The 576,716-nt window shown below is 40.7% G+C and overlaps 5 protein-coding genes, 3 long non-coding RNA genes and 2 pseudogenes across 24 annotated transcripts in view; 5 read left to right on the plus strand and 5 right to left on the minus strand.

Annotated features, from left to right (window-relative positions):
* Positions 1 to 2,289: 2,289 nt before the first annotated feature.
* On the minus strand, positions 2,290 to 3,798 carry LOC116598711 (translation initiation factor IF-2-like). The gene is made up of 2 exons (XM_032357946.1): positions 3,051 to 3,798; positions 2,290 to 2,548 (listed from the first exon to the last, which is right to left on the minus strand). The coding sequence occupies exons 1-2, from the start codon at positions 3,796 to 3,798 to the stop codon at positions 2,391 to 2,393; spliced, it is 906 nt and encodes a 301-aa protein (XP_032213837.1). The 3' UTR covers positions 2,290 to 2,390.
* Positions 2,935 to 384,084, plus strand: GRIA4 (glutamate ionotropic receptor AMPA type subunit 4). Of its 12 annotated transcripts, none has more exons than XM_032357837.1 (17): positions 2,935 to 3,165; positions 3,996 to 4,167; positions 5,373 to 5,531; positions 141,982 to 142,221; positions 266,359 to 266,543; positions 287,633 to 287,686; positions 310,505 to 310,663; positions 315,298 to 315,465; positions 316,546 to 316,650; positions 321,942 to 322,052; positions 329,857 to 330,063; positions 335,635 to 336,005; positions 338,017 to 338,215; positions 344,457 to 344,704; positions 375,627 to 375,741; positions 377,891 to 378,025; positions 382,598 to 384,084. In XM_032357837.1, exons 2-17 carry the CDS (start codon positions 4,080 to 4,082, stop codon positions 382,760 to 382,762), a joined length of 2,709 nt encoding a protein of 902 aa, XP_032213728.1. In that variant the 5' UTR covers positions 2,935 to 3,165; positions 3,996 to 4,079; the 3' UTR covers positions 382,763 to 384,084. The 12 variants fall into 12 exon arrangements, with proteins under 12 accessions (XP_032213728.1, XP_032213727.1, XP_032213726.1 ...); XM_032357836.1 differs by lacking the exons at positions 2,935 to 3,165; positions 375,627 to 375,741 and adding exons at positions 3,351 to 3,459; positions 370,284 to 370,398; XM_032357835.1 differs by lacking the exon at positions 2,935 to 3,165 and adding an exon at positions 3,351 to 3,459.
* Positions 20,734 to 32,300, minus strand: LOC116598675. Of its 2 annotated transcripts, XR_004289133.1 has the most exons (4): positions 32,183 to 32,300; positions 27,896 to 28,000; positions 22,225 to 22,413; positions 20,734 to 21,172 (listed from the first exon to the last, which is right to left on the minus strand). It is a non-coding gene; the product is annotated as an uncharacterized LOC116598675 (long non-coding RNA). The 2 variants fall into 2 exon arrangements; XR_004289132.1 differs by lacking the exon at positions 20,734 to 21,172 and having other exon boundaries at positions 21,859 to 22,413.
* Positions 384,085 to 392,351: 8,267 nt separating the features above from the next.
* Positions 392,352 to 393,515, plus strand: LOC116599108. The gene is made up of 3 exons (XR_004289244.1): positions 392,352 to 392,442; positions 392,581 to 392,652; positions 393,311 to 393,515. It is a non-coding gene; the product is annotated as an uncharacterized LOC116599108 (long non-coding RNA).
* A 3,857-nt stretch (positions 393,516 to 397,372) lies between these two features.
* On the minus strand, positions 397,373 to 403,977 carry MSANTD4 (Myb/SANT DNA binding domain containing 4 with coiled-coils). Of its 3 annotated transcripts, none has more exons than XM_032358790.1 (3): positions 403,873 to 403,977; positions 400,422 to 401,022; positions 397,373 to 399,551 (listed from the first exon to the last, which is right to left on the minus strand). In XM_032358790.1, the coding sequence occupies exons 2-3, from the start codon at positions 400,881 to 400,883 to the stop codon at positions 398,979 to 398,981; spliced, it is 1,035 nt and encodes a 344-aa protein (XP_032214681.1). In that variant the 5' UTR covers positions 400,884 to 401,022; positions 403,873 to 403,977; the 3' UTR covers positions 397,373 to 398,978. The 3 variants fall into 3 exon arrangements, with proteins under 3 accessions (XP_032214681.1, XP_032214682.1, XP_032214683.1); XM_032358791.1 differs by having other exon boundaries at positions 403,831 to 403,948; XM_032358792.1 differs by lacking the exon at positions 403,873 to 403,977 and adding an exon at positions 403,576 to 403,817.
* A 10,992-nt stretch (positions 403,978 to 414,969) lies between these two features.
* Positions 414,970 to 417,994, minus strand: LOC116598092 (annotated as a pseudogene).
* Positions 417,995 to 444,067: 26,073 nt separating this feature from the next.
* On the minus strand, positions 444,068 to 478,783 carry KBTBD3 (kelch repeat and BTB domain containing 3). 3 transcript variants are annotated; one of them, XM_032356341.1, is made up of 4 exons: positions 478,586 to 478,783; positions 465,362 to 465,442; positions 453,971 to 454,213; positions 444,068 to 449,645 (listed from the first exon to the last, which is right to left on the minus strand). In XM_032356341.1, exons 3-4 carry the CDS (start codon positions 454,189 to 454,191, stop codon positions 448,043 to 448,045), a joined length of 1,824 nt encoding a protein of 607 aa, XP_032212232.1. In that variant the 5' UTR covers positions 454,192 to 454,213; positions 465,362 to 465,442; positions 478,586 to 478,783; the 3' UTR covers positions 444,068 to 448,042. The 3 variants fall into 3 exon arrangements, with proteins under 3 accessions (XP_032212232.1, XP_032212231.1, XP_032212233.1); XM_032356340.1 differs by having other exon boundaries at positions 465,214 to 465,442; XM_032356342.1 differs by lacking the exon at positions 465,362 to 465,442.
* Positions 478,758 to 501,241, plus strand: AASDHPPT (aminoadipate-semialdehyde dehydrogenase-phosphopantetheinyl transferase). The gene is made up of 7 exons (XM_032357962.1): positions 478,758 to 479,177; positions 480,742 to 480,967; positions 493,625 to 493,746; positions 494,629 to 494,790; positions 497,559 to 497,630; positions 499,287 to 499,437; positions 500,136 to 501,241. The coding sequence occupies exons 1-7, from the start codon at positions 478,758 to 478,760 to the stop codon at positions 500,237 to 500,239; spliced, it is 1,257 nt and encodes a 418-aa protein (XP_032213853.1). The 3' UTR covers positions 500,240 to 501,241.
* Positions 501,242 to 503,375: 2,134 nt separating this feature from the next.
* LOC116598094 lies at positions 503,376 to 506,521 on the plus strand (annotated as a pseudogene).
* A 68,699-nt stretch (positions 506,522 to 575,220) lies between these two features.
* LOC116598096 overlaps positions 575,221 to 576,716 on the plus strand; it is a 2,090-nt gene continuing 594 nt past the window's right edge. Inside the window, exons 1-2 of the long non-coding RNA XR_004288950.1 lie at positions 575,221 to 575,808; positions 576,371 to 576,375. This is a non-coding gene — a long non-coding RNA (uncharacterized LOC116598096). The remainder of the gene's footprint in view (positions 575,809 to 576,370; positions 576,376 to 576,716) is intronic.

The following is a 576,716-nucleotide window of genomic DNA, read 5'->3' on the forward strand; positions in this document are numbered from 1 at the left end:
AGAATGTGCCCTTTCTAAAAGTGTCATATCTGATGATACTATTACAGATTATACATCAGTCATGAGTTAAAAAAAAAAAAAATCACTGTGATTGTGTGTGTGTGTGTTTACTCGATATCCCAAGCACTTACATTAATATGCCCCAACCTGACTTCTCTTCTTATCCACCTCTCCACTTCCAAGTTTGTACCTCCAAACAGCTCAGCAATGTGTGCTTTATACTGCAGACTCCTGGACACCATTTTTTCAATCTACTAAACTATATCTATCTGTATTTATCTCTTCTCATTGAAAAAGCTCCACAAAGCCCCCTTTGTTCCTTGATTCATTGACTGTCTGTGACCATATTATGACACAGTGTGTGAGGGTTTTGAGTAGAAGGTTATGACTTACTCATCTGGGGATTCCCCACAGCACCAGGGCCTTTCCCAAAGCAGAACTGAGTTGAGTTCGAAGGGTTAGAGATTTGGGAAGTGGTGAGGAATCTTAGAGATCTTCTGATATGATACCTTCATGTAATGAGTAAATTGCAGTTCAGAAAACTGTGAACATATTTACTTAAAATAGCCCAAAAGCAATAAAATCGAGTATGTGTGTATGTGTGTGTGGTTTTTGGTTTTCTCAGCTATTAATAACCTTTTAAATTTTTCATTCTGATGTAGCAGGATCTTTTACCTCTACTTTTACAAATGGTCCAAAGAAAGGCTCTGGTAATTGTTCCCTCTAATAGGAGGTATAACTCGAGTCATAATTATAAAATGGTTAAGAGACCAGACACTCGGGACTAAAAGTGAAAGTGCCAACCCTACCATTATTAGACACATTTTTATTTTTATTTAAAAAAAAATTTTTTTTTAGAGAGAAGGAGCTAGAGTTGGAGGTGGGGGGTGGCAGAGGGAGGGAGGGAGAAAGAGAGAGAGAGAGAGAGAGAGAGAGAGTCTGAAGCAGGCTCCATGATAAAGACCTGAGATCATGACCTGAGCTGACATCGATTTGGATGCTCAACCAACTGAGCCGTCCAGGCGCTCCAGCCACACTTTTGTTCATGACTGTGTTGTCTTCAGTGTCTCAATTATCATTTCTGTTATTTATGATACACATAATCTGCTACAACCCCACTTGCCTTTCTTGGTAACCAACTCCAAATGCTTTCCCTCTTGGAACATCTTAAGGACAGGTATGACAGGAGGAAATATCTAGAGGTGTTTATGTAGAGGGGTAGAGGTATACAGAGAAAGATCATTCCGATTTATAAAATCAAAGGGGGGCTTTCATTAACTGGACAAAATAGAAACTAAAAAAATACCCAGATTCTTATCTCAGAAAAATACATTTAGGTTATCATCTGTGGTTCTGTTAGCCAAGGTATCCTCATGGTGGTGAGATGAACCCGAAAACTTGTGCATCTAAACCAATGGTGGCATCACCTCACAGGAGAGCTCGTGTCTTTCAGTTTTGAGAGTAAAATTTGCTAATTCTCTCTGTGCATCAAGCAGAGCTTCCCTTGTTGCCCAATTAGGTAATGAGTTTCATGATTTGGTGGGTTTTGAAATTTTAATTTAACTTAAATTCAACTTGAATTTTATGTGGCCTATTTATTGTCTTATAAGAGAAACGGAATGATATTATCTACAGCCTTGGTTTTTGCACTGACAGAAAAGACAAAAAGAAAACCATTTCAACTCCCACTTGACTCCCAAGACCAAAGTCTTCTACACCGTAAAGACAAATGTACCATCCGTGTAATCCAGTTGCTCACAATTAGGTTGTGTTTTGTCAGAATGCTCTGGGGTGCAATGTCACACGAAGTGGGTAAGTACCAACAACCACAAAAAGATGTGACATTAAAAGCAAAACTCAGAACTTAAAAAGAAAACCCTCTGGAGAAACGCACTCTGAAGTTTTAGCAGGGATGATGAAATGTCATTTACAAATTACAAATACAGGTAACTGGTGATAGTTTGTATAAGGAGGCTTGAAGGGGTAAGGGTAGTGCGTATGTCAAAAACACGTCTAACCAGGTGGGGCCCTGGTAAGAATTCCACTTAACCTGAGCCAGTCTGCTCTTTTCCCAAATGTTGCACTGCGTGAACGTGGACACTTGCTATATTCTTTTGAAAATGTAATGGGAAACTCAACTTCAGTTTCCTTAACCTTCAAGGAGAATCTTTACCTGTAATGATTGCTCAGAAGCTTCATGAACTCATCTGACCCAGCTTTCCAGGCCCTCCAACGGTAGCATCCAACCAATAGCACCCAAAGAACTGTAGAGATTTAAACAAGCTTTCTCTCACCGTTTAATGCATTAGTGGATCGCATTTACTGTGGACAGCAGGAGACCTCAGGCCACAGAGAGGAAATCAGAAACCTGCCTTTCCCGGCTGCCACACTCACTCTCTGGGGGTTCGCACAGACTCCATCCATCTGCTGAAATGACCTCGCCACCGTGCCCCCGAAGGGACACCAGAGCCTGGACGCTTGCTAGGATAATCCGCGTTCTTCTTTCCAGTCCGCACAACCATGGACACCATCAAGGCAGCGCTGAAGTCTTCAGGGGGGTGAAACGGAGATGGGTGAATATTCCAGAGCCCCAGCTAAGAAAAGATGTGCCTGAAAAATACTCCCCTTTCCCGCAGACTCTTGTGCCCACTGCCCCAAGCACTGCTTGTTCTCCTTCGTCAAGCCCTGAACCGTGTCGGGTTATTCCCCGGAAGTGGGCCACAGCACAGAGGGAAAGTGTCCCCCAGAATGGGCTGCTAGAAAGAAAGGAGGCTTCAGTCGCTGTCGCCGCTTTGCACTCCACGCAGTTCTTACTCCTAGTCCTGCCTCATGCCTTTCAAACAACGTACTGGACCCCCCACTGCCCCCCACCCGCTGCCCCCCACCCCCGAGTTCTTATTTCTCAGGCTCTTCCCCATCCCGCTCATTACCCTCAACTTTGCTATTTAAATGAACTTTTCGGTCATCCCTCTTTTTCCAAGGATGTTACCCCTGCCCTGGGTCTCTTCCCCTGCCTTCCCTCCTCCAATTCTCTCCTCCTCGGTGCCGGCCTTTTAAACCTGCTGGGGCTGCCCTTTGCCTTCTAGTCTCCTCCTCTCCCTCTCCGGGCCCCTTCACCTCATCCATTCCTGTCTCAGGCTCTCCAGATTCCCGGGCTGTTTGCTGGTGAGAAATCTTTGCTGCAGCGAGGACCGGAGTCCCCCGCGCGCAGCCCAGTGGCAGAAGAGGGCGAGGCTGGGAGAAGGGCAAGGGCTGTCGGGGAGCGAGGCAGCCGGTCCTCCCCGCGAGCCTGCAAGAATGCGGCAGGGGGCCGGGGGCCTGGGGAGCCACTAACTCCCCGAGCCCCTGATCCGGGCTTGCGCACCCCGCCCGCGGGGCCGATTTCCTGCCCAGTGCGGCGGAGACGCCGAGGCGCCGGGAGAAGCGGAGAAAGGGGCGCTGGGGGTGCCCATCACCGGAGTAGGTCCCTCCGCGAGCTGGGGGAGAACAGAGGAGGGAGTGGGCGAGTGGTGAGCAGGGAAAGCCCGACTCCAGCCCGGCCGCGGAGCGTGGGGCGCGCGGGGAGCGCCGGCGGGGAGCAGCCGGCCGAGCTGGGGGCGAGGGGCGCGCGGAGGTAGCGCGGCGCTCGGGGAGGGGCGCGCGGGTGCGGGCGTGCGGGGCGGGTGCGGGCGCGCGTGCGGCGGCCGCGGCGCAGTGTCGGTGTGTGTGCGCGAAGGCGAGCCGCGGGCCGGGCGAGGGAGGCGAGGACAGGGCGCATGTCTCGTCCCGGCGAGCAGCCACTAGACGCACCACCACCATCTTCTGCATGTGCAACATTTGCAGCCGGACAGGAAACCGCTCTCAGGGCTATGGAGACTGCGGGAAAAAGCTGGCAGCTCGCGATGGATTGCTGAAGGGGAGCAGTCATAATCGCCAACCACCCACATCTCTCTCCTGTCCTTTTTTCTTTTCTTTTTTCTTTTTTTTTTTTTTCTTTTGGTTGTTTTTAATTTTAGCGCCATCGTCGTCAATGCCTCTCTGAACAGCCTTTCGCAAGAGTGTGAGAGAAAGAGCGCGCGCCAGGGAGAGGAGAAAAGAAGATGAGGATTATTTGCAGACAGATTGTCTTGTTGTTTTCTGGATTTTGGGGACTCGCCATGGGAGCCTTTCCGAGCAGCGTGCAGATAGGTAAGCTCTGCCCGGTGCGGTGTGCATGTGGGTGTCTGGGGCAGGTATCCGAAAGTGAGTTAAATGAGTTGCCGGGGAGCAATTCGGGGAGACCTTCGGCGGCTCCCTTTACCTCTGCCTCTCCCTTCCCGTCGCCCCTGTGCACAAGACTGCCTCTTCAGTTGGAATGTGCACACCCTGCCCACCCGTTCCTCCTCGCCTGTGCTCCCACTGCCACCTTCGGTTCAAGTCGCTTAAGTGGGGTTGGAATAAGTTGGAAACAAAACAAAACAAAAAACCTCCTTGGGGTTCGATAATATTGAATGTGCTATCTCTTCTCTTTCTTCTCCCTAGAGCATGAAGGGATGTCGAGTTTGTTGGGGGTTTAAAATTATTATTGTGTATTTTCAACACACTTCTTCCCCTGCTGAGCTTCTCCGCTTTCTGCTCATTCCAGAAAGACACTGTTCGGGCAAAAAGCATTTCCATCCGCAACCCCCTGTCTTTGCTCGCTGTTGGTTAACCGATTTCAAAGTTAGATCCCTTTTCCGTGAAACGTTCTCTCCTTTTATTTTGTTTTCCGTTTGAGTCTCTTGCTCCTGTTCCTCCCGCTGGACTCCGCGGCCAGCGACCCTACCCTTCAGTGGCTTTCCTTGCTGTTCTCCTCTCCTGTCTTTTTATGGGACGCAGCTATTGAATTTCTTCCAGCCAGGCTCAGCCTCAACACTGCATCATTTCTCGTGGACTGTGCAACAAAACGGGGCTAATTAGGCTGAGTCCGGGAACCGCAGGAAAACAAAGTTCATGTCTCCTCTCCCATTCCCCTCTGCCCTTCGTGTCACCACATCCCTTGATTTCTGCATTTTAATGTAAACCCTCTGTTCTGTTCATCTGCATGCCTCTTAGACAGAAATGCCCTCAGCTTGGCTGATGGGGCAGTGTGCTGGGAATCATGGGGAGGGCAAGAGGGAGGAAGGAAAACACACTCAATGGTCTCAGAGGTCATTGTGATCGTGACAAATTGGGACAGTAAAGCGCTGAGCTGTCCTAAAGACTAAAATACTAAGCATACACCTTAGGGACAAAAGGCGGTCCCAAGACGTGGCAGGGAGAGCTTCGTAATCCTGTGTGTTGCTGAATGCCGGTGGATTTGACAGTGCTGGGGGGGTAGGTATTGCATTTCCAAGAGGAAGCACCGAATATGCTTTTCCTGCTGTTTTTAATAGGTGGTCTCTTCATCCGAAACACAGACCAGGAATACACGGCTTTTCGATTAGCAATTTTCCTTCATAACACCAGCCCCAATGCGTCGGAAGCTCCTTTTAATTTGGTACCTCATGTGGACAACATTGAGACAGCCAACAGTTTTGCTGTGACAAATGCTTGTAAGTAAAACACAAGTTCTAGCTAAATTAGAAGAGAATTAAAATGAAGCAATAGAGTTCTTCCTCCTCCCCTTTATTATATTATTTTAAAAATGGTTTTTGAAAGAAATGCAAGGTTCCCACAGTTGACTGGTTCCAGAACAAGTCAGAGTTAAAAAAAAAAAAAAAGTGTGTGTGTGTGTGTGGTGTGTGTGTGTGTGTGTGTGTGTGTGTGTGTGAATGATTTAGTCTCGGGGATATTCAGCGGTCTTTCTCCCTTCTCTTCTTCCTTCCTTCCTTATTTATTTATTTATTTTCATTCTTGTCTGGATAATTCAAGTTGATTTCTCCTGCCACATTTCAGTGGTATTCCTGTTACCTGAATGTCAAGTTAGTGATAATTGAACTCCGTCTAGTTTTTTATTCTGTTCCTTTGTGTCTTCGTATTTACTTCTCCCTTGAGGAAGCCTGTGCCTTGCTTTTAAGGAAGAGACATGCTCTCCTGCCCTGGGGAGGGCGAAGGGAGCCTTGCTGAGAGCGAGGCAGAGGGGAGCGCTGGTGTGGAGGATAGACACTCGGGGTCGGTTGGCTGACGCTGCAGATGATCTGGTGATGTCACTGGAGGCTGCCCTGATCTTATATTCTGGGTTGTAAATGTCTCTTACTATCACGTAATGCATCTGTCCTGTGGCTAGAGCTCCATGAATCCTTACCTTGGTGCCAAATCATGTTAGTCCACAATCCACCTGAATCCAGGAACCAACCCAGCTTGCTCTCTCATCCCGCTCGGGGGACTGAGCCAGTGACCTCACCCCATGCTGTAATACAGAGACCGTGGCACCGTGTCCCTCACCAAAATACAGTCTAACTTAGCGTAAAAAAATATAATCAATGATATATTTACTCGAAACTCTCTAAAATATAATCAGTCAGTAGAGCATTCACATAGCATTTTCATTCTGAAAACACATTTCAAATATCTCCTCAACTTGACGTGCTAATTTACTACTGTTCAAAAATTTTTGTGTTAAGATAATGGCCCTAGATTATGTAAAATGTGTAAGGATAGATTCTGTATAAAATTTTGCATTACAGTAATACAACGTTTCATTTGATTTGTATTTTTGTGATACCAAATAGAGTCCATTTTGGTTTTAAAAGTCCTGTCAGCACAAGAAAGTGTACTGAATAAGTAAGTCATATAGAAAATAGAGGTTTTAAATATTTGGAGGATATCTGTTTCATTGATTTAATTATTTTAATTCATATTTATTTGTCATTAACTCGTCTAACAGATACCATGATTGTTTTCCCTAAATTTTTGGCACCCAACTCTTACTTGATTTTAGAACTTGGTTTCCTAAAGGAGGTCCAAGCATTTGACATTTTGTAAACTGCTGCAGTAATGTTACTTTGCAGAAATTCTATAGTTGCTCTGAACACAAATTAGGAAAGACCATTTGTTGTGTTTAGTGAGAAAAATCTACGTTATAGCAGGAGGGAATCACTGTTCAGCAGAAACATACATGAATTAGAGCTGTCTTTGGGATAGTTATTTTTGCAGATTTTATCAGATATTAGTTTTCTGTTTCAAGTTTTGAAAGGGATGTCACCATCCCTAAAACAAGTAGTTTTAGATATAAAGTATTCTGCTTAGTACCTGAATATATTTATTTTTTAAGTAGTTTTTTTTATCTCTCCTGAGAGTATATCAACAAAACATTACTAAGTTTAAAAATAACTCAGGATCCAAATATATGTGATGGTACTTCGTCAGCAGTAAACTACTATTTAAATATTAATCTTTATTACTAAATTTTGGAAAGACTTTCTTAAAAGTGGCACATATATTACTTTTATGTTATCTTGGTTTTACAAATTAAGTTCTTAAGTAGTCTAACGTTTATATTGCAGCTTCCATCTATAGAAACTATAGAACACTGATCTTTTCTTTCTCCATATCATTTGTTAATCTCCTTCAGGATAATGTGATTTTATTTATGTTTTGAAAATATTATATAAAGTGTTAGTGGTAAAGCACACATGGGAAATTGAGAAGAAGCTGCACACAAATGAAAAAGTAGAAGATATAAAAATAAAAATAAGTTATTCTTTAACATGTTGGGATTGAGAAAGTTGAAACTAGGTAAACTTTGAGACTACTGATTTTGAATCCAGGCGTAGTACAATGTTAACGATATCATATTTTTCCATAATCACAAGTAATTAATTTTATGTATGCTTAAAATATTAAAAAAACATAAATTGTAAATGAGGAAAAAACATTTTCTAGTGAAGAAAAGGACTTTTTTATTATTAGTTTTTTTTTTTTAACAAATGAGTGTGCCAAATGTCCTCAAGGCAAATCTAAGTAGAACTTGGGGGAAAAAATTCCTTGACGCAAGAGAGTGTGGGTCAAGGGATTGGTGTTTGTTAAGTGTATTGACTGGGAGCATATACATGTACCATTTTCCAGTCTGATTAAAGGTGAAATGTAAGCACTAAGTATGAGGCAGACTCATCTATCAAGCTCTCTGCCTTTGGGTACAAAAGGATAAAAATAGTATTCTGGAGAATTAACATGGAACTCATTCCTCAAAGTGATACAGACTGGATTTTTAAATTTTTCATGTTAGATTAAATATAAAGATATAATATATGACTGGCTGGATTTACTTTAATTGTGATTGACCTGCAGTGGGTTCTTGTCAAACTGTGGGATCCGGTCTGTCTGTGAATAAGGGCCATTAAAAGGCTATGTATACTCACAAGACAGAAAAGCAGATTAAAGAAGGAAGAGTGTTGGTCATCTGCTAGACAGATATAATTTTCTGCTGCTGCTTCTACCTCAGAATTAATTTAGCACTCTAAGAATACTTCGGACAATCTGAATATTCTGTGTTCACTTTGCATACTATATAAGTCTAGACCTGATTACCTCGAACGTACCACTTTGGGTATAAATCACAACTTCCTGAGGGAGGACAAATAATTTTGGCTTATGTTTTATTTTGTCTTTAATAATATTTGATAATAATTAATATTAATCATTAATTAATATTAATACTGCTTTCCTTTTAAACTGTTCACATCATTGGAAAGTCACATGGCTCAATATAAAACTTTTTAAGAAATATAACAATAACAATATAAAATATATTTTATATTATATATAAAATAACAATATAAAATTTATAAGAAATACAGATAATATAAAATTATGACCTATTACAATAACAATAAATAATAGGTGTAATAAATAGCCCAAGTATTCAAATCTCACTATCATTTTGTCCTCTGGATCACTAATTCTGTCTTCTGCCTCAGTTACCCTAGCTGCTAGAGAATTTAGATTAGATTGGAACTCATTGAGAGCATTTTTAACATCTTCACTGGTGGCTTTCACTTCTGCCCTAATCGATTCCATTTTGTCATTCAAATTTCAAAATGTAATTAAAAGTATACCTTCCTTTGTTGTGGTTCATCTGAAGTATAAGGTATAGCAAAATGGATATTTGATAAATAAATTCAATATGGCAGTGCTCTTTAAGAAAGTGCCATACAGTTGACCCAAATTAGCTATCCTTACAAACAGACATGCTATTTAAATTGGATATGTCCTTTGCAAAACACTTGAGACAATCTCAAAGCATGTTGTTTTCTTGTATTTTCTGTAGTTAATGAATGGAAGTATTTTGTTTTGGAGGATGTTGTATATTATATCCGACCATAAGCAATAACCAAAACACTAAAGTAGTCTATCACCAAATGTTTTCAAAGATAAAAATATTGGCGCCATAACAATTATTAGTTTAGTCCACTTACATCAGAAATCCTTCCTTCGGTAAGACAGTACCTTTGCAATGTAATCCACAAATATTCAGTTTCTGAAATGATTCGTAAGTTTCAGATGGGCAATAGGAAATGCATAATAAAACAGATCAAGTACTGTATTATAACTTCGGTGAAATAATAAAAGAATCTTATGACATATTTTTCAACTTTTTTAACTTGGAAGAACCATTCGGTTAATACTTTTTTTTTTTTTTTTTTTTTTTTGGGATTTTACAGAACAGGGATTTTTTTTTTTTTTTTTTTTATTTCCAGCATAACAGTATTCATTATTTTTGCACCACACCCCGTGCTCCATGCAATCCGTGCCCTCTATAATACCCACCACCTGGTACCCCAACCTCCCACCCCCCGTCCCTTCAAAACCCTCAGATTGTTTTTCAGAGTCCATAGTCTCTCATGGTTCACCTCCCCTTCCAATTTCCCCCAACTCCCTTCTCCACTCTAAGTCCCCATGTCCTCCATGCTATTTGTTATGCTACACAAATAAGTGAAACCATATGATAATTGACTCTCTCTGCTTGACTTATTTCACTCAGCATAATCTCTTCCAGTCCCGTCCATGTTGCTACAAAAGTTGGGTATTCATCCTTTCTGATGGAGGCATAATACTCTATCCCCAGGGGTACAGGTCTGTGAATCACCAGGTTTACACACTTCACAGCACTCACCAAAGAATACTTTTTTTTTTAAATGATGTTTTAATCTTACTCTTCTTTCTCTGTCTAAAGTCTATCTATTTAGCAGTTTAAAAAATAGTGGATTTGAAAGTTGTAACAATCCCAAATAGAATGGGTATTACACCCTCATCATGTTGAAAGTTATTCTTTTTAGAGTTAAATAATAGTTCTGTTTGTGGCCAGTTTCTTAGTCAGCTCTAAATATCCAGGATGAGTGCTACTTGTAAAGGTAGGTTGGTCTGTAAAATATACGTGTTCAGTTAATCTAAATATATTGAAAATGGGACACTATATCTAGTAGGCTCTACAGGCATTTCCACTTATGCATAGGTACTTGATAAAAATTTATTGAATATGAGTGATACTTTCTCTTCACTCTAATTCAACAGCGTTTAAATAATTGTACAGTTTTCCATTTGAGGGGCATGAAGCCCTGAAAAGACATTCTAAGAGTTTACATTGGGCTGATAAAATAATCTTAAACATGCTAAAAGTAAAATTCTGCTAGTTTGACTTGCAGAGTTGTTGACAGAGAATATAATTATTAAATACTGTTTGACTTTGGATTATTTCTTATGGAAATGAATGATGTGAACTTACATGACTGTCTTTAAGTTTTTTTATTTTGAATTGATAGCAAAATTCTATGTTGATTTTAAATAATTCTATGATGATCTTTCTTTCTTCCTCTTAATTTTCTATCATGAGATTATAGACAAAGATGAGTCATATTCCTATAGTTTGTCCCCTTCTTAAGGGATAAGAAAGTACATAATTTGCATTGCTGTATTTCAAAATTTTCACAGGATTAAGCTTTCATAAAATTATTAGAAAAAATCCATAAACTTTATTTCAACCAGATTATTCCAAGTGCTGTTTATTTCCTGAAGAGGAAATTTTTTTATTTTGTGGCATTAGGAGATACTGAGAGGTCTTATTTACAGAATTTTATTATTGTTCAGGAATTTAAAATGAAGAATAAATACAGCATACCTTACATTTTATGATGACACATAGTTTTTAAACTGCTTTCATATATATGATTTTATTTGACCTCAAACTAGTATGAGAAGGAGACACTCTGAGAAGTGTATTGCGAATAAAGAGTATACATCATTATTTTGGTAGTTAAGCTAGCTTTAGCTCAAAGGAGTCACTTGACTTGGCAAAGACCAGGCAGCTAATAAGTTGCAAGCCACGGTTTGAACTTTGGTCTTCTAACTATTATCCTAAGTCTTTTACAAGGATTCTGGTGGTGTGAAAAATACATCTATTTTGAGATTATTAAGAAAGTGAAAAGAGGGTCGCCTGGGTGGCTCAATGGGTTAAGCCTCACCCTTCGGCTCAGGTCGTGATCTCAGGGTCCTGGGATCGAGCCCCGCATCAGGCTCTCTGTTCAGCGGGGAACTGCTTCCTCCTCTCTCTCTCTGCCTGCCTCTCTGCCTACTTGTGATCTCTCTCTCTGTCAAATAAATAAAAAAAAAATCTTTAAAAAAAAAAAAAAGAAAGAAAGTGAAAAGAATCACCATTTATCTTTTTCTCTAATTTACTTGCACTGTTTTGAAGAAAATAGGGCAAGACACTTCTGGGCAATTTATTCATTAATCATATGACAGTGAGTGATACAGCAAAGGCTGAAGTCATATTATGTAATGAATTTTTCCATCCATTCACTAGATTAGATAATGAATGTAACTATGTATTCATTAGACCTGTTTATCAAGGGCAAGTGCATTTAAGACCCTGTGCTAGGAGCAAGGGTAGGAGAGCCTGTAGGGACAGTTGCTGCCCTCAAGGAGCTGATAGCCCAGTGGAAAAGACAGACGAGTCCGTTAGTCCAGTGGCAATGAGGCAAAGTGCCCGGACAGAGGAACAGAGAGCTGGGACAGAGATGGCCGTGGGAACAGTGCCAGACGTGGCCTGGCATCCCAGGTGAGGTGTCCGCGGATCTGGCTGTTAAAGCTCTTGTTGAGTCATTTGAGAAGGAAGAAGGAAGGGGAGGCCAGCCGGCTGGGAGCAGCACGGGATGCGGCCCTAAGGTGTGGGAGAGCCAGGTGTATTTGAGCCCCTGAAGAGGGTTCGGTCTGGCTGGCTCTAGCACCCAGTGCGAGGGGAAGGGGAGAAGGAGAGGGGACGGGCTGTGGTCCCACGGAGGACCTTGTTGCTGCTGGAAGGGGGCCCATCAGTGACATAAAACACAACAGTGACATACAGGATCAGATTTATGTTTTACAAAGAATGGGCTGGTTGTGGGAAGGAGAATGAATTGGAAAGGGACGACGCAGCAGGAAAAGGCAAGTCAGTGGAATCTTGAAGTCATACAGTTTAGTATGGTACATGCTTGAAGAAAAGTAGACTCCCTGAGGAGGGAGAAAAGATCCAAGAATACAGAACTGTTGACAGAACTTAGTGATGGGTTGGGGACACCTGGGGGCTCAGTTGGTTAAACGTCTTTGTTCGGCTCAGGTCATGATCCCAGGGTCCTGGAATCTAGCCCCACAGGGGCGCCCTGCTCAGCAGGGAGCCTGCTTCTCCCTCTCCCTCTGCTGCTCCCACTGCTTGTTCACTCTCTCTCTCTCTCTGACAAGGAATAAAATCTTAAAAAAAAAAAAAAAAAAGAATTAACTGATGGGTTGGTATCTTTATGGGTGAGGAGAAAGGAAGTGTGGTAAGAATTCAAGATGAGTTCTCTGATCTCTAACTTGGGGAGATGACTCGGGGCTGTATCTGTTGACTGTTCCCCGCAGGAGGGGAAGCAGCTTGGAAAGCAGGAGGTGAGCTTGTCAGAAGTACGGACGTGACGGGTGACGAGACACTGAGCGGAGCTCTGCCCGCCTCTGCCGTAGACAGCGGGGCGGGTGCGTGTGCAGCTGCGGGGCTCAGTGGGAATGGAAGACGGGCATTTGGGGGTGCCTGCAGCCGTGGAGGTGGCGAGACCACCCAGGAGAGCAAGAAGAGTAAAAATGCTGAGTGCAAAGTCCTAGGAAGTACCTTTACTTCGAGGGGCAGCAAAAGAGAGGAGACTGAAGGACGAGGGGTCAGGAAGTTCTGAGGAAAATGAGACAAGAGCAATTTCACAGGCGTCAAGAGGTGAGAAAGCATTTCCAGTAAATAGTGAAAAGCCTTGTCAAAGCCTGCAAAATTTAAATAACGAATTGCGAGGATACTTGATCTTTAACATCAGGCTTCTTTTCTCTTTACAGTGGTCTTTTGACCAGATTTTTTTGAAAAAGCAGCCTTTATTAATTCCATGTAGATTCCATTAATAATACTCTTCTGTATGTAGGGGTCTAGCGTATTCCCCTGTTTTTCTTAGAGGTGGGGAGATAGTCTTCTCCGGGCTTCTGAACCAGATGGGCTTGAATTTGCAGTCTGATAGTGGGGAAGGTACTTAACACTTCTGAGCCTCAGTTTCTAAATCTGTAGGGAAATAACATGTACGGATGTGAATTTTATGAATATTAGAAAAGTGTTCGGGAGATAGAATGCAGTTAGAACACAATTTAGTTGTGTTAACATTTTCTGTGATAGGAGCATTTATCTCTGAGCTGATCTAACTTTGGAAGAGTTACATTTTCTGTTTATATTTTGAGAAAGCAACGCATGTGTTGAATACCTATATTTTGTAGTTATTTCATAAGAATATTTTTTACCTCTCATTGAATTGCTAGTTTTAATTTATGTACACAAATAGAAATTCCTATTTTTCAAAAGTATTTTCACGTCCTAAGAGAGGGTGTCTTTATCTGGAGTCTGTGGGTGATTCAGAGAGAGGATTTATTCATGGATGTATTAAAGAGGTTGATAATTAATTAACTAAACACAAAAATTAATTAAGCACAAAAATGTTGTGTTCTTAAGCAGTGTGTGTGTGTGTGTGTGTGTGTGTGTCTAAACTTTTGGAAGGCTTCTCAGTAAATCCCAGTCACAAAAAAAGGCCCAGGACCACAGCCTACATGTAAATTAGAAATAAACAGTACTTCATTCCCTACTTTATCATTTTAGAAGCCAGTTGGATTATATCCTTGAAACTAACCAGGAATCTTTTCATAAAATCCATCTCCATTAGCTTCTCTCTTGACATAGAAAATAATCAGTGCGTCCTGGCTGGAAACATGCTTGGCTTGGTCCTCTGCCTCTCAGATTGTCCTCCTATTATTTTTATTCCTTCTCTTACTCTCCAAGGTTCTACGCATTCCGTATCAGTTCCTATTTTTGTCATGATTTATCTTTTCCCCCACTATCCCCACTCCTGGAACACTGTGTTCTTGAAGGTCAGCACAGACCTACAGATGGGCAAGTCCAGTTGTTATTCCCCGGTCTTCCTTGTCCGTTGGTGGTTGGCAAGATCCAGCGTGGCTGCCGCCTAACTGGCTGTTGACGCTCCTTCCTTCTCTGGTGAGAGTCGTGACTGCAGGAGAGGCGGATGGTGTGCCGGACCCTCCTGGGATTTACCTCAAGCCTAACACAACTCTGAGAAGCCGGCGTTATTGTGATTATCATCATCACTTTACATGCAGAGAGAGAAAAGGTCTGTAGTTAGGGAGATTTGCCTGACGTGAAGGATCCGGGCCTTCAGTTAGTGAAGTCAGTTTTGCCTGCCATTCACACACAGCAGCTTGCGAGCATGGTGTCCCGGCCCACAGTGTGACAGCAGCCAGGCAGCTCTTTTTTTAAATAGAAAGATGTTTTCCTCAAAGCTACCTCTTTCCTGGAACAACTGTGATTCACCCCCGCGGATCCGTGTTGCGTTTCACATTGGACATCTCAGATTCTTCTGTGCGATTTGCAGTGTGGCCCACAAACTAGAGAGGTCTCGTTCTATTGATGACGCCTCCATTCCTGTCCGCTGCCAGAGCCGAGTCCTGAATGCCACCCGGTGGACTCTGTTAAGTGTCGTGCAAACAGGATCGGTTCCTTCATCAGTTGGCCAACCTACCTATTTTATTTCTCTTTGTAGGAATCATATTTGATTTCAGAATAACCAGTTCAAAACATACTTTCCCAAGTACTTCACTGTAAGATTGGTTTAACTCTCAGGCATTTTCTTTCAGGCTTTCTCTGACTCATTTTGGGGTTCCAAAAATCACAGTGTTGACTGTGTTTTTAAAGAACATCAACCAAGTCAAAATTGCTCTGCCATCTTAGTGCCAGTACTTAGCCCTGACTTAATAAAACTACTAGGATCGCAAATAATGAGTTATCTTAGAAATAAATGGTAAGAAAGAAAATGTGACATTGAGTGCTTTCCTTGAATAATAGCCATGTTTCTCTAGATACAGGACAAAGTTTACAGTCAGCTATAGGTTGTATTGGCTTACCTTTGTTGCTTATATGCTTCTTCCAAAATTAGCAGGTTTTCACCAGTAACTTCAAATATATTATGCCCTTGTGTTCTTTCGATTTTCCCATTTTTGTCTTTTTTTGAACGAACATGTACTTGTAAAAATTTCAGATAACTCAGAAATCTTAAAAAGCCAAAGTATTTTGTAATCCTACCCCTTAGAGATAATCACAGTGCAGACCCAGGTAGGGAGACAAGAGTACTGAAAACATACGAAGCTAATGTATGTATATCTAAAGATAAAGGCATTTAAAAAAAATGGTAACATTCTGTGCTTGCATGTTATTAATGGTTTGTCTCTCATACCGTAACAAATCAGCATGTCAGAGCCATCTCATTTTCTTCTACTGCTACGTCATACGTCATCGTGCAATCACTATGATCAGCATACTCCGTACCCTCTGGATCAACATTTGTGTGGTTCCCGCATTTCTGATATGACAAACAAAACAGCAGAAGAACTGTTTATGTACCTGTGTGATCATTCCTATGGGACCAATTCCTGGTAATGAAATTTACTCTATTAAATAATGTGGGGTTTTGTTTTTAATAGATATTATCAATTTCTTCTCGTCAAAAACAAACTGTTACTTAAATTTACAACCACCAAAATGTGAGAATAATTCTTTCTCTATGACCTGTCAACACTAAGCCATTATGGCTCTTGAATCTTCACTTGTCCTGATGGGTAGAAATGATACCTAATTGCTCCTTTCATTTGCATGTTTCTTATTAATAGTGAGGCGGAGAATATTGTCTTCTATTTAGAAAATCTGTGTCCTTCTTTGGGGTTCTCCTCCTTTGCCAACATTTTCTTCTTCATCTGTGGGTGCACTTTATGTACTGCAAAAATTAACCCTTTGTTGTCCACGTTAAGGACTATTTTTCTACTGTGCCTTTGGCTTCCAGCTCCGTGTATGATGCCTTTTATCATATAGACATTTTAAACTTATATGTAGTCAGATCTCAGTTATTTTCTTTACAGCTTCTGGGTTTTTGGCTATACTTATAAAGGTATTCCTAATCTTAAAAGTATATACATATTGTCCCACATTTTTTCTGGTACTTTTAACTCTTTGGGGATTTTTTTTCTTATGTCTGTTAGGAACTTCCATTTATTTATTTTTGATACTATTTCTTTGACTGAGTTTTTGATACTATTTCTTTGACTGAGTTATTCTTTGACAGTTGCTTTGCGCAGATACATTTGTGCAAATCTCCTGCTCTTCCTGGACTGAATCTGAGCTTGGGCAGGAGGCCTGCGTTTTCTCTCTTTGCATGTTCTCCTGTTTGTTGTTCCTCACCTACCTTTCCTGTCCATCTCTGAGGGTCACACCACTAGCTTTGATATTTTTACCATCCTGCTTTCTTGCTCCTCTTACTTCCTACTTTTTTTCCCTTCAAGTGTGTCACTCACCATCTGACCGAAGGACATCACCATGTGTTACAAATATTCTCACCTTCTCTGTTTCTGTCCTGGCGTTCTACTGTAGTCGGTGGTCCTTTTCTCATGATTTCAGAATGATCCTCCTGCTTTGACTGTACTTCCCCCTGTCCACTCGATGTACTGGAGCCAGGGCAGCTCCTCTGAACTTCAGAGGCCGTCTCTTCCTTTCTTGAAGCTTCCAAAGGGTTTTATTCTCGTAGAGTAAGATTGTGAGTCTAGCATGCTCCCGCACCATCTGCCCCTTGCCCACCTCTTTGCCTTGTCTACCGTGCTGGAGGCCCCTTGGGTCTTCTTTTTGATTCTTTAACTTGCTTTAACCCTTTCTTTTCTCTATGTCTTATACTTGTGTTCCTTTTTTTTGGAGGGGGGGGATGGGGAGACTCTTCCTATGCAGTTATTTGCTTCACTGGCTTGTTCTGAACCTTCGGGACTCAAGTCAAAATCACCACACCAGAGAAACCTTCCTGATCAACCTCGGGAGTAAACCCTTTCCCTTCCAAATTCTAGCTACTCTGCATTGCATTACCAACCCTAGGATCATCTTTGCTTTGATCACAATCTGTAATTATTATTTCTACTTGTTTACTTATTTATCATCTATATTCCCTGCTTGAAGATCAACTCCTAAAACCAAGGGCTTCCTCTGCTTTAAGTGATACATCCTCATAAACTCGCCCTGTGCCTGGCACAAAGTAAGTCAATAAATGTCTTTGAATCAAAGAGTGAGCAATATGTGATGAATTTTCCCGTTGCTCAACTTTCGGGCATCCTTCAGAAAGCTAAGACTATTTTATATGTTATTTTAGAAAAAAATCAAGGAGATAATGTGAAGGCAATGAGGTAGTAGATCCAAAATAATTGTTACATATTTTCCTTATCATAAGCGTGTGTTGTTGTTGTTTTTTTCTATTTGTTTCCATTAGACCTAAGTATGGGATGGGCTAAGTGAGGGAGAAAAATCAGTCCTATAAGGAGGAAAGTGGGACTGTTCATGCAAATTAGCATACATTGGGCTGGTCAGATTTCACTTTGATAAATGTGTCTGTGGTAGAAGGGAACTCCGAGGTACTTATACCATGTGGTGTCTGCTCACAAACTCACTAGAAAATGCTGATTCAATCCACTTTCAAAGTAGAAGAAAGCCCGTTTGGGAAGCCAGGTGAGCTAGTAAGCACACTCAGGAGAACCCCATCTGTTCAGACACTGGCTGCTTGTTTGCACTTCTTCAAGTTCATGAAACCAGAAAACTTGTGAAAATGGAAGGCTGAAGTCAACTGCATGATGCTGTTCCTGCCAGTTCTTCATTATCTCCACTGCACCTTCAGTAGTAAATTTCACAGTTTGCTAGTTGCCCTAACCCTGCCCCTTCCCTCTTCGAAACTAGTCTATCCTTGGTTAAATTATTAATTTTCAACTATGTACACAGTCTTTCCCAGATAAGACTGAAAGGTATTTCACCACTCCTCTGCTCCAAAGATTTTTGAAATTAAGAGATTCTTTTGCTTCTGAGAAACATCCATGCTTCTTCCCTTCTTAATGGAAAACTTGTAAGTCAAACTCTTTGTCTTTTTCCTCTGTTAACCAGGGAGCTCAATTCCATTTTTACTGTTCAGTTATAGGACTCCCCACTTGAAACGTTTTGCTTTGTTTTTATATCCTTGATTTTCCTGAAATCATATATATCACATAAATAATATATGATAGGGTTATATTAGATATGGTATAAACATGTGTGAGGTAAATATACCTTGTAAGACTATGCATTTTATTTTAGGAGAGGAGCATAAAAACACAGGAGCTATAAATTTAAAAACCTAGTTGATGCCTGATGTCCCATCCAGTATTGATGTTGGTCAGCTTTTGCTTGAATACTCAGATTTCCTGTTTAGTACTTTCTGTATTTTGTGTATGCTTTGGGAAAAGATTTATACCAAGTGGGTAGGTAGCTAGATAGGTGGGTAGGTAGATGGTCTCTCAATTCCAGTAGACTTCAGGCTCCTTGAGAACAAGGATGATAGCTTGCGATTCCTCTGCTCCTAGGGCCAGTCACAATGCCTGGAACATTTCTATTCCCAACTCAGTAATTGTTTGCTGATGGAATGTAAGAGGAGGGAGAGAGAAGGAGGAGCGTCTTTCTTTCTTTCTTCTTTTTCTTCTTCTTTTTTTTTAGATTTTTTTTTTTTAATTTATTCATTTGAGAGAGACAGAGAGAGCAACTGAGAGCATGGTTGGGGGGAAGGACAGAGGGAGAAGGACTATGCAGGACTCAGTCCCAGGACCCTGAGATCATGACCTAAGATGAAGGTAGACGCTCAACTGACTGAGCCACCCAGATGTCCCAGGAGCTTATTTCTTCTTTGCATATTTGTCACAATGAATTCTTAGCCAGAATTGAATAACAAAACACAAGTCTAGCTCCTCTGTGTGACTCAAACCCTTCACATTTTTAAAAAGCTTATCACATGTCCCCTTTGTACTACTTTTCCTAAGCTAAATATCATTTCCTTATATAACTTGATTTCTAAGACCTTTAACATCTAAATTCTGACATTCTAAATAGCCTTTGGGTTTATCAAAATTTCATTAAAATATATTGGCTTGAATTAGCCCCATACTCCTGTTATGATCTGTCCAGAACTAAACTCTACATTTTTGGAATCCATGATCATGATCTAACATGAGCTAAGAGAGAATATTAATTTCAGTTTCTTAGACATTCTACGTATAAAATATATATACATATAGAACCCAAATTCTTTGGGTTTTAGTCCATTACAACACTAGTCTGTTTGTGTTAATAAGTTCATGGTCAAAACTTAAAAGTCTGCTTTTTTTTTTTTTCCCACATAAATTGCTATAAATCAGCCTCTCTATAATGCATTTTGAGAAATACTAAATGAGGGTGCCTGGATGGTTCAGTTGGTTAAGCATCTGGTTCTTAGTTTCGGCTTGGGTCACGATCTCAGGGTCACGAGACTGAGCTCCGTCCTGGGCTCTGTACTGAGCTGGAGCCGACTTAAAATCCTCTCTTCTCTTCTCCTCTGCCCCTCTCTAAAAATAATAGTAGCAGTTGATAAGTAAATAAAAATCAGAGTTGTTAATATTTTGAATTCATGAATATAGGAAAATCTCTAGTTATGAAAATGCTCATTAAAGCATTATTACTTAGTGATATTTAGTTGAGAAATGGTTAAATTAATTGAAGTCCAGGCAGACTGTTTAAGGCAGAATGTCAGTTATGAGAGTCGTCTGTCTGACTTGAGCTAGTAGTTCTAAGTTCAGGAATTCTTCTCTATGTAAGTAGAGACCCTCTCTGCCTTTTTTTTTTTTTTTTTCCGTTTTCTTTCTTTGTGTTATTTTGTTTTCTTACACAAGAGCCAGGGTCATAATAGGAAGGAAAAAAAAGTATTCTAGTCAGATGTAAAAAAAAATGTCCTCAACCTGTAGTAATTACTTATTTGTGGAATTGCTGGAACTAGCTGAATGATTTCTAGCTGAATGATTTCTTAAAATCATCAGTTGTGTAGAAGAGCACAGATCTCCCGGTTCTGGCTGATAGCTAGGGTGAGCTAGGTTCCATGTTTGTTCTAGAGGAGTATACTCTCCAGACTCTGCAGATATTTGGAAGTTCGAATCAAGGAATGACATGGAAATCACTGTTTTTACCCTAACCCCTTCCTTGTTCCCTTCCTCTTTCCTTTCATCCTCCCCAGCACAGAGGCCTTGCAGGAAGATTCAGAAATTATGGGATAATCCACTTGGGCCTTGAAGGATGCATGAGATTCTGTCATGTTGTAAAGAGAGACCAAAATATTCCGGGCGGACAAAAGAGCATCCTGGGAAAAAGTGTAGAGGTGTATGGACATCTCTGGGGAGTAGTAACGAAGGGGGAAGTGGAGGCAAAAATGCAAGTGAGGGGTCTGTAGAGTGGGAGATTGAGAGGATGCAGTTAGCTCTGCAAAGCAGGGACGAGCCTTGCAGTTGCCTGGGGAGCTAGAATGAGGGCCAGAACCATTTTAAGCAGTTTATGGCATAATTATATTTATGTTTTAGAAAGAATTCTAGAGGTACTGTTAATCATTCCTGTATATAGCAAAACGTGGTTCCTTTCTCACACCCAACACACTAAGAAACCATTTCCTAGACAGGAAATACTGTATTGCTACTTGACTTGCCATTCGTAGAACCCATTATTGTATGTAATTCTGCTCACTATTTTCCATTGAGAACTGTTACTTCCAGCAAAAAAAATATTCAGCTTAACATCTCAAACATGTTTCTTCAGACTGCAAACCGAGTCTTTTATGATAATAGGCAGGCTGGAAAAGAGCTGAGGTTTCTGGGAAGAGAAAAATGAATAAATAAACGTCATTTATGATATGTGTAAATGCAATTCTGTGTCCTTAAAGATCATCGTAGTTACTGATGGAGCACTGCATATCCCTTTCCAGATTAAATCTCCAACTACTCCCCTTGTTACTACTCTTCTTTTGTTATGGCTCTTGGTAGAGGTTTATTTCGTTCAGTTGGCTCAGATAACCATCTCTCCTAAAATTGGAACTTGCCACTCAGTCACATAATGCAGAGTAGTAAGAACTGGCTTTTAAAAAGTGAGTTGAGAGGTGCCTGGGTAACTCAGGTCAAGCATCCGACTCTTGGTTTTGGCTCATATCATGGTCTTGGGTGTCTGGGATTGAGTCTCGAGTCAGGCTCTGCATTCACCAGGGAGTCTGCTTCAAACTCCCTCCCTCCCTTCCTCTCTGCCCCTCCTCCTACTCCCCCCAAAATAAATAAATAAACCTAAAAAATTAAAAACTAAAAAATTAGTGAGTTGAACGATTTTAAGACCAAAATAATAATTAGTACAAGTGCCACCACGCGTGTATGTATGGACAGCATATATGCATACAGATAGACACACAGAGCTTAACAAAGGAAAAAAATAGGGAAACAATAACATGTATACTTTGTAAGGGAATGGTTTTTTTCATTGCCTTCAAAGTAATGAATAATAAACGTTCCGGTATATATTTTTGCCCGATACTACTTTAAAGATTTTATTTCTTTTTTGAAAATAAAATACAGCAAAATCACACACTATTTCAGAACAACTTTGTAAATGACTTTCTGTCTTGTTCTGTATACGTACAGCATATACATTAAAATCTGTATGCATATATAATAAACGCAGGCCCTTAGCATTTGTTGCTTGTTGTTGTCACAAAATCTGATAATGATTATACATCATGAAAACATACATGACTGTGCAAATAAGCGTCATTTTACAGAAGTGATAAAATCATAGATTAGAAACCCAAGTGTGGGTATTTTATTCAGAGACAAGTGTCACTAAAATGTTTTTATTTTTTATTTTCAGAACAACGTCTTTACTTTCCTCACATTTTTTGCTTTGTTTTATTTCAAGGGGAAGTTTTTCAGTCAGTGTCTTTAAGAATCTTGTGCTGTTAGGTCATCTGTTCGTGGCCAGAGTGCTGTCTGTGAGGCAGAAGACGGCGAAACTACTGAACAGCATGATTTAGAGACTTTCGGTGTGTGCGGTCAGGGAAGCGCAGACACTCTCTGTGATTCCAATTCCATGAGAACCACCATGTGCAGAAGACATTGAAGGAGACAATACCGAAATATAATGATTATTTTTCTTTGGTGTTAGTATACAGTTATTATTTTTAACTTATTTTCCCGAGTTTTCTACATGTTTACAAGAAGTATACATTTATGCTTCTCTGGCTAATAATATCTAAACAGAAGAAAATGTAGCTGTCTTTGCACCAAGTCTTGAGTTTGCCTTGCTCTGTCTAAATGGGCAGACAATCCAGGGAGCTCTACAGACATTTTAGCCAATACAGGCCTTGTTGTCAGAATATCAAGTCCACTTAACAGTTGCTGTGTTTAACCTCTTTGTTTACACTCTTTGATTATTTTTAGATGAAAATATCAGCTTCCATTAATTAATTAGAAGTATCAACTTAAGTCATTTGAAAGAATCAAGGGAACAGTTGGTCACTACGAGCATGTTTCGTTACTAATTGAAATATGAAACTTATATTAGACTTGCATATAATATGCTCAATTCCACAGAAAGGACAGTAGCTACATGTGGGAACTGATGGCTCAGATATCTAGTCACTTTCTCAGGTCAGTCCTTTCCGACTACCTTATTAGGCTCCACTGGGCTGTGATCCCATGGCATCCTGAGCTTACCTTGCTGTGTTACATAATCATTCTCCCTCTGGAATGTGAGGTCCTGAGACCTGAAATGCCACTGGATTTGTGCACAAAGCCATAGTGGTTGGCTTATGGCACAATCCCTAGCACATAAAAGTGCTATACTGATACCCACTGAATGTATGAGAATGAAGGGATTTTTTTAAAGATTTTATTTATTTATTTATTTTAGAGAGAGAAAGAGAGCCTGAGCAGGAGGAGGAGCAGAGGGAGGGGGAGAAGCAGACTGTATGCTGAGGAGGGAGCTGGACCCCAGGGTCCTGGGATCATGACCTGCACAGATGTTCAACCAGCTGAGCCAGCCAGTCCCCCCCACAAAATAAATCCTTTTAAACATTTTTATCTGGCTCTTTTCACTTCTTTTTGTGTATTTACACGTGGTTAATTCAATAAATATTTCATTAACCATTTAATAGACCTGAACCATTAACCTAGGAACAATGATTCATTCTTTACCCAGATTTTTTTTTTTCTTTTAAGATTTTATTTATTTGTTTGAGACAGACAGAGCACAAGGGATGGGAGGAGCAGAGCGAGAGGAAGAAGCAGGCTCCCTGCTCATCAGGGAGCAGGGAGCCTGACTTGGGGTTCAGTCCCAGGACCCTGAGATCATGACCTGAGCCAAAGGCACTTAACTGACTGAGCCAGGCACCCGTGGAGTAACTTTTTTTTTATTTTATCATTTTTTAAAATTTTAATTTCAGTGTAATTAATGCACAATATTATCTTGGTTTCAGGTGTGCAATGTAGTGGTTCTACAATCCTGTATATTACAGATCATCAAGATACAGCTTATTTTTTTTTTTAATTTTAATTCCTGTATACTTGACATGCAGTGTTATATTCGGAGAATGGAGCGCTTTTTAATTGACAGTTAGATATTAGAATTTTATTTATTTTTTTCTCTCTTTTTTTTTAAATTTTTTATTTTTTATAAACATATGTTTTTATCCCCAGGGGTACAGGTCTGTGAATCACCAGGTTTACACACTTCACAGCACTCACCAAAGCACATACCCTCCCCAATGTCCATAATCCCACCCCTTCTCCCAAACCCCCTCCCCCCAGCAACCCTCAGTTTGTTTTGTGAGATTAAGAGTCACTTATGGTTTGTCTCCCTCCCAATCCCATCTTGTTTCATTGATTCTTCTCCTACCCACTTAAGCGAAATAAGTCAAGCAGAGAAAGACAACTATCATGTTGTCCCTGATATGAGGAAGTGGTGATGCAACATGGGGGCTTAAGATATTAGAATTTTAATTCAATATTTTGGGCACCCATTTGAGGAATTAGGGCAGACTCTAAATTAGTAACTGGGGGTCTATTAAAAAAATGAAAACAGTTTTTTTATGGACTTTTCCATATGAGTAGGTGACTGGTCAAGGATTGTAAGGATTCTTGCTCATTAAAGCACATTGTGTCCGGGAGGTAAAAGCTAAGAGTCCTGGAATGAAAGTCTCCAGGTGAGAATGGACAGCCGTGCAAGTGGCTCTGTACCCTCCTTCTGAGTTCACGTGCCCCCCGAGGACTGTTTCAGACCACTGACAGAGCCCGATGCAGCCCACAGACAGTGCTGTCTCAGGCCTCCACTGAGAAGTCTGATCCAAGCCATGGCAGTGCATTCTCCTTCTGCCCCTACCTCCTGCTCTGCACAGTGCTAGACCCACTACAGTCCCCACTTCTCCTCTGTTTCAGAGGCAGTTTTCAGGTGTCTGGTGTGCTAAGGAATATTCACTCGGGGAACACAGGCCTCTGAGCCTCTAAGGAGTGTGTCCAGTGATGACCACTGACAATCTGAAGGCAGTGTGACAAAGGCTACAATTACAAGGGAGCCCTGCAGCCCATGGTGTATGTATAATGTCCCTCAAAAGGCATTTCCTCTTTTCTCTCCTCATGGGTCAGGACAGTTCCCACAACTCTTACAGGCCCAGGACAGTAGACGGAAGAAAAGGGCTGTCTTATGCAGACTTACTTGATTAATGAAGTAAAATTGGATCGATTTACTTAGATGCTTAAATTTGTGTGGAAAGAATAAAACCAAATCTTTGTCTACTGCAGGTATACTCAAAACCTATGAATCTGTTGGGGCGCCTGGTGGGCTCAGTCGGTTAAGCATCTGATTTCGGCTCAGGTCATGATCTCAGGGTCGTGGGATGGAGCCCCGCATCGGGCTTCATGCTAAGTGGGAGTCTGCTTGGGATTTTCTCTCTTCTTCTGCCCCTCCCGCAGCTCATGTGTGTGCACGTGCTCTCTCTCTCTCCCTCCCTCTCTCAAATAAATAAATACGTATGATCTTTAAAAACTCGCCAGCCTCTGAGCCATATTGTCTCACCCATATTGTCTCAGCACAGCCACTCATCGCCACGACCTTCTATGTTCCTTCCGCATCTGTATGTGTTTGCTGCTGCGTCGTTCTGCCCTTGTTAATATGCAGCTTTGTAAGTGTCCAATTGTCACCTTAATTGAATGTTTTTTGACACCTGTCTTTCCTCCTCCACTGTGCCACACATATTATTGGAAAGAAATATTAGATGTGATATTGGACCGTAAAAACCTGATAATCTTCTGGAAAGGCAGAAGTAACTTAATATGAAACAAGGGAATAAGTAGGCGTTACATTAGAAGGAGCTGTGTACAGCATAATTGCCGAGGAAGGACTATCAGGAGAAACCAGACTTTATAAACAGTAACCTTAGTAAGGTGGAATTTAATCTTGTCATAAAAGGAATGAGGAAGAAGAGGAGGGGGCGTAAAACAGGGTTGAAGAGAGTGGGCACAGGCTAAGCTGCAGGAGTACGGGATGGCACAGGACAGCTTCTTGCTGAGTGGGGATGGGGTGGGGGGACCATATAAATTCAGGACTTTAGGAGCTGAGACAAGAATCTGAACAGGGAAGGTTTGTGCGGGCGACTGGTGTTACGGGAAGGGGAATGCCAGGACTGTCACTCAGGTTTGGGCACGCAGCCTCAACTGAGAGGATCAAGAAGGTCGATCCAAAAATGTAGAATGAACCGAATTAAAGGCTCGCTCATCAGTCATCAGCCCACACTGTTCTGGATTCTCTTGAGTCTGTAGTTTTAACTGACGTTCCATCTTCTCTTCTCAGAAGATCTTCGCCAGACATGTCTGTTTCTGCCTCTCACTCTCCAGCCTCTGCTCTTTCACTTACACTCAGTTTCAGAGACCAGAGCACTGCTTTGAACCTCTTTCCAGCTTCTTCCCATCAGTAGAAACACGTGTATCGGGGCACCTGGGTGGCACACTGGGTTAAGCCTCTGCCTTCGGCTCAGGTCATGATCTCAGGGTCCTGGGATCAAGCCCCATATCGAGCTCTCTGCTCAGCGGGGAGCCTGCTTCCCCCTTTCTCTCTGCCTGCCTCTCTGCCAACTTGTGATCTCTCTCTTTCTGTCAAATACATAAAATCTTAAAAAAAGAAAAGAAAAGAAGCACTTGAATCTTTCCATCACGTAGGGAGAGCTTCCTTAGGCTCTGGGTTTGGTTCCCACTGTGTTGCTCAAAAACTATGTGAATTTTCAAAAGGCTCATCAACTACACTGAGTTTCAGGATTCTAAATTATAAATCAAGGGGTGGGGGGGGAACCTTACCTTGCCTTTAATTAGAAACAGATAAAGCAATGCATTAAAATACATTATGTAAAGTGTTTAAGTCCTCTGAGGATTAGTGTAACCACAGTCATCCCTGAAATAATACTGTTTTTTCACTCAGCCTCCTGGGCACCAGGTGGCAGACCAGTGGTTAAAGGTGGTGAAGGAAAAGGGGCTTCGGGATCATGACTGAGAAGAGGTTGGAAGGTGTTGCTAATAAGTAGCATATGAAATGCCGGTGGAATGAGAGACCCAGAGCAATTTTATGCATTCATCTTGGATCTAATTGAGTTAGAAATTTCTGTCTGATGGAGGACTTCTGTGTGGAGTTGAATATTCAAGTAGCTGTAGAAAGATCTGGGCTAAAGATACGGGTTTCAGAATTAGATTGTTGAAATGTATCCAGTTAGCATTAAAAAAAATCGGGTTTTCCAAGGAAGATCAACAACATGAGAAGAAAGATACAAACTGTGTCTGTTTGGTCCACAAAACTTTAACAAGTTTGAGAAAAAAGAACAAACAAAGAGTAGTTTTTCAGGCCCCATGAAAGAACACACATCATGGCATATGTTTCAGATAAGGGTGGGAAGTGTGAACTGAAATGTCCTTGACTTGTGGGGGTAGATTTTCTGCTCACAGATCACGTGCTCAGGCAATCTCTGCAATACCTCAGCTCCTTGCCGTGGTTCTCCTGTGGGGTCCATGTTCTGTTTTCTATATCATGGGAAATAATGGTTGCATGGGTGCCCGTAATGACTAAAGGATGTTAGTTTTAATGTGTGCAGTCTAAATATAGGAACTTTACAATCCATTTTATGGATTTCTGTTTGAAAATGACCTTTAAACTCAAGATTCCTTTTCTTAAAAAGGAATGTGCTTTTTTTTCTTTTCTTTTCTTTCTCTTTTTTACTGACAATATTGCCATTTCTTAGAGGTTTTATAGTTTGGTACTTAGTACTCTTGAAAATAGTTTCTGCCACTTCCTAGACATCATGACCTCAGGCAGGTTTCTAGACTCCTCTGAGCCTCCATTTCCTGATCTGCAAACAGGGACCGTAGTAGGAACCTGAAGGGCCCGCTGTGAGTCTTGAAGGAGATGTTGCCTGCAGGGTGCCTGGTGTAGAGCCTACACGTGCATCAACCCAACCGTGGCCGTGACAGCTTTGCTGCCTGCCCAGGGCCCCTCAGCCAGGAGGTGGGCTCACATCACTCTGTTTAGTATCTCTGATTCTAACAGCCCCCAAATTTCCTTGGTTTCCCCTGTGGCTTATCACATAATATGTAGGATATTCTCTTTTGGACGGACTGCATGATTCTGAAAAGGAAACATTGTCAGTTATATTCTAGGTATGGGAGAAGGTCAGAAAAGCTTTTGAAAATTCACTAGAAGGTACAATCTATAGAGCTTGCACTGGTATTTTATTAAATGATTTTTGGGCATGTACTTTTGGGGTGGACCTTGACAAGAGGAGAAAACTTTGTCTACATACCTATGATAGTAAGACCGCAACTATGTGTAGTACTTCACAGTGTTTCAGAGATGAAGCATAGGGGCACCTGGGTGGCTCAGTCAGTTGTGTCTAACTCTTGATTTCAACTCAGGTAATAATCTCAGGATCGTGGGATCAAACCCCACGTAGGGCTCTGTAGGGCTGGGCGTGGGGTCTGTTGGAGATTCTCTCTGTCCCTCTCCCTCTGCCCCTTCCCCCATTCATGCTCACTCTCTTTAAAAAAAAAAAAAATCTGTGTATATATATAGATAGATAGATAGATTAGATAGATATAGGTATTCATAGGCACTGAGAAATTAATTGATATGCAGAGCTTCTCACAACTATATTGACAGTTAAAACTGCGATGAGCATCTTTTTCTTAAAGATCCACAATCAAATATAGGACTCTTATATTTAAATATTATCTAAAATAATGATACCAGGACTTAGAAAATAAATTATCCTTAATTTTCTTTGGAGTCCAAATTAGAACTGGGGGAATTAACCTCTGCCTAGGAAACTAATAGCTTAAAAGTAAAATAAAATGTCAGTATTTGAATTATAATCATGCAAAGAAAGTTTAGTATAAATACACAGTTTTTGACTTGGAAGCAAAAGCCGTATTTGAAGGGCAAAGGCATTATAAAGACCAGTCATAGTGCTGATAAATGATAGCCCCACAATAAGTGTCAAGTGCGAGAACATACATTAAAAATTTCACTGGTTTTACTTTAGGAAGAAAGGCTAGGTGAAATTGAAATAGAAATTGTGGAAATTACATTTTTGACAAAGGAAAATACTATGAGGGACATTTTTAAATTTCCATGGGAATCGTCCTGGCTTCATGCCATTTCACAGATCGTTAGCATCCGGAGCGGAGGCTGCGCCGTGTCACCTGCCTGGCTGCATGTGGCATTGACCTCACCGTCATGCACAGGAAACCATGTCAGTGGCCACGGGGAGATTTTGGCCTGGCCTTTGAAGACTTTCAAACTAATTCTCACACTTTTACTTGCAACCTAGCTGTCCCAGTAAACGAACCCTATTCACATAAACATTCTCACCGTCTTCAGTTCTGTTATTAAGCAGTCCCCCCTCATGGAGTGTCTAGTAGTATAAAATGTTCACATTAATTAAAGACAGGAGTGTTCATGAAATGGACATTTTAAGGCAACAAGGAACACAATCTGTGAACATGTGAATAGTATAATTTACTGTTTCCCATATAATTGCTTGCTCTTTTCATTTTATCCCTCAAGAATACTTTGCCATTTTTCCTTTTTTTCAGCATCAGCCTCTTTTCGACTTCCACGCAAGTTTTTATTCAGAGTCTCACTTACTTTCTTTGCCCGGCCCCCCACACCTGTACCAAATCAAAACCTCCTCTGTGTTCATCCTTCCCCTTGGATATAGTGATTAGGTCCCTGTACGCTGTCATAGCTGGCATGGCAAAGCCTGTCCCCTCCCCTTTTCCTAGCATCCTCAGGCTTACCCAACCCATAGTCCGCAAAGCCTAGTCTCATTTAGTACGCGCCATATGGTGATGCTTCCGCGCTGTTGTGAAAATGTCATTGTAAATATATGCCTTCGAAAAGGATGCTTATTTAATCCGTGAACTCTTTTTAAAGAGAAATCTTAAAACAATGACACGGGATGACAGTATCTCTCAACAGTGATTTGTTTCAAGTAAACCACCAAGAAGCTCAGGTTCAAGTGTACTTGTCTAGAATTGAATCAGTGCCCTATCTGTCATGACCGCGAGACCATCCAATTCCCCTCCCTGTGATGTTTGGATCTGACCACACACTCTTTCAGTTTCTTGACTTTTCAGTTGGTTATCATAGGACAACAGCCTCAACCTGTATTTACTATATAATGATGCTGTGCTGTTGTTGTTGTTGTTTTTTACTCTAAAATCTTAAGTACAGAGACAGAAAAGAATATAGAACATTTTTAAGATTAAAACTCTACAAAATGCAATTTAATTTTGATATTTGTACTCCACAATATTGTGGAGAATATCACCAACCATTTGAAAATATTTCTCATGAAACTAGATCATCTTCATGGTATGAGGTATGAATAGAAGTTTTGTGGCCCTTAACACTAGAAAAGGAAATACATAATTAATTTTAGTGCATTTTATGATATTAAAAATAGAATGCTATGTCTCTCACCTTTAAACAATCCTTTTGCTTGCAACAGTATTATATAACATTTTATTAAAATTTCTACTTTAAAAGTAATTCTTTTAAATTGAATTGAATTTCTCTGGGGACTAAGAATCTCTGGATTTTGTGCATATTATGTGATGTGAATCATGTCAAAAAGCATTTGCGTTTGTTAACACCATGATTTATAATATTTACTGAAAGTCTCTCCAGTGCATCATACTGTCCTAGGCACTATCAAGGATTCAAAGAAAAGCCAGATAGATGCTCTGCCTACATGAAGTATTAAATGTGCGAGGAGGAATACACATGCATAGATGACCATTCTAGTAGACGGTGGTGGATCCTGCTGCTAGCTGGCTCCTAAGGACAGAAAAGTTCCTGGCCAGGGGACATGTGGCTTCCATCTTAAACCTAGGCAGATACTTTGATAACTTGTATTTGACAGTCATTATAGCATACTGTTATTCTATAAGGTAGGTTTAAAAAAATGCAGTTTGAACATGACGATTCCTAAAACCTAATCCATATGATGGGGCACCTGGGTGGCTCAGTTGGTTAAGCATCTGCCTTCCACTCAGGTCATGCTTGGGGTCCTGGGATTGAGTCCTGAGTTGGGCTCCCTGCTCAGCAGGAAGTCTGCTTCTCCCTCTCTCTCTGCCTGTTCCCCAACTCTTGCTCTCTCAAATAAGTAATATCTAAAAAAAGAGAAAAAAAAAGCTAACTCATATGAGAATGATCATGAAGGAAGATGGTTCGTCACCAGTGAAATACTAGTTGCAATTCAAAGGGCGGTCTGAGATTCTGAATGCTTACCCTGGTATTTTTGCTACTGAGGTATCACGTAAGTTTGAACTCATTTCCCTGAGTCACCTGGTAAATGATACAGGTTGCTTGTTTCTGGAAGAACTCGAATAGTCAGTCATTATGCTGGAGTGGGAGCGTGAAGCTCTTCCCCCAAAGCACTGCTGAGGCTTGCATCAGAACAGGAATGGAAGCACTGGTGTTGATTGACAGGACACCAAAGGCAGCAGAGAGACCATGCTGTCAGAGACATCCCTGAGGGCTCAGGGCCAGGGGCTGTCCACACCCACCCCCCACCACAGACTGTGTCTGCAGCTACCCAGAATCGGCTGAACACCTGTTGCTCTAAATCATACTATTTTATTCCATAAATAGCACGGAGTCATTTTAAAACATATATGGTATAAGTTCAGAGTACTGATATTATCATAGTTTTTCAGGAATCTGCACCCTAGAGAATGGGTTTTTCCTTTATATTTTCTTGGTGCATATCATTTGTTCCCCTTTCTAAATAGCATCTGCTCATTTAGCCTGTCTTTCCACTAAACATCACTCCTACTTCGTTACCCGAGTGCTTCAGAGTCTCTTCGCTGCTCTCTGACTTTCACAGTTTCTCCTCCGTTGGATCTCTTAAGTTCACGTGCTTCTTTCTCTGTACTTCTGCCCCGCGCGAGGGATCGCTTTCTCTCTTTACCCGTCTTTCTGTCTTTCAGTGGGCTATTAAAACTCACTCCCTTCTCTTTCTCTGACTTTTCTTGACTTTTCATTGTTCCTTTCCCTTTTCGATCTCCTTTTACCTTGTTTGTTAGTGAAGTGGCCCACATGTCCTTTCTGTTCCCTGTTCTCAGTTTGCAAATCGGCATAGTGCACCTAGTAGTTAATCAGCGAGTGTTTACTAAATACTCAGTATTGCACTAAAATGTGAGAATTTTCTCTGAAAACAGTAAACCAGTGAGAATCAAAGAAATCCCCATAAATAAAGCAGGAAGTACGTCTTAGCCCCCTCTTACTTGGAAAGGGCCTACTTACTCCATGACATTAACTCCGTGGGGAGGAGGAAGAGTTTGGGCTCCGGCAGTCCTAATGCGGCTTCCTTCTGCTCTTGCTCCTGAATCCAGTGCGTGTGCGTTCATTAAGTACACCGACTGCGCTTTGGAAGAAAAAAGTTAGGGGATAAAACATTTACTAAGGGGATAAGTCCCTGAACAAGTACAGAATATGTTTTCAAAATTCAGTTGAAGCAGTTTCATGGATGAGGGACACTCATGGCCATGTTTGAGCAGTAGATGTGACAGGCACCCAGGCCTTTGGCCCCACAAGGATCTCAGCACCAGGGTCCTGAGCCTCCTGTGGGGTGGGTAGCCTCAGTCTTTTCTGGGCTTCACAGCATTTGTGATAGTAAATTCAAAGAGTCTTACCTTAGGAAAGTTGAGGACCTCCCCAACATTCAGTATAATGTTTTACTTCAAAATCATACTATACCATTTTTAATTTGCAATGTTAATGCCATCGTATTATTATTTGTATTTAAACTATAGCTTTGCTCATCACAGGCTGGTAAACTGAAAGATACTTATGAATCAGGTAGTTCCTGTCACCAAAAAAGGGAAAGGGCTCTCTTAAATTCACAGCGTGCCCTTCTGATACAGCCAGGGCTTTGAATCTAGTCTCTTTAATCTGAGGCCAAACTTGGATGGTTCTGTAGTAACCTTGCTAATACAAAGAGAGCAGAGGATCATAGAGTTTGAAGAAAGCATTCAAGATGATGTTTTCTACATAACCTTCCATTTCTAGACTGCATCTTAATTTTCACTTAAATGCGAAAAAGAAAACGAGTGCCCTTTTCCTAGGTCCCCATGTTAAATCCCCCAATAATGGGTCCGTGATTAAAGGAGGGAGACTGATACAACGCGAAGGTCAAGCAAAGCTTTATTTCGCGCCAAGCATCAAGAATCACACCGAACGTTCCGGGCCATGCCTCTTACAGAGAGGGCGACCCCTCCCTGCTTCACAGACTAGCTTTTAAGGGCAAAGGCCATGCGGTTGGGCCTGGCCATGCACAGGTGGCCAGTGAAATTATAACACACAGAGAAAGCTGCACAGTCATGTTAGGTCACACATAAGTGACCAACTGAATTACAATTTACCTTAGTAGATATTTGAACCAGCCTATCACCTTGGTCAGAATTGGCACCCAAAAGGGGGCCCAGAGGGCAGGGCCCATACTCCTTGGTACCTAGGGAGACAGTATGCGTCCCCCCACTGATCGGATGTCTCCATCTGGCCTGACCCACCCTTGTATTTGGGCTTTGTTACCGGGACTGGTTTCTAGGACTTGTTTTTAAGTAAGTCCCTCGGGGCAGGGGGGCAGGGACAGTTTTAAGTTTTAAACAACAAAGTTATTGTTTAACCGGATGGAAGCGCTCTGGCTAAATAGGTCTTTAACTCCTACTACTTACATGTCATGCGACAGGTGCCATCACTTGCTAAATTCTATTACCAGGTACTATGAGTATTAAAAATGTTTGGCATTTTTTGGAAATTGAAAAAAAAAAAAATCAAGCGTCTGCCTTTGACTCAGGTCGTGGTCCCAGGGTCCTGGGATGGAGCCCCGCATAGGGCTCTCTGCTCAGCGGGAGTCTGCTTCTCCCTCTGCTCCCTGCTTGTGCTCTCTGTCACTATCTCTGTCTTTTTTTACTCTCTCAAATAAATAAATGAATTCTTTTTAAAAAAATCATTAGAATTATTGCAGTAAGTGATTAATGAAGAATATAGAGCATCAACATTTATATTAATAACTACATTTTAGCTTTTCAGAAATAATCTGGGATTTATTTCTGACCAAGAGTCTGATACAGATGTTTCCCTAACATTCACAAAAGGAAAGTAAAGAGAAGACATTCTCTGACTTAAGAAGTTGGGTGTTTCATAACAATTTCAAACCCACAAAAATGAGAAAAAATTATATTTTCCTTGTATTCTGTAAAGTCCTTAGCAACACGTTTATACTTGTTGCTTTGTTTTGACAAATCTTTTTAATTATCACGGTAATGTGCCTGTAGCAGGCAATTTGAAAACTACAGTTATAACAAACCAAACAATTAAAATCACAGTAATCCTATTACCAATTGATAAAAATGTACATACTGGTTTTTATTTTTAAAATATTTATAATATTTATTGTGTTATTTAGGATTAACTTTTATTTTAGGCATTATCCTAATAAATATTATTCAAAAATACTATTTTAATGATCACATAATAATTTAGTTTATGGGGTACCTGGGTGGCTTAGTAGGTTAAGCCTCTGCCTTTGGCTCAGGTCATGATCCCAGGGTCCTGGGATTGAGCCCTGAATAGGGCTCTCTGCTCACCAGGGAGCCTGCTTCCCTTCCTCTCTCTCTGCCTGCCTCTCTGCCTACTTGTGATCTCTGCCTGTCAAATAAATAAATAATATCTTTTAAAAAAATTTAGTTTATGCTTAATAATTATAAGTAACACTTTGACCATATTTCTACTTATTTCCTTTGGGTATGTTTTTAGAAGAAAAATTACTGATGAAGGAGCATGCATATTTATTATTATTATTTTTTTTTTGTATTGAAGTAGAGTTGATGCACAATGTCACATTAGTTTCAGGCAAACAGCATAGTAATTTGGCACGTTCTGCTGTGCTCACGACCATGTGTGTAGCTGCCATCTGTCACCATGCAGCGCTGTTACAGTACCGTCGACTACACTCCCTGTGCTGTGTCTTTCATCCCCACGACTTACTCCTTCCACAACTGGAAGCCTGTGCCTGCTACCCCCTCTCACCCATTTTGCTCATCCTCCAACCTCCCTTCCCTCTAGTAACCTTCAGTTTGTTCTCTGTATGGGTCTGTTTCTGCTTTTTGCTTGTTTCATTTGTTTTGCTTCTTTGGATTCCATATACAAGTGAAACCATATGGCATTTGTCTTTCTCTGACTTATTTCACGTAACAGAATACCTTCTAGGTCCATCCATGTTGCTGCAAATGGCAAGATCTCATTCTTTTTATGACTGAATAATAATCCATCATATATATACACACACACACACATCTTATCGATTCATCAGGTGGTAGACACATAGGCTGCTGAAGTATCCTCGCTATTGTAAATAATCCTGCAATAAACATAAGAGTGCATGTATCTTTTCAAATTAGTGTATTTGTTTCCTTTGGGTAAATACCTAGTAGAATTTACTAGATTGCGTGGTATTTCTGTTTCTAATTTTTTGAGAAACCTCCATACTGTTGGAGCAGCATATTGTAAAGGTTCTCAGTATATACCGTGAAATTGCTTTCTGTGTAGACATCCATGGCTCTCAGTAGTGTGTGCTGATGTCCTTTCCATCACAATGTATATTAACGTTTTCTCAATTAGATAGATGACTAGTGGTAGCTAAGTATTTTCATTTTGTTTTGCTTTCTTTGTAATATATTTCTCAAAATTACATTTCATTTGCTTAATTTTTAGTTTTCACTTAACATGTAAAAATAAATTAGATTACATCGATGTTTTAAAGCTTCAAACAGAGCATGTTTTATGACATTATCCTTATCCTAATTATTATTTTTATGTCAAATCACTGTGTTTAGATTCATGAAGCATTGCCTTACAAGTTTTTAATAAACACTTGCGGAGTTTACAAGAGTATTTATCCAATATCTGTCATGAAAACATTGACGAAAGTAAAAGTAGAATAAAATAGAACTTTGACTTATCATTTAAGTCTAGAACTTTATTAGCATTTAATGAGTAAGTGATATAAGCATAATTATTCCCTGGGTTTAATACAGTTCTGAAATTAGTGACTATATTAACTTTCTACCTGAGAGTTATAGAATTTAGATCTAGCAATTTAACCTAAATTATTCTGTGATATTAGCCTTTTTTCTCTCAACTCACCTTAGCTATTATTCTCCATTCTGATGTTACTTTCCAGCTCAGTCTGGTCACTGATGTTCATTACAGCAGTTACTTGAGCAGAAAATTGAGAAGAATTTTCCTGCTTAATGACTTAGCTAAGACTAGTATAGAGAGCATTTAAATGGCAACAGACTTGGCAGGTAAGACATCTCTGATTTTTTTTTTTCTTTTTTTAATCTCCGAAGAATCCTTGAGTACAGCAAGATCGATCATATCTCATGAACACAGGAGCAGCCGTAGAATACCGTTCTATGTCACTCCCACTTGGGTCATGTGATTCCTGAGGGCCCCGTGCTGATGTCACTCTCCTGTTTGAATTCCAGCCCATGTCAAGTTAGTCACCTGTCCATCCTTCGGTACCTTGTGGCAGGGAAAAGTTCTCCAGCCCATGTTGTGTTACTCAGCCACCAAGCAGTGCTGCCTGTACTTTCTTTATTTCAAGACAGAGAACAGCTCTTTCTGACCTTTGTGCTTTCACAGGAGCCCACATGTGAAGGAAGAGGGGTAGCAGCAGGCAGGCTGAGAGCACAGCTGGGTTAAACTCAGTCACCTGTCGCTCTTGATGGAAACCCGTTATTCATTAAACAACCTTGTATGCTCTATCTCCGTTAAACATTCAAGTGAGTGACTTGGGTCCATGTAGTTGGACTAACATACTTGGAAGGTTAAAGGGTGACCTTGGTTCTTAAATGGAACCTAAATCTTGACTCATGTGAAGCCTCAAAGGTGTTTAGCTAGTATATACTGTCAGCTTCTCAGTTTTTATGTAAAATTTTCAAAATTGTATGGCCCCAGCAGCCCTTTGTGCCTTTTTACCCCCAACTCCAGTATTCCAGTAAAATATAAAAAAACAAAAAATCCAGAAAACTCAAGATGTGTCTAAATTAATCAAGACTGTATGTCATAGGTGTTGAGGTGGGCTTCCTATTGGACATACTAAGTTTACATGACTTTGTTGAATAAGCCACTTCTGGCTTAGTGTCTCATGTCTAGTTCTGATGTAAAGCCTCACATTCTATAACTATTCAGGTAATTTGTTTGAATGGAAGTATGACATCTTCTCTTTCTTCCTCTGATTTTTGTTTTGGATATATGTCACGTTTCAGTGCAATATGTTTGCCATGGTCACCGTATTGTCTGCTTTTTGCTTTCTGAAAATATGGTGGTCAGCATTCAGGGCAGTTATACCCATGTCGAGGAAGAACATGAAAAAGCCAAGATCCTACAGGATCCTTGACAAACTCTTCCCTTTAGAAAAGTTGGCCTCTTTCGACAGCCAGCACGTCTAAGCAGTTACTTCCCTGGTTAGAAAGCTCTTGTCTCTTCTGTTTTGATTCTGAGGATTTGTTCAGGGATTTTTAAGATATGCTGCCATATGCTTTACTGAGGGGCTAATGTCCTAGGTGCTCCTCCTTTCCTGGTTTCCTCTGGTGTAGCAGCGGGAGTCATCCTTGTCCTAGTACCGTCGTAGTAGTGCTCGCAGTAATGGCGGCCGTAGGATGGAAACACAGTGCGTTAGATGCAGCTGTTCCTGCCACCCTTTAACTGAGTCAGCGATATGCTTGTATCAGACAGTGGAAGTAACTGTGTGAAGAGCTCTGCACATACACATTTCCAAAGGACTTTACTGAGAACCAGGTTTTAAAACTACCTCACCTACTTCAAGAGCAGGAAAAGAGAATGAGGAGAAGCGATTCCTGAGGTTTATTTTGGAGGCAGTGAGTTCCATGCCATGAGATCCTGTGTCCCCCACTTCCCCCTTGGAGCTCCATCACGTTTACTGGTATCTAACGGCTGAGTCTAACTTTTTATCCTTTTAGAAAATCAAAATCTTGTTCGCGTAATTGAAAAGGCTCTTTCCAGGAAGTATGTTAAGAGCACATTGGGATAAGATAAAGGTAAGGTAAAGACACTGTGTTGATGCCGACTCTTAGAAACTGATAGCCCTAGCCCTGAATCATCATAGGTTCCAGGCAGTAGTTTCCCTAGGCCGGGAGAAGAACGCTGGCCCTTGACCCCGGCCTTGTGAACCCGGCGCAGGGTGTCCTGTGTGAGAAGCAGGTCGCTGTTCCAAGAGGCCCTGGTAACAGGCCCTCAGTAGATGTGCCGCGTGAGGCTTAAGCCCTGGTGGCCCCCAGGGGAAACAAACTCCCAGCTGAAGACCGACCCTCCATCCCTCAGAGAATTTCTGCCACAGCAGGGCTGAGGGGAAGGAGAGAGGACAGACAGGAAGAACCCTGACTGCAGTGGGCCTCACCGCGAGCCCGACTCACTCCTTGCAGCCCCGAAGTAACTCACCACGGCTCCCAGCTCCCAGTTCAAAGAATAAGAAGGCAACAGCATCCATTGAAACATGATAGGAAAACAGAAAAGACAACATATTTCGGAACAAATGGCAGGAGTGGAGCTGCCTAGATTCAGAGGTGAAGAACATAAAAAAAGCAACGAAGAATATCATGGAATTTCTCTTAAAAATGATGAAAAGGAATACAGCATGAGAAGACTAGTGAGAACTGTGCATTTAAATGTATATCCTAGAAATTGTGGGGGATAGGGAGCAGGTTTTTGAACTTGTAAGAAAATTAAAGAGACCATGAATTCTATGAAATGAATCACGGGAATAAAGAAAGAAGAAACCATGAGAGATTACAGGGAGCTGGCAAAATCGAGGAAACCATTTGATGAGAAAAGTGAAAATATTTCAAAATCAAAACAACCTGCATTAGCAATTTCAAGGAGTGGAATTAACATTTTTTGAAAAACCAAGTAAAATATCAGGAGGATAAAATGCAGAAAATAGCATCCAGTGTAGAGCTACAGAACCCAGATAAGGAGAGAGTGGCTATTCTAACTATTGAATATAATGTTGGTCAAGTATATAAATAATTACCCCTTCTGAAGAAAGGAAAAATTGGAGCAAAAAAACATGCAAAAATGAATACAAGAAGACTTATCTGGAATAACATTCACATGACTCTCTGTACAGAAAGAACTTTTTATATTCTAAGAAAATATATTTCGATAAACAAAGTTTTACCAAATTCTTAAACTTGGTAGGAAACATGTTACTAAAATCTGGAGATAAATATAATTATTTAAATAATGATTAGTCATGAAGCTCTAATGATTTTTGTTGAGAAATGGAAGCAGGTGTAATCCTTGAAAGAAAGTAGAAAAATAATGTTACGCTGAATATAATTCACTGTTTAAAAAAAACAAGAACAAACACCCCCAACCAAAAAAAAAAAAGCAATACATTACCAAAAAGGACACTAGGGAGGAAGTAAAAGAGTGGAGTGAGGTGTGTTCACAGATGTGTGAATGGCTGAAATCCATGCACTGAGAAAGAGCCGTGTGATTTAGACGCAAAAAGATGACCGCTGTTTCATTTCCCCTCCGCATTACTAGTGGGGAAAAGACTAAAGCATAAAATAAGCCATATCACAAGTGATAGAACATAAAGGAGATATTAAGGAAATTGAAGAAATAAAAAATATAAAATAAGATGAAAAATTGAACAGAAAGGAAAAATTGAAAAAAAAATTGCAAACATATTGAAAAAATATTTGCAAACATATCAAGGAATGCAAAAACTAGCCAGGAAAGGAGTGAGGAAGAAGAAGACAGATTCTGAAGAGAGAGGAGGGAGGGTAGAGAGAAGAAAAGGAGAAAATTGCAATAAGAAAACTAATATAGATGCACTACTTTTTGAAGCTTTCAGTCCATGCGTGGAAACTCATTTCATCTTTTCAGTACCCCTATGAGCAGGTACTGCTGTTCTGCTGCGGGCACAGCCAGCCTGCGGTATAGAGAGCTAAGGATGTTGCCTTGGGTGTCAGAGCAGCTGCTGGGGAGCTCAGCCTGTGGGGGTGAGGTGCAGCCTACAGGCAGTGCCCTGATCATGCTGTAGTGCTCCCCAAAGTTGACTTCATGTAAAACATTCAACCGGGTGAGAGAGGTTACTCGCTGCTCACAACTGTAGAAATTATAGGTCACAAAGAAGTTCTTATAAATCTTCGGACATCACACATACTGACCTACAGAAAGCAAAAACTGTAAGGTAGTTGAGGAAGAAATCAATATAAATGCATCGGTAGTAACAGACCATGCTAGATCAGGCAGGTGAGAAATAAAGCTACAATGTATTTAAAAATGTAATTAATTTTTTAGTTTATCTCAGCTAAACATCCCTGAGAAGGTTTCCCCATTTTCATTTATAAAGTCTTTTGAGTCTTTCAGTATAGAACTTAAAATCTTTCAGAAAATTACGTGTGTTACTAAAATTATTTCATCTAGTTCTTGGCCTTAGATTGTATCTTAATAATGTTTATTATCATTCCATTGGTCTGATACTTCTGCTATTTGACAGAAAAGGTTAAAGATAGAAATCAAGCACTTCGGCTTTCTTTTTGATATGCTTTAGCATATTCATATTCATGGCCCATGAATGTGACCCTTTTTGCCTTGTCTAATAACTAAAAATATCCTACCAAAAGCAACATGCCTATTCATAACAATTTAGGCAAATTTTAAAAAGGATAAAATTTTAGCCTTGTGAGATTTCATACATAGGTTTTATCAGATCCTAGTAGTGGAAATTTACATTGGTTTAATCTTTCTGACAACAGTCTTATTATATGCATCAAGAACTTTACATTTTCCTAACCTTCGACCTGTAAGTTAATAAATTATTTCAGCAACACAGTAGATTTCAGCATTATTTATAATACTGAAAATGCAAATGCAACCTAAATGTAGCAATATAGCAAAGTGATTACTGAAATAATAAATCCCTCATACACTTGACTCAGATGAAGTCGTTGAAAGGATGATGCTAATAGTTTTGAATTATCTAAGGAAATAGCTGTGAAAGAAGATATTAAGATAAAAGATTAGAATCTTAAAAACTTGTATATAAAATGATCTCAACCATATAAACAATTATATGAAGAGAGAACATTTAGAAAAAAATGCCAGCTTATTCCCTGAATCTTTCTGCATTTGGGGAGGATAAATGAATGATGTTTCACTTAACCGTTTTATATTTACAAGTGTTCCAAAATTATACTTTGAAAATAGTGGAAATACTTCTTTTTACTTATATTTGTAAGTCTTTTCTCTTTGGCGGATTATCCATTCTTCCTTTTCATGATGGAGGCCTTGGAAAGTTCAGGTCTCAAAAAGGGTATATTTTCAGAAGAGAGGGACTTGCAGATGAAATAAAACAATCGCCCTGTTTTCATGTCATGGGAATTCCTAGAGTCTGCACTCAGAGCAAAGTCCTGAGTATGGAAAATAGGACACCTGTTGCAACACCATTCAAGTTTTAAACATTTTATTATGGGACAGCCAAATAAAACGAAAATCATGTTTCCATTACTAAAAAAGTATTGACCACAAAATAAATCTCTTAAGCATCCAGACACAGAAAAACTTCAGATTTTGATTGGGAAATTTCAACATTTAATACATCAGAATCTCTGGATGTAGTGGAGAAGCACTTTGAAAAAATTTTGAATTCAAGGATTTCAACTCTGAAATGTTGATCCTCTTGGTCTGGGGTAGGGCACAGGAGCTAGATTGTGAGAACTATCAGGCAGTTTATTCAGAAGGGCTATGAAGCACAATCACATTAACCCAAGGAACGAACCCAGATTTCTTCTCTCTCTTGTTCGTATGATATTTTTTATAGTTTTATTGAAGTATGATTGACATACAATTGACATAAAATTGCATACAATGACACATATTCAATTGTTCACATACGTAAACACCCATGAAACAATCTTCATCTTAAAGACAAACAACATGGGGCACCTGGGTGGCTCAGTGGGTTAAAGCCTCTGCCTTTGGCTCAGGTCATGATCCCAGGGTCCTGGGATCAAGCTCCGCATCGGGCTCTCTGCTCAGTGGGGAGCCTGCTTCCCTTCCTCTCTCTGGCTGCCTCTCTGCCTACTTGTGGTCTCTGTCTGTCAAATAAATAAATAAAATCTAAAAAAAAAAAAAAAGGACAGTATATCACCAGCAAAAATTTTCTCAGGACCCTTGATTTTAAAGAATTCCATAGTCTCTTGATTACTATAGACTTCTAATAACCTTAAAATGTACATCTTCAGTCATCTTTTCAAAGTTGGTTTAACTATTCTATCAATTTAGTTATTAATCAGACCCCAAAATGTCCTTACAGAAACACCCAGAAATGTTTGATCAAGTATCTGGGCATCCTGTGGTCTAATCGAGTTCACACATAAACTTAGCCGTCATCCTCACTCAGGAAAAAATACAAAACCTGAATAACTCAGTATCTGCTAACAAAATTGAATTTTAGTTACTAATCTTTCTACCAGGAATCCTCCATTCCTATGTTTTCCTGGTAAATTCTACTAAACACGTAGGAAGAACTAGTGCTGATCTTATACAGATTCTTCTAGAAAGTTAAAGAGGCAGAAGGATTTACCAACCCATTCTAAAATGCTGTCATTACTCTGATATCAAAATAATCAAAGATATTATAGTAAATTAAAATTACAGACCAGTGCCAAATACCAATGCAACATTTATAACACTTTTAGAAAATCATATATAACAATACATAAAATGGATAATCCATCAATATCAAGAAGATTTTATCCCAGAAATGTAAGTTTGGCTTAACATTTGAAAATTAATGTAATTTGCCACATTAAGCAAAAAAGAAAAATCATATGATCATCTCAACATATACAGAAAATTTTTTGCCCTGAGCCAACATTTCCTGATCAAAATTCTTAGTAAGCTAAACTTTCATACTACAAGTGGCTTTCTCTGTAGAAATCTCAGAAAAGAGATCATTCGTGAATATTCTCATCAGAATTAGACAGTATGTGAATAATATAGAATCTTCCATAGGCTTCTCTTACTACAAAATCTTATCAGGCAGATTTGGGTAGATCTAGTCTATTAACACAGATGGGCATTTGAGGGAACATTTTGCAGTTTGATCAACTGAGGTCAGAAATGTATTTTAAAAATCCAAATCTTAAAACTTTTATATTTAAAAAGTGAAATAGCAGGCAAATCGGCCTTTCACGATTAATTTTTCTAACGAATTTTCAAGCAGCTGATTAAATACAAGAAGAAAAAAGTAATTCCAGTTAACTTTGGTAAACACAGAAATTTAAAGAAGATGAATGTTTATGCCTAATTAATAATCAATGAAAATACTATTCTAAAAGGACCATCAATACTTTTTTCTTCAAATAATGTTGACTTGGACCAACGTCTTTGAAACACATAGTTACACTGAGGAAGCTGAAGTGTGTTAGCACTTACATTCTAAATCTGTGGTTCCCTGGTCTGCATCACGGTCATCTGAGATATGCACAGAGATACTCAGATACATAGAACTCGGAAACTTGGGTGAGGAATTGGCAAGCTGGAGAGAGAAACACACAAGAATGTCTTGCTTTAGAAAAATATTTACGTAATTTTGGTGACAGTCATGTTTGAGGACCACTATTCTAAATAACCACCTGGGATGTTCTTCCCTAGCAGAGACCTGTATTTTGGCTTCATTAGACACCAAAGGGGGGTTCTCATATCCACCTCATGGTTCATGACACTTCGATAACGCTCCACATTGTGTCCACATCACTGCAGTGCTTTCTTCTGCACACTTCTGTTTGGGGGGTGCATCAGTGGGACTCGGTAGATAGTAACAATTTTAGTAGCCTGTTGTCATTTATCATTCCTCTATCAGCTTCACTGTAATGAGAATTGCTTCAGTGCCAAAAGAATGAATAATGCTAGTCTTTGGGCTAATTAATCGGACTCTTGTCACTGTATGTCCAATATAGTAATTAAATATTGCTGATAAAACAGGTCCAAATTTCACACACAGGGTGGGCCATTTTACAGACCTTTAACTTAATTTGGGGATTTCTAGAACATTGATGCTGGACTTGTGTGTTCCACAAAGGAGGGAAATAACTTTCTTGTGCTAATTTTCTTGATATTTTAAAATTATTATCAAATATAAGGACATCTCTTCCATGAGGGCCAGTAAGCCAGTTACTGAAAACCCTGTACCCATAAAAAAGGATGGGGGGGTTGAATGGTATCGCAAGAGAAATACAGTCTCACTGCATTGAGAAGAGCACTCGGTGATTTTATTTAAATCAATGATGAGCATATAAATCATAATCAGGTTCTAAATCATTCTAAGTTGAAATACAGGGGGATAGCAGAAGGAAGAAGAACAGATTGAGAGCATACTGGGGGAGAAAGACCGGGGAGATCTGAGCAAACCCTCATCAGGTTGTCTGTCCAAACTGACCATCGGTGGGCTGACTGCCCACGGACTTGACATACGTCTAGCAGCTTCTGTTTAATATAGGCTTCCAGTGTAACTAATATTATAATACGACTCCTACCTCTGATTTTTTTTTAATAGATTTTCCTTTATTTGTGTTTAATCTAAATGAGAAGAGGAATAGACTTAGTTTTCCAGATGATGTGAAGCTAACAGCTCATTTCTGACGCCTCATTTTGGAGAAGTGTGGCCTTTCTTCCCCTAGGAAAGTCGGCGCTTTTGTTTTTTTTGACTGCAGTACGGGGTCATGTGCTTTCAGACAGTCCTCTTCCTGGGTGAACCCAGTAGGGTCGGTCCTAGGATAGAAATACACCCAGAATGTGAGAATACTTGCAAGGGTACAGGAAGAAAAGTCAGGAACCAGGGAGTCAAGAAAAGCACCATAGAGGTAACATATTTGGAAATCTTAAAAAATGAGCAAAACCAGGGGGTTTGGAAAGGTGGTGCGAGCTCTGTTTTTGTTCTCGTGTCACTTATTCATTTCATTTTGTGGAACAAATTATGGTCTGAAAGCAGTAACAACAGTAATGTTCTATGTATAGGATAAGGTGTGTTCATATTCTGTTAACATTATGAACTGTCTTGTTCGTAGTGTTACCTCTCTGTCTACTGATCCTGGCTTCTGAGTTAAGTTTAGTAAAGGGGAGGACCAACAGTTCCAGCGTCAGTCTGGTAAAATCGCTAGTCAGCTGACTTGCACACCACCAGGAGGTTGTCCCCATCCAGGCTGTTCTTCCACACAGGAGAAGCAGAGCCGCTGAAGTAATGCGCGTACATTTCTCACGATGACCGAGCAAGTCCTCAGGGGAAGTGACGGGTCTGAGTACCTAGGAAGTCCCCAAACCACAGGGCCCATAACCAGACCCTTAAGTACAAGCTCATGGCCATAGCTCTTCCTCCTGGTCCTTTGTCCCACTCTCACAAAGTCCTCTTAATGTCCTCCTTTGGGACTTCTCCAAGCAGAACTCCCTGGATGATTTATACTTTGACCTCTAACTTCTATTTACTGAATGTGGGTCTGGCTTTTCTCTTTCTAGCGTCACTAAGAAAAGGGTGGGTGCCTGAGCTTGGCAGCCAGCAGGGGGCTTGTGCCACTAAAACTTCCTAGAGACCTTTATTTTTTTCAGTTGGCAAACAGGAAGGCAGCCACATCACATCGCTATCCAGGTACTCTGTCCGCAGCATCATTACCAAGCTCTCTTTTCCCTTTCTACATAGGTTTTTTTTTTAAAAAAAATATAATACAATTATAATTTACAAGATTCTTCTCCTTTATACACAAGACTATTATTGTTACCTTAATACAGTAGGTTTCTTCTCTTGATTCTTTGGGTAATACTCTTAATGGGCGTAACTGTGTAAATAACATTGTGACAAAGGAAGGATTTCTGTATTGCTAAGACTTTTCAGAGTTATTCTTTTTGTACAATAAGAGATAATTTCTCTGATACTTTCAGATTTTTAAAGTTCTTTCTGCCGGCGGTAACATTTCTAATTAGTGTAGGTACTGAGATCCCTCGCTGCAATAGGTGTGTGTTTACTCTTTTACAGCGATGTTTTCTTTAAAAAAAAAAAAAAGAGTATCAGTATGTGTTTTATATGCGTAATCATCCTAAAAGGAAGCAGCTTTGATGTACAAAGGGAAAAATGATGTGCCGGACTCCATTGGCAAATGGGAGAGCCTCGCTCAGAAGATGCATCCTTACTGCTGCAGGGGCGAAGCGTACAGATGAGCGTATGCGGAGCCGGCGTGATAGTTGAACGAAGTGGCTTAGAGTCCTAACTTCAAACTGCCACTTGACCTGTACAGTTATGAAGATCTGGGAAGCAAACTCAGTGTACATTAATGACTATGAACCCAGAAAGCTAATAAAGGCCACAGAAAATGTGTAGAGCGCCCAGGAGACAACAGTGGCAGCCCAGTAGTTAACTCCAGAATGAACAAGTCTGCCCTGAGGAAATAGTGACGGTTAATTGACAGAAGCTTAACCTTTCCACTCTCTGTTCATCAGTAAAGAGTCAAGCTTTGTAAAAGTTACTCAAACTCTTCAAAAAACTTTTTACAAATATTAGAACAATATTTTTCTTTTCCTTAGTTAACAAAGGAAATAGCATGATTCTTAGATGCATTCTCAGTACTATTGGCAGGGAACTACCAGCCTTACTGTTCGAAGTGATTACAAAATGTGGAGGGTGACACGTGCATGGTGACAGTGAAAGCCATTGCTGAGGCCTCTTTCTTTTGTCGCTACTGAACCATCTTTCCACATCCCTTGGAAAATCAGCACAGGTGTGCCTCAGAGGGTCCTGACTGCTGTAACGCCTTTCAGGTTCACAGTCAGCCACCGCGAGTGGCATCCAGCAATATTTCTCATTTTCATCTGATCATCATCGTGTGTTCAGCAGTCGTGTTGCTGGACGCACATACTCGGTGACCACACACTGCTCAAGAATTTGCGGAGGGGACACAGCAGTCTGAAATCAAGTCAAAGGAATAGCACAGGACTTCTTTTTTTTTACATAGAACTTTGAAGTGCAAGGGCCGCTATAGGTCCTGGAAAACAAACAAACAACAACCAAAAAAACCCCAAAACTAGAAGGGCATTGTAAAAATAAATACCAAGTGTGAATAAATAGCAATAAATAGAGCCCCGTACTTTAGAATAAAATCTTCGAAATTGATTTTATTTACCTAGGAGACATCTTTTGCCTTTCCATTGTGGCTCTCTTGATGTTGTCAGTCAGTTTGACATGACACCTTTCTTGTGAACTTGTCAGAGTCAGGAGTCTTCCCATTTGCACCTTGACAATTTGCATGACTAAGATAATCCTTCTGAGTAAGTACAGCTGCATCCCGCTGCTTCTACTTTTCAAGATTCACTCATCTTCATAGTACCTATTTGTTACAACTCTGACATATTCTTGAGACATCCCAGTAAATAGTAATTCTGATTTCAAGAAAATGAGCATCTAGATGTCAGTCAACAACCGTTTTCTCTTTCCTTGGGACCAGCGGTGTGTTACCCTCCAGGTACCCGAATAGCTTCATGAACTGAGGATGGAATTAGGGTATAGGCATCGCGGTTGAGTCCAAAAAGAAGGCTCTCCTCCTCAGGAAAGAGAACATTTTTCTTTGAATATTTATGTCCTCAACACAGCAAGTTTCTTCTGCATTTATTTCTATATTTGAAGAGCAAAATAGTTGCTTTATCTGTACACAGTTTGTAAATACTGGCATTTTATCACATAGAGTTTCTTCATAGTCATTCTCTTGATAGAATCTATGTTTAGAAGGTGTGCTGAACTGCAAAAGACTGTATATATCACGTCGTAATCATAACGCTTCACCATGCTTTGGACAGTCACGAAATAGAGGCCAGGGACCAGGAAGAAACAGTGGATCACAGGACATAGAGGAAATGTGAGTTTCATTCTTAGAAATAGTAGAATCTATTTATCAGTTGCTGTTGGTAAACTCTTCCTCTCTAGGGAACTTTTACCTTCCAAGGTTATAATTTAAACAACAGTTACAGAATCAATGAGTAAATCCTGGCATTTACAGTGTGGGATGGGGAAACCAACATGTAAAAATGCACAACCAAATATTAGACTTTCTAACTGAGATTTGGCATAAATTTTGCATTCTATTTCATAAGTGCACAAGCAGCAATTTATTTAAGAGTCTAAATCAAAGTAGTCCATCTGAAAGGAATTTCAGTTGTATATGCAAAATTAGAGGAAGTTAAACATGAAAAGGAAAAGTAAGATTCAGATATTTAAAGAATTTACAGATGGAAGCTTTTTTGTCATCAAAAATAGTTTTAGATTTTATTATATCTTTTAAGTTAATTAATTTTATCATTGAATACGTTTCTCAGTTTTGAATGTTATTTTTAGAAAAATGCTAACTAGCATATTTCATATACAGTATTAAAAAAGGAATATTGCTATGAGTGTCATATAGTCTCCACTTACAAAATGTTTGAGTATCTGGTCCTTCCTGGTTTCCAAGTCATCAGTAGTATTACTGAATTATGTATAGAAACTGATAGGAGATATATATATATATATTTCAATGTTCAAACCATGTGGCAGACATTACTCTTTCTAAACGTATTACACAATTTATATACATAGCATCATAAACTTTCAGCTTACCATTAACAGAAATATTTCCAGTGATAAAAACATTTTTTAAGCTTTAGAAGAAAATCAGCAAACCTAGTGTTATAACACAGAGACTGCGGTTTCTGAATTTTTTAATAAACAGGTTGAATTTATTATTTTTACTGTTGACTTTTTGGAATGGAAATGTTTTGAAAATTACACTCTGTGCTGTGCATGTATCTAGAAACCGGAAGCACTCATGTAGAGGGAGGATGCTAGGTTTAAATTAAGTTATCATTTGTAAATGAGCGTCATGATTTTTCACAGAGCGGTGTCTTAAATGCAATAAGATATTTAAGTAAATTACAAATATTTGAGTTGAATAAATGTTTAAGTACATTTTTTGGGTTTAAGTCACACTGAGAGGGATGAAATAGGTCTTGGGATAAGTTTGCTACTTGCCATGACTTTATAGGATAAAAAAGATGGAAGAACTGCATTATTACTTTTCATCCTGAATAGATTTTTTTCCTTTTAAAACTCATCTACAATGCAAAAATGAGGTTCAGAATAACAAGCAACTTATCTTTAAACAGAGTATTTTAAATGATCTGGAATTTTTAAATGATCTATTGTATTAGAAAGGAAAATCTGGAGCTTGTCTAGAAAAAGAAAAGAGAAGTGCACTCTTGTAGGTAAAGAGAAATAGACATGACATTAAGGGCTGACGTCCATGGGACCAACTGGTGGAAGTCTGTGAATCCACTATGAGTAATTTCATGCAGAAAGAAAGGGTGAGAAGGGAAAATTACTCATAAATAAAAAAATAGGTCAAAGAAATTATTTTGGCAGTGACATCTGTCATTGTCTATACAAGAAGAAATTTATAGGGATATAGGATTCCGGTCGGAAGTGAAAAAAGATGCCCTTAGAAGTTTCTAAGAGAGGTTTTCTTTGGGAAGGTAGTACATTGTAACAAACTCATCATTTTCTCCTTAAATGTGAATTGAAAAGATCGGTAGGTCATCACAACTGCTGTTGAAATGGAATTCTTCCATGCCAAGATGATAGACTGAATTCATATGTTAATTTCTCCTCCCAAAAGCATTGCAAAATAATATTCAAATAATAAAAAGACATTAAGTCCACACTGACAAAGGCAGTGGGAAAAGGCCATCAGTGGATGCTAGAGTGTTCACAGACAGGAGGTTAAGAGGGAGCCAATGAACTTGGCCGAATTCTGAGGGGATGCAGGAAACAAAACTACCTGGGGTTCCAGAACAGTCGTTGACTCCTCCCCAAACACCATGTGACTGCTGCAGTGGGTTCTTTACCCAGATGGCATCTACATCACCCTCCAAGCATTTCCTTGTTGACAGATCCTAGCTGTCAGCACTGAGGCTACAAGTGTCAAAGTCTTACTTAGGAGGACTCCTTCACTTCTCAGGAGGGAGCATTTGACTCAGACCTGAGCAGTCAGATATGATGATGTTTTGAGAGACCTCTGGGAAAGGTTATCTCCCTGTGGATAAAGAGAGTAATAGGAGAAGCCACCCTTCTTCTGCACCATATTCATTGCTTCTACTTAGGATACGTGGACTTGTATAGCCATTTGTGACTAAGGGACAAGTCTGTGAGCCTCTGCGCTAAACGACATCATTGAAATTACTGAATTAACCCAGGAGTAACTTGTGCCCACAGCTATAGATGTTCCACACTGTAAAAGCCACTTTATTTAAATATTCCATTACTTGAGACCCAAAGTCTTCTGACAGATAGACAGCCTCAGGCAAAGCCTGTCAGTTGACAAGCTCCTTCTCTGTGCACCGAGCCCCAGGCACGTTTGTATTGCCCAGTTCTAAAATATGAACAGATAGGGCAAGGGTTACCAGGCATTTAAGGAAAGCCTCAGGATTGTAAGAATATCGGGGAAATTGCCACAAAAGAAAAAGATATAATTCAGTGCAAAGAACATAAATTTAAAACTAAAACCTCTAATTAGTATCCTCAGAAAATTCATTGCCCCTCAGAACTTATCTAAGAGACTAAAAACACAAACAACTAAGTAAGTAATATGTAATATGTGCATCTTGTTTGATTCTGATTCAAATAGTCTTTTGAGGGAAAAACATGATGTTGAGATAAATAGGAAAACACAAATATGTGCTAAATATTAGATGAAATCAGGGAATTGTGTTAGCCAAGTAAAGGGCATCACATTACATGTTGAAAATGCCAATATTTTAAGGAAATTAATGCTTAATTCCTTATACAGGCTGATGTATAAATTGATAAAAGAACATTATGTCTGGACTTTGCTTTTCAGTATAATCCAGCTGAGACAGAGTGAGAAAGTAATATGGTGACTAGTAAGTAATATATAGTAATATATATGTATAGTATATATAGTATATATAGTAATTAGAAAGTAATATAGTAAATTCTTGGTAACTGTTTGATTTAGGTGATGGGATATGAGAGTTACAAGAATATTTTTTTAAAACATTGTTGCTCCTAAGGAAAAGAACTGAAAAGGTTAAGAAAGGAAAGAAGAGATTTTCTGGTCATTTGAGGGCTTTCTATACTATTTGATTTTTTAAAATCATACATTTCTATAAAAAACAAATCTTAATGAATTCATTGTTCCAGCACAACTGTGAGGTTGAGGTAATAAGATTGCCAACCACACAAAGTGTGTGTGTATGCACATGTGTGTGTGCACGTGTGCCAAATGAATATTAAAAATAAGAACTCAATCTAGTTGACAATGGTAGAAGAATGTGATGTGGTAAATCAGGCAAGACATACCTAGGCAGATGAGATTTTATTCGAGTCCTAAAGAAATATTGGGTTGTGTACATACTGGCTAGAAATTGATTAGGAATTTGGCAATTGACTATATTATCTTCTCTAACTGTAAAATTATCAGTTTTATGGATGAAGACTGAGTCAGGTTGAGTAACTTGCCCCCGTTCACAAATTCTGAATGTCAAAACTAGAAGTCAGACCCAGATCTACCTATCTCTTCCCCCAGGCTTCTCCCTCTGAAACAATGCAAGTGAGAAATAAAGACATTGAGGGTGGCGTTTCATGGGGATGAAAAAGGTGTGGACACGGTTGCAGTGACAGACGCAGCGGTGGGGGAGGAGCAGGCTGGCAGTGAGAGCGCAGGCAGACCACTGCGGAGAGTTCGAGTTTGGGAGGGAAGAAGAGGATGAAGCCATAGTTACCAGGCCACATAGTATTCATTTCAGGAAGGAGTAGTGGATTTTGAGGGAGGAAAAATGTTTTACTCTTTACCCATTCTGAAGTAGATTTAAAAAAAAAAGGAATGTATTACATAACAGAACAAATGCTACATAACAAAGGGATCCATTGTAGGAAGATCCGGTGATGAAAGCAAGGGAGGTGGGAGAAAGCGCAATATTTCAGAGAAGATGGTGGTTAAGAAGCAGGTAAAAGGAGTTGGGGGCTGAGACTCAGGTTCTCCCAGAGTCAGTGGGAGAAATGATGGGCGAGCCTCCCGCGTTCCCAAACCCCACCCTGTGGGAGCTCGTGGTGCCCACCATGCCCGACTGCACGCTTCTTGACCACCGTGACACGGACAGCGAAACGTAGATAAAACAGTATCGGAAAACTTGTGAGCAAAAGCAGTTTTGCCAAAAATCTCTGCATAGCAGATAATTTAAAATTCCCTAATACCTAGATAAAGAGACACTGAATACCAGTCATTATTATAAACTCATGTATTTGAGAATGAAAAATTTTAAAACGAATTAACTGTCTAAACAAACCCAGTAAACTCTTCATATCAAATTCATCAGTAGAGTCAACCAGTTTTTATTATAGAGAAGTTTATATATTCCCAGCTCATAGTTTTCCACTTCAAAAGTTATTTGGTTAAGAAGATGCACTGTGAAGCTCTCTACATCCATTCGACAGTGAGATCTCCTGTTGGTGACTCATAACTGGGATTCTCCATCTATTTCTTCAACAAATATTTATAGCAAATCTATGTTCTAGGCACTGGGACTCTACAGGCAAACAAGGTACAGTCTCAAGGAACTCATGGTTTCTTGTGGAAAATGAGCACGTGAACTTCAAAGTGATGTCTCTGTGACATGACATTGAAGCACAGGGGATGCCAGGAGGTGCAGAGCTCAAGTGCTCCTTTGTCTTTGCTTGGAGGGTAGTGGGGAGAAGAACAGTTTTGCAGCCAGACACAGCAGGTGGTGAGTCGTGTGGTTACTTACTGTAACGCCATGATACTCCACGCCTTGCAGTGTCCTTAGGAGGACTGAAGGGCAGGCAGCGTGCGTCACGAGCCGTACGGAACCCCCTGGGGAGTCCGTGCTTATTCCACCCTCAACAGATAACGTAGTGAGTGCCTAGCATGTGTGATGAACTCCGCGAGATGTCAGGGAAACCAGAGAGAACAAGGCAACTGAGGGGTTTTGGAGCTGGGATCCTGCCAACGTGAGTGGTTAGGGGAGGTCTCCAGGTCAAGACCATTTTCAGCAGAGATGTGAATGCCTACGCGTCAGACAGTGAAGAACAGGAAAGAGAATGTCTGCACCAAAGACCCAGGGATTGAGATGAGCCTGTTGATTTTGAAACTGGGCAGAAACCAATGTTTCCAGCTGGACCACAGTGGGGCAAGCAGTAAGTGGCACAAAGTGAGAGATGCAGGAGGTGGGAGCATATAGGAATTCTCAAAACCAGGCTGAAGGGTTTTGATTTGTATCCCAACTTGGGATATGAGCAGGAAAGCAACATAATTGGATGCCTACCTTAAAATGAGTACTTTAGCTCGGGTATATACAGTTTGTAGCTTTGGTACACATTGCCGTTAATATTGTCTGGCACTTTCTTCTGCAGCAGAACCAGTCTCTTCTGTTTGTAAAATAACCTGCTGAAACAAGCAATTAACAATCTTATTTTGTGAAACTTGTGTGATTCAATTAGCCCTCCATATAAGACAGCAGTATTCTGGCCAGTCTTCAGAAAAAAAATCATTGCAGAACCAAGTGGTTAAATCAGATAAGGTGTCAAAGGATCTCAAATACAATTATTTTGTGAGTTGAGAAATAAGCTTAATTTTAATCTTTTTTTTAATATGTACCCCACAACAGAATCAATTGGGTGATTCTCATTTTGTTTAATGATGCCCCAAGGATCCGAATGTTTGATTCCTTTTCAAAAAGGATAAGCAATTATAAGAAGTGCTTTCAATTAATTTATTCAAATTTAAACTGGCACTATTTGAGAGATAATTTGGAAATATTTGGGAGATAATTCAAAAGGAATTAATTTGAGGTAATGACAAAGGGTACCTGCCCGTAATTTAATTTACCAAATATTTTAAACTTTAGCAACTTCTTAAAAAAAAAAAAATATGGTCTAATTTTATGAAGAGATAGTTTTAAAATTGGCTTGTCCTCTTTTTCATTAGTTAGAATTAAGGTAAAAAATCGATCTTATGAGAAGCAGATTATAATATAACCAATTTATTCCCTTCTCGGTTCTTTGCTCAAGATCAAAAAGTACTACTGTGGTATGAACACAGAACTATGACCTCTTTTGGTGCTTCAGTATTCATCTGCCTTTCTAATGCATCAGTATTACAAACAGATGCATTGTTGTAGTAATCTTTGGTTTTAGCATTAAATAAAAGATCAAATGTTAGTAGCATGGGCCCCCCAGGAGGGAAAGTAGGTGCTAACCTTTGCAGAATGATTTGTTAGTACTTAGAATGAAGGCCTCTTGGCCTCCTGTGAGTCATGAACTTTTCTAGAAATGTCTTCCTTTAGCTTAGAGAATGAATCATTGAAAACTCTTTTATATGTTTGAATTAGTAAAATATTTCAGTTTGAATTATTTATCTGAATAGTTTGGAAGTTCTTCAGTGGCACAAAAAGAATAAAAGATTTGATTGTGGGATAAGAATCACGGACTATGGGGCACCTGGGTGGCTCAGTGGGTTAAGCCTCTGCCTTTGGCTCGGGTCATGATCCCAGGGTCCTGGGATCGAGCCCCGCATCCAGCTCTCTGCTCTGCGGGGAGCCTTCTTCCTCCTCTGTCTCTCTCTGCCTGCCTCTCTGCCTACTTGTGATCTCTGTCTGTCAAATAAATAAATAAAATCTTTAAAAAAAAAAAAAAAAAAGAATCACGGACTAACCATTATATGGCCTTACTGTGTTCCAGGCACCATTTTAAGTGCTTTGCATAGAGAAACTTGAGACTCACTGCCTTCTAAGATCCTTTTTGTTCCCATTTGATGTACACTGAGCCCCTGAGAGTTTCAGTTACCTATCCTGATTGTACCGCATTAAATGGCAGAGCCATGATGTGCACCTAGCCAAGCTGGCTCTGATTCAAGGGTTTTAACCATCAGTCCCTACTGGAGGTGTCTTGGCCATGGAGAGTGGCCAGTGGTTAAGAGCAGGTGGGACGCTGCAAGGAGCCCAGGCAGAGTACAAGGCCCCGGGAGCTGGAAACGGAAGGAGCCCAGGAAGGAGGAAGCACGGCACTAAGGGAAAGCATTTGGCTGAGTACAGTATCTCAGCAGATCCTGTAGTGACTCCTGTTTTTGATGGAGCCAAAATAAAACACATAAAGCCCTGCTAATTTCTTGATTTCTCACTTGGATTTTAAAAACCCTCTCCGGGAAACAGTTTATGTCAAAATGACTCCATGAGCATTCAGACAAAATTAGGAGTGTTACTACATTGCATCTATCGGTGAGATGCTTCCTACAATGGATTTAATGCTCATAAAACATTTTCACGGAAAGAAAGTATGCCAGGCTTGTTCCCTGTGCCATTTATCGAAGAACACGTAGGCTTGCTTGCACACACGTATGTGATGGATGGATGCTTTTGGCCAGGAAGGGTCTTAGTCATAGCTTTCATTTGGACAAGGAATAACAATGAGTGATCAGTCAAGTGAAATTCAGTTATTCATCCACACCTAGTGCCTTTCCATCTTATTTTTGAATCTGTACTATTTTAATGCAATGCACGATTTTAATGAGGCAAGATGGATAACTATGGATAGGTAAGGTTGTGAACCTAAGTCACTTTGGACCAGGACTTGAGATTTTATAAAATCTAGACACTAATGACAATGTATTAATAACCATTGTTTCTCTCTCTCAAGGGGCAAAATGTGAAAAAAACCATTTTAGTCGAATATAAGTTTCAGAGAACAATTAATTTCCATCAGTTATACCTTATTTTTCACTAACCCATTAAAACAATATTTATTGAATATTTTTTATGTGCCAGCTACTATGTTAGTGCTAAAAATATATTTCCATAAAGTTTTATGATGTCCTTTCCCAGCTGCCTATGGAAAACTGGGGGGACAGCTGGCCAGAAATAAACTATATTTTATCAGTGATTCATGATACAGATATTAGCCTGAGTGTATTCCTCCATGATTTCTGAATTAACTGGTTATAAGACAGATATACTAGAAAATGTAATCTTTTTTTTTTTTAAAGATTTTATTCATTTATTTGACAGACAGAGATCACAAGTAGGCAGAGAGGCAGGCAGAGAGAGAGGAGGAAGCAGGCTCCCTGCTGAGCAGAGAGCCCGATGCAGGGCTCGATCCCAGAACCCTGGGATTATGACCTGAGCTGAAGGCAGAGGCTTTAACCCACTGAGCCACCCAGGTGCCCCTAGAAAATGTAATCTTAAAATATATATATATATATATATGTGTATATATATATATATATACATACACACATACATACATATATATATATATTAAATTGAGGCAGTGCTTGGTATGGGGTAAGCTCTCAATAAATGTTTGCTGCTATTTCTTGTTGGTATTTTTATTACTGAAGAGAATTCCTTAATACTTGATATGTGTTGTTTTGATCATTTTTAATTAGTTATTCATGGAAGAATAACTTTGTTTTGTAGAGTAACTGTTGTGGTAACCTTACCTAATCACCTAAAATTAAATCAATTTTTTTAAACCTCTTAACCTGATCATCTTTCTGCCTTACATAAAACAGTGTTCAGTTTCCTCCTTTGTTTGATTTCACTTCTGAACATCCCTTTTGACTTTTAAAAGAAATCGTGCTTTTTTTGGTCATGCTTAAACTGTCAGGTCCCTAAGCATCTTCCTAAATTAATTACCTGCTGTCTCCACTGAGTACCAAAACACATGGTCCCCAGATCAGTCAGTCTCTTCATTTGATCACGTGTGAGCATGAAGGGAAAGACAGGAGGTGTTTCCTACAACAGGCTTCTCCAACTATGGCGCAGATCCTTTCAGAGCCACATATCGTAACCACATGTCTTCACAGCCACTCTGAATACATACACCACAGACAAGATGATTCAGACTCATAATATTTTCTATTAAACAAAGCCCAGAAACCTATGTACCTTGTGGTGGAATTTTTTTCCTCCCAGAAGAGAAACAAATTTGATGGCAAAGTACCACTTAGAAAACATCCTATACTTCCCTTCTCTGGATTTAACGCTCTGTGGAGGGTAGGATGTAAACTATCCTGGTTGAGGAACATAGAGCTGACAAACCGAAAGGGGCAGTGGGCTAGGATGGAGATAAGCTGTAAGGACTGGCTAAAATCCAAATCATTTGGGGAAGAAACGGCCTCCTGCAGTCGGTTGGTTTTTGTTTTTGTTCTTGTTTTTCCCATTTTAATTACATAAATAATCTTGTTAAGTCTCAAAATTAGAGCTTTTGCGCTCTACCTTATTCTAGTTTTCTCTAGGCCACCCACAATTTGTTTTAATTTTCAAGGATAAAAGGGTTTATAAACAACCCCAGTAAAACTATAGTTCTCATAAAAATGCATGTTAATCAACAATTTATGTGTATCTCATTGATCAGTTCTTCACTTTTTTTTTTTTTTTTGCTATCCAATTGTGGTTAAAAAGGTGAATAAGACATGAATTCTTAATCCCATCATCTTTCCTGAGGTTCATTGATCTGTTTCTAACCTTCTACTGGAAATGGCCAACTAGGTGTCCCAGGCACCACAGTGTCCAAAAAAATTCAGCCTACTTTCATTTACTGTTCTTCTTAGAGTGTGTACTTTTCAGTTATGCCAGATAACTTGGGGCCATTTTTATATTTCCCACCCTGCTACATTTAACCAGTCACCAAATCCCGATTATTCCTGCTATAGTATCCCACAGTTTCTTTCTTGTTCTTTCTCCTCTTTTCCAGTCTTACAGATTCTGTTCTAACTTAGACATTCTTTCTACCCTGGACTATTACAATGACCTTTTTATGTGTATCAGCTTTACATTAATGTCTCTGGACTTCAGTCTATACTCCACACCAGAGTTAAAATATCTAATTATATATATTAATATATATGTATATGTAATCATATAATAATAATACATATATAATCATGAAATAATAGAACAGATCAATGAAAGCAGTATCTGGCTCTTTGAAAAGATTAACAAAATTGATAAAGCTCTAACCAGACTCATCAAGAAAAAAGATAAAGAAGAGAGAGAGAAAAGAGAAAGGACTCAAACAAAATTACAAATGAAAAAGGAGAAATAACAACCAACACCACAAAATTCAATTATTAGAGATTATTATTAAAAACTATATGCCAACAAATTGGATAACCTAGAAGAAATGGATAAATTTCTAGAAATATATAACCTAACAAAATTTAACGAAGAAGAAATAGGAAATTGGAGAGACCAGTTATCAGCAAAGAGATTGAATCAGTAATCAGAAAACTCTGAACAAACAAAAGTCCAAGACCAGACAGCTTCATAGGTGTCTATCAAATATTAGAGGAAGAATGAATAGCTATTCTTCTGAATGTATTCCAAAACTCGAAGAAGAAGAAGGACTTCCAAGTTCATTCTGTGAGGCCAGGATTACCTTGAGACCAAATCCAGATAAAAACTCCACTGAAAAAGAACCATAGGCCAATATTCCTGATAAACATGAATAAAAAAATCCACAACAGAATACTGACAAACAGAAACCACAGTACATTTAAAAAAGCATTCACCCTGAGTGTTGTGAAGTATGTAAACCTGGCGATTCACAGACTTGTACCCTGGGGATAAAAATACATTATATGTTTATAAAAATTTAAAAAAATTTAATAAATTTGAAAAAAATAAAAGCATTCACCCTAATCAAGTGGGATTTATTTTCGGGATGCAAGTGTGGTTCACAAGTCAATCAATGTGATATATCACATCAATAAGAAAAATTATAAAAACCATATGATCATTTCAATAGATGCAGAAAAAGCATTTGACAAAGTACAACATCCATCCATGATACAACATCCATTCATGCCCTAACAAAGTAGGCACAGATGGAACAAACAACATAATAAAGGTCTTATATAAAAAACCCACAGGGAGCATTTTTTTTTAAGATTTTTTAATTTATTTATCAGAGAGAGAGGGGGAGAGAGCAAGCACAGGCAGACAGAATGGCAGGCAGAGGCAGAGGCAGAAGCAGGCTCCCTGCTGAGCAAGGAGCCTGATGTGGGACTCGATCCCAGGACGCCGGGATCATGAGCTGAGCCGAAGGCAGCTCCTTAACCAACCGAGCCACCCAGGCGTCCCACAGGGAGCATCTTACCAATAGTGAAAAACTGAGCGCTTTCCCTAAGGTCAGGAACAAGACGAGGATGACCATTTTTACTGCTTTATCCACCATAGTGCCAGAAATCCTAGCCACAGAAATCAGACAAGAAAAAGAAATGAAAGGCATCCATATTGGCAAGGAACACGTAAAACTTTCAGTATTTGCAGATGGCGTGATATATAGAAAATCCTAAATACGCTACAAAAAGCTACTAGAACTGATAAATGAATTCAGTAAAGTCACAGGATGAAAGTCAATGTGAAGAAATCTGTTGCATTTCTATACAGTAATAATGAAGCAGCAGAAAGAGAAATTAAGAAAATGATCCCATTTACAATTGCATGAAAAATAACAAAATACCTAAGAATATACCTAACCAAAAAATGAAAGACCTATACCCTGAAAACTATAAAACATTGATGAAAGAAATTGAAGATGACACAAAGAAATAGAAAGACATTCCATGCTCATTTGGAAGAACAAATACTGCTAGAATTTCTATACACCCCAAAGCAATCTACATATTTAATATGATCTATGTCAAAATACCAACAGCATTTTTCACAGAACTAGGAGTAATTCTAAAATTTTATGGAACCACAAAAGATCCCAAATAGTCAAAGCAATCTTGAAAAAAATAAGAAGCTAGAAGCATCACAATTCTAGTCTTTACATTATATGACAAAGCTGTAGTAGTCAAAACAGTATGGTACTAGCGACTTCTGCACAGTGAAGGGAACCATCAACAAAACTAAAAGTCAGCCTGTTGTCATCATTACTCATCAGGAAAATGCAAATCAAAGCCACAGTGAGATATCACCTCACACCTGTGAGAATGGCTAAAATCAACAGCACAAGAAACAGCTATTAGTGAGGATGTGGAGAAAAAGAAACACTTGTTCGCTGTTGGCAGGAATGCAGACTGGTGCAACCACTCTGGAAAACAGCATGGAGGTTCCTCAAAAAGTTAAAACTAGAACTATCCTATGATCCAGTAATCGTGCTACTAGATATTTTCCCCAAAAAGAGTAATTCAAAGAGATAAATGCATGTTTATTGCAGCTTTTTTTACAATAGCTAAGATATGGAAGCAGTCCAAGTGTCTATCTATAGAGGAGCGGATAAAGAAGATGTGGCAAATACACACACACACACACACACACACACACTGAAATATTTCTCAGCCATTAGAAGAATGAAAATCTTGCCATTTGCATTGACATGGATGAATCTAGAGACTATAATGTGAAATGAGATAAGTCAGAGAAAAACAAGTAGATATGTGGAATTTAAGAAACAAAACAAAGGAGCAAAGGAAAAATTTTTTAAAGTGAGAGAAAGACAAACTGAGAAACAGACTATGAACTACGGAGAATACACTAGTGATCACCAGAGGGGAGAGGATGAAGGAAGGCCTTGCTGTGATGAGCACTGGGTGTCGAATGAAACTGTTGACTCTAATGCTTGGAACTGATATCACACTGTATGTATGTTAACCATATGGCAATTACAATAAAAATAAAATAATTGCGTATGTATGAAGTAGCTTTTATATATACATCAGGACTAACCACAATGCATTGTACTTCATGGCTAACCTGTTGGTCTCCCCGGCTATAATCTTTTATCAAACTCTGAGATCAGAGACCGTGTGTATGTGTACATTCTTCTCTCTATCGGGTACATCGGGTACCTGGCTGGCTGCCTGCTCAGCTTAGGTAGATACTGTTCGTCAGTGAGTAGACATTCTGTGTCAAAGTGTTGTGTATGCCACATGATTCCGTGTTGTCCATCTTTACTCATTCTTGAAGGACTCTCTCTTGTGGCACCAAAGGTGTACATTTTGTGGAGTCGTTTCTATAAGCTGCTGATCCTGCATGAGTAGATCTGTTTTATGGATTTTAAATAGATGTCTGTGTTTCTATACCCAATGGGAGGGTTGTTCGAAAAACACCCTGTGGACTCCCAAACCATCTTTATATTAGATGGGTATAGTAAGTATAAAGCATACTAAAAATTTAAGATAAAGAATGAGTAATTAACATGTACCATTTATTGAGTAAATTTACTTCTAAATTCTGGGAAAGTGACCAAGAACCTTGAGATATACTGCGCCTCTGTATTCAATTAGAGCATGCACATAAAATCCTTCTGTTGTTTCTTTTTATGTTGATTTATTTTAAGGTAATTTAATTCCCATGGATACTTCACTGTGATCTTTTTTTTTTTTTAAGATTTTATTTATTTGTTTGAGAGAGAGACCATGAGAGAGAGCATGAGCGAGGAGAAGGTCAGAGAGCGAAGCAGACTCCCCGTGGAGCTGGGAGCCTGATGCGGGACTCGATCCCGGGACTCCGGGATCATGACCTGAGCCGAAGGCAGTCGTCCAACCAACTGAGCCACCCAGGTGTCCCCACTGTGATCTTTTTAAATATCCTACATTTTCAGAATATTGTAAAGTTCCTCCATAGCCAGTGCATATATTGCCTTATTTTAAACAAATTGAGACCCTATGTGTTATCAGACTGATTTTCCAGATGAGGAATGATGTGCACCCAGAAAGGGGAAGGGTCTAAGACCAGCAGAGCTAGGAGGTGTTAAGATGATCTAGACTGACTTTAAGATTAGTTGTACTTCTCTTAAACAATAATCAGCTTCTGAGCAGTTGAAAGTCTATATGGCAAACACAATTTTGGTGATAAAAACTTCAGTTCTGAATACTTTTGTGTGTTACATGCGTTAGTGTTGTTTATTATAAACCTCTGTCAACCTTAGCTAAAACTCCCAAAGCTGAATTTGTAATAACCAGAATGTCTTTCTCTCATGGCAGCTACTAGTCACATGAGTACTTCTGTTCTAACTAGACAAACACAGCTGGGATCACAGCCAATGCCTTCTGTATTTGTTTTCTATTTCTGCTATAACAGATTACCACAAATTTAGTGGCTTAAAAATCAAAACCTTATTTTCTTACAATTCCAGAGATCAGAAATCTGGTAGGCATCTCACTGGGCTAACAATGAATTGTCAGGAGGGCTTCATCCCTTTCTGGAAGCTGTAGGGGAGATTCCTTTCCCTGCCTTCTCCAGCTTTCAGAGGCCACCTGCATTCCTTGGCCTGTGGTCCTGGTTTCCATCTTCAAAGATACCAACAGTGCATTTCTTGTGCCTTTTGTTCATAGGCCCGTGTCCCTCCCTGACCACAGCTGGTAAAGAATCCTTGTTGTTATGCATTTGTGTGATTAGATAGGCCCACCTGGAATAATGCAGGGTAATCTCCCTTCCCAAAGTCTTCAACATTTGTCGTTTGTGCAGGGCCGTTTTTGCACTCTAAGATAACATCGTCACAGTTTCCAGGAATCAAAATACAAAAATGTTTGTGAAACTGTTTTTCTGCCTACCATGATGCCTCTTAACAAAACCGAAGTGGCTTGGAGAAGGATGAGGAGTCATTAAAAACAACATATACAAGTGACAGTGAGCAGAGTTTTCTTTGTTTTTTGTTTGTTTGTTTAGTTTTGGTTTCTTACTTTGATAATAGACCAAATGAACTTCAGAAAAAGAATTTAAATAATTTTGGGCTTAATTGTATAGTCACTGTCATTTTAGGGGAAGAAAAGGTAGACAAGATAATCATTGTAAAATCACCTACTTTTAAGGAAATATCTATTAATGTTTCTATTCCGTTATTACAGTTGATCTTTAGGGTCTCAGGTAAAACTGTACATCTCCAGACTCCACGAGCCCTGGGTGCTGACTCAGGAGGCTTCTGTGTGAGCTTGGATTTCTGCTTTTTAACAAACTTATCAGGTGATTCTGATGACTGTGTCCATTTACTGCCACCCTCCAAGAAATGCTGCTGTAGTGTTTATTTCTTTACCACTGGAGCTAAAACGGCTGACTCACTCTCACTGGAATTTGAAGCCCTTCCTGTGGAGAACATATATTATTCAAAAGTGACATTTAGTATGAGATAGCACAAACTCGAATTTCAAGCTAATGTAAATAGAGTGATTGGAGCTTATGAAAAATACAATTTTTCAAATCCTTTACTACAAGTTTTTTGTCATTTAAGTATTGTATGCAATTAAATTGAGTTGTATAATCATAATTTTTGCCCTTTATTCAAAATACAGTCTTTGATTGTCCAGTCTACACATAAAACAAGGCCAAGAGCTATGGGAGGATCACAAGAGGATTCTTAGTAGCCTCATCTTTAGAAAGCATATTTGATCTCATCCATTTTGCTTCAAAGCTAAGCAGGAAGGCGGTCCTCGATGTTAATAGAGAAACGAAGCTAGTACAGCTCATAAGTTACTAAACAAAATATGTTTTAATATTACTAGCTTACTATAAATAGAATATAAATTGAAGGACACTTTTTTTTTTTTAAAGATTTTATTTATTTATTTGAGAGAGAGACAGTGAGAGAGAGCACGAGAGGCGAGAAGGTCAGAGAGAGAAGCAGACTCCCCATGGAGTTGGGAGCCTGATGCGGGACTCGATCCGGGACTCCGGGACCGTGACCTGAGTCGAAGGCAGTTGCCCAACCAACTGAGCCACCCAGGCGCCCTGAAGGACACTTTTTTAAAAGATTTTATTTATTTGACAGATAGATAGAAAGTACAAGAAGGGGGTGTAGAGGGAGAAGCCCCATGCAGGGCTTGATCCAAGGACCCTAAGGTCATAACCTGAGGTGAAGGCAGATGCTTAACTGACTGAGCCATCCAGGCACGCCTGAAGGACACTTTCTAATGCTAAGGCCCAACTATGAAACTTCTGCAGGTAGACAAGTCCAGTGGTTCAGCAGAAACAGTTTGACTTCTTTTTTTTTTTTTAATTAAAGATTTTATTTATTTATTTGACAGAGATCACAAGTAGGCAGAGAAGCAGACAGAGAGAGAGAGAGAGAGAGAAGAGGAAGCAGGCTCCCTGCGGAGCAGAGAGCCCAATGCAGGGCTTAATCCCAGGACCCTGAGATCATGACCTGAGCCAAAAGCAGAGGTTTAACCCACCGAGTCATCCAGGCGCCCAACAGTTTGACTTCTTAACATAGAATTCAGAACTCTCCAATGCAAAGCTCAATTTTGATCTGTAATGGTGATGCTAATGGTATCCTCAAAGTCAAACAGTTGGTTATGACTTTGTTTTACTGAATTATCACCTGGAATTTTAACTCAGAATTGCAGCCATCCCCATGAGTTAGTTCACCTGCAAGTACTGTAAGAAACAATACGTAAATTAACTAAAGGACTAATTACTAGGAAAATGAAATTACTTTTTTCCCATTTTTGATTACTTTCAATGCTGTAACATTTGTGCTTTCTACTCCTGTATCTTACCAATTTTTATAACATATACATAGTACAGATATGTCATTTATTAAATACTAGAATTTATTCAACAATTTATTTTTGGAATGGGTCACATCATTTCCTTATGGCCAAACTGAACTCTCCTAATTGTAAATGAATTGGATCCTTCACTTGAGTTCCCTGTATTCTAATACACCCCTTCACTCTCAACTTGAACGTGCCTGAGGAAATCTGCACCATCAGCCTCCTCACCTTTCCAGCCTTGCTGCATTCCACTTCCCTGCGCCCACCTAAGTTCTAACTGCTGTGATTCTGTGGGTGAAACCATGTTCTCTGTACCTCCTCTGCACATGTGCACATGCTTTCTGTGCCAAAACACTCCGCTCTTTCTCCACATCTTGCCTGGACACCTACAAGTCTATAGCTCTCACTGTTTCCTGCAGGAAGCCCTCTGTTTCTCGCCATGCCCAGATTAGGGCCTCACCTACATTTTCCTGTGGCCTCAACGTCCCTTATTGTCTTACCTGTCTCACTCTACTGTATCTGCCTACCTTGTCCCTCCACCAGAAGCTTGTGGAAGTTAGCACCCAAGAGTAACTGGAGAAGAGCTGTCCTATGTGCTGAAACCACACAGACAGACATGGACGCCTGACTCCAAGGAGCTGACATAATCAGGTACAAAAATAACGTGTAAACACAGACTGAAGGTACTAAGGTCAGTAACATGAGTGGAGAACTATACATGCGTAAGTCAGTGTGCACAGACACACGTGCCCTGCCCTTCACATTGAAGTTGGAAAATATAAAACCAGAAGGAACCCCTGTTAAAAATGATTTGAAAAAGGGGAATGTCTCCTTCTATATGAAAAAGTAGCAGTTTTACTCTTCACTCCTTTTGTGAATTTTATGAATTGTAACAAGATGGCAGCTCCTAATTTGCCACTTTCATTTTTTTCCCACATTCATCTCACATGAAATGACTCTGCTTATTTTGAAGCTCCCAGTTTTACTTAAAAATAAATTTGGACACATTTGTTTAATTAATTAAAGATTAAAAAATATTGAAAACACATGAGTTAAATATCGTTGTATTCAGAATTTTTGTCACTGATGAGACTGTTCCTTAAAGTCATGCACATCAAATTACCAGATAAAATAAATATAGTTTTAAAGGCTTGACCTTTTATTTTATTTACTTATTTATTTTTAAAGATTTTTTTATTTATTTGCCAGAGAGACAGAGAGCAAGAATATAAGCAGGAGGGAGGGGGAGAGGGAGAGGGAGAAGCAGATTCCCAGCTGACCAGGGAGTCCAATGCAGGGCTCAATCCCAGGACCCTGGGATCATGACCTGAGCTGAAGGCAGATGCTTAACCTACTGAGCCACCCAGGCGCCACTAAACATTTTAAATAGGAGATTTATATCTAACATTTAAAAATTTAAGTGCATTTTTATGTGTTTCTGGATTTTTTTTCATGTACTGAGATTCAAAGACAGAAACTTAACAGTCATCTGCATATGCAGCCAACTATATGTTACATTGTATATTTGAAGTATAATATGTTACTTACCTGAAATATGTGTAAAGCATGGAGAAAGTGAGAGTATACGTAGAAATGGAGAATTAACATTTTAAATATTTATCTCCTCTAATAGTGAAATATTCTACCAATTGTTGCGATCATGTTTATGGAATATGGGTAGATGGATGGATGGATGGATGGATGGATAGATAACCTATATATTCCAGCATGTATTAATGTTTTACCATGAAGTAAATCAATTTTACCATTGATTTTAGCAATGTTCAACCAGGATGGGATTAGGAAAGTAGAGGGTATGTGTGTATGAGTGTGTGAGAGGGAGAGTGCAGCTTTCAAATTTATTTAAAAGTAGTGAAGCTCACAGCTCTGTAGCTTTATGGCTACTAGATGATTTAGAAACCCATCTGCTCAGGATGATTTCTGTGTTGGCTTAGTTCAAAGGAAGAGGATGGAGCAGATAACCTCTGAAGATAGTCGTAACCCTCTGGCCAAATATAAACTATAATTCAGTCATGGACAGAAATTATGAATTTCTGTGCGGTTAGACCACATGGCTCTGGTATGCCAACAAATTTGAAATTGTCTGCATAAGCAGTGAACCCAGTTATTCTAGTATTTCCATTAAGTTACACATTAGACCTGAGATGCCTATATACACTATTAATACGGTCGTGGATTAAAAAGGTGCATCAGAAGGAAAAGCTACTTTCCAGGTTTACGAAAGGGACATTGGGAGAAGGAAAGGAAAGTTTAGTATCACTACCAGGCAATATAAAACAAATCTTTTACTCCGTGAAAAATAAAACAACGCTGATTCAGGCAAGAAGCTCAGTTGTAAAATCGAAACCTCATCTTATAGATGTAAGTATTAGCATTCTCGTCCTAATCCTCAGAGACTTGTAAAGAATTGAAGATATAAGTGCCTATGTGGAAAAGGAAATCCCTGTATGGAGACCATTTTTAAAGTACGAAAAGAACTCCTCAGGGGATATGTTCCTACAGTAGCTGACAGGCAGAGGGTTCACGTTCTTTTCAAGATTTTCATTATAGCTGAAACTCGGAAATTGAGTCAATTAATGGCACAGGCTTTGGGTTGGTTCCTACTTTCAAGTAATTAGGTATGAATTGATGGCAACACAGGGCAAATTCCCATGAATAATTGCTTCCCCCTTGTGCTGTTGCCGTCTTTGTAAAAAGCTGCTGCCATTTATTTATATGAAAAAAAAAAATGTTGTGCGATTTTTGTGACCCATTCTTTTTTTAAAAAAAAAATATTTTATTTATTTATTTGACAGAGAGCGAGAGATCACAAGTAGGCAGAGCAGCAGGCAGAGAGAAAGGGGAGATCAGGTATTTACATACCCTACCAAGCAGAGAGCTGGATGCGGGGCTCAATCCCAGGACCCTGAGATCATGACCTGAATTGAAGGCAGAGGCTTTAACCCACTGAGCCACCAAGGCACCCCTTTGTGACCCATTCTTAACAGAAATCTGCACATTTTGAATTCCATAAAAAGGTACTTACTGGTGTCATCTGTTTATTGACATGGTCAAAGAATAGTGGTTCCAATATTTAGGATTCAAAGCACAGTCTCTTGACGAGTAAGTAGATTTAACTAATCTCTACAGTTTCTCTGTTGCTTAATTTTTTTGTTGTTGTTGTTGCTTAATTTTTAATAGAAGACTTTGAGGTAACATAAGGTGACACTTAAAAATTCTATCTGAAGGGTCGTACTCTTCCCCATTTGGAATTCGATTTTTATCTTTGACCTTTTTCCTTACAAACTAGGATCATCAAACAGTAGATTCCATACCCAGTTAGCTTCAGTGTTTCCTGGAATCTTGAACTCAGAAAACCCATCTATGTAATGTTTGATTGCCTATAATAGTTGGTAGGAATGGCTACCATGTACTGTCTTTTATTCTTTCTGAACCTAAAAAAACTTTTTTTTTTTTAAATTTAGGGAATCACAATTTTGGGGGAATGTGGGCATTTACATACCCTGACATTAATAGCATTTCAGTTATCCAATTTTAAAAATATAGATATGTTCAGATATTCCACATATTTTCATGTGTTCCTAGGCTGATGTAGTAAGCCTAATGGTAGGATTACAGCATCTGTGCAAAACCATATCAGTGCACTCCAGTCCTGTCACATCTGTCTTTTCACATGTATAAATATATTAATTTATACAACAAGTATTGAACAAACACCAGTGAACCAAGTAAATGTGTTAGGCATAATGAATGTATTCATAAATAAGATAGAGAATTTCCTTTTAAAATCTTTTAAAATTTAAAATCTTAGGGCACCTGGGTGGCTCAGTGGGTTAAGCCTCTGCCTTTGGCTCAGGTCCTGATCCCAGGGTCCTGGGATCGACCCCCATGTTGGACTGTCTGCTCAGCAGGAAGCCTGCTTCCCCCTCTCTCTCTGCCTGCCTCTCTGCCTACTTGCAATCTCTGTGTGTCAAATAAATAAAATCTTTTAAAAAATTTAAAATCTTTACAATTCTTTTAAAATTATTATAGAATATATGATAACATTAACTATTGGAAAGAATAAAAGGAAATAGATGAGTGCTTACACTGCTGATGGATATAAAAATCATTAGACTCCGTGTATAAGAACACTTTGTAGTGAATGATATAATTAAAAATCTACACACTGTTCCCTCGGAACCAGCTCTTTGGGTCTACTCCAGAAAAATAACTATATGAGTACACGGAAGGCAGTTTCAATATTTTACTGCAGACTTATTTGTAAAGAAAGCAGAGGAGCAAACCAAATGTCCTTCCATCAATAATGGCTGAATAAACCATTTCATACTCATACATTGCAGTACTTTGCAACAATATGAGAGTAGAATAACTTTCTGTTGGTTTATAGACTATGTTCATTAGTTAGCTTCTATGTTAAAAGAATCTATAAAAGATAAATCAAGGTTTCTACCGGATGTATGGATACATACATGCTTAGAAAGAAGTCAGATAATGAATCCAAGAACTGCTAAGTACAGTTACTTATGAAGAAAGAATGGGCCATGTGGGTATGGGAAAAGTGGACCTTAGCACTCTCTCTCTCATATGATACCATAATATTTGTGAAATTGAAAACAAATATAAAAATAAAATTTTGTGTGATGGACATAATTATGGGATCATGCATGTTTAATGTCAGTGAAAACCAGGAAGTGACTAATTTAGGCTAGCTCTAGAGCAAAGAAACAGTTCACATTACTGGGGTCAACAGATACTCATGAAGTTCGTATACATGCTTGTGTGCATTACCTTCCAAAATATGTTACCAAGTTATATCTTCATTAACATTTTCACGGAGACATGATAGAGGGTTTGTGAGTTTTTCCCATAGCAGAATTTCCGACATTGCCGTTTAGATACTGTTTACCCCAAGGTTTCCCCAGTGAGCAGCTGCAGGAAACCTCTTCCACTCCCCTCTCACAGAGCCCTGACAGCCCATGATCCTTTGTCTTTGGCATCCACCTTTCTGGTCCTAGGAATCTCATGCAGCCCTCTCTTGTCCAAAGCTTCGGCATGTCACACACGGTCTTTCTACTGAAGTGTCATTTGGGAGTGCAAGTAACCTAGCCCCTCGTCTGCTTGTCCCGTGATGAAAAGCTCTACCTGGAATTCTTGACATCGTTATGCACCGTATCTGCAAAACATTGTACTAGGTGCTGTGGGGACCAGATGAGTCAGACGCACTCCCATCTTCAGAGGCTTCATTTCTAAGAGAGGGGAAGAGACAGACCAAAAGTGTGCTAATGTGTAAATGTAGAAATAGAAGTATGTAAAGAAGACATTTCCCTCATGGGGATATGGTTACGGCAAGATCAGAAAAAGATTGATGACATTAATTTGTTTTGTTTGATTCTGGTTGACACACAATGTTACATTAATTTCAGGTGTACAACATAGTGGTTCAACTCCTATGCCTGACTTTACTCACTCTAAGTGTATCTGCAATGTCACCATGCAATGCTGTTAAAATATCATTGACTATATTTCCTATGTCATGCCTTTTATTTCTGTGACTGACGTACTGCATAACAGAAAGCCTGTGTCTCCCACTGCCCTTCACCGGTTTTGCCCATCTTCCTCACCTCTTCCATCTGGCAACCACCGGTCTGTTCTCTGTATTTATAGGTCTGATTCTGTTTTTTGTTTGTTTATTCAGTTGCCTTTTTTAGACTCCACATGAGTAAAATCATATGGTGTTTGTCTTTTTCAGTCTGACTTATTTCACTTAGCATAATGCCCTCTAGGCCCATCCACGTTATCACAAAACACAATCTCATTGTTTTTTAAGGCTGTTCATATTCTGTTGTATATAGAACACACCTTCCTCATCCACTTTTCTACTGGTGGACCTTTGGGTTGCCAGCATATCTTGGCTATTGCTACAATAAACGTAGGGGTACATATATCTTTTTGAATTAGTGTTTTCATTTTGTTTGGCTTAATACCCAGTAGTAAAATTACTGAATCATCTGGTATTTCTGTTTTTAATTTTTGAAGACTCTTGATACTGTTCTGCACAGTGGCTGCACCAGTTTACATTCCACCAACAGTGCAAGAAGTTCCCCTTTCTCCACATGCTCACCAACACTTGGTATTTCTTATCTTTTTTATTTTATCTGTTCTGACAGTGTAAGGTGGTATCTCATTGTGGTTTTGATTTGCAGTCCCCTGATGATGAATGATGTTGAGCATCTTTTTATGTGTCTGTTGGCCATCTATAAGTCGTCTTTGGAAAAATGGCTCTTCAGGTCCTCTGCCCATTTTTTAATCTGGTGGTTCTTTTTTTTTTTTTTTTTTTTTTGATGTTGAGTTTGCAAGTTCTTTATACATTCTGGTTATTAACCCTTTATCAGATATATCTTTTGCAAGTATCTTTTCCCACTTAGTGGGTTGACCTTTTGTTGATGATTTCCTTCACTGGGCTTTTTATTTTGATGTAGTCCCAATAGTTTACTTTTGCTTTTGTTTCCCTTGCCTCAGGAGACATATCTAGAGAAATGTTGGTACAGCTGATGTCAGATAAATTACAGCCTATGCTCTGTTCTAGGATTTTTATCATTTCAGGTTTCACATTTAGGTCTTTCATCCATTTTGAGCTTATTTTTTTGTATGATGTTAGGAAGCGGTCCAGTTTCATTCTTTTGCATGTGGCTGTCCAGTTTTCCCAACACCATTTGTTAAAGAGACTGTCTTTTCCCCCTTTATATTCTCTTGCCTCATTTGTCATACAGTAATTGATCATATAGGCATAGGTTTATTTTGGGCTGTCTGTCCTGTTCCATGAATCTGTGTGTCTGTTTTTGTGCCAATACCATACTGGGTTTTTGTTTGTTTTTTAGTACCGTACAGTTTAGATTACTGTGGCCTTGTAACGTATCTTGAAATCCAGAACTACTTATTTTCCTTTCTCAAGATTGCTTTGGATACTTGGGTTCTTTTTTGGTACTATACAAATTTTAGGATTATTTGTTCTAGTTCTGTGAGAAGTATTATTGGTATTTTGGTAAGGATTGCATTCAATCTTGCTCTGGGTAGACATTTTAATAATATTTGTCCTTCCAATCCATGAGCATGGAATATCTTTCCATTTGATTGTGTCATCTTCAATTTCTTTGATCAGTGTTTCATAATTTTCAGAGCGCACGTCTTTTACCTCCTTCGTTAAGTTTATTTCTAATTATTTTTATTCTTTGTTGCAATTGTAAATGGAATCATTTTCTAAATTTCTCTTTCTGCTTTTTTGTTATATCAGTGTATAGAAACACTATTAATTTCTGGGTATTAATTTTCGTATCCTGTGGCTTTACTGAGTTCATTTATAAGGTCTAGTAGTTTTTTGGTGGAAAATTTAGGATTTTCTAAATACAGTATCATATAATCTGCAAATAGTGACAGTTTAACTTCTTTATGGATGCCTTTTATTTTTTTGGTGGTTGTTGATGTCTGATTGCTCTGGCTGTGACAGCCAATACTATGTTGTGTAGAAGTAATGAGAGTGAACATCTTGTCTTGTTTCTGAGCTTAGAGGAAAAGTTCCTGGTTTTTCAGCATTGAGTACGATGTTAGCGGGGTTTTTGATATATGGTTCTCATTGTGTTGAGGTATATTCCAAGTCCCCTTTGTTGAGAGTTTTTATCATGAACAGATGTTGAATTTTGCTGGGTGCTTTTTCTATATCTATTGAGATGATGATATGATTTTTTATCAGAGAAGATGATATTTTAAGTACTCATTTTAAAAGAGCAAGTAATGCTTTTTCTAGGCCCTGAAGGAGGAGCTAAGTGGTTTAGCTCAAGAGAATACATTTTAAAAACCAGAGAAATGTTGAATACTTCAGTATTGCTAGAGAAAAGAAGTCTTGGGGAGTAGAAGGAAGTGAACTTTAACCTTTGCCGATCTGTTGTTGATATTTGGCTGTTCATATGAATGTAAATGAATTACTCAGGTCACATGTTTTTGAAGAAAAACATGAATTCAGTTTTTAAATTCAGTTATTCTAACCACAGAATTCATAAAGCACAAAAGTAGCTCTGTGTTACTGAAAAATAAATAGATGTGAAGAATCACTGGGTTAAGATAAAATTATTGCTTTCACTATCTGCAGTTGAGTGGCAACTGAGTGAGCCAATCTAATTTTTATTTATCTTTAGAATAGTTGCTAAGTTAATAATCAAGCTCTAAAACCTTAAAGACAAAGTGCTTCTCAGCAATCAGATTAACTCTCTGGTGTGTGCTCTGATCAATGACGGAGAAGGGCGAAGTGATAACCACAGTCCATCCGCGCACTCTTGATGCTTCTCTCATTAACCCCGCGGCTGGTTAACTGGGCAACCGTTGCGTGAGGTGGCATTCTCCTAATTTTCCTGTAGCAGGAAACTTTCCTAGTGACCTTCCTGACCAGTTCATAAAATACCATCAAATTAAGAAGATAGTGAAAATAGGAAGTAATTAACACAATAGAACTAGCAGGGTTTTTTCAAACGGTGTTTGCAAATTCAAACAAAGAAGCAGTTTATCCAGGTAATCCATCCTGAAACGAAAATGAAGCAAACTTCAATTCAGAACCTGGAGAACATGCTGGGTGTTGTAACTGTCTTTTAAAATATATTTTAGGGGCGCCTGGGTGGCTCAGTGGGTTAAGCCACTGCCTTCGGCTCAGGTCATGATCTCGGGGTCCTGGGATCGAGTCCCGCATCGGGCTCTCTGCTCAGCAGGGAGCCTGCTTCCCTCTCTCACTCTCTGCCTGCCTCTCTGCCTACTTGTGATCTCTGTCTGTCAAATAAATAAATAAAATCTTAAAAAAAAAATAAAAAAAATAAAATATATTTTAACATGTAATCTATTTTATATTTTAAATGTAATCTAGTTCACCACACACAGAGTCCTTATCTTTCATACCTAGTTTTCCCTTTGAACTTAAAAAAATAGCACAGCCATGCGGGGATTTAAAGAGGATAAGATTTGAGCTGAGACCTGAGTGAGAGGAAGGAACTAGCATGCAAAGATGTTCAGCAAGAATTCTGGGTTCAGGAATCGGCCACTGTGGCCGGTGTGCATGGACACCGGGGATACTCCTAAATGGTCAGGACACAGGGGCAGGTAGACAGTGGAAGTAATTGCACATCATGAGCAGAAATCTGGATGTGTTACAGTGCCAGCCCCTGTTTGCGCCTCCCACCAGCCTGTCTTTATGTTCAGTGAGTGCAGAGACCACTGCTCCATCTATCATGGATGCTTCACACTGTGCCTGACACAAAGGAGACACTAAATAAATGTTTGTTGGATCAGATGATAGAAGAGCAACCTTTTAAGTGCCATTTAACTTGGCACTTCCATATGTAATTCCTATTCAATGTGCTCTGAAAACTACGGTAGCATATATATTTCATAACCTAGGATCAAGCTCATGTTAAGCAGGATTTGGGTCACTAACACTAATAAGAAAGCCCTCAATGAGTAAATGTAAAATTCAGGTGGGGGCCCAATTATGCGCCCGCTTTTAGATAAATCTATTTCAGCATTGATTATGATGTTTCTCTTCTCACTTAGAACTGTAATGGGCTTTGCCCATTATCCTGGTCATTAGCGAGCAAGCATTTCATAAGATGAAAGAGAGCAGTAATAGTTGAAAATTGTTCTTGCCTGTTTTATTCGCTCTAATTCTATACTTAATTGGGGAAGCTAATGCTTGCTTTCAGTTTTCTATTCATAATTGTTGCCTCGTGAAAGCAGTGTGGTTTCGACACTTCTTGTAAGCAGCACTGACTGTATACTCAGCATTTGTTTAAGCAACTCTCACAGCCTGTTGCTGCGTGAGTAGGTTCTACGTGTTGTCTCCAAAATTTACCTCTGAACTCCAGCTTTTGAGATTAATTTCCAAGTATTTTTCCACAGAAGCTCTTGTTGAAATTACCGTTCAGACTGATGTCAGTGAAACACGTTGAGAGATTATGGCTGGACAAGACTCTGAATAAACCATTCCCGGATAATTTCTTCAAATATCTTCAGGCTAAAAGCATTTTATTTGTAGAAATAAATAAAAGGGAGCTAATATTTAATCATGAGGGGTAAGATGGAAGGTTTTGGAAGAATGGAAGGGTCATAAGTGAGCAGAAAATTGTAGTTAATTTTCCCACTTGAAGAGATTCCAACCCTGAATCATCAGAACGCCTTGGAGAATATTTTTTTAAAAGGAGAGAGTGAGAGAGATTTGGAGACTCCACGAAGGAAATTCTGATTTAGCTGATGTATTAGTCATAGCTCTCCAAAAAAACAACCAAATGAATGTGTGTTATATATAGAGAAAGAGATTTATTTTAAGGAATTTTCTCACATGATTATGGAGCCCAACAAAGCCAAAATGTGCAGGCTGGACGGGCGGGCTGAAGACCCCGGGGAGAGACATGTTGCAGTTCATTTTCAGAAGGTGTCTGCTCAGAAGTCCCTCTTCACTGATGGGGGTCAGTCTTTGTTCTACTAAGGCCTTCAACTGATTGGACAAGGCCCACTCATGTATAACAGAAATAAGCTGCTTTATTCAAAGTCCATTGATGTAAATGTTAATCTTATTCAAAAAGCACCCTCACAGAAACAGCCAGAAGAATTTTTGATGAATTATCTGGCATCCATGGCCCAGCCAAGCTCACACATAAGAGGAACCATCACGAATCCGCCTCATGTCCACTTGGCATCTACGTGCATCCCTAAGTTATGCTTAATCTTTGACTAAAGATAAAAACAAGCTCATACTTGTGCCTAACACGACACAGCTATCCTGCACACCACTGCAAATAGCAAACACTTTCCCAAGAAATAATGCTGAGTCCTTGAGTGATATCTGCTCTTCTTGCTGTCCTGTGGTTGAGACACTATGGTGTAAAGTGAGTAGTACTGAAATGCTGTGATAAGAAATCTGTATATTTTATGTGACAGGATAGGGGAGGACAGAAAATAAAGATTTTATATGTAAATATAAACACAGACACAAATATATTCATAACAAAATAAGGAAAGTGCTCCTGGCAGCTCCTTGTTTCTCTAACTGGTCATGTGGTCATAGCTGGTATCTTTCCTCAACCCACACCTCAGCTGGGCCTGGTTCTTTCCGGGGGCGGGGAGGGCGGTGACCCAGACCTCCATTCCTGAGACATAGATATGTGGGTATTGGGTGATACACCCACGCAGGCTTTATAGGAGCTTCTAACTGAAGCTGGATTTCTTCTTGAACTAAATGCTGCTTCCAATATATTAAGAAGGAAGTACCATTAAAGGCAGAAAACAGTAAACAGATTGGATTATTCCATTTTTCATCTCTTTGCAGGATGGAATCCCTCAGTGGCCAGAACAGAACATTTCTTTGAAATCTCTAATTTTAGCAACACATGCATGCAAAACCTCCATAAAATTTTATTTGCTTTAAATAATATGTGTTTTTAATTACTTTCTATGGAGTAAAATGAACACTTCAAGGATCATATGCTACTCTTTTCATCTCATGCTCTAAGTAATTCTGGTCTCACTGGAAACTCCCATATAAACAATGTGCTCAGAAGGCTATGGTTAAAATCTAACTACTTAGCAGTGGGATTTAAGCAGATAGCAACCATCTCACTTCTTGGATAGAGTTGTGGTCAGCCGTGCTCCCACTTAAAATTCCAGTCTTGAACGTTACCTAATCCTGTGCTCAAAAAGCAGTTATGCTCACATTATTTTCTGTCTCACACTTTTATTTTAACTCAGTGCTGTTGTTGGCTCAGATGATTAATTAACCAACACTCTAACTTAGAGAAGAACAGAGCTTGGTACCCTAACACTAATCTCTAGGAAATGAATGTCATCTTTTCAGTAATGAATGACTTGGACCAGTGATGTAGTTGTCTTTGGCAAAAACTGTACGCTTCAACTGATGATGCATGCCCCTGGTGGGAGGGATGACAAAACCCTCACCCCTCGCGTAAAAATATCCCGGAAGCCATCCATTATTTTTGATAGGTCAAACACATCCTATTCAGAGGGGAGGAATCTATCATCTAATATTAATTGTACCCCTGAAATCCATGAGCCATTTATAATAATGGTAGGTCTTAGGTTTCTCTGGTCTTAGAATTCTAAGGAAGTAAATTAACAAGCTGAAATTAAAACATTTAAGGTGGAGTATAAGAAATAAGAAAAGCCCCCTTTTACTCTGGGTCCATTAAAATGTGTATTAATTTTTTAGGCCTTTCATTTAATGACTTTAATACAAATTTAATACATAAATGTTATTAATTTTGCAAATGAATCACATGGCTCCTAAAATAATAAGTCCTTAGTTAATATTAATAATTGTTTTCTCTCCTCCTGCTCATAATTGATGTGAAACAGCAAATAACTAGCTTAATTTGCACTTTAAAAATGTATATTTCGAATGGAAAATGTGTGATAACAGAGAAAATGTACTCAAACTTGGAAATGAGTTTAAATCCAAGGCTTCGGAAGGCCAAATGAACGTTCTTTATTAAATAATATATAGTCCACTTTCTAGAAACTTTGTTAAGTTTAATTTGTGAATCAGTTATGAAATATCTTCATCAGTTTATAAGTATAAAGTACATTATTCATTGGAATATAAAAGAAAAACCTTTGCTTGATTACCATCATCTTTATCACATAATATATAATAATTTGAATTGACATTTTGAGCATAATTTTGGAAGATACATGGTTGTTCAGTACATTCAGTACAGTATTCTTTGAAAACAGGTGGAGAAAAATTAGAGCCTTCAGGACCTGAAGAGTGAAAAGAGGGGAAAGCAGATGATACTGGGAAAAAAGGGGTGGGGGATACATGCATATTCTTGGAATGGGGGTTTGCCACACAGAATGTTTCAAGGAAAGCCCAGTGTCAGAGTATGATGCATTTTATGTCCTCACAATAGTCTTGGCTGAAGAATTGTACCGATGGTATTTTACAGATAGGGAGCATTGGGGCTGTGCAATTTGTCCACCACGGCTCAGTCACAGCTGTACACAGTCCTGGTGTTCTGTGTCTCAGTCATTACTTTGGATGAAGGAGTTTGCTTTCAATTCAGTTGCCTGCACAAAATTTTACAAAGATTGTGTCATCTTAGAGTGACCACACTGATAGAGAAAATAAAACAAAAGCAAGAAACCCTTAGGTGATTCCTTTCCTGAGTAAAATAAGGTAAATAATGTAACATAGAAACAGAAGTCTGTATTTCTCCATCTGATTTTAAGGACAAAGGGAAAAAATGAGGCTCACTAAACCCTGTCTATTCTGAAGGTAGGCACTTTGGAAATAGCATGAATGTGTTTTAGAATTGTTAATATTGTTTAAATTGATGTATCACTGGTGGGGGTTTTTTTATGTATTATTTATTTGTCAGAGAGAGAGCACAGACAGAGGCAGGCAGAGGGAGGAAGGAGCAGGCTCCCCACTGAGCAGGGAGCCCAGTGCAGGGCTCAATCCCAGGACCCTGGGATCATGACCGGAGCTGAAGGCGGGCACTTAACCAGCTGAGCCCCCCACGTGCCCTGATGTATCACACTTTTTAATGCACCAGAAAATAGTGCATTCACAGATGTTCTCATAAGGAAAGTTTTTTTTTTTTAAGTCTCTATCTTAGTAAGTTTCCTTATAAGGATTTTTTGATATTTGGTATATGCTTTTTTTTTTTTTTCCGATTAGTCATTTAAAGATTTGGAACTTTGAATAACTGCATTGGTTCTTCTTGTGATTATATATATATATATATATATATATATATATATATATATAATTACTATTAATAAAAGCTAAAAAAAGGACAATATTCTAGTATATCTGTGTGGCGGCATTTGTGATCTCTGTATTGATTACTTGCCACAGATTCTTTGAGTCTGTGGTTTTTTCACCAAAACCCTGGCTACAACAAAAAGAGAGAAAAGAAGGAAGGAAGGAAAGGAAAGTGGGAGGGACGGAGGGAGGGGGAAAAAGAGAAGAAAAAAGAAAGAAAAAAATTAAAGAGGGTTCCTCTTCTTCACTCAGCCAGAATGTTGAATATACTACAGTCTGTCTATCCTCAGAAATGTGATGACACTTCATTAAAGTGAGGTTCGCAGCCAAAGCTCTGATTTTCAAAATAAAATATAAACTTGAAACGAATCTGTGATCCAGCTTACCAGACTTAGCCCCTGGCTTGAGTCACCACCAAACTGGCTGTCTGATAGCAGCACGTACGATGGCAGACCGGATGGACTTGCCATTTTGAGGGTCCACACTGTCTAGTATGAGCTGTATCCAAGTTGCTGCACCCGAACCACCTGTCATCCCAGCCAGCCGAAGAGTCTAGTAACGGGAGAGTGTGCAGAGACAAGGTGTAAGTTTGTCTGCTAATATTTCTTACTTACATAAGAGAGAGAAGGCACGGATGGAAAGTTCTGACTTACGTGTGATCAGAAAAGTCTCGAAGTGGATGAGATTGGACTGAGAGCGGGAGGAGGACGGCCGAGAAGGGCTAACCGCTGTGGGGAGGCGGGGAGGCAGCGCGTGCGTCCGGAGAGCCGGAATGAAGAGGAAGCTGGCTGCCAGTTCCAGGTGGGAAAGCAGGAGGCCCTGGTCTGCGGGGCAGCGGTGGCTAGACTGAAGATTCTTGAGAGGTAAATGAATGCAAACCTAGCACAATAGAAAATGAAGGGTTTTCATTAGAAAAGTCACATAAGCTGGATGTTTTTTAACAAGGCAACAGTAGGAATCTTGGGCAGAAAGCAGTAAGAAAAGGCAGTCCAAGCCGAGAAATAAAACTGAAGCTATAGGAGAGAAATGCTGGAAAGCCAGAGCCAAGTGGTGGCAGAAGAAATGGGGAGGAAAATTTAAAAAAAAAAAAAAATGGAAACGGGGATTTGAGAGGCCTTGTGAGGCATCCGTGTACAAGAATCAGCGTGTTTGGGGGCGCCTGGGTGGCTCAGTGGGTTAAGAATCTGCCTTTGGCTCAGGTCATGATCTCAGGGTCCTGGGATCCAGCCCCTCGTCGGGCTCTCTGCTCAGCGGGGAGCCTGCTTCTCCCTCTCTCTCTGCCTGCCTCTCTGCCTACTTGTGATCTCTCTCTGTCAAATAAATAAATAAAATCTTAAAAAAAAAAAAAAAAGAAAAGAAAAGAATCCGTGTGTTTGTTGCTGTCCTCTAGAGACAAGGCACCACTAAGTGCCGGGAAATCAGTATTCAAATAAGACGTAGACGAGAGCCCCGTGGACTCTGGAGTGCGGCGGAGAAGGCAGCCCATGTGTGTTAGTAGTGGTCCTAACATGCCCGGCCCTTCCACGTGTCCACAAGTCAGGGCGCTCCAGACGGAAGGCAGAGAGCGGCGCACGGATGCCCCTTATTCCCTTGTGTTTTGCTTGGCTGCTGTTCATCCACAGTGAGGTTTGTTTGTTTGTTTTTCTTTACAAATTAACAGTTGGTGGCAACTCTACAATCAGCAAGTTTATTAGCTCTTTTTCCAGCAGCATGTGCTCATTTTCTATCTATGCCTTAGATTTTGGTAATTCTTGGAATACTTCAGACTTTTTTGTTTTACTGTATTTATTATGGATCTGTGATCAGTGACTTTTGTTGTTACTCTAGTGATTGCTTTGAGATGCCACAAACCACGCCCATATAAGACTCCAGACTAATCTGTAAACCCTGTGTTCCAGCTGCTTCACCAACCCACCCTTAGCCCTTTTCTCTCCCTTTCATTGGGCCTCCCTAGTCCCTGAGACACAACAGTGTTGAATGTGGGCCAGTTAACAACCCTACAACGGCCTCTAAGTGTTCAAGTGAAAGGAAGAATGGCACATCTCTCACTTTCAACGTAAGCTAGAAATGATTGAGCTCAGTGAGGAAGGGATGTTGATAGTGGAGAGTGTCCAAAAGTGAGGCCTCTTGTGCCAAATAGTTAGCCAAGTTGTGAACGCAAAGAGAAGGTTCTTGAAAGAAGTTTAAAGTGCCACTCCAGTGAATGCACGAATGATAAGAGAATGAAACAACAGCCTTAGGGAGCCCGGGTGGCTCCGTCAGTTGAGCATCCGACTCGTGATTTTGACTCGCATCATGATGTCATGGTTGGGAGATCGAGCCCTCTGTCGGGCTCTTCCACGACCGCCCGGCCTTCTGCAGCCCGCAGCCCGGCCCGGCGGCGCCCTCAGCACTGCAGGGGGACCCCCGCCTGCCCGGAGCTCAGGACCCACGGCCAACTCAGATGATGAGTAGTATTTATTAGCAAGGAATGTACATTGTAGGTAATGTACAACAGTAGGTAATACTGTTGCACACTTATTAGGTTACAGTAGAGCGTAGACATATGTATAGCTCTGGAAACCAGAACATTCATTTGACTTGCTCTCTTGCAATGTCCCCTTTATTGTGGTGGCCTGGAACCAAGCCTGCTCCATGTCCAATCCTGCTATGCCTGGATTCCTGGAGAGCCAGGGAGCTCCTGGGCAGGAAAGAGAAAGGCAGTGTGAAGAAGGGGAAACAGTACCCAGGTCTTCGAATAATTTTAGATGTTGGCTCATCAGGATGACTTGCGATTCATTCACTGTGGGAGACTTGGCGACTGAAGAAGAATCAATGATAACTAAGTTTCCAAACTTGGAGAATGACCGTGATCTCAGGAAATAAACACCTCCTAGAGGGTGCTGTAGTTCTTAGGGATGATGGTGATTTCTGAGGCAGCCGTGTGGCGTGGGGAGATGCCAACCCAAAAGCAGGGTTGTGGGGATAGGAAGGGCTCAGAGTCAGACAGAGACTCACTAAGACATTCCCAGACACTCTCATGCCCGCGTTTCCCCTTAAAACTGCAGTTCAGCACAGCTGATCCCTAATGTTTCTAACTGTGGTTTTAAAATCATCTTTATCAGTTTTGTAGTTCTCTTTGCTTTCTCCTCGTTTTTGTCAGCAGCACCAGCGGAAGCATTTGTTTATAAATAAGTGAAGTTTTAAGTCACCATCCAAGAGTGATTTCATGTGCAGCACTAAGTAGAGAATAAGCCTCATGAAGAATCTAGGTAGTTCCCTTAGTTTATTTCCACCTCAGACCTCTTTGTCTCTCTCTTTCTCCCATTTAAATACATATATATATATATGGTGTGTGCATATATGTATATACACATACATATACCATCTATGTTTGTGGTGTGCACATGTATATGCGTAAATATTTCATGGTATAATAGCTGGCACATTTTATACATCTTCGGGATCCAGAGAAATGAGAAAAAGACGATGAAGATAAAGTGGAAGAGGAGATCCCTGCATTCAACAATACGCATCCATGAACATGCAACAAGACTGTGCCCTGTGCCGGGGACACAGTGGTTACTGGAATAGAGAGTTGTGTCTCATGGTGCTTACCTTTCATTCGTGATTCCTTCAACAGAGGTGCGTTCTGTGTGTCTGCTGTGAGCAAGGCATTCTGCTAGCAGAAAGGCAGATGGTAAACACGTAACAAAGACAATGCATCATTAGCAGAGACAACGGAGCCAGGAAGAAGAAGGCTCAGGTGCTGTTTCTGTCGGGGAATCCAACCTACTCTAGGAGATCGTGGAAGGTTTCTCCAAGGAAAGGACATGCAAGCTGACACCCAGGCAACGACTTATCCAGTAGATTAGTTGTGGCAAGAATATTTGAGGCAGATGAACAGCAGTGCTGGAGAGAGAGAGAGAGAGCACGCGCGTTAGGTAAGGAGATGGAGAGCAGATGTTTAGATTCTCCCCTTTAAGTTAGATTTAACGAGATTATTTGCCATTTTAAGTTGAGAAATGTATTTTATGATGAGTGTATTGAGTGTGCCGGCCATTACTCATGACCCTGGTTATTTGGGTGAGGGCACACACGGAGGTGGGATTTCGTTAAATTGGAGACATCTTCTTTGGGCAAACGGAAGGATTCCACCGCATTTAAGAGACAACAGAAATGCTTCAGTGGCTTTCTCGAAGTCCCCGCCGCCCTCGATCTGTTTCCCGATGCAAAAAATCAAGGCTCTAGCAGCTACCAAAAACCAAATGCCCAGGAAAGTGCTTGAGTTCTGTGCTCCCTTCCTGACCCGACTTATGACATAGTAGTTGATGTCTCCGTTCTCCTGTAAAACTACACGATTATGAATTAAACTAAATTTTGTTTTGTAAATAAACCTCTAAAACTCTGTATCAAATTATTTTCTTAAGCATGTTTACTTTACCAAAGTAAATCATAATAGATATCAAAAGAATATCACTTTCAAGAGTGAGGTTTTTGTTTTTCTGTTCTTCAAATACATTTTCTCTCCTTCTCCTAAGTGTCAGCCAGTCCTATGATATAACCCTTCACGCAGCCAGCCCAGAACTTTGTGCTTCCAAGTCCAGCCTCTCTAGCAACTACCTTCTGCAGAGTCTGACCTCTCCAGATTGTGACCACGGTAGCTTCTCCAGGAAGCAAGGTTATTTCTTAACTTCGAAACTTAGTCCTCACTGAAGAGCCATCACGTTTCTGCGGGCAGCTCCGGGCTGCGAGGCTGTAATCAGCGCTTATCCTTACACCCTGGCTAACCCCTTGTCTAGAGCTGCCTTCTGCTAACCCTGGCGGAAGAATCATCTTACTGGCATTTCCCTTCATGCCTATTCTTGTATCTTTTTTTTCAAAGTCAGAGAGATGGGGTGGAAGACTAAGAGATTGAAGAAATGCATTGTCTCCATGCCCTTGATCCCTTGGGTCTTCTGCCCTGTCAGCAGGAGAGTTTACTCTGATTTCCATGGCAACCCCGTGACGCCTGCCCTTGGCAAGTTTACACATAGCTTCCCCCTAGATTTAATAGTGTTGACCGTATTTTTCCTAACTCCGGTCACGTTCACTTGCTGAGAAGCTACTCTTCCTTCCCCACTCCCCCTTTTGAAGGATATGACAGTTTTTTGAAAGCTTTAATATTTGACGTCTGCAGTACTTGTGTGGTAAAATTTGCCCTGTGTGGGTTAATATATTAAGTAGCAGTCTGTCACTTGCATCCTCTTGGGAATTAACAGATGATGACAGGGCTACTCTTAATAGAGTTAGGGGACGAGGGGCTGAGTAGAGCTGCTGGCATAGAAACAGTTTTCCTGAAACAGTATTCTCACAACTGCTGTGATCAAGATGCTTAAAATCACAGAAGTATGTAAGTCTCTCAGAGAAAAAGATATGTGAATGCCGTATCCCAGAACTTTGAGAATATCCCCCGCCTAATAGATATCAAAAGAATATCACTTTCAAGTTTCCTGGCAGTGCCAGGGATCGATCTAGGTGACCTTTTCCGGAGCTAGGAAAAAACTCACGTCCAAGACCCCAGTCATTTTTAATAAAGGCAAAGTTATTAAAGAATCATAATCAACTTCAAGATTAAATATTTAAACTGTGGGTTAATTAATTTTCCCATCAGTCTTCTCTTTCTCTCTGCGAACGTGTGTGTTTTATTTTCAGTTTTTATTTCCTCATCTTTGAAATGAGAATGTTGAACTTGCCTTTGAATCCTGAGGTTTGAGTGGAGATAAGTTAGTCAGAACTGGGCTCTCTTAGGATGCCGTGTGGATGTGTGTAGGTGTGGGTGTGTGTGTCTACGTCAGGAGGGAATCTTTGTTACCGTATTCTTATACACAAATAACTGATGGTATTAATTCTCTTCAGTGTTAAGGACTTTTAAAAATCATCCTTAAAATATAAATAGTTACTTTTCCTGGGGTCAATGCCACCGTATGTTACTACTGTCCTTGACAGCGAAGGGCAGGCAGTGGGAGGTCAGGAAGCTGGGTGGTAGGACCCTGAGGGAAATAAGCAAAATTGGTTGCTTCCTGGAGAGTTTGTACTGACTTGGGAGTAAAGAGCCGTGGGGCTAAGACAGAGACAACAGGAAAATCGCCTAGTCCCTGTCTGTTGAGAGTTTTTATTTCTCCAGTTAATTAGTTAGTTCTTTAGTGTAAGCCTAGCCTGCTAAGTACAGACGGACATGATTCCAGGTACAGATTTTTGTAAGTTACATTGGCCCCATTAGAGAGACCGTCAGTGTGCCTGCTGAGGATGACAAAATTGAGCAATCAAAAATCAATAAATAAACTTCCCAGTAGTGATGTTTAAGTGTGGAGAATAAAAGCAATACAGAAAAAGAGATTTCCTGCAAAGAATTAAGAAATACAGTCATTTCTTTTGTTTATGTTAGCCAGAAGGAGAAGTTAAATTTCCATATGAAAACCATACTTGAGTTCCACAAAGATGTCTGGATAGTAAACACTATGCTTGATTTAATTGAAAGTTAGCTCTAAAACACTGTGCCTCAATGTCGTCATCTGTAAAATGAAGAAAATAATAGTATTATGTCATGGGACTATGTAGATGATTAAATGAATTGTTTCTTTATTGAAATAAATGTATTTCAAAATTCCAGCACATAATGTTAAATAATAGATATATAAATACATTATCACTAGCTTATAAAACCACGCATTAAAGAGAATATCTAAAATCAACACAGAGTTACCAGGCAACTTGGTGCTGACCTAACTGAAAGGTAACTCATCTCTAAGTTGTAACAGAATCGTGTTGGTGATACTAATGATGATGAGAACTAGAATGACAGTCATCATTTATTGAGCACCTCTTGTGGGCTCGATCTGTGCCCAGAATCCTTCGATATGTAATCACTTGTTCTGGAAAAAAAAAAAAAATGAAGAACCCCACTACACATGGCGTTTGTTGAGTGATGTCTCGGTCTGAAGCACCATCGTGAACATTCTTATTATTATTGGTAACACTTCATGTCCGGTGAAGTCTGTGCCCCCAAGGCACCCAGTACTATTGGAGAGACAACATGGACTGGGAGAGGCTAAATATTCAGGGAAAAATTTGCAGCAGCTCTAAACTTTATAGCCACCCCTCTTTGACTGTTTTCAAATGTAAATAACATGTAAGATCAACCCAATAACTTGCCCCTTTGAAATCTAAATCAAAAGGATAGAATCTCGCCCCTATTTAACTGCTTAACTCAGAAGAGTCATTTGTCTAAAGGTTTTCATAACATTTTGGTAACTCATTATTTCAGCTTTAAATTTTTACCCCAAGAGATATGGAATTCCGAAACTGGAGGCTTTGCATTCTGTAAGTCAGTCAGTGCACAAGGCCATCATCCAAAATGCAGTGATCTCATCTGTAACGTATCAAGAGTAATTTCTCATTTCTAAAATAATGCAAATAATTTAATATAAATCACTAAGCTAATTTATAATATTTTTCTTTCAGCTAAATAATGTAGTCTTGAGGACTGCTGAAATGTATAAATATACATGAAACATGCAAAAGAAGATTATAGCCTTTTTAGTGTATATCGTGTTTCTTGGAAAAAAAAATAAAACATAACCCAGATTCTAGACTCATAGTATTCTGCTCTTAAATAAGTTGGTCATTATCTGCCTCCCACTTCACGGAAGGCATGAATTTCAAAGCTTCAGCTATTTCTATACCATTTTATGTTATTAATATTAATACATTGGGTTTTAAAATATTTTCAATCAGCCAATGATAAAGTCATAACTAAATAAAATAAAGGACCAGAATCAAGTCATCATTTGAAAAGAGCAAAAATATAATGATGAAGTTTGCCACTTACTCTGCTGCAAACTGAACTACTTGTGTATGTTATGAAAACATTTTTTATGACTACATTCTTGATCTGATCAATATGCAGTTTATCCAAAGAAGTGGCAGGTGACATCTGGCTAAGGGAAAAGAAGAACATTTCTTGGTGTTTAGAATTTCTAAAAATAGCTATTAAAAAAAAAAAACCTCAATCACTGGTTTTGACTTAAAAGAGCAAAATTTTTTAATTTTTTGGGGGGGAGTTGTTGTTTCAAGTTTTTATTTAAAATCTCGTTAGTTAACATTGGTCTCAGGAACAGAATTTGGTGGTGCAGCGTAACACCCAGTGCTCATCACAAGTGCCCTCCTTAAATGTCTGATTGTAGAGCAGTCTGTGTCTTAAGCTCCAGAACATAAGAAACAGAGCATGTCAGCGTGTCAGTATTCCTCGACGGCCAGGGAATCTGGCATTTCTTCCTGTGTGTCCGTGCTTCCTACTCAGAAAACTCCGCCGGTGTTGTTCTCAGCGTGGTGTTCACACCTTTCTGTCGTCTAAATGCTGGTTTACCTGTTTGTTCATCGTAAACCCTGACACAGCACCTCGTATTTACCTCTCCTCCCTCCCCCCCTCCCTCTCCTCCCTCCCACCAGAAGCATGTTCTTGGAGACCACTAACCCAGAGCCCTGCCTTGTTCCTGACTGCTGTATCATACTCTGTGCCGGGATTCACTTCTTTTTGCCCATCCCTTCTTCCACTTGCTAACTCGGGGCTGATCCAATGTCTGAATACAGTGTCCTGCAATCTAAGAATCTAAAAGTTAACTGCCTGTAGAAAACGACTTTTCTTAGAAAACATGTATTGAGAGCCAGCTCGGTGCCAAGGCGTCTTCCAGGTACTGAAGATACATCCGAGACAAGGCAGACAGAAATCCTGTCTCCAGGAGTTTATATTTGATTCGGTTGCTTAAAGGAGTCAAACTTGGAGCCAGCTCTTTTTTGTATTGTCCATGGTGTTTGTTTCTGAGTTCAATTTAGAGCACTTTTAAAAATCCTAAGGCAGGGGCGCCTGGGTGGCTCAGTGGGTTAAGCCTCTGCCTTTGGCTCAGGTCATGATCCCAGAGTCCTGGGATAGAGTTCCACATTAGGCTCTCTGCTCAGCGGGGAGCCTGCTTCCTCTTCTCTCTCTCTGCCTGCCTCTCTGCCTACTTGTGATCTCTGTCAAATAAATAAATCAAATATTTTTTTAAAAATTCTAAAGCATTTTTAGGTTGTAGCACCCATTCACTTTGGAAACTGTTTTTATCCATATGCTCTGTCCATTAAATTAATAAAATGGAGGAATTATATTAACCATGTCTTAAATAGAATGTTGTAAACTCAGAAGTAAATAAGATACTCTCTCTGTGTATATGTGTATGTTTAGGTATTAAAAACAATTTTTTAGTAAGTTTTTTTACTTCTATGTGTGTAACCTTGGGTATATTAAGTTTTACTAAATTTAATTTTCTTATCTAAAAATGTGGATGATAGGCTCTATTTAACAGTTCTATTGCAATGATTGGAAATAGGAAAAATGCCCAGTAACCAGCCACTTAGTACTCCCAAACATCTCACAGACGCGGAATCCAGGGACTAAGGTTAACACGGGAACTCGCGTGAGGACGCCAGGCTGGTGAGCGGCAGTTCTGAAGTCAGCATCTTGCTTTCTCTTACCTTTCCTCCGGCTATCAAACTCTGATGACTGCTAACTTGTACACACGAAAATGCCGTCTATTCATTTAGTTTAGGCTGAAAAATCGTTTTAAAAATTGTATACATTTCTCATTTCTGTATGTCCTCGCAAAATGCTGTGTTGACATCTTAGGTTTTTCAGTTTGGTTTTGTTCTGTTTCATTTTTAAAAAGCCCACTTAGTGGGGTGCCCTGGTGACTCAGTCGGTGAAGCGTCTGCCTCCATCTCAGGTCATGTTCTCAGGGCCCTGGGATTGAGTTCTGCCTTGGGCTCCAGCTTCTCACTCTCCCTCTGCCTGCCGCTCCCCCTGCTTGTGCTCTCTCTGTCAAATAAATAAAATCTTTAAAAATTTAAAAAAGAGCCCAGTTATAGACCTTGTAGGTGTGTCATGTACTTCCAGCCATTCTCATCTCTGCTCCGACAGCGTCTACCAGTCTGTTCTGAGAATCCTCCTCAGTTCACAGAGTGGCTGCGTGGCCACCGTCTCCGCTCTCCTCTGCCTTGCTTTCCTCCCTCTTCTTGTTGAGTTCCTTATGTTTTTATCCTCACCAAGAAGTGTGTGTGTTGGGGGTGGGTATCTTTTCTTGTCTTGCTTCTCCCACTTTACTTACCTTAATTTGAAAGGACTGATCTTTCCCAAACAGTGCCACTCAGTCCGGGCTTCTCTCCTAACCTTTAGCAGACTAGTCCGTGACTGAGTTCAGAGCACAGTTGTAAAGTCCTATCCTCTTTTTTTTTTTTTTTTTTTTTAGATTTTATTTATTTATTTGACAGACAGAGATCACAAGTAGGCAGAGAGACAGGCAGAGAGAGAGGAGGAAGCAGGCTCCCTGCTGAGCAGAGAGCCCAATATGGGGCTCGATTCCCAGGACCCTGAGATCATGACCTGAGCTGAAGGCAGAGGCTTTAACCTACTGAGCCACCCAGGCGCCCCTAAGTCCTCTCCTCTTTATAGTAACATTTATTTGTTTTAATTTCCTGACAAAGAACAGCCATTCCTTTGACAGGAAATGAGAATTTAGATTTTTTTATTATTATTATTTTTTGCCTAGGAGCCATCCCTTAAACTTGAAGATTTTGGCAGCCAAATTCTAGGGGTCTGAAGTATTCAAACTAACTTCGCTCAGCTGTTGATGTGTGAACACTTTGAACATCAGATAGTCTGGTTTCTGGTCCCGAGTGTTGCATCTTCTGGTTTGAAGTCTTTAGTACATTCTGTTGCCTTCTGGATGAGGGCAGACAAACTCTTTTAAGAAATGACCAGAAAGACTGACCCCTTTGGCATTTCAGTTCTCCTGATGAAATGTCTAGCTCCCCAAAGAAGCCAGTCTCCCTGACGTGTCTGGATGTTTACATTGGCCGCCCCTGCAGGCTGGTGTGCTGAGTTTTCACTGTCTCTTCCCTCTCCCAACTCTGTTTACTCACACCTGCTTCTCAGGAGTTCCTTCATCTGTGAAACTGCTTCCAAGCCCCAAAGACTTGTTAGGCACTTGGCCTCGGTGCATCCAGAACCCCCGTACGCCCTCCTAGTAAGACTTTTCACTCCCATTTCTAATGTATTAAAGGTACTTAAAATTTGATAATGTAAGCATTCTGTAGTTTGTGAGATACTACTTCTTATTAAAATTTAATTTTTTGAAATGCTCAGAGCTGATAAGGACTTTTAAAGTCTATTTTATTCTGCATAGAAGGCAGTATCTGAGAGACAAAAGAATAGCATTTTCCTGCTAACATAGTTTATGTTCCAAAATAACTATCGTTTATGGTTTCTAGCATACTTAGTAGTTTATTATTTTCTGGAAAAAAAAATAAACAAGCCCTGAGAACACAGTGAGGGACTTTTTGGTGATGTGTGAAAAGGCACCTGAAGGTAGTTATTAACCTGCATTGGAAGACAGCATCCCTTTGAAAAGCTGATAAAAGCTTTGGGCTGTCTCTCTTTGCTCCGGAAAAATGCCCAAATGCACATATACTCACCAATTTTGCCTACCATTTTAGGACTCTTGCGTTTCACTCAAGAAAAGTAGGTTAAGAAACCCTAAGCTAAGATCAGCCTGAAAAGAGTATGGACTCAGCCAGCTGAGAGGCAGGACAAGGGCAGAGGGACTGTGTATTCAAGATGGTCAGGGAGTGTGAGCTTCAGAAAAGCAGAACGCACGCGCTTTCTGGACCTCGGGGAGCTCCTCCCTAACTCGAATGCTCCCTGACACGATGACTGGAATTGTTTGGAACTCAGACACTTGTGCTCCTTCATTCATCCGCTCATCCAGCTGGGGGCTCGGCTAGGGCCTGAGAGCTGGGGGGAGGGGTGGCTGTAGAGGCCTTGTTACTACTGTAGACAGGGCAGTGCCTTGCGTTCCCCATGTTCCAGAAATAAGGAAATATCATTCTACAAATAATGAAAATGAATCCATCTGGGTAGAAGTTTCTGCTAATGTGGCACCGATTTTATACCCAGCAGCCATTTTTCATCTATCATCCCTGGTGCTATTATTATGTGCAAATAAATGAAGTCTTTAGTGAATTTTAGAACCATAAAATATAATTTAATTATTTGGATGTTAGGTGACTATAATGAAAATTATTAATGCAACGTATAAACAGTGCAATAATAGTGTAAGGTTATGGTTTAAAGCATCTTAACAGTGCCCAGGATAGAATGAATATTTTTATAGAAATTTAATGAAAACTGTGGCATCTCTTCATTTCCCTGAAATTCTGTTTATATGCACATAGGGAAGCCTCAAATTAAGGTAACAGCCTCGCGTGAGCTCCAGTAGAGCTCAGGTGGGGCTGGAGGGGATTTTCACCCTCCGTGCCATTTACTGAGACTCAGACTTGAGTCCGTTTCCCTAGTAACGTGGAACTGCTTCCCAATGAGACACCAAGGGAGACTCTGATCAAATCAATGTGGACAGAACTGCAGCCTCGAGGAAACTGCAGTGAGAACCCAGGAAAACTTTTTGCGTGTCGTCTGTCAGAAAACCAGAGCGAATGTGCATAGACTCAACGGCCACCTCGGGAATGAGGGTAGAGCGCTGTGTGGGTAGAATGCTGTTAGCAGTCGTCCTTGGTGATGACACTGGACGCCAATTCTGGCGCACGTGCAGGTGTGACTGCAAGTCTGATTTGTGAACAACGGGCCCTTTCAGTCTGCACATCACGCTATGCTTCGCCTTTGCAGCTGCAACTGCTACTTGCAGAACATGCTGCTGATCAGAGGATGTCCATTTCGACGTGAAGTCAGGCCAAATCTTTGCCCAGAAGAGCACCCAGTTCCTGCGTTTGTCGCGTCCCCTGGGTCTGTCCGTGCGGGTCCTCCTAACTTCCTCTCGGCTGCGTCGTACTGTTTGCCCGTGTGCACAGAGCTCCCCCCGACCCTGAGTCCACCTGTCTTCCTTTCTACCCTTTATTAATGCCGAAACAGTCAAGAGTTGTGTTTTCAGGAGTAGCACTTAAACTCCGGGCATTTGTTTTCCCTTCCGTGATCCGTTCATTCAGAAAATCTTTACTGGAGAGCCTCTCTTATCCCACGTGCTGTGTGTGAAGGACGGAGCAGGAAGAAGGCAAACAGGTCCCCCGCACCCTGTTGGAGGGTGCTCCAAACTTGCTACCTGATTTTATTCTTTTTAAAGGTTTTTAAACTTGTTCATTAGAGAGAGAGATAGAGCAGGGGGGGAACAGAGGGAGAGGGACAGGCAGACTTGATGCCAGGAGCTCGATGCAGGGCTCGATCCCACCAACCTGAGATCATGACCTGAGCCAAAACCAAGACTGCGCCACGCAGGTGCCCCCCGCTATCTGATTTTAAAGGTAACCTACAAGGCCTGTTGATAGAGTCACTCAGGAAATGAGCAGTGCTCTCTGGGACAAGATCATATCGCGTGATAATCACGCCATTTGAGTGTGACCCTCACTTCGGGTATCATAGGCCGTCCGGGTCATTTGGGTGTGGATACGACACTGACCTTTCACTACTCCGGTTCTTAAGCTGTGCTCTGTTTCCCAGTCTGTTCCGCCAGAAGTAATACTGTAATTTTTTTCTTTATATTGACACCTCAGCTTTCTACCTCTTTTATCTCCTTTATTAAAGTATACGTGTTGTGAGGGCAGGGGCTGTGTTAATGTCTCTCTGTTTTCCTTGCTACACCTTGCACAGACCCTAGCATACATACAGTAAGTGCACAACAGTAGGTGCTGTTCCATGGGGACAGGAGTATGTTCCTGCATTGATCTTGCAGGGCTTCTGCACTAACTCCTCCTAACGCCTGAGACATTTGTCCCATGGGTATCCACGTGGCTCACTCCCTTACCCCATCCCTCAGTTGGAAGAGCATCTCATCAGAGAAGCTCGTCCTAACCACCCTTCTTGCATTAGAAATTGCACAGCTGGCCACTGCTGCCCACACTTCCTGTTCTTCTTACCCTGAGTTTTCATTCTTCCGAACATGGTTCACCCTCTGGCTTATTTGTCTATTATCGGTCTTCAACCACCAATGAAGGGGAAGGCGGGGACTTTGTTTAGTCACTGTTTTATTCCCAGAGCCTGGAGCAGTTCCTTGGACCTAGCGGGACACTCAGTAAATGTTTGCTGAGTGAATGAATGGATAACTGTTACAAATCCGTGCACATCGTGTGCTGCCTAACAAAGCATAGAGATGCAATGGTCTGTCATAGAACGCAGGCAGTACGGGAGGAGGGCAGCCAAAGCCGCTCCTGGAAGTGTCCCTCTGAGAGGATGACCCAGATCACGGTGGCAAAAACATTTTTGACAACCACCGACCTGATGTGATGCATTAATTATATAACTGCAGAAAGAGAGAGGAATGAATCAGCTCATTTCGGATATAACCCTTGAACCTTTGGTGGGTTCCAGAATTTTACCATATTGTCTTCATCTTCTTTACTAAGTGAGACTGTTGCTTTGGCAATCGTAGGCCTATGCCGGGCACGTCCTACTAGGCCAGAGTAAATCATTCCTATTACTAGTTTCCCCTCCAGGTGGCCTAATTACTTCCCTCCATATTGGAGCCTCACTGCCGACAAGGGTGCGTAAATCCCATGTGACATTTAGGTGCTGGCAGATCTTCAGTGAATACATTTATGCACAAGGTCAGAGCTAGGGGGCCATCCTCAACTCTTCTCTCCTCCTCACCACAAAATCCAAGCATTCAAAATGGTAAGTCAGATCTGTCCGGAAAACCGACCTCTTCTTTTGGTTCCCACTGATATTAATGAGCTGAGGCCACCATCGCCTCTTGAGACCCATGCATGACTTCCTCTCTGGTTTTCCTGCCTCTGGTCTGGCTCCTCTCCAGTGCATTCTCCTAACAACACAAAAATAAATGCAGATGTGTATCAGCTTCTTCTTATCTTCAGAGCAAAGTCAGAGTCTTCAGCATGGCATGAGACAACCATCATGCATGGACACCTGCTCCTTTTCCAACTTCCCAGCTACTCCCAATCCCTTTGAGTTGCAGTGATTTTTGAGTCACCTAGAAAATCCCTGAAGATATGTTCTTCCCTGACTCTGAACTTTGCACACGTTATTCTTATACTTTGTAAAACTTCTCTCCCACTTTTAGTGGGGTTTATTCCCATTTCTGGTTTCATTTTGAAGACTGTTGTAACCAGAGTTTTCCTGGTCCCCTGAGACGAAATTAGGCATCTTTTAAATGTGCATATTTGTCATGCTGTGGTCATCCCTCTCTTAGAGTTTAAAACGCAGAGTGCTGAAATGCTTTTCTTCCTTCGCTGTTTCCCCACTGGGGAAACCTTCTGTACTCAGCATGGTGCTTGGTACACAATAGATGTTCAGCTTTGTTTGTGGAATGAGTTCCTTCTTAACTGCAACGCCAGTGTGTTTGTATGCACGGGGTTGGTGCAGGATAAGGATCCGTATTATATCTACTTAGAAGTCACTTTTGGAAGTTTACAGATCCTTCAAGACAGCTAGAGGCTTCAAAATATGTACCTGTGTGATTTTAAAGTAAAGCATTACTTTATCTCAAAGCAGAGTGTATCCATTACATGTTGATCAAGAATTCCATTCCATCGTAAAAAAGAGAGTTATGTGTATTCATATGAATGTGAAATGAGGTCTATTTAAGATAGTGGCTGGTACTTTCAGCAGGTGTGAAGCAAACATAATTTTTAACCTCTTTGAATGCAATTAAATAGTGTGGGGTGAGTCATTGATTAAGATCGCACCTTCACTTAGCCTCTTCCACCCGGAAACTGTTAATTGTTGGATGTGTGACAGCACCTGAAAATGAAGAAATTAATAAGTATAATTCACATTCAGACCTGATACTATGGAATTTTAAGACAACTCCCCCTAAAGTTAGTGTATGACTCAAAACTGGTAAATCTTCTGTTTATATTTTTACTTAAAAGTAAATATTTGATAACAGAAATATATTAATTTTTATCTAGCCACTTACATTCTTATATGAATACTTTTTCTAGTCATTGAAGACAAATAACCTTATCACTATGTATACCTTGAAGATAAACCACAAGTTCTAAATCATTATATATAAAATAAGACAATTGAAAATAGAATTTAACATCCAAGTATTGAGATGATTCTGGAGCAAAATAAAAAAATACAAAGAATTAGGGATAAATATAATTATAAGATATTTTAAATGCGCATTTATATATAATCAGAAAACAAAGCATATAATAATAATAAAGATAATAAGAAAACCAAAGAATGAGAAACATACACAACTAATGGCTGATGGAAAGGGAATGGAAATAAACACACAATAAAATTTTTTTAATGTAATAACAAATCACAGTAATAAAAAATAGGTGGTTTTTAAAATGTTATTGAGATGTAATTGACATATCATATTGTGTAAGTGTGAGGGGCTCCATCTGTTGGTGTGAGACACGTGTATTGCAGTATGATGACCAACATAGCTCTCACTAACACCTGTGCCACGTCCCATCATCATCATTTCTTCTCTATGACAGGAACAACTAAGTAAAATCTCCTAGTGACTTTGAAATGTACAATACTGAATTGTCTATAATCTCGATTCTGTGTGTTGTATCTCTAGGAATTACGTATCTGCTGGTTGCAACTTTGTGTCCTTAAATAGCATCTCCCCAGTTTTTCCATCCTTCACCTCTGGTAACCACCGTTATATTCTGTTTTTATGAGTTTGGGTTTTTGGTTTGTTTTTTTTTTAGATTGCACATATATGTGATATCTTACAGCATTTGTCTTTCTCTGACTACTCTAATTTAGCGTAACACTTTCAAAGTCCATCCAGTTGTTCCAGTGGTAGGATTTCTCTTTTTCATGGCTGAGTATTACTCTACTGTGTGTGTGTGTGTGTGCGCGCGCACATGTGTGCACACGGAAGATATACATAGATAGATACAGATACAGATATCTCACCTCTTCTTTATCCATTTATCTGCTGATAGATACTTAGGTTGTTGCCGTATCTTAGGTATTATGAATAATGCTGCAAAAGTACAGGAATGCAGATATCTCTTCTCTGTCCTGGTTTTATTTCCCCTCCATATACAGGCATGCCTCCACGGAATTGAGGGTTCTTTTCTGGACCACTGCTATAAAGCAAGTCAGATTACTGTTTTGGTTTCCCAGTGCATATGGAAGTTATGTTTCTGCTGTACTGTAGTCTATTAAATGTACAATAGCATTGTGTCTGAAAATCAACATTCATATCTCCATTTTAAAAGACTTTTATTGCTGAAAAATGCTAACCATCACCTGAGCTTTCAGCGAGTTGGGGTCTTTTTGCTGGTGGAGGATTTTACCTGATGTTGATGGCTGCTGACTGGTCAGGTGGTGGCTGCTGAAGGCTGGGGTGGCCATGGCAATTTCCTTAAATAAGACAACAGTGAAGCTTGCCTCACTGATTGTTCTGTTTATGAACATTTCTCTATAGAATGCAAGTCTGGTTGATATCATTGTACCCACAGCAGAACTTCTTTAGAGAATTAGAGTTTTTGTAACTCTGCCTCTGCCTTATCAACTTAGTTTATGTTGTATTCCACATGCTTCGTTGTATTTCAACAAATCTCATAGTATTTTTACAAGTAGATTCCATCTGGAGAAACCACATTCTTTGCTCATCCCTAAGAAGCAACTCCTCATCTGTTCAGGTTTGATCACAAGATTGCAACATTTCTGTCCCATCTTCAGGCTCCCTTTCTTTTTCTAGCTCTTCTGGCTGTTTTCACTGCATCTGTAGCTACTTCACTGAAGTCTTGAACCCCTTAAAGTCATTGCTGAGGGTTGGAATCAACTTCTTCCAAACTTGCGTTAATGTTGATATGTTGACCATGAATCTTGAATTTTTTACTGACATCCAGACAGGTGAATTCTTTTCAGAAGGTTTTCATTTCTCCTTGCCCAAACACATCAGAGGAATTGAGGTCTATGCCAGCTATAACCTTGTGACACGTATCTCTTAAACATTAAGACTCGAAGTTGAAACTTCTCCATCCATGGACTACAGAATGGATGTTGTACTGGCAGGCACAAGAACAACACTGATCTCATTAGACATCTCCATCAGAGCTCTGGGGTGACCAGGTGCATTGTCCATGAGCAACAACGTTTTGAAAGGGATCTTTTTTCTGAGCAATTGATCTCAGTAATGGGCTTAAAAATATTCAGTAATATTCATGTTACAAACAAAGGTGCTGTCATTCAGGTCTTGCGGCAGCATTTGTAGAATATAGGCAGAGACTGAGCATAATTCTTAATGGCCCCAGGGTTTTCAGAACGGTACACGAGCACTGGCTCAACTTACAGTCACCAGCTGCAGGAGCCCCTCACAGGATGGTCACTCTGTGCTTTGAAGCCAGGCATAGACTTCTCTTCTTTAGCTAGTAGAGTTCTAGATGGCAGCTTCTCCCCATAAAAGGCTGCTCCATCTACATCAAAAATCTCTTGTCTAGTGTAACTGCCTTCATTAACTCTCTGAACTAGACCTTCTGGAGAACTCCCTGCAGCTTCTCCATTAGCACTTGCTGCTTCGTCTTGCATTTTCATGTCATGAAGACGGCTTCTTTTCTTAAACTTCATGCGCAATCTCTGCTCACTTCACACTTTGCTTCTGCAGCTGCTTCTCTCTCAGCCTTCACAAAACTGAAGAGAGGTAGAGTCTTGCTCTGGATTAGGGTTTGGTTTAAGGGAACATTGTGGCTGGTTTGATCTTCTATCCAGACCACTAGAACTTTCTCCGTACTGCAATAAGGCTGATACATACATATATATATAGAGATAGATAGATAGATAGATAGATAATCATTTGTATGATTTCATTGGACTAACTAGCACTTTAAATTTCCTTCAAGAAATTTCTCTTGGCATTCACAACTTAGCTAACTGTTTGACACAAAAGACCTGGCTTTTGGCTTATTTCAGCTTTCAAAATGCGCTCATCACTGAGCTTAATTATTTCTAGCCTTTGATTGAAAATAAAAGATGTGCAACTCTTCCTTTCACTTGAACCCTTAGAGACCATTGTGGTGTTATTAATTGGCCTAATTCCAATATTGTTGTGTCTCAGGGAAGAGGGAGGCCTGAGGAGAGGGAGAAAAATGGGGGAAGGGCCAGTTGGTAGAACAATCAACACCAATGTCAAGGAACCAAGACCAGTGTCAAAGATCTTCTTTTCTGTGTTTTCTTGTAGGAGTTTTATGGTATCAGATCTTATCTTTGCGTCTTTAATCCATTTTGAGTAAGTTTTTCATTCTAATATGACATCAGGCTTCAGTTTCACAGTTCTGCATGTGGTTATGAGTTTTCCCAATACCATGTCTTAAGAAGATTATCCTTTCCCCATTGAGTGTTCCTGCCCCCCTTGTCAACTATTAGCTGACCATAAATGTGAGAGTTTGTTTCTGGGCTTTTGATTAGGTTCCCTTGGTCTCTATGTCTAATGTATGGGAGCACTATACTCTTAAACTTACTTTAGCTCTTTAGTATTATAGTATGAAATCAGGAGGTGTGATCCTGCCATCTTTGTTCTTTCTCATGATTGTTTTGAAGATTTGGGGTCTTTTGTGGATTCATTCAAATTTTAGGATAGTTTTATTTCTACACCTATGGAAAATGCCATTGGAATTTTGATAGGAATTGCATGGAATCTATAGATGCCTTTGAGTAGTACTTGCCTTTTAACAGTATTATTTTTTTGTGATCCATAAACACAGAATCTCCTTCCATTTTTTTGTGTCTTCTTCAATTTCTTTCTTCCAAGTCTTGTCATCTTCATTGTATGGCTCTTGCCCTTCCTTGGATAAATTTATTCCTAAATTTTATTTATTTTTAAAGATTTATTTATTTATTTGACAGACAGAGATGACAAGTAGGCAGAGAGGCAGACAGAGAAACAGAGGAAGCAGGCCCCCTGCTGAGCACAGAGCCCGATGCGGGGCTCGATCCCAGGACCCTGAGATCATGACCTGAGCCAAAGACAGAGGCTTAACCCACTGAGCCACCCAGGTGCCCCTATTATATTGTTTTTGATGCTATTATGAATGTCATTTTTTCTTTAAGAGAGAGAGAGAGAGGAGGTGGGTGGGGAAGAAGTAGAGGGAGAGAGAGAATCTTAATCAGACAACTGCCCCCCCCCCCCCCGACCAAGCCTAATGTGGAGCTCAGTCTCATGATCCTGAGATCATGACGTGAGCCAAAATCAAGAGTTGGACGCTCAACCTACTGTGTCCCCTAGATGCCTCATGAATGTCACATGTTTTAAATTTTTTTTGCATACATTTTGTTGTTAGTATGTACTTATTAGTGCTACTGATTTCTATATTTTTACATATTTTTATATTTTATATATATGATACTGATACCTTTATATTGATAGTTTAGTAGCAGTTCTTTTGTAGGTTATAATCTTTTAATCTCTGGCTGCTTTTGGAACTCTCTCTTTATCTTTGATTTTTAGCTATCTTGTTATCATGTGTCTTAGAGGAGGTTTTTTTTGTATTGAGATAATTGTTAGCTTCCTGAAGTTGGATGTCCAGTTCTGCCTCTAGGTTTGGGAAGTTGTCAAATAAACTTTCTGCCCCCTTTACTGTCTCTTGTTCTGGATCCCCAATTAGTCTAATATTTGTTCTTCTGATGGAATCCCATAGATCACTTAGATGTCTCTTTTCTGCACTCTTTTCCTTTGTTCTCCTCTAAATGGGTTATTTCAAAATTCCTATCCTCGAAATCACCTATTCTGTCTTCCATTTGCTCTGTTCACTGCAGATGTGCTCTGCTGGATTTTTCATTTCATTCATTGAAATCTTCAGCTCCAGAATTTGTGTGTGTGTGTTTTTTAATGATTTTTTTCAGTTGTCTTTTTCAGTTTTCTTGTAGTTCATTGAGTTTTTCAAAGACAGCTATTCTGAATTCTTCATCAGCTAGCTCATAAAATTTCACTGCTTTGAGCTTAGTTATTGGAGAATTATTATCTTTAGTGATAATATGCTTCCTTCACGTTTCATGTTCCTTGTATTTTTAACTCTGCTGCCTCTGCATTTGAAATAGCAAAAGTCTCTACTAGTTGCCTTAAGGTACGGGTATTCTGTTCGTTGGTGCTGTTTTGATCTGGGGTTTTCTGTCTTTGTATGAGTACACGCCTCTCTTCTCGCTCCCTCTTGTGGCAGAATTCCTCAGTTTTTATGTCCTTTCTGGTCCTTACAACTTGCAGTCAGGCCACTAGGGATAAAGGGGTAAAGCCCCTTTACCTCTCTTATTTTCCAGAAGGTGGCGCTATAACTCAAATCCATGGTTTTTCTGCAGTCCACACTTCTGCGTGCTCTCCCTGCCTCTCACTGGCTGCACAGGAGTGCACCCAGGGGCCCACGCAGTGTGTGTTTAGCAGCTGGGCATTGAGGGTGCCTGCAGACTAGGTGGGGAGATCCTCAAGTGAGGGACTCATGGGAGGACTTCTTGCAGAAGTCCTGAGTGCAAACAGCGGGGACCTCATCCCTGTAATGCTCTTTGATATTCTTACCTGCCTCTTGGCCCATCTCCTTCCTGTTCCCAGTCATGGAGGTCCTGCCCCAGTACTCCGGGTGTTGCTGGAGAGAATGGGCATTCACTTACCACTCTCCTTTTCCTTGACGGAATTGGTCACCATCACTTGATAGTTCAGGTCTGTGCGTTTTTGCAGTGGGAGAGGTCAACACTAGGAAGGTTATTCCTACCATCTCCACTGCTTCCACATATATGTGCATATACATAGTTTTCTCCAATGGCATGTGAGGACCTCCCCTTGAGAAGCTGGACTTCTGAGATGTCTTTCTCACCCATGGCTGCCCAGGTCAGTGCTCCCCGGGTCTTTTCCTGATGTTGGCTAAAAGAGTTGTGCTGTTCCACCAGCTCTAGGCCCTGAGCGGGGAAGGGCCCCCCCTAGACAGAAAAGTGGCCAGTGTGCTTACAGCCCACAAAGTGCCCAGAAGATGGGAGACTTGAGAAGCCTAATTAGGAACTCAGTCTTCATCTTAATAAATGTAGAAGCTTTTCAAGCACTTGGAAAGAAAATGCGCACATTTACACTTTTAAAAGATCACTCTGGATTGAATGTAGACAAAGGACTGGAGGAGGACATGGATGTTCGCTCAGAGTTTCTTAAGTTGCCTAAGAAAGAAAGATGTGGATGAGAGGCGCAAAGCCTCTTTAGCAACTACAACAAACAAGATGACAAGACGAAGGATGTAAAGAGAAATGTGTGATGAAGAACTTTATGAAGAAAACTAAAACATACCAGAAAGACACAGAAGGGGACCTGAACAAGAAGAAAGACATGTCTTTCTTTTGTATTAGATTACATGATATTATAAAAATGTCTCCCTAAATTAATTTATAAACTTAATACAATCTTATCAAAATACCAGCAAGAGTTTTTTTTTTTTTTTGATGTAAGACAAACTGATAAAGTTCATATGGAAAAACAAACATCTAAGAAGAAGCAGGAAAGCACTGAAAAAAAAAAAAAATCTATGAGGGGATATCAGCTACCCTCCTAGATACAAGGGGGTAAAGATGTACTTCAAATTATCCATAATTAAATTAGTGTGGTGCTGGCATGGGCGTACACAGTGAGACCAGGAAACAGAATGGAAAACCTAGAAATAGATCAAAGTATGTAAGGAAGTTTACTCTGTGAAATAGGTGACATCTTTGGGGTATTACTAGGGCAAAGCTGAACTTCTAAAGTAATGATTGTAGAGCATCTGGGTAACCATTTGGAAAAAAAAAAATTTGGTACATTTCTCATACCTTTTACCAGAGTAAACTCCAAACAGATCAGGAATTTAAGCAGAAAAAAATGAAAACATGTAAGAACTAGAAGAATAAAGAGATAAATTTCTCTTTATTCTCTCTTTATTCTCACTTTGGAAAAATACTTTCTATTTCTTATACTCCAGAGGAATTAAAAGAGGACATTGATAAATTGGACTACATGAAAATTTAAAAAAAAACAACAACAACACAATATCATAGATACTTGACAAACTGGAGGAAAATACTTGCAACATGTGACACAAAGGGCTAATATTTTTTTTTCTTTTTTAAAGATTTTATTTATTTGACAGAGAGGGATCACAAGTAGGCAGAGAGGCAAGCGAGAGAGAGAGAGAGAGAGAGAGGGAGAGAGGAGGAAGCAGGCTCCCTGCCGAGCAGAGAGCCTGATGCGGGACTCGATCCCAGGACCCTGAGATCATGACCTGAGCTGAAGGCAAAGGTTTAACCCACTGAGCCACCCAGGTGCCCCAGGGATAATATTCTTAATATATAAATAACTCTTAAAACCAAAGAGAAAGAGATCAAAACCCAATGGTGAAATATGAAATAGACATGAGTAGAAGCTCACATATATTTTTTTAAAAAGATAAAAGTGACTCTTTATACGTTTTTTTTTGAAAGTTCAAACATAAATAGAGAAATACAAAATAAAATAATGTCATTTCTCAGCCATCATATGGATAAAAACTAAAAAGTACGACAACATATCCTCTTGGTAAGCCTATGGTTAAACAGGGACTCTCCTGGATTGTTAGTGAGAATGAGAACTGGCACAGTCCTTCTGCGGGGAGAGTTAACAATATATAACAAGACTGTACATGTGCTTGTCGTTTGATCCAGCAGTCCCACTTCTGGGAATCTGTTCTGAAAGATACACCTCCAACAGTAGGTTTGCACAAGGTTCTTCCCTACAGCGTTATTTGATTTGTACAATATTGGAAACAACTTAAATGCTTGTACACAGGAGAGTGTTTGATTAAAATATGGTGCATCTCCCCAGCAGAGTACTTAGAAACTTTGGGAAAGAATGAGGAAGACCTCAATCAAATAATATAGGGTAATTTCTAAGACATATTACTAACGTTAAAAGAGTGTGGTATACAGACTGCCAGGCATGGCCACTGGGAGAGGATGGAGGCTGCTGTGTCACACCGACAAGGCCCATGCAGAGGGAGCGGTGCAGAGAGGGGACACGGGGTTATTGCTGGGTGTGCCTGACTTTCTCCCATGCCTGTCAAGGTTCACGGCCGTAGCCCCCTTGCAGAAATGCTTGAGGACCTACTGTCTTTCACCAGATGAGTCCATTGTCCACGGGACTGGTTCATCTCATTCAGGCTTATGCCAAAGATGTAAAATTCAGTGCAGATGTCTGAGCCTTAATGCTTCAAAGTATAGTAGACCTTTCAGTAGATGCTGGGGTGATTACTAGTGATTATTCGTGATTGAGAAGTCCCAGAATATGGTGTGACCGTTGCAAAGTCAGTTGACCTAAGGGTAAATGTAACAATATGTGAATTATGCTTGTTCAACACTTTGCCAGGGACACAAATGAAAAGACCAAAGATCCAAGACCATGGCTACCAGAATAGTGTCCTATCTGGCCAAGCAAGGCTTGGAGAAGATTAGCAGAGGTGCTAATCCTGTGGAAATTGGAATAGGTGTGATGTTAGCTGTAGATGCTGTAATTGCTGAATTTAAGAAACAGTCCAAAACTGTGTTGACCTGCCCAAAGAAATTGCTTAGGTTGCTGTGATTTCTGCAAACAAAGAAATTGGCAATATCATTTCTGATACGGTAGAGAAGATTGAAAAGAAGGATATAATCCCAAATAAAGAAGGAAAACACTGAATGATGAATCATAAATTATTAAGTTGAGGTTTCTCCATACTTCATATACGTCAAAAGCTCAGAAATGTGAACGCCTATGTTATATTGAGTGAAAAGAAGATGTCTAGTGTCTGGTCCATTACGCCTGCCCTTGAAATTGCCAATGCCCCTTGTAAGCCCTTGGTCATAAAAGCTAAAGATGTTAATGAACAAGTTCTAAATACACGCATTTTGAATAGGCCAAAAGCTGGTCTTCAGATGAGAGCAGTCAGAACTCCAGGTTTTGGTGACAATAGAAAAACCTACTTAAACACATGGCTATTGATGCAGGCAGTTCGATGTTCAGAGATCTTGATGATCTTGATGATGTTGAGTTTTATGACTTAGGAAAAGTTGGAAATGTCCCTATGACCAAAGATGAACCCATGTGCTGGAAAGGAAAAGATAATGGGCTCAAATTGAAAGACCTATGCAAGAAATCCCTGAGCAGTGGCATGCCATAACCAAAAATCATGAAGAGGAAACACTGAATGAAGTGTTTCAAGAAACACTTGCAGATGGAGTCATTCTGCTGAAGATTGGTGGGACAGGCGATGTGGAAGTGAATGGAAAGAATGAGCTGCGGGTGCCCCCAAAGCTGCAGCGGGGCGCTGTGGAAGAAGGCATTGTTCTGCAAGGGGGTCTGAGACACACTAATTCCAGCAAAATGAAGATTTTTTTTAGATTTTTTTAAAAATTCATTTGAGAGAGATACAGAGAGACAGCACAAGCAGGGGAAGAGGCAGAGGGAGAGGGAGAAGCACACTCCCCGCTGAGCCGAGAGCTCACCATGGGGCTCTATCCCAAGACCTGGAGATCATGTCCTGATCCAAAGGCAGAAGCTTAACCATCTGAGCCACCCAGGTGCCTCAGTATTTTTTAATAATACAGAAGTGTTTAAAAGAACACTCAAAACTTTTGCAAAGACCATTGCTAGGAATGTAGATGTTGAAGGATGACCGATAGTTGAGACCACTAGGCTAAGTTCCTCCAAAGTAGTTTGTGATGCTCTGCTTGGAGATTCTGCAAATGTGGTGGAGAAAGGAATCATCGATCCGGCGAAGGTTATAAGAGCTGTTTTATTGGTAAGTGGAATGGTCAGGGAGGAATATGTTCTGCTCTCTACAATGGTGCTACAGCAATGCTAATAAACTCTGACAGGATGCTCGGGGCAATGTTTCACACCAATAATTTCAGAGAAGTCAGTTAAAGAAAATGAAAAGGCTGGCTGATGTTAAGAAATTCACTATAATCATCAGTTTCTATATCGTGCTTTACCACTGTCATTGTCCATGCCTACAGATAATTTAATTTGTTTTGTATTTTTTAATACAAGATTATTTACACATTCACCAAAAAACATGCTGTGAAAGTGTCTACAGTCTGCTAGTCTTTAGGTTCAGAGGAAGGGGGAATGTGAAAATACACACTTACCCACTAACCTCTGCAAAGGAAATATAGAAAAACAAACTGTAAACGAATGGGATTGGTTGGCAATGTAAGCTGGTTAGGAGTGGCGAATAAAGAATGTGAAAGGAGTGAAACTTCTCTTAGTTTTCTGTGTAACACTGCCTTTTAGGACATATGCCAAAGCATAAAGAAATAAAACCAACCAGGATTTGGGGAGCCCAAAATAGAACACAAAAAAATAACAAATGTACTTAACTATGTTATAAATGAATGACATACCTTACGGAAGGAGGTAGAGAAGAAGAGAATTAATTTGAATGATGGGGAAAACAATATTTTGATTGCAAATATATACTCCACATCAGCCCTGTACTGTATTTTCTAAATTTGTTTTTAACAAATATATTAACTAGAGATTCTGAAGTCCTTTCTGTGCAGACTAAGATTTAGCAGAGAGGTAAATATATCGTTAAGTAATGAGAGGTTACAAATAAGGAAAGGGGAAAAGCTGGAAGGAGCCCTCTGGTATCGGACTGAAACTGGAGGAGTAAGTATGGACCCAGGGCTTTCATGTATGGACAGAGTATTAGGTATAGAAAGAAATACAAATGTGAGTGTGTGCGCGCGCGCGTGTGTGTGTGTGTCCATACATGTATTTCCTGAGAGCACCTAGAGGCGAAAACATTTCTATAGCTGCGAACACTCCTGCCATCCAGATCTTAATTTCTGGATACCATTCTACAATGAAAGGAAAATGACTTTTAGAAAAAAGGCAGATGACGGGGTAATACAGAGAAAATTTAGGATGAGACAGCATCATCTCGTGGCGTCAGAAAGCAAGGGAGTACTTACAGACTGACAGGCTGAGGCACGCGGGAAGGATTCAGGAGCTAACTTGAAGAAGCTGTTGATGGGAAAATCTGGGATGATGTGAGCAAAACAGCAAATAATGGTCATAATATGAAACAACCATCGAATACAATAAATATCCCTGAGTCCCAAGCGGCATCAGTAAATAATTGAATAAATAAATAAATGGGGGAGAAGAGATCGCTCTTCTGTACGATTCAGACACGATGATAACGGAGAAGGAAGAAGGAAGGATGCAAACAGAAAATCGCCGTTAGGCGAACGGCAGTAATGATTGTTGCAGGAAAGAACTATTGATGATGCTAAAATGAATAGGTGAAATTGTGATGAGAAACAGGATATTTGGATCATCTCTGGGTACTTCTCCACAAAATACTTCTTAATTATTAGGGGAAAAATTATAACTTGCCCATGGAGAAACCTGGCAGACACCATCCTGACGGAGTGACTGAAGTTGACACCCCAGGTCATAGAACCCGCCAGCATCGCACCCCTGCACACGGAGACGCATCTGTGGTGTATCTGCTGTGTGCAAAGATGTCAGACCCCTAAGTTAGGAGACAATGCAGAAGAGAGAAGGGGGAAGAGGAAGGATAGCTTTGGAGTGTGGTTTGGGTTAAGGGGTCAACATTGCAGACAGAAGAGAAAGAAGTAAACGGGAAGAAAAACAGTAAAACAAAACCTGACAATCAATGCAAGCTGTAAAGGGTCTGTTCTAGAGAGAGCAGAAGGCGCTTTAGAGAAAGACACTCATTGTGATGCTCGGTAATCCTGTTAGGCATGCGCTGTATAACTTCCTGAGGGTCTTAAAACCTTCCTGAGATTTCCATTGTAAATGAAGTCTTTTTGACTAATTAGTCCTTTTTATTTGGCATGTTAAGTTACTTGGGGAGGGCTGTCAAACAAATGGTGATAACCCTTAGGTTATGTTGCTTGGGTAGATGCTCTGTTCTAGAAATCCTGTGAAATTCCTAAAGTTTTAATATGTTCTGGTATAAGGTCATCACTTGACATTCTAATTATTAAAGTACTATGTGTCACGGGAAAAAGAAAAGAAAGACAGCCAGACAGGTGGATAGTCTTGCCATTTATTAACCAGAGAGACCAACTTTTAATAAGAATTATCCTCTAACTAGGAAACACTATCATTTATTAATACTGTCATCCCAAACAGGTGGCATATCTTTACTGACGCTGTCTCTCATTTTTTGTTTTGTTCTATTTTGTATATTTTATTTTATCAAATGCATCCATGGGGAAGCTAGTTTTTGACTGACAAAATTTCACAGTTGGCAGGCCAGTTCACCTTGGAATACTTTGTCTTCATGAGACCTGGGGCCAATGGGTGAGGAGTCCTGTTCCCCCTGGTTTATTCTTTGTAGTAAAAAGAAGTACCTTTTCTACTTCACTGGCTTGCTCTTTGCAGCTTGTGTTATCTGTAGGAAGCAATGGTAGCCTCATGCGAAGCCTCTAAAATGAGTTTTGGTCCTCACTGTATTAATATCAAAAAAATCTCTGACCCCTGAACCCACTATCTCAGGAAGTTTTCTATTTGAAACATGTAAAAGGGAAGTGGTACAAGATAAAAAATAATCCAGAGTCCAAAGTCTTTCATGGTTTGTCCCCTTCTCTGATCGCGACCCCCACTTCAGTTTTCCCTCCCTTCCCCTGTGGCTCTCCGCACTCTTCTTTATGTTCCACATAAGAGTGAAACCGCAGGATAATTGTCTTTCTCTGCTTGACTTATTTCACTCTGCATAATCCCCTCCAGTTCCATCCATGTCCATGCAAATGGTAGGTCACAGAAGGGAGGAGGGTGGAAGATGGGCTAACGGGGTGATGAGTATTAAGAAGGCCATGTGTGCTGATGAGCACTGGGGGTTATATCCAACTAAGGAATCATTGAACACTACATCAAGAACTAATGATGTTGGGCTCCTGGGTGGCTCAGTGGGTTAAGCCTCTGCTTTCTGCTCAGGTCATGATCCCAGGGTCCTGGGATCAAGGCCTGCATGGGGCTCTCCACTCAGCAGGGAGCCTGCTTCCTCCTCTCTCTCCGCCTGCCTCTCTGCCTACTTAGGATCTCTCTCTCTTTCTCTCTGTCAAATAAATAAATAAAATCTTTTTAAAAAATCTATTGATGTTAAATATGCTGGCTAACAGAACATAAAAAAAATAAATAAATAAATAATCTAAAAACAACACCACCCAGCACAGAATTTAAAAAGAAAGAAAAAATAATAATACTGTGAAAAAAATGAAGGCCAACTTCAAAACTTTAAATAGCTTCTAATTGCTTTTGGGATAAAGACCAAAATTAAAACAAAAAAAAAAAAAAAAAAAACCAAATTAAAACATAAAACTACAAGAGCAATATTTTGAAATTCTGAAAACAGGAATGATTCAGCTGTTTAAATCAGAAAATGTATTATGGGTTTAAAAGAAATCTTTTCTAATCACGGTTCTTATTGCTTTTATTTTATGTAATAAAAAAGGCATAATTATGGCAAAGATAACCAGTGCAGAAGGTAAAACAAGTAGATTTTTATTCCAGTTAGAATGCTTTTGCTAAAATCCGGTTCTTTAGTATATGGGTCTATGAAATAATGAGCTAAATTATGAAGAGGTCCATCTACATCTTATTTAGAAAAGGTTACATTTAATTATAACATCCTTGTGCAAGATAATGAAAACTAAACTCATGATGTCAACTAATCAAAAGTTGGATTTTTCTTTTATGCACAACAGGAAATATTTGCAGGTACCTTTCTATGCTGAAGTGTCTGGAGGGAAGAAATAGGACTTAGACCCATTAAACGTGGGTTCAAATTCCAGGGTGACCAGTTAGCCAGTAACAGGTCTGTAAGCCTTGAACATGGGTACAAATATAAGCCTCATTTTCCTAGGGAAAAAAAAAATGGGGTAAAGGACTCACCTCACAGGATTCATGGAGAATTATTTGGAAGAGTTGCAGTACTGAGTACTGTAAACTGTATACAGTGTACATGGTTTTTTTTTTTTTTTAAGCCAATGAATTAAGTTTAGCTGATAGTGAACACATAAGTGGGCTCTCTTTTCATTTTTCTTTACTATTGTTTCTAGGGAAGTAAAAACTAAAGTCATCAGTACTGAGGTCTCAGAATTATTTGTCATAAAACGTCTTTTTCTTGGCCACACTATTAAGCAAATATCAATTAATCTATTTATTTGAAGATCATAAATCCCAATATAGGGAATCAATGCTGAAGCAGACAGAATCATCCTAAAAGCTACACAACATATTTCATTTGTGTGACTTGAATGTATTCGCCTCATTTGGTTCAAAGATCTGTTCCACAGATAAAATTAATGAAGAGAAGAAATTGTTCCTTCCTGTGATGTAACATATGTGTGTTTTAGTTTGCCCAGACTTTTACTCATGTTAAAGAACTTAATTTATATGAAGTTTATATATTCCTCCTGGGAAATAATATGAAAATGAACAAAATAACAGCCATTCTTTGAAAATAAAATACTCTTCTTTCAGTCTGAGCATTATCACGTGGATGGTGATACAGGGAAGTGAAGAGAGGTTATTTCAGAAGAGTAAACATTGTTTAAGCATGTTCTGTGATTTCAACGTTATAGGCAGTCTTGTTGCTACATTTTTCAAGATGTGACACCTGTCCTTAGGATTTGGAACCAGGAAGGTCTGGCAAGGCAATTAACCAAAACATGGGATATTGGGCAAATTAGGAAGACCTCTGTAAATGGCTGCCTCACCGTCTGAAAATGGAGATACCGTGATACTTACTTTGCAAAGTTGTGAAAATTAAATGTAAAATATTGTGAAAATAATTGTCAGAAAATGTCAGTGCTGCTTTCCTTCTATCACAGCATTTTAATGTAATATCTTTTATTACTTTTTAATTATTTATTTGCAAGTGGTTGACCCACAACGTTACATTATTTCTGGCTGTACAATAGAGTGATTCCACTTTCATGTCTATTATGCTGTGCTCACAAGTGTAGCTGCCAGCTGTCCCAGCGATGTTTGAGAAGATTCAATTTTAAATACATCAGTATTTGAGGTTATGTATAATAACGTAGATGTAAATGGCTGTTATTATGAATAATTAGAAAAATGGGTTCAATTAGTTCTCATTTATTAAGAAATCCAACCTCACTAAATAAATACATATTTTGCTCTATGTATGCCCATGGCCAACATCCTATAAGACTTTGGAAAGCAGGATGGAATTTTCCTGCCGTGATAAAGAACTGGCTTATCTAGTTCATGTTAAACTGTCCATAGTAGATTTTCCAGATACAAAAGGGAAAACCTTCAGATAGTGAAGATAAACTCAAGGGAAGTGAAAAGATCTACAGCTGTATTCTTACACATGTGTTGTCAGCTCTTTAATTTACTGGTATTTTAATCTTATTTAGAATGAGAAGGTATCATAGAAATGGAAAAGGGATAAATAATGCAGAAGTTCCACCGACATGCATGCAAATTACAAAGTCAGCTCATATTTACTTCCCAGTGAGAAGATTATCCCAACACTTTAGCCAATCCTAGTTGTTGGGCATAATTTTAAAAAGTCATATTACTTGTACCTTTTACCATACATAATTAATCTTTTTAATATAGACTTCTTTTTTCCCTTTTTTCCAAGGGGTTATGATTTTTTTTTAAGTCTAGCTGACATATGTTATATTAGTTTCAGATGTATAACATAGTGACTCAGCATTTTATACATGACAAAGTGCTCGCCACAGCCATCCATCTGGCACAGTATGAAGTTATTACAGTCTTATTGACGGTGTTCCCTATGCTGTACTTCTCCCTGTCTCATTTATTTTATAACTGGAAGTTTGTACCTCTTAATTCCCTACACCTCTTTTCCCCCACCCAGCTCCCCTCTGGCAACCACTCATTTGCTCTCTATATTTATGAGTCTGTTTCTATGTTGTTTTGTTTGTTGTGTTTTTTAGATTACACATAAGTGAAATCATATGGTATTTATCTTTGTCTGACTTATTTCACTTAGCATAGTAACCTCTAGCTCCATCCACAAATGACAAGATCTCATTTCTTTTTTATAGTTGAGTAATAGTCCATTGTTTATGTACACCCACATCATTTTATCGATTCATCTTTTGATGAACACGGGTTGCTTCCATATCTTGGCTATTGTAAATAATACTGCAATGAACATAGGATGCATGTGTCTTTAAAGAATAGCATTTTATAGGGGCATCTGGGTGGCTCAGGGGGTTAAGCCTCTGCTTTCAGCTCAGGTCATGATCTCAGGGTGCTGGGATTGAGCCCCACATCAGGCTCTCTGCTCGGCAGGGAGCCTGCTTCCCCCTTTCTCTCTGCCTGCCTCTCTGCCTGCTTGTGATCTCTCTCTTTGTGTAAAATAAGTAAATAAAATCTTTAAAAAAAAAGAATTAGCATTTTTTAGTTTTTTTGGATAAATACCCAGAAGTGGAAGGAACGTCCATGCTCTTTTCCACAGCGTCTGCCTCAGCTGACATTCCCACCCGCAGAGCCCAAGGATTCCCTTCCTCCACTTCCTTGCTGACACTCGTTTCCTGTCTTCTTGATGCTAGCCATCCTCACAGATGTGAGGCAATATCTCATTGTGGTTTTGATTTGCATTTCCTTCAAGATTACTCATGTTGGATATCTTTTCATGTGTCTGTGGCCATCTGTAGACCTTCTTTGGAAGAATCTCTATTCAGATGCTCTGCCCATTTTTTTAATCCAATTGTTTTTATGGCGTTGAGGTGTATGGGTTTTTAATATATTTTGGATATTAACCCTTGTCAGACATATCATTTGCAAATATCTTTTCCCATTCGGTAGGTTTCTTTTCATTTTGTTGATGGTTTCCTTCACTGTGCAAAAGCTTTTTAATTTGATATAGTCCCAATTGTTGGTTTACTTTTGTTGCCCTTGCCTGAAGAAACAGATCTAAGAAAGTATTACAAAGACCAATGTCCAAGAGTTTATTGCCTGTATTTCCTTTTAGGTGAGTTTTTTTTTTTCTTTCCTTTTTTTAACATAGAGAAAGCTTTGAGTGCATTATCTATAAATATATCATCGTAGTCCAGATTTAAAAGTATGTTTGACCTCAGGCCATTCCGCATAACTAGCGAGTGCTCAGAAAGTGTGAGCATAGTGTAAAAAAAAAGAAAAAAATTTTTTGAAAGTGGAGCACTGGAAAAAATGACTTCATAAAGAGAAACCATACATCAAATTTAAAAATATTTTAGAAAGGTAAAAATTACTGTCTTTTTCGATATATGATAAGCTGTTGAGTTTCCTGATGGGGATATAAAAATAAGTATTAATCTTTAGAAATCTAAGTAGAGCTCTTCTACTAAGTAACAGGTTGCTACTGCACTATAACAGGGAAGAAATATTCTGAACACACTGAATCGTGTGCATATGGACACATCCGCAAAGGAAATTTACAAAATGAAACCATTTGTCAAAATGATAGGATTATGGGATTGTCTTCAAATTTTTCTCTAATGCTTTTATAAATAAGAGTCATGCTTAGTTTACAAAAACACCATCAAGTATTATACGTTCCAATTTTGCCTGCAAGTGTTCGTTCTCTCCTGCATGATCTGCGGGGGATAGAATCTTTCAATAAATTTTCAACGACCTGCTTCTCTGCCTCATACAAGAAGCTTTTTAATTTAAGGTTGTTGTTAAATTACTCAGGGAAAATAGTTCAGGAATTATTAATTAATTTATGCTAATTAAGAGCATAAAATATTTTAAAGATGCACAAACAGAACCAGAATAAAATTAAAAGTGGCTTGAGGCCATTGAAGTAAAAAAAGGACAACTTAAAAATTATTAGAAATGACCCAGAGGACGGGTGGTGAGTAAGCTGTGGGAATGGATTACGTGGGCACTGGCAGGCTTCGCACGAGCGTTGTCCTTCACTGCACCATGTGCTGAACTCACTGTCTTTGTTACCATCACAGTATAGAAACTGCCAGCCTCAGAAAGGCCTGGAGACTACAAGATTTAGGATTTATGAAATATTATTAGAGCCTCTTGTGTGTGAGAATTGTAGAAATTATGTCTCAACTTCCAAGTGAAATTTACAGAAACATACTTATTTAGAGGTGACCTTTGAAAAAACTAAAATTAATTTTTATTATTATTATTTTTGAGATTGAATGAGTCTCTTAGGGGATTTTATTTTACTTTTTAAAATTTTTTATTTGAGTATAGTTGACACATAATGTTACGTTAGTTTTATGTGTACAACATAGTGACTCAACATCTCTATATATTATGCTGTACTGACCACAAGTGTAGCTACCATCTGTCACCATACACTGACTGTATTCCCTCTGCTGTATCTTTTATTCCCACGACTTACTCCTTCCATAACCCGAAGCCTGTACCTGCCACAACCCTTCACCCATTTTGCCCACTCCCCCTTACCTCTCCACTGCCCATTCCCTCTGGCAACCAGCAATCTGTTCTGGGTGTCTTACAGGTCTGATTCTGCTCTTTGTTTTTGCTTTTTTAGTAATTAACTATCTCAAGCTTATTTTAGTAATTTCTAAACTAAGAATTACAAAAAGTAATCAGCAAATGCTTTAAAAACTTTGAAGAGCAAATAGAAAGAAAATTAACATATAATTGAGACTCGAAGTTATTGGTGCAATTTTTATATTAAAAAATTATAGTAGGGGTGCCTGGCTGGTTCAGTCGGTGGAGCATGTGACTCTTGATCTCAGGGTTGTGAGTTCGAGTTCCATTGTGTGTAGAGATTTCTTAAAAATAAAATCTTTTTAAAAATAAAGAAAATATACTAGAGAATATGTGTCATAAAATTAGACTAATTCAGTTTCTTAGTATCTTAATCTGATACCACTTTTTTTTTTTTTTCCAGAGACGGAGAGAGATAGGGAGGGGAAGAGACGGGGGGAGAGAGAGAATCTTAAGCAGACTCTACGCTTAGCACAGAGCCTGATGCAGGACTCGTTCTCACAACACTGAGGTCGTGACCTAAGCTGCTCAACCATCTGAGCCACCCAGATGTCTCTGATACCATTTCTGTATGATCTAGTTGACTGCTTTTCTTATGGTCAATAGGTGGAAAGGTCCCCATAGAAAAATAACGATAGAATCTTCTGACACAAATTAGCAATAATCACCTCAGCAGTTGATCCTTGTGTCTAAATATTATCAGACATAAGATTGGTATAATTATAAAATAAAATTGTCATACAAATATAGATGGTTCATATGCAATAAACCCATGTTAGGAGATGTATTTCCAAGAAAATATTTTATTTAAATTCATCAGGAATCTATTTTGTTCAAACCAGACATACCAATGCAGATATTTATTGATATGCATTATCATCTGCCTTAGAAATGTAAAACAGTTATACGGTACAGAAGACCTCTGCACCCCTAAGCAAATTTCAGGCTTTAAGTTGGAACAGACCCAGATGTGTGTGTGTGTGTGTGTGTGTGTGTGTGTGTGTGTGTGTGTGTCGGCGGTGGGGGGAGGTGGCTGTATTCTGACATGGTCAGCAGGTGTTTCTGAGAGTCTTCTATTAGGGAAGAGTCCAGATTAGGTTCCTTACTGGATACAAAAGGTTAACAGTCTAACCATCTGCGTTTTTGCTTTCTCGTGTAATGCATTCACCATCAGCCAACTCAGACTTGTGGCAATCAAGGGCAGACTTGATGACAATCACAATCACAATCGATGGCTGTACAATTCTTATTTTTTTTTTAAAAAGTCTGATACACAGATACTGTATTTCACAGAGAATTTCTGAAGAGTGCTCTGTCAAACAAGTCTGATCTTTGGATTGAGGCCAAACGAAGTATGGCAGTTACATATTAACTAAACCTTGGCACCCTAGAGAGCTGCCAGCCACGACAATCGTTATAATTAAACCAGTAGATCTGTTCATTACACTCACATTGGGCATGCTATTGAGGATATTTCTTTTATTTATTTATTCATTTTAAAGATTTTATGTATTTATTTATCAGAGAGATAGAGCTCAAGTAGGGAGAGGGGCAGGCAGAAGGAGAAGTAGACTCCCACTGAGCTGGGAGCCCAATGCGGGGCTCGATCCCAGGATCCTGAGATCATGACCTGAGCCGAAGGCCATTGCTTAACCCACTAAACCACCCAGGCGTCCCAAGTGTATTTCTTTTAAATCACTGCTTTCCCTGCATGATGTCTGATGTTTGCAACATCTTTTTTAAAGAAATTAACATTAGAGAAAACGTTTCTTCCACCCATGAAATGGTACATTTTGTCCCTACTGGAAGTAAGACTGTGTAACTATCCATGTTCCCTTTTTGTTTTGATGGCCAGCAAGTCTACAGATAGATGGTTTACTTCCATTAATAGCCAATGGATTAGCAGGAGAAATCCAGTCAGGAAGAGATCATTTACTTCAAGATGAGAGAATCAAGGGGAGCTGCACAGAAGGTACTGGATTCGAGCCAGGCTTAGAATATGGAACATATTGGGACATTAGACAGGCATAAGGGATACAATATAATCCTATTCTAGTTAGAAGAGGGTAAGCTGTAGGGACAAAAACACTCAAACATTTAAGGACTGATAAAAGAGAAGTCATCTCCCCAGTGGGGGATGGGCTTTCCTCAACTTGGTCTTTGGGGACCCAGGATCCTTTCCTCTCGTTGTGGTAGCACCTTGTGAAGCATCCCCATCATCTGCTGTTAGCCGGCAGAAAAGAAGTGCAAGCTACACCTGAGAGGTGCAGCAGGTCAAGCCTGCAAGTGACTCACATCGGACTTGCTCACTCGGTCCCCAGTAGCCTAGTGAGGCCCAGAGGCGTAGCACACCTCGGTCCCCGGAGGAAGAGGAGGACTGCACCACAGATATTAAAAATAATGAATTAAACTTAAAATGCAAGTAGTCTTGCACACATAGTAAAAAAAAAAATTATTATTCTATTAGATAGGGACGGAAATTTCTTGTAAATTTTTTATCCATTACAAAATCTCTTTTTCCATGTATGCAAGAGCTTCAGCTGTATTCTCAAGGGTTTCAGAATCCATTGAAAGATATATTGGCCGGGTACCATTTAGTACTGTGGAACATATTCTAGCTATGATTAAATAAATGTCAATTTCAGGGGCACCTGGGTGGCTCAGTCAGTTGAGCATCTGCCTCTTGGCCTAGGTTCAGGTCATGGTTTCGGGATGGTGAGATGAAGCCCTGTGTCGGGCTCCCTGTATACCCCGCGGGGAGTCTACAGGAGATTCTCTCTGCCCCTGCCTCACTCCCCGCTGCTGTCATCACTTGTGCTCTAGCTCTCTCTCAAAACCAAAACAAAACACCCAGCATGGAAAATTTAGTTTCCTAAATGTAAATTGATTGCAGTCACTGAAAACCTAAAACGTCTGTACTGTACTAGAATGTGATGTACAGGGACTCCGGTCAGGATAGAGTGGGTGGGCGGTTTCCCAGAGACCTCGGGAATGGATAGATGTGTGTATTCCGGCTGTACGTGCTACCAGCATATCAGTGCACCCCAGTGCCCTCCCCTGGAGAAGGAACCTTGTATTTGACATCAATACCACTTTCTCCATACATGTCATATCATGAGGCTTCATAACTCAGCGGGGATATCTGCGTGAAGCAGAGAGCAAAAATTATGTAAAAATGGGGAATGGTTGAAAAATTCACACTCAGATGGACTGTAATTCAGTACTGAACTAGAGAAGATACTGCATTATAATGTAAATTACCTTGATGCATTGCTTTCAAAAAAGTAAATTGTTCTCACTTTTTACCACTTGATAGGCAGTTGCTCTAATCCATAAAATAAGAAACTGAATCTTTGCCTTTTCCTGCTCTCTGTAATCCTTATTATTCAGTTTTACATAGATATTTATTTTAGCAAAATTCTCCATGATAATTTATTCACTAATCTATGGAATATCCAAGATGAGTGAGTATTTTCCCCCTTATTTTGAAAATGAGGTTGGCATTATCTTTTACCCCATAGAATGAGGCTGTGCAGTCCCCTGAGCCACCTTTTTAAAATTAATTTTTCCATGCCAGATCGTGGCAAGCTTCATGACAGGTAATTTTCTGTGTGACCAAAAATATAGCCTATTTACTTAACAAAGGGTAAAAAGAAAAGAAATGTAAGTGGGAATCTTGCTTTTAGCTACAGTACTTTAGTAGTTACCCTCTTAACTCTTCATTACAAATCCTTAAAGAATATGAAATAAAACTACCCTTCACTCTCTTCTAAAGTAAGAGTCTACCCAAGACAGACTCTATCTAATTAACCCAACAATATGTTTCTGAATTCCTAAAAAGACATCATCATGAATTAGTTTCTTTTCTTGCAAAGGTATAATAGTCATTCTGGAGAAAAGAAATACAAATGCCAGTGACTTTTCCCTGCTTGCAGATCATCCTGGTAAGACAAACAATACCCACGAAAATATGCAAATGCAGGCATTCTTCTCCTGAAAAGAGATGGGTTATTGCTTACGTGTGTACTAAAGTGAAAACTGAAGTTACGTGCTGTGGTTCATCTCAGGTGTATACCCTATATGTGAACACAGTAAATGTAGCCTTACAATATTTTGAATATTGATACCAATGTACATAATTCACTATCATCACACAAGTACGTAGAATCCATGTGTGGCACCGACGGAGGGAGAAATCAGTTGAACTTGGCCAAGATTTCAAGAGTGTAATTATTTAAATGGGCACAATTAGATCAGTGGTGTAATTCTCAGGTGACCAATACCAGTGTGAGACTCCGTGTGGAAGTCCAGCCTCGGGTACTGTGAGTAACAATCCCTCCCACCTCTGTGAAGATGCTTTGCATAAAGCCGTGTCCGCAGACTGGTTGGATGGATGGATGGAAGGCCTGGCAAATGGATGTTTGTGGCAGATTAGGAGGATGTCAAAGATTTTGAAGCCAAGGCAAATAATAAGGGAAAAAAACCTATCATTGAACCATGGTAACACACATAGAAAAAAAATGAGGAAACTGTATTCGGCCCCGTGCGGATGGAGCATTCAGCTCCTACACACAAACGTGCTCTTAAAGGCACAGGATGAAGTGAGAATATTAACTCTCAGCGTCACTGTTCTTTTAAAAACATATGGGAGGGGGCACCTGGGTGGCTTAGTCAGTTAAGCCTCTGCCTTCGGCTCAGGTCATGATCTCAGGGTCCTGGGATTGAGCCCTGCATCGGGCTCTCTGCTCAGCAGGGAGTCTGCTTCCCCCTCTCCCTCTGCCTGCCTCTCTGCCTACTTGTGATCTCTCTCTCTCTCTGTCAAATAAATAAATAAAATAAAATTTAAAAAGAACATATGGAAGATGTCACAGGTTGTGATATAACAGAATGTCATTATTCATAAAGACTTAAAGATAACATATTTATCTTTTGAGGGATTATTAATATTAAAATGGGTAGGCAAGTCTTTCTGCCTCTGTGCCTCTCTCTGACTCTCTCTCTCTCTATATATATATATATATATGTGTGTGTATATGTATCTTTAGCATACTCTCCACTGCAGTGAGAGCAATTCATTGAAAGAAATTTGAAAAGCAAAGAGTTAAAAAGACCACACACCTAAAATAGAGTTGATTATTTTCTTACCAAATCATATGCATAGTCAGAGTCCTAAGTATGGTCTTCTTTAGTTTTGGTGGTAGTGGCTGTATTATGAACTCACACCTCTCAAAAGGAGCTAACATGAAGGGCTGACTTCACTGTCCACACGGACCCCGACGGAAGGCGAGGGAATGCATACGTGCCTTTCCATTCCATTGCTCCGTTGGCAGCTCATTCCTTTGAGCTACTAGGGTATTGAAATGGAAAAGATTTGTGTTTGCTGCGGCTCCTAGAGCAGAATTCTTGTCAATTTCAATCAGCTGCCTACTTAGGAGTTTGGAACCAGCGCGGGGACACAAGGTGAGGAGTTCCGCATGAATGAGCTTATATCACGGGATGTCACTGAGCTCCATGTCTGAGGCATTAACAGTGTTGCAGCCCTAATTCTTAAACAGGTAATCTCTCCTCTTTCTTTTTCTTCCCTCCCTCTCTGTCTCTTTCTGTCTTATTTTTTTTTTCAAGTCTTTATTTAAATTCCAGTTAGTTAACATACAGTGTAATACTGGTTTCAGGTATAGGATTTAGTGATTCATCACTTACATACAACACCCAGGGCTCCCCACAATAAGATCTGAGGAATTCTTTTTGAGTCATTTTTAGGCAGTTGGCTAATGACAATTCAATGGTATTGATTTCTAGAACAGGCAAGCTGAACCTCTTCAGGCATAGGTACCTGGCCTTGGTACTCACTCTTTAAACTACAAGTTTAAGAAGTGCTGCAAAGAGTGCAGTTTTAACCTACAGGGTAACAATAACTATGTGTCTTCCTCCATCTTCCCTGACATTCATCACGTCCGCTGGAGAGAACTGTGATCAGCGTTAGGAATTACCAGACCAACCAGGTAACTAGAAAGCTTTCCCAAGAGTGACAGTGTTTCGGGAGTTTAGGGTTCCTGTGCGCACACCCCTTAGCAAACCAGCAACTCTCTTTTGTGCATGTGTGTGCTCCTGAGTTTTGCAAAGATCAGCAGCAGTTCATCGGAGAATTCTGAGCAGGCAGAAAGGCACGTGTTGTTGTGAACCATTTAGAGGGGTCAGCGAGCCAATGTAGTTCTCAGGGTGTGGCACCAGCGGGCAGTAGGCACAGAACCAGCACTCGAGACGGACTTTCCTTGTAAATAAGCACGCATGATCAGTTCTTTCTGAAAACCAATGAGGAAGCCCTCATCATGCATGGCAGTTTTTTCCCTGAGGGGCTTGAGTAAAGGGAGGTAAATGCATGCCATAAGGCATTTCTTTTCCTTCACCAGCGAATCAGATGAGCTTTGGCTAAGTGGGAGGGAGAAAATTGTTGATGGACCAAAAAAAAATTGTTGATGGACTTGGCCAGGATAATGTTTCAGACAATGACTGTTGAAAATACAAATGTGGAGGGTTTCTTGTTTTGTACAGTATTGTTCACGGCAACTAGCATCCTTTAAAACAGCATTTGCTCACATCACTAAAAAAATCTGCCGATCAGTCTTTCGCTCAGCTTCTTTCATTTTAAGATTGCTCGTAAGCAGAACTGTGTGTTGCAAAATATATTCGCTCACCATCTGTGAAGAGAGCCTCTTCCGATTTTCTACACCAACAGTGCAAAATTGTGTCACTGGGCCACATTGGGGCTCCAGACGAGCTTTTTCTTCTGCCACTGGTCCTTATTTCATTTTAATTATGGGCTAATACTTTTAAGTTGTGAGCTTGCTCATAAAATGCCAGGCTTCTGGCTCTTCCCAGAACTCTGAGATGCCACACTGCTGGGCTTCCATGTCCACACAGCAGTCTTTGGTGAGAGCAGAGTCCCCGCAAGCTGCTGGCCTCACTTGGGCAGGAAATTCCCAGCTTTCCCAGAGCCTTGTGCCACCCCGCACAATGTCTGAGCTGTGTTTTCATGAAGTAGACCTGAAAGGAAAGCGAAGTGTTGCTTGTGTCCATGATTACATCCACAGGAAAAAAAGAAAATATTAGGCCTAGCAAATTGGGATTTCAAAAAACATAAGAATGTGTGTGTGTGGGTGAAAATGGTAGAGGTGTGAACAACATATGGCCGTGTCTCGAGAGCACGCTGAATGCTGTCAGTGAGGACCAAGTAGAATAAGAAGTGGCTAGTCTTGACTGAAAACCAAGTTGTTTGACTAGCATTTTACCAGGGTGGTCCTTAAGGCGTTTATGTTTTGAGCCAACGTTAGTGCACCTCTTGGTTCCTCTACTGTCACGTGACTTCAGGTCTCTGAGAAGCATGCAGAAAGGTTGGGTAGATTCTGGGCTGCAGGACACTGGCTGCTCCTCTGGAATGTTGTTCTAATCCCTCCAGGACTATCAGGAACCAAGTATATTTGGGGATTGCCTGGATAGGAACTAGCCACTGGCTCACTAGCCTCTCTTTATCTGTAGTTTCAAACAGAAGGAGAGGCTGGTTTCTGGAGGGCAAGTGGGGATGGGGCAGTCTGACTTGAGGAACACGTTTCCACAGGTGGTACTGCCTGCTTTAGGTCCTTCTTGACATTGGGCCCTTGTTCCTGGAATGGACACCCACTTCTGGTTTTTCCTCAACTGATTGTACTGAGATTTGGGCTCTATGTTTAGGGGCTCTTTACATTTAGGTAATGCTTTGCTAATTAGGGGACCCCCTAAAGTTCACTGGGAAAGTAACCTTTGTAGGGACAGATCACTACAGAAAGTAGAATGATTTAAAGATGGAGAAAATTCCATTTCTTCTGTTAGTGCATTAGACTTATTTCTGAGCACTGTTAACAAGCAGGAACGCCCCGTCCCCTCTTCTTCCTCTCTGCCTGAATTTTCATTTTTCTCTTCCATGCTCACAAATGGGCAGAGGAAATCAACAGATTCAAAGACTCTCAGAGTTTAATTTCTATTCTCAGCATAACATCCGGGAACTTGTGTTGTGTTGTTTACGAAAATAATCTATGAACCTTGACTCAAACAGGCACATTAAGGAATATTCTGTAATTGGATTTCTTTCACTGATTCTACAAATATTTATTAATGGTGAAAAGTGCTGTGCAAAGTGCTGCAGACAGATCCCTGCAGAAAGCCCCACCCTAGTGGGGTTTACAACCAAACAAAAAATAAAAACTTAATTAAACAAGTAATTGCATAAATTACTTGTGCAATTATCAATCCTGACCTTTATATTTTTCACTCTCCTGCCTGGAATACTCTGCCTCAGCTATTAGACAGTAAGCTAACTCCCAGCCTCCCCATCAGCAGTGTTGGGACACGAAGAGCTTCCCTCGTGCAGGATACGCTGCAGCTGAGATGTTGGGGAGCCTTTGCTCTTGAGCTGAGAGACTGCGTCCCTCTGAGGAAGAGCCAGCTGTTCCCTTCCTGCTTTCAAAATAAAGCTTACTTTCTCCTAATTGTCAAGATAACAAATGTCAATACTAGTCAACTTGCTATAAGCTTGAAATTTTGAAAGAATACATAAGAATTTCCTCTGCCCATTGCTCAAAGACAACTCATCTTGATGTCTTGGCACATATTTTTCCACTGCCTTTCTTAATTTGAAATAATACTGTGAAATCTTTCAATATTGTGATGTTTGGAAGTTTCTAATTTCTTTCCAGTACTGTATTATTGAGATGAGACACCTCTGTGTACTCGTCTTTGCAGATCGCTTCCTAGAAGCTACTTACTAGAAGCTACCTGGTGTAAAAGATTTTAAGATTGCTCATATGTATTTATAGCCTGTGTTCCTTTTTTTTTTTTTTTTTCTAAGATGTATTTATTTTTTTGAGAGAGAGATGGAGTGAGCATGAGCAGGGGCAGGAGCAGAGGGAAAGAGACAGGCAGGCTCCCCGCTGAGCATGGGGCTGGATCCCAGCACCCTGGGATCATGACCTGAGCCAAGGTCAGACACTTAACCGACTGAGTTGCCCAGGCACTCCAAAGTATCTTGTGTTCCTTACAGGTTACACCAATTTGTGTTTCCATCAGCAGTAAACAAAAGTTCCTGTTTCCTTATGCCTTTACCATTATTGACTGTTCTTTCTTTAAAATCTTCTCTAATTTCAAAAGTTAAAATAGTATCATTTAATTTGCATTTTCCTTGCAATTGTATGTCAATTTAGTTATAGCTGTGTACCGTCTATGTGTTTTATGAGGATATCCTATGTATACTATGTGTCCATGGAATGACACACATGGAAAGCTAAACATTTAAGTAAATGTTTAAAAATTTAAACTTTTCGGGCACCTGGGTGGCTCAGTGGGTTAAGCTGCTGCCTTCGGCTCAGGTCATGATCTCAGGGTTCTGGGATCGAGTCCCGCATTGGGCTCTCTGCTCGGCAGGGAGCCTGCTTCCTCCTCTCTCTCTCTCTCTCTCTGCCTGCCTCTCTGCCTACTTGTGATCTCTATCTGTCAAATAAATAAATAAAATCTTTAAAAAAAAAATTTAAACTTTTCAACCAAATTTGCATGCTTTTTTAACCTCCTTTAATAATGAAATCATATCACCACCAAATACTATAGTCACACAGTTAGATTTGTCACTTCTATAAATCAACTTATTTAAATGAATATTTTAAATTATTTTTCACTTAAACATTAAAACTTTTAGAGCTATAAAAGCTCAGCTATGGTGATTCTGCAATTCAATTCCAGGAAAAAAACAAACAAACAAACAACAAAACTGGACCCTGGAATCTGTCAGTGAATAAGGTTGAACAGATAGAAGGATGAAAAAAGAAAGAGGGGGAGAAAATCTTTCTAATTACTCACAAACGTCTCAGCAGTGAGCAATCATGAGAAAGGAAATGCTGGAAAAGTACTTGACATTTAAATGTCAATTTAATCAAATTATGCAATTTTTAAAATGTGGCTGAGTGTAATGGGCTCTTTAAATTGTTTAAACCATGCCTTTTTCTAAAATGGTCCAGAGACTGAGCATTTAGCTTCCTTAAGCTGCCTTTTGAACTAATATCCTTAAAGAATGATGTACTGAATTGTATCACTACATTTTTAAAATGAAAACATAAATTTTGCTATTTTTCAAGAATAAAAGATACCAGCATATCTAATGAAAGCTAGTGATTGGTCAACATTTGAAGTAAGTTAATGACATGATGTTCAAAGGGCACATGAGAAAGTTAGGATGTATAAATTCTAAGGGAAATTATTCCCTTAATTTTAGTAGAGATTAACCTCAACCCTAACCCCCTCCTCCTCCCTAGTCTGGACAATTCACTGGACAGAAAACTAATAATTATCTCACTCAGACTTCCCAACACCATCAGTTTTTTATAGAACTATAAGAAGGTAGGAAATGATCAGAAAAAGATACTCAGGAAAATAGTTGACCCAGTTTAGCCCCAAAGCTCAATAAAATTTGAGCTCTGGGTCTGAACACTAATGATACAGAAGTAGACTTTTCTGCCTAGCTTGGTAGTCAAATATAATTAATATGTGACTGGAGAAAGAACTCCATTTTGATCACACTGTTGTCACAAAAATAATAAACAGGACATCTGCAGGTACACTTAAGAGCACGACATTTGGACATCAGTGTCTGGATTTGGCTGTCATCTCTCCAGCTCATTTCTGCAAATTTGGATAGATCTTTTCTTTCTGATCTATAGTTTCCTCATTTATAACATGTGAATAATTGATACTTTGTGGGAATGTATGAGGATTAAATGTGATAATATAGAGAGTGGTTAGAATAGTGCTTGAACAATTTAAGCACTCAAATATTCACTATTTTAAAGTCTTCTTGGTAGCAAGAAACAGAAACAGAAATTCTAGCTCTTTTAAGTCAAAGAACAATTCCTTTAAAAGTTACTAAGTTAGGGGCGCCTGGGTGGCTCAGTGGGTTAAAGCCTCTGCCTTCGGCTCAGGTCATGATCCCAGGGTTCTGGGATGGAGCCCCGCATCGGGCTCTCTGCTCAGCGGGGAGCCTGCTTCCCTTCCTCTCTCTGCCTGCCTCTCTGCCTACTTGTGATCTCTCTGTCAAATAAATAAATCAAAAAAAAAAAAAAAAAGTTACTAAATTACTTTCCAGAACGGCCAGGAGACCTGATTACCTAGATCTAGGAGAATAAGACATGACCATTGCCCACATGGACCACAAAATGGTCCAGTGAGGACAAACATGCCACTATACAGCATACAGCCTCTTGCAGCAGACACTTGCTGGGGCTAAAAACTGTCACCATAGTCAGCGTCCTGTGGTTGCTCCTTCTACACATCATTAATGCCTACACGGATTGGCAGAGTCCTGATCCTGACCTGTATTAATCATGAATCCCAAACCACAGTTTATTTGCAGAGGGGAATTAAGAGTCTCATGCTCTACAAGCTGAGCTAGCCGGGCGCCTTGCAGAGGGGAATTAATATAAAGAATTGTTGGGAGAAGAAAATTAAGTCATAAAAGGCATGCAAGAGGACTCTAAGGTGTCCTGAATTATCAAGTGCAAAAGAATAGCTACAGTCCCAAGGCTGAGGAAGAGCGAACAATAAGAATTAGAGACTAGGAGAAGGTTCCTTGCCAAGGTTGAAATTGACTCTTAGAAGCGAGTATAGCTACCATGGGAAATTGCAGGCCGCAGGTGGCAAAGAAACTTGCCGGAAGTCTTAGGCCAGTGCTGGTTTCCATAAGCGGCCAGAACGCATCTGTGGATGGAGGATGTGAAGCAGCAGAATCAGATCTCTGGAAGCATTCAAAGCTGCCACTGTTGCGGAGGGCTGTGGGTCTATAGCAGTAGCCATGTGTTGCTGATACTTTGTGGGAATGTATGAGGATTAAATGTGATAATATAGAGAGTGGTTAGAATAGTGCTTGAACAATTTAAGCACTCAAATATTCACTATTTTAAAGTCTTCTTGGTAGCAAGAAACAGAAACAGAAATTCTAGCTCTTTTAAGTCAAAGAACAATTCCTTTAAAAGTTACTAAGTTAGGGGCGCCTGGGTGGCTCAGTGGGTTAAAGCCTCTGCCTTCGGCTCAGGTCATGATCCCAGGGTTCTGGGATGGAGCCCCGCATCGGGCTCTCTGCTCAGCGGGGAGCCTGCTTCCCTTCCTCTCTCTGCCTGCCTCAGGGTTCTGGTGGTGTGGAGATGCTTGGAAGCCTCTGGAAGGGACAGTGTGGCCTGGGATGTGGTTGGAGCTTCTCAGGACCCCTGCATAGAAAAATAACAAAGGAGGGCCACAGGCCAAAGGAATGTCTGCTCATCGTCCCTTGGTAGGTTAATCCAGTGCCTTCTGTTGATGAAGGCTTGCATCCCACCATCTGGCAAAGGAAAATGTTAACAGGATCCAGCATCACAAAGCAGGATACAGAGCCAATATTACGCAAAAAGAAAAGTAGGTTTGGAACTGAGGGAAGTGAGTTGATCATTGGCACATGAGTCCACAGCTTAGTTGCCAGGGATGCTGGGAAAACAATATGTGGCATTTTCAGGCTCCAAGACTCGTGAGGTGATGAATTCCCAGAACACAAGCGAGCATTTCAGAGATCAGGCAGCCGCAAAGAATGACTAACATCTGCCTCATTCTCTCTATTAATCACATAGTTACATTATAATTTATGCATCGTGTTCACCTTTGTTATCTCAGCTGATGCGTCAAAGTGTCCAGATTGTGTATGCCACATTTAAACATCTTCTCTATAGCTTGGGCTTCATATCATCTTCTTTCTTGTGCATAAGTCAATGTCTAAGAGTAAATTCAGAACACAGGCAAACTCCTGAAGGGTAGCGTCACTGTATGTTTCAGAGAGTCCATCCAGCTTCATACATTTGCATCTCATTGTTACAGAGTTGTCAGAGTCTCAGCAAACAATCATAAGCAATGGTATCTTCAGCACGGTACTATTGGAGGGAATGCTGCTTTAGGTGGGATACCGTATTAGTATATGGCCCACAGGGATGGAAGTGAGAAGGCCACACAGGGATGTGATGCATGCATGAAAATAGTTTATTTGCAATTAGATGTTAATAGACTCCTCCATAATATGGAGTTGATCTATTCTTTTTATCTTTAAGAAATTTTTCTTCCCATTACTTGGTTTTTCTTTGGTTTCCAATGACTTGTGTTTTTCTCCTGCTTGACGCCCCCTGCAGCATTTGGTACTAATGACACCCTCTCTGTTTTTGAAGTGCTTTTGTTTTGTTGGATTCCATGAGATGACATTTTATTTTGTCCTTATTCTCAGGGCCTATCTTGCTAAGGTTACTTTGCTAGCCACTCTCTAAGTGCTTCTCCCAAATGCTTGTGTCTGCTCCTCTGAATTCAGAGGCCATTAATTTTTTATAAATCCAAAATTTCTGTCTCCAGCTTTGAATGTATCTGCCCAGTTGCCTTATTGGGTATGCACATCCGAAGTTGGAGATAGAAATTTCTGCAAGCATCTCAAATTCAGGCTGTCCAAAGCTGGACTCACTAGCCCTTATAGCTTTACTCCACCTTGGTGAACACAGCAGCCAGCATTCAGCCAGTTGCTTTAGTGAGAGACTGAGACATCAATTTTGCCTCAGGTTCAGGTGTAATTAATCACCGAAGTCTGCCACTTCCACTTGCTACATTATGTCTTGAGTCCCTGTATTTCTCTCCCTCCTCGTGGATCCAGAATTCTAACCTAGCAATAGTTTTTCCCTGCCTTACTACGATACTGATTCTCAAGTTCACCAGGATCTATTCCTAGCCCACACAGCAGCTCGCCTTCTAAAATCACAGATTAGAGAATTCCCTGTATGCTTCAGAACAGAAAGGTGGCTTCCCAACCGCCTTAGAATGAAGTCCCAAATCCATACTCTCATTACATTGTTCTCCAAGACCTGGCTCTCTACTTCCTTTTCAGCCTCATCATTCACTCGCCATATCCGTGCCCTCTCTAGGCACCAAACAAAGTCATCTTCAGTTTCTTTATATCTCTTTGTAGTTTCCAGCTATTGTATCTGAAAATGTGTTTTCCTACTTGTGAGTGCTGTACTCCTAGTTAACACTCCCAACTGAACACATATCCTCAGAGCATGCTTACTCCTCCCCGGCTTTTAAAAGCATTTGTTCCACTTGTCATCATTTGTTCAATGTAAGAGTAGAGGTCATATGTGAATTCTTTCCTGGGACGCCCCCACCACTTAGCACATGGCCCAGCTCAGAGTCAATGCTCAATATTGTTGAAATAAATATTCTAGCTTTGGTGGGGTTAAATGCTATCACATAAAGTTCTAATTTGCATATTCCCTAAGTTGTGGAATATATTTTACTTAGTTTTATTGTCTCAACTTTTAACAAAGGACCTGAAACACACTATACAAATGAGTAATTAATATGCTGACTTAATACATAGCTACTCAAACACAAAATAGTATTCAAAACAACTAGCTTTTAGATTAAATCCTTAGAAACTTTATCCCATAATGTTTGTGAGTATTATATTAAAAAGAAATAAAAAATGAAGAGAAAAACCAAGTTGCAAAACAAAAATCTGCCTAAAGTTGCAATACATAGTGGACAGTGGCTTGTATGTTTATCTGCCTGTAAGTGACTAGATGACATAAACAACTCATTTGTCTTAATCGTTAGAGGAAAAAGGAGAACAGTTTATACAGCATGAAAACACTACTGATTAAATATTTGAGTAATTAAAATGTGCTCAGACCCGTAATGAAAGTCTGCAGAAGTATTTGTCATCTCGCTGAGCACAATGATTTCATGAAATACGGTTGGAATGCTACTGGCACACAGGATAGCATATTCTTTCCTTGCTCACAGATCACATCCTTGCTCTATAAATTTTAAACCTCTATGAATTTACAGGTAGGATCTTACTGTTGTGTTTTTCCTCTCATTTGAATGGGTTTTTTAATCTTTACTTTCTGTCTAAGCCAAGGAGGTCTGCTTTACTTAGTATCTCAAGGCCTTGGGCAGTGACTGTGTACCTTGAGGATTCACTTTCCTCCTCTGTAAAATGAGATATTCTACCTTGATAGACAGCTGTGAAATTCCATAATCTAGGAAATCCATGGTGTCTCTGTCCGTTGATCTCTGTTGGTTTGCAGACCCTCTGGGAGCCTCTTGGGTGTTATCTGCAGCCCGCCCTTGGACGTGGAGGGCAGGGAGAGACAGAAAAAAAGGGGCAGACTTCAATAAAAAAAATTTTTTAAAGAAACAAAAGAAATAATACAAGGAAAAAAAAACAAGAAGAAAGAAAAGAAAAAGGCAGACCATTCCCGATTGGTGGGTGGCAGGGTTGATGAGCAAGGGAACGTACCTTCGAGGCTTGTCTTGGGTGTCCACAGATAAACAGATAGTCCCACCTGCCTTCCAGAATCTTAAAGGTTTCTGTAGCGGGTTCAGTCACGTATACTGTTCAGATGATCTCAACATCACAACACTGTCTCAGGGTCATGTTCTTGGGGCAGCTTCAAGGAGCAGGGATGGCAAGTAGAACACATATTCCAAGGACAGGGAGGGGGTGAGGAATCTTTGATCTCCCCCAGGACCAGCTCATGGGTCAACCATTGGTCACATCCTCTTGATGACTTCCCCCAACGATCTCTTCAACACTTGGCATTAATTACTTTATATGTATAACAGAACTTTATATTGCATAATTGCCTTTCCCTTGGATAGAGTGAATAAGCTCTTCATTTTATTTGCTAAGAAACAGATGTACATAAATTTCAATTTTTTTCCCCTAAAGTCTGTGTTCTAATATTAAATCTGGTTTTTTGGGTCATAAGAGATTTTAACTATTCTAAGAAAAGTTAATAGGAAAAAATGCTATTTTAATGTAAAAGCAGGAAAACATGTACTCAAGTTTTAATGCTTTTAAAAGGACTGTGATTATAGTGATTATTGTTGCACCAAGTCATACTCTATTATTTCTCAAAACCCAAAAGTGTTTTCTGTTTTCATCTCTCTCTCTCCCCACCGCCACACACACACATGCAGTCAGAACAATTATTAATAGTGTTCTTTGAATAGTGAATCATGGTTTAACAGCATAGGGAATGAAATAGTATTTTTATTAGACATCATTCTGTTCTATAATGCCCTAATAATTTAGAAGGATGAAGTAAAGGGATTTATAAACCAGGGTGTATTTAACTATGAAATCTCTGGAAAAAGTTCTGAGCATTCAAAAAGCTTAATAATGTAACCTTGACAAAGTAGCCATAGTGGTTCATTATTTCTATTTTTGTGTTTTCCTTCTTCATGTGTGGCCCCAAGGTCTGACAATTGTTTTTTGAAATTTGGATATAAACAAAATAATATATCAGAACATAAAGGTTTCTCCATTCTAGAATATAAAATTAGAACCAGAAGTCAGGCACTAGTAAAAAATCATAAAACAGCTGGTTTAATTATATGTCGTGAGATATATACTATAGATCTATATATCTATATGCACTATAGATACTATAAAAATAGTATCTATTTTTATGTACACAGAAACTACACCATGCAGTTGCTCAGTATTTCCATCTAGTCATGGTACCTGTAAATTCTCTCTCAAGATTATATGCAGTGCATTTTAGAAAGGCACAATTACCCACCCCCCAAAAAAAGGCATAAGAAGCATTGGATACTATAATCTTATTTGTCTGAGTTATATGTGTATTTGTCCTTTTTAAATGATAGCTGAAGTTTGGTTTGCTTTAAGAGGTGGCTTTTTAAGAGAAAGCAATTTTCCATAATCCTTTAAGACCTCCGATTTCCATGAAGTATATGCATTCTTATATTGCCTTTTCCACTAGCAATCAAGGTGTAATGGTCCAAACGTCCTCAGCAGAGCAAGACAGAAGAAATGTCTAACCAGTCATTTTCCTTCAAGGGGTAGAGTAGAATGAACTTTGGAATCAGACCTGGGCTAAAAATTGACCTTTCCCTGCTTAGATGTATAAACTTATACAAGTTGCATAACTTCACCAAATTTTATTTTCAACAATGAAAAAGAAAAATGGAGAGAATAATACCTACCGTACAGGCCTGCCGTGAAGTTTGAGTGAGGTCATGCTTACAAAATGACTATGGCAGAACCAGACATACAGTAGATACTCACTAGTTGTTAGGGTTTCTTCCCATCCCCTTGCCCAGCTAGCTCCTTGGATGTCTTCTCCATGCTCTGGATGTGACACTAGAACGCTGGGTGTGGAGCTTTGGCCTAAAGCACAGAGCAGGGAGTTGGTAATGGGTTACCAATGTATAAGCTGTGACTTCCAAGGAAGTTAAATGTAAATTCTCATTGCTAAATTGTCCCATCTTAAATCCAATGGGGCAATGTTTTCTTTTATCAAAACACAATTTTACATGTTAGATTTGCTTTCGATGACTGTTCGTTCCACTTAAAAGATTAGGACAAATAGCTTCACAGATCCCGAATACCTTTCACACACAACCCCACTTTGCCTCTGTTCATTTTGCTATTCATTCAGCAAATATTTATTGACCACCAACTCTGTGCCAAGCGTTATGCTGAATGCTGGAGATGGAAAAGCAGGATGAGAGAAGCGGTCAGTCCTTGCCGTTATGTCCTGGTAGTACAGACAGGCATGAAACCCATGTCAAAATTCTGCACCCGAGCAAGGAATGACACTCCAGTTATTCTACTGGGGAAGCACCATATTCATGAGAACAGTTGTTTCTGAACCCCACTCCAGTAGCTGTCAGATATTATTCCATTCCATTTTTAATTGAGGTTATCCACGTCCATGATGTTTGGAAATGATTTTCAGGAAGACAGCTGTGTCTCCTCTGATGAAGAAAAGCTTTCAACATACTATTTAGACCCTTGAAGAAGTTTCTCAAGCATACAGAAAACTCTGCTGCAATTATGCCTCCCAGTTATATAGTATAAAATACAGATGATGACGCGAATGTTTCCATTAAGGAGCCACTTAGAGGTAAAACTAGGTTCCAAATCCTTCAATACCGAACAGTATATCACTGGGTGTCTTGGCCCCCTGCATTCTTCTCTATGGCTGGAAGTTGAAACTGAAGAACCAAACACACCTGTTAGGATTTAGGTGCCCTTTGGAATTGGTTTCTTCCTCTCCTCTCAACTTCTTTCCTTCTAAAGACTTACTTGTTGGAGTCCTTATGGTTATATATTAGGAGTATAAAAGAATCATATGATCTTCACAGCACCCAGATTACTGCTAGGACAGCCAGTTTTACACAGAATGGAGCCTTGCTTCTTGTGCTGAGTGTTGCAAATAGCCTTCTGCTTATTCCTTTATAGGCCTTGGAAGCAAAATGAGCCATGTGTTTCCATTATGATGGCCTGACTCTGGAAAGAAATGTGCAAACAAGCCTGTATATTTTTACTGAGCTCTCAATTAGTTTAATTTAGAATTGAAATATGCTTTCTAGCTGAGATGTCACAAAGCTGAAGGGGGAGCATGTGAGGGCTGTGCAAGTGATTATATCTCATTGTGGTCTTTGACGGCATTGTCCAGAAGCATCTTCAGAGAAGACATCTGAGAAAGTGGAAGTACTTAATTGTGATAGAATTAAAGTGAAATATTTTTGTGGTATTTGCATTTCAACTTGTCATTTATAGTGATTAGCTTCAGTAACTTTATGTACTGTAGCTAACCACCACTTACAAGTCTAAGAAAATTAGCTTTTACATATTAATAATCTATGATAATGCCTTAAGGGCATAAATTAATGAATTCTGGGCCCAGCATGCTCTATCCACCATCTGATTGAGCGTTTTCAAATCCAGATATGAGCAGTTCATCATTTTCATATCAAATAATCAGAGAAAGAGGGAAGATGCTTAACTAGTATGTCCTGACTTTGTAAGGTTTTCCAATAGACTGTTGGCATTTTAAGAGATATTATTTTAAAAATCCAGATATGTGACAAGATGTCTTTTTTTTTTTTTAAAGATTTTATTTATTTATTTGACAGAGAGAGATCACAAGTAGGCAGAGAGGCAGGCAGAGAGTGAGAGAGGGAAGCAGGCTCCCCGCTGAACAGAGAGCCCGATGCGGGACTCGATCCCAGGACCCTGAGATCATGACCTGAGCCAAAGGCAGCGGCTTAACCCACTGAGCCACCCAGGTGCCTCAACAAGATGTCTTTTTGAAGAAAGATACATGGCAGGATTCTTAAAAAAAAAAAAAAAAAAAAAGGTAGAAATTAGGTAGACACAGGGTGACAACAGTACCAGGACAGGCGAGGGCCAGGCGAGGAAGCATTTCACACACAGCTCAGGCTCCGCTGTGCTGGAGGGACTCCCCGCCTGACCATATTCCAGCCAAGTCAGAATTAAGTGTATAGAAATGATAATAGAACATCACCATGATGAATGCATAAAACATAGATGATTTTGTCAATGGTAAGAGAACTGTCTCGTTACCCAAGTGTTAAATTGTTTAAAAAAATTAATGTGTAGTTAAGATTATAATTATTTTCCTTATAAGGAATCATGAAATCTCTATGTCATAATAGCAGGCAGTCTTCAGGAACTAAGCTTTAATTAAAAACAAATGGTGAGTGGTACCTATGTGGCTCAGTCATTAAGCATCTGCCTTTGGCTCAGGTCGTGATCCCAGGGTCCTGGGATCAAGCTCTGCATCAGGTTCCCTGTTCAGCAGGAGGCTTGCTTCTTCCTCTCTTGCTCCCCGTGCTTGTGTCCCCCTCTCACTATTTTTTCTCTCTGTGCCAAATAAATAAATAAATAAATAATCTTTTAAACAAAAAACAAATGGTGAACAGATGTCCAGTCAAAAGGGAAGGGAGGATGCCCCTAGAGACTGAAAGTAAGTTACCTAGACCATGGGTTGGGGGGACTTAGCTTCCAGAGTCCACTCAGCAACAAGGAAGTAGATTTTTGTGGTTACTGGCCAGTCGTTCCACACTCTCCCAATCTCTCTTCTGTCTTTACTGCCTTTACCAGAGACCATGATTCCATTCACTCTGCCAGCATTCAGGGAGCACTTTCCATATGCCCATTCCAGAACCTGAGGTTGCCTCAGTGGATGGGCTGCCAGATTCCCTTTTCTTGCAGAACTCCTGACATCCTGAAGAAAAGAGGTAAATAAGCCATCAAATAAGTAAGGTAATTTCAAATAGTGGTAAGGGCTAAGCACAATATAAAAGAAGGTCACAAGCAAGAGAGTGACTGGAGCTGTAGGAACCTCATTTCCTAGAGGAGTCAGGGAGAGGCTGTTAGGGAGTTGACATTTTCACTGGGACAGGAATGGTAGGAAGTACAGCCAAGGGACAGTCAGGCCAGAGAGAGCAGTTAGAGCCAAGGCCCTAGAGTGGATGGGAAAGTGTATTTAAGTAACAGAAAAAGGGAGAGTCTGGCTTAGTCTAGTGGGTGAGGGGGGCAATGGTGGATGAGTTTAGGGAAGACAAAATCATTAGAGCTTTTAAGGCCACAAGGAATTAGTTAAATCGGATGAAAAGCCACTGAAACTTTAAGTCGGGTTGGAGTGCCATCTTACACACTCTCTGCTGAGTGGGCAATGATTGGGAAGGAATAAAACTGGGAACAGGAAGTACAGTCTGGAGACTTTACTAGTAGACTGGGCAGGACACTGGCAGCATAATAGGGATACAGAGGAGTGAGTGGATTTTGATATATTTTAGGTATTTTAGAAATGAAACCATTAAGATTTGTCATGATTTCAATGTGGGGTAGAAGGAAGGTAAGAATCAATAATATTTTTATAGATGGTCATGCTTTTTATTTGGATGGGGGAAAACAGACACAAGATTCTGGAAGAAAAATAAAGGGTCTGTTTTGGCCCAGCTGGGTTTCAGGTGCCAAAAAGACAACAAAGCAGAGATGTCAAGTATTGATGTTTGGGTCTGAACTCATAAGAAAGAACAAAGCTGAAGTTATTAATCAGGGCATTCTTGACGCATGAATGATATTTGAATCCCTAGAAATAGATGACATTATCTAAAGAGTGTAGAAGTGCTCTTTCATTACTTAAAGATTGGTCAGACAGGGAGATGCAAGCCAGGAAACTGAGAACCAGCATTCAAATAAGAGGAAATTTCAGGAAAGGGTGCTGTTGGGTAAGCCAAGAGAAAATTTTGCTTCAAGGAGTAAAGTTGTAAACTCCTCATTATTATTCCCTTTGGTTACTCTTCTCATGTTGTGCCTGAAGGAAATCATGAATTTCTAAATTGTTGCCACTGCTAGTGCATATTTCCATATTTTTCTTCTGTCAATATTCATTAAATCTTTCACTTTGTTTTGTCATCCCACTCAGTAAGGTCTTACAGGGCACTTACCATGGCCCACGTGCTGTGTGTTAGGTTGGATATTGTTGTGGCTAAAATAGGAAGGGTTCCTTATTATCAGGCGGTTTGTAAGATATTTTATGTGCTCTTGGTTTCCTCTCCTACCCTCTGCAATTATTTGTAACGTGTGCCACTTTTTGACAGCTTTATGGAATCTCACTGTTGCAACCTTGCCTCTCATATTGATGCAAGTAGGAAACTATCAACCACACACATCTCAGCTTATCTTTTAATCTGTGAACTCCATGGAATGAAGTACCTTCCCTACATCTGCTCATCTCATTCAAGGCCAGCTTTGTATGTGCCCTGGGCCCAATACATTCTGTCTTTCTGGACCTTCTTTAATTATTACCCCTTTCTCTTCTATATCCTTTCTCCTTCTCTGATGGCTCCATTTCTCAACCAGTAAACATGCTCGTATTTGTCCTATCCTCTCTCTCTGTCTCTTATCTGTCACTGAGATAGACGATAAATATATGTACTCTGTAGTCATGTTTCCTTGAAGACAAATTTAGCATTACATCATTAATGAAGACTACATCTTTTTGGTATCTAATCCAATTGTTACTAGGATTGTGAAGATTTATTACTTATATTTATTTATTAAATAACTTAATAAAATAAAAGATTTTTTTAAATAATAAAATAAAATAATTTAAATTTTATTATTTAAAATAATAAAATAAATTAATAAAATAAAAGGGTTTTTTTAAAGTAATAAAATAAAGATTTATTACTTATATTCTAGGATTACCTTTTAGAAGTTGGTATGTCCAGGGGCATTTGGGTGGCTCAAACTGTTAAGCATCTGCCTTTGGCTCGGGTCATGATCTCAGGGTCCTCGGATGGAGTCCTGCATTTGGCTCCTTGCTCAGTGGGGAGTCTGCTTCTCCCTCTCCCTCTGTCCCTCCTCTGGTTCACAAGCTTTCAGGGACTCTTCAAATAAATAAAATATTCAAAAAATTTTAAAGAAAGAAATTGGTACATCCAGTAACAGGATCTCTGTAGTACATGTTTGCATAGGGCATAGCATTTTGATGTTTTGGTGATAGGTTTTTGTTTTTTTTAAAGCACCTAATAACCAAATGCCATATAGTGACTCTCTGTGCTTCCACCACTACATTTATATCCAAGCAACTGGCATATATTTGTTTCCCTAACATTTCTAGATATTATTGGACTCTGATGTGGTTTAAATATGATCTTTAATCAGAAATAGAAATATTGGCAACCTGCTTGTTGGTTTCTATATCTTTAATCACTATTCAAACCTAACCTCCATAGACAAGTAACATTTCCTTCAATCCATAGCCCTATGGCCTATGGGCTAAGCTAAGGACTCCTCTGTGCTTCCTCATAACCTCTGCCTATCACTTACTGTGTTCACTATCTTGAAGCATCAATTTGTATCTGGCTACTTAGAATGTGAACCTCTTCTCAGTGGAAAACACTGTATTAATTGTATTTTGTTAGAAATGCTTAACACAGTGGCTGTAATAAATTAGGCAGCATATAAGCATTTGTTGAATGAAACGATGAGTGGTAGTGTTAAATCTACCTTTTTTTCCTTTTTTTTGCAATACATTCTTTCTACTACAGATTGATTAAACACCAACAAACACTTTTTACACTGCTTTATGCAGTTTACCCAAACCAGTAAACAGTTCTGTTTACATTGAAAAATGGATAGCTTAATCATGCAAATTCAAATATCTACAAGGCTGGGGATAGATAGATATATAGATAGATAGAGATAGATATATAGATATAGATATATAGATATAGATATATAGTTTGGGGGGCGGTGTACGCTACACATCCAACATGGGGCTTAGACTCATGACCCTGAGGTTGAGAGTCCCATGCTCTATGACTGATCTGGCAGGCACCCTCACAGGGCTAGGTTATTTTTTTAAAATATTGTATTGATTTATTTAACAGAGACAGAGATATCAAAAGTAGACAGAGAGGAAGGCAGGCGGCAGGGGGGGCAGGAAACAGGCTCCCCGCTGAGCAGAGAGCCCGATGTGGGGTTCGATCCCAGAACCCTGAGATCATGATCTGAGCTGAAGGCAGAGGTTTAACCCACTGAGCCACCCAGGTGCCCCAGGGCTAGGTTATTAACAGAAGTACCTGGAGTGGCATAGTAGAAATAGGAAGTGGTTGGGTTTGCAGCCCAGCAGACATCTAAAGTTCCAAACCCAGCAGAGAACTCCAGTAAGACGGGAGTTCAAGGATGTCGGATTTAGGATGTAGTTGGTCATCAGCACACTTGATGAAAGTGGTTCTGGTGGCTGGGAAGTAGATGAGCCAAATCAAATGAGTTGGAAAACAGTGTAAGTAGAAAACCTTATCAACAAAAGTGCCTGGAGAAGGATAGGAGGGTAAGAAGCGGTAGGTGTAGAAGGTTGTTTGATAAAATGAAGGACAGCTGGGCTTATTTTCGGAAGTTGTATAGGGCGGAGGAAGCCTGCAGAGGCAGGAGAAAGGGAAGAGCATCAATGGATCGCTGGCCTGTGCTCTTCCTACATGCGCCGCGGTGGCCGGTGAAATTCAGCATATCACTTGGATTTATGTCCCATGACTTGAGAAACACTGAGCTAAGACCACGTCATTTGATTTACATGTGATGGAGGGCTATAAATCATCACAAATTATATGACAGATTGACTTGGCTTGGCATCTGGAGTGTGGCATCTGGAACAGAATGGGGTGACTACCTGATGAAAAGACAGATCTAATTAATTGACACCATCAGGTAAAAGATGAATGAATTATTACGATGTGTTTATATTATGTGTTATTTACATAATAACTTGATCTTAGTGATCTCATTAGTGAAGCAGAATATAGAATATGTGCTTAAAATTTTGATTGGATTATTTCCTTGGAAGTCTTATCCTGATTAGTGTTTGTATCCCAAAATATGTATCTATCTAATACCATCACATCTCTTTAGTGACTAACCATTACATTAAAATTCAGCTTGCTCCCCTCTCATGTATGCATTTCTGAACACACTGATACTTACCTTATTTTATTTTCATTAATTTGTGTATGCATACAGATAGTTCAAGAAGTTCCATTGTTTGAATAATTATCTGTATACTAAGCAACAATAGACGTCATAAGACATAATCAAGTGAATTTTGATTTGAGTGTTTGCAAAAGCTAGATTCTAATACTAAATCTGGAAATAATTATCTTTTAAAATTGGTATCTATTGATCAAATGAAATACTATCTAAGGGATCATATAGAGATAATATTGAACATTTGATTGACCATCTATCCACATACATAGGAAACCCAATAACCCTCACCTACCAAGGATATAATTCTAGATTAAACAGACCAAAAAATAATAATAATAATCAAATTAGTACTACTAAACCTGGACATTTGCAAAGGAAAACTAAAATGTGAGTGACAAAATACAGCCAAAAGCAAAGTTATTAGTCTAAGACTTTTTACAGTTTCTAAATAAGTGTATTAGGAGAATGACAAGTTGCTGTGAAAAAGAGAAGTTAGATGGATATTTATGATGATGCAAATGAAGAAAGCAGACAGAAGATGATTAAATATCAGAAAATACTGTTTATTGAGGAACAAGTGGAATAAATTAAGTTAAAATGCTATGGCAAGCACCAGAGTAGTGGAAAGTCATAATGATTACATTGAAAAGAACACAGTAGGAAAGAAAAAATAATCAAGGAACTTTGTATAGGGTATATTAGTTGTTTTGGGCCTTCTTAAATAGCATAATACTATTTGCACATAAAATGTGATGTTGGAAGCAGCTCAGTATTTGAAATAGAGGAAATCAGAAGTGCTGTTCAGCTTTTTTGGGGGAAAGGGGTGCCACCCTTTCCTGTTTCATCAAAGGTTCTCCTGCAAAGCTAATGAAGTCCTCTTAGGAAACTAGTGGGGTTCCTCGAAATGGAGTTTGGAAACCAAAACTTGACAAAGGTATGGTTTTAAAATGCAATAACAAAGAATTAAGTATTTACATAATTATACTCCGTAATACTATAATTATACATGCATATAATACATTATATGTATAACTGTCTTAAAGTACATGACTTGCTTACATTTTCTTTTCTTTTTTAAAGATTTATTTATTTATTTTAAAAAGAGTGGGTGCTCATCCTGGGGGGATGGACAAAGGGAGAGGGAGAGAGAAACTCCAGCAGACTCCCTGTTGTGCCCGGAGCCCAATAAGGGGCTCAATCCCACGGCTGAAGCCTTAAGCCACAGTCAGACACCCAACTAACTGTGCCACCCAGGTGCCCGCTGTTTGCTTAACAGTTTCTTGAACAACCACTAAAATCTGTGTGTATGTTCAGAACTAAACTGAAAGCCAGTGTCTTAGTTTTGAGTTCTAAAGCTCTTCAACTTTTTTCAATAAAGTGAAACAAAAATTATTTGAACCACATTATTTGCTGACTAAAGATTAAGAGTGGGCCCTCAACTTGTATGGAAATCAAGGGAACAGGACAATATGAAAACTTTATAAGGGAGCCAAGGGACTCCTAGTTATACACTAAGTGTACAGCACTTACATAAATACATCCAAAGCCTTGGTGGAACTTTCGCAAGGTTAACAGCTGATCCAGCAACTTGATTTATCGGAGAAGGTCTCTTAAGTTATAGAAATTAATTGAATTGAAACACTAGGTACCCAAATGTTACATCATGCTGTTTCTTATACCTTGAAAGAAAATTTCAGCCAGTCACACCGTCAGAACAAGTCTTCCAGTTGGTCAGATTACTTAGGTGATCAAATTGTAGTTCCTGGGCGAGCATAGAATTAGAATTGGATGTTTTTCCTTCATGGAATTTATAAAATCTACTTACAGGGCACCTGGGTGGCTCAGTCAGTTGAGCATCTGCCTTAGGCTCAGGTCATGATCTCAGGGCCCTGGGATCGAGCCCCGCATTGGGCTCCCTGCTCAGCAGGGAGCCTGCTTCTCCATCTACTCCCTGCTTGTACTCTCTCTCCCTATCTCTGTCTCTCTCTCAAGTGAATAAAATATTTCAAAAAAAAAAAAAAATCTACCACTTACTAATTATCTCCTGTATAGCGTCATGGTTTTGTATGCATTATCTTATTTAATCTTTGGCATATTATATATTTATAATTGAGACAATTAAGATTAAATAATTTAGCCAAGGTCACCTGGCTAACAAGTAAAAGCACTAGGATTTAAACTGTTTAGCTGAGTTTGCAGTCATTCCCTTCTATTTTAAAGTCTAGTCTATCCTAGTCTTGTCCATTTGAATATTGATGCTGGTTCCTTAGTTAGTTGTTACTTTTTCCAGAACTTATACAAGATCTCTTAGAACATATTATCTACAAAAGACCAGAAGCATCCCTTTTCTGTTAATTGGTACCTTCTGCTATAGTTATATTGCTCAGACTCTATCCCTAATTTCAGAGGTATAATAAACAAGAACAGAAGAAACACTGCCAGGTTTTATTAATTTATCTTATTTAATTATGCCTCATAATTTCCTAAAACCTGGATATTGTAGAATATGGGTATAAATGTTATTAGGATAATTAATTTTTTTCCAAGAGCCTATTATTACTTCAACAAAGCAAAATCTAATTTCTTTGTATTACAATAAACTACTCCTAATACCTCTAGATTATCTAATATCCTCGGCTTCTTTATAAACTTAGCACTTAAAAGTAGTAACCCAAATCAGAAAACATCAACATTTTAGAGAATTAAGGACATTTTAAACTAGCGGTATAAGACAAAGAAAAATGGGACCTTTCACCATATGTCGTAAACTATAAGAATTTGGATTTCAGTGATGCTTTCCTTCTTAAACAGAAAAAGTATTTTTTTAATGCAAGCCTGTATCCTTTAAAAGGTAAATTAGAAAAAGTTACCCAAGTTAGGACTAGGATTCAGTCATGCTGAAGAAGGGATTAAAATGATGCTAGGAAAGAATCTTGAGAAGAGGTGTTTGTGTGTGTGTGTTTGTTTCTCTTTATGTATTTGTCTCATTGTTCTTGCAACAACTAGGAGCATAGACAGGAAAGAGAAGGAGGCTGTGCACCTGTTCACCGCAGGTTCTTACTGCAAGAGGACTTGGTTCTGTTGGGTTTTGAAATTGTCTTGTCTTCACTTTATAGCCTACCTATAAGCTGCACAGCTCGTCACAATACCGCCAAGTATCCAGGGCACCCCAGTAGTGATTTTCCAGAGAGCTTAACTTGTGTTCACACGTGGTTCTAGAGAACTCTAAGGTTGTGAGGGGGAAAAAATGACAACGACAACTGCAACTGCAAAAAAACAAAAAAGCCACAAAGTATCGAATTTAGGTAGATTTATCTCCGTTTTATTTTAGTTATTGTTCTTTCATTTGGAGCATATTCCTCTGTCTTCTCTTTTCGTTCGACTTCGTGTGTTTGTTTCTGTGAGCTAGGCGAACGACTACCTTTCCTGAAGTTGAAGGAGGGATCCCATGGAAGGCTGTCCCCAGTGTAGACTGTGTGTGTTGGGGGGTCCCCGGTGGGATGGCTGCAGGTGAAGTGGGCACTGGCTGCGGTGGTCCCCAGGCTCTCTGCACTGAGGGTGCCCCGGGGGGGACTGCAGAAGCTGAAGCTGGTGAAGCGGGACGCCTAGCCCTCCAGGAACTTGGGGTAGGGCGGCGTAGGCCATGCCCTGGTGGGGTCGGAAGCACGCGCCCGCAGCTGTCCGGAGCTCGAGGAGTGCTGGGCGCCTTTTTCACCTTATCCCGCTGGCTGGGGGTGCCCCGCCGTGCACCACGCTGGGCCCTCGTTGGTGAGACGCCTGGGAATGGTGCGGGCTGGGGGTGCGGGGCGCACTGAGGCGGCAGGCCAGCCCGGCGGCGCCGACCCTGCCCCGTGGGATCGAGGTGGCGGGGGAACGGCAAGCGTGGGGCTGGCTGGCCTCGGTCTCAGGGTTGTTCCGGCAGCTTCCCCCGCTGTTCAGTGGAGCTCTAAGGCTGGGTCGTTTGTATGCTAGTTGCTCTTTTAAACTGCGGGTTGTTTTCCTGTGCCCGAGGGCATCTGGGGCTAGAGCCAGGGCTCGCGGAGGCAGCAGGCCGGCCGCGGCGCCGGAACCCGGTTCCCGTCAGCACCAGGCGCTCGCCAGGTGGACGCCAGTGTAAACAGTGGCGCTCGCCAGCCTCTGGAGCTGGAGAGGTTCCAGCCGCTCCCCCGCTGCTTGGCAGGGTTCTAGGGCTGAGGCCTTTCTGTGCCGGTTGCTCCTTCACACCCGGCTGTCTGTCCGCGCCCCGCAGGGCGCACGGGTCGGCTCCGGGTCCCTCCGTGCTCGCACAGCCGGGGCTTCCCCGTGTCAGCGCCTCCTCTCTGTCCCTCTCTGCCTGGGGTCCTTCTGGCTTGTGGGCAGGAGCGGCTCCACTGCGCTCTCGGTTCTCGTCTCGGAGGAGCGGCTGTCCAGGTCGGTGTCGACGCGAGGGGCGGGGCGAGCGCCGGCTCTTCCTGCGGCGCCAGCGCGGGCTCTTCCTGCGGCGCCATCTTGCACCGGAAGTGCAGATTGGCTCGGTGAGGAAGCACTCCTTCGTGGAGGACAGGATTAATTATACGCTTCAGTTTTACTCTTTCCTGATGTGGCATTCCCAGATGTCCGCATGACTCAGACTTCTTTTAGCCTCATAGACGGTTGATGTGGAAGTCAGCAGGTTGAGAGTGTGCTCACAGTTGTGTGGTTTTTTTCTTTTCTTTCAGTCTGTTCCCAGTACTCCAGAGGAGTTTTTGCGATTTTCGGACTCTATGACAAGAGGTCGGTGCATACCTTGACCTCATTCTGCAGCGCCTTACACATCTCCCTCATCACGCCCAGTTTCCCCACGGAGGGCGAGAGCCAGTTCGTGCTGCAGCTGCGGCCGTCCCTGCGGGGCGCGCTCCTGAGCCTGCTGGACCACTACGAGTGGAACTGCTTCGTCTTCCTGTACGACACGGACCGGGGTGAGTCCGCGCTGCGCGGCCGAGCGCTGCTCTCGGCGCGCCGCGACCCGCCCTGGTGTCGCGCGTGCGGCGTGCCGAAGTGTTTGGAGCCGGAGTGTGGCTGGGATCAGCAAGTGCGCGATGCGTATGATTAGTGAACTTTGCCTGACTGGGCCACAGTCCGTCATTAAACAAGCTCCAGACGCGCAGGGTGGTGGGTGAGGAAGCCATGCTCTGTCACTTGGCCGAAATAAAAGGATTCCGTGAAAATGTCCGTGATGGTATTTCAAGTACGATCAGGAAGTAAACAGGTCTTTTACCTCGAGTGCAGATGATTTAAGGTCATCTTAATGATGATTTAAGGTCTTGGAAGATCTTAAGAAAGTTGCAGGTTGAGTTTTGTGTCTACTTCTGTGTATCTCAAATTTTATTTTAAAAAAGGGAAAGTAGCAGTTTGGAAGCATAGCATTGAGTTTGAAGTGTAGAATTTTTTAAATTAAATTCCGTTAGCCAGCACAGAGTACATCATTAGTTTCAGATGTCGTGTTGAAATGTAACCTTGAGTACTTGAAGCGTCATGTCAGTGCAGTACGGATTCGGTGGGAGGGCTTGTGCGCTAGGAACCTTTACTTCATCAGGCTGTGGAGATCAGTAAGTGACACTGTTCCACTCATGCATTGGGAAAACGGGGTGAAGAATGTTGGATTATTAACAGTTCATTCATTTGTGGGCCTGTTTGAGATACTCTGACTGTATAGTATAAGACATAACTTACGAAGTTCCCATATTCATTCTTTTTTTTTTAGTTTTTTTTTTTTTAATTTAGTGACTACAATGGTAGCAACATATTACATTACAATTTAAACAGCAAGAAAACCCCTGTGGGTTTTTGTCTTCAATCTTTTTTTTTTAAAGACTTTGATTTTTTATCAGAAGTTGGAATAATTGGGCGCCTGGGTGGCTCAGTGGGTTAAGCCGCTGCCTTCGGCTCAGGTCATGATCTCAGAGTCCTGGGATCGAGTCCCACATCGGACTCTCTGCTCAGCAGGGAGCCTGCTTCCCTCTCTCTCTCTCTGCCTGCCTCTTCATCTACTTGTGATTTCTCTCTGTCAAATAAATAAATAAAATCTTTAAAAAAAAAAAAAAAGAAGTTGGAATAATTGAAACTGGCAACATTTTAAGAATATCCTTGAATAGAATTCTATCTACAAAGTGGGTAAGATAATAAATATAAGACAATAAATAAGCAAGATAAGTCTTGAAAATATTACCTTCAAAAGTCCAAACATAATTTCCTATACTCAGAGATGGTATATATCATATAAAATGTCACAGTGGTGGTCTTAGTACATTGCTTATATTAGCATTCTTGGTAAATTTCCTTTTCTGTAACACATTCAGAAAATTTAATAACAGTGTATTTTTTTTTTTTTTTGCATGGTTGCAGCATGCAGTAATTCTCATTTGGAAATAAGGGACAGTAACACTGTCCTACCCTATCTCATGATAACCTACCCATATCTCATGATAACATTTTCCAATAGCTAATTATCCAAGTCATTCTGCAGAATATATTCTAGGTTGGAGAAATGATCATTCTGTACATTTCTAACTTTTGGAAAAATCCTAAGCAAGAGGACACTGATAATTGAATCATAATACAACTGAAAACAGCAATGAGATACCACAACATATCTATCAGAATGGCCAAAATCCAGATCACTGACAGCACCAAATGATGATGAGGATGTGGAGCAACAGGAGCTCTCATTCATTGTTGGTGGGAATGCAAAATGGTACAGCCCCTTTGGAAGACAGTTTGGCAGTTTCTTACAAAACTACGCTCTCACCATGTGATCCAGCAGTCCCGCGTCTTGGTATTTTACTAACCGGAGGTGAAAAATTACGTCCACACAAAAAACCCACACACAGATGTTTAGAGCAGCTTTATTCATAATTGCCAAAACTGGAAAGCAACCAAAATGCCCTTCAGTAGGTGAATGGATAAACTGTGGTTCATCCAAATAGTGAAATATTGTTTGGAGCTAAAAGGAAATGAGCAATCAGTGCATAAAAAAACATGGAGGGACCTTAAATACATCTTCCTGCTAAGTGAAGGAAGCCCATCTGAAAAGACTACATGCTGTATGATTCCAAGTGTATGACGTTCTGGAAAAGGCAAAACTATGAAGATAGGAAAAGGCTTAGTATTTGCCAGAGGTTAAGGGGAAGGAGGGATGAATAGAGCACAGAGGATTTTCAGGCAGTGAAACTATTCACTATGATATTGTAACGATAGACACATCATTATACATTTGCTCAAACACATGGAATGTTCAAAACCAAGAGTGAAGCCTAGTGTAAGCCATGGACTTTAGGTGATAATAATGTGCTGATGTAGGTTTATCAGTTGTAAAATATGAATGTCAAATGCAAAAAAAAATTGTACTTCATTAAGCTAACTTAATGTGTTAAAAAATTGAACCATAATGCCAGGAAATATATACTGGGATCAGGATAAGATGGTTTTTAATGATACAGCCCAGTTCACCACTTTGGGCAGAAAATCCTTATTTTATGATGTCTCGATCTCACAGAAATATGGTTGGGACCCCTATCTTGCTTTCTGCCTCTGTGCCTGAGTAAATCGGTCTCCGGCAAGGAGAATGGTGTAGGCATTCATGTGTTAGCCTCCCTACAAACAGAGATTAAAAGTGGTGCCTTGCTTTTGTACTAGTTGTTACTTTCCAGGATCTTCACTCTTGCATAGCACATCAGATGCTCCAACCCTGAGCCACGTCCCATCACCTCATTCCAGGGATATGTCTAGTATAAATATACATACTTCATTATTTAAAGTATCTTTTTCCTGGCTAAATTTAGGGTTTAAGTCCTTCATGGTATGAGCACTGTTTCTTCTAATGTGGCATCTTGTCATCTTTAACTTACTTACTGACTTGCTACACAAAGTCTGCTTTTTCATTGTTGTCTCCCTGGAGTGTAACTGTCCTGTTGTGTTGTGTTTTAAAGTTTTTTTTTTTTAAAGTTCTTTTTTTAAAGATTTTACTCATTTATTTAGAAATTACACAAAGGGGGAGGGGCGAAGGAAGAGGGAGTGGGTGAATCTCAAGGAGACTCCTTGCTGAGTGCAGATACTGGGCCTCATTCTCATGACCCTAAAATCATGACCTGAGCCAAAATAAAGAGTCGAGCATTTAACCAGCTGAGCCAACCAGGTGCCTCATAACTGTCCAGTTTTTAACCAGTTGGTGCAAGTCACTCTCTCAGATTTCCTAATCTTCTCCAGTAGTGGCTGCAGGATGAACAGCTAGTCCTTTTTATGGCCTTCTGTTATAGTAACCCAAGCCATTTGCAAAAGAGACACCTTTCTACCGAGTGGTAATTGCATGAATGAAAAAATATCAGGAAGATGGCTATTTAAGGTTTTTTTCCTGAAGTGTAGTTGACATACAATGTTATATGAGCTTCAGGTGTACAACGTAGTGATTCAACAGTTCTGTGCATTGCTGAGTGTTTACCACAATAAGTGTAGTCACCATCTGTCACCAGACAATGTTATTACAATGTTGACTCTACTCCCTACACTGTACTTTTCATCACGGTGACTGACTTATTTTATATTTGGTAATGTGTGGCCTTCCCTGAATGTTGAGATGGTTTACCCTATCGTGGCATGATGCTGCTTCCCAATATTCTTGGCCCTAATTAAGTACTCAAAAAAAGATAGTAACAATTTTTTCTCCCTTTGAAACTGTTGTGCTTATAAGTTTAGGATCACAAGACCAATTTATTTCCTCTTATTTACTGGGCTTAAGATTTTGTGTCACTGTCACCAACTTTGGCATGAACTTCAGTTGTGAACATGATTGCTTTCTGTCATAAACATGGTTGGCTAAGAGTCATCCATATTTTCACATCATGCAGAAGAAATGCTTATCAACATTAAAGATAAGAATTTTTTTTTAATGTTCAAAACCAAGTGTAAAGAAATAAGATTTTGGTGCTTTTCCCTGATCTTGTTAACCATAAACTATTTAAACACTTTTCATGTTACAAGTAACTACCTTAATAGGACCCTGAATTTCTTCACAAACTTGAGTGAAAATGGCTTTCTGATGCATCAGAAATCCTTATTTTGGAATATGTATTTTCACTGATCTCCTCAATTACTTATGAAATCTTAATCTCTGTAGCTATATAATGATCTCATAAAACACAGGAGCCTCACTGTCATAACTTAAAGTAATGTTTTCATGTTGATTCTCGGTCAGTAAAAAGAAGGATGCTTTCTTTCCTCTGTAAGACTTATATTCAAGTTCTGTTCTGCTGTTCAGGAGCTGTGTGAACCTACCCATGTTTTTGTCTACATCTTCTAGGGAGACAGAAATACAGAGAAGGCGGAAAGTTAAACTCATTGTCTCTAAAGCCCATTCATCCTTTTATAAGGTGGTTTTTTTTTTTTTTTAAATTTTATATTCTCAATAGTCTGTTCCTAACCTGGAAATGGTGGTAGTAGGCGGCATCAGAGAAGGATAGTAGGCGGCATCAGCATTCTCTGTACCAGGTGACTCCCTGCTTCTTTTCATTTGACCGCCTCTCAAAGAAGAAAACAAAGGTGTTCATTCATTTATTCATTTAGTTTATCCATTTGTCATTCAGTAAAAATTTTTTGCTCAGTTTTTCTGTATCGGGCACTTTGATAGGTATTAAGATGCAGTGGACGAGCAGGACAGTATTGAAAGTAAGTTAACTCACTTGGTATGGCTTCATTAGGAAACAGTACACAAGATTCTACTTAACAGCTAGAAGCTTGCCTTTGATACATAGTTTAATGTTTTTACAATTTTAATTTGGAACAGAACTTCAGTAAGATTTTTGAGTTGATAAATTTAAGACTAATGAGTACTTAAAATGTGACTTATAAACCTGAAGATCTGAATTTTAAATTTAAATTTTAATTGGTTAATTTAAGTAGCCACATTTGCCTAATGGCTACTGTATGGGACAACACAGTGTATCTAAACAACAAGTTCATTTGGAATAACAGATTGCACTTTGAGTGAAACATCTAAATCTTTTCTTGACTCACGTAGGAAAAGAACTTCGAGAACATTCTGTACAGATCCTTTTTACAGTAATTTTCACATTGCATTGTGTATACATTTACATATCTTTTATTCTCCCAGAAATAGGTCTTTTGCCGGTAATTATTATATCTTATTACGTTTATACCTTTTGCATGTAGCATAGTAACCCCTGATAAACATACCATAACCATGAAATGGACTAATGAATTCATCAAGTGAAGTCCTTCATACTTGGTATCAAATAATTTTAGTGCTCTAATAACTAATCATTTAATTCATATTTTATTAATGATACCATATTTTGTTTTATTTTCAATAATACCATATTTTAGTGTCTCAGAGTTCATAGACTAGTCAAAATGAAAAATTCTCCTATGGGGTGGCCCTTGATTAAATGCAGTTTTCTTATCATGAAAAAATGTGGAGAAGCGTGAAAAATAGCATTCTTGATTTGAATATAATTAAGCTAAATATTTATAGCATTTTAAAATCTTTATTTTTGGTATTATAAAACCTTGAAAATCTTTTCAAATCTACTTAAAGGGAAGTCATTTTCCTTCAGTGAAAAAGACATTAATTTAAGTACTATAAGCAGCGGTTGTTTTCCCATTTGAAATAGATCTTTTCAAAGGAAAATATTTTTTACTTGTGTCTCTTGCCCAGAATTGTGTATACTTATGATGCATTTTTGGCCATTCACAACACCACTGGTCACAAGGTGTATTTATGATCAACGGAGATGAGACAGTGTCTCAAAGGAGACATAAACCTAACATTTTAAAAATTCAAATGATCCCTCTCAGTGTTTTCCAGAGAACTGATAATGAAAGACAGCAGTTTTGGTCTCACATCCAGAGTAACCAGTGGCTGGCACTGACCATGTTTTACTTCCTCCTACTTCTCTTTAATGCTTAATGTTCAATATTTTATCACATCAGTGCTTTCCAGCCTAGCAGTGTTATTTCACAGGTTGCTGAATATCTTGTATTCAGTATCTGAATTGATATTATAACATTATGTAAATTTTCCCTAGGAGAGATACATTTGGCAAGACATAGAGTAGAAAACTTCACTTTGGTTTGTTTTGGCTTATTTCCTTTGGCCTGTTTTTTTTTTTAGCTTCCCCTCCCCCCTTTTTACAAAAATATATTCTACAGATAGCATAACATACTTTGAAAAACCTAGGAAACAGCGTTGTGGGCTGGCATAATGTACGCGTGCAGCTCCCCTATGCTGAACAAGGAGGGAAGGCGGATGGAAAGACACCTTTGTGTGGGGAGGGCAGGGATCTTGCTGTTTCATTTTTATTTTTTGGGTTTTGCTGCATACATGCCTTTTTTTTTTTTTTTTTTTTTTTTTATAAATGACCTAAATCCTTTTGGAAAAAAGTCAAGATCTACATAACAGAAAGAGGAACAAATGAAGAGGCATAAAATCCCCTTCAGTGATGCCTCTCTTACTTCCCAGTAAAAAAGCCTGAATGAAATGCTCCAGAGAACTCTCCTCTCTTCCCTTTGGGTTCTCAACTCCAGTTCTGTATTTCTTCTCATATTGTTGTTCTTTTACTTTTTGCCTCCTTCTCTTCCTGCTCTCGGAAACTAATTGGGATAGGCAGCATGATTCCAGGAAACTGGGAGCCTCAGCCCTCTGTCAGTCCTTACCAGTTACAGACTTGTGGTAAACTCACAGCCAGAAATAATGGAGGGGAGCAGATACCTCCAAGGGATATGGCATAACAACTTCAGTTCACATCAAAACAGTATTACTGGTTCTGCTCCCTCTTTGAAATTCCTTTCAGAGAGGTATGAGTTGGGGAAGATTTTCAGGGGTGACTGGACACCTGTCATCTGGGCTCGACACCACTTAGAGGAATGATCAGTGGGGAGTGTTGCTTATAAGCACCCATCTCCAATCTCCAGTTCCCATATGTGCACACTTCTGCCATTAATTGTGCCCTTAAAATGCTTCTGGTCCATATTTCTTATTAAAAACAAAATTAGGGGCGCCTGGGTGGCTCAGTGGGTTAAAGCCTCTGTCTTCAGCTCAGGTCGTGATCCCAGGGTCCTGGGATCGAGTCCCGCGTCGGGCTCTCTGCTCAGCAGGGAGCCTGTTTCCCTTCCTCTCTCTCTGGCTGCCTCTCTGCCCACTTGTGATCTCTGTCAAATAAATAAATAAAATCTTAAAAAAAAAACCCAAAAATTAGAATCACAGTAGCAAAACAGATAATTGATGTATGAATTCAGGAGAAGTAAGAGTCTTTCAGATCCTAACTAGGTGCCATCCAAGAAGGGATTAAAAAAAATTTATCTTTAATTCTTGATATATTAAGCCCCATTTTCCATTTGTTTCCTAACCCCGCGGGGGAAGAACTTTTTTGTCTAAAACCCCCACGCAGATGAAGAAGATTCCCTTTCTATAAATGTCCCGTGATGAACCTTGGGCAATTATCTGTGTTTATAGTGAACTCATTAGGATTTAGAATGTTTTTACAGCTCATCCCAATACTTTTGGTTACTGATTTTCCACACATTTATAGTCTGGCTGACAATGCCAAATACTTAACTTGTTGCCAGTTGCCAAGTGTGAGGATAACCCATTCTACCAGAAGGAAAACAACACTTAACTGTATCTTTCAAGCATGTATCACTGCCTTCCTGCTGGAACCTGGCCAGTGGGAGAGAGAAAAAAAAAACAACAACAAAACCTGTATAAAAATAGCAATAGAGCTTCCTATAGAGATTGTGGCTTGTAATTGAGGGAGAAAAAGTAATCAGAAGCTGGCAAAATGGCCCTGCTCCCTTCACAGCATCTCTTTTAGTGTCAACTGCAGTGTTTATTCTCTGCCCTCATTAACCCAGATTCCATAGGCTGTTTCCACCATGGGTTATGAAGGGGAGCAGTGGGGTAAGGGGCAAGTGGATGGGATGAAGGCACATGGGTGGGTGTTCTCATTAAGAGGGTTATGTGTCTAATCCCTTTTCCCTGGTTAGAGGAGGCAAAGGGAGGCACATGCCTGTTACCTCCTGCTTTCCCTGGTTACAGAAAGGAGAGGTTGAAGGCAAATGCTAGAAGTCATATCCTAAAATCTACAAGGAGAATGAATCAGAGCCACATTGCCAGACAAGGGGATTATCAAAGAACAATGAAGTAAAGCTACAAGGAGGGTCATCTGAGGAGGGATCAGAGCAAGGAGCAGAAAAGTAAGCAGTGTGAACAGATTGGAGAAGGTCTGGAGAAGGACAGAAGCCCGTGGTTGTGTTTGTGGTGCCAGCAGCCTTCTAGACATTCATGTGGAAGGTTAAGGAGGCCTGAGTGGAATGCAGGGAAAACAGACCTGTAGACTTCCATGAATGTTTTTGCCAGGTCCATGCAGTTGTCTGCTGGGAGGCACTAGACACATTGTTGGCTCAGTGACACAACCCTTGTTTAGATGTCCTTCCTTTCCCATTTGCTACCTGTTGTTGGTGTTAGGTCTGAATGGAAGAGCAGAGCAGATCTTGGTAAGACCTTTGGGGGTCCTTCTCACTGGAAAGGTGATTGTGCTCCCCCCCATTGAAATTCAAATTCAAACAAACAAATTACTATTATATGGGAGTCCATCCAAATTCTGTCCACCCCCATGGTGACCCATATTAATGCTTTTATTGAAACATTAAATTTGCTTAGAAAATTTTGTTGTGATAGAGTCCTGAGCATAGACACAACCTGTCAGTTGAATTACTCAGTCAGGCCTGAGGACTTCAGGGGCCGGAGGGAGACAGACATGCTCCTTGAGGATCCTTAGATTGGCGAAATGTGGATGTAATATATGAACGATTTTCTTACGCTAAAAAAACAGGGTTTTTTTTAAGGCAAGGATTTCTCACTGGCTCCATCTTTACAGTGACCCACACCTTTCTAAAGCAGTAAGTTTGCAAATGACTTATAATTTTATGACATCTTCATTTAAAAAAAAAGAAAAAGTTGCTTATCTGAAGATATGGGGGAAGATCTTTCTTTTCGACCTCTGACTGAACAGATTGCCTCAAGATAATGTATATTGTCTCTATGAACTGTTCCTTCTCTTATAAAAATGGAACAACTGTGTATGTAGTGACAATGCACAATCAAGTTTAAATCCCTGTAGTGCTAAACTTCTGTCAGAGGTAAGGTTCACTGAAGTGATGTGCCCTGTAGCTTATCACCACGTTATAACATGTGGTATCAGGGCTGTGGGAGGAGTTATTATTTGTTATGGTGAGAAGTAGTCGTTAGATATAAGTTGAGGCTATGGCAGGTCTGCCAGTCTTTTGCCTGTCCAAAGAGAAGTAGTTCCAGCATTATTTGGGGCCTGTAACCCAGATGCTGTCCATGGAGGACAGTGGCACACAATGGAAAGTGACTGGATTCACATCGCAGCTGTACTGCTGATTACGTGTCTGACCTTGCGTGGGTTTCCTGAAATTGCTGGATGTCTGTGATCTTCCCGGTCACTGTGAGTTGTATGTAAAGTGCTCACACAGTTCCTGGTATAAAGCAAAGTCTGTATGTTTCAGGTGCTCTATTACTCATTATTGTCAGCAGCGTTATTACTGTACTAATACCTTAGCAATTGATGCTTAAATGCCAATAAATATTTATCATTTTAATATTATTAATCCTTAATCTGATATATTTGGTTAATATTTTATATTGTGAGACATACACCTTTTTTTTAAAGATTTTATTTATTTATTTGACAGATCACAAGTAGGCAGAGAGGCAGGCAGAGAGAGGGGGAAGCAGGGTCCCTGCTGAGCAGAGAGCCTGATGCGGTACTGAACCATGGGATCATCACCTGAGCTGAAGACAGAGGCTTTAACCCACTGAGCCACCCAGGCGCCCCCCTTTTTAATACAGGGATATATCTGAGTATAAATGCTAAATTGATGAAAACACAAACAGGCATAAATTTGTGGTTTCTAGAGGTTCATTTCCTCCATAGACTTCCCTTACTCTGACTTCTCTTAAAATGCTGGCATCCCCCCCAGGTCTGTCCTCATGTTGCCTCTGTTGTCCGTGACCCACTCCTGATTAGAATGATCTCATGTTGGCATTACCCTTCCTCTAATGTCCACATTCCTTAAAAGGTGCTGCCCAGCCCATCTCCTGATTACTTCTCCGTTAGGTCATCTGCATCTACTGGAACACCCAGCCCCAGTGAAAATGGCCTTTTCTAGATTCTGAGTGCATTAGATGCTTTTGGCTTGCCTTGTCGGTATGCACTTGGCATTCCCTCAGCCTCAAACATGGAGATCCCAGCTGTTTCCCTGTGATGTGCAGTACTCATCCTTCAGTTCTGAGCATGATGTCTTTCAAGAAGTCTTTTTTTTGCACATCTTCCCTGGAGTGATAAACCTCTTCCATGTGCTCCTGTTGCATTTTGTGTTACTTGCACCAAACACAGAATTCTGTTCAATTCATTGCCTCTGTCACCAGACTCTTTGAGGTCTGTAAGAGCAGGGACTTGTCTTTCTCATTGAGAGTCCCTGAACAAGGATTGGACCTACCATTTAGTCACACTCAGTAAATATGAATGGATGAATCTTAGGGTCTCATCTTCACTGTATTTAGATAGAGCTCAGTCCTCACCTGTGAACCAGACTTGTTTTCATAGTAACCATTGGAAGTCCCATTGTATCTAAAATCTCAGCATTTCAACAGTGAATCTATCAACTGCCCCCTGAAACTTGCTCCTTTTCATATGTTTCTGTCTTAGAAGGTGTACTCTGCCTTGCATGCTAGAAAAGGAAGAAGCTTCCTTACTCCTTTTTCTCCCTCATGCAGTTCTAGCCAACCACTCATCAGTTTTGCCAAATGTGTGCCTCATAGAAATATGCCCAAAGCATCCTCTTCTCTGGAAGTGCGTGGAAGAGAGATTTGAGGATAGCATTGGAGCCTCTGCCCAGACCTTCATTGTCCTGCATCAACCAGCTTTCTTCCTTGGCTCCACTGGGAGCCTTTTGAATCTGTCTCCCATGTACTTTGCCAGGATGAGTGATCTGCAACGTAGAACTCACATATGTCACTTCTGTGCCCTCGCATCTTCAGAAGGATCCAGAGATTGTCCATTTCACTTACCAAATACTTGTCAGGAAGACTTCTGTATGTATTTGGAAAGAATAACTTCAGAAGGTACTTGCATATGTTACATTTCTAAGGAAAATGCTGTGGAAGCTGATTTCTATCTTAGGTTGTGTATCCATAGGGAGAGTTTAGACTTCAAATAATAACAAAAAACAAAGCAACAGTATACATAGGCACATAGGTATCAGTGTGAATGTATGTGTTTGTATGAGGTACACATAATGTGGAGCTGTTACTATCGCTGCTGTGGAAGCTTCATCACCTTCCTGCAGTCCGGCTTCTATTGTCGCTACATGTCGTCAACATGTGGCTTCACGTTAAGGTCCATGGTGGCTACTGAAGCCCCAGTCTTGTTCACATTCCAGTCAGCCAGAAGGGGAGAGGGAAAGTAGAACCACACCACCTCCCTGTACTGTACATGTCATTATCATATGTAATTACATGTGATCACGTGTGCAATTTTTTGACAGGGTTTTACTGGCTTTCTGGAATATGCTACAGAATATTACATTTTTTTGAATCTGTAGAATGGTAAGATTAACTCCTCAGAAGTTTGGTAAAACATGCCTTAAAATATTTGGGCATGACATCTGAAGAATTTTTTTAAACCACGCTTCAATTTCTTTCCTGATTCAGAAGCCTGTTCACATCTTTCATGTATCCTTGTGTTACATTTGTTCAGATACACAACACACATTGGTGGAGGAGCTTAATGGGTTCTGGCAGCAAATATATTCTCTGTGATATAGTTCTTTGAAACCTCTTGGAACTTTCTTCATGTTCCAGTACATGTTCAATTATAACAATATTTCATGTAGTCTTAGCAAGAGTATTCACTTTCTTCTTCTTTTTGGGGGGTGGGGCACTGTTGCATTCTAAGTAATCATTTTATGTTGTCTGAATCTTCTGTGTCTTTACTAAATTTCTGATTGCTTGACCTAATTGAGAGATAGATGTTCATGAAAATCTCCCACTTTAGTCTTAGATTTATCAATTTCTTTCTGTACTTCTATAGATTTTTGTTTCATATGTGATATGTTTTCATATAAAATTCTTTAGACTTTTTAGTGTTTTCCTCATAAACTGAAACTTTTTATACCGTATAGTAAACCTTGCTCTCCTTAACGATGCTTTCTGTCTTGAGGTCTGTTTTTTCAACATTAATACAGCTACCCAAGCTTTCTTTTGGCTCATATTTTTCAAGTATATCTTTTACCATCTTTTTAGTTTCAGCTTTCCTGCATCCTTACATTTTAGGCATATCTTTTTGGCGGCATAACTGCCATTATGCATGGGGTAATTTTCTTGTGTGTTGCATATTTAATTCTCCCCAAACCCAGAAGGTGAGTAGAATTATTATCCTATTTTATTCCCGAGACAGTTAAAACTTAGAGAATTTAATTAATTCACCCAAAGTCACCTAGCAGCCAGTAACAGGCTGGGACTTAGCTACTTCTCTTAGTCAACAAACGCATGCCTTTAGCTGCTGTGTTACACTACATGCCAGGAAAGCTTAACTTACGTTTGTTATGAGGGAGAATGATCTCTACTAAGAGTGAGAAGACTATGAAACTTTTTGTAAAGAGCCAGACAGAAGACACTTGAGGCTTTTCAGACCATATGGTTTCTGTCTCAACTTCTCAACTCTGATGTGGGAGCGAAAACCAGCCATTGATAATACAGTAGTGAAGGAGCATACCTGTGTCCTAATAAAACTCTATTTATGGACACTGAAATTTGAATTTCACATCATATTCATGTGTCACAAAATTCTATTTCTATTTCCCTCTCTCCTTCGAAACATTTAAAAATGTAGAAACCATTCATACCTTACAAACATACAAAGGCAGATGGTAGGTCAGATTTGGCCTGTGGGCTGTAGTTTGCAATATGTATACAGATTTATATATATATATATATATATATATATATATATATATTTTAAGTACAATTTTTAACATTGTATTGTTTAGTAGTTTGAATCTGGGTTAAGTGAAAAATTTGTTAATGTGTTAGAAGCAGTTTTCCAACTACATGAGTAAATGCACGCACATGTATGAGCCTGCACTGCTTCCCAAGATAGCCCTTACTCATGTTCCTTTGGGAAATACTATAATTTAAAGTCTGCAGTACATGAACCAGACCTGCTTCAATGAATTTTTGTTTAAAATCAAAGTTATAATTTTTCTGACAGTTATTTTCTGTGTGATTTTGTAATTGGTTAATGGCTAGAATAACCTTCTGATCTATTAAAACATTGGCCTTGTCTCCATCTTGTACTGCACTAGTTTCTTTGGGAAATACATGTGTGCCACAGGTATTTTTGTTCGCTTCATTTTTTTTATATCCTAGCTCTACCTGTATGCTACCTGCCAACAGACTGTAGAATAGCAAACAAAACGGTGTAAAGAGAAGTATTTGGGATCACAGTGACGGGGCTAGTTGTTGAAACACGTTTAGAGATCGTGTTCCATCGTGTGGTATAAGCGTGGAGCTGTGCTACATGGAGCAGGGGTAGAAGTACAAACTGAATGGAGGGCTAGGGTAAATATCAGGTTGAAAATAATAGAAAATTCTTATACTCTTTGGGGGAGAACAAAAAGAGTGTGAAGAAATAGGATTTTTTAGAAAAAACAAAGAGAGAAGAGAGCTCCAAGTACAGCAGGCAGCACAAACCGAAGCTTGGGGGTGAGGAGTGCATAAATTTTGCAGGTGCTGCGAGGTCCTTTGGACTCAAACCTTTGGCACAAGGGGAGGTGGAAGTAGAGGCCAGAAGTGTGGTTGTGATGACCATGTTTCACTGTGTTCGCTAGGGTTACCCCTTACTCTCATGCCACTTTGTATTTACTTAAACTACCTTCCAAAACTCCTGAGACAGTTGGGAACATAACTTGATCAGTCCATAGCCGACTGGATAAGATCTACTGAATGAATGGAGTAACACCAGAAGATGTTGGTATCTAAACATAGTAGGTATCATCCTGTAAGAGGTTACAGTCTTATGGTTTTCTGGGGTTTAGTTTAAGGATTTTATTCTGTTTTGATAGATGCCTGATTAAGATCATAACAAACAAGTTTCTTCCTGTATTTATAGGAAAACAGCATAAGCACCTATAGCTTTAATTTGGAAAGCAGAGAAAATAATTTTGTACATGATACTGCTTTGGGCCTTTTACATTTTGCCTACCTCTACCCTGCCCAAAAGGATTCCATGTCGTGAGTATTTTAGATGAGTGCACATTACTCTCTCTCTCTCTCACTTCCCTGGGGATCTGTTAGCTCTTTTCTTGAGAATTTTAGGAAAAGCTATTTAAGAGAAACATTTCTATCAATTCTAACTTAGGAAAGATTTGAACTATGACTCATTTGAAAAATTTGTCTACTTGTAAAATGTTGTGTTTGTTTTTAAAGTAGGCTCCATGCCCAAAGTGTAGCCCAAGGTGGGACATGAACTCACGACCCTGAGATCATGACCTGAGCTGCTATCAAGAGTCAGGTACTTAAGTGACTAAACCACCCAGGTGCCTGCACTTGTAACATATCTTAAAATGCCCCCAAACACAACCTAAGAGGCCAATTCAGAAATTGAGTATGAAATTAAAACTAACATTTTATCCTTGAAAAATTCTAATGAAATTATTTTTCTGTAGTCTCGTATTAAACTTGATGATTTATGTTAATCAATGTGTACATTTTTTACCTGAAACATGTTAGTTGAAGCACTTCGGATACTTCATTTTGTGAATTTTATATTATCTATGTTGCAATATCTGTTTTCACCAATTATTTAGGAAATAAATGTTACATAGAATCAATGTCCACATGCCCATTAAGTCTAAAAATAGAGCTGTCTTATGCCTCTGCAATTGCACTCCTCTGAGTATTTACCCCAGAGCTACAGATGTAGTGAAAAGAAGGGCCGTCTGGCCGTCTTTACTCCAGCGTTTATAGCAGCAATGGCCAGTAGCCAAACTGTGGAAAGAACCAAGATGCCCTTCAGTGGACGGATGGGTAAAGAAGATATGGTCCATGTATACAATGGAGTATTATGCCTCCATCAGAAAGGATGAATACCCAACTTTTCTATCAACATGGATGGGACTGGAGGAGATTATGCTGAGTGAAATAAGCAGAAAGAGTCAGTTATCATACGGTTTTGCTTACTTGTGGAGCATAAGAAATAACATGGAAGACATTAGAAGAAGGAAAGGAAAAGTGAATTGGGGGAAATAGGAGGAGAAGACGAACCATGAGAGACTGTGGACTCTGAGAAACAAACAGGGTTTTGGAGGGGAGAGGAGGAGGGCTTGGGTGAGCCTGGTGGTGGGTATTAAGGAGGGCACATACTGCATGGAGCACTGGGTGTGGTGCATAAACAATGAATCTTGGAACACTGAAAATATAAAATTGAAAAAAGAATCAATGTCCACATGCCCATGAAGTCTAAAAAAAATGGTTTAGACAGGAACTGTAGATTGTATCTTAAGGAGTTAGCATATTTTAAACAAATTTCTGTTCAACTACAATGATAAGTTTGAGAGTGAGTTGTGTTCTTCCATATTAAGTGTATGTTGCTTCCATGTTACTATAGTTGGGGAATGGCAGGTTGTTTTTAAAAGAAGAATAGGGGAAAAAATATTTAAAGAGCATTCTTAGTTTCTTAAGAAGCAGTCTTCTTCATAGCACCTGGACTGCAAATTATTGTTTCCTGTCTAAAAACATGAGAATGAGGTAGGTTTATTCTTACTAGATACAAGAGACTTTTTTAAAAAAAGATGTATTTATTTATTTATATTGAGAGACACAGAATAAGGAGAGGGGCAGAGGGAAAGGGAGAGAGAGTCCTCAGCAGACTCCCTGCTGAGCACAGAGCCTGATGCAGGGCTCAATCCTACAACTCTGAGATCATGACCTGAGCCAAAATCAAGAATCGGATGTTCAACCGACTTTATCGGCCAGCCACCCCGAGATCCAAGATACTATTAAAGTATGACATGCTGTTGTCAGAATGAGGCCAGTACTACCTATTGGACCAGATATTACTATAGCCAAGGAGTTCAGCCCCAAGAAGTGTGTGACCGATGGTGCCTTCAGTCCTATCACTATATAGAGTCTGATACACGCTTTAGAGGGAGAAGACCATTAGAGCAGTGCATAAAGCACTTTGCACTTTGAGAACCCTTGAAAGTGGATTCAGAGAGCATCCCACGTTGGAAAAGGTCATGATGCAGCTGAATTCAGTACAGATTAACATTAACATGGGGTGCAAAGTAGGACAGATCATTTAAGAGTCAAAATTTTTCTGATCCAACATCAAACAGTACTCCTACTCCTGTTCAGCACTGTAATTTGTACAGGATATTTAAATTAAAAAGCATAATTTTAAAAATAGCAATAGTAGAATTGTTGATACAAATAGCAAGAGTTAAGGTGCTAGTAATTAACGTTCATGAGACAAATCAGAATGAGTTTAAAGAAGCGCTGGGACCAGCATATTGCTAAAGAAAATACTGATGAGAACATGAACTTCTTAGTTGAAATCAGCGTGGAATGGATGGAGCTGAGGAGTGTAGTCAGGTCTAAAGTTACTGCCCTTGGTCACGCATAATCACTAGAATTTACCAGTTACCACAGATCATCAGTGTTTTGAAGCTTTCATTCCTAACCTTTAGAACAAGAGTTGGCAAACAGCAGCTGGTGGACCAAATCATTAGGCAGACAGCCTTTTACTGCAAGTACACACAACCACATTCACTCATTATGCATCGTTGGTGACTGCTTTCACCCTGCAGTGGCAGGGTTGGAGAGTTGCCACAGAGACAGTATGCCCTGCAAAGCCTAAAGTATTTGCCACCTGACCCTTTGCAGAAGCTTGCCCAAGCCTGACCTAGCAACTTTGTTGAAAATTGATTACTTCAATAGAATTATCTTACATAAAATGGATATTTAAGTTTGTTCTGTGTATCCATTCCTTCCTAAGTAAACCACATTTGCAGAATACAAAAATATCTCTTAAAAACTATTCATAAAATTAACTCAGTAAGTATTTGTCAAGTTGATTTCAGGATCTGTGCAAGAATATGAATATGAGTACCATAGAAACAGTATTATAAATCCATAATACCATGGACACAGATGCTTTCTCCTGGTATATTACATTCCTGAACTAACAAAGTCTTCGTTTTCATATCTTTTACAGTAATAATGAAATACTCCTTTCAGTTACTGGATAAATAGAACCAAAGTCTTTGTTGTTAAAGAATGGTATTTCTCTCTCAAGGATACCCTAAAATCATAGGCCTGATCAAAGCCTCTGACATAAAGTATCAAAACTAGGGATTATACTAAATGCCATTTGTTCGTATGCCATTATGCATACATGTCTCTATAGAAAAACAAAACAATTTCCCAAGTATCAGAAGTTTTTATTGTATATATATATGCATATATTAACTTGAACACAGAGTCCACTGTTTATATATATGTATATAAATAGTAAAAAATACATATATTAATATATGTAGTAATTGAAGTAAAACTACATAAAATGAGTTTTCCCTTACCTCACATCATATTTAGTTTTTTGTTTGTTTTAATGCCACCTTATGATTTATGTTAACTAGGTAATAGATAAGAAATTAATCTTGGAACAATTGCAATTTAGTAACAGCACTTTTAACTTGAATTAGACTTATTTCCAAAACCCTAATTAGGTCTTTGTATATGGCTTAATTTTGTTGACTAGCTTGCATACTTACTGACTCAAAAAGTAGATCAGAGAGACTGTCATCTCTAAGCTGGATTGTTACCATAGACTGTTTCTTTAATATTAAAAAGATAGTCTCTTCAATAAATGGTGCTGGGAAAATTGGACAGCTATGTATAGAAGAATGAAACTCAACCATTCTCTTATACCATACACAAAGATAAACTCGAAATGGATAAAAGACCTCTCAACATGAGGCAGGAATCTATCAAAATCCTAGAGGAGAACATGGGCAGTAACCTCCTCAACATTGGCCATGGCAACTTCTTTCAAGACATGTCTCCAAAGGCAAAGGAAACAAAAGTGAAAATGAACTTTTGGGACTTCATCAAGATCAAAAACAGTCAACAAAACAAAGAGGCAACCCACGGAATGCGAGAAGATATTCGCAAATAACACTACAGCCAAAGGGCTGATATCTAAGATCTATAAAGAACTCCTCAAACTCGGGGTGCCTGGGTGGCTCAGTGGGTTAAAGCCTCTGCCTTTGGTTCAGGTCATGATCCGAGGATCCTGGGATGGAGCCCCACATCGGGCTCTCTGCTCAGTAGGGAGCCTGCCTCCTCCACTCTCTCTGCCTCCTTCTCTGCCTACTTGTGATCTCTCTCTCTGTCAAATAAATAAATAAAATCTTTAAAACAAACAAACAAACTACTCAGACTCAACACACACCAAACAGATAATTATGTCCAAAAATGGGCAGAAGACACGAACAGACACTTCTTCAAAGAATACCAGCAAATGGCTAACAGGCACATGAAAAAATGTTCATCATCATTAGCCATCAGGGAGATTCAAATCAAAACCACATTGAAATACCATCTTACACCAGTTCGAACGGCCAAAATTAATAAGACTGTAAACAATGGGTGTTGGAGAGGATGTGGAGAAAGGGGAACCCTCTTACACCGTTGGTGGGAATGCGAGTTGGTATAGCCAACGTTGGAAAACAGTGTGGAGCTTCCTTAAGAAATTAAAAATAGAGCTTCCCTATGACTCTGCAGTTGTATTACTGGGTATTTACCCAAAGATACAGATGTAGTGAAAAGAAGGGCCATCTGTGCCCCAGTGTTCATAGCAGCAATGGCCACAGTCACCAAACTGTGGAAAGAGCCAAGATGCCCTTCAACGGATGAATGGATAAAGAAGAAGATATGTTCCATATATACAATGAAGTATTATGCCTCCATGAGAAAGGATGAATACCCAACCTTTATATCAACATGGATGGGACTGGAGGAGATTATGCTGAGTGAAATAAGTCAAGCAGAGAGAGTCAAGTATGATATTATTTCACTTACTTGTGGAGCATAAGGAATAACCTGGAGGAAGTTGGGAGATGGAGAGAAGTGAGTTGGGCGAAATTGGAGGGAGAGACAAACCATGAGAAGCTGTGGACTGTGAGAAACAAACTGAGGGATTTGGAGGGAAGGGAGATGGGGGGTTGGGTGATCCTGGTGGTGGGTATTAAGAAGGGCACATAATGCATGGAGCACTGGGTGTGGTGCATAAAGAATGGATTTTGGAACATTGAAAAGAAGTAAAATGTAAAAAAAATATATATATATATATAGTATGTAAATATTAACACATTACTGCGAAGTAATGGACTGAATAAGAAATAAGATGGCAAATCAAGTATGTCTCAAAGCAAGCAATATTCCAAAACCTATGGGATGCAGCAAAAGCAGATGTTAGAGTGAAATTTACACTATAAAGCTTGTGTTAGGAAAAAATGCGCAAATAAACAACAATACACCACAAAGAACTAGAAAAAGAAAGAACTTAGCTGAAATTTATCATTATCAGAAATAAATGGAAGACTTCAGGGAGGCCGTTACCTCAGAGATAAGAGAATAAAACAATCCATCAGAAATGAAGAATGCAGTAATGGATCATGGAAAGCAGCCTAGAAGAAGCAGAGGAATGAATTAGTTATCCAGAAGACACTAGTAGAGGAAAGAAATAACAAAGAAAAATCAGATAAATGAAATAGAGACTAGAATAAACAATAACATAACATTGAAAGTAACAACCAGTCCCCCCCCAAAAAAAAAACAAAATTGGCAATAATCTAACTGCATTAACTAAGATAAACAAAGAAGCCAAAAAAGCAAAATGAGAACTGCAAGAGAAAGCAGTACAAGAAATGACCAAAAATGTAACAGAGTATGGTAATAGATTAAGCAATTATATACTAACAAATCAGATAACTTAGAAAAACATAAAGGTAGTTCCTAAAAATGTACAAGTTACCATGCTTTAGTTGTGAATCCAATAAATGGGAAATCTTCTTAGACCAATAACAAGAATGAAAGGTGAATTAGGAATCAAAAATCTCCTAGCACAGAAAATCCCCAGACCACATGGCTTTACTGGTAAATTCTACCGAGTTTATTAAAAAATGACTCTTTATCAAAATCTTTCAAATAATGGAATAGAGGGAACACATTGAAAATAATTCCATAAGACCTGTATTGCCCTGATACCAAAGCAGAATAAAAACAATACAAGAACAAAAAAATAATAATAAAAATACAAGAACAGAAAAGTCTAGTTTGTCTGTTCCCTTCCCCAGATTAGGGAAGTTTTCTGATATTATTTCCTCACATAAACCCTCTGCCCGTTTTTTCTCTTCTTCTGGAACTCCTGTCATACCAGTGTTAGAATGTTTGATGGAATCACTGAGCTCTCCAAGTGTATTCTTGTGTTCCGTAATTTTTTTTTTTTGAAAATTTTATTTATTTATTTGAGAGAGCGCGCATAAGCGGGGTGGAGGTGGGGGGGCAGGGGCAGAGGGAGATGGAGAAGCAGACCCCTCACTGAGCTGGGAGCCTGATGTGGGACTTGATCCCATGACCATGGGATTATGACCCAAGCTAAAGGCAGACGCTTAACGGTCTGAGCCACCAGGTGCCCCACCATAATTCTTTCTCTTTTGTTCAGCTTCATTATCTTCCATTACGTTGTCTTCTGGATCAGATTCATTCTTCTGCTTCTGCCTTGCATCAGGCCTGTTTCATGATCAGTTACTGCATTCTTCATCTCTCACTGATTCTGTTTTATTCTCTTATCTCTGTAGTGAGGGCTTCCCTGAAGTCTTCCATTCATTTCTCAAGCCCAGTGAGTGTGCTTTTGATTGTTGCTTTAAATTTCCCATCAGATGTCACTTACATCTGTTTTGCTTAGATCTCTGGCTGTGGCCTTACCTTGTTCTCCGATTTGGGATAAATTCCTCCATCTTGGTATTTTGTCCAAGTCTCTTCCTCCTTCTCTGTGTTAGAAAAGCCTGTTACGTCTCTGCTCCTGAAAACAACGACCTTCTGAGGAAGAGGCCCTGCGGTGCCCAGGGCCTGGCGCTTCAGGGAGTGTCTCGGGTGTGCACTGCACGTGCTCTGCTGCTGTGGTTTGGCTGCTCTGTCCTTCGGGCCAGCGGTCTGCACGGGCTCTCCTTGCCCGCTGTGGGCAGCGTTTGGTCCCTGGCCCGAATGTGGTGAGCTTTAATGAGGTGCGCTCGGGTCTGTTTGTGAAGTGAGACCTGTCAGCTCCTCCAGCAGAACTGCGGCCTTGCAGAACTCCCTGGTTGGGAGACGCGGTGTGGGCAGGGGTTTCTGTTTGTCTTCTGGTGCTCTGCGACTGAGGCAAGCTTGACCGGGAAGGTCTTTCCCGGCAGTGTGTGGGGTGGGGCGTGGGCCCCGGTATAAACGGGGTACGCAGCCAGTGTGGGCGCTGTGCTGTTCACTGCAGGTGGGTCTGTGTTTATGCTGAGGGGCGGGGAGGGAAGTGGGGCCAGCGGTGCCTTTGTACCCAGAGAGGCGTCTCTGTAATGCTGCCTCTCAGGGATGCACTCCAAGAAGAGCAAATAAAAATCTTCTTGCCAGTGCCCCAGGCATTTCTCAGGTTGCTGTTTCCACACTGTTCCCTTGGGTTGTTTGCCTGCTCTCTCCAGCAATAGAGAAGTACCCTCTGTGTTCTATCCCAGCCAAACCCACTGGCCTTTAAAACTCCCGGCCTTGAGCCCCACTGGTTGCAAGAAGTCACGAAATTCAGCCCGTCTCATTTTTGAAGCCAGTTACTTGGGGGAACCATTCTCCTTCTGCATTCCCTTTTGTGCTCCTCTCTCGCCCTTTTTTGCAACCAGGGCTCCCTCTCCTCCACAGCAGCCACAATCCCTTTCTGCCCTAAACCATGTCTCTGCACTCCCTACCTTCTTTGATAGGGCCTCTTCTCTCCCTTTAGGTGTGGACTTATTCTGTCAGTCTTCGAGCTGATTTCTGGGGTATTTAGGTTGATCTGTTCCCTCGTTGCATTTATGGGATGAGAGGAGCTTAGGGTTCAGCTGCTCTGCCACCATCTTGTAATATTGTCTACTGTAGCTTCTTAACTGATTTCTGTGCTCCGGTCCGTTCCCCAGTCTGTGCCTTTCAAATGAAATAACCAGAGTGAACCTTTTAGAACCAGCAGATCACATTTCTCTGCCCACAGCTAGCTAATGTCTTCCAAATCACAGTGTCCCATCAGAGTTCTCATGATGTCATGCCAGGCACATCCCTCAGGGCCTCGGTATATGCCCTTTTTCCTGGAATATTCTTTCTGCAGCTGTAAAAAGACCTCACCCCTCTTCTCCTTTAAGTCTTTATTGAATGTTACATTCCTAGATTCTCTCTGACCACTTCTATTCTCCTTGCTAATATCCCCATTCTTCTTTTCTGTTTTAATTTTCTCTACAGCAAGCACCACCACCCTACATTCTATACGTTTTACTTAACATAGGCTCCATTATAACAGGCATTTTTGTTTATACACTGCTCTACTTCCAGGGTCTTCACATAGAAGATGCATATGTATGGTACATATATATCAAATGAAATTTGGTAAATGAATTTTAAAATTGGCAAGAATAATAATGAAAGCAAAAAAGGACTGGAGCATGCATAAGAGTCTAGTAGCTATTATGGGGAAGGTTGGTCTTGAGTTCCATAGGCCCAGGAATGAATGACCAGAGTACTTTGTATCTAGGATATGTATGGGGTTCATGGAGTATCTGACATTGCCATCACTTATTAAGCTGTTTATACTTGAACTAGGGCTTTTTAAAAATAATTTTACCTCTTAACAGGTGTTGATGGTATAAACATTTTGTGGTATGCTCTTAAAATTCTAGAAGGGGGGAAAACTCTTAACATATATTGTTCTAATTTCTCCAGAGTAAGGTTTAAGCCCAGTGTGTTTCTAATGACCTTTGTACATTTTTTGGATAAATCAGAAGCGTATGCCACACAAAATGCAAATGGGAAAAGAAAAGTATGGACAAGGAGAAAAGCTCATAGATTATAGTTATTATGAAAAAATTGCTTTCTAAATTGTACCTGTGTATCTTCAAGAATTTATAGTCTTATAATAATAGCAAGGACTTCTATAGTGCTTACCATCAACGGGCATGGTTCTAAAAGCTTTACATATATAAACTCACTTCATCTTCACAGCATTTCTGAGGTATGTGATATCATTTCCATTTTATAGTGAGAAAATTGAGGTTTTATAGAGGTTTAATAATCTGTCCAAGATTATACAGTAAGTAGTAGATCGAGGCTTCAAATCCAGGCAGTTTGATTTCAAAACCTCTGCTTGTCACTACTGTATTATGCTGCCAATGAGGACCTCCCCCTTTAATTTGAATCAGAGATATCCAAAGAAGATAGAGTACACAAGTGCTGGACACTTGATATATATCACTCTGTAGCACTGGGCAATCCCAGCAGTTCCTGAAAGGCTCAAAAAAAGAACCAGTCCCAGATCCAAATATCTCAGCTTTAGAAATTTATTTCGGCATGGACATCTGAGTCCTGCAGCTGCTATGTTTGGTCTTTTGTGTGGCCACAGGTGTTGGCTGTACTGCTAGGGCACATAATGGAGGATGACAAGGCGAGCATAGTGGGGACTGCCAGCCCCAGGAGGTAATGCCAAGTTTAATACTGAAAGTCAAACATAGGCACGTGCCAATTTCCTTATAAATGCATTTTTATTGAAGAAAAACAAAGATGTCTTCTAAAAAACATCATCTGTGGATGGATAACGGATATATTGGCATAACAAACAGTAGCATTAGGGGGCTTAAGAAATAAAATTTCATTTAAAAACTGGGGTTGAGAGTGATGAAATCAGACAGTTATGTCAAGGAATGACCACTTGAATATCAAGTAAACAATGATCAGAATCTGCATAGTTCAGTTCTAGGATCTCAGAGTGCTTAGGTTTTCATGTAAAAATTTTTTCTTAAAAAAGAAAATCCAAGAAATAAACCACACCCAGAACCTTAAAAAAACAGAAGAAGAATACACCTGGCCCTTTCTGTGAATAGATGCTTCAGTGACCATAATATGTGATGCTTTGGTGAGAGGGGCCTAGAGCCTTCCTTAGGTGAGTTGAGTCATTCACCTGAATTAAACAAATGCTTGTGGATGATCAGATACACACACCAGCAAGATGACTTAGATTCTGATAGCAAAGAGAAGACAGAACTCAGATCACTGTAATGTAAAGTGCACTCGGAAAGTGCACTCGGTAAGTAACAGAATCACCAAGACAATGTTGGCACTCAAGGGAAGAAGACCCTGTATTAGATTTGAGACCCAGATGGGCCCTAAGTAGGAGGTAGGATTTGAAATGGTGTCTAAGAAGTCAATTTAGGCTTTTGATCAGAAGAGAGGGAAGGCATTCCAGGGAGAGGAAATTGAGTGATAAAAGGGAAGACGTGAATAGGTAAGTTTCAACATGATTAGCAAGCTGTCCACTTTTTCTGGAGTATAAGCTCAGTAACCTGAGAAGCTCAGAGTCCAGTAAGGGAGCTCTGAGCCCAGGGACAAGGACTAGCTCTTGTTCTGACTCATGTAGCAGGTGTTTGGTTAATGTTAGGTGAAAGGAAATGGTAGGTGAATTGTTAGGTGGAACAGAATGTATGATGGTATGTACACAGGTAGCCCTTACACAGTGTGAACCATGTTCTAAGGGAGGCACATCAAAGGCAGCAGAGGCAGGTCATTTTGCCTGCAGAGTCTGGGGAGGCTTCAGGATGGTTGATGCTGGAGCTGAGTGGATCCTAAAAACTGAGAGGTTTCTAGATGAAGTAGAGGAGAAGGGTGTTTGTTTTAGGGAGCAGTGTGTACAAGAATGTGATCTGTCATGCAAATGGTAAATGACTGTGGCTCCAGAGAGGGTCTGCAGGAGAAGATTGGCAAAGAGAAGCATGCTTGGGATGGATGAGAACAGATAGTGCCACCTGTGGACACCCTACCAGAGATCCTGGGTCCTATGTCCTAGGTATAGGGGAGCCAGCATTTATTTTAAAGGAGAGTAGTGGCATGGGAAAAGTTTATACTTCAGAAATGTAACACTAAAGCAGTATGGAGAATGACCTGGGGTGGTGAGACTCTGCAGGCAAGAAAAACCAACCAGGAAAATTACAGTGTGACATGTAAACAAGAAGATGAGCACACTAAAACCTATATCCATAAATGCTAAAAAGATGTCAAGTACATGAATCACCAGAGTAGGCTGGCTTTAGTCAAAGTTTATCGTGTGGGATTTGGAACCAGATTTTATTTTAAAAGATTTTCATTCCTGTTTTAACTTAAAAGTAACAAGTTACTTTATCTCATGGATTCCTGCTATGTATTAGAATACCTACAAAAGATGCTGGTGATAATATCAATGTATTCATTTTCTTTATGTCATTATACATTATGTTACTGTGTGGTGTATTTACATGATACATATTTATTGCATGGACGATAAAGTACTCTAGTTTGCTCTAGCCTTGTAATGCATCTAGTATCTTGATGCAGGGAGAGTTTAGTAGGTGATGATGCCATGATTACCTCCTAACTTACCTTCTTTAAGGTGACTCTTCTGATTTGGCCATAGAGCAATTTTATGGGGAAAAAAAAAAACTCCTTCTCAAGACCTTAATGTGTGAAGTGTGATTACCAGTATCACTTCCCATTTACTGATGGTACATTTTTGTCAGATTTTATATATATTCTCTCCTAGTTTGTCTAGATAAATGTATTTGTGTAATTTAGATAAGTTTAGGTACTTGATCAAATTTTCTCAACCTCTTCACCTATCTGCCCCAAATTCATCTTGAGTATTTTATTTTATTTTATTTATTTATTTTTAAGATTTTATTTATTTATTTGACAGACAGAGATCACAAGCAGGCAGAGAGGCAGGCAGAGAGAGGGGGGAAGCAGGCTCCCCACTGAGCAGGGAGCCCGACGTGGGGCTCGATCCCAGGACCCTGAGACCATGACCCGAGCTGAAGGCAGAGGCTTAACCCACTGAGCCACCCAGGCCCCCCAATCTTGAGTATTTTAATACATAGTTTAAAAATACTCTCCAATTTAAAATCAGTTTTTAAATAAATAAAATCATCCAAATTTTTCTTATTTCCAGGATTCTGTCTAGTCCCAGAGAAAGACATGAAATGGGGTTAGTTCATTCCATTACAAACTGACCTAAGCTCTCCCTGTGGTGAGCAATTTTCTCCTTTTCTCTATTAAATCCCTATTACTTTCTCTAAAACTCTTATTCCAAATGTTTTTTCCAGTTTTCAGAAATAGCAAGATGGACTTTTCTTCCCCTTGATTCTCTGGAGATCAGGATACTTTTATTGAGGCCAATTTTCATGAGCTCTCTCACTTTTCTGTCAACATTAAAATGATCTGGATAGTCATTCATTTCCTCTGTGTTCTTTCTACCTTCAAGAAGTCATTCTTGACTTAATTCAGGGCTAACCCTGTCCATGAGACCATGTTTTCCCTCATACTTGAAGATGTCTCTCTTCCATTATCTACTCCTTCTTTGACCATTAGCTTATCTCTTTCTGTCTATACAAATGACCAAAGTCTCCCCAAACTATAAACAGTCACTCACTACCCTTTATAATCTGAACTGTCCTGAGCCCTTGTGCAAAGTCTTGTCTTCATTACATTCTGTGGAATATAGTCCAAAGAGTTCTCGCTACATCTTCATTCTGCAGCTGTTTGTGGTTTAGGTTCTGCCTGCTCCTACCCTACTCCACAGAACTTAACTTTTTCAAAAAATAAACTTCAGTTTTCGAAACCCAAAGATGTTCCTGATAGTTCACACTCTTAAATGTTTCCTGTTTTTATCCTCTTAAATCCCTCTTTGGTAGCTGACACTCTTTTGCACTATTTTTTGAAATACTGTGTTTTCAAGATCATCTTCAGTGCTCTGTGTTGTCTGCCTTATGTTCCTGAGCCTGGGCATAAGTACCCTTCCCGCTGAGTCCTTACTACTCAGCTCTGCTCTTGCAGCATTCTCTCTGGAGCCAGTACCATTTCTGCTGTTGCTCTAACTGTAATTTTGATCTGAATGATTTCCTGGATCCCGGTCTATGAGCTCATGCTAAAGCTTCAGTCCCTGTTGTCAAACAAGTTCCTCTAAGAGGGTACAATGAATGCTTTTAAATAAACCAAATGCTGATTTATACAGCTTGTATACAGACACTGATATATTTAGAGTAAGGGTTCATGATGAAATGCATTTGTTTCAGAAGAAAAATGTGTATGCCACTTGGAATATACACACACACAAATTTGTATAGAATGTGTATGGGTCTTTGTTGGATGATTTTTATTCTTAAACTTTCTTCAAAGTTAAAATCATTTCCAAAAAATATTGTAAAAAAAATAAGTGGGATATAACTAAAGTTGTACTGAGAGGAAATTTCATAGCTATGAAGACATAGAAGTGAATACAAATAAAAGAAGTGAATACAAATAAACTTCCAACTTAAGAGACAGAGTGAGGGAGGGAGACACACGTTATAGGCCTAAATTAAACATTCAAAAAAAATAAAGTAATGCAGACAAGGGTGAAAGTGAGCATGCACAAGTAAGAAAGCTGCAGGGACTTCTCACTTAGCTGTTCATTACTAAATAGGTCCCCATGATCTCCTCCACCTCTCCTGCTCTTCCTTCTTCTCCTCCTTTTTTTTTTTTCCTTTTTTTCCCTTCCTTTCTTTCCTTCTTTCTGCTTTTTATGTGCTTTTCTCCAAGTTTGCTCTCAAAATTGTACCTACTTTAAAGTGCAGGGTATTAAAAGATACCTAATGGAGAGACATGACCTAGTTTGGAAATTGAAGAAAGTCTTTTCTGAGGCAGTGATGTGGGAGCCATCATTTAAAGGGTAAGTAAAGATTCTCAAGGCAAACGTTCAGGAAAAGGTAGAAGAGAAGCGCAGGGATAAAGGTTTAACAAGAAAAAAAGCAAAATGAACATTCTCAAGAAAGTAAAGTAAGTCCCAAAGGTGGAGCAGAGGGAGAAAGAAGAGACAAATCTAAAAGAAAAATAGCAGTGGTCCAAACAAAGTAAGCTGTGTCACCATTTAGGAAAGCAACAAAGAAATAGCAGCTATATATTAATTTCATATAAAGCAAGTAATTTTACTAAAAAGTTAACCAGTTTTGTAATAGTCGAATTCATAATTTAATTCAAACCAAGACGTTTAAACCATAAAATAGTACATTAAATGAATATATAATAAAAAAAGCTATCAAAATAATGAAAAAATTTTAAATACTACTTTTGGTTTTACAGACAGTAGAAAAGTATAGGGATATTTGAATAAATATTTAATGTGTTTGTTTAAGAAACAAAATTAACTATAAGGGAAAATATTCTTTTATTTTCTTTTATGAATTTTTCATGGAACATTTATGAAAATAAGCTATATATTAAGTCCATATATGCAATAAAAACTAATAGATTTTTTTAAATTTTCAATAAGGAAAGCCATATTTGTTGTAATAGAAGATAATATGCAGAGAATATAAAATATATAATATGTATAAAATATATAGAAGTAAAAATATAGAAATATAAAATATTAACATTTTTATATAATAGAAATATAAAATATATATTCTATATAGAAAATATGTAGAAGCAAAAACTTAATACAAATACAAATTTATGTGAGTTTATAAAATAAAAATCTGGAAAAAGAACTTGTGGCAAAGAGGAAATAAAAAAAATCAACTTCAAGCTATGAAAAATAATGAGAAGGGGCACCTGTGTGGCTCAGTTGGTTAAGCATCTGACTTTGGCTTAGGTTCTGATCTCAGGATCCTGGGTCGAAGTCTGGCATCTGCATAGGCCTCCACGCTCAGCGGAGAGTCTGCTTCTCCTTCTCCCTTTGCCCCTCCCCTTGCGCCTGCTCACTTGCTTGCTCTCTCTCATAAATAAAATAGAATCTTTGAAAAAAAATAAAAATAATGAAAACAATAAAATCTCAAAGGTGAACCAGAGCTATACTGAGATATAAATTATAGCCTTAAATACTTTATTAAATAGTACAAGATTAAAATAACTTGACTACATGCACAGCCTATTACATATACAATAAAAGTGGTATTGAAGAGAAACTGGAAACATAACATACCAAAGATAAAAGCAGAAATTGAAGAAGTAGAAAAGCGTTGAACTGTTAATGTCAAGAACTGATTTCTTCAAAAAGACCAATGTGTTTTAACTCTTATCTGCAGATAGTATTAATGTCCAAGGCTAACGAAAAAAATTTAACTTGCGTTGGATGATAGATGAGAAGTTGGCAGAAAGTAGATGCCTCCTTACCAGATGTAAAAATTTATAAGACTCAGACATTCAGAATACACATATTTGAGCCAAAATACATAGACAGCAGTAAGTGAGAATATTATGTATCTGGTCAACAAGTATGAGGATAATTTTCTACTTCACATTAGTCAATTAAGTTGAAATACCACGTACATCAAATTGGAAAAGGTCTGCCGCCGATAATGATTTTGAGCTCTAATGAGCACTTAGGAATTAGGCTCTTTTAAATACCATCCCTGGTGGTTCTGTTCATGCCAGTTTTCTTGAGAAAATTAAGCAATAGAGATCAAAACCTATACTCAGAACTTCACTTGTCAAAATTTTCCTAAGGAAATAATCTGAAATTTGCATGAGGATTGATAACTGAAAATGCAATAGAAATAAGATAAATGTTTATAATTATTAATAAGAAAATTGGGTATTTATTGAATCTTACAGTATGTGCCAAGTGAGCATTTTGTGAATAGTATCTCACAGTTTTATCATAAAATTAGTGTTTTTCCCATTTAAGGAAGAAGAAACAGATTTAGAGAAGCCAAGAATGTTGTCCCAAATCATATGAGTGAATCAATGATCCAAGAATTGTTACTCTGACAATAAAATCTCAATCACAATGTTAAGATACTCATCATTGTGGGGTGCCTGGGTGGCTTAGTGGATTAAAGCCTCTCCCTTAGGCTCAGGTCATGATCCCAGGGTCTTGGGATCGAGCCCCATGTCAGTCTCTCTGCTCAGTGGGGAGTCTGCTTCCTCCCTTCTCTCTGCCTGCCTCTCTGCCTGCTTATGATCTCTGTCTGTCAAACAAATGAATAAAATCTTTAAAAAAAGATACTCATCGATTATGACAGCAAGAGAAATATAAATATCTTAAATAGACATCACCAGGATTTCAAAAGTCGTATTGAATCCATATACCATGTAGAAATGATTAATAATATTTTAGGAATATATCAAACTTGTCTCAACATTAACAAGAAGAAAAATTGGTGGGAAAACCAGTATATTCTTTGTGAGATAGATAGATAGTTCTATACACCAGATAGCCTACAGTTGAATTCTAGGTCTACCACTAACCTTATAGGGTTATGGAAATTCAATGAGATAATTTATGTAAACTTCTGAACTGCTTATCAGAATGCCAGACACATAGTAAATTTCAAAAAAGCATACACATCTCCAATGTCAACTATGCTCTTCCTGGTCTTGGAGGAATAGGTCAAGCTGCTTGGCTTGGAAAGTCTCGATTTTCAAACAGATCTGAGGACCTTAAGAGTTTCCTGACTCCTGCCTTCAACATGTCACCCTATCCCATGTGGCAGAGGGCCAGATGGGAAACCACTCTCACTAAACATTGTGAGTGGACTTTACTGAAGTACTTGGGGTTGTAGAGAGTGGTAATACCAAGTACCACCAGTTTAAAATAATAATTATCAGTAACCTCCAACCATATTTTAGACATGCCTATTGCTTGATTTTCTACTGCCATCACACTAGCTAGAGGTGATCCTGTCCCTGCATCCACATGGCACCTTGTCTCATCCAAGGAGGACAGTGTGAGGCTTTCTCAGAGGCTTTAGTGCCAGCCAACAGCTAGCATGTAAGCACACACGCACCACACAGAATGTTACACATGAAAACCATGTACCAAGTATCATCAGTGCTGCTTGTCTTTGGAATTGAGCTTATAGATGATTTTAATTTTTCCTCTATACTTTATCTTGTAATTATTCTTCAGTGAATAAATAGTGCTTATAGAATTTGAAAAATAATAATGTTCTTTTTAAAGATTTTATTTATTTGAGAGAGAGAGAACAAGTGAGGTGGGGCAGAGGCAGAGGGAGAAGCAGACTCCCAGCTGAGCAAGGAGCCCGATGTGGGACTTGATCCCAGGGACCCAGGCTATGCCCTGAGCCAAAGGCAGCCTCTTAACTGACTGAGCTGCCCAAGCACCCAGCAGTGCTTTAAAATAAAGGGAGATGGTACATAATAAATTTAAGGAAATATTTTTTTCGAGCACATGTTTTGTTTTGTTGTTAATTGCCACTTAGTTACGTGTTTAAGTTAGCTAGAACTTTTTATTTACATGGAATAATTTATGAAGTAACCCAATAATGGCCTGCAGATGACAGGGAGATGAAACATTCTACTAAATTCGTATGTCTTGCCTTTCATTAAATAAAAGCGATATTCATCTGATTAAGCTAAGTCCCCATTCATTTTAATACATAACCATTCAGGAAAATCTTTAAAGTTGTTTGAATGGTGCCCAAAGTAACACATTATTCAAATAATATAGACGTTTTTAAGGTCCCAGATATCATCAGGATGGAGCTTATGTTCACTGAAGTATGAGAGCAGAGCTGGGAAAGTTCAGTTTCTAGAACCTATTCCGTGTTGTACAGTGAGAGCCACTCACTCCCTCGGTTTAGTCATAGGAGCAACAGACATACAACAACAATCCCAAAAGCATGATTTGTTCTGACTCTTCACTTGAAAGTAATAGGAAGTGAGAACAGCTGGCAGATGGGTGTTTTCATGGGTCTGAGGGCAAGAGTGCTTAAGACTCGGGAAGGGACGGGGACCCAGAACTGAAAACCCACGGGCTAGGCAGTGCGACCCCCTTCTACTTCATTCATATTTTCAGTCACAGTTGCTGTGTTTCAGGGGAGGTCAATGACCGTCACTCCACTGATAATGATTCGTGAGACTAAGCCAGATGGAATGGGGTTAGATCCTCTTAGTTTTTATTCTAAATTTTTAGAAAAGAGAATTCATTTGGCCCAGATTTGGGAAGGAATTCCCTTTGTCCAAATACCTAAATTCGGTAGAATCTTCATATGTAGTTTATTGCACTCATGCTTTTAATAGCCTTCTAGTTTTGGGTACCTGATGTCATTTCATTATAAATTCAGGGATTCTGTCTTGTAGGTTGGATGTTCAGAAAATGGGATCATTGTGTGTAATGTGTGGATCCCTCAAGATGCTTTTTGCAAAGATGCATGCACATCTTTGACAAATGCCTTTCTGGTTTTATTAAGCAAATGCAAATAAAATCTTTAAAACACTAAGCAAAAGGGGAGATATTTAAGACACCAATCAAACAGGAAAACATTATTAAAAATCCCATCAATTTTACAGAATGGAGAGCTCATCTCAGGCTCTATTTATAAGATCATGGTAAGCTATCTACTAAAAAAAGAATAATATTCACATTTACATGCAATAGCTCACATTACTGCATTTAAATCCAGTCATAATTTGAAAGCTGTGGAATGTCTTCTTTCAGTGTGACTTCGACTGACTCAAGTGGTTTCTTAAAGCAATGTAAGCATTAGGAGAAAGACGTTACACACCTGTGGCTGCTCCTGGGTAGCTGCTGGCTACAGTGGCCTCCTCCATGTGGTCTTCCCCCTGCTGCAAAAGCCTTCTAAAAATCATTTTATTGGGAATATACACTTGACCACTTACCAAGAACAGGGGAAAAAAGCCACATTTATAGAATACCTTTGTAATTGAGGTGTGACAGAGGCTCTGTTGCTTGAAGAAGAAAAGCATTAGACTGGAATAACAAACATGAAATATTCCAGTCTGATAGATTAGATTTAGTAAGATCAGATTTAAATAGATTTAATTAGATCAGATTTAATAATCTGATTGATTATTAAACCAAAATAATGATCTGTTTCCTAGATCAGTTTTAAAATTGATCCTCTATTCAAGTAGCTGGTAACTGCTGATCTTTATTTGTACTGATTTCATTATAGAGATTTTAAAATTGGCATTTTTCTCTCTCTAGTGTAACATTGCAAGGGCTCTGGCAGGGAGGGTGCTCTCACCTGTGTGTGCGCAATTCTGCCACTGCATGTATTCATTATTCATCCCATCTATGCAAACTCCTGTACAATTGGAATCTCAATTTTGTTTTTGCAAGAGATGAAGTTTCTGGATTAAAAAAAATTGCATACCTAATTTTGTTTTGTTTTATAATTTCTGGGGTACATCTCATTTTATATTGGTGATTATTTTGGCTTATGGAAAGTTAAGGTCAATAACTCTATATAGAGTTACTGTTAGTTCCTAGAAGAAAAAAAAACTGTTCTCTTATTGGTATTCTTTTCATTTATAGCTGTGTTTAATTCAACTCACAGTTCTTTTAAAAATCAGTTATAATCCCACAAGAATCAGACAGGCAATAATACCCAGAGGAACTTCTTACCTTTAAAGTTCTAGTGAACTCAAGGAAAAATTGTATCCAGATGGGCTAGGAAGAATGGTTAGAAAAAGAATCCACCCCACCCCCACCCCAAAAGAGAGGCATTTATTCAGTATTGCAGGTTTCTTTTACAAGTAACAAAAGAGTATTAGGCTCTTTAAGAAATTTTTGCTTTAAGAGTCAGAGGAGACAGTACCCTTTTGTTAATTGGAAAATAAACAAATCTGAAGCAGAAGATGATGCCCAGGAAAAGTCAGTGTGTTTTCAGAGCATAGACGAAAGCTTGTAAACTCTTCCCCTTGCTGAATTTAAGACCTGTTGTGATCAGATCACACATGGCACATTTGGCTTGGGTCTGACTTATCTTTTCAGTCCCCGTATCAGTTACCCTCAACCTACAAAGTTCAGACTTCTTTCCCACAGAGAAATTTATCTGGCCTCTGCTTGGTTCCCTCTGGGAAACTGTAGATACTTACTATATAATCTCATAAATGTATCAGTGCTGACTTTTTAATGAATAATGCAGAGTAAATATACAGCCTGCCAAAATATGTATTTTGTTATTAACAGTATCTTAGAAACAATATCCATTTCCCAAAGAAATTATCAAATTTTTGAGACTTTTGAAAATGTATGCTTTCGTTTCAGTAATCCTAACAAAATTAGTTGAGTTTTATTGAGTGTCCCCTTATAACCAAGTGGTGCATGATTTCCTCTTACTCTGATTTCAAACCATAGTCAAAGTTAGAGGGGTCAGTGGCACTTCTCATACTGGGATTCATAGGTTCCTGGAGACCTGAAGTACTCATTCAGGTCTGTGGTTTCTCAAGTTTGGGAAAGAAGCACGACCTTAACTTGAGGCCTGAATTGATTAGAGAGGGGCAGAGTATGGATTAGGCACGCTTGTTGGTAGATCTTTGTGTCCTCAGATCATACCAAGGAACATCCAGCTTCTCCTCTGCACAAGACCAGCCTGACAGACGGGAAGGGCAGTGCTGGTGTGCTATGGAAATGTTAAGGACTTTGGGTTCAGACAGCCCTGACTCAGGTTTGGTTTCCGGCTTCCACACTTACTGGCTGCTTAAACCTCAGGTTGGGTTGAGGATTGAATGAAATAATAAACACAAAGTTATATCAGTACTCAGTACCTGGCCTATAATAGCTGCTTAATAAAGGTTATGCACTCTTTATGCTCTCATAAATTAGCTTAAAATCGAGAGCTTCTGATACTAAACTCTGTGCTTTTACCTTTATAATGCTGCCCTGGGAAAACATGTCAAGAGTAAAATAATTCAAGGATTGTCTTTTACAGTGTGTCTCTCTTCTTTTCCCAAATATTTAACTCTCAATGAAGAAAAGACAATATATGACTAACACTGACTTCACCATTGCAGTTGACTAAAAGGCATTTTGATCTTACCTAACACGAACAATTTAATATAAGCAGTTCCCAAACTCTTGGAAAAGTTTAAATCCAAAAATCAGGGAACACAAAGTCACACAATCTTCTTGTTTCCAGAGTCACTTTCAGTCTTAGCTCCACACAGCTGTTACACTGGGAATTATCCAATTGCACACAGATAGATCTCTTTCCATTCATTCAGATAATTCTGAATTCCTTTCAGAGGAAGCATAATGGCCAGTGCAGAAGTATAAAGACTCAATAACGGTCATCCTAAGAAAGGATTCAACCAGCTCCAACAGCTGCTCATCAGAAACGCTGCAAAGCTTCCTTTATCATCCATATGTTTCTGGCTGACAGTTGAAATTTCAAATTATATTGGATATTTTTTATTCAGCCATAGTATTAAAATATTTTCTCAGTTATGCTATTCGAAATATTCCAGGCCTTGGAAGAAGAGATGAAACCGCTTCCAATTGTGTGTGTGGGTGTGGGTGTGTGTACAAAAGAGTAAAAAATTGTACCAGTCTGTATATAATTGAAACAATAAGGTATAAGGTCAAAAGACAAAGTTAATTTGAGAATATGCACCAGCAGCTAGCTTCACATTACTGAACTATGTGAGACTCCATTGAAATGGATTATTTATTTAAATGTTGATTCAGATGCAGCAAAATTATGTGAGCATGGTTGACTTGAATACAAGTCTGCCTGGATCTATGTACTGATTTTACCTCTCGTATCTGTGTGACCTCACATGTCAGACGGGACAACACTTCTTCTGCCTTCCCTGTAGAATTCTTTTAGAAGGTTGAGTCCATCTATGGCAAGTGCTTAGAGCAAGTACCTGAGTCATCATAAGCACTAAGTTATAACTGTCATTATTAGTATTAGTAATGTTATTACAGAAATTTATCTCTGTATTGGTTTAGCAAGGTGATTGTAGTACAGTTTCGTGACCTTGTAATCAGGATTAATTTCGAAGACTATCCTATAGACATCACAATATTTCTGTAATTTATATAACAGCCTAGATAAATAGCTATTAAAAATGCACTTTTGTTAATAAAATTTTTAATTCCACTTCGAGTAATTCTTGAATATGATCATTTTGCTGTTTAAATGACATGAATGCAGGAGTCTAGCACATCTTCTTTATCTTTGTGATCCTGTTAATTAGCACAGTGCTAGGCACGTGTGGGCACTCAGTATGTGTTCAGTGAATGAGCCATTCAGTAAGTAGCGGACGTTGGCTTAGACTTCTTGAAGTTTCTTACGCTTTTTTGTGCAAATCATCTTTTCCACTATTCCACAATAAAGTAGCAGTTTTCCATTAGTAAGTTAGGCAAAGTTTAAATATTACAAGTATTTCTTGCACCTAAACGTCTAACCATGATCATTTTTCTGGCATAAAAAAAGACCTATAAAAAACAAAGTATAATTGAAAGGAAAAAAATTATCTTAAAAAAAAGGTCCTGTCGCTTACTGGAAGGACCGCAGCTGAGATTCTCAAGTAGGGATGCTGATTCAGTGGCTGGGGTAGGGGGTGGGGGTAGAAATCTGTAGTCTCGGGCATCCTAGATGATCCTGGACACCACGCTTTGGGAGACTCTGAAGAAGTAATAGTGAAATCTCTTATGTATGGAGCCCATGCTTAATGTGCTATCTATCATTTCAATGCTTTATGTAGTTAACTAATTTAAGGCCTCAGTATACCCATGCGCCAGAGTTCAGACCAGGCCATCTGCTTCAGAAGCCTGTGTTCTTGTTGTTGCATACTTACTATAAGGTATTGTGGCTCAGATAATCAACTGAATTTCAAGTTCTTTCTTTAAAAATTCAAAATTTGGGGCACCTGGGTGGTTCAATCTGCTGAGTGTCTGCCTTCAGCTCAGGTCATGATCTCGGGGTCCTGGGATAGAGCCCCATTGGGCTCCCTGCTCGGAAGGAAGCCTGCTTCTCCCTCTTCCTCTGATCCTCCTCCCCCTGCTCATGCTCTCATTTTCTCTCTCTCAAATAAAATCTTTATAAAAGAAAAGGACATTCAAAATATATTCATTTGGGGTAAAGAATAAATAAAGTGAGGTTTACAAGTACATATTGAAAGTGTTTTGCATACATGTATAAAGTATGCATTTATTAATTATTGCAATTAGATGGGTCAGTGGTGTCAGTTTGAAAGGCAATACATTTCATTTTCAATATGAAATGGGGAATGAGAAAGACATTACAGAAAGGTTGGAATGAAAAAAGTGATAAACAGAAAGAACATTAATTAAGACTAATTTAACTTATTGCTATGAAGTACCAAAGGGATGTAAATTGTTTCTGGGGAAGTTGTGGCTACTGATTACCACTGAACATTTCTGAAGCATGACCTCATCGTATGTGGTTGTATCTTGCACTTCCAGAATTTTTTTCTTGTTATAGCCCTTCCCATAGGAAACTTGCAATATAAATCGAGCCATGCTCCTATCTTTAAACAGCAACAAAAAATTTCTTCTTTCACATTTAACATCTGATAGCTAACTTCTCTTACCTGCTTTTTAATCTAATACTAAAATCAAGTAACTGAAGCAGAAGGAAGTATGTAGACCTCTTGTCAGTGGTCTCAATTGACTGGTATATAGGCATTCATGCCTAAAATGAAATATTTGCTATTGACCAGCTACTAATGACAATGTTTTATAAAACAGCTCTGCCCTTGTTATGACATTATTGAGTTGAATCTTTTATTACAGTAGATCATCTCAAGTTCTGATGGAAGTGAGGCAGTAAATTTTTCCCTTTTGGGTTCATTCATTATAACAAATTCCAGAATCTAACCATTTGAGCATAGTAGATTTTACTTATCAATATATTATTGATCGGTAAAAAATTTATCTTTATAATGCTTTATTTAACTTCTCCCTCTGTGATTTTTTTTAAAGTGAAGGATAGTATACTAAACAGAATGTTAGATGGAGTATGATAATTCATTTAAGCGGAAATGGTCATATGCTGAGGGTGTGTTATGTAGTGTGCTACATTCTGTGGATGAAACAGTAAATAAGATACAGTGCATACTCTAGTCTTTCTCTTCTAATTCAGTAGGGGGGGAAAGTCTTGCCCAAAGGCAAGGACTTTTATTAAATGAGGTCTGTTTGCTTTTTTTGTAAGGTAAGCTTAAAAGTAATGTTGCTATTACTCTGCAGGAAAAACTCTGTTAGAATCTTTAATCTACAAAACAGTGGTTTTAATTGAACCACTAGCAATTCACTGTGAATCAGCCTTTAAACATGCTGTTATGGCACATCTTGGACTTTCGGAAAAGAGAAATGGACTACTTCACACACAGGGAGAATTTCTCAGTGAGGAGGTAAACAGAAAGCAGTCAGAGTCAACACTCACCCCCTTACAGATAGACTCATTGTTCTCTTACTCTCTCAGCTTCTCAGAAAATAGCTGAAAAGCATTCTTTTTCTCACTGCACACTGTAAACATTACAGTGATTTCCATTCCTGTTCTGGTCAAAAGCACAGACAGACTCTAACCTGTTAGGTAGTTCAAGCCAAAGACAACTAATTGAATACTGGCCTCAGTTTAATTCCACAACTGTTAAATCTATGATTTAAGGAGTATAAAGGCATTCGACTCTGTAAGCTCATTCTCAAAATCATTAGCAAATGTTTCTATAAAGCTTTGTAATGTAAATTTGAGCAGACATAGTAAATGAGCAATGGTGATTATTTTCCCCCAATCAGTTAAAAGTACATAAAGCCTCATTGTTTGTGTCGGCTCTATTAGACCCTCTGAAGGATGCAGAAAATTTGAAACATTGTTCCTGTAGTCAAAGAGTTCCGAGAAATTTAAAACAAGGAAAACATTTCGTAAACAACATAAGCCAGTCCACAAGAGGTGAAGAATTCTGTATATCAAGCTGTTGTACGAATTTGGGAACAGGAAAACTGGTAAAGACTAGGACAATCATGCAGCGTCACTGATGTCACATAAGTTTAATATTTTCAACTGTTGCTTAGGTAGTGTTTGTGGAGTAAAAAAGATGACTGTGACAGTGTCCCTGGTCTTGGAGGTTTTGTTTGTTTCATTATCTGTTTTGTTAGCATTAGCACTGAAAATATAATGTCTTTACCGTAATCTACTTCTATTTAATGAATAGGAATAGATTTACCATCCATTTCAAAGAAGAGATTCTCCCCCCACATCCAAGAAGGAGAGGCACATGGCATTAGTCCATATTTGATCAGTAACACTAATACTACCGCTGTTGATAGTCAAATAATATCCAATAAAAAATGGAATGATTACATCCCCAAAATATTATTTTAGAAATTTGGTGTATTAAAATGACATTAAAATCTTCTAAACTAACTCATAAAACTCTTTGTGATTATTCTAAAATTAATGGAATTAATGTGGTCTACATCACTATTACCTTCAGTGAGAGGCTGCAAATATCCATGCATTAAATGGTAGGAAAAGAAAGGCTTTCCAGTGTTAGTCAGATTTGGTATGATTGGTTGGATTAAAAACTAGGAATCAGCTCCTGGCATTAGGATACTCTGTTGAAGCCCTAGAAAATTCTTATACTTGTGACAATAATATGCATATAAAGACTAGACAGTGACATGAATATTATGTTAAAAAAATTAAAAGGTGAATGGTGGAATTGTCAAGCCAAAGGGAATTAGGCTTTAGGACTAAATTGTCTACAATCCAATGTGGGTGCTAGACAATTCTAGCCACATAGAAGTGGATGAAAGTAATAGGTTCTGTCCTGATTCTGAGGGTAAAATCTAACCCAAAGGTAAATAAGCTTTTTTTTTTTAACAAAGAACGTAAACTCTGTAGCTTTATAAATACGACTTTTATCAAGACCAAGAAGGCATAAAAGTCATGCAAGACAAATTAAGATCTTCCTTCCTTGATGTGATGAAGTACAGATCTACAAGAACAGCAATGGGCTTCCATCAGGTGAACCGAACCCATAAAAGGCCACCAAAGGTAGAATATTCCCGTGCTACAAGGTTTATGTGAGATCCCAGCCTGCTGAGGAAGCTTTCTGTAACTACTCAAGCCCTCAGTGACTGTCCTTTTTCTCTAAACTCACCTAGAACATGAAGAATACAGCACCATGTGTAGCACATCTGGATGCCAAGGAAAAGGCATCTGTAAGCCAATGATCAGAGAATTCAGAGACAGGGTGTGTTTGTCCTGCTGCTCGGCTTTCTTCTTCCAACATCATCCCCTCAGAGCCCAACCTGGAGTGCCCTTCCCCGAGGCACCTTCTGACCCTAAGCAGTTCCACCTCTTTGGACCTTGGTGTCTGGCCTGGAAAATGATTAGTGCCAGTCTTGCATTTGGCTCATTACAATGCCAACAATTCAGATGCTGTTCCTGTATTTCTGTTGAAATTACTCAAAAGGAAAATACAAGTTAATATTCTGACCTGTTGAAGTGAAATATAAGCTTTCATAAGCAGATTCTCTAAATGAATGTCTTTAATTCCACTGATGCTTAGGGTGACTTTACTGACCAAAAGAAGTAGCACAAAAAAATTTGCTAAGTGAAGTCATTGTGGCCTTCTTAACGGTCCTAAATGTCAGTTTGAAGAATAGGCCGCTGCTTCCGAAGCACTCCTGTTTAAAACAGAGTGCAGCGACACTGATGGATGAGTGGGGCGGTCTGAGTCACACAAGGGGACTTTATGCTTCTGCGAGTAAGGAGGAAAATGCAGAATCTTTTCTCTCTCACACTCACACAGCTATGAAATGCTGTTAGCTATTCAGAATGCAAAACTGTCTACTAAAATCTGAGAGAAGATCATCCATTCTGTCCTTCCACCTGCATGGGTAAGAACCACAGGCTGGTTGGGAACTTCTCCAAATTTCTTTATGCTGTCTCCCCTTTTACATCTTTTTGCTATATAAACCATTTTCTCTAGGTAATCTGTCAGAGGGACATCTGTTACCTTTATTGAAGCCAGTGCACGTGGGTGTGTGTCACGCTTTGATTTTCCAGTGCCAACATTCGGAGACAAGTCCTTTCTACTGCACTTTGTCTGGAAACTGTCTTTAACTCTGTCGGTCACTAGGGGCACGTGTGTTACCCACTCTCAACTTCAGGCACTGGTAGCAGGTGATCTATGAGCCTAGTTATCTTCTCCCATGCTGCAAAAAATGACATGCCTCTTCTGCGGCTCCCTTGCCAGCTTTTAAACTACCCTGTCAAGCACAGAGAATTAAGAAAAAAATATGAAGCATCCATAATATAACCTTAATGCCCCTGTGCACCATTATTCCATTACTTTTCACCTTTCTGCCTCAAGCCAGGGAACTAAAAGGATTAGATGGAATGCTATAAATTGAAATGTGCGACAGTCCATGGAGGCCTTAGTCCAGCTTTGCAAGATACAGGAGAATTTTCATGTTACTACTGATACCTTAAATTTAAGGCTTTGATGTATCAAAAAAGTTTTGTGAGATTTAAAAAAAAAAAAAGTGGTGGAAGGAGCCAAGGCCTGAGAAGGCGAGTTAAAATTATGGTCATTGCCTGTGAACTCTTGTGTACTTCCATTGACTTCTTATGTGGCTGGATCCGTTGCTTGCTTCTCTGCCCCCAAAGAACCTTGGCCATCCCCATGAACCCTTGTCATAGTGACAGCGTTCTGTCGTATGTATCCTCCCCTGGGGTCCATGTCAGCAGATCCAGTGGCCTCTGTGAGTGTCGTCCTCCAACCGAGTGGATGATGAGCTCCGCTGTTCCAACCCTGAAAGTGCCGAGGGAGCTTCCAGCCCAGATGGTCTTCTTGCTGAGTTTGCCTGAGGCGTGTTCTGTTTTGTGCTGCTCTTCCCTTACATTGACTCATTTAATATAGGATATATCTGAGGCAGTTTGGTGTGAGCCAAAGAAAAATAATGATAAAGTTGAATTATTAATTATTAGTTAAAAAAACCAAAGACGGTTACCAAAGTAAAGGTATTTTCCTCAGCGTTAAAGAGAAAAAATTGTGCTAAGTATTTATATGTATCAATACTAACAGGTCCAAGCATCCTGTTTTTTTACTTGGTCTCAAAAAAACAGTGATTTTACATTTAATACACCTCATACATGTTTCTATAGAAGACATTGGAATTGTTTTTCTGATTCACTTTTTAAAGGTTGAAAATATTATGATAGATTCAGAATATACATGTCATTAAGGGAGGGTGCCGTCATTTCTCTTCTGAATTATTCGTGGTGGGTTTTCTTCACCAGTCACTGAATGTACTTTGGAGCACCAAGCCCTAAACCTGTCCAGTCTTATCACCTACTTGGAATATGTGTCTGCACAAAGACTTGTTCCTAGTAATATTAACCACTCAAAGATCTTTTCAGATGTTCAAAAGGAAGGACCTGGCTCCATTTAGAGAGAGTCTTTCATCACAGAATGTACAGGACAGTGATATATCCAGTGTCTAGAGATACTGTAGCAATGTGAATTTTGCTATCTGTTGGCTATCCATTTGAAATTAATATTCATAGAGATTTAATTCCAGAATGAATTACATTTGGGCAATGTCATCAATGTCCTGAAACATTAAAACTTAGTAAAAGGATTTATCCCCATGTGATCAGTTAGAGATGTAGAAAAGGCTGAAAAGATTCTCAGGGAGTATGTCAAGTAGGAAGGTTGGTTCACATGGAAGCAACATGGTGTTGCCTGAAATAGATAGAGAAGCAGCACTGTCACATCCCCTTAGGTAGCTGAGTGCTTGGAAAGCAGGATTTGTAAATGCTGTATGTTAAAGACATTAGAAACAATTTTAGGGATGCTAATGAGTAAAACTATCCTTGGTTCTTCTCATCTGAGGAACTTCATAGAACTATTTTGTCTGTAGGAGGAAAGTCAACAGCAGACTGTGGAATATGAATAAGTAGACATAATGCACATCAAGAAATAAACTGGCATCAAAATCGAGAACTTAAATTATTTTAAAAATATTTTAAATATATTCAGATATAAAAAGTAGTTTATAAGGAGAATGACCATAGTCAAATATGCAATTTATTTTGCCCAAGTTTTTCAGAAGAGTTCCTATGAGAAGAAAAAATTTTGAGATTAACAGTGAAAACCCTCACACTTTACAAGCAAAATTTTTAGACTTTTATATCATAACACTTTAAGAGATTTCTTATCAAGAATAAATTAGGTCCTTTTCAATATGGGAAACTTAACACAGCACTTAATCATAACTTTAATACATATTCAGTCACTCCAATATAATTATACATTCATTATCTATATTTTGATGATGTTAAGTATTTAAAATTAGTAAGGCATACTTTTAGAGTACCTGAAGGCATTTTTTTAGATTTTCCAAAAATTATCAATAAGAGGGAGGACAGACACTTAATGATTATACCTACTATATTTTTGGGATCTAGTTTAATTTTAATTTTTAATTGAAATTCTTTTTTTTTAAGATTTTATTTATTTATTTGACAGATAGAGCTCACAGTAGGCAGAGAGGCAGGCAGAGGGAGAGGGAAGTAGGCTCCCCGCTGAGTGGAGAGCCCAATATGGGGCTTGATCCCAGGACCCTGAGATCATGACCTGAGCTGAAGGCAGAGAGGCTTAACCCACTGAGCCACCCCGGCACCCTTTAATTGAAATTCTTATCTAAACTATTCAGTTCAGGGGTGCTTGGGTGGCTCAGTGGGTTAAAGCCTCTGCCTTTGGCTCAGGTCATGATCTCGGGTCCTAGGATCGAGCCCCACATCATGCTCTCCGCTCAGCAGGGAGCCTGCTTTCCCCCTCTCTCTCTGCCTGCCTCTCTGCCTACTTGTGATTTCTGTCAAATAAATAAATAAAATTTTAAAAAAAAACAAAACTAAACTATTCAGTTCAGCAAGTATGATTTAATGTGGTAAGACATGGTCTTCAGGTGGTTTATCGTCTGGAGCAGGAGACAATGAAACTATACCAGTAAAGTCCTACACAGGCATGTGTTTGGCTATGCCAGTTTACCAGCTGTAGTTTGTCCACCCTGAAAATGTAGGCTGTGTATCATCCCTGTTGTGTACACAGGAATTAAATTATTGAGACTTCAATCAAAAGAGTCAAAGTTCTATCGGATTGTCAGAAATTCCCTTTATTCCTTTATTTAAGGAGAAGCATACATTATTCACGGAAAAAACACATCCTGTGCCAGCAGGCTAGTAAATCTCATAATCTCATTAAAGTCACTTCAGTTCAGTTCAGGAAACATTTATAGAGAAGAACCATATGCCGGGCACCATGCTGACTCCTGGAGATGTAAATAGAAGTGAGAGTGGGCTCCTACTCCCTAAGGTACCTCCCTAGGGTAACACAGAGGTAAGTGAGGTCCAGCAAGTCTCGCCAGTGCATACCTGAGGCCAGTGCTATTTAACTTTCAAAGATAAACAGCCAGCAACAAGGATGCCACACAGACCCTGTCCCACTACTTCATCAGGCGTAAAGAGAGGAAGAGGAATGGTGCAGATCAGGCATTAGAATGACCATGTTCTGGACACAGTCCTGCAGATTATGTCTCCTGCAAGGAGCTAGTGCCCTAGAATCCAACAGTAAGCAGCTCAGAAAGTGCATATAACATCCCTTCTGAAAGGGTTTTGAGAACTCAATGATGCAGAGAGACACTCTGCTACCTCTCTTGAAATTGACCTTTATACATTCTTAACAAAGTCAGAATGGATGCTCCCAGATCTGAAAGCCTCCTGTAAGGTTTCCCTTCCCATTGGGAATTTGGAAGCACTGCTTCAGTGAGGAGAGGAGTGTGTCTGCTCTGCTGAAGGCTTTGTAGCTCTGGCAGAGACAGAAGGTCACATCGTTTAGGGGAATGAAAATGAGGCTATGAATACACAGGCAGATAATTTCACTTCTGTCTATCAGCTCTCCAAAAAGAGAGAGATGCCTGAAGTGCTCTTTGAACACAAAAGAAGGATTCCTACCCAGGGCGGTGAAGCTCCATGGGAAGAAGTGGAGAGAAACATTCCCAGAGTAAGTGATGTCCCAGTCTTCCAGTGTTAGTAGTTCACCTGGAGCAGCAGGAACACAAGGATCAAGGAGGGGAGAAGTTCATGAGCTAGGACACAGAGATAGAGGAATGGTAATCCAGCAAATCAGGGAGCCCTAAATGTAGCAGGCAGTTAAGAAAATGTATATTCTAAAGGGTAATAACAATCTCTCTCAGTTTTTTAAATGATCTCTTTATTGTCAGCCAATTAATTCAGAACTTCAATACCTGCTTATAAACTGTTACAGCAGATGTTTGTAGGTACTAACTTATCTTAGAAGAGGTCAAAGCAGAGGAGGAACATTCAGCTTCACAAATAGTATGGGTGTCTGTGATGTACTGGGCAGACTTTCCTCTCCCACCAGAATGAATGCTCCATGACACAGGGCTCTTGTCTTGGTCATAGCTCTGTCCTCAGCAGCTACAACAGCAGGTCTTATGTATACAGTTACAGTTATATGATGATATAGTATAAAATGGGGTTTGATGGTCCACGAGGCGGATCTGCTGCCTGTCCTCATGGAGTTGGCATGCTAGCACACGGGTTTCAACCTAGGATGGTGGAGAGGGTATTACAAACTTTTTTGTGGAGAAAAAAAAAAAAAATGACGTTTACTTTCCCTAACCTGTAAGTGAAATTCAGCATTCAATTTAATTATAAACATAGGTCACAAACTGTATAGATATTAATAGTACCTGTGACTTTGTCACCATTAAAAATCACAGATAATTTCATATCCCATTTCGTATTTTAAATATTGGAGAATGTAGTTTTTGCTTGTCGTGATTTTTTTTTTAAGATTTTACTTATTTATTTGTATTGGGCGGGGAGCCCAACATGGGGCTTAATCCTAGGACCCTGAGATCATGATCTGAGCCAAAGACAGATGCTTAACTGACTGAGCCACCCAGGCACCCCTAGCTTGTCATGATTTTTAAGTTGTTTGCTATTGACGTACCACTAGGTTTTATTGTTTCTATGTTAATAAAGAAGCAAGTATATTATGGTGTCAATTTAATTTTTAGTACTTTGAAGTTATATTTCAATATAAGTGTTTAATTTTGTTATCCTAAATAGTTTATGCATTTGAAGACAGTGTTTTAGGAACAGAGCTACAGACCTCACCAGAATATTACACACATTCATGGCACCAAAATCGTTAAGAACTCCAGGTCTGGGGACGTCATTATTAAAGATTTTTATTTATTTATTTTGAGAGAGAGAGGGAGAGCACGAGAGGGGAGGTCAGAGGGAGAAGCAGACTCCCCATGCAGCTGGGAGCTGGATGTGGGACTCGATGCCAGGACTCTGGGGCCATGACCTAAGCTGAAGGCAGTTGCTTAACCAGCTGAGCCACCCAGGCACCCTGGGGATGTCATTATTATTCAATGACAAAGCTCATGCACTGAGTGGAGAAGCACAAGCTGTTATCCCAGCACCTGGAGGGTAGCTGGAGCGGTCTTGGAAGGATGGCCAGAGAAGGCAGGCCTCCGCTCCCCTTGAGAAAGTAGCAGGAGAGTCTGACATGTTCCAGAACTGGTGGAACTTTGTCAAGAAAGGAACTGGAGCTACAGTGTGTGAGGAAGTGGGTGTTCGGGGGTGTTTGAAGAGTGTATTTAACTGGGCCCAAGTTAAATAAGACTCAGAGTTTGTGCTGTATTCTAAGGATGATGGGCAGCTACTTGTGAGTTTTAAAAACTGAACGTAGGGAGATCACTCTGGAGACTGCTGATTCTAGGAGGGGCACACGGTCATCAGGGAGAGGAATCATTTGGGAAGATTGTGGGAGACCTGCATTGTCATTAGAAAAATATGGAAAAAAAGAAAACCAACATGGTTCTAGAACACCAATGTTTATTCTGTTTTTATACTCAGCTTGCCTACTATCCTTAATAGTAGAAGCACAGGCTTTACTGCTGTTGCCTAATGCAAACCATGTGTACATCTTTTTTTTTTTTTTTTTTTTTAAATTTTTTTTTTTTTAAGATTTTTTATTTATTTATTTGTCAGAGAGAGTGAGCACAGGCAGACAGAGAGGCAGGCAGAAGCAGAGGGAGAAGCAGGCTCCCTGCTGAGCAAGGAGCCCGATGCGGGACTCGATCCCAGGACCCTGGGATCATGACCTGAGCCGAAGGCAGCTGCTTAACCAACTGAGCCACCCAGGCGTCCCATGTGTACATCTTTTAGTGGCTCATGTAATTCTAAGTAAGTTAGAGGACCTTAGGTAGGGTGTTCAGCAAACAATAAATAGCATTTTAGCTGAAAGTCTGTGTGAGAAAGATGGTCAGCCAACTGTGTGCAGTAGGACCCTTTTCTCTCTTCTAATCATTATTCTAAGCTTCCAATTTGGACGTAGTGATTTCTTGATAAGCTATATCATTTTAAAGGACATATCAGCTGCTTCTATTTTAATTTTATCCTTAGCCAAATCCTCTCTTTTCTGTACTGTTTGTTCCTCAGGATGCAATTCAGTGTTTTCACTGATTCCATCCAACTTATCCATTATCCTCAAATCAAATGGAGTACACTGTTTGGCAAGAAGATCCAAAATTTTGCTCTTTATGTGTTCACTTATGGGTACTTTCTATTGATTAAATGTTAAACTGTTGTGTTCTTCCCAAACCCTTCAAAATTTTTTACCTAGAATCATTCTTATATGTGATTTTGATACATCAGCTATAATTTTTTTTTTTTAATTGTATATGTTGGAGACAGTGGGTGAGCTCTGGAAACTGTGAGCTGGCCTGTTAAAAGCATCTGGATTCCACTGTAACACCCTTCACGAATATCAGTCCCCACTCTAGTCCTACATTTCCAAAACTTGGTAAACACTGTGATTACATACATTTACCTACAACCATTCTCTCTTTGTGTGAAGTTATTTCCATCAGGGTTCTAATGTCTCCATCATCATGTGAGGTATAAGAGAAGACAAGTAAGTAGTATCAACACATGAGAACTGAAGAAAATAACAAGAAAGAAAAATTATCTTTCTTAAAAAATAAAGTGACCTTAAGTAAAGAAAGTAAAATCTACTTTGCTCTGAATACTTTTTAGGATATTTCTTTTTTTTTTTTTTTTTTTTAGAGTGCATGAGCAGCAGGAGGGGCTGGGGCGGTGGGGGGAAGAGAATCTCAAGGAGACTCTGCACCAAGCTTAGAGCCCAATGCTGGGCTCGATCCCACCACCCTGAGATCATGACCTGAGCCAAAATCAAGCATCAGACCCTCCACCAACTAAGCCACAGGTGCCCCTGAACATTTTTAAAGCTGTTATACCAAACTTATACAGAGCAATAGATTAATACTTCCATAGCTACTCTTGGTTTTGTCTTATAAAAAACTGATGAAAGTTTTGTTTTTTAAGTGCAGTTGACACACAATGTTACATTGGTTTTAGGTGGAAACATAGTGGTTCAACATTTCTGTACCTTAGGCTGTGCTCACCTCAAGTGTAGCTATCATCCATCAGCCTGCAGCACTATTAAAATAGCCTTGACTATATTCTCTCTGCTGTGCCTTTTATTCCTGTGACTTACTGAGTCTAAGACTGGAATCCTGTATCTCCCACTCCTCCTCCCTCATTTTACCCATTCTCCCACTCCCCTCCCTACTGGTAGCCATCAGTTTATTCTGTGTATTTATGGGTCTGATTCTGCTTTTTGTTTACTTATTCATTTGTTTTTTAGATTCCACATATAAGTGAAACCATATGGTATCTGTCTTTCTGTGACTTCCTCCACTTAGCATAATACCCTCTTGGTCCATCCTTGTTCTTGCAAATTGCTTCCATATCTTGGCTTTTGTAAATAATGCTGCAGTACACATAGGGGTGCATGTATCTTTTCAAATTAGTGGTTTTGTTTCCTTTGGGTAAATACCTAGTAGTGGAATTTTTGGATCATAGGGTATTTCCACCTTTAATTTTTTGAGGAACCTCCATACTGCTTTCCACAGTGACTGTAACAAATGGTATTCCCACCAACAGTTCACGAGGGTTCCTCTTTCTCCACATCCTTTTTAATGCTTGATAATTCTTGTCTTTTTTATTTTAGCCATTCTGACAGGTATGAGGTGATATCCTGTTGTGCTTTTGATTTGCATTTCCCTGATGCTGATGATGAACATCGTTTCATGTGACTGTTGGCCATCTCGATGTCTTCTTTGGAAAAGTGTCTGTTTGGGTCCTCTGCCCACCTTTTTTTTTTTTAACTTAACTTTTTTTCAGTGTTCCAAAATTCATTGTTTATGCACCACACCCAGTGCTCCATGCAGTCTGTGCCTTCCTTAATACCCACCACCTGGCCCAGCCAATCCCCCACTCCACTCCCCTTCAAAACCCTCAAGTTTGTTTCTCAGAGTCCACAGTCTCTCATGGTTTGTCTCTCACTCCGATTTCCCCCAACTCACTTCTCTCCATCTCCAAATGTCCTCCGTGTTATTCCTTATGCTCCACAAGTAAGTGAAACCATATGATACTTTACTCTCTCTCTTTGATTCGCTCAGCATAATCTCCTCCAGACCCATCCATGTTGATACAACAGTTGGGTATTCATCCTTTCTCATGGAGGCATAATACTCCATTGTATATATGGACCATATCTTCTTTATCCATTCGTCTGTTGAAAGGCATTTTGGCTCTTTCCACAGTTTGGCTATTTCCACAGTTTGGCTATTGTGGCCATTGCTGCTATGAATATTGGGGTACAGATGGCCCTTCTTTTCACTACATCTCTATCTTTGGGGTAAATACCCAGTAGTGCAATTGCAGAATCATAGGGTAGTTCTATTTTTAATTTCTTAAGGAAGCTCCACAGTTTCCCAAAGTGGCTGCACCAATTTGCACTCCCACCAGCAGTGTAAGACTCCACATCCTCTCCAACACTTGTTGCTTACTGTCTTTATTAATTTTGGCGGTTCAAACTGGTGCAAGGTGGTATCTCAATGTGGTTTTTATTTGAATCTCCGTGATGGCTAATGATGATGAACATTTTTTCACGTCATTTGTATGTCTTCTTTGAAGAAATGTCTGTTCATGTCTGCTGCCCATTTTTTGATGTGATTATCTGTTTGGTGTGTGTTGAGTTTGAGGAGTTCTTTATAGATCTTGGATATCAGCCCTTTGTCTGTAGTGTCTTTTATGAATATCTTCTAGCATTCCGTGGGTTGCCTCTTTGTTTTGTTGACTGTTTCCTTTGCTGTGCAGAAGCTTTTGATCTTGATGAAGTTCCAAAAGTTCATTTTCACTTTTGTTTCCTTTGCCTTTGGAGACATGTCTTGAAAGAAGTTGCTATGGCCAGTGTCGAGAAGGTTACTGCCCATGTTCTCCTCTAGGATTTTGATAGATTCCTGACTCATGTTGAGGTCTTTTATCCATTTTGAGTTTATCTTTGTGTATGGTATAAGAGAATGGTTAAGTTTCATTCTTCTATACATAGCTGTCCAATTTTCCCAGCACCGATTGTTGAAGAGACTTTTTTCCCACTATATACTTTTTCCTACTTTGTCGAAGATTATTTGACCATAGTGTTGAGGGTCCATATCTGGGTTCTCTACTCTGTTCCACTGGTCTATGTGTCTGTTTTTGTGCCAGTACCATGTTGTCTTGGTGATCACAGCTTGTAGTAAAGCTTGAAATCAGGCAATATGATGCCCCCAGTTCCGTTTTTCTTTTTCAACATTTCCTTAGCAATTCAGGGTCTCTTCTGGTTCCATACAAATTTTAGGATTGTTTGTTCCAGCTCTTTGAAAAATTTTGGTGTAATTTTGATCAGGATGGCATTGAAAGTATGGATTACGATAGATAGTATAGACATTTTAACAATGTTTATTCTTCCAGTCCATGAGCATGGAATGCTCATCCATCTTTTTGTGCCTTCTTCAGTTTCTTTCCTCAACTTCGTAAAATATGTTTATGAAAAACCCACAGCGAATATCATTCTCAACAGGGAAAAGCTGACAGCCTTTCCTTTGAGATCAGGAACACAACAAGGATGTCCATTCTTGCCACTGTTGTTCACCATAGTACCAGAAGTCCCAGCAACAGCAATCAGACAACAAAAAGAAATAATAGGTATTCAAATTGGCAAAGAAGTCAATCTCTCTCTCTTCACAGATGACATGGTACTTTATGTGGAAAACTCAAAAGACTCTACCCCCAAACTACGAGAACTCATACAGCAATTCAGTAATGTGGCAGGATACAAAATCAATGTACAGAAATCAGTTGCTCTCTTATACACTAACAATGAAAATATAGAAAGGGAAATTAGAGAATCGATTCCATTTACTTGTAGCACCAAGAACAATAAGATACCGGGTAATAAACCTAACCAGAGGTAAAGGATCTGTACTTGATGAAATCTGCCCACTTTTTAATCAAATTATTTGTTCTCCTGGTGTTGGCATGAGGAAGTTTTTTATATACTTTGGATATTAGCCCCTTATTAGAAATACTGTTCGCACATATCTTCTCCCACTCAGTAGATTGCCTTCTGTTTTGTTGATGGTTTCCAGTTTTTATAATTTGCCTTTCTTTCCCATACAGTGTAAACTTTGATATCTTATTTTGATAATGGAAAGAAAGAACCCTAAAGTAAATCAGAAACTGTGCAGAATGCATTAGAAGCCTTGACATACAAGAAATACTAAAGAATGTGTGTTTGGATGAGAAATAGGACCCAAAGCTCACTATCAATACAAGGTCACAGAATAAAGGTTTAATGAGTGGTGTGGACTATTGAGAAGATAATTATGATATATGTGTACCTTAAAAAAAAAAATCAAAGTGTTTTTTTTTTTTTCCTACAAATACAAATAATCACAAAACTTGATTATATAGTGAGGTTTGGGCCTGTGAGTATCCTCTGACTCTCAATTTACCCCTGCACAGAGTCTCAGTTCTTCTGTTTTTTTCCTTAGAATACCACCACCATATTAAAATTTATTCTGCAATTTCACTTCTAATCCATCCTAATTAGTCTGGTCTCCAATGTCGTTCCAACTTAACTCATGCTTTGTTCCCATAATCTGGCTACATATCACCCGTCACTTAAATCAGCTTAATTATTCCATGTTTTTGAAACTATGATGGACTCCTTTGTATCTTGCTCGTTTCTCCATCTTAGGACTTGTAATCAGCACCACACCATTGACAATTAATTATAGACCAAGTTCTACTCTTTACTGCTGGCTTCAGCCGCTCCCCAGAAAGAATGTAAATTTCCATGTTACCATGCCTTCTAGTGTACAGCATGGAGCTTCGTGCATTTGTTTTGGTGATTGCTGACTAAAATTTAAACAGCAGAAATCACCTGAATTCTTGGAACAGGGTAATGCTAACTTTGAATTCTTTCTTCTCTACTTATTTATTTAACCAGTATTTATAGAGAGCCTGCTGTGTCCCAGGAACTCCCATTTATTCTAGATTGAGTAACAAAAGCAAAATAAATCCAACCACATAGCCACAACACCACACATGCACAACAACAACACCTTCTATACCCATGGAACTTGAATTCATATAAAATAGGCAGGTAAGAAAGATATGCCAGTGTTCAGCGATTCTTCAGTTGCATATAACACCCAGTGTTCATCACAACATGTTGCTTCTTGATACCCATCACCCAGTTACCCCATCCCCCACCGCCTTCCCCTCTGTAACCCTCAGTTTGTTTCCTGGAGCCCAGAGTCTCTCGTGGTTTGTCTCACTCTCTGATTTCTTCCCATTCAGTTTCCCCTAAAACCATATGGTAATTGTCTTTCTCTGCTTGACTTATTTCACTTAGCATAATTGCCTCCATTTCCATCCATGTTGGCGCAACTAACTGAACACATTTAAGTAAATAAATAAATAATAAATAATAATAAATTTAAAAAAAAATTTAAGAAGTAGCAGTAGAAAATTGCAGAGGACTCTTACCTGAAAATAAAACAAAGATTCCTTGAAAGTCTTTAATTTTTTTTTCTCTCATTCAATAAATTTAGTGATGATTAAAAAAAAACTAATAGCCAGATAATAGTTTGGCAAGGAAAAAATATAATAGTAAATCAGGGAACAGGCATATGAAGGAGGGTGAAGTCACCTGTGGAGGTAACTTGGAGGAAGGCTTGAAGGAAGTGAGGGGGAGTTTATCCTGAGAACATCTGTGGGAAAGCTTTCAGGCAGAAAAATTAGTTGCAAATACCTCACTGAGAAAGCACCTTCCTTTGAGTTCTTAAGGAATAGTGACAAAGTAAAGTGGCAAGAAAGTGAGCAAAAGGAGGAGAGAATAGGAAATCAGCTCAAAGAGGTAATAGATGCTTTATGACATGGGACATTGCATGGATTCATTTTGAGTGAAAATAGAAATGATGTAATCTGACTTACATTTTAACAGGATATCTCTCAAATGGGACTGGGCAGAAACACGAGGACATTTAGGAGTCTGTGTCGGTAATCCAGGCAAGAAATTCACAGACTGGCACTATGAGTGGTCAGAAGTGGTCAAATTCAGAATATATTTTGAAGGTGGAGCCAATATTATGGGGTGTGAGAGAAAGGGCAGAATCACCAGTGACATCAACCTTCTAGGCTCTAGCAACCAGAGATGGTATTGTCATTACTGAGAGGAGGGCAGACAGAAGAACAATTGTGGGGAGTGAAGGAGAGCTCAGACTCTGACATGTTAATTTTGGGGCGGTTATTAAATCACCAAGTGGAGATGATAAGTAGGTCTAGAATTCAGAGAAGAAGGCCAGGCTGAAGATGTAAATGTGGGCGTGAGTCATATTAAGATGGTATTTAAAGACATCTCTGAAGACTATCAGTGCCTAGACAACAAGGACAGAAATGAAAGAGAAATTGAAATCATGAATTCTGTTCTGAGGCACTGTGATCTGTAGAGATAGATGAGACAAAAAGAAACCAGCAAAGAGACTGAGAAATGAGTGGACAGGAAGAAAGAAAGAAAACTAGGTGAGTATGGTAGTTCTAGATGCTTATCATCCCATGGTTGTAAAGAAGAGTGATCAACTGGGTAAAATTAGGTCTCAGAAATTCCCATTGGATTTAACATGGTGGTCATTGGTGACCTTCACAACAGCAGTTTCACTGGAAGGAGTGAAAACTTACTTTCAGTGTGATCAATAAAGCACAGAAAGAGAGAAATTAAAGACAGCAAAAATAAAGAACTCCTTCAAGGAGTTTTGCTATAAAGCAAAGAATAGAAATGAGACAGTAGCTGGAGGTAAACTGGGATTAAAATAAGGGAGAAACGGCAGCATATCTGTTAGCTGATAAATGATCAGCAGAGAGGGGAAAAAATGGCGATGCTGGAGACAAAGGAGAACATTTCTATAGATGTCCTTGAATAGGCAGGGTCAGAAGGGAACTAGGGTTTGCAGAGAGGACTGGACCTTAACTAGGAGCACAGATCATGAACCCATAGTAATAGAAGAGAATGTAGAATATTTGTACACAGAGATGTGTGAATAGTATAATAGTACTTATATGGCTTGTGAAAATTCTTTCCTAAAAATTCAATTTTAGGTAAAACTGAAGTTATGGTCATCTGCTAAAATTGAGAATATGGAAAAGTGGTGGTATATTTGAGGAAAGAGAAGAAGAGATTTAAATATCATCTAAGTACAAAAGAGAATGGATTAGGGAGGTAGAGTATTATTCTCAGACATCATTAAAAGGAGATGAGTTGGTATGGCTGTGACTTTTTAATCTAGCTACATTCTACTCTGTAGATGTAGGCTCAAAGTGATGAAGAATTAGATTCCATCTGGGCTGGAATTTTGCTACATGAATATGATAAACTCAAGAGAGAGAAAGGAGTCAAGGATGTATATACAAGTGTATAAAAAAGTATGAAATCTTGCCATTTACAATGACGTTGGAGCTATAGAATATAATGTTAAGTGAAATAAGTCATAGAAAGACAAATGCCAGATGATTTTACTCATATGTGGAATTTAAGAAACAAAACAATGAGCAAAAGAAAAAAAACAAACCAAGAAACAGATTCTGAAGTCAGAGAACACACTGATGGTGACGAGAGAGGAGGTGGGCCAGGGGCGGGGGAGAAGGGGAGCAGACAGTTGATGGGGATGAAGGAGAACACTTACCGCGATAAGCACTGAGGTGATGGATGGGAGTGCTGAATCACTGTATTGTACACCTGTAGCTAATATTACACTGTGTGTTAATTAACTGGAATTAAAATTAAAAATTTAATTAAAAAACTAAAAAGGAAACTGTAGGTCAAAAAATTTGTTGAACTGACCAAGGTCATCCAACAAGTAAAAGGCAGAGCTGTGATTTAAACCCAGGTCTGACTGAAGAGCCTGTGCTCAGATGTGTTATTATGACATATAAATCAAATCTAGCTAGATGTGACATTTCCTAGCTCAGATCTCTGTTCCTTCTCCACCTCTTTCACTGGAACCAGCCCTACATAGAACTGCTACATCTTTTTCTCCCACCTCCTGTGGCCCTGCCCTCATGTCCTCCAGAGAAGGCAAGAAGACACCAAAAAACAATAAGGGATAGAGCAAAAGCAACAGGAACAATGGACTGATGGCTCTGTGGGGGGTCAAAGGATTTTTGGAGTATGGCTCTAGAAGGAATTGGTTAGAAGGACAGGAGGTAAATTTATAGAGTGACTGATTGAAGTTGACATGATAGAGGGGCTGCAGTTTTTAATCAGTGTCAAGATTGTAGCTATTGGGAGTGAATGGCTACAGTGTGATTGGGTAGTCAAAATCACTGGGGAAAAAGAAACCTATGTTAATTTTGGGATCTCAGTTTACTAACTATAACTTTTGGCAAATAACTTACACTTTCTTACCCTCGGATTTTTCTTTTCACGATTTTGTTCTCCAGGGGGAGAAAAACCTTTCATTTGAAAACTTTGAGTCCTAAATAATAGTAGCTGCTACTATTTACTGTCTGCGGTGCACAAGCACAGTGCTCATTATTACCGTGGTTAACCAGGGAATAAATTTTCAGGAGGTTGATTTTGATTTAGAATAAGAAAAAACTTCCTAACAATAAGTGTAATGGAAGTGGAATTGAGTTTGTTGGTAGATAATTTTGCTTCTGATCACTGGAGTTGTTCAAGGAAAGATTTCATGATAACTAACTAAAGTAGTCTGTAATATTGAAAGTGTGATACTTAGGTGTGAGTCACAGGGAGGGACACCTGTGGAATAGCAGTCTTATAAGGCAAGGTTGAAGAGAAGGCCAGCATCTGGGGTGCCACTTGGAACAGAACAAGGCATGCAATTAGTGGAGATCCAAGAAAGAGAATGACTTAAGAAAGGCCCAGGTGGGCAGATGGCCTGCCTGAATCCAGATGGACAGACACTTCCCCATCAAGGAGATTTCATCAGTCTGGTCAATGACCCAAAACAAACTTACAGGGCATCTGAGTTTCAGAGACTGTCAGTGGAAGGATGGAGCAGAAGAACAGAAAGCAGCTAGACAGAGGGTGGTGTTCAAGAGCAAGAATCCATCTGCTGCTGTTAGATAAGCAGCAGGAATGAAGCCAGAATGGCCGAGTGCTGGACAAGGAGCTTCTTTAGTGCATTCTTTTCTTTTCTTTTTTAAAAGATTTTATTTATTTATTTATTTGGCAGAGATCACAAGAAGGCAGAGAGGCAGGCAGAGAGAGGAGGAAGCAGGCTCCCTGCTGAGCAGAGAGCCCGAAACGGGGCTCAGTCCCAGGACCCTGAGATCATAACCTGAGCCGAAGGCAGAGGCTTAACCCACTGAGTCACCCAGGACCCCCATTCTTGTTTAAGAGTTGAGGCAATCTCCATTAGATTTAGAACACTCTGACAGAAGTAGTACCTACAGGCCTGCATTAATAACAGACAAAATCCAGGCACTTAGTTCATCTTACCAGTGACCCTGGATGTCAAGTGGTAGAAAGTAGTAGCTAATGGAACTCTGGCCCAAAATGGGGGTGGGGGATCTGAGATACAATTAAGCCTATCAATATAGGCAATTTTTAACTGTAAATATATTTCACTATATTACAATAATAATGTATTTTCTCCCTTCTTGAAGCTATTGAAAGGTTTTCTAGATACTACTTATTAAAACAAAAAGATATTTTTACCATATGATTTCACTCATATGTGGAATCTAAAAAACAAATGAGTAAACAAAAAGCAGAATCAGACATACAGATGCGGTGAACAAATTAATGATTGTCAAAGGGAAGAGGGGTAAAGGGTTGTGGGAGGTACAGGATTCTAGTTATGGAATGAATAACTCATGGGCACAGAAGCCACAACACAGAGAATACAGTCTGCGGTGCTGCAATAGTTCTGTGTACGGTGACAGGTGGTAGTTACACTTGTGATGAGCACAGTATACTATACAGTCAAGGGTAATCATTGTGCTGTACGCCTGAAAATAATGTGACTATGTGTCGGCTGTACTCAAAAAAATTTTTCAAGAAACCTTTTATAAATAAAAATGTTGGGTATTTCTCTAATGTTTACCAAGATTGTTTTTCTTTACAAGCATATTAGATACAGTTTTCTTACTGAATTACATCCGGCATGTTAATTAATTTTAAAACTTATATCATTGAAAAATTATTTTTGTTTTGCCTGTCAAAGTAGATTATTTGGTAGCTGTATTTTATTAACTTATGTTTATGACACATATTAGGAATCTACACATTATGGATACTGTGTAGCTGTATGAATGTGCTACACATACAGGCATATGCACATATGGTAGAATCTTAAAATGGTAATACTCACTGCATCATTTTATTTAGGAAAAATTTTTTAGAGTCCACATAACAAAAGAGCCTGGGCTTTGGCCTTCAGATAGCAAATAGGGTTGAATTTTGGCATTGTCATTTACTAGCTGTACCAATTTTTGAATGTTTCTTAGATTTGCTAAAACTTAGCTTACTCATATGTTAAGTGGGATGAATGGCTCCTACTTTATTGGGTTGTTGTTAGTGTCCATAGCTAATGCATCTTGTTCAGGATTTATTTATCACCTTCCTGGTCTAGGAGTCTTTTCCTTTTAACTGAATTTCTCTGTTTCTTCCAGTTTCCATATTTGCATGTGCAAATATATTCAAAACAACTATCTTCCTCTAGCTTCAGGTATTGCTGTTTTGTTTGTTCTTTATTTTCATTTTGACCCCCTCACCCATTTCTTCTATCCCTCATCTTACACCTCTGGCAAGCACCAATGTGTTCTTATTATCTATGAGATTGGGTTTTTTTAGGGTTTGTTTTGGGTTGTTTAGAGTTTACATGTAAGAGAGATCATACTATATTTTTCTCTTATCTGACTTGTTTTACTTAGTTTGATGCCTTCAGGGTACATCTGTGTTGTCACAGATACATATGCATAGATGTGTACATACCATATGTCATATATATAAGAATCTTATGGATCATATAGTAAGTGTAACAAGTTATTTATTTTACATGCTAATGTGAAAGTAAGATCACACAGAAAAGTTAATTATTTGTTTTAACTTTATTAAGGCTTAATTGAGGTAATTAAATCCCTACACTTTTCTGAGCAATATTTTAGATCACTGTTCATGAACAGCTAAATAAATTGAAGTGCCATTTCCATCATATAATTGTTAATTAGTTAAGCAACACACATTGTATACCTTCCAGATAAAGAATAGTCTATGAGTTCCTAATGAGTTTTATTTGAGGCTTCAAAAATGTGCAAGATGTGGTCTTAGTCTCAGGGTAAGCTAACAGTACAGTTGGTGGATTGAATAAGTAGGTGATTCTGACTGATGCGGTACCAAAGAAAACCAAAGAGCCATGGTGACTAATATCTTGAGGTTACAATGAGAATACCTCTCTCTTTTGTATGTTTGACATTTCCTGGATTTAAAAAATTTTCAAAGCATATCTGAAGATGAGAAGGATATGGAATTAGAGCATAAAAAAATTACCAAACTTGTTTGTTTGCTGCATTTGGAGACTTTATTGCAGGTGGCATTGTTACCTCCCCAATTTGATGTGACATTTATTTGTGGTGTAGATTGGTGATCTAATGACTTGTCCATACATGACACACATCAGAAGTGTTAATGAAACATACTAATTAGTAAATCCACACACTAAAATTTCTTAAAATAATTTCACTTAGACTTTGAAGAATATAAACCTGATTATTAGAGGCATATTATGATTTAAAGCTACCTTCAGTTTTTCAGGGCATCTGGGTGGCTCAGTCGGTTGAATGTCCAACCCTTGATTTTGCCCCAGGTCATGATCTCAGGGTCATGGGATCGAGCCATGTGTTGGGCTACACCTCAGCATGGAGTTTGCTTGTCCCTCTCCTTCTGCTCTTCCCTTGCTTGCAAGCGTGTGCATGCTGTCTCTTAAACACACAAACAAACAAATAGACTATCTTCAGTTTTCCCTAATAAATAAACACAATTTTCTGGTTGTTACATATTGTTGGTTCCTTTTAATTAGAACACACACACACACCCCATTCCCCACCACACACACACTAGATGATTCTCAAGAAATGACATGTTTCCTTAAAGGAAAAAAGCAAAGTTGCCTTTTTAAAAGGTATTTTAAGCCATGAATTATATTGAAAAAGAGAGAAAATATATTTTAGTTGTGTACCCTTGCACAGAAAAATGACAGTAGACACGAGGAGAATTTGGTAAGGATTGTTAGAGATGTCAAGAGGTTAACCAAGTTGTAGCCAACTGTAATTGATTGGAAGAAGGAGAAAACTATTATTAAAATAAATAATTTTTACATGGATGATTGCACAATTTTTAAATCCCAAGACCATGGTACTAGCTGGTGGTACGTTAATGGCCTTCATTTTTTAACCACTAGCTGCCTCTTTGAATGGTTGAAAAGCATGCTTTACTTAAAAACTATTCCTATACGAAAACCACTAGGGAAATGTATTTGATGTGAAGATCATTGCCTAGGTATTTTCATTTAAATGACTGGAACACAGTAGTATGCTTTTTTTCAAGGAGAACATAAAAATGACTTCATGGTGGGACGCCTGGGTGGCTCAGTTGGTTGGACGACTGCCTTCGGCTCAGGTCATGATCCCGGAGTCCCGGGATCGAATCCCACATCGGGCTCCCAGCTGCATGGGGAGTCTGCTTCTCCCTCTGACCTTCTCCTAGCTCATGCTCTCTCTCACTGTCTCTCTCTCTCAAATAAATAAATAAAATCTTAAAAAAAAAAAATGACTTCATGGGGGAAAAAAAACAAAAACTACTTTGATGTGTGAGTGTATAATAGAAATATACACTTAATAGGTTATCTGTATCTTCCTAAGCTAAAGCAGCTGATTTCAGTTACAGAATTTTTAAATTTGAAATAGTTTTATATCAGATTGAGAATTTGATTGCTAATACTTTCATACGTTTTTTCATTTTTTTACTTTAAGCTGGATTTTCTCATTCTTTTTCTGTGACGCTGCTGTTGTAATGTGATATCTATTTATGACATTAGGAATGAGTAAGAATGCTAACAAGGGACCAGAGTAGTGTTTTATTAAAAAAATATATATTATTTAATGTGTCATCTGTAAGAAGTTATTAGGGAACAGAAAATACATCATTCATGCCGCGTCTGGGTGGCTCAGTGGGTTAATAAGCCTCTGCCTTTGGCTCAAGTCATCATCTCAGGGTCCTGGGATCAAGCCCTACATCTGGCTCTCTGCTCAGCGGGGAGCCTGCTTCCCCCCTCTCTCTGCCTGCCTCTCTGTCTACTTGTGATCTCTCTCTGTCAAATAAATAAATAAAATCTTAAAAAAAAGAAAGAAAAGAAAAGAATATACATCATTCATGGTCTCATAAGATGACCCACTTGCCTGAAATTGATGACTGAGGGGGAAAACATGAACATTAAGTCTAAAATGAATCTTCAAAATGGCCAAGTATTGTGAGGGTTAAGTTGATAGGAAGAAATTACAAAAGCAGTGAAAAATGGCTACAAGAAAAGAAACTGTATCAGAAGCCAAACTTTGGAATAACCGAAGCAAAAAGCAAAGGCAAAGTCAGCATTGTCATAAGATAAATGGCTCAATTAAAGGAATACAATGTAAAAGTCAAAACCAGAAAAATTCTAGAATGTTAAAGGTCAGTATATGTGAGCAGCTGCATTTCCCTATGGCTCTGGGGTTTCCTGACTAGAGTAATTGCTAATAGCTTGGGGGGTTAACCCATCTATAGACATTTCCATTTTAATGTGGATTTGTGAAATTTTAAAGCCTTCTAGACACAAAGTGTATATTTCATTATTGAAGGACAGAATGTCAGACTATGTTAAGGTTACTTTGTGGCAGAGAGCCTTCCTGGGTAACTCATAAATGTGGCCTAACTGGAAACCAGGGGCCTGACCTAAGAGTTCCATTTAGTCGAGAAATTTAGGGGGGAAAATGACATTATCTAAGAAGCAAAGATGAAAAGGAAAGAATTAAGCCTTAAAATAGTACAGAACCAAAGCAATTTGTAATTGCAGAAGATGAAGTCAGAGCTATCCTGATTTTTTAATTCAATAAAAGTAATTCATCTATCTTTTCTCCTTGCCCTCCTTAGACCTATAATTCTGTTTTTTTTTTTAATTCAAAACATTGAAACTTCTAGTTAAATAAAAACTGCACTTCTTTATTCACCACTATTTCCTCTAATGCCGTCCTTAAAATTACAGGCAAAAAGGTAAATGTCAAGGCGTGGCCATAAACCTACATGAACTGTGGGAATGGAGGGCAGTGAAATTGGGGGGTAGAGATTGTCAAGCGGGAGATTCCAAGGATTTGATTTAGCAGAGCAGAGGGACCTGGTGCCCAGTGGGAAGAGGAAGACCGACCAAAGGAGGGACAACTCGGAAGCACAGACCCCAGAACCTTAGAAAGGTTCAAGAATGAAGGCATCGATTCTATTGAAAAGAGAATACCTTTTGGGCTGGAGATAGGTACATTGGTTCAAGTCTACTTAGAAAAAATAGATAACTAAAAACTCACACTCCCCATTCCTTTCCTAAGTCAAGTAACTGGCATTTACCTATCTCCTACCCCATGCAAATCTGGATGTATACTTTCTAAAGAGAATAAAACAAAAGTATTCTAGGGTCAAGGATATGAAGCAGAGTTTAGGGAAGGTATGCCATGATGAAAACAGGCTGTGAAATGAAGTTCTCCGTACTGAACGGCAATCCCCTTCTAGTCAGTGATTTAGCACCTTATGTAGAAATATTAGACACATCCCTTGAGAAATTTTTTAAATGTCTCAACTAGAAAATTATTTACCCAAACAAAGCAAAAAGGAAAATAATATCCAAGTAAAAAGATTTCAGTTCAGGAAGACAATATATCAAAACACATTTGTTCAGAGATGAAATGATGCTATGTATACATAAAGCAAGAACAGGAGACTAAGGAAAAGGAATATTTAGATAACAATAGAAACAAAGAGCTCTCAAAAAAAAAAAAATAAAATGACGAAAACACAAAAAGAAATATAAAAAAGAAGTATAACTTGGCAATATCTTTTTACCCAAAAGGCAAAAAAAGAAAAATAGGAGGGGAAAAACAAGAAATTTCCATCAGTGTATGACAGATCAGTATATGACTCCCAATGTCCAAATAATAGGAGTTCCTAAAAGAGAGCAGAGAAAACTAAAAATTTCATAGACTTCCATTATAAGAATTTCCAAACTGGGACCCCTGGGTGGCTCAGTCAGTTGAGTGTCCAACTCTTGTTCTGGGCTCAGGTCATGATGTTGAACTGAGCACAGAGTCTGCTTGAGTCTCTTTCCTCCCCCCACCCCCACCCGGCCCCTGCTCATGCTTTCTCATTCATAGGTAGATAGATAAGAAGAGAGAGGAGAGGAGAAAAAAAAGAAAAGAATTTCCAGACTGAACAGACAGTTCAGCACAATGAATGGTAGGAAAAACACTAGTCTTAGTCACGTCTTCATACGATTTAAGAACACTGAGGATGAAGAGTAGATGCTAACAGCTTGCAACGTGGGTAATCAAGTGGCCCAATACAAATAACCAAGAATAAAATAACACTGTGTATTGATCTTATCCCTAATTCTGGCAGTTATAGTCGGAGGAAGGAAATGGAGGTAAGGTAGGTAGGTGTATATTGAAAAGAATCCAGATAGCTTGGTCTTCGTCTTTCATGGCAAAAAGTCAGTAGATAATATTTAACACTGCGAAAAAGGCCAAGAAAATAGCAGTAGAAGTATGATATTCAGAACATATACCTCCAGATATTCAGAATTCAGTCAAAAACTGTCAGGAGTTATCAGGGCTTTGAAAGGATTTTTGTTCTACTCTATCACTAATAATTGAGTTTCACTCTGTTCATTATTATTCAGAGACTTTGGTTAATTATAAAATAGTTCTCCTTATTCTGTCCCCATTCTGACCACTTTTGCTCACATTTTTGCTCACATTTTTTGGATTCTTTACTTACTTCCTTAATTTTCTGGATATTTATCACAGTTATCTTCTATATAACTTCAGCTAATCTGTTACTTTTTAACTGTTCTCAGTGTTAATTTTGTTTGGTCTATTTCAGGTTTTATGTTATAATTTCTATTGGTACTGTCTTATTCTGCTTAATTTTAAAAATAGCTATTAGTTTAGTTATTTTTTGAATCTATTAAATGTAATTAAGGAAATATATCCTCCTCTACATTTCTACAATGTTGGTCATCTTTATATGTGTGTGCCAGAAGGATTTTCCTTCGATCTAATATTACTGTTTTCTATTTATTGATCCATGAGTCCAATTTGTTGATCTTCATTTTGGGTTTCCATTGATCTTGAAAAGCTACTTTAAAACTCACCCTGCCACACACTAAGTGTTACATACAATTAATGAATCACTGAACTCTACCTCTGAAACTAATAATATACTATATGTTAATTAATTGAATTTAAATTAAAAAAAGAAAAGAAAAGAAAACTCACCCCCTAGTCCTGGTTGAAATAGAAACCAGAGTGGCACAGTCATTTAAGTGTCTGACTCTTGGTTTTAGCTCAGGTCATGATCTCAGCGTCCTGAGATCAAACCCTGCAAGGGACTCCACACTCAGCAGGGAATCTGCCTGAGATTGTCTCTCTCTCTTTCTGCCTCTTCCACTCATGCTCTCTCTCAAATAAATAACTCTTAAAAAAATGAATCCTTCCAAGTCTAGGACCAGAGGGGAAAAGATAAACAATCAAGGGTGGGGGGTAGCTTTTAATTATGTTTTTTTCCTTATGGCCTAAGAGCTCAGAGTCTTTTTTCTCTGGATCTAAGAGCAGAAGGCAGATGGGGGAAAAAATGCAATTAGAGATCCATTTTCTTTTCTTTTCTTTTTTTAAAGATTTTATTTATTTATTTGACAGAGATCACAAGTAGGCAGAGAGGCAGGCAGGGGGTGGGGTGGGGGAGGGAAGCAGGCTCCCTACAGAGCAAAGAGCCCAATGTGGATCCCAGGACCCTGGGATCACGACCTGAGGTAAAGGCAGAGGCTTAACCCACTGAGCCACCCAGGCGCCCCTAGAGATCAATTTTCACTGGAAAAAGTTATGGTACTAAATTCAGGATGTGTAACAATCTCTGTCCTTCTCTGTTGTCACTTGATCTAAGGTATTTTAATTACAATAAAGAAATAGAGGAATGGCAAGATATTTTCTTCTCTGTAATTCACTCCTTTCTCCAGAAACTACAAAACCAGATAGTTTGCAGATAGTACACAAATTTAAAGTAAACTGATAGAGTTTTTTGATCAGAAGTATATTTTAGTCCATCTTCTCCCCAAATATGAATAAGTGCCAGTGTGTAGCTTGCCTCCCAACTAGTAAAATACATATTCAGTCTCTATCCCTTGAAATTTAAAATAAGTGCCAGGTTTAAAATATGTTGACAAATAAAAAATAAAATACTAGAAATAAATGGGGAACAACAAGTCTGCACCTAATTCATAGTACATTGAATTAATTCTCAGGAAAAAAGCTTCACAAATTCATGGCATAATGCACAAATTTTAAATTTCCTTTCCTATAAGGATCAAATAAAGGTGACCTTAAATCACTTAGGCATCATTTCTAATAGTTTGTAAAGCAGTTGCAGGGATTTGAGGATAGGCTCTGTTACCTGTTACAGGAATGCGCTCAGCTCACGGAGTTCTACGTTTTCTCCGTCTGTTCCACTCATTCCTTACCATTGACCTGCACAGATGAGGGAGGACAGGTCTCCTTTTGCTTTGCCTCAAGGCCTTCATCTGTCCGGCTTGGAGTTCAGTTGGGGCTTTCATGGTAGAGCAAAACTCAAACAACATAACTTCTGTATGCTGTCTTCTCCACCTGAAATAAAAGCAGTAAGAATAACCGCATGTATTATAGGAAGTGGATTGATTCCTTCAAAAACACAGGGATTTAATAAATGTGAGGCATTATATGAATGTCATTAATATATTTCTTTTAAGAATTTAAATGTAAAGGCAGTTCAGGAGAAGTATTTTTCTTCCGTACAGAGGAAGATACTGTTTGTTGGGACACTGTTGGCTAGTGAATTTGCCAGCCATAAGGACAGCGGTGTTGTGGGGAGGGGGCAGTTACAGTCAGATAACGAGTTTTGCCTGGAAGATAGCTTGCCAGTCGTTAACCACTTTCTTTGCTCCGATGGGGTGGGGGAGCCGAAGGGGGAACCAGGTCTCAGCCTGACTGAGAGCCGGGGTCCATGCTGTTCTCACTGGGCATCCCGCCACCTATGGAAGGTGATTTCCAATGAACCTCATGCAATGACACTTACCACACAGATCAGTGTAGTCAGCCTGTCAAAGTAAAAGCCCATCTTTAGAAATCTATTCCATGAGGTCCAAGAGCCATCATTTCTTCTTGGGGCTAAGAAAGGTGAACATCTCTGTGAATCCTAACTTAACCAAGCAACATTTCATGAGGATGAGTGGTCAAGGCGAGAGGGAAAAGAAATTTCCTGAGGGACTTTATCAAAATGTATCTGTCTCCTGCCTCCTTCCTGAGGCCCAGCTGAAAGTCTGAAGAAGAAGTTGTATGTAAATGTTACAGCTTGCCTGCGTATTCAGATAAACATACACTATCTCCCGGACACTTTGCAGAGTTCCACCTGACACCTGAAGACAAGAATAAGCAGACTTTTTTGCATAAACCACAGTAAGGAAAAAGCAAATGTTTGTGGGCTGCATTCTTCAGAATTATTTTTATGAGAAAGTGCAATATCTACAGTTGTGTTTAAGCATGTTTAAATGATTATTTGCTTTCTTTTAAGGTAGCTATTTCTTTTTTTTTTTTTTTAAGATTTTATTTGCTTATTTGTCAGAGAGAGCACAAGCAGGCAAAGTGGCAAGCAGAGAGAGAGAAGCAGGCTGTCCACCAAGCAAAGAGCCTGATGCGGGACTCGATCCCAGGACTCTGGGATCATGACCTGAGCCGAAGGCAGGGGCTTAACCCACTGAGCCACCCAGGCATCCCAAGGTTGCTATTTCTGAATACTGATCCCAATACTACAACTTTTAGCAAGTCACAGTGAGATCTTACAGACTTGAGAAGAGGCCGGAGGAGAATGGGTTCTTTGGGAGTGAGGAGTTGTGTTTTTACCTGAGTGCATTCACCCTTTTTCCAAACTATAAAATTACCCATGTAGGGCTTCCTAGGTGGTAAGAGGAGAAAGGAGGCCACTGTGGTGACAGGTGGATGAGAAGGAATGGAACAGCACCCCTCAGAGAGTCTGTGGTGAGGGAACTGTGTTAATAACATGATGCAATTCAGCTTTCCTTCAAGTCTTAGCCTGTAACAGAGACAGAAATGAACAGTCTTTCTCCAGCCTATCTCAGAGGCAGAAGCAGGGGACTTTTAATCCATCTTTTTGATTCCTTTCTCTCTTCCCCATCTCTTCCATTCTTTTGGTGTGTCGGGTTCCAAATGTCCCATGTCTAGAGGCAGCCTGTGGTGGCATCGGCTTCCAAGCCTCCATGTGGCAATGAGCAAAGGGATGACGAGAATTGCACTGGCTAGGGAGGTTTTTCTTAATTCCCACCTATGAATGAGACAGAGACATTATTAGTATACTTTATCATTTTTTTTTTAAATGAGACTCAGAATCATTTGCCTGGTAAAATATAGGAGACCCAGTTAAATCTGAATTTCAGATAAACAATGAATAACTCTTTTTGAAAAACATAGTCCAAATGTTGCATGGAACATACTAAAAAACTATTTGATATTTATCTGAAATTCAGATTTGAATGAGCCTGCTGTGTTTTTACTGACTCTATGTGACAACATTACACTCAGACCACAGTACAAAGCTAAGCTGTGACAGAGCAGGTAGGTGACATCCGGAGTTTGTACTCACTCTCCTTAGTAAGGGCCTCTGCTGGGCCAGAGTTCGTAAGGATCATCATCCTCATGGTGCCCATCATGTCTTCTGTCCCTAGCTCATTTTGCTTCCCCTGAGCTTCCCACATGTTCCAGAAAGAGAAACTGTGGGCTGGGGTTTTAGAGTAAGCTGTTTCCCTGGTCCGCCCAGAACTGGCACCCGGACTGCTGGGAGAGTGTGGAGGAGGGGAAAGGAGAACACCCACAGACTTTGAAGATCCTGCTGTTTCGCCAAGGACCAACTCTGGTACATGAAAATGTTTTCATTTACTCACAAGCATTTCTTTGTTTTCTCCACATTATTACATTGCCCTTTGCTTTCTCTGCCCTTCCCCATGTAACATACAGGGGTTTGTTCAGATTTATTTCGTAAACACACAGATAAACCAGACACCATGGGTATGTCATGAACAATTAGCCACAGAGGATTAGAAAAGTTTGATTAAATGGAACCTCTCGAAACTCTTCCGGCCATCTCATTACCCACGTTGGAACACTGAGACCTAGACAAGGTTTGACTGGTCCTTGCAACTCCCTGGTGCCATCTTCCAATGTGATGTAAAGGAACATGCCACCTACCATCACCTTTGTCGTTTTAGCAAATTTCTATAATCATTGTGAACCTTTTCCCTCCTTATTGAACCTGTGATAATAATACCCTGCTTGGGTTTTAGAGTAAATTACATAAGAACATAGATATCAAGTGACTAATACAGCGTAAAAACTCAGTGTTCCCTCCTTTCCTCTCCTTCTCCCTTATAGGACCATGTCACAGCTACATAATGTTACAGCCGAAATTACAACTCCAGGCTTCTGGTTCCTACCTTCTTTGAAAATCATGTTTCTCATAAACAGATAATTTCGTAGATTCGGGACATGAAGATTAGGGTAGAGTGCTTTAGTTCTTATTTAAAAGATGATTACAAAAAAAAAAAAAAAAAAGGAATGACTAGCTGGGCTCTTCAGTAGGCTAGAAAATAAATACCGGAGTTAACATGAAGACTGAGACATGCCATTTTTTTATAAGGGTAGGATGAAAGAGAGGAAGGAAGGAGTAGCATAAAGCCACATCTGGCTTATTCATATTCAGATAACGGGCTAATTGGAGGTCCTCAATAAGGAAGATTTCATCCCTTATATAATTTCTTTTATATTTAGCAGTGCTATGTAGAGCTTGAAATATTTTCAGGAATTGAACGGTTCTAATAAAATTCATCTGTTGATACTGAATCACTGAAGTTCCAAAAATAGTTCTGCAAAATAAAGAAAATTTCTAGAAAGAGTTGAAGGCAGAAACATTCCTGCTTTATACTTTACAGATGACTCTAAGTAGATAAGCCATTAATATTTTTCCCCAGAGGGTACATGGTATGGGGATTAATTAGTTCCAGCTTTAGGTGGGATCTAAGAAGGCCCCAAACCAATAAGGTCAGTAAACATGTAGGGTCAGAAGCCTTATAACCTTACAAGGCTTTGAATGCAGACTCTGCCACTCATTAGCTATGGAATATTTGGACACTTTAAGCCCATCTAACTCCTTCTTTCCTTATTGGTATAAAGTGAGATTCTAATAGTGTATACTTCATAAGATACTGTGAACAATCCTTCTCTCAGAAAATGCTGATGCCTAGTATGTGCCTAGCCTTGTGCTCAAAATGTTGAGGAAACGTGAATACAAAGTAGTCATTTACAGACTATAAGAACCATGAAGGAAACTATGGGAGGACTTTTCCCTTCTTCCCTTCTAGGTCCCTTGACTGCCCTAGTAACTAAATTGACGCAAAACATTGATCGGAGAAAATTTTAATTTTGAAAATATTAGAGCTCATGGAAATATGAAACTCAAAGAAAGTAGCTTTTATACCTTTTAGACAATGACAAAAGAAATGAGTCTGGGCTTGGGGTAGTAAATTAGTAAAGAAGTAACAACTGACTCATGTAACTGGAGCTGTCCAGTAGAAGGTGTGACTTGAGCTATTGCTTGACTTAGAGCCTGAAATTCTGTCATCAGAACTCTCTTTACCCCTTTCTCAGTGAGCAAGAAGGAATGTTGGTAGCCCCAGACTCAACGTATCTACCTGTTCATGCTAACAAAAAGTTTTTTCTTCTTGCTGGGGTACAAAAGTCCCTGACTGGCCGAGCTCAGGTCACATGCTGATCTCACAGTGATACTGTGGCTAGGGCAGCGTATTGTAGTTTGTCCTTGGTAGAGACTCCCCATGAATTGGCAGAGATTTTCCATAGCAGGAGTAAGAGGAAAAGCTAGATGGAAATATATGACAATAGATGTCCCACTAATTGCTCTGCACTTATTTCTCTATATACTGCGTGCATTCTTAAGAATCCAAGGCTGAAGAATGTATCTAATTTTGTTGTTCCCCTTGTGTATACACTTAAAATGGTAATAATGGGTAACATTTGTTATTTGCCTACTATCTGCCTCTCCATTAGGAATTTTACATCTGTTTTCTGGTTTGAATCCTACAACAGCCTTACCATTATTACCATTTTACAAATCAAGTCACTAAATTTTCAGAGAGGTTCATTTGCTCAAGGCTACACAGAAAGCAACAATTGCTGCAAAAGAATTTATCCTACTTATTGGTACAGACCGCATCATTTTAATTCTGTAAATGGTCAGTATACACACAATACTGTCGTTAATACTCAGCGTGCACATCGAGAGTAGTGTCAACGATAATGATCCACAGATGTATTATGAATAAGTAATAATAACATTAATTACTAACATTTACTGGATACTTACTGTGCATCAGCCACTAATATTCATTTTCTCTAGAGCAGCCACAAAGATTATTTTTTGACTATAAATTGAATCAGACCATCCCCTGTTTAAAACTCTTCATTTATTCACTCTGCACTTAAAATGAAACCTAAACTTTTTACTGTGGGTTAAGAGGCCTTGCTTCCCTCACTAACCTCAGCTGACACCCTCCCTCCTCTTGCTCATTTTGCAACATATTGAGCTCTTTTTCAGTTCAGCACATTTGTATTTGCTGTTTCATCCTCTGAAAAGATTTTGTCTTTGTTGTTTTTTGCAGGGCTGCTTCTTTCATTATTCAGGTCACAATGAGGCTTCCAGGAGCACCTGTCTAAAGCAGCCCAACCTCCACCCCCCAGGACCCTTACTCTCTCACTTCTCTGTCCCCCGGAAAGGAGGAAGTAAATCTTCCATGTGAAAGGTATCCTCCCTGTACCAGGAGGAAAGAAAGCAGACATTCTCATGGCCAGAGACAGGGAATTCATGGCTGAGAAGGATGTATAAACAAACCTTGTTCCCCCTTTTGGCTTAAATCAGTGTCAGGAATCAAGCATTCCTGTCTAATAAGCCAGTGCAACTTAAAATCAGTTTTAGAAGTATTTGCGTTCATTTTGGGCAGAAATTTGCTGTTCTCCAGAGCAGATTCTTCACTCAGTTTGTAGAAAGGCCTTCAAAGATAATCAGTTAAGATAAAAAGTGTCACTATTAAGATTCTTTCATCTCCTAGAAAGGGAATGCGTATGTCCTTCCCTTCCCAGAGCCCTCTGCCCTTCCCACTCTTCATCTGTCCTCTCGCCTGACTCCTGACCTCCTTCACATGCCACATCACTCCCACTTTGAGAACTCTCTGGGTCATCTCGGTCATCCAGCCCATCTGCTCTTGATACTGCTCCAGCTGCTCCAGCTAAAAGCCGAGTTAGAAGCTTAGATTCACTCACGGATATATTTAATATTATATGAATGAAAAACGACCAAAAAAAACACCTCAAAACATAACTTGTGCGGGTGAGTCCCAGGAGGATTTCTTTTTCCTTATTTCCAAAGCTTTGACAGAGTTGGGAGTTTGGACATCATTCCTGCTGTATTTGATTTTTCAGTGAATATTTTAGGAAGTCAGATAGCTTCAAGGAGTATGTAATTTTAATGGGAAAATGTCAGACCTTTTCACAAAATCTCTATCACTTTAAAGTTGATTGAGTTTACTAATGTGCCAAGATATTTATCCATGTTTCTAGGAATGACTTAAGATACAACTCCTCCTAATGTCCAATAGTCCACCCCCATAACACACATACCAGTCTAGGTGTGAGTGAGAGCTTGATATAGCAAGAGTCAGCATAGCATCATGCAGAAAGTGTAAATATTGGATGTTCTATATGTAGGGTCACTGCCCACTCATCCTATGTCTGTGACATTGGGCCAGGCTCTTCACTTCCCTACTTAGGAAAGTACCTAAGTACCTAAGTACCTAAATACAATAACATACCCTTTAAGGCATTCTATATTTAGAAATATAACGTGTGATTTCTCATAGGGTCTTACATATATTGTAAGTGATCAGTAAATACAGTAAGTATTATGCACCTACTTTTTTTCTGCTCAGTTCTATTTTTATTGGATATAAACTAAGTGCCTATCAGCTCATGAATGGATAGATAAAATATAGTCTGTCTATCCAACCAAATAGTATTCAGTGTAAGAAGGAATGAAATACTGACACTTGGGACACCTGAGTGGCTCACTGGGTTAAGCCTCTGCCTTCAGCTCAGGTCATGATCCCAGGGTCCTGGGATTGAGCCCCTCATCAGGCTCTCTGCTCAGCAGGGAGCCTGCTTCCCCCTCTCTCTGCCTGCCTCTCTGCATACTAGTGATCTCTGCCTGTCAGATAAATAAATAAAATCTTAAAAAAAGAAAAAAAGAAATACTGACACTTGCCTACAACATGGATGAACTTTGAAAATACTATGCTGAAAGTGAAAGAAGCCAGAGACAAAAGACCACATATGGTATGATTCCATTTATATTAAATGTTCATAATAGGCAGATCTGTAGAAAAAAACGATTGGTGGTTGCTAGGGTCTGTGAAGAAGAAGGAGTAACTGACTACTGAATTTTTTATGGAATAATGAGTATTTTGTGCAATTACAGAGTGTTAATAGTTGTACAGCGTTGTAAATATATTAAAAATCTATTAAGTATACACTTTAAAAGAGTGAATCTTATAGTATGTGAATTACATTTTTTTTTTTAAAGATAGCATGTTCAGGAAAAGCAACATCACTTCAATGCTTAGATAACCAAAATTTTATGGGATATTTATAGTGTTTACCTTAAAACATGTATCACATTCAAATTATTTTTAAATACAATAACATAAAAGTAGTTGCTGCTTCTCCTCTCGAAAATTTCTCACAGTCACAAGCAGCAAAATTAGAAATAGTCATAAAACCCATTACTGTTGAAATTAAAAAACAGCAGAAACCTTAAAACAAAATAATTATTTATAAAAATTTACCCGAAGTGGTATTAAGCAGGGTTGTGGTGGAAGAAACGTAGAAAAGACATCAAAGCTGTAGATCTCAGAACTAGAAAACCATGTGTCTTAAAGCGAGAGGCACAAACTGAGTTATAACCTAAACTTGTTGCCAGAGTTTAGGCAACTGCATACATAGCATGGTAGTGAGGGCTTCCCTACACTCAGTTCTGGGACTGGAGGAGTCGTTGCTAAGTAAGCACTGACACAGTCTATATTTGCAAGGAGTCAAATCCCCACAGCTAGCAGAGGAGGAGTTCTGGTGGAGAAGAGGCTTTACATTGTCAGTAATTTAGCATCTCTGTTTCTCCACTGGATGGGAAGAAGTACAAGGTAAAGAAGCACATAGGTAAAATCCAGGCTATTAAGGAAAATTTCTGCTTTCCTAGAAAAGAGCTCCACCTATCCCTCTCCAATACATATTGCCTACAAATAGCTACTTCAGGAAAAACTGGTCTCTTTCAGAAGTTAATCATCAAAAAGGGCACATGGGGGTGGGGTGGAGAATTGGATGAAATAAATAACGACTAAAAAATACACAGCAACAAATTGAGTCTAGCAAAACTTATGGCAAACATTTTAACTTGATCTGAGCACTTAAATGAAGCAAGAGCACAGAGCAGCGATACAGATTTCTCAAGACCAGAGTTCAAGAAAGTAGTGTCTGTATGTATGCATGAAATGAATGAATGAATGAATGAATGAATGAATCAGAAGTAAAAATTGGACTGGATATTGCTGAAAGTACAGTATGCATCATCAAAAATGAGCAAAATAAAATGGTTAAACTAGAGATTTTTAAGAAATTAGGTAACAGATTGCAGTTACCAAACACAGACCCAGAAAATACACCAAATGCATAATTAGAGTCCCAAGAATTGGGAAGAAAGGGTGGAGTTTCGTTGGGTGCCTAATGAGTTAGAAATGCCTGTGCCACCCTTATAAAGAGGTGTCTCTTAGATAGCTAGAAGTATCGGTCTGTAACTCAGGAGAGACAGGTGAATGTAACTACTTGACTACATTGTTTCACACTTGCAGAATGGCCTGGATAACCTCCTGCATGACAGTAATCTGCAAGTCACCTTGGCTGGTGATACTTCCACCCATTATAACCACTTATATTTAAAGGGAAAGAACATAGATTATTTTTCTCCAAATATTCATTTAATATTTTATTACACATGATAATAGTGACAGTTCAGATGGGTAACATTCTCAGAATGGGCACAAACTTCCTCTGTATGAAATGCAGAATGCCTGCTGAGAGCAGTTTCAGGACAAATACAACTCTCACATGCTGACATCTTCCCTTCACGTGTACTGAAGAGGGCATAATGGAAATCAGATGGCCAAAGAGCAAGCAGCAGGACAGAAAAAGCAGCAAAGGAGGCCTTGGCTAATAGCCCCACATAAGTGACCTCTACTCGGTGATGTCGACATGTGTTTGTTTAATATAGGCCTCTGAAAATTGCTACAAGTTTGATACGGGATTTTAGAAGTCATAGCTTTGAAAACTAAACTCTTTCTGTTTTAAATCTAATTGTTTTATGGTTTTATGAGAACCAAGCTATGTGAATTAGCTTAGATTTCATGACCATGCATTTTAGACAAGGAAATTAGGACAATGGAAGAAACTTTTCCCTTCATCTTTCTGAAGGCCGTGGTTTAAGGACCTAAAAAGCAGCCTTTCAGGTTTGGATGCTGTCAGTTTATATTAGTATATAATTTGTCCCTTGAGGTTTGGTGAAACATTTTATGGTTTCAGGAAGAACTAGGGCAGGTTAGGGCAGAAGAGTAGAAGGGGATTGTTCGGATTTGTTTGCTCTGATTGTCACACTGGGTGGGATTCAGAACCTTTGGTCTAAAATGCTACTATCTAGTGTCGGACCCTGGCTCTCCCTCATACTATTTATGTGACTGTGTGCAAGGCAGTTAATGTCTCTGTACTCACTTTTCCCATCCACTGAAATGAGAATGATCATGGACCTTTGGGTGACAATTAAGTCTTATAATCAACTCATAGCAGTGTTCAACATACAGCGTGCCCTCAATTTTTTTTCCCTTTTTTCCAAGTTTTTATTTAAATTCCAATTAGGTAACCTATACACTCAACTAGTTTTGTATTTTATAACATGCATACATTACTATATATCATCATATGTAAGCCTCTCAACAATGTAATGAAGTTAAGTAGATATGATTATCCCTCTTATGGGTTGAATTTTGTCTCCTTAAAAAGAAATGATATGTTAAGTGGTGATGCAACATGGGGGCTTAAGTGGGTAGGAGAAGAATAAATGAAACAAGATGGGATTGGGAGGGAGACAAACCATAAGGGACTCTTAATCTCACAAAACAAATTGAGGGTTGCTAGGGGGAGGGGGGTTGGGAGAAGGGGGTGGGGTTATGGACATTGGGGAGGGTATGTGCTTTGGTGAGTGCTGTGAAGTGTGTAAACCTGGCGATTCACAGACCTGTACCCCTGGGGATAAAAATATATGTTTATTAAAAATAAAAAAATTTTTTTAAAAAAAGAAATGATATGTTGATAACCCTCAGAACCTGACTTTATTTGGATATAGGGTCATTGTGGATGCAGTTAGTTAAGATGAGGCCCTGGGGTACCCTTCCTCCAATATGACTAGGGTCTTATAAAGACGACAGTCATATTAAGACAGAGACGCAAAAGGAGAATGCCATGTGACAACAAGAGTGGAGATTGAAGGTATGCAGCTCCAAGCTAAGGGACACCAAAAATCATTAGAAAATCAGCAGAAGCTAGGAAGAGGTAAGGAAAGATCTCCCCTCCAGGCTTCAGGGGTAATACAACCTGAAGACACCCTGATTGTGGACTTCACGGGTCCAGAATTGTGGAACGATACATTTCTGTTGTTTAAAGCCCCCAAGTTTGTGGCAGTTTTATTATCACAGCCTGAGGAAACTAATACAGTCCCCATCTTGCAAATAAAGAAATTCAGGCATCCAAAGACTCATCCAAAATCACACATGTAGTAGGCAAAGGAACCTATGTGTTTTGTGTCTTTCCATCATCCCTTCCTTCGAGTTCATTCCATCCCAGGTAAGCTCTTCCAGCTAACCGGTTCTCACGCCTGCCAGGCACGCCCATGCTGTGTCTTTCATCTGAGGGAAGAAACAGTATCGGTTGACTGTTCTCCATGCCCAGCGTCACACAGGGCAGTGTTCATGTGCAGTGTTCTTGCAAGCTGAAATAAGTCCTCCTCCTTTTTCCTTCCGTGAAAATCCTCATCTTTCAGCTGCCGAGACAAACGCCCCAAGTCCGAGGGTTTCATCCACCTAGTCAGAACTACTCCTTTCTTCCCCGCCCATTTCCACATCTATTAGTCTTTATCCCGTTTAGCCCTCATGTCACACAGCTGTGTCTGTAGACGACCAGTGGCCTGTAAGTCTGTCAACCTCACTGAAGTTTAAGTTTCTTAAAGCCAGGACTATAAATATAATAGTCCTTTAAGGAACAAGAGATTAATACTTTGGAAATTTTATTTAGACCTCACAATTCAGGAACATAGCTTTTGCTACATATGTTTACGCTGCATGAAATCTCTGTCCTATTCTCCAGCCCGGAAATTGATTAGTGAGTGGACTATTAGGGATGAAAGGAAGATGGCCAAGATGTTAGGTGAGACCTGGACTTCCAGTAGTCATTTTTGTCGTTGTTGTTTCAATTGGCTCTCCATTTACACCGCTGGTTCACCCTCTCCTTCCACCTTGGGCCTTCTGTTCAATTTGAAATCTCACTCTTTTTTTTTTTTTTAAGATTTTATTTATTTGACAGAGAGATCACAAGTAGGCAGAAAGGCAGGCAGAGAGAGAGGGGGAAGCAGGCGTCCCGCTGAGCAGAGAGCCCCATGCAGGCTGGATCCCAGGACCCTGAGATCATGGCCTGAGCTGAAGGCAGATTCTTAACCCACTGAGCCACCCAGGCGCCCCTGGAAATCTTACTGAATCTTTAGAAGGCCCTGAACTGAGAGCCCACTTCCTCTCCATACTCAATAAAATGGTGAAATGGAACTTTAGACTCACAAGTTGCATTGCACAAAATGTTTTCAGAAAACAATATGCTAGAAAACTGAAAAAGTCAAAATGTCAATGATTTAATTAAAATTGTTTTGAAACTGTTTAATTTCAGAAGTATCACTCCTGAAGAAATTTCAGGTGGGCCTTACTAATTTGAATTGTGAAATTTTTACTTCTTATATGCAATTTCTTCATAGAATTTATGTTAAGAAATCACATTCATGCACGCACAACACACTACATTAGGCCCGTGGCTGGCAGAGCCATGACTGATCATATTAAGCACAATCTGGATGATTTTACTGCTGCTCTGAGGTCTCCCCCTAATGCAGCAGAACTATTGCATGCTGTAGATGAGCTAGTCTCAGCTTTGTTAGCCATGAGGTTCCCAGAGCTGGGAAAATCCTGTGCTAGAGAATAATTTGCATTACAAAGGGACAGTAATACCTAGAGCTTAAGCGGAACGGAAATGCTTAGCTTTAAGCCAAGCCATCCCTTTGTAGACATAATGTTATTTTAACTCCTGTAGCATCTTTCATTCTTCAAGGTAATAAGGTACTTGACAAATAATATAAATATTGTTTCATGACTGGTTTGCAGTAATAACCAAGATAAAGTTTAAATGCCAGATCGAAGACTTTGCTGGGAGTGCTGCTTCAGCTGAGCCGCCTCCAAAGGAGAGCAGAATGGGTCTTTGAGAAAAAGAAAAGAAGCTGAAGTTTATTGACCTTTCTGTTTTCTTTTGGTTTGATTTTAAAAGATTATTTCTCAGTGTGGGAAACTTACATTCTTCTTGTAAGTGTTTATGCGTATGCACATCAGGGTCCGATTTTCAATTCTTGGGAAGGAAACATGTTTGAACCGCTTTTGCACTTGTATAGCATTTAGCATAATGTTGGCAAATAGGATGCATGGAAAATGCATTTTCTTTTTTTATCTTATTTGCTCACATTGTTTTTCTGTGTCCTTGTAAGCTTAACATACATTTTGTTGTGTTTTGGTAAGTGAGTAACTAAGGTGTGATGAACTAGAATTTAAAATATCCTCTTCATATGATAATACAGTTTAATGGTAGGGAAAAGGGTATCTGAAAAAAACAAGATGAAGTTATTATGTCCCAAAAGTATGTTACCCAAATGGATTTTTTTATGGGAATGTATATTTGGGAATTACTCACAAAGCTTGCATACGATATGAATGTTGAATAAATATAGTTTTGTTGGTCAGTCCCTTTCTCCTGCCTTTAATACAAATGATGCTTCTGAACATTTCTGCTTTGATAATGTTCTTAATACTCTGTGCTTTTCAGTCCTTATAAGCTGCCCTCAGTATTTTCTTTCTTTTCAGAATGACAATGGCTGGGCAATATAATAATTCTCTCTTGATTCAATCCCATTTCATATTTCCCCATTAATCTTGTTTAGGATTTGTGTCAGAGTCTTCTCAAAGGCACTGTGATAAAGCAGGATCCTTATCACTGCTTACAGAACTTCATTTGGAGTCACAGTGTCTGTTGGCAGATTCATGTATGTCCTCCCAACAGAATTAACCAGCACTAGTTTTGACTTATTAGAGCACAGATCTTAAATTGCAGAATTAGTTGAAGACCATAGAGGGGAATTTCTTTTTTTTTCTTTTCTTGCTACAATCATCTAGCTTCTCTACAAGAACGTCAAGAGTTCTGTGGTTATTGGGCTCTTGCAGATAAAATAAGATACTAAGTTAAAAAGAGAAGAGGTCAAAAAAGTGGGGGAGAGAGGACAAAACAAATTTTAAGAAACATGAATAAGAAGCTTGAGGAACTGCTGGTGTGAACTTGAGAAAACAGGTGGTGCAAAGTGGTTTTGCAAGATGGAGTGGAACCAGCTGATGGAAATAGTAGGGGTGTCATTTTCCCAGTATTATTGTGATTACTGCTATCCTGCTTGAAACCTGATCAATGAATCTAAAATTAAACGTTAGTCTCCAAGTTCTGGCATATTGTGCAAAATAGAAGAGCACCTGTGGATATTGCAGCTGGAGTGGACAATAGTTTAAAGCGCCAGCCGACTGTTAAGTCCTACGTGGTTTACATCTGAAGGATATTTCTGAGATAGGATTTTTTTTTTAATTATTGTTTTAACTAATACATGACTTATGGGCTGAATTGTCACCACAGAATTCATATGTTGAAGTTCTAGCCCACCAAACCTTGGACTGTAACCATATGTAGAGATAAGGTGGTTTCAGAGGTAATTAAGTTAAAATAAGACCACTGGGGTGGGCCCTAACCCAGTCTGACTGGTGTCCCTATAAGGAGATTTGGGCACATAAGAGAGACACCAGGTATCCACAGAGGGAAGGGCACACAATTAACATAGAGAGAGCAGCCATCTGCTTGCCAAGGAAGGGAGCCTCAGAAGAAACCAAATCTGTAGATATCTTGATCCCCAACTTCCAGCTTCCAGAACTGTGAAAAATACATGTGTGTTCTTTAAACCATCCAGCCTGTGGCATTCTTTTAAAACAGTCCTAGGAAACTAATAGGTGATATGTATGGTTTTTAAAAGTCAGGTAGTTTAGTGAGGCTTAAAAACTCCCCCTAGTCTTCTGCTCCACCCCTGCTTATCCCACTTCCCATATCCCAAAGGTAACTACTTCAGCTCTTTCCCTTTGCTTCCTTTTGTACCTCCTTATATTTAAATAGCATTTCATGTTATCTCTTAAACTTTTCATTAGGCAACACCTACTGACTTCCTACTAAGAAAGCTTATTCCAGTATCACAGACACATCTATCTATCTATCTATCTTTATCCCCCATCTTCACAGGAGACACCCATCACAATATTTGGTGTTTTGATTTCTATGCTTGTTGAAATATTATCCATAGTTGAGCCATGCAGAGCACTATGGTTATAATTGTATAGTATTTTTTCCTCTGGAGTTAATAATTGCCTCATAGATCGTTTACACATAACAAGTTAGTTATTTCTCCAGGAACATCTTCCAATAAACAAGGGTAGCCTCATTTTGGAGAGATCTCTATAATCATCTGAAGGCTATGTAATCTGCTTCCAATGTTTCCTTTAACCCTTGGATCTCTTCATGTCATGCCCCGTCTGGTGATGGTGGGTGTGATGCCGAGGTCAGTACAATGATGTGTCTAGGGAGCAATGGGGGCATTTTGAGTGGTGCAGACTCCATCAGCTCTTGATTCCAGTCTTGTCAGAGAATGGGGCCATATCTGTTGTTGGTCATTGAGGCCAATGAGTGACTCAGATAGTTCATTGGCAGCCATAATTTGTGGTCTTCAAGAGAAGTAGGACTAATTTAGGAGATCTTTAATTTTCCAAGTGTCAGACCAAAAATCCTAGTCATTGGTAACTTCCCTATGAGTCAGTAAAAATGTAACAAAGTTCATGAAGGGGAACTTTAGCCAGTGCTATGAGAATGAACTTGAGTTCTGGCCACTGGGCAAGGTGAGCACATCTATTTTTTAATTCTACATGGCCGGCAGTGTCTTTATAAAGATACAACACAACAGCAGACATGATTGGGTTTCAACCTAACTGAACCACCAGTGGACGAGGCCCAGGCAATTAGAAGAACTGCAGTGAGCTGGCAATTTAAAAAAAAATATATATATATATATATATATATATATATATATATTAAATATATATATATATATATATATATATATATATATGGAGACAAATGAAAATGAAGGCATAACATTCGAGATGCAGTAAAAGCTGTTTTAAGAGGGAAGATTATAGCAATATAGGCCAACCTCAAGAAAGAAGAAAAATCTGAAACAACCTAACCTTACACCTGAAGGAACTAGGAAAAAAGAACAAACCAAACACTAAGCCAGTAGAAGGAAGGAAATAATAAAGATTAAAGCCAAAATAAGTGAAATAGAGATACAGTAGAACAAATCAATGAAATCAGGAGCTGATTCTGTGAAAAGATCCACAAAATTGATAAACCTTTAAGCAGACTCATTACGAAAAAGAGAGGATTCAAATATGTAAAACCAGAAATGAAGGAGAAATAACAACCAAGAACACAGAAATACAAAGGATTACAAGAAAATATTATGAAAAATTATATGCCAGCAAGTTAGACTACTAACAAGAAATGGGACAAATTCCTAGAATTATCTTCCAAAACTGAATCAAGAAAAAATAGAAAATTTGAACAGACCAATTACTAGTGATCAAATTGAATCAGTAATCAAAAATTCCCGAGAAACAAAAATCCAGAACCAGATAGCTTCATAGGCAAATTCTAACAAATATTTAAGGAAGGGTTAATACCTATTCTTCTCCAACTACTCCCAAGAAAATAGAAGAGAGAGGAAAGCTTCAAATTCATTCTACAAGGCCAGCTTATTACTGATACTAAAATCAAGCACTAGAAAAGAAGAGAATTGCAGAGAATTATGGGCCAATTTCTCTGATGAACATAGATATAAAAGTCCCTAACAAAATATTAGCAAACTGAATCCAAAAGCACATTTAAAAAATGATTCACCATGATCAAGGAAAAAAAAGAAAAGAAAAGAAACTTGTCTGTGTGTCATCTGTGGTTTCAGATTAGAGTTTGTCTGTTTCAGGAAAATCTATCCAAAAGGGCCTAAGCTCTCTTTCAGGGGAAAAAAACAAAAACAAACAAACAAACAGACCAAAAAAAAAAAAAAAAACCCCACAAAAAACAAAAACAGTCTTAAACCTTTTATAATCTTCTCCTGAATGGATCTCAGTTTGTCATGATAAAATGCAGAAAGGGCTGTTCTTCCTTAATAGGTATCACATGCCCTCTCTCAATCTTCCAAACAAACCAGTCAAGTTTGTAATAATTTATTTGGTTTCTGCCTGGGAGCCGTCCTTTCTCCCTCACTGAGAGTACTCAGCTCTGAAACCATCATGCTAAAGGCAGAACAATCTTCTTCCCTCACAGAATGAATGTTAGTAATGTGTGTTACCCTGGGCAGACCTGGGACCAGATACCAGATTGGCAAGGAAGTCTCCTGTCTGGAATAGAGTTAGCAATAACCAGGGTACTATTTGGGCTGCTGTCTTTGAACCTACTTCCTTTTACCCCTAAAGCAGAGGGTCATTTACTGCCTGGTTGGCCATACAATGTCATCAACATCTTTGCTCCTGATTTCTGTGGATTTCCTTCCCATCCTGTCAGTCAGCCTGTGAGACCCTTGTCCTTTTGCTTCTGGAGAGACGTATCTCTCAGCATCCCATCCTCACTGCCGAAACTGTAAACAGGGTAAAATCTCAGACCCATTACAACTATCTGTAAGCTAAGCAGTCTTCCTGCCACATTTTAATGGATGCTGGAAGGAGGCAAAAGTTTCTTGGTCGGGCACCTGGGTGGCTCAGTGGGTTAAGCCGCTGCCTTCAGCTCAGATCATGATCTCAGGGTCCTGGGATCAAGGCCCGCATCGGGCTCTCTGCTCAGCAGGGAGCCTGCTTCCCTCTCTCTCTCTCTCTGCCTGCCTCTCTGTCTACTTGTGATCTCTCTCTGTCAAATAAATAAATAAAATTTAAAAAAAAAAAAAGTTTCTTGGTCAAAGGTGAAGGACAGTTTGAAGGACAGCTTCCAGAGTAGCTATGGTATCATTTCATGTCATGTGTCCAAGTCCTGATTTCCAGAAGCTGAAACAAGGAGCGTCAGGTGACAGGTGCCTACAGAGTAGTTTGCATCTAAAGAGAGGAGCACTGAGCTTCGGGTTCCCCAGTCTTCTATCAGGAGCAGTAGGTATGACTGCCCTGTGCTCCAGAGGGAGACACTGTCTTGATCTTCCAAAACTATAAACAAACCCAGTTTTTGCCCCAAAGAGAGAAGCTGTCTCTGTTTTCCAAGGCTGTTTGCTGTACAAATATCCAGGAAAAGATGGTCTGGAACAAAGGCGGTCAGTCTCACAAGACATGCGTAAGTTTGAGAGACCGTGAAGTATTATCTCCCAACAATTGGTACAAGATAGACAATCATTCTAGAATTAATGTTCTGAGTAAATTGTTTCAAAATGCATGCCTTTCATTTCTGGAAGATGTCCCTATTGTTTCTTTGGTAATGTCCTCATCTTCAGTTCTCTCCCTTTCTAAAGTCCTGACTGTTCGACATGGTTTTCAGGGTTAATCTTCTCATTTTCTTGTTACCTCTGTTTTTTCTCCTTCTCTATCTGTTCTACTTTATGGAAGTAGAGGAAGTAGAGTATAGAAGTTTCTCTTCTAACTTAGTTAATAATTTTTAATTTCTGCTGTCATTTTTAAATTTTCTAAATTTAGGTTTCTTCTTTTAAGTTTCTGAATGGTTCTCTTCAAAACTTATTCCTTTTTGTTTCATGGGTGTGGTGTCTTTTCCTAGTTCTCTGAGCATACCAGTTGTGATGACTTTTTGTCTTCCAAGTCTTCTTCTGCATTGCCATTTTTCCTTTAAGTTCCTTTTGGTTAGTTTTATTCTGTATTTTTAATAATCATTAAAGGGCTTTCTTGAAATCTGTGATTTTCTTTACCTATTCAGCCTTCTATGAGACTGAGAGCACCAGAAATCAGACTGGAAGCTCTTACTTGAATAGTTGGAGCTTGTCAGGCAGTTGGCCTCACTATGGGATGGTGGGGTAGAAACCTAGCTATTCCTGCTTTCTACGTCTTTCCACTTGCAGTAGTCAGTATCCCCAGAGTGAAATCATCAATTTTTTGCTTAGGGTATATAACCCTGGCTGCCAAAATCCTTGGAAATGAAGGGACTGAAATTCTTTAGCTCTCAACAAATAGACTTTCACGTCACCCACTCTGTTCAGTTCAGTACCCTTACCCACAGCTCTGCTAGTGTCTTCCCAGTCAGTAAACCACCTATATCTTGCCAGGATTAAAGAGAGAATCTGGATGCCTGACACATTCTCTTTCTCCTCCTTAGCCCTACCAGTTTTCAGCCTTCAGAAGTACTGGAGATCTCTAAATCCTGAGACATTCAGGCATTTTACAGCATTAGCCTTGATTCTTGCTTCCTCTATTTTAGACACACAGTGTTCAGCTTTCCCTGCTGGAATGAGTGTCACCACCTGTCCATCTGCTTTCCAGCTTCCAATCATGTCTCAATGTCTCTAGCATGCTGTCATATCTTCTCCAGCTTTCTTTGATTTGTGGGATTTTTAACCTTAGTTTTATCTCATTACAGAGCAAGCAAAAATATGCATTTGTACCCAATACGCCATATTTTACCATGATAGACTTTTAAGGAGCTGCAAAGAAGTGCATTAGGAAAGGATTCTCACTTCCCATAGGTGAAATGGGAATTTCCCATGTTAACCATGCATCATTGTTGGTAAGGCTTCAGAGATGTCAGTTACGAAGTTTTTAAGGTCAGCAGTTGTTCCCAAATGTCCTAACAGAATAGCTAGCCTGCCATTTAAAAGCATTCAGGCTTCCATAATTCCAAAGTGCCTGCTTAAAATCTTAACAGATTCCCAAAACATTCACTCAAACCAAGAATTCACAAAATATAGCCATAGTAAAATAATGACACTTGGTTATATACAAGTGTTAAAAATAATTAAAGAATGTGATTTAGTGATAAAATGAACTTTATTTAACCCTCAGTTAAGGGGGCAGTCCTTCTTCCCAAGGGTTCTGGGAGTGGAACAGTGGAACAGAAGATAGGAAGCTTTTATAGGGTAAAGAATAAAGGACCAGGGAGAGAGAAACAGAAGATGAACAAGGAACAAGGAAGTAAGTATAGAGCATAGACCTGGCTTGGCGTTTGAGGGCTGGTTGATTGGAGGTACCATGTTTGCAGTCCAGCAGAGTGCTATCAGGGATAGGAAAGCTCTCTCCAAGTTTTGGTTTGCAGAATTGGCACCCCAGACAGACATGGCTCCATCTTGGGCCTAGAAATGCCTTTCAACACAAGATACCAATGCTAGTGGCATTGTCTAATGGGTATTTATTAAATTACATGGCTTCCTAATTGTGGCTCAGTGGGTTAGGCCGCTGCCTTCGGCTCAGGTCATGATCCCAGAGTCTTGGGATCGAGTCCCGCATCGGGCTCTCTGCTCAGCAGGGAGCCTGCTTCCCTCTCTCTCTCTCTCTGCCTGCCTCTCTGTCTACTTGTAATCTCTGTCTGTCAAATAAACAAATAAAAAAAAAAAATTAAAAAAAGAAAAAAGAAAATATTTTGCAGAAAAAAAACAACCAGAAAAATTACCCTGAAGTTGAATTTTATTTCAGAAATTTTTCTGTTACAGCAGTTTGTCTTAAAATCAATCTACCTCACTTTGTAAGTTTACTAAAGTATCCTATAATTTTATTTTACAGTCAGAGGATAATAGAGAAGAGAATGGTGTGGCTATTCTGGGACCGCTGTCTTTCATAAAAAGGGATCTATAATGAGAGCTAAAAAAAATGTTGAAATTTTTTCCATTCATCAGTGCTTCACAGCTAGGGGAGAGATAGAGCTTTATGATATTACTACTGATTATTTTATGATTTTCCTCATGAGAAGGACAGAAGAGAAATTAATGGTGGTACCAAAGGAAAAATATGCATTTAGAAAATCTCCTTACCTCTTATTGTACTTCACAGGTATTTGTAAATCAACAGTTCCTAGTTAAATCATAGAGTATTAACTAAATTTGCTTTCTTATGTATGTAGAGATTAAATAATGCCCAAAAAAGTTGGTATGTTTCAGGTGTAATGAGGAATTTTAGTGCACATGTATTAAAAAACCATGAGGCAAATGCTTCTCCTATGTGGTACTTGGTTAAGATATCATCAGTGAAACAGGGCTGTTCTTTGAGTTAGGATTTGTATTGTGACACTATTTTTAGTCATTAAAAATAGACCTGCAAGATTTTATTTTCTCCGGACAGTTGACATCACAAATGTGAATTAAATCGTATGAGTCATTTTTAAGTACAAGTGAAGGGGAGCAACTCCGGATATTTCAAACCTGTTTCTCTTCCTCTTCCACAGAACCTAATTTGCTTCTTAACTAAGGGAGTGCCTTGTAGGCATTTGTAGAGGGGGAATAAAATCTCCCAACCTGCTTTGTTCTATATAAGAGCCACCGCATTAACAGTGAATCCAGAATGATTTTCAAAGGTGGACCAGTGACATAGCCAAGTGTACATTTCTCATGCGTGAAAAACCATGGTTGGCACAGGAACCACCACTGACCCTGTGTGTGGTATGTACCCAGGGGATTCCATATGTCAGAAATACTCCCTGCACACTATTGGCAGTTCCTGCCCAACACGGCCAATACAGAGTATCACTGAAGCTCCCAAAATGGATGAAAATCATAATTAGCAGAACTTGTACTTCTCAGTCACAATTCAAAATAAGGAGTGAAACATAACATTTTGCCAGTCAGCTGACCTTCTGAAAGATAAAGGGCTGGTAAGAAAAATCCCAGTGTTTTCATAAAGATAATGTAAGGCTTTCAGATCTTCAATTTTGCTCTGGTCCGTGGTCTGATTTCTCACACGTGGTGTCACAGAATTTCTAGAGGGTCATAGCACAGTTCTAGAGGAGCGGTTTATCTGAAAGCATCACAGCCTCCCATCTTTGGTGGTTGCCTCTTGTTCCTGCAGGGTCAAGATGTGATTTCTGACCTGAGACTGTATATTCAGCCACCTTGAGTCCAACAGATGTTCAAACAGAGACCGGTTTTCAGATTTAGTGCTGAGCAGAGCTTGCCGACACTGCAGAGTGAGACTGGAGACTGAGGAGGACAGATGGAGTTCCCTGTGTTCCCAGATGTGTCCGTAGGAGGCTGAAGAGTTACAGAACCACCTAGTGTAGTAGCTCCATTTACTGTGTGCTGTGTACGCTGACACATGTACACACACACACACACACACACACAAACCTGATCTCTAACTCTCCCCAGATCCCGCTATAATCCTTTCACAGATGAGACTAGCGGAGCTCTTAAAGTCTTCATAATGTATGGAAGACCATCGAGTTAGTGAGGTAGAGACAGATTCACGCTGACAGTACATCAGAAGCACCAGGTCCCTCGGAAGCTGATGGCCCGCCTTCTGGTAACGCACACGCAATAACGAGTTCTTGGGCAGGAGCTCCACAGAGTCAAGAAATGTCTCCTCATGTTTCATCTTCTCAGTCAGTCTGTCACAACTTGAGAAGACTTCAGAGGAGGGCTGTGGAATTATTTTATTTATGAGCCTCAGCTGCCACTGACAAAAGTGGCAATGACTGCTGTCTTCCATGAGCAGCCCCTGCAATTGCGTGTGCAAAGGGAAGGGACTTTGCAGGCGGCTTACGGTGAATTATGATCAGCTCCCCACAGAGAAGGAGCCCTAGTGCTGAGGGAACGTTAGAAGACCTGCTCCCCTAGTCCATGTTCATCGTGTACTCGCGGAGGTGCTGCCGTCTGTTTGGAGACATGTTTGAAGGAAAGGGAAAGATGTATCCAACCCATTGGAACTAGTTTCACTTTCCTTCAATAAAAACTGAAGGGAGGGAAGCAGAAAGCTCTTTTATCCACATGTACATCTAAGCTTCAAGTTAGGGACTCAGAGGGAGAGAAATAGAGGGAGGGCTGAGCTGGCGATAGGACCGGACAGCCACATGTGCCCTTGAGAATAGAGGAAGGGTCAAAAAGAGGGCCCAAGAAATGATTTTGGTTGCTGTGAATTAAAACTAGCGGACTAGTAGACCTGATTAAAACCAAAAGAAATGGCTGATTCTGATTTAGAGGGTAGAGAAGACATTTTCAGAAAACTGATTTGTCTGTTCCTCTTCCCTTCTCCTTAGAAATCTTGATACAGTCCTGTTTCCTGCTGTGTAAAATCCGAACTCCTCAGCCTGACAGCCAAGCTCTCCCATCCCCATACTCTTAATGATTACCCCATTCTGCGTGTTGAGAAATTCAGTGGCGACTTTTCTAACTGGGCAGCGAGGGCACAGATTGGTGTTTTAGAAATACTGCTGGCAGCAGGTGGAGCATGTATGAAAAGAAATGAAAACTCCAGTCTGGAGTTCACAAGGTAGGAAACATGTGTAGTGGTTTAGTCTCAAAGATGAAGAGGATGTCAGTGCACATAGTCAAAGTGAGAATGGGAATTGCACTGGGCTTGGTTTTTAAAAGACTGACTGGGACTTAGTGCAGCTTTCCCAGATGCAAGATGACTTGTCTCCAGGCTCTTGGGATAAAACCTGGAGAACTCACCTGAGATGAGGACTTGGAAAGAGAATAGCAGACTCCTCCTTCCTGGTTCACAGAGCCCACAGAGTTGGTAATGGGACTAGTGTCATGTGACAAGCTACATCTCGGCAGGTTTCCTGGCCTTACAGACGAGTGGCCAGGTGTGGGGACTCTTCCTCTGGAATTTCAGGGTGGAAGAAGTGTTTCAAGTACCGCAGTCTTAATTGTTGTTCCCTTGAAGTTTTATTGACTCATTTGGACATGAGTGTAACATTTAACAGGATAACCAGAAGCTTATATTATAAGACCTGTTGTCTGCATTTTTCTGTTCAGGATCTGATCCTGTTTTCCTCGTCTCTGGGGCATTCTCTTCTCTTCTTCTTTTCTATTATTTATCCATGGCCTTAACAGACAGTCTTACTAAATATTGCCGAGAACCACCTTGGAAACTACTTCAATGAAAAGTATACATACCGCTTCTAGCTAATGGTCTTCTTTGCCTTTGTCTTAGGTTCTTTAAAGAGATTGGCTGAATGCACATTCGTGTGTACACACACACACTCTGTTTTGCTTCTCTGTCCTGGGTAACAAACCACCCCAAATTTAGTGGCCTAAAAAAAAGCATTTATTATTGTTAATGACTTTTTGTGGTGACTTGCTCAGTTGGGCAATTCATTAGCTCCCTGTGATGAAGGTTGGGGCTCTGGTCTTTTGGTGACCTGACTGGGTGAGAAGGTGCAAGATGGCTCATCCACAGGATTGGCAAGTTGATGCCTTGTGTCAGTTGAGATCTCAGCTGGGTCCGTTAACCAGTATGCTTGGTTCTTCCCTTTGTATCTTTCTTAAAACATGGCAGCTGTGTTCTAAGAAGGAGTGTTTCAAAGGACAAATCCCACTGCTCAAGACTTAGCAAGTCTTCAGTTGCACCTTTCTTGGAAATATCCCATTGGCCACGGTGGTAGTCACAAGATCCACACAAATTCAAGGGGAAGACAATTAATTTCTACCTCTTGATGTGAAGAGCAGCATGATCTTATGGAGGGAAAGGATTGCTAGGGCTACCTTTAGAGATTCTTAACTGAACACATGCATGCACACGTGTATAAACAGTGTTAAAATAGATATGTTTAAATTAAACATAAACCTTCTGCATTATAATTTTCACACATAATAATCTATATTCACGTACTGTCCCTGATTTGTCAACTGAATTTATAACCATGATGAAGTGGTGTGAATGTTTAAGTGGAAGCCTCTCATAATTTGAGTTGTCCACAGATTCAGCTGTAGAAAATCAAGGAATTAGTGACCACTGAAATAATGGGACAGGCTATTGGGAGGGCTGCCATGTTTGGTTATACAGCTTGTACACTGCACAAGATTGGCTCCATTCACAGAGACTACTGTATGAATGCAGTTAACTGAGAGAAAAATCAGAAGAGAAAGTAGTGTAAGGAAAGTGTAGGGAAGAGAATGAATTCCATTTTGGACACACTGGACTCAAAGTGCCTGTTCAACATCCATGTCCAAGTATGTGATAGATAGTAGGAAGCATTCATTTGGAGCAAAGTAAGACAGGAAAATAGATGAGATCTTCGAAGGACAACAGGTTTGGAAAGAAGAGAAAGAGCCAGAAACAATAACCTTGTAATGTATGAGACAGAACGATGGGAACCAGCAAAGCATTTGGAGACAGAGTGGCCAGAAAGCTGCCACAACATGACACGTATCTGCTAGGATGAGACAGATCAGTAAAAGCCACTTAAAACAAAAAACAAAAACAAAAACAAAACCATAAAAACCTCTACTTAAAACAAGGGCAGTTAACTTTCCATCACTGTCTTTACACAAGTTCTCTGCGTCTCCCAGAGACAAGGCGATAATTCACGTAAAGCGGCATTTTCTCTCTGGCTTTCCTCCTGCTGCATAGTATCCAGGATGACCTTAAATAATGAGGAGTTTGCCTTGTGTTGTGATTTACAGTTTACAGAGCTTGTTCACTTCCTTCGTCCAACTTGTTCTCTACGGTCAGCCGTCGAAGTACACGGGGCAGGTATTAGTACCTTCATTTCATAGGCGAGCAAACTGAAGCCAGGAGCAGTGATTGGTCCCAAGTGGAGCTCTGTCCTCTTGACTCCTGCCTCCATTCTGTTTCCACTGAGCCACTCCATTAAATTAAAGATCGGCAAGTCCTTGTTTTTCATTTGTCTGCGCAGGCGCCCAGGTTATCTAAACTGGGAGTTTCCCGTCTCAGAGTGAAGGGTCCTGGCAAGATGTGGCAGCAGCCGGGACTCTAGGGTGGCTGACATCTGCCCCTCCTGTGCATTTTTGTTGCCATGCGTTCCACTCCCTCTCTTTCTGCAGCATGAATTTCAGAGTATGTGTTACTTTCTTCCACACCACGAAGAAAATTAATCAGTTCTCTCTGCCTTTAGGAATACATTTGCACAAAGCTTAAAACCAGGAAATCAAACATGTTTTATTGATAGAACACCTTTCATTATTTTTTTCATCTCCCAAATTTATGTAATTATAACATTCTTAATAGTTTAACAATACTATTTGCGTTGAATTCCCACATCTTTCAGCAAGACCCTTTTTTTTTTTAGCACTGCCCCATCAAAACTTTATTCTGAAGTTGTTCACTGCTTTACCCTGTATTTCTTTTTTTTTTTTCTTAAGATTTTATTTATCTATTTGACAGAGAAAGAGAGACACACACAGCGAGAGAGGGCGAGGGAGAGGGAGAAGCAGGCTTCCCACTGAGCAGGGAGCCCGATGCAGGACTGAATCACAGGACCTTGAGATCATGACCTGAGTCGAAGGCAGATGCCCAGTGATTGAGCCCCCCAGGCACCCCTACCCTGTATTTCTAAACAGAGTACTTTTTCCTCATCACTTGTTCAGCAATATTTATTGACTGCTTAGCAGGTATCAGACACTGTGATATTCTTGAGTTACAACAGGGTTATCACCCGAAAATAACTGGTGTTATTAGCTGAGCATTATTTCAACTATTTCTGGGTAAATATAGATCACTTTATAAACATAGCTATATATTTATAGATACATTTTCTGTATATTTTTGGTTATATTTTCATACCCCTATTCCATATCTCAGTCCTTCCATCTCTTTGTAGTGTCTAAATTATTCAAGATAATCATTATTAACCTTGTAAATTAATTTGTAACAATATGAAAGATGTGTATCTATGTATTGTGAGGGAGAGTAGAATGCAAATAATCTCACAACTGAGCTCAAACAGTAATGATATTTTTTATATAAAATTAATAGTTATTTTACTGAATGCCTTAGAAGGTAAGGAAATATAGAATTATGAACTTCTAATAAATTTCTTTATGATAAATGGTATTACTTCTTACAAGACTTTTTTAATATAGAGACAAAGACTGAACAATCTTAAGAAGCTAGAGTAATTACTGTTGTTTTTCGCTTTGTGTTAGCTACCTATTTCTGTTTTTAAAGGAGCCAACTGCTCTGTGTTATGTAAGATGTAGAATCTCTTATATTTTGCCCAGCCATCTTCCAGTTCTGTATGTTACATTATTATTTTTACATGTTCAATATTTATTACATTTATTTTGTTTTTCATTATAGTTCCTGTCCATTAAGTCTCAATTATTTATTTTAATGGAATCAGTGGTCATCAACAATCATTTTACTATGCCTTGTTTTTCTAAAACATTTTATTTCCTATGTTGATCAGTTGATTGCGTCAAGATGGTCAATATGTAAAGGATAATTGTAATAAAAATTAATTGCCATGGCCTTGGAAATACAGGATACTATGTTACGTCAGGAGGAACAGCTAAGAGTAAATTATAGTTAGGTAAAATGAGAGGAAGAATGGAAGAACCAACACTGTTCCCAGAGTTGCTGCCTTTTATGCCTCTGTGCTATACATGTGTATGCACATGCACACGCGGTCCATCCTGCATATTTCAGTCTTGCAGTCCTTTTTTAAATATCTCAGTTATCCAAGATAATAATTATTAACATGGCAGATTAATTTGTGCAAATATAATGGAAGGCCAGTGGGAAAGGATGTGAGGACAAATGAGGTTTCAGGGCCCATATTGTCCTGCACATGCTGCCCATACCCCTGGGGTATGTTATGTACTACAAAGTTCTGACACTTCCCCTTCTGAAACCAACACACACACACAGTGCCACTAAACAGAGAATGACGCAGTGCCTCGGGGCTGTACTCTGGCCCCACTAATGACAAGTGTTTTGGAATAGCAGTGCTAGTGTTCTCTGTGGGAAGCATGCTAGCATTTTAAGGATAAGAAGACAAAAAAGGTCGTAAGTGAATCAGAGAAATTATGGGAAAATGTGGCTTTCACCTAGAAATATGCAGTGAATTATAAAGAGTTATTTAAAGAAACTTTCAGATCTGAGTGTCACTGTCCTGCTGCATAAAGACCTTCTCTCCACTGTGCTGTGTGGCATGAGCTGGTTAAGTCCAGTTCCCCGGGGTTCAGACGGACATGCAGGCCTGCAGCAGGTTGATGTGTAACAAAGAGCAAGCCTATTCAGCTGACTGCTCAGATATCAGCCTGCTACAAATAGTCTCCAGGAAATTTTAACGTCACCCTAGTAAATACAGTGTTCATTAGTATAGTGCATTTGGTTCATAAGTTTTCTGATCGATATATGGACAAGATAGGGAGATAATTCAGATTTTCAGTAGTTCATGTTTCAGTATAAAATGCAAAGTGAACCTAACATTCTAGAAATGCTAATATGAAATTGAAAATCCCAAAGAGCTGAAACACTCTACTACTTATTCCATACCCTTTATAATGTATTTAGGGCCACCTGGGTGGCTCAGTGGGTTAAGCAGGCAACTCTTGGATTCAACTCAGGTCATGATCTCAGGGTCTTGAGATGGAGCCAGGTTTGGGCCCTGTGCTCAGTGGGGAGTCTTCCTGAGATTCTTTCTCTCCCTCCCACTCTGCCCCTCTCCCTGCTCACATGCTCTGCCTTCCTAAAATAAATAAATAAAATCTTTTAAAAAGCAGAAAAACACATTCAATCATTTACTCTAATCGTTTATTTAATTTTATTATTAAACATCATAATTATTTAGAAATTTGTCAAAACAAATAAGAGATTACCATATTTAAGTAGAAAATTTTATTAATCAATTAAGATATCCTCTGATCAGATGTGTAAAATTTGATTTATGCGTGAGGAATACATCTATTGCATGACATAACCTTTACTAATGTATTTGTAGAACATTACATTATAAATCGAACGAAGGTCCAAATCCACTAAAACACAGATGTATGTAATGTGGTATTTATTTAAATTACACTATGCTATGATTTTCCATTCTCATTTTCTATTATAATTAAGAAATATGTAACCGTGAATATCTGTAAACCTGTGGGCTTTTATTAACTGATTATTGTGCTAAAATTGGGGATTAATTATCAGTTTCGCCATTTGGATTCCCAGGTGATGCATATTAAATGCCATTATTCTTTGATAGTTTTCAACCAACATGGAAAAAAGTAAAAGTCATTCGATTAGAAGAGCAGAGACCTTTGGTGATACTTGAGAGAACAGCGTCAGCTTAAGTGGGGGCTAGAAATGAAGTGGACTGCAGGAAAACGAATCCAGCAGATAAACCCTAGTCATTTGAGAAATTTAGTAGTGAAAGAAAGAAGAAAAATAACACAGTGATTGACTAGGTTAAAAGGGAAAAGGATAAAACAGTTTATTAAGAAGAAAGGAGTTTTGAATTGAGAGTAAAAGGTACAGAGTCAATAAAAGGAGATTTTTAATATATCGGAGAAGAGGATAAAGTGGTAACAAAAATGTGTTGTGAATTAACAGAATTTCAGTTCAATAATTGTTTCCTTAGCTTTTCTTAATAGTAAGAAGTTGAAGCCCCTAGGCTGGTAGAGAAGGAAAGTCATTAGTCCTGACAGCAGGGGACTCTTGACGGGAGGGATTTTATTGTGCTCCCCCCACCCCTTCCCTTGACCAGACCCAACGCAAGAAAGGGGGAGGAGAGGGAGGAGAAAGTACTGGATGCTGACTTGCTCTTTTTGACTTATTTTCTTGTGGGCAGTAGGGGGAGGAGCTAACATGGGGACCACCTCATTTGATTTCCGTGAGAAATCTGCCTGTGGGGACATTAAATTTGGGGGTGACTGACCCAAAGCTTTAAGTCATTTAGCTGGGAATAACTATGAGGGAACCAGTGATAGGAAGAGCACAGATCTAGTCCTCCCCATCAGGCCGTCCTCCCTCTGTGGACTCTGCCTCCCTCCATTTACTGACATTCCTCCTTCATATTACCAGTGCTTTTCTTCACCTAAGGCTTCAGCTTCAGAGCACTCACTGCCAATGCTGTCTCTGCAGTCATATTAAGTCAATGACACCCAACCTCAGTTTCCCATAGTAATCACTTGGGGAGCTTGGAAATCCCACACCAGGAGGTTCAGATTCAGAAGGTGTCCTATAGAGCCAGGTATATTCCCTTTTAATGAGCACAGGAACATCACGCTTTTTTAAAAGATTTTATTTGTGTATGTATGTATGTATGTTTGTATTTGAAAGAGAGCAAGAGGGAGAGAGAAAGAACTTAAGTGAGGTGAGGGGCAGGGGTGGGTGTGGTGGGAGCAGCTCCCCACTGAGCAGGAAGCCGGACACAGGGCTCCATCCAGGGACTCTAGGTATGACTAAGCTGAAGGCAGACACCCAGCCAGCTGAGCCACCCAGGCGCCCCGGAACATCACACTTTGAGAAACAGTCCTAAGTGATACCCAAAGATGAGGCACTGTGTGTGTGTGTGTGTGTGTGTGTGTGTATGTGCGCGCGCGCGCGCGCGCGAGCACCCTTTGCTTCTCAGACTGGTAACTCTTCTTCTCTATTTTTTTATGTATAATAATCCATGTTCCAAACAGTATTTGCATAGTACTCTTAAAGTAGCAGCAGGATGATTTCGGGTGGCAGAGTGAAAATTAGTGCTTCCTACTAGCGAGGATGTTCCCACGGACACTTAAGACCACACCAGATCTTCACGGGCTGATCCAAGATGGCAACTGGAGTCATGGGCATTAGAGAGAAGGAAATAGACCTAATCCTTCCATTATTAAAGAATGGATAAAGAGCACAGCCTAGAGTCAAGGTTTGGAGAGTACTTAAAGGATATGCGTACAGATAGATGTTCTTTATCTTAGGTAGATCAGCAGGTCCAACTGCTGAAGGTGAGATTAGCCCAGGGCAAAGGGACACTAAGTCCCGGAATCAGAAGGGAAGAGAGAGGCGGCACACGGTGGAACTCAGGAATCGATGAACGCGTTCTGTACTATCATGAAATGTAAGTTCTTCCAGTGTGAAGAGATTTTTCAAATCACGAATTGCTCAATTTTCTGTGTTTTCTTATGTTCTAGTAGGATATTTATCCTTATTGTCTTTAAATTAAGTTGAAAATATAGCAGATTCGCATGTTAGCACATTAAAATTTCCAAATAAGAACTCTCATCAGGAGTTGCAGGCTAGGTGAGGAAACGTGACAGTGATTAATTCTGTTTCTGTTGCAATCACTTATCTTCCCAGTGCACTCATAACGGGGCTCGAGAGATAAAGCCCACTCTGTTCCTCTCATCTGAAAGCACTTTATTTAGATTGGTTTCAAAACTATTGACCTATTTCTGGCAATTTTAAAAATTCACATTAAGGTTTTGATCATTAGAATAAGCTAAACTTTGATAAGAAGCTGATTACAAAGCTCAATAAAAGGTGCAGATTTAAAAAATGAGTATTTAACACTGGCATGACTTTCTAATAAAGACGAAATCAACTAATCAGATAATTACGGTTTTCTTTTTGTGAATTAAAATGTTTTCAGTTTTAAACTGAGACCTGGGAGTTGGTTTCTTCTGAGTAGTAAGTGGTTAAGTGAGCCTGGTCCTGCACGGTGGTGTGGCGTGGGCACCAACGTTGGACCAGAGGCCCCCTTTACTCTGCGTGAAGTCGTGGGGTCCCTTCTGCTGTGGGGTTTGCAGACCCACCTGCTGCTTTGTAGTTGCTGGTCTCATATTCCCCAGGCTCCCAGCGACAGGCTTGCAGAATGATCTGAGGAAGTTGGGCTAGATGGAAGCAGAAGGGCTTACACTTCCCTGACCCCTGCAACCGTGTCCAGCCTGCCTGAGCCAGAGCACTGTATAAAGTACCACTGTGCTCCCGAGGACAGGATGGTGGCTGCTGGCAGACCCGGGCACCCGACCCCTCCATGAAATGAACATTTGGGCTCCACTCCCACCATGCTTCTAGGATACCTGCTCTGGTGCTTGCTCCCCGCAGCTGTATCTCATCTGCTTCCTGGTGTCTGTGGTGCCCCCACACCCATCACACAGACCGGTCTGTCCTGCTGCCTCATGCGTGTGCCTGCTGTCCACTGCCATGCCCGGTGCCCTTCCTTTCTGATGTTAGCAGGACGTATGGCAGTCCTACTCACTACAAAATCAGGGAAGTTATTTCCGTTGAACTTTCACAGAAGCATATTTGGAGCTCTTGAATTACAACTACTACTTTCTTTTGCTTATAAATCAGAATTCTAGAACATTTTAACAAAAGTAGTGTTTTATGTGAATCCAGCATATCTCATCACACACTGTTGACCAGCAGTTGTGAGCAAATAGAATTTCTTAGGGGCCTTCTGTAATATGCGTTAACAGTTTTTATAATTACCATAATCGTTGTTTTCTAGGGAAGTATGTCTGTAGTATATTTTTAACCAGAATATTATAGCTATAATCATCCTATAAAAAGTTACTAAAGTATATCTTTAAATACAATCAACTTTTCCTAAGTTATTTTGTTAATATTATTTTCTTATAAAATTTCATTAATAAGCTAAAGGAAATGTAAACCTGGTCCTGTCTTACCTAAATTTTTGACAAAAGCTGAATTAGTTAGGTCTGCAATAAGTAGGCCTTTTAAGATTGTTATCATTCCAAAAGAAAAATTACATGTTTTAAAACTGTTAATAGTTGACAAGTTGTTCTAGATATATATTATATTTCACACAGTTTTTACTTACTTTGAATAGTAAAGTCCCTTACTTACTTTGAATAGTAAAGTACTTTTATTTATTTTGAAGTCAATACATTTTTATTTTAATAAATTGAACTGAAGTTTTCAGCTATTATAGACTCTTGGACATAAGCTTTTCCTCATTGATACTATTTAAAATCTTTAGTAACCAGATTACTACCCACAACAAAGTGGGTTGTATTACTGGCACTAAACTGTAAATACTCTTTCTGTAAACAGTGCTCTGAAAGTAGATTATTTCTTTTTAAAATTTCAAGACTGTCCCTCAAAACTGACAGCATAACTTATGGGGGAGCTTAATAAGTATAATATGATAGGGGAACATGAAATGATTTGTTTTGACAGAAATCTCCAAGTATACCTACAGCATGTGTGCGTAGCATTTTAGGGTGCCCCACTAACAGAGTAATGAGTTCTGACCCATCATGTGGTACTGGTGGTGAAGGGCCATGCTCCCACACGCCTCCAGGGTTTGAATAGTGCAGTTTCTTCGCTACAGTCACCAAAATCGCTTCAAAGGAAGCTCTCAATTGCTGCACATCTTCTGTAAGGTTAACTTTTGACATCAAAAAATACAAATATCTTATAGACTCAAAATATGGTGGAAAATGTGCATTTGTTATAAAGCCGGTCTTATAGAGAAATTGGAATCTGAACTGCTCCTCCGTTTCAGTGTACTTGTGGTTTCATCTGTTATTAACCAAATGGTTTGACCTTTCCTTACATTTTGGGCTTTTTCATAATCAACCATCCTAAATCCTCAAAAAATATACCACTGCCCTCCATGACTTATGGAAAACTCTAAAAGCAAGCAAAGGAGTCAGGAGTGCTTATTTATTAAGAAACCCTACAAATTTGAATTTCATTTTGGGCTTCTTTAAGCTTCCAGTTTATTCTATAGCAAAATCCAGATGATTAGCATTCTACCGCTGCTGTGTTTTAGTGGATTCTTTTCAGCCCTCCTTTCTTAACAACATGGTTTCTCATTCGTAAAGTCAAAGAATTGAGCATTCAGGTTCTTGAACCAAAAAAGGGGAAGCTGAATGGATATTCCAAGAAAAGTCCTTAAATCTTAGATTAACTCTTGTCTTTCTGTATAAAACCTTAACCCCAGCACCTCTTCTTTCATTTCTGTCATATAAAGGCCATATATGTACTATCTTTATACCGTGTGTATACCATGCATATCCCTCTATCTCTCCTGCATCTTTATCAATTCATCTGTCAACAGACACCGCTTACCTATCTTGGCTGTTGTAAATAATGCTGCAGGAAACATAGGAGTGCATATATCTTTTCAAATTAGTTTTTTGTTTCCTTTGGGTAAATACCCAGTAGTGGAATTACTGGATCATATTGTATTTCTGTTTTTAATTTTCGTGGAACCTCCATGCTGTTTTCCACAGTGGCTGCACCAGTTCGCATTCCCACCAACAATTTAAGAGGCTCCCTTTCTCCACATCCTCGCCAATATTTGATATTTCTTGTGCTTAGCCCTTCTGGCAGGTATGAGGTAGTATCGCACTGTAGTTTTGATTTGCATTTCCCTGATTATTAGTACTGTTGAGCAACTTTTAATGGGTCTGCTGGCCCTCTGTATGTCTTCTTTAAAAAAAAAAAAAAAAGTCTCAGGGCACCTGGGTGGCTCAGTGGGTTAAGCCTCTGCCTTCGGCTCAGGTTATGATCCCAGAGTCCTGGGATCGAGCCCCTCATCGGGCTCTCTGCTCAGCAGGGAGCCTGCTTCCTCCTCTCTCTCTGCCTTCCTCTCTGCTTGGTTGTGATCTCTCTCTCTCTTTCAAATAAATAAATAAAATCTTAAAAAATAAATGTCTCTTCAGGTCCTCTTCCCATTTTTAATTTGTTTTCCTGGTGTTGAGTTGTGTAAATTCTTCATACATTTCGGATGTTAACTCTTTATCAGATGTATCACTGTAAAGATCTTCTTCCATTCAGTAGGTTGCATTTTTGTTTTGTAGATGGTTTCCTTCACTGTGCAGGAGCCTTTTATTTTGGTGTAATCCCAATAGTTTATTTTTGCTTTTGTTTCCTTGCTTCTAGAAAAGTGTTTCTATGGACAATGTCAAAGAGATTGCTGCCTGTGTTTTCTTCTAGGAATTTTATGGTTTCAGGTTTCACAATAAGGTCTTTAATATATTTTGAGTTTATGTTCGTGTAAGAAGGTGCTCCAGTTTCATTCTTCTGCTTGTGGCTGTCTGGTTTTTCCAACATCATTTGTTGAAGAGACTGTCTTTTCCCTGTTGTGTATTCTTATCTCTCTGTCATAAATTAATTGACTGTGCAGTTGTAGGTTTATTTCTTTGCCCTCCATTCTGTTCTGTTGATCTGTGTGTCTGTTTTTGTACTAGTACCATACTGTTTTGTTTAGTCCAGCTTTGCAGTATATTTTAATGATCAATAATTCTTATTGCACATCTGTTCTTAGAAGAATGTGGTGCTAAGGAAAAAGAGTACAAAAATTTTTGATAATCCTTAAGAGCCTTCTTAAAAGATTTACTTATTTTAATGGGAACTCAATAGGCATATCCTTATTTTGTTCTTTTTCTTCCTTTGCTCTGTTCTGCAAAAGAGCTGATGGGAGTTCACATCCTCTGGGAGACTATAGACTTCCTCCTCAGCTTTGCCCTGTCCAGATTCCCCCAAGGACAATGACAGTGTTCTCAAAGACATGAGAAAGGATATTTTTAGATCCTTCTTTGTCAGCAGCCAGCTCTTCCCGTAACTAACTCTTTATCTTGGGCAAGTCCTGTAGGCACTCTGGCTCAGCTTTTGTCCACATTAGAATTTTGATTAAATTGTTCTGTGATTCCTCCCAGCTGTAAAATGCTTCAGTTCAACAACAGATTAGAACTGGAAGTGAAGTAGATTAAGTTGGTTAAGCATCTGCCTTCGGCTTGGGCCATGATCTCGGATCCTGGGATTGAACTCCCAAGTTGAGCCCCAAATCAGGCTCCCTGCTCAGCAAGGAGTCTGCTTCTCCCCCTCCCTTTGCCCCTCCCCCTGCTCATGGTCTTTCTGCCTCTCTCAAATAAATAAATGAAATCTTAAAAAAAAATAATTAGACGTGAACTCTGTGTGCCTCATAGGGTCACTTGATCTTCAAATCCACTAGTTTACGTTTTGTAAAAAATACTATTATGTTTATTTGTTAACGCTTTTAATTTGGTTTGAAAAATATAAAAATAGGCAATAAACATGAAAATTCAATACATAATGTATCCGAGTATGATCAGTCATACTCATGTCTCTAAAATTTAATTTGGCTTTTTAGGAATAGAATCCATTCAACCCATTCTGTTAGTCTAACTGCATTACACCTTTCAGTGTCTTCCCAGATCAAAGTTTGACTTGATTTCCATTGGAATTCCAATGCAGTTCCAATAACCTTGGTATCAACATCCTGCAAACACTGGAGAGCCAAAATTCTCTGATCTCGAATATTAGATTCTAGTTCCTGACCCCCAGTTCTAGACATCTTACAGAATTTCTAATATTACCCTAACTTTCTAAAATTAAAAAAAAAAATAGAAATGTTGATAGGATCGTTGTAACTCCTCAGAGACATGGATTAACATCTGCCCAGATAAGAAGGAGAAAAACAATGAAGAGGACTCAGGACTGCCTGGACAGCCAGGACCTCTTCACAGAACATCCCTCTGGACTTGCACCTGACTTCTCCCACTGGGCATTTTTTCTGTTCGTGTTTTTTGTTACCTCTCAGTTACAATACTGGAAGAGTGGGAGAACTAGGAGCTGCTTCTGTACAGTGCCTTCTTTATCTCTGTTTTCCCTCAGGACCTGCCCTGGGAGCCAGCCCATACATCTGGGCTTGCCTGCACAGTTCTGTTTTGCACCTGACAGCTTAGCAAGCGTAACTGTAACGGGGTCCCCTTTTACTGTTGAAAGTGTCTGAGTTTGTATGAGAAGTTGTACATTCACTCTACTTATAATAAGGAATCAAAGTTAAATATTGTTGGGCTAGAAAATTAATGAGATGTACATACCCCCCCTTCCAATTCGTATAAAGTGACCAATCCAGTGTGAATGAGTTGGAGATACAGGTTACCTTCAGCGATGCTTGAAACGATTTCAGATTATGCCATGGATAAATAGTCTATTATTAAGCATGCCAAATGGTTTTCTTTTTTATTCTTCTCTTCTGACCTCATCATATTCCAAGAGCCTCTTGAAATGTAATATTAAGACCCAGTAAATTATGAATTCTAGTGAGAGCTATGTTTTACAACTGTATATCCCAGACCCTAAATGCCCTTGAAGGGAATAAAATGAAAATTAATGAATTGCAGAGCGATTGTAAAGCAGGACCTTTCGCATCAGGAACAAACTATTCAGTAACAACTTTTAATAAGGTGCATAATGTAGTCTTTGTAACTTCCAGAACTTAGAGTACTGGGAAAATGCATTAAGAATATAAATATTTCTCCAAGGATCCTGAAAGTTAAACTATTCCGTGAACTGTTTTCCTGTATTTAGCATTCTTTAAAAATAATATTCACTGTAATGCTATCCAGAGATCACTACTGTTACTGTTAGCGGTGCCAGCCAGAAGCCATTATTGCTGCTGCTAGTACTGTTGCCATGTTACACACATGTGCACGCACACACACACACACAGCTTCTCTCAAACCTGTATAAAGAAGGCTGTCTACATCTTGACAGTTGACAGAAGGCAGTCGGTAGACACAGTACAGTGTAGGGTTAGAAGCATAGATGAGGTGATGAAGTAGGCATGCCGTGTACAGGCTCTAGTAATCCATTGTTGTGCAGTCATTCACCCCACACCTAACTGACAGCACGTTAGATCACCTTCCATGGTCCCAGGGACTGGGCTCAGCGAGGTAGGTGGTTCTTGCTCACAGGTCTCCTGTGTAGTTGCAGTGAGATGGTCATTGGGGTAGGAGTGGTCTCAAGACTGTCTTGGTCACGTGTCTAGTGGATGGTCGGGGCTGTCAGCTGAAGCTTCATGTGTGGTGGCCAGCTGTCACCCTCCCCTGGTAACCTGTGCACTGGCTGTTGGGCTTTATGGCTCCATGGTAGTCAGCATCCCCAGGGGATCAGGAGGAAGCCCTATCAACTTTCATGATCTAACCCTGGAAATCACACTGTCACTGGTCCACTGGAGCCAAGGGGAGGGAACTTGGACCCCCACCGTTCAGTGTGGGAGGAGGCTCAGTTTCATGTCGTGTGAGGACAGGTGAGAAGGGAGATTTTAACGCAGCTCTCTCAGAGAAGACTCTGCCAACAAGGTTGCTAGTTCCGTTTCGTCATCTGAAAAAGTGTGGGTGAATACCCAATATGTTTTAAACTTGTTTGGGGGATTAAATAAGAAAAATCCGTGCAGAGTCCTTTACACATAGTAAGTAAGCCATCAAATGTTAGCTATGGTGTATGTGCTTCCTTCTTAGAGGGATTGCTTTCGTTTGTCAAGGCAAAGAAGAAAGATAATTTTCATTTACTATTCAGTGTGTTTACCTGCAAAATGAATGATAAGTGGTTTCTGACAGCAGTATTTGAATATCTTGGAAATCTACACATACTATTTCTTTTGTATCTGTATTTCCTTGTCATTAATTCTAAAAATTAGAAAATTTATGTTTGGGGGGCGCCTGGGTGGCTCAGTGGATTAAGCCTCTGCCCCTTCAGCGCAGGTCATGATCCCAGAGTCCTGGGATCGAACCCTGCATAGAGCTCTCTGCTCAGCAGGGAGCCTGCTTCCCTCTCTCTCTGCCTCCCTCTCTGCCTACTTGTGATCTCTCTCTGTCAAATAAAAAATAAAACCTTTAAAAAAAATTATGTTTGGAATTTGGAAAACAAAGGCCATTTTAAAATAATTGATTTTTCTTTTTTTTTTTTTGCTTTTATTTATTTATTATTTTTTTTAATTTGTTAGAGAGAGAGAGAGATACAGAGCGCAAGCACAGGCAGACAGAGTGGCAGGCTAGAGGCAGAGGGAGAAGCGGGCTCCTTGCTGGCCGAGCAAGGAGCCCGATGTGGGACTTGATCCCAGGACGCTGGGATCATGACCTGCACCGAAGGCAGCCGCTTAACCAACTGAGCCATCCAGGCATCCCAATAATTGATTTTTCTGATGTCCATTGTACATAAGTTGTTTTGACCGTACCTCTAGTTAATTTTGAAGAAGAGGTATTGACTAAAGTAACCCAGAAAGTATTTCCACATGTATTCATATCTTAATTCTTAAAAAAATGGAGTTGAGATGGTTTTATTACATAGTGATGGCACATATGCATAATATAATATGGAGTATACATATATGGAATTACACATATATATGTAGTTACACAGGTATATCTGTGCATTATGTCTATATCTAAATATCACACACATGCACATATCTGTAACTTTAAAAGAAGTAGAAGCCAAGAGCATGGAAAAGAAGGAAAAATAAGTATGCAAACAAGGACTGATAGAATTATAATGATTGAACATCATATTTGCCCTAAACTGCTTGGTAATCAGTGTATGGGGGAGGGAGGAGATGGTTAATTGTGTCATTCTTGCTACTCCAGAATACTGACTTTATGAGTTCTCCAGGAGGGATCATCCTGATGATGAATCATAAAGACAGGTTAAATGAGACCTTATTCAGATAACACTGAATAAAATATATTCTTTCTAAATAGGTAAAGACGTTTATAACAGATGAAAAAACAGTCTAGTGTTACTTACTGTAAAGATTCTCCATAAATGTTGAAGCCTTAGGGGCACCTGGATGGCTCAGTCAGTTAAGTGTCTGCCTTGGGCTCAGGTCATGATCCCAGAGTCCTGGGATGGAACCCCACACTGGGCTCCTTGCTTAGTGGGGAGTCTGCTTCTCCCTCTATTCCTTCTCCTGCTCATGTGTGTGTGCTCACTCTCCCACTCTCTCCCTCCCAAACAAATGAATAAACTCTTAAAAGAAGTTGAAGGTCTCCCATACCTTGTGAACTCCGTTCCATAGCTGGCCTGGGCTGAACTGGGATGAGCCAGTAAGCAGTCTGGCCCAGGCTGTAGTGTAAAATGTACAGGCCAACTGCTTTATCTGTATCAGCATTTGATAAAAGGATGGTGGATTATTCAATAATATATTTAATGAGGGCCTAAGATATTGATTTATCTTTATGCGTGACTGAGTCAGCATCATGTGTTTAAAGAACCAGATGATCACATGGCTGGCTAAGATATTTTATTTCAAATATTGAAAAACTTACAGAAAACATAGTCTCATCTCCTTGTGAAAAAATATTTGTAGGCAAAGTCTAGGATGTTTCCTACAAAACATCTTTGTATCTTTGGGTCAAACATGTCCATATTTGTGGGATTGTCACCCCAACACCCTGTATCATATGGAGACATACTTAGATTTGGTAAATTTTAAACAACAGATACTATAACCAACCCATTTGAGAGGCGCCTGGGTGGCTCAGTCAATTAAGCATCCAACTCTTGATTTCAGCTCAGACCATGATCTCAGGGTCGTGGGATCGAGCCCTGTGTCCAGCTCTGCACTCAGGAGGGATTCTGCATGAGATTCTGTTTCCCTCTCCCTTCCATGCTCTCTCCCTCTTTCAAATAAATAAATAAATCTTAAAAAAATCTGATCCATTTGAGCCACCGTAAATCCCCCATAGATGTCCCTGTAGAATCTGGTTATGGACCATGTAACCATCTGATGTGCCCGCCCGCATGGGCAAGCTGGAAAGGTGTACTCATGTAATTTTATGAGTAGACATGCAAAATGAAGTTTTATAGAGTTAGCCAATTGAATTTTGGGTAATGTCTATCCAAATAATACTTCTAAGTGTGACTTTTTTGGTTGGGGGGGCGGTAGTCAAATAAGCCAGGCTTTGTGGCAGCAATCAGAAAAGCCTTTGTCTTTCTAGACTGTACCTAGTTTGTATCACTAACATAACATAATGGAAAACATTTTATTATTGTTTATTAGAAAACCTTTGTCTAAAATGTAAAAAAAAGAATGCAAGATTACTAAGGTATAACCACAAAATAAAGAGGGCCAAGATACAGCTCCTTTTTATACTCTTGGAAATTATTTTTTTGAAAATTATCTTTTTGAAAATTATTTTTTGAAATTAATTTTTTTTGTCTGAAAATGTCTTGTTTTTATTTAAAGCACAAAAATTGAGACATAACATATACATTTGTACATGAAGAAAAAAATACCAGAAAGTGTACAAAACCTTGGTCACTGCCATGATCAGTTGTTCTGGGGCTGAGTGGGCGGGAAGTCTGCACACTGCCTGGGGTGGGCCCCAGGTCCCAGGCGCAGGCGCAGGCAGTTGGCCAGCTTTTTGAGAAGTCCCCTCAGACCACACACCCGCCCCTGTAGATGGCCTTTAGAGTCCACCTGTGGACTCCCAGGTGCCCATCACACGGGACACACCTGAGGAATCCCCAGGACCAGTGACAGGTGACCTAGATTCCATGGGCGGGGTGGGGGGTACAGGGAAGCCCTCAGTAAAGTGGCTCATCAGTCCAGCATGAGGGATGCAGTTCTGGACTGATTCTTCTGCCCCCCCCCGAAGAGTCATACACACGTGATATTGCTAACTGTTGTGTTAGGTCTTAAATTTTGAAGCAATATTAAAATGCAGTGTATTTGAAAGTAGTGATATCTGAGGACATAAGGTTAGCCTAGGCTTTTTCTGATAGAAGGAATAAAGAAAGGATAACACAGTGAAAGTTACAAACTGTCTCATGGAATTTTTGGAATTTAATTTAATATGAAGGTGAGAGATGTAACAGGATAGGTAGAATAAGTACACCTATAAGTTTCTTCTACTAAACATATATTTCTTTGGATTCAAAGCTATTAACATTAGATGCCATCCTGCTAGGAGATGCATGACATGCTCTAACAGGGTAGTTGGTGTGGTCTGGATGTTTGTGTCTCCTCTGTTGCATCCCACGGCCAAACTTGTGTGTTGAAATCTTAACTCTGTGATAAGAGGTGGAGCATTTTGAAGGTGACAGGTTATGGCAGTAGAGCCCTCATGATTGGGATTAGTTTCTTTTTATAAAAGAAACTCCAGAGAGCCAGCCTGTCCCTTCCCCCTTCCACTCTGTGAGGTTACTGTGAGAGACAGCCACCAGTAGGTAAGTTGGCCCATCCCATGAGCCAAGATCTATCTTCCCAGTGCCATCATCTGAGACTCTGCAGCCTCTAGAACTGCGAGAAGTCAACGTTTGCTGTTTATAAACCACCTAGTTTGTGGTATTTTTATAATAGCAGCCCAGATGGACTAAAGCCATAATCAATAACTGCTTTTAATAATGGAACTGCTTTAAAAAGGTGTGAGTAGAGCCTAGAGACACCAGTGAGAAAAGGGAGGGAGCTCTATCGCAGAGCTAGCAAGAGCCGGAAGCCTTTACCACCGTATACCTGAGTGGGTAAGGAAGTGGGGGATTGTCTGTTTTATATAGAGAGTTTGACTTATGGAGAAGGCTGAGTGAAAGGGACTATGGCCCCTTATTTAAGGGATGCCATCACCCCACACTGACTTGGCAGGAAAGGAATTGTGCAAAGAATACACTGACGTCACTCACCTCCAGCCCTTGGGTGTGTGGCATATGACTTCTTTTAATCCCTTCCACCAGAAGCCAGAGATCATGGATGTGGACCATACTGATCAGCCTTCTTGACCATCGGCATTGGGAAGTGTGGCAAAAAATGAGCTGATCTTGATGTACTATCCAGTAGAATTCATAAAAAGTCACCTAGCATAAACTCTGAGCAGATATAACCAGCAAAGTGGAAATCTATATTTTGAATATATACAGGTATGCCTTTTGTAAGATGAATAGCTAATTGAGAATTGAAATGGCTAATTTGGCACGTGTGCTGTACAGCCTGCTTAAACAGGTGAGCAGCAGCATGGCCGGCACCATCTTTAGCGTAGAATGATAGATCAGATGGGGGAGAACCCGTGTATAAGCCCTGGATATGGAGAGCGCCTGACTGTGTGAACCTGGAGGCAGCTGTCCCAGGACTGATTAAGCCAGAACAACCCACATGTCACCCAACAGTGGTGATCCCAACCCTTCTGTAACCTTGACCCTTGAAGACATTTCACGGGCATCAACATCTCAGACTTTTTGCACTCACAATTAGCCCTAATAATCCAACACTAGAACTTCCTTCGGGAATTTATCATTCTTCATTTTCTCTTAACAAGTGGAGCCTCACAAAAAGAACTATTCTAAAAAGATTTTAACCTAATGAATTACTCAGTGTTGTTGTCCACCCCCCCCCCCCCGTGGTGTGTATAGTTAACTGCCTTATTAGCCTTTGCAGTTGTAAAAGGATGGTACCAGTGTTTTAAAGCAAACAGAACTGCCTTAGCATTATGAATATCTACTGACATGTAATGCAGAACTCCTTCCATGTTCCCTTCTTTAAAAAAAAAAAAACACACAAAGCAAAACAAAACAGTTGAAATGGAGCATTAGAAGCCAAATATACATCACAATATTGTTTACAAGAGCAAAAAAGGGAACAAGGTAAACAGGGAGATAAGTGAGCTGTAGAGAAGCCTCATGTCACAATAGTAAGCAGCCCTTAACATGGTGCTTGTTAAGTTTTGAATAGCATAGACAAGTATTTTATGGAAGAAAAGTGTACATACAATATTAGAATTCATCTTAGGGGGAATATAAATGAAAAGTACTCAGAAAAATTCAACAAATATTAATAGATAGCTTTGGATGGTAGATGCATGTTTTTTTTTTTCCTACTTTATTCCTGACTCTTGCATGCGAGTGCTCTCTCCCTCCATCTCTCTCTCTCTCTCTCCACACACACACACACACACACACACACACACACACACACACACAAATTGCTTTTATAAATAAGAAAGTGTTAAATAGCTACATTTTTTTAAAAAAATCTGTGAAAACCTTTAAAAAGTTATTTAGTTATGAGACATATGCTTACATATTTTAAACTACTTCTCAAACTCTCGATCTCGACATTATAGGTAGGATGGTTAGACAACAAGGCATAAAAAAGAAGCAAGTAAATGAGAAGGCGTACTTTCTTGAGCAAAGTCTCTTTTTATAAATTCTGTGCTGATTTGCCATCTGAGACCTTGTTGAGTGATCTGAGAAATGTTTGATTACCTGATCAGGGCAAGAAAGACCCAGGACAGTGCCTGTCATGGATGAGAAGTTATCCCATCTCACACTTCATCTGCTCTCAGTTCTAACTGCGCATTCGAACGGAGATCAGAGCTCTTGAGGCACACGAAAGACAAATTGGCAACAAGCACATTTCTTTTATATGGTTACGTCTCTCAAATAGTACATTTGGTTTATCTTTAAGATATTCTTCATTTAGATGCAGCTACTACATTATTGAAGAGCCTTTAAAATTTTTAGGCTGATGCTTAAATTTAAAGACTTAAGTAAAGGCAAAAGGAAAGAAAACCACTAAGGAGAGGAGAAGTCAGTTTCATTTTATATGCAGTTTTAAATATTCATGGAAAGAATTTTGGATGGAAAGAGAACATTCCAGTACCACTTGGTTTCTGTTTATAAAAGCCAAATAGCTATATTGCAATTTAGTAAGAATATGTTATCCATTAAACACAAACATGATTTGTTACATTTTAGCTTTTTTTTGTATTCCTCATCAAGTTATCAGTGAACATGGATTTGATCTGAATTACATTTTAAAAGATTTTATTTTTAAGTAATCTCTACACCAAACATGGGGCTCAGACTCAACCCCAAGATCGAGAGTTGTGTGCTACACCAACTGAGCCAGCCCAAGTGCCCCTGAATTACATTTTAAAATGAAAAATTAATACATTGTATACAATAGGCAAAAATGGAAATAACCTAAATGTTACATAAAATATGAGGCACCATGCAATGGCATACTGTGTTACCATTAATAATTATGTAACTCTATACTTATTGACCTAAAAAGATACATATGATCTATTATTGAAGATAAATGGAGTTATAAAAAACATGTGAGTAGATATGATATTCTTCCCTGCAGGACAGTGCTGCACTGATGATTGACCAATATCAAATGAGTTGTTAAATATATTGCATATTATCTCTAGAGGTACAGTAGATTCATTTTGTAAAGTAAAATGTAATAAATGTAGATAATCTAAGTGTGGCAAGATGATTAAAATGATACAGAAAAGATGGAAGGGGAGAGACAGAATAAGAAGAAAGGGAGAGAAAATGGAGTGGAGGATGAGAGACGGAGACAGACGGAGAAAGAGAGAGGGAGAGAGAGCAGGACAGGGAGGGGCAGAGAGACTTCCAGGTCCTCATTTCACAGGTGACTTTTTATACCCTCTATTCCTCCAGTACTGATTTCGCAACTGACTTCTTAAGGGGTGCCCATCATTTCTTCTCCCTAAGACTCAGTTCCCTTATTTGTTTATAAAGGGAGAGTTGAGTTCTACCTTTAAAATTCTGATTGCTAAACATGAGAAGAGCACTCAGCCACATTCAGTAAGTGCTCAGCCATCTCCAGAAATTTTAAATTATTTTTCTATTGGGCTAGTTCATCTAACAAACACACCTTCCCATTCTCTGGGTCACTTGTGATCATCAGCTTACATTTGGTAGAATAATAACACTTGCCTTGCACTTAGTCCAATAGTGTATGAAAAATGGTGCCATGAGACCATGGAATATACTTGTCAGGAATAGATGTCCCATGACTTTTTGGATTTTACTCTTCTGTCTTCTGGATCCAAAGGAAGACAGGAGGCATGATTGGCTAGATTTGTATTCATATTGTTTTACAAAAGGATTTAGATTAGATTAGGACCTAAATTAGGAGAGGCAGACCCTTTCCTTATTCTGCGTTATAAAAGGAATTTATCATGAGGGTTCTTTCTTAAATAAGGGATGTTAAGAATTTTTTTAAAATATATGATTCTGCAGTCTAAATAAATATAAAAATTCATGTCTGAGAATTATATCCTTGGTGATCACCTTTCTTTAGATTCCCTTCCTCAAATGGCAGTTGTAGAGCAGGATTTTTAATAGGAAGCAGTGAAATTCAGGGAAGTATACTAGTTTGGGAGTCAGGAGACCTGTTTGATTTTCTACCATACCTAACACATATCTTGGCAAAGCATTTTTGGTGGATGGAGGGGCATTCATATTCTGAAAGTCTAGAGTTTGGATTACATTATCCCTCAGGTCTCTGGACTGCGAACGGTCTGTGAGGGTTTAGATTAGCATGCTAGGGGAATTGGAATGCAGAAGCTCTCCATTTCCAATTACAGGGAGAGTTTATATGTTTTATGTAAAACATATACCTATGGCATAGCTGACATTCTATTACAAAATTCAGAATCCCAGTTTATACTCTTCTGCGTACAGAACCACCCCACATGTACAAAGAGGTGAGTCCCAAAGAAAAAATCCTTTTAACTCTAGAGTTCTTCAATTTAATTTTTTAATGCTTTTTTCCCTTATTGTACTGAAATAGTACATAAGGGTGGTCAGTCGATGAAAATTGCTAGAATTATTAAACTTAGAAAGGGGTATCATAAATAAAGCAAACCATGCTTAAGGAGGTTAACAGTGTTTGGGGAAATATCCCATATAGATACTCCTTTAACTCTGAGTATCTAACTGCTAATGGATATATTTTTCAGAAATGAACTATAATCTTTGTTCACAAATACGCAGCACTAAAAACTTCTTAGACAATAAGAAGCTTTCAACAAAACAGTAGTTGAATTTAAGTATTGTAATTATATTAATATTATTTTGAACCCTGAGGGAACTTTCAGAGATTAAAATAGAGAACATAACTCCAATTTCACATTTTAAAAAGGTACATAATGAAGAAATGTGCCCTGACTTTATGAATTAATGTATGGAGTGCCTTATAATAACTACACAAATAAAATCAAACTCGCTAGCACAATTAATTTGATTAGTGACATTAGTTTTGTCAAAATGAACCCGGAAAACCATGAATTTCAATCAAATGTCAGTGATACATTGTTTAGCTTATTGACTCAGAGAGAAGCAGACTGATTTCCTGATTTATTGCCATATTCTAAGTATTTGATGTAAAAATGAATAGTTCAATCTGATTTTTCAGCCTGATAATACACATGTGGCTCAGATTTGTTACAAATATAAAACTGTGCACAGATGTTTCAATATCCATTTTAATTTTCAGGCAAATTTATTCTAATTAAAAATGCAGGTGCTTTTTGGTTTTACTATCATAATAACTGTTCAGAACACCACTCCCTACCTTAACCCCTGCGTCAGCAGAAGCCACCCCATACCATGATGCGAGTAGAATTTGTGAAATGGCGTTGTAGGGTTTTGTGACTCTAGGAGGGAAGAGCTTGGACAAGCGTACAGATAGATCTAAGTAGTAATGCAAAAGCCTTCTCTCCAGATTCGACCTAATTCTGTGATTTAATGTTTGATACCCTTAGAGAAGACAGTTGATGTATGTATGTCCTGAGCAGTCCCATCAGTAACCAAACTGGACCATAGGGCAGCATTCGTAAACTGTGGTAAAGGAATCCACTGTGTTCATTATTGTAATCTTCTCAGTTGGTGTAACGTTTGGCGCAGATCTGCCGGAGACTGCTGGGGCAGGGTGGTGTGGGACAGGCGCATCTCTTCTCTGTGAGACTGGAGTGAAAGCCCTGAGCACACATCCCTAGCTTCTGTGGCCGAAGCCATACACAGCGCTCCTGGGAGGTCCCCCTGGTACCTGGAACACTTCGCAGGCAGGGATATTCCTAGGTCAAAAATGAATCCTTAATAGGGGAATAAAATTAATCCAAACAGAAGGGAATTAAGTGTTCAGTATATTACAGACGGTATCGTTGAGGAGAATAAAAGGCAGACTTTAACATCAGACTGAACGAGGCTCTGCCAATTAATAGCAAAGCAGTCTTAGCCAAGAATTTAACTTCTCCTACATCCAGTTTGCTTTACATAAAATGAAGATAATAAAACTAACACCATGCCCATAAAGCACTTAATATGATATCTGCTTCAGATTAGGTAGGGCTTCAATAAGTTTTAGGTATTTTTATTATCTTTATTATTATTATATTTAATCAGGCAGGGGAGGGGTATGACATAAAACAGGCAGAATTTTTACCCTTGCTGTGCAGTTCAGTCTCATTCTAGATTTTTTCCTTTGTGTTGAGACAAACTAGGGAAACAAAAGTGAATAAGAATTCATGTCATGCTTAAAGAGAATTAGACAGATAAAAATAAGCAATTACGAATAATTAAAATCCAACATCTTCAGATCAGCAGCTGTGCCTCACTGTATACTTAGTACTTTCAAAAATAGCATATAGTGCTTTCTTGATCAATAATTTATTAATTAATTCAGTGAGATATGAGCTGTAATTACTGTACAAACACCTAGGGAAATTTAAAGAAAAAAGACAACAACTCCCTCTGAAAGGTCAGAGAAGTCTTCTTTTATTTTTCTTTTAATTCCAATACAGTTAACATACAGTTTAATAGTAGTTTCAGGTGTATGCTATAGTGGTTCACTTCCAGACTTCACCCACCCATGTATCACTCCTTAATCCCCATCACCTGTCGCCCTATCCCCCACCCACCCACCTCCCCTCTTGTAACCATCAGTGTGTTCTCTAGAGTTAAGAGTCTGTTTCTTGGTTTGCCTCGCTCTCTTTTTTTCCCCATTATTTATTTGTTTTGTTTCTTAAATTCCACATTTGAGTGAAATCCTATGGTATTCTTCTCTGACTTACTTTTGTTAACATGATACTCTCTAACTCCATCCATTTTGTTGCAGATAGCAAGATTTCCTTCTTTTTATGGATGAATGATCTTCCATTGTGTGTGTGTATATATATATATATATACACACATGTATTTTTTAGCCGATGGACACTTGGGCTGCTTCCATAATTTAGCTATTGTGAATAATGGTGCTATAAAACACAGGTGTGTGTATCTGTTTGGATGAGTGTTTTGCATTTTGGAGGTAAATACCCAGTAGTGTGATTACTGTATTGTAGGGTAGCTCTATTTTTTAACTTTCTGAGGAAACGCCATACTGTTTTTTACAGTGGCTGTACCAGCTTGCATTCCCACCCACAGTGTAAGAGGGTTCCCCCTTCTCCACATCCTCGCCAACACCTGTTGTTTCTTGTGTTTCAGTTTTAGCCATTCTGACAGGTGTGAGATGATATCTCATTGTAGTTTTGATTTGCATTTCCCTGATGAGTGATGTTGAGCATCTTTTCATGTCTGTTGGCCATCTGATTGTCTTATTTGGAGAACTTTTGTTCATGTCTTCTGCCTATTTTAATTGGATTATTTGTTTTTTGGGTGTTGAGTTGTAGATGTTCTTCAATATTTTGGATACTAACCCTTTATCAGATATCAGGTCATTTGCAAACATCTCCCATTTCGTGGGTTGCCTTTTAGTTTTATGGGCTATCCTACTCTGTACGGAAGATTTTTGTTTTGATGTAGTCCCAGTGAGAGAAGTTTTCTAAAATGACCTAAAGCTGAGACTTAAAATAAAAGGAGAAGTTGCAAGTGAGGCTGAAGAATACAGACTTCCTCAGCTCAAGGAATAGCCTTCAGAACACAGTAAGTAAGCAAGAGAGAAAGAACCTGGTTTGTTTGGCAAACTGCCAGTCTTCAGCGTGACTTGAGCGATGGGTAGCTCAGAGAGACAGTGAGAGAGATTGGTGTGGAAAAATAAGTGTTCCTCCTACCACCACCCCCAGTCATTTCTGTCCTATTCTTCCTTCATTTTTCTTCATAGAACTTAGCACCTCTTTTGCTATACTGTGTTTTGTGTGTTTGCTTATTGTCTGCCTTAGTCCTGGAGTGTAAGCTTCATGGAGGTGGCATATGTTACTGTTTTGGTTGTTCCTGTATCTGCAGATCCTGGAGCAATGGTCTGGCATACAGTAGACACTCAGTAAATATTCACTGAATGAAAATGAAACCATAAATAGGACCATGTTTATGGAGGATCTTAAATACAATATTTTAGGAGAAGTATCAGGAGTGACATGACTCGATGGTGGAGGCTGGAGAAAAGTGACAAGTCCGAGAGGATCCCTTGGGTTTCTGACTAAACCGACTGAGTTCTTGGCTAATGAGCAAATATGTAATTCAAGAATAAGACTTAAGTTTTTGTTTTCGTCTTTGAGAGGGTATGAGATGTTGAGTTATACGTTATGAGTCTCCTAGAGTCATGGGGAGGAATTCCCTCAACTACCCAGAATTCACAAAGTTACATCCCTCAAATGGACAAAAGCATTCTGCATTCACTCTGCCATGGGGAATAAAAGGATTTTTCTTAACAGCTACGGAGCAGATTACTCTATGTAATAAAATCCTACATTCACCATCTTCATTGCATAGAAGTCAGAGTGGATGATTAAGAAATTCAGATACCTTGCCTTAGAACCAGAGAGTTGAAATGAAAAGCACAGTTGTTGCATTTGAAAGTAGTTGAGTCGACCACTGAATCCATCATTTGTCCCTTGGCATGCTGTTCAAGAAATCACTCTTTCTTTAGATGATCACCTCAGTGTCATTTCCCCACTAAAGAAATTTAATAGTGAGTAATCAAATGTATTCACTCTCAGTCACTGACATGAGTTTACAATTACTTCTTGGAATTGAGCGAGCCTCAGTGGGATATAAAAATTAGGCTAATCATATGGTGAATACTTACTTCATCCTGTGTTTGTTCCCGCTAGGAACAGAAATTGTCTTGATAATTGTATGCAAATCCTTTCACCAGAATCATCTAAAGAAAATTATGTACTGCTACTCCTTTTCTAAAGAAAAGACAAAAGTAACATTTTAAAATATCACTTTCAAATCAACCAAAATGAATGGTTTTGGCTTTGTGTGCAGAAGCCAGATCCAAATTAATATTATTTACAGTACACAGTCTGGCATGTGAGGGTAACAAACTGATATTTAATATGTTGTGTAACACTTCTGTGTGTTTTGTTGCTAGTGATTGCTTTCATGATTAATTAATGAGATCTATTGGACTCAGACTTCAACATAGGGTAGAATAAATTAATTGGGTCTCTTCAGAACGAGCATTCTATATGGAGCATGGACTATCCTCAACCAGTGAACCAGCTTTTCAGGGTTAGCTGAGGATTTGTTTTTATAAACCAAAAGTCTTTCTGTGTTTAGCATTTAGAATAGAATTTTTTCTAAAATGGATTTGAAACTTCTTTTAATACTGAATTTTTTTGAGGCTTATTTCAGCCTTTGTTAATGACTCAAGATGGTTGCTGTAAAGATTGATAATGGAAAGTGTAGAGTAATTTCCACGGATACCCTAAGGAATGCCGAGATGTGCAAGGCTCTTGGCTCCTACAACTCATGACCTCCCTCGGGCCTGCTTTGGGAGTTTTTGCATTTACCTGCCACATTATTTTTGCATCTAAATGCATAAATTAAGTAGTTTTCAGGCCACTCTAATTCCTTTGAATATTATTGACCATCAATTCAGAAGCCATCTCTAATGAAACAGAAGACATTGCTGAAATTCAAATATTTTAGACTAACAGAAATGACAGTCTCATATGGTTCCAACCTGATAAAATGAAAATCTCCTGGCTCTTCAGTGGGTGAGTACAGAATAAGGGGGAAAGGATAGAATTTGGAGAGAAGTGAGCAACTGACATTGTCCTTCCTTCCCGTTTGTTTGAGAACTATTGTAGATTGGAGGAATTACTGCATTACACCTGGATTCATTTTAGTAGCCTCCTGTTTGGTTCCCTTTCCTCCTTTCTTTGAGTCCATCATTATAAATGCTAATATTATGAAAACAATTTTATAATCTGTCTCGTCTCTGCTCCAAAACCTCCGTGTTTCTCTGTGGCCCCCAAAGTAAAATTTAACTTTCCATTTTTAATTATCCCAATACATTCATTGAGTGGCTTTTAGTCACCAGGTGCTCTTCTCAGATAGGGAGCAGCACGAAACTTGCCTCCCTGCATAAGCTTGCCCTCTAGTGGGGGCAACAGATGATACACAGGATAAATAAAATGCATTGTCTCTTAGGTGAAGATGCTAGGGAGAAAAACGGCAAAGAGGGGAGTGTGCCAGTTCAGGACAACAACGTTGACAGGTGGAGAATGAGATTGGGGTGCCCTCCTTGAAGAGGGCAGGTGAGTTAGAGACCTGACGGAGGTGAAAGGATGAGCCTCCCAGACCCGCCTTGCGGAGCGCACTGCACACGGCAAAGGCCGGTGGAGAACAGAGCTGTGGGAGAGGGCCGTTTGCTGGCAGTGTCTGAGAGCAAGTGAGCTGCAGATGAGGTCAGAAAGGTGGCGGGCCCTGTGCAAGCAGCGAGAGGGCTGTGAGCTCTGAGTGGGCTGGTCTGCGGGCTCAGAGCCATGCTACCACCAGTCCAAAGGGGGCAAAGGCAGAGCAAGGACACCTGTCTCAGGAGAGGGCTATAGATTCCGGACAAGAGAGGGTGCTCCTTTGCACGGGGTGGCAGCCTCAGTGGTATTTGGGAAAGACATTAGATTCTCTGAGTGTTTTGAAGATCGCACTGACAGACTACGCTAATTTGCTAGCTGTGTTCCTGAGAAGAAGAGGGACCCCGGCAACACAGCCTTGACCTTACTTTCCAGTCTCATCTGCAGCTCTCCCTGTCCGCTAACACGGGGTTCAAGAGCCCCTCCACTTGAGAATGGGGACCTGCGTTCACATCGTAGTTCTGCCACTTGCTAGGGCTACCATCACGTAGCTCACCCTTATCTCTGTTCCTTCATCTACCGGGTGGGGATGAGCAGACCTACTTCACAGGGCTGTCCTGAGGTCCAGCTGAATTGTCAAAGGGTCATAAAGCTTAGTATGTTTATGAACCCACCACTCAACAAACCAGTCTCTTGACAATTAATAATCTGTGAGGCATTCCTCAAGCTTCCTGACACTCAGCCCTTAGCTCCTGTGCTCATCACCATCTCTGTCCTTCAGACCATCTTCACCTGTCATTCTCTCGCAGAGAAGTCCTCTTTCCGAGGGCCTCTGTCCGTCCTCTCAACTCAACACTTTGCTTTCCCAAAGCGTTGCCATGTGGAGGAAGTTTAACATACAAAATTAGGTCTTAGGTACTTTTAAGTTTTAATATGAGACAAGCATTATTTTGTTGCCTCTTAATTCACAGATCTGCATTTTAATCTTCTTATAAAGATACAATAGTTGGAGCACTTAGGTGGATCAGTCAGTTGAGCATCTGACTCTTGATTTTGGCGCAGGTCGTGACCTCAGGGTCCTGGGATTCAGCCCTGCATTGGGCTTCAAGCTCTGTGAGAGTCTGCTTGCATTTCTCTCTCCCTCTGTCCTTCCCCACCCTCCTAAAATAGATAAATTTTTTAAAAAAGAAAAGATACAATGGTTGCATTTAGTGCAAATTCAAATTGTGAACTTTTTATAGTGTGATATTAAAAAAATATAATCAGAAATGTGAATTTTACATAGTGTGATATTTAAAATTGATAAAATCTCAACTTAGGAGCAAAATAATAACCATATAGAAATCATTCCAGAAAATATATTCTGATTAGGAAACTAGTGTTTAGTTATTGGAGTTTAAAATTATGCAAAATTTTCAGGAATGCCTTTCTTACATGAAAAGAGATTGTCACCCACTATGAAAAGATACTAATAAATGCTCATAGTGCTGAGGAGATAGATAATTCTGGGGGCGAACTTGCAAAGATATCCAGTTTATTCTTAGAGACTATTCAAAATCTACAGAGACGGTCTTTAGAAAAATGGATGCCTATAGCAAGAGAGAAAATTGGGTTTCTCAAGCCTGTGTCAATCTAGCTTACTGGTTTGGGTGACGAAGGAGGTGGCTGCCAGGCCTTATCACCAGAAGTTACTTGACGTTGGAAATCTAAGTAGAAAAGTATGTTCTTCTTCAGGATAACATAAAAGACCTAACTGCCCTCTGAAAACAGGATTAAATGACCACCAATAGAGCAGATTGATGTCACGCCCAAATCCTCGTCCTCCATATCCCTGATGTTAATGGATCACCTCTAAGCAGAGTCATCCTTCCCCCGTCTAGCATCCGCTCTCCTTCCCCTGTCATCTCAACTGGTTGACTTCAGTATGGGCTCCGAATGGGCTTTCCGTTTCCTGTTAACTCCATCCCCTGTATTCCCACACCTCAGCTGAATGGTCGGTCTGCAGCACATTTGTCATTCTCTTCCTGAAGTCCTTGAGGAATAAAGACCAAATTCTGTGATATGAGAGAAAGCCCTAATGACACGACTTTTGCCTGCTTCTCTCTGCTGCCTTTGGAGCCCTTCCCATAGTCCACACCAAAATCTGCCCATATCCTCCTCGTTCTTCAGAACACATGAGATAAACTGAAGAGTTTGAGGTTCCCAGATGTGACCTGTCATGCTGCTTCTCACTGCCGAGCCTTGTAACATTCTGACTCCTGTCTGTGAAATTCCCTCTAATTCATTCGTGCATTCACACAACTCTTTGCTGAGCATCCACTGAGCACAGGGACCGTCCCTAACTTCGTGGAGCCTACAGTATAGTAGAGGGCAAAGACCTAATCGGGTCATCATTCAAATACATAGTTAGAAAGTGAGCTAAAAATCTTGGAAACAAATGTACGGGAAACTATGAGAGCTTGAAGAGCTAAGGGGGAAAGTGATCTAGTCAGGGTTAAGTAATGTTTGCAGTGAGCTCTGAAAGACGAAAGAAAGCAAAAGTGGAAGGAAGCAGTTTTTTTAAAAGGGAATAGCAGCTTTTTGCAAAGGCACTAAGGTAGAAGATGAGTGGTACCTTCTAGAACATCTGAGAAGGGCAGTGTTGCTGGAGGATAGAAAACAAAGACATTAATGGTCTAAAATAATACTGGAAAGAGGGAGGAGACACATATGATTTGGGTATGTATCAGAGAAGAGTAAGAAAATACAGGGCACTGCAGGGAAGTCCATAGATTCTCTACCTATAAAAATGAATCTAGTATGGAAACAAGTGATTATATAAATAATAGGTTCAGGCATTGTTTGTGTTGAAATGAAATTTTCCAGTGGCCTTGTTCTAGAAAAGCCCAAGAGAATGAAGAAAAACATGGTGTTAGAGCATGCCTGGAGGGGGGTGTTCAGGGCCTTGAACCTGTGGCAGATGGTTGAAAATACTTGCAGTATGCCTGTATTCATGAGGGTGAGGCTCATTTGCAACTAACAGAAACTTTAAAGATTTAGATGACCAGATTTACCTGTAAGATGGCATCTGAATTAAATATGCCCATGGAGTATCGGGTTCAGGAAACAATAAATGTTCTTGTCAGAAAATACTAGAGGCTTTAGGGAAAATCCAGGACCCAGAATGACCATCTTTTAAAGATGGATTTTCTGTTTTTACTGTTGATTATAGACAAGGGAAAACTCAAGACTTTCTATCTTCTGTCAGGTTTGCATGTTTGGCCTCAAACGGCATAAGTTAGAAGATCTTCGTTTATTTTCACTCTGCCCTTCTTGAATTCTTGAACTGTGCATAGAATAAATGCTGTAGTCACAGCTGCTGATCATTTTAACCGAGCTGCAAGGTTGGTTACTCCTCCTGTGTGCTGAGACCTTGGAGTCCAGACAGGAGGCTTTGAACAGGTTGTTTGGTGCTAAGCTGCTTTGGAACGAGTCCAAACTAAATGGTTGCTAAATCCGTTCGGTAGTTCCAGCATGGTGGCGCTCAGTGCAGCGCAGCCTCCAAACCTCGTTCCCTCACAGACGGAGGTTAATACATAGCACGGCGCATACTTCCAGGCCTACATGCTAGTGTATGGGGTGCTGGGAGTCGTGCCCAGACTGGAGACATCGGTAGTGCTGCGGTGGGTGCCCGCGTAGCGGTTCCCAAGGTTGATGGGAGGACTGGTACTTGGAGTAAGAACCCGCCTCCGCTGTGTCCCTTTGCCACTTCTCCTTTGGAAGCTCATCAACACTCCCCTCTCCCCAGCCACGGGACAGACCCAATCCTCTCTTTCCATGCTGGTTCCCACACTCCAGTCTTGCTGATTCTCTGTCCCGCCCTTATCCTACTTGTTCCCAGGACCTAGGAGCTTCTCCACCCCATGTGCATCGTCATGGTCCACCCTTCATGGCATTACTTCATTCCCCTGATGAGACTTTAAGAATGTCCGCACTCTCACCTCTCCTCATCTTCTCCTCAGTTTCTTAGCCGTCCGAAACACGGCTTCTGTACCTAGCATTGCACACTGCTCAGTGTACCCGTGAACTTCTAATTAAAAAGCACTATGAGCACTTTTCAGTCTTGATCGAAGGGAAGTCTTTTTAACAGCTTATCAGTAACTCTCTTCTGTTTGAAATTATATGCACCCTGACATAAATTTCTCCTGATTCTCCTCCTGCTCCTCTGTGTACAGATAGTTGAATCAAATAACTCTCGAAAGAGAGAACATCAAATAAAATAAAACCCAGCTCGTGTTGCTAGCAGCCACATCTCTGGATGGTGCTACTCATCCAAAATAGGTCATTCCCCATGGATGATAGAAACATTGTCGCTGTGCACGGATGCAGTCATTTGGGACAGCTTGCATTACTGTCATCAATTACCAGCATAATTGATAATATCATCACATGGCATAAAAACATTTTAAGCAGTGTTTTTATGTATAACTGATAGTGTTCTTTAACAACTATGAAAAGCCTTTATTTACTTACTGTAAAATAGTACTGTGATTTTCTCCATGGTACACTTTCACCGCTATTCTGATAAAATTATTTTGGTGCTTTATACAGTACTGTCATTTGTGTAATGGTTAGTTACTCAGTAAGTGACTAGATAGTGAATTCCTTGTAGAAACCAGAATCTTGTCTTTATCTTGGCAAACCTTAAAGGATCTTTATAGTAGGTTTTTAGTAAATTATATTGAATTAAAATGTTAGGCAGCTTTTCTAAAATCAAAGTGAGACTTAAAAGATCCTTTATGGTAGCAAAGTCTCTGTTAGTCTTTTGATATGTACCAAACCCTGAAGTATTCATAGCCAACAATATCGCATTACAGGTTTTCTAATAACTAGGAGATACAAATCATAGCCGGATGTAGAATTAGTATGACATGACTTGTGATTTTCTAGTTTATGTAACAGCCAAGTTACATAACCATAGACTCAACAGCAGTATTTTCTCCCAACTCACAATATATTCCCAACTATCTTGGCAAATAAGTAAGACACACACATCTGAGTAACACTGAACAAGAGAGCATATGAAAATCAAACATAGCTTATAAAAGAATTCCAGCTTCCACCCTAACTGCATGTCCTTTGCACTGCACTGAAAAGATGCCATTTATTTCTGACTATGATTAACGGTTCTTCTTAGGCAGCCAACTTTCTTTGCCATTTAACAAAGATTGTGTCCTAGGGTTTTCTCTTATTTCAGTTCTTGTGTCATTTGTAAATTAGATTGTGTAATGAAAATTTGAATTTGAATTATAGTTTGGTTTATTAGTGTGAATCTTGAAGTATCTCTTATACAACTGGGAACATACATTAATTTCATCAGAAGGTTTGTGGCTGTACAATCTGTAAAGGTCCTGTAGGCAGGAAAATAACAACCTGGATGCCTAGTAGTGATGTGAAGCCTGATAACCACATGATGCCAAAAATTAAAAAAATAAAGTAAAAAGGCAGTATACAAAGAACACTGCCAAGCTGTGAATTGATCCTAGGGCACAGGACAACTACTTTGATGTGTGTGGTTGGTATTTATCATTTTTTTTTTTGCAACATGCAAAAAAAATCAAATGACATGTCTTTGAATTATTTTGGCATGACACTAAATAAAAGGAGAAAGAGGGAAAGTAAGATGTCAATTGGAATTTTTTAAAAGAACATGTTCATGGGTGTCAAAAATGAATAAAAGGAACATTGCCTTGCTTCCTATCAGAGAACAAGTCCCTGTAACAGAATAAATGAGGCCTGAGCGTACACGAAAAGAGCACTCAGACCATCCTGTTACCTAGGTATTAGACAGCAAATAAGGGGAAGAGTCCTGGGCTTGGGGTGGGGGCCAAGGGGAATCTAAGTAAGATCCGAAAAGATGGTTACAGGCATGCGTTACAAAAGGGAAGACTAAATGGAGCACTAGATAGACCAGAATAATTACAGAGTAATTAACATGCCCTCTGTCTTCCTCTTGGGGGAATTTTTTTCATTTAGATAAAAATGAATCCTGACTGCCACAGTATTTCATTTGGCAGGATACCAGGTAATTTATATTTCAAATATGATCTCATCATCGGTTCCATCTGTTGACATTAACCAAGCATCCGTAACGTTTGAAGCTCTGACTTGTAGAAAATTTACCTGAAAATCAGAATCCTTGAATCTGAGAGACTCATACCAATCAGAAACCTGAGTAAATGCCCTCTTATCTTACAAGTGCTGTGTATTCATTTAAGTCTTCACTTTTAATCCACCCCGTTCTACACTCTGACTCCAGGGATCAAGGAAGGCAGAAACCACAGTCCGCTGCCATAGGATGAGCTCAAATCAGTGCTAGACCTTCTTAAAGAGGACCAGCATTTTTTTCTTTTTTATGCTAAGCAGCAAGTGGAAAAACTCACTGGTTACCAGGCTCTGATTCTAACCTGTTCTTATTTATTGTCTATTCATAGTTTCAAAGACTTTTCCCTTCTTCTTATATGCCAGTTGAAAACTGAGAGCTGGAAAAAGCAAGATTATAGGACAGTGTTGGCCTGAAGAAACACTCCAGGAGCTGTGTTCCTAAGTTTGCCTCAGCTTCCCTAACCCAGACCCCGAGACCTTTGACTTCCCTTCCCCTTTGTGCTGGTTGGTACAGGGAGATAAGGACCAGCAATAGGGCACAGACCACCCCATTCTCTGGAAGACTGTCTCCAGATAGCGAACGTTCCCTTTTTCAGCAAGCTTGGATGAGTCTTCTCAACCTTCAGGACCCAGTGCAAGTTGTTCCTCCTCTTGCTGATGTCCCAGCAGGCAAATTTAACCAAACCTTCTTTGGGCCCACAATGGACATTGAGTACAGCTTTCATTGCAGTATCTTAAACTGACTTGCATTTGTTTATCTGAATGTCTTTTCTCCTCTACTAGATTATGAGTTTGAATGCCTGGTGCCTCGCCTAGTAGCCATTCAGTTCACCCGCTTTCTGCATCATCCCTCTGCTAAAGAGACAACGAGTTAAATAATGCCTTCTCCCCAAAAAAGGTGGGGGTTGGGGAAAAATAATAATGGTTCCTCCATTCACAATAATGGATCCTCAATAAATACTGTTGCATTAGATTTTAATATCCTCTTTTCCATAACTGAACCCAAAAATGTCATTTTCGCCTTGCTCAAGGGGAGCAGATGTTCAAAACAGATGTTCAAAATTAATTCTGTCCAGTGAGTAAAATTAACAAAAATAATTTATGAAAATTTTATTGACTATGGTAGTACTGAGTTTGGTTTTTGGTTTATTTCATGAAAAATATGTCTAAAGCAATGTAATGTTCTCTCTACTAGAGGGATTGTGAGAGTTTATTCAAGGCATGCTGTTCTTCCTTCATTCAAGAAATATTTTTAAGGGGTGTTGCCCCCAAATAAAAGAACAACCACTCAGATCTTTAAATTTCTCAGCATTTATTGTATATTTGCAGCATAAAAATGTTGACATAGTCTCAGTGCCTGCATAAGTTATTAACGAGGAGGAGAGAAAGTATGTTTTTAGTAACCCTTCTGGATTTCTTTCCTCACTAGGGTACTCAATACTTCAAGCTATAATGGAAAAAGCAGGACAAAATGGTTGGCATGTCAGCGCTATATGTGTGGAAAATTTTAATGATGTCAGCTATAGGCAACTTCTAGAAGAACTTGACAGACGACAAGAGAAGAAATTTGTAATAGACTGTGAGATAGAGAGGCTTCAAAACATATTAGAACAGGTAAGTCCTGGATTTTATATTATTATTACCCTAGACCTTCTACAAAAAGTTGACTTTTGATTTACCTTTTTCCCATCAGTATTTTCTCTAAACCATTCAGTCTGAAGTACAGAGTTCAGGCATTTTCATTCCATGATTCATCTCCAAGACTAAATCGTAATCCTTTATCACCAAAGGCCATTTTGGTTCATAGGTCTCAGTGCAGTGAGGAGCACTATTTCTCACACATTTTAAAGACCTACCATATAGTAAGGACCTTTTGTGAATCAACAAGAGCTCTTGGCCTCCTACATTCATAAACATAAGTTTTGAAGATTAATGCCATCTAGAATCTTAGAGAGTTTTAGTATTCACAACTATGCTTTTTGTAACATTTAGAAAAAGAGCTACATGAAAAAAAAAAGAAAAGAAAAAGAGCTATATGAGAACGAACATGAAATAGTAAAGCAATGAAATAAAACCAAGTTAAATGGCGTACTTCTAGATGTGTAGCTCATCTTCTTCTGATGTTTTAAGTGCAATGCCATCACAGTGAAGATGGTTTTCAACTCTCTTCACAAATGAATCTTTCAACAAATGCTCGTTGATTTAATTTGAAGCAGATAGGAAAAGGTAAAATTGAGCTTTGTTATTGTGTTAAATGATAGGAAAATCTCATCAAATAAAGGGTAGTATTTGCCTTCCTCCTCACCCCACATCTCTATAAGCTTTAAGTCGTATTTGGCCAAAATCGCGGTGAATGAATGCCACCTAGTGGTTTTGGAAATGTTTGCTCCTGCCTTATCTATTGTAAGCCCTTCGATCTGAGAGTATAGTAAGCAAGAGGTTTTGTTACTTTGCTGTGTACAGTATGCATAATAATATGATTGGATTTGTAGAAGTAACCTTAGCAATTTGTAGCCTTATTTATAACAAGAACTTAAGTACTCAACTAGAAAAATCAAAACTGAAATATGTTTTAGAGATTCCTACTTCATATTGAAGAGCCCTACACGAAATGCCTTTCAGTTTCCCTCAACTATATCAGAATTTATAAAAGTTAAAAGTAAAAAGGCATGGCGTACTTTCTTTTCAGGATCTTGTGAAGCCAATCTATACTGTAAGAAGAAGAAAATCTTGATTGAAGAAGTATGTTTTTATTATATTGGAAGACAGTCATTATAACCCTGTATGTCATTTAGGTTTATTCCTAAGGGACTCCAAAAAAAATCATTAAGGTTGCAACTATTCAAGGTATTTAGAAATTTTCAGTGTGTATTTATGGAATCCAAGGAAAAACTTTCTGACTTGTCATTTCAGCTCCAACTCTGACTTTCTTAAGACACTCATCTCAGCTTAAACTGTGCTCTCCCTCCCTCTCACTGCCGCCTGTGTTGAGAGTTTGAGTTGATATGAACAAATGAAGCTTTGTAAATACCTCCTCATGAATCCCACAGAGCAGTTAGTTCTGAGAACGCCCAGAATTGCCAGGTTCCTGTCAGAGGGCGAGGAAGGCTCAGAAAGACCCTCCACTTAGCACCTGTGCTTAAAAGACTGTGTCTGGAGAAGGCAGTGCAGGGCCTACAGCACACTTACTCATTTCACAGGCTTAGCTAGTTTCTAAGAAGAATATCGGAGTGCCCCAGTGCTTTGGATAAACTCTTGCCTTAAATAAAATCTTGGCAGGGGAAATGATAGCTTTTTTTTTTGTCATCTCAAAAGTATTTTTTATATTCTTAGCCTTGAGATATGACTAAAATATAATGTTGTATAAGTTTAATGTGACAGTGTGGGAATTTGATAAATTAATAGATTTAAAAGTGTTTACCACAGCAGAGCAGGCGAATGAACAATTTTTTCTCTTCACATGGTTACCGTTTTTGATGACAGGAGGAATGAGAATATTTAAGATCTACTCTCCTGACAACTTCCAGATACATAATACAATATTGTTAACTGTGGTCACCGTGCTGTACAATGGATCCCCCAGAACTTAGAAAATGGAGTGTTTGCCTTTTCTGTGTCTCTCCTTGCTGAATTCTAAAAGGTTTCTTTTCTACTGTGACTGCATAGTAATCATGAGACTTTGTCCCTTTAAAATGCCTTTCAAGTATAAACCTAATCAGTTGTACAGTATCTACTATATTATGAGAATATAGTATACTCTAAATTGTTCTATAAAGGGGCACCTGGGTGGCTCCGTGGGTTGGGTCTCTGCCTTCGGCTCGGATCATGGTCTCAGGGTCCTGGGATCGAGCCCCACATTGGGCTCCCTGCTCAAGCCGGGGGCCTGCTTCCCCCTCTCTCTCTGCCTGCCTCTCTGCCTGCTTGTGATTTCTGTCAAATAAATAAATAAATAAATCTTTTAAAAATAAATAAATACATAAATAAAATAAATTGTTCTATAAAGTCTTCCCTAAGAAAAGATGTTTTTGATCCTGAACATGATTTTTTTTTAACTACTGATACTTTAATTCCTTGTAACTAGGCCAAATCATTTTAAATGCTCCTTGGTTTTACTCTTGACGCATCCAAACACAAGAGCTGGTCCAAACTGTGTCAAGATTTTCTACATGTTACCCCTGTGTTTCTGCACTGTCTTTAATAAGTTGAGATAACAGTGGAAGACAGTTTCAGAGAATCAAGTGCCTTTTTTAAAAAAGTAAAACACTAAATAATCTTGACCAAAAAAATGCTTTTGAAAAGAAGTAGCCATCTTTCAGAAGATGATGAAGTTAATATGAAGATAAGGGGATGTGCTGGTAGATTCTAGAAAGAAATATTGGCATGCTACCAATAACAACTTTGTGGATATTTAATTTGTATCATTTTTCAAAAACATAATGGAAATGGCTTCCACAATTTTCTCTTAAAATCTGTGAATGGACAACTGTGTTTGGAGAACCACTTCATCCTCTGCACATGTTTTCCAAATTATTGTTGTGCCACAAACTGTTTAGTTCTTATAAATGTATTACTGTTTGTTCTTTTAGCATCTCTTTTCTTTCTTTAATCACTGCCCAGAAGAGTTAGATAATGTATCAGAGGTTTCAAATTAATTAAAATTTGTTGTTCTAGGAATTTTATAGTATCTTTTAAACTTAATTACAAATACTCTAAGGCAGTGGATCTCAAACAATAGTAGGCTTGAGAACCACCTGAAATGAGGTGTCAGCCTTGCTAAAAATGCAGAATTTTGTCCGTATCTTTAGATCGTTTGCTTGAAAAAGTCTGGCCTGGGACCCAAAACACTACCATAAAAACAAAATTGTAACTAGAAATCTGTAATAAGTACAACACAGCCAAGATGTTTATTAAAGCTAAAGTTCTTTCTATAAAGGGTGAGTAAATTAGTGTTTCATATGTGTGCTTTACTTTTATTTTTTTGAGTTTCGGTGGGTGGTTTTTTGTTTTTGGTTTTTTTTTTTTTTTTTTTTTAGTATTTCAAGTTTTTATTTAAATTCTAGTTAGTTAGCATAGAGTGCAATATAGTTTCCGGAGTAGAGTTCAGTGATGCATCACTTACATGGAATACCCCGTGCTCATCACAGGTGCCCTCCTTAATGCCTGTCACCCTCCAGCCCATCCCCTTCATACCTCCCTCCAGCAACCCTCAGTTTGTTCTTTGTAGTTAAGAGTTTGTTTTAGGCTCCACCTTCATCTCCTTTTGTTTTCTTTCCCCTATGTTCTTCTGTTTTATTTCTTAAATTCCCGTACGAGTGAACTCTTAAAGTATTTACCTTTCCCTAACTGCCTTATTTCAGTTTGCATTGTACTCTCTAGCTCCAACCATGCTGTTGCAAATGGCAAGATTCATTCTTTTTTATGGCTGAGTAATATTTGTGTGTTTGTGTGTCTGTGTATGTGTATATGTGTGTGTGTGTTTACACCACATCTTTATCCATTCATCAATCGATGGACACTTAAGCTGAATAAATAGTTTCGCTATTGTAGATATAATGCTGCTATAACCATCAGGGTGCATATATTCTTTTCAGTCAATCTCTTCGTATCCTTCAGATAAATACCCAGTAGTGCAGTTGCTAGGTTGTAGCGTAGCTCTGTTTTCAACTTTTTGAGGAACTTCCATGCTGTTTTCCAGAGTGGCTGCACCAACTTGCATTCCCACCAACAGCGTAGGAGGTTCCCCTTTCTCCACATCCTCACCAACACCTGTTGTTTCTTGTGTTGTTGAATTTAGCCACTCTTACAGGTGTGAGGTAGCATCTCACTTTTTTTTTAATTTGTATTTCCCAGATGATGAGTCATGTTGAACATTTTTTATGTGTCTGTTAGCCATCTCTATATCTTTTTTGGAAAAATATCTACTCATGTCTTCTGCCCACTTCTTAACTGGGTTATTTGTTTTGAGGGTATTAAGTTTGATAAGTTTTTTTATAGATTTTTTATACTAACCTTTTATCAGATATGCCATTTGCACATATCTTCTCCCATTCTGAAGTTGCCTTTTAGTTTTGTTGATTGGTTCCTTTGCTGTGCAGAAGTTTTTATCTTGATGAAGTCCCAATAGTTCATTTTTGCTTTTTTATCCCATGCCTTTGGAGACCTGTCTACTAAGAAGCTGCTGCAGCTGATGTCAAAGAGGTTGCTACCTGTGTTCTCCTCTACGAATTTGATGGTTTCCTGTCTCACATTTAGGTCTTTCATCCATTTTGAATTTATTTTGGGGTATAGTATTGGAAGGTGGTTCAGTCCCATTCTTCTGCATGTGGCTGTCCAGTTTTCCTAACACTACATGTTAAATAGACTGTCTTTTTTCCATTGGATATTCTTTCCTGCTTTATTGAAGATTAGTTGACCATATAGTTGTGGGTCCATTTCTGGCTTCTCTCTTCTGTTCCTTTGATCTGTGTGTCTGTTTTGTGCTGGTATCATACTGTCTTGATGACTACAGCTTTGTAATATAGCTTGAACTCCAAAATCATGATGAGTCCAGCTTTGGTTTTATTTTTTAAGAATGCTGTGGCTGTTTGGGGTCTTCCATGGCTCCATACATATTTTAGGATTGTTTTTTCTAGCTCTTTGAAAAGTGTTGATGGTATTTTGATAGGGACTGCATTGAATTTGTGATTGCTTTGGGGTAGCATAGACATTTTCACAATATATATTCTTCAAGTCAATGAGCATGAAGTGTTTTTCTATTGCTTTGTGTCTTCCTCAATTTTTTTCGTAAGTGCTCCGTAGTTTTTAGAGTACAGCTCTTTTACATATTTGGTTAGGTTTATTCCTAGGTATCTTACGGGTTTTGGTGCAGTTGTAAATGGGATTAATTCCTTGATGTCTTTTTCTGCTGCTATGTTATTGGTTTATAGAAATACAACAGATTTCTATATGTTGATTTTGTATCCTGCAACTTTACTGAGTTTGTGAATGTGTTCTAGCGATTTTTTTGGTGGAGTCCTTCAAGTTTTATATATAGAGTATCATGTCGTCTGTGAATAGCGAGTTTGACTTCTTCCTTGCTGATTTGGATGCCTTGTATTTCTTTTAGTTTTCTGATTGCTATGGCTAGGATTTTTAGTACTACATTAAATAACAGCGGTGTACAGTGGACATCATGTGTTGTTCTGACCATACAGGAGAAGCTCTCCGTTTTCTCCCACTGAGGATGATACTAGCTGTGGATCTTCCACATATGATATTGAGTTTCTTTCCTCTTTCCCTACTTTGTTGATGGTTTTTATCAAGAATGGTTACTATACTTTGTCAGATGCTTTTTCTGCATCTATTTAGAGGATCACATGGTTCCTATCCTTTCTTTTATTAAGGTGGTATATCACACTGATTGATTCGCAGATTGAACCACCCTTGCAGCCCAGGAATAAAGCCCACTTGATTGTGGTGAATAACTATCTTAATGTACTGTTGGATTTGATTTGTTAGTATCTTGTTGAGAATTTTTGCATCCATGTTCATCAGGAATATTGGCCTGTAATTCTCCTCTGTAGTGGGGTCTTCGGTTTTGGAATCAGGGTAATGTTGGCCTCATAGAATGAGTTTGGAAGTCTTCCTTCCTTGGATTGCTGTTTAAAATAGCAGTTAGCGGGATGCCTGGGTGGCTCAGTTGGTTAAGCCGCTGCCTTCAGCTCAGGTCATGATCCTGGGGTCCTGGGATCGAGTCCTGCATCGGGCTCCTTGCTTGGCAGGGAGCCTGCTTCCTCCTCTCTCTCTCTCTCCCTGCCTCTCTGCCTGCTTGTGTGTATTCTCTCTCTCTGACAAATAAATAAAATCTTTTAAAAATTAAATAAATAAAAAATAAAATAGCAGTTAGCCATTCCAACATCTCAGAACATGAGTTTCAAAACAACTATTTGATAATGTAGTATAATATATATTGATTTTTCTATCCTAAATTACACCATAGGAAAAAATGGAAGAATTTATATAAATATTACCTACTGAGCTTGAAGGTAGTAGAAATATAACAAAACTACAAAGTTTGATCTACTGTCATATTGTTTGTATGAGGCCACAATAAAACAACTTGGCATTTTTGGCCTTCTGACCCCATTGGGCAGTTTGGTTCACTTACCTACAGAAAATAATTCAGGAAAACAAAAACAAAAACACCTAAAAGTACTTTTTGAATATTTGTTGAGTTTGTAATCAGTTATTTAAAATGTCAATTTTTACTTTAATATTCCTCACTGGACACTTGTGGTATTCATCTTACCTAGTTTTCTTCCTCTTACAACAATCAATTATTTCATAATATAGCTAAAAATAACATAGCTGGAATCAAGAATTGCTTTCATGTCAAAATTAGTGCTTTATAGTGGGAGCCTTTTTATATTTTATTTTCGCATATATCCATTGATTTTAAATCCTGAACTCAGTTACTTGCAAAGAGTCCTGATAAAGTCTAAGACCTTACCCATTGAATATTGAACTCCCAGTCAGATTCATATGTTTAACCCAGTGGCAAAAAGGCTACAAGAGATTTTATCTTAACTGTTTTCCTAGCCTCAAAAATTATTTGAGCAAAATAGCACTTAAAGGTAGTGGTTGCTCACACATTTTACTCCACCATGGGGAAAAAAAAAAAGCAAGGGTCACACAAGTATTTCTGTGTTCCTATAGTCTGTGAAACCCTTCTCTTATAACTTCCAGCTCATCCTCTGGAATATAGGCATTACACAAATGGTGGGGTCGCTTGTACTCTCTGCTACCTCTTTTCTTTGCTCAGTGGGCTTATATCCGCAAAATTATAATGTTTCCAAAAGAGATGAATATTTTCACTTTTGAAGAAATGGATAAGAAATCTTCCATTGTTTATTTTTACAAAAAAGTAAATGGAATAATAAATAAATAAATACCTGTCCCCCTGGGGGGGAGGGGAGTAAATAGACTAATTCAATGTTTGTGATTCTTCTTCTCTTTACTCTGAATAAGGAGCATTAGACCAAGATGATCTTAGAAAATCTTGATCGCTCTAAAAGTCAGTAACGCTATTTCCAGTAAAAACTTCCTGATCGTTGCATTTGATCCTGAAGCAGTTATAATTTTTACACATGAGATTCACCTTGAAAGGGAGCATAGACTAAAAGCTCAGTCAAGTCGCCCTTTCTGTACATTCATTCATCCTATGAATATTTGTTGACTGCCCCCTTCAGGTGTGGCTCCAGGCCCTCTGAAGATAAAGTGATGAGCAAAACAGAGGCTTTTTCTCTTCTGGTTAGGAGCTCTTCTCTGGCCAACTAAGGTTTAAACCAAAAGCATTTGCTAAAATCCTGCTAAAACGCTTTCTTTCCTTGAGAAACATGGTGCACAGAAAGTGATCAAGGATTTCGTGATCCCCAACAAAATCCCCAATAAAATCTTGGGGATTTTGTTACGGGTACGGTTCTTACTGAATACATTATGGTATCAGGGGCATTCAGTGGAGACCTGGAACTCTACTGTCCCTGGAACACGCCATGGGTATATGTAAGAAGCCTTACCAAGTCCGTGTCGGGAGAAGATGACAGGGACTAACCTCGCAGGATGAAATAGCTGTTAACCAAAGAGCTGAGAAAGTGGCTCATAGGCATCTCGAACTGCCTGTTTATTGCACATCTCAAACGTAATTGATGCCTCTTTCAGCAATATTCCCCCTTCCACTTTATAAAAGGGAGATTGGGGTTTCCATTAGACTCAATGGGACTCAGATAATTGGCAAAATCAGTGACCTTCCCATCTGTTGCAAATTAATAAGAAAAGCCTAAAAACCACAGTGACCTCTCAGAGGTTTATTGCCTCACCAGAGGAAACCAATAATCCTGCCTCGGGGCACAATCAGTTGGAAAGAGGGAAATTTCTCACACAAGGAAATGTGGTCACTTGCACCTAACTGGTGAAAAGTGCACAAGGTCCCAGTTAACCTAATTTAAGTCTAAGGCTGCCTCCCTGGCTAGTTCCATCCAAGTGAGACGTCAGGTGCAGACGGATTTTTGGCAGCTTGCCAAATGTGTGGCCTCAGATAATGTCTGTTTATCTAGAATCTGCATTTACACATTTTCAGACATCTCTAACACAAATGACTACACTAAATCTAGAGTTCTAGCCACCTCCACTTCCAAAAACATCTCTGACTTTGAATAAAGCATTAAAAAGAGCCTGCCCCCATATGCCGTAAGCGGTTGAGTCATTATCTAGAAGGAAAGGAACATTCTATTTACTTTCTGATAACCATAGGGTCATTTTTTTTTTCCCCTCACACTAAGACCCCGCCCCCAAAAGAAAATCCTTAAAAACAAAAGTACAAGAGACAGAGGAGACAAAAAGCAGCACAGAGACAAGGAAAGCTAGCTTTGGTCATGAGGAATAGTCACTACAGAAAGGGCCTCATCGCAGGGGAAAATGGCTCTGATTATTTGAATGGTGTCTGGAAGGATGACGCCGTGGGTACTGCAGCAGCAGCGGAGACAGGACGGTCCGCACTTAATTTCTGATGCCCCCATTCAACACCTGTGTGCTGGATATCATTCCAGGCACAAGGGCGCTGTGCGAAGATGAGCAGAGCTGGCTGGCCCTGCACTGGGCGCGCATACACCCAAGTTGGGAGCTCAGAAGCGTGAGTGCGGAGTGGCCGGCCACGCAGTTCTTGATGGCTTTGGAATCAGAAACATTACAGCAGGTGTCAGGAACTCAGGGAATGTGGTGACTCAGTATAATCCAGGCAGGCCTCACAGGGAAAACAGACACTTAACGTTGAAAACGCATTGCATTTTCCCGGGAACGGTGTGGAGGGGTAAGGGTAGTCCAGACAGAAACAACCTCAAAGGCAAAGAGTTCTGGAAAAGCCCAGAAGGAGGACACTCCTTCCATGTGATAAAATTGGCTGGGGGGAAAGGCAGAAATGGGAGCTGAGCAATAATCAAAAATAATGCTGTAAAGACTCGAGGTAGCCAGCATATGGATTCCTCCTGTTGTGTTTAGCTACCTGTCTTTGTTGTGGAACTCTTATCTCCCTCAGAGCAGGGTCTGTACTTAGAGTTACAGTATATCCCCAGTGATATGAAAGGGTATCAAAAATAATTGTTGAATGAATGAAAGTCAATCTCAATGAGCTTCATTTGAAGACACTGGCAGGTGGGATCTCATTTCTGTGTTTCAAGGACGAGCAGTCAGAAGCCCTTTAAGGTTCTGGAAGTTAAGCCCTCCATTCCCTGAGAAGCTTTCTTGTCCAGAAGACCTCCCCCGCCAACGATGGTGGGAAATCAAGGTTTTCTGGTGTTTGTTGTATTGGCTGAAAAAGCATGAAAGTTTCATTTCCATATATTAATGTAACAATGAGTGAGATGCAGTGGGAACAAACCAGGCACTCAAAGAAATTACTACAGCAGAGAAATCATATCAGCAATTTCCCGCACAGGGGCACTTGGCAAAGCTTGCTGAAATGCCTCCTTATAAAGCTTGCTTTGTCATCTTGAGCTCTGCTCAGTCAGGAGCTGCTACGAAGTAAGGGGAAACTTCAAAGACAGGAGGTTATGTTTAAAACCAGGAAGGTTTACTTCTTTGATCTTACTTTTTAGCTGAACTGATTTGAATGCACAAATCCCATCACAATGCACTGGGTTTGTTGTTTTCATAGAAAACAGAAACATCTTTACAGATCTCAGTCAGACTAGTGCAAATGGAATTTGGTGGGAGTTAGAAAGTCAATCTCTAATTGACTGACTCTTAGCAACAGTAACCATGGTTGCAGGAATTCCTCATTTTCTTAAAAGTTTAAAAAAATTAAAAAAGGAAAAAGTAAAGAAAGCAAAGGATTTAGGATTTTTGAAGAGCAAGGAAAATATGGTTGTGAGCATACTAGTACTTTTTTCTTGGAAGAATTGTTGATTGTGTTCAACTCAATTTGTTCTGGTTGATGCTCCAAGAATACTGCTTAGAATAATTTCCATTATTGCTGTTGACATAAACATTCAAAAACTCAGGTGGTTTTTTTTTTAAAAAAGGACAATCTGCTTGACAATTTTAGAGAAATAAGTTAGTTTTTCTAGCCTTAAATAGAAAGCAGCTGCATAGACTTACCTACCATAGTTTAGAGAAAGGCAAGTAATACCTCTTATTAAGGAGAAAATAGAGGATAACTTCATAATTTATTTCATCTACTCTTTAAATATTTAAAAGGCAGTGAGATTAACAAAAAGGAAGCAACACAGCCAGCAATACCTTTGAGGGCACTCTTCTGAGTCTTGTAAACATAAATACAACCACGCTTTATAAACTCTGGAGTATTTAGAGTCAACAGTTCAGTGGTAGAGTGCCTTCCCTGCTAATGAATGAAGGGATACATCTTCTTAATCAGTGTGCTGGTTAGAAAGGTAATAACACAAATCCATACTGAACCCTCCCCATGATTGTACACAACTTCCCCAGTGATCATGTAGATTTTCTCTGAACTCCTATACAACTAGTGCCAAGATTAAGATGAGATTATGGAAGGAAATTTAAATGGTGTACTTTTTACCAAAAAAAAAAAGAAAAGAAAAGAAAAAAAGAGGGAGAATAAGTTCCACATGATCACTGGTAAATGGAAGAAAGATCAAGATTGTACATAGTGAGTTTTTATTTTGTTTGTTTGTTTTCCCCCCTAGAGTCACATGTATACCCCATGATTCTTATGTTCTTCCAAGTCCAGGTTTATGCTGTCTCTGTACTTACCCTATGTATTTTCCTTTACAACCACAAAATCTATACTGGAAAAATACGTTTTGAATTTTGTTCTTTTAGTTAATTGTGTGGCTGTTCTGGCTGATTGTTATCATAATGTAAATTTGAAGGTCAAATGTTTTAATATACTATAATGACATAATAGTATAAATATCTTGCCAGTAACACAAAGAAACTCATCTTCTTGTGTCTGCCCACCCCACCCTATCATTTTCCTTTCTTATGCATGTACATAGCATTCACCCATTTGCTCATTTATTCAGTACCTACCAATTCCCGAGCACTGTGTATAAAGTTTAATCAATTGTAGTCCATCCCTTGAAGGAATTTCAGATGTAAAGGAAAAGAGAGGAACACAAGCAAATAATGTAGCACCATGCAGACAGGTGTAATAAAGCACATTGCTGAAAGATGAGTCAGAATTCCCCAGGAAGAAACGCCGGGACCGGGCATTCAGGGCAGATGGCAGTGGGAGAGCAGAGCCCTGGGTTGGAGCCACATGTTTGGGGAAAGCAAATGCATATGTTTGGAACATTAGCTACAGGGGAAATGAAAAGATGCTCAGGGCAAATTGAAGACAGATTACAGAGGGCCCCATGGGGTCTCCTCAGTAGTTTTATATTCCTCATTAACATTTTGATGCCTTTGGGTAGTTTTAGACATGATCTGATCAATTCATATTTTAAGAACAATAATTCTTGTGACATCTTAGAGAATGGGCTGAAAGGGGGACAGATTACTGACTAGTAGTGTGCCAAGTGAGCAGTGGTTCTTAGTCTTCATTTTTCGTGTCTCATGTATACCAGTATTTCATTTCATTTATTTGAAATCTGCATAACAGATATTTATTGAAGGCTTATCAAAGGCCAGGCAGTCTCCAAGATCCCTGAAGTCCCTGCTCCATGGAGCCCCTATTTTAATGAGGGAGACACAAAATAAGCAAGTAAATACATAATGCCAAATAGGGATCATGAGAGATTCTTAAAGGTGTTTATTAATACCTACTTCGCCAAGCATCACGATAGGCACTTAATTTAGAGATTCATAGTCCCTATTACTTTTGTTACTATTTTGAGAAGTTTAACTGACCTAAGGTTAAAAAAAAAGAGGGGGGGGGGAATCTCCTTTGGTGAATTTAGTGGTGTTATTAGTTATGGATAACAGTCTTTGTAGGACTAAAATACCTGCACAGTGAGCTTGCTAGGCATATACAACATGCCAGCACCAAGTAGGAGAATCTCCTTTTTTAGGAACATGCATATTATTCCTGCTTTGTTTCTCTTAGTTATAACCTTTCATTTGCTTGTTTTTTTCAAGTAATTTCTTAGTTAGTCGATTGAAAAAAGATAAAAAATTGACACAGAAAAGATTTTACTTGTGTATGAAGATAGGGGCTCTGCTTTGTCCTCACTCTGAATCTACTTCATAGGAACATGGTCCTGTAGCACTGAGCTGTTGGAAATAAAACAAAACAAGTGAGCTTAATGGCCAAGAAAACATTCTCCTGAAAGAAAAGTGAGGAGAGTGACTCTGGGGTCTTCTGTCTTCTATATTTAATCACAGTTTTATCTGTTTAGTAGAACTCATGACCAAAAAGTTACTAGCTGACGTTATTAAATAGCAAGGCGCTGCCACAATTATTATGGACAGAACATACCTTCAGTATGCCTCAAAAAAATGGTTGTGAAAGTTAAGGAAAGTAGTGAGTACAGAGTAAAGCTATAGGAAAGATGTCCTTAAACAACCTTTTAAAACTGTTCTCTAGAGTGGCATGCTCTATCTGGCTCCTGGGATTTCCGTGTGCATTAGCATATTAAAGTCTCTAAAAATTCCTATAGCAAAGCAACCTCAAACCTTATTTAACCTGGTGTTCCCTGTAAGAGTGTCTACAGAATCTCTCTCTCTCTCTATTTCTCTCTCTCTCTCTCTGCAGTCACTTCTTTGCATTTTATTTGCCTAGAAAATACGGGAAAAGAAAATGATTCCAAGAAAATAAAGGAAGTTTTGAATTAAGAAAAATGGGGGAGGAGGAAATGCTCTGATGATAATATTTCAAATAAATATGATAAGAAAAATAAATATAAAATCAAGGGGATAGTGGTAGGAACATGTTAACAGGAGCCCCCAGAAAGTGTTTCATACAGTTCCCTACACTACAAGATTCTCCGGTTGGATAGATCTTAGAGGTCATCCATCCCATAAACAACGCCTTCACAGGGTGCTTCTGCAAGCCATGTTCAAACATAGTTGACATATAATTCAGACACCCCCTCATAATTATCTGTCCCTTGGAAACGTGTGGCAATACATGACCTTTGAAGATAACTTCTATTCCCATCACCACCAACCCCACCAGGCCCTCAAGTTTTCTTTGTAACCCATGAATAGATGTTTATCCATTGATGACCTGTCCAATTAGGGACATGAAATATTCTGAATAATAGAAAGTTAACCACTTACGGGATTCCTGTTCTCAAAAAGAACACCATAGAGTGTACTTAAAACTGTACTGTACATAGGTGAACATTTAATTGGTCATTTTGAGCTTGTCCTGTGAGTAGAATTATCTATTGGATTGAGTTGGAATTACAGTAAAGGTAGGCTTTATACCTCAACTATCATTTTAGATACACATCTGGTAAAGTACAAACTATACAAAACTAAATCCAAGCTATTTAAGTTTTCCTGCTAATTGGCTTTCTTGTGGATATATAAGGAACTTGCACACCTAAACTTGGATATGTTAAATTTTACCTGCTCGTTCTCCATCTGCGTGGCCATGTCCCAGTCTGCTGCAGAATGGGACTGGGGAAACCTTGCATATATGATGTTATTCAAATAAGCAATATGTTCAAACAGGAGATTAGTTGAAGAAAAGGAACTTTACTTCATTATGAAAAAGCTGGTTTTTCTCATCAACACGTTTGGCATTCATGAACTAGTATGATAAAGTCACTGTCATAAATATCTGTTATTCATTTTCTGCTTATGAAAAATGTATAAAAATTGGCCAAAATCAAACCATTTTTCTGATTGCTATGGCATAAGGAAGGCAACAATGTATAATTAAAACATATACATATATATATATATATATATATATATATATATATATATATATATATATATATAAATTACAGTCAGAACATCTGGGCTGGAGTCCCAGCTTTATTACTTAATTACTCTACCTATTTAATGTGTTTGTTTATGAAAAAGCAAAGGATTACCCCCTCCACCTATATCTCATTAGAATTATTTTTTATATTGCTTCTTAGAAAATATCTCTTTAGTTAAAGAAAACCAGGGCGCTCAATGGTTCTTTCAAGCTATTATGTGCATTTCACATTCATAATTACAAATTCCATCGAACCTCTGTGCCTCTTTGCAAATATTTTCAATCACTAAATTAAAATGCTATTAAATCAGAATGGATCTTTGCTAAGAGATGGTCATCATTAGCATGATGAGAATCATATTATTCAAGCTCTGTGGATGTAGAATTCTGGAACCACCATAATTGGCAGAGAGAGAAGGATATGCTCCTCCACTGTGCTTTTCTGTAGCCGTTGGCAGTTACCATGATGAGATGAGTCCTGAAGCAAGAAATAAATACCTGCATTTCAGCACTTAGTTTTCAGTCATTGTTTTACAACCGCATTCAAATCACCTCACTTATAGGGCCTTCGGTGTAGAGAGGTGTATACAAAGTGATCTGCCATCTTTGTTCTGAAGGGATGAAATTGAAGGTGCTTTGCGGTTGTTGTTGTTGTTGTTGTTTTTAACATTTGGAATATAGTCCAAGAAAGAGACCGGTACTAAGAATGGTTGTTCTTAAGATATATAAAGACAGTATGAAAGGGAAGATCATATGTTGGGAATAAAAAGAAGGTATTAAATAAAGATACCGATTCATTCCTATTTCCCTATATAAGAGGTTTAACCTTTCCCACCAAATTTAGATATCCAAATAAAAGCATGGTGTTTTATGCAACTTGAGTCTTTGACTGTAGACAGTGGTTAGGGACTCAGAATATGATGTATGTGTGTTGCATTATAGGCATGAAAAGCTTGGCACAGTTAGCCAACAAAAGTGTTTTGTACCCTTATTAATTTTCCTGCCACATTCTTCATTTCTTTTTTTATTTGTAGACTGTCTTAGTTTGGTTTCTGCAGAAGCAGACCTCAAGACAAAGATTTATGTGTAATCAATCAGTCAGTTTGGGAGGTAAAGAACACACTAGAAGGGCAGTGGAGAAATTCAGTCAATTAAAGGTGCATTTATCCCGAAAATTACCACATGGGTAACGGAGGCTTAATCTCATTTGAAATTAATGTAAATTACTGGAAGATTATTGTAAATGTCATTTGAAATTAGTGTAAATAGAACACACATGTCACAATCCTCTCTCTGGCAAGGGCATTGGAATATTTGTGCACCGGCTCCTGTCAATCACTGTGGGAGGAAGGCACCCACTCCCTGGCACTTCCTACCTGGCCTCCTGCTCTTCTCCACCATGAGCAAAGTGGGCTCTGGGACCAGAGCAGACCCTAAAGTCACAGAACTCCAGGTGCCAGGCATTACAGCAGCATGTGCTGAACCGGTCAGAGAAGAGCCTTAGTGGGTGGCCAGTAGTGTCTCTGACAGTCGCTGGTGGTGCAGACAAAGGACTTGATGGCTGAGAAGGCCTCTATCCCTTCTACTTCTAGTACATATTCTAGTACATCTTCTACTGGAAGTCAGCAGTCCCGTTGGGCACTTCCACGGAGAGATCACACCACTGTTTTGAGAGGCAGCCATCCTTTCATGGGCAATGCTTTTCTACTCCCTTTACCCTAAAAATGAGTTTGTCCTAATTAGAAAGTTTTATAATTTCTACCGTCTCCAAGTGTATGTGTGTGCGGACCCTCTATCAGTTAAAACATCTGATGAGCACTGTCCTTCCATCTTCTCCCTGAATCTCTTCTCATACCAAGTAGCCTCATTCCTTTGCTTCTGGGGTTCTTTATTTTCCTCTCTCTGTGAATCACACCCCCAGAAGGAAAAGTCCTGCTGTTTTCTTAGGAGGCTGTAATTCAGCAGTCCGTTTGCAAAAGCCCTTTGCCTTATATTTTTCTTTTGGTAAAACTGAGGTAAACAAACTAAACAAGCTAAAGCTTGAGTTTTTATCTATAATAAAATATTTTGAAGCATCCTGAAAAATCAACATTCGAGGGACATCTGGGGGTTGGGATTTCTGTAGATACAAAGGACTGGGGAGAGTGACAGAACATCTCCAGCATTTACTGGGCTTTGTGTCCGCAACACCACCAAACGCTGGCCTGCTGTGCTCCTGTCCCAGAATTCTCTGGAATGTGGTAACAGGCAGGAGAGGAATTTCCAGCTGACTTATAAATTCAAAGTAAAAGGAAAACCAAAATCATTCATATTTGGGTGTGCTGTTGCAGGCCTCTAGCTTGAGGACAGTTCAATGTCATGATCATGGCTTCATAATAGTAGTTCAAGGTAATACACATCCGCCCGCCTCTGGGAAGACCCCCAGATGCTTTATAAACCATCGGTATGTAAAGGATTCGCATAAAATTGGATTGTGGGTTAAAGGCCGAACTCTCATCATTTACAAGCCTCAAAATGATCTTAATATACTGTGTTTGTGGCATTTATATGCTAACTTCTGTATTCATCCACTCAATCAGTATTTAACATCTGTTCTGTCTTTCAAATTACCTTGTTCTCCCAGCTGAAGGATACCACTTCTTAAAATCCATGGCATTCCCTTTGCTTTACTCTGCATTTCAGTCAATTCTGTGTGAGGCTTATCGCCTTAAGAGATTAATTAAACACCCTTAGAGCAGCAGCACCAGCTTACTTCTGTCTATAAGCCTTCAATCTGCTTACCCTAAATTTATACATAAGACACATTTATTCAACTCAGTTTATTTAAAGGTGAGGCCAAGGTGGGAAAGTCTCTTGGATTCATTCTTCCTTAATTTTAATAGAAGAGTAAAGATTTAGAAGTCACAGTCATAGAGATTAGGCCGTAATTTGTTAACAAAACAGTGCGGTGGCTGCATCTGGCATTTACCTTATTAGTGCACCGAGGCCTGATTTTAGAATTGAATCATTTGACCAACACCATAGATATTTCTAAGCAACTGTTGTTTCCTAAAAAACAAACAAGAAAAAAATAATCAAAAGAATCAATTTCTTAAACGTTTTATTCTTGGAAAAATGGGCTCCTTGGAAAGTATATGATCTGTGGAACTTGCATATCCTTCCTAATCCATTCTTTAGAACTCTGAATGGACACTTAATCATCTTTCTTTGTTCATTTGCATCCTCTGGGGTTTTTTTTTAAGATGAAAAGAATAGAGATGCAGAGTCTCTACTCTAACACTTTTCTGTCTTATAAAAGGCCATAATTAATTATTGCAACCAAGGCCTCAACGTAGGCATGTTTCCCCCTTAACAACTGACCCAAACCCACTTCTACATCACTGTGGGAGGGCTGCTGGGGTGGGGGGCATCCATTTCCTGGCACTTCTGACCTGGCCTCCTGCCCCTCCCCACCATGAGCGAAGTGGGCTTTGGGGACCAGAGGAGACCCTAAGGTCATGGGACTCTGGGCTGACCGTTACAGCTGCATGTGCTGAACCGATCAAAGAAAGGCCTTGGGGGCAGCCAGCCCTGTCTCTGACAGTCAGGGGTGCTGCAGACATACCCACACTGTCAGGTATCCTTGTATCTTTCACCTCACTGTTTACTTTCCCTCTTTATAAAGAATAACATCAGAAATACAGAGACACAAGGTTTGGCCTGCTTCCAAAGTCAAGTCACTCAGATTTGTTGTTTTTGAGTTTCTTGTTTGGTTGGGTTGTTTGTTTGTTTGGGGTGGGGTTGTTTTCTGTTTTGTTTTTGTTTTTACACATGAGACAGTCTGCACTTGGGTTGAGATGATGATGGCCGAGTCAAGCCATACCATGACACTGTTTCACACAACCATAAAAAAGTAAATAAATTATTTAGCTTAACCAAACAGCACTTTGGATGCAGGACACTTTCCTATAGAGTATTGGAGTATCCACTGGATTTTTGTTGATGTTGTTCACAAGAAACTTCCATCTCGTGTTATATGCTTGGCAGAGGGCCCAAGACCTGGCCTTAACCCCTGGCCCGCCATGGTCAGAAGCTGTGAGGGCCTCACAGCAGTTTCTGCAGCACCTTTGTTTTTTCCGAGCAAGGATCTGGCTCGGAAAAACGATGTTCTTCTTCTCTCTGGCCTCCCCTGCTCACTGCTCCCCGAGGCCCCCGGTGCCCATCGTGCCAGTGCACACCAAGCTCAGCAAGGCCTTTCTGCCAGGACTTTTGTCACTTTCACTTGTTTTGTAAGTCTTGAAAACTTCTTACATAAGGTTGAACTTATAGGCAGTCAAGAACGGATGGTTGTTTCCTTGTAGAGGCACCGAGGGCAGAATTTCTACTGGCCCCACATCTTTTTAACATTTACAAGAGTTAGCTCTTCACAGTGTTTTTAGAAGAAGGGAGAGGGGATGGAGTGCAGCCATGGAGAAATCACACACTGAGAGCCTTGAGAGAGAAGAGGCGGGCTGAGTGTGGGGGCTTGGGGAGAGTGAGGAGGCTGACCCCTCACGCTGGAGAAGGTTGCAGTGAAAGCTCGAGAGAGAAACAATGAACTGTCGGAGGGCCGCAGTCCCTGCTGAGGTTCCATAGAGGGAGTTCTGGCCACTTTGCGACAGTGTGCCCTGAGTACCAGCCATCAGGTGTTCCTTAATAATTATCTTTTGCACAAGCTCCACCTCAGATTCCCAGAGAATTCCAGGGCTCTGGCCTCCTCAGCCTGGTCTAAATCAGTCAGGTTTGGGTTACCCGGTATGATGACTAGTTACACAGTTTCTTTCCTGGACTTTCTTTGCAATCCCATCTAGACATGGCTTGTCCTCGTCTGTATGGTGAGACTGTCGAGGGCTGTTCAGTTTTAGATTAACTGTGGATTGGATGAATCAAAAAGAGGAAAGCTGGAGACACGCTGTGTAAAACATTGCACATGCAAAGGAAAGCTTCCTGGAGAATAAAGAACATTTCAGGAGCCAAGAAGGACTCTGGGAGGGACTGCGCCCATATAAGTTGCCAGATTGGACAGCCTGACCCGGGGGCTAATGGTCACCCGAGAGCAGGAACTTCGGGCGCAGCCAAGGGAGTAAGTTCAACCTCAGATCCGATCGAAAGCCACACTCTTGAAGGGTGACACCACAGTCATGAAGAGGACTAGAAAACCACCTGCTACCTGGACGTGGAGTCAGCTGGGTGTGTTCCGCCGGGGCCGGGCTCTGTGTGGCGGGGCAGATACATCCTATGGGAAGTGGTCATCACAACCTTCTGTAGGCAGATTGTAAATTGAATTTAATTTGTACCACACTGTGAGGTGGGAATCAGTGACAGCAACAGTGCAGTACCTGTTAGAGGCAAACACAGATACCTTTGAAGGGATGTTTTCAGGGATGTGGGTGGAGAATTTCCCAGAATTGAAGAAATCTTCATACTCAGGAAACACAACAAATCCCAAACAATATAAAAAATACTAAGGTAAAAATCCAAACTCCATTGTAGTGAAACCGCAGAGCCATCCGGATAAGGGAAGGTCTTAGCTGTGACCAGAAAGCAATGATGAGATGAGCAGACACTCATTTCACCAGGGGCCTTGTGTGCAAAGCTCTGGTTTGGAGCACATTTTGCATTTTCTGGATTTTAAAAGGGTTTTCCTTTATTTTATACGCAAGTCACCTATTTACAAAGAATTATTTTTAGAGGATATTAAAATGCTGAAAACAATTTAATTTTTTTCTTTGGTGATTGAAGTATACAAAACTCATACATCATGTTGTCCCCTTTGAGGAACCAGTGAAGTTACCACACTGCTCACCGGTATCTGTCATTAGATTTTCTCTCATTGAAGAAATTGTCAGTTTTATAGAAAATAAGAGTTTTAACTTCTGATGCAGTTTTATTTCTGTGATAGAAATTTCTGAATTTCTAATTCCTGAAACATTCCTAGAAACATTCTTAGAAAAAAATTAATGAATCGGGGCACCTGCGTGGCTCAGTGGGTTAAAGCCTCTGCCTTCAGCTCAGGTCATGATCCCAGAGTCCTGGTATCGAGCCCCGCATAGGGCTCTCTGCTCAGCAGGGAGCCTGCTTCCCCCTCTCTCTCTGCCTGCCTCTCTGCCTACTTGTGATCTCTGTGTGCCAAATAAATAAATAAAATCTTTTAAAAAAATTAATGAATCTAACAGAGAAAAAGTCTCTTGATGATGTTTTGTCTTTATTCTTTTGATTATAATAAAATACTGCTCTATTCATAGGCAGGTGGGAATTAACTAAGCACTCTAGTTTCAGAAGCATCTAAACACGGGTACTTTGCCTTACAGAAACCTTGCTTGCTGCTCAGGACAAAAGTCCAGTCTACTCATAGAAAATCATTCTTAACAGTGGAAGACACTTAACAGTGTATCATGCATTTCTATAAATTACCAACAAATTAAGGATGTCTATCTTCTTTGGACCAAAATAATTTTAAGTTTCTTACGTTAGTGTTTGTTCTTTTTTAGAATATATGTATGAACTCTCAGTTTGTTTCATAACCATCTCCTCTTTGAGGGAATTACAGTGTAATTTTTTGAACAAGGTTTATGGATTGAAGGATCATTTATACATCACGATTGAAATTAGAATTTTTTTTTTTACTTTAATCACTTAATTTTTGGCTTAGGCATTTCTTCTAATTACAAGGAAGAGTGTAACATTTTTTTCATCATGTTTCCACATGGAATTAGGCTAAAGTAGCTAAGATTCTATTTTTAATGTATTCTTCAGTAAAGTTAAATTGGTTTTCTCTTGTTTCCTTCCATTTTCACAGATTGTGAGCGTTGGGAAGCATGTAAAAGGCTACCATTACATCATTGCAAACTTGGTAAGAGCTCTCTATTTTCCGTTATTCAGAAGAATTGCTCAAGCGTTCCAGATTATTTTAACTGTGCCTTAAAATAACATTTCAGTAAATGAATAAATCACAGTACTTACTAAGCTTTTTATAACCCCTAGGATAATGTACGATAATTTGGTACGGTGGTCATTGTATTTCTAATGTGCAATTCAGTGTATGTTGATGCGGACTCCCCTGACATCTGCCAAAGGGACCTTTAAAGTAACTATGACACTTGCTTTACTACGATACCACCTGGCAAATTAAACAATGGTCTTTCCTCTATAAATGATAAATGTATCACTGTATGGATCAAGATTGCCAATTCTTAGGATATCCCAAAGAGGATGGAACTGATGACCCATGTCCTCTGATTTTAAGAAAAGCAGGATTGAAATGGCTATTAAGGAAGTCTTTTGATTGCAAGTAATCCATATTTTTTAAATTATGGCAGCTTTCCATGTATATAGGTGGTTATTAAGCAAAATACATACATTAGTATAAAATCCTGAAAGACCTAAGACAACTCCTTCTGGATTTCTTGCCAAGGCTCACCAAGTTTTTCTTGTAAACTATGCGGTGTAGAGGGCACGTGAGCTATGCAGAACACCATTCTCCTTGCTTCATTAGAAGGCCATCAGCCCCAAGGGTGTGGTTTATTTTAGAGAAGTTAAGAATGTTTTCTTCTCCTTTTTCTCTTTTCCTACCACATATTTCTTTGGTGAGGATCTTTTGCTTAAGACAGGAAAAGAACCAAAAGCTGCAAAAAAGATTCAGATTTATCTAGTCCCCTCCTATAGTGAGTGGGCCATCACCCTCTGAGACTGGAATTTTTAGTGGATGGATCACATTGTGGAATTGAGATACTAAAATTCAACGAAAGACTGTCAAATTCTAATGGTAAAAGATTACCATAAGTTACCATCAGTAACTTGTGCATACCTGTGTTATAATATATTGTGTTAATTATGCTTTCTCGACTTACTCATTTATCTCTAAATAACTGTGATTTCCAAAACCAGAATGAATTTTGTTTCATTGGGCCAATCAATAGCTTTTTCTTGGGAACTATTGCATAGGGTTCCCGAATAGGAAGTAAATCCATTATCAAAAGAAAGATTATGTTAATGTAGTTAATGTTGAAAGACTGAATGATTTCCTCCTAAGATCAGGAGCAGACAAGGATTCCCCTCATCCTTTATGTTGAACATTGTACTGAAGCTTCTAGCAAGAAAAAGAAATAAAAGGCATTCGGATTGAAAAAAAAAAGTATTTTGTGAATAGACAATACTAGAAAATCTAATAAAAATAAGGAATCTAATAAATAATTATATTCTTAAGGAATCAAATTTTAAAAATCTAACAGGAGAACTAATAAGTAGATTTAGCAGGGTTTCAGGATCTAAGGTCAGTATAAAAAAGTTTTGCATTTTTGTACACTAGTAGCTGACATTCTGAGAGAGAGGTTAAGAGAAAAATTCCATTTATAACTCCCAGTTACAGTCTACAATTAATGAGAAACTGCTACTTCAGTCTGGCAGGACCATTCAGTTGGAGGAACCTAGATGGTAAGATAGGAAATCCCCGAAATTCCCTCCTCCCCCAGATACACACACAGAGTAGTCCCTCTGAGAGAAATCGAGAAAGTAGTTCAGTGACTCGTACACATCAGGCAACTAAGAAAATAAACCACGTTGAAATGGGTAGGAAAGGCTTAAACACACTCCTTCCATAAAAACTATACCCAGCACAGTGCCATACCATCAAGAGGGCATCCCCAACTCCCAGCTTCTCCATGAGCAGCAGAGGATGTGGACCATACATTCAGCACCCTATCACTCAAAAGACAGACCCCCAAAACACCTACCTCTGAAAGCCGGTTGGTTATACACCCACAAGACCCACAGGACTACAGAAACCATTCTTAATGGGCTCACATTCACTGTTAACTATCCCCACAGGCCTTGTTAGCACAGAGAGAGCAGGCAAAAATGCCCATCTCTAGTCTTTCCCTGAAAGAAAATTGACTACCTACTTTCCAGTCTGCTGTGGAGAGTCCATATGCAAGAGCCTGGCTGAGTGCATTAAGAAAATGGCTGTGATTCCCCGTGGAGCGCAGGGTAGCTAGTGGGCATTTCTGTCACCTTCTCCCTCTGGCTCACTCCCACTGTAAAACCAGGTCATCAGCCCCTCTCTAGAAGAAGAGTGAACACATGCCTGGTACCCTACCCTTTACTGTTGCTGCTCAGGGTTGACTGCATCTGATCACCGGCGGAGCTTGCATTCACAAATCCCACAGGCCTGTAGCTAACAGTGAGGTGGTTCTTACCAGCAATGCGTGAGGGTGCTCACCCGGGTATCCGCCAGGGCTCCATGTGGAGGGAACTGGCAAATCTTTCTCTGAAGCAGTTTTGACTATGTATTTCACAGACTGCTTCCTGAGAGTCAGTCTTACAGTCAGCCTGCATCTAGGTGCTGACTGTGATCCTTTGGGGACATTGTCAGGTCCCTCAACTACTAGGAACCACTAAAAAAAAAAAAAGTCTGTTTGAGTAATCACATAGATTTAAAGGACAACCAACAGTTTAGCCTGTGCTGATTTGATGAGATTCATCTTCTATACGACACCAGTGATCAAGACTGGCAGAGCTGTCTGTATTATCTACTGTGCAGAACCCACAGAGGGAATAAGAAAAATGAAAAAAAAAAAATGAGGAAATACATTACAAAGAAAAGAACAAAATAAATCTCTAGAAACAAATCTTAATGAAGTGGAGATAAGTGATTTACACAATAGAGCTCAAAATAACAGTCATAAAGATGCTTGTCAAGGTCAGGAGAGCAAGGCATTATTAACAAAATAAGCATTTCAACAAAGAGGTAGGTTTTTTTTTAAATTTATTTTCTAACAGAAATCATGGAGCTGAAAAATATAATAACTAACTACAAAATTCAGTAGAGGTGTTCAGCAGCAGACTAGAATAGGTGGAAAGAAAGATCAGCCAAATGAAGATAAGGCAGTGGAATCTATCCAATCAGAGAAGCAAAAAAGAAAAAAAAAAATGAAAGGGAAGATAGCTTTAAGGACTTAGAATACACCATCATGGACCAACGGACATATTATAGGGCTCCCAAAAAGAAGAAGAGATAGACAAAGGAGCAGAAAGCTTCTTCAAAGAAATAATGGCTAAAACGTTCCCTAATCTGGGGAAAGTCATAAAAGTCCAATTCTAGGAAGACCAAAGAATACAGATAAACTGCATCTCAGGAGATACATACCAAGACACATTGCAGTTAAGTTATTCACAAATTAAAAGACCAGGAGAGCATCTTAAAGCAGCAAGAGGAAAATAACTTGTTACTTACAAGGGAACTAACGCAAGACCATCAGCAGAAGCTTTATAAGCAAGAAGGGAGTGGGATAATGTATTCAAAGTACTGATAGGAAAAAAAACAGCTAACCAAGAATACTCTACCTGGCAAAGTTTTCTTTGAGAACTGAAGGAGAAATAAAGAATTTTCCAGACAAGAAGAAACTAAAGAGTTGATCATGAGTGCTTTTACAAGAAGTGTTAATGTTTCAAGCTGGAATTAAAGGACATAAATTAGTAATATAAAAATAGATGAAAGTATAAAATCCACTGCTAACAGTTAAGTATATAGAAAAATTCAGAAAACTCCAATAGTGTCATAGTGGCACGTAAATCACTTCTAATTCTAATATAAGGTTAAAAAACATAAATATTAGAAATAATTATAACTACAATAACTTAATATATATACAATGTAAAAGATGTAAATTGTTGCCATCAAAAACAAAATGGGGAAGAAATGTGTAGAATTACGGAGCTTTTGAATGCATTCAGTTTAGTTGTTACCAACTTAAAATAGACTGTTGTGACTCTTAAGAAGTTTTATTAAAGCCTCATGATAACCACAAAGCAAAAACTTATAGAAGAAGAAAAGAATCAAAACCTACCACCTCAGAAAATCAAATCACAAAAGAAGAGAGCAAGAGAGAGCAAAAGGAGTAAAGGAACTACAAATCAGCTAGAAAACCATTCACAAAATGTCAGTAGTAAATCTCTTCCTACCAGGAGAGGAGGGGCAAGATGGTGGAGAAGTAGGAGACCCTGTTTAAACCGGTCCCCTAAAGTGAGCTAATCATCTACCAGAAGTCTCTGAACACCCATGAAATCAGCCTGAGATGGAGGATTATACACTTCTGGATCTCTACGGGGGGAGAAGACACCAGTGGAGATCTAAAGTGTACTGGGAGCAATTGGACTGATATCGAAGGATAAACAGAAGGGGGAGGGAGCCACCAGAAGCGACCCACTGCAGAGTAATACCCCCAGTACGAAAGTGCCCTGTGGTTGGGACCAGCAGTCAATTGAAGTCTGGTTAAAAGCACTAAAAAAGAGCGAAAGATCTTCGGGGACAGCTGGTGGAATCGGGTGGTCAGGGGCACAGGCCTAAGCCCACAGTCCCAGGATGGCCACTGCTGGCGACCACCCCTGCCAGAGAGAGAGCGGCAGAGCAAGTGTGTGGTGCGCGGCTTACACCACAGCTCGACTGGGCACATTCCCATGAGGGAGTCTGGTGATGGCGCCAGCCTGCGCTCCCTAGAACTTTTGCACACTGTGTGAACAGGGTCTGACCCACTCCCTACCAGGACCTGAGAAAACTCTGCGGTCGCTAGCCATCCATCTCTAGGACTGGCCGAGTAACCATCCCACGGTGGCAACCTGAGGTCTGGACCCTGGACTATACAGTCCCAGCAAAGGCAGCCACCAGAAGCGGGCTCCCTGGACCAATATCACTCACCGTTTTAGTAGCAGAGACAAGCAGGCGCTTCGGGCAACCCCAGGACAGTGGCTGGGGATGTGCTCTGCCTTTGGGAGTTTGTATGGCTCAGCGGAGTTGGCAGAGGGGGAGTCTGTGTGTTCTGGACCACCCAGAGGGGAGCAGACTGAGGCTTCTCTCAGGTGGAGGTCTGGGTGCAGTTTGCTTTTCACTGAACCTCCGAAAAGCTGCAGAAAGTCCCCAAAAGGAAAAAAAACCTCAAGAGAACAAAAGCCTGAAAAACCAGTTTCCAGAGCCCAGCCCCTTGATCAAGGGCAGGAGGACTCAACCCAAGCAAGACTGACTGAAAAAAACGAGGCAGGCCCCTCCCCTGAAAGCCAGCCAAAAGAATGAGAGGACAACCACCACAAGGTCCCCATAAAGTTGTAAATCTCCAATATCAGGGGAAAACAATATATTAAGCTCCTGGTGTTGCCCTAAAACCTGTATATTTCATAGATACAACTTTAATTTTTAATTTGTTTTCACTATTCTTGTTCGTTTTAATTTTTTTAACCTACTTACCATTACAAATAGAGGTTTAATACAACATATTCCATAATAACCTTTTAACTTGAACTTTTTGCATACATATACCTGTGTTTTTCTTTTTCTTTTCTTTTTTTTTTTTTTTAATATACATATAGATACAAGCTTCAAGGTAATCCTCTTCCCCTAATCAGTACTACTCCTATATATAAACCAATTTTGATCTCCCTTTATCTCTGGAAAGTTGAGTCCTTTAATGAAGATAGCAAGATACACCCAGGAAGAACTGAAATAACCTTCCTCATTCCACATGGAACCTTCCACATGGAGGATTTATAACCATCTTCCCATCTTTGTCTTCTGTCAGTGTTTCTGTATATTAGTTTTTGTTCTGGTATTATGTAAATCTTATCCTTGGGGTTATTTTGACTATTTTTTTTCTTGCCATTTTATTTTTTTGTCAGTCTTTTTGTTTGTATACCTTATAAATCTTATCTTTGGGGCCTGTTCTGGCTGGCTTTTTGTTTGTTTGTTTGTTTTCCTGTCTCTCTCTCTTTTTTTTTCTTTTTTCTTTCTTTTTGGTGGTGACTTCCGATTGCTCAGAAGCATTCCAGGGTGCACCTTGAGTGGATCATGGTTGACATATTCAGCTATACATCCCCTCAACCACCTCTCACCAAAATGACTAGGAGGAGGAACACCCAACAGAGGAAAAATTCAGAGACTGTGCCCTCTCTATCAGAGCTGCTGGGTATGGACATAAACATTATGTTGTAAAGGGAATTCAGAGTAACAGTTATCTAGGCAATGGCTAGGTTGGAGAAAACTATTAGTGACAGCATGGAATCAATTAGGGCAGAAGTGAAAGCTGCCTGGGAAGAGGTTAAAAATGCTACCAATGAGATCCAATCTAATCTAAATACTCTAACAGCTAGGGTAACCAAGGCAGAATATAGAATTAGTGATCTAGATGACAAACTGATAGAGAAAAAGGATCAGGTGGAGGCCTGGAACAAACGTCTTAGAAGCCATAAACACAATTAGGGAAATAAATGACACCGTGAAACATTCCAACGTCATAATTATTGGGATACCTGAGGGGGAGGAGAAAGAAAGAAGGTTAGAAGATACAATTGAACAAATTCTTGATGAAATTTTTCCCAATCTGGGGAATGGAACCAGCATTTGTGTCTTAGAGGTAGAAAGAACATCCCCAAGATCAACAAATCTAAAAAGACCTCGAGGCACTTGATTGTGAGACTGACAAATCATAATTTTAGACAAGTGCTTTTTAGAATAACTAGGGAGAAGATATTCCTTACATACAGAGGAAGGTCCATCAGAATAACGTCAGACCTGTCCACAGAAACCTGGCAAGTCAGAAAGGCTGGCAAGACATATTCAGGGCACTAAATAAGAAGAATATGCAGCCAAGAGTACTTTATCCAGCAAGGCTGACATTCAGAATGCATGGAGAGATAAAGAGCTTCCAAGACTGGCAAAGTTTAAAGGAGTATGTGGCCACCAAGCTGGCACTACAAGAAATACTAAGGTGGTTTCTATAAAGGAAGAAAGAACCCAAGAGTGGCATAGAACAGAAAATTACAGAAACAATCTATAGAAACAAGGACTTCATAGGCAACATGATGTCAATAAAAACATATCTTTCAATAATCACTCTCAACGTGAACAGCCTAAACAGTCCCATAAAATGGCACAGAACTGCATATTGGATGAAATGACAGGACCCATACTTAACTTGTCTACAAGAGACCCAGTTGGAATGTTAGGATACATCCAGACTGAAAGTGAAGGAATGGAGAAGCATCTTTCATGCCACTGCACCTGAAAAGAGACCTGGGGTAGCAATTCTCATATCAGATAAATCAGATTTTAAACTAAAGACTGTCATCAGATAAAGAAGGACACTACATCATTCTTAAAGGGTCTATCTACCAAGAAGATCTAACAATTGTAAATATTTATGCCCCCAATATGGGAGCAGCCAACTACAACTGTTAATCAAGATAAAGAGTCATATTGATAAGAATACATTATTAGTAGGGGATCTTAACACAGTAATACATCATCCCAAGCAGAAAATCAATAAAGAAACAAGAACATTGAATGACACATTGGACCAGATGGACGTCATAGATATATACAGAACATTCCACCCTAAAACAACAGAATACTTACTCTTCTCGAGCACACATGGATCTTTCTCCAGAATAGACCATATAGTAGGTCACAAATCAGGGCCCAACCAATACCAAAAGATTGAGATTATTCCCTGCATATTCTCAGACCACAGTGCTTTGAAACTGGAACTCAGTCACAAGAAGAAGTTTGGAAGGAATTCAAACACTTGGAAGCTAAAGACCACCCTGCTTGAGAATGTTTGGATCAACTAGGAAATCAAAGAAGAGCTTAAACAATTAATGGAAACCAATGAATGAAGACACTTCAGTCCAAAACTTATGGGGGGAAATACATAGCCTCCCTCAAAATACAAATACAAGCCTCCCTCAAAAAAACTGAAAAATCCAGAATACACCAGCTCTCTTTACACCTTAAAGAACTGGAGAATCAGCAGCAAATTAAGCCAGCCCCACACATAAGAAGGGAAATAATCAAGATTAGAGCAGAGATCAATGAGATAGAAACTAGAGATACAGTAGAACACATCAACAACACTAAAAGCTGGTTTTTTGGAAGAATCAATAAGATTGATAAACCATTGTCCAAACTAATCCAAAAGAAAAGAGAGAGGACCCAAATTAATAAAATTATGAATGAAAAGGGAGAGATCATGACTAACACCAAGGAAACAATCATCAGAAATTATTATCAACAGTTATATGCAAATAAGTTAAGCAACCTAGACAAAACAGGTGCGTTCCTAGAAACCTATAAACTTTCAAAACTGAATCAGGAAGAAACTGACAACCTGAATAGACCAATATCTAGTAAGGAGATTGAAGCAGTGATCTAAAACCTCCCAAAAAACAAGAGCCCAGGACCTGATGGATTCCTTGGAGAATTCTAGCAAACATTCAAAGAAGAAATAATACCTATTCTCCTGAAGCTATTTCAAAAAATAGAAACAGAAGGAAAACTTCTAGACCCTTTTTATGAAGCCAGTATTACCCTGATCCCCAAACCAGGCAAAGACCCCCCCAAAAGGGAGAATTTCAGACCAATATCCCTGATGAATATGGATCCCAAGATTCTCAACAAGATCCCAGCTAACTGGATCCAACAGTACATTAAAAAGATTATCCACCATGACCAGATGGGATTTATCCTTGGGATGCAAGAGTGGTTCAACATTTGCAAATCTAATCAATGTGATACAACAAATAAATAAGAAGAACCCCATCGTTCTCTCAGTTGATGCAGAAAAAGCATTTGACAAGATACAGCATCCATTCCTGATTAAAACCTTTCAATGTATAGGGATAGAAGGAACATTCCTGAACTTCATAAAATCTATGGAAACCCCACAGCGAATATCATCCTCAACAGGGAAAAGCTGACAGCTTTCCCTTGGAAATCAGGAACACGACAAGGATGTCCACTATTGCCTCTGTTGTTCAACATAGTACTAGAAGTCCCAGCAACAGCAATCGGACAACAAAAAGAAATAAAAGGTATTCAAATTGGCAAAGAAGTCAAACTCTCTCTCTTCACAGATGACATGATATTTTATATGGAAAACCCAAAAGACTCCACCCCCAAACTACTAGAACTCATACAGCAATTCAATAATGTTGGCAGAATACAAAATCAAGGTACAGAAATCAGTTGCTTTCTTACACACTAACAATGAAAATATAGAAAAGGAAATTAGAGAATCGATTCCATTTACTATAGCACCAAGAACCACAAGATATCTGGGAATAAACGTAACCAAAGAGGTAAAGGATCTGTACTTGAACTACAGAACACTCATGAATGAAATTGAAGAAGACAAAGAAAGATGGAAGAGCATTCCATGCTCGTGGATTGGATAGAATAAACATTGGAAAGAATAAACATTGTTAAAATGTCTATACTGCCTAGAGTAATCTATACTTTCAGTGCCATCCCAATCAAAATTCCACCAGCATTTTTCAAAGAGCTGGAACAAACAATCCTAAAATTTTGTATGGAACCAGAAGAGATCCCGAATTGCTAAGGAAATGTTGAAAAAGAAAAAACTGGGGGCATCACAGTGTCTGATTTCAAGCTTTACTGCAAAGTTGTGATCACCAAGGCATCTCAGTACTGGTACAGAAACAGACACATAAACCAGTGGAACAGGGTAGAGACACCAGATATGAACCCTCAGCTCTATGGTCAAATAATCTTTGACAAAGCAGGAAAAAATATCCAGTGGAAGAATGACAGTCTCTTCAATAAATCGTGCTGGGAAAATTGGACAGCCGTGTGTAGAAGAATGATACTCGACCATTCTCTTACATCATACACAAAGATAAACTTGAAATAGATAAAAGACCTCAACTTGAGGCAGTAATCTGTCAGAATCCTAGAGGAGAACATAGGCAGTAACATCTTCGACATGGGCCACAGCAACTTCTTTAAGACATGTCTCCAAAGGCAAAAGAAACAAAAACTAAAATGAATTTTTGGGACATCATCAAGATCAAAAGCTTCTGCACAGCAAAGGAAACAGTGAAACAAAGAGACAACCCACGAAATGGGAGAAGATATTCACAAGTGACACTACAGATAAAGGGCTGATATCCAAGATCTATAAAGAACTCACACTCAACACACACCAAACAGATAATCACATCAAAAAATGGGCAACAGATACGATCAGACACTTCTCCAAAAAAGACATAAAAATGGCTAACCCAGAAAAAAATGTTCATCATCATTAGCCGTCAGGGAGATTGAAATCAAAACCACATTGGGATACCATTTTACACCAGTTAGAATGGCCAAATCAACAAGATAAGAAACAACAAATGTTGGAGAGGATGTGGAGAAAGGGGAACCCTCTTACACTCTTGCTGAATGAATGCAAGTTGGTGCAGCCACTTTGGAAAACAGTGTGGAGATTCCTTAAGAAATTAAAAATAGAGCTATCCTATGACCCTGCAATTGCACTATTGGGTATTTACCCCAAAGATACAGAAGCACTGAACAGAAGTGTACCCCATATGTATGTACCCCAATGTTCATAGCAGCAATGGGCACAATCACCAACCTGTGGAAAGAGTCAAGATGCCTTCAAAAGATGAATGGATAAAGAAGATATAGTCCATATATACAAAGGAGTATTATGCTTCCATCAGAAGCATTTTTGTATCAACATGGACAGGACTGTAAGAGATTATGCTGAGTGAAATAAGTGAAACAAGCAGAGAGAGTCAGTTATATGGTTCACTTACTTGTGAAGCATAAGGAATAACATGCAGGACATTGGGAGATGGAGAGGAGAAGTGAGTTGGGAAAATCGGAGGGGAAAATGAACCATGAGAGACTGTGGACTCTGAGAAACAAACTGAGGGTTTTGGAAGGATGGGGAGTTGGAGGATGGGTGAGCCAGGCAGTGGGTATTAAGGAGGGCACGGATTGCATGGAGCACTGGGTGTGGTGCATAAACAATGAATTTTGGAACACTGAAAATAAAATAAATTTTAAAAAATCTATTCCTACCAACAGCTGTTTAAATGTAAATGGACTATATTCTCCAATCAGAAGACCTAGAATGGCTGAATGAATTAAAAACAAAAGGAAAGAAAGAGACCCTACCCCCCCCCAAAAAAAAAGAAAAAAAGAAAAGACCTAACTCTCTTCTGCCTACAGAGACTCATTTCTGCTTTAGGTATACAATCAGACTGAAAGTGAAAGAAGGGAAGAAAGACTATGCAAATGGAAACTGAGGAAAGAAGGAATAGTCATGGTTATATCAGACAAATTGACTTGAAGCCAGAAACTATAACAAAAGCCGAAGAATATCATTTTTAATGCTAAAGGAGTTAATTCATCAATAAAAACAACATTTGTAAATACTTTTGCACTCAACAGCAGAGCACCTAAATATATAATAAAGCAAATATCAACAAATCTGAAAACAGAAATAGACAGCAACCCAGAAATAGTAGGGAGTTTCAACACGCCATTTTCTTCCTTTTTTTTTAAATTAAATTCAATTTAGTTAACATAACGTGTATTATTAGTCTCAGGGTAGGCTTTAGTGATTTATCCATTGTATATAACACCCAGTGCTCATTACATCAAGTGCCCTCCTTAATGCCCGTTACTCAGTTACTCCATTTCCCCCACCCACTTCCCTTCCAGCAACCCTCAGTTTATTCCCTGTAGTTAAGAGTCTCTTATGGTTTGCCCCTCTTTCTGTTTTATCTTATTTTTCCTTTCATTCCCCTATGATCATCTGTTTTGTGTCTTAAATTCCACACACAAGTGAAATCATACAGTATTTGTCTTTCTCTGACTGACTTAACTTAGTGTAATATACTCTGGTTCCATCCACGTCCTTACAAATGGCAAGATTTCATTCTTTTTTACTGCTGGGTAATATTACATTTCCATATTTTTATATAGGAGTGTGTGTGTATACTTATGTGTACACACAAACACACACACCCCACATTTACTGTATCCATTCATCTGTCAATAGACATCTGGGCTCTTTCTATAGTTTGGCTACTGTGGACATTGCTCCTATAAACATTGGGGTGCACGTGTTCCTTTGAATCACTATTTTTGTATTCTTTGGATAAATTCCTAATAGTTCTATTGCTGAGTCATAGGGTAGTTCTATTTTTAGCTTTTTGAGGATCCTCCATACTGTTTTCTAGAGTGGCTGCACCAATTGGCATTTCCACCAACAGTATAAGAGGTTCCCCTTTCTCTGCATCCTCACTGACATCTGTTGTTTAATTTTAGTCCCTCTGACAGGTGTCAGGTGGTATCTCATTGTGGTTTATTTGTATGTTTGTTTTTTTAAAGATTTTACTTATTTATTTGACAGAGAAAGACATAGCAAGAGAGGAAACACAAGCAGGGGGAGTGGGAGAGGGAGAAGCAGGCTCCCTGCTGAGCAGGCAGCCCAATGTGGGGCTCAATCCCAGGACCCTGGGATCATGACCTAAGCTGAAGGCAGACACTTAATGACTGAGCCACCCAGGTGCCCCTTTCATTGTGGTTTTGATTTGCATTTCCTTAATGATGAGTGATGTTGAGCATTTTTTCATGTGTCTTTTGGCCATTTGTCTGTCATTAGAGAAATGTCTGTTCATGTCTTATGCCCAGTTCTTGACTGGAGTTTTTGTTTCAATACTCCATTTTCAATAATGGCTAGATCCTTGACTCAGAATATTCAACAAGGAGACATGGGTTTAAACTGCCTGTTGGACCACATGGGCCTAACAGACAGCTACAGAGTATTCCATGTAACAGGGGAAAAAATGCATTTTTTTTCAAGCACATATGAAACATCCTACAGGATAGATCCTATGTTAGGCCACAAAACAAGTCTTCATCAATTTAAGATCATGCTTCCTTTCTAACCATATAGATATGAAGCTAGAAATCAGTTACTGGAATAATATTCAGAAATCTGCAAATATATGGAGACTAGGGGCGCCTGGGTGGCTCAGTGGGTTAAGCCGCTGTCTTCGGCTCAGGTCATGATCTCAGGATCCTGGGATGGAGTCCTGCATTGGGCTCTCTGCTCAGCAGGGAGCCTGCTTCTTCCTCTCTCTCTGCCTGCCTCTCTGCCTACTTGTGATCTCTGTCTGTCAAATAAATAAATAAAATCTTAAAAAAAGAAAAGAAATAAAAAAATATATATATATATATATATATATATATATATATATATATGGAGACTAAACAAATGCTTCTGTACAACCAGTGGCTTAAATAAGAAATTAAAGAAGAAATACAAAAGTACCTTGAGACAAGTGAAAATGGAAACATAACATACTAGAACATGTGAAATGGAGCAAAAGCAGGTCTGAGAAGGAAGTTTACAGTGATAAATGCCTATATTAAGAAAAAAGAGAAATCAAATAAACTAAATTTATACCTCAAGGAACTAGAAAAAGTAGAACAAACTAAGCTCAAAGTTAGTAGAAGAAAGGAAAAAAACAAAGGTCAGAGTGAATATAAATGAAATAGAGACCAAAAAGACAATAGATCAACTGAGAAGTGGTTTTATGAAAAGATAAAATTGACCAATCTTTAGGTAGACTAAGAAAAAAAAAAGAACACTCAAATTAAAAATGTAAGGAGATACATTACAACTCACATAATACGAATACAAAGGATTATAAGAAAGGTCTATAAGCAATTATACACCAACACATTAGAACACTAGAAGAACCAGATAATTCCAAATACACAACCTACTATGCATGCATTATGATGAAAAAGGAAGACCAGCTAACAAGTAAGGAGTTCAGATCAGTAATCAAAACACTCCCACCAAAGAAGTCTAGGACCAGATGGCTTCTTGGGCAAATTCTACCAAACACTAAAAGAAGAATTAATACCAATCCTTTTGAAATTAATCCAACAAATAGAAGAGGAAGGAACACTTCCAAAATCATTTTAAAAAGCCAGTGTTACATTGATACCAAAGTCAGACAAGGACACTACCAAAATTAATTAATTAAAGCCTTATATTCCTGATGAATGTAGATGCATAAGTCATCAACAAATTATTAGCAGATCAAATTCAATAGTATATTAAAGAGATCATAGCAATATCAGGAGTGATTTATCCCAGAGATGCAAAGATGGCTCACAGTCCCAACTCAGTCACCGTGACACACCACAATAACAAAAGAATAAAAACCACATGGTCAAAAAAAAAAAAAAACAACCACATGGTCATCTCATTGGATGCAGGAAATGCGTTTGACAAAATTCAACATCATCTCATGATAAAAACTGGGTCTAGAAGGAACATACCTCAACAAAACAAAAGCCATGTATGTCAAGCCCACATCTAATATCATACCCAATGTGGAAAAGCTGTGAAAGCTTCTCCGCTAAGGTCAGGAACAAGACAAGGATATCCGTTCTCACCACTGTTTTACAATGTAGTATCATATGTTCCAGCCAGAGCAATTAAGCAAGAAAAGAAGTAAAAGACATCCGAACTGGAAAGGAATACATAAAATTTTAGATGATAAAATATTATATATAGAAAGCCTTAATGAGTCCACCACAAATCTAATAGAATAAATGACTTCCTTAAAGTTGTAAAATACAAAATCAATAAATAAAACTCAGCTGTGTTTCTGTACAGTAACAACAAACTCTCAGAAATTAAGGGAACAGTCTTGTTTACAAAAGCATCAAAAACTTTATAAAGGTATTTAGGAATAAATTTAATCAGGAAGTGGAAGATCTATACAGTGAAAACGCTAAGACATGGGTGAAAGAAGACACAGATAAACAAAAATATATTGTGTGTTCATAGAATGGAAATATTAATATTGTTAAAATTCCCATACTCCCCAAAGCAGTCTACAGATTGAATGCAACCCCTATCAAGATTAAAGGAGCATATTCCACAGAGATAGAAAAAATAATCCTAAAATATGTATGGAGCCACAAAAGACCTGGAATGGGTAAAGCCATCTACAAAGCTGGAGGCTTCACCTCCTGATTCAAACTATATTACCAAGCTATGATAATCAAAACAGCATGATTTTGGAATAAAAACAGACAAACACGGATCAGTGGAACAGAATATAGAGCCCAGGGATACACCCTGGCACATACGTGGTCAATTAACTTTCCTCAGAGGAGCCAAGAGTATACTATGGGAAAAGGAGAGTCTCTTCAGTAAATGCTATTGGGAAAACTAAATATTTACATGCACACTGAGCCTTATCTTACACCATGCACAAAAATTAATTCAGACATGGCTTAAATTCTTCAACATGAGACGTGAAATTGTAAAACTTCTAGAAAAAAGCCTCAGAAATAATCCCTTTGACTTTGATCTTAGCAATGCTTTTTTGGACTGGACTCCAAAAGCACAGGAACAAAGAGCAAAAATAAACAAGTGGACCACGACAAAAAAGCTTCTACCTAGCAAAGGAAGCCTTCAACAAGATGAAAAGGCACCTTACAGAATGGGAGAAAATATTTGCAAACTACATGTCTATTAAGGGGTTAATGTCCAAAATACACAAGGAATTTTTACAACTCAATAGCAAAAATAACACAACAACAACAGCAACAAATACCTCAATGAAAGAATGGGGGGCCAGGGGGGTGCACCTGAGTGGCTCAGTTGGTTAGGCATTTGCCTTCAGCTCAGGTCACAATTCTCCAGGTCCTGGGATGAAACCCTACATCAGGCTCCCTGCTGAATGGGGAGTCTGCTTCTCCCTCTGGCTCTCCCTCTGGTTTCTGCACGCTCTCGCTCTCTCTCAAATAAGTGAAATCTTCTTAAGAAGTAAAGAATAAAAACGGGCAAAGGACTGTTTTAACAAAAAAGACACACAGATGGCCAGCAGTACATGAAAAGGTGCTCAGCATTACTAATCATGAGGGAAATGCTAATCAAAGCTACAATGAGATGTTAGCTTACAACTGTTAGCATAGCTGTTTTCTAAAAGAAAGAACCAAATGCTGGTAAGGGTGTAGAAAAATGGGAATGCCTTCGCGCTATTGGTAGAAATGGGAACTGATGCAGCCCTTATGGAAAACAATATGGAGCTCCTTCACAAAATTAAAAATAGCAATCCCAACTTCTATGTATATATCCGAAGGAAGAAAATCTGTATCAGAAAGATATCTATACCCCTGTGTTCATTGTAGCATTATTCACAGTAGCCAAAGTACAGAAACAGTCTAGGTGTCCATCACAGATGAATGGATAATATGTATATATATATATATCAGCCATAAAAAAGAAACTTCACCATTTCTGATAACATGGATGAACCAGGATGGCATAATGCTAAGTAAAAAAAGACAGAGTAAGACAAACACAGCTGACCTCACCTATATTGGGAATGTTTTAAAGAAATCTAACTCACAGATTAACTCCTGGAGAGTACAGTGTTTCTAGCCAGGTGCTGGAGGGTGGGGAACGTAGGAAGAAGTTGGTAAAAGGGTACAAACTTGCAGTTATGAGCTAAGTATGGTCTTGGAATCAAAGATGTAACAGGGTGGCCGTAGCTTATAATAATGTGTTTTGTAATTGAAATTTGCCAAGAGAATAGAACTTAAGGGTTCTCTCGAAAAGAGAAAAAAATGTAAACGTGAGGTGACGGATGTGTTAAATAAATCGATGGTGGGAACGCTTTCACAAGGTGTACATGTGTCAAATCAACAGGTTGTTCACTTCAGATACGTTACAAGTGTACTTGGCAGTTATACCTCAGTAAAACTGAAGAAAAGACTGATTTAACAGCAATAGCAAGAACTGATTTCTAAAATAACAATTCTTGGGTCACCTGAGTGGTTCAGTCATTAAGTGTCTGCCTTCGGCTCAGGTCATAATCTCAGGTTCCTGAGATAGAGCCCAGTGTCAGGCTCCCTGCTCGGTGGGGAGTCTGCTTCTCCCTCTCCCGCTTTTTGTGTTCCCTCTTTCACTATCTCTCTGTCAAACAAATAAATAAATAAAATCTTTAAATAAATAAATAAGCAAACAAATAAAATAAAAATTCTTACTGGTTACTGGTGGCTACAAGCAATCCAGACGCTAGAAAATATTCTGTAGTCAAAACATTGAAAAAGCAGAAGGTATGAGGCTAACTTGTATTTGCCAAAAAGAGGAGAATGAAGCAAGGCAGATATTAGACATCATTTGTGCTGCCTAAAATATATCATGAATTTACAGACATGCATTTTTGCCAGAGTCAGGGAACTCCCTTATTTAAGCAGGTTTATTTCCACAGGAACCCGAATTTCATTATGGATATTTTGGGGGGATTCTTTTCAAATGATAATCCTCTAAACCAAGAAACAAAACAAGTAATGTCCCGGATATTGACTTCTTAATGGCCATTAAATCCTTTGCGTGAAATATCAAAGGCAGATTCCACATATTTAAATAAAATAATATTCCATTTCATTATGAGTAAGGATGCAAATGGTTTGTGAAAGCTCATCAGCACTACTCAGAACTGTGTTTTCATTATCCATAAGTTAAATTTAACTATGATTCAGTCTCATGCATCTTTCTATGTTGATGAATTGGGAATAGATTGATGTTTTCGTTCCCTTTGCCACTCCTGCAGTGTGCTGGGACCTCACCTCCCCAGACAGGAGCCACAAGAAACAAGGATCCCTTTAATTCATGACTCAGATGTGACCCTGCTGGGGGTCCAGGACGACCAGCAGGGACTCTTGAGGCCATCCGGATAGCATGAGCTGTGCTTGATATGCAAGTGCAGGGACATGCCCCTGCCAGATTCTTGAAATTTTTCTGTGATATCACTGCCATTGTCATTAACAATGGCATCTTAAGGATGAGTAAAATTTGTAAGAAAGGAAAGCTCTTTCTTTTCTCTGTCCTGTTTTCGGTTTGTATGTGGAAAAGTTGTACTTGTACATGCCTGTCATCTAGAGGTACTGGTGGAAACATGTGGTATCTCATTAGATTAAATTCTGTTCTAGAAATTGCCAAGATACTTAGAAGCAGGAAAACTTTATTTGGTTCACTGTAGTCTGTTTTTCAGAAATTTAAGTACGAAAAATATATCCTGTCTTTGCCCATCAACTTTCTCTTTTCCAGTTCTTTGTTTACTTTGCTCCCAGATTTGTTGCTGTTTTGTTGTGTTGTTGTTTAAGACAAGAATGATCATACCATTTCCCAGCTTAAATTATTCCTTTAGCTCCCAGCTGCAAATGCAGTAAAAGAATTTGGAGCTCTGTGAAAGGGAAAGATCCTGAGATCCCTCCAACTCTGCCTGCGGATACCTGTCCTCTCCCCTCTCCCTAAAACTGCCTGTGGTTCTCAAAAGGACACACCCCCATTGCCCATTTGTCACCACCTCCTACCAGACCAGCACACTGCACTGCCAAGAACCTTAAGGGTGGAGTAGTGACACTGTCCTCGCTAAGGCACAAAACCCTTCCAGTTTTCTCCCTCTTGACCCCAGATCCTCTCTCCTACCCCGCACATGCCCCTTCTCAAAACCAGACTGGTTCCCAGACACCTGATACCTCCTTTATGTCACAGGTTTAGCTTTGTCTCCCTGGGAGGCAATCCTTAGTCCACCCAATCCTGACACACAGTCCCTTCTTCCAGAAAGCTGTCTGTATGCACTTAATCAGATAGTGGCTCTTCTGGGCTCACAAGTCACTGCAGGTACCAATAATATAGAATGCAATTATTTCTTTTCATCCATAAAATCATTATTTTACCCCTCCTTTGTACCAAGTATTGTCTATTACTCTTTCACCCAGCTGCAAATAAGACATCACTAGCATATGGCAAGCTCTTTAGGGGAAGAAACAATGTCGAATCTGACCTCCTAAAAAGTGCTCTTACCTTCCCTCCCTCTTTGTTGAAGCAGCCAACTGCCTATCCTCCAGCACCCAGCTTGTGTTTATGTTGTTGCTGTAATAGTTCCAGTTAACCCTCAACATAGATATTTATTCTATAGACTGCAAAGTGGGGTTCAGGGTAATTTACCCAAGATCACACAGATCCTCAGTCTCCAAAGCAGGAATGAAACTCTGCCCTGTCTGGTTGCAAAGAATAAATAAAATCAAAATTAGTAAATAGCTGATTGAGCCACAAAGTGAACATGCATTCGAGTATCTCCTGTACCCACCCTTGAGGGGGATCCAGCTTTACAGACATTGTCTGTGTCCGTATTCAGAGCTTGCTTCTCCCATCCTCCCACAGTCAGAGTATTTAAATACGGCCCAGAGCAACAAGAAACTGTTGACATTGTTGCACCTGTGAGGCAAATTCTTAAAATCTTGCTCTCATTTAGGTTTCTAATTTTTTAAAAAATATATTCCGTTCACATTTAGGAAAACACCTGGCTCTTTCATGAAGTAGTATAAAATTATGGAATGATCAGAGTATATCATTAAAGATTAACCACAGCTCTTGCTTACCTGTCCCTCACCTCACCACACAGAAGCACACAGGCACATACCATCCATGCCTTCTTTGGAAGGTAAGGAAGTTAAGACAGAAAGTAAAGTGACTTGTCCACATGTAGGCGTGTGGTTGATGTCAGAATGGAAACTAGAACTCAGTTCCCCATATTTACAGACTAGCACGTTTTTACTCAGGGGCAAGGACCCCACTCAAGATTCCATGAACTTGAAGACTTTGTTTTACCTTTTTCCTTGTGCTTACTGTATTTTTAACTTTTCTGCATTGAGCACGTCTGATTCTACCATCTATAGACTTGGTCACCCAAAATGGATACTTTGTCAATTACTTAACAACCTGGTTTTTAAAAGATGTTAGAAGGAAACCTCTCCCATTCTACTTGGCAGCCCTTCTGTCTCAATATGATTTCATCGTCCTTTGAGTCTGAAGTAAAAAACATCAGAAATGTAATCAGAATTAGTCACACCCTAAAGGGCAAGCCTTTTTTAAGCACCTGTGATGTGAATGGATATCAGTAGTCAGAGGGATATCTGAAGTCCTGCCATTTACTTCCTGATTTCCTGGGGCTTCTTTACCCTTACCAGATGTATGAACTGTCAGTGGGAGTTAAAGGGAAAACCAAGTTGAAAGTTAATCTTTCCTTAGGATGTCAGTATATTATAGAGAGAGACTATATATACCGTTTACTTAGTTACTAATGACTGATTTCACACACACAGACACACACACACTCTGTAGAATTACAATTTTACAACAGTGTCTTCTAGAACCGTCATTCCACAGTACTCTCTGGGTCGGAACTGAAGTCTCAATAGGCACCAAGGTAACTGTTTCCAAGAAAATGACTTCACAGCCTAGATCATATCACTTTTCTATAGAAAACTATTTGAAAGTGTATGAAAGGAAAAATATTGCTTGTACTCAGACATAGCTGAAATTAACTGAGCCACCCACCGCTCATTGAGGTCAAAACTGAAAGAAGCTTAAAATCCGATGTGGTGATATTTTTTTCCTTCGCCTTCAGCCTAGCAGGATGGCATCAGAGAAATGTGGACTGTTATGTATCAGTGAGACTTGACATCAGATGGTTTGTCCAAAGGCTTCAGCTTTGCCTGTGTGTCTTGCAGCTGTGGGAGATGCTGTGGAAGAAAGCGTGGCAGGTTTCTGTTTTAGCCACACTGAAAGAAACTAATAATGTCATCAATTAGCAACTAATGCAATAGTTGAATCACTGTGGCTTTCAGAAAACTGAGATTTTATTTATTTTTTCTTCCCCTGCCCATGGGTCTGCCCTGTCTTCGCATAGATGCAAACAAATGTTCAGCTGACATTTTACTAGCTAGAGATTGATGGACAGTGCTTTTCCCATTTCAGAAACATAGATTTGCTTTCTGGTGTCTAGTTTCTCTTCCCGTGAAACGAGAGTGTTACTGATGAGCTGTCAAATTAGCTGGCACATAATGGGCAGGAGGTAAACATTTGTCGAGGGGATTAATTAATAACAACTATCGCTTACTGAATTCAAACCAGATGTGCCAGCGACTTTAGCATTGTCATTCTCATTTTGCACATGGGAATCCCAAGGCCAGGAAGTTTCAGAGGTGGATTCAGGGCATGGATAGTTTCCGACAGTATCACCGAGTCTCTCCTAGGGCCATTGTTGATAAATACCACAATTAAAACACACATACTTGGGTAAGAATCCACAGGAGCACAGGGCAAAGAAGGCCAAGGCAAGAGTCATCTTGGCTCTACAATGTGTTTCCTGCATGATCTTCAATAGTTTTTCTTTAATCAACTGAGACTTGGTTACCTTATTTGTAAGATAAGTCTAATAATAGGATGAATCTCATTATCTTGTTAGGAGAACCAAACTAGCTCATCTGTGTCAAGTGCCCAGCGCATAAGCAGCCCCCCTCAGTATTAGCTATAAGTACACATTCCTGGGACTTCCTGTAGCAACTTCGCTTACTTGTCAGTAGACTGGTCTGTTTCTTCCTAGACAGCAGTGTGCATACAGAACCTGCTTGGTTGGTAACAAAACATAGGCATTTCCAAAATGAGAAAGAAACAACACCAGGTCCTGGTCTTCTACCTGACGGTTGCGCCCATCCCTGTGCTAACTGTAGTGTCACTGCTGCATAGTTCACTTTTGCCAAAAAAACAGAAAGCAGAACACTTTACCTTAGTTCACTAATACAATTGGATCAAATTCACATTAAAAAAAAAACTTGGGGTGCCTGGTGGCTCAGTCAGTGAAGTGTCAGCCTTTAGCTCAGGTCATGATCCTGTGGTCCTGGGATCGGGGTCTTGGGATCGAGCCCCAAGTCACAGGGCTCCCTGCTCCGTGGGAGTCTGCCCCCACCCCACTTGTTCTCTCTCTCTCAAAAAAAAAAAAAAAATCTATATATATATGCTTAAAATTGTAAAAATCTTTACTAAATACTAAGAGGGAAGAAAGCAAATACAGATGCTAGAAACTCATGGCCATGTGTGCACACACATTTGTGTTGGAAGGGGGTTACATTCTCTGAGCCAATAGCTTTGATTTTATTAATTCAGTTACCTAATAGGTTTTTCCCCCTCTTATAATTGCCCATTTGTTTTAGATTTTGTATCGAATGTTTATTTTTGTAAGGCACCTTAAATACTTAGCAGGAAAAAAAAAAAAAAAACAGGCCAGGTATTTAAAAATAGGGAAGGAGGAAAGGGAAAATAAACAACTTTCCAATATTTTTGAAGCTTATGTAACTGCCTGTGGACGAGAGAGAACACCCTTGCCTCAGCCCACCTGGTGAACGCCATTTTGTTTCCCACCGCACAGAAGTCCACAAATGGCTTGTCTTGCTTTCTTCTCTTCCATTACCATGTCCCAGGACTTTGAGCATTGTAGTGACTCATATAATCGAAGTTTTTAACTCTCCCTGGCTCAAATTATTGGCTCCGTCTGCTTTTAGACCACTGTATAACTAAACTGAACCCCCCTAGAAAAGTGCTACCAATCACAGACTCAAACTATCTGAATACCTTGATATTTTCTTCACATAAGACACATTTTTGCATACCTATATCAGTGGGCAATTGAGCACTCAACAGAGGCTTTTTGATGGTATCATTTTCATCTCCTATATCTGCCTCCATGCTTTATAAAAGGCATTCAGAGGCATTCAAGAACTACTTGTTAAATGGAATTGAACTGAAAATATTTTTATCCTCGTCTCATGTATTAGATTTTGGATAACAATTTAACAGCTGAATTAGGCATAATTGAACCCTCCAACCATGTTGGTTATTAACTTACCTAATGTTGGTTGTTAACTTACGTTACCATTGAGGAGCTGTAACATATAATGAACCAAACAAACTGTCATGTTGATTTCTTACAGGGTTTCAAGGATATTTCTCTTGAGAGATTTATACACGGTGGAGCCAATGTTACGGGATTCCAGTTGGTCGATTTTAACACACCTATGGTAACCAAACTAATGGATCGTTGGAAGAAACTAGACCAGAGAGAGTATCCGGGATCTGAGACTCCTCCAAAGGTATGTGTTTACAGCAGGAGAGCCAAAGCAAGAAGGCAGAGTGCCACCTTGCTTGATTGTGGCTAGGTTGTGTGTGTATCCTGTGACTCAAATTTTTCAGCACTCTACCCGCATCTGCAAATGACCCACCGTGACAGTGGATTTGGGGGTCATAAACTAATTTTAGCAAGTAATCAGATGTACAAATGTGGGATCCATGAATGAGGAGGATCAAATGCACTTCCTTTAATTGTACTTGATTCTTTTGGAGTCTCATCAAAGATGTAAAACACGATTTCTGATCTCTCGTGACTCCCTGCCTAAAGCAAAAGCAATCTTCCGGAATAAAGGTATTCCACAAGATAGCCCTAGCGAGTCTTTCCAGTCAGATGTCTTTCTTCCCCCTTTCTGGTGAACCAAACTGAACTGCCCTACGTTTGCCATCCTTCCCAGTCCCTGTGCTCTTGCTTCAACCTCCACTGCGCTGCACTTCATTCCGTCTGTCAGATCCAACCACCTCCTGAGCCTTTATCTCAAACACTACTTTCTCTATGAAGCCTTTTCTTAGATTTCCAGAAAATATCAGCTGTGTAATCTCCGTAATTTTGGACTGAGTTATTCTCCGCAAGGATTTAATGTAATTTTTTTGTGTACTTCTTGTTCCCCGTCTCTGAAGTCCTTTGGAGCAGTGTGATCTGGGACACATCCTTCTTGTCCTTGCCATTCCCGGCCAGTGTCCAGCACACTTTCCACAGAGCTCACAGATACCGTATGCTATTTCATTCTTTTATTTTTTTCAAGATTTTATTTATTTATTTGACAGAGTGAGAGAGATCCCAAGTAGGCAGAGAGGAAGGCGGGGGGCAGGGGTGGAAGCAGGTTCCCTGTCAAGCAGAGAGCCCACTGCAGGGCTCGATCCCAGGACCCTGGGATCATGACCTGAGCCGAAGGCAGAGGCTTTAACCCAGTGAGCCACCCAGGCACCCTATGCTATTTCATTCTCGCAACTACCACAGGAAATCGTGTTCTTTGGTTTGGTTTGGTTTGGTTTGGTTTGGTTTGGTTTTGCTCTGTTTTGTGCCCCATATCTGAAAAATGTATACATTCCCCTAAGACTATGAGTGGCAGAGTTAGAATTCATGGAGTTCTTTCTTCTCAAAGCAAGGCTTCTGGTGCTGTGCTATGATTCTGCCAGACTCCATCTTGTTATCTACAAACCTTGGTAAACAGAGCTCACTTCACCATTGAAATCACTGGTTGAAGCAGGAAATAACTCTCAGCTAAGACCTTGGTTTTACCCTGCCCTAAAATGAAGCATTTATTCAATAAGAATGTTCTAGATGCCATCCAGAATTGTGCACCCATAAATATAAGTTCTTGGACTTTAACTCAGTAAGACATGCAGAAGGGAATTAAATCCCTTGAAAAGGTAAGACCTGTTTAAACTACTGCCTCTTTCATGTCTCAGCTCTGTGACCTGTCAGAGGCCTTTGCTGCTCGAGCCAGCTGTCTGCTTTTCTCTGCCCCACACTGTATGATATCAGTTCTTTTCTCTAGTTCACATGTTTCACACAAGTGGATGGACTTCTTAAAACACAGCAGGTGCATTTGCTTTTTGGTGCTATCTCTTCCCAGCTTTTTCCTCCCTGGTAAAAAAGCGACAGTGTTTTTCTCTTTTCCTTTCTTGGTCCTCAAATAGTAGCAGGTGCATTCTTCTCATGCCCTAACGTCTTTAGTAGTTCTCCCTTATTTCTTGTTTTTATTTTCTTACTTTACAAAACAAAACAAAACAATTTGTTGGCTTTTTCTACTCAAGTGTGCTTGGTCCATGCAGGGGAGGACGTATGTTCCTGTTTGGCTTTGCACCATGCTTAAGCACCTTCATTGCCGTCAGCCTCCCCATCCCAGTGGTGAGGGTGTAAGTCTATCCATAAGACTTTTTTCTCACATCTTTGAAGAATGTATTGCAAGGCTGTTTATTTACATGTCTCACACACATGTTTCTGATGAAGCTTTTTAACTAGGTTCTCTACCACTGGAAGGTTCTTTGTTAGGATTTATCTTCTTTATATCATCCACAGTCAGCCTCTCTTCCTCAGAATGCCAGCTGGTGTGCCTACTGATCCTATGGCCTAAGTTTGCTTCCTGCAGTTGAATTTCAAACAGTTGTTTTTCTCTTGCAAGACCCGAAGCAAGGAGACCATCCTCCATATTCCTCGCACAGAGCTACCTTTGGCGCAGGCGTAGAATGGGTTCCTTCCCAAGAACTGACCATATGGGTTTCCTCAAATAGATCACGCGGGGTTTTGGTCATGATTAGCAGTCGGTGCTCTGCCGTGCTTCGGACAACTGTGCCCTCTTTTCCACATGTTCAGGAAGTCCCGTAGTCAAACTATGCACATATTCCCTGGCCCTTTTATGAAATTTTCAGTTTATACAAGTTACATTTTCTTCTCTTTTTTCTCTGAGTAGTGCCTCTCCTAGGCTGAATCATTTTTTCCCACTGGCTTTATCTCTTCTCCCAGAGAAATGAGGGGGCATGGTCAGAAAGCACAGGGCATGTACTGCACTTCTCCACTTTGGCCCTGGCTTACAGTGGAAGTGTGGGGGAATGACTCAGCCTGGCCGCACACACTCACACAGGTGTGGGCAGAGTGACGCTCTTTCCTGTGGACGGCAGTGACCGGTGTTAAATCAGCATGTGTTATTTCTGGCATTTAGATCTAAGAAGCGGTCAGCGTTCCCACATTCTTCTGAGAAACCAAACCGGCATACACACGTCAAGTCAGTAAATACATACTGAATCTCCAGGAGCCTTGCTCGGCATTTCAGAAGAGGCATCCCTGCCCTTCCGGGACCTAACCACAGCGTGTGACTGCAAGGCAGCCGGAGGCATCATGCAGTTGGCCACTTAGACTTCTCTCCTCCTACTCACCAACAGAAACAAGCCTTGCTTTTCTCAGCTGATGGAAAACTGTATTAGAATTTCTGAAGACTGGAAGAGATTATACTGAGTGAAATAAGTCAAGCAGAGAGAGTCAGTTATCATATGGTTTCACTTTTTTGTGGAGCATAACAAATAGCATGGAGGACAAGGGGAGATGGAGAGGAGAAGGGAATTGAGGGAAATTGGGAGGGGAGGTGAACCATGAGAGACTATGGACTCTGAAAAACAGTCTGAGGATTTTGAAGGGGCGGGGGGAGGGGGAAGGTTGTGGGAGCCAGGTGGTAGGTATTAAGGAGGGCATGTATTGCATGGAGAACTGGGTGTGGTGCAAAAACAATGAATTCTGTTACACTGAAAAGGGGGGGGGTTAAATAAATTAATTAATTAAAATTAAAATTAAATTTTTTTAAAAAAAGGCAACCCACAGAGTGGGAGAAGATACTCCTTAATGACAATACAGACAATAGGCTGATATCCAGAATTTATAAAGAACTCCTCAGAATCAACACAAAACGGATAATCACATCAAAAAATGGGCAGAAGATTTGAACAGATACTTCTCCAATGAAGACATACAAATGGCTATCAGACACATGAAAAAATGTTCATCATCACTAGCCATCAGGGAGATTCAAATCAAAACCACATTGAGATATCACCTTACACCAGTTAGAATGGCCAAAATTAACAAGACAGTAAACAACGTGTTTTGGAGAGGGTGTGTAGAAAGGGGAACCCTCTTAAGCTGTTGGTGGGGATGCAAGTTGGTGCAGCCACTTTGGAGAACAGTGTGGAGATTCCTTAAGAAATTAAAAATGGAGCTTCCCTATGACTGTGCAATTGCACTACTGGGTATTTACCACAAAGATACGTATGTAGTGAGAAGAAGGGCCATCTGTACCCCAACGTTCATAGCAGCAATGGCCACAGTCCCCAAACTGTGGAAAGAACCAAGATGCCCTTCAGCGTACAAATGGATAAGGAAGATGTTGTCCATATACACTATGGAGTATTATGCCTCCATCAGAAAGGATGAATACCCAACTTTTGTATCAACATGGTTGGGACTGGAAGAGATTATGCTGAGTGAAATAAGTCAAGCAGAGAGAATCAATTATCATATCGTTTCACTTGCTTGTGGAACATAAGAAATAATACGGGGGACATAGGAAGCTGGAGAGGAGAAGGGAATTGGGGGAAATCAAACGAACCATGAGAGATTGTGGAATCTGAGAAACAAACTGAGGGTTTTGGAGGGGTAGGGGTGAGGGTTGGGTGAGCCTGGTGGTGGGTATTATGGAGGGCACGGTTGCATGGAGCACTGGGTGTGGTACATAAACAATGAATTCTGGAATTTAAAAAAAAGAATTTCTGAAGAGTGTGTTTTCTCCTTTTTAAATCCCCATCTTGATCTCAGCTCACATCTCAATCAGGGTCTCAGGCTCCTGAGTTTAAGCCCCACATTGGGCTCCACTCTGCACATGGTGCCTACTTTAAAAAAAAAAATCAGAGGGGTATGATTTGGTATACATTATGTGTAATAAAATGATAATAGAAATTTCTGAAGCTAGAGTCAATTAATTATCAATAATTTGACTATCCTTTAGGCAGGAGGGTGCTTAATGTCATAAGCACAAGCTCCCCCTGCCCTGTTTCCAGATTGATAAGACTTTATCATTCACCAATATAACTACTTTTATTTTGTTAGTACACATCTGCCCTGACTTATGATGGAGTCCTTGTGATGGCCGAAACGTTCCGCAGTCTTAGAAGACAGAAAATTGATATTTCAAGGAGAGGAAATGCTGGGGATTGTCTGGCAAATCCTGCTGCTCCCTGGGGCCAGGGGATTGACATGGAGAGGACGCTCAAACAGGTAACAATTTTGGTTAAGTGCAGTTTATTGTAGTCCTGTTTAAGTGGCATATTTGAGAAAATGGAATAATTTATTGGAGAATAAATATATACTACAGTTGCCATTTCAATAGGTTAAGCCATTAGCATTTTTGAGACATTTCTAAATACAATACTAAGTAGAATACTGTTTATATATGTTAAAATATATATATGTTATATATATATATATATATATATATATATATATGATGGACTATGTTACGCGCCAGTATAGACAATCCCAAGTCCCAAAGGCTTTGAACAAGAGTGTTTCTCACTCAAACACACATTAGATTTGGAGGGGTATTCAGGGACCAAGGCTGACAGCAGCTACCATCCACAGTGCCACAAAGGGAAATCAGGTTATGGAAGGTTTCAAATTGGCAATTAAACACTGTGGCCCACTGGTGGCACTCATCACAGCTGTTTACAGCTCACTTATTTTAGTCACATAGACCTACATAACTACAAGGGCTGTAGGAATTACAGCCTATCTTGGGGCCAGAAAGTATAAGATCCAGAAATATTTTTTAAACATTGCTAATGACTACCTCAGTAGATCTCTATAAATTGCCTTGTAACCTTGGATTAAGTAAAAATGAATTAAAAAGAAATTTGGAATAAAATAAACTTGAATTTTTTAATATGTTTATATTTTGAACTTCTTAATTTTAATATTAGCAAAGAGAAATATGATCTAGTGTGATTAGCAGGACTATTTAATGTATTATGTGGACACATAAATAGAACCAAAAAGTAACTACGAATGAACCGTATTTCCTTTCCTATAGGCAACACTTCAGTATTAAGGAAGTATTCTTTATCACATAACAAAACATATTCCTCTTTTAAGTATAGAGCAGAGTTGCTTGTATCCCTTTGATTTACATCTTTAAGCTTATATCCCAGCAGCTCAAATACTCTTTGGTTTTTTAGTGAGTTATTTACAGTTTATAGTTCCATACTCAATGTCTTGTTATAAGCCTAGCAGATGAAGTTAAGATTTCTGAAAGCAAAATGGCCCATGAATATATGTATGGGTTTTATTTTTCATTTATAGGTTCGCATTCAGGGACTGACAGGGAACGTTCAATTTGACCACTACGGACGTAGGGTCAATTACACAATGGATGTGTTTGAGCTGAAGAGCACAGGGCCCAGGAAGGTGAGCTACACTCAACCCATTTTCCTAGTTTGTATTTGACATACTTAAAGGCTTACAGGTAAAAAGTAGCTGGATATTCTGCATTTGTGTTTTTAATGTGAGTACTTACAAATTGTATCTTTTTATAATCTATGCTGAAATAAGCTCTTGGGTCATATAATTGGTATGTAATAATGTGCCAAAACTGAAACAAAACTCATTTATATACTGTTTGCATCCTTTATCCAAAGTGGAAGCAATACTTTAAAAAAAAAAAAAAAAAAGGCTTAGCAAAAAGAATCTCAGAAAACAAAATTTACTGTGTAAGAAAGTACACCTTGCAGATAAGAGACCTACTCTCCTCCACACAGTTATTTATAAAATCATTAGAGAGAACAAAGGAAGCTATTTCTAAGGAGTGAGCATACTGAGAATTGACTCAATGTTCTTGAAATAAGCAAGTAAACACATGCCAATGAGCAAAAGAAAGAGCAGGTAGAAGATGAGATTATTCTCACTTGCCTAGTTTAGGGGAGAGAAACACCTGGGAAGCTCTACTTGGGGGATTGGGGAGGTTGGATGGGGAAGCTGCCAGACTCCTGGATCTCGGAGATTCACTCTGCTGGTGACAGGACATGACTAGGCAGATCCAAGGTCTTCCGAACATTCAAAAAGTACCTGATGTAATGGAACGATACAATCACACCCCATAACTGGCATCAACATTTTATACCTAGCATATGAACTATTTAACATTCTTTTTCTGTAGGATTAGATAGGATGCTCAAGGAAAAACATGGTAAGTTACCTTTTCTAAGAATTCTGTCCAAACACTGGGCTGTTTTAAAAAACTTTCTAATATGAGATTTTCTGCTATAATGTAATAATGATAGCTGTGACATTTGTGAATTGTCTGCTGTGTCCCAAACACCAGACTTGGTGTAATTTAATCCTCACAACAAACCTGTAATGTGAGTACCATTTTTCCAATGAGAAAATTACAGTCTGACAGGTTATAGTTGCTTGTCTAAGGCTTGTAAATGAGAAAACAAGGAATTTAGTTCAGGTGTGTCTGTCCCTGGAACGATTCTGCATCATCCTCCAACTTGAGAAGAACCTGCTATAAAGGAGTTTACTTGCCAGTGGGGTAGAATCTAAGTTCCATGACAGTTAAAAGAGAAGGCATATGGAAACTCTAAAGAGGAAGAGATTTCTTGCAGCTGGAGGAAAACAAATCAAAGAAGGCTGCATGGAGGAGGTAGGCTTTAACGTTGGCCAGCACGTTTGTGTTTGGGCAGGCAGGCAGACATGGAAGCTGGAAGGACAAGAACTTGAAGCGAGTCAGGGAGGCAGGACAGTTGAAGTCACAGATGGGAAGGTCAGAGGCTCTCCTAGTTATGTTTTGCTCCAGTGTATCATGGGACATGCTCTTGGGTGTGCGGGGAGAGATTTGGAGCTGCCATGCAAACCACCCCTGCTTTCCAGCCTCTCAGTGACATCTCCTTGAGCTTAGTCTGCCAGTTAATACAGGGATGCAGCTCAGGGAGCTCAGAAGACAGGTGACTGTCCCCCTCAAAGACCCTGCCCGCAGCAGGACAATGAGATGTGCTCCCAGAAGAAATGTAGTGAGTTCCACATCTATACCGATTTTACCCATTCTGTCTGCTCACGGCCAGCAACAGGAGAGAAGGAGGCCCATTTGGGGCAAAATCCTTCTGGTCACTCTGGAGCAGACAGAGTACTCCCCAGGCCCCTAAAAACACGGCCTCACTGGCGGGCGGAGCTAGGACCATCCTGCCACACACTGGACTTCGCAAAATTGGCCAGTGAAACAGAAGCTTCCTGAAATGCAAAAAAAGTTCCATAATTCATAAAACTAAGTCCCAAAAGCAAAATGACCTCTATGTAAAAGAAAGAATAATGTAAAAAGGAGAACAGTGGTTAAAAACGGTCATATCAAGGGAGTTGCTTATGGCCCTGATCCTTCTGTGGCCTGATGGTCAGGACAATTAAGGGTTTTTGAGGGGAAGTTAAAGAGTGTGAGTGAGGACAGTGAGGAAGGTCTTTGCACTCAGCCGACACCCATCAAGACTCTTACAAGAAATATGAAGTGTAAAACCGTGTAGACTCATCTGTCTTTGTTTTTCTGTGGCAGTGATCAACTTGGGCATTCTGTCAGGAATATTAAGCTTAAAAATGAGCTACCACGAGAAATGTGCTGCTGGTGAAACTCGGCAATATGTCTGAAAAGTGAGCAATCGTTCTTGTAAATTGAACACTTGCCAGCAAGAGAACTGTCTCTGAAAATAGATCAGAGAGTCTGCCCATCAGATTGTCTGACTTCTGTAACAGGAGCACTGACTGAGGGACTCATTCCAGCTCTTTCTCAGGTCCTGGCTCCTGAGTGGGATAGAGTCTTCCCCGCCCAGTGGCCCCCATGGGATCCCCTAAAACCCAGAGTGTATGCTTGCAGGAGCTCTTCATTGTAAACATTTTTGTGTTGAGAGCAGGTGATATGCCACGCACAGAAATGGAAAATTGATGTGCATTTTTATATTGAATCTTCACAACAACGTGAAAGATGTATCTTTTCTCATTTTAAAGAAGAGGAAAAAGTAAGGCTCTGAGAAACCAGGGAACCTGTCCAGGGATGTTCAGCTCAAAGGATATAGGGGAGGGAGATAGAAACCAGGGCTCACCGAGCTCCAGAGCTCACTGTCTGGATGGCTGTGAAATACTGTCAGACCCGGAGCCCCTGAGAGTTCTCTTTAGGCTGGAGACAAGAATTCAGCCGTGTTGTCGGGTGCAGGTCTGGTCCTGTCATCCCTCCAAGGAACAAGTTCTGAGCAGAACAGCGGCTCCTCCTGAACCCAGTCCCTCCGTTGCAGGCAAAGGCCACTGTAAATACAGAGACGGCTATGCCTTGCGTGCTGGCATTTATGCACAGCTCACCTTTAGGAGTGCCAAGAAGACAAATATGTTTCTGACTAAACCTTCAGTTTAGTGATTTGAAATCTAACATTTTTGCTCTAGCGTTCCAGAAGTATTCTTCACCCAGTTTCTCTCTCTAGGAAAAATGCCCACTTCCCTGTCTGATTAAATGAGACCAAGCATGGGGAAAGTTCTTAGTACATTGTAAAATGTTGTGAAGAACTAGAGAGAAACCCCCTCTCACGTGAGGTTCCAGGTCCAAACTTTAGAATTCCTTTCTTCAAGAAGTGACGCTGATTGCCTCACCTCCCAGTGCATCTCTGGCCCAGTGGGATCTAGCGTGAAGGGTCCCATACCCCAAACCACAGCCTCCTTTTTTCACAAAATTGCAAGTAGATACAAGGGACACACATACAGTTAGGTAGAATTTTGCTCTTTAGTTCAGCTTGTCAGCACTTCTAAATAATTTATGTTTTAAGGGTAGACAGTTGTGAAGCTGTTTTAAATGCAGAATGTCAAGGTCTTGCCAACATCTGAAACTCTTCAGAATATCCCAAATCTATGGTTTTTCTGTTCTGGGAATTCATTAATAAAGAAAAATACCTTTCCCAGAGAATGGGCTGCTGAGATCTGGAGGCCAGCTGCCTTGGAACCAAGTGCTAAGTTATTTTCACGTCATGTAAATCATCATGAAGAAAGGAGAGTTACCAGGAGGCAACTGATACGTTGTTGATGTTTTATTTTGTAAATACCTATAGGAATTGAAGCTGTATGAGGATGTATGTACATCTCAAAGGCATACTTGTTTTTAAATTAACTTTTTCACTGAGTTATTAAATAAATATTAGCTACCAATAGATTCCTGTGGACACTTGAAAACTGTTGCTGAATTGATAGATGTTCATAATTGCATATCAAACTAAGAGCTACAGAAAACCATACTAATGAAAATTCATTTCCTTCATCTCTTCTGTGGTTATGTCTGTGACATTTGTGTTGGACAGTGCCTCTTTCTGACATGTTACTGCTTACTTTCTTTCAATACATTCACAAATACTGAGATGATAGTCAAGAAACTTGAAGGAAGCCAGGAGAGATTCCCAAAACATATTAGAACAAACAGCAAATACAGACCAGTAAACAATTTACATACATTGTAATGGAGACAGGAGTTTGATAAGGTGTATCCAGAAATCCGAGAAAGAAGTCTGGCACGCATTCAGTGGACACGCATCAGGATCAGGATAGCTTGTGGAGCCTCACAGCCAAGTGTGTGGACCTGGTGTCTTAGAGAACTCAGTTGGGAGCTCTGGCCCCTCTGGAGCGTGATCACCTCATGCAGTGTATATAACCTGCTGCTATTTAGTCCTCATCTCCAATGTGTGGGTCACAGTTGCACCTACTTCTATTCTACATTTGCTGTGTGTATAAACTCTTTTTTTAAATTTTTTTAAGATCTTACTTATTTATTTGTCAGAGAGAGAGAACAGGCAGAAGGAGAAGCAGCAGGCAGAAGGAGAAAGCGGGACTCAATCCCAAGACCCTGGGATCATGACCCGAACTGAAGGCAGACACTTCAGCAACTGAACCACACAGGCTCTGTAAACTTTTAGATGCATATTTAGACTCTGTCCCAGAGCAGGTGGTTAAGTGGTAGCCATTCCTAGTACTTAGTAGTTGGCACGATACAAAGAACCCTCAGTTTCCTTTAGGACCCCATTAGAGTTTACTACTTTGTGAAGTACCTAACTAAGTGCTAAATATATTTTACAGAAAGGACTTTGTTTCTCCTCTAAGTGAGAAAGTAATATAAGAACTTAACAATTTTAAAAATACAAATTTAAGTGTCATATTTGCAAGTGAAAATATTATTCATTAATATTAACCTCTGATGTATTTAGCATTTTAGAAATGGTTAGATTTTTTACCCAGTGGCTAGGGTATGTAAAACCCCAAATTCTTTCTATATTGCCTTATATATGCAAGTCTTTTTTGCTTAAAAATATCCTGTACATATTCCCTTTTCGGTGAAACCTGTAACATCATTGATAAAGTCATGTAACTTAATTTTAGAGGGTGCCAGTCAATCCCACTACAAGAGAGGATCGACATAAAATGGTATTCTGTCTATATCCATATTCTTTTCGGAACGTCTCCTTCCCCAATGTTTTGGCTGCTCTAAGACTGTAAATTGAAAAGTTGCCAAATGTACAACTAGGCAGTATCTGGCTTATCATCAATTCAGAAGGCTTCCAGAGCCTCCTTTTTGTCTCTTTTTAAAGTTTGTTTGCTTACTTATTAATACCCTGATGGTTCCGGAAAGAACGAACTAGAGAAAACTGTTCTAAAATGTGTTTTCAAGAATTTTCTCTGTTTGGTAGGTCGGTTACTGGAATGACATGGATAAATTGGTCTTGATTCAAGATGTGCCCACTCTTGGCAATGACACAGCAGCTATTGAGAACAGAACGGTGGTTGTAACCACAATTATGGTAAGTTTTGGTCTATGCTTTATGCTGTTCCGTCTTGTCCACAGGCAGTTTTAAGTCCCCAGCTTTGGTGAATGGCATGAGAGCTGCATCACAGCTGGGACAACACGGGTGTTCTGATCTGCAAAAGTCTGTTGAGGCTCTGAATAGGTTTGCCCTGACCTTTGAATACATTCATTACCTTCATTTGTATTATCTTTTGTTGCAATGTTGTTCTTGGAAAGACGCTCAGATGTTAAAGATGGAAGCTGTCACACCCTAGTTAGAAATGGATGAAATGCTAACATTCCAAAGGACAAAAGAATGAACATGAAGACTCAGCAACCAGTCACATAAAAACATGTGGTAATAAACACCACATTATTGTTGTTACGCTGTTTTTTATGACATCAGTGTAATAATAGTTGATAGTGTTAAAACTTATCACTTTCAAGGACTTTAATCATTGAATAATGATATGCATTGTCTGTCTATAATAGTGGGGCTATGAATGTAAAGATTTAAATGAGCATGTTTTATACAACTAAATGCTTTAGAAATAAATTTTGTTCTCTATTTTTAATGTGAAAATGGTGTTCTGCACCGATTATTTTTCTCATTGACCAATGACAAAAATACAATAAATTTATCAGACTTCTAAGACTTAAGGAAAGTATGATTGCTCCATTCTGTCACGTCATAAAGTGAAAACAACTCTAAATGTTAAGGAAATGTTTTCAAAGAGATCGTAAAGACATTATCTTCCCAATCATAGAAAACTACTGAAGTCAAGCACGCCCTTTTGAAGGCACGCTGGTCGAAGGAGATCAACAATCGGTGACCTGTAGCCTCAGCTCCGTCTCATTAGGCAGAACACGTTTTTAATTACTTACAAAGCCCTTACTCTAAATAAAGTGGAAATACTTTATGTTATTTAGCTTTTAGCTTATGTAATTTTGATTTTTAGTAACGTCAAGTTATTTCCAAAAGTTTGGGCACTGAGGTCAAAGCATGAAAATGCCAGAGAGAAGCGTTCATATGTTGCAGTGAGCAGCCTCTGTGCCATGTTACTCTGCTGAGACTTGATGGGAACTTGGTTTTAGAATGCAAGCCAACCGACAGCAGTTTTTGTGTAAGAGTGCAAAATACACTCCTTCTAGCTTAATTGTGTAATGGTTGCATGGGACTTGAAAAGCAGTATATATGTACATATATATTTCTTTTCCTAAAAAAACACAGTAATGGAAAGTCATACTTCAGTGCAGTCCTCCTCTTTTCAGCCTCTGATGAAGAATCCTATTTTAAGAGATTGATCAAGAAAGAAATGAGTTCCACGCTGTTCGACCGTTCCTAACTAAGGCTCAAGTCTTGTTCTCCTGTAGTAAATTTAATTTTTCATGTGGGATTCTTCTTGGATGACCAACTCTGGATTACCAGAAAAAAAAAATTTTTTTTTAAGTTCTGTGACTTTTCTGAGATACTAGAACAAAAGAAGAATTAATCCTCATGTTTCTCAAGAAAATACATAGATGTTGAAAGAGAATCACTTAGCAATTCTGACAAAGCAATTCCCCTATCCTGAAATAAGGTCATTGTATATAAAGCTGGAATTACATCACCCCTAATTCCAAGTGAAGGTTTTCTAAAAGTAAATATCTATGAATTTATGTGCTTGTTTTCCGAATATGCCCAGTTTGTTTTCTTTAAAGGTCTTTTGCAATTTTGCCTGTTCTGTGTGAAATAAAGTGTCTGGATGTGCATTATAGGTACAATGTAGAGAATCTTCTTTCCATCCCTGTTATTAAGGGGGCTGGAGATAGAATTCTTAAAACCAAAATATTGAATCAGTTTGCAAGCATGGCTGGTTTTCAGAAAGCATGCTACCAAAACAGCTAAAATGATTGAGAAATTAGTTGTTTCCTTTATATATGAAGAATATTCTGTAAAGCTGTTGTTTGACAATGATATCATCAATATTTTTGCTATCAAAATAGTGCAATACTAGTATTTGTCTTTTGTATAAAAATGTAATCTTCATATAATAATACCTCTTTGGGCTTTGCAGTTGCAGAATCATTCAGTAATTAAAAAAAGGATACCAGAATCCTTTCCCTAAACGTGTTCCTTGTATTTGCTTTGTTGAAAATGGTCGTCCGGGACCTATGAAGCTCCACATCTCATTCATGTTGAAAGAAATAATGATTCCTTGTAGACAAATGAGGTATTGTCACCTGCATGTAATAATCTCCCAAATTCAGCTGAAAACTCCCAACACAGACGGAGCTGGTTTGACATCGTTCATATGTGCAAGACAGCCCTCTAGACACACAAGGTTGAGAGTGGTGCCACCCTGGAAATCACGCACTTTGATCAAAATTGATATGGCGTCGTTGTTCTTCCCATTTGTCTTTCCTTGGTGTATATTGTTATTTATATGTCGACACATTGTAATGATATATGCTATTGTTAAATAAAATTGATTGAGAAATTCATTTACTCATCCATAAATATTTATTAAGCGTCTGCTGTGTGCTGGGCACCACTGTAAGCCCAGGGACATGCCAGAGAACGAGACCGACAACAGTTCTGCACTCAAATGAGTTTCTATTCCAGTGAAAGAAAGCAGACAACAAACAGTAGATAGGTAGACTAGATATCGTTCTGAAATAAAATGGGGCTCCAGCTTCCTGTACTGTTGAAATTTATTTTTTTCTTCTGACAGTATTGTCTATCAATAACATGGTCTTCATTTTAATGTCTCATTTATTCTACCTGAAGACGGTCATGCTGACTGTTTGCTTGGCGAATTCCAAATAAAAGTACCACCGGCAGCCGCCTCCCATGAGATCGTGACTACAAGAGTGAAAGGTCTAAAGTTTTGAGTTCAGATGTTGTTTTCTGTCTTTAAGACGTAGTGACTAAAAATTTGATAAAGCTATAATTGTATATGAGACTGTGAGTCCTACTAACTTTCTCCATCCTCAGTAATAGTTTCTGTCAGCAGCTGAAGGAAGCCAGATCCGAGTCGTGCAGTGTGCATTGGCTCAGCGGTTGAGGGGAAGGCGGCGTGCAGGAGGGAGACTTGTAGTCTCAGTCCTCTGGCTGCTGAACTCTCTGGAAGAGGAGAGATAAAGCAGTATTTCAGCCGAGCCCATTTCCCCCCAGATGTTCATGACTGAAGCTAAAGGATGCTTATGATGCATTGCTCAGTTAAGAAGCTATTTCTTACCATCTTGTGAATGTTAACAATCCTCTAGGAAGATTTTCCATAAATCCTCGTGTATTCCCTGCAGTATTAGAATTATGTTAAAAACCTGAAAGCAGTTTTACTTATCATAGTTGATCTTTCCAGAGGTTACTTTCTTAGACCTTTTCATTAGATGTTTGATATTTTATCTTCTCTAGGTAGAATTTTATAGCTGCCCTCCACATGTATACATGTGCATATACAATACACACATATATTTTATATCCTATGTACATAAATATACAAAAATAGGTATACTTGTTTTCCTCCTTGCACTAAATATTAATTTTCCCCATGCATACACCTGCCTCCAAAGGACTAAGTACTCAACTAGTTTTTTTTTTGTTTGTTTTTTGTTTTTTTTTTAAAGATTTTATTTATTTATTTGACAGAGAGAGATCACAAGTAGGCAGAGAGGCAGGCAGAGAGAGAGAGAGGAGGAAGCAGGCTCCCTGCCGAGCAGAGAGCCCGATGCGGGACTCGATCCCAGGACCCTGAGATCATGACCTGAGCCGAAGGCAGCGGCTTAACCCACTGAGCCACCCAGGCGCCCCTCAACTAGTTTTGAATTACGTTCTTTTGAATAAATTTTAAAGCTGTATAGCCATCCAATTTCCTTTTTTTCTCTGAATTGAATAATAACCTGTTAATTCTCCTTTTACAAATTTTTATCCATGGGATAAATTATCTGCATCCAGTAAGATTCTTTGGAGAAAGGCAAATATACACACAGCAAATAACTTTGGTTAATATTATTGATTTTATTACTTTAACTATTTTCGATAGTATTTGAAATCATTATATTTTTTGTTTAGAAAATCTTAAAGCCTTTCTAATAAGTATCTATTTCAACAAGTTTTGCTAAATACAAATAATCTGAAAAAATCCTCAGTAGGAAAATACTTTATTGATTGAAAATCATCTTAATTCATTTACACAAACATTTCCTTAAGCAAGCCCTAATGTAGCAGGTTTAGACAGAGATTGATTTCTTTCCTGAAATAGCAGAGCAGATGTGGAACACTACCCATTATGGAAATGTTAGTAATAAACTCATAATCACTAAGAAGTAATGCATTTAAAATAACTTCTGAGGAATTACCAGTCCACAGAGCACAGTAGTTGATATTGAGGATGGTAGGTTAGACTTTTAGGGCAGAAATAAGAGGTTATTTTCCACACCTCTGATCATTCCATTTTTATTCACAGTTACTTACCTGAACTCCATAAGGGCTCCTTACCGAAGATGCCCCACAAATCCTCCTTAGTGATTGGCTAGGACTCATTTTCTATCATATTGAAAAGATTTGGCATTTTCTTCACCCATAGTAGCCCCAAACATTTGTATTAAATCCTTCCCAAATATGCAGATCAGAAGGGCTACTTGTGGGCAAAATTATCAGGCTTGGTTGGTGCAAAGGAGGAGGTTGGGAGAACATTTAGGATCTGCTACTTGTATTAAAATATGAAGGAAAAGCAAAATGAGACACACTTGAGGCAAGTGAGGAGAGCCGAGCAACCAGGAGAGCTTCTGTCCAAGAAAAGCCTGGTCTTTCTCTTGGCCTGTTCCCCCACGTCCCCAAGCGCGACCGTCTTACTTCTCTCACGCTGCATGCCTCGCTCATCTGAGTCTCGGTAATTGCACATTCCCCTCGTTATGCAAACATTCTGGCTCAGTTTCTAGTCAACGTCTTCAGTAAGCTGAAGGTTTTCTAGTCTTTGTTGGTCTCTTTGGCAGGAAAGCAAAGACCCTGATGGGCCCATGCTGCCCAAAAAGGGAATTGAAAAAAAAAAGAAGAAAAGAAAACACCAAATACATTTTTTTATTCAGTTTTACAGATGTCTATTTCAGAAGAGATGGCCTCGCACTTAATAATTACTTCCCTTTTGAAGACCTGAATGAGAAGTTCTAACGTAATTACTTCACCATGGTATTCCCATTTAGGGAGCGGTGATGTGCCAGGAAATCTCTTTTATTCATGGAGTGCCTTATAGGTACCAGATGATATGAGGAGATAGGGAAAGGTTTTATCTACACTGTGTACCCATTGTTTCATAGAACGTATATCATTTACACATAATACAGACATTTGTGTCCTTAAACTTGTCCCCTCCCTGGTTAAATCATATGAAATCTCGAAGAGTTGCATGTATTTTGACAAATGAGTTGATAGCTTCAACAGTTTCCAGATACTTCAAACAACAGATTTAGTTCCCACATTGGCTACTTCTGTGAACTTGAACAATTTACTTGCCCTCTCTGAGACTTAAATGTTCCTCCTGCAAAAGGGAAGTGCCTACCTCAAAATATCAGTTTGAAAAGTAAGTGAAGGGCACAATTAAAGAACTTAGCATGATTTCTGATCCAGAGCATGCCCTAAATAAGTAGAGCTGTTCTTATTTTTCACTCCTGTATTTTATGATTGTCCCCCTCACTCTTACTCCTTTATCCTTATTGCAAAGAATTGTAATCTTAATCACAAGAGGACAAGAGGCACATTTTACTTATTTTTGTACCCCCTAGTTTCCAGCAAACTGCCTGGCACACAGTGGGTGCTTAGTAAATGTTTGAGTACATAATATAAGTGCAGCTTTTAATAAAGCAAACTGTTCACTGTATAATGTAGAGGGAATTGAGCAAATGAGGAGGGATTTCTAGCTAAAGAAACATGCACACAAGCTAATACTGTCATACATAGATTTGAGGGCTGAAATTCTAAGTGCTCAAGTATTCCAGACACTTTAGAATTGACCTTCAGTCTTAGTACTGCATGTGAGCCATAGTTGTACAACTTTGCGAAACTCTAAAGTTTATTATAGTGAAAGTTGTAAGTGAAAACTATACAGCCATTTCAGTTACAGTTTTAAGCATTTTACAAATGTGTGGATCTTGCTTTTCTCTACATATAGAGAATTTTAATTAGCTGTCACAAGAAAAAGAGAACGTAAGGATTAGCTCATTTTAACTACTAGGATTTTATATCTTAGGCATTGACACTGCTTTGCAACAACTCACCACATTTATAATTTTCAAAACCCTTTATATTTGGAGGATGGTTTCCATAAGCTACTAAATAATTGTCATCTGTCTGAAGAAGAGGCAATTAGTTATCTTAACTTTATAGGTGGAGAAACTTTCTTCACCCAAGTCTGGTGTTAATACATGCATCAATTTCAAAGACAGGAGAGAATTCTGGGTCCTTTGACTATGTTAGCCTAAGGTAGAATTATTCGAGGACCAGCCCTAGACAGTGGCCCATGGTAGAGTTATTTAGGGCATCCCGATGAGAAAGTTATAGATCATGCAATTTACATTTTTATTAAGTTTCTTAAAGTAGTTTCTATGTTTATAAAGTACTTAAAATCAGAACCTGTATATACTGCTATGTTATGCAAAGTAAAATACTGTCTAATCTAGAGTTTTAGGAGCAAGTTCAACTTCCCCAAATACAGGTGCTGGGAGAGAAGAATATGGTGTGAAAATTACTCAGTGGATGTTATGTTACAATGTTATAAAATATAAATGCATGATCTCAGTGACATTGTGGCTAAAGGTGGCCACTCCTTTGTCTGCGAATCTGAGGTGTGACCAGCAGGTCTATCTTGCATGTTTTCACCAGACCTATCTTTTGGTGGCTTTAGGCTCCATTTATAAAATCAGGTGCTTGCTTGCTAATGTGTCTCTTAGTTCATGGCCTTTAAATGGTTTGGTTTAGGGGTGCGTGTGTGCATGTGTGTGTATATGTGTGTGCTTTAACTAAAAACTGTCTGGTTATTGTTAGCCACAAGTAAGTCTGTAAATTTTATAAGGATTTTCACAGTAATTCTTCATCCTATTTTCTATCTTTCTTACTTCAAAAACTAAACAGGAATATCACTTGAAGTGTGTGACTATCACAATTGGGGGGATTATTAGCTTTCTTTGAAGACATATTTTATAATAGATAAAACTTCATGGACCACAACCCTCATTAAAGCCAAAAATACTGGACAGTTTTAGGAAAGCCACTTTAAGGCAAATAAGTATGTAAAATGTTTTAAATAATGAGTTTATTTCTTCACTGAACCTTGCTAGTGCCTGCTCTGAAAAGGGCATCCAGCGAAATGCTAGAGAGCAGAGAAAAATCATTGAGCTCCTTTGCTAAAGGAGATTGTAGTTCAACATGAATAAAAAAGATGCAGAATATGGAGACCTGTGACCTTGAATAACTACTAGTTGGTCTCTAATTTCATGAGCTATTTTTAGAAATAACTAATTTCATTGCCAAAGATGATAGGCTTATCCTTCCCTTGACAGTTACTAATACCTACTTTTCATGTCGTGGTCACGGTACTCGGTATATAACAGTCACTGGGTAGAAAACTGTTTTAAAGGTTTCCCTTTTAGTACCCAACATAAAGCAACTGAATATACTCCTTAGTGTATTTATAAATTCATCTGTTTTATTATTGATTTCTAGCCACACAAAATCAGTGTGTATATTAAATATAATCTTGTCAAATTCTGCAGCTGAAAAGTTACATAAAGACTTTTGAATGTTTTGTAATTTCTCCTTTACAGTTCTACTTCTCTCATTATAGGAATCCCCATATGTTATGTACAAGAAAAATCACGAAATGTTTGAAGGAAATGACAAGTATGAAGGATACTGTGTAGATTTGGCATCTGAAATTGCAAAACATATTGGTATCAAGTATAAAATTGCCATTGTCCCTGATGGAAAGTACGGAGCAAGGGATGCAGACACAAAAATCTGGAATGGGATGGTAGGCGAACTTGTTTATGGGGTAAGCAAATCAATTTATTGAAGGATTTACTTATATAAACCTGAAAGTTTTTATCACCTGGGCATATATCCATTTCTTAAGACCTGTTAACTTTTTTTTTTTTTAACAAATTTGCGGTTACATTCAAAGAGGCATATATGAAGTTCAGATGTTTCTCTAATTCATTATGGTGCAATTCCCAAATAATGAGAGAAGCTAACACCTCATAATTTCAAAATCAGGAAAGATAAAAATTTGGGATATGATGTCCTATCTTTTTTAAAAATTGACTTCAGTGTCTGATGATAATTCTCGAAAACCTAATGCTGCCCTACCATAGCCATGTTGTTTTTAAGAACTGCAAAACAAATCTACTATGAATGTTACTTGATAATGGAAGGAGCATATTTTCCCCAACAGCATAAAGGTGGACATTATTGTAACTAGTTACTTATGTCCCTGTTGATTGGGGTTACTGGTAGATTTCATTTACATAATTGATAAAGCAATCATTAAGCTACTTTAGCATCTCTAAAATATTCAGCAGTAATATGAGATTCTTAGAGTTCCGCTGAACACGGTAAGTTTAAACTTTATGCAATGCCATAATTTTCTGAGACATAGGCAAATGCAATTCCGTATCCCAAAGGCATTCCATAGCAGGGCTCACACGCATACACGTCAAACCCTTCTGTTTACCAGATGCTGAGTATACACATTTATAGCCAAGAGCAAATTCAATGTAGACATTCCTGCCTGAATGAGAGCAAGATCGTTTTCGTCAGCAATCCCTGCGAAGTATCAAAATGAAACCGGCAGTTACCAAATGCTGGTAACGCGCTGTAGTTCCAGAGCCCAGAAGCCAAACCCAGAGCTTACAGTAAGCTGTAGTCATCGAATAATCGATAAGTCATACACACCTGAAGTGTATTTGGAGGTGTCCTGTAAGCCAATCCGTAGTTCACAGATTCCACCTTCAAAGCACACTCTCTGAGTCATCCTCCTCATAAGACCTCTTTGAAATCATTACATGAGAGTCCTCCTTCCCTAGAAGCGAAAAAGGATGGAATGATGGAGAGCGTAACTGGAGTCTGGAGAGAGGCTCCCTTTCCAAGCCTGAACTACAAGTGGATAGTTTCCCGATTCTGTATCCTGCATTTCAGACCCCAAAGCCACATACTTTCTCCAGCCAGTCTGATACAGTAGCTATAACCTCAGCAGAAGAGGAAATCGTTTGGCATTAAAGAACAATCATTTCGTTTTATATCCATTTAAAAAGAACTGACTAGTTCGTTGTCCTAAGTGAAGAAAAATTTTGCAGTTTTAAAAAAATCAAGAAGTGTTTTATCATAGTGCTCACAAACTGTTTGATAGTGAGATTTAAGTTCCAAAGAAAAAGGATTCCTAAACCATGTGTCCCTTGGTAATATTTTAAATTTTTGGTAATACTTTTAGTTTTTGAGACAGTAAGTAGATTTTTTTTTTTTTTTTAGATTTTATTTATTTGTTTATTTAACAGGGAGAGTGAGCACAAGGGAGGGTGGGGTGGGCAGCAGGCAGACAGGTTGAAGCAAGGCCCCTGCTGATCAGGGAGCTTAATGCAGGACTCGATCCCAGGACCCTGGGATCATGACCTGAGCTGAAGGCAGCCACTTAACTGACTGAGCCACCCAGGCGCCCTGACTATATATAGATTATAAATGTAAACATTATTCAACTTGTAACTAAAGTAATTAGTTGTGAACTAAACTTGTGAACTAAAGTAATTTATTTCCTTCAGAAAACACTATTGGGTATTTCATCTCCAAAAACCCTTCTTGAATTACCAGTTAGTAATGTATGGTGTGACTAACCTGAGTAACTTCCTACAGCAGTTATTATATCTCTCTCCTCCGGAGTCCATGCCCATTGGGCAGCCCAACCTCACCCCTTTGCAAGGGCTCTGACCACATTGTTCAAGTAACGGAAACAAGTGCTATTCGGAGATTGGCATCATCAACCAAGAGTTACAGCCATAGCACCTGTCATAGTAACACAGAGTCCCAAGGTCAAGCAGTTCTCAGAAAAGATAGCAGAGTGCTTATTAATACGCAGCGTATTCAGTCCTCAGTTCATTTGCGAGGGGTCAGATTCTTTCATTTCTGTCACTTGACGTTTTCCCAAAAGGAACCTTCCATGTCTCAATACTTTGTGCAGATTTGGTGCTTTTCATCCTGGTGTCTGTCAAGTCTGCACTTCTTAATGTTTGTGCTTTCTTACTGCTAATCCGTAGAACAAATGCCCAGTGTCCAGGGCCCAAGGGGAAGCTCCATCCATTCTCTCCTATCCAACAAAGCCCATTAGAGAGTAAAATTATTTACTTTGAACCTGTTATTATTACTGCTTCTTTATTCTTCACACACTTTGTTACTGGCATTGTTAGGAGTAAGTGTTCTGGGACACACGCATGGCCTCAGCACGCCGGCTGGTGGTGGCCCCAGAGCACAGGACCACGCTCCTCCCCACCCCCAGCTCCTCATGTCCTTCCTGCCTGTGGCCGCCGTGCACCAAGTCCAAGTCCTGTCGCCGTGTTCTGTGCTCGTTCTGCTGGCCCCTGCCATACTCGTGTGCATGGATTTTAATCCAGGGAAGTATTTCCCCACGCACCTTCTGGATCCTGCGAGCACCAGCGTTCCCTGTGGTCTGGGTCACAGCGCAGGCTCCTGAGCCTCGCTCCGGTCTTGAGAACCCAAATGTTAGCCAGCTCTTGCAGGAGATACTCGACCCCCGGGACTCACTGAGAGATCGTGGAACCAGACCCACGATGTAACATCTCCAGTCTGAGCAGAGAAAGCCCAGGTGTATCTTCTCTGTTTCACTGGCCTCTTTCAAAACACAACTGTCAGACTTCAAAAGTGTCCCTTCGACCTTCCCATCACCACCCTGATCCAGCATTCACCTTCCCTCACCCCTTGTTCCCCAAGCGGGAGGCACCTCCATTTCTCTCCATGTTGCTTTCGTTTATCGGTGGTAACTCATGTCAATACAACTTTGCCTAAGAACACAACACCAAGCAGCTTAGTTCACAAAAGGTGGCATTTCCCATCAGCGACAGTTTGCCTTACTCATTTGTGCTGCGACAGTGGACCAACATCGCGTACGATACCAACTAAAGCTGAAAGCAGTTCTGAGTACAAGAATAAAATTTGTTTGATTGAGACTCATCATATGATATGAGAAGAATTTTTCTGAGCATGAAACCAAAGGCTGAAAATAGAAAAAAAGATAGTCCCATATAGCTACAACAAAATTAAATACTCCTATATTGCAGTGGAGTACCGTGAACTGAGTTACGTAAACAAAACCATTACTGAATAGGGCGAATATTTGCAACATGTATGGAAAATAAAAATTTATTTCTGGAATATATTTAAAAGCACTTACAAATTAGTAAGTAAAAAGTGAATATACCATATGGAAAATGGGGGCAGAGTATGACAAGCTGTGGCATAGGGAAAAGTGGCTATTTGTTTTATAAAATAAATGTTTTATAAAAATAAATTCAGATTACTGCAAAGAGATCTAGCTGGCCGTGGAGCAATTGGCAAAGATGGATGAGAATAAAGGTACACGTGGCTGGCTGGCATTCCTAGTGGCAAGTGCTCTCCACACAGTGCTGATGATGGTAGAAATTTGCATGATCTTCCCGGAGAAAAGTTGCACAAAACGTATCGTGGCCATTGCAAGGATTGTTCCCATTTAGACCAGAGAATCCCATTTCTAGAAATTCATCTTAAATGGTTACGGAATATACCGGGGCTTGTCTTCAAAGATGTTAACATCATCGAAGTTGGAAATTGTGTAAACCTGGAAACAGCATAAGCCTCTCCTAAAATAATAAGTAGGTTGAGCACATTGTGATATTTTCCCATGATCAAATACTTGGCAATCTTTGATTCTTAGTATGTATGATAAGACGAAAAGGAGTTCATCATAACCTTCTGAGTAAAGAAATTGCAAACAGTATTACCCCGTTTCAGAATAGAGAAGTACGATTGCTCAAACCACGTCCAGCAGGCCTCTCTGAAGAACGAGCAGGAGCAGGTGAAGGGAACGGAGGTCATTCTGTTTCTACATCTTATTATTCTGTAGCCAGTTAGATCACTTGTCTAATGGAAATTATGTAAATAATAAAATAGCAAAAATGATAACCTCCCAGCGGTGAGTCTGACTTTCATAAATGTGGGCGTTCATGAGGTAAGCTAAGTTCATTCCCCCAGAGGACTCTCAGAGTTAGCGCTCAGCCCCACAATGGGCAGCCTCGTGGCTGCTGTACCCTCCCCGCACTAGCCACCGCAGTGCCCTGGGATGGAGCTGCCGGCTGGCCTGTGAGCCAGTGACCTGAGGGTCTCGAGGAATCCCTGGATATGTCAGCCTCTCCAGGAGCATGCCTGGCCGTGTTTCCGATTCCCCTTTACTGCCAGATAAGTTCTTTTCAAAATGAACAATCAAATAAACTTTTTGTACCTGCAGATCACTTAACAGTTTACAGTGTTTTCACGACCCTTTATTCCATTCACTTTTGGAGATGGCGTGATTGATGGAAGACACGCGAGCCCCGATCAAGACGGGCCGTGATGTGTACACCTGAGTCTCCGCTCCATCGTCTAGAAAACAGTGATAAACGGGATTAGCGTAGTGTTAAATGAGAGGCCGTTTAAAGTACTTAGCTCAGAGCCAGATATATAGTCCCTCAGTAAATGCTCATTAGGATTTTATTAAATTGTCCAAAAGAGAGAATCACAGTGATGCAATGAGGCAAACACAAAAGTGTCCTCATTGGGGAGACATGGAAAATGGGCTTGGAAAAATGGCCGAGTCACAGAACAAAAACAGAAACTGGTGTAAGACAGATCATAAGAGCTGAGAATTGAATCCACTGTTTTCCGAACGCTGAAATTCAGAGTATAAAATCAAAGTATGTGGCTAGGGAGAAATAAATGCCAATTTTCAGATTTTTGTGTGTGCTCTGGATTGGAAAATGTCCTCAAACAGCAGGTGTCTTCCATGCTACAACACAGACTGTAGGGTAGGTTTTCCTACAACTGGAAAGAAATAAAAAAGGGCTGTTTGAAATTTGCATTCATAATATTAAGGATGGCCAAGTAATGAGTCAGTGGCACCATTCCAAATGAAACAGAAAACGCTGCAACATAATGGCCATTCCGGCCAAGAAATTGAGAAATCCAGCCATATGGGAAGTCCGGTCAGGCTCATCCTCTGGCCCGGCCCATGTGCTTAAAGACGAAGACAGTTATCTGAGTTCAAGTACATTTTTGCTTCTATCCACTCTTTCCCTGTGTCTCTTCCTCTCATCTAATCACCAGCACCAATAAAAATAGTTCATGCACTTGCACAGGGTATATTCTCTTGGGAAAACAATCTACCGTTCACCTTCAGTTTATCGCCGTTCATACTCAGCTAGCTGCTGGCCTTCCCCTTCAGAATGTAAAGTGGATGCATAACTCGTTAGTTTTGAGTGGATCGGCCCCGTGCCAGCCACTTCTTGGAGTGCATTAACCTGTGTGTTTTCATGTGTCTCTTCTCTTCTAGAAAGCAGAGATTGCTATCGCCCCTCTGACTATCACTTTGGTCCGAGAGGAGGTCATTGACTTCTCTAAGCCCTTCATGAGTTTGGGCATATCCATCATGATCAAGAAGCCTCAGAAATCTAAACCGGGAGTGTTTTCCTTCTTGGACCCTCTGGCCTATGAGATCTGGATGTGTATAGTGTTTGCCTACATTGGTGTCAGTGTGGTCTTGTTCCTAGTCAGCAGGTTTAGTCCGTATGAATGGCACACAGAAGAGCCAGAGGATGGGAAGGAAGGGCCCAGCGACCAGCCTCCCAATGAGTTCGGCATCTTCAACAGCCTCTGGTTTTCCCTGGGCGCCTTCATGCAGCAAGGATGTGACATTTCACCCAGGTCAGTTCGAAAACTCTTGGCTTCCTCCCTGCGCCATCATTCTCGGGGTTGCGCAGGCTGTCTCCGCACGTTGTTCTCCTGGGGGAGCGGAGAGAGGTACAATTCCCAAGTTGATCTGAGTGCCACCGGGGCCAGTTTTTCCAGGTTAGCACCAGATGTGGACACATCATACAGATGAGCTTTCCCAGCAGAGAAGTAACATATGCAACCGCTCCGCAGTCTCCAAAATCACATAGTGTTAGTATGGCCTTCAGTGGTCTGACAGGTGGAAATGAAAATCTAAATTGTCAGACTAAGATTTCATTTTCATTTTGTCTCCTTTTCAAAATCAGAATTTTTCATTACTGTTGCTGTTGTTCCCTTTTTATAAAAGTTAATTTTGACCTCAGTTTACACCCCACATACCTTATGGGGGATTTCTGCTGTAGACTTTACCTGACGCCTGAGTCAGTATATTAGGTACCAGATATCTGTTGTTCTGTGTAACAGAACATGAACTAAGTAAGCTTAGTTAGTGGGCAAACTCAGCAATGTCAATACGGTGTTGGTGTAATAGACATGTTTTTCAATATCTGTGGAGTCATGGCTCACTTCCTTTGGACGCCACTAAGACATTTTTCAGTCGTTTTCCAGAAATGCAGCCAGTCTCCTATTGCAAGAAAAATACCAACCTTCTCCCACAGAAAAAATAACTGCAAGTAGGAGAAGGCTATGAACTGAACTTAAATATGTGACTTAGATTAGCAACACAAATATACAGATTTTTTTAAAGAAATGTGTGCCTTCTCAAAAAGAGACATTTTAGGCACAATGCAGTTGTGTTCCTTAAGGTCCCAGAAAACTCTAAATGTGTTTGAATTCCAATAACATAGAAAACTGAGTCAGTAACTCTGAATTAATCAAATGAAGAGAAAGCAAAAGCAAGTCATGGGATGGTTTTGAAAACCAGGATGAAGCAGGTGCTAAGTTAAAACTGTCAGGTGCTACTTAATAATAATGGTTAAGAAGGGAGAATTTGAAAGCTAAAAATGTCATGGAAAATAGGAAATTTTTTTCTTACATTTAAAAAAAAAAAAGTTTAAAAACAATTTGTCCTAGTAATTTTGAAGTCTGATGGTCCCAGGGAGTGAAATCAATGATAAAATTACCTGGATTTTTTATTCATTCCATCCTCACTGTTCCTCTGCACGCACCTTACCCACACATCCCCGATACCAGGGAAAGGATGTGGAGAGAACTTTTTTTTTTGAGGTTTAGTGTCTGTTTTTTAATGGCATCCCCCAGTGCACTGAGAAGTCACACGCTGTGCTCTCGTGTTGGCAATGGCAGAGAGAACCTGTTTAGGGCAGAAAGTAAAGATGTGTTTGGAGATAGCCCATCCTCAGCTCAGATCAGAAATGAAATATCAAACAGACAAAACAATACCCAGCGGTGGTCACTCTGAGACCAGTCTGAGCCCTCATCTGGTCCAACCCCGTTCGGGGTGTCCCACCTGCCCTGGCAGGGCTCCGTGTGAAAGCCATTGCAAGTCCTCTCGGAAGGGCATCTGTATGAAATCTGAGACCTTGCCCGCTGGTAACACGCACTGCTGTTTCATGTACCTCAAAGAGATCAGTGATGCTGCCGATGAAGCCACACGAGTGTGTTTATCTCATCACCTGTAGGCTACACCCCAATTCCAGAGATGCTAAAACGTAAAGTGGGGTGGATATATCAGTGAATTTCAGTAAGTGTTCCTTTCCTGTACCTGGGGGAAAGGCATTAAGTTCCACGTTTCTGGAAACACACAATAAAAAGGGAACATCTTCCGTATTTTCAGTGGCATTCATATCCTCGAGGTGGCGTGCCCAGCTCAGATTGTACAGAAAGATAGAATCATTCTGGAGTAGACAGAAGATAAAACTGTAATTGCCATCGTGGTTTAAACGTACCCTGTGAATTTATGATATTTCTTTTCTTTCTCTTTGTTGGTTAGAGAAAGGAAAATGTGCATTATCTTATCCATGTTTAGATCCCTCTCAGGTCGAATTGTTGGAGGTGTTTGGTGGTTCTTTACGCTCATCATTATATCATCTTACACCGCTAACCTCGCCGCTTTCCTGACGGTTGAACGAATGGTCTCCCCCATAGAAAGTGCAGAAGATCTGGCCAAACAAACAGAAATTGCCTATGGAACCCTGGATTCAGGGTCAACAAAAGAATTCTTCAGAGTAAGTTAAGGGAAAAACTAACCATGAAATGTTCATAATTTTGAAACTCAGGCAGTTTCTGCCAACCATTATATTATGCGCTCTAGCTGTTTGTACGTTTTGCAAATTTAATAGTAATGCTATGTTTAATGCTAATACTTCTACTTGGGAATTATAATCACTTCAGTTTGTAAAAGTTAATTGATTTATTCACATTGCAATAGAGACCCGGGGAAAAGTAACAACAAAAAGGTAATTAAGACAACTTTAGAGTGTAACTTATCTAGAAGGTTCCAGTTTTGATAATGCTGTGATGATACTGCGTCTGGGAAGATTATAATTTAGATGTGCTTGGGGGTTAAGGGCATAACAGTGAAAGCAAGGGTTTTTTGTTTTGTCTCAAGAATACATTTAACTTGCCACATTTGAAACCCAAAACCTTAATTGAAGCTTATACTTCCTTCTGTGAGGTAGAGTCTGTAATCTGTTCCATAACAATGGATTTCAAAGCACAACATTTGCTTTCTCACAGAATAATGGTAATAGAACTGTTAAGTTCTGGACACCGTCGCAAGATATTATGTGTGCCGATTTCTCTGCTTTTACAGATAGAAGTGTTCAATCTGTTATCATTTCATATATGGATGCAGGTACCTGGGGTTTAAAAGTTTCTGGTTTTTTAGTTCTTTGTTCCACTGTGAGGATGAATTTTTGATTGGTGAAACTCTTACTCTGCTTGTACTTAAATCCAGAGATATGCACTTGATAATGTCTGGTCAGAGATAAGGATTCATTTTGTGACTTCAGAACCATAACATTAAAAGACAGTCAGAGTGACAATTTCACAAATATTTACCCAAGTAATAATGAGGATATTTTACATTTAATTTCAATTGCTTACAGGTTAGATATTTACTAATTTAGGAGACAGGAATTTTATTTCCCTGTTTTCTAAGCTTTCATGTAAAACTGATGACAGCCCTTTGAAATAAGTGGGCGCTTAAAACCCAGTACTGGGAGAGCACATTGTCATTCAAATGTATATGCTTATCATCTTCCCACTCAGCTATGAAAAAAACAACAAAACACCCTACTCTTTAAGCCAGCCTTTAACTGTCATGTACTTGAAGTTCATAAGAGATTTCTCTTTTTTAAGAGGATCTAACTACATGTGTTTACATAATACTGAATTAAGAACAAACCAATCAAAAGTTTTGTCAAACCCATCATTGGACATTGTTTACAAAAGAAACCAGGCAGAGAACCATGTCCTTGTCAACAATTTAGAGAGAGCCTTGCTAGTAGCTATAATGAAACATTTAGGATAATTACAGATATTTGCGGATTTTTCTAGAACTGTAAGTAATGCTCATGACAATGGATAAACTTAACTCACCAGATTTTTAAAACTTACTGAGTGCATCCCAGTCTTTAAAGCTTCCTGATAGAAGTATACTGCTCTAACACATTTTAGCACAATTACAGTACCTTGCCAGAAATCTGTAAATTTCTGACTCCTTCCACCCAAAACTAGGTAAGTAGAATTCAGTAACTTTGCCTAGAAACCATTATGCCTAGGCATCAAAATGGAATACACTTGCATTTTACCGAGCAGTGGTGACCGAATTTCATGTAAGTAAGGTAAATATTTGCAGGTTCATCATTCTGCCTTGAGTGATAAAGGGAGAAAGAAATGTCATGTTGATGCCCTGAAAAAAAAAAATCAGAAATAACTCACTGTACAGCTCTTTGGCATCGAGCACACAGAAAATGTTTATTTCTAATCTTTATAGAGTTTTTAAAAAGTGTTCCAAATTCTAAAATCTGGTGAGGGAGATAAGAGACCATATTGATAAGAAGTAGAGGATGAAGGGGAGCTGCTTGCTGGATTTACAGAGCCTTTCCTGCGGGCCACGCCCATCTCCATGGCCCGTTCTCTCTGCCCCCCCTCCACACCCCCAAAATGGCAGCTTTAAAATGGGAAGATTTTTTTATAAGGTATTTATTTTTATATTGTTATATAAATATATTGTATTTATATTTATATTGTTGCAGAACGGTCTGAACCCTAATGGGACAAGAAAATAATTTTCCCTGGCAGCACCCTTTCAGGAAGGCATAACCGTGGGTTCTCTGATAAAAATCTAATTCACTCCCTCCCCTCCCACAGATGATGGCCTGGTTTAAATAAACCATTTTGTCTGACAGGTGGAGGCAGTGGCATGTGAAGGGTGTTTTTGTTCCTGTCAGGACTGTTTTCTCATAGGAACACAGTAATGGTACATCTATCAGCTCCATTAAACTGCCTCAGGCAGTGACCCGTACCTATGCTTCCAAAAAATGTTGCAGTCACACATCGGCTGGAGAAGGAACTAGGCCGTTGTGGGAGGGGGGGACTAATCCGAATGCAACTGTTGCGTTGGTTTTGGCCCCGTTATGAAACTTGGTGTGTTCTGTGTTCTGTACACCTTGCGGAGCATGAACGTGGAGGCGTTGAAGGGCGGTCCGGACCTGTCCCTGATGGCACCCTTGCTGGTGAGGTGTTCAGGCGTTACACCTGAGGCTCACGCACTGAAGGGCCCCGCAGCTCCGACTTCATACCGCAGCTGCTGTGGTCATCCGTCACTCCGCCGGGGCGTAAATGAGGTGGATGACTATCTCAGGGCTTAGAAGATTATCAAATACTGCAAACCATGGCCTTGCCGCCTAAGCTGCTGAAGCGGGGACCTGGCAACAATGTTAATGTTAACTAGAATGCCTGACATTTGTACCTGTTTTCTATTAAAAAATGGAAAGGCGGGAATACTTAATTTTTGAGCAGTTTAAAGGACAGCACATTTTTAAAAGTCCAAGAGTTATTTTCAGTAATAGAATAGTGCTTTAAGTCAGCAAGTTTCCTATGTTGAACTTCACAACAAGGAAAGAAATAATTCTGAGATTATTTTTCTAATATCAAAAAAATGATGACTTTTGTATCATCTTGGCTTATGACTTTCAGCGTATTTACTCCCCCAGCCTGATCTTAAAAAGATAATTACAGCTGAAGATTTTAGGGACTTAGAATCCCATTATCACTGTGTTTGGGAGTTTTCTGGGACTGCAGAAATTCCCTGTTAGCCTGTCTCATCAAATTTACAAAGCTTTGCTTGCCCTCGCTCCTTAACACTCACCTCTTGTGGTCACAAATACGGCACGGGAATATTATTTCCAGTTCTTCCCTACTTGAATGCCCCAGTACTCCCTTCCCCAAGTGAATGTGACCTTATCTCTGTCATGCACCTTGAAATCAGAATCAGAATTTCTAAACATTCGTAGAGTGACAGTGTGATTTTTTTTTCCCCCGAAGGAGTTGCTTTATTTCTCTCTTTTCCACCGGGTGCTGTATCTTTACAATTTCTTTTACACATAAGGTTTTGCTAAGTGTGGCCCAACTACACTGTGGATTCCTCTTTCTTCTGAACTTTAAGGGAATTAATTCAACTTCTTTTGCATTTCTGGTATATATAATTCAATATATATAAACAAATGCAACAGTAATTTCCTTCACATTACTATTATACAAATGGACTTCTAAAAAGTATCAGTGGCCTAAAGGTACTTTATTCCTTTGAAAAGGAGTAATTAAATTATCTTCCTAATTACCAACCCCTAAAAATACTTTTTCCACCCTGCTGTGTTAGTTTTGTTTAGAGGTTCCAATTCCTTTAAGTAACATGCTAAACAGTAACTGGAAAATTGCCAGATAACTACCGGACTCTCATATTCTTCAAAAATTTCAAAAAATTTTCCATTCAAGTAATATGTTTTATTTCTTCTGTTTTCAATATAGTATACATGACAAAGTGTGCGATGTTTGTGCAATGCTGTATCTTTTTAGGTAAAAGTCTCAAGTTATCAGTATATTTTGAAGAGTGATTATACACCAAAAGGACGTTGTTTACCAACATTTGTCTTAATAGAAATAATCAGAATAAGTGTGAAGGACGTCTGTATCTGGTGATTGAGACAGTTTATGATTTTCAGAGTTTGGAACTCATTGTAAAATGGCAGAGTTCATTCTCTGAAGAGGATTGTGTTATTGAAGATGGACTGATTGGGGCCCGGCGACATGGCCTCCCTAGTGGATCCCACAGCTGCGGGTGCTGAGTCCTTATGCTCCTCTGTCCTAGACGCACATAGAATCTTTGCGATTTCATTTAGTAGTTGGTATGCAGTTTCCTAACATAAAGATTTCTATAACTAGAGTTAACCCATCATTATATACGCACACACGCACACATAACCCACAAGCTCTGTATCATGGCAGTATTTTTAAGTGTTAATAACATGAAGACATTCATAGGACAATAAAGGATGTCTATTTTCCATCATGGTATTTACCAGCATTTGAATATACAGTAACATTGAATATCTGGGTTTTTTAATAGTGTCCAAGTATGCAAATCTCTTACTGTTACATAGGATGTTGATTACAAAGTTTCCATCTTTGAAACCAAAATTTTAAATCCAACATTTATCAATTTCTTTCTTGGTTAAACGAATCATTTGATTTTGCCTCAAAACATGTCTTCTTAAGTTTGCTATTCAGGACATTTGTTGATTATTGAAGATCCACCTCTTACTGGACTCTATATTCTGGTAAACAAAGGAGGGTCCATATAAAATGCATATTCATGCTACTTGAGATTTTCCCTCATGCTTAAATGTAAGTTTGAATGAAATGTCCGCTAATTTTTATTTGGATCGAGATGCAAAATCTTAGCATCTTGTTATTGAACAGATGCCCTTGCACCACAGAAGTCTGTGTACCATTGTATAATCGGACATCAGACAGGGGGCAGGTTTCTTGACCTCATTAAATACATGCCTGGGGACATTTGAGTTCATTTAGATGTATTTTCACCTTTAAAATGTCTGTATGGGGCACCTGGGTGGCTCAGTGGGTTAGGCCACTGCCTTCGGCTCAGGTCATGATCTCAGGGTCCTGGGATCGAGTCCCGCATCGGGCTCCTTGCTCGGCAGGGAGCCTGCTTCCTCCTCTCTCTCTCTCTCTGCCTGCCTCTCTGCCTACTTGTGATCTCTCTCTGTCAAATAAATAAATAAAATCTTTAAAAAAAAAAATAAATAAAAATAAAAATAAAATGTCTGTATGGATGAAAAAATCGAACAGGAATTCAGAGACCAGCGGAAGGTTCTAGGTAAATTAAATAGTGGGACTAAAAGAGATGGAGCCCAAATAGACAGAACTAAATAGATTCCTTGGTTGAGGTCAAGGTATTAGAAAGACTAACTCTCCAAAATATATCCTAGGAAAACAAGAATCTCCATTCTTTCTTTTCAGCTTTTCTAACTTTTTACTTGGAAAAAACTTATTCTTGAAGTATTGTTGACATAGGATGCCAGATTAGTCTCAGGTGTGGGGTATAGTGATGCGTCACTTTCATCCATCGCCTGGGGCTCCTGACCATAAGTGTGCTCACTCTCTGTGCCCCCGCCCCGCATTGTCAGGCCCTTCCTGACCCTGGTCCCTGGGTGGCACTTGTCATCTCCATGGCATTTATCGTATAACCGGAGGTCTGTACCTGTGGAGGAGTAATCACTTCTCTTTAAAGTCAGTGGATATTCTGTTTGGAGATTTTTTGAGAAAAAGCCCTCGGCTGTCTGTTGGATCCAGCGTTTGCCTCTTGGGTTATGGACGTTTGGGTTTGAAGCCCACTATGTCTGGTCCTTGGTACGTGCTCAGCTGCTGGCTTGATCTGACCATCTTTCGAATATGTCTTAGAACACTTCATATTAAAACTTGGAGGCATGGAAAAGGATAAAAATGAAAACAGTATAGCAGCACTCCTTCCTTATCAGTTATCATTCAGGCATAGAATTAAAGGGAGTTTTGCAAAGCTGGCCCCTTCCGGGTTTACCGTGACTGTGATAACAGGCATGATTTTGTATGTCCCACACGCTATGACATCCTACCTTTAAAAATAATGATAATACGTTGTTCTTTGGACAGCTGAGTAGGGTAATCATCTATGACCAGAGGGACCTGCTTGTTCCAGTATCACTTCTAAATGTCTGCTGTTTCTGTGACGTCCTTAACTGTAAAACAGTTTTCTGACGGGAGAGGAACAGGTTAGCCAGGCAGACCAGAGTTGCAGGACCAGGAAAAGGTACTTTAAAAAGGCTTTCTCCTCGTCCGGTTCGGTCACTATTAACATACTGTTCCCTTCTCTCCTGAATTTGATTTTATTTGCATTTCCTCCAGAGATCAAAAATAGCAGTGTACGAAAAGATGTGGACCTACATGCGATCCGCAGAACCGTCAGTGTTCACTCGGACGACCGCAGAGGGAGTAGCTCGGGTCCGAAAATCCAAAGGCAAATTCGCCTTCCTCCTGGAGTCCACTATGAACGAGTACATCGAGCAGCGAAAGCCGTGTGACACCATGAAAGTGGGAGGAAATCTGGATTCCAAAGGCTACGGAGTAGCTACACCCAAGGGTTCTTCATTAAGGTGGGTGGGATAGTATAACAATGTAACATGTGTTGTTATAATATTCCACCTTCCCTGATGTCCCCGACACAGTGGTTTTATTTTGTGTGTGAACATGGTATGTTCGTTTTTGGTTTTGTTTTTTTTTTTTTCCTTTTTCTCCATTTCATACGTTTTGATCAACAGTCAGGTAATTTTTTTTTTAAATTTTGGAATAATTAATTGTAGTTGACCTGTATATCTTTTAAGGCCATATAAAAACCAAACTGGTTGAACACTAGCTGCTTCCAGTGGGCCTGAAACATGGGTAGGGACGCTTCCGTGTCTCATCAACTTTTTTTGGTCACTCAAATCTGCACTCTCCTTTTGTCAGCTACTGATTCTACATTTTATCATGACTTTTTTTTTTTTTAAATTCTGCCTGCCCACTAGTTTCTGAGTATGAAGAAATCAACCTCTTCCTAACAAACCACCTTTTTTTTTTTTCCATTTCAGTGTTTCATTGATTATGGCATCATTATATTTTAGGTTACCCCGAGGTTGTATTGGTGCTAACTTTGTAACCACATCTATTCATAGTTGGAATCACGATCAGCGGGAAGCTGGGCTCTGATTCTATGGGGCTTACTCCAGTCACACTCTCGCCCGTTGCAAAGGGAGTGTGCTGTCAGTAAGAGCTGTACAATTAGACCCAATGACAGTCCGTAACTGTTCACACACAGACCCTTGCAATGTGATCTGTGAGCACAGCATCTCACATGCGGATTGCTTCGAAAATCCACATGTGCTAAAGATGAAACTCTCATTCTTAAGGAAATGTTGGTAAAATCTGCCCTTTTTGCCCTTTTGGTCCTGGACATAGGGGATTCACATGTTTATGCCCAGGATGCAGAATATCCTATTTTCCTTAAGCAGTAAAGGCTACTGGTGAATTGCTGGGTCTAGAGCAGGCCGAGGTCAGCAGTGACTGACAAGTCACCCCAGTCACAGTGCCGCTTAGAAGGGATTCGTACAAAGCACAGATTCCAGAAGAAGTCAGAATCTTTGCTAAAGGACTTAACCACAAACCCGGTCTTGAGAAGCAATGTCTCTGGTAAGCCTTTGAAACCTGAAAATAATGAGACCTGTACTGTTAGCTGGTAGGAATGAAAGCAGTATAAAGATGATGTGATTGTTTTCATGGTTTGGAAAAGGGAACTGCAGTGTGCCTTGGATATGTGTGTGGGGGGGTGCGGGGTGACACAGTTCTGAGAAACAGACAGGAACCCTGGAAAGATTGGGTTAACCCAGTATTTATTGTTTGCAAGCAACACTGCAGTAATTAGTGAGGAGTTTGATGGTGTGTCCAAAAGGGACCATTTTAAAAGGAGAGGGAACAAAATGAGCCAGTAAAGACAGACTTGGGTATGGACTTTGGCAGGAAAGCACGTTTCTTTGCACATAAGTCTCGTACGAAACTGGAGGAATGTCCAGGGAGAAAGCCAGGCCAATAAATAACCCTTGATAAAATTCTCCCCCAGAACATTCCAGCCATTCAGAAACTCAGACTGGCATCAGAGTGTTTGGCCTTCGAGGGTCTGTTTTGTAAGATGCGATAGGAGACATGTGTCATTTCGGCAAAGCCAAGGAGCAAAGAAATCTCTATTGACACAGGAGTTGTAAGGGCACCCTCGTGTAACTAATTTAAAAGGGCGAGAAGGGGAGAAGGCAATGGTGGTTGATATGTAGATCAGTGTTCAGACTATTGATTACATTCACTGGATGTCGCTTTTGCTCTTAATTAATTCTCTGTGGATATAGCTGCCTTGTCCTCTGTCTTGTGTCTCCTGATAAAGTCAAGTTCCAGGGACTGCATTTGGCCCTCAGTTACGGGTGCGCCTGACTCCCATTGATGGCAAGAGAGAGTTCCCTCTTAAATGTGCCACTTTGTCAAATCCACACTACGGGGATTGTTTGGGGAGACGCTGAAGGGCTTCATCTGTCTAGAACTGGATAATAATCCGCTCTTGGCTTCCCCTCTTTTCCTGTCCTTCCCTGGCTCTTGTTAATGAGGCAATTGTTAAACTCCGCTTCCTGGAGGAGAGTTTGTTTCTGTACTTTGTTTGATATACGCCACTATTTCCTGTGTGAGCAGCCCTGCATGCCAAAACCACAGTCCCTTTGTCCCGTCGAGAACGCTGGAAGAGCACGGACGGCTAACAGCATGCACCTTACCCCCACGGCAGGCACCTTACCCCCACCTCCTCACTTCCCCAGCCCCGGTCCACTAGGCGGGAGGCTCATTAAGCTTAAATCCTCATTCTTACTCAATGAGGAGCCTTCTGTTTGAACAGAGGCAGCCTCGTATAGAGCTGGACCCGTGGGCACCTTCTGTATAAATGACTTAGTTTGTAGGAACATACTCAAAACAACTGCATTCATCACAGCGAGATCGCAAGGGTACATCTGCATGGAGAGCGCCTTTGCAACCTTTCTGCCTTATTTGTTCAGTAGACTGCTTTCCGCTAGGAGCTGTCTTTTTTTTAACTACGTCTTTGCTTTAATAGTTCTGGATACAGTGAGATTTGGTCTGTTTCATTGTCCTTCTCACAAACTCTGCTGTCACGATTCACTGGGCAGCAGGAGTCTTGAAGAACAGGAGAACTTGAAGAACGCAGAGAAATGGCTGACAGTCTTCCAATGGTCTAGGGAGTCTCACGTTTCCGGTGCTTCACAGTCAGTGTCCCAGAAAAGAGGAAGACTGGGGTGTAGGATCAGGATGGAAAGCCGAAATTCTGGTCTCGACTGTAGACTTTCAAACAAATGCCGTGTGGGTGGTGATAGAGACGTCTCTCTGCCTGGGGTAGAAAACACTGCAACAGGGGGGACCAGCGCCTGATTTCACGGGAGAGGAATAACGCTCCGCGTTGTTGGAAGAGACTTTATTTCAGACTTGTGTTCGTGAGGTTTACAGAAAGCTTTTAGTTACAGAGAAGTGCAGTAACCGTGCTCAGAAATGATTGACTTTCTGGTACTTGGACACAGATTCGTCAAGTTTGAGGTCATAGAAGAACACTAGGACTGTTGATGCCGTTGAACGGAGCCTCTTTAGATCTTACTGTGATAAAGTTTGCAATGCAGTGTGAGGAAGTTCATGAGCGATCACAGGCGAGTGTGTCTGCGAGCTCTGTTGGTCAGCAAGAGAACCCAAATCTTACCGACATAGTTAGTTATTTTCCAAAGTCATCTTCTGAAGAAAACTTTTAGTTCCCATTGTGAGATGAAAAGGTGAAATCTCCTCTTTTATATTATCTCTCAGCTCTCCCCACACTCTACTATTTCTCTCAAATCTTCTTTTCATAGGCACGATACCATTTATACTACTCTCAGCATCCTGGCTTCCTTATCGTTCCTTCTCCAGCACCCTGACAGCCCGATACTGTCGTGGAATCTGTCCTCTGGCTGAGGGACGTTTATGACCTGTGCTTTAGACAGTGCCGCAGTGCAGCGCGGAGCGTAGATGAAAGAGGCGTGTGTCCACGGTGACTTCACTGCACACCAGAGGAGACCTGCCTGTGCTCTAGTAGTTACTGGACGGGAGATGTGCTCGCTCCAGCAGCACATATTCTAGTCTTCATTGGGCAGGAAAGCCCTATGCTCCACTGACAAAATCCTGTCTTCGCTGTCTCACCCACGTTCCTCTGGTTGCTCTTCTCTCTGCTATGCAACAAGTAAAACGGGCATGCTTAGAGGGAATCCTAACTTAGTTACTGCAGAGGTTCCTGGGTCCCAAATAGCTGTGAGATGGGAATACCCCCTTTGAAGACACTCACAGTCCGTGGTATCTGCAGGTGGCGCCTCCAGGGAACATAGCGAAGGATCCCGACTGAAGACTCCCCCGGCCTCTGTAAGAATCTGTAGATTCGACCCTAGTGTTTGAAGCCAAGTTTGAGGGGGAAAAAAAAAAAAAGCCAACAAACTCTAGTCTCCTACCCTCTGTTATTCAACAGTGATCATTTTATTCAGATTTTGCCTTCTCTAAAAATATTGGCGAGACTGGGTCTAAAATAAGACAAATGCTCTGTCATCCACCCCACCCCTAAAGTGATGTTTCAGACGAAAGCAGTTCCAAAAGGACTTGATCAGTACTTGAGATCTGGGCAAATTGAGGCCTGGTTGGACCTGCTGTCCTCCTGTCCTAGGAGCCCATGACCGCAGGAGCAAGACCTCTGAAACCAGGCACATGCGGCTCAGTCCACAGCGGCCAGCTCCAAGCCCAGGGCCACAGCGTTGGGGGGTAGCACAATTTCACCGGCCCTCTTCTTTCCGTGTTGTGCGCAGTCCCAAGCCGGCGTCTGCATCTCCACCAGTGTGGGCAGCATCCTCTGTAGGCCCGGTCCTGTTGGAGGGTCGTTCAGGGCACGTGTATTAAACCTTGTATTCATATCCACATACGAAAAAATATATGATCCTTAAGGAACCACCTTCTCATGTGAAATCAGTGATAGGTGTTTACTCATCAGTTGGAGGGTACTTGCAAGGTTTGGGAACAAGGAGCCTGCTGGATGTTGTCCGCGAGAAGAAAGTTGGTGTCTGTTTCCGTGTTAGTAACAAGTCGCTGTTAGCACCTGAGGTGGACATTTGAAAAGCTTACAGGTACAGAAAGTGAAACCTCAGTGCTAGTAATTCCTGAGCAGCACTTGGCCTCAAGTGAATAAATTTTTCACTTGTTTTCAGGAAATGAATTGCAGTAGATTAGTACATAACTTTTTTTAAAATTTTAACTGTTATGGAAGAAGAGGTTTCTGTATGTGCTGCATATGAACACCCTTCATTCTTCTTGATGCTATATTAAGAGATGCTGCAGGTGACTTAGTCCTTGTGATCCCTTACAACTTGGAATACTAGCTGGACTAGGGATTAGAACACACGCAAACACACGTCCATCATACACGCACACAAGCACACAAACCCGGCTGGGATGTGCTTCATCACTTACCTGGTTTCCTCTCAGACATGCTGATGTTTATTGCAGGGCCCCGGGGGTTATTGCATCACCAGCTGAGATGCACATGGTACGGTCACCAATACTACATGCATCCGAGGGGGAAATAATCCCCTTCACCATCCATATACTCCATCTTTCCCTTCCTTTCTCGATGTCCAGTCCAGTAGGAAACCTGAAACTTCTCCACTGCCTTTAGAAATTACTACTTTTTTCGATTAGGTCTTGCCAGTGCTTGAAGGATGACTGAAAACACAGCTCCCAGGAAGAAGAAAAAGATTGTGGCATTTTTCTGCATTTCTTTAAGATTTACCAGGCATTAAACATGTTTGCCATTCTTCCTACTAGTAAAAAAAAAAATTCCAATATGATTCACCATCACATATTTGCCAGCTCATTCAACAGATGGCCCTGGAGTCCCCTCTGAGAATTTGCTAGTTGTTGTCAAGTTGCTCCCTTTGAGTTTGGCTCTGTGACTGCCATAGGTAACACCACATCTAGATGTTTCTAAATTTAATGTCTAGCTGTGTGCTCCTACTCACCATGACACGTAGAAACATGTTTTAGTAACTTGTCTCAGAAAGTGGGTAATTCATGGTCATTTTAGTTTCAACCACTTCAAAGAGAATTAAATATAAGGAGATAAAAATGCTATAAATGAGGTTCACCAGGTCAAGCCTTCACAGCCTGATCGGAGGAGACACCGACACTGGATGTCAATTGTGACAGTTCTGAGAAAAGTGAGAATCCCAAACTTTTGTTCTTTAGTCCTATGAAATTGCCTTGTAAGCAAGTCCTATAGAGAAAGAGAGCCTCCCGAGAAAACATGTATATCCTGTGTAATTCAAATTGACTCAGTGATAGCACAATTAACGTGAGTGCCAGACCTGTAGCCAACCAAGTCACGTGGCCTTGACCCACGTGTGCCGACAGTACTTAGGAGACACAGTGTTGTGTCTAAGACCAGAGTTTGTCAGCTGCTAAGTGGATGAATGTATCTTCACGTTAATAAACAAGTGTTGTTGTCTTGCCAGTGCCCTTGGGGGGGGGGGTGTCTTTCCTCAGACTTGGCATTTCTGGCTTGACCTCTGAGGAACCCACACATGGGCTTCCACCCAGCACTGCAGAACCTTCAGACACTTGCTTTGTTGTTCCCTCGTGTCCCCCTGTCAGCCTGAGCACTAGAGCTGCCGTTGTGTCTGGAAGCCGTTCTGCAGAGTGAGAGTGAGCGCTGGGGATGCCAGAATCTAGAAGGGGGCCCAGCTAAGACAGCCTACTAAGAAAATCAGGTCTGGGTAGTCAAAGCAAAGAATCGAAAAGGACGGGGTTGGGGGAGAGAAGGGTAGGGACAGGACAGAAGGGAAATGTGGCCGCAGGAATCTTAGAGCTGGGAAAAGCGCGGCGGCCGCAGAGGTCCTGCTTTATGGGGAATCAGACACATTGGTGTGGCCCATGCCGGGTTTGCTGCCGCCAGTTAAAGTCTCAGCCGTAGGCCAAGCACCCCCCACCAGAGAAATTGCTGGTGTGAAACGTCTCTCTGCTGGGTGTGAGGCAGCTTCTGCCCATGGCTACAAAGCTCCTCTCTGGGCCTGTCTGTGCCCAGTTGTAAGAGAAACTGTCCGATAGTGTTCCTCCCTAGAAGACCTTGGGCTGTAGAACCATGAATTTTATAGACAGTAAATGCCCTTGTCATTCACGAACCAGGAGCTGCTGATTTATCCTCAGAAGACCAGCAAGGTCAAGTGATAGGGGGGTTTCTTGTTTTTTTGCTTTTTCGTGCATTGCTTGTATAGGATTCTGTTCTCCAGACTTCTCTTCCTAAAGGGAAGGCTGCAAAGACAATCAGCCCAGGCTGCTGCAGAAGAAGGGGTCAGTCAAGTTGTCAGAGAGAGCCCAGCTCCCACTCCTCTCCGCAGTTCGGTAGGAACAAGACGAGAAGCATTATCCCACTCTACCAGATTCCTACCCCTGACTGTCCCGAGTCCGTCTTACCTGAGATCATGGAGGTAGGGCGGAGAGGGAGTGCACGAGAGAGGGAATTTTTCCATGCTTGGAATAATCAGACGAGTAAAGAGTATTTCAGACTTGCATATGCACACAGGACTTTGGAGGGAGCATGATAATCAGATTTACCACGAAACTCCAAAATACCTGTAATAAACTAAGTGTGTTGCTCACTTTACTGTGGACATGTCATATTCTCCTAAATGTAGAATTCTATGCAATACTGTTTTAATGCAGTTTTATCCTAATGATAAACTTCTACTTAGTGCATCATAAGTAAATAATGGTTTTCCATAAAAATGAAACTGTTTCAGCAGAGATATGGGAAACCAGCCAACCACAACTTGAGACATTATTATCTTCCTTTTGTCTCTAAAGATAATATCAGCCATGATTGGGCTGAGTTTATGATTCATACTTAAGGAAGGGAAGATAAAATAGCTTGGCAGATATTTGGAATGAACTGGAAAATAGTGCAGGCTCTGGTTTAGGATTCTGTTGTTTTAATTTAGCTAAGAATGAGAAACAGCAGTTCATTTATTTTAATGTTTGGTCCCCTACCCCCAATTCAGTCCGATAACACTTGTTTTCAGAATGAAATAACAGAATTTGAGATAACTTGGCCACAAACACCAGATCCCTTACATCCTTGCAGCACCGAAACACAATCCCCAGCCTCAGCCCCAGGCCCTCTCAGAAACAGCCTTGTATTAATTCCAAGAATATCTTGTGACTGATAATCATACTAACAGAAGTCAGAAATACTTTGTTTATCCTCCTTGATAACAGAAAAGTCTATTTTATGATTGAAAGTAGTTTATTTTAAATGGACAGACTCCATACTCTCTGGAAACCTGAAAAGCCATTGTTAGGGCTCACCAATACACTTCATACAAACTTTATGAGACCATTTCCTTATGCTCCCTTAGTATCACATGACTCAACAGCGTAGACAAATTAAAGGCAGAAAAATAATTCTAGCATCAGTTCTGCCTTTCCAAGTTTATAATTCCCAGATGGGGGAGAAGTCTGTCATTTTAAATACCACTGACCATGCAAGGTCCTGTCTCGTCATGTTGAAATAAAGTAGTCTTTATTTAGCTTACCTCCCCCCCACCCAAGGTACTCAGGAAAGAAACTGACACACAGATAATTTTTTACAGCATTATTATTCAGTCTTTATTCTCTAAGCATTCAATCTTTGCAAGTTAGCCGAAATAAGAATTAAAGTGGAGTCAGTTAACCAAATGTGGCATAAACAGCTCTCTACTTTGAAAGAGAAGAGGAGTGTGTGGGACCTCTCACCACAGAGAAAAGATGGCGTGAACTCTGTGGAGACCTGCACACAAGACCTTTGCTCTTACAGAGAATGTTTGCTTCCTCTTTGGGGCTGACAGATACGCACCTTCTGAACATCCTTTTTCAAAATGGTAACAGGCCAGAATCCCATTAGTAACTGAGAGAAGCTCTTCTCAGATACCCAGCCCCCTATTCTTCTGTCTTTTCAGGTATTTGCAACTAAAAGAAAAAAAAAATCATAAAAGCATTTATCAGTGAATATAGCTGCTCTAAGTTGTTGGTGCCTTTCGTATGGAAAGGAAATTTTTAAAAATAGGCTGGAGAAATAGAAAAGTTAGGATGAAACCAAGGATCCAGACCCCTAAGTGGGTACCATAACCTTTGGCTTCTACTCAAGGCCAGGTGGAGGGAAAAAGTCAACAGGGTCCAAGAAGAGCTCACCTCAGATGGTCTCCCAGAGTAAAAAGCAAAGAGCAAAGGCTAACAGAAAAAGAAGTTGCTTTCTTTTAAATGATACAGCAATGTTAACATCGTAGAAGGCAAAGAACCAGTTCATATATGATCTAATTGATGTTCTTTCTAACCTGTTCACTTTTAAGAGGTGATGTTTAAGTTTGGCTTGATGATAGAACTCTAAAAATTACTGAGCAGTATATTTCTTAGGTGAGACAATAATAGTGACCGTGAGGCCTGAGCGTTTTTTAACCACCCCCACATCGTTCTTTTTACTTGCTCCTTTTCACCCTCTTATGATGTCATTCTGTTAAGAGGAAGAGTCTAGTGTGTAAACCTGGTGATTCACAGACCTGTACCCCTGGGGATAAAAATATATGTTTATAAAAAATTAAAAAAAAAAAAAAAGAGGAAGAGTCTGTCAGTCGGCGACATTAAGTGACTTGCCCACAGTGCCACAGCTGAGACTGGAACAGAAATCTTCTGGCTCTCTCCAGTGCTCTTATGGGGAAAGAACAAAAGAGAACTTTTTAACATAGATACAATTTGATTTCAAAACTTACTCAACAGTTTCTGTGATTCTCCCGTGTTGTATTTCAACAATATCCATAATTTCAAAGTGTATTGCGAGTACCCCATAGAGCTCAAGGAACTGTTTATATTAGGGGAAAAAAAAAAACTACTAAATAATTCTGGCTAAGTTGAAGAAATCACACAGGAATAGATTTCAGGTCAGCATAAAAATTTTGCAACAATTAAAACTGGTCCAAAAGTGGGAGGAAATTGGCCAAGATCCCCAATGTCAGAATTGCTTGAGTGGAAACAGAAGAGTTTCCCACTTTCAGAGTCTAAGAATCTGTGTCACGTCCTGCATTATCTTTAGCAAAGCAACCAAAGAATTCCTTTACACCTCTTTGAAGTTGCTGACAATAAGACTGAGGAGAAATTCATCCCCAGAACCTCAATACAAGCTCATCTGGTTTTGGAATTAAATAAGTCACATCTTCAGTAAATAGCTAATTTTTATCACATTCTGTCTACACTGTGAAATAGATATTTAAGGAAAGCACTTCTCTTTAAGAACCACAGAGCTAGAGACAGACGCAGATCTTGTTTTCCTCCCTGTACAGACATTTAAAATTATATACTGACGTCAAACTTTGGGCAAGGTACAAATCTGACAAAGTTCGCTGGGTTGTAAAAGGGGGAGTAAAGCAGCAAAAGTGAGGCATGTGCCTATGGAAGGACTTGCTTTTGTTTATTTATTTTTTTTAGAACAGCATATATGCTTCCCTATCTAGATAATGATAAAAACTGATCCATGTAATATGGTACCCCATGGCGTTTCAATTAAAATACTTGAGAGAGTAATTTTTAAGGGCCCCTGATAACATCAGCAACCTTGGTTGCTACTTCATTTATTTTTCATTTTTGCCCTTATCACAGATAGCAGCCCATTTATGCTCTGAAGCATGTAGACTGCACGCCACTGGAATTTCATCCAGTCCACGCCATGTCCCCACAGTTCTTATTCATAGACTTTCCCATCGTTTCAGAATATAAAGATACCTCCTTCAAAACCCTGTCATTTAGGTGACTTTAATGGATGAAGTAGGTGTTTTATTCTAAAAAAAAAAATACTTTTTTTTTTTATAACACAGCTTCACAATTTCCAAGTGTATTATTATAGGAAAAAAGGAAATTCCCTATTTCTGTGGAAAAAAATATATATATATATGCGGAATTTATGGAGTTCAGCGGATAAAAGGCTGGTTTGTCAAAATGGACATTTTTTAAATACTCCTTCAAGATAATGAACGAAGTTAAGGTTCCCAAGTAAGAACAAGAGGACAAGCATGTGTATTTGTCATTGGAGAAGCTTTACTCTGTTGTGTCTGCATCATGTAGCTTCAAGGGGATCAAAGCCCAGAGGGTGATGGTGACAGACGGATAGTGTAGAACCTTCCATACAGTGGTTTTTCTCTGCACATTTTCATAACGGCCATTAGAGTAACGATTACCCCATCCTTCATTTCGACGCCTCTGGAATATATGGTGACAACCCAAGGTTCCAAAGTACATCCATTTTCTCACCTGATGTCATTTTACTTGATCAAGAATTTTAATAAATTACCCAAAGTTAAATAACAATAGCACATGATCTTGTATGGGTTCAGGCTCATTCTCGGTCTCCACTTCCCTTCATGTCTCATGGAACTCAATCAATTGTCTGGTATTTGATCTTTCTTTTTGGGAGCCAGTCACTGAAATTATGCCAAAGGGTGACTAGGAATGGACTCTAAGCTCGGTTAACTAGACAGGAGTCTCAAAAAAGACGTTGTTCAAACAAGAAAAGATTGGATCAGATGCCATGTAAATGAAAAACCAAACAAATTCAACAACTCCTACCTACCAAGTGCATGTCTATGAGTGTATTTGCCCCACAAATCCTTGGTGCTGGTGCTCCTGTCTTCACTAGACAGATGTGGCCCCTGAAGCTCAGGAGGAGAAGGAGCCCATCATTCCCCGGCCCCAAATCCACGCCCCTTTCATGTGCTGCCTTCTTTCTCTCCAGAGATTCCGGAAGCCCTTCTTAGCTAGAGGCACATTACGGAAGAAAACCTCTCTGTCCTACCTGTGATTCCCTGTTTTGATCAAATAAAGCAAGTACCTGGTTTCGGATACTGTCCCCTCTCCCCAACTTTCCTAACCCTCCCCTTTTATGACCCCTTAGGGTTTGGTTGGGTCTTTTTTTTTTTTTTTTTTTTGCATGTTTGCAATAATTCTTGTTAATACCAAATTCGCTACTGCCCTCCACACGATGTCGGCTTGTAGCACCATCCGTTTACCCTCAAAAACACCAGGAACCTCAGGGAAACGGGTTGAGGGCACACAGCATGCCTCTGTCTCTTTAAGGAGCTCAGGTCCGCCTCACCCCACGCTCTCCCTGATTCACCCACCCAATGTGCTCTGCTCTATGCCAGCCTTCAGTTCATCCAAGCCCTGACACAACACACTGAGAAGAGCAGACTTTTGTCCCTCTTACACAGCGTATGTTCATTCCCCTTTGGCTTAATCCTCAATATGAATTTGAAGCTCATTTCAATGAACACCCCAGGATATCAGACAGTTGGTAGTGTCTTGTGAGACCTGAGGAAAGGGTTGGCCAGAACTGAACTTGACTTTAATACAAGACCATGTTCTATTATTGTTTAACTTTGGGTATTTCTCCCCTAGGAGGAGGACAGAGGAGAACTAACGAGCTCCAGGACCAAGGTAAGAGGGGAGTTTTCTTTCAAAAGAATGGGTTCCATCCATTTGAAGGAAACCCCTCCCCCACCTATTTTTCAATCCCTTTTTCTTTATAAATTTTATTTTTTAACTCACGCCTTAGGAAGCAAGCTTGCCACCTGTGTGTAATAGTTACTTGAACATCCTCTTACAAATGTTTTAGCAGGAAGTAGTAAACACCCTCACACAAGTCCTATCAGTTACATGCTAATGCGTGTAAAGTTCTCCATCATCATTAACTATCAGTGCCAGTCTCCCATTACGGATCAGTCTCTTGCACAGGCCTGAAGAAATTGCCATCTGCCGTTTATTTCTCTCTGTAGAATATGGATGGTAACTGATAACCAAATCATAATGGGTGATGGGGTTACAAAAATATTAAAATTAAAAATCCAAAGTGTTTCTATAGGAAATTTATTATTCTTAAGAATTTTTTTTATTTAAAAATTTTATATTAATAGAAGCAGCTGATCTAATGCAAAGGATACGGAATTTGGAATATGCACAGGCCAGACTCTGGGTGGGTAGCAGTATAGACGTGATGAGATGTTTAAGGTGCCGTATGAAACCTGGGGAGGAAAACGCGGAAGGGGAGTGGACACTGTGCTGAGCAGTGTTTCTCCGGCTGAGAGCACCTTCCCGGGCATCCCTCCCAAGTGGTTTCCAGTGTTACTGCTCACCTTCTGTGTCATTGTCCCTGGAAGTCGTGGGTTTTCCATCCTTTCGGTACTCTGTGTCGCATTGGTCCTTCCAGGCGAAAAACAAGTGAGCAAATCAAAAAGCATCCAGAATTTGAGCTGTTGGAAGAAAGGTGGAAACCGGCAGGGGCCGGGGGGCACGAAGGGACAGCGTCCAGACCGTCTGCAGCAATCCTTCTGTCATCCTAGCCCTCCAAGGAGGCCAAGTTTTGTGATTCAAGTAGATTTTAGGGAAGCTTGCAGCTCAGACAACTGAGCTACTTGAGGCTCAAGAAAAAGGGGATCCTAGGAAGCAGGGGAAATGTTCAGAAAGAAGGAGAATTCAGGTGATTTGTTGCCAATAAATCATCACCGTCTTTCAGAGACAGTTCTGGGTGTTCTGTTACAAGCCTGCTTAGAATCATCTTCAGGTTGGATGTTCAAGGTTTTTTAAGGAAAGAAAAACTCTTCAAACAGATCTGTTTTTATTGGAGACTGTTGTCCTAGGAGCCGGAGCCACAGTAGCCATCTGATTAGGAACAGCTGTGAGAGGACGCGCATGAGATGGGAACTTGATTTCAATGCCGGCATACCCTACTTTGTAGCTAATGCTATTGCCAGTGGTCACCAGGTCCCGGCCTTTTAGCAGGTCACGCGTTTTGTTGTCAGAAGTCAGAACCTAATTTTTGTGTTCTCACTCCCTGACTCCCTTAGTGAAACACACGGGATATGTTGGAGACACATAATTCACTCCTGAATTTGAAGATGCCGGATGTATGGATCGCCTGAGCAGTCACACAGAGAAGGGAAGGCATTTGGTGGTGTTCCGTGAACTGTGTCCACACCGACGTCAGTCTGTCAGGCAGATCTCTTGTGTAATCTGAATTTCAGGAAACAGTTCCTGGTGGTCTTGTGCAGGGAAAGAACTAGGGGGTCGTTCTGCAGTGACTTGGTTTGTTAGATAACCTGAGATTGAGGTGAAACACCATTTTCAGCTTTTTGCTTTGTGCCGTAGCTCTATAAAGTGAAAAATACTGATCCCATATTGGTTGCATTCGGTTTATTATGTCTGTGAAAACCAATGAATGCAAGTGCCCAGGCTGGTAGCTTAAGAAATACTCAGGTACTCCGGGCCAGGACCAAGTGACTGAAGGGCTGTGTGCTGTGTTCTCGCGTTAATACCACTTGAAGCAAATGCCGGGGAAACCGTTTTCAGAATTCACAGTTCTGGGTTTTGTTTTTTAATAAAAATAAGTGAGGGACTATACTTTGAAATACGGTTGTGAGCCCTGCTGCCCTCAGAGATAAGCAGCTTTGTGTTTCCCTCTGAAGGGCATAAACTGAAAAGCTGTAAAGACACACAGACTTACAATTCTTCGGGTTTGGTTATTTTTGAAGAACAGCAAGAGCCAACTGCCCTCCTGGTAGGGTGGTTCACACAGCTTCTTCAGGTTCCCGTAGCTTCGCATCCCTTCTTCTAGACGACCGTTTTTATCCCTTTGTTTATGCTCTTCTCCCGCCTCACCAAAATCCAAGCCGAAAGTCAGCGCAGATGAAACGAGAGCGTTCAAAGGCATTTTGCGTTCTGTCCGAATCCATGGCTGCCGCCAAGGGATCAGGCACCCCGGATGAAAGAGAAATTGAGACTTTAATTTTTTAAGAGTTTGTAGGGAGTCTGGTGGTGGGTATTAAGGAGGGCACGTGCTGCATGGAGCACTGGGTGTGGTGCATAAACAGTGGATCTCGGAACATTGAAAAAATAAATTTAGAAAAAGAATTTGTAGGGAAATTTAAAATATTTGTAGATATTTATTAGACACAGTCAGCTAGCTGCATATTTCAATACACAAAATAAATCTTAATCAGGTTAAACCACACATAGCGTTGACATTTAGTATCTGTTAATGACGAATGCAATTGTTAATTTCTCTGACGTACTGAGTTATACTGTTCTCAGTAGTAAATTTAGTAATAGGAGAATTCAATAAAAGTGACATGTTTTATTTGCTACTCATAAATAGGTTAGAACAAAACGATAAGAGTACCATTATCTGGGATTTAGTTGTAAGTATCTGATTTCACCTAATACTTACAAGCTTGTATCTGATTTGATCAATTAGTACTTTTTCCTTGCCTGGATACACAAAGTGAGCTGGTAATCCCTTTATTTTAACCATCTATAATCTCACTGAAATACCATCTTAGGTATTTTGTTTATACAGCAGACAAAATTGTTGGCCATTATTCATAAAAACAGCTAGTGTCAGTGACTTGTCCTGTCCATCTTACCGTCATTTAATAGATGGTTTGGGAGCATTTCCTTTTATTGTGTTCTGTTTTAAAACCCTCTCCATACCGGGTGTTCCCAGAATCCCTTAGGTGGCATGGTCAAAGGACCCCCTCTAATGATTCAGCTCTGGATTCTTTCATTTTAATAGGCTGCTTAAAAAGTAGCATTTTAAGTTAATCATGGAGATACCAGCCCTCCCTGTAGTCACTGCGTGGCTCCTGTAGTTCTCGCCCTGCCTTGGGACCAAGCAGGGTGTAAAATACCATGAAACATAGTCGCTGTGCCCCACCAGGAAAGACGTTCGGAGATGGCAATACTGTGACGCCATGTAGGACTCCAAGTAAATGGAGCGCTCCAGACGGTAGATATTGAAAGAAGGAGATCAGTTGTGTGTAGAGTATCTGGAAGAGATCTCCTAAAAAAGGTTCAGATGTAGTAGTTGATAAATATTAGTTGAATGAATAAGTCCATGAGTGATTATTGGAAAATGGTAAGAACTTTAGAAAAGCTAAGGGCAGGGGGTGCGAGGGGGAGAAATTTCTGGTGAAGGTTCTGTTAATGAGATTGGCATGGATTGTGAATAAAATGTGTTTGGGGCTCTAAGGAATCTAGCCTGGAGAAGGCAGAGAAGGTCTGTTTGGGGAATTAGGGTGGTTAAGAGGCTGGGCTTCTATGGTAGAAGGACTCGGGTTCCAGTCCCGCCTTTGGGATTTGCCAGCCATGTGGATTCAGTGAGGAATTGGTGGGAATGTGAGAACTTGGGACAGAGCCTGGCTCAGTCAAATATAATGGAGTCATACTTTAAAGGTATACCTATAAACTGAATTGTTAGGAAGCTTTGAATGTCAGGAAAATTAGAACAAAGTCGTATCTTGGAAACAGCCACGAGGCCCCGAAGATTTTCAATAAAGCGGTGTAAACACGCAGACAGTCGGGAGTCTTCTGACTCTGGGTAGCTGAGAACAGATGCAGAGAGTCTGCGATTCTGTCTCAGGAGATACAGGTGTCACCTGTATAATAGAAATGAACATATAAATTTGAGAGACATCTTTTCAGAAAAAAAAAGTTCTTAATGACTACTTAGCTGTAGGAAAGGAGTAGGAATGAAAATTTGAAGATGAGATTGAGTTTCTGTGATTGGGCTTTGTTGTTATTTGTGTTTACTTTTCTACTTCTGTGAACGTTTTCTGATCCATTATACTGAAGCTTCTTTATGATGGCGTGTGTAGGATCTCTCATTACCTGTCCTAAAAGATCAGATCTTAAGTCATTAGGAACCTAGTATGTATCAAAATAGACCCATCTTATTCCAACCTTAGGAAGGAACAAGGATCACGATCTAATCAAATCAAGACAATATAAAGTTTATTGGTACGGCTTTTTAAGGAACATTACTGTTCTTCTTGGATATTTAGGAAGTGTCAGTTTCAGCTGATAAGACTGTAGGCCTTGGAAGTCTTATCTCGGCTCAAGAAGTATTTAGCCAGAGGGGACAGAACTTGCTGGGAATGTATCAGTCTAAGCTCAATGAGAGAGCACCCCCAGCAAGCCTGATGAATGGGGTGAGGGAGAGGAAATCCTCCTTGGAGAGCCGGAGTAGGGAGGAACGCAGAGTTTAGCTACACAGGCGAGGGGACCCACAGAAAGCAAAGTTTGACTGTGAGAGAGAGCGCTGGACCAGGAGGCTGAGGACCACCATCCCGACTGGGTCTTGGTGAGCTAGGCACCTGACTTGCTGTAGACCCCAGTGACCAATGAGAAGGTTTGAGACTCCCCTCCGACCCCCATCCTGACTCACAAATGCTAGGATTCTAGGTCTTTAAGGCAGCTGATGGAAGTTTTTAACAGTGAGCCAAGGAAGGAAACAGGGAACTTGGTTGTTGAGCATTCTGGAAATCCTATAAAGAGAATAAGGAACGGGTCTAAGAGAAGAAGGAATCCCAAGTCAGGGACAGAGCAGAGGGCATCTAGCAAATCTGAAAACCCTGTGCTGCTCAACAGCCCACATGCAGTGAGCGGTGACTGCCACCACCTCTGTTTCTGAAACTGTACTTCAGTAACAATCACTTAACGGGAGATTCACAGAGAACTGTTAGCACTTCACAGTCGAGAGGTAGTGACAGTCCCATCTTGAAACATGCTCCCTGTTGTATGATTCCAGAACAGAAACTGATCATAAAACCAGGGTGGCTTGGGTGGGGACTGGAGCTGGTATCTCGAACAGCACCCCAAGGCCAGCACAAGTCAAATAAGATTGATATGATTTAATATGAATAATTGATAGTTTCCAAATATTATTTAAGGGTTACCAAAAGTATCTTTGGGCAGTTTTTATTTTTAACCGTGATCAGTGTCACATACAGTCCTTTAAGAAGCCCTGTACCTGGGGGCACCCGGGTGGCTCATTAGGTTAAGTGTCTGACTCTTGATCTCAGTTCAGCTCTTGATCTCACGGTTCTGAGTTTAATCCCTGCACTGGGCTGCATGCTGGGTGCGGAACCTACTTAAAAAATCTTTTTAAAAATCAAGAAGCTCTGCCCATGATGTGTTTGCAGAATGATCACGAATTGAGGCTCGTAGCTTGCAAGTTCCTTAGTCTTAAAACCTCCTCTCTGTTAAAATTCTGGAGCAACCATGGGTCACAGAGATATATTTTATGTCCCTTCCCTTAATAGACATACTTGGAAGTGGTCATTAATTAATTTTAAAACAAGTGTTCCTACAATCTGGAAGAGAGATTTTTTTTTTTTTTTATCTACTTCACGATTCCCTTTCCAGGTTTTGCAAATCCCCAAAAATCATTACGCCAGTCTCTCCATAGCCTTCAAGAGCTTCTAAAAGAGGTCCCTGACCCAAAGGAGAATAGAAGATTCTACTCTGTGACCTAAAATTGACAAAATCATGAAACTAAACTGCATAAAATGTTCGTAAGGATTATATATATTTTTTAAAGTTTAACACTAAAAATGAAATTTTTTTATTCATCACAATCTTTAGCTAGTGCTCTAAATTACCAGCAGGCATCCTCACAAAAATCACAGTTTCTTCAAAGAATCACATTCCTCAGACCTAGGCCTCAAATAGCAATTAGTCATGCAAATTCCAAGGAACACAGACTTTAGGGGCAGCACCTGGGGGGCTCAGTCAGCTAAGCATCTGCTTTGGCTCAGGTCTTGATCCCAGGACCCTGAGCTGGAGCCCCGCATCGGGCTCCCTGCTCCTCGGGGAGTCTGCTTCTCCCTCTCCCTGTGCTGCTCCCCTGCTCATGCTCATGCTCTCTCTCTCTTTCTCTCTCAAATAAGTAAATACAATCTGCGGAAAACACACACTTTAGAAGCCATTTCTGGAATTTAACCCAGTATCTACGCAATTTATTTAGTTGTCTTTGACTCACTTGGAGTATGAAACGCAGAGGACTCTGTGCACTAAATTAACTGCATATATGCCATCCAAAATCTAAAACAAAGACAATGGATCCTTCCTTATCAAAGTGGTTTTCTGAGGCTCATTATACATCATGTTGGGTCTGAATGGTCTGTCCACTGAAAAAAATTTTCTCTCCTAATTTTGACATCAAGTTATTGGTTGATAGTGCCATTTTCATGCAAATCTTACCTGTCATTGTGTAAACCAACTGGAATTAAAACTTAGTACCTTTTTAAAAAACATTTGCATATATATGCAGAGCAATTTAGCCCAAATCCTGTCTTTGGAAAGAAGTGCACAAATCCAATGAAGCAAAAAAGAGCCGTGTGCTTATTTACTGGAAGGGATAATTTGGGAAGAAAGCTAACAGCACAGCTGCAAGTTAAATGGAAAACTTAGTGGAGCATTTATAATGCTGACAACCAGTTACTCTTCAGGCCGCACACAGCCGAGCAAGGGTAGAACAGTGGACACGGACGCCTTTCCTTAAGATCAGATCCTCACCTGCTTATCAGTAGACAGCCTGCTGATTTGTATTTGCTTATTATATTTTCTTGCCTGATAAACTAGTTCTTTCTCAGTGAGTTATTCATAGATTTCATACAAAATTCTGGGCTTCTTGTCATTTCTCAGTTTCGTGGCTGATTTCCTCCAACCACCTTTACTTGGAGGGAATATCATTAAACTGCGAAAGTAAAGCCCCATGTGTCCTGTGCTCCTCCCTTCCCGTCTCCTCTTGCTCTACTGGGGTGAACTTTCCTGTATGCAACCCTCATGACAGTAGTGACAGTTGCCACCATTATTTAATAAGAGAACCAGCAGTCTGTGCAATAGTCTGTGAAAAATTATTCATTTCTCATGAAATTACGATTTCCTTACTACAGTGTTCCTAGAAATTCTTCTGCATGCACTTATCTCCTGCATCACAAAGTCTAAATCAAATGAGTTTTCCAACCTGGAATTCTACGGGTTTTTTGTTTGTTTGTTTTCTTTTTGAGATTTTACTTATTTGACAGAGAGAGACACAGCAAGAGAGGGAACACTAGCAGGGGGAGTGGGAGAGGAGAAGCAGGCTGGGCTCCATCCCAAGCCCCTGGGATCATGACCTGAGTGGATTAACCAGGTGAGCCACCCAGGCACCCCTGGAATTTTAGTTTAAATGCAAAAAAGGAATTCAGTAAAGATGTGGTGTGATGAAAGACTTTTTTAATGGCATTTTTTTCCTAATTCCTTCAGAAATGAAAAGGACTTTTTTCTTAGGGTCTGTACTACTTGTTCTGGGAAAAATGTAGTTGACAGCCCTGAAAATTCTTTTCCTAAAAACAGGGGTATATACACACACACACACACACACACACACTCTTTTTTTTTTTTTTTTTTTTTAGTGGCCTACTTAGCAGAACTGAAGTCTACCCACCATCACATTCATTTAATTCAGCCTAAGGGGAAAAACTCACCTTGTCTATGTAAATATGTGTGAAACAGCGAGTCTTCTCTCCAGGCCTCTGAGAGTTCTATTAACCTCCTGCAGATCCTGTCTGATGGGGGAGGCCTACTAATTGATGCATTACTCATACTTCTCTGCCTGACCTGTTCCCTTCAAATAAGGCAGAACCTTTGCAGAAGCCCAGTACATCATTCCGTGTCCTCCAGCCTGTGACTACAGACACAAAACCAGGTGGACCAAAGCCAACCACATCATCAGGAGCAATAAGTGCTTTACTGACATTCTTAAGAGCAATTCCTAAATTCTACCTCTTTTTTTTTTTTTTTTTGGATCCAAAATAAAATGTTGATTTGCATAAAACAGATCTTTTAGGCATAATATTATAAACTAATATAAAATTAGGAAAAATAATATAAAATTGGAAAATAATTGAGAAGGCTTTTTTGTTTGTATTTACTTATTATTAAAGTATCACTTATTGTAGAAAATTTTGGATGGGTGGGGAAGCATAGAAAGGAAAATGCAATCCAAACTAATCCAAATCTGTACATCCAGAGACAGCTCTTTGTTGGATTTTTTTCCTCAATATTTTTCCATTAATGTCTCTGTCTCTAAATATATATTTTTATTCTTAAATTAAATAAAGTGAATATACAAATTATTTCTTTTTTTCACTTAACATTACGCTGTAATCATTTTTACTGGTCATTAAAAACTTAGAATGGTCGTGAAACCTTCAGCCGTATGAATTAGGGGTACTTATCAGTACCATCAACCCGGGGAGCTTTGTAAAAATGGAGACATAGTGCCCATGATTCAGCGAGACCTGACCCAGCCGTGTTAGGCCTGGGCATCTGTATTTGTGATGGTAACTCTCTGCTCAGGTAGCGCTTGAGAACCACTGCTGGGTCTCCCCACATCTACTTCCTTCTCCTCTTCTGGTGGGCACACAAATTGCCTGCCATGTTTGCTACAGAAACATACTGTGAGGTTCATTCAGTTACTCCCGTCAACATCATTGATTAACTTTATTAGACTGGGTTCCTCAAAAGAGAATTATTATTAACCAGTAATATTTAGCCAATTAGCGTAGTTGTCAACATTATCAGTAATTTCCAAGGACAAGAACTGTGTTTAAGTTTTGTTGTGCAGTCATCTAACTTCATTTTTTAGTTCTTAATTCTGTCACCAGTGGAGGAGGACACCCATCTTATATAGTCCTTGACTATTTCGCACATTATCTTTACTTTTGTCTTTCCTAACACGAGTGGCAGAGAATTGTACTGGCATCATTTTAATTCACAGTAATTTAATTGCAAGCCAAGACTAATGCTTTTTATATGATTTGCATGATCTTCTGCATAAATCATCTACTAACATCCTTTGTGGATTTTAAAGGGATTTTCTTAAGTGTTGACACAATGTCTTGTGGATTCACAGTTTTTAAGTTTTTAAAAAACAGACTAAGATTAATTGGAGACTATGAAAAAAAATTTGCTGACATCATTCAGGTAAATATTCTAGACATTGGAACCCCATGATATTTAAATTTTACAGAGTTTAGGGGCACCTGGCTGTCTCAGTCAATAGAACTCGACTCTTGATCTCAGGGTTATAAGTTTGATTACTTAGAAATAAAATCTTCATATACCAATATCTATACCTACATGTATATGTAGAGAGAGAGAGAGTTAGTTTAGTATGGAGAGAGCACTCCCGTTAAGAGAGCACAGGCCTAAAAGTGATGAGACTTTCTCATGTGCATATAACTAATAGATCCTTTCCCATAACGATAATAAAGCAGTAGCAAAATCACACTGTAGGTTCAAATATACTGCACCATCACTGCCAGCAATGAAATACTGATCCTATTAAGTAAAACAGAATTGAGTTTTTTTTAATCAGACTAAATACGATATTGCAAGTTATTTGGTCTGCAAACTACATATGCCCTAAATACCCCACGTGCAGATGTTAACTAAGGCTAGGGCTGGTGTATCAGTCCTTTCCAGTAATATTCTTAAATCCAGGGAATCATAAAAAAAAAAAAACATTGATTAAACTTAAACTTTAAAAATGTTCCTATTATAAACTTCAAAAATGACAAATATTTTGTCAGATGTACATTTAATTTTTTTAAAGATTTTTATTTATTTGAGAGAGCGTGAGGGGGGAGGATCAGAGGGAGAAACAGACTCCCTGCTGAGCAGGGAGCCCAATGCAGGACTCAATCCTGGGACTCCAGGATCACAACCTGAGCCGCGAAGGCAGACGCCCAACCAACTGACCCACCCAGGGGTTCCCAGATGTACATTTTAAAACCTCACCATCAGAAAAATTACAAGTGATACGGTCCAGGAGTAAATATAATGAGTAAAGAAGAAAAGCATATCTAAACATATAGAAATGAATGATAAATTATTTATGAAAGGGTGGAAGAGATGGATATCTTCGCTCAAATTAAGATGCTTTTAACAAGAAAATCTCCGCACTAGATGACTTTACCCAATATCAATAAGTAGAAGTTCAGGTCTTAGTTCCCATTCTAGAGCTTCTGTTGTATGTGGTCTTAACAAGAGTCTCATTAACAAGAACGGGTCCTGGAAGTTAGCACAAGGCGGTATGGCTTTTCATTATCTCAAGCTCAGTGGAAGGAAATTTCAGGAATAAAAAACCTTGGGCAGTTTTCTTGAGCTTCTGGAGTTTGACTCAAAGATCATTCTCCTTCCAACCTACATCAAGTACCCCACCATCTCCCCTCTATTAAAAAGCCAACTTGGAGAAGGGTTTTTCTTACCTAGAATTCCCCAAAGGTACAAAAAGCAAGAAGTAAGTTCCCTGAGGCCTGCTTCACTCTATGGAAGGTCCTTTTCAACACACCAGGGCTCTCAGTTGTGGTTTCCGCCCCTGCAGCAAGAATGTGGTCCTTGACTCTTTCTTCTTCTCCCTTCATTTTTAAATGACAGCAGTCTACTAGGTTGAGTTGATCTGTAAACCTGCCTTTTATAGGACAAGAAGAATAATCAGTGTAAGGACTGATCTTTAGGACGTTTCTCTTCTAACACTCATCTTCCTGGCCGACCACTAGTTTGGCTTCTCTGAGGCTTCCTCAGGACCAGAATATCCCTGATCTGCATTTCTGACCTTGACTCTGATACCTCTGTTTGAAGTGTAGGAAGGGGATTGCAAAGCAATAGTAAAACGTGCTGTAGTGAGAGTGCGCTGCCTATGTCCCTCATTTACCCCCCAGTACTTGTGACTTCCCTAAGCATGCCTCTACTGCCTCCTTCAGGGTTTCTTTTTCTCTTGCCTAAGTAAAAAAAGGAAAAAGCACAACTTTTAAATCTATTCCAGCAAAATGAGCGAAGAGCTAACTTTATGTGTTTTTCTAAGTCACTTGATGATTCTTAGAATTAATAACATGTAAAAGCAATGTGTTTCATAAAATAGGGCAGATGTTCTAATGTGGTTTATGCTAGTTGAGATGGCAATCTCCAGAGCTCGGTCGACCTGATTATATACAGAAATGACGTCTGTAGTCAGTTGTAGAAAACAGGCAGTTTTCACGTGCAGATAAATCTTGAGTACCTGAAGACTCTTTCTGAATATTAATTACCAGGGGCCTCCCATGTATCCTAAAAGAAAAGTAAATGTACATTTAATAATATTAGGCAGACTTTATCAAGGGGCTGCATGTTTCTGGAAAGAAAAATGTGAATTGTGAACTGGGCAGTGACCTACCTATTGGTCAGGTGTATCATATAAACCAAATGTTGCTGCTTACACACACACACACACACACGGATAGCGGTGTGAAACTAAACTGTTTTTACATGGCCTATTAGATGGTCTTAGAAAGACAATGTCTTAGAATAATTTTGTAGAAAACTTTATTCCAAATGGTTTTCTCAACATGAAGCTTTTTTTCCTTATCCATTCCTTTATTTTGCTTTTTGTTTTCTCCTGTGCTGTGGAACTGTCTTTGGATATGGCTAAAAACCCTGTTAAATAACCCTCTCATGAAATGACTTCGGTTTTATCCAAGGAATGGTCTAAACCAACTGATAAAATTATTGGGATGCCAGTTCATTAAAACATCTCAGATGAATGTTTCAGGCTAAAATAAAGTGGAATATAAAAATAATTTTCTCCAAAATACAAAATTTGAGTCATCCAGCTTAAATCACTAGAAGACAAATTTAGTTTGTTGTAGATGCAAAATAAATTAAAACAACTTTCTCCCAACGACATTTTTTTTAAATAGGTCTCTCTTCAGTGAATATTCATTCATTCTTGCATTTCAGTCTGGTCCTTTTGGTGATTAAACCAACCACCTGATACTGCTCACTTTGGCAAGTATATGCATTATTTTAGGCTACCAGTGTGGCACTTAGGAAAGTGGGAACGGCTGATTATTTAATTAGCATTTCATAAGTGGCAGAACAGTTAGTACTCTCAAAGTGCATGGTTTACTTGCGGGAAGTGTTTATTCTCCAAGTGGATCAGACTGTCACAACACTGGAGAATGAACATTGTTTACATAAAATTTGATAAACACATTTTAAGAAAAGAAACACTTCCACAGGCTGATGGCTGGTGAAATATGTCACCCTTTTTACTAGTCGACAGCCATTTCACTTGCAAATCAGTTTTCAAGTGCTATTCGTTAATATGGGGCTGTCATGTTTTATTTCTAACTCATACAGCATTAAGGCATCAGCAGACTCAGTTTTTATCAGCTAGCATAGCCCTAACTCTCCATATAGAAGCCACTCCCTCACTTTAACAGAAATTTCATGAAATGGGAAGTCCTCTTGAAGGGCAGAATGGCTCATTTAAAAACTGTAACCTGAAGGCAAGTAAGAAGCCACATACCTGGCAGGCAGAAGCCCATGACACATTTTTAACCCTTTCAGACATTCATTAGAATCTGCTCCCTTATTCCCTGGTAGAGATAGCCAAGGAGGCGACCAAATCTTGAGTCTGCAAAGTTCCGATCCCATGCAGCCCAGCTTCCTGGGGTTCAGTTCCTTAATTTCAGCAGTGGAATGGCCATGCCGGCCCAGTTTCTAAATAGCATCCAAACCCTTCAAGAATCAACACCAAACTCAAATATAAGACCTTTTCCCTGAGAGCTGCTACTCCCTTTCTCTTGACCATCCTGTGACTTCTAGCGCAGGAAACCGAACCCAGCACGCCAATCCTAGATTCGAGACCAGTGAAATCAAACGAATGAAACTAAACTCCCAAACAATAAAGGGAACCAAAATTCAGCTGGACTCTTTGTGGTCAGAAGTCCGTTCACAAAAATGAATGAATGGCTGCTTTTTTGGTTCGGAATGCTGTTCCATGTTTCCTTCTGGGAATGCATTTTCATCTCGGTGTCTTCAGTTGTTGACATTCTTAGAGGCAGAGGAGCTCAAGGCACAGTTCTTCCTGTTTACTGCTCTTTTGCAAAAGAAAGAAAAATCCATGTCATTGGTTGATTACAGCGTCATTTATTGGAATAAATGAGCTCTGAGATTGAGCAGCACCAAGTAACCCCGTGTTTCACACGCTTTGAAATTAGTCCCCATTGCCTTCGGTTTGGACGGACGGGGCTGCAGGACCACAAAATGAGAGGTTTATTTAGCGCCTGGGAGAAGCTTCTAAAAGAGCTTAAGTCCTCATTCCTTCTAACATCTTAACAGCTGTGCAGTTTCTTACAAAATATGTTTTATCGTTTCAAGAAATGCTGTTAACCTCGCAGTTTTAAAACTGAATGAACAAGGCCTCTTGGACAAATTGAAAAACAAATGGTGGTACGACAAAGGAGAATGTGGCAGCGGGGGAGGTGACTCCAAGGTCAGCCTCAATGTCACCAAAAGCGGGTAAACAGTATGTATAGTAATAGGTGCATCTGCTGGGAGACACAGCTTGGACCCCCCCCCACCCCCACCCCTAGAATTGCCAGTCCAGTCCCTTCGAAACCCAAGTATGCAATTACTGTCAAAGCAAAAATATTCGCAGCCGTTACCCATTTGGGGGACACACGAACAGACCTCATTACAAAAGTGCCTGCACCTCTCTGGCTTCACAGAGGTCGTGGGTCAGACCCTCTAGTCCTGCAAACCCCCTTGTAGAAAGCAGGAAGAGATCCCAGCCTTCGAAAGGGCGATTCAGTGACGGGAGACGGGCAGACACCGAGGGGAGGTCTGTCTCCTTTGGCTTGTGTGTGCTGAGACCCCTACACAGTGTTTGTGAGTAACAGCAGTGACTTGACACCTGCCAAGAATACCTTCCAGAAAGCCATGTCTCCACCCAGAACCCTCACACTTCCTTACATAGCAAGTTAAATCAGAGATGGTCATGTGAACTAGAATTTTTTGCCTTCGTAAATGGATCAAATCACAAAATGATCAACTCCAAAAACAAGACCCTTTCAAGCCCGTCTCCAATCAAAAACACCGGCCACATATTCACTTAAGGAATATTAACTCTTTTTATATTTTGGCGCCCTAACTTGCCTACAGTGTTCTGACAGTTTCCATAAAAACATAAGTAAATACATATTTATATGCAGAGAAAATTATATAAATTTACACTCATAATCTACTATTTTCCATGCAAGTTAAAAATAGAAGAAAACATGCTCTGGTAGCACCAAAGAAAAGCAAAAATTTTCTAGTCCGTTAGAAAAATTTTGCTCACAAATATTTACTTTTATCACCAGTGTAAGAGAAGTACAACAGTGCTTAATATTCCACAAAAATGATTAACAAAGTCCTATTTTAGTGTCCATTAAAACGTCTTTTCAGATAAAAATAAGCAGAGCAGAAACGTACACACAATGGAAAAGTCTGTGTAAGAAAAGTCACTTCCATTTATTTAACTCAGGGGCTGGACAGCTCAGTCGGCTTTTAATCAGTTTGTATCCCATCGATTGTTTGGTACCAAACGGACACTAAATATTTGTTGTCAAAAAATATATGTAAATCTAACCTTGTAGCACTCAAAAGTCGATCTATTGTCCCCATAGGTATGCAGTAACTTACTTCACCAAATATGAGCTACAAAATGATACATTCTAAAACGTTACTTAAGATCTTAAATGTTATAAGAATCAACATAAAATAGTCCCCCCAGATGATATCATAATATGTCCTGTGTCCCCTCAGAAGTTCTGTTTTCATACTAAAAACCATTCCTTGTAGGTTGTTGACTGATGTACTATCACCGAACGAATAGGTGATCACATCTAAGTGTTCATAATGCCCGACTCTGAATTTGTGATAAAAGGCAGTATTTTAAATGCCCTCACCTAACTTAGGAGGCACTTGCTGTTTCATTTTTGTTTTGTACCTTCTACAGGTGACTAGTTTTCTTTTTTTAAGTTTTCCCACCCCTCCCGTGGGGCTTGATCTTCCTCAGAGGAGGTGAGACCAGGAGGAGAAGGGCTTAGTTGGAGAACAAAGATCGTTTTTGAGCTTTTGCTGAGTATGAAGCCAAGGCAGGAGAAATATTAAATGACACCAATTCCGTGTAGGGAGAATAAGCTCACTCAGAGGCCCCGGCCCAGGCATGCTGAAATCTGGCGTCGTCTGACGTTCAAATACAGACTCTTGTTGGGAGAAAACTCAGCTTTCTAGTAGTGATGCATCTCACAGAGGGGGAAAATCATGGAAAGCCCGACCCCCCCGCCCCCGCCATGAATGGGTTCCTTTGAGGAGGAAAGGACCTGCCTGCCATTGTCCAGCCTTCCGTTCAGCAGCAAATTATTAAGTTTCTGCTTTCAGTAGGCCATGCACCATATTTGTGGGGAAAAGAGAATTCTCTTTCTCTCAAGGAGCTCATGATTTAGTAGATCTGAAAACTGAACTAGAGTCACTGTGGGAGCGTCTAGTCACAACCTGTAGCTACAGAATAATTCGTATCCCTCTCACCGAGAGTTTTTCCCTGAGCGCGAAGTTCTGACCCAGCTGCCCGCAGCCAAGGCTTCATGCTGAAATGTAAAGATTTAAGGAAAGAAGTAAGAAAAAGGGTCCTGCATCTTAAAAAATAATAAAGTCGAAAGGCAGGATTTGGGGTATCCAAATCCATTTTTTTTAATTTACTTAATAATATTAGTGCAATGTGGTCTTTTCTATGATCAGAAGAAATTTATACTTACTCTTGTGAATAAAGTAATAGAAGTTTACCATTGGCAGTAAACCAGTTTAAAAATATCATTGCAATATCTAAAACTCATTTTCCTCTCTGATGAATCTGATACGGTTTAGTCAGAGCATAGACTGTACACAGAATTTTATGTCAGTTTTTGATGTGAGTTACTTACTCCTGGTTCTAGCTGGAAATTTTGGCAAGGCCTGTAATCATTAATGATCTATAAAATTACTGATTTTTTTGTTTTATACCTTATTTTCCTTTATGCATATAAAAACAGGCACACTCAGGAATGTGGACATTCGTATAAAAATTACTTCGTAAATGTGATTATCGAATCATGTCTTCTTTAGGAATTGTATTAGATCACATGATACCCGTTTCCAGTTTAGCACTTGGAAGACTGTAGCCCATTCCTGACTTTAAAGTATGTCCTAAGTGGCCTTCTCCCCTTTACCACAGCTATAGACACCAAGGCAAGAATGAAGGGATTATTACCAAAAGTGTGAGTTCATAAGCAGGGAAAAAATGTGGCAAACAAAAGCCAGTGATCTCTCAGGAACACATTCCTTGCTCAGTGCCCAATACTCCGCCAGTTGACCCTTGAGTTTGGTTCCCGATGAATATCTTAAACTCAAAATTTTAATCTACTCACAGCCCCTAAAACCAGCTCTCGTGGTGGAGAGCAGAAGGAACAAAGAGGCAAGGGGAGAGGTGAAGGAGAAGGGGAAGGTAGGCTCTTGAGGACGTCCCTTCCAGAAGAAATGGAAAGAAACTCTGCTTTCTTTCCCTTCCCTTTGCAGCATTCAGCATGAAGCCCTCCTCCTGGAGCACCCTAGTCGAGAAGTGCAGTGTAGGCTCATAGAATACACCTGTGCACGTATTAGAAAGGCTTTTGGTAGGGACCTCAGCACTCTTAAGAGTATGAGTTAAAGGAAAAACTTGCTCTGGGTTCAAAATAATTTAAATACAGCAGCCCTGCAGAGCACCTACTCTGAGTCAAATACTTGGTAACTGCTGTCCCACAAGGACGAATGAATGAGACGAGGCTTTTATTCCCAAGTAGTTCACAACTCATCAAGCGACCCGGGGTGGGCTTTTGTAATCACTTCACGAATGGCGGTCATGGTGTATAGATAGTAAAGCCCACATTAGGACCAGACTCACCAAACTCCCCAGTTTACCAAAATCTTCATCCTACTCAACCCCAAACTCGGCATTTAGTAGAAAGTGTTAAATAGTGCTCATACTAGATTTTGTTCCAAAACACGATGCCATTTTCTAGCAATGCGGCAAATGCATATTACTTCTTAAATGGAACGAGTCTTATTAAGATGTTATAAAATAGATATAAAAATTAAATCATAATGAGAAAAGAGTTAAAAAGATAAACTTAACACCTTAGAAACTTTTTTCCAGAATGAACAGTTCAACAACAACATAACAACAGAAAAAGTTTTGGCTTAATTGTTAATCAGAAAACACAGTTAACCAGAAACTCCCATTTCTTGACTCTTCCATTGTGAATGTTTTTAATTGCACAAGCTATCAAGTCAGACTATTACAAACCCTGATTCAGCAGCTACTTCCTTGCTGTGTGGCTAGATGATTTAATCTCTCCATGCCTTTGTTTCCTCATTTGTAAAATGCAGGTTGTCATAGTATCCAAACATATAAAATGCTTCCAACACGTGCTGGAACCTAGTAAGGGCTCCATCAGTGTCAGCTGGCATCATCACCGTCATCATTACTGTATTGCCTACTTGTGCAGTTAAGTTAGATTTATGGAATTAATCCCCTAGCAAATCAATGCACGTCGTGTCTCTCCAAGTGCACTCAGTATTTCCTAGAAAAATGAGGTGTTGGGAGACAGAGCCAGACAAAATGATTGGGGCAGCCTTAGAAATGTCAAGAGAAATTCAATGAATCTCTCTCCGAATGTTTGTAAAAGCGAAGAGAAGCAGAAACCAGCCAACCATGGAAACAGAACAGGGATGTCAGGGGTTACCACTCCCCATCCATCCTCTTGGATGCAACAGAGGTGTTCACATGGGAATGAAAACCGAGGGAGTTCGTAGATTCCTTGGGACACTGAGACGGTGATGACTGGCCTTTTCCTCCTTGAGACTCCCTATATAACATCGAGTACCAAAAGACTCAAATATGGTTGAAAAGTGAGGTTTTGTAGGACTAGTTTGTTCATAAAAACCTCGGTTCCCCTGAGCCTGTCATGGATCTGGTGGGAAGCATCCGTGGAGTACATTCTAGTCCCTCCCCTTTGTACGCACGGCATGTTAATGTGATGGACTCAAGATAGTGATATTGTTTAGGTGAAATACCACAGTCCAGAACTAGAGTGTCCGCATGGGCTGCTACTTTCACGATTCCCGTCTCTGTCTTCTGAGGACCTTCCTGGACCTTTGTCAGTACCACATGCACCCTCCTTCTCTTCCAACCCGTATAGACCTGCTTTTGCGGCATACAGTAAAATGCTGCCAGCTGAGTCACAGTGTAGGGGAGAGCCCAAATCAGTGTGAGCCAGGTTCTCTGCACACCTGTCCATCTGCAGCCACTGCCATTCGTTTCGAAAGGGGTGGGGGCACAATGAGCTTGCAAATCTTGCATGACTCCCACCGTCTTGCTGGGAACCTTGTAAACGCTCCAGCAGCACTCTCCAGGCCAATAGTTTTGGGTTCACAGTAATTGCATACGTTTTATTTACCCCTCCTCCCTAGCAGTATGCACCTGTTACCTAAAGTGATGGAGCAGGCCCCAGCCGCCGGCCTGGTTCTCCACCTGGGCCTCCGCACGAGACACAGCGCCTCCTGTGGCCTCTGCTCCGTCACTTTGCCATGCGATTCTAATGTAGTTTGACTTGAATAACATAAAATAACATATATAATGTTATTTATGTTATTTTCCACGTGAAGAACTCCTGTAAACCTTGCCGTTTTGAAACTCAGTGAGGCAGGCGTCTTAGACAAGCTGAAAAACAAGTGGTGGTACGATAAAGGTGAATGTGGACCCAAGGACTCTGGAAGCAAGGTCAGTCGTCGCCCTCCGGGGCGCCCCCTTGTGTTCACAGAGCCGTAGCCGCGAGCGCTTGTCACAGGGCACGACCCACTCACCCGCCCCGCGTGGCCCATGCGGTCTCGGAAGACTGCAGCCCGCTCCCCCCTGCTCAGGCCTGGGTGCAAGCCCAGATTAACCGCAGGAGCACCTACAAGGACCAAAGTCCTTCTAGGATGCTCGGGCTCACCTTCCATGCGAGTAGCGCTTCTGGGTTTCGTGTGTTTCGGAGGCGAGAGCCACGAAACCCGTTGTTTGAGGACCCGGTGGGGTCTCCAGACAGGAAGTGGGGGACTGTCCGGTAGCCGTCCAGAGACGGAGGTTAACGTTCACCCTATGGCACTGGGAGGTTGTCTGCCGTCACTGTGTGGCCGAGCGTTCCTCTTTAGTTGAAGAGGCCCCCTTACAGCTTTGCGCTGACGGATGTGCAGTGGACCTTCCGGTGGGGCTCAACAGAGATGCTCTTACTAGATCAGCGTTTGCAAATGATATCCTCAAGGTCAGATCTCTGCTTCGTGTAACCTTGTTAGTCAACGCGGAGATCTAGAGACCTGATTCACTGAGTATGAGTTAACAGTGGTGCAGTTACGTTGCCATTCCAGTGTATCAGTGAATCTAGTTACCTGAGCAAAATAACAGACTGTAACCAGTGCCCAAAAGCCCTAGTTGAGGATTCTCGAAATCTTTAGCTTTTTTAAAAGAAGAAAAATATTCGTTATTCTAAGATGCGAAACAAGTAAATGGCTTAAATAGGAGAGCCTCCATTCAGTTAAGAAAGAGACCAAGTAATGTCACTGGATGCCTTTTCGGGGTTTATCCCTACGTTTTAATCAGCTTTTTCCCTGTCTTTGAACCAGAGTGGAATGAGACAAGCTTGGCCAAATAATGAAACACTTATCTCAAATCCCTGTGTCAAGCCACAGAAGCATAAATATTTAATGAGAGATTATTTTAAAAATGAAATGACCCTAAATTTTGGCCCAATTGGGTAATGTCATGGCTAATTGGACCATCTACATAGTCCGTCTTTTGAATTAAATACTCTCCTAATAAAACTATTTAAGTCTCTGAATCACAGTTTGTACAAAACCTACAGCCGAGAAGATGACAGCCACGGGGCATCCTACAAGGAGTCTAACCCAAAATACCTTCTCAAATCACGTTATATAACATACGTATTTCTAATCTATGAAAAAAATTCTGAAGTCCTGTTAAAATTTTAGTATCTTCTAATCTTATGTTTGAGTATTTCCAAAATTCTTATGAGGTAATATGTAATCTAAAGCTCTGGAGAATAATATGTCTGAACTATTAACTGATTAAGTATTTTTAAGTGGAAAGAGAATCTTACTTTTTAATCAATAAAAATAGTCCTAAATTTGTCCATACAAAAGTAATTTATGTCTCAGTTAACCATGGTAATGTGTATATTTTTAAGTTACCTAACTGTGGTGCATACATAGTTATTCCTAAATATTGTGTAATATGTAAAAATGACTTTCTAGTCATGACTTTCTAGAAGCTTTCCCATATACCTGTGACTGAACAAACAAATGAGTACCCTAGCACATTGTTTACATATATTTGGTAAAGCAACAGTGAAGAAAATGTGAAACTGTTAGTTAAAAAATAAAAACAAACAAAAAACTTAGTTCCTTAATTAGGAAATGTGAAGTGAAATTTATACAAGAAAAATTTCAGACATTGCAAGTGTAAGTAATGGCAGGAAACTCAAAAGACATCACTTCCCATGTAACTGGGTTTTAAATATGCCATTTTCAAACTTAATAATAAGCCCACTTCTGCCACCCTGTGTAAATATATAAATGCTTTTATATGGCTAGGCATAGTGGCTTTCACTGCATATTTAATAATGATAAAACATTACAAATTTTATTGAATGTAATTACACACAGTTTTATTGGTAATCATCATAATTTCACTTCTCCTGAGAGCTGTAAGCTTTCTGCTTAAATCCATAAACCTCCATCAGTGATTTATACGTGTAAATAATTTCAGGTTGCATTAGGCATTTGCTTTAATTAGCTGTTTGGATTTCGTGTGTTCTTTTGCCTTCCGGGTATGACATTTCCACAGCTAACTGAACTGTCTTTATCTCCCCCAGGACAAGACGAGCGCCTTGAGCCTCAGCAACGTAGCAGGCGTCTTCTACATTCTGGTTGGCGGCTTGGGCTTGGCTATGCTGGTGGCTTTGATAGAGTTCTGTTACAAGTCCAGGGCAGAGGCGAAGAGAATGAAGGTGGCAAAGAGTGCACAGACTTTTAACCCAACTTCCTCGCAGAATACCCAGAATTTAGCAACCTATAGAGAAGGTTACAACGTATATGGAACCGAAAGTATTAAAATTTAGGGGTAGGACTTAGGGCTTACTCCAGTGAGTGGGTGATGCATCCCGTCATTGCAGTGTTGTGACCTGTCTGTCCAGTGGTGGCATTGCTTGCTTCTGATTACAGCTTGGATATTTTGGAAAAACGTCAGTGCAAAGTGGTTCGGTTTTCTTTGGCTGCGGATGCACTGTTCAAAACTTTATGTTACCAATAGATATCTGCATTGAAAGGGGCAGAAAGACAAAAACAAACCTCCAGGATTGCTCTGCAGAATGATCTGAACAGCATATCCTACCCGAAATTTGGGAGAAAATGGAAATCAGTTCTGGGTTTCCTTGTCTGTGTACCAGGCCAATTCTACTTGGAACAATCCAATTTTAGGAGAATTGCTCACAAAGTCAGCATAAACCCAGTTCAAGGGATCAAAGCTTTGACAGTTGCCTGTTTTGATAGTATTATTTGATACGATTATGTATTTGCGTAATCCTAACAATATGATTATGATTATGTATACAACTCCAAGCACCTAGTAAGGGCTCAGAAAATTTTAGCTCCTATTCTGTTTCACATTAACCATCATTCTATATTTTTCAAGAGCAAAACCCTGCTGTTTGCTCATCTGAAAGTACCTTGAGCCAGACCTTTAGATGGGAGTGACTGTCAGAGTCTTGACCCCAGTTCATATTTATTAGATGGGTTTCAGCTCTCACCTTCACAGTATCACTAAGGTGGATGTGCATTTTAGGCAAGAGGCATGTTCTCCATCAAAACTGTCAGCAATGTATGTGTTCTTTAGGAGGATACAGGAAAAGATAAAAATTGCAGTGAATTGTTATGGCCTCTTTTTTTTCTCATTTCAATTTTTTTTTAATTTAATTTCATTTTTTTTTCAGTGTTCCATAATTCATTGATTATGCAAGCACACCCAGTGCTCCATGTAATCCATGCCCTCCTTAGTACCCACCAACAGGCTCACCCAACCCCCCACCACTCCCCTCCAAAACCCTCATTTTGTCTCTCAGAGTCCACAATCTCTCATGGTTCGTCTCCTCCTCTGATTTCCCCCAACTCACTTTTCCTTTCCATCTCCCAGTGTCCTCCGAGTTATTCCTTATGCTCCACAAGTAAGTGAAACTGTATGATAATTGACTCTCTCTGCTTGACTTACAAGTAGACCAGAGCCTCACTTACTCACATCCTCTCACTGTGTCACAATAAAACAGTGTAAATATTCAGTGAAATGTAGGAAATGGAAATAATTTTTTAAGAATCTAAGTGTCCACTACTTCTTTCCTCAAATGATAGAAAGAAGTTTTAAATAAGACCTGAAAGCATTTGTTATTGCTCTTCCTAAAATCAGGACTCTAAGACCCATTTTCTAAAATTACATATAATAGTCGACTGACTAGGCTGCTCACTCTGATTTTAACGGTAAGTGAGCCTTTGAACCCGCAAGAGACATGCAGTGCTTGACGTAGCCGAGAGTCAGAAACACAATATAATTTTCATAAGCTGTACATCTGAGGTTATTCCAGGTAAATACCCCTGTTTTTGATATTTATTGTTACAAAAGCTATTGAAACACTTTGTTAGTATCTTAAAGAACAAAAGCCGTTCCCTTTTACCAAGATCTAGCTCTTGAGCATTTTTCCATAATCTAGAAATCAGTGGATGACTGTAACTATACATAGATAAGCCCCACATGGTTCTTTCCCAGTTTTATGTAAAGGAATCCAGAACAAGACCCTCTGTTCACTCAGATCAGAATGTTTTGAGCCTGTCTCCTGATAGCAAAACAACAAGCAAGGAAACTAGTGGAGGAGAGATTATCCCAAACTGAGAAAAACAACTCGTGACAAGTTTTAAGAGTCAATTATTTGGATTTTATTCTGGAATGAATTTTATGTCTTAAGAAAAGGCTTTTCTGGTTTAGTTTGGGTTTGTTTTGTTTTTTGTTTTTTGGTTTTTTTTGTTCTGGTTTTTGGGGGGTTGTTTTTGTTTTTTGGGTTTTTTGTTTTTTGTTTTTGTTTTATTTTTTACATTTTGATTTTTCTTTGGCAAAGCAAAAGCATTCCAACCATCAGCAAGGTCCAAGGATAAGGTTGCAAAGAAAAGAAAATTAGGAAATTCTAGAAACAAACACTCATGGATGCCAGTTAATTGACAAAACCTGGGAAATTGCTAAAGAGACTTAAATTCCCAAGTTATGTACATACAGTTTCATGTAATAATGTTTTTGGAGTCAGAACCTGGCATTACAATGTATCACAAATTGCCCCTACAGTTAGGGTTAAATTTCTAAGACAGTAAATTTCAAATAAAAACAAAGCATTCCTACCCATGACTTTTAAAAAAAACTTAATGGCATTCAGGGTGAATGAAATGATTTGCACCTAAGAAGACTGTTGGCCACAATTAACAAAATTTTTGATAATCTAAATAATATTGTCCTTAAATCCCAAAAACATACCCTGAAACCTTCAGTATAGATAATATTTACTCTAAAAGTGATTATCCCTCACAGGAGCACTTACAACTGAGGTCATAGCCTTTTTTTTTTTTTTAAGATTTTATTTATTTATTTGACAGGCAGAGATCACAAGTAGGCAGAGAGGCAGGCAGAGGCAGAGAGAGAAGCAGGCTCCCCGCTGAGAAAGGAGCCCGATGCGGGATTGGATCCCAGGGCCCTGGGATCATGACCTGAGCCAAGGCAGCCGCTTAATCGTCCCAAGGTTGTAGCCTTTAACCTCAACAATCTAAACAGACCCCAGACCATGTGTAAATTTATAAGAATGTTTTTTAGTCTGAGCAGCCTCAGTGGGTTCACAGTAAGCTGAATAGAAATGACATTTTCTGGAAGAAGCAGGAGATATAAGTATAAGAAATAATAAGAATGAAGAATACTAAGATTAAAGGAAAAATAGCTGTCAAAGATTTATTAACTATTCTATTCAGTTGCATTCTTCTACAGAAAAGGAAAAATTTCTTAAGAGCATATGCTTCCTGTTTGGGGTGTTTTCCTTTCTTTGCAAAGGCAATCAAGAAAAGAAAGGAAACGAAAATAAATTTTATGGCAAGAGCCTTCTAAAAAAAAGTCCCTTCCAAAAATTATAATGCTTTTATTAATTGCATTTCTTCAAAAAAAAAATGAAAACAAAACTAAACCAGTAAATTCTAAAAAAATATTTATCTGTTTTACTTAATGTTAAATGTTGAAAATGAATCTGAGGTAACAAATTCAGACTTTGGTCTTGGTTCATTTTAATGTAGTGATGTGTAGTTTCTGTAGAGATTGTATCCTGACTTCTGAACTTTTTAGACTACTTGCTAAAGAAGAACTATGATAATGGCCTTGGTTATTATCTCAGGTCATTAACTAGCAGTTTGATTTTATCAGGGTATCTGATCTCTAAACCTTTACATTTGCCCCCATCACTAATTTCATTATTTAATATACAGTTATTTTAATACTGAAGTTCCAGAGCAGAACTAATACAGGAATGGAATTCCTAAAGAATTAAGTAAACTTAAATTCACCACAGGAAATTAAGATACAACTTAGAGAAATAAATGATCTGTGCCATAACAAACTTAGGCAATATCTTGTTTGCCTGCTTTTACTCTTGAGTTAACATTAAAATTCAGTTATTACAAAAAATGTAAAGGCAATGAACAAGGAGTAATTAGATTTACATAATAACACTGCCTGTTTCTCTTCTGTGTAATATTGTTACCTGCTACTAACTTAACATGACAGAGAACAGGAGTTTAATGAGGATTTTGGAGACCAGACCCCATACCCTCTCAGTCTGAGAAGTCCCCCAGCAGTGAGTTGGTGAGGAAACATCCTCCCTTTCAGTGCTTCCCCTTGAAAGGCTTAGAGCTTCTGCAAGTATCAGTCAGCTTCCAGGGTAGGCATTGGAAGGACTTGATGTCACTGACTGTGCTGTTCTGGGTCATGTCTATACCTGGTGTGGGTGAATGAAGGTGTTTGTGGATAGATCTGTGTTCCGAAGACGGGAAGATCTGCCATGAATAGTCTATAGTTTGTTTTGACAACACATCCCAGTTTTGAGGATAATGCCCCCACCATAAAGACATATTCTAGCGAGAGTCAGAGGCTCAGTTAAAAATGTTGTCTAACGTAGAAGAGATTTTTAAGCCAGACCACAAGTGCTAGGGTGTAGAGGACCCCAAGGGGAAAGCTTTGCCGCACCCAGATTGGCCAAACAAAACTTAGTTTGACGATTTCAAAATTAGTTCCGGAACAGGTAGGACTGCAAACCCTGGACCCAATTCATTGTTCGCTGTAGTTGAGCTTTCCTCTCCTGTAATGCACAGTTTTCACATGACCAAAAGAATATTGGGAAAAAATGCAGATGTCTAATTATTGATATCTTGGTGTTTGCTGTGTCGCCTTTTGTCAAAGAAACAGAAACATTGTAACAGTCTACACTCTCTCTGTTTCCTTTCCATGCGCCCAGCTGACCTTTTCTGAAGCCATAAGAAACAAAGCCAGATTATCCATCACTGGGAGCGTAGGTGAGAACGGCCGTGTTTTGACGCCCGACTGCCCCAAGGCTGTACACACGGGAACTACAATTAGACAAAGTTCAGGATTGGCTGTCATTGCATCGGACCTACCATAAAAACCAAAAACATAATTGAGTGCCTTAATCAAACTGTGTTGGTGACCGACGGGAGCGCAGCCCGGGGCGTGCCGAGCAGGTGCCCTGGACCCGGCCTCTGGCCTCCGCGTCCTGATGCTCCCACTTCCGCAGCAGCAACGCGTGCATGAGCTCAGCTCGGAAACCCAAACTCAGATTTTATATCAGGAAAACTCACAATTTAGGTTTTTTCGGGGAGCGGGAGGGGGGGAGCTGGGATGGGCATATTAACAGCAACAAATCTCACTCGAGTGGACTTAAAAACTAATCAGACTTGCGAGTTAGCGCATCCAACTGTGAAGTTCTTGCTCCAAAAGGCCTGTCTTCACCGCAAGGGATAAACTAGCTAGAGAAGTCAGTGAACACGCTAACGTGTGTCTCCAGAACACCCACGTGGTCCGTGGACGACTCTCCAGCAGAGAAAACGCATCACGCACCTGTGGTCGGAAAGTAATCCACACTCATGTAAATCCTGTGAAAAAATTTAAAGGAAGTATTTACACTTACTTTGGAGAAAACAAATACTGAAACATGCTTGCTTTTTAACTGATGTAAATCCAGTAGAGGACAACACAATCCTTTTTTCTAACCATCTTAGGGAACAGTACATTGCAATAATTGATATAAATGCCATCACTGTAATAAACTTTAGAGACTTTTTTTTAATATAAAAGCTGTTGGTCATCTCCTTGTTGCCGTAACCTCCACTCTGTCACATGAGTCAGTGTCCACAGATCGCGTTTGTCTCACTACCGGAAACACAAACACGAAGACAATGTTACCGTGAAATCATCAGTCCACGATGTAGAGTCAGAAGACTATGGGTCACTCATGGTATCGATCTTATTTATAATCTCATTCTGTGTACAAAATTGTGGTTTTTGTACCCACCAAAAAGAATAAAACAATGGACCTTCTTACACTATCTACAGAGCTTAAAGTTTGTTTCCTATCGTGAATAAAAATTATTTGAGAAATCGTAAGACTATGTAGGAGGGATTGTAGAAGTCGAGTGTGGGCCATATCGGAACATGTAGCTAGCTCTTATTATTTCCATATAATAAGCTTACCCTCTTTTACGGATGTTTGCCTTGTGATCAGGTGAAATTGTCACAGATGGCGTGTCTGAATTGGGGAACGATCCATTGTTGTTAACAGCAACATACCTTGTAATCGTGTGTTGGAATTTTACTTGACTGTATTTTGCTGCGTAAAATAATGTCTCTTGGGCTTCTCCCCCCATTCCTCTTGTTCTGTTTAAATTGCTTGAAGGCACGGGTAGTAGCTCGTGGTAGACAAAAAAAGAAGAAGAAGAAGAAGAATTTGTCCTTGTTTTTTCAACTGGAAATGGTAAAGAAAATTATACCAATGTTTGTTTCCCAAACCCACCTTATGTTTATGTATGGACAAAATGAACATGGTTCAAAGGAAGGTTTGGATCATCTGAAATAATAAATGAGTACTAGAGTACAGCTAACCATCACCCTACGTAGAGATCTTGTCAGAAAGCACAAGTTAGGATGATTTTGGAAGTGTGGCCTTGAAGGACGAGTTCCATTTCCCCAGGTGGAGAAGGCATGGAGAGCCTTAGGGGTCCAACGCGGTGCGTGTCCATAGACTGTCAAAGGCATGCGTGTCCCTGGATGGGCGGCCGCGAGCACAGGCTGCGACATCACACAAGACAAAGTTGGAGAAGGTGAAGGACCAACCACCTTGCTTCTACTTTGGAGATATCCACCCCCTTACCCCGCGATCTCGCAGTAAGAAACACCACGAAAAGCGCAGGTTTGATGATACATTCACATGCACGGTCCCCTCAGGAAAGTCCCGGGCTCTGAAGTAGAGCAGATGAGTCCCTCTATGACCTGGTCCCCACTCCTCTCTCCCGGGCGTCTCTTCCCTGACCCAGCCATCCCCACCCGCTCACCTCCAAAGCAGCACACAGGACACTGCATTCACTCTTTCCCAGGGCGGTCTCTTTTCCCTGACTAACTTGGACTCATCCTTCAGTACCAAATCGAATTGCACCTGCCCTAGGAAGGTTTCCATGATGACCCGCCACCCGCTGCCTCCGAGACCAAGTTAGGTGCCCTTCTCATGTTCTCTCCCCATCACAGCACTTGCCACTCCCGCATTGTACTTGCCTGTGTACTTGTCTGTATACTGTCTAGACTGTAAGCTCCTTGAGGGCAGGGACTGTGTCTGTCTCGTTCACAGTTGTATCCCCAGCACCCAGCACAGTGCCTGGCATATTGTAGGTGCTTAATAAATATTTGTCGAATGAATTAATGAATTGAATCGAATTAATTTAATTGAGTGGAAGAAGAAAGTCTTTCCTCATTAACAGTCCCTAGCATGGATGTTAAGTAAACAGGTCAAGACAAGGGATGGGGGTGCTGGGGTGGCTCAGTGGGTTGGGCATCCGACTCTTGATTTCAGCCCAGGTCATGATGTCAGGCTTGTGAGATGGAGCCCCACACTGGGCTCCGTGCTGGGCATGGAGAAGGCTTGGTACTTTTCCTCCCTCTCCCTCTACACCCCTGCCCCAACTCAAAAATGTTGAAGGGTGGTTGATTTTATGATGTTGTCCATCTCACTGTAGTACTGGGGCTAAGAATCAAAACAACATGGCCTGTCTAAATTCTGATCAGAGGAGACATTATTCCATGTAATTGTACCTACCGAATTTGCTTAACTAAAGAAATTGTCTTAAGGTAATTAAATAACCCAAACCAGGATTCTGGCTGGGTTTTTACCTATTATTCTAAAGAGCACTTTCATTTAAGTCTTGGAGTGGATAAGTGAAGCAACATTTAAAAAGTTGTATTTCTCATAGTTTAATTTCTTTTTGTTTTGTGTTGTTTTCTTTCTATATTAGTAATAGTATCATATAGTGAAATTTCTCTATTTCTCATGGAATAATTCTGCCAAAACCAAAATCAGTACAATGGGACACCCTCTCCAGGCTACAATCTGAAGAAATGCTTTAAAGCTAGGTAATGTGATTTTAAAATATTTATGTTTAAATTAAGAACATTTAATTTAAATGTTCCATAAAGAACTAAATTATCAAGCAAGCAAGACTACCATCGAGTGCGTAATTTCCTGAATCTGGTAAAACCACTTCTGAAGCTCTATCAAGCTGGTTAAATGTACACAATGACCGCATTTGGAAGCTATAAAGAACCCTCAGGGGAACCACTTTGTTACACTCAAGTCGATAGCTACCTATTAAAAATGCCAGCCCTACCCTTCCCAGCGCTAGCTTCGGGCTTGCTTTGGGCGGCTCCCTGGTCCCACCACCGGCTGACCGTCAACTCATTCATCCAGTCCCCCAGGGCAAAGCACATGGTAGGTATAAAATACATATTTTTCAAGGCATTAACACAACTTCAGCTATTACGTCAGTGTGCACGAGCAAACCATGCTCTACTAATTTTCCCAGAGAACAGAATATCCCAACTTGCAACACCTATGAAGTCCAACTAGAAATAAGCATTAAATGAAAGTGACACTGGGGGAGTTTCTGAAAAGACAGATTGGAATTGTGTGGATTCTTTTGTATTCTTAGTTTGAGGCTGCATGAAAAGTGTGCCTTCCCAAGCATGTTCATAAATAGCTTTTCATTTCAGGTGGTGTGGCAGGCTACCGTGCTTAGCAGTTGTCAGACCAGACACCCGTGTGGTAGATGGAAGGCGTATCGAGTTCCTGAACAGCTAGTACCAGTGGTCTTGTCGAAAGGGGACTGTGCTGCTTTAAGAAATGATGTCGATCAATTAGAGCAAAAGACGAAATTTGGAAACTATACCTCAAAAATAACAGAGAACTAAATTGTTTCCCATGAAATAGAATAACCTGTTGATTGATCATACCTTGATTTTACTGTCCTTGGAGGACACGGCAGGTGCTCAGGGGAGGGAGGGAAAATAAGAGATAAGGCAAAGGAGACATAAAGAAAGCAGGAAGTTGGCAAAAGGCCAGAAGTACAGCCCTGGGTGGCCCAAAGAACCAAGGAGAACAGGGCTGTTTGACAAATGGTTTTCCTCTGTTAGGTGTGTAATGAATGCCTGATAAATTCCTCTTCCCACGACCTGCTTACAAATTTTCCTATGAGCTGCAGGCTGGTACTTGTGGTCAGATTAAAGGGAGTCAAGAAAAAAATTCTAAATCCCATTATTTGGGTTGATGCTAGGCCAGAAATAACCCTAATAACATGTCTCCTTCCCACAGAAATGGGCAGAAATCTAGATTGGGACTTGTCCTTCCACTTGGCAAAGAGGGAAGTCTTGTTCAAATGTTTTCCGGATCTGGAGAAGATGGTAGGTGTGAGAGGACCTCTATGATACACACATACATAAATATTTTATTTATTAATATTATAAATATTAAATTATTACTATATATTATTATATACAATTAAATTCCTATATAAATATATAATTATAAATATTGTGAGTATTAAATTATATAACATTTATTTATATTATATTTATATCACATTACATAGTATATATATTTTATTAATTTTATATTAAATATAAGAGTGAATTTATATATTTATCAATAATTTATTGACAAGTAAATTTATGTAATAAATGACTATATTGATATTAAATATATATTATTTATATTATACCTATGTATTATTGTTATATAATTATAAATATTAAAATATAAACATAAATAAAATTTATAAATATTAAATTATAATGCCTCAATCATGGCTCCCTTGAGGGGGTGACTTAGGATATTTGGAATCCTGGAATCCTGAACCCAATGGGAGCCTGCTCAAACAGATTATTATGACTTTCTTCTCCATGTCTTTTCATTGGATCAACACTTCTAAAGTTCCTAAACATCTAGCAGCAGCTGAAAACTTTCTAGAGACTCATTGCTCAAGCAGAATAGGTCTGTAGTCATGGCAATCAGAGTTTCAATATATGATTGAATGAACTGATTGGCTAAATGAATAAAGGACTGAGTGGAGACCCTCGGAAAAAGTTGTCAGGAGACAACTGTTTCTCCTGTTTCAGAAGAAAGTGAGTTTTCCAGCATAAACATGAATGCCCTCAACATTTGGTAACAAAGAAAAGATTTGGAATGACTTAGGCCATAGCTGGCTTCTCCTAAAGAATGACCTCATCCTGGGCGCCTGGGTGGCTCAGTGGATTAAGCCACTGCCTTCGGCTCGGGTCATGATCTCGGGGTTCTGGGATCGAGTCCCGCATCGGGCTCTCTGCTCAGCGGGGGGCCTGCTTCCCTCTATCTCCCTCTCTGCCTGCCTCTCCGTCTGCTTGTGATCTCTCTCTGTCAAATAAACAAATAAAATCTTTAAAAAAAAAAAAAAAAAGAATGACCTCATCCTTCAGTCACCTAAAATTGGTATTTTTCAGATGTCTAAAGAGTTAAGATTGATGAGTTCCACCTGTCTGAGAAATTTCCCAGAGCCATGGTTCCCACTGGCATTCTGTCTCTAAATCTAAGCGCAATTACAGTGTGGTGGCTCCATGAATCTTCCAGGACCACAGTCAGAGCAGGTGGCCTATGGATTCTGGGCCTCAGACCTGCTCAGGATCTCGAGGTTTGGTCCATTTGGCCTCCATCACAGCCTCTTTGTCTCAGCCTCACAGGGATGCTGTCCCTCTCTCGTCCCACACTGCCCTTCAGTACACTCCTGTGTTTCTCCTCCTCCTCCCATTCATCTCCCCACTGTCCACCTCTGTCCCTGACCTTGACACCATTCTCCCCAGTGCCCTCACTCCCAGCATCCTCAACCTGTCCCCCAGAGCATGGCCCAGTGCCCCGATGTCATCCCTCCACATACCACCAGCTTGGAAGGGAGAGGAATGACCATCCTGGCAGTCACACCTCTGGCCCCAAGGGTGCAAACCCTCCTTTTTCATGTGTATGCCCCCCACCATGCTGTCAGATGGACCACCCACCTGTCCGTTGTGTCTGCTGGATTCTCGGCCACTGCTCCACATTCAGCGATTTCAGCACTGGGCTCATTCTTGCCCTGCACCCAAGTTCTAGTAACATCTTGACTGACTTTAAGACTGGTGGAGGTACTTCCTTTAAGCCCCAGCCCTGCAGTTTCTTGACTTCCCATTGGTCCCTGCCTGTGGGAATTAACTCACCCACACCAGCAGACACATGGCCAATCTTAGGATCATTCGCCTGTTCATCTTACTCCAAATGCTGACTGACTTCCCTCCTTCCTTTCATACCCTGGTCACTGAAAAGAGAGACCTTTCTCACATGGCCATAGTAACTGAACATTTCAATAGCGAACTAAACCAACCAATCTCTTCATTCTTTAGTTTCCCTCCTAATTCTCTATTTATTCTTTCTCCATCTGTTTTATGTTCCTCATTTCCTTCAACCAAATTAACTGGTATTGCCCAGTGTGGTATACTCCCGCTCACACGTCTCATAGCCCATAGTCCACCTGGTTGATCTGACCACCGTCACGACCACGCACGCGCCACTCGCTCAGAAATCTCTCTTTTTCACTCGGTCCCACCCATCCAACCTCATGTGGATCTTTTTTTTTTTTTTTTACTTCTCAGCTGAAACACCTCATCTTCTACTCTACATCCCTGCCGCCTCTTAAATTCCCTGTCTCAGTGAGGCTCAGTACTGTCTACCTGATCTCACACATCACAGCAGGGGGGTCATTCTAGAACCCCCTTTCTGCATCTTTCTCACATCCAGCCAAACACATCTTAAATTTCTTGCCAAATACCTTCCTACTGCATCCTGTACCCTTCATCTCTACGAGGGCCAACATTTCGGAGACTCATGATTTCTCACTGTTGTTTCCACAGTTGTCTCCCGGCAGGTCCCCTTCCTTCTTGTGCCCCTGGTATCTTCTCTGAGTCCATTCTCCACACAGCTGCGAGGGTAATTTTCCTAAACCACACATCTGACGCTGTCACCTTCCTGATTAAAACAACTCAGAGTGTGTCATAGAACATCTGTCAGTATCTCTAGTATCTTCTCTCACTTTTTTTTTTAAGATTTTATTTATTTATTTGACAGAGAGAGATCACAAGTAGGCAGAGAGGCAGGCAGAGAGAGAGAGAGAGAAGGAGGCCCCCTGCTGAGCAGGGAGCCCAATTGGGGCCTCGATCCCAGAACCCTGGGATCATGACTCAACCTGAAGTCAGAGGCCTGACCCACTGAGCTACCCAGGTGCCCCTTCTCTCACTTTCCACTCCAGTAACACCTAATTCCTGCCCACAGCTCCAGGTTTCTGAGTGTCTCATGTTCTTTTCCTTCAAAGTTTGCGGATTGTTACCTCTCCCCCAGTGCCCCTGCCTCAGACAGGGGTCTGAGCTGTAACCAGCAGAGCCCACTCTCACTCAGTTAAGCAGCAAGTGCATTCATTAGCGGATACTGGATAGTTCCAGAACCTCTGGGAAGGACGGAGCATCTGGCTGAAGGCAAAGCAGGCGAGACCCATACCAAAATTACATCACTGATCTGTCCCCAAGCCATGTCCAGCTTCCAGAAGACATGTATGTAAGAAGCAGGGACACTGAGCAAGGAGCTTCTGTTTGTACGTCTCTGAGGCCAGGGTCTCTCCCACCCATGCTGTCTCCTTCTTAGGAAACGGGCTCCACGGTGGCTTCTATCACATCAAACCTCTGTCATGGTGCTCGCTTGCCTGGAATCTAGCAGCGAGGGAGACGTGGAAACTAAGCAGTAGCTTCCACCTTAGGGAAGCACTATTTGGAGAATAAATACAAGTCGAAAGGAGCTAAATGGGCACATTTATCTCTCCTGTTTCTTTATGTCTAATACCTGCTCGTCCATCAAGAAGTGTTGTAGAAATCATCTCAGGCACAGAGCCCTGATCCCTGAGCTTGGAGATCACTCTTCGTTTTCCTGGATCTTGTGCTCACCTCCGTGGAGACTTAGACCACTGTTTTCGCGATTATTTTTAGAAATGTCTCCACCTGATCTCTCCAGACTTCGGGCACTGACAGAAATGGGGAGTGCAGAGGCGGCGTTGTGAGCTGGAGAGCCAGGCAAAGTGCGGTGGAAATCCTTGTTCTGCACTTACCGTTGGGCCCCTGGAAGATGCCCGTGGCTTCGTCCGTAGAATGGGGACTAGAATACGGAGCGTGTGATCTTTCTGTGAAGTCACAGAAAGGGTTGCGCATCACAGCACCGGAGCTCAGTGCGAGCCCCGTAAACACCACTACGTCCGCTTCTGCTTCTGCCTAGGAAACAGAAGCGGGGGGAGTTATTTTCTCAAAAGCCAAATAGTGTCTGCAATCATAACTTTTCTCGTGTGACTCAGAAAGTGGCTCCAGTAAACCGAATTCCAGAGAAGGACAAGTCCCTTCAAGGAGAAATGGGGTACCCGGGTAGTTCGCCCCCCTCAGCAGGAGGAGGGCGGCGGCCCAGCTCCTGACACTGTGGGCAAGACCTGAGCTCACATGTTAGCAGATTCTGAAAGGCCCAGCCGGTGTGGCTGTGACGCAGGGGGAAGGAGGGGAGGACACTGGACCGAGAGAAACTGAACTCACGCCGAAGCCTTTTTTCATGACCCTCGACTGAGTGTTCAGAAGAAAGAAGGAGGGGAGACCGAAGCCGGGACAGAGACCCCCGTGATGGATGGAGCAGTAGTGCGGGAGGCCACCGGCACCTCCACCTCCCGGGGCAGGGGCGCAGGGACACACCCCAAATGTCTGGCCAGACTTCCCAGGCCACTCTCTACAAATCAGAAGTCCAGGGCCCCGAGGAGACCGGCAGGCAGACGGTTCTGTCTCCGCGGCAGGAAGACGTCCCTGCTTCTGCAGCAGGAGCCGCGGAGCCCTCGTCCTCTGTCCCCGCAGGAACTTCTCCCCCGAGACAGACTCCAGTTTGCTTGAGGCGGTGGGAGGCTTCAGGACGTCCCACCCTGCCGGCTGGGAGCGGAAGGGAAGGCGGCCTGCCGGGACAGGGCTGGGGTCCGCAGAGGGGAGTGAGCGCGGGCCCGCGGGCTGGCGGCGGGAGCACCTGCCTGCGCGCGGGAAAGTGGGGGGCGGGGGGCGAGGGGGGTCATCCGCGGGGCTGCCGGCGGGGCCGCACCGAGGTGACCACTGGTTACCCGCGGGGCAGATCTCCGAGCAAGGGCTTCCGAGAGCTCCCGGGACAGGGAACACATCCACCTTGCGGGAGGGCAGGTGACGCACCCCAGCCCCAGGGTCCGGGGCTGCTACACCGCGGAGCCGCCCAGAGCCGGCTCCGGGCAGCCGCTCTCCGCCGCTCCTCTGTGACGCCGACGGACCAAGTGCGCCACGTCCCGCCGGCTGTGCGCGCCCAGCGAGGGAGGGAGTCCGAGGAACAGCGGCTCGTGGGAGCCTCGGACTCGTGGCCGAACCGGACGGAGGCGCTGGGAGCCGGAGGACCCGCCAGCCGCGCGGCCTGCAGTGCGGGAGCGGCTCGTGGGCGTCGGCGCTGGACCTGCGGGACCTGACGCGGCGTTCAGCGCGGGGTCGCCGGATAGACGCGCCGCGGGCGTCGTGGGGGATCCCACGTGTGCGGAAAGAGCCACACATCGGGGAACCAGCAGCTCAGAGGGCTCTGTGTGAGGCGACAGACTCACAGAAGGAAGCCTCCCGAGTCTCCTGCGCGCTGGGTTACATTGGGGGCAAGACCTGAGCTCAAATGTTAGCTTCTAGACCGGACCGGGCAGTTTCAGCGAACCATTACCGTTTTAAACCATTCACTCACTCAAAAAGCGTTTATAATGGGGTTGAGCATGAAAAATAGGTTATTTCTTTAAAGGAATTGAACTTCTCTTCCAGGGCCAATGAGGTCAATGAGGCATTTGCTGCAAGAGTGAAATTTAAGGCCGAACCAAAAAGTCAATAATCAAGGTAAATAACATTTTAAATATTTTTAAGCATCAGAATTTTTGTAAAATGTATCTAAAATTCAAATACATAGAAAATCTAGAGTTTCAGGTAAACCATCTGAACCAATGTTAAAGAAAAAAACGTGTCCCTTTTTACATGGTTTTTTATGTTTGATGGTTAGCTTTATTGTAGACTATTAAGGTGGTCAAAAAAATATTCAAAATTTCAGGGCGCCTGGGTGACTCAGTGAGTTAAGCCTCTGCCTTCGGCTCAGGTCATGATCTCAGGGTTTTGGGATCAAGCCCCACATCAGGCTCTCTGCTCAGCCCATAGCCTGCTTCCCTCTCTCTCTCTCTCTGCCTGTCTGTCTGCCTACTTGTGATCTGTCTGCCAAATAAATACATAAAATCTTTAAAAAAAAAAAAAGCGAGAAGGACGTACACAGTTATCAGATGAAAAGAACTGTGGGGTCACCTACTTTTTTCTTGATCTGGCTACTTAAGTCTATACTCTTTCAGTTTTAAGTCATAGAAACTCCAACTCAAACAACTTAATCACCCCACCCAGGTGATGGTGGGGGGGGCTGTTCTAAAATTTAACCCAGGATTTAAATTATCAAGGCTTGACTGAGACCAATGAAAGGCTTTTAGTAATGATGTTTCCACACTGCACCATGAAGGACCACCGGGAAAGCAGCAGATTCCATATGGAGGCAGAAGTAAGAGGGATTAAAAAGCCAAGGCCCAGCTTCTGTAGGAGTTTCTGCCGGAGAGATGAGGCAGGGCAGGTCAACACTCCTGGAGTGGCCAGTCTGAATACAGCAGCAGGACCTACACGCTGGGCCTGTCTCTAGGTGCCTGACTCCTGACACCGGGTTGATTGCAGGAGGCAACAATACTGGCTTGGTCTGTGTGAGTTTGATAAAGCAAGTCCTGGGGGTCTGGGCATTGGTTGGTTTGCATGTGAAAGGCTTGTTCCAGCCCAAGACTGCACAGCCCCTGAGAACTGGCTAGTCGGGGGAGGAAGAGTCTCTCCCCAGATGACAAAGGCCAGAGCATGAAGAAAATGGAAAATTAGAAGATATGATTCATGTAATTGACCTTGTGATGACAAAGGGACAAATCACCAAATCCAAGAAAAGGCAAAACAGGGAGAAAGTCATTGATTTGTAAGGCTGAAAATTCAGATTCATGTCCAGTATCAGGTGAGGTTTGATCCAGCAGTTCAGATGACATCCTCAAGGACTCAAATTCATCCTCCCTATTCAGTCTTCCCTGACAGGCTCCATGCAGAGACTTCCCAACTGCCCCCTTCCATGTAGCCAAAACAGCTTTATACCTGCCCAGACAGCTCATCTTTATGGAGAGCTTAGATGTCAATAGAAAGCCTGGAAGCTTGTCTTTCACAGAAGGTCCAACAAATACACAGGTTTTGAATGGGTTATGTGTTTGAATTTGAACCAACCATTGTCACAGGAGAGTGGATATGTGGATGGCCTTGAGCCCATCATATCTACTCCTACAGTGTGACATCAAATTTACAAATTGACATCCCTCCTTGGACTCTGAAGATGAGAGATAACAATGATTCCTGGGCGGTGGGGTGGGGGGGATCAGTAAACCCAGGAAGGGGACATAGATGCTGGGCATCCAAAAAAATGTCCATTAGTTAAAATTTTTCACATTCCTGGTACGAGTACTTTGGTCACAATAGTAAGAGAGTCCAGAGTCCTCTTCCTCTCAGTAGAGACTAGCTTAGCTGGGCAGACAGGAAGTTATACACAATTGTTTAATGTGTATTTTAACAAGTGGAGTAGACAGGTATTACCAGTTCCAGTTTGGTTACCTTACACAGTCCTTTCACTAAAGTACCCTCTCTCACATCTTGGCCCACGTCAAATGTTCCATTTTAGCAGCACCCTTGGGATGAAGTGGGGGATTTTTAAAGGCCTCTACAGGGCGAGTATGTCAGAACGGAAATCTTTATCATCCTGTTTATTCGCAGAACCATCAAAGGCTCATGAGCTCTGGGGCGGGACACAGGTCATCTTTAATAGGAAAGAAAATCCTCTGGATGGTCCCATTAGCTGAGAGGCTGCAAGGCTAAGCCTGGTCTGCCCCCAGTGCATCATGTACTGTGCGACCCAAAGAACAGAGTCCCTGAACACACGCTTGGCTGCCAGGGCCCGCCCTGCGGTTAGGGAGCACTTCTCAGACAGCTGGCAATGAGCCATAAGCTGGGTGGACTGGCATTTTAACATTTTAACTCGAAAGATCTTCAGGGAGACTTTGAAAGACATAGAGATACCATTTTTTATATGATAAAATATTCTAATTTTATTCAGTGAAATTAATTTCAGTATTTTAAAATTATAGTATTGAGTGATGGAAATGACAAAATCCCTGGATCTGAAAAAGCTTTGCTCTCTTGATGGTCACTCTGGGATAGAAAATGAAAAGGTCGAGGGTGAAAGCTACATGATCAAAGGCAAAGGGAAGGGAAATGTGTGAAGTGTTTGGAGAACAGCTTGACAAATGTATTTTAGTGATGTAGGTAGAACATCTTAAACAGGGCAAAGAACGTTTGAGGACATTTCATTTGATTCAGAGGGAAGGGGGACTCGTAAGAGGGAAGACAAGTTTCTAGTATCTTTGAGCTGATTTGTAGTTTTAAGCTAATAAGGAGGCGGCGACTTAGACACACTGAGGGCCCGCCACGCCCCAGCTGATAGAAGAGCACTGAGACGGGACCTGTGGTCTTTTCCAGAACTCTTGTCTTTCATGATCTCGTGTTCTGTTGATTCTCAGGATGTAATGAAAGCAGTTCTTGGGGAAATATATTCAGGAAGTGTCGTGCAGGGAGGATTAGAAAGGAAGAGGCAGGAAGCTTCTGGAATTGACGGTCAATGCCCCTGCGCTAAGGACGACCTGGGAGGTTGGAGGCTGCAGATGGACTTTATATTCCAACTTACCCATTTTTTTTAAAGGTGAATGGGTCACATCAGAAAAATGGTAAAAATAATAATAATAATAATAGTAATGAAGGTATTTCCTAATGAAATTCATTAAGAAAGTTATTAGAACTTCTTTTATCAAAACTCAAATTGTGTAATCATCGTCTTTTCTCATGTCTCGCTGGTCACAATGCCTCTCTGGATGGGGGTAAATTAATCTCTGGAGACTTCGGCAGCCAATTTAGCATTTAGCCACCTCCCTCCCCCACCCCCCCGAAGATAGGGCTTCTCTGGTTGTCTCTTCGGTGTACATATGCTAAACCCTTTCTGATACGCACCCCAAAGAGATACATTCCACCTTCCTCCTCTGGGTTTTAATGAAGCCTCTAAACCCCCTGGAGTATATGTGTATAAAGGAGCACACAGGTCAGAAAGAAAGTTAGAGAAAGCAAACAGGCGGTTAGTATTCTGGGAGCTTTAGGAGGTACAACTTGTGGTCCGAGAAGAGCGACTGGAAAGCCTGGACAAATTACAAGTGACATAATTAAAAAAAAAGAAATTGTGAAGGACAGAAAGGCAGGAAAAGGTAGCTATTCATTTGAAATGAAGTATTCTCAGAGCACTAGGATCTGCTTTTCTACTCAGGATAGAAGTGACGAAGCATGAAGAGGTAGAGGCATGAAAAGAGGGGAGTAGCAAAGCCGGATAAAATGGACAAATGAGGCAGAAGGTGAGAGAAGCGAAGCAAGAATTCTCTCCAGTTACAAAGACCGAGTGTTCAGTTTCCAAGAAAAAGCCTGAGAGCATGCTCTGTCCCTGCAGATGGACGGGCCCTTCCTTCTTCTAACTCAGCATCTTGACTGAAGAGTATCCTCAGGAGCGGGCTGACCACAGACTGAGTTTCCGTGAACCCCCGGCCAACCTGTAGACCGGAGGAACCCAGCCGAGACCCAAGCCACCAACAGGAGGTCAGTCTCGTTTCCTTTAAAATGCCGAGCAACGGGAGCCACGGAGCACCCGTGTGGTGACGAGAGAGGAGCTGCGAACCCCCTGGGATGCATTCCAAGTGTGCCTGCCCAAGTGTGCCAGCCAGGTTTTCTAGTGGAGGGACCAACCCAATCCTGGGGGAAGGTTAAGGAAAGCCAAGGCTCTTCAACCAAGGCCCTGGAAGACAGGAAGCGGCTGCTTGAAAAAAAAAAATCTCCTCCAGGAACTTAAAGATTGGTCACCCAAAACAGTCTTCATGTTTGCTTCTAGGGAATTGCAGCCTACTGACCTTCAGTCCAAATGCTGACAGCATCTTGCATTTAAGTAGCAGGTTAGAGGTTAGATAGGGTTTTAAAGCAAACTATGAACACAGGCGGGGCAAGTGTCGTGGTGCCCACTGTACAGATGAGGAGATGCCACCGTGGGGCGTGTGAAAGGACTTCTCACACATGGTCTGCGGCAGAGCTGCCCTCGAAAGCCCTGCTTATGACTGCACCGCAGACTTTCACTCCCTGCTGGGAGGCCTTACGGTCAATATTGGCATTTCCTTTTTCAAGAATGTAACCGAATTGATGAGGCAATTTTTCCTTTCTTGTAAAAGTAGGGATAACATGACTTAGCTCAAGAGTTGTTCTGGAGAGCGAATAAAATCATGTAGGAAGAGCCCCGAGCACAGTGCCTGCCCCAGATGTGAGCACTCACAGATGAGGCTCTCTTACAGGCTTAAAAAACCTCAGTCCTCAGAACGCTGATATCACTGTAAACGGTAAACTTTCAGAGAGTTAGTATAGGCAGATTTCATTTCTACGGCAGAAGCATTTATTTTGGTTATAAAAAAATAAACACTATTTCAAAGTCAAAGTAATGAAGCAGAAGTATATTTTCTCCTTAGAGGTCCCTAGTCCAATCTCACACATGGTATCAAGACATTCTTAAATTAACAAGGAACAAATGCAGAATCCAGGTCATATCTGCCAACAGAAGAGATGGATTAAAGCTACACTGTCAGCCCTGGAAATCAGAGAATACAAAATGATCTCACATAGAGAGAGAGTCTCAAGGTTAGTGCACAGGGAGACCACCTGCACTGTGGAAACAGCACCTGCAGGGGGACTGAAGGCAAGCCACCAGTTTAAAAGCAAGCCCTTGGTCTCAGAACACATACCCCAGGGACTGAAGATACAAAACTCTGTTCCTCAGGGAGGGGGTGGAGACAATACATACCACAGACTTTCAGTGTTCCTTTTCTGAGTCTCAGACCCAAGAATAATACTCCACAGTACAGAGTAGGTCAGACAGTGCGTGGTAAGTGCATCCCTAAACCATTTACACACAGCTACTACCATCATCGTCATCATCACCACCTGACACAGAGGACATACTCCCCCTCCCCCACCCCCAAGCCCACATAGCTACTAGGACTTATTTAAAAAGTAACCACTCATTGATTTAAAGCTCATGGACTACTGGTACCATTTCTATATCGGTACCATTTTTACTAGCTTCCACCTTCATTTACATTAAGATTTAAGTACATGGTTGAAATGAGCATTTTTCTACTGAAACTTAAGATTATGAATTCAAAGAAAAAAGGGAACTAAACCTTATGCAGCACGTGCAGCTTTGAAAGCATCAACAGCTAGAGGAATGAACTGCTTTTCAAAGTGACCCACCTTGGGCAAACTGATATTCCCTGCACTATGCTCGGAGTCTCAGGTTAGAGATATAGACACGGGGATAAAATACCTAAACATCTTCGTCACTCCCTACGTTCAATATACTACACACGAATGTTACATAGTTAAAGGTTTTGGCCATTTAAGTAACTACCCATTTAAATATCTGAGGTTTTTAATATTCTGAAACTACAACCAAAGCTCTTGAGGGGGAATCAGGCTAGGAAAGGGTTTCTGCCCCTCAGCAGTACTGCTGTTTTGTGCGGGACCATCTGGAGGCGGGAGCCCTGTGCACGGCAGGACACAGGTAGGCCCGCTGGCCTCTACTCCCTCCATGCCAGTAGCGGACAACCAAAAATATCTCTAGCTGTTGTCACAGGTCTTCCGGGGGGCAGAATCACCCCCTTCTGGGAACCGAGCTAGAATTGTACGTGGACGGTAACTTGTCAACTCTGAGTGCACAGATGATACAAGACGCTATGTAATTTTACTCATTCAAGGAGTAGAGCACAAGGGTTTCTGCTATACTGTCTATGCTAGGGCCTGCCGCTGCTATGGAACACACGACTTCAGTATACAGGAACCCACACTTAATTGTCTTTTTCCTATCCCAAACACAGACATTAAACAGGAGAAAAACCAGAGCTAATCTTGCAACCATTTTTATATTACTGGATACAGAGAAAAATCTATGGTTTCCACACGTCCGCGCACCTTGGAACCGCGATCCATCAGGGCAAGTGTCCCTCCTTCTGAATTCGGAGTCTCTCCTTCTCCACTTGCAAGCGTTCCTTTTCAATCTGCAGCTTCTCCGACTCGAATTTCAAAAACTGCAGCCGATCTTTCTCCAGCTGCAAGCGTTCTCTCTCCAGTTTTAGCTTCTCTGCTTCTATGTCCTGCGGCTGAAGCACGGCCTTTTCCCCCTGGCCGAGTTCGTTCTCCGGGGCCGCTTTCTCCGCGCCCACGATCTGCAGCCTCAGCTTCTCGCGCTCGACCTGCAGCCGCTCCTTCTCCAGCTGCAGCCGCTCGTGCTCCAGGTCCAGGTGCCGCAGCCGCTCCTTCTCCACCTGCAGCCGCTCCTTCTCCACCTGCAGCCGCTCCGCCTCAATGTCCAGGCGCCGCTTCTCCAGCTCCAGCTTCTGTTTCTCGATGTTCACCAGCAGGTGGGGCTCGTCGTAGGCCGACCTGGACGGTGTGGAGTTCAGGGTAAAAAACTCGTCGATGTGGGGGAAGTCGGGGAGTTCGTTTTCCCTCCTGGAATCCGGTATGACGGACGACAACATTTCTTCCTCCTCAATCTCAAACTAAAAGGAAAAAGCAACTTTCAGTTTTTATTTCGATTTCACCTTTGTTCATGTGTCTAAACACGTCCTTCAGAGTTTCTGTATTGTTTTGAGAAAGTCATTTCTTTTGAATCTTGAAAAATATTTATAATAAATTACCTGATGTGACTAATACAGCTGACCCTTGAACACCGTGGGTTTGAGCTGGGCGGGTCCACCTGTTCCCCATTTTTTTTTTTTTTTTTGCTAAATACAGTACAGCACTGGAAATGTATTTTCTCTTATGATTTTCTTTTCTGTAGCTTACATTAAGAATACCACACGTGATAAATGTAGGAAAAAACAGGAGGTCATCAAGGGTTTGTGTTACTGTTAAGGCTTACTGGGAGTTAAGTTTGAGGGGCAGCGAAAACTTACGGCTTTTCCACTTGCGAAGCCAGTGCGCCCCCCCGCCCCAGCCCCCATGTCGCTCAAGGGTCACCTGTATGCATCATTTAAAAAAATTTTTTTTTAAAAGATTTTATTTAATTATTTGACAGAGAGAGATCACAAGCAGGCAGAGGGAGAGGAGGAAGCAGGCTCCTCGCTGAGCAGAGAGCCCGATGCGGGACTCGATCCCAGGACCCTGAGATCATGACCTGAGCCGAAGGCAGAGGCTTTAACCCACTGAGCCACCGAGGCGCCCCACCTGTATGCATCATTAAGAGAAACATATTTAGGTTCAAAGACAGATTAGTGTTATGGAGGAAGGAAAAATGGAATGACTTTCTTAGGAACTACTTTTAAGTGAGCTTGACAACTGGGACCTTTACTGTTCCTGAACTACCCTGAACTCCAACATCAGAACTAAAGGAGCGAAAAGAGAACGCGGACTCCCGGGCTACTACTTACTTCGGGACTCTGGGGATCTCTTTCTTCCTCTTCCACTTTGACCTCAGTTAAGGATCCACCTGCGTCCCGGAAATCCGCCACGTTCTGCCAATCGAAATTCGTATCATTGCGGAATCCTATCTTTTCATCGATCTCTTCGGTGAGAGAGTCATCCAGGTCGGACGTGGGGAGGGGAAACCCCGAGCCGACCAGCTTAATGTTCGCCTTCATCCTCTTCCTCTTCATAAGGGCCCGCCAGTCCAGGTACCGCCGCTTCACCTCGGTCCCTGTCCTCTGCTCGCCCTCCCCGACCGCGTTCACGCACTGCGCGATCTCCTCCCACGCCATCCGCTTCATCACGTTGATGGTCGTGTTGAGCTGCTTGGAAAAAATGACTTCTTTCCGCTTCGTGATTTCTTTCAAAAGGGTCTGAGTTTCTTGGACACTAAAATTGCTTTTCCTTTTCCTTTTCAACTGCTTCATTTTCCCAACGTAAGTGCAAAGAAGATGTGAAAAGCCGGGAAATGCGACAAAGCACAAGAACCAACGGCACCCCCCGGCTGGCCCTTTGTTCACATCAGAGTCTTCCGCTCATCTAGGAGCACAGGCGGGCCGGATGTTCCTGGGGAGAAAGAGGTCAAAGCCATCAGCCTGCAGCGTTCACGCGGGGAGCCATACCCCTGGCCGAAGACAAGCACACAGCTCTGTTCTGGCTCTGACCCGACCACCTCCCCGCGGTTCCCTCACCTGGGCTCCTGCCCTGGCGCCTGACCCCCACTTGTCATCCTTGGCCACCCCTGCTTCTCCACTTCCAAGCCATTCTCTCTTCCCACCCCACCGGCCGGCTTCCCGTCACCCGTCGTCACCCTCCTCCCGTTCCGGGCCTCTGTTGCACATGGGTGCCTCGGCTGGGGAAGTGGGCACCTGCCAGAAATGAACGCCCTGCCTTCACATTAGATGACAAGTTGCTGAGTGAACATTCTAGAACACTGGTAAAGGATCACATTTAATTAGTACTCTGGCCTACCATTCCTTATGTAATTTATATTAAAATATATATTTCCTACATATACTTATAAAAAAGGACAGAAGCAAAGTGACTTATACATTGTCACACCAGCCCAAATGTACTTCTTAGTACCTATGTCGCAGCTCACTTCAGAGAACTACTGAAGTGCAAACTTGGCTTTTGCCTTCCTCTACCATCTGTTTCAGCACTAGTGGGATCCGGGAGAGGATAGCCTACTTGTTCCAAGGGAGGTATCCTCAATATGTAACAATATGTCTAACAAACAGGAGGTACAAACACAACTTAAAACAAGGTGATTGGGGTTGGGAAAAGACAGAAAATGAAAGCAAGTAACACAAGGAAGGTAAGCTAACAAAACAAACTTCAATGGGCAAAGCATTGTTTAAAATGTTTAAAAGGAAATATTTAAAAGGAAAAGGCAGCCCCAGACAGTATGGGCAAGAATCAGTTTGTGAAACTAAGTGAAGCCTTTAGATAAATTCCCCACCCTTGATTATGCCAAAAAACGTAAGAACCTAACAAGTCATAAAACATTGTAAGGAGAGGGGCGCCTGGGTGGCTCAGTGGGTTAAGCCTCTGCCTTCGGCTCAGGTCATGATCACAGGGTCCTGGGAGTCCCGCATAGGGCTCTCTGCTCAGCAGGGAGCCTGCTTCCCTCTCTCTCTCTCTGCCTGCCTCTCTACTTGTGATTTCTCTCTATCAAATAAATAAATAAAATCTTTTTTAAAAAGTCTGTGATATTTATAAAAAAACATTGTAAGGAGAAAATTCTAAGTAAAAAGGCTTTGTTGCTACTATAGTCTGTATGGACCAATGATGAGTACCTAGGTTATCAAAGACATATTTTCAGTATGGAATCAGCAAGTTACATGTCCTTAAAAATAGAACAGAGAGCTAAAATAATATCAAATTCTGTATCATATTAAATACAATGTATTCATGGCTTTTTGTTTCCAAAAGATAAAGAATGTTTCAGAGCATTTCAATAGCTTCTTGAACCAATTAAAAAGTGCCACCGCATTTTTAAGGTAAAAGCATGATAAAAATAAAAATATTTACCAAGAGATGAGATGAATAAACTACACACAGCGACACAGGGGCATACGTGCAGTAAATATTATGTTAGAGGATGGATATGGCTTAGCCCAACATTATTCCTGTGTACACCTATCTTAGATTTCCAGACAGTTTTGACGTAATTATGTGAAAACCTCTGACATCTTCTGATTACTGTAAGAAAGTACCCAAATCAGTGCACCCTGAGTTGAAATTTGGTCGCGATTTTTGCACGGAGAGAAGCTAAGCTATGTTTCCAAGATCTTTTTTTCCCCTGTCCTTTCCTTTGTATTTTGATGCTTATATAACGGCTTGGGGTTCTGTCATCCACCACCTAGTAACTTACTCAAATATTGATTAGGCTCCTCCTATGTGCCACGCGCATAGTCCCTGTTCCCAGTGCTGGGGATAGAACACGTCACAGAGCGGGAAAAGATGCCATTTTAGATGTCAAATACTACCCCGTTTATATCGGTTGTGTTCCCTGTCTTTACCGAAGGGAATTCGGCAGCTGCAACCTCTAAAAACCCATAGATCTGGCATGCCCTAACACAGCCTTCCCAGGCCGGACATGGGTATAAGTAGTTGACTGATGTAATCCACCGAAGGCCTAAAATAACTGGGGCCGTTGTTTTTTCGCGGACTAACACTTGAGAATGAAGTTCCTAAATACTGTGTGATACGGCAGAATGAAGAGGTCCGAGGGAAATCAGGCGCCGTCAATTCTGGGTCCCCCCCCCCAAAATAATTTATATTTGTAAATTCGGTAGGCAGGTCAGAAAAAGAAAGCATCACAGAATATCCAAACTTTCCCCAGCTCCCTCCTCCCCGCGCCCACATCTCCTTCTAGGAAATTCCCGTCCCTGCCGACCAGGATGCGCTCTTCTCGGAAACTTGCGGTAGGTAAGTGAAGTTTACTTGGGGGCCACCTGTTACCAGAATGAGAGGACACCTGTCCCCCGGCCCCGCCGCCTTCTGCGGGACCGCCCCGGCAGGGCCGCCGGGAAGACCCGGGGACTCGGAGCTCCCAGGAGGCCACCCCGGGGGAGGTGGCGCCCGCCCGCCTCTGCCACAGCGCGGCGGCCGCACCTGCTGGGAGAGGTGGCGACCTGGAAGGCAAGTCTTCTTTCTGTTTACTAAAGCAGAGTCCCGACTCGGTGCGCGGGAAAGTCCCGCAGCCTGGGTTCAGCGGCCACAGCCCTCCCACCGGCCCCGGGCGGGCCGCTACTTCTAGGAGCGTCGTGGTCCCGCTGCGACGCAGATGCGGGGCCAAGGCCGGCCCCGTGGGGACCGCCACCTGCCGCTGAGCCCCGCCGGGACCTTCCCCGCTGCGAGGGCACCCACCGTCCGCGGAGCTGCCGCCTCCTCCGGGACAGACTCTCTCACCTGCGACCCCGGCGGCACCTCCGCCCGATCGCCTCTGAGGGGGCTAGGAAAAAAAGATGCTTCATTGATGCCCCGCCCACTAACTTCGCCCGCCCCCTTGCCGCCACCCACTGGCTGGTGCAGCTGCCACTCGTTCTAGACGGCTCACCCATTGGCCCGGATGGTATTGCCATTCTGGCTGAGGGCCCGCCCCAGGTCTGGCCTCACAATGGGAATCGAGTCCCCAACCGGTTCCGGGTTAGTGCCCTGGAATTCCGCCCCCTTGCGATTCGCGGCCTCCCGCTCTGCGCTCAGGCGTTGGCGTGAGGCTCTGTCACTCAAGTGGGCTCTAGAAACCGATTGGCTCCTGGCGATCAGCCTGCGGCGCTTTTCCGCCTGATTGGGTCCCTGGCCATCCCGCCTCCAAACTCTACCCCTGTCCTTGACCCTCACCTGTTAAAAGGGCGAAGAGGCGGGGGGTTGGGGATGAAAACTTGGCGTTGCCCCAGGTACTTTCGGGGTTTCTTTCACATTCTGCTCCAGCAAGTGGGGCTTAGTTTGGCCTCAGCGAAATGCCCGTGGTTTCCTCACACCTCAGCCGGTCCTCACACTTGCCTCCAGAGTCCCTGGTCCCGTTGACCAGCTCTTGCTGGTTTCCCGCGCTCCGCGCCTTCCTCCCTGGCGGCCCAGTGCTGGCTGCCCGCCCCGGCTCTGGCGTCCCTGAGCGCTGTGTCTGTGGTCCCTCCTTCCCCCTGTCGCCGGGGCGGGCGTCTGGGCGTCCCTGGGCGCAGCCACACTCCTGACAGGAAGGGCAGACCGTCTCCCAGGAGCTGGGCTGCGTTTCTCTCTGGCTTCACTTGGGCTTCGTCTCCGAGCCACATGCCCCGCTTCTCCCGCTCTCCTTCCCCCACGTCTCGGCTCTCAGTCCCCAGCCTGGAGAGTGGCTCTGGGACGCCTTGTGCTCACCGCGGGGCCTCCGCCGGGAAAGGCCTCTCGCTGCCTCTTCCCTGCCGGGCGCGGCCTGGGCTGGCAGTTCTGTCAGAAGGAAGCCCTCCTTCGTCTCCGCTCGCCGGCCTCCTTCCAAGCGGTCTCGGGTGTGGCCGGCCCGGCAGGCCGATGCTCAGTCCCATCTCCAGCTCTGGGGCGCCTGAGAACGCGTGCCGCCGGGTGTTGCCCAAGGCTGCACGGTGCGTCTCCGCTCTGTACCTGTTCCGTCCTGCTGCAGCCCTGCCCCGGCGCGCCCCTCGCCTCGGACAGCTCCTGTCCCCTGGGCCCTGTGGTGGGTCTTCCTAGTGCACTGTGGTCGTGTCTCGGCCTACGCGGTGCCTGGAGTGTGCGAGGCACGCAGAAGGCTCTGGTGGGTCAATAATGAAACATTCCGGGGGAGCGGTGCCTGTTGTCGGGATTCCCAGAAGGTCGCGCCCATAAAAGCGAAGCCCCGGTGAGATACACTCCTGGAGATGGGCTGATCCGTTTAATCTTGCCGAGTTTCACTGGCGAGTCTGTGTAAGAAGCGTGCCTACACTTTTGCCTAAGTAGGACATAAACATGTTTTCCTGAAAATTACAAGAACTTAGATTTTTATAATTTTGACTTTTCTTTGGGTGGGTGTTTCCCGGGTGAGTGCGGTGAGAAGGTGAGAAAACTATCCATCCCAATGATGACCGCTTTCTCTCTGTTCCCTTTCAGAGTCTGTCCGCTTCTTGAGTCTGTTCATGGGCTTCATTAACACGGATAACACCTAGACCGTGGCAGTAAGTATTAAGACCCTCTGCTTTCAGAGGAACTCTCGAAGGTTCCTGCAATCAAATCTCCATCTCTTTGCAAGGCCTTTTCCAGGTAGCCTCACTGCTTTTTCTCAGCTATGACTTGCAGGAGTGCATGTGGACCAACAAGGGGTCATGGAGGGTAATCCAAAATGCCTAATACTAGGACCCTGTTATGAACCTGATAGTCTGTTAACTGATTTGATTTTTGTTTTTACTGATTTCAGAGTAGAGGTAGAACCCCAGCGTTCTTACACACTTATTCTAGAACTGAGCTGTCCAACTGTTGTAGCCACTAGCCAGAAATGTGGCTAGTAGAACTGAATAACTGAAGTTTAGTTCTATTTAATTTTAATTAATTTTAGTTTAAAAACAATTCAATTCAGTCACTGGAAATGTTTGGAAAACTTGAGTTATGTGAATCTACTTTTTGAACTGTAAATTTTTAAAAAATTTAATTACAGATGGAATAGGGATGCCTGGCTGGCTTAAGGTGGTAGAACCTGTGCCTCTTGATCCTGGGGTCAAGCGTTCAATACTACACTGGGTATAGCGCTTGCTTACTTGCTTACTTAAATACATAAATACGTGCATACGTACAGACAGGATTTCTGATAAATTAGCATCCGAACTGAGAGGTACTGTAAGAGTAAAATAACACAGGATTTCAGAGATTTAGTTTAAAAATGTACGATGCCTCATTGATGATTTTCATACTGATTACAAGTTAAATGATAAAATTTTGCATAATTGGGTTAAGGAAGATATATTCTTAAAATGAATTTTGCCTGTGATTTGTTTTTGTACTTTTTAAATTGAGGCTAATAGGAAATTTAATCTTATACATGTGGTTTGCATTATATTTCTGTTAGACAGGCTGTTCTAGGTTGTGCGTGGCCACAGCTTATTAAAAGTCTCAGAGGGCGCCTGGGTGGCTCAGTGGGTTAAGCCGCTGCCTTCGGCTCAGGTCATGATCTCAGAGTCCTGGGATCGAGTCCCGCATCGGGCTCTCTGCTGAGCAGAGAGCCTGCTTCCCTCTCTCTCTCTCTCTGGCTGCCTCTCCATCTACTTGTGATTTCTTTCTGTCAAATTAATAAAAATAAATAAATAAATAAATAAAAAATAAAAGTCTCAGAATGAGAATGTAATCATTAGCTAAAATATTTCTATTTCACTACCTATTTAATCAAAGAGAAAGAAGAAAGTCACAAGTTCTGTCTTTCCTCCAAATGCAGTTTAGTTAAGAAACAAGTCACCCAGTTCCCATGATAGAACTTAACATTATATATGAACAGTCACCTCATCACGCTGTCTCTGCCCTCCAGGTTTGCCTGCACATGGCCTGCTTCTTCCTGTCCCATGTGGTACTCTTATTCTGCAAAACCTTCTTTTTCCTGACAACCTGAGAACAGATCAACTTGGCCTTTCTCTTAAGAGTTCTGTGCTTAATACATACTCTGTTTAGATGTTCACCGTCCTGCCTGCCCTGTCTCCCACTGAGCGCTAGCACCTTGCACGTTACCTGTTGGGCTGACAGAAGTGTATTTGTTGACTTGAACTGAACATTGACAAAGCAAAACTTACTGTATTTTGTCCTCTGTGATGTTCCACCAACTTACCTGCAATTTTTGTCATCCCTCAGTTAAATTATAAGGGGGTATAAAATGATATTGAATGTCTTTCGGCACAAATTTCATGTTTCTAGAAACTTTTACATTGAATGGAAAGCCAGTGTGGTTCTTAAAGAAAGTGTTGTGGTTCCTCTCCTTTGGTTTTTCTCTTATAACTGGAAAAAATAGGAAATGTTAGAACACAGGCTTTTAAAAAATGGTACTTATAACAGCAAGAGGTAGGGAGAGCAGATTTTAATTTTGAAGATCATTCTGGTACCAGATCTTGAGAAGTAGTTGGGTCCTGGTGTTCTGGCCAGCATTGGCTGAGGCTGGGTCGCCATTTTGTTTATGGTGGGAGGTTTGGTTCCTACTGGAGTAGCCTATGAAATAGTGTGGGCCAGTGCTTATTAGAAAAGTCATTCATAATAGTCTTCCAGAAAATCACCTGTACAGGGCGTTGCCCATGGGAGAAACAGATCGATTTTAAATCTATTCTTGTGATTTGGAATGTGTGCCCTGGTCACTTTCTATTTGGAGTCCGTTTTAAAAATTCACTCTTGGTGTATATACACTTTTGGTTTTTCTCTCCCGTTTGGCAGTCAGAGAGGCCTCTTGTTGAAAACAGTTTTAACGGTTTTGTGGGTTGACCATCTGTCTCTTTGAGTCCCCTGCAGAATGAGTTTTATTCGTGCAAAATAGCCTATATTTTAAATTGCCCCATTCCAAATATATACTGAATGTGTAGTGAAATTGATCTGACCCTTTTTTGCATTATATATCAACAGAAAAACTGCAGAAATGTCATTTTAATAATAAAGATTAATCACATTGTTTTCTCAGTTTGAGAAATTACTGTGACTTTTTGTAACCTCTTGGTTGTTTTATGTGGATGCACATTCTTGAGTTCCTTCTATAAGAATTGTACTGAGTTTTGGAGCCGGGAGCTCATCAGTCACTGGCCAGTTCTCTTTCTTCATCTCATTTTGAAAATAATTATTGAATACTATTCCGTGCCAGCCATTGCCCTAAGGGCTTCCTCTGCATGAGTCTATTTCACTATTACAAGAACCTTTCTATTCCTTCCAGTTTGTAGGGGAGGGACCTGAGGCTGAATGCTGGGAAGTGTGTCTCCCAGGCTGCACAAGGGAACTCGCATTTAAGCCCAGGTGGTCCCCACACTCACACCCCGTGCTGGGCCCTCACTCACAGCAGGTGTTACGGCTCCCTGCCAGGACATTTAGAAAGATTATAGAGGAGTAGAGAGACAACGACTCCTCTCCACCATACACACCAAATACCATCTTTTCCCAAACATTACTGGTCTGTGTTATAAGCTCCTCAAAGGCAGGGATCATGTCCCTTGTCTCTTATCCCCAGCACAGACCTTGCATTCACTGTTTGTTCCCAAACACGTTTTGACTTGGGCTTGTGGCATGGATTATGGTCGTAGAATCCCCTGGAGCCGTGGCCTTCGCCAGGAAATCCATCAGTAGTTAGGGGCTGACTGACAGCTGCTCTGTACTACACTGTCTGTTGCTTTTACTTCACTTCTTCGCCATTTTCCATGGAGAACCTTCTGAATACCAGAGCTGTATTGTCTCTAGGCAAAGTTTGTTCTTGACTTTTTTCCTGTTCCGATCATTTGTCCGTGAGGAGGAGTAATGGCTGTGGTCAGAACACATTAACACTAACACAGATGTAAGTGGGATCCTGAGTTGGTCCAGACAACTTGCCTTTGGTGACTCTGCTCATTTAATTGTTTTTCTTTAAGTGCTCTCTGTCCCCAGTGTGGGGCTGGAACTCATGACCTTGAGATCAAGAGTCACAGGCTGTCCTGACTGAGTCAGTCAGATGCCACTCATTTAAATTTTTAAGACAGGAGCCATGATTGCTGGTGAGACTTTTTGGAAATAAGGAAAAAGGCTGAAGGGACACGGGGCGGTGCGGGGAGGGGGGGGAGCATTTCACAAGATCTAGTAACAGAGAGCACCTCAAATTTTAGCTTGTCTCCCATTCCCAAACACACACTTTCTTAATACTCTTGAGCACGGTTCACTGTCTGCAAGGCCAAGAAATGAGAGTACAGATTTAAACCATAGTTAACAAGGCGGTTACAGGGGATCCAGGTTATTTGCCATTTTTCAAAATGATTTCTAACTTCATAAAAAGATAAATACAGAAGACTTTGTAATCCTACTTCCTTTATAATCTCTGTCTTTTATTTCTGTCCTCACGATGTCATCCTTTTGGGTCTGTCTTACAAGAAAGAGTGGTTTGTGACTTGTCTGGTCACTAAGCAGTGGTCGGCCTGAGACCACATCAGCAGGAGCCTGGCCCCCAGCTCTGGTTTCCCTCCCTTCTCCCGTGGTCAGCTTCAGAGAATCCTGTTCTGCCACTTCAGAGAGCATATCAGACTATTTGATTTCTCAAAAACGTAATGATATGGAAGACAAAAGACAAAAAAACAGAAGATAAAATTCACCCGTGTTTTGTCTCTCCCCAATTCCTCCCATCCCCTTCATTCCTAGCTGGAAAATACCATAGCTACACTTGCTCGATGCCAACCAGGCACCAGACAGTAGTAAGTACTTCACTCATCTCGTCTTTTATAAGGGGCTTACAATTAGGGAAACTGAGGCATGGAGTTGAGGACACATCAGCGTTTTATGAGAGAGGAAATGGGCTTGGGAGTTAGGAGGTTATCTTCAGGTCACACAGCAAGGCTGTGGGGGTACTGAGACCCCCTGCACGGATCCAGCCCCTTGTTTCCCCAAACCCTTGTGAAGACTTCCTCTCTGGGCGAGAAACAATTTTCCCAAGTTACCACTGAGCTGAAAAAAGCAGAAAGCACTGGCCCCTTACAGAGCTGTTGATAACGTACCAGCAACTCCTGCAGCGTGAGCTGTAGGTCCAGACCTCCCTCTCAGAGGCTCCATGCCATCCCCTTCCAGATTCTCTACCTTTTCCGGGTTTTGGTTCTTGAACTACCCTTAGCTCTCCACTGTGATCACTAACCTTCCTTTTTTTTTTTTTTTTTTTAAATTTTATTTTTTAATTAAGTTTAAAATTTTTTAAATAAACATATAATGTACTTTTATCCCCAGGGGTACAGGTCTCTGAATCGCCAGGTTTACACATTTCATAGCACTTACCATAGCACATACACTCCCCAAAGTCCATATCCCCACCACCCTCTCCTGACCCCTCTCCCCCCAGCAACGCTCAGTCTGTTTTTTGAGATTGGGTCTTTTATGGTTTGTCTCCCTCCCAATCCCATCTTCTTTCATTTTTTTCTTTTTCAACCCCCTAAACCCCCCATGTTGCATCTCCACTTCCTCATATCAGGGAGGTCATATGATAGTTGTCTTTCTCCAATTGACTTATTTCGCTAAGCATAATACCCTCTAGTTCCATCCATGTCTTTGCAAATGGCAAGATTTCATTTCTTTTGATGGCTGCATAGTAGTCCAGTGTGTGTGTGTGTGTTTGTGTGTGTGTGTGTGTGTGTGTGTGTGTGTGTGTGTGAGTATACACATATATATATATCGCATCTTCTTTATCCATTCATCTGTTGATGGACATCTAGGTTCTTTCCATAGTTTGGCTATTGTGGACATTGCTACTGTAAGCATTCGGGTGCACGTGCCCCTTCAGAGCACCATGTTTGTATCTTTAGGGTATATACCCAGTAGTGTAATTGCTGGGTCATAGGGTAGCTCTATTTTCAGTTTTTTGAGGAACCTCCACACTGTTTTCCAGAGTGGTTGCACCAGCTTGCATTCCCACCAACAATGGAGGAGGGGTACTAACCTTCCTTTTTGTACCCCTCCTTCTGCATGGCATTCTCACCACTCTCTCCCCTGCTTTTTCTTCTAAATCTCTCCCTTTTTTCTCATTAATCAAAAATGCATACTGAAGCATGTTTCTACTCTTGCATCTCGTGATTGAATAATTAGTAATAATCTGGTTGCTAGTCATAAGTTTCAGAGTGGACAAGTAACAGATTTTATCATATTTTCTTCAACACAAAAAGCCCCTGAAAACCCCAAGTAATTTCTTTACTAATTTTGGTGGACCCTTAGTTGCCATCATCCTACTATGTATTTCTCCTAAAAAGAAACAAAAGTTCTCCTTTATCCATTACTATTTGAGGTTAAACTTCAACATCTAATAAATTAAGGGGATGTTTATATGCGTTTAAGATAAAAGGTTGATTTTCTTTTAAGTAATCTCTCCACCCAATGTGGGGCTCGAACTCACAACCCCGAGATCGAGGGTTGCACACTCCACTGACTGAACCAGCCAGGTGCCCCAAAAAGCTGACTTTTAATAACAAAAACCTGCTTTACTTTTGTTGTACAGAGTTTTTGCCTATGTTTCCACTTGTTTTTTTTTCCAGGTTGATTAAAGTGCAGTAAAGTGTGCCTCCTATCATGTGTGTCCCAGTGCTAGAGAACATTCTCATGCATCTTGGGCATTAATAGTTAGGCCCTCCCTTCTCCTTGCAGGGTGAGAGGGGTTTTATTTTAATCGAATTTGGAAATGGTGTCAGAATACAAGGTTTCATTACTATAGCAACAGGGAATAATGGAAAGACTAAATGTCAGACACATTCCAGGTTGTCATAGTAACAATCAGTTGCTTTCCCAAATATGTTTACTGTTCCCTTCTGGTCAGTTTTTAAAATGTACTCGTCAGTATGAATGCTCAAAAAGGGGAGAAAAAGTTCAAAGTCATTTAAGAAAGAAAGAAGCCCTTCAAGAGATGAAAGCAATTTGCTTTACTCTCTATTATTTAATAAGAAGTCCACAGAGTCCACAAAAAGGCTATATGGGAAGTAGAAATTCTCATTTCTGTTCAAATGAGCATTCCTTTTATTTGCAGTCAGGGAAATTGAAGTGTGGAGTTTAAGGCATGTCTGTATTATCATTTCATGCTATTTCAAACCATTTTTTCTGAGCTCCTGAAAATAGTGAATTCTGCCCCCATCGAAATGGAAAACTTTTCTTCTGAGTGGCAGCCCTTGAGGGCCTGCCCCTGCCAGGGAAAGCAGGTGAGGTCAGAAAAGCAGGCAGTGGTTGATGCCAGCCCCTTGATTACCTTCCTGCACTTTCCAGCAGCCTCTTCCCCTTCGTCCATCCCCTCCTGGACAAATCATTCTCCTAGTAACTTATCAGGGCCCCCCCATCCCACAACTGACCAGTGACCTTGATTTCTGCCTTTCTGTTCCTCTTCCCCTGATTACTTCCACCAGACTGGGGAGAACATGAGCCATGGTCACTGTCACGTTTGAAAATGCTGTTCCTAGTACAGTGCCTGGCTCATAGTAGGATATAATAAATCTTAATTGAGTGAATGAGCTTCCATCAAATGATATCCTTTGTTTAGGTGTGTGTGATTTTTCTGGTATACTTTTTTTAATTAAATATTTTTATTAACATATAATGTATTATTTGCCCCAGGGGTACAGGTCTGTGAATCATCAGGCTTACACGCTTTACAGCACTCACCATAGCATATACCCTCCCCAATGTCCATAACCCAGCCATTCTCTCCCTACCCTCCCCCCACCTCTCAGCAACCCTCAGTTTGTTTTGTGAGATTAGGAGTCTCTTATGGTTTCTCTCCCTTCTAATCCCATCTTGTTTCATTTTTTCCTTCCCTACCCACCAAACCCCCCACTCTGCCTCTCAAATTCCTCATATCAGGGAGATCATATGATAATTGTCTTTCTTGGATTCACTTATTTCACTCAGCATAATGCCCTTTTAGTTCCATCCACATCGTTGCAAATGGCAAGATTTCATTTCTTTTGATGGCTGCATAGTATTCCACTGTGTGTGTGTGTGTGTGTGTGTGTGTGTGTGTATGCACACACGTGTGCACGCCTGCTTCTTTATCCATTCATCTGTGGTTGGACATCTAGGTTCTTTCTCTAGTTTGGCTGTTGTGGACATTGCTGCTATAAATATTTGTGTGCATGTGCCCCTTCATATCACTACATTTATATCTTTAGGGTAAATACCCGGTAGTGCAATTGCTGGGTCATAGGGTAGCTCTATTTTCAACATTTTGAGAAACCTCCATACTGTTTTCCAGAGTAGCTGCACCAGCTTGCATTCCCACCAACAGTGTAGGAGGGTTCCCCTTTCTCTGCATCCTCTCCAACATCTGTTGTTTCCTGATTTGTTAATTTTAGCCATTCTGGCTGGTGTGATGTGGTCTCATTGTGGTTTTGATTTGTATTTCCCTGATGCCCAGTGATGTGGAGCACTTTTTCATGTGTCTGTTGGCCATCTGGGTGTCCTCTTTGCAGAAATGTCTGTTCATGTCTTCTGCCCATTTCTTGATTGGATTATTTGTTCTTTGGGTGTCGAGTTTCATAAATTCATTATAGATTTTGGATACTAGCCCTTTCTCTGATATGTCATTTGCGAATATCTTCTCCCATTCTGTCAGTTGTCTTTGGTTTTGTTGACTGTTTCCTTTGCTGTGCAAAAGCTTTTGATCTTGATGAAGTCCCAATAGTTAATTTTTGCCCTTGCTTCCCTTCCTTTGGCGATGTTCCTAGGAAGAAGTCAGTGTGGCTAAGGTCGAAGAGTTTCCTGCCTATGTTCTCCTCAAGGATTTTGATGGAGTCCTGTCCACATTGAGGTCTTTCATCCATTTTGAGTCTATTTTTGTGTGTGGTATTAGGAAATGGTTCAGTTTCATTCTTCTGCATATGGTGTCCAATTTTCCCAACACCATTTGTCAAAGAGACTGTCTTTTACCATTGGACATTCTTTCCTGCTTTGTTGAAGAGTAGTTGACTATAGAGTTGAGGGTCCTTTTCTGGGCTCTCTATGTTGTTCCATTGATCTTTGTGTCCATTTTGTGCCAGTGCCATACTACCTTGATGATTACAGCTTGGTAATAAACCTTGAAGTCTGGAATTGTGATGCCACCAACTTTGGCTTTCTTTTTCAACATTCCTGTGGCTATTTGAGGTCTTTTCTGATTCCATATAAATTTTAGAATTGTTTGTTCCATTTCTTTGAAAAAAATGGATGGTATTTTGATAGGGATTGCATTAAATATGTAGATTGCTCTGGTAGCATAGACATTTGCACACTATTTATTCTTCCAATCCATGAGCATGGAACATTTTCCCATTTCTTTGTGTCTTTCTCAATTTCTTTCTTAAGTACTTTATAGTTTTATGAGTACAGATTCTTTGCCTCTTTGGTTAGGTTTATTCCTAGGTATCTTATGGCTTTGGGTGCAATTGTAAATGGGATTGACTCCTTAATTTCTCTTTCTTCTGTCTTGCTGTTGGTATATAGAAATGCACCTGATTTCTGTGCATTGATTTTATATCCTGACACTTTACTGAATTCCTGTATGAGTTCTAGTAGATTTGGAGTGGAATCTTTTGGGTTTTCCACATAAAGTATCATATCTTCTGCAAAGAGTGAGAGTTTGATTTCTTTTTCGCTGATTCAGATGTCTTTTATTTCTTTTTGTTGTCTGATTGCCGAGACTAGGACTTCTAGTACTATGTTGAATAGCAGTGGTGATAGTAGACATCCCTGTCGTGTTCTTGACCTTAGGGGAAAAGCTCTCAGTTTTTCCCCATTGAGAATGATATTTGCTGTGGGTTTTTCATAGACAGCTTTGATGATATTGAGGTATATACTCTCTATGCCTCCATTGTGAAGAGTTTTGATCAAGAAAGGATGCTGTACTTTGTCAGATGCTTTTTTTTTTTTTTTTTCACAAGAAGGATACAAGAGGTTTATTAGACAACCCATGGCAAGATACAAAATAATTGATAATGAGAACAACCATACTCTATCAGTCAGGTGCTACTTGGGACTATGACACTATCCCACAGGACATTTCTGGGTTCGTATCTTTTAATGCGCTACCTAAAGAAATGAATCCCCTCAAATCAGGACTCAAACACAAAGGGATTATACAAAATGATTAATAATGACAACAACCATACTCTCATCAGCCAGGTGCTACTTGGTTCTATGACACTATCCCACAGCACATTTCTGCATTCACATCTCCTAATGTGCCACCTAAAGAAATGAATCCCCTCAAATCAAGACTCAAACACAAAGGGATTCCAGAGACCACTAGGGAAGAGACTAGCTTTGAAAGCTCTCCCTTATCAATGTAGAGAAGGGATGGGGTAAGAAAACTTGGCAGGACAATTTGAATTTCCAAACTCAGTAAGAGGGAAACAAGTGTACAAGGCAGGGTCTCCTGGGACTGGGGCAGAGAGCAGAACAGTGGGAGACAGGAAGAGGCAAAAATGGCAGTGGCTGAGACCTGACAGCAAGTTTCTCTTCTCTACTTCTTCCGCCCGCCTCTCTCCTTGAGGGCCAGGTGGATGATGGCGCCGTTGGCCATGTTGTAATAAGCCAATGAGTTGGAATCCTTGATGAAAATGCCCTCATACTGCAGCTTCTGTTTCCCTGCAGGCATACCCGTGGCTTCGTGAATCTTCACCTTGATGACAGAGACCTGGTCTGTGAGCGGGAGTGTGAAGACCAGCACCTGTCCGTTCAGTTTCCATTCAGTCTTATCCTGCATGTTGGGCACTTGGACTTTGATGGACACTGGACCCTTGTTTCTGCGCAGGAACTCCTCTTCAGGCACGAGGCTGTCTTCTGTCTTCAGTTTTTTGGAGGCAGGCTCATCCTCCATGGGAGGCGGAGGGTGGACAGGGGGCATTGGGGCTGGAGCTGGGACAGGGGCCACAGGTGGAGCGGGCACAAATGCTGTTGGCACAATCATGGGGGGTGGGCGGGGTGCCATGATAGGAGGGGCCGAGGGAGGCATGGGCACCACGTTGATCCTGGGCGCATGGATGATAGGCGGCATGGGGGCAATCACTGAGCCCGGGGGTAGTCGGACCACTGATGCCATTGGGGGGCGAGGCATGACACAACTGTGGTACGGATAGGAGGTGGCATCGCGGGTGGCCGGGGCACGGAAGTAATGGGTGGGGCAGAGCTAGGAATGTTGGTGGCTGAAGACGGAGGTGGTGGCTGCTGGGGAAGTTCATTGGGTTTGCTAGAGCCAATCTTCTCTTTGGTATCATCCTCTGGCACCAGGCCCTTGGCCTTATGGATGGCCTCGATCTGCTCCTGGAGGGTAATGTTGGCCTGGGCAGCCTGCTGGGTCCGGGCCATGCTACCCGAGTGGCCGTCCCAGGTCACCTTTTCCTCTGGCTTCTGGATTTCTTCCTCACCAATCTTCTTACCGATGGCTGTTTCTTCTACACCAAAGATGTCAGTACGCCGCTCAGCCAACTGTTTCAAGCTGCTTTCAATATCCAGACCTGGTGCATATACTTCATCATCGCTCTGCTTCTCCCGGATGGAGCGATCTCGCTGCTCTAGCCAGCGGGGATCGAGAAGCCCGATGCGCATGTGCTCCTGCATTTTGCTGGCGGGGATCTTCTCCCCCGTGATTGGAGACACAAGATACTCATCTGGAGCAGGGGCTGGAGGCAGGGGCTTGGAAGCTTTGGGGTCATAATCCTTCCGAACAATGACCTGGTCTGGAGTTGGGGGCAGAGGAGGCGGCATGGGTGTCTCTGGGGGTGGGGGCACTTTCTGCCCTTCTTCTTTATCATCCGAACCCTCGTCCATGTCTTGCACTTGGGTATCCTGGTCCAACTGCGAAGGAGGCTCCTCGGCCTTCTCCTGTTTCTCGTCCTCCTCATCAGACTCGACCTCCATCTCAACCTCTTCACTCTCCCCAAACTTCTCGTAGCGCTCCTGAATGAGAATTTGGGCCCCCAGCTCCTCTGGGGTGGTGGGGGGAGGGAAATTCCCTTGCTCATTGGGTTGGAAGTCCACTGTTTCCACCACCACAAAATCATGCCAGTCAATCTGCGCATAGGCCACCCGCTCCTTCTCCTTTTCCTCCTCTTCCTTCTTCCTCTCTGGCTCCTGGAACTTGGCCCACTCCACCCGGTAACACACCTGGTCCAAAACTTCTCGGGGGTTCTCAGCCTCTTTCTTGAGCTTTGTAAATAAGCCTTTAGGAGGAATCAAGATCTTGGTGTACTGTTCCACCAGCTTTGTGAAGTAGTTGAAGAGGCTATGCTGCGGGCGGAGGAAGTCAAACTGGTAGTTACGTTGCTCCTTCTGCATCAACTGGGTCAGAAACTGGCGGCCGTTCCTGGCCACAAACTGAGCCGTCAGCTTCACCACGTCCAGGTCAAAGGCTGAGATGGAGGGGGGGTCTGCTATGAACTCAAACTCAGGAGGGGGCTCTTTCGGCACGATGGTCTCTTGTATCACCTGGGCTTGAACCTTCTGGGGCAGCTGCTGCTGGGTGGCCTGCTGCTGCTGCTGCATGACCTTGGGGATGGCGGCCGAGGGCTCCTGAGCCTTCCCCTCCTTGAATTCGCTGACCTTGTGGCGGTAGTAGGCATGGTAAGGATCGTTAGGGTTCAAGAAGTTAAACTTGGGATTGTTGATCTCATTCTGTCGTATCCTAGCTTCAAATTCAGGTCCGTTTCTGGCCACAAAGCTGGCAGTCTTGTCAACGATATTCCTGACTTCTGGAGGAGGATAAATAATTCCCACCACTGGCTTGGAGGGGGTAGAATCCTCCTTCGAAGAAGCTTCCTCTTCTGTGGGCTGTTTGGGCTCGGTGGCCGCGGGCGGTGGCGGGGGCACCGCCTGCACGGGTCCGGCCGGCATGACTGCGACGCTCAGGGCTGCCAGTCCGCCTCGCTGAAGGTGAGCGGTGCTGCTGTCAGATGCTTTTTCAGCATCTATTGAGAGGATCATATGGTTCTTGTTGTTTCTTTTATTAATGTATTGTACAACATTGATTGATTTGTGGATGTTGAACCAACCTTACAGCCAAGGAATAAATCCCACTTGGTTGTGGTGAGTAATCCTTTTAATGTTCTGTTGGATCCTATTGGCTTGTATTTTGGTGAGCATTTTCACATCTGTGTTCATCAAGGATATTGTTCTATAATTCTCCTTTTTGATGGGGTCTTTTTCTGGTTTTGAGTTCAAGATAATGCTGGCCTCATAAAATGAGTTTGGAAATTTTTCTTCCATTTCTATTTTTTGGAATAGTTTCAGGAGAATAGGTTTTAGTTCTTCTTTAAGTGTTTGGTAGAATTCCCTTGGGAAGCCATCTGGCCCTGGGCTCTTGTTTGTTGGGAGGTTTTTTGATGACTGCTTCAGTCTCCTTACTGGTTCCAGGTTTGTTTGGGTTTTCCATTTCTTACTGGTTCAGTTTTGGTAGTTTATACTTCTCTAGGAATGCATCCATTTCTTCCAGATTGTCAAATTTGCTGGTATATAGTTGCTCATAATATATTCTTATAATTCTTTGTATTTCTTTAGTGTTGGTTGTGATCTCTCCTCTTTCATTCATAATTTTATTTATTTGGGTCTTTTCTCTTTTCTTTTTGATAAGTTTGGCCAGGGGTTTATCAATCTTATTAATTCTTTCAAAGAACCAGCTCCTAGTTTTGTTGATCTGTTCTACTGTTCTTTTGGCTTCTATTACATTAATTTCTGCTCTGATCTTTATGGTTTCTCTTCTCCTCCTGGGTTTAGGCTTTCTTTCCTGTTCTTTCTCCAGCTCCTTTAGGTGCAGGGTTAGGTTGTGTACTTGATACCTTTCTTGTTCCTTGAGAAAGGCTTGCATTGCTCTATACTTTCCTCTCAGGACCGCCTTTGCTGTGTCCCACAGATTTTGAACAGTTTTGTTTTCATTTTCATTGTTTTCCATGAATTTTTTCAATTTTTCTTTAATTTCCTGGTGGACCCATTCGTTATTTAGTGGGCTGCACTTTAGCCTCCATGTATTTGAGTTCTTTTCAACTTTCCTCATGTGATTGAATTCTAGCTTCAGAGCATTGTGGTATCAAAATGTGCAGAGAATGATCCCAACCTTTTGGTACCAGTTGAGACTTGATTTATGACCCAGGATGTGATCTATTCTGGAGGATGTTCCATGTGCACTAGAGAAGAGTGTATATTCTGTTGCTTTAGGATGGAATGTTCTGAATATATCTGTGATGTCCATTGGTCCAGTGTTTCATTTAAAATCTTTATTTCCTTGTTGATCTTCTGCTTGGATAATCTGTCCATTTCAGTGAGGGGACTGCTGTTGTATTATTGTTGATGTGTTTCTTTGATTTTTGTTATTAATTGGTTTATATATTTGGCTGCTTCCATGTTAGGGGCGTAGATATTTAAAATTGTTAGATCTTCTTGTTGGACAGACCCTTTGAGTATGATATGGTGTCCTTCCTCATCTCTTATTATAGTCTTTGGCTTAAAATTTAATTGATCTGATATAAGGATGGCCACCCCAGCTTTCTTTTGATGCCCATTAGCATGGTAAATTGTTTTCCACCCCCTTACTTTAAATCTGGAGTTTTCTTTGGATCTAAAATGAGTTTCTTATAGATAGTATATTGATGGGTTTTAGCTTTTTTTTTTAAAAGATTTTATTTATTTATTTGACAGAGAGAAATCACAAGCAGTCAGAGAGGCAGGCAGAGAGAGAGAGAGAGGAGGAAGCAGGTTCCCTGCTGAGCAGAGAGCCCCATGCGTGACTCGATCCCAGGACCCTGAGATCATGACCTGAGCCTAAGGCAGCGGCTTAACCCACTGAGCCACCTAGGCGCCCGGGTTTTAGCTTTTTATGCATTCTGATACCCCTTGTCTTTTGATTGGGGCATTTAACCCATTTACATTCAGGGTAACTACTGAAAGATATGAATTTAGTGCCATTGTAATGCCTGTAAGGTGACTGTTACTGTATATTGTCTCTGTTCCTTCCTGATCTTCTACTTTGAGGCTCTGTCTTTGCTTAGAGCACCCCTTTCAACATTTCCTCTAGGGCTGGTTTGGTGTTTGCAAATTCTTTTAATTTTTCTTTGTCCTGGAAGCTTTGTATCTCTTCTTCTATTTTCAATGTTAGCCGAGCTGGATATAGTATTTTTGGCTGCATATTTTTCTCATTTAGTGCTCTGAATATATCAGGCCAGTTCTTTGAGACCTGCCAGGTCTCTGTAGAAAAGTCTGCTGCCAGTCTAATATTTTTATCATTGTATGTTACAGACGTCTTCTCCTGAGCTGCTTTCAGGATTTTCTCTTTGGCACTAAGACTTGTAAGTTTTACTATTAGATGATGGGGTGTGGACCTATTTTTATTGATTTTCAGGGCAGTTCTCTATGCCTCCTGGATTTTGATGCTTGTTCGCTTTGCCATATTAGGGAAATTCTCTACTATAATTTGCTTCAGTATATGTTTTGCCCCTCTCTGTTGTTCTTCTCCTTCTGGAATCCCAATTCTAATATTGTTTTGTATTATGATATCACTTATCTCTTGAATTCTCCCCTTGTGGTCCAGGAGTTGTTTATTTCTCTTTTTCTCAGCTTCTTTATTCTCCATCATTTGGTCTTCTATATCACTAATTCTCTCTTCTGCCTCATTTATCCTAGCAGTAAGAGCCTCCATTTATTGACTGCACCTCATTGACAGCTTTGTAAATTTCAACTTGGTTAGACTTTAGTTCTTTTATTCCTCCAGAAAGGATTTTATTCCTCCAGAAAGGATTTTATTTCTCCAGAAAGGGTTTCTCTAATATCTTCCATGCCTCTTTTGAGCCCAGCTAGCACCTTGAGAATCGTTGTTCTGAACTCTAGTTCTGACATATTACCAATGTCCTTATTGTTTAGGTCCCTAGCTGTCAGTACTGCCTCATGTTCTTTTTTTTTTTTTTTTTTTTTTTTTTTGGTGAGTTTTTCTGCCTTGTAATTTCATCCAGATAAGAATGAATGAATGAGAGAATAAAATACTGAAAGGGTAGCAAAGATCTCAGAAAAATGTACACTGACCAAATCAGAAGAGATCCAAAACCGGGGGGAGAAGAAAGGAGGAAAAAAGAAATTTTAAAAATGTATATATATACATACATACATATATATATATTAGACTGGTGAATAGAACAGGGCCACCCACTTGATTTTGGGTGTATTTTGGTCTCTTAGAAGAAACTACCTCCCAAAATTTTAAAGAAAGAAAAACTTACATATATACAAAAATAAGGGTAAACTTGATCAAGGGATGGAATATGTCTGTAAGATGAAAATTTAAAAAAATATTCTAGAAAAGGAATTGATAAGTTGGTTCGATGGTGAAAAAAAAAAGAGAGAGAGAGATGGGAATGTGCTCAGGCTGGAGACTAGAACAAAGCCTTGTGCTAGATTAGGGTATATTTTGATCTATTAGAAGGAATTATATCCCAAAATTTTTTAGAAAAAAATCCTATATGTATACAAAATATAAATTAAATAAAATGAAGGGATAAATTATGACTATAACAATGAAGGTTTAAGAAGACTTTTTTAGGCAGGTATTATTAAGATAAACTTGTCTTCATTCCTCTTTTAATGTTTTTTAACAAGTTAAACAATAGAATAAGAAAAAAAATTTAAAACACTTTATCTTTGGAAGATTAAAGGATCATGGGGAAAAAGCCATGAATTCTGTGCACTGCTTTTCTCTAACTCTGGAGTTCCATAGTTCTCATCAATTGGTGAACTTGGTCTTGGCTGGATGTCCTTGCTGATCATCTGTGGGAGGGGCCTGTTGGAGTGATTCTCACACATCTTTGTCCCAGTGGGAATCACACCGCCCTTGCCAGGGGCCGGGCTAAGTAATCTGCACGGGTTCGCTCTAGGGAGCTTTTGTTCCCTGATCGCTTTCCTTATGGCTTTGGAGGATGGGAATGAAGATGGCGGCAGCCCAGTGTCCCACCGGAGGAGCCGAGAGCTTGGCCCCACTCCTCAGTGCACCCTCAGAGAAAAGCCGTCAATCCCTCCATCTCCCTGGTCTCTGGCTGGGCTCTGTGCTCACCTGGCCTGTGAGTGAGTTTCTGTCTCTGGCGCACGGCCCCGTTTGGAGTCTCCAAACCCATCAGATTCCTGCTGTGCTGCTCCTCCTGGGGAAGGAAGGTGAGTCTCCCTGGATCTGCCACATGTGGGGTCCCTACTCAAAAAGCAGTGGGCTGACTGTGCCTCAGATCATGGTTTAAGGTAACCCTAATCTGAAAGCTCACTCCTTGGCTCCGTCTCTGCAGCTGGCTTCCTGGTTTTGATACCTGGGAGCTCTGCCACACACAGACACCCCCAATCTTTCTGTGACCCCACAGGACTTGAGATGACACGGTCTCTGTGAGCGCTCCCCCGCCCCCCCCCCCCCCCCCCCGCCTTAGCCTCTGGAGCAATGTCCCTTAGTGGAGCAGACTTCTAAAAGTTCTGGTTTTGTGCTCTACTGTTCTACCACTTGCTGGGCGCCGGTCCTTCCCTGTGCTGTCTTCCTGTTGCTTTGGATTCATTTCTCTGAATGTCCTACCTTCCAGAAAGTGGTCGATTTTCTGTTCCTAAAATTGCTGCTCTTCTTTTCTTCTATCTCTTGTTGAGTTTGTAGGTGTTTGGAATGGTTTGATATCTATCTAGCTGAACTCCTGGGATCTGATGTCATTTCAGTCTGCTACTACTCTGCTATCTTCCCTCTCTTAGGTGTGTGTGGTTTTTGTTTTTGTTTGTTTGAGAGAGAATCTCTCCAAGAGATTCTCTTGAAGAGAGAATCCCAAGCTGACACCCCTCTGAGTGCAGAGCTCTATCCCATGCTCTGAATTGAAACCAAGAGTCAGATGCTTAATGGCCTGAGCCACCCAGATATCCCTTTTGAGGTACTTTTGAGACTCTTTACTAAGTGACCAAGACATCCAATTTGAAGTAATGTGTGAATAGACACAGTGGTCCAGGGGTCACTCTTCTCAGTATCCGCTACTTCAGAAGTGACGACCTTTAGGTTCATTTAGGAGGGGACTTTGTGAAGTCCAGTCACATTTATGCTACAGAAGCAATGTGCTAAGTGGTAGTTAAGTTTGGGGGTGACCAGCAAAAATGCCTGTGAGGCCAGCTGTGCCTCAGCTGGGAAAATAACAGTACCACTTCCATAATTCTCAGTCTCTCTCATAATTTTGTTTTGCTTGTTCGAATTTCACTTCCGTTTCTATCTCAGGATTTCAGTTCATCTCCACTGGCCATAATGACAGTTCTGGCAACAGAAAATATTCTTAGATACCAGAGAGGGGCTGGCTCACAGTACTTCTGTGGAGGCAGGAGCATGTACGCATTGTCAGAACATGTGGACATATCACTGTACGTGGCAGGATGGGCTGTCCAAGTGTGGTTAAGGATCCTTGGTCATGGGATGGATGGGGGAATTATTCTGGATTGTCTTGGTGTGCCCAACTTAATTATAGCAGTCTTTATAAATAATGGAGTGGGGAGGAGTGTGTCAGAGGGATTGCATGTGAGCAGATGGCCATCCACTGCTGACCTTGAAGAGGAAAAGGGAACCAGGAGCTGAGGAATCCTTGAGAATCTAGAAAAGCAAGGAATTGGATTTTAACCCAGTGACTATGGTTTTGGAATTCTGAACTCCAGAACCCTAAGAGGATAAATTTGGGTTGTCTTAAACCATCACCTTTGTGTTGTTAGAGCAGCCTTTGGAAACTAATTCACCTCCCGTATCTACATAACAGAAGTGAGCTTTACTAGAGCAATGACTGGGAGATGCTTTTGATTTGTCCCAGAAAATTTCCATTTAAAAACTTTTCCCTCACCCACTACAGCTTCTGTACTATCTAGTGAGCAGAAGAACTCCACCATCATATTGAACATATACAAAATAACTATAGAAAGGAGAATCAGCCATCATTAAAACACCAAAACACCATCAATGAAAGTAAAAATTCTACAGATAATTAGAGCAATCAAAAACCACAGCCAAGTCAAACCAACACATAAGATTCAATAATTACAACTTCTCCTCTAGGAAGTTTGGGGGTTCCAGTGAGGAGCCTTTGCCCACACACACAGAGGACGTGTGCAGTATGGTGAAGTCAGCCGCCCATGACCTCATAATGTGCTCATTTTGGTTGATGAACTTCCAATTTTATTAACCTTTAATAACTCACTATGTAGGTGACTCAGATCTTGCCCTTGTCCATGCAAAAAAGTAGAGCCTTTGAACCACTAAGAACTGAGAAACAGCCCTGGGTTTGGGAATGCCTCAAAGACCAACAGTAAGAGACCAAGTTTTGAGAAATGGCTCACAGTCATTCTTCCTGCAAGTTTCGTTTAATGAACTGGAGAGGGCACGTCCGTCCTGTGCGGAAGATGAACAGCTCTAGAGAGGGTTGAGGGGAGGTGAAAGAAAAGAATTTCCAAGTTTGGTTCCTGAGAGATGACTCCATTTATGACATAGATCGCTGTACACTGGTTGTTTTTCTTGCAACACCTTCATTTGAACTTTGTTTTGCATTCATCCATACATGTTTCAAAATGTGTTTCTGGAAGGAGTACGTACTATCACACCTCACACAAGTAACGAGTTTTGCCATCTAATCTAGGCATCACAGTTTACCCACCAGGTAAAAATGACGTGGTTGTCATGTTATCTTTTTGAAAAATTCTGTAGAAAACGGATACCTGATGTTCCAAATGTTAACATGGGAGCCATCGAATCCCAGAAGTGGAAGGTCCCTGTAGAGACGGAGATCAAATCCTTGAATGTTTCCGTGTCCCAGCATCACAAAGAATTTCCTGTCTTCCGGGTTTGTTTAGTTAATTCTCATCATGGGATTTCAAGCCTCTTCATGCCTTGGTCCTTTGGGATACTCTCATGATCTCTTTCAAATTGTGACATACAGTATTCTAGATAGGAAATGAGGTGTCCCCAATAGCACCGTAACCAAACCATCTGCTGTTTTTCTCTTTCAACTGCCACATTTATTCCACAAAAATGTGCTGGGGATTGACCATGTGAACACACAAACAAAAATCTGTCCTCGTGGACATACGCCCCCCCGCTCCCGGACCTGTGTCACTGACTTAGATACGTACAAGTCCTGAATTTGCTTTGAACTTATTTAAAATTGACTCAGCCCGGTTTCTGTCAGTTTCATGCCCCAGTAAGTGGCTGATTGTCAGCGAGGTGCTTGCGTCTGTTCCACATAGAAGATGTTTTGAAAGTTTCCTTAGCTTACCATGTGTAAGAGCTGCTGTTCTATCACAGTAAAAAGATCTCTAAATGAAAACATTTTTATCCACTTTTTATGTTTTGTGCTTTTTTTTGGTCATTCAACTTGCAATTTTTTTCTATTTCCTTATTTTCCCTGTAAACAATAATATCAAATACAAATGAACAGAAGTTTGGTAAGGTTTCTTAGAAAACAAAGTAACAACAAAAACCCAAAAGACACAACCTCAGCACTGGGAGAGTAAGTAAGGAAAAGAAGAAATGATACACAAATGCTAGAACCTCACAATGGTGTTGTATCCCCTTGCCAAAGTGACAGCCACACACCACTGAGGACGGATATTAAGAAGCAAAGCTCCCGGCTCTCTCCGTATTGGCCGCTTGATTACCTTTGTTTCCATTCATGCATGTGGACTGTGGACATTTATTTTAAATTATGCCATAAAGAAAGCCAAACATGATTTTTGTTTTGTGCAGAAAACAAAATGGTTTTTGCAGCCTCAGTGACTAAAGTAATAACTGTTATTTCAAGACACTTTTCGAAAGCACAGGGCCCCACTTTTGCAGGGAGGCAAGGTCATCAAAGGTTGTTCTCTTCAGCATAAAAAAATCCACAGGGAGTTCCTTCCCATTAAGGAGAGACAGGCCCCACTGAACATTCTGACGCGGCTGGTTGTGTTTCCCCAAATCTGATCAGTCTTTCTGGTTTTCGTTCTTCGGTGTTTTCTCAAAACCGTCTCATTCCATCTCCTTTGTGTTCTGATTCTCCATCTCTTTTGCCTGGAGAGAGGCAGGACCCTCAAATAATCCCGGCCTCAGCTCCGCCCGTTTGTGCACCGCTGCGCATCTCTCATCGTGCAGCGGATGCCTGTCCTGTGACTCTTCCTCGAGCGCCTCCACCCACGTCCTGCCACGCCGGTAGCTCCCGTGTCGCTTCTGAGTCCTTGCAAGGGACTTCATTGTGTTTCCTTATCCAGCTGAATTCTTTATCCCTGCCGAGACCGTTGAGCTGGGAGTTTATACCTGTGAGGATTTTTGTCCATTTGTGTCGCTTGCCTAGTGGAAAGGGGGACGGGTCACATGGTGTCAGGCTGCGCTGCCTTGGAGCGGGAGGGGTCCCGTGTGTCTGGCAGGAAGGTGGGTTAGGTACCTTAGACGAGCCGTGAGCGCTGGTGAGAAGAGCAGACGGGAGAGTCGAGTCCACCTGCCCAGGAGGACGAGCTCCAGCTCAGGGACAGGTGTCAGGTATCACCCGGCGGGGTGGGGACGTGCCGGTGATTAGGTGAACGCTGTCACGATTGCAGCAATACGACGGTGTATTCAGAACCTGTGTTCAGAGCAGGTTTGGGCCCAGTGTCGAAGCACAGTTAAGTCCGCCTGCTCGGGAGAAGGACCGGACGCCCTCCGTGCTGCGGGAGGCGTGGATGACGGCGTAGCACAGGCCACCTGCGGGTCGGAGTCGCGCCCGTGCTGGCTCCTTGTGGTTCTGCGGAGCGGTCGGGTGTGCTGGGGACACCGCTGCGGACAGACTCCGATCCGCTGGGGCGGATAATGGGGTTTTCCAAACACCCGGCAGCAGTGCCTCCTGCCCACACCCTTCCCGCGTGTGACCTCGCCACAGCGCCGCCCAGGAGTCCGTGTCTCCTCCGTGACTCTGGGCACGTCCGAGGCTGCCTTGACGGAAGCCAAACCCGAAACCCGGCAGCTGTCCCGGAAGCCAGGAAACCAGCTGCGACGGGGCCGGGCCCAGGTGGGCCTGGCGGCCTTGGGGTTTGCTCCGCAGGGTGGCCGGGCCGTCGGAAGAACATGCGGCCACCGCTGCCCAGCGCCGTGAAGCCCCGGTGCGGGGATCCCCCGGGGGGAGCCGCGCGGCCCTGCAGACACGCCGGCAGGTGCGCAGCCACACGTGGGAGGGTGAGGAGCCCAGAAGCCTGGGGAACCCACAACCCTGCGCGGCGCGTGCTCCGTGGGTGGCAGACGCCCAGAGCCGACCCTTCTGGAATCCACGGAATGCGGGAGGCAGACGCAGTGGTGGCGGTCACCGCGGAGCATGGGGAGCATGTCACACGGCCGCAGGGGACGGTGCCAGGCTCCCGGGTGGTTGCTGCCACCCCTGCCTCTGCAAGGGCCTCCTTCGGCCCCGCGTGGGCGGGCGCTGGTCCTGGTCCTTGCCCGCTGGCCTGCCTCAAGTGCTGGCCGTGAGGCTCTGGCAAGGATGGAGCGGGTCTGGCGGGTCGGGAAGGCGGCGGGCGGTGACGTCACTGCCCCTTGAAGGACAGACTCCGACTGTGCGTGCCCCTTCAGGGGAGAGGGCTCTTTGTCACGGAAGCTCGCCCGGGGCTTCGAGATGGGTCAGCGGCCGCGCCTGCAGCCTCGGTGGTCGCTTCCAGTTTGGGTGGGATATCTTGTCGGAAACAGAAATTACCCCATTGTGTTATCTTAAAAACAATCTTTTAAGCAAGGACTAGCATTCTTCCTTCCAAAGCCCCATGTGATTGGAAAGCATCCCTACTTTTTTTTTTTTTTACAGCAACAAAATGATTTTCCAATCATGTGAACAAATCAAAAACCCTTAAAGGGATCCTATGGCTCATTGTTTCTTGACGAAGGTAATTTGAAAGAGGAAATAAAAATCAATTGTGCTTCTCTAAATAATAGAAAAGTAAAGGAGAAATTTAAAAAGCAGTAAACTTGTATTGGCTCTTTGTTTTTATCTCTGTAGAGCAAGCATATTTTTAATTTATGGTCAGCTGGTAGACTCCTGATCTGCAGAATTGATCAGTAATGTAGCTCATTCTCAAGCTTTGAGGCATTCCCCGTAATGAAGGAAGGGCTCACTTTTCCATAGTAATTCTCACAGATGATAACCTAATAATGTTGAACTGCAGCTGAATTTGTTCCGCTAATAAGATAGAAAACATGCACCAAATAAAATTTCCAAACTGGGACTTCGCAGCACACTCCCAATATTGAGCGTTCCCGTCAGTTCAGTAACCTGGTTGATCAAGCTTTTCTGAGAGAGATAATGTGGTTTCAAGAAAACAGTCGTGGTGCCATCATGAACTTGTCTCACCAGCTGTGTGTCTCTGGGCAAGGTGTGCCACCATCTCGGCCTTGCTCACACGTCTCTTCCCTCCTGCCAGGGAGCTGGGGCATCTGTGTGACTGGGGGGGTAAATGGGATGTGCGCATGGGCACCGGCCATGGTGCTCTCTGGTCCATGGCTTTCCCGGCGTGTGTTGCTGTGATGTCCATGTCAGAAGCCAGGCTAGCCGCCTTGCTGCTGTTGTCACTGACATCATCCTTGCTGCTGGTCTCTTTCTCTATTTTTTTTTGAAGATTTTGTTTATTTATTTGAGAGAGAGCATGAGCAGGGGGGAAGTTGAGGGGAGGGGTGGAGGGAGAGGGAGAAGTAGAATCCCCACGGAGCAGGGATCCCAATGTGGGGCTCCATCAGGGGACCCCAGGATCATGACCTGAGCCAAAGGCAGACACTTCACTGACTGAGCCGCCCAGGGGCCCTGCTGTTGCCAGTCTTATTCACACTGCTTGTTACTGCTGCTGATGGGTCAGGGACCCACCGTTTCACCAGAGGCTCCTGCAAAGGGCAACGTGTATTGTCATTTTTCTTGGGTCCTGTTCTTCTAGATAAGCTTTCCTTGGGCTTGGCTAATGGAGACTTGACCCACGCCAGGCTACCCCATACCTGCGCACAGCTGCTCAGGGACCAGAAGAGCTCGCAGAGACCAGGCGGCCTTCTCGCATATCCCCGGACCCCCAGCAAGCACACACCACACTTCCTGTAGACCCTTGATTCTTGTGTCTCTTATTTAACAGCCCCAGACTGTGTAGCTGTGCACGAACAGGAATCTCATGACCTGCCCTTCCTTATGATGAATCTCCCAGTGAGTACAACCTCCCTCCCAAGCCTAGGGACCCTGCATCTAAAGATTCCAGGTTGCCTGGAATGGTTTCCTCGTTTAGCACCTGCGAGTCTGTGACTGTGAAGTCCCCTCCTGTGTGGACTCCCAGGTCACCTCTGGGGCCAGGCTTGCCTTGAGGGTAGCACACAGCTGTGTGGACCCAGCCCAGCTATAAGATGGCTCTTCGATTTATCTTTCTAATGTGGTTAAAAAGGAATGAGAACAGAAAGGGGAAGGAAAAAAACAGTGCCCTGAATTTTATTCCCTTTAATAAAAAATGTTTCAGCAAGTAGGCCATGTATATTTGCATCTTTAAAAAATTAAATCAATACAGTAATCAAACAAAAATCCATTAAGCTATGAGGTAGCAGAGCTACAAATCTATGCTGTTTTTGATGAATGCATTTAGTCAAGGGATAAAATGTTCAGAGGAAAGGCTAAACGCGTCCTTGGTTTTAAATAGATTTGCCCTTGCAAATGCCGTTTGTATATACAGCCTTTACTGCTGAAAGACACGATGGTCAAGAATACAGTTCACTTTGCCACAAGATACCAGAACTCTAACTGCCCTTTTGGAGAATGCTGAAGTGTTATCACTAAATGGTTACTGAACAGCCACGAGACAGCCTGTGCTCTCTTTGGTACTTTGGAACCACTGTAATTTTTATTTTATTTTATTTTATTAGTCACTGTACAGTACATCATTAGTTCTTGATGTACTGTTCCATGATTCATTGTTTGCTTATAACACCCAGTGCTCCATGCAATCCGTGCCCTCCTTAATACCCACCACCGGGCTCACCCAACCCCCCCACCCCCGTCCCCTCCAAAACCGTCAGTTTGTTTCTCAGAGTCCACAGTCTCTCATGGTTGGTCTCTCCGTCTGATTCCACCCCCCTTCATTTTGCTTTCCTTCGCCTAATGTCCTTAGTGCTGTTCCTTATGTTCCACAAATAAGTAAAATCATATAATAATTGATTTTCTCTGCTTGACTTATTTCACTCAGCATAATCTCCTCCAGACGCATCCATGTTGATGTAAAAGTTGGGTATTCATCCTTTCTGTTGGCTGAATAATATTCCATTGTGTATATGGACCACATCTTTATCCCTTCGTCTGTCGAACAGCATGTTGGCTCCTTCCACAGTTTGGCTATTGTGAACATTGCTGCTATGAACATTGGGTGCATATGACACTTCCTTTAACTACATCTGTACCTTTGGGGTAAATACCCAGTAGTACAATTGCTGGGTCATAGGGTAGCTCTATTTTTAACTTTTTGAGGAACTTCCATGCTGTTTTCCAAAGCGGCTGCACCAGTTTGCATTCCCACCAACAGTGTAAGAGGGTTTCCCCTTCTCCACATCCTCTCCAATGTTTGTTGTTTCTTGCCTTGTCGATTTTGGCCATTCTGACTGGTGTAAGGTGGTATCTCTATGTGGTTTTGATTTGAATTTCCTTGATGGCTAATGATGTTAAGCACTTTTTCGTGTGTCTGTTAGCCATTTGTATGTATTCTTTGGAGAACTGTCTGCTCATGTCTTCTGCTCATTTTTTGACTTGATTATCTCTATTTTGGGTGTTGAGTTTGAGAAGTTCTTTATAGATCTTGGCAATCAGCCTTTGTCTTCAGTGTCATTTGCAAATATCTTCTCCCATTTCCTGGGTTGCCTCTTTGTTTTGTTGACATTTCTTTTGTTGTGCAGAAGCTTGTTATCTTGATGAAGTCCTAAAAGTTCATTTTCACATTTGTTTCCCTTGCCTTTGGAGATGTATCTTGAAAGAAGTTGCTGTGGCTAATGTTGAAGAGGTTACCGCCTATGTTCTCCTCTAGAGTTTTGTTTTTCTTCTTCTCAACATAGCACATACCCTCCCCAATGTCCATTACCCAGCTACCGCATTCCTCTCACCCCCCACCCCTCCAGTAACCCTCAGTTTGTTTCCCGAGATTAAAAATCTCTCGGGGCGCCTGGGTGGCTCAGTGGTTTAGGCCTCTGTCTTCAGCTCAGGTCATGATCTCAGGGTCCTGGGATTAAGCCCCACATTGGGCTCTCCACTCAGCGGGGAGCCTGCTCCCCCCCCACCCCCTGCCTGCCTCTCTGCCTACTTGTGATCTCTCTCTATAAGAAAAAAAAAAAATCTCTTATGGTTTGTCTCCCTCTCTGGTTTCATTTTGTTTCATTTTTCTCTCCCTTCTCCTATGGTCCTCTGTCTTGTTTCTCAAATTCCTCATATCAGTGAGGTCATATGATAATTATCTTTCTCTTATTTCACTTAGCGTAATAACCTCTAGTTCCATCCATGTCATTGCAAATGGCAAGATTTCATTTTTGATGGCTACATAGTATTCCGCGTGTGTGTGTGTGTGTGTGTGTGTGTGTGTGTGTGTACACACACACACCACATTTTCTTTATCTATTCATCTGTTGATGGACATATAGGCTCTTTCCATGGTTTGGCTATTATGGACATTGCTGCTATAAACATTCAGGTCTATGTGCCCCTTCAGATCACTACATTTATATCTTTAGGGTAAATACCCAGTAGTGCAATTGCTGGGTCATAGGGTACCTCTATTTTCAACTTTTTGAGGAACTTCCATACTGTTTTCCAGAGTGGCTGCACCAGCTTGCATTCCCACCAACGGTGTAGGAGGATTCCCCTTTCTCCATATCCTCGCCAACACCTGTCATTTCCCGACTTGTTAATTTTAGTCATTCTGACTGACTGGTGTGAGGTGGTATCTCACTGCAGTTTTGATTTGTATTTCCCTGGTGGAGCACTTTTTCATGTGTCTGTTGGTCATTTGGATGTCTTCTTTGCAGAAATGTGTGTTCATGTCTTCTGCCCATTTCTTGACCTCAGCTGCAGCAACTTCTTCCTAGACACATCACCAAAGGCAAGGGAAGCAAGGGCAAAAATGAACTATTGGGACTTCACCAAGATAAAAAGCTTTTGCGCAGCAAAGGAAAAGTCAACAAAACCAAGAGACAACTGACAGAATAGGAGAAGATATTTCCAAATGACATATAAGATAAAGGCCTAGTATCTAAAGCCTATAAAGAACTTATCAAACTCAACACCCAAAGAACAAGTAACTCCTCCAGGATTTTGATGGATTCCTGTCTCACACTGAGGTCATTCATTCATTTAGAGTTTATATTTGTGTATGGTATAACACAAGGGTCGAGTTTCATTCTTCTATACATAGCTGTCCAATTTTCCCAGCACCATTTATTGAAAGAGACTATTTTCCCTGCTTTGTTGAAGATTATTTGACCAGAGAATTGAGGGTTCATATCTGGGCTCTCTATTCTGTTCCACTGATCTATGTGTCTGTTTTTGTGCCAGTACCATGCTGTCTTGGTGATCACAGCTTTGTAATATAGTTTGAAATCAACATTTCCTTGGCAATTCAGGGTCTTTTCTGCTTCCATACAAATTTTAGGATTGTTTTTTCCAGCATTTTGAAAAATGCCGTTGGTATTTTGATTAGGAAGATGTTAAAAGTATATAGATTACCTTGGGCAGCATAGTCATTTTAATGATGTTTTTTCTTCTGATCCATGAACATGGAATGTTTTTCCATCCTTTTGTATCTTCTTTGGTGAACTACTATAATTTTAATTAGAGCAGTTTTTGCCCTTAGAAAGTTTAGAATGAAATACACATCAGGTATAACACAAATATATTGATTTATTTAATGTTAAGTATATAATTTATTGGATCATAGAGCAAAGCTACTATTTAAAAAACTGTGTTGCTTCATACTCTTCTTCTTATCTTTAAATCTGCACCGTAAGTTTAAAAGCCAGAGAATTGTATTTGAAAATAAATATACAACTTAAAGTTCAAAATTAGGGGTCCCTGAGTGGCTCAGTCAGTTAAATGTTCAACTCTTGACTTCAACTAAGGTCGTAATCTTGAGGGTCATGAGACGGAGCCCTGCATCAGGCTCTATGTTGAGCATGGAGTCTGCTCTCCCTCTCCCTCACCCTCCACCCCTCCCAGCCTCTCTCTTTCTCCTTCAAATAAACAAACAAACAAACAAACAAATAAATAAATAAATGATATAAATAAATAAATTAATAAATAAACAAGACTTAAAAAAAAATTTCAAAATTAGAGTTTCAACAACAAACCCTCCCATGGTACTGTTCCGGACCTGACATTACTGGGAAGATTCTGCATATGTTAAACACACAGAATTCTGACAGTGACCATGTGGTAAGGACACAATTATTCTTCCCATTTTCCAGAGATAGAAACAGAGTCACTGAGGTAGTAAATAGCTTCGTGACAGAGTTTTGCTCCTTATACCAAATTCCTAGTGATGGGAATTAAGGGTGGAGGAGGAATGACGTATTCAAATAAAAATAATTTCACATTGCTAAACTGATATGTAAACCTCTCAAATTGTCACAAATAAGACTAAAGTACAACTAAAGGACAACTGAAAGTATAAGACAAACACCGGTTTTTAAAAAAATGACTTTTGGAAATAAAATAGTTATAGGCGTTTTCTTTATGAAGAACCTACTTTAACCCATTATGGATTAATGCATTAACAGACTCTCTGTAGCAGATTTCTTTAGACATGGGACATAGGTCGGAAAAATAAAGAGGGAAAGCTAATGGAGGGGAAAAGGGTAATTAATGTGTCCTGACAATTTGACCTGGAAGTGGTCATAGGAAAGAGATGATTTAACCTAATTCATAATTTCACCACCTGGAGTAGTTACTCTTGATTATCCAACTGTTCTAATGTATTTAAATTTGTTTTGGCATCGTTCTGGTACTGGTACAGACAAAATATGCAGGGTTCAAATACCTCATTTCATTATTTGACTTTTTTTTTTTTTAAGATTTTATTGATTTGTCTGACAGAGATCATAAGTATCAGAGAGGCAGGCAGAGAGAGAGGAGGAAGCAGAGAGCCCGATGCGGAGCTCGATCCCAGGACCCTGAGATCATAACCTGAGCCGAAGGCAGCGGCTTAACCCACTGAGCCACCCAGGCACCCGTGACTTTTTTTTTTTTTTTTTTAACTCATCTCTCCTCCCAGTATGGGGCTTGAACTCAGCGACCCTGAGATCAAGAATCTCCTGCTTTACTAACTGAGCCTGCCAGGTGTCCCTTGACAAGTATTTGTTAAGCATGTACCCAGTAGTAGATACTTAAGATCCCTGCCTTAATGTAACTTAAGCAGAAGAAAACATAAAATATAACTATACACTGTGTAATAATACACTGTACATGATATATACTATATATGTATGTATATAATATATGTATGTATATGTGTATAATCTATGTATATTATATATATAAAACAGTATATTAGAAGATGAGCAGTGGATAAAAGAAGAACAGAGTGTCGGGGTTGGAGGCTCTGGGGACTGGGGTGGTGGCAGGTTTAGCGTGCTCGGGTAAGGTAAGCGTCGTTCACAAACTGACATTTCTGCTGAGCTTTGAAGAGGGAGGGGGAGCTGGGAGAGAGCCTTCCTGCAAAGGAAGCCCTCAACATGGAAGCCCCGAGAAAGGGCCTCCTGTGCTGAGTGAGTGGAGGGAGAATGTAGTAGGTGAGGAGGTCGGTAGGAGACAGTGGGTCTGTGGCACAGGCTTTGGTTTTCTTAGAGAAACTTGGAACCATCTGAAGGTTCTGGGCAAAAGAATGAAATGACCTGATCCACAGAGATCCAACAGGACCACTCTGGCTCCAGTGTTAAGAACAGACTGTAGAGCTCTGAGTGGAAGCAGAAAGACTAGTCAGGAGGCTACTAGGATACTCCACATAAGAGATGGCAGTGGCCCAGGTCAGGGCAGAGGAGGTGGTGATGCCGGTGGTTTTCTGAAGGTAGAGCTTACGGGAATTCCTGACGCATGGGACATAAGGGTGAGCAAGGCGAGTTGAAGATGTCTGCAAAACCTTTGGCGTGAGGAAATGGAAGCACAATGTCTGGGTTGTAAGAAAGTGTAGTAGGAGTTGAGCATTGGAAACCTTAAGTTTTTTGACGTCTGTTAGACGTGACAGGAGATAATATGCAGGAATTTTGATGTAGGAACTTCAGAAGAGGTATGGATTAGAAGTATGCGTTTGGAAGCCATGGGCGAATGGATGGTCCTGACACTGGATGAGGTCACCCAGGGAGATGGTGTGGAGGGAGCAGATAGTCTCGAGCTGGTCCCAAGGGCACCCTCACTTCAGAAGATCCGAGACAAGGGAGGGAGCATGCATAGCAGACTGAGCTGGAGTGAGGCCGCAGGAAAGCCAGAAGAGGGTGAGGTTCTGGAAGCCCCACAAGGAAAGTAAGAAGCGGCTGACAGGTCAGGCAGGAGAAGTATCTGGAGGCCACTGGTGCTCTTGACAGAAGCAGTTGTGGTGAAGTCATTGGCAGAAGCCTGAGCAAAGAAAGATAAGAAATGGACACATGCAGAGAAGTGGGGCAGTTGCTGGAAGGCATATGGCGTCCCCATGTCTGTGTGCTGGTAGGAGGGATCCATGGAGCTGGGAGATGGAAGGAGGAAGGATTACTGAGGTGAAAGGGGGTGTAATTTCACAAGAACACGGCATCTACCACAGCCCCCCTCCCTTGTGGTTCCCAGGTACTGTGGTCGCCCGTGGCCAGAACCCGATGACCTTCCTCCTGATGAACTGACGCTACCTCAGTGCCCACCTCACGCCTCTCGCCATGCAGGGGTTTTCCCATCTCCCAAGATCCCAGGAAGAATGGTGAGTCCAGTATGATGAAGTATTGAGAGAGAGACACACCATATTCTTTCAATACAGTGTATTATTATAGTTCTATTCTGTCATTAGTTATTCTTGTTAATCTCTGTGCCTTGTTTGTAAATGAGATATGTAGGGAGAAACACAATATACTAGGATTTGGTTTCAGGCCTCCCCTGGGGCCCTGGGAGTGGAACGCTGGTGGGTAGAGACAGAGGGATGCTGGTAGTGGGTAGGTGTGATTGGTGGTGGGAATTTAGAGATGTTCTCATCAGACCACTTGTGCCGAGTTTTGATTTTGCCAAGCGTGACAGAGCAAGACAGGGGCAAAGGATTGGAGCGTGTGATCCTGGGAGCCATCCGAACGTCTGACAGTGGCACACAAGCAGTCTTTACTTCACCACGTAGTGTTACCTCACAGTCGTGACGGAAAGGGGATACAGAAGCAGAGCTTGGAGGGAACGTGGCTGCCACGCAGAGAGCGACACAAATGCAAGGCATCGGGGGAGGAGAGGCGAGGCCGGGAGGGGGCCACGTTCTGCCGTGAGAGAACACAAGGTTGAGTCAGCTGTGGAGGTTGAGTGTTAAAAATGGCGTCAGATCAATCCTCCCTCCCTGCCGCTGTGGCCTCTGTGGTATTTCTTGCTTCAGAGTCGATTTTCCGTCCTTAAATCTGTTATTTTGTGAAGGTCTTCAGCCAGCAGAATGCAGAAGTGGCGTCGGGGGTGTCCGAGGCCAGGTCTTGAGGCCTCGAGGCTCTGCTGTGTCGGGGAGTCAGCCCCCTGGGGGGAGGCCCTAGCCGCGGCCCTGCGCTGGCCCGTGGGGTAGACGCTGGCCACGCGGGGCTCCTCAGCCCTTGCCATGGGGCTGGTAGCTGAGAAGCGGGCTCTTGGGCTTCCAGCCATTTTCATCGGTATTATTTTCGGTGTAAATAGCCACGTGCGGCTGGCGCTTCCTGTGGGGGACTGCGCGGTCCTCGCGGAAACAGACACCGCGGCCGCGTGAACGGGGACGGAGCATCCCCCGGGCAGCCAGCCCCCTGCTGCCGTGCGGGGGGCCCCCAGCCCTGGGTGAACCCCTCCAGCCACCAGCGTGTGGAGCGGAGATGAGCTGTCCCCGCTAACCCTGCAGCAGCAGGAGCAAGAAGGCTGTCTTCAGCCACTGAATTTGAGGGAGCTTGTCACGGGAGCTGACCAGTAGGTGACTGGTGAAGACGGGGGCGAGGAGGGCCTGCCCTCCAGCAAGGCCTGCCACACCTTCCTGCCTCGTGCCTTCCCCCTCACAGGCCGTAAAGGTTACTCCGCGGAAGCGCTGACTGCACAGGCCCAGTGGAAGGAATGAAGGTGCTGGAAGTAGAACGGGTGAGGAGAAACCTTCTCACTTATTATGGACGAGGGTCTCCTGCTCAGAAAACCCCAGTGGCCCATGGAGGAACAAGGCAGAACCAGGATGTGTGGGCCCTGCTGCTGCATTTGAGAGCCTCTTCCTGGGAGCCCTGCTCCCTCCTCCACCCCACAGGACACCTTCCTGTTCTGTTTTGTTTTGTTTTCCCTCAAGGTCCTGACCTTGGTTTTCAGTGTAGCCCACTTAAGGCCAGTGGGGGTGGCTGGAGAGCAGGATGGAGCCAGGATTGTTTACAGCTGTTGGCCTGACTCCTCTGGCCTGACTCCTCTGAGAAGCACCGGTTTCTACTCCCAGCACCAACTCCCTTGTTGCTGAGGTGCTGACTCCGCATCCTGTGGGTTCCCTGGTGTCCTTGGTCACAGGGAACTGATGCTCCTTGTCTCTGCTCTCCTTTACTGCCCCGATGCTGCATAAACGACATCTGCAGGGTCAAGGCGGGCCCGTGAATTATTAATGAAAGGGATCATTTTACCTGAGTGGAGTTTTTCCCTCCTGACCATCGTCATGCTTCCTTTCCAAATGTCCATCGGCTGACCGCCGCACCCTTTCTCAAGTCTGTGCTATTTTGGTGAGGATGTACTTGGGGAACAGATGAGAAATGGTACTCTCCCTCAACTGGCCGGGGGAAAATGTTAAAGCTGTCCCCTGCACACTCTGTGACACATTGTGTAGGGCTGGGTATGGACCCCAGGGGAGGGGATTATTGAGAAGACTTTGTTCATTCCAAAATTTACACATTTTTCTTCATTACATTTTGTGCAAATAAAATATTCACTATATCTGAGAGTCCCTGTAGACTCCTAAGAGCCCTTACCCATTTGGGGGCTGTTCTAGGGTTCTGGGGTCTTGGCTTGTCTGACCCTCTGCTCATGTGTGTGCAGGAAAGTGGGCTTCATTCTCCTTCTGGCATCAGCCACAGGAGCTGAGCTTGACCTTGAAAGCTGTGGGTCAGGGAGCATAAGGGAATTCTCATCTGTGCGGGCAGATGTGGAAGTCAAGGCAGAGTGGGGGAGGGAGAAGGGAGAAGAGGAGAGAGAAAACCAAAAATGGGGCCAAAACCCCATCTGGAAAAACACTTCTGATTTTCTTGCTGTTATACCTCCATGCTTTGTACGGTCATGACACACGTCGGTGGGACAAGAAGCGGCGGTTGAATGAACAGATGACTAGATGAGAACCTTGTGGTTGAACCTAGGAAGGAATAGTTAGGGCCAAGTCCAAGCTCTGTTGGGCATTAGCCATGTTTTACTTTGTCCCTCCATTCCCTCTGCCGAGGTAGAAGTGGTACTTCTTAGACTTAAAATTTTATCTCTAACTGTTGGATTTAAGACTGGTAGCACAGTGAAGGGTTAGGGGAAGTTGGTCCTGCTGAAACGAAGGAAGAAAAAGTAGCAGAGGAGACACGGGCATTGTACTGAACATTTTCCACCAGCAGGCACTGTGTCAAGCGTATCACACCCGCTTTCTTGATTCTCACAACATTTTGTGGGAGCTACAACCAGTAGCCCGGTTTTACTGATGAAGAAGCTGGGCACAGACTTTAAAGTAACTTTGTCAAGTTAATGCAGCTTTTAAACCACTGTCGGTGGTCCACTGAGAGCCGGCCTCGTTCGCCTGAGCCACAGGTTTCCCGACTGGCTTACTGTTAAGAAGTAAGAAGTATTTGCAGTGCTTATGGAAAATATGAGTTCCCAGGACCCGAATCTAAGCTTATTGAATCAAAATAAGCAACAAGGAGATCCTGGATTCTGTATCTTTAACTGGCACTCTAGATGATGGCCTTTTTTAAAAGCAAGTTTGAGGTACACTACGGATGCTATATGCTCCCGGTGGCTATCCCATTACTAAAATTACTGGTTAGAGCTTCAATATGTTACTTATGCATGGAAGAACGTTCAGTGCTTTGAACTGTTGAATAATTTTCTGCATAAAAATTCCTAGAAACATGAGTATAGCTTCTGATCCTTAAGAAGGAACATGAACTCTGTATTAATGTAAGAATACTATGGTTACATTTTATTTCTTTAGGAATAGATACAAGGTGAATACTATTTGTAAAAGAAACAAAAAATTCACTGATTTGTTTAAAGGTTGTTTAAAAAAGATCTATAAATAGTTTGAATTCCAATTAATGTTTCATAACATAAAAGGATGGTTAATCTCTAAAAGGAAAACATTAAGGCTAATTGGATTTTTAAATCTGAAAAGCCCACAGGGAAAGCCTTTTCTTGATTAAAAAATTTAGCTCATTTTACAGCATATATTTTGGTCAGGGTTAGGGAAGGGTAATTAACTTCCCATGGAAGATTCACTAATTAACACTAGCGCCAAATCAGGCTACACAAACCTTGAACTTGGAAGAAATGCAAAAATATTTATCAGGTGCAGTGCAGTAGAATCTAAAACTATAAATACTAGGATGATCTGTTTAATATTAATGCCTACATTCTATTTTAAGTCCCACAGATTTCTTAATTTTTTTTCTGGATATTACTAAGTTTGCTATCTTGGGTCTAGTTTCATCAAGCTTTGTAGAGTCTTTAAGATTGCAAAATTTAATAAATGCAAACAAATTTTATCCTGGAAACATTTTTTTTTAAAGATTTTATTTATTTATTTGAGAGAGAGAGAGAAAGTAAGGGAGCATATAGGAGGGGAGAAGGTCAGAGGGAGAAGCAAACTCACCATGGAGCTGGGAGCCCGATGCGGGACTCGACCCCGGGACTCTGGGATCATGACCTGAGCCAGTGGCAGTCGCCTAACCAACTGAGCCACCCAGGTGCCCATGGAAACATGGGTTTTATACAAGTATTTAAAAATACAGCCTGCAGTTTTAATTAATTAAGCCTCATTAATTGATTGGTTTAGTGCCACATTGCCTAAAAAAACAGCATTTTTTAGTTTCAAAAACTTCAAAACACTTTATAAACATTATTTTGACTCTATCGTCATCGTAAAAGTGGTATTAATTTTTAGGACTATTATTTTTCTCTGTAAAATATACCTATAAGTCAATGAAAATCTGTTTATTGGCTAAATTGCTCCAAGTAGTTTTTGTTAGAACATACTGGGTACTTCATTCGGTAAATGTATGAGGCCCCATAGCAGAGTAGTGACTGACGCTGAGTGATTGGAAAGGGGATACACTGCTAGTTTAAGTGTCCTTTGCAATTTATTTTCTGTAAGTACGGAGTTACACTTTGTCCCTGAGGGGCTTTTCTCTCTCTCTCTCTCTCTCTTTTTTCTTATTATGGGGGCAGGGAGGACAAATTCGGGTAGATATAGAATTTGGGAAAGAACTTCAAATGGCAGCACGTCAGACGGACATTTTGTTTCATGACCTAAGAACAAAGCTTCCCTTCCTTTCTCTTTCTTTATTCCTTTCCTTTCCTTTCCCTTTCTTCCTTCCTTCTTCTTTCTTTTGTGTGTATGTGAGAGAGAGAGAGAGAGAGAACAAGCAAGCAGGGGGCAGAGGGAGAGGGAGAGAGAGAATCTTAAGCAGACTCCACACTGAGCACAGAGCCTGACGTGGGGCTTGATCTCACAACCCCAAGATCGTCATCTGAGCTGAGACCAGGAGTCAGATACTTAACCAACTGAGCCACCTAGGCACTCCTACCTTGATGTTTCTAATAAGCTTTTGAGAGTCTTCTGTGTAGGGGATTAAAGAGAAGGAATGATTCCAGGTTTGAGGGACAAAGGGAATAGCAGAAGCTGGAGGCAGATGGGGAATTGGAGGCAAGAAGAGACTTGCCTCTTGCAAGAAGAGAGCAGTGAGTCTGGACCAGCGGTTAACGGGAGTGCCAGAGAGCTTTAGAAATTCAGAGAAGGCAGCTGGCCTTATGCAGTCCTGTGGGATAGGGACGGACTTGGTTTTTCACTGGTTGGGTTTCTGAGGAGGAACTCTGTTTCCACCTGGACAGTAGTGCAGAGAGGAACCTGGGAGCCAAGGTCAATGTCATTAGTAAATGACACATAGGAAGAAATCACCACATAGGAAGGCCAGAGACATGATGGAAAATGGGCCTATGCAGAAAGAGGAAACATGACAGGAATTGGAACCGAGACATTTGTCCAGTGTAAACACATGAACAATCTTTCCATGGTCCGAGTCCATCTTCGGGCCCCCTTCCTAGCTTCCCCCAGGCATCTGGGCTTATGAGTTAGGGAGGAGGCTTATTGCCCAGAAGCTGGCTGTTGCATGTGTGCCTTGATCCAGGGAGGCAGGGATGGCCAGGTCTGGGGCCGTGCACAGCCGGCTGGTGTCTGCTGCTGTCATTTGTGGCTCAGGGACATTTGGTTTCTTCTTCCTTAGCTCTTAGGGTCTGGGGGTGGGGGTCTCACACACCTGTGACTCCTCTGAAGTCTGAGGGGTGCTGTGCTCTCTCGGATGGGGGTGTCCGCCTTGAAGCGCATGCAGGGCCCTTTCTCAGAGCTAGAGGTCCCTTCGGAAACCCTCCCCCCAAACTCCCGCCACCATACCCTGGAACCCCGAGTCTGATCAGAGCACTCAGGGCATCTGGGGAGCGGAGGTGGCGAGAAAATGAGCAGCTCAGCACCCACCTGCACCCACTGCTTTCCTTTCCAGTAACCACAGGTACACACAGAATGTGTTCTTTTCTGAGACACATTTTAATAAATAATTATTTTACAGAATTGAAATGTTCACTACATGGTAATATGGTTCACATGGACCTGCAGAAATTCTGATTTTGTTTCTCGAAGCATATCGCAAAAGCCCACATTCCACAATAGGGAAATGAAGAAACTTGTTTGCATACACAGGGTTCAGTAACCGGAGCACTGGCTCCTCCCGTGCCGAGGATGTCGCTGAACTATTGGGCTCTAATAGGGGACGAAAGTGGATTGCATGTCCACTAAGGAACTTTGCAGTCATTGTTTTATATATGATCACCTTTGAAAGGAAGCACAGAATTAGATACAAAATTCACTGAGAACAAACAGTTCCTAAGCACTAAAAAAGCAGGTAGATAAATGACTGGACCTGTAATTCTACTTCCAGGAACCAACCGTGCATATATGGCGCAGCCGTCCGTGTTCTCCAACAGGGCTCTGCGTCTCACTCTCAACAAATGCTTCAGTGTTAGCTCTTCCAAACTAACAAAAACTACAGCCGTGTAAATCCCCTAACCCAGGCTTCTCGGACTTTGACCATGAGACAGGTCTCAGATATTACAAAAAGAACACACACATTCATAACTGAAGTCTGATGTGCTATCCTTCTAAGAGGTCAGATCCTGAAGTAGATCAAAATGATTTCCTTTGTCCGTGGAAATAAGTTGCAAAATGTACAGCTATAATGTACCTACTCACTAACAATATAGTTGTAACAAATCTTCTTTGTTTCACATATTGGGTCAACAGAATAGCAGTTTACTGGATGTCTAATTATATGCAGGTACTGTGCTAATTGCTAGGTCCAGAAATGATGAATACATTGTCCCTATTCCTAAGAGCTTCCAATTAAATGAGGAAAACAGACACAAAAAGAAATATTTAGACCACAACGTGATAATCAGGGAACTGTACTGTTACGCCAGCCACCTTGTTTCCCTTGAAACCAACAGCATCATTTGGTGAACTAGTTAGACAGCTGTGGTGGAGAATGCTGTCCAAGTCAATGGGATGAGTAGAGCTGCCTGGCTCATAGCATTGTTCAGCAGTGGCGTCATTACAGGGAGAGGGCATGCTCTAGCCAACCAGACTAACAGTACAGGTGAAGCTCAGCACTTAGATCGCTGTTACCATAAGGCTAATCTTCATTGATTTGTAAGCAAATCGTCCTCTCATTACCCACCAAGGATGTGACTGCTTTGGTTTCTATTTCTGTATACTTTTTGAGGTCTTTATTAGAAGTGGTTTTAAGAGTCTGAAAACCCTAGCTAATGGCAAATGATTGAAAGACTTACTAAAATTTGGCTTTAGAATTCCTCTCCCAGAAAACTTGTGTTTGTAGTTTATGTTGATGGTTGGGGGGGGGGGCTTAAAAGGAGAAAGACCCAGCTGGGCTCTAGTTCAGAATGGATTTGTAACAACTAGAGCAGGTTCGAGGATGAAAATGCCTGAATTATCAAGAGATTCCACAATGCTGGTCATGCTTAACCCACAGAAAAGGTGAGAGAATTAGGATAGATTTTCTGAGGCACCTGTAAGAAAAGGCATGTAACCCCAGCCGTTGTGGCAGGTTTTAAAGTGCTAAGCATTTCAACAGGAAGGAAAATAACACCTTGATTTTACAGGAAGGGGAGACATGCTGCAGTTTGAAATACTTGTGGAGAGACAGGGGCAGGAAGTTAATGCCGGGAGGAAGCAGAGCTTTCTATGTGAGCAGTAATAGAACTTTTAAAAAATGAAGGCATTGAGCTCTTTATTCCTGAAAGAACTGAATTAGAAATTGGAAAAAAAAAATCATTTGTCAGGGTGAATCACCTGTCAGTGTGTTTTGGAATTTAGAGGGGCTTTGTCTCCAGCATGTCAGAAGCTGTGTTAGATTCTAAGGCTATTTTCAAGTTGGAATAGGAGTCTAGGATTTAGAAGTTATCTTTTGATCAATGTATAATAGTACCATCCTGTGATTATATTCCCTAACGAGATATTAAATTTAATTAAGCATTATTAGTGCCATCCAACAGAATCGATTTATAAACACATCTAGGTTTTTAAGATATAAAGATATTCTTTTAAATCAAATACTCTTTAACTAGAATCACTACATTTAACTAGACAGCAACATTTGCAGCAAAACAGGCACTAATTCAGGAGAAAATTTTAGGTGCTGGTCTTTCAGTGTCTGTTCTCTGTGAAACAGATGTGCATCCACAGGAGAGAGGAGGAAAAGGCCCTATTAGCAGTGCACTAAAAACATCAGCACCATTGGTAGATTTTTCCTGAGTGATTAAAAAGAAAAAAAAAAAAAGATTGAAGAACAGATCGTCTCCAATAAGACTGGTCCTAAACTGGCGTAGTTGTTAGACTCTGGTCCTACTGAAACCTTGCATGTGCAGAGCTACTGAGCTACTGAGATCAAGTTCCTTAGAATCTAAAATGCTCAATAAATCAGAGGAGGCAGTCATCAGTCATACATCAGAAAACTAGAAAAATGGGAAAGTGTAAAGAGCATGTAGAAATCTTTGGTTGTTGACTGCTGTATTGGACTTAACGGGGTGGACCATGGGAGGACGTGTCTTACTCTAAATATGGCTTTTCAAAGGGGAGTCAAGTGATTCCTTACGTTGAATGGAAATCTGCTTCCCTATGAAGTCTAGCCTTTCTTTTTAGGTTGCAACCTCCAGGGCTGCCCATGGAAGCCATTTCCAACTCTAAATATCAAAGACTTTCTACACACAAGATCCAATTAAACTGAGAATGAGCACCTAACAGTAACACTACATGGTCCACACCATACTTGATCGTTAGATTGTATTTACTGCTTCCCTATCTCAGAATGTCAATACATGTTTCTCTTTACTTGAGTCTGATTTTCTGAACGGTGCCCCTTAAGCGAGGCGTACCATGCTCAGATCCAGTTGCTCTTGATACCAGATGTGGTCACTCTCAAAGCACACTTGCTTTCCAGAGTAGCAGATCAAATACTGCTATGATAAAGACTTCCCACCCAGAACCAGAGCTGAGTGTGCTGGGAAGGTAGTTAATTTTGATTATGCAAATATTCTTCCTACTGCCCAGTTTTTCAAGCAATAAATGAACAAAAGGTGCTCCACATTTGAAATCAAGTTTGTGGATCACTCTGGGAGTGCCCATTCACTTTGAACTGATCTCATATAAATGTTCAATTGAATCGTCTTCATATATAATAATGCCAGAGACCTACTTTCAATTTTAGAAGATGTATTAGATTTTTTTTTGTGTGTGTGTGTACATAATCCAAATCATAAAGGACTTAGAAATGTTTAACAGAATTTTTCCACAAGAACAAAAGCAACCTAGGTAATGAGCACAATTATTTTGTCTCTTACATTGCATTATTGGCTGAACAAGGATCATGAAGGGAAAGCAGACTTTAGAGAAAAAAAAAAAAAAGACTTGGGGAAGAGGCCATAGATAAAGGGATGTGTTGTTTCCTCTGACCTAACTTTACAGACAGGAATACAGCAGCTCTTTCTGGGGGTTCTGAGAATAACCTTGAAAGATCAGATACTTGCCTGTCGGAGATCCAGAATGGAGTCAGGCCAGAACGACAGGCATGGTTCTCAGACTGTAAAGCCAGGGATCGGCAAGATGAGAAGGCTATACCCAGTTCAGTCACTTACAACGTGTGCATGTGGCTGGGTTCCTCGACGGTGCGGGACACAGACAACCATTTTGTCAGTATGGCAGACAGATAATGAAAGTGCCACCTTTACAAGAAGATGTAAAATTAGAACAAGATCAGTCATTAATGGAGCCAAGCCCAGCCCAGCAGTCTGTGCTCTGATGCCAAGGATCAAAGTAAAAAAACAAAAACAAAACAAAAAAACCCACAGTAAATAAAGGAAGAATTCAGGTGTTGATGACTAGATGGAGTACTTTTCTTGCTGTTGTAACTGACAAAGAGCACCCAGTTGTGGATGTAAAGGGGTGGCAATGAGAAAAACATGATCAACAAGTCAAGTGCAGCAACTGTAGAAAAAAAGCCTCGTGTGTTAGAAAGTGTATTAAATCAAATGCAGGGGGAGCTTCCTAGGCCTTGTTTCTAGAAACATTACCATGAACCAACAGCTAATGAGAAGATTGGCAGACATCAAGATAATCTGATAATGAATCAAGATCAGGAAGGGATTGTTTCGCCTTAGTTTTTCCTTTCTGGAAGAGATGAACAATTCCTAGAGTCAGTAATTAATATTTATTTTAAACATACTTTAATTATTTATATATGTTTAAGTTAACAGTTCAGTAAATCCAGGTAGGTGACCCACTGTGTTATGGTCTTTCCTAAATAATTTTTTCATAGCCACAAGTATACACAAAAAAGCATTCACTGAACTTCCTTTTTTCTTGCACACACAGACACACAGACACACACACATAAACACATACATATGGGAAAGGGCAGAGCCCACTTAAGAGGGACAGCCCACAATTCTACAGAATACTTTTTATGCAACAGCCATCTGATTAGGGACAGTCTAATTTTGGAAATGCATGATCATGTAGTCTAATATTCTGTTCTATTTTGAAAAAATATATATATATTTGAAGCTTATGATTGCATAAACTTATATGGTATAGTGGAAGGACCTTTATTTAGGTTTATTTCTACTTTTACAACCTAAAATAGTTATATCTTTTAAACTAATGAAAGAAACATACTCTCTTACAACCCAGAATCATCCTACCTGAGAACAAGGATGATTGATACTCTTTCTTTGTTTGGGTGAAAGATGATGAAACATCTAAACAGTTACAGCAAGTTGTGAATTTGAGCAACACCAAAAACCTAGTCATTTAAAAAAATTTAGAAAATAAATCACTGTGACCAAGTTACATAAGTTGTAAACCAACACGATGCTTTATGGTTGATATATATCATCAAAGGAAACTGATATGGTACTAATTTAAATGTTGAAATTTCTTTTCCTTTTTTTTTAATGTTGAAATTTCTTACTGCAACTCAAATTTGAACATTTAAAAAATTATGAAAATCAACATAAGGACACACTGATCTAGAGGCCAGATTTCCTCCATCCTCAATTATGTTGGAACCTGGCAAGGACAGAGAATAAGTATTTGAGGACCACCATCTTGGAATCCAAGAACTTCACTCAGAAGGTTATGATAGACTCAGATTGGTTTTAACTTAGAACTAATAATTAAATCAAGAATGTTAATTTACTGAGCCTGAGCCAGAAAATGAGAAAGATATGATACTGCTAGAAACTAAAACCAACAAACACTGGGATCTAATAAAAGAAGCAATTTTAAAAGCATTTCAGTAACTGCCATTGGCATTATGGCATTGTAGCATGGGACATTATGCTTTAATGAAGAGTTGAATCATAAAAAAAGTTGAGCCATGTTGAGTGTACAGCTTAGAAGCCTAGGGAAATACACAGCATTTTAGAAAAGTTTACCTAACCCCCAAAAAAAGAGGAGGGAAAAGAAAAAAGGAAGAGCTGAAAAGAAGCTAAGCCAGGATCAGAAAGGGTAAGAATTCAGCAACTCTTACTCCTGTAGTAACGGGGCAGGCTTCTTACCTCTTTCTAATTAAAATTTCACTTCATCTAATATAATGTGCAAATAATCCATTTTCACTACCTTAAGAGATTTTCCCCACCTAGATAGTACAAATCTGTGAACACTTATTTGTTCTTACTAGTCTTTTATGGATAAAGTACTCTAAAAATCAAGACAGCAACGCCTACGAGTTTTATTTACAGATGAGAATACTAAGTGTTCTGGATTCTCCAAGATTCAGTTATATTCAGTATAATGTTTGGTGAATGTATTTTGTCTTTGAAGTTTCTGGCAACTGCTAAGTCATATATGCTTACATTCATAGTGATTCTCTAACAGACGGTACATTTTATTTTACTAAGAGGTAAAGGCCTTGTTACCAACTATTACGGTTAGTAGATTTATGGTAGGTTTCTAGAACTGGAATAGTTTTAGAATGTCTAAGCACATGCTCCTTTCAGAAATGGTTAGAAAACCATGGGTCTCTGTATTTATTGAACTGAATCACCTGACAGTAGAATTCCGTTAAGGCTCTTGGCATCGGAGCGACTTCCTCCCACTCTGACCTGCTGCTGTGGTAGACTTGGACTTCATCTGTGATTTCGTCCGGGGCGTAATCGCCGCCCAAGATGTAAATTTTATCTTCAATCCCAACCGCACCTGCGTTGAAGCCCGCACACTCAAAAGAGCCTTCCCCCTTCCAGACGCAAGTATCTGGACAAAAACTATACACCTTGTAGGTGGAAAGGTCACATATGTACAGTGTGCAGTTTACTGGGACAGCTTTGATCAGCGTTGCATGAAAAAACTGCCCGAACTCTGCTACTAGTTCAGACCACTGGTCAGTGGTTGCGTTGTATTTAAAAAAGCAGTCGAGCGACGGGTTAAAGGCATCTGTAATCTCTACCTCCGACCCAAGGACATAGATGACATTCTGGCATGCGCTGGCTTCGGGGTAGTATATGCCCCTGGGTAAGGGGCTAACAGACATCCATTCTTTGGAAAGAGGGTTGTAAGACTCAACGTCTAAGAGACTTTTAATGTCCTGAGACCCTCTGGTCTTTCCACCTATGACAAATAACCTGTTGAGAGCCAGAACAGACGTATGCATGGTTCTTGGGGTCTTCATAGTTGATACCAGGAAGAAATCGTTTTTAACCGGACAGTAGCACCAGGTTTGGTCAGTCGCGTCGTGGTAGGACTCTGCAATGTGAAGCCGCACGGTTCTGCAGCACGGCCCCTTGCAGCCCCCGGTCAGGAATATCTTCTCTCCATAACTAGACAGACTAGACCCTGGCAGATCGATCAGGTGCGACTGTGGCAGTACTTTCCACGAGTCACTGTTGATGTTGTAGCAAAATGTGTATTGGTCGCCTCCGTTCTCCTCGGTTTTGTGGACAAAGATGTATTTCTCGGTGGTGGATGGCCGAGCATCAGGGAAGAGTCCGCCAGAACCTTGCACGCACTTCACGGCATCCATGACCACGTCAAAACAGTTCGTGCTCTTGAGTAAACATTCCTCGTTGAGCAGACAGTCTCGAAGCGTCTCCTCAGATAACTGATGTAATCGGACTTTTTTAATCAAATAAGGCAGATGCTTTTGCCTTGATTCTAGGTTATGTTTGGTCCAACTAAGGACAACTTTCAGGACAGTTTCTTCCTCGGGGACATTTAAGTCATCTGATTCTAGACATTTTTGCAGGACTCCAAAATTCATCTCTAAGAAATCACTGGATTTAAATAGCAAGGAAAAGTGGTTCTGTACAAAGTAGAGGGCGTGATCGAACAACCGAGGGGAGCCATAGCTGTCTGATATAGATAGTAACTGTAGACAGTTGACAAGGTTAATGCTTTTTATTAAAAAGTCACTGCAAGCTTTGGCCAGGAAGGAGACTTGAAGAAATGAGGACAACTGGAAGAACATTTCCACATTCTCATCTGTTATCTGCGTTTTCCCGGTATAGGCATAGTCAAGGAATGCCTTCACAGCTTTGGAGGACAGATTCGTGATGGTGACACTCCCACCATCTCTCTCTCTCATGTTTACTTCAAACATAGCCCTGCAACAGTGAAGAACAGAGAAGAACACGTGGGAAGAGGTCATTCCGTGCTAGCTGTCAACATTACCTTCCAGACGCTTCCTTGACCCTTAGGTTGATTTAAAATATATTTCAGACATGTCAAGTTTATCTTTATGAATTATCTAGAAGAGTAGTATACTGCATTGTTTATCTTTAAACATAACTCCCATACTACAGAATACACACATGATAGCCAAGCTGTTACAACTCATCCAGAGAAGACTGTAAGAAGAGTCACGTTTGGTGAACTAATTACATGCTCTTAAATATTATTCATAAAATTAGGGTAAAATCTCTCTAATGGCTGAATTTCTTTTTTTTTTTTTTTTGAGTTAATTAGTATCAACTCTGCAGGTGATAACTAGGAGTACTTAAAATATACAATGCTTCTGAGTTTAGGGTTTAAAAGTATCTTGCACAGTAATTTTCAGCTTGGCAGCAGTCAAACATGGGGAAGGTGGAATGCTGTGAGGTATCGCATGTCCCCAAGGAGTCTATGTGGGAAATCCACCACATGAGATATATTTAAATACACCCTGAAAGAGACACATTTCATGCAGCACTTTAGGAACAAAAGGGAATGTGATTTCGTGGAGCTAAACACCAACCCAAAAGGCTAAAAGTAAGTTTTCGAACAGACAGCCATTGAGAGATGGAGGTGGTCCCCAGATTTAAGTTCTTCTGAGTTCTTCTAAGCTGTAATTCATCCCCACCTGGCCAAGAGGATAGAGTCTAAGGAAGTGGGAACTTCAGGGGTTCAATTTAAGTGAAAATGTAACTTATTTGTAAGTGTTTGGGCAGGAAACTAAGACGTATTTTACTTTTGGTTTTGGTAGACCAATCTTGCCACCCATCCTTCTATTGACTTCATATCCAGCATGATTCATTTTCACACAGACCTGCTATGGCGGTTGTCAGTGGACAGCGAGCGGAGGCTGAGATTAAAGAGAAACAGCTACAAGAAAGAACTAAGGACCACCAGTAGCTGTACCTTTGGTAGGACTGGACTGACTGGTGTGGGTTCTGGTTTAATACTCGTTTGCGTCCGTACCATTATTGTCCAGGATACCTGTGTGAGCAGTGCCCTGAGGTACTTAAGTACTCTGGGGGGGACCAGTTTAGTTCTTAGAGTCTGTTCTAGAGGGTAAGCAAAGCTATTCAGGAAGCACTAGTATCCGACTGAGAAGTATGAGGAGCCCTCCAAATACGGGAACACCCCTCAGGACAAGGAAGGATGACACTTGGCTACTGGAGTAGATATAGTTAAACAAATTACGTACATGTTCTGCATCATGTACAGTTATCTCAGTAATGTCAGCTGAGCAATATGAAACTGTGATGACAATTATATTGGATTATGAAGACATGGATCATCAGTTTAGGGTAATATTAAGAGCCAGACCTCTAGAATATGGCTACCTGGGTGGGTGTCTGGCCATTGTCACTTACTAGCTCTGTGACCTTGGTGGGGAGGGCTTCACTGTGCTTCCAGTTCCTCATCTCAAAATGGGTATACTTGTAGTATCTATTTCACTGAGTGTTCAGAGTCATCAATGAGTTAATCAATGCAAAGTATTAGGTACTATCATTATTTTAGGAAAATGTTTTCTGTCAGATGCTATACATTTTTAGTTTATCACCAGCTTCCACATTTTCTTTGAGAAGACACAAGTAAGGTCATATTTCTGTACTTGCTCCTGTTCATCCTTAAAGTATCCAGTTACCATCCATTTCAAATTTGCCATATTACCAGAAAGTGGTTGTACAATATGTGAAACTCCTCTTTAGTCTTCTGTGACTTTACATCTCATAACTTTTATTTTCCAAAATCATAAAGTGCACTTCTCATGCATTGCACACTGGCCTGCTGTTTTACATTCTTCCTCCCAGTACTTCAGTGAACTTGATAACACAAATACTATGAATTAGTGGCCTCATCACTCAAGAATGTAAATTACAGAATTTCAGTCTTTATTTGTTTCCATTTTTATATGAACTGGGTATTCCTTTAGTAAAATACTATATATAATAAAAGATCTAGGACATTATAACATGGACATTTGTGTTACATCAAAGCAGGGAGAAGATTTTAATTGTTCTTTTTTTTTTTTTTTTTAAGATTTTTATTTATTTATTTGACAGGCAGAGAGGCAGGCAGAGAGAGAGATTGGAGGAAGCAGGCTCCCCACTGAGCAGAGAGCCCGATGCGGGGCTCAATCCCAGGACCCTGGGATCATGACCTGAGCCAAAGGCAGAGGCTTTAACCCACTGAGCCACCCAGGCGCCCCTAATTGTTTTAACAGGACTTTTAAAAAATGTAAAGCAGATCCATAAAAGTTAGGAGTAGGATGAACAAAATATTGTGCAGAAATTATGTGCAGATACATTTAATAAATAAGCTCTACATGAAGACTAGAGGAACTTCTTATTTTGTTAACATGATAGGGAAATCAACCTGGGTGTTTGCACCAGATTACGTCCATTTTTTGGTTTGGAAATAAGAGTAATCATAGCATCTAGTGTTAGTTGAAAGTAGTGGACAGCATCCTAAACAGTACATATACATTATTTCATTTAACCCTCATAATGACTCGGTAAGTTAGGTTCTTATTTATTATCTTAATTTTTACAAATAGGGAACCCGAGACTTGAAGAAATTAAGTCACTTGTTTAAGGTCATGTCTGATTAGTGGCAGAACCAGGATTTAGATTTAGGGCCTGTGTATTAAGAGGCCAGGTACTTAACCGTTAGAGCATCTAGCTCTAACGGAGGAGGTGGCAGAAGATGGGGGAACAGAATGGAGCTACTAGAAGAAAACTGGAATGGAACAGAGCTGGGGAGAAACTGGTGGCACTACCGAGAGGCAGAGCACAGGGACAGTGAGGGGCCCAGTGGAGTTCAAAGAACAGCTTAGGTTACCAGAGAGAAGACATGAAAAGAGCAGAGAAAGAACTAGTGTCTGGGTGGGGAGAAGGTGTAGCCTCCATGTCTCCGGTGATGTGGGATGCAGCACCAAGCCACTGCTCCCCACTCAAGCAGGAAAACCCCCAGGCACGGGAGTTCAGCGAGCAGTGACTATCAATACACTTTTGCTGATTGACTCCAGAGCAACAGGGGTGAGGTCTAATCAGATGCCGGTGGCAAAGTAGCAGTTTTAATTAAGGATTAAAATCAGTATAAGTTACCTTGCACCTAGTATATTTGTATTTTAAATCTTACTCTGTTTTTATAAATTTTATTTACTAGAGATTTAAGTCCTGCTTATTTTGAATAAAAATTGTTTCTATAACTGAACATAATGCAAATACTGCAATTAGGATTAAATTTATTGCAGTGAGACTGGGAGGGCTGAGGCCAGGATGTCACCAGGAGAGGTTCATGCATCTGACCAAGAGGACTCACAGGCGGGTATGACCTTGATATGGTTGCCACGGTACTGAGGTCCTGTGTCTGGCACTTGCCCTTGCAGAATCAGAAACCCACTGTCACCACAGGGGATTGGAACAGTGTCATTACGAGGACATTCCCTGTAGGATGATCTGTGGGGGAACCAAGTTATATTCAGAAGGTTGCCTGGAATCAGAACAAGTTGGGAGTTCTCCAGAAATGCTTCTGGAGGTACTTTTCCCATATAGGACTCTCTCTGTTAAAGAGAGAAGAAATCTTGAAATCCTCTGTGTGAGTCCTTCTCCCTTGTTTAGCGCACAGATACGTGACTAAACTCAGTTTTCCTCTCAAGTTCATTTCCTTTGACTTATACTTCCATTTTTTAATCCATCTGTCCTCTCCTTTTTTTCTAAACAACATAGTGCAAGAACTCCCCAAACAAAACTGGCTCTAGATCAAAACAGTTTTTTCCCCAGACCAGTGGTCCATACAACCTTAGGAAATGCTGACCTGGGAAGACCTGAACTATTAAAAAAGGTAGTCTTAGGGTGCCTGGGTGGCTCAGTCATTGGGCATCTGCCTTCAGCTTGGGTCTTGGTCCTGGGGTCCTGGGATCGAGGCCCGAATTGGACTCCCTGCTTGGTGGGAGGCCTGCTTCTCCCTCTCCCACTCCCTCCGCTTGTGTTCCCTCCCTTCCTCTCTCTCTCTCTGTCAAAGAAATAATAAAAAATCTTAAAAAAAAAAAGGTAGTATTAAATTTTCATATTAAAAATTCACTAGTTAATCTAGGTTCAAATTAGTTTTTATTTTAAGAATTGAAAATTACCATTCCATGCTCCTGTAGGGGAGAAATTCAGTAGTTATGAAACATAACTTAATAACACAAAATCTGAGGCACACACAGAAGGCAAAGTACCTGAAAAAGTCACTGCACGCTGCTAAGACACAGCGATGACATGGGATTATTTCATCTTTCATGATTATTTCAAAATCATAAAAGACATTTTGTTCTCTAAAATTCTGCAGTACACTTAAGATTTTCTGTCCATGATCTTCAGATACAAGGAAGTTGTTTTTCTTGTCAGGTGGAAGTCCGTTAAGTGAGTTTCGTTGATTGAAATGATATGAATTATCCATAGCCAATTCCTTTTGTTCTTAACTGGAATGGAAAAGAAAAATCACTGTTGTGGTGAGTCCTGATGACATTTCAGATCCAAAGTCTGTTCAGTGTCATTTATACTGAGAACAACTGTAACATAGTAAACTTGTTCTAAACATTTGTTTTCAGGACATTTAATAATAAACTTCTTCTGAATGTTTATAAATATTGAGATTCCTGGAATAAAAAGTACCATCAGATGGAAGGATACAGTTCAGGGCTATATAATTGTGTCAAATAGCACAATTTTAAAATTGTATGTGTACACACATAGGCTCTTACTACATGACTAGTCTTGTTGTATGTAAGAGGTATTATGTACCCCGTAGTTCTCACATGGCTGTACACCCAGCACATCCCTGTCCCCTCACATCCATTTTCTTCTAGCAGCAAAGAAAATGTTAAAATACTGATCTTGAAGCACAGATATATGCCTTCTGGGGTTCAGCTTTTCAGAGATAAACACCAAAAAAGACCAGAGTGTTAGATTGTATTTGTATTAACTAGTTACGGCCTTTAGTAAGGAAAGAAAGGCAAACATCAGTCCAAGTTGGCCTATATAGTTGCCTTTTATTTCTTTTCCTTGTCTGATTGCTTGTGGCTAGGACTTCCAGTACTACATTGAATCAGAGTGGTAAGACGGGACCTCCTTCTTTTATTCCTGACCTTAAAAATTTCTCCATTTTTCCCCATTTAGGATGATACTAGCTGTGGGTTTTCATATATGGCCTTTATTATATGGAGGTATGTTCCCTCTAAACCTATTTTGTTGAGGGTTTTTATCATGACTGGATGTTGAACTTTGTCGAATGCTTTTTTCTGCATCTATTAAGGTGATCATATGGTTCTTATCTTCTCTTACTGATGTGACATATGACGTTGACTGGTTTGTGAATATTGAACCATCCTGGCAACTCAGGGATAAATCCCTCTTGATCATGGTGAATGATTTTCCTAATGTATTGTTGAATTTGGCTTGTTATTATTTTATCGAGATTTTTGCTTCTATTTTTATCAGCGATATTGACCTGTAGTTCTCTTTCAATTTTAGTGGACTCTTTATCCTGTTTTGGTATGAGGGTAATGCTGGCTTCATAGAGTGAATTTAGAAGTTTTCCTTCCTTTTCTATTTCTTTTGGAATAGTTTGATAAGACAGGCATTAACTCTTCTTTAAACGTTTGGTATAATTCCTCTGTGAAGCCAATCTGGTCCTGTACTTCTGTTTGTTGGGAGTTTTTTGATCACTGATTCAGTCTATTTGCTTTGGTCTGTTCAAGTTTCCTATTTCTTCCTATATCAGTTTTGGTAATTTATATGTTTCTAGGCATTTATCCGTTTCTTCCAGGTTGTCCAGTTTGTTGGCATAGTTTATCATTAAAATTCTCTTACGATTGTTGGTCATTCTGTGGTGTTGGCTGTTATTTCTCCCCTCTCATTTGTGATTTTGAGTACTTTCTCTCTCTCTCTCTTAAGCCAAATTGTCCTATTTGAAAGCATGACAGAAAACAGTGTAACTTTATTTAAAAAGGCCTTTTAAACATGAGATCAGAAATCCAAGACAGTTGAAGGCCAGATCATTGTGACTTTCCCAAATTCAGTTCTATGCACACAACTTTACCCCACCAAAAAGCAAGAGGTGGGAAACAGAAAGGGAGAGAAGATTGGGAACTAAGGAGCCAGAGAAATAGGGAACCTTGATTCTCTTAGTATGTTTTTATTCTGGTTATCTGTTGCTTTGTAAATCACCAGAAAACTTAGTAGCTTGTGAGAACAATTTACTCTCTCTCATGGTTCTGTGGGTTTAACTGGAGCTTCTTGCTTGAGGCTTTAATATGCTTAGAATCAGGTGGCAGCTCTGGCTGAAGTCATTTGAAGGCCTGACTGGGCTTCAGGTCCAATATGGTTCCTTTTCGCACATTTCTGATGCTTCAAATGGGATGCCTAGAACAGACAGGTCTCTGTCTGTCTTTGTGTGTGTCTCTCAATGCACTCTCTCCATGTGGGCTAGCTTACACTTCCTCACAACATGGCGGTCTCTGGGTAGTTGGACTTCTTACACGGTGGCTGGTTCTCCCAGAGGGATTGTTTCAAGCCCAGGTGGAAGCTATACACAGAGAAGTAGTCTGAATAGTCCTAGAGCATCAGTTAAAGCTCTAGTCTAGGACTAAGACCATCTACTGCTATGTTGTCCAATACAGTAATCATGAGCCATGTACTGCTATTTAAATTTAAATCATCTGATTAAATTAAATTAAAAATTTGGTTCTTTGGTTGCTCTAACCCTATTTTAAGTAATCAGTAGCCACATGTAGTGTGATGGTTACTTTCATGTGTCAGCATGACTGGGCCAGGGAGTGCCCAGATACGTAGTAGCTAGGCATTATTTTGGGGGATGTCTGTGAGGGCATTTGTGGATGACGTTAACATTTGAAGTGTGAAACTCAGTAAAGCAGAGTGCCCTCCCTCATGTGAATGGGGCTCATCCATTCCTTTTGAAAGCCAGACAGAACACAAGGCCAAGTAAGAAAGAATTCTTTCTGTCTGCTGCACTGCGTTGGAGTTCGGGCGTTGGGCTTTTCCTACCTTCGGACTGAGACTTAGGACTGTCCCTGTCCCACTGGCTCTCTTGCTGGCTCTCCTGGCAGTATACCGGCTGCAGATCTCAGGGTTTCTCAGACTCCATGATCACAGAAGCCAGCTTCCTAGTGTAAATCTGTCTGTCTACCCATCTCTCCAGTTGGTTCTGTTTCTCTGGAGAACTGCATTGTCACATACGGCAGCAGCTATTACATTGTTCAGCAGAAATCTGAAATATTTTCATCATCACGGGAAGATCCACTGGACGGCTGATGTACTGTGGGAAGGCCAGTGTGTACACACATGCATGGGAGGGACGGCGAGCGTGTACAAGTGGGGGAGGGTAATAGGATGTGACTGGCAGTGTTCCTGGAAAAACAAGTTCCCTGCAGTGATTCTGTGAGCAGCGTTCTAAAGCAGCTGTAAGGAGGGAGACATAATGAGAGTGGGTGCCATGAAGGGAGAGAGATAATGAGAGGCTTGGGGGCAGTTCCGAAGAAAAGGAAGGCAGAAAAGAGTTGCACTAGTCAGAGTTCTCTGGAGAAACAGAACCAGTGAACCAATAGGTTATAAGCCTATTGTTTTTGTGTACAGAGGTACACACACACACACATACTGGTACATATAGTTTGTGTGTGTGTGTGTGTGTGTGTGTGTGTGTCTATAAAAAATAAGGAATTGCTTCACAAAATTATGGAGGTCCCAAGATCTGTGGTTGGCAAGCGGGAGACCCAGGGTAGTTTGAAAGCTGACAGCTTGGAAACCTGGAAACAGATGATTTTTTAATTTGAGTCCGAAGGCAGGAAATGATTTTTCTCAACTCAGCACTCAGATAAGTTTCCTCTTACTTAGCAATTTTGTCCTATCCAGGTCTTCAACTGATTGGGTGAGGCCCACCTTCATTAGGGAGGACAACCTGCTTCACTCAGTCCATATAGAAACATCCTTATAGAAACACAGCGAATAATGTTTGACCAAATGTCTGGGAACCCTGTGGTCCAGTTCAGTTGATACAATACATGAATCACCACAACACTATAAATCTTTACTTAAGAATGTTGTTAATGTGTGACCTAAGGCGGAAAAGAATATTTAAGGCCAAAGAGTGGTGTACACAGACAATTACATATGCTTCCATCCCAAGAGTCATTCGTCACCTCACAAGGCATGCCTCTTAAGTCACTTGTAAAACTCTGTTTTTAAAAGTATGGATGTTTTTCCCTCCTTTTCTAGTAACTACAAATCATCCACCTTCCCAGGGGAATGATGTCATGTGAGGAAGCGGGACCAGCAGGGCTTTGGGATTGGACACACGGCTCCAGTGCTGCTCCAGCACTTTACCTGGGATATAGTTGAGGCAAGGAGCTTCTAGTCTTTGATTCCCATTTTTTTTCTTCTACTAAACATTTAACATAAAAGCCAAGGAAGCCCTTTAATTGACACTGATCAGGAGGTTTACATGCCTAATAAGCTGGTAGGGGAAGAAGCAGACTCTAAGAGCTCCTAAGGCATAAGAGAAAAGTCGAGCACAAGTGGTGTCACTGTGACATAGTTCATCTGAAGTGCCAGGACCAGGGGGTCAGGGGAGAGAAAGACACACTGGTTGAGACCTGAACCAGCCTCTTTTACTGACTCCAGAATGCTGGAAAGGAATATTTAAGGGGAGAGACCAGGGAGCATGTATAGTACACAAAACAGTACACAGAGCAAATAAGCAGCCTCATCTGGACTAGACACAGATATGACGTAATGCCATGCAGAGGGTCATAGCATTTTCTCAAGCACACAAACCAGGTGTATCTCCTGGGCTGTTTCTTAAGTCTGGCCATGGGCTGGAGCGCTGGACATCTGTAGCAGCAACGCAGGGTCTCCCCACGGCTGCCTCAGAGGACCACAGGAGTGGTGGGGACACTCAGCGCACACAGCCTGCACACATTTCAGAACTGCTCTAAATCCTCATCCGTTTAGAAATGTATTAAATGCCTCTGGCAGAGGAACTTAGATGTAGATGGAAAGACACATTTCTCTCCTACAATCGTAGACTCTTCTTGGTTTTCAGAAGTTCAAAGTTTGGGATTATTGGTACTGACAAGGCTCTGTGATCCCCATGGGACAATATAAAGCAGAAATTACTACCTTGGCCTTCAAGCCATTTAATCAAAGAGAGAGAGGAGAGGACCGTGGCTAGATGCTGAAAACTTGTTCCACAACACTTTTGTTCTGTATCTGATTGTGTGTGTGTGTGTGTGTGTGTGTGTGTGTCTGTACATACAAATTTAATTTCAATTTTAAAACATATCTTTTATTGGGCATTAAAAATTCTCTATTTTTCAATTCTTCAGTGTGGCCATAATTACCAATGAAAACTACTGAAGTTTAAGTAATAGCATTCTGATCCCCCGCACCACTCCCCTCCATAATGCTATTCTTTTTGGATTTCCCATGGAGATGCTCCTATTTCCCAAGCCAGGCACTCAGACGTCCTCCTGCACCAGCCATATCTATTTTAAAACCACTACCTTTTCTTCACCCCGACAGCCACTCTTTGAGATAAATGTGTCATTGTTCTCACTTGAATTGCCTCCACTCTGATCTTCCCTCTTCTGTAAACTTTTATTGAATATCTCCTGGGCTCCAAACCTGTGCAGGCATTGGGAATCTAAAGACAGAGGAGTCACAGGGTCCCTGCTCTTGCCAGCTCACAGGCTGGTGTGGAGAGAAAGAAGTAACAAGTGAGCATCCTAGTAGAGATACGAAGAGTGTTGTGGAGGCAGGAAGGAAGGACAAAGCTCAGACTTGATCCCAGGGGTGAGGAGGACAGAGCAGAGACAGCAGAGAGCGGGGAGGACAGAGGAAGACATTCTGATGGTATTTGAGCTGTTAAAGAAAAATTAAAAGATGACTGATTACCAAAGAAGATGAGAAAGACATTTCCAAGAGAAAAAAGTGTAAGTGGAGAGGCATGGATGAAAGAGTTACCACAGCCCCTTGGGAGAAGCAGTGTTGAGGAGCAGATATGGGGTAGATAAAGCTGAAGTGGACGGGCTCATGCAAAGCTGCATGCCATGCGAGGGGGCATGGCTTTCATTCTAGAAGTAATGAGGAATATTTAGAAGGACCTGAAGTTGGAGAGGCACTACACCATGGCTTTACATTTTAGAAAGATCGTTCTGCTCAGAATACCAGCAGTAAATGACTAAGATGTGGCTCTTATTCTCATGGAGCTTACTATCTAAGGTTCACTGGCATGAGGAATGTCAATTTAAAAAGATGCCAACACTGGTTTTTGATTTTGGGATTTTTTTTTGGATAAAAAATTATTAAGTCACTGAGGTGTGTCTATTACAATAAATAGGGTTATTTTAATTAATGCATATGAATTTTAATCCCAGTAACTCAAGCACATTTCTTTTTTTTTCTTAAGCACATTCTTAATCTAAGTATTTATCTGTTGATTCTTTAGTGTTTTCTGCATAAAAATTACATCATTTGTAACAAATGGGGCTTGTTTTTTTTTTCTATTTTTTACAGATACTGTTTCTTTCTTTTACTACAGAAGTAGCTATGTAGCTACAATGTTTAATAAAGGCAATAATGGTTTGCAATACTTTTTAATATCAGTATATATAAGTGACTTATTGGAGTAAATCAACTATTGAATCTTATAGTTCACAGGTCAAAGGTGAACCCAATGATATATGTATACAGTAATTTTGTCTGTGACTGGTAATATAAGTAAAAGAACTTAGTAGAAACTTTCAATTATCAGGGTGCCTGGGTGGCTCAGTGGGTTAAAGCCTCTGCCTTCAGCTCAGGTCATGATCCCAGGGTCCTGGGATCGAGTTGACCCTGGGATCGAGTCCCGCATTGGGCTCTCTGCTCAGCAGGGAGCCTGCTTCCCCTCCTCTCTCTCTGCCTGCCTCTCTGCCTACTTGTGATCTCTGTCTGTCAAATAAATAAATAAATAAAATCTTTTAAAAAAAGTAACTTTCAAGTATCAAATTTATATATTTGCATTATGCACAGGTATTTATTTTGATGAAGTTGTTATAAGTTCAAGCCTGCCATGTTTACTCCATATAGAATGGCCAAGCAGAGAAGCTGAAATTTTCTATTTTCTTAACTTGGTTTGAGTACTTTTGTATATGTAGACTTTATTTAATCATGATAAAGTTAAGTGCTATCAAAGAGAAAGGGTATGGGAAGGTTTATGAAGGGGATAGGGGAACTCAGTCCACAAGATAACTAAAGCCATTGAAACAGATAAAAATCAATCAAGGAAAATAAATAAAATTAGAAAAGAAGAGGTCCAAGAATGGAACACTGAGGATAACTAACCTTAAGGCATAGACCACTTAGTTGAAGAATTATTTGTGTTTGAGCAGCTACCTACCAGGTGATGTCTAGATGAACTGAAAATATAGCAGAAATTTGTGGAAGACACAGGTGACAAAGTTTGTTGGCTAAGGAAGAACTCATGAAGAACAGGGACAGAAATGGAGGAAAAGTAGGAGAGGCGGTGGAGGGCAAAGGAAGAGAATTTCCATGTAGGAAATAGTCACACATCATCCAAAGCTGAGGTAAGAACTGAGAAAACATCACTGATGATTTGGGGGTGGGGTGAGGAGAGGCCACACTACAGTAGCTTAATGAGGAAATAATGGACACAATTTGTGTAAATTATTTTTTAAAGAAGTTCAGTGAGGTAAGGACTTGAGGAATAGGTGAATTCTAGGAAATTTTGTTTTCTTTTATTTGAGACCTGAGCATGTTAATACACTGAGGAGAAAGTGGAGCCAGGGAGGCAATTTTCTTTTTTTTTTTTTTTAGGGAGGCAAATTTTGATCACTGATTACAACAGTCTAAATCTGCCATCTGTGTCTGTGTTCCAAAGCAAATCTTTCTGGACCTTTTAACCAATAAATCAGAGAATAATACCATATGACAAAACTTCCATTTCTGTTAAAAGGTAAACATTGGTAGGCAAATAAATGCTGAGAGACTCTTAACTTTTGTAGTTATAACATGATAGTCAAACCTGAAGGCCACCCCACATGATGTCAGTGGAGACCTCATGGAGAGTAGCAACGATGTGCGCTTCCCTCTCCCAGCCACAGTGGTATCAGAGGACGCAAAGAGGGGAAACTTAACTCCCAACTCTGTCCAGCAGCCCCCCTCTCCCACGTGTCCACAAAGGTGGGGTGGAAAATCAGGACTTCCATCCCAACCTAGCAGTAATGAGGTGGTGACCTTAACCCAACAGAACAACAACAATTAAAAAACCAAACAAACCCAAAACACAAAAACCTAAAACACAGGATTTAAATATGATCTAGAATCTTACCACATAATATCCAATATATCCAAAATCAGGTATATGTCAAGTTGAAAAGACAATCAAAAGATATGAACAGAGATGACACAGATGTCAGAATTATCTACCAAGAATTTTAAAGCAGCCCTCACAGAGATGCCTCAATGAGTAATGGCAAAGTCTGTGTGACTTTTATTCTTTTCAGTCATTTGAGGTTTGTTTTGTGCATAAGGATATGGTTACTCAGTATATGTTCCATGACAGTTGATAATACTGTGTGTTCTTTTGTTAGGTGGAGTTTTCTATTAATGTTGATTTGATTCTATTGATTGATGGTATTGTGTTCTGTGTCATTTCTTACTCTCTTCTTGTTCTATTAATTTAAGACAGGAAAATAGTAAAGTATCCAGCTGTTAAGTATATTTGTCTGTTTTTCTTAACAGTTCCATCAGTTTTTGCTTCACATATTTTGCAGCTCTGTTGTTTGGTACCTAGACAATTAGGTTTGCTGTGACTTCTTGGTGGACTGACATGTAATATTCCTCTCTGTCCCTCATAATTTTCCTTGCTGACATCCATTTTGTCTAATATTGATATAACCTTACCTGTTTACTTTTAATTAATGCTTGCATAGTATATTTTCAACCTGCTTGTTGACTTTGAACTTACTTCTGTCATTCCATTTGAAGTGAATAACTTATAGGAATTGTATAAAATTGGATCATTTTTTGAAAATCTATTCTGCTAATCTCTGTCTTTTAACTGGCATATATAGACCATTTATATTTAGTACAATTATTGATACATTAATACTTAGGTCTGCTTTTTGGTTGTTTTCTGTGATTTCTGTTTTTAATTAATTTATTTTTCTTCTTTCTGCCTTCCTATGAGTTACTTGGAGTAACTTTCTTTACTCAGATTCCTGTGAGTTGCTTTCTGCCTTTCCTATGAGATACTTAAGTTACTTAACCCTTTGCAGAATTCCATTTTGATTTAGCTATAGTGGCTATGAGTGTACTGCTTTGTATGGACTTTTTAGTGGTTGTTCTCTGTATTACATTTATATGAGTGTATATATGTGTGTGTGTATAATATATGTTATAATAATATTTGTGCAAATATTTTACCAGTGTGAATAAAGTGTATAAACTTTACACTCTTTTACTTCCCTTTACACTCCCTCATATCTTTCTTATATAATCGTTTTAATTAATTCCTTACATATGCTGAGATCTACATTAGGCAGTGTTATAATTTTTGCTTCAACCTGAAGAAACTATGAGAAGAAGGGCAAAATAAACTCAATAAAGTTATGTGAAAGGAAATGATAAAGAGCAGAACTCTATGAAATTAAAAATGGAAAACCACAGAGAAAATCAATGAAAGTTCAATTCTTTGAAAAGTTCAATGAAATAGACAAACTTGAGCAAGATTAACAAGGAATGAAGGAAAGAAGACATGCATTACTAATATCAGGAATGAAAGAGGGGACTCACTGCAGACCTTGAAGATAATCAGAAAGAAAGGGAAAGGAATATTATAAACAACTCTACATGTAACAGTGCAATAGGACAGATGAAATGGACTAATTTTCCAAAGAACCCATGTATTACCACAACCCACTGAAGATGAAATGTAAAATTTGAACAGCCCTGTAACTGTTAAAGACATTGAATTTACCATAAGTTTTTAAAAAAGTGAATACTAAATCTGTACAATTTCCTCCAGAATACAGATGAGGAGGGAACACTTCCCAAGTAAGTCAGTACTACTGTGGTGCCCCAGACAAAGACAATACAAAAACAAAGAAATAAACAAAACTAAATGGCAGGAGACTGAATCCTTTTTCTCTAAGATGATGAAAATGGCAAATATGTCCACTTTTTATTATTGCTATTCATCATAGTACTGGAAGTTCTTAGATCTCAATTCTTAGATCTATGATATTAAAAGCACAATCCATTAAACAGAGGAAAAATGCTAGTTGAATGTTACCAAACTGAAAACGTTTCCTCTGTGAAAGACTCTGTTAAGAAGAAAAGACAATCTATAGCCTGGGAGAAAATATTTGCAAATGAAATCTGATAAAAGATTAATATCTACAATATATAAGGAATTCTCAAAATCCATCAGTAAAAAAAACCAAACAATCCAATTAAAAAATGGGCAGAAGATATGGAGAAATATTTCACCAAAGAAAATACAGAAATGAACACATGAGGGCATGTTCAATATCATTAGTCATGGAAATACAAAATTAAAACCACAATGAAATTGCACTTCCTATCCATTAGAATGGCTAATAAAAAGATACTGATAAAATTATTGAGAAGCCAGAGAGACACTGTATCATTCACATGTTGCTAATATAAATTATTTGGAAGTTTTTTAAAAAGCTAACCATGACATGGTGACTCCATCTGGTCAGGGAACTCAGGGTGCAGTTCTGCCTGACTCAAGAACCCAAACAATGAGCCCTGCTGGCCTTAGAGCCTATTTTTGCCACCCTGCCTGGCAGAAAAGCGAATTCATAGCCCTGCTTACTGCTGAGTGCAGCCCTCAGCTTCACGCCACCAGGAAACCTGACTGGAGCATCTGGGAAACCGAGTAGCTCAGCAGCACTTGAGAGAGTACCTAAGCAGGGTGCCTGCCCTTCTGCGGAGCCCACGTGGTGACTCCATCTGTCTGGGGAGCTCAGTGTGTTTTGCCTGACTCATGTCCCTGACTACCAAGTCCACCTGGCTGTGGAGGCTGTTATACAGCCTTTCCCCATGTGGGGAAGCAAATCTGAAGCCCTGCTTGGCACTGAAGATAGCCTCCAGCCCTGCCCAATGAGCAAGCCTAACCAGAACACCTGGGAAGCTGTGTAGTCCAACCTACACCTAAGTATACAACAGCACCTGAGTGGAACACCAAGCCAGTTGGGCTTTCCATCTGCAGAGCACAGCTGGTGGCACTGTCTGACCCAGGAGTTTGGTGGGTAGCTCTGCTGGATACAGATCCCCAAACAACAAGCTAAAGGGCCATGGAGAATGTCTTACAACTCCACTCAGGCAAGGAAGCATATTTGTAGCCCTTCCTAGCTGCTGAGTATAGCACCAGTCCTACCTGAGTAGGAAGTTTAGCCAGAGAATTCCTGCAGAGTGCATCCCACAGCTTCGTGTAGGCAGGAACCCACCAGCCAGAGGCACCCAGCCTGACCTCAGAGCTCAGGCAGCAGCCTTGCCCAAACAGAGACCCTGTCAGCAAGCCCCACCTGACCAAGGATGCTGCCTGCTGACCGGTCCAGAATCAAGGTGAACTGACTGGGGGGAAGGCCATTTCTGGAGAAGACAACCTGTAAAGTATGGAAGAGGAGACTGCTTACTCAAATATGCAGATAACAACACAAAGAAGCAAGGATGATAAAGAATCAGATAATCATTGACATTACCATAGGGGGGTAATAAAGCTCCAATAATTGACTTTAAAGAAATGGGAGATCTGTGAATTGTCTGCAAGTAATTCAGATTATTCCTCTTAAAGAAGTCCAGTTAACTACAAGAAAACACAAATAACTAAACAAAATTGGGGGGAAAATGCATGAACAAAATGAAAAGTTCAACAAGAAATAGAAACTACAAAAAGAAAGAAAGAAGAAAGAAATCCTATAAGTAAAGAATCCAGTGACTTCCCTGAAGAATTCAATTGAGAACTTCAACTGTAGGGGCGCCTGGGTGGCTCAGTGGGTTAAAGCCTCTGCCTTTGGCTCAGGTCATGATCTCAGGGTCCTGGGATCGAGCTCCACATTGGGCTCTCTGCTCAGCAGAGAGCCTGCTTCCTCCCTCTCTCTCTGCCTGCCTCTCTGCCTACTTGTGATCTCTGTCTGTCAAATAAATAAGTAAAATCTTTTAAGTTAAAAAAAAAAAAAAAGAACTTAAACAGCAGACTCCATCAAGCAGAAGAATCAGTGAACTATAAAATAGGGCACGTGAAAATTTCCAGTCAGAACAGCAAAAAGAAAGAATTAAAAAGAGTAAAGAAAGCATACAGGACTCCTAGGACACCATCTAAAGAACAAATATGCATTGTAAGAATCCCAAAGTAGAAGAGAGTGGGGAAAAGGGGACAGAAAGTATTTAAAAACAATAATGGTTGAAAACTTCCCAAACATGAGGAGAGAAATGGATATCAGAATAATGACACCCAAAAGACCCCAAATAGATTGAATCCAAAAAGGGCTACATAGAGACATATTATAATTGTCAAAAGTCACAAAGAATTTTGAAAGCAGCAAAAGACTGACACATCACAGTGATGTGTGATCCCTCCCATAAGACTATGGACAGATTTCTCAATAGCAACTTTTCAGTCAGGAGAGAATGAGGTGATATATTCAAAGTACTGAAAGAGAAGCAGAAGCTGTTAACTAGGAATAGTATAGCTGGTGAAGTAGTCTTTCAGAAATGAATGAGAGGTAAAGAATTTCTCAACAAATAAAAGCTAAGGAAGTTAATTAGCATTACATCTGCCTTACAAGCAATACTAAGGTAGTTTTTCAAGGAGAAATAAAATGATGCTAATTGACATCATAAAAATATATAAATTTTTGTAGAACTGGTAATAGTAAATACAGTCAAAATCAGATTCTCCAATATTGGGGAATTGTATTCTCGAATATGTAATTTATTTACAACTCTAGTTTTAATTATGATAATTTATTTTTGGATACATAATATAAAATATATGTAAACTGAGGGGTGCCTGACTTGCTCAGTCAGTGGAGTATGTGACTCTTGATCTCAGGTTTGTGAGAGTGAGTCCCACAATGGGGGCAGAGATTACATAGAAATAAAATCCTGAAAATACTATATATATATTCACATATACATATATATATGAACATATATACTGAAACATTAATAACTGGAACTGTGAGTGAGGGAGAAGTAAAAATTTAAAGTTTATGTTAGTAAAATTGAGTTGTTATCAACTTAAAATAGAATGTTATAAATAGATTTTATGTTAGCATCACAGTAGCCAAAAAGAAAACCCTGAAGTGGTTACATGAAAGATTATGATAAAAGAATGACAAAATATTGCCACAAAAAGTCATCAAACCACAAAGAAGCAACAAAGTATCTACAAAATAGAACACAGTTAACAAAATGGTAGTAGTAAGTCTTGACATATTAACAATTTAAGTGTAAATGGATTAAATTCTCCAATCAAGAGACACAGGATAACTGAATAGAGAAAAATACAAGATCCAATAATAAGCTGCCTACAAGAGATTTCCTGTAGCTTTATTTTATTTTATTTTTAAACTTATTTGTCAAAGAGAGAGCACACAAGCAGGGAGAGCTGCAGGCAGAGGGAGAAGCAGGTTCCCTGCTGAGCAAGGAGCCTAATATGGAACTCAAACCCAGGACCCTCGGATCATGACCTGAGCCGAAGGCAGCCACTTAACCAACTGAGCCATGAGGGCATCCCTCCCTGTAGTTTTAAAAACACATGCAGACTGAGAGTGAAGGAATGGGAAAAAAATATTTCACACAAATTGTAACCAAAAGAAAGCAGAGATGCTATACTCATATCAGACAAAAGAGACTTTAAAAATAGAAGAGATGAAAAAAAAAATAGAAGAGATGAGGAAGGTCCTTATATAATGATAATGGAGTCAATCCATTAAAAATACATAATTGTGGGGCGCCTGGGTGGCTCAATGGGTTAAAGCCTCTGCCTTCGGCTCAGGACATGATCCCAGGGTCCTGGGATCGAGCCCCGCATCGGGCTCTCTGCTCAGCGGGGAGCCTGCTTCCTCCTCTCTCTCTGCCTGCCTCTCAGCCTACTTGTAATCTCTGCCTGTCAAATAAATAAATAAAATCTTTAAAAAAAATACATAATTGTAAGTAAATGTTTATGTACCCAATATCAGAGAACCAAATATATAAAGCAAATACTAGCAGAACTGACAGAAATAAATAGCAATAAAATAATAACTGGAGACTTATCCTACTCAGCAATGGATATACCATCCAGAGAATCAGTAAGGAAAGAGTAGATTTGAATAACATTATAAATCACAAGGACTTAAGTGACATATACAGACACAGAACATTTTGTAAGATAGAGCAAATGTTAGGCCATAATACAAGTTGTAGCAAATATAAGAAGACTGAAATTACACCAACTATATTTTCTAGCAACAATCATATAAAAGCAGAAGTCAATAATGGGAAAATTTGCAAATATATTTTAAAAATTTTAAGTATTTTATTTGAGAGAGAAAGAGAGCAAAAGAGAGAGAAAGGGAGCATGGAGCCAGGGAAGGTGTTGGGGGAGCTGAGGAGGAAGTTGGGGGAGGAAGTTGGAGGAGGGGTTGGGGGAGCTGAGGAGGAAGCAGACTCCCCGTTGAGCAGGAACTCAACCTGAGCTGAAGGCAGTCCTTAACCAACTGAGCCAGCATTACCATGATATCAAAGCCAGATAAGGCCACTACAAAAACAAGAGAAAAATAAAACAAAACAAAACAACTTACAAGCCAATATCCCTGGTGACTAAAGATGCAAAAAGTCTCAACAAAATTCTAGCAAACTGAATCCAACAGCACACTAAAAGGTAATACACCATGATCAATTAGGATTCATTCCTAGGAGGCAAGGATGAGTGAACATACGCAAATCAAAAATTGTAATTTACCACATTAATTAAAAAGATTAAAGTCATATGAGCATCCCAACAGATGGAGAAAAACATTTAAAAATTCAGCATCAATTCATGATAAAAATTCTCATTTAGGCATAGAAGCAAATTGGGCATAGAATTCTCAAATAATAAAAGGCCGTACATGACAACCCACAACTAACATCAAACTCAATGGTGAAAGGTTGAAAGTTTTTCCTCTAATATTAGGACCGAGTGAAGGTTGTCCACTCTCATCACTATTTAACACAGTACTGGAAGTTCTAGCCAGAGCAATGAGGCAAGAAAAACAAATAAATGGAATCAGAATTGGAAAGGAAAAAAGTAAAATTGTCTTTGTTTGCAGATGATGTTTTGTATACAGAAAATCCTAAAGACTATACCAAAAAAACATGTAACAACTAATAAATGACTTCAGTGAAGCTCTAGGATACAAAATCAACATACAAAAATCGGTAACATTTCTATATACTAACAAACTAAAATTTAAAATAAAACAATCTCATTTACAACAGTGTCAAAAACAATAAAATACTTAGGAATAAATTTAACCAAGTAGGTCAATGGCTTATAAATTAAAAACTATAAAACATTGTTGAAAGAAATCAGAGAAAATATAAATAAATGGAAATACACCCTGTGTTCATGGATTGGAAAAATTAATATTATTAAAATTTCCATACTACCTAAACGCCTCTGTAAATTGAATGTAATCCCTATCAAGATACCTAAGGCATTTTTCATAAAAATAGAAAAATAATCTTAAAATTCATAAAGAACTATCTACACAGCCAGAGTAATCCTGCAATAGCCAAAGTAATCCTGAGAAAGAATAGCAAGGCTAGATGCATCACACTTCCTGATTTTTTTAAAAGATTTTATTTATTTATTTGAGAGTGTGTATGAGAGAGAGCAGAAGAGGATGGTGGGGGAGAGAGGGGGAATGGAGCAGCAGACTCTCCATTGAACAGGGAGCCTGATATGGGGCTTGATCCTGGAACCCTGAGATCCTGAACCAAAGGCAGATGTTTAACTCACTGTGCCACCCAGGCGCCCCTACACTTCCTGATTTTAAATTATATTACAAAGCTATAGTAATCGAGACAGTATGGCACTGGCATAAAGACAGACACATGGACTAATGGAAAAGAACTGAGAGACCAGAAGTAAATTCACACATAAATGGACAACTATTATATAACAACGATGGCATGAGTACTCAATGATGAAAAGATAGTTTCTTCAATAAATCACACTAGGAAAAGTGGATATTCACATGCAAAAGAATGGAACCGGACCCATATCTCACACCATTCACAACAATTAAGTCAGTTAAATATTTAATGTGAGACCAAAAACTATAAAACTCCTAGAAGAAAAAGTAGGGAATAAGCTCCTTGACATTGGTAATAGCAATTATTTTGGGGGCTGGTGGTGGTGGATAAGACGCATAAGGCACAAGCAACAAAATAAAAAATAAAGAAGTGGGACTACATCAGCTACAAAACTTCTACACTATAAAATAAGTGATCAACCAAATGAAAGGTCAGCCTACAGACTGGGAGAAAATGTTCTTAACCCACGCATCTGATAAGGTGTTAATATCCAAAATTTGTAAGGAACTTCTAGAACTCAAGAGCAAAAAAAAAAAAAAAAAAAAAAAAAAAAACCCCTCCAAGTAATCCAATTAAAAATGGGCAGTGAGGGGTGCCTGGGTGGCTCAGAGAGTTAGGCCTCTGCCTTCGGCTTGGGTCATGGTCTCAGGGTCTTGGGATCGAGCCCCATATCGGGCTCTCTGCTCAGCAGGGAGCCTGTTTCTCCCTCTCTCTCTGCCTGCTTGTGATCTCTCTCTCTCTGTGTCAGATGAATAAATAAAATCTTTAAAAATTAAAAAAAATAAAAATAAATGGGCAGTGAACATGAATAGATATTTTTCCAAAGCTATTCACATGGTTTAACAGGTACATGAGGTGATGCTCATTGTCACTAATCATCAGGAAAAGGCTAATCAAAACCCCGAGATACAAACTCACACTTGTCAGTCTGGCTTTTGTCAAAAAGATAAGAGACAGCAAGTGCTGTTGGGGATGTGAATAAAAGGGAACCTTGTATCCTTTTGGTGTGAATGAAAACTGGTGCAACCAATATAGAAAATAGTATGGCAGTTTCTCAAAAAATTTAAATGAAACTACAATATGATCTTAACCAATTCAGCTTCTAGGTGTGAACTGAAAGGACATTAAATCAGTATCCTGAAGAGGCATCTATCTGCTGTGTTCCAGCAGCATATTCACAACAGCCAAGAGAAGGAAATGACTTAAGTGTCTGTAGGTTGATAAATGGATAAAGAAAATGTGAAGTGTACACACACACACACAGAGTAGAGCATTAGCCATAAAAAAGAAGGAATCCTGCCATTTGCAACAGCACAGATGGACCTTGAGGGTATTATGCTAAGTGAAATAATAAATGTAGACTGTAGAATGTCACTTAAATGTGGAATCTTGAAGAAGAAAAAAAACCTCATGGGAACAGAGAAAAGGTTGGAGTTTGCCAGAGGGGCTGGGGGTAGGGGAACTGAGGGAAGGGGGTGAAAGTACAAATTTCCAGTTATAAGAGAACCAAATTCTGGAGATGTAATGTACAGCATGAGGACTACAGTTAACAATGCTGAGTTCTATATTTGGACGTTGCTCTGGGAGTAAATCTTAAAAGCCATCAGCAAAAGAAAAAATTCTGCAAGGCAATGGATGTTAACTATACTTATTGTGGTATTCATTCCATTATATTTATAAATATCAAGTCATTCTGTTGTACACCTAAAACTAACACAATGTTATATGTCAGTTACATCTCAATAAAAATGGGGAACTAAGTATACATTATATTAGCCAATAATCACTGATATGAGCACATTTATCCTAGAGAAATACAAATCTGTACATGGTTTATCATAGCCCTTAGAATTGTATGGTCAAAAACCATAAACATCCAAAATGTTGCTCAACATATGGACAAGTATACTGACTGTCGTACCTCCATACCACGGAAGACTGCCCACCATTAAAAAGGAACAGGCCACTGATGTACAGTCACAACTTAGAGGAATTTCAGGAGCATTATGTTGAGTGAAAAAGGGCAATCTCAAAAGGTCACATACTGTATGTTTCCATTTCTAGAACGTTCTTGAAATGACAAAATGATAGAGATGGACAACATATTAGTGGTTTCGGGGCTGAGGAACGTGGTGGGGGTGGAGGGGCAGGAATGTATAGGGACACTTCTGCAGTGAATTGTAATAATCTGTGACTTGATCAGCTACAGGCATCTATACATGTGATAAAATGACATAGGACTCTCCCTACACAGTGCACCAAAGTCAAGTTCCTGATTTTGATTTTAGGCAATAACTGTGGAAGATGCTGCCCTGGGGAAACTGTGTAAAGGGCACCTGGGACTGCTTCATACTATTTTTGTAACTTCTATATATATATGTGATTATTTCAAAATAAAAATTAAAGACCACAAAATAGAAATTCAGTTTAAAAACTGATATCCCAGTTTTGTTCTTGTTCAAAACACTTTAAAAATGCAAAGAAAACATTGTTTTCTTTTTTAGTGTAAGTTTTTTTTTTTAAGATTTATTTATTTACTTGAGAGAGAGTAAGCACAAGCAGGAAGGCCAGCGGCATATAGAGAACCCCAAGCAGACTCCACACCTGGTGTAGAGCCCAACCCTATGACCCAGAGATCATGACCTGAGGCAAAATCAAGGGTCCGATGCTTAACCAACTTAGCCATCCAGGTGGCCTGTTCCTCGGTTTTCAAAAGAGAAGTTGAATATAAAACAAAAAAGCTAAAAGGTACTCAAACCTGAGACTTTAAAAAGGATAAAAACTGTATTTGTATATAGTGATGTGAGTCTTGAGGAAATAAATTTTAAGAAACTTCAGCCACAAACATATTTTAATTAACTTTATTATCATTAAAAATATGTATTGAATTCGGATCTTGTGTTGGATTAAGTCTCTTGAGGCTCACTGTTCATTGAATCCAATGATGGAGATATAAAGAATTCTCATTTCTATAAATAGTAACAAAAAGCAAATTTTACTAAAAATTTTTAAGTTTCAAAGCACCTAGGTGTCTCCGTCGGTTGAGTATCTGTCTTCGGTTCAGGTCATGATCCCAGGGTCCTGGGATCGAGCCTGAGTCAGGCTCCCACTCAGTGGGGAGCCTACTTCTCCCTCTGCCTCTTACCCGGCTTGTGTGTGTACTCTCATGCTCTCTTTCAAATAAATAAAATCTTAAAAAAAAGAATAAGTATCTCAAACATATTAGAGTCATATATAGATATTCACTTTTATGACACTGTTAAAAGATAAAACCTGCCGTGTATATTCTGTACAGAATGAAAGAGCAAAGAAGCTGAAATCTTCATTTCTTAAATTTGGTCGGAGTAAATGTGCACTCATAGTAGTAGTGTATTTTGCATATAACCAAGAATTCAGGACTCAGGCTGAAGGAATAGGGTCCTAAGTAGCCCATCACCATACTGCGGCGCCTTTGGAGGCTCTCTGAGGCTTTAGCTTCCTTGTGTTCAAGTCAGACACACCAATACATCGTACTGTTGTGATGCTTAAGCTATGTCATAAATAATAAATCAATATTGTCAGGTGGTGTATCAATATTAATGGTTAAACTCAGTAATAACATGTACTTAATAACATTATTATTAAAACAATTCTTAAATCTTGTTAAAAGATATATAAGGCAATTTTTTCTTCAAATACTCTGCAAATTCAATATAATATTTCACTGATTTTTTAAAAAAGATTTTATTTGACAGAGAGAAAGATCACAAGCAGGCAGAGAGGCAGGCAGAGAGAGAGAGTGGGGGAAGCAGGCTCCCCGCTGAGCAGAGAGCCCGATGCGGGGCTTGATCCCAGGACCCTAAGATCATGACCCAAGCCGAAGGCAGAGGCTTAACCCACTAAGCCACCCAGGTGCCCCTAATATTTCACTAATTTTAAGACACATTTTTTTCCACCCTAAACATATCTGAAATTGACAGGTATCTTATTGCTTCTGGTCAGGTAGCAACATGACCTGTTTGTCCCTATGTGCATCAGAATGTGAAGAATGGGATCCATGTCTTAAAATACAGCCCTGGAGATAATAACAGATAGTCATTTAAGAAATGATGCATCAGGGGCACCTGGGTGGCTCAGTGGGTTAAGCCTCTGCCTTTGGCTCAGGTCATGATCTCAGGGTCCTGGGATCGAGCCCCACATTGGGCTCTCTGCTCAGCGGGGAGCCTGCTTCCCCCCTCTCTCTGCCTGCCTCTCTGCCAACTTGTGATCTGTCAAATAAATAAATAAATAAAATCTTAAAAAAAAAAAAGAAATGATGCATCACTAATGCTCTTGATAACAGAATATTATGTAGAAAAACATGGACTTCAAGATTCTGAGTTGCAAGTGAATTTGAAGCACTGGATTCTGAATGTGAAAATGTTTTAAGAGTATCTCAGCCAGCTAATTTTGCGTGTGTACTGGGGTGCTATACGAAAATTTTAAAAGGGCTTTCCTTGAGTATGAAAAATACCAGGCGATAAGGAGTTGTATGGAGCTGAGGATGGCAGTGTTTTCTTTCTTCAAAGTGCATGAGACAGTGGTGTGTAAGGGTGCATCTTAGCTTCAACAAAACTCCTTCCTGCTCAAAACACTGAATCAATTTTTAATACTATTGTCTCCTTCTTCCTTTTAACATCTTCCATTAAAATTTGATTTAAATAATTGAATCAATAAAAGTACAACAATCAAGTCTGACAAGATTGATACAAAGTAAGGACAGAAAATGCAGGTGCTGGACAGGAGTGCGGGATTCCACCGAGGCTGCACCAAGAGTGGTCTGGGCTTTGATTCCGTCAGGCTCTCCAGTGATGCGAGTTTGGTCACTGGAGTTTCAAAACCGAGTGTGATTTCTGGCCTAACCTAATTATTACTTGTCACAGGCTGCTCACTGTGTGCCAGGTAGGGAATTAGTCAGGAAGGCATGGAGGATAGAGGCCGACTTGATCCTTGCTTTCCTGGTGGTTCCTATCTAGTGAGGAAGACTGATAAATTAGACATTGTTGCAAAAACAGTGAAGAAACCGCTGGGAAAGTAACAGAAATGAACAATGGGGGATATTCAGCTTCAGGGAGTGACCCTGGTAACACTTACAGAGGGCTCACTCTGTACTGCTGCTCCATATACTCTTGAGTCTTCAAAAGGAGTGTGTAAACCAGATACTGCTACTGTCTATACTTCACAGGAAGGGGAGCTGGGGCCTTAAGACCTTCTGCAGTTTGCTCAAGGTTATATGGCAGGTCCCAGGGAGCTGGCCCAGGACCACGTGGCTCCAGGAGATTTTGTTCTGGTTCACTAAAGTCTCAGGGAGTGTCTTCTCAGAAGGTGTCATTTAAGGGGACACCTGAATGATGTCAAGACAAGAAGTTTGGCGGGGGGGAGAAATCCTGTATAAAGCCCTAATGTGGGAAGGAGTCCTTCTATTTGAGGACATGAAAGAAGGTCAGCATCACTAGAATTCAGTTAAGGAGAGAAGAGGGGAGGTAGGGCTCCAGAAGGTGGGCATCACCTCATGTGGGACCCGATAGGCTACAGGGTGCTGGAATTCCATTCTACGTGCAGTTGGGACCACAGAAGCCTTCGCACTGCGCAGTGCCATGGTCTGATTTATTTTTTAAAAGTATCTTTCTGGCTGATGTGTGAAGAATTAATTTTTTAAAAAGGAGGTAAGAGAAATAGTGTCCAAGTTAATCATTTATTCAACAGATATTAAAAAGTTTACAGAGTAGCTATTACTTTGGCAAGTACTGTTCTAACTACTGGGCGTATGGCCAAAACCAGTGGAGACAGGGTCCCCCACTCTGGAGTACACTCTAGAGTACGACGCACATACGCACACACCCACACCCACACAACTACCGCCTCTCCTGCATCAACACATTCTCCCCTGCACTGGACAGATTCCATCAGCAGACACATTGTAGTATCTCCCATCTTTAAATATCAAACAAAAATCTGTCCTTTGAACTTGCATTACCCTCTACCGACCATCCCGGTTTCCCACTCTCTGACCCAGAAAGTCTGTAACAGCTTTCCATGCTGTGGCCATCTGAGCCCGCTGCCGTCCAGTCGTCTCACCCAACATCCTGCTGAGTCAGTGTCACCACACCGTGCTCTCATCTTCTCTCTCCACGTTCTAGTTAACTCATGTTGCTAACTAGTCCCCCCTTCTTGCAACACGCATCTCTAGTTTCTGGAGCACAACGGTCTTCAGGATTCCTATCTTGCTGGACTCTCCTACACTGCCTGGTCAGAAGCACATATGATGCAGTGCTCAAGGGCGTGGACTTGGAGAGCTAGCTCTGAAGACCCGCTGCTTCAGAAGTGCTGATGGCAGGGAGGACTTAGGAAAACAATGTTGCCCCTTCTGCTGCAGGCTAGATAATGATTCAGTCTTGCCGGTGAGACGTGATGGTGGTTTAGACCAGAGTGTTAACAGTGGAGAAGGAGAAATTTAGATGGTAACTCTAGCTTAGACGCAGAACCAATAGAATGGGTAATAGATTGGATATGCAAACTGAGGGGGGAAAGGTAGCAAGATTTCTTTCTTGGGTAACTGGTAGAATTAAAAATATATATATTTATTAAAGTCTTGAAAAGTTAAGCTTTGCAATGGAATAAAGCTGTGATCCAATAAGAAGCTAATGAACATTATCTCCCCTGCTCCCTAAAATCGATGAAACTTAGAGGATTTCATTTGATGCTTTTCCAATCAAATTGAAACCCGGGAGAGGTTATGTGATTTTCTCAAAGTCACACAGATAACTGGTGGTGGAAATGGAAAAAGAACACAGGTTTCTCAGAATCCCACTAAGAAGCGACAGCTCAGAATCTGGCAAGTTGACTATTACAAGCTTGCTGAACCCCTAACACTTCAGTCCTCCTCTTCCCCTCACCAATGCAATAAAAAAAAATCACAATATGTTTGGGATTCCTGAATATAGTTAGGCACACTTTATATTTCCTTAAGAAATAAAATGAGGGAAGTAAAGGTAGACAGAATAAAAATACCAATGTTAGCTTATAATAGAAGTAAAATCTATTGTAAAAGTTCATCAAAACATGTGTATACTATTTGTAAAACGTAAGGTATGCATTAAATTTCCTCTCAAGTAGTTTATATTCTGACACACATAAAAATAATTCAGGATAATAGATGTCATAAGGCTGTGTAAGAATAGTTGCCAACTGAATTAAACGGAGAATTAAAAAGAAAAAAAAAAACAACTCCGGGGTTGTCCTCAAGAAAAGGTCGGGTTTGCCCTAAGCCTTGAAGGACAAGTAAGAATTTACAAAGTAGACAAGTAAGGGGATTCCATTAAACAAACCTAAAAAGAATGTCCACTGTAGTATGAGGGATAGAAGGGAGTGGGGAGACTGAGCTTGTACATAGACATTCTCCTAGGTATGACATTTGAGCCGAGACCGGAATGACACAGAGGAACAAGAAATGTGATGAGGGGAGGACAGAATATTCTAGGCAGAGAAAGCAAGTACGAATAACCACTGCACTATCTGTCTACGAGGCTGTACAGATGAATACACAGAGCTCAGTTCAATGCTAAAAGAGTGGACTATGAATTCCTAAACCTGTTTTGAAATCGTCCCACAGATTTCTCTTTCTCATCTCAGATTCTCCATCAGTAACAATAATTACTACTGCACAGAGCATGGAAGTGTTTTGCAAACAGTGGAATTTAAAAAGATCAGTTCAAAAAGCCAAGAGTGGAGAAGTTACCATATGCTCAGATACATAAAGTTAAAAATGGAGAACGGAGTTGGGATCATCGGGGACAGGAGAATTAGTAGGCACCGTATACTGCACGTACCTACACATTTTCAGTTACTGCGGGGTTTTGGCACATGTTCCCTCTGCCTGGCCAGACTGTAAGCTCTCTTCAGGTGGCAAGCAGATCTTACATAGCGCCCCTGACACAGGCTCTTAGTATTACCCAAGTTGATCTATCAAGACAGTACGTTACATCCCTTTGCGGATTTGTGTGTGTTGGACGTTCAGAACCCCACCTACCTGCAAAGGGTTGGAAGGGGCTTGTGAGATCAGGAAAACTTACAGAAACAAGCATAGATAAAAACAGAATAGAAGCCATCTTAAAGAGGGTGGAAATAATCCTTAGGTCGCTGTGTAATGACTACTGCTGGCCCTGGACTGACGTCCCCTGGCCGCCAAAGGGCGGAGGGGACCGTCTCCATCTCAGCAGATGGCATTTCATCGGCCGCGAAGTTGGGCATCGACAGGGCTCCGCAGAGGCCAGTACCGCAGGGGCTGCGGTCACGAGGGTCCCCCAGAGGCGTCCAGACGGCCCTCGGTCAGGCCTGGGAAAACCACCGAGCCGAGGCACGGAGCCCCCGAGGAAGGCTGCTGAGCTAAGTGCGCTCCGCCGCTCCTAGGGCCCCCAGTGCCCGGGCCGCCGTACGGCCGCAGCGAGGGGTCCCAGGGCCGGCGGGGAGGCCAGGTCGGGGCGGCCGCGGGGCACAGCTCCGGGGTCCCCGAGCGGCGCGCTCCCCGTCGCCCATAGCTCTCCCCCACCCGGCACACGGACGACCCAAGGGGCGGCCAGAGCCCCGGGGGTCCCCTCCTCCGCGGACCCCCAGCACCCGGCGCTGCCATCCCACTCCTCCCTCAGACCCCAGAGCTCACCCACCTGCAACTGCAGTCTCCGAAGTCTCCACCCTAGTCTCGCTGCTTCCGCAGCCCTGACTGCGATTGGCCTGAACCGCTGTCCCGTTAGCGCTTCTCCGAGTGTGACTGGCGTAATTAGGGGTCTCTCGGCCTTGGTCCCTCCCTCTGCAAGCCGCTAGTCCCCGCCCCTCGTGATGTCACGAGCTGCCGCAGAGTGCGGAGCGCAGAGGCGGGCCTCTGTCTCCGCCCCTAGCCCGTCTCTCCTGGAGACGGCGGCTGGGCCAGGGAAACCTGCGCTCCCGGTGGGCGGGGCGTCGTGCGCGTCGCCGTTCGCACCGCCCCTCCGCCGCGACGCCGGGAAGAAGGGGGCGGGGCCACGCCAGCGTCCGCGCCATCAGAGCCGGGCTAGCGGAGAGGTCCTTTCTCGGTGCACGGTCTCGCCCGCACCGCGGTCCCGCTTGGTGCCGGCCATGGAGGGCGTGCGCTGGGCGTTTTCGTGCGGCACCTGGCTGCCGAGCCGCGCCGAGTGGCTGCTGGCCGTGCGGTCGATCCAGCCCGAGGAGAAGGAGCGCATCGGCCAGTTCGTCTTTGCCCGGGACGCTAAGGCGGCCATGGTACTACTCGGGTCTGGGGCGCGGAGGGCCCTTTGTGTGTCGGGGCGGGCTGGCGGCCGTGCGGCGCGTACCGCGGGCAGCGTGTCTGCGGGCCACGCCGGCGCCCCGCCGCGCGACCCCGCTCCGGCACCGACAGGCCCTGGCACACCGCGACGGGAGGCTCGGGGTCGCAGGAGGAGGCCCGGGCCGGCCTTCTCGTCCCGGAGAAGCCGGCCCGGCGGGGGGACGCCGCTCGGGCTTCCCTCCCCGACTGCGTCGCTCGGGGAACGCCGTTGTAAATGAGGTGTTGCTTGTGGTTAGGCCTTTCCAAGCAACAAAGGGAAAGTTGGGTTTCAGAATTACCTCGGCCGCAGGGTGCAGTTGGAAGTCGCCTCTGGTGATCGTCGCTTCCAAGACCGCCATTGCTCGAAAGTGCCCCGGATAGAAACACCTTTTCGTTTGGGCTGTGGACTAATTGATAATGTTTTGAAGGCAGAGTGGTGAATTTCTTTTAACTTTTTTATAGTTTGTAAGAAATTGTGTAATTCATAACGTCGTGCAGATTTTGAAAGTCAAGGTTAGAATGTTAGAATGGAAGGGGAGACATCCGGAAAGGCATTTTATAAAGTATTACAGACTTTGTTATTTCCTGCTCTTGGGCATTTTTGTATGATTTGAGTAGTTTGTTTTTTCATAATTCATGGAAGAGGGACAGTGGAAGGGGTGTATGTGAAACAAGTCATGCATCGCTAATTATTGAAGCTGAGTGGTGGGTATATGGGATCTAGAAGTACTTGGACATATGTACAGAGATGTAGGTAGAATAGGTCTGTTCACTGGTAAATTTTTCATAATAGCTAAACTAGAGCCAGCCTACAAGTCCAGTAATAGCGGAGTAGTCCATCAAGAGGAGTATCTTGATATTGTGAAATATTAGACTACACTTAAAAGGCAGAGCGGACTCATAGGTACAGACATGAAATAATCCCCAACACTTGCAAGTTATAAAGCTTAGGCCTGGTGGCAGTACTCCTTATAGTAGGATCTCAAATATGTATCTACATTAAAAAAAAAAAGCATATCTAAATGAAAAGGTATATAGATACTTAGAAGAACAGAAAGATGCAGAATTGTTAACATTGGTTATTTGTTGAGGGGAGGGAATTGCTAAAGAGGGACTTTAACTTTTTCTTCTACTTTCTTTTCTTTTGTTTTTTTTTTTTTTTTAAGATTTTATTTATTTATTTGACAGAGAGAGAGATGACAGGGAGGCAGAGAAGCAGGCAGGGGAGGAAGCAGGTTCCTTGCTGAGCAGAGAGCCCGATGCAGGACTCTATCCCAAGACCCTGGGATCATGACCTGAGCTGAAGACAGAGGCTTTAACCCACTGAGCCACCAGGCGCCCCTCTTCTACTTTCTTAAGCATTGCTTAAATCTTAGTACAGCAAGTTTAATAATATACTTTTAAACACTTAAAAATGAATTTATTTTAGAAACCACAAAAATAGATTTTGTATGTTACAGGCAGAGTATCTGAGTCTTTAGTAGACTTCAATACATACCACATGTTTTACTTCCTTAACAGGCTGGTCGTCTGATGATAAGGAAATTAGTTGCAGAGAAATTGAATATTCCTTGGAATAATATTCGTTTGCAAAGAACTGCAAAGGGAAAACCAGTTCTTGCAAAAGACTCCTTGAATCCCTACCCCAACTTCAACTTTAATGTCTCTCATCAAGGGGACTATGCGGTGCTCGCTGCTGAACCTGAGCTACAAGTTGGAATCGATGTAATGAAGACCAGTTTTCCAGGTAATGTTGCATTTTCGCGGTGCTAAGTGTCTTGTTTTCTCAGTTCTTATCTGTTCTGAAATCTCAGGCCAGGAGGTGGATTACAGTTACTAAAGCTTAGGGAAAATGTGCTCAGTACTCAACGGTGGTGTATCTGAGAGAGCATGAATCTGAAAAGGGCGTGTTTCCCTTTTTCCGTGAACATCAACAGACTTCTGTGTAAAGGCAAGTTCCCCCTTACTGGGGATGCATGTAATGCTTTGCCTGGAGGCAAAGTGAAAATATGAGGGTTTTCTTTTTGGATTATACCTCCGCTTGTTAAATAAGACTAAATTTGAAACTGTTTTCCAAAATGGTAAAATTTTTTAAAGAGCAGTTTTTAAATAGCTGTTTGTCTTTGATTTAAATAACAGATGTTAAACCGAATTCATCAATTTTCAAGAGCATTCCATTCAGAAAACTTAATAATATAAGAACTTTGTTTCACTCAAGTATTCTCCAGAATTCATCAGGAAGTTGTTTCGCTTAAAAAAAAAAATCTCAATGGTGAAGTATATTCTAGCCCTTGGGTAGAGATTTGTGTTATATCTAAATACAGTTAAGTGCATTCCATTTACTACGTTAGTGAAAACAAAGAGCAAGCAGTTAGTAAAATATTTAAGCTGCCTGTATTTTGCTTTAGAAATTCATAATTGGTAGCTGTAGGAACTTTTCACATTGACTGTGGGGTTGGTGTACCCAGACTGTATTAGCAGAGCACAGGTTCTCTTCACCGCTCTGTGATTTTCAGCGTCGCTCACACTGAGTGAGCGCTTCCTCTCTGCCAGGGCATTGTACCTGGTGCTCTATGGAAAGTGTCCGATTTCATGGTTTCAGCCCCCCCCCCCCGCCCAAACCCCTGTGAATGTGTTAGTACAGTTGGCAGGAGGTAAGGAGCAGGCGAAGAGAACCAGCATCTTCCTAACTTCGGAGTGTGGCTTCCACGTCTTGGCACTGTCTCCGCACAGACTCTTCCATTACCCTTAGTCTGGAAGATTTGTGTTAACTTCACCCCACCCCTGTTTCTGCAGAGATGACCATGGACTGGTTGGCTGTTACCTCAGTCTCACTCTGTAAGGCTCTGTGAACCCTCTGTTGTAGCTAGATTCTTTAGTGATAGGCTCTCGTAAGAGACATTTCCTTCATGCCAGTAACCTGTCTCAACTCCTGACGTTTTGTCAGGATACGCGATTGTCACTCGTGGTCCTTACAAGCCGCGCGACAGCAAGAACTGTGAGCTCTTTCCGAGATTGGTGGCCGCCCACGTCTCTGCCCCGACGTTGTGTAGTGGTCACAGGGCCCGCTAAGTATTTTGTCAGACGGATGCCGCCGTGCCCTGTGCTGCCCCACTGGGGCTTCAGAGGACCAGGTGACTCTCCTCTCTCACTTGCGGTCAGTGTATTTACTCGCGTTCTCCCACCACTTCCTTTCTTCCTGACCTGCTCGTGAGGCTCTCCATGAAAGCTCGGTTCTTAACTTTGCTCAGGAAGCTCTCATAGGAATGGGGGCTCGACCCAGAAATCCCTGGGTAAGCATCAAGGTATTTTTTTAACCCCCTTAATATTGTTTACTACATTTCATATGAATGCACATGGTTTTCTCTGGAGAGGATCGGCTTTTCAGCAGGATTATAGCTAATAAGGGGCCCCTGGGCGGCTCAGTCAGGGAAGCGTCTGCCTTTGGCTCAGGTCATGATCCTGGGGTCCTAGGATCAATCCCCACGTCGGGCTTCTTGCTCAGTGGGGCGTCTGCTTCTCCCTCTCCCTCTGCTTGCTTGTGCTTGTGTTCTCTCTCTCGCAAATAAATAAGATCTTTAAGAAAAGAAATAAAAGGCAGCTTACTCAGAAAAGGTGAGCATGGGAACAAGTGCGTATGCTTTCATAGCTTTCTTTTGTCCTGAATCCAAAAATCAGAAATCATCTGAGAGGCCACTGGTCCATACAGTGCAGTCAGCACAATTACAGTGACCGCTGGCTCGTCAGGTTAATATCTGCCTTGAAATTAGACCTATGAGACAGAATTTATTACCAGTTGGCTTCATGAACAGTGTTGGCTTATGGCTGGTACTGGATAAACAAGTAATTGCTAATTGAAACTTTTAATCATTGGTAAGGTAATTGAGCAAAAATTGAAAACTCGGTTTCCTGTTAATTGTATTTTATTAGAGCCCCCCCCCCCCCCTTATTTTGACTGATTTTATTTGGCTGGTCTCAGTGTCCAGACCTTTTACTTTCTTTGCTTCATTGCCAAAGACCTGTTGATACATCTCACATGAGGAAGAGATCTTTTCCATTTGTCCCTAGTGTTGTGATCGTGTCCCTCATTTCTGAAGTATGAGTGCACACAGTTTCATCACGCGGGGGAGTACACACTGTTCTACTTCGCTGGATTTCATTAGAATTGCTCTGCGTACCTGAGTCAGTGAGGTGAGCTGCCGAGTGATGGAGGATACAGCTTAATACCCTGTGTCGGACATCATTATTAGATCGTCTGCTCTCAAGATGGAGTTGGTCTTTGGCGCGTCAAGGGTACCTTGAAAGACTCAGTTCTGTGTTGTCCTTCATTCTCCTGTCCCTGCGAGTGGCATGTAGGGACTTGCAGAGTCTTGCCTTCCAGCGGAAGCAGGTGCTTGCCCTTGCTCTCTGGTCCCCTCCACAGCTGCTGTGGGATGGCTGATGGATCTGGGGGCTCTGGACCTCTTCCAGCCAGATGTTCACGGTTGGGGACACTGTTGCATCTGCCACTTGATTCTCTCCTTAATGGAGAAAAGAGCCTTATACCAAAGTAGCTCGTGCATGGTTTGCACTCAAGAAATGACTATCCAGAGAAGAGGGATTAGAAGATATTGGGGACCCTGCTGGAAGGAAGGTGCCAGTGCAGTACCTTTCTAACCTGGGTGGGGAAAGACTTCTGTAGGTCATCATTATAGCTTGCTACTACCCCCAATTGGGAAATTGGTTTTTGCTTCCTTTTTTTTTTTGCTTCATTTTCTAATTTTTATCCAGCATTAAAGGCTTTTATAAGTATAAAAGAAAAGATAGTTTTATCAATTGTCTAATTTTGTTGTCATGTTTAAGGCAGGATAAAATAGATATACTATAAAAATTATGATTTAAATCTGGGAAAAGACCAAAATCAATTTTTTTCGCCATGGTTTTACATTTTCATATTTCCATTTTTATTATAAACATGGCTGGATATTAATTGGCGGGACAGAGTAACTATATTTTGAGATTTAATACTAATTTAACAGCTTTGAAATGACTGCCAAAGAACTGCTTTCTAGAAGAGCTGCTCTGTGAATTAAGTACAGTAAGTATAAAGTGAGAAGTGGTATTATAAGTAGGAAGGTGGTAGAGTCTGTCTGTTTCCATCATACCATTCCCTGCATTATTATAATTAGTTACCCCTTTCACTTTTGTCCCCACACGGGTAGTACATTTCTCTGTACAGAAGACAGTGGTCTTTAAAAATTCCTACAGCAGGGGGCGCCTGGGTGGCTCAGTGGGTTAAAGCCTCTGCCTTTGGCTCAGGTCATGATTCCAGGGTTGTGGGATGGAGCCCCACATTGGGCTCTCTGCTCAGCGGGGAGCCTGCTTCCCTTCCTCTCTCTCTGCCTCTCTGCCTGCCTACCTGTGATCCCTGTCTGTCAAATAAATAAATAAAATCTTTAAAAAAAAAAAAAACTACAGCAGTTTTCTCAAAACTCTTGGGTTGGTTCTTAATAAGTCCAGTCACCTTAACATGACCCTATCGTCTTGATCTCATATCCCTCTCTCTCCACATTTCTGGTCGCTCTCCTTGCTCAGAGCTGTCCACACTCATCTTTCATTACCTCCCGTGCAGCAGATGTTTTCCTGTTCAGAGTCCTTCCTTCTGCCTGTTCTTCTGCCCCGTCTTTTTTCTTGAGTAGCTGAGACCTGAAGGGTGAGACAGAGCGAGTACCTCTTTAGAAAAGATTCTCTGACCCTCTGTGGCCCTTCTGATTTGTGATTGTAGCGTAGTTACTGGAACGTTGTTTTCCCGCACCAGACGTCAGGAACCATGGCTGGCTTGTCTTCGCTGTCGAGGACCTGGGACTTACCCGAGTGTGTGGCACAGAGCAAGTGCTCCATGAATATTTACTGCATGTACAGAGGGTCGGGGTTCTAGGTTTTACCGACTGTGTTTGTTGAAGAATAAAAAAATGAGTGCACAGCCACAACAGAAAATGTTACTCATCTGAGATTCTAGCTGGAATATAAACTGTTCTGAATTACAATCACAAGTAGTTCTTCTTTGGGTCTTAATCCTCAACATCCATGGATCTACCCCAGCTGCTTCTCTTCTTCACCCCCTCCCTTTCTCGGGTTCAGCTTTCATCGGTATTGCTCGTACAGTCTATTCCTCTGTCATTTCCACGTAGACTGGTCTCTCTTTGCCTGGACCTGTGTTTTGCTGGATATGCTTAAAGCATTTTTCTTAAGCTTGGAGACACAGCCTGCAGGCACCTTCAGTAAGTCACTCTTCCTTTTGTTCTCTGACCTCCTTACAGGAGAACCAGGTCTTTGCCTGCAGGGAGCTTTCCCCCTGCCTGGATACAGGACAGGTCTTCGCTATGCAGAGGATTTGATGGGGTGTGTAGTGTGGAGCTAGTGTTTACTGAGCATTTCTTCTTTGTGACACTGTGTTAGAGCCTCTTAAATGTTTTCTTCATCTGCTTAAGTCTAGGATCTAAGTACTCCTTTTACTGTATACAAAAGAGTAAGACGGGTGCCAGGGGGGCTCATTTGGCTCAGTTCGTGATCTCAGGGTCATGAGTTCCTCCCCCACATCTGACTCTGCACTTGGTGTGGAGTCCGCTTGATATTCTCTCTCCCTTTCCCTTCTTTCCCCCTACTTGTGTGTGCGCTTGCACCTTCTCTCTCTTGCTATCTCTCTCAAATAAATATATTTAAAAAAAAAAAAAGAATAGATTAAGACACTGGCCCAAGGTGACAGCTCAAAAATAGAAGATCATGGCTTTGTAGCCACAAATACAGAGCCCACATATCGAGCCACTGATTCTCACTACTACATTTTGTTGATAGCTGTGTAAGGACTTGCCAGCACAAAAGTGTATGAAAAATTCTGTGAACTGGGTCAAATGAATTTAACGTTTTTATGGAGGTACTGATTCCTTTTTTATTTTTTATTTTTTTTTTCGAGATTTTATTTGACAGAGAGAGATCACAAGTAGGCAGAGAGAGATGGAGAAGGAGGCTCCCCACTAAGCAGAGAGCCTAATGAGGGGCTCGATCCCAGGACCCTGAGATCATGACCTGAGCCAAAGGCAGAGGCTCAACCCACTAAGCTACCCTGGTTTCCCTGGAGGTACTGATGTCTTAAGAGGATGAGAAATACAGTGAGAGGGACTGGCTTTACCATTTTCTGCAGCTGCGTTAGGCATTGTAAAGAAAAGCGAGGTATCAGCAGAAGAATAGTCAGCTAAGAGCGTTAAGAGTTATTTACATAGAGTAGTTCAGTGGTTAAAGATCATTTATTAAATGGTACATTACTCTGATAACAAGAGTGATCCATAGTCAGTAGCTTATTGACTTTGAATTTTTTGTGTGTAAACTACATATCCATACTTTCTAATTGTTATATAAAAGATTTTTTACATATTATGGATATTAACAGTCTATTGACCAAATTTGTTGGATTTTCCCCATTCTATATTTATCTTTTAAACTTATATTTTTGGCCATATGAGTTTATTTTTTAATTAAATGCATCTCTCTCTTCCTTGATAAGTTCTGAATTGTCTTGTTTGGAAAAAATAATTGATGAAAGATTTACTCTACCCATAGAGTCTACTAGATTTTGTTCTAAAATTATTTGTACATTTAAATCTTTCGTTCACATTCTAAGGGCTTAACAGTTCTGCCACCAGCAGTGCTGGGTAGATCAGGGCCTAAACCTGGGAAGGGCTGACGTTACTAAGAACCTTCTTTTTTTTTTTTTTTTAAGATTTTATTTATCGGGGGGGGGGGGGGGGAGAGTGAGCACAGGCAGACAGAGGCAGAGGGAGAAGCAGCCTCCCTGCCGAGCAAGGAGTCCGATGTGGGACTCGATCCCAGGACGCTGGGATCATGACCTGAGCCAAAGGCAACTGCTTAACCAACTGAGCCACCCAGGCGTCCCACTAAGAACCTTCTTAAGAAGCACTCACTCTATCCTCCTCTCTCTCTCTCTGCCTGCCTCTCCAACTACTTGTGATTTCTCTCTGTCAAATAAATAAATAAAATCTTAAAAAAAAAAAAAAAGAAACGCTCACTCTAAGGTGGTTGTGCCCGTCGCCGCTGCGGCGTGTATGGAGTGGTGCTTCTGATACGGGTCGGGATGCTGCTTGCAACGGCAGACGCCGCGACAGCCACCCCGCTCCCGCTGGCACAGAACTTCTGAGAGCGCAGGCGGCTTCTGTGCGTGCGCACTGCTTGGGGGCGTGGCCGACGTGCTGACGTGGGGATGCTGTAGCGGACGCCCCTGGCAGGGCGGCCGGGCGGGGCGGCAGGGAGAGGCGCCGCGCGCTCGCTGTTTGTAGTGCGGCACCGTCAGACCCGGTCTCGCGCTGCGGAGCGCCAGGAGAGCTAGCTTCTCCTAACGGTCTAGAGTCCAGGGACGATTCCGCTTCGTCAGACGTCCGGAGGACGGCTTCCTGTCAGGCTCCCAAAGGCCGGAAGGAGCCACGAGGTCCGCGGAAGGCGGGTTCCCGTCAGTCTTCTCAGTCACGAATGCGGGACTGCGTTGTGGCATCCTTGGTGGACGGAGGTTCATATGGCTGCAGTGTAAAATGCTTGGAAGTCTCGGTGGGAGAAGTGCTTGGGCCTCCCTTGGTGAAGGGACGGGCTGGGGACGGACGAGCCCCACACGACACACGACACCCGGCTGCGGGAGCGGCCGCAGCCAGGGCAGAGCTTCGGCGTCCTAGTGCTCAAGGATTGCCGGCACGTCCCTTGCGTATTCCTCCGTCTCTGCGACTTCCCGCCCGAAGCGTCAGAGACCCCCGACGTCCTTGCGTACCAGCCAGGAGGTGCTGGAGGCCCGTGGGGACGTTTGGCGCGGGCGCGGCGCTCAGTCCCAGGAGCGCAGCGGTGCAGCTGCGTGTGACGTGCCCTGGGGGGCGCGGGTGTCGGTTGCCAGGGCCCCTGGCGGAGGACGGCGAAGTCCTGTGTCTGCCACCACAGAACTCCGTGTGTTCCGAGAGCCGCGAGTCAGTCAGCGTGTTGACGGGGCCGCGCTCCCTCTTGTTCCAGAGAAGAATCCTTCGTCACCCCGTCCTGGTCCCCCGGCGGTCCCTGCCATTCCTTGGCTTGTAGCTCCATCACTTTGGTTTTACCTTCATCTTTGCGCGGCCTTCTCTCCTGCATCCTCTGTCTCAGCATTCCCCTCAGAAAGACGGCAGTCGGGGACGCCTGGGTGGCTCAGTTGGTTAAGCGGCTGCCTTCGGCTCTGGTCATGATCCCAGCATCCTGGGATCGAGTCCCACATAGGGCTCCTTGCTTGGCAGAGAGCCTGCTTCTCCCTCTGCCTCTGCCTGTCACTTTGTCTGCCTGTGCTTACTCTCGTTTCTCTATGACAAATAAAATCTTAAAAAAAAAAAAAAAGAAAGACGGCAGTCGGTAGATACGGGGCCCACCCTGACGCAGTGTGACCTCTTCTTGGCTTGATAACATTTGCACCGTGTGCACGGAAGGGTCCATTTCCTAGGTTCTGGGTGGACATGAGTTGGGGTAGACACTGTCCAACCCAGCACAGTCCATCCTCTGCCTCCCCCTTCTCCAGTTTCTGTCTTTCCCACATACAAAATAAAGTCATCCTATCCCAGCCTCTCCAGATCTTAGCCTATTCCATCCGACTCCAAGATTCTTCTGAACATCGTCAACTCAGAAAGTTCCAGACGTCATCATCTGATCTAAGTCCGGTAGAGGTGAGGTGGGTATGCTCCCTGGTGGGGTAGAAGTCCTCTTTCTTCAGCGGGCCTGGTTCAGCTAGAAAACAGACCATCTCCTCCTGTGACTTGGTGGTGGAACAGGTGTAGGGTAGACTTTCCCACTTCAAAGGGGAGAAGTTGGAAAATAAAAGGGAGGCATGGGTTCGAGGCAAGTGTGCAACCCAGCAGGACAAATAACCTAAAGTTTCAAGGTGTACAACTAGGCCCTGGGGTCTCTTATGTTCCGTGTTCTGGTCCCTGGGGCGGTCTCACCCTCCTGCCCCTCCACCTTGCCTTCAGGATCCTTAAAAGCGCATTTACAGGGGCGCCTGGGTTAAGCCTCTGCCTTCCACTCAAGTCATGATCTCAGGGTCTTGGGATCGAGTCCTGCATTGGGCTTTCTGCTCAGTGGGGAGCCTGCTTTCCCTTCTCTTTCTCTGCCTGCTGCTCTGCCTGCTTGTTATCTCTCTCTCTCTGTCAAATAAATAAAATCTTTTAAAAAAAAGATTCTCTAAAAGAAAGCACATTTACAGCCACAGAATCCTGTCCTGGCTCTGTAGGCCTATTTCCTATGTATGTGTTGACACGTGTGTGTTGAAAAAAGTGTTCACAGAAACACGGAGAGCAGCCAGGGTTCAGGGCTACCAACAGGGAGGGCCTCAGCCCAGGTAGCTGCCTTTTGGTCCAGTGTTTCTGCCCTACAGCACATTTGGGAAGGGTCCCCAGAGCTCCATTGTCTGGAAGCTGGGAGAGGCTTTGCCCTTGAGCTGGTAGGAGCTAGTAGGAGTCGCTCGTGCAGTTTGCTTTATTCTGGGTTTGTGTCTGGATAAATTCCCAAACAGGTAAGCTTGTAAATCACACATCATTGTGTACATACTAACTCAGATTTTAGAAATTTCTCCCTTCCCATGGAAGCGAGAATGTATGTAATCCAGAAAATGACACTACTGGAATTTTTTTTTTTTAAGATTTTATTTATTTATTTGACAGAGAACACAAGTAGGCAGAGAAGCAGGCAGAGAGAGAGAGAAGCAGGCTCTGCACTGAGCAAGAGCCCAATGTGGGGCTCAATCCCAGGGTCCTGGGATCATGACCCGGGCCGAAGGCAGAGGCTTTAACCCGCTGAGCCACCCAGGCGCCCCACTACTGGAATTTCTAGTATGACCTACTATCAAAAACTAAATGTTTTTCCTACGCACGCAGTTGGACTTTGCTCAGCTCCTGCCCTCCCCCGCCCCAATAACCGATCCCTTTTCTTTTTTTTTCTTTTTTTTTTCTTTTTTTTTTTTTAATTTATTTGACAGAGAGAGATCAGAAGTAGGCAGAGAGACAGGCAGAGAGAGAGGAGGAAGCAGGCTCCCTGCTGAGCAGAGAGCCCGATGTGGGACTCTATCCCAGGACCCTGAGATCATGACCTGAGCCGAAGGCAGCGGCTTAACCCACTGAGCCACCCAGGCGCCCCCGATCCCTTTTCTTAAGGAAGAAAAGTGAACTTCACCTGAGATGCTGGTCCAGATACACATTAGTGACCTTGTTTGGGGGACAGATTGATGTCGTTTGTGGCACTAATAGGATTTTTTTCCATAGGCTGGCAATGGCAGCTGGAGGCACTTAATGTAAATTACTTGGTTGTAGGTTGTTACTGTTTAATTGTTCAGTGAACTTCCCGGTTGCTCTGTAGTCTTGAGTAGTTAGTTGGTCATTGTGGAACGGTGAATATCTAATAATGCTTTTCCTCTGGTTTCTGTAAACTTGGTTAATCTAGAACAATGTTAATTTTTGAGTCATTTTATCTTTATATGTAAATTCTTAAATATCTGGTATGATTAAGTCGAAGATTGTATTAGGAAGATTTGCCAGATTATATGGCTGATAGTTGTGTTGCCTTCAGATAGTCTGAGGGACAGGTGTGTTCTGGTATTTCATACTGTTTTTTGTTTTTTTCCTTTAAATTCCAGTTTCCTAGACAGACTGTTCCCCACTGTGTATTTCCACCACAGTGCCACACCGTGGCGCTGTCGTGCTTTGGCTGAATATTTACAAAATCCTCTTTTCCTGTTGCTCTCAAATCTCTTATTTTGTGGAATGGATAAAATGCTCTCAAAAGTATATGAAAACACACTCATTGGATACTTTTTTAGCTGTACATAATCAGTTTGTGATTGCTTTCAGTGATTGTGCTAGATTGCTTTTTATGTTAATCAGTTTGTTTTTTATTAGCATGCATATTTAAATCTTTTTTCTTTCATGATTGCCCCATCTTATTTAGTTAAAAAAATCAGAGGGCTTTTTGAAGGTTATGAAGAAACCAGCAAACAAAATGACAGTGTAGTTGACAACGAGGGCTTTTTGAAGGTTATGAAGAAACCAGCAAACAAAATGACAGTGTAGTTGACAACAGGCATGTATTTTTAAATATGGCTTTTTGGGTAGTGTTCCATTAAAACTACAGTTCTACTCAAAATATGCAATGCAATGCTGTCTCCCAAATCCAAGGTAGCTTTTCCCCATTGTTATTGCTCTGTGCCAGGATCTGTTAAAGAGGTAACAGTTGATGATTTATGTAGATAACAACACTCCCAGCATTTAAAATACCAGTTTTTCTCTTGTCACTTTTGCAAGCCTGCTGTCTTAAGCGTGTTCTTTCTCAAGCCAGTTATGTACTAGTTCTGTTTGCTTTTTAACAAGACCGTGTTTATTCAGGGGCTTAAAGAAGGTGTTGAAGAGTAAGGGGTCCATGGCCTGAAGAAGAATCCCCTTCCCTGGGACTTCTAGATCAGTTTACTATTTCAGTGCTGTTACATGAAATGACTTTATAGCTTTGCTGGGCTGATTTTAGGAAATAGCAGTCTTTTAACAATATGAATAGATAAAGACAGTAAATATTAGTTGAATTCATAAAATGTGTTCAAAGGTATTCTTGAGAAGAATAGAGTGCCAGGGAGTAGACAGATGAATTAAATGAGTCTGATGAACTTGAAAATAAATGAGTGTTTGTCTTGATTTGTAAATGACCACATATCACTCATTGTAAGGTCATCAGAAATATTTCCTGGCTTAACAAGAAGAGACTGTTGACTGTTGAAGTGGGAATGGTAGGAGAATCATAAACAGTCATGTGGAAGAATTGGCTTTTATGGGGTTCTACCCTTGACAGAGCTTTGGGAATGGTAGATGGTTACTGCAGGAGAAACTGTAAGCCCCCTGTGGAGGTGAGCACGGGTCTGTTCTGCTCGTTGGCATGTCCCTGGCATCTAGCACTGGGATGTTTGCAGGGGAAAGGAGCCCAGCTGTTGAATCCTTATGGGGTGAGTTAGCAATGAAATGCCAGGGAAAGGTTCAGCAGGGGGATTTGACATCTTTTTTCCCTAGACAAGTTTCTAATGCCCTTAAAGAGTATAGAGGCGGCTGTCACTTCAAGAGTGGTGGTCAGCCAGTTGGGCATGCAGATTTTAGAGCTGGGTATTCTGGAAATGGAAATTGGAGTTACAGTAGATAAACTGTGTTGTCACAATCTACAGAGGGACTGCCTTGACAGTGGAGGAGGTGGTATTTCTGCAAAATATGTAGTCTTGAAGGAAGTACATAGGGCAGTAGGGCATTGGGAAGTAAACAAATAATGGCTAAGTTCATTTATTCATACAGTAGACGTTTGTGATTCATCTCCCTAGGGCCAGGCTCTCTGATGGGCCAGTTGGGCTGTCGGTGTGTGAGGCCAGGAACCAGGATTGACGTTTGTAACCATTAGGTCTCTACATGTCTGTGTAATGTTTATACATAATCTGCATATTTGTACAGTAAGTAAATGAACGATGATAGAAACGTCCTGCTTAGGGGTAAAGGTAGACAAACAAAATAGTCATATTTTGGAAAAGTATAATACGAAAGGCACATGTTGTATTTTTAATTTGCATCTTAGCACTTAATTCTGAGAATCGGATTCTCTGAATTCTTCTATTATTCCTGTTGAGAATGTTCTGTAAAGAGACACTAGGACTGGGTCTCAGTTTCTTTTTTTTTTTTTTTTAAATGCACTTATTTCACAGGAGCATCCCTGAAAAGACAGAAATTAAAATCGTTTTCTTTTGGAGATGTCAAATTAGGAAACCTGTTGAAAGAGCACTATTTTGAAGGAAATGAGCATATGTTAATTTTGCAAAGTGGTGACTTAAGAGTAATAACAAAGATCCTCAGCTTTTTCTTGGTTCTTAAAAACTTCTAATAAGGAAATTGCTTTTTTTCCCCCCTGTTCTGTAGCGAAGTAAAAAATGTAAACCCTAGAGAGTATCTCTTTTAAGAGTGTTTTTTGTGGATTTCTGATGCTTTACTAATATAGGGAATTTCCTCCTAGTTACTTAGAATTTATAACTCATTTGGCTGCTAAATTGTATCAGATTTTCAGAAGGCACCTATTCATATGAACATATGTGTTTTTTTTCCCCTTAATTATTTAATATTCCACAGAAATTCACGATTTCTTTTAAACTATGCTTCCATTTATGGGCTAACCCCTGCTGGTCACGGAATCTTATTTTAATTCCCACCTTTGATTTGCTGACATTTTGTTTAGGATTATTGTGATTATATTAAAAAGTGAGGTTGACCTGTAGCTTTCTCTTTGTGCTCTTTGACGGTTTTGGTTAACAGAATAGCTATTTTTAATTTTGTATTTCCTCAATTGGCAGGTCGTGGTTCAATTCCAGAATTCTTTCATATTATGAAAAGAAAGTTCACCAACAAAGAATGGGAAACGATCAGAAGCTTTAAGGATGAATGGACTCAACTTGACATGTTTTACAGGAACTGGGTATAATTTCTTTCTAATTATGAGAATAAAAGCCTAGGGTGATCCATTAGCCTCACTAAAAACAGAAGCAAAAGTCCTTTGGTTACCCAGTAGTTCTTAAGAGTGTTTGGAATAAATGGGTGACTACTTGGAAACTTCATGATTTTTACGCATCATTGCTATAATCATATTTAAGAAAATTGAATATATATTCAGTTCTCAGAAGGTACCTGCTCTAAAGTTAAAACAAGACCTTTTATCACTGTTTAATATTAAGTATTAAATTCTAAATAATATTTAATGTTTTTGTTTTCAAAGGAGCTCATACACATGAGGCCTTACTTAACAAGCACTAATGTAATATTTGCTACATGCCAGGAGACATATTATTTAACAAATACTAATGTAATATGCTCTAATGTAACATATGTTCTTCATGTGGTAGTTCATTTAATTATCATGACAGTGCTGTGAGGAAGGTACCATTAGTATCTCCTGTTACATGTGACAGAATGGAGGCACCAAGAGATTAAATGATTGACCTTAAGATCACACATCTGGTTTGTCTCTTTGCTACTGTAAGTGTAAAAATAGTAATGTTTTTTTTTTTGAAATTTTATTTAAGAGAGAGTGAGAGAGAGCATGAGTCAGGTGGGGCGGGGGGGCGCAGGGGAGCAGACAGAGAAGCAAACTCCCCGCTGACTGAACCTGGGACTCCAAGATCATGACCTAAGCCAGAGGCAGATGCTCAGCCAACTGAGCCACCTAGGCACCTCCCAAAATAGTAATAATTTACAGCCCTAATGTAGCATAGAGTTAAAACTCCAGTTGCGTTGGGCCTGTAAAGTTTATGAAAAATTTTGCTTGCTGAATGCTCTAATAGAAAATATCTCTGTATTTTAGGCACTTAAAGAAAGCTTCATAAAGGCCATTGGTGTTGGACTAGGCTTTGAATTGCAGCGGCTTGAATTCGATATATCCCCATTAAATCTGGATATTGGCCAAGTTTATAAGGAAACACGTTTGTTCCTGGATGGGGAAGAAGAAAAAGAATGGGCATTTGAAGTAAGAAATTTATCACACTAGCTCTAACTATAAGATTCTCCATATTGTGTGCATGTCTACGAGATGAGTTTGGGGTCTGGTCATTGAAATGAGACACGGCTGGAATCCACTGTTGGTGCTCTGAGCGGGGTGAGGGAAGCTGTGAGACCCTACGGATTTTAGGCTGACACTTGAAAGGTCAGTCACAGGGAGTTCAGTAAAATGGGAAGGGAAATCCCATGATGAGGGGATTTGAGAGAGAGAGTCCAGGTTAGACGACCACGATCATGTGGCCATAATTAGTTGAGTTAAAGATTTTGGTCTCTCTCTATATTTGGTCTTTCATTAGCAATTCTTGGTCATTAGAGGGAGGAACCCAACACAAACTCATTTAAGCCAGAAATGCAGTATTATGGCCTATTGGAGGGATTCACTTTACGGGGCTTCAGAAATAACTAGAATTCAGGACTAGAAAACTCAGATTTTTTTTTTCTTTTACCTTATTCTTTCTATATGACCTGGCTCAGTTTATTATAGACCAAAATGCTAGCTTGGACATACTCAAGAATCCATTATTTATTGTAACAAATACAAAGGACTTTCACTTAAATATTGTATTCCATACCTGGAAGAATAATCCTCTAGAAAAATGGAATCTTAGGTCAAGAGGGATGTCCTCTTTTGTAGGCTCTCAGTTTCCATAGAAGGTCACCACCAAAAAGTTCCAAATGATGAGGTTAGATTGAAAGAAAAATCTTTGCATTGAAAGGAAAGTGCTTAAAGAATTAGAAGTATTAATATTTAGGACAGATACATTTTCACCTTTGCCATTTGAAAAAAATTACAAAATTTGAATTTTTAAGTTCCAGCTTAAACTTTTGTCTTTGTTTAAAAATGGGCTACGTTATAAAGAAAATAACATGCACTCTCACTGCAGATGATTGATCTTTGTAATCTTTACACTAAACTATCTCCTAAAAAGATAAAATGTTCTTGCTCCCTTTTGGTTTGTTGGAGATTATAGGGAAGTTCTGATATTCACAGTAATTTTATGGATAAAATTTGTAAGCTTAGGAGAAAGTCTTGAAAATTTGGAGAGTCTTCAGAAGTTAAATCTTAAATCTGCTGGTTTCCTTTTTTTTTTTGTTTCATCTGATATTTCTTGTATGTCGTCTTTGATAGAAAGGACATAGGGGCAAAGTTCTCCCCTCACAGAGCTGCTGTTGCAGCGTCCCACTGAGTGTGGGTATACTGTGATTGAGTTACTCATTGTCAAGCGGTCTCTTCGTGTTTTTTGTGTTGTGTTTCATATTTACATGGTGCTTATGAGGTCTCATTAGGTAGGAGGAAGCTGTATTTTGAAATTCATGTCACTGAGTTGTGGCTTCTAGCGAGATATAGGTGGGTCGAGCAGGGCATTCTGGTGTTCTAGCAGGCGGACAGAAGGCGGACTGGTGTTCGCCCACGATTCCTTCTGATAGTCCCCTCAGGTGCAGACACCGCAGAGCTTTTACCAAGTGGTCAGTGGTTTTGTAAAAGTGATTACAGCTGAAGTGTGCCTGCGTTAGGAAGTGCACGTGTCCGTGTATTCACAGTGAGGAAGGGAAGGCAGCGCATCAGTAAGGGCAGTTGTGTCTATAATTACAAATATTGTGAGCTTGCCTTTTGTTAAAGGGAAAACACCTTCGACCAGTTCAGTCTTCTGACATTTCACTTCTAAGTTTTTTCTTCTTTTAAACATACCTGTCCCTTACTCAATCTCATTTATTTTTTGCTAATTTGGGTACCTTAAGGTGTGAAGATACGAAGAAGATACTATTTCTGACTATTAGTTTCCTATTTCAGACTGGTACCTTATGGAAGAATCCCTTAGTAAGTGGCTTTTCATTGGAAACTTTAATAGTTGGGGTGGTTTTATTTATAATTTATATTATTTATATATTATTATACATATATAATAAATATTATTTATATTGAGGTAACTGCAATATCTTTATAAACTATTAGAAACTATTAAAACATCCAAACTATTACCTTAGTATCTGTCCTATTCTAAGCCCCATCCCCATGTTTCAGACCTAGCAGAGGGCAGAAAACTGCGTGTTCTTTCAGGCTTACCTATGAGTTCCCACGAAGTTCCCACGGGCTGTACTCCATAATTCATGAAATGATTACAAACCAGGGTTGCGGTCTGAGTTTTTTACGTAAGCGCTTGAACTATGTCCAGAATAAACACCAGTGACGGCCGAGGACGGTCTCGATGGGCCGCCAGATAGGGCACTCCGTCTAGTTCGTTTTCTGGTTGAAAAAGCATAGTCAGACCAAAGAAAAATGAGCAATGCTCTGTTAATAAAGGAGGGACAGTAATGGGGCCTATATTTTAAAATGCTGTCATAAAAGACACAAGGGCTAGCAAGACAAGACAACTGAAAGCAGACTTTGACTCTCCATGGGCTCTGGTGCTAGAAGGTGGGAATGCTGGAAAGGACATTCCTGGATTCAGTCACAAACATTGCAGTACAGGTGGTAGATTGAACTCCTCTCTCAATGTAAATTTCCTGAAGCTGTTAACTCGTGTGGTTACATGAGAGAATGTCCTGAGTAGGAAGTACATACTGAAGTATTATTCACAAGTAAGGGGCCACAGTCCAGGTGATGTCGTAAATGGGTCAGAGGAGGCATGTTCCTGTGTATACAGAGAGAGAGGGAAAGGAGATTGAAAAATAAAGACCAAACAACATCGGAATTTGCACATTTAGTGATGTTATTAACTACTTTTTATTTTTTAGGAAAGCAAAATAGATGAACACCATTTTGTTGCCGTGGCTCTTAGGAAACCGGATGGATCCAGACATCAGGATGTAAGATTTTAAGATTTCTCTTACTTTTTTCTAAAAAGCATGAATCAGTGTGGACTTGTTCTTTATTGATGGAAACAGTCATCTGGTTTCTATCATGTTAGAGGTGTCTGTTTAAGATTATGGATTTAGAAGTGTTTTTTCATTATCAAATCCTTAATATCATCTCGGAATTCACAGAAATTTTTAAAGAGCGTATTACCTGTTTCTTCATATTCAAGAATATTACAAAGGAGAAATTTTGTTAGTATTGTCCTCGTACTTCTATTTCCATAGAAACTCCAGATAGCCCGTCTTAGTCCCCTTAGCAGTGGCTTATTTCCGGGTGCCCTGGGGCTGTGTGGAATAGACAGGTATCAGCTGAGGGGTGCTGAGTAATGGCATTATCTGGCAGGTTGAGCCCCCTCCCCCTTTTATAGCGATCTCCTGAATTATTCCGAGTTACAGGCTCACACACGGGGGCCGTGTGTCATGTTGAAGCAGAATATGGGGCTCTGTTCTTCCCATCACAGTCTGTGGTTGCTTGCTTCTGCTGTTAATTGTTACATGAGGAAATGAGACAGAAAGACCCTCCAGTCAGGGACCCCTGACCTCCACATACAGAGTTGTGATTCTGCGGAAATAATGTGTTAAAGAATCCTGGTAGTGTTAGAATTGGAGCCGTGTGCATGTCCCTGTTTTTAGGGAACCCGCGTGAGGAACCATAGCGGGACTGGAATAATAGCTCTGCACACAGACCCTGCCTCTGATCGTTAGCCAAGGTTTTAAAGTCTTCATAACTTAGTTACAGGGGACATTAAGTTAGTTACACACGGACGTTACCTGAAGCTGTTCTGGCCCAGGTTACCTGTCCTGTGGGTAAGTCTCAGCTTTATGCTGCAGAGCGCTGTAGGCTGTCTCTCAAGGACAAGCATGCTGTTAGGAAGACCCGGCTTCTAGGCCCAAGTCTGCCATGTTAACCTGGGTGAGCTTGCAGAGTGCTGGATCTTCCTGAGCCTCAGTTTACCCATCTGTAAAATTGGGATAACAGTGCCATCAGCTTAGCTGTGAGACAAATCATGCAAAATTGTACTGGGCTTTGTTAGTGTACAGTATGAAACCCACGTCTTGCCCTCAGAGAGGAGATGAGATGGTAAAGAAGGTCTCCACTGGGTTAGTTGTGAACGGTGGCTCTCTCTGAGAACCTGAAACTGAGGGCACACTGAGTGCTGAATAAATCTTTTCCTGTAAAGGTGCTGTGTGTTGACGGGAACTTTATCAGATCTGCCCTCAGGAGAGGTCTCAGAAGTTTGTATTATGGCCCACCTCATCAGAAAAACCTCGCTGCATATTAAAAGTGACATATTTTGGGGATCCTTTTAACTCATCTCTTAGAATTTTTGGATGTGTGGCTCAGAAAGCTACATTTGAAACAAATAGCACAGGTTATGAACCAAAAAAGTTCAAGGGCCAGGTTATTTGTTAACTTTTCTTAACTTGTTATGTTGGCAACACTGACATGAGGGATGATTGCAATTATCTAGAAATCCTGTTCTGTTATAACTTAATATTACTGACCTGTAATAATTTGGTCTTACTTCTCTTTTTCCTAATCATGAAGTTGATCGTAAGGTGAACATGCGGTAAAACAATGAGGTAATCTATTCTTTTCCCTTATAGGTTCCATCTCAGGATGATTCTAAACCAACTCAGAGGCAGTTCACTATTCTCACCTTTAATGATTTAATATCATCTGCTGTTCCTATGACCCCTGAAGATCCTTCATTTTGGGACTGTTTTTGCTTCACAGAAGAAATTCCAATACGAAATGGTACAAAGTCATGATAGGATTCCCTGAGTAACAAAGGAAAATGAAAACTGTTTGTAATCTTCTGTATTCACTAAAAAAATAAATGCCTGATAGTATCAAATTTTATTTCAAAAACCAGTTTTTAAAAAAAAAACAAGTTTTCCTATTAGAAACAGCAGGCTGTCAGTTGAGGATAGCTCACTAGAATATCTGTGTGTCTCCCCCCCCCCCCCCCCAATTGCACTGGGTTGATGCAAGGAGTAGAAAAGGTATCAGAATCCTAAAGTGGTAAGTGCTCATTGTAGAAAAGAATAGAAAATGCAAATATGTGGAGGAAACATTTAAACTCTTAATCTTTCAGCCATCATGAATCCGTATTAGTACACTTTTTTTTCTTTAGTGGAAACATAGTGTTGTGTTATCTTTTTATTGTCTTAATTGCTCATCTGGTTGTTGCCGTGCGTTTGTGGCATAACCGACAGGCGCTAGAGGCTTCTGCCATACAGTAAATAACAGCCAGGATGTTTTTGGCCAGAGGTAACAATGTCCGGCTGTAATGAACCTCAGTAGCCTGGGGCATTTCTCATTTGACCTCACATACAGGGCACAGGTGCCCTTCAGGACACTTGGTTTGCCTGAGCCTGTTTGCCGGGTTTGCCTTCAGCTTCTCTCCCTCATTGTAAGAGCCGCTCTTGTAACTTTCAGCTTCACATTCATAGACTTGCATCTGACCAGCAGTGAGGGCCGGGTCTCCTCTCACATCTCATTTCTGTCTGTGAAGAGGACTCCCCCAAGCCCCGCGTCTCCCCTCAGTTCCTGCTGACTCAGGTCCTGAGAAAGCTGTTCTCCAGCAGTATCTGCCTCTGTGGGAAGTGGACTCTGGGTAAGGAGGAGACCGAGGCGCGGTAGGGGGTATGGCCGGGGCGGGGGTTGGGGGGTGTCCATCCCATTGCCTGAGGCCTAAGTGGGGTGCGCCATGGTGCACAGATTGCTTGCCCCGGGTTGGGTGTTCTGATTGCAGTTTTTACGATGGGCATTGGTGCAGTGGTTGTCCTTGCAACCGTGTTATGAGGTGTACGTGCTTATTTCTGTCCTTAAGAAAAATTCTGCAAGTTGGTTCCCAAGGCTTGGGCGCTCTTAGAGCTTTGATAAATAAAGGCCCTGTGATTTCCATGTCCATAGTATCAGGTGTGTGACCAGCCTTCACCCCCAGCTACGTTTTCCCTGCTCAGCTATAGATAGGAGCCCTTTTTTAATTTAATCTTTGCCAATATAAGTGGAAAATGGTATCTTATTTTTTGATTTGTATTTCTTTAATCATAAATGAGATTGATACATCAGTGTTGTTATTGGCTGTTTTTATTCCTTTTTTATGAGCCATTTGTTCATTGTCTTTGCGTCTTTTAAAATCTAGCAAATAGAATTTGTGGAAACAATATGTAAGATGCCAAGACCGTCCTGTCGATGACAGACTCTTTTCTGGCCGTAGTGCATGTCTTGGGGAGTGCAAGTCTTGTTACTGTTAAATATCAATAAGTGAAATGACATCATTGTTTGTTACTAAAATTAAAAATTGTGTGTAAATTGTATAAAATTAGGTACTTTGCTCAGTAAAAAAAAAAAAAAAAAAAAAAGGAATGTTTTGTAATTTTTTTAAAATTTTATTAAGCATGCCCAAATATCCCAAGCTTAGTAAATAAGTGTTTTTAAAAGACCACATAGCCTCTGGAGTGGGAAACAGTGTTGTCCCTAGCATGAATGTAATGGTGAAGTGAAAACCTGTCATCTGTCTTGTCATGACAATAAAGCAGTTACCTTTCCTGAATTTTTATGAGCCAGACACTGGCTCTCATGTTTTTGTTTTTCTGTTTCTTGAAGTTACACAGTTTACAGAGTCAAATGGATCTATTGATTTGTTCTTCTGAATGAAAAATACTACCCCCTTGACCTCATTCCCCACTTTCCTACCCCCCTCCCAGAGCAGGCTCTTCTTGTCACCATGCCTGTATCTTCCAATAATGTGTTTCTTTTGCTTTTACTTGAATTCTCAACTGGAGGCACAAATTCCTAGTGTGAGGTTTGCTCCTCTGCTCCCAGTCCACTGGGGGCTCCCTTCCTGCTCCCCTTTGCCCCAGCGGAACTAGGTTGTAATTTTGCGCTCACGCTATTAGACTGACTCAAAAGATGATGTAACACTGTGTACGGCGGAGTGGTGGGGTGTTCCTCTCACCCCATACCGCATTTTGAGTTCCCTGAGTTAACAGTTGACTTGGTTTGCATAGGTTCCTACAAGCTTACTGCTGATGTGACCACAAACTCTGCTAGATATAGGGACTTGTCAATATTATCGGTTTCATCTATTTTCTGAAAGAAATTGTTTCTGGGGCGATGTGTTTTGTCCAGTCTGGACTTGGTCACTTCTGTGGCTGCTATAGCCATCATCCTGAAATTGCCTCTCCCCTCCATTGGATTCCCAGATTTCCCATGTCCTCTGTCTCCTGTCTTAGCATATCCTCAGGTAGCTTCCTAAGAACAACGGGGACAAGGGAGATAACATTTCGAGACTTTATACGAGGAAGGTCAGTCTCCTTAGTGGTAAGAGACTTAGCTGCTGCCGACACAGATGCTCTATTCCCCTCACCACAAAAGCCCAGTATTTGGTCCTGCTAATTGTTGAATCCTCTGCTGCGCTGGACCACAATGCTGTTGATCCTTAACTATGTTTTGCTGAGTCCAAAACCATTATTTGCATTATACTGTACTGCTCAAGTTTCATTGGTTTCTGTTAATAGTTTCTTGCATAGGAACTGATGGATTGATTTGAGAAATGGATCTATTAGGTATGTGTGCATATTCATGTACCCCTTAGAATTTAAAACTCGGGAATCAAGTAGATTTGGATAAATTTTCAATTAAGTTTTTCATTATCCTTACTACTCAGTATCAGAAACCAGTTCGATTTGGGTAATCCAATAGCCCCTCACCGGCTGAACTATTGCCATCCGAACTTGAAGATGAAATAGGTTCATACGTAAGTATGTAGGTACATGCATCTTTGATCAAAAATACGTCTGAAAACAGTTCATCAAACAGCACTCAATTAAAGGGGAGATAGAGCTAATTTCATTTTATGGGGGAACTAAATATGTCATCATAGAGTTTGTGGATGTGAGGTTAGCAGAGGTCTTTGGACATATGTCCAGTTAATATCAAGTGGCTTCTCTGTCCCAAGGTATTCATTCATATGTAGACTGGCTCTCTCCCTTGGTAAGTGCTTCAGAAGTGTCGAGCTAGTCAGCCCTCAGAACCTTCCAGAGTAGAGTGTATTATCCACATTTTATTGATGGGGGAATAAAAGGTAGCGTGATGTTAAGGACTTAGTTAAAAATCCTGCATCCGTGGAATAGCAGACTCAATATTTGGACCAGATAGACTAGATACAGAGTCTGAACTCTAATCTACAGAATTCAGGGGCATGCCAGTAAGTGTTCTAACAAGCCCTCCCGGGGCAGGGAGGTTGCTGGGGGCCTTTACTGGTAGCTGGTGCTGATTTCATGAAATAGTGCCACGTGGTAACAGTAGCTTAACTGTGTTTTGCAGTATTTACTTCAGATTGCTCCCCGCCACACACAAGCAGCTGAAGACCTCCCATGCTCTCCCCCTTAGGCCTGCCCTCACCAGGGACAGCCTCTCTCACCGGTCATTGTTTGTACTGAACCCCTTAGGTATGTACCTTACAGAATGTGTACTGTCCTGTACTCACGTCCTGTATTTTCCTGTTAGGGTGGAAACATCAGGATGGGATCTCTGGGTGTTATTTAGAAGTGTAACCATGTGGAATAACGAGCTCACTGGACCCAGACTTCTCAGGGTGCGCCGTGGTGTGCTAGCATCTGGGACAGGAAACAGTGTTGTCCCTAGCTGTTACATTTGCACATCTTCCAGCTCAAGACGGCCCAGCGTGGAGGGGTGAGGCCATGCAAGAAAGTGGAGATCCTGACAGCACCCTTTTTTCGTCTGTGGCTACTTTGCACTTTTCCGTGCTCCTGCTCGTGCAGGATAAGCAGGGAGCCCCCCTTACACCACTTTCCGGCCTTCACCCTGCTCAGTACGCCAGAGGTTCATTAATTACTTGCACTGTATTAACCAGAGTCCCCTTGCCCTGTTGGCTTTTGCAGACGGAAGAGGCCATTAGGTGAAGACAGGGCGGGAAGGAAGCGGTCAGGGTGTTTGTTCCCCCCCCCCCCCCCCCCCCCCCCCCCCCGTTCCCCTGCCGGACCGTGGCCTGGGGCTGCGCTGGGCCATCCCCCTCCTCCACAGTCGGTTCTGGTGGTTTCAGTTCTGCACTCAGCCCGGACGGGAAGCAGGTGAGCGGGCGATCATCTGAAGAAGCACGAGGAAGCTCCGCGAGGGCGGAGAGCGAGGAGCCTTTACGACGTCACAGAGCCGTGGCGCGTGCTGACGTCATCGCGCATAGCCGTCACAGAGCCGTGGCGCGCACTGACGTCATTGCGCGTAGCCGTGTTCGTGTCTCACACGGTGCCAAGGCGGGTGAGCGCGGCGGTGAAGGTAGGGTGAGGGGGAGTCGGGTCCCCGCCGCTGCGTCCTGGCGCTGTGCTGTCCCGCTTGCTCCCAGTTACCGTTCCGAGGGGTTCATCTCTGCTTTACGCTGGCTGCGGCCTGCGTTTGCGCGCGGAGCGATGAGCCGCACGCGCCCTGTAGGACCCCTCGGAGCTCGGCCTCGCCTGCCGGTGCCGACCTCTCGGGCTCAGGAGCCACTCCTCGCCTCGCCTTCTTGGCAGGGATGTCTCGCTCGAGCAGCTCGTGCAGCGGCTCCGTCTCCGCCCGGCAGCCTCCAGCCTCGTCAGCGCCCTCCCCGCCGGCCTCTGCGTGCGCCGTCGGTTTCCCGGGGCGGCCCTCAAGTGTGCAGGAACTCAGACCGGGAGCAGCGCGGGGAAACTGCCTCCGGGGGGTTCTGGGTGGGCCGGCGCTTCTCTTGGACGGAGAGGCTCGTAGCTTCCTTGCGGATGGGAATGGACACCCGGGACTTAACGTTTGCTCACGTTCTCACGAGTGCTGATTGGGCGCGCTGAGGGCTGTGGCGTGGCGTCACTGGCCATGGTGGGGTTACAGAGCCTGGGCGGGTCGGGGAGGCGGCTGTTTTGGACATGCACTCGCGAAGCAGGAGGGATTGAAAGCAAGGGTGAGGTTAGGGCGAGCCGTGGAAAACTTTAGGCAGCATTGGGGGGAAAATCTTCTGTTTCGTGGTGGCAGAAGCAGCTCCTCCTGTCCGAGGGAAGTGGTCTTACCCCCGCTGCCCCAGGCCCCCAACACAGAAGGTTTCAAGGACTTCCCCTAAGACAGTTCTGTCATGAGGGATAACAGCGATGCTCGGGATGCAGGACAGTCACCCATATTTATTTCCTGGAACATTACAGGCTGCCGACACCCCCAAACAATACAGGATCCAGGCCAAGGGAAGGTGCCTGTGCAGAAGAGTTGCAGGAGATCACTTCACACTGGGAGGAGTCTGGGGAGCAAGTGTGGGACTGGGTTCTAGGACTGTTAAACCAAGAGGGATGATCTAAGGTGCACCAGACATTGACATAGATGTACTCCCACAGGAAATGTGCGAACCTGGGGATGGTGGCAGTAGTGACCAGATGACTGCCTCCAGTCGAGGAGGTTGAAGTGTCCGAACCTCTCTGGCGTGCTGTGAAGGTAAGACTCCGAAGTCGGAGGGAGATGGGAATGTGGATCTTTTCCCACACATCTGCTCCTTTACCATAAACCAGGTGGCTTACAGGAGTGGAAGCATACTCTTTCACAGTTCTGGAGGCCAGAAATCCAAAAATTGGCTTCTCTGGGCTGAGACGAAGGGGTTAGCAGAGCTGTCCTTCCTCTGGAGACTCAGGGCTTCAGGGACAGTCTCCTCCTCGCCTCGGGTAGCTCTGGGTGCCTGCCATCTTCCCTTGGCTTGAGTCCACATCCCTCCAGCCTGTGTCCATGGACCACTACCTCCCCTTTTGTCAAATCTCCCTTTGCCTCTCTTTTAGAAGGATACTTGGGATTCCATTGAGGGCTCAGCCAGATAATCCAGGATTCAAAATCCTTACATAAATCCCAAGGATGGGACCCAGATCCCAGGTATTAGGATTTGATTTCTCTGATGGCCATTATCCAGCCTCCTACAAGATGTCCTTTAATAGGGAAATGGTTATCGGTGCTAGCTGCATACCATGGGATTCTAACCAATGAGCGATGAAAAGGAACACACTATTGATACACATTACAACCTGAACGAATCTCCAGAGAATGATGCTGACGGGGAAAAAGCAAATCCTGGAAGGTTGCGTGCCATATGATTCTATGTGTATAACATTCTTGAGAGGACAGTATTCGAGAAATGGCGAGCAGACAAGCGAGAGCCAGGTGGGAAGGTGGTGGGGATGGCCGTTGTCAGAGGACTTCCGGGATCCCAGTGGAGATGCCGATGTTGTTTCTTGAGTGTGTCACTATCAAAGTCCTGACGGTGACAGTTCTGTGGGCAGAGAGGACGGAGGATTCTGCAGTGTTTGGCAGCCCCACTCTCAGCAACCTCACACCCGCCCACCTACAGCTGTTCGCACAGCTCTGGCTTGGGTCCTGTCCCTGCAGTGCAGCCTCGTGCTAACCGTGGCACTGGTAAGCCACCTCCGCCCTCTCTCCCTCGGCAGAAGCATGGCTCCAGCCGTTCCCCCCTTTTTTCTGATGGGGGCCATCCTCTGCGGTGGGTCGCTGTTTCGCTTGCCTGAGGGAAACGGTGAACTTCCACCTGCCACCACCCTTGTACTCATTTTACCTTGTAGCACTGTTTGCACCTGGTGCCTGCGGATCCTTTCGTCATCCTCTTAAATCCGAGTCTGGGCAGGGATTCTCTCCCGCTTGCTTACCCGTAAGAGGGGCTTCTTCCCTTGTTTATGAATGATATTCACATCATAAAGCTCACAGTGACGTCTCAAGCTCTGATTTAACTCATTGACACCATTTTACAGACATGGTAATTATTCCCTTTCTTTTTAAAAGATTTTATTTCTCTATTTGAGAGACTGCAAGCAGAGGGAGAAGCAGACAGATGCCCCACTGAGCAGGGAGCCCAACGCAGGACTCGATCCCAGGACACTGAGATCATGACGTGAGCCCGAGGCAGACGCTTACCAGAAGGAGCCACCCAGGCGCCCCTATTCCCTTCTTGAAAAGACACTTTTTCCCTACGTGGCTGGAAGGACGTGGCTGGTTACTCTTTCCTCCTCCCATGCCCAGGGCCATGGCTTACCGACATCTCTATTGCTTCCTCCTCATCTTCATAAATTGTAGGAGAGCCCCAGTCTTGGTCCTGGCACCTTGTCTGACTTCCAGCCATACCTACTCCTGTAAGAGCTCAGCTCCGACTTCTCACCTAGACCTGCTGGGGCCTCCAAGGCTGGGTGGGTCTTTTGCCCATAGCTCTTAATGTCTCCAGACTCACAGCTCCACCAGCGTACTGCACACGTCCTCCCCATCCTCTGGAGCCTGCTCCCCACCCCCCCCCCCCCACCCCGCCCCAATCTCCTCTCCTCTCAGCAGACCCTTGTTCCCTCTGCGGCAGTCACTGTGCCCCCTCCTTGTTCTCTGAGCATGCTGGGCACACTCCCGCTTCAGGGCTTTGCACTCGCATCACCTCTGTCTGGAATATTCTCCCACATAGCCACGACTCCTCATTCCCATCCTGCCTTTGCTCAGACATCACCTGATGAGCAGGGCCTTTCCCAACTGCAATATCTGACTGAAAATGGCTCTTTGACCTTCCCCAACAGCTGACCTCGCCTCCCAGATTTCATTTCTCCTTGGTACTTCGCATCCCCCGTTTTCTTCCTTGCTTCCTGTCTGTCTGGTGCTGCGGTCCCTGCCAGGCTGTCGGCGTCCTGGCGTTCAAGGACCACACCAGCTCCGGTCACTGCTCTGTCCCTGGCGTCCTGCAACCGTGCCTGGCTAATTGGAAGGCTCAGAAACCATTTGCTGAGGAGTCGATGTTGGGATTTTGTATTCATTTGCAGAGCAGCCATAATAAAGTCCTGTAGACTGGGTGACTTCAGCAACAGTTTATTTTCTCACAGCTTAGATCGAGGTGTGGGCAGGGTGGAGTTCTGGCTTGGGGACCACCTCCTTCTCGCCCCTCATACGCTCTTCCTTCTGTGTGCCGGTGCCTACTCTCCTCTCGGAAGGACGCCGCTTATATTGGATTCAAACCACCCCAGTGACTCATTTGACCTTCACCAGGCCTGTTAGGATCGATATCCAAACACAGTCACCAGGGCATCTAGGATTTCAATGTATGAGTTTTGTGGGCATATTCATTCCATAACAGGTTTCTCTGTGGTACCTGTGTAGGCACTTCTCAGATGTGTTTTTTTCCTGCTTCCTTTGCCCCCCGTTATGTTCCCATCCAGTGCTAATCCCATTTGCTCTTATCCCAAGTTGTAACTATACTCTATGTAATAGTGCTTGTCTCTTCCCTCTACCTCCAGATTCTCGGTTCCTGGCCTTGTGCTAACACTTGAATTACAAGGGTGCCTGGGTGGCTCAGTTGTTAAGCATCTGCCTTTGGCGCAGGTCATTTCTGGGGTCCTGGGATCGAGCCCTGCATTAGGGTCCTTGCTCAGCGGGAAGCCTGCTTCTCCCTCTCCCCCTGCGGTGTTCCCTCTCTCACTGTCTCTTTCTCAAATAATAAATAAAATCCTAAAAATAAAAAGCGAAAAAACAAAAAACAAAAGCACTTGAATTACATTCTTAGCTTGAACATCAGGACCTCCCTCTAAGCTAAGTATGATTCCTCTCATTTCGAGAATATAAAACCTGAGGCTCAAAAGAGAGTAAGTCATGTTTCTGAGGTCACAGGCCTAGTAAATGGGGTCATTCTGGTTTTAACTTGGCTCTCCTGGGCTCAAAAGCCCACTTCCTTTCCTGCCACACAGTCTTCCACCTTATATCTTAGAAGCAGTGGTACCTTTAAAGTTGGTGTCACATTTCAGGAAATGGGAGTAAATTTAGAATCTGAGTAATTATACCCACAGGTTGAATTTGAATCTCCTGTCTTTTTTTTTTTTTTTTTTTTAACTGCTGCAGTTTCTGTTATCCTTAATGATTATCTAAATTTATTCTTTCCTTTGCGAAATTTAGCAACTAAGAATACTAAGAAAGTTTGTTTCCTATTTAAGAGGTCAGAATTACACAATGAATTCATAATGTCAAGGCAATAGCTGTTATTTTATTCTAAAATATAGAGGAAAAGGTCATTGCTTTTGTTATAAGGGTTTAATATGTGTTCTTGATAACATGCCAGAGCTCTCAGTGAAAAACCATCGTAGGCTTTGAAAGTCAGTTATTTATAGTTAGGAGAATATCGTTCTCTATTTCAGTGCAGCTGATTGTTGAAAACAGAAATTAAAAATTCTTCTCCACAGATACTTGTATTTTAGAATGAGCTTTGCTTTGAAAAGTATATCATGTTTGCGTTAAAAAGTTTATTTCCACTGCATACAAGTTGTGCAGTCATGAAATTGACAGGGACGTGGGTGTCAGTTCTTTTCGTCTTGATCTGCAGATGGCAACACGCCCGGTCCCCGTGTGGCTCCTCAGACCTGATGAGCTCCCGTCTTCGCTTGGTGCTTCCAGAACGCTGCTCTGAGCTCATGGATGTTGATCGAGTGACTACGTCGGGGTTGTTTTAAACTGACATCAGGGCACAAAGATGGCTTTTAAGTTGTGTATGAGGAAGCTGTTGGTTCTCTCTTTCTGCATCTGCATTGCTCCTAAACATAGAAGACCAGATCCTCTTAGCCAAACAAATTTTGTTCAAAGCAAATGCAGCTTACGAAGGAGCTAAAGGCTTAGATAATAAATCAATACTTTTGGAGTCTGATGTTGATTTAGGGACTTAAAATCAGCCTAGGATAAACCTGTAGACAGTAACATAACTGTAATGACAGATAACTAACACAGAGAAACAGCCTGAATCTTCCAAGCATAAACTACTTTTGGTTCCCTAGAAACCCCTCATATGTTAAGTCGACCATTAAGTTGAATGAAAGCATTTATCTTATACTTAGGTGGAAGAGATGAGCATACTATCTTAGCTAGTAAAGTTTGGTATATATCTTTGTTGTAGACCTATTTTTCTTTAGTGATCAAATAATTAATTTGAGGTCTATCTTTTATTCGGGTATTCAGGGTTAAGATAAGTAACCTGAAGGAAATGAATTAAGACCACTTTAGAACTGAGCTAGACTAGAAAAGCCAGATCCTAGAGTCATGATAAAGATAGTTTGAAACTTCCTTTTCCTCAGTAAAAAAGAGGACAATTCCTGGATGGCAGTCATCGTGTGGAAGAGAGTTTCTGGGGTTCCCTCCAAAAATGGCATGTGATTTTGAGTCAGCCGTACAGCCTCAGTGAATCTACTTTCATAGAAATGGTCGTTCCAATTTCAGTACAGTTGTCGCTTGGAATAGTCTGCAGCGCTGACATCCTTTCAGCTTTTAGGCATGATGAATTTACTGAAGAGAAAACATGTTTACCTCCTTCTGAAACCTACTCACATTTGTGTTTAGAATGATCATTAAAAACAGTATTTCTAAAAATGGTTGATAAATTATAAGTCAAGATAAATTTTTTGTGAAGTTATCAAATAGAAAGTGTTCCCAAAGTAGTTATTTTACAATTTACAGGAAAATCAGTCTTCTGTGCCCTTAGTGTGTTTATGTTATATCCTATTCATTTGTGTTTCATACTATTTGTGGGTGTGTGGGGGTGTGTGTGTGGAAAATGTGAAGTATTTGGTCATTTAAAAGCTTCAGTAATTTAGAAAAAGTCAACCAGAAACAAACGCAATACACTTCTGTCCAAAATAATCATGCAGATTTTCCATCATGAGAAATAGTTGATTTATTTCACATGAATTTTCTTTCCTTTCCTTTTTAACAAGCCACATCATAGAAGATTTTTCTTTCAGATAACCTTGAGGCAGATTTGTCAGAGGACATGGCCCATATCTTTGAGGAACCTAGGAAGTTAAGAAAGCCACTCAGATAAAAAGTTTACTGGGGACTCATGATGGGTTTGGATTTTTCAACAACGTTGTGTCAAGAAAGCTTTTGTTTACCAGGTTTGTTTTATAGAGTGCACCATATTTTCTGGTTCTAAGAAGGAGTTTTAGCTACCACCAAGTCAGTATTTTCCAATAAAAACTTTGAGCCCGACATATTCATACCTACCAGAATTTTCTCTCTGGCAGACCAAATTAAATACTGCCATTGCCCTGCTTGAAAAGCAGGATTAGATCCCTCTGATCTTGTAGGTTCAAGTATAAAATCCTTCACAGGGCATCCAGCACTCCAGTCCCAGCCCCTCTGGGTCTTCCTTCCTCGGCTCTCCCCACCACACTGCTGCTGAGCCACACCAGGTCCTCACGGCTCACCACAACCTCCAACTTTTCACTCTCTGCCGCTTCTGTTCCTGCCCTTTCCAGCTTCTCAGTCTCAGTTCCACTTGCAACCACTGCTGTCGAATGGGCTCTGGAGCTGCTCTGCAGTCATACCGCGTTTCTTGGGTCCACTCCCTGGGATGACTGTTCCACACCTCTCTCCGCCCCCCGCTCAGTTTACATCAGCCTCCATCCTTATTCTCAGCGGATTCCTTTGTTCCCTATTGCACTGAAAAAAATCCTTTTGAGGAGACCTTCCCCAGCTACCCCATGCTCCCTCTATCACATCCACCCATCGTGCTGCACTGTTCCCCTTAGCTCTCCTGCTGCTAGAGAGGGATTGTCCATGCCCCTGCCTGAGGCCAGCCCCTCCCGCCTTGTATTAGATTCAGTTAGATTCATAAGATTCAATTCCTTCCCCCTTACTTTGGTATTTCTTACCTCCTGGGCATGTCCATATCCCCTCTTTACTACCGCATCCCCCAAAGCATAGAAACGTGTTATGGCTCTTCCCATAAGAAGAAAATCCCTCTTTTGAGATCCCGTCGGTCACCCTTAGATACCATCCCATGTTTTTGTTCTCCTTTTCTGTCAGAACTGGAGACAAATTCATTATTTCCAGTTTCTCTCATCCATGGCCTCTAGAAGCTTCAAATCAGTCTTCTTTTTTTCAAAGATAACAAAGACCATTTTGCTCCCTGTTTTGGGGGACAGTACTAGCCTTCATTCTTTATTCATAGTCTTTGTCTTACTTGACCTGTCAACACATTTAGCTCAGTGCGGATGCTCTCTGTTGGGGACTGACTGTTTGGGTCCTTCCCTCAATTTATATGTTAAAATTCTACTCCCCTCAATGTGATGATATCAGCAGGTGGGACATTATTAGATGTGTTCCTGAGGGTGCGGTCCTTATGGATGCGATTAGTGCCCTTGGAAGAAGAGACAAGAAAGAGCTTGCCTCCTTTTTCTGCTTGCCACATAAGGACACAAGAAGAAATCGGTACCCCAGAAGAGAGCTCTCCCCAGAATCTGCCCATGCTGCTCCCTGATCTCAGACTTCCAGACTCCAGAACTGTGAGAAATAAATTTGTGTTTTTTAGGCCCCCATACCACCGACGGTATTCTGTCAGATTAGCCATAACTGATCAGTTGATGTGGCTTCCTCTGTTGGCTTGCAGGATTCCCCATCAGTTGGTCTCCTCTCCCATACTGTCCATGTTCACTCAGTCTCTCTGCTGGGTCCTGTTGTCTCCCCAAACCCTAAATGTTGGAAGCTCCCAGGTCTCAGTCCTCTCATCTCTTCTTTTCTCTGTTACCACTCTCTGAAGTACATTTTTCACTGATGATTCCCACATCTCCCTCTGCAGCCCAGCCCTCCCCCTGAACTCATCTATTTCTCTACTTGACATCTTCTCTTGTAGGTCCTCCCGTCATCTTAAATACATTATATTTGAAATCAAAACCTTCACCCTCTAGAAACTGATTCCACTGTCATCTCTCCATAGTAAATATAAGTTTTGTTTTTCCAGGTGTTTGGTTTAAAAATCTTAGAGTTCTTTGGACTCCCTACTTTGTTTTCTACCCTACCCTCATATCCAGTCTGTCAGCAGGTGCTGTTGGCCTTACCTTAAAAATACTTCAAGTCGGGCTGCTTTTCATCATTTCTGAAATTACCACCCTGGGCCAAGCTACCATCATTCTTCACCAAGAACATTGCAGCAGCCTTCTCATTGATACCCTACTTTCTCCCTCTTTAACTTAGTTTGTTTTTAACACGAAACCAAAATCGTCCTTTAAAAACTGAAGTCTGATTATGTTACTCTTCCACTCAAAACTCTGCATTGTCTTCCAACTCGCCCAAACTAAAACCCAAAGTCATTACCACGGCTCAGGAGATCTTATCTGCCCACCCCTGGATACCTCTTTTTTTTTTTTTTTTTTAAAGATTTTATTTATTTATTTGACAGAGAGAAATTACAAGTACACTGAGAGGCAGGCAGAGAGAAAGAGAGAAGGAAGCAGGCTCCCTGCTGAGCAGAGAGCCCGATGCGGGACTCGATCCCAGGACCCTGAGATCATGACCTGAGCCGAAGGCAGCGGCTTAACCCACTGAGCCACCCAGGCGCCCCTGGATACCTCTTTGATCATATTTTCTACTGGTTTCTTCTTCCCTTGCTCCACACCACCTGTATTACCTCTTTGCTGTTCTTCAAATCCACCAAGTTTTTAATCTCAGAAACTTTGCAAGAAACTTGGCAAGCGTTTCCCAGGTGTACACATGGATCACTTCCTTCCCTCCTCCTGGCCCTTGAGCAAATACTGTCTTACCAGTAAGGCTTTCCCTGACCGCCCTGACTAAAAGTACACCTGTCCTAACTTCTATTTCCCATACTCATCCTGAGCTCATATATCATTTTGCTTCTGTTTTTGTCAATTATCTCCTCCTCTCTTCATTAAGGATTAGTTCCCTGAGGGCGGAGATTGTGGTATGTTCTGTGAATGGCTATATCCCTGTTGCTTTGAACTGGACCCCACTAAATGCTTGTTGGAAGATTGAACACCTTCATACCTTTACCTTAAGTCTTTCCTCTGAGATGTCTTGAATATTGTTTGCTTAGCAGTTTTAAGAAAATCTTTTTGTGACACAACATTCTGTCAGAGAGATTTTCCTCTCTTAGGAAAATAATAATCATCCCTCTCAGAGTGTGCTTACTCTGATCTAAATGCTTTACCTACATTATTGCTTTATTTTACAGATAAGTTGACACAGGAGGTTTAAAATTACACAGGTAATAAGTGGTGGAGCCAGGATATTTTAACCTCTAGGGGTCTGGCTGTAAAGGCTGTGCTTTTAATCATAGTGCTGTGCTGCTTAGAGACAGAAGTTGTGTTAAGTAGAAAAGGTGGATAGAGACTTTGATTTGACTTATGGAAGCCAGCTCCCCTTCATGGTGGAGACAGTGTTGACTGGGTTTGGGTAAAGGAGTATGTGGACCTTCCAGGAAGAAAGAACTGAGTTATGATTTCATATTCTGGTACACTGTCGTGTTGGAGAGAGAGGAGGACTCTTACTGTCACAGTGAGAGCCTGGGCCAGAAGTAGCTAAGTTGTGCCAAGAAGCAAAGAGAGTGGTCTGCTTCCATGATGCAGCAAACCTTGCAGCTCGTGCTAACCTGGCCAGGTTGCTCTCCCGTCAGCACCTGGACAGGTGACCTGAACAACTGGCTCAGGAAAGCTTGCAAAACTGGGCCTATGAGGGCAAGATATCATCTCAGTTGAACTGTATAACCTTCCTCATAGAGCCTTTGGAGAATGTTTCCTGTGCAGAGCTGTGGCCACCTCCAGTCTTCTCTTCAGTTCTTGCCATTATTCCTAAAAAGCTTCCCCTCACAGCTGGAAGCCCCTGAGATGACAGGCACTTTCCAACCTGGCTTGACACCCCCACACTGGGGCTGCCATGTGCCTTGTGAATGTGCATAGGTGAGGGGGTGACAGCGTTGATCCTCGGCGGCCAGGCCCCTTCTCTGAGCGCAGTGCTGGGGACTAGGTTCTTCCGTCCTCCAAGACTCTTACAGCTGTGCTGAGATGCTGCCGTACTCCTTAGAATAGCTGCTGAACCCCAAGTACCATGCTTCCAACATAGCCTGCTAATGCCACTTTTTAAATACCAGTTGCCGGGATGCCTGCGTGGCTCAGTCAGTCAAGCGTCTGCCTTCGGCTCAGGTCATGGTCCCAGGGTCCTGGGACCCAGCCCCACATCAGGCTCCTTGCTCAGCAGGGAGCCTGCTTCTCTCCCTCTCTCTGCCTGCCTCTCTGCCGGCTTGTGCTCTCTCTCTCTGTCAAATAAATAAGACTTTAAATAAATAAATACATTACACTTTAAATAAATACATTCGTACATACATACATACATACCAGTTGCCATGAACTAGTGGGCAAACTGGGTTAGGACAAAACAAAAACCCACTGTTGCTTTGATATATGAAAGAGGAAAGGGTTTGAGAGATGTGGAATGAGTGAACTTCCTCTTGCACCCGATGGTTGGTAACTCAGGCATGGCACAGGTAGGGGCCCATTAAGTGCACTCAAACCTGAAAGAGAGGTGACCAGACATGTTTCAGAATCCATCACTAATATTCCCTTATTGACTTCCTTCAGGATAAATGTTAAACCACTGTGATAGCATTTCCTGGCCTTGATCGTAATTTGTATGTTGTTACTCATTAGTTGATACCTCTGTCTCCCCACTAGCCAGTAAATTCCTCAGCCATCTCTTGCTAGTCTACTTGTCCTTAGACTTAGTTGTGCCTGGCTTAGTAGGACTCTTTTTTTTTTTTTTTAATTAATTTGACAGAGATCACAAGTAGAGAGGCAGGCAGAGAGAGAGAGAGAGAGAAGCAGGCTCTGCACTGAGCAGAGAGCCCGATGCGGGGCTCGATCCCAGGACCCTGAGATCATGACCTGAGCCGAAAGCCGAGGCTTTAACCCACTGAGCCACCCAGGCGCCCCGCTTAGTAGGACTCTTAATATATGCTTCATAATTGATCTACTTATTGAATGAGTACATGGGTGGACAAATAATAATTTCTCTTTTTAGATTATGTTATTGCTACTGGTTATATATTTTAACAAAAACTTTATCAAGAAATGGTGTTATAGGTCAGGAAAGGACAGGTGTTGGCGAGGATGCGGAGAAAGGGGAACCCTCCTACACTGTTGGTGGGGATGCCAGCTGGTGCAGCCACTCTGGAAAAGAGCATGGAGGTTCCTCAAAAAGTTGAAAACAGAGCTACCCTATGACCCAGCAATTGCACTACTGGGTATTTACCCCAAAGACACAGATGTAGTGATGTGAAGAGACACCTGCACCCCAATGTTTATAGCAGCAATGTCCACAATAGCCAAACTATGGAAAGAACCTAGATGTCCATCAACAGATGAATGGATAAAGATATATATATATATATATATATATATATATATATCTAGTGGAATACTATGCAGCCATCAGGAGAAACAGAATCATGCCATTAGAAATGACATGGATGGAACTAGAGGGTATTATGCTGAGTGGAATAAGTCAATCAGAGGAAGGCAATTATCATATGATCTTTCTGATATGAGGAATTTGAGAAACAAGGCAGGGGATCGTAGGGGAAGAGAGAAAAAAAATGAAACGATGAAACCAGAAAGGAAGACAAACCATAAGAAACTCTTAATCTCAGGAAACAAACTGAGGGTTGCTGGAGGGACGTGGGGTGGGGGGGATGGGGTCAATGGGCGATGGACATCAGGGAGGGCATGTGTTGTGATGAGTGCTGTGAATTATGTAAGACTGATGATTCACAGACCTGTACCCCTAGGACAAATAATACATTATATGTTAATAAAAAGAGGAAAGACAAAAATAAATAAATAAGATGTAAATTTTAAAAAAAGTTCCAACTTAAGGGAACCAGACAAATGCGAAAAATACAAGAGAAAAGGAGACAAAGGCACTTCTCCTGTGTCCATGACTAGTGTGTACAGGGATGGAGAATAAGTGTCAAGTGACTTTAATTTGTCAGAAGAATTTTATGGTCTCTTGTCTCAAAGAAATAAAAGTCTGGACTGATGGTTTTTATTGAAAAGGATTTGTAGCAGATATTTGGGACAATCTTCAGAAACATGTTTAAAAAGATGCATCCTTTACACAAAGTAGATACGTCATATATAAATATATATATATTTTTTTCTTTTTTTTTTAAAGCAATTGAAGTGATTTTATGAAACAGAACAGAGCCCGTTATAGTCTCATTTTTGCAACTGACTTGGAACAAGGAGGTTGACTTCTTAGTCTGTTCTGGCTCTTATATTCTACAGTTTTATGAATTTATACCCACATATAAACTATGCATCTGTTTCCTAGTGAAATTAGTGAAGACAAGTAAAAACACCCAGACCTCTCCAAGCAGAGCCTACTTCTCTGGCAAGAAAAGAGGGGAAGGAATTCTTTCTGTTAGGCTCTATTGGAGATGAACTATTTTGCCCTTGTGGCCCTAATCTCAGAAAAAGCTATTGTTTGAACATTTGACTCATGATAGATAGAAATAGAAACCCATATACTTTCTGTTGCAAATGGATCTAATTCTGTCACCTTCAGAAAACCTCATAGATTGTGGAAAAGTTGCATGAGACAACAAAGAAATTGTAACATGACCTATTGTCTGATCTGGAGGGACTTAGGGCTCCATTGCTAAGGGAATAAAATAATATCTTAGTAAACTGACATGTATGAGGATCTGTAAATTCCTCTTCATTGTTAAAAACTTGCTGAAAACCCCATAATAGCTTTCCTTTGATTGTTAAGAAAAATTCTCCAACACATGTGAAATTAGTACTGTGTGGGACTTATTGCCACAACATCTTACATTGATTCACTTACTGATGTTAATTACCCCATAGGGAAGTCTATGTACATATTCTGAAACTGCTGCTGTTAGGACTGATCAGATTCTCAGGCCCGTAGTTTGCTTCCTGAAGCAAATGGGCGGCTGCTTGTGTGGAGAGCAGAGCACAGGTGTGATGTAATCAATAGGGCTTAGAGTCCTAATCAGATAAACCAGTGAATGTTTGGGTTATTTGTCACCTGAAGTCATTTTCAAAGCAAGAATGTGTTTTGCAGTAATACGATTTGGGGTTCAGAAAGTCATGTATAAATGGGTCCTTAGGTTTGCATTAGAAAAGAAACTCTCCAGTTCTAAGAACTGTCAGGAAGGAAGGAGAACAGTCCCAGCCCCCAGGAACAGTACCTGGGCCTCTGAGGATAAGCCAAGGGGAGAGAAGAGGTGTGTTTGGACTTGAGGAAACATCTGGGGAGCTTGGGAAGGCGCACCTGCAGCAGACAGGGCAAACCAGCTTGGCCAGGTATACTCACGTGCTATCACAGTTGCATTTGAATGATCAACCAGTGCAGCCCATTGTCCCATATTTGAGATGGGGGACCCCTGCTGAGGCTCCCAGTACTGTAACAGTATGGCAGTCTAGGGAGGCTGCCATGGCCCACCTCTCACTATGGATCACGTGCTATGCCGCGGAGAGCACTCAGTCCCATAACACCTGGGAAAGCTGTTATCTACCCAGGTTTGCAATGGAATGTCCCGCAGGATGGGTGACAACCAAGACAAGTTCCTAAAGCCTTTAGTCTCCCTGTCCTCATGGCCATAAAGCACTGACAGCCCCTGGTACTCAGGAGGCTGGGGCCTTAGCTTGGGTGAAAGCCCTTGCAACGGACCCGGACTCTTGCAGACGCAGCAGATAAAGTGCTTTGGAAGAGCAGCTACTGTAGCTGCCTAATGGATGGAACAGCATATGGCCAAGGTTTGCCCTTGAAATGCAGTGACTTGGGTAACGCAGTAGCAGCACGTCCGTGTGGTTTGTTTTGGCGTAGTGTTTTGAGTTTTCTCTATATCAGATCATTTTATTTGCAAATAGGCAATTTTAATTTTTCCTTTCCGATTTGGATGTCTTTTATTTCTTTTTCTTGCCTGAGTGCTCTGGTAGGACTTTCAGTACCATGTTGAATAGAAGTGGAGAGAGTGGGCACCCTTGTCTTGCTCCTGATCTTGTAGAAAAAGCCTTCAGCTTTTACTGTTGAGTTTGATATTAGCTGTGGGCTTGTCATATGTGTCCTTTATTATGTTGAAGTAAATTACTTTTATATCTGATTTATTGAGGGTTTTGAATTTTAAATTCTTTGGGATCCATAATTATATGATTTTTATCTTTCATTCTATTACAATGGTATATCACATTTATTGATTTGTGTATGTTGAACCATCTTTGCATCCCTGGACTATATCTCCACTTGAAGATGTTATATGATCCTTTTGATGTGTTATTGAATTCACATCATTTTAATTAGAATTTTTGCATCTGTGTTCATTAGGAATATTAGCCTATAATTTTCTGTTCTTGTAGTGGCCTTGTCTGGCTTTAGTGTAAGGGTAGTGCTGAATATCCCGTCCTTTTCTTTTTTTCTTTCTTCCTTTTTTTTTTTTGGAAGACATTGTAAAGAGTTGATATTAATTCTTGTTTAAATGTTAGGTAGATTTTGCCAGTGAAGCCATCTGGTTCTGGGCTTTTCTTTGTTGGGAGGTTTTTTTTATTAGTGATTTAATCTTCTTAGCCATTATTGGTCTGTTCAGATTTTCTTTCTTTTTTCTTTTTCTTTTTTTTTTTATTAACATATAATGTACTATTTGCCCCAGGGGTACAGGTCTGTGAATCATCAGTCTTACATAATTCACAGCACTCATGTTAGCACATATCCTCCCCAATGTCCATAACCCAGCCACCCTATCCCTACCCCCCCACCCCCCAAGCAACCCTTAGTTTATTTCCTGAGATTGAGAGTCTCTAATGGTTTGTCTCCCTTCCTATCTCATCTTGTTTCATTTTTTTTCCTTCCCTACCTCCCATGACCCCCTGCCCTGCCTCTCAACTTGCTCATATCAGGGAGATCATATGATAATTGTTCTTCTCTGATTGACTTATTTTGCTCAGCATAATACCCTATAGTTCCATCCATGTCATTGCAAATGGCAAGATTTCATTTCTCTTGATGGCTGCATAGTATTCCATTGTGTGTGTGTGTGTGTGTGTGTATCACATCTTCTTTATCCATTCATCTATTGATGGACTTCTAGGCTGTTTCCATAGTTTGACTATTATGGACATTGCTGCTATAAACATTCAGGTACAATGTTCAGATTTTCTCTTTCTTCATGATTGGTAGGTTACATGTTTCTGGGTTGTATGTTTATCTATTTCCTCTAGCTTGTCCAACAGACTCAATTCTTTTTTTTTTTTTTTGGAAAAGATTTCATTTATTTATTTACTAGAGAGAGAGAGTGTGTGAGCATGTGAGAGGGGGGAGAGAGAGAAGCAGGCTCCCCACTCCACAGGGAGCCTGACATGGGGCTCTGACCTGAGCCAAAGGTAGCTGCTTAACTGACTGAGCCACCCAGGCACTCCTTAAATTTATTTATTTATTTTAGAAAGAGAGAGAGCTTGAGTGATTAACAGGGAGGGGCAGAGAGAGGGAGAGAGAGAATCTCAAGCCAACTCCTCATTGATCACAGAGCCTGATGCAGGGCTCAAGCTCAGGACCCTGAGTTCATAACCTGAGATGAAATTAGGAGTCAGTTGTTTAACTGACTTGAATCACCCAGGTGCCCCTTGCCCAAGTCATGAGAAAGTGTTATTTGTCAGGCTAGAAGAAGGGAGAGGTCAGCATGAAGCAGCTGCAAAGGTACAGAGAGAGGAAACTGCTTGAACATTGGCTGCCTGTGTTGGGTGTAGGTGGATTAGGTAGAGGAGTAGTAGCTTCTAAGGTTCACAGTTTGGCTGCAAGGAAGGCCACAGTGGGTTGTGAATGGTGGGTAGGGTCATGGTCATCTACAGTTTATTAGGGTAAGTGATTTGAGTTTTAGTCTATAGATTATTAGAAGCCATTGGAAGGATTTTAAGCAGTGAATGACTTTGATGGTGAATAAACAGTGTATTATTGCTTAAAAGTATCCCCTCCAGCTTTGCCTGAGTCCCCTCTGACTCAAAAGGGGAGATTTAATGAAACTCTTCAATCAGGTGCTTCCTCCTTTCAGTGTACTCATTTGTTATTGGCAAATAGGTGAATTTCAAAATAGCTTATGTCTTAAAAAAGGAGATGAGCTTCTTTATTGACAGATCTACTCTCTCACTGTCAGATTACATGGAACTGACCCGGTTACCTGTTTATTGTTTTTTCCAGTTTGGGACTGAATGCTCCTTGGGCACTTCTGTGGCTCAATATAAATCTTTAGGAGTATTTACAGATCTCATAAATCTTAACGAGGCTGACTTAGAGATGAAAAAGTTCAATTAAAATGTTTGAAAATAAAAAACCATCTCCCTGCCCAAAGATTAATGCTAATCCAAACAAAGCATCCAGCTCAGCTTTGTGTAACCCGAAAGATTAGAGAAAGACACTGGTTACACGTTCCTGCTCAAACCTCAAGACTTTTTCTGTTGTTTGTTTATCTAATTAATTAATTGACTCATTGATTGATTTTATCCTAATATTGAAAACCCAATATGAACTATAGGGACCCTGTAAAATTAAACATAACCATGGGTATTGTTGTTTTATCTGATTTGCATTAGGCTCATTTAGTTGGTTTATTTTTGTACAATATTCTTGTAAAGCCAGCCCAGCATTTATCAGCTTTATGTGCAGAAACCCTATGAGGAACAATTCAGAAGTCATTTCTCCTTTGCTGGATTCACTGCTTTAAACACCACGTGTAGCTGAACCTGCTTAACAAAGTGTACGCTTCAAAAAGAAATTCTGTATGTGCAATGCAAAGCCAGAGGACAAAGACAAAGAAAAACCTGGGCCCGGTCCAAGTGCTGGCTCCCAGACTAAGTCCCATGCGAAGAAGAGTTGCTGAGAGCGCTCTTTGGGCTAAAGCCTGCGTCCCTTCTGCGATTGGGGAGGGAGGATTTGAGAAGTAAAAGTACAGTCTGGTGTCAGGGTGGTTAAGAAGAGAAATAGACAAAACTCTTAGTGAATGAAGTATTTATTTGGCAGTCCGAAGACACCACCGGTGTGGTTTGCAACCCTTGAGCTGACTGAAGAGGCTCGAAATCTGACCTGTACACTGCAAACCAACTATAAACCAGAGGTTTAGAAGTTATATGTTTTTTTTTTTTTAATTTATTTATTTGTGAGAGAGAGAGAGAGCAAGCACGCGCGCACAGGTAGGCAGAGTGGCAGGCAGAGGCAGAGGGAGAAGCAGGCTCCCTGCCGAGTAAGGAGCCCGATGTGAGACTCGATCCCAGGACGCTGGGATCACGACCCGAGCTGAAGGCAGCCGCTCAACTGACTGAGCCACCCAGACGTCCCAGAAATTATATGTTTTTGAGTAAACATCTGAGTGTTTGCTTAGAGATAAACTTGAGATAGAGGCTTTCGTTGGACTCTATGCTTTGTTCCATTAAACAAAATATTTGTATGCATTTGAAAGAGTTGATTAATGAGTTACATGTTTTGCATAAAAAGTTGGATTTGTTGTTGAGAAGAGACTATCTTTTTCCTCCCTAATATTCACCAAGGATGATATCTATCAGTTTGGCAGACATATTAAGATTCTTTCCTTTGCAAGTGTCAGAAATGTAACTCTATCTAGATAGTTAACACAGGAAAACATGAGCTCCTGTATTAACCTGGGAAGGTGATGGGAGCTGACATCGGTTCTGTACCTACTATGTGTGTGGTAAAAGCCTATATTCTAGAATCAGATGGTCTGAGTCCCAATCCTGGCTTTGATGCTTTGATGCTTCTTAGCAGTTATGACTTGGGCCTCAGTTTTCTTATTTATGAAAGGAAGACAATAATGGCAGAAACGCTATAATGTGGCAAGAATTTTGTGAAATACTAGGTATAAAGTGCTTAGAACAGTGTTACCATTTCCTTAATCCTGACCATCTCCAATGAAGAAGGCATTGTTTTACAAAGGAATTGAACAGACTTAGAAAACCTGATTTGCTCGGAGCCACCCCGCTAGCCGAGATGGGGCGGTCTTTCTACCTCTCCATGTTGGCTTCTGATCACTGATAAACATGCTTTGAGAAGATTAGTCTGGTGTAGGCTTATAAAATGAGTGAGAAAGGAGGACAGAAAGCATCCCATTGAGAAAGTACAGCAAAAGTCCATCTCAGAAGTCATGAGGCTCTGAGTTTGAATAGCAGAAGCTGGAACACATAGGACAGAACCGATCTGGAAGATCCCATGAGTTAGGTGGACTTAGCCCTGGGTTGTACCAGAAAGGAAAGAGGAATTGAAGTTGAGTGTGACAAGAACAGATGCCCAGCAGCTGGCCCAGTCCCCGGTGCCTGGTGCATGACAGATGCTCGATTAGGTTTTGTTTTTTGTTTTTCTGTGAATAAATAAATAAGCATGAGACCTGGAGTCTCTGGGAGAATTGTGTTGAAGGGAAATTCAGAGAACAAGCAGGTTTGGGAGGGAGGCTGATGAGTTTCATTTTCGGGGCACTCCTTTGGAGAAGACAGTTGATATTAGGGGACCCCCTAAACAGCTGGGAATGGAACAGCAGGTGGATTTCAGATCCAGAGACAGAGACTTCCGAGTCTTCTCGGGGAATGGGAATTATGGAGCTGTATGATAAATGGAGAGTTCCAGTGGAGAAAATACCCACGAGAGAAGAATGTCAAAGGCAGGCCAATTAGGCAAGACTGATGAAGAGAAGCCTGATGGGTGGGTGGTCCAGGAGCAGCCCGAGAGAGTGAGGTGAGCCAGACAGCACTCGGAGCTCAGGGAAGCCCGTGTGCCCAGCAGCCCCTGTGGAGGGCCACGTGGCATGGGGTGGACAGCGTCCACAAGAACTGAAGATGAGGGCCATTAACCGGAGCTGTTTCAACAAAATAATGGGAAAGGAAGCTAGATCTAGATGTCACTGGGTAGAGGTGTGCGTAGATGAGGTTTCTCAGCTGGTGGGGTTCTCTCGTTCCCTCTGGCCCAGATGCTGATAAATGTACCATCTTTCCAGCCTGTACTTACTCAGAGGTGAGACTACTGTCGCCCCCAGGAATACACTTTGTTTTTGAGAAGTGCTTGGCTCCAGTTCTTATTTTGTGTGTCACTCTAATGAGGCTAGATGGAGCTTGAACTGGCCCCTGTAGGTCCTCTGGGCCTACCCTGGCCCTTTTCAAACTGCAGAGTCATCCTCCCGGTTAAATGACGTTATGTCTTCTACTATCTGAGAAGGGCCAGAAAGAAAACAGAGAAGCCCACAAGGCAGGCGGGGAGATGTTCATAATATTTTTACCTCTCCTGTCAAGTGTTCATTTTCTTTCTTCTTTATTTGTTTAATATATAATGTATTATTTGCCCCAGGTGTACAGGTCTGTGAATCACCAGTCTTACACATTTCACAGCACTTACCATAGCACATAATCTCCGCCACTCCATAACCCCACCACTCCATCCCTCCCCACCCCGGCAACCCTCAATTTGTTTCATGAGATTAAGAGTCTCTTATGGTTTGTCTCCCTCCCGATCCCATCACGTTTCATTTTTTTCCCTCCCTACCCCCCCAACCCCTGACCCTGCCTCTCAAATTGCTCATATCAGAGAACATATGATAATTGTCTTTCTTGAATTCACTTATTTTGCTTAGCATAATACCCTCTAGTTCCATACATATAATTGCAAATGGCAAGATTTCATTTCTTTTGATGGCTGCATAGTAGTCCATTGTGTGTGTGTGTATGTATGTATGTGTGTGTGTGTGTGTGTGTGTGTGTGTGTGTATATATATATATATATATACCACATCTTCTTTATCCATTCATCTGTTGATGGACATCTAGGTTCTTCCCATAGTTTGGCTGTTGTGAACATTGCTGCCATAAACATTCAGGTACACTTCAGATCACTACATTTGTATCTTTAGGGTAAATACCCAGTAGTGTGATTGCTGGGTCATAGGGTAGCTCTATTTTCAACTTTATGAGGAACCTCCATGCTGTTTTTCAGAGTGGCTGCACCAGCTTGCTTTCCCACCAACAGTGTAGGAGGGTTCCCCTTTCTCTGCATCCTCGCCAACATCTTTCATTTCCTGACTTGTTAATTTTAGCCATTCTGACTGGTGTGAGGTGGGATCTCACTGTCGTTTTGATTTGTATTTCCCTGATGCCCAGTGATGCAGAGCACTTTTTCATGTGTCTTTTGGCCATTTGGATGTCTTTTTTCCTGAAGTGTCTGTTTATGTCGTCTGCCCATTTTTTGATTGGATTATTTGTTCTTTGGGTGTTGAGTTTGATAAGTTCTTTCTAGATTTTGGATACTAGACCTTTATCTGATACGTCATTTGCGAATATCTTCTCCCATTCTATCAGTTTTCTTTTGGTTTTGTTGACTGTTTCCTTTACTGTGCAAAAGTTTTTGATCTTGATGAATTCCCAATAGTTCATTTTTGCCCTTGCTTCCCTTGCCTTTGGCAGTGTCTCTAGGAAGAAGTTGGTGCGGCTGAGGTTGAAGAGCTTGCTGCCTGTTTACTCCTCAAGGATTTTGATGGATTCCTGTCTCACATTGAGTTCTTTCACCCATTTTGAGTCCATTTTTGTGTGTGGTGTAAGGAGGTGGTCTTTTTTCATTCGTCTGCATGTCTTCAATTTTTTCAACACCATTTGTTGAAGAGATCATCTTTTTTCCATTGGGCATTCTTTCCTGCTTTGTCAAAGATGAGTTGACCATGGAGTTGAGTGTCTATTTGTGGGCTCTCTATTCTGTTCCATTGATCTTTGTGTCTGTTTTTCTGCCAGTACCATATTGTCTTGATGATTACAGCTTTGTAATAGAGCTTGGAGTGGGAATTTCGATGCCACTACCTTTGGCTTTCGTTTTCAACATTCCTCTAGCTATTCAGGGTCTTTTCTGATTCCATATAAATTTTAGGATTATTTCTTTCATTTTTTTGAGGAAAATGGATGGTATTTTGATAGGATTACATTAAATGTGTAGATTGCTTTGGTAGCATAGACATTTCATGATATTTGTTCTTCCAATCCATGAGCATGGGACCTTTTCCCATTTCTTTATATCTTCCTCAGTTTCTTTCATGAGTACTTTATAGTTTCCTGAGTACAGATTTTTGGCCTCTTTGGTTAGGGTTATTCCTAAGTATCTTGTAGTTTTGGGTGCAATTGTAAATGGGATTGACTCCTTAATTTCTCTTTCTTTTGTTTTGCTGTTGGTGAATGGAAATGCACCTGATTTCTGTGCATTGATTTTATATCTTGACACTTTGCTGAATTCTTGTATGAGTTCTAGCAGTTTTGGAGTGGAATCTTTTGGGTTTTCCACCTAGAGTATCCTATCATCTGCAAAGAGTGAGAGTTTGACTTCTTTGCTTATTTGGATACCTTTTATTTCTTTTTGTTGTCTGATTGCCGAGGCTAGGACTTCTGGTACTATGTTGAATAGCAGTGGTGATAATGAACCTCCCTGCCCTGTTCCTGACCTTAGCGGAAAAGCTCTCAGTTTTTCCCCATTGAGAATGATATTTGCTGAGGGCTTTTTGTAGATGGCTTTGATGATATTGAGGTATATACCCCTTATGCCTATGCTGTGAAGAGATTTGATCAAGAAAGGATGCTGTACTTTGTCAAATGCTTTTTCAGCATCTATTGCAAGTATCATATGGTTCTTGTTCTTTCTTTTATTAATATATTGTATTGATTTGTGGATGTTGAACCAACCTTGTAGCCGAGGAATAAATCCCACTTGGTTGTGGTGAATAATCCTTTTAATGTACTGTTGGATCCTCTTGGCTAGTATTTTGGTGAGCATTTTTGCATCTGTGTTCATCAAGGATATTGATTAGGGTCTGTAATTCTCCTTTTTGTTGGTGTCTTTGTCTGGTTTTGGGATTAAGGTAATGCTGGCCTCATAAAATGAATTTGGAAAATTTTCTTCCATTTCTATTTTTTTGGAATAGTTTCAAGAGAGTAGGTATTAATTCTTTAAATGTTTGGTAGATTCCCTCCGGGAGGCTGTCTGGCCCTGGGCTCTTGTTTGTTTTGGGATATTTTTGATGACTGCTTCAATCTCCTTACTGGTTATGGGTCTGTTCAGGTTTTCTATTTCTTCCTGGTTCAGTTTTGGTAGTTCATATGTCTCTAGGAATGCATCCATTTCTTCCAGATTGTCAAATTTGCTGGTATGTAGTTGCTTAAAATATGTTCTTATAATTGTTTGTCTTTCTTTGGTGTCGGTTGTGATCTCTCCTCTTCCCTTCATGATTTTATTAATTTTTAAATAAAATTCTCTCTCTCTCTTTGTTTTGAAAAGTCTGGTTAGGGGTTTATCAATCTTACTAAATCTTGCAAAGAACCAGCTCCTAGTTTTGTTGATTTGTTGTACTGTTCTTTTGTTTTCTATCCCATTGATTTCTGCTCTGATTTTTTTTTTAAGATTTTATTTATTTATTTGACAGAGAGAGATCACAAGTAGGCAGAGAGGCAGGCAGAGACAGAGAAGGGGAAGCAGGCTCCCCACTGAGCAGAGAGTCTGATATGGGGCTTGATCCCAGGACCCTGAGATCATGAACTGAGCTGAAAGCAGAGGCTCAAAACACTGAGCCACCCAGGCCCCCTCTACTCTGATCTTTATTACTTCTTTTCTCCTACTGGGATTAGGCTTTCTTTGCTGCCCTTTCTCCAGCTTCTTTAGGTGTGCAGGGTTAGGTGTGTACTTGAGCACTCTCTTGTTTCTTGAGAAAGGCTTGCATCTCTCTATACTTTCAGGACCGCCTTTGCTGTGTCCCAAAGATTTTGAACAGTTGTGTTTGCATTCTCATTTGTTTCCATGAATTTTTTCAATTCTTTAATTTCCTGGTTGTCCCATTTATTCTTTAGTAGGATGCTCTTTAGCCTCCATGTATTTAAGTTCTTTCCTACTTTCCTTTTGTGATTGAGTTCTAGCTTCAGAACATTGTGGTCTGAAAATATGCAGGGAATGATCCCAATCTTTTGGTACTGGTTTAGACCTGATTTGTGACTGAGAATGTGATCTATTCTGGAGAATGTTACATGTGCACTAGAGAAGAGTGTGTATTCTGTTGCTTTGGGATGGAGTGTTCTGAATATATCTGTGATGTCCATTTGGTCCAGTGTGTCATTTAAAACCTATATTATATTTCCTTGTTGATCTTTTGCTCAGATGATCTGTCCATTTCAGTTAAAGTCCCCTACTATTATTGTATTATTGTCGATGTGTTTCTTTGATTTCATTATTAATTGGTTTATATAGTTGGCTGCTCCCATGTTAGGAGCATAGATATTTAAAATTGTTAGATCTTCTTGTTGGACAGGCCCTTTAAGTATGATACAGTGACCTTTCTCATCTCTTATTATAGTCTTTATCTTAAGATCTAATTGATCTCATATAAAGCTTGCCACCCCAGCTTTCTTTTGATGTCCATTAGCATGGTAAATTGTCTTCCACCCCTTCACTTTAAATCTGGAGGTGTCTTTGGGTCTAAAATGAATTTCTTGTAGATAGTATATTGATGGGTTTTGGGTTTTTATCCATTCTGATACCCTGTGTCTTTTGATTGGGGCATTTAGATTTAGCTCATTTACATTCAGGGTGACTATTGAAAGATATGAATTTAGTGCCATTCTATTGCCTATAAGTTGACTGTTATTGTATATTGTCTCAGTTCCTTTCTGGTCTGTTACTTTTAGGCTCTCTCTTTGCTTAGAGGACCACTTTAAATATTTCTTGTAGGGCTGGTTTGGTGTTTGCATATTCTTTTAAATTTTGTTTGTCCTGGAAGCTTTTTATCTCTCTTTCTATTTTCAATGATAGCCTAGCTGGATATAGTATTCTTGGCTGCATATTTTTCTTGTTTAGTGCTCTGAATATATCATACCGGCCCTTTCTGGCCTGCCAGGTCTCTTTGGATAGGTCTGCTGCAAATCTAGTATTTCTGTTGTTGTATGTTACAGATCTCTTGTCCCGAGCTGCTTTCAGGATTTTCTCTTTGTCACTGAGACTTGTACGTTTTACTATTAGATCACAGGGTATGGACCTATTATTGATTTTGAGGTGGGTTCTCTGTGCCTCCTGGATTTTGATACTTGTTCCCTAGGCCAAATTAGGGGAATTATCTGGTATAATTTGCTCCAATATACCTTCTTCCCCTTTCTCTCTTTTTTCTTCTTCTGGAATCCCAATTTATTCTAATATTGTTTCATCTTACAGTATCACTAATCTCTCAAATTCTCCCCTCATGACCCAGTAGTTGTTTGTCTCTTTTTTGCTCAGCTTCTTTATTCTGTCTTTTGGTCTTCTCTATCACTAATTCTCTCTTCTGCCTCATTTATCCTAGCAATAAGAGCCTCTGTTTTTTATTGCACCTCAGTAATAGCTTTTTTGATTTCAACTTCATTAGATTTTAGTTCTTTTATATCTCCAGAAAGGGATTCTCTAATTAATCTTCCATGCTTTTTTTGATCTCAGCCAGTGCCTTGATAATTGTCATTCTGAACTCTATTTCTGATGTATTACCAATGTCCGTATTGATTAGGTCCTTAGCTGTCGGTACTGCCTCTTGTTTTTTTTGTGGTGTTTTTTCCCACCTTTCCATTTTATCCAGATAGGAATAGGATGAATGGGAGAAAAAAATACTAAAAGGGTAATAACAACCCCAGAAAAATATACACTTACCAAATCAGAAGAGACCTGAAACCAGGGGGAGATGAAGAATGGGAGAGAAAAAATGAAAAAAGTGAAAAATTTATATATGTATATATATGGAATAGAACCAAGGCACACACTTGATTTTGGGTATATTTTGGTCTGTTAGAAGAAACTACCTCCCAAAATTTTAAAGAAAGAAAAAACAATAAAAAACATATGTATATATATGTATATATATATGTTTTTAATTGTTTTTCAATGCACCCCTTCATCACGTTTACCCATATATATATACATAGACATATATATGTATATACTTTACCCATATATATATACATAGACATATATATGTATATACTTTACCCATATATATATATATGTGTATGTATATATATGGGTAAACGTGATGAAGGGGTGCAATGTTACTATAAAGATGAAAATTTAAAGATTCTAAAAAAGGAATTGATATGACAAGAAGTTGGCTGAAAAAAGAAAAAGAGGAAAATATGTGATCAGGCTGGAGACTAGAACAACGCTATGCACTAGATTTAGGGTATATTTTGATCTATTAGAAGAAGTTGTGTCCCAAAATTTTAAAGAAAAAAACCTATATGTATGCAAGAAATGAGTTTAAATACAATGAAGGGATAAAATATGACTATGAAATATGAAAATTAAAGATTTTTAAAAACTTATTGGTGAAATAGTTAAATATTAAAATAGGAAAGAGGAAAAATTAAAAAACAGAATAAGAAAAAAAATATAACTTCAATAATTTAACTTTGAAAGACTAAAAGATCATGGGAAAAAAGCCATGAATTCTTTGTGTTGCTTTCCCCTATCTCTGGAGTTCTGCTGTTATCCTCAATCAAAGAACTTGGTCTAGGCTGGATGTTCTTGCTGATCTTCTGGGGAAGGGGCCTGTTGCCATGACTCTCAAGTGTTTTTGCCTGAGGCTGAATTGCACTGCCCTTGCCAGGGCTGGGCTAAGTAAACTGCTTGGGTTCATGCTTTGTAGCTTTCGTTTCCTGAGCGCCTTCTGTACAGCTTTGGAGGACGGGAATGAAAATGGCGGCTGCCCAGTCTCCCACCAGAGGAGCCGAGAGCTTCGGTTCCCAGTCCTTAGTGCGCCGTCAGAGAAAAGCAGTCCGTCCCTCCTGTCTCCCCGGTCTCTGGCTGCACTCACCCGGCCTGTGACCAAGGGTTTCCATCTTTGGCGCGTGGCCCCGTTTGGAGTTTCTGGACCTAGCAGATTCCTGCTGCCTGCTCTCCTGCCTTTCCTCCCAGAAGAGGATGAGTCTCTCTGGATCTGCCACTTGTGGGGTCCCTGCTCGTAGAGCAGTGGCCCGACTGTGCCTCAGATCTCGGTTTAATGTAACCCTAGCCTAGAGACCCATTCTTGGTTCCATCTCTGCAGTGGCTACCCCGCTCTGATACTTGGGCGTTCTGCCACACTCAGCCACCCCCAGTCTTTCTGTGACCCTGCAGATCCTGAGACCATACTGTCTCCGGGAGAACTCTACCCCCACTTAGCTTCTGCAGCAATGTTCCTCCGTGGAACAGACTTATAAAAGTTCCAGTTTTGTGTGCCACTGCTCCACCACTTGCCAGGAGCCAGCCCCTCCCCTGCGGTCTGTTTTCCTGTCACTTTGGACTCACTTCTCTGCACATCCTACCTTCTGGAAAGTCGTTGATTTTCTGTTCCTAGAATTGGTGCTCCTCTTCTCTTTGATCTCCTGTTGAGTTTGTAGGTGTTCAGAATGGTTTAATAACTATCACACTGAGCTCCTAGGACCTGATGATATCTTTGTCTCCTAGTTCTCTACCATCTTGCTCCTTCTCTCAAACGTTCATTTTCATATTGTCTGTGACCAATCACAGAAAGACCAGATAACAAATGAATGAGACCATGGGTTTCCCAGAGCAGCAGTATTAAAGGATTGTTTGTTAGGAGCAGGGAGGTTTTCCCAGAACTCTAAGGTGTGTCGAAGAACCAGGTAGAAAAGATGGTCAGTTTGGGTGGATCATGTGGACTTTGACTTTCTGAATGGCACCATGCGTCAGTCCACGAGTATGCTGGAACGAGGGTCTGTGGTTCAGGAGAGGGCAGTATCAGCCATTCGGTTGCCATTGTCTTGTTCCTCCTCTGTCATCAGTACCTTTTGACCACATCCCGCTCCCATTGCCTTTGCCGTGGCCCCCTCCATGTCCGCATTACTCTCATGGAGACTCTCATGGGCCACCTGCCTTCCCGCCTCATCTCTCCTTTCTTTCTTGTTTATACCCTGCTCTCAGGTTAACCTTCTGGAAACGCAGCTTTATAAGACGCCCCACATCAGTGGCTCTGGAGGACAATGATCAGTATTAGAAAAGCCATATGCCCAAAAAAAGAGCATTTTTCTCATTTCCTGTTTTCCCCTCCATGACCTGCTCATCCTTTCTGTGATGATAAAGGCTTCCTTTCCATCTCCCCCTCCAGCCTGATCCTGCAGTCCCCATAGCAGAAGCAACAGGGAGGCAAGGAAGAACATCTCCTTTTATTTCTAGGGGAATCCATTTTTTTCTTCCTTTACACTTAAAAACACTCATGGCTACACAATAGGGTCTTTTACTCAGTTGAATGTTATTGAGGTTGTACGTAATATAGATTCATGTGGTTGGAGATGTGTTCATATATTTCTGTGTATCACAGTTCAGTGGAACAGCACCATGAAGAAAGAAAACATAACCCGCCATCCTTATTGCTATTTTAACAGAATGTTTTAAATTGTGTTTCTTCCAGTTAATGGTGTAGAGAGGAAAAATGGGGAAAGTGCATGCATTTTACTAGAATGAGCCATCTGAGATCTAAATAAATGGACCAAATGAGTTTGTTTGAATGTTCCCATTCACACAGGATTACACATTCAAATAAAGCTGTGTACATTTATTTGAATATGTAATCAAGGAGCTGAGCATAAGTGGCACTTATTTTCAAGTATAACTTCCCTGGTTTACATATGTGGGTACCTCAGTGTATTGTTAAGAGGCAGAAAGTGTTTCTATATGCATTTTATGCAGGTTTTACAACTTTTGTGATTGTTTATCAGCTCACTACACCTCATGCTAAAGGCACCTGTACATATTAGCAATAATGCTGCTTTCAAAAAGAAAGTTGTGTTCCCGTTTCTCGAGTTTTCCGAGTCTTCGAGAGAGTTCGAGTTCTCTAGTCTTTCATTTCTCATTCAACAAGTATTTGTGAGGCACTGTGATATTTGCTGGACTACAAAGATATGTGAGTGATCAACCTAGGCATTTCACAGTCCCTGTTCTTCCTGGTCTTAGTACTGTTTGTTGGGAGGAATCCATCACGGTTTATAACCCAAAGTGTTTTAGGCCATTGACCTTTTTAGGCTAATGCTTGGTTCTTTGAGAATAGAAGTAGACACAGGCAAATGCTCATGTTACCATGTGTGTGATGTGCACGAGTCCAAATGGGGACCCACATGTGTCAATATTCAAAAAATCATTAGCCAAACTGAAAAGCTGTTTAAAACAGTGCTATCCATCTACTTTATTTCTCTCTCCACAATAGCTGGGAGGCCAAGTTTGAGTCGAGAATTCTTGGCTTCCTGAGAGTTCCGTTCTGGGATGTGGCAGCGCTAGGGAGCTAGCCTCTGTTGCCCAGGCCCTGGCCAACGCCTGTGCCTGCTGCGTACTTTTCACACACCCTTGTTTCCATCTGTCCCAAGAGGAGATTTGCATTCTGGGCAGGCTCTGTGGTCCACACGTCCACCCTCTGTCTTCGCTGCGTGGACAGTTTTGCCAACTGAGTGAAGAGAACTGAGCCTGACCTAGAAGCAGTTTGGTGCCACTGGGGAAGGAAATTTTGGGGTCCCTATACCTGGAAAGAGGTCCTGAAGAAGGGCTGTGTGGGCTCTGGCCTTGCTGGTGGAACCACCACGGGGTTCTTCTGACTGCACGCACACAGCTGGACAGCTCGTGAGCGTCATCCACGTGCCTGGCTTCTTTAGCACATGAGTGTTCACACCTTTCCTGTGGTCCTCCTTGGCCTTTTCTGCATGGCCATCGCTGTAGGTGGGAGCATGAGAAAAAGAAGACCTCACAGACAAACATGACTCTAATCTTCCTCCTTTCTTCTACCCAGCCTCATCCCCTTTATGGTGACACAGACCTCAGGGAAATGAGCCACACCTTGGGGTTAGGTTGGGGGAGGGTTGTGTTGGCCTGAGTGCCATCGGTGTGTTTTGCACTAGGACAAAGCCCTGTGTGGATTCAAGAATTTTGATGACTCTCGCCTAAGCTATTCCATTAATTCTAAGCAAATTGTGGGAAAGGGAGTGAGGCAGCAGCAGATGGAAAGATGCTGCTAGAGAAATACAACTACTGAGGGGTTTTCACGGTTGAAAAGGAAGCATTTTCATGTCCGTATTATTTTAAAATAATCTGAGTTATCAACAAAGAAAAATAGTTGACTAATACCTTCATACTGAATAACTGAATGCTAGTAAGAAATGCTTATGCCATGCGATGCAAAGCTATAGAAATGTGTCTCCATAAAAAGTTGCATGAGTGGGTGACTTGCATGAGCAGGATGGTGGTGATGGTGTGGATGGTGATGATGATAGTGATGGTGTTGTGGATGGTGATGATGATGATGGTGGTGATGATGGTGATGGTGGTAGTGATGGTGATGGTGGTGATGGTGATGGTGATCATTAACATTTATTGGGTGCTTACTCTGTGTCAGGCACTTTTGTAAGAATATACATTAACTCATTTAATCTTCCCAAAACGCTCAAGGCAGATACAATTAGTGACCCCGTTTTGCAAATGAAAAATGAGGCACAGAGCTGTCTGGCAACTTGGATGTGTACTATAGGTTGTAAATTTGGATGTAACTCCAGAGCCTCTACTTCTAACCACTGCACGTAGAGACTGAAGTGTCATCATCGCTGAATTAGAGTGTCTTCTTTTTGTTTTGGTTTGGTTCATTTTTATTTTTACCTGTTACAAAAATAAAAGAATGGTGACCCACTTATCAATAAACATATTGATTTTCTAGCATATCTCTAATAATACATTTTTTTCCTCTAGGAAGGTTGTGGGCACCATGGTTTGTGTTTTACTTGTCCATTCCTCTTCCACTTCTGTGACTCCCCCCCACTTGCAAGGCTAGTTTTGTCTCTGCTGGGTCTCCATTTGGTCCTTAACCCCCATTAGACAGGGGGTGAATGAGACCCCTGGGCCCATCCTAGTGATTACAGGGCGCGATTAGACTAGTTACTGAAAGAAGCAGTTTTGATTAAAAAATACCTATTTGAAGGAAGATTAGAATCCAGGACTGAGGGCGCCTGGGTGGCTCAGTGGGTTAAAGCCTCTGCCTTCGGCTCAGGTCATGATCTCAGGGTCCTGGGATCGAGGCCCGCATCGGGCTCTCTGCTCAGCAGGGAGCCTTCTTCCTCCTCTCTCTCTCCGCCTGCCTCTCTGCCTACTTGTAATCTCTGTCTGTCAAATAAAATAAATAAAATCTTAAAAAAAAAAAAAAAAAGAAAAGAATCCAGGACTGAAATATTAACTCAATGGGAAGAAAAGGGATTGTCTCATGAAAAAAAGCATAGCATTGATTTATATGGTACAACATATAAAGGAATTGTCTGGCAAAGACAGTCTCAGTGTTTCTTCTTCACTAAAGCAGATGACAATGACTTTGGAAATCTAGCCCTTCCTGTAATCCAGTTTAATTTTCCTGAAATTGAGTTTTTGGTGTGTCATTCTAGTCCAAAGTACATCAATAGGTCACTCGCTTATGGAATTAATTTCAGACATTTACAACTCAGCAAAATATTCCTCAAACTCCTTTGTCAGGGGAGTTTTACTATCTCCTTTCTCTGCTTTTGTACATGAGTCAGATGAAACTTGTTTCTTCTTACTCATTATGATCCCATTTTTTCCCTTACCTTGAAATACCTCTTTTAGTCCCACTCTTATCTTTATATATCCGTATCTTACTCACTTCCAAGATCCAGCTCATATTTTTATAAAATATTCCTTATTCTCCACATGGAAATAATTTCTTGCACCTCTGAATTCCCAGGACGTGTGCTTATTTCTCTGACTACAAATGAGTTTCTAAGGGTGCCTGGGTAGCTCAGCATCTGACTCTTGATTTCGGCTCAGGTCATGATCTCAAGGTCTTGAAATAGAGCCCCATTTTGAGCTCTGAGCTCATCATAGAGTCTTCTTGAGATTCTCTCTCTCTCTCTCCCTCTGCCTCTTCTCACCATTGTGCTCTCTAAATACATACATACATACATATCTCTAGGGAAAAAAATGACATTCTTAACCCTGCTTGATAGGTCATTATTATCTCCATATTGACTTTTGATACAGGGCATATATCTAAATCATCTTCATATTTATTATAGCACTCAGCATGGCACCTTATACATATTAGGTACTGAAGTATATACCATATTGAGATGAATGGATGACTATGAACAGAGGTTCACAGATGTATCTGAAACAGATTTAAATCCTTTTCATATCTCTTTAATAAAAAACACATCACAGTGGAGGCTCTAGAGACATTTATAGAACAAAGGAATTCATTCCTCCAGTTGGGTGTGTTAGCTCACAGTCTGGCTCATAGCTGAGCCCCTTTCCAGAAGGTACTTCAGCCCTAGAATTGACCTTACCTAGAGAGAGCGGGCATTCAGTGATTGGCTGAGTTGAAGTTCAAACACCCTGCCCGCTTACCTCAGTCGGACATTTCTGAAGGGCCATCCCTGCTTTGAAGTATCCCATGGTTCTGATTGAGATCTTGCAAGTGAATCATGGTTCCACTTTTCCCACTGTCCAGTACTCATGAAGGTAATTCCTGAGACAATTCGCCAGTAGTTTCTTCTATGCAAATCTCCAACTTCCAACTCAGAGTCTGTTTCCTGGAGAACCAAATTTAAGATGCATGTTTCTTCACTGGATTATTTTCTAGAGCTCTTAAACTTTGGCATCATATATATCTGGGTTTGGAGCATGTTTTAGTCCTGATTTTATCACCTACTAGATATGTGAACTTGGAATCGTATGTTCTTGTACCTGTTAGGATCAGATTTTCCTGTATATAATAAAAACACAAAATCAGTGCTGGCTAAATTATATTTAAAGAATCTTAAACAGGGGAAGATCAGAGTTATGGAATAGAGGAGTCCTCATAATATGAATAGGAACGAGTTCTATGATTCCTCACTGTATAGTGTGTTCCTTGTCTTCATGATCCAAAATGGCTATTGGAGTTCCAGCAATCACATGAATTAATAGAGTGGATGAAGCAAAGAATGGCATGTGCCCTTTCTTTTAAGAAGATTTCCTAGAAGTTTCATACAGTATTTTGTTTTATATCATAGGCTAAAACATATGTCATAGATATCCCTAAAACTAAAAATGTATCTGAAAAATGTAATCTTTCAACCATAGGCATTGTAAAAGTTATGTTCTCTATAGAATGCTTTGCTCTAAGTGTTAGAAATAACTATATATTGACTAGGCAGATAATGGTCAATAAATGGTCCAAAATCATTTCTTTTATTTCACAACTATTTTTTATTATAAAACATTTAATATTTTAATAAGTAGCATTGTAGGTAAGTCAGGAGTAGTAGGAACTAAATATTAGTGAGCATTCTTTGTTAAATCCTAGTAGAATTGAGTGAGATCTGAGACTTCCCTTCCTATGATGTCATAAGGGCATTGTGATATGATTAACAGAACGATACTGATACATATTGGAAAGGAAAACACGTTCCTTAAATTCAGGAAAAGAATATAACTAAATGTGCACATGCTTCTTAGAGCAGGGGAGACAAAAGTAAATTAGGACCCGAGTAGCAACAGGCCCTGGTCTTCAGGTCCTCACCGAAGTGTTGCCAATGGTAATATTCGGGGCGGGAATCCAGTGTGGTCCCTTGAGTAGCACCTTCTGCCTTTGAGTTTTGGGTTTGTTTGTAGAGTCTAGCCATCTGTTGACTATTCTGTAGATTTCCAGCTCCTCTCCTGCTTGCCAGCAAAATGCAGCCTCAGCGTCCTGTCCTAGCGCTCACTCAGAGTGCTGTCCAAGGTCCGTTTGCCAGGACCAGTTTTCCAGGCAGACCTATCCTTTCTCTGCCTCCCTAGACCATCTCTGTCAGTTTGAGCAAGCAGAACTGGGAGGACTGGCCACAATAAGAGTTCCGTCTCTAGACCTTCCCTCTGAGGTTCTGACCTTAGCTGCCCTGTGCCCACATGAAACGTCAGGACAACCCTCCCTCCGCCTCTTCTGCTCTAGACGGAGGTTTAATTGTTAAGCGGTACCAACCTACAGTTGCTTTTCAGTAAATTGCATTGCAGTGATTTTTATGGCTGTTCATGAGTGATATGTTTGTCCTCCTCTCACTCTTTCTGAAATCAGTGTACCATATGTCAGCATGCTCTGGATCGAGGCCAAGCCGTGGATCTTTCTCTCTGCAGAATCTGCTTTACCACACTCAGGCCCACCTGGATCAGAGTCAGTGTTTTCTCTGTTGTCTCTTTAATTATTTTTTGGATGAGGCTTATTTGTCTCTTGGGGCTGTTTGGAATTCTTCCAAGACAATATATAAACACAACCATTGAAGATAATTGTGAACACTGACCTCTCCTCGGGACAAAAAATTTCATTACAGGGTAGCTTTAAGTCTTTATGGTAAACAAATTGGCTTGGTTCTTGTACAGGAATCAGCATGGAGTATGGAAACATATTTGGCTTTGTCATTGGGCAGACCTGGTTCTGAGTCTATCCTTTGCCACCTTTTAGCTTTATGATCTTAGAGAAATAAATTAATCTCTCTACATGTACTTCTTAGTATTCATAGTATTTCTGTAAGGATTTAATGAGAGTTTTAAAGCCTATCACATAGTGTCTGATACGGTAACTAACACCAAAGATGAACTTTTGTAATGGTATTATTCATTACTTATAAAAGAGGATTTTCTTCTAATTATAGCTTGGTCTTCGTAAAAATAAGATTTTAAACACATGTTAAATTTGGTCATGTCTTTTTGAGCATCAGCTGAGATAATCATGATTTTTTTTTCCTTTAGTTTATTGAGATGAGGAATTGCTCTAATATTTCTGAGGTGAATCATTCTTATATTCCTTGGATAAACCCTCTGCAGTTTATTATTATTACTTTTTTGAAGGTACTTTTAGATTTAATTAATGAACACGGTACTAGCTAACGTATTATTTAAGGATCTTTTATACTACATGTATAAACAGAACGGACCTAAAATGTTCTTTCTCTGATGTTTCCTTTTCTGACAGTGGAATCAAGATTATGTTAACTTCATAAAAAGAGCTGGGCATCTTTTTTCCATTTAAAAAATAGTTATATATAAATTTACAATAAATTTATATTAAATTTAATATATATTATATTATATATAAATTTATATAAATACATAAAAATATATTTATTATATTATATATAAATTTATTTAAATAAATTATATGGTTATATGATTATACATAAATTTATATAAATATATAAAATAGTGAAGAATTATTCCTTGAAAATTTGGTAGAATTCTCCTTTAAGGACAAAACAGCCTGGGTTTAAGGGAGAAACAGTGTGTGATTACCATTCTAATTCTTTTTTTTTTTTTTTAAAGATTTTATTTATTTATTTGATAGAGAGAAATCACAAGTAGATGGAGAGGCAGGCAGAGAGAGAGAGAGAGAGAGAGAGAGGGAAGCAGGCTCCCTGCCGAGCAGAGAGCCCGATGCGGGACTCGATCCCAGGACCCTGAGATCATGACCTGAGCCGAAGGCAGTGGCTTAACCCACTGAGCCACCCAGGCACCCCCATTCTAATTCTTTTAATACTTAACTGTTCTCTTGAAATTCTCTTTCTTGCACCAATTTTTATATATGACACATTTCTAGAAGTGTTTCCATTTCATCTTTGTTTTCAAATTTATTAGTGTAAGCTGTTTGTAATAGTTTTTTAAAATTAATTCATAATGTATTATTTGTTTCAGGGGTACAGATCTATGATTCATTAGTCTTATACAATTCACAGCACTCACCGTAGCACATACCCTCCCCAATGTCCATTACCCTGCCACCAAATCCTTCCTATGCTCTCCCCCTCCAGCAACCCTCAGTTTTTGTGTTTTGTTTTTTTTTTTTTTCCCTGAGATCAAGAGTCTCTTATGGTTTGTCTCCATCTCTGGTTTCATCTTGTTTCATTTTTCCTTCCCTTCCCCTATGGGTCTCTGTCTTATTTCTCAAATTCCTCATATCAGGGAGATCATATGATAATTGTCTTTATTTGATTGCCCTCTAGTTCCGTCCATATCATTGCCAAAGGCAAGATTTCATTTTTTGGTGGCTGCATAGTATTCCATTTTTGTCATTTTATATTAGGACCCTGGGATCATGACCTGAGCCGAAGGCAGACACTTAACTGGCTGAGCCACCCAGGCACCCCTGAAATCTATTAATATATTTATAAATAATATCCAACTCTGGTTTTTTTGCATGTCCCTGATGGTCAGTGATGTTGGGCATCTTATCCTATATATTGTTGGTGTAGCAGAAGATTATTCCTAAACCATCTGTATGTCTTTCTTTAAGAAATGTCTATTTAAAACCCCTTTGTCCATTTTAATAGGGTTATTTGATTTTTTTCTGTAGAGTTGTAGGAGTTCCCTATCTATTTTAGAGATTAACCCTTTATCAGACAGTTTGCCAGTATTTTCTCCCACCCTACAGGCTGCCTTTTCCTTCTTTGATTGTTACCTTTGCTGTGCAGAAACTTTTTAGTTTGTTGTAATCCTACTTTTTTTCTTTTAATGTCTATGCTATTAATGTTATATCCATCAAACTGTTGCCAAGACCGATGCCATGAGATGTTTTTCCTAGGTTTTTTTTTGTTTTCTTTAAGATTTTATTTATTTATTTGACAGACAGAGATTACAAGTAGGCAGAGAGGCAGGCAGAGAGAGAGGAGGAAGCAGGCTCCCCGCTGAGCAAAGAGCCCAATGCGGGTCTCAATCCCAAGACCCTGGGATCATGATCTGAGCCGAAGGCAGAGGCTTTAACCCACTGAGCCACTCAGGCGCACCTCCTACATTTTCTTTTAGGAGTTTTACAGTTTCGTGTGTTGCATCAAATTCTTTAATCAGTTTTGAGTTGATTTTGTGTATGATGTAAGGTAAGAATCCAATTTCACTTTTTCACACATGGATATCCGGTTTCCCCAACACCATTTGCCGAAGACACTATCCTTTCCTCATTGTGTATTCTTGGCACCCTTGTTTGAAGATCAGTTGACTAAATATGTGTAGGTTATTTCTGGGTTCTCTGGTATGTTTAGGTGGTGTATATGTCTGTCTTTAAGACAGTACCATATTGTTTTAGGTACTATAGCTTTGTAATATATTGTGAAATCAGGAAATGTGATATCTCCAGCTTTATTCTTCTTTCTCAAGATTGTTTTGGCTATTTGACATCCTCTGTGGGTCCATATGAATTTTAAGATTGCTTTTTTTATTTCTGTGAAAAATGTTACTGAACCTCTAGATCTCTTTGGGTAGTATGAACATTTTAACAATATTAAGTCTTCCAATCTATGAACACTGGATATCTTTCCATTTATTTGTATTTTTAATTTATCAGTGTATTGTAATTTTCAGTATACAAGTGTTTTACATCTGTAGTTAAGTTTATTCCTATGTATTTTGTTCTTTTAATGAATCACACAGGAGATTTCTTTCTTACTTTCTTTTTTGGGTAGTTCATTGTTAGAATATAGAAACATAACTGGTTTCATGTAGATTTGTATCCTGCAATATCATTGAATTTGCTTATTAGATCTAACAGTGTTTTGGTGAAATCTTTAGGGTTTTCTACATATAAGATCATGTGATCTGTAAACAGGTAGTTCTGCTCCTTCCTTTCCTATTTGGATGCTTTTATTTCTTTTTATTGCTCAGTTTTGGTGGCTAGAACTTACAGTACTGTGATAAATAGGAATGGTGGGAATGGATATCCTTGTCTTGTTCCTGATCCAGGAGGAAAAGCTTCCCATTTTTTACCATTGAGTATGCTGTTTGCTGTAGACTTTCATACATGTACTTCCTTAAATTGATGTAATCTCCTTTTATTTCTAGTTTATTGAGAGTTTTTATCCAGAAAAGACATTCAGTTTTATCAGATGATTTTTCTGCCTCTATTGAGATGATCCTATGATTTTCATCCTTCATTCTGTAAAATGACATATCACATAGAATGATTTCCATATTCTTTGCATCCCAAGGATAAAGCCCTACTTGGTTGACGTATATTATTTTTTAAATGTGTTGTTAAATTTGGTTTGCTGCTATTTTGTTGAGGATTTTTGCATCTTTGTTCATCAAAGATAATGACCTGTAGTTTTCTTCTCTTGTAGTCTTATTATGACTTTGTAAATAGGGTAATGCTGATTTCATAAAATGAGTTTGGGAGTATTCTTTGCTGTTTAATTTTTTGGAAAGAGTTTGGGAAAGCTGCTGTTAATTCTTCTTTAAATGTTTGGTGGAATTCAACAGTACAGACATCTGGTTCTGGGCTTTTCTCTCTTGGGAGATATTTGATGACTGATTCAATCTTCTTTCCAATTATAGGTTTGTTAAGATTTTCTATTTCTTCATGACTCAGTTTTGGTAGCTTGTATGTTTCTAGGAATGTGGCCATTTCTTCTAGGTGATCCAATTTGTTGACTTGTAATTGTTCGCAAAAGTCTCTTATCCCTTTTATTTCCCCAGTTGTCTGAGGAACTTTTTTTGATACAGTTTGTTTGAATTAGTATGGAAAAATGTTCCCCATGTTGCAGTTTGTTAACTGTCTTTTAATTTACTTCTGAACTATATATTCCCCTTCAGTTTTTTTCTTGCTATGCATTTGTTGAAGAAATTGAGTCGTTCGTGTGGTTTAAATTGCCCTAGAAGTTAATTCTTTTGTTTTTCTTTCAAATTGTGGGCACTAGTCTCTAAATTTAATTTTGCTTTTAATTAGGGAAATCAGTAGTTGCAAAGTAAATTTTACAAAACAAGATATATTAAGATAACTTAAACTTCTATCCCTGTCCTTTCTACCTTATTAATTTTCCCCTTCTTATAGTTAAGTATTTAAAAGGTGTTCTTATTTTATCCTTTCATTTACATATATATTTATAAGCACTCTCTAGCTTTTGTTAATTGCATCCCTGTTGTATGATTTCATATGTCCCTCTGTGCCCTTCAATTCCTGTAAATCGGTAGATTATTTAGGGTGTGTACTCTCACGGGGGGGTGATGTCACCTCCAAAAGGGTGAAAATTGGCTCTTTGGGAGTTAAGAAAAATCTTACTCTTTTTAGCTACATCTGCCCAATTTTAATACATTGTTTTTTATAATCACTAATATCAAAGTATTGAATTTCATATATGATTTTAACTTTCTTAGAAATATCCTATTTAGTCTTTTTCAAATACATAAATTTTTAAGTTCTATTTTGTTTTCATTTTTTAATCCTGTTGTATTATGGTCAGTATATATATAGTCTAAATAATAATGATACTGGGCTTTTATTGGTGATTTCTTTTTCTTAACATATGGCCTGTTTTTGTATATGTTCCATGAGTGTCCTACTTTGTTAGTTATAGATTTTTTTTTTCCTATCGAGTTTTTACTTTTATTCCTGTATATTTAACATACAGTGTTTATTAGTTTCAGGTGTACAATGTAGTGGTTCAGAATTCTATACATTACTCAATGCTCATCATGGTAAGTATACTATATATGTAAGTGTACAGTATGTATACTGTAATTATACATAAGTATAATTTATGTTACATGTAGATTTCTTTGTGTGTGTGTTGGTGTGTATGTTAGCATCAGTATATTTATAATACTTCAAATCCTGATGTCTGTTTATTTTTTGTCTCTTTCATGTCTCATTTTCTGAGATGACTGTATTAAATCTCCAATTATTATTACTCATTTATATATTTCTTTCTTTAATTATGTCATTGCTACTTGACATATTTTCAAGCACCATTCCTAGGTGCAATGATGTCAATAGGAGTATGTCATCTTGTTCTATCGTTCCTTTTACCAGCATGTAATATTCCTTTGTGCAGCTTTTTGCCTTCCTTATATCTTATCAGATAATAATATTTCTTTTTTCTGTTTCATATTTGCTTCATAATTAAAAAATCTTTTCATATTCAACCTTTGAAATTTTTGCAAGTTGTTTTGTCTCAAGAGTTTCTTATACACAACATATGATTGACTTCATATATATATATATTTTTTTTTTTTTTTGAGATTTTATTTATTTACTTAAGACAGAGAGAGAGAGAGAGGATGCGCACGAGAGCATGAGCCATGAGGGAGGGGTAGAGGGAGAGGTCAGCCGTTGGGAAGACTAAGGGATGGAAGAAGTGACAAGTAGTATACAACCTGGGCCAAGAGCCAGATATAGGGGCAAATGTAAGTTTGGATGCCAATCATATGCTGTGAACCCTGGGTGGTCTGTCATATCCATCATCTTATATGGAGGATGAGTTGTAGTTTTATTTTCTTGATACAGCAGGTTTTGAAAACTCAGTTTTCTAAAAAATATTTGTATGGCCAATTATAATTATTCTAAAAATGTATTCTTGATAACAAGAGAGGAACATGATCAGTATGGAGAGAAGAAGACCAAATTAATTTGCAATCCACTTATATGATAGTTAATTAGGACATGAGTTAATTAGATCCAACTTAAATGGAAGGGGAAATCTTGTTAAGCCAAGTTTTAAAAGCATCAATTTTTTTTTTTAAGTATGGAATCATTGATTGGATTCCTCTAGCCCTTTTAAAAAGTATTAAAACTGGCATTTTGTAAATGCCTTAAAATAAATCAGGCATACATAGTGGTAAGAATACAAGCTTTGTAATTATATCTGAATCCCAATCTTAGCAACATCACTTAATGTTTGTCATTGGACAATGAATTTGAATGGTCTGCTTGTCAGTTTTCTCATCTGTATAATTGAGTAACTGCCACAATGTGTGATGTGAAGCCAAAAGTGAATGTATTCAAAAGCCCTTAGTATGGTACTAAATATGGAATAACCAATGACAATAGTTAATATTTAGTGAGGCCTTATATCATGTGTTTCCTTGTTTATGTCTCTTATTGAGCCTAGAGGATCCTATTAACATTCCATTACACAGGTAAGGAAAGTGAGGCACAGTTAAGTAATCTACTCATGGTCACAGTGCCAGTAAGTGGTAGTGTTGGGATTTGAACACAGAATGGTCTGAATTGGGGGCTCATATCCTTCCTTTGTGTTAGAGATAAAAGCCAGTTTTCTCTCCTTCTCTCTTTTCCTTTACCTACAAACTATAAAATTCATAAAAACAAATTAAGGACCATGTCTTGTATACTTTTATATTGTTGTAGTACCTGACATTGTGTTTATCTATTAACTAAAACATACCAGTGAACTAGGGAGAGATTAGAAGGCAGGGCAAGGGTTAGGTCAGGTGAGAGGCAGGATCTATAGTCTTTGTCTTTCTTGTTGTGGACATAAGGATCCGGGATCTAAGTTTCCTTTTTAATGCTCACTTGTCCTTAAACACGTATGGTTTGGCTAACATGAAATCTTGGCAGATTTCTATGTAGTGAAGGGCTAGCTTCCTTGTATTCATATGGAGCTGCATGAAGAAGGTTTAACAATCTGTCCTTCCGTAATATCATGTATTCATTTAGTAGAAATATGGATTGGCTAGTTTTTAATTAGTCTTCACTCTGTGGGGAGCTGTTAAGCAAGGTGGTTAATGTTGATATTACTGTCCCGTGAGCCTTTCTTTTTTGGTTGGATTCTCGGACTTTTTGAAAATATTAGATCCATTGTTTTTATTTTACCATTTTCATTTCCAGAGCACATTTTCTAATTTCTTTCAGAATGATTGGTTTCATTTTAAAGTGTTTTGAGTTGGTTGAATAAGAACATAAACTAAATGGCACTTGTACATGAGCTGTGGAGTTTCAACTTGAGGGGCAGTGTGTCAATTTAAAATAAAATGTTAAGCTTCTCATAGAACTCACAACACTTGACGACCTTGGTCCTCTGGAGAGATTAGATTTCCCCAACTGATACATTTGTGTCTGGCACTGGGACAATGAATGCATTTGGAAGTGAATTTTTCTGATGTTTTTTGCCCAGTTCCTTCTACATAGTCTTGCAGGCTAAGATCTGATTTTATTGACATTACTTAAGTTCCCCCAAAAGATAGAATAAACAATGAAAATTTTATTTACTTGGTTATTACTCAGATGACCATGGTTTGGAAGACTTAAATTAGGATAGGGACAAATTCTAAAATATTGATTCTGATAAGTCCTTACTAGCAACATTTATGTGTTCTGGGATTCGTGGTAGTTTCATTTTATAATACAAGCCTTCCAGATGAGAAGGCAGGAAGTGAGGACCCGCAGATTCATTCAGTTCATTTAATATTATTGTGATCAAAATAGACAAAAGATAGTGAAAAACAAAACAAACACCAAAAAAGACATTGACTATCCTGAGCTAAGATTTGCTGCTAATTTCTGCTCTTGGGTCCCCCAAATAAAATGGTCTTAATATTTTTCATTATGTACCTCTATATGTTTGCATAAAGCTAATGAACTGACTTCATGGTGAGAAGAAGGAAAAACAAGTGATTGTAAGAGATTTGGGGGGATCACAAGGCACCGGTGGATATTATAAGGAGACTCAGGAAAGCATCTTTCCTTCATGTGTTCAGGCAATGAGCAGAAGTGATAGGTGCGGTGAAGGCAGTAGCAGGTGTAACAGAAATACAATGGATAACTATTAACAAATATAAATTATTTGTTAATAATTATAAATTATAAATTATTTGTTAAATTATTACATTTATAAATTAGTTTGACATCAAACATGCATGATATGACTTGCCAAATAAAGACATAGTATCTTCCATGGGAATCAGATAAAATCACCTCAAAAATTTAAAAATACGAGATGCATATTAATATATCAATTTTTTATCAAAATGCATAAACATGAATAGAAGTTAAAATCCTAGCTTTAGACACTGAATTAATAACAGTATGTAGCTACAGTGGTATAAAAAAGAGATACTGTAATACAGTGGGAAAGATACTGGGTTTAAAGTCTGTTAATCTGTGTCCAACTGAAATTCTTTCTTACATTATTTTTCTGATCTTTGGAGAAGTTCCTGAATATACTGGAGCCTATGTTTCCTCATATTAGAAATGTGGATATAATAATATGCATAATAAATAATAATGATAATATTTATTATACAGTGCTATTTAGATATAAATTAGATGAGTTAATATATAAGAAAATCCTGATATTGTCTTTAATAAATATCTGTTCTCTTCTTTCTCCTACCCACTAGTTAGAATGCATAGCTTTAGGCAATGGGAAGATTCATTTTTTAATGAAAATGATATATTGATAAGGGTAGAACCATCATGATCTTGCTTATGCTATAATTAGAAATCACATCTGAGAAAAAACAATAAATTATGATGAATCTTCTTAGTACTATCATTGGTTTTAGTGTAATTGCTCATTAAGCCTTTAAAATTATTAGACCTTGTTAATTAAAAAGACTTTCCTAATGTGCAATGAGGATGCTTATTCGTGTCAAATGATTTACAGTGAGATCCTTTCTAATTACAGATGTTAGAGCTTCATTTGCATAGTTGGGAGAGCTCGCTGCAACATGCAGCTGGCGCTCCCCATGCCACGAAGGGCTGCAGCCCACCACAAATGAGAATTCGTAAAGACAGCAGTGTTGGGCTAGTTTGGTATCAAATCTTAACTGCAAGCAACATCAGTGTTGAAAGAGAACACAGGTCTCAGAATCAAGCATTTGGGGGCATTGCATCTCTCTGCCAAGAGAAAGAGGAAAGGGTGAATAAGAGAACTGGTGTTTAGTTAAGGCAAATGCTGTGCTAAGAACTATGTTAAATAATTTTTTGTTTTTCTGTGGAAAAACTATAGCAGCTGATATCTTAGCAATTTATCTGAGTCCATTATTCAGTGATGCTTTTAAGAGACTTTATATCCTCATTTATAATTTTTAATGAAAACTGCCAGGGTAAATGGGGCAGTGCAGACACTGACTGTTGAGAACCTCTTATCTATCAAGGGCTATAAATCAGAGTGGGGAAAGAAATCAAACCCGGGTCAAATAAAAATATAAATCATATTTTTTGTTTTATATAGAGAAATATAGAAAGCAAAAATAACTTTCTAGTATAATAAATGTTAATCGCATACTATTTATCATACTACAGAAAATCATATTTTCAAGATAATGTATATCAGAATATGAAAATATCCATTTCTTCTGAGTATGTAACTATCTAGAAAAAAAAAGTATATCTTCTACTGTATAGAGATGAATAGACACCAGGAAAAGCCTAACAATTTTGGAAAAATGAGAAATTTTATCAGGAAAAAAGTCCCTGGTCTGAACTTGAGGGTATGAATAATTTCAAGGTATGAAAAGAATCCAAATATATGTTGAAAACAATGAGTGAGGTTATTATATGCCTTCCAAAGGATCACAGAATCATTTTGTAGTTTTCTTAACAAGAGTGCATGATTTTAATGTAATAATGAAGAAATGATTAGAGAAACCAATTGAACGTCAGTTTTAAAGCAGCTGTCCTGTACTCTTTTAAAGTGACCATGTCATGAAAAACAAGGAAAGATGGAAGAATTATTCCAGTATAAAAAAAGATTCCATTTCTGCCCATGAAAGAGTAAAGGGACTGGATTTAATTTCCTGTCTTAAATGATTAGAAAACTTGAGAGGGGCACCTGGGGTGCTCAGTTAGTTGATCGTCCAACTCCTGGTTTCAGTTCGGGTCACGATCTCATGGTCATGAGATGAGCCCTGCATCAGGCTCCACATTCAGCGTGGAGTCTGTTTCAGACTCTCTCTCTGTGTCTCCTTCCTCTTCACCTCCTGCCCCACTTGTGTACTCTCTAGCTCTCTCAAATAAATGAATAAATAAATGAAACTTAAAAAAAAAATTGACAAATTCTATGAAGCAACTATTTTCTGTTGTTTCATTAAACAACAGAAATCATAGGATCATGACCCCTGAAGGGAAACAAATGAGTTGAGCCTGATGACTACACTGGCTTTTGCCTACGGGCACCTTCCCGAACAGGTAGCAGAAAGAGACATTCCAAGTAGCTCATCGTGGTCTTCTGGGTTGAGATGGAGATCAGAGGTCAGGGAGTTTGAAGCAGCTGGAAGTTGCAGAGCAGAATTCTGGAGCAGAGGAAATTACACAGAAGAGCTCCATAATCTGAAGATGTATTTCTGTGAATTTTGCTGAATATGAAGAAATGAGTACATCAGATGAAACTCCATGAAGTTGTAAAATAGAGTGACTGGGAAATTGTGAGTTGAATGGTACCCAGAACTCATGCAGGAATGGAAATCATTTGATTTTTCCATAAGCTGGAGGAAGGAGTCTTTGCTGACTATTTGCAGACATTCAGTAGTGGCCCCAGATGAGCCTTGCTTCAGTAGTGGGGATAATCTATCCCTAAAGTAAAGGAACTGCAAATAACTTTAATTGCTTATCAGAAAACCCCAAAACTCTTTAAATAAAAATACCACAGTCCACGAACTAATAACATAAAATTTGTGATGTTTAGCATCTAATGAAAATACCACTTGGACATACCAAGAAGCAGGGAAAAATGACTTTCATCAAGAGAAAGGTTAGTTAATATGTACAGACTCAGAAATAATGCAGACAGAATTAGCAAACATGCATGTTGAAATAGTGATTATAAACATTTTCAAGAATTTAAAAGAAAATGTATAGAGAGGAAGCGCAGTAAAGATACACATCAAATGAAATGAAAAATTAACAGCAGTTTAGACTTCAGAACAAAACATCTGCACTTAACAGTAGATTAGACGTAGAATAGATCATCAGTAAACTTGAAGACAGAAGTAGAAACTTCCTAAAATAAAGCATACACACAAAAAAAGACCATATGAGATGAACAAAATATCAGTGATCTTTAGATAATAAATCTAAATATATGTAATTGGACTCCAAGAATGATATGAGAGAAGGGAACATGAAAAATATTTGAGATAAAGAAATCTTTGCAAATTTGATGAAAACTGTAAACTCAGAGGTCCAAGAAACTCAACAAGCTTCAAGCAGGTTAAACAAGGGTAAAACCACAGCTAGACACATTTCCAAAAAATTGATGAAGAGAAAATCTAAAAAATAGCAAAAGGAGAAAAAGACATATTATGTAAAAAGGGACAAAGAATTACAGCAGACATTGTATAAGAAACTATACAAATCAAATGACAATAAACCAAGTGAAAAATACCTTTAAAAATAACAGCAAAGTATTTTTTTTCTGAGGTGAGAGAATTTCCAGCAAATTTACACTGAAAGCTGTTAAATTTTTTAATGCAAAAATGAGTTGTAACAGGGGCACCTGGGTGCCTCAGTGGGTTAAAAGCCTTGCCTTCGGCTCGGGTCATGATCTTAGTGTCCTGGGATCGAGCCCTGCATCAGGCTCTCTGCTCAGCAGAAAACTTGCTTCCTCCTCTCTCTCTCTGCCTGCCTCTTTGCCTACTTGGGGTCTCTATCAAATAAATAAATAAAATCTTTTAAAAAAATGAGTTATAACAGATGAACTTGGACAGAAGAAGGATAAAAATTAGAAATGGTCATCTATTGGTAAATATATTTCCCTTATTTTATTTTATTTTATTTTATTTAAAATAAGTATAATTCAGTGCATTGTTAGCTTCACAACACATGTAGAAGTATACTTTAGCAAGAACAAAGAATGGATCTAATATTAAATGTAAAAATATTTTAAAGTATAAATATCTATATATTACAATTAAAAGGCAGAGATGTGCAATTGCAGAAGAGAAGAAAACCCAGCTTAAATGTAAGATACAAATAAATTAAAAATAAAAGGTTGGAAAAGATATACTATGCAAATACTAATTATAAAACAGGCACAGTGGATATATTAACTTCAAACAATGTAGCCTTTAGAATAAGGCATTATTACCACAGATGATGAGAGCTGTTTTACAACAATAAAAGATTCAATTTATAAAATAAATAAATAAATAAATAACACTAAATTGTATGAACTGAATTACAGATTTCACAACATATGAAGAAAAACTGATAAAGTGAAAAGAATATGGATAAATTCATGATTCTATTTAAAGACTGCAATGATCCTTTTAAATAATTGATAGAACATGTAGAAAGACAACCAGGAGAATATAGAAGGAGACATGAGCAACACCATCAACCAACGTAACCCAAGTGGCGGCTATGCAGAATGCTTTGCTAACTGTACTGCATATTTTCAAATCCACAAGGAATATTCACCAAGCTAGACTATACCCTGGCTCTTTGAAAAGTCTCATTAACTTTAAAAAGATTGAAATCATACAGATTATATTCTCTGACCACAATAAAACTCAGCTTTCAATAATAGAAGAATACCAGTGTAACACCAAATATTTGTAAATTAAAGAGTGCACAGCTAAATAACCTGTGGGACACTAAACAAATCACAAGAAAATTAGAAATACTTCGTACTGAATGAAAATGAAAACACAACATAATCAGAATTCCTGGGATGCAGCTAAAATTGTACTCTATGAAAATTCATGTTTTTAAAAGTATTTGTTAGAAAGAGGAGTCTAAAATCCATCATCTATACTTTCACCATAGAGAATTAGGAAAATAATTCACTGAGTATAATCCACCATATTAACCGTCTAAAGAAAAACCGTGTGATCATATCAATTAATGAAGGAATGTAATTTGACAAAACTCAACAATACTTCACGATAATATATTTCAGTATACTTGGAATAAAAGGGAACTTTCTCAGCCTGATAATGAGCATCTAAGAAAAACCCACAACTACTGGGACTTAATGTTAGTAGACTCATGCTTTCCCCTAGGGGAATGTCCACTCTCTCCATTCTTAACATCATACTAGAAGTTCTAGCCAGCAAAGTAAGGAAATTAAAGAAACAGGCAAATAAGAAAACAAACAACCCCAATCCAGTTTGGAAAATAAATAAATAAAGCTGTCTCTATTCACAGACATGATTACTTATGTAGGCTCTCTCAAATAATCTACAAAATATTCCTAGAACAAGTGAATTTAGTAATATTGTAAGACACAAGGTGAACACATAAAAAAGTTGTACATTTCTTTAAATAAAGCAATGAAAACCTTCAAACCAAAATTTGCATACTGCCATTTATAATGGGCGTTTTAAAAAAGAGGGAAGACCTATATGCTGAAAACTACAAAACACTGGTGAAAGAAATAAAAGATCCAAATAATTGAAGATACATACCATGTAAATAGATTGGAAGTTTCAACATATGTAAGATGTTGTATCTCTTCAAACTGATCTTTCATTATATTATCTCATAGATGACATGATTCCAACATTTTATGAAAAAGAAATGGAACTTGAATAGCCTAATCTATTTTTAAGAAGAAAGATAAAGTTGAGAAATCATAGTATACAATGTTAAGCCTTTATTTTTTTCCCCCCAAATTTGTTTATTCTACACAGAGAGAGAAACAAGAGAACATGAGCATGGGGAGGGGCAGAGGGAGAGGGAGAGAAAAATCTTATTGAGTTGGTTTCCTAAACATTTGCAAGATAAACAAGTTATCAGGCTGAATTCTACTAGAGAGAGATATCTGAGACAGAAGGAGTCAAAGCTTTGCCTTCTGTTGAGATTTTAGAATTTTAATTTCATGACCCATGTGTGAATTATCACTTTGTGAATCCTCTGCTAAAAAATTTAAATCTAGGCTAACCTTACATCAATATCTAGAAATGTTTGGGTCCATCCTGTCCTACAGTCGTTGCAGATTTAGATGTGATAGAGAGGAACAGGTCTTGGAAAGACTGCAGAGTATAATAAATCTCATTTTTCGGATGAGGAACTGTTAATACAGCTAGTTAGAGGATAAAATGAGACAAATGTTTTATACCATACTATGATACTTTTAAAATATTTCATTTTTTTTAAATATAAGCAAGAGTTTTGTTGATTAGATAAATACCTATTCACTTACAAAATTTAATGTACTGGTAGCTTTTAGTTTTTTAATCTTTTTATTGTTTTGAGTCTGCTCTATTTATTTTTTTATTTTTGTATTAGGTTAGCCACCACATAGTACATCATTTGTTTCAGATGTAGTATTCAACAATTCATTAGTCGCGTATAACACCTAGTGCTCATCACAACACGTGACCTCCTTAATACCCATCACCCAGTTACCCCATCCTCCCCTCCCCCTCCCTTCTGTAACTCTTGGTTTGTTTCCCAGAGTCCAAAGTCTTTCATGGTTTGTCTCCCTCTCTCATTCCCCCCTTCAGTTTCCCACCCCTTCCCCTCTGGTCTTCTGTGTGATTCCTTATGTTCCACGTGTGAGTGAAACCATATGATAATTGCAGTATCACATTGTTAAATGCAAAATTAGTTTGCTTCAGGTGAATTCCAAAATCATGTCTTAATCCAGTTTGTATTACATGAACCATACTTCCTTTTATACTTGAGAACAACAATAATGAGGCCTTCTTGTATTTGTATAGTATTTACAATTTATGGGAAACTTTTATTCTATTTCAGTGTGTGGTGTAAGCAGTGGGGGAGGGGCAGAGAGAAAAGGAGCGAGAGAATCTTAAGCAGGCTTCTTATGCTCAACAAGGACCCACAACCCTAAGGTCATGACCTGAGCCAAGACCAAGAGTCACATACTAAGCCACCTAGGTGCTCCATACAGTTTATGGGAACGTTTTATTGTATCCAAGCTTGTACAATGACCATTCATAATAGGCAAGGATTGCTACAGATAAAAAAATTTAGGCTCAAAGAGGAAGCGTAACTTACCCAAATTAGAAGGTTAGGAAGTGCTGATGCAGTAAAACTATTTTGGGTTGTTTTATACTTAATTCCAGGCTCCTTTTGCCATATCCCTAAGCACCTGTATAATTAAGAATTAACTCTTCGATAAAAGTTGTAGAACAGTGTGTATCAGAGTCCACTGCTTAAATGGCTGATAATGTAAGTTCTGAGATCTCTGTTCACAGTGTTGCTTATTAAGACACTGAACTAGAAGCTCTAATGTGTTCAGCAGTTCTCAAACCAGCAACATGGTACCAGTTTAGAGACCTCTGTTTGGCTTACATATGTAGGGTAAAATGCAAGGCTTTTTAATAAATAAGGTTACTGGATCAAGTTATATTATATATTATATATTACATACTGGATCAAGTTATATTCAACATTGCTATTTACTTTTTTATACTTTTAAGGTAATCTAGAAATACCCATTCTCTAAACTCTCTATTCTACCTTCACCTTCTAAATAATTACTTACATGGAATAGGAGAGGATTTGAATGTTCCTAGCGCCCTTGCCAGTGCTGATCATGTGTACGGTATAGTTCTAGACACAGCATTTAATTCTAGATTTCAGTGCCCATACTCCATAAGGGAGAAATAGTGTCTGTTTTTTCCCTGTTGTATTTCCAGCACAAACTTGTAGCTATATTAATTGATGCAAAATGTAAAATTCCCTATTGTAAGTACAGCTTCTTTTTGGTTTTTTTAGAGGAGGGAGAAACAAAAAACGGCACACTTTCCAAATGAATTGAATGCTAGAAGGATTAAATGAGTTATATATGTAAAGTGCTTCACATAGAGTGTGTGTAGGTAGGATTGTAAGATAAAAATACAGGATGCCCGGTTAATTTTGAATTTCAGATTTTTTATCTGAAATTGGACATGCCTATGTTAAAAAATTATTCATATGAAATGGAAGATACACCAAAAATTATTCCTATATACCTAAAATTCAAATTTAGATGAGCATGCAGGATTTCATCTGGGAACCCACGGCAGAGGTGAAGTGCTTAGTCGATGTTCGGCAATGTTGCTGACACTCCTACCATCTTGCAGTCTGATTTTTGTTTCCAGCACACGGAAGAACTCAAGGAGTAAGAGTCAGCCCTTTGCAGACCTTATGAAGCAATTATCTTTGACCTACCCAGGACCTCTGACCTTGGAGTTCTCATTGCTGTGCCTTTTGTGACAGCACATTGTTTTGATTCTCTTTTGATGCTCTTCCCATCTCTACCATACCTAGGGTTCTTCTGGTCATTGTTTTTCCCTTTCTGCCAGCTGCAGGCATTGCCTAGTACTCAAGCTTTGTTCTTTCCTTCTTTCCTTTCCCTGCTTCTCTTTGAGGAGCACAGCTTGTCCTGTCGTCTTAGTCATCTCTTGTATATTGTGTGTCACCTAAGCTCCCATCTTCACTCCTCCAACTGCCCTGCATGTCCCGGCTCACTGCTGGGGACGTCTGTGCGGTCCGTGCCAGGGATTTCAGACCCACAGTTCACAAAACTCAGCAGCTCGCCGGGCCTCTTGTTGGCTTCTCCTTCCAATTCCCTGAGTTTGGTGATACATTATTTTTGACTTCTCTTCCGTCTTTAACGTTTATAGGTCATCAGGCTCACTCTGTATTGTTTCTTTGAGTAGTGGGATGAAAAACAATGCAGTTAAAAAATGCAATGTAACTATTACAGCTCTTGTATTTTAGGTTTGGAGGTTTAAGGAGAGACTGTGGGGAGAGCTGACCCTGTTTATTGTGGGGGGCATGTGAATATCTGTACTGTGCCCTTTTATTTACAGAGGCTTTTGGGTATGGAGGGGAAGAAACAACCGAAACTGTCTTCTTTGGCAGTGCCTCTCCATCTCAAAATGAATGGGCCTGGATTTTAGCGGGCCTTGGTAATGAACGTGTGGTTGTGAGACACAGGTCCAAGGCTGAGGAGCAGATGGAAATGTGACATTTTCTGGAAAATAAAGTGAAGGAATTGGAGGCAGTATAGACTCAAGGGAGAAAGGGGTCCAAGCTATATGGTGGGAAGCTGGAGTCTCCGGAGAGAGGCTCCTCTTGAGGAATTGCTGGTGTCACTTTGCTGGAGAACTTGCTAGAGCATGGATGTCCACTCCTCAGTTTCAGTGGCAGCCATTTGTAACTGTAGACCCGCAGCAATGAAAAACACAGAAATGCCTCTCTTTGTTGGAATAGGATAGGTAGTAAAGGAGCCAAGGCTACCCAGGCAGGAGGGAGGCTTCACTGAAAACAGAAACAGAGCCAGAAGTGAAACCTGTCTTAACGTCCTTCTAGACTGCGCAGGCATACATCTTCCGGGTGCGGTCTGTGGACTCCAGGTCTGAAGGTCTGTTATCGGTGAGCTGCGTGGCTCTGAGTTGGATCCCTCTGCTCCCTTTACTATGACACAGAGAAATTGATACAGTCAAGTCCTGCTTTTCAATATTAAGAATTTCTGTACCTGATGTGAGTCCAAGAACAGCTTCAGACTAGGAACTGTTTTCCTTAGTTATAGCCATGACTTGACTCTCTGTCTCCAGCAGGTGGGGCCAGGGAAAGGATTTTGCCAAGTTCCAAATGTTTTATGAGGTCTCTTAGAGCCAGCTGCTTTGTCCCGGGTTCTCATATCATCCTTACAACAGCTCTATTCAGTAGGAATTATGATCCCTGTTTCATGGTGGGAAGATTGAGGCTTGGAGGGTTTAGTAATTTGGCCAAGTCTGCATGAGCTACTTAGTAGCAGAACCAAGATTAGATCAGAAGTCTTTCTGACTCCAACTGTCCTCCTCCTCCTGTACTGTGTTTCTTCCCCGGAGAAGGAAAATGCTTATTTCAGCTCTCTTCCCTAGATAGAAAAGCCTAGAGCTTTTTTTGGAAGTTGCAGGTGAGCTGATGATGAAGCAAATTAATCAGCAAAAAAATGAAGTGTAAGGATTTTAGCGAGATGCGTGAGCGCATGGGGGAAATGCAAAGTGGCCACAAGAAGGGGCTCCCTGTACTTGCCTCTCTTAGCTCACGGAATTATTGTGAGAATCAGGAGAGAGGAGGGGCAAGAAAGCAGAGCGAGAAGTGTAAAGTACTCTCCAAGGTTTTATGACTTCAGTTATTGTTGTTTTAGAAATTATTCCTTGGGCTCCCAGGTGTGCGGTAATTTTTTTTATAATTGCATTTTTTTAAGCGGCTGATGAGCTTTCCCGGGAGAAGCACTGACTGAGGTCCTAAACCTCACAGTTGCGGGCAGGTGTCATGCCGAGGGCGGGGGCCGGAGCGCTCTGTGGGGCTGGGTGCCGCGCGCCCCCTGGTCCCAGGAGAAAGGTGCTCGCATTTAGGTCCGCTCCATGGGTAGTGGCAATGAGGCGGTGTCATTTTGCAGCAAGAGACGGGCCAGCAGTCACCACCGAACTCCATCCTTGTCAAAGTCCTGCCGCGCCTCTGTCAGGGGCAGAACCGGATTAGGCGGCTCTGGGGAAAATGGCATATTGTGCAAATAGATACCATTTGAAAGCGTTAACTTTTTTCTTTGTAAAAGTAGCAGACATTTATTTTCAAAAAGCAAAGAAATTCATAGCTATCAACTGAATGGCCCATTTTTTTTTTTTAAGATTTTTTTTTTTTTTAAGATTTTATTTATTTATTTGACAGACACAGCGAGAGTGGGTGAATGGCCCATTTTTTCCAGTTGTCATCTTTCCCCACATTGCTGTGCGGAAAATTTGATAGGTGTCTTCCTCGCATTTTAATCTATTTTCTCTTCCATCATAAATATATTAATATGCTAATAGGTTAAAAATAGATTTAAGTGTCAGGAAAAGTAAATATGTATTTACTATAATTTATTATGCATACATATATAAACACAAAAACTAGACTCCTGCTGTAAGTTTTCTGGTTTCTGTTCCCCTTACTCTAGGGTGAACATTTTCATATGCCAATATATATTCAGCTCTAGCTCATGGTAAAATCAGTTTAAAATGCTCATTTAGGAACAGTAGCAGAGAAATATGGAGTAATACTTTCAAGGGTTGGGAAATAAAGAAGGGGAAGAAAATGAGCAGGAGAAATGGCAATGAACAAACACAATGAGTTGAACACTTGTTTCTGATATGCTCGGATGTTTTTACCGTTGGAAGAGCCTCAAGGACATTGTTTGAGTTCAGTAATTTTTTTTAGATGTAGTTGTTTTGTGGTTAAAGAAATCTTCACATAAAGGTCTTAATAGAACAAGAATTAAGAAAGAACATGTAGGAAAACGGAGAGCCAGCAATTTCTTTTGCTGGATACGACCTCTTGCTAGAACAGACCAGTCCGTACGGGGACTGGTTTAGAAATGGATTTATTCGGGACGCCTGGGTGACTCAGTCAGTTAAGTGTCTGCCTTCGGCTCAGGTCGTGATTCCACAGTCCTGGGATCGAGCCCCACATTGGGCTCCTTGCTCAGCGTGGGGTCTGCTGCTCCCTCTGCCCTTCCCCCTGCTGTGCTCTCCCTTGTGCTCGCTCTCGTTCCCTCTCTCTCACAAGTGGATAAATACAATCTTAAAAAAAAAAAAAAAAAGAAATGGGATTTATTCATGTTACTGCTATTGTTTTGCCCACAATTGAATGGAAAAGCATACGGTGAGTTTTGCTATCTAAAAACAAACAACACTGCTGGAAAAGTTGGGGATGTAGTGTCTCTACAAAAGAAAACTTGGAGTAATTTTTTCATAGGGAGAAATCATGTTCTCAGACAATTTCTTGATGGAGGTGGATTCAGAATTTCTAAAAGGTCTTAAGAACAAATGTAACATTAAAAATAGTTCTTCAAGGACGTTTCTGCATTGGCCGACTGAAACATTCAATTCAGGTGCTTTCTTACTTTGTACTCCTGGAAATAAGATGAATGTGATGTTGGCATTAGCCATGTGGTAGAAGTACCATTGTCCCCTCTAAATATAGATACCTTGATTTTAAGTACAGGACCCACTGTTTTCTCCTATATCTGCCTTCCAGCAACTTCTTCCCAAGGCACTTCGTTAATATCTAACACTGCTCTCCAATCTAACACCATATCATCTATGGTGTTAGATAAAGAAATGCATATAGAAATGCATTCGACCAAGAGTTTTCAGACACTCAACGGAACTAGTAGTGGGTAGAATGGACGTGAGGTGTGGATTACCAACCCAAAGTTCAGCCAACCAGCCAACAGGCCATCAAATTATCTGCGACCTAGAGAGTACTTACAATTCAGCTGAATTCAGAGAGCAGGCTAGCAGGAGATGAATTTTTAAAGAGGGAAGTCCAACAGCTACTTGAAGATCAGTGGTAAGATTTAAGGTTAGAAAATATTAATTTGTTTTTCTCCTGTGCTGCTGAATGTGGTGAGCAGATTCCAAAGAGGCCTCCAGGACCTCTGCCTCCTACCATTTTTCCCCTTTGTGTAGTCCCTTCCTCTTGGGTAGGGAAGGAGCCTGTGACTTGCTTCCAGCTAAGAGAATACCGCAAAGGGGTCAGGCTGTACGGGATTATGTAGATAGGGTTATTGCATATTGGATATTGGATAAATAGAACTCCAGTCTGGAAGGAGATGCTTTCCTCCTTGTTGGCTTTGAAGAGCAAGCTGCCATCTTGTGTACTTCCCAGTGGAAAGAGCCACTTGGCAAGCAACTGGGGGTGATCTCTGGCCAGCAAGACACAGAGACCTTCAGTTTGGCAGCCTGCAAGAACAGAACACTGCTAATTACCGTCTGAGCTTGGAAGTGGAGCCTTCTCCAGTAGAGCCGCAGATGAGGACCTGTACTGGCCAACATTTTTATTGCAGGGAATTCACCAAAGCAATTCAATCTTTGATCTGTGCTGCCCCTGCTCTCCACCTCTCTGGAAGATTTTCAGTGATATCAGCCCAGCATCTCCTTCCAGATATTTATGCATAATCGAGGAAAAATATTTTTCTTTCCTTCCTTTTTATTAATGTTCTGTAATCTACATCGTCTTGCACTTTATTAGTTGTTTTTTTTTTTTTTTTTACTTCCCAATGTATGTTGTCAAGTTAAGGACTGTCTGTATCAAGGCATAAAGTGCGTCCTCATTTTTATGGCTGTAGTGTTCTTTTACAGTGATCGATGCTGATGAATGCATTGGCTCTCTTACTGACAGGTGTTTGGGTTATTTCTATTCATTTGCTTTGACAAATGATAGTTTCATTGGCTAAATTGGTACTTGCTTGATTGGTTCTATAGGCTACATTTTGTAGAAATGGCATTGCTGGATCTGAGATACATTTATTTGTAACTTCTATGCATACTAATTTGCCATCTGAAAGGATGTGTCGGCTTCCAACTTTCATAAGCAGTCATGAGACAGGTTGTTGCCAAAGCCTTGCCAAAAAGAGCGTGGATCTTTTAGATGAAGAGACAGTGACCACCTTTGGTGAAAAATGATCTTTCTGTCAAATTTTAATTTGCATTCTTATTATCTGTAAAGTAGAGCACCTTGTCATGGGTTTCTCTGTGCCTGGTCTTTAATGGCCTTTTATGGCCTCTTACTCTTCTCTGCTAGATTTTTAGTCATACTGATTTGTAGCATCTTTTTTTTTTTTTTCCTTAACCATAACTACCCCTTTGTCTGTGATATGATTTACAAAAGCAAGTTCCCCCTAATTTCTTGGATGCCTTTTGGCTTTATGTCTCAGCCAAGTATAAACATTTGAATTTTGTGAGTCAAACCTCAAAATTTTATTCTCTTGGTATTAAAGTCATATTACAAAGTTCTTCCCCATGTTCAGATTAACAAACGTTTTCTCTCTAGATTATTCCAGTGCTGTGTGATTTCATTATAATATTTCATCCATTTGAAATTTATATTATAAGGTATGAAAAACAAAACCACCTTGATTTTTGGCCGGCACAGGGCACAGTCTCATGACCCCAAGATCATGACCTGAGCCAAAATCAAGAGTCGGATTCTTAATTGACTGAGACACCCAGGGGCCCCTCATATCAACATTTTAAAGATACCTTTCCTTCTGTCATGGTTTCCATTATTTTGATGAGAAGTCAACTATAATTCTTTTTTTTTTTTTTTAAAGATTTTATTTATTTATTTGACAGAGAGAAATCACAAGTAGATGGAGAGGCAGGCAGAGAGAGAGAGAGAGAGAGAGGGAAGCAGGCTCCCTGCTGAGCAGAGAGCCCGATGTGGGACTCGATCCCAGGACCCCGAGATCATGACCTGAGCCGAAGGCAGTGGCTTAACCCACTGAGCCATCCAGGCGCCCTGTTTTTTTTTTTTTTTTTTAACCCTGACTTTAACGTCTTTTTCTTTTTTTCTTAGTTGCCTATAAGATTTTCCTTTTACCTTTAATTGTCATGCTGATATACCTAGGACTGTAATCCTTCATTTATCCTGCTTGAGATTTGCTAAACTTGACTGTGAGGTTAACATCTTTAACCTGTTCAGGAAATTCTCCACCATTGTTCTTTCGTATTTCTTTTGGATCTGACCAGTGCACGTCTGTATGACCCAGACACGTCCCCATACCACTGTTTACTCGGCAAGGTCTTGTAGAAGGGAATTGGCATATGGGAAACACCAGCCCTGGATTTCTGCCGCCGCCGCACCAGATAGCACATGGCTCTTGTGAGTTAAGCTGGTTTCTGCTTGTCTCCCTGCAGGTCCGCTGTCTTCCATGGGGCTCCTTTTCCACTTCTCCATGCTTCCAGCCCCACAGAGGTAACAGGGACTTGCATCTCTGCTCACCTGCAGAAGGGCTGGTTCCTTTTTATAATTTAAAATTTCTTAAGATTTTATTTATTTATTTGAGAGAGAGAGTGTGCAGAGTAGGAGGGAGGGGCAGAACGAGAAGCTGACTCCCCACTGAGCAGGGAGCCCAATGTGGAACTCAATTCCAGGACCCCAGGGTTATGACCTGAGCTGAATGCAGATGCTTCACTGACTGAACCCCCTAGGTGCCCCCTTACAATTTTTCTAGAGTTCTTTGATCCCACAGATCTTCAGTGACTTTACGAGACTAGTGCTCTAACCCCTGAGCTACGGAGCCTCTTCAGTGACTTTAAAGAAAAACACATTTTCCCCCATTTATCTGCTTTTTTCCTCATCTTTTCTGCCACAAGAATGAGGGTCTTCTTCAATCTTTACAATCTAGGTGGAAATGAACCTCTCCAACTTTTTTTCACAATTTTGTTGCATTTATGTTTTATTTTGCTTGATTTTATTTTTTCTGCACTCTTTATCTCCTACTTCATTTTAATTATTGATATACTTCATTGTGTCTCTCTCACTTTTGTCTTCATTTCTGTGATGGTTTAATTTTTCTTCTGGTCTTTTTTTCCCTGAGCTTCGTCAGTTCATGCTTTATCTCCTGTTGCTTCCTTTCTCTTTGCTTTCCCTCAGCTTTTCGTCTTCTTTATCTTAGCTCTTGAATCTTGACTCCACTTCTTTCTAAATGGCAGTACTTTGTTAATTTGAAAATCTGTTTTGTAAGATATGGTCAAACTTTCAACTGCTCTGTGACTATGTTTTTCTGCCTTTTGTCCTTTCTTTATCTGGTGTCTTCTTTCCCTCCTTTTAATTTGATCATCTTTTCTTGTGGTGGGTTTGAATTGATCCTGTACTGGTCTCCAGCCCAACCCCACGACTTTTTTTAAGTAGGGTCCATACCCAGCATGGAGCCCAACACAGGGCTTGAACTCATGACCCTGAGATAAACATCTGAGCTGAGATCTCAAGAGTCAGACACTTACTTGACTGAGCCACCCAGACACCCCTGGTTCCTTTTGATTATCAGTTTTTGACCTATGTGAACTTTTTTATATGTTTCCCTAAAACGTGTCCTGAGGGGGGCCAGAACTCTGTTCCAGGTTAGTTGAAATAATTGTTGATGATTTTGTGCATGTGAGCTTGTTGGGAATTTACTTCCCCATCAGTGGATATAGGATCTGTGATATATATACATATATATACAAACATGTATGTATTTTCCACAGCGAAAAGCCTTTCTTCCCAGTCTGTCCCTGACACAGTGGGTCCCTGCCGCTGTGACTTGCGTGGACGTGACCCTCCTGTCACACGCTCATCTTGTTTCTCTCATCCCAGGAAGGTTCTTTACTTCCCGGTGGGCTTCTCTCCTTTCACTTCCTTCCCTTTCAGAAACTTGTTTTTCTTGTTCTTTCTGTTCCATCTTGGCTTTTTCTCTCGACTTCTTCCCACTCACATTTCTGCTCAGTCTTCACTGTTTTTGACAGCTTCTATACCAATGTTGACTTTTAGGGTGTTAGCTTGTTCCTGTTTTCACACACACAAAATGGATTAGGGATTTTATTTTCCAATGATTTCCTAGGAAGATGAAGGGTGCAGTCTTCAAACTTGTACTCATTTTATTGTCTGTGAACATCTTCCGTATGTCAGGTTCTTTCTGTAAGGGTGGCTGTTGTAATAGGAGTAACAAGGTATTTGCATTCTGGGGGAATCTGATGTGGGAAGGGTTCTCGAATGGGGTAGCATTTTGAATAATAAGCTCGAAATTTCTCTGGACAGTGACATAGCCTATCTCATGCATTGATTTTCATTAGTTTTGAAAACGTCTAGATTTAGTTCAGTAACTTATAACAATCCCTCCTTTTTCATACCTCATATCCCTTAGGGTAATAATCATTTTTGATTAATTTAAATATTCTGTAGAAAGCCTTTCACGTGAGCCCTGGCAAACAGTTTGTGTTCAGTAAAGGTTAGCTTTCTATGCTACGTTCTTTGGGCTTGTCATCCACTCACTGCTTACAGGGGGTCTGCTGTTAACCCTGTCATCAGACCAGGACACTGAAGAGCAGATGAGTTAAATCACTCACCCCAGGTGAGTGGCAAACTCAGCTGTCAACACCCCCCCCATCCCGCTTTCTTTCCCCTCTGCTCTTACTCTTTTTTAAAAAGTCTTTATGTCATTTGGGGTCCCTGGCTGGCTCAGTTGGTCAAGTGTTGAACTCTCTATTTCAGCTCAGGTCATGATCTCAGAGTCATGGGATCGAGTCCTACCTACATTGGGCTCTGCGCTCAGAGGGCGTCTGCTTGAGATTCTCTCCTTTTCCCTCTGCTCCTCCCCCTACTCACTCACTCTCTCTCTAAAAAATTATTTAAAAAAATTTTTTTTAATTTAAAATTAAAAAAAAAAATCTTTACAGTATGCCGCTTACTTTGAAAATCATTGAGAAATTACCTATTGTTTCTCTTTAAAAATGAAACCATCTTTGCTCCTTTGTAGTGTTTTTTTTTTTTAAGATTTTATTTATTTATTTTTGACAGAGAGAGACACAGTGAGAGAGAGAACTGAAGCAGGGGGAGTGGGAGAGGGAGAAGCAGGCTCCCCACTGAACAGGGAACCCGATGTGGGGCTCCATCTCCGGACCCTGGGATCATGACCTGAGCCAAAGGCAGACACTCAACGACTGAGCCACCCAGGCACCCCATCTCCTTTGTAGTTTTATTGTGTTCTTTTCCTCCCTTCTAGAACAACGTTAGGGTAAAGCATGACTGTCACTGGAAATGCTGTTTCCTAAGACCGTGTTCCAACTTACATGTCCTGCCATTGGAATCTGGCTTTTTACAGTAACGTGGCTTTGTGAGCTCCTGTCTGATCGCCTTTCCATGGACCACCTTTTCCTGGGTCCCCCTTTATCCTCTTTCTCAGACCCCCCCAACCCCCCTTTTTCCTTCCCTCTGACTCCTTTCAGCTTTCCGGTTCCTCGAAGAGGCCGTGTCACGTCTGTAATCACTGTGTAGAGCTCCGCTCCTCTGTCCTTCTTCCAGGCAAGCACATCTTTACATCTTTCTCACGCTGGCTCTGACCCCTCGTTAGAACAGGAGACTGATGAGTCGTGAAAGTTTCTGATGTAGTTTCCGTGATTCATCGTTTGTGTATAACACCCAGTATTGAATTCTTGATAGTAGCCATTCCGATGGTTGTAAGATACCACAATGTGGTTCTGATTTACATTTCCCTGATAATTAGTGATGTTAAAGTGTTTCTTCATGTGCCCGTAAGCCATTTGTTTATCTTCTTCAGAAAAATTTCTATTCAGAGACCACTTTTTAAAATTTTTAAATGAGACTTTTTTTGTTATTGAGTTATATGAGCTCTTTATATATATTTTTATATTAATCCCTTATCAGATATAGCACCTGCAAATATCTTCTCCTATTCAGTAGGTTGCCTTTTCATTTTGTTGTTGTTTTTTCCCTACTGTGCAGAAGCTCCTTAGTTTGGTGTTTTCCCATTTATTTATTTTTGCCTTTGTTGCCATTGCCTTTAGAGTCAGATCAAAAAAAGCAACCAAACAAACAAACAAAACCCTGCCAAGAGTGATGTCATGGAGCTTACCCCCTATGGTTTTTTCCGGGAGTTTTATAATTTCTGGTCTTACATTTAAATCTTTATTCCATTTTTAGTTAATTTTTATATCTGGTGTTAAGGCAATGATCCTGTCTCATTCTTTTGCATATGGCTGTTCAGTTTTCTGAACACTGGTTATTGAAAAGACAGCCCTTTCCCCATGAATTACTCTTACCTCCGTTGTCATAAATCAAATGACCCCGTATGCATAGGTTTATTTATGGATCCGCTGTTCCAGTCATCTGTGTGTCTGTTTGGATTACTACAGCTTTGTAATGTCATTTAAAGTCACAGAGTGTGATGCCTCCAACTTCATCTTTTTTCTCAAGATTGCTTTGGCTATTTGGGGTCTTTTGTGTTTCCATAGAAATTTTATTCTTTCTGATGCAGTTTAAGTGGGATTGTTTTTCTTAATTTGTCTCCTTGATAGCTCATTGTTAGTGTTAAAAATGCAATAGGTATTTGCATATTAATTTTGTACGCTGCAGCTTTATTGAACTTACTTATTAGTCCTAACAGTTTTTTGGTAGAGTCTTTATAGTTTCCTGTATGTAATATTAGATTATCTACAAATAACGAGTTTTACTTCTTCCTTTCCTATCTAGATGGCTTAACTGGGTTATCTTTATTTTATTTTTGCTGTTCAGTTGTATGAGTTCCTTATACATTTTTGAAATTAGCCCCTTACCAGAAATGTGGTTTGCTAGTCCTTTCTCCCATTCTGTGGGTTGTCTTTTCCCTTCTGCTGTGCAGAAGCTTATTAGTTTGATGTAGTCCCACTTGTCTGTTTTCATTTGTTGCCTGTGCTTTTGGAGTCATAGCCATGAAAACATTGCCAAGACCGTGTTTTTCTTCTCCTGTGTGTGTTGTTGTTGTTGTTTTTTTTTAGAGAGTTACAGTTTTGTGTTTACATCTTTAAGCCATTAAGAGTTGATTGTTGTGTCTGGTGTCTGATTAGATCCAATTTCAATCTCTAGTACCTGGATATACAGTCTTCCCAACACCGTTTGTTGAAGACAGGGAATCCCCATTGTCCTTTTCCCCATTGTGTGTTCTTGGCACTCTCAGTGAAGATCAGATGACTGTATATGTGCAGGTTTATTTCTGGGCTTTTATTCTGTTCCATTGGTTTGTAGGTTTGTCTTTATGCCAGTACATTGATGGTAGAATTTAAGTAAGACAAAAGCAAATGGAAAGACATTCACATTCATCATTTGGAAGGCTTGATAATGTTAAAGTATTCCTGCTACCCAAAGTGATCTACAGATTAATTGCTGTTCCCCTCAAAACCCTAGTGGCAGCTTTTACAGAAATAGAAAAAAAAACAAACAAACCTTAAAAGTTATGTGGAAGCATGGAAGATCCAGAATGGCCAAAGAAATCTTGAGAAAAAAGAACAAAGCTGGAGGCATCTTATGTCTTGATTTCAAATATATTTACATGAATAAAACAGAATAGTACTGGCTGTCCACTGATTCTGAAATGTGCCAGAACCAGCCTAATTAGTTCCTAGGTATTTTGTGAATATTACACCAGAGGAGGACAAGTTAAAATAATCTGCTGGTGTGTTTGTCCTAGAAACAGTTTTCACTCAGGTTGATTCATTGTGTTGCTTTGTTGAGATGTGATCGGACACCAGAGCATAAAGGTGAGGCCACTGTCATTTCTCCCTACTAGAAAAGTGAGGAGGGAACTTAATAGAATCCTCCAGAGAGGAATATTCTCCTGTGCCTTCCTAAAGAATCCTTGTTATTTTGTGATCATAAGAGAATCTGACTGTACCTCTAACTAGGTGTGGAATTTGGGAAAGTCCTGTGTTTCTTTGGGCCTCGGTGTGTTCATCTCTGCATTCAAGCAACAGGAGTGGTTGGGTTGTAGCTTTTAACATTTTATAATCTTGCGGCAGCAGACGACTGACCCCTACAAGGAGGTGGCAACAAAGAGGCTGTGTGGGAAGGTGAGGCAGGGAATCCATATGGGGGCGTCAGCCATGACCCTTCCTCTGTGAGCAGGGCTGAGCACAGAGCCGGTGTCCAGGTTGATAGAAGACATTCAAAGGTATTTGTTAAAATGCCCACACAAACTTCTCTTCCAAAGGCTTGCCAAAGTAGTCAGAAGCTGTTTGTCCCCTTTAATGCCCAGGGAGGCAGAAATGAGATAAACAGGAAGGAATTAAAGAAACTTGGTGGTACACACAGCAGATGTATATCTGTGGTTTGTGTATTTATCATTTGATCTCTTGTCTGGTTTCCTGGCTCCTGCTTCTGTCAGCGTGATAAAAATCCTAATGCCAATGACACTGACACTGACGATGGTAAATGCTAAAGTGGCCAGAATATGAGCCACGTGCCGGACGGTCTTCTGAATAGAGGCCCGTCTCTTTGTATTGCGCTTCCCTGTGTCATGCTGCTCAGAGACTGGGCTTTGGACAGTTTTACAAGGTTCGGGAGCTTGGGGCAGGAAGTGGCTGTAGATGGGGTAGAAACAGCGAGGGCGCTAGAATCAGAAGTGGGACCCGGCAATGGGGCTGACGGGCTGCCGGGTCATGATCGAACTCGAACGGGGGAGAATTTGCTTCTTATGGATGAGCAGAGACCGTGGTTCCATGGGATGGGGTCTCCTGCTGCTGAAGGTGCGGGGAAGATTGTTGAAACGACAGCAGAGGACTGGGAGTCTGACAGACGCAGAGATGATAAGGCAATGGCAGGTTTGAGAGAACAGAGTCTGGTTTTGAAAGAAGCTTGGCTGTAGGTGAAATGCTATCAAACAGCATCGCACACTACGGAGAAATCGTGGGTGAGCATTGATCCATGTGGCCCGTTGCACTGTTACCTTATTTAGAGAAATTGCCGCGGCTGCCCCAGCCTTCAGCAGCCCCCAGCACTGAGGCAGGACCTTCCACCAGCAAGAAAATCATGACTTCCTAAAAGCTCAGATGATGCTTAACAGCTTTTAGCAATCAAGTAATTTTATATTGTGTTATATGCGCATTGTTTTTATATACTTAGTAGACCATTACAGACTTCATGGACTACAATATAGTATAAACATATAACTTTTATATGAACTGGGAAACCAAGAATATCGTTTGATGGGCTTTATTGGAACAGCCGCTTTATTGCAGTGGTGCGGAACTGAGCCAAACCCCCCCAAGGAGTGCCTTTCCTTTCCATGCATCATCTCAGCTAATCCCCACCGCAGCCCCGCGACATAGGTACTCTACTTACTTTAGACGTGAGGAAACTGGAAGACAGAGTTTGGGCACTGGAACAAGGTCAGGCTTCTAGCGAAAGTGAGTTCGACCTCAGGCCTGTGCCTCTGGAGCCCGCGTGCCCCGTCGCTGTGCCCTGCTTTCTCCCTGCGCGACTCCAGGCTGCTGGGTCAGTGTCAGTTAGTTTCTTGGTTTCTGTGCTTACGTGTGACCCAGTTACCAATTTCCACTGACGCCTGCAGCCGGCCATTTCTCACTTTGCAAATTTCGTCCTTCCTCTCAGCACACCTGTGCAGTGTTTGCCCAGTGCCCGCTCTCCTGCCGTCTTTAACATGACGGAGCTCGAGTTACAGAAATGATAGACACGTGGTCCGTTACTTACCTGTGGTGGCCCTGACACATGACCACAAACTGCATGGCTGAAAACCCCAGAAATGCTTTTTCTCCCACTTAGGAGGGCTGGAAGTCCGAAATCAAGGTGTCGGTAGAGTTGTGCTCTTCCAGGGTCTCCGGGGCGAATCCATTCTTGGCTTCTCCCAGCTTCTGGTGGCCATCGGGGTTCCTTGACCTTGACTCCAATCTCTGCCTCTGTTGTTATGTTGTGTCTTTCTCATCCATTAAATTTCCTTCTGCCTCACTCTTCGAAGGATGGGTGTCCCACCCTGATAATCCAGGTAGAGGACGCTTCTTATAATCCTTAATTTAATCACATTAGTGTAATTTCATTCTCTTACCATATGGTAATATTTGCAGTTGCTTCCAAGTGGGATGTGGACGAATCTTTTAGGGGGACACCATTCAACCCACTATCCATGGTAAGACAGCAGTCACTCTTCTGCCTAATTGCTAATTGATTCCTGAACTCTGATAAAGCTGGTACCTCTCCCAAGTATGGCATTCTAGGCAGCCACTGTCAGTGGGTTGATACTGGCTTTGGAGGTGAAACCAGCGTGTTATTGATACGATGGTATGTTGAGCCCCTCCCCACCCTTATTACTGCTTCTCTGGTGCTCTGTGCAAACTGGCAGCCAATACCAGGTTTTAGTATTGTACTAGAAGGTCATAGGGCTTCATTTCTCTTGGGTATTGGAGAGAGATAAAAATGATGTGAAGATTTTAATCATTGCTGAGGCCAAAAATAATTTTTGCATGATGCTAGAAAGCTTCTTTCCTGAATTTGATGAATGAATAATAGTGTCTTCTTGAGTGCAATCCCTGCTATTACTCTAGATTATCGGGCCGTACGGATCCCCAAACCTGCCCAAGGTTGTAGTCATTCTACTTATAATCTGGATATTTCCATAAAAACAGAACAGTAGGGCTAGAAAGCAGAGATCATAAGGGTAAAAGGTTACATTTTATAATTTACTTTGGGTCCTCATATCCATAATCTTTCCTTTTTTAGTGTTTTCACTGATGTGGTATTGGTTTTGTTTCTTGTTTTTATTTTTATTTATTTTTTTAAAAGATTTTATTTATTTATTTGACAGAGAAATCAGAAGCAGCCAGAATGGCAGGCAGAGGGAGAGGGATAAGCAGGCTCCCGGTGGCTGCAGGGCTCCATCCCAGGACCCCGGGATCATGACCTGAGGAAAAGACAGACGCTTCACAAACTGAGGCACCCCAGTTTCTTGTTTTCAGTTGAAAATAATTTCATATACAATGTTCAGATAGGTAGATTGTCATAGGACAGGATAGTTGATATTATAGTTATTAGATATTATAGACATTATAGTTATTTAGATATTATATAGATATATAATATAGATATTAGAGTTATATAGATATTATAGATATTATATTGATATGATAGTATGATAGTTGGGTATTCAGACAGATGTGAGTGGAGTCTTGACCTTTCCAAGTGGTGCCTGCCTGACTCTGGGCAAGTGGAATTTGTAGAACTTACTGTGGCAGGTTGTGGTGAGGGCCAGGAATGACATTGGTAAGCCCCCTGAAGAGAGTTTGTTGGATGAATGAGTGAACACTTTCTAGGTTGTCTAGCGGTAAAAAGAAGATAAAAATTTCTTTTGACTTTGTAGCGATGAGTGTTTTGCAAATAGACACACCTACACTTCCATATTCAGTGACAGGATGCGAACGTAGGGGAAAGCCTATCAGCCAAATGCTGTTTGAACACCAACAAAGCCGAGTTCAGCTTGAGTCACAGTGCCCTGTGATTAAATGGCGCCATCGCCGGGGAAGAACAACTCTGAAAGGATCATTGCATGATGGTAGATATTTTTGGAAACAGAAATGGTGTAAACTCATTAAGTTGAAATGACTTTCTTTGGGACGCCTGGGTGGCTCATTTGGTTGGACGACTGCCTTCGGCTCAGGTCATGATCCCGGAGTCCCGGGATCGAGTCCCGCATCGGACTCCCAGCTCCATGGGGAATCTGCTTCTCTCTCTGACCTTGTCCTCATTCATGCTCTCTCTCACTGTCTCTCTCTCAAGTAAATAAATAAAATCTTTAAAAAAAAAAAATGACTTTCTTTCTATAGGCATTTCATCGCTAGTGAAACCGATTGCCCTGTCGGTCACTGGCCGGTGTGGTGATTTTGGCTGAAGCATTAGTGTTCCAGTGTTGACTGGCTTAGAACTCGGACACTTAGCTGTGGGAGGTGACCAGAAAACCCCGAATACGTGTCCATAAATCCGTGGCCCTTTAAAGGACAGACAGTGTGATGTTTGAACACTCATAGTTTCCTTCTGAGTGCATATCGTTCTACTGTATTTTCTCATGTCCAAGTTTTGCATTGTATGATATTATTTCTGTCGCTATTTTCGTGCTCCCCCCATGTGTTATCAGAAGGGACAGGTCACGCGAAGAGCAAAGCTGCATACCTGTTTTATTCGGCCTCTGCAAACTCTTTGAACTCTTTGAGGGCACTTAGGAGATATTAAACTACGAACTCTGGGCACATGGGTGTGCTCCCTTAATGGGAAATAAAGCGTCTTTGTGCCAAAGCATCATTGTGCCTGAGAGGAGGTACGAAGCCATGTCTTGAAAGACCCTGGGGCTCTGAAGCCCACAGACCTAGATTCAGACTTTGGCTTTTCCACTTCTGTTGCTTTTCGACTTTGAGAAAGCTACTTGACCTCTGAGTTTCTATTTCTTTATTTTACAAATAATTATCATTATTTATATCTATATATCTTGACAGCGTTCTCTTGAAAGGAACCAGCTGGTATTGTGTTTGACCCATGGCAGTGCATAGTCTCTAAATTCCCTTCTTCTCCTCCCTTTTGAATGGAAACTAACCCCCTCCCCAAACACAAAAGTCCTCAAATAAAATAAAGTGAAACCAAACTAGACCAACAAAATGATACTATATAGATATTCAGATCTTTCTCTTCACCTCTCCATGATTTTTAGAAAAAATCTTCAAGATTGTGTTTCCTTTCATAATAGGGAAAAAAAAATAGAGCAGGACAGGGAGCAATAATTTGATCAGGTGTCAGGACCGTTGGGCGCTCTCTTAGGGGGACATCCTGCTTTCCGCGGGGCACTCTCTGCTTGTATGTTCCTATTTCAGGGTGCTTTATAGGAGTCATTTGCATAATTGTATATCCAGGGGATGGATTAGCTACACTGAGTCATTTTAGCCTTATGATGCAATCACTCATTCACCACGTGTTATTCAAAATATTTATTGAAGAAATGGAATTGCTGACCTAAGGTGAGTAATTCTGAAAGCAAATTGACTAACATGGTTTTCTCCCTCTATCCCCACACTTACTTGCTCTCACATTCATTCAGGTCTGTTTGTAGAAGCTGATTCACTAATTTAATTCATATCTATTGTACACCTACAATGTAGTGATCTTGGGATCCAATGGCAAAGAAGAGAAAATTATACATATATATAGAGAGAGAGACATGTGGGAATACACATACACACATTCTAGTGTATATCCATAATGTATATTGAATAAGCAAAAAAAAATGAATTTTATATGTATATATATAAACTTCAATTGTCCTACCTGTTTGGAGATTGTCCTACCTGTTTGGAGGAGGGACTCGAAGTTGCTTGCAGAAGCTGAGATAGAGGAGGGAAGGGCCTTGTAATCTGGAGTGGGAATAGAGTGATGCTACAACGTAGTGATCTCAGGAGTCCTGTGCTTTACCTTTGATTTTGGCTGTCAGGGAATCTGTGTGCAGCCTCAGTGAAACTGTGGGGGAGATGTGTATGCTTGAGCCTGTGTGTATGTGTGTGTGTGTGCCTGTGCTTGGAAGTTGAGAAGGAAGATTGGCGCGCCCAGAGCTAGGATCCAGTGGGATCGCTGCCGGACTCCTGGTTGTCTTCCCTGGAGTTAATTTCCTGTCATTGAAACTAGAGCCTTTGTAAACGCGATCCTTGCTTTGTTTCTGTTCTCACCGACTCCTTCCTGCTTTGTCCCAGCGTGACATACACACGGTGGGCTCCGGTCTCTGTAGTGTGAGGTGTGAGGTGGCGAATATTACATCTCAAAGAAAATCTGTGTGTTGGATGACATCTTAACCAGATAAAGTGCTGATCAACGTCTGTAGATGGGTTATAGGGTTGTGTTTTGGAGGGATTTCTTGAGATCTATTGTCCACATTTTGATTGAGACCTCAGAGCGTCTTAATCATGTATCCTTAAGCAACATATTTGCTCTAAAGGGTGTAAAAGAAGATCTTATCTGGAGTAAACATAATAATATCTTATTTTTAGAGAGAAAACGTTCTCAAGAAAATTGGGATTTCAGCAAGTTTAGTATTGTCTGTTAAGGCAATATGAGAGCAACTCAACTCAACTCAACATTTGCTAACGCTGTATGTCAGATATATTAAAAGCACTGGAAAACAAAGATGAATAATACGCAAACACATATTTTGGAAACCAGCAAGAGAGGGAAAGAACCCTCATCTTTCTGATTATAAAGTATTCCTCAGTGTATCCAAATAGTCGATGAGAAGGGGTTTTTCTTTTAGGGGTATTTAGGCTAGTAAATGCAGAATAAGTGATAATTGGGTCAGAAGGTCCCATTTTACAATGCTGTTATGAACTCAAGTTATGTCTCCCCCAAATTCTTATGTAGAAACCCTACCCCCAGTATCCTCAGTGTTACTATATTTGGAAACACACACACACACACACACACACACACACACACGAGGTCCTAGAGTAGGATGCTAATCTGACAGAGCTGGGGCTCCTATAAGAAGAGAAAGAGACACTGGAGCTCACTTGTTCTTTCTGCCACGTGAGGACACAGCGAGGGGGTGACCTGTAAGCCACGAAGAGAGTTCTGTCCAGGAACCAAATTGGCTGCAACCTTGCCTCCCGGACTGCCAGCCTCCAGAACTGTGAGAAGAGGCATTTCTGTGGTAGAAGCCGCTGGGCCTGTGGTATTTTGCGATGGCAGCCCTAGCAGAAAAACCCAATTTCCTAGCAAAGTAATGATTCTAAACTGCGATCATCCATGACTGCTAATATCAGAGAGAGAGGACCAGAACATAAACATCTCCTAATAGATGTAGACATTATTACCTTTGAAGTCATATTGCCAGAAATTCTAATCTGTTTCTGGTAAGTTTCTAGACCTAATTTATAGCAAATACAAGGGGTCAGGGAACGTTTTATATGACAACATGGTGATGCAGTTAGCAGAAGCTTGGCTCATAAAGATGGATAAGCCAGTTTCTTCAACACATAAATTACAGGGAAAGAGAATAGGAGGGAAAGAAACTCTGTGGTTTATGAAAGAGACCTGTCTACCGTCTGTGGTTTATGGGCTTTGTGGCAATCCCCATTAATGAGGACGCGGTACAAAATGTATCTGAAACAGGGAAATGTGAGTACCACCTGGACATTTCCTGAAATTAGTGAATTACCTAATTACTAGCAGGGATAATGGAATTGTGATTATATTTTACAAAGATAACTGTCTTTTAAAGATATGTGTTGACATTTGTGGCTGGAAATGATACTGATGTCCAGAAATGGTTTCAGAATAATCTGGAGGAGGGGAAAGTATGTAGGAAAATAGGCAAAGCACAATTGGTCTTGAGTGGATAATGGTTTGAGGAGGGTGACAGGTGGGCAGGAGTTCGTGATACACTTCTCTCCACTTACTTGCAAAATTTGGAACTTTCCATAACAAATACCTTAATAGAAAGTTAGAAAGTGCCTGAAGGATCTCAAAATGTAATAAGATGGGCATGGATGTGTGCAGATCATCGCAATAACAGGAGAAGGACAGGGAAGGGAGAGACAATTGAGCCGCCGGGCTGATCGTTATTAGAATTTCAGTGTTTTCCTGTGAGAGGCAATGTATTCTGCCTGTTGATTTGTGCGTTTACCACCTAGAGGCAAATTCATAAAGACATGAATTTTCTTTGAAAAATTTACTTGGCTATTTTCCATGGGCTTCAGATCTGCTGAAAGATAGTTTTTTCCCTCCTTCCTCTCAATTCTTTGCTAGTAAATGATGCTGATTAAGAGTCCACACAGGGACAGCGGCTTTTCCGTGAAATTGTTTATTAAGAGTAACACTTGGCATTTTATGGTGACATAGCCGTATTTCATTATGCCAAATGAATGGGGGTTTGCTAGATGATCTGTCATTTAACCTTACCAAGCCCCGGTTTCTTCATCTGTAAAATTAAAATGCTAATGATGTCAGAATCTCTTGGATGCGAGTGTGATAGATATTAGCGCCTCTGTCTCCAAAAGGATTGTTTGTTGCAAAGAGATGGTACACCCTGGCTCTTTAAGGATGGAAGAAGCAAATTTTAAAAAGACATTAGGCAGCCACGGTCTATGTTGATGGGTCAAGAAAAACAGGCTGTGAGCCAGCCCGAGCTTTGGAGATCGAGCATCAGAAACACTGCAGAACCAGCAAGGTAACAGACTGGCCTGCTGTCACCGCTCCTCCTTGTACCCTGGAGGCCGGGACCCCGAGTCCACCAGTGGGACATGGATGAGGACATTGCCTTCACTGTCCCCGTCACTGGTGTCAGAGAGATGACGCCCCCTCCAAGCCTCTTTCTTTAGGCTGCTCGCTCACAACTTGCCATCTTGTGTGCACGTTCCTGACAGGTGAAAGCCAAGTGTCATGCTTTGTCCTGCAAGGGGACCAGGGGACCAGGGAGCCGCGTGGTCCGGATTCTGTCTTCGGGGCAGAGTGGGGTATAGGGCTCTTGGGGAGGGGGGGGCTCACCAGAAGATGCTGGGTTTGTTCTTACCACTCTTCCTTAGCTCTAATAACGGCATCATCTTCTTTTCTTCTGCCTACATCGACGAAGCACTTAGCTATGGGCTGACTGAGACTCCACACAGCCCCACTTCGCAGAGGAGCAAGTGGAGGTGCGAAGCGATTCATTTGCCTCTGGTTGTTCAGAGGCAGAGGCAGAAGCTGGACCTCTGGCTGGCGGAGCCCTAGCTCGGAATGGGAAATCCCTGTATGATGTTCTTTCTCTGGAAGTGCTTCCATGTTCTTAAATCCTGTTTCCTTTCTTGCCATCTTTCCCTCAGAGCCGCTAAGCGTCTTGTCCTATGAACCCTCTGCTAGTGCTGTTCTTTCCGGCTCAACCCACCCAGCGGCCCACCCACCCCACGGAAGAGGTTTGGGAAGACGGGTCAGAGAAGCTCCTAGACTCCTCTGAGGCCCTAGTGCCAGCGTGTGAGGAAAACCACTTCGGTGTCCGAGACGTCCCTTCGAGAATGTCCATATGGAGCCTTCCTGTGTCGCCCACCTCCTCCGCAGAGGAAGCGCACAGGCGGGGAGCGCTGGCCAAGACAGAAACAGGAGCCACACTCCCTCTGACTCGATTTTGAATCCTGACGTTGTCACTGACATGCAGTGATTGAATCCCTCTGCACCCGACTTCTGTCATCTGGAAAACACGCCCCGCTTTCAGAGTTGCGGCGCCATGGGCCTTGGGACGTTCGGATCCCTGCCACTCCCTCGCCTGTGCCATGCGCCTTAGCCCATCCTGTAGGAGGCAGAGTCCAGACCCAGCTGTCCTGTAAGCACTTTCCTGAAGCCTCCGGCATGTGAGAGCAGCAGGAACAGGCACATGATGCAGGAAGTGGGGGGAAGCCAGCCCAGGAGATGTGGTATCAAGCCGGCCAGAGCTTCTCAAAACCACTCAGCTGGGTGCTCAGCCCCCAGGACATTCCCGGAGAGACCTTCCAGAGTTACTGACCCTCAGAGCCATTTTTCCAGGAAAAGGGTGGCAAGCGTTTGCCAGCTGGATTCTTGCCAGGTTATGTTGCTTATCAATCAAAATCTGTCCCCTGAGACATTAATTGGCTTGTGCCCCTGGGGTGTGTGATGGGGTCCCTCTGGGCAGCCCCTGGAGAAGCCCGGGTAGAACCGTGGGGGGCAGAGCTACAGAGTCTTCTTCTGGAGACCACACCCGAGCCTCACTCCCACCTGGGAAGGAGGAACGTGCAGAGACGATGGGGGCCGGAGGTCTGGAGACAACGTCACTGTGGGCTTTGTGTTCACAGGAAAAATGTGAGCCCTTATTCCCCGGCTCTGTCAGAGAAGCGAGGCCCAGGGCCAGGATCTAGGGCACAGGCGGAGTCAGCTGGGTCAGAGACACTGTTCAGGGGATGGACTCTCTTTGGGATTATGGCGGAGAGCAGCAGCACTGATCCCACGGCTGAAAACCCTTTCCTGGTCTTTCCTTTTGTCAGGACGCAGGCAGGCTGGAATCTGGAATGTGCTCAGGAGAGGATCCCATCCTGGGTTCGGACTCAGGAGTTATGATCTGAAGAGTCGGGGCTGCTCAGAAGCTGTTCTGACGTGGAGAGGGAGCCTGAGAAGCCAGGGCAACTTCCAGGAGCCCTAACAGCAGAGGCACCTGTGCCCAGGGGGACAAGTATCTTCACGGGATAGACCCATTTTGTTGTGAATTTTGGAT

This window comes from Mustela erminea, chromosome 9, assembly GCF_009829155.1.
Source record: "Mustela erminea isolate mMusErm1 chromosome 9, mMusErm1.Pri, whole genome shotgun sequence".
Classification (NCBI taxonomy): domain Eukaryota; kingdom Metazoa; phylum Chordata; class Mammalia; order Carnivora; family Mustelidae; genus Mustela; species Mustela erminea.

Excerpts from the sequence above, each read along its gene's own strand:
- LOC116598711 (XM_032357946.1), bottom strand. The coding sequence starts at position 3,798 with ATGGTGGTGGTGCGTCTAGTGGCTGCTCGCCGGGACGAGACATGCGCC. Across the intron at positions 2,549-3,050 it reads AGCCCCAGCAGGTTTAAAAG|ACTTCAGCGCTGCCTTGATG; the intron begins GCCGGCACCGAG and ends ACCCCCCTGAAG.
- GRIA4 (XM_032357837.1), top strand. The coding sequence starts at position 4,080 with ATGAGGATTATTTGCAGACAGATTGTCTTGTTGTTTTCTGGATTTTGG. Across the intron at positions 4,168-5,372 it reads TCCGAGCAGCGTGCAGATAG|GTGGTCTCTTCATCCGAAAC; the intron begins GTAAGCTCTGCC and ends TGTTTTTAATAG. Across the intron at positions 336,006-338,016 it reads GGATGTGACATTTCACCCAG|ATCCCTCTCAGGTCGAATTG; the intron begins GTCAGTTCGAAA and ends ATCCATGTTTAG.
- MSANTD4 (XM_032358790.1), bottom strand. The coding sequence starts at position 400,883 with ATGAAGCAGTTGAAAAGGAAAAGGAAAAGCAATTTTAGTGTCCAAGAA. Across the intron at positions 399,552-400,421 it reads GAGATCCCCAGAGTCCCGAA|TTTGAGATTGAGGAGGAAGA; the intron begins GTAAGTAGTAGC and ends TTTTCCTTTTAG.
- KBTBD3 (XM_032356342.1), bottom strand. The coding sequence starts at position 454,191 with ATGGATAATTCATATCATTTCAATCAACGAAACTCACTTAACGGACTT. Across the intron at positions 449,646-453,970 it reads GCGTGCAGTGACTTTTTCAG|GGCTATGTTTGAAGTAAACA; the intron begins GTACTTTGCCTT and ends TCACTGTTGCAG.
- AASDHPPT (XM_032357962.1), top strand. The coding sequence starts at position 478,758 with ATGTCACGAGCTGCCGCAGAGTGCGGAGCGCAGAGGCGGGCCTCTGTC. Across the intron at positions 480,968-493,624 it reads AATGAAGACCAGTTTTCCAG|GTCGTGGTTCAATTCCAGAA; the intron begins GTAATGTTGCAT and ends CTCAATTGGCAG. Across the intron at positions 493,747-494,628 it reads ACATGTTTTACAGGAACTGG|GCACTTAAAGAAAGCTTCAT; the intron begins GTATAATTTCTT and ends TCTGTATTTTAG.